This window comes from Moschus berezovskii, chromosome 4, assembly GCF_049115385.1.
Source record: "Moschus berezovskii isolate FMDL1 chromosome 4, NW_MosBer_1.0, whole genome shotgun sequence".
Classification (NCBI taxonomy): domain Eukaryota; kingdom Metazoa; phylum Chordata; class Mammalia; order Artiodactyla; family Moschidae; genus Moschus; species Moschus berezovskii.
In genome coordinates, this window is record NC_142463.1 from 95,102,048 (window position 1) to 95,611,513 (window position 509,466).

The window sequence follows — 509,466 nt, forward strand, 5'->3', positions numbered from 1 at the left end:
CCTGCTCTGTATCCATGATTTGACTTATATTCTCACTTAATTTGACTTGGCTGCTTTTGGTTTTTATTTCACGATAATTTATTCCATAAGTGCACCCCTTTTGACAACTTGAAATGCTAACGACACAGTTTAATTTCTCTCTTGGCTGAGTGAAGTTTCCGCCTCATTAGAACACTCTCTGAGGGGCCACCAATCACAGACTGGTGGGTTTCCAACCAAAGAACTACTTCCTTCAGTTGGTTGTAGGACCAGAAGCCTGGATCTAATTGTGCAGCTGGGTTGTGATCAGCACTTCCAGGCAGAGAGATGGCCTCCTGTAGGAAAGGCAGTCAGTTCTCTTAGGAAAATGGAGCTTTTATGTCTGAGCTGCAGAACGAACAGGCCAGTTAGCAGCTGGGACAATGGCCAGGCTCCTGGAGAGCAGGTGCAGGAAGCCCACTTTTGGAGTGGCTCTGGGCAGCAATGCAAGGCCCATCTTCTGCCCCTTCTACACTGAAGAGCAGCACCCACATCCTTCCAGATGGATCCTCAACCCTACCCTTAGCACCTGACTCTGTGAGTTCTAAGCCCCAGGATCTCTCCCCCTGCTTTCCAGGTAAATAACTGTGGGTGATGGACCCACACAAGTTATGGATGGCTTGCTGTGCTGCCTCTTCTTCTAAGCATGTTTGAATCTCCATGAGACAGACAGAGCTGTGGTGTGTCAGACCTTAACACAACCTGGTCCAGCTCCTTCTCTATGGACAAACAAATGAGCTCAAAAAGAGTGTGTGTGCCTGCTCAGTTGCTCAGTCATGTCCAACTTGCAACCCCATGGACCGTAGCCCGCCAGGCTCCTCTGTCCATGGAATTCTCCAGGCAAGAACACTGGTGTGGGTTGCCGTTTCCTTCTCCAGGGGATCTTTCTGACCCAGGGATCAAAACTGCATCTCCCATGTTGGCAGGAGGATTCTTTACCATTATGCCACCTGGGAAAAGAATCACCTGCAAAAACACATAGCAGGGGAACCTGGGTGGAACCTGAATGTCAACTGTCAGAAATCTGCCCTCCTTCCAGAGCCTTCTCTATGCCTGCCTACAGACATGCCTACATGGGACAAAAGAAGAGATGGTCCTCAAACACTACCCTACCTCTATCTGTCCACTGCTATTTCCAGCCTTAACCTCTCCTCTGCACCCCGGACTCCCCCATCCATTTTTCTAGTTGGGTGTCCAACCAAACACATTCAAAACCAACTCAAAGCCCACCCCCTTCAACTTCCTCATTTCAGTAACTGACACATCTGTCCTTCTGGTTGCTTTAGTGAAACAACTTGGAGTGCCCCTTGCTGTCTCTCTCACACTACATTCCACTCATCAGCACATCCTGTCAACTCCACTTTCTATCCAGGATCTGATCTCTTCTCACTGCCCACACAGTTCAACCAAGGTTCTGGGCAACATTTCCATCTGTCACAGTGGCTTCTGAATGGTCTCCTGGTGTCTACACCTTTCCCGACCATGCAGTCTACACTGCATGCAACACCCAGGGTGAGCGTGGGCCTGCACCACCCTCTCTTACACCCTTCCCACAGCTCCCATCTCAGGGTAAAAGCTGTGGTTCTCACCAGAGCCCACAAGTCCGACAGGACACAGAAGACCTTCAGCTCCTCCTCCCCTCACACGGCTCCCCTTCTGCACTCTGCTCCTGCCCCCACCTCTTATTCCTCATACACGCCCAGCCTGCCCCAGGCTCCAGACCTGTGTTCACTCCTCCTCCTCCACCGACTCTCTCCCCAGATCTTTGCCACTCGCTCCCTGCCTTCCTTCAGGCCATGCTCAAACATCACCTCAAGAAAGAGGTCTGTGACCACCCCACATGAAATTGTCATGGTGCCCCTTTCCCACACTTCCTCTTCCTTTGCTCTGTTGTTCCCTGGAGCACTTGCACGCGTGTGTGCTAAGTCACCTCAGTCGTGTCTGACTCTTTGAGACCCTATGACCCATAGCCCGCCAGGCTCCACTGTCCATGGGATTCTCCAGGCAAGAATACTGGAGTGGATTGCCATGCCCTCCTCCAGGGGATCTTCCTGACCCAGGAATCAAGCCTGTGTCTCCTGCATCTCCTGCATTGCAGGTAGATTCTTTACCTGCTGAGCCAAGGGGGAAGCTCCTCCCCAGAGCACTTACAAGCTGATATACATTTACCTGTTTATTCACCTTTTTATCCCTCTCTTCTAGAACACAAGCTCCACGATGGTGGGGAATTTGCTCTATTCACTGTTGAATCCCCCACATGTAGAGCAGTGCCTGGCACTCAGTAGGTGCTCAGTCAACACTGGCTGAATGAATGGGTGAACGGATGATTCTTGAGGCAAATGCTCTGTGAGGCATTTCAGGTTCACACCTCGCTTCATCCTCACGTACCTGTGAGATGGGTGTCAATATCCTCATTGCACCAAAGAGGAAATAAATGCTCAGAACAGTTTCAAAGTCAAAAACAAAAGTTTCACAGCGCTCATTGCTGGTAAAAGGCAGAGTCAGGATTTGAACTCAGTTCTAAAGGGTTCAAAGCCCTTGCTGTTCATGTAAAACCAGACCAAAGGAATCAAACATATCACCCTTCTTAGAAAGATTTGCATTTTAAATGACACGGGATGGAGGACATGGTAAAATATTGAATCCCTATTGGTGAGATTCTATCCACTCTGGCATTAGACCTTCTCCAGCCCCTCAAGCCATTCATCTAGGTGCCCCCACTATGTCTGCAGCAGGCAGCCCCACAGGGTACCTCTTTGTGCAGCCAGCTTGGAAGAGCATCCCCAACAAGAGCTGTCACTGTTACCTTGCTGTGCTAACTCTGTCTCACTTGCAGCTAGACACTCACATCTTACCAAAACAGCAGTGCCAATGGATGAGACATCTCTCCAGGGCTGCTCTAAAATTGTGATAGAATCAGCAATCCCATTTTTGTCCACCTCTCCTCCCCTTGAGTATCCTCAGGACCCCTCTCATCTTTGTTGCAGTGCCCTTATTCTGCCATTCACATCCACACCCTTTCTTTCATTTCACATACACGATGCCCACAGTTACCTTCTTCACTCTCATGGACACAAACATTCACACAGAACTGTTCCTCCATGCCCAGCTTTGGATGGGAAGAACTGAGGGCACTGGGTGGTAGTTGGGTAGGGCACTACAGGTTTGGGGAACACCTTCAAGTTGATAATGTCCAGAAAGGAAGGGGTGTTTTTGAGAAACAATAAATTGTCTAATCGGTCTGCATTATGGATGAGTGTGGAGGTTGGGAGTGGAGGAGTACACAGCTACAAAGGTCAGGTGGGCAGGCAGTGGAGGAGGCGGAGTGAGGCATGGTCCTGGATCCTAAGCACAGAGCAGAGCTTTGAGGGTGCTTCAGCACCATCCTCCACAATCCTCCTTCCCCTACCCTGGGTGGACCAATTTCTGGTGAGTGATATTTCAGAAAGCCACCCAGTCAAACTTTTTGGTTTTGCTTGATAGCTAGATTATTCCCTCCAACTGAGGTGTGAATATATGGAATCTCACCTGCTGGGCAGCCTCTGTTCCCCATGCCTTCTTACCTCCCAGGACTCCCAGGCTCTCTGCTGTCTCCTCCTGCTCCTCCTGCCCAGTGAAGGTCTCACAGATTTCTGGTAGCTGAGGAGTCCCAGCATCACCACCTGTCAACTGAGGAGCATACCCTCTCTAATACCTCAGTCTCCTCTGAGTGGAACGGGAAAATCACCTCTTCTGGCCATTAAGAAAAAGAGTGAATTCAATGTGAAGAAAATGAGGTTTTCTCTCAGGATGAAGAGAGCTGGAAAGAAAGTTATTTCCATCCTAACCATTAGGAAAATTTGAATAAGCTATAAAATTATACCTTTTATAGAGCCTACAAGTGATCTGTGTAAACAAGGCAACTAGGTAAACCAAATTCCAAGGAGGAAGAAGTCCATCGACTGCAAGGTGGGATGCACACAGTGTCTCTCCTTTGGCAGAGCCTGGGAGAATGAGGAGACTGCTAACCCAACAATTAAAAAGTAAACTAAGAACTTAACACATTCTTGGAGGCCAAGAGTGGGTCAGCACATCAGTTTGGAATAGTGGGGGCCCCAGACACCAGGAGAGCTCACTTCACTTGTAAGTGTTTCTTTCTGAGCCTCTCCTGGGTGCTCACAAGAAAGAATGGAGGCTGGGCAGCAGACTGATGAAAGTCTCCTCTGACACAGGAGGGAAGAAGGTAATGAGGGCTGAGTGGGACAGGCTCAAAGCCCTGCTTGCTTCTTTGGATCCTTTTCTCCTATGAAGCAAAAGCCTTAAGCTAGTCAGGAAGAGAGAGTGCAGCCTCTAGATGCATAGCTTCTGGGAGAAGAGGAGGAGTAAAGCCCATGTTTCTTGGGAGAATATAGAAAACTCTCCCCCAGGAAATAGGCAAAGAACCATCACTGCTAGAAGAGTAGGAGCAAAAATCTTCTACCCCCAGGGACAGCAAGAGAGATCTTGGGTCCAGAATTCCTCACTGATGCCAAGAAAACTGCATGACTGGAAAGAGATAGATCAACGGAACAAAACAGAGAACCCAGAAATTGACCGTATGAATACAGTCAACTGGTCTTTGATGAAGGATCAAAGGCAATCCATTGGAGCAAACAGTCTCTTCAACAAATGGCGCTGAAACAACTGGACATCCACTCGCAAAGACGATGAATCTGGACACAGATCACCCTTCACAAAAATTAACTCAAATGGGTTAAAGACCTCAGTGTAAAACACAAAACTATAAACTCCTGGACGATAACAGGAGAACACCTAGACGACTGGGATATGGTGATGACGGACACAACAGCAAGGACAGAATCCATGAAAGCAATAATTGATAAGCTGGACTTTACTTTAAAACTTCTGCTCTGTGAAAGATAAGGTCAAGGTAATGAAAAGACAAGCCACAGACTGGAGGAAAATGTTTGCAAAAAACATATCTGATAAAGGACTGTCACTCAAAATATACAAAAACCAGTAAAAGTCAACAATAAGAAAACAAAAAAACCCATTAGGAAATTGGCCAAAGACACTTCAGCACTGCCATGCCACACACCTGTGAGAGTGGCCACAGTCCAGAACTCTGACAACACCAAATGCTGTTGAGGATGCGGAACTCGCATACATTACTTGCGGAAATGGAAAATGGGACAGTCACGTTGGAAGACAATGTGGCAATTCCTCATGAAACTAAACATACTCTTACCATATGATCCAATAATTGTGCTCCTTGGTATTTACTTGGAGTTAAAAATATATATCTACACAAAAACCTGAACACAGATGTTTATTCATAATTGTGAAAACTTGGAAATAACCAAGGTGTTCTTCAGTAGGTGAATGGATAATCTGTGGTAAATCCAGACAATGGAATACTACCCTACACCAAAAAGAAATGAGCTATCAAGCCATGAAACGATCTATGGGAACCATCAGTTCAGTTCAGTCGCTCAGTCGTGTCTGACTCTTTGCGACCCCATGAACCACAGCGCGCCAGGCCTCCCTGTCCATCGCCAACTCCCGGAGTTCACTCAAATATATATAAAGGTATATTATTAAGTGAAATAGACCAATCTAAAAGAGTTATGTGCATACAGTTGTATGATTCCAACTATATGACATTTTGGGAAAGGTAAAACTATAGACAGTAAAATAACCAGTGGATGTCAAGGGTTTGGGGAGGGATGAATAGTCAGTGCACCAAGCATTGTTAGGGCAGTGAAAACACTCTGTGTGATATCATAACAATACGTACATATCACTATGAGAGTGTTAGTCACTCAGTTGTGTCTGACTCTTTGTGACCCCAGGGACTGTAGCCTGCCAGGCTCCTCTGTCCCTGGAGTTCTGAACATCAGAGTTCAAGAACACTGGAGTGGGTAGCCATTCTCTTTGGGGGATCTTCCAGACCCAGGGATTGAATCCAGGTCTCCTGCGTTGCAGGCAGATTCTTCACTTTAGTCTGAGCCACCAGGGAAGCCCATGTGTCACTGTACACTTGTCCAAACACTTGTTGAAATTTGCAACACCGAGAGTGAATCCTAAAGTAAGCTAAGGACTTTGGGTATTCTGATGTACCATTGTAGATTCATCAGTTATAACAAATCGATCACTCTGGTACAGGATATTGATAACAGGGAAGACTAAGCACGTATGGCGTACAGACAAAGAATACATGGGACATCTCCATACCTTCTTCCTTATTTTCCTATAAATTTATAACTGCTCTAAAAGACAGTCTTCAAAAAAAAAGGAATGAATTAACTAATAATGGATATAAAGTGAAATCATGAAGAAACAATTAACACAAATGAAAGCAGGAAAAGAAAAAAAGGGGAAAAGAACAAATCAAACAGAAAACAGCTAGCAACCTGGTAGATATAAAGCCAACCACATCGATAATTAAATTACTTGTAAATCATCCAAGAGTTTTATTTATACTTTTAACTAAGACGAAATAATGGTGACCAGGTTTATCCTCCTGCCAGAAATTTTAAAACTGGACAAAACGATGTTTGAGACCTTTCACGTGAGGCAACAGAGGACAGTGATCCCTGATAGACAGGGAACAAGCAAGGTAAGGCCTATGATTACCCGGCTTCCTTCCTTGGGCCTCCTGTGGTTAGGAAAGGCAAACCCAGAAAGTCCCAGAACAACACATGAGATAAGGAGACATTGCTCTGAATGTCCAGAAAAACTAAGCTAGAGTTTATCATAGGGAGTACCAGAGAGGGGAGGGCTGCACAGGGATGCTCAGAGCCCCTTTAAAGACTTGCACAGTAGTGAGGAGTGCCTTGGCATGAGGAGAGTATCGAAACTGAGGAAAGGACCACTCACGAGGAGAGGGAAAAGTGCCTGGCACTCACACTAACTAGAGAGGGCCCACTGCCATGTCGTAACCCATGCAGTGTTGGGTAGTATACTCAGAAGTGTCTTCCTTGGTGTTGGGAAGCAACTAGCTTAGAGTAAACATGACCCTGGTCTGACATAAAGTGTTTTAAAATGAGGACCTAAAAGGATTAAACAACCTCCAAGTAACTCTCACTGCATCCCAAAGCAATGCTCAGGAATATTTAAAGGAATACAAAATGATCTAACGTCCAACAAGACAAGTCACAATGTCTAGTATCCAGTAAAAAAGTATTAAACATTCATTTCTTTTTTTATATGAAAAAATCAAATTAAAAATATATCTTCTATTTATTATAAGAAATATATTCTACATGAAAGAGATTTTCAGAGATTTATTCATATACTCAACAAACTAGTTTATTTTTTTCATCATTTAGATTTCAGTTTCCATGATCTCATTTTAGATGTCACTTCTAATATTTATTTTTTAATGTATTTATTTTTAATTGAAGAATAATTGATTTAAAATATTGTGTTGGTTTCTGCCATACATCAGCATGAATCAGTCATAGGTATAAATATGGCCTCGCCCTCTTGAACCTCCCTCCCTTCTCCCACCTCCCACCCCATAGGCATTCAAAGGGCAGAAAAATATAACCATAATGAGGGGAAATAAATCAATCAACCATTTGAAAACAGAAAATTGATACAGATGTTAAATTTAGCTGACAAGGACATTAAAATAGTAACTGAATTTCATAGTTTCAAAAATTTAAGTAGAAACATGGACAATATAAAAGAGATGTGAATAAAACTTTAAGGATGAAAACCAAAAAATGAAAAAGTATGCTGGATAGGATTAACAACAGATTATACATGGCACGTTAGAGGTTAACAAATTTGAATAGTTTCTAATGCTATGAGTTCACTCATAATGCTATGAGCTCACGTGAGTTTTCTGAGTTCACTAATCTTTGTTCCAACAATATCTAATCTTTTGTTAATCCTGTTAATCCTAGTTGGTATATTTTTAATTTCAGACATTATAGTTTTCATCTCTAGAAGCTCAGCTTGAATTTCTTTTATATCTTCCATTTCTGTTGTTATGACGCTTAATTTTCCCCCCGAGCTTTTTAAAATTAATTTTTATTGCAGTATACTTAATTGTTGTGTTAGTTTCTGCTATCCAAAGTGAATCAGTTATATGTATATGTATACATATATCCCAGAGAAGGCAATGGCAAGCCACTCCAGTACTATTGCCTAGAAAATCCCATGGACGGAGGAGCCTGGTAGGCTGCAGTCCGTGGGGTCGCTATGGGTCGGACACGACTGAGCGACTTCACTTTCACTTTTCATTTTCACACATTGGAGTAGGAAATGGCAACCCACTCCAGTGTTCTTGCCTGGAGAATCCCAGGGACGGGGGAGCCTGGTGGGCTTCTGTCTATGGGGTCACACAGAGTCGGACACGACTGAAGTGACTTAGCAGCAGCAGCAGCAGCATACATATATCCAGTTATGTGTATACATATATCCACTCTCTTTTAGATTCCATTCCCATATAGGTCATTACAGAATATTGAGTAGAAGTCCCTGTGCTATGCAGTGTGTTTTTGTTAGTTACTAATATCCATTTTATATATAGTAATGTGTTTATATTCAGAAAACAAAGATCATGGCATCTGGTCCCATCACTTCATGGGAAATAGATGGGGAAACAGTGGAAACAATGTCAGACTATTTTTTGGGGCTCCAAAATCACTGCAGATGCTGATTGTAGCCATGAAATTAAAAGACGCTTACCCCTTGGAAGGAAAGTTATGACCAACCTAGACAGTATATTAAAAAGCAGAGACATTACTTTGCCAACAAAGGTCCATCTAGTCAAGGCTATGGTTTTTCCCGTGGTCATGTATGGATGTGAGAGTTGGATTGTGAAGAAAGCTGATTGCTGACGAATTCATGCTTTTGAACTGTGGTGCTGGAGAAGACTCTTGAGAGTCCCTTGGACTGCAAGGAGATCCAACTAGTCCATTCTAAAGGAAATCAATCCTGGGTGTTCATTGGAAGGACTGATGCTAAAGCTGAAACTCCAATACTTTGGCCACCTCATGCGACGAGTTGACTCACTGGAAAAGAGTCTGATGGTGGGAGGGATTGGGGGTGGGAGGAGAAAGGGACGACAGAGAATGAGATGGCTGGATGGCATCACTGACTCAATGGACATGAGTTTGAGTGAACTCCAGGAGTTGGTGATGGACAGGGAGGCCTGGCATGCTGTGATTCATGGGGTCGCAAAGAGTCGGACACGACTGAGCGACTGAACTGAACTGAACTGAACTGAATATTCCATTGTATACACACGTAGTATATATATATGTGTATAGTACAGTATATATGTATGTATAGTATATATGTACTAACTCTTCTTTTTCCATTCCTCTGTGGATGGATATTTAAGTTGCGTCTGTGTCCTGGCTATTGTAAATAGTGCTACAGTGAACATTGGGGTACATGTTGTCTTTTCAAATTATAGTTTTCTCCAGATAGATACATAGGAGTGGGATCGCTAGATCATATGGCAGCTCTATATCTAGTTTTTAAAAGAAACTTCATACTGTTTTCCATAATAGATGTGCCACCCCTAGCTTTTTGAATTACTGTTTTGAAGAGGTTTTTGTTTGTTCTACTGATTCTATTATCTGTGTCAGTTGATAGATTTCAAATGACAGATTTCCCTCCTCCTTATGAGCAACATTCCTCTGCTTCTTTATATGTTTGGTAATTTTTACAGGATCCTAGTTATTGTACTTTACTGGATGCTGCATATTTGTGTATTTCATAAATACTCTTGACCTTTGCTTAGAACACAAAATACTTGGAAACAGTATGAGGCTTTCAGGTCTTGCTTTTAAGATTTGTTTGGCACAACCAGAGCAGCATTTAATCCAGGCTGTTTTTTCTCCCTCGCTACTGAGGCAAGACCAGTCCAATTTTACTACCCAATGCTTTATAGATTATGAGGTTTGCCAGCCTGGCTGGTCATAACAGGTACTATTTACTGTGTGACTCTAGTATTGCCCCCTTTAATCGATTCAAGGGATTCTTTCCTCACATACTTGCACCGAACAGAAGTTAACCGAATACTCAAGGGAAGTCTCTGTATTTTTCTAGAGTTCTCTATACCTGTAGCTTTCTCATCTCTGTTACTCTGCCTCCTTAAACCCTATCTCTCCCTTTTCAGTGCAGGAAGCCCACCAGGCTCTGACTGGTTCCGTCTTCCCTGTGCCACGGCCTGAAAACTCTCTTTAGGCAGCAAGTTAGGGCAACAGTGGGGATTACCCAGTTGGTCTCCTTCATCTCAGGGATCTGTCTTCTGTTACATGATCCAACTTCTTGAAATCTGTTGTTTCATATATTTTATCAGAATTTATAGTTACTTCATTCAGTTCAGTTCAGTTCAGTCGTACAGTTGTGACCGACTCTTTGCGACCCCATGAATCACAGCACGCCAGGCCTCCCTGTCCATCACCAACTTCTGGAGTTCACTCAAATTCATGTCCATCGAGTTGGTGATGCCATCCAGCCATCTCATTCTCTGTCGTCCCCTTCTCCTCCCGCCCCCAATCCTTCCCAGAATCAGAGTCTTTTCCAGTGAGTCAACTTGTTGCATGAGGTGGCCAAAGTATTGGAGTTTCAGCTTTAGCATCAGTCCTTCCAATGAACACCCAGATCGATCTCTTTTAGAATGGACTGGTTGGATCTCCTTGCAGTCCAAGGGACTCTCAAGAGTCTTCTCCAAGTGAGGCTTAGAAAGCATCACTACGAACAAAGCTAGTGGAGGTGATGGAATTCCAGTTGAGCTATTTCAAATCTTGAAAGATGATGCTGTGAAAGTGCTGCACTCAATATGCCAGCAAATCTGGAAAACTCAGTAGTGGCCACAGGACTGGAAGAGGTCAGTCTTCATTCCAATCCCAAAGAAAGGCAATGCCAAAGAATGCTCAAACTACCACACAATTGCACTCATCTCACACGCTAGTAAAGTCATGCTCAAAATCCTCCAAGCCAGGCTTCAGCAATATGTGAACCGTGAACTTGCAGATGTTCAAGCAGCTTTTAGAAAAGGCAGAGGCACTAGAGATCAAATTGCCAACATCCTCTGGATCATGGAGAAAGCAAGAGAGTTCCAGAAAAACATCTATTTCTGCTTCATTGACTATGCCAAAGCCTTTGACTGTGTGGATCACAATAAACTGTGGAAAATCCTGGAAGAGATGGGAATCCCAGACCACCTGACCTGCCTCTTGAGAAACCTGTATGCAGGTCAGGAAGCAACAGTTAGAACTGGACATGGAACAACAGACTGGTTCCAAATAGGAAAAGGAGTATGTCAAGGTTGTATATTGTTACCCTGCTTATTTAACTTATATGCAGAGTACATCATGAGGAACGCTGGGCTGGAAGAAGCACAAGCTGGAATCAAGATTACCAGGAGAAATATCAATAACCTCAGATATGCAGATGACACCACCCTTATGGCAGAAAGTGAAGAGGAACTCAAAAGCCTCTTGATGAAAGTGAAAGAGGAGAGTGAAAAGGTTGGCTTGAAGCTCAACATTCAGAAAACAAAGATCATGGCATCTGGTCCCATCACTTCATGGGAAATAGATGGGGAAACAGTGGAACAGTGTCAGACTTTGTTTTTTTGGGCTCCAAAATCACTGCGGATGCTGACTGCAGCCATGAAATTAAAAGACGCTTACTCCTTGGAAGGAACGTTATGACCAACCTAGATAGCATATTAAAAAGCAGAGACATTACTTTGCCAACAAAGGCCCGTCTAGTCAAGGCTATGGTTTTTCCAGTGGTCATGTATGGATGTGAGAGTTGGACTGTGAAGAAAGCTGATCGCCAAAGAATTGATGCTTTTGAACTGTGGTGCTAGAGAAGATTCTTGAGAGTTACTTCATATGGGAGCATAAATCCAGACCTGTTAATCTACCTTGAACTTGGTGTTTTAAAAAAGCATTTAAAACAAAACACATGCTTGAAATTTTATTCAGTTCAGTTCAGTTCAGTCGCTCAGTCGTGTCCGACTCTCTGCGACCCCATGAATCACAGCACGCCAGGCCTCCCTATCCATCACCAACTCCCGGAGTTCACTCAAACTCATGTCCATAGAGTCGGTGATGCCATCCAGCCATCTCATTCTCTGTCGTCCCCTTCTCCTCCCGCCCCCAACCTTTCCCAGCATCAGAGTCTTTTCCAGTGAGTCAACTCGTTATTACTGAACTTAAAATGTGAAAATAATTTTTAAATTCAGAACTTAAAGTTTTTGTACTCAAAAGAAAAAAAACTTATTATATTATGGAATTTACAATTTGTTTTTCAACTTTTCACATAGCTGAAAAACACACAACACAAGTAACACTGCCAAGAAAGTTTTTTCTTTAAAGGGAAAGGTAGGGCCTGTCTGCACTACTCAGACAGGGATTCATACGGCATTGTTCAGCATTTCCATAATAACTTAAAGGGAGTCCTTGATGTCCTGTAAATAAAGAAGGATGGCCTCAAGTTGCTTGCAGCAGAAACTCACCTAGGTAGCATTAACCTTGACTTACAAATTGAACAGTTCATCTACAAAAGGAATCTCTGTGGCACCTACAACATAAAACTGGAGAGAACTTGGGTAAAACTTCTGTTAGCAGCTCTCATCATTGTTGTCATTGAAAACCTGCCTGATTGACGTCAGTGTCATATTCCCCAGGAACACTGGCCAGAGAGTTGTGTGGAAGTTTGTTGCTGCCACTGGAGCCTCTCTTATTGTGAGCACTCCACTCCTGGAACCTTCACTAACAAGATCCAGGCAACCGTCAGGGAGCCGAGACTACCAGTGGTTACTGATCCCAGGGCTGACACCAGCCTCTCACAGAGGAGTCTTGTGTTAACCATCGCTCCCATAACACAGACTCTCCTCTGCATTATGCGGACATTGCCATCCTGTGGAGCAACAAGGGAGCCCACTCAGTGGGTCTGATGTGCTGGGTGCTGGCCCGGGAAGTTCTGGGCATACATGGCACCACCTCCTGTAAACACCCATCAGAAATTATCCCTGATCTCTGCTTCTAAGGGATCCTGTAGAGATCAAAAAGGAAGAGTAGGCTCAGCTGAAAAGGCTGTGACCAAGAACAGATTTCAGGTGAATGGACTACTCCAGCTCCCAAGTTCACTACTACTCAACCTGAGTCCAGACTGGCCTGAAGGCACAGGGGCTCTGGGCGCCTATTCAGCTATTCCATACTTAAAAGCAGAGTGCTTAGCCCACCACTGAGGACTGGTTTTGCAGCTCCCACTTCTCAGGCCACTGAATGGATACAAACAACCCCTAAGTGGTCTTTAGTTTGATCTTCCATAAACTCTAAAAAATGGAAACAGGTTAATGGAAAATAAACAGCTTCTTATACATAAATAGGTAGATAGATAGATAAAAGACAATGAGAAAAGTTGACTTCTCTGGTGGCTCAGACAGTAAAGAATCTGCCTGCAGTATGAGAGACCTGGGTTTGATCCCTGGATTGGAAAGATCCCCTGGAGAAGAAAATGGCAGCCCATTCCAGTATTCTTGCCTGGAGAATTCCATGGACAGAGGAGCCTTGTGGGCTATAATCCATGGGGTCGCGAAGAGTCGAACATGACTGAGGGACTAACACTTGACTTCACTTCAAAGGGAAAGGAGGAAGGAAAGAAAAGTGGTAGAGGATGGGGTGTGCAGTGATCATTAATCAGAGAAGGGAAGGAGTAAATAAACAGCAAGAAAAAAAATCTGTCTTCATTATCTATGACTAGTGCAGTGGGAAAGCCTGGCTGGGAGACAGAAGGCCTGGATTTAGCCTCTGTGACCTTGAAAATGCCACTTTAAACTGTTTGAGTTTTTGTAAAATATCTAATTTATAGAATTACCAGGAAAATACTATTAAATAATAGACTTAAATGACTATTACAATGCGTACCACACAATAAAACGCACAATAAACATTAATTCCTTCTCTCTGCCTGATCATTTATATGGGTCACAAATGAGCACAGTTACAGTAGAGACCCTGCTTTAAAATGTAGGGTTTATTCCTATTCAGGTATCATAAGGCCAACAGATAAAGGGACAATTACCTTTGGGAAGGTGATTCCAAGAGGAAGGGGTACCCTACACCATGCACAGTCACATAGAGAAGCACCAGGGTGAGTCAGGAGGCAGGGAGAGTGGGAGGAACACATGGGCAGGCGCCGTCATTTTCTTGTGAAAGGAGCAAGCGAGGCAGGGTAAACAGGCTCAGGATGGCTAGTTTGAATAATTTCAGCAGTATCTGGGGTGCTGGGGCTGTCTCTACTCGTCCAGTATCCTGCTGCTGCTGCTAAGTCGCTTCAGTCGTGTCCGACTGAGACGGCAGCCCACCAGGCTCCTCTGTCCATGGGATTCTCCAGGCAAGAGTACTGGAGTGGGGTGCCATTGCCTTCTCCGGTCCAGTACCCTACCCTGGGGTAATTAGGGAAGATGGATAGTGGTCCTGAGTGTGAGAGCCGGATAAGGCAGGAGGCTGGGTACGGGCTCTGGATAGGTTGTTTTACCTAAAAGGAACATTGCTTGTGAGTATTAACCACCTCTAGGAATTAGCTCGGAGAAGGCAATGGCAAGCCACTCCAGTGCTCTTGCCTGGAAAATCCCATGGATGGAGGAGCCTGGTGGGCTGCAGTCCGTGGGGTCGCTAAGGGTCGGACACGACTGAGCGACTTCACTTTCACTTTTCACTTTCACACATTGGAGAAGGAAATGGCAGTCCGCTCCGGTGTTCTTGCCTGGAGAATCCCAGGGATGGGGGAGCCTGGTGGGCTTCCGTCTATGGGGTCACACAGAGTCGGACACGACTGAAGTGACTTAGCAGCAGCAGCAGAGGCGGGCAGCAAGGCCCCCAGATGTCAAAGCATCAGAAATGCAGAAAATAAAAAGGCATGATTAGCTCAAACCCTGATCAGTAAGATGGATTAATGTTGCTGTCTTTTGATGACTCGATGAGTCCCTCCCGTACTGTGGCAACCATGGAGACGGTTCTTGACTTGCAGGGAGTGGATCCGGCAATGGGCCAGAAGCCGAGGGGCCGCTTCCTTACACACCTGTGTCTCCTCAGAGAGAATGAGCCCAGGCCAGCAGCAGCAGAGGCTGGTTCACCTTCAGGAAACTATGCTACCGGGTGTCAGTCCAAGTAATTAGCTTAACACGGTGCGTGAGGAGTTATTCAAGTGCTTCTCATAAATAGGTAATGACTTACTGACGATGACACCCCAGATTAAAAACAACAATGCAGAAGAAACTACCAGTCCCCAGAAGGCACTATTAGCCAGCCCATCCCTGTCCACAGTTGGCCTTGAGTGTGATCCTTTGCACTGCCCCGGCAAGGTGGAATTGCCTTGGGAATACTTAGAAGGCCCAAGGTCATGTGCACAGACTGGTGTCTTTATCGGGCTCTCTGCCCCTGCCTTCTCTCCTTTCCACTGATAACCAGTGAACAGGAGGGGCTGACTGAAGCCTGGGCAGCATCCTGCTTCTAGAATCAGTTCTACCTGACATCGCGCTGCCTCCCAGCCCCCCAGGCAATGAGAGCCACTGGGCCTGGGAGCGGGCTGCCCACTCCCAGGCCTGCAAAGCAGCGTCAGTGCTGACACCTGGCCCCACTGGGGTGTTAGTGCACCTGGCCCAGGGATCTTGGCTGCTCCTTTAGGTCCCCCTGGGCCTGATCACTTTATACAGAGCACATTTGCTTTCTCGTCCACAGACTACAATCCCAAGCCCCTCAAAGCTATTTAATAGAAAGTCCCACCATTTCCTCTCCTTTTCCAAGTCTCTATTTAGACATCCCACACTCACCTCAAACAACTCATTGAATATAACAATTCTTAGACTTCGAAGAAACTGTAGAGAAGACAATGTCTGGGGTCCCTTAGAGGCCATTAGAGTCTGTTTGTCCATCCAAATGGTTTGCACAAAGTAGGGAATGTACGTTTTCTGTGATTTCCATCTCAGTGGCAATCAGGTGCTCCAAGGGCTCCTGAGAAGCTGCAGATACACCTTTCTCTGGCCCGACTCCATCTCCTGGCCTCCCAGGCTCTGTCAGAGCCTCTTGCTTCCTACAAAATACCCTTGAACCTCCACACTCACCTTTGGCTCACCTCTCTGTGCCTTTCCAAAGCTGGTCCTTCCACCCATCTCCTAAGTTACCCCTCCCTTCTTAAATTTTGAAATTTAAGATTTCTTCTCCCTGGTCTATAAACAGGCTTCAGGGTTTTCTATGTTGAAACGAGACAACAATGACCCGTCACCTGCACATGTCCCTGTCATATCTCTCTGCCTCACATGTTCTGCCTGTTTCTACCCACCTCCTGCTGTTTTCTCTACTGTACTGTCAACCACGTCTAATCTCTGAAAGCCATATTCATTGTCAGTAGCTGATCTCCAGAGTTGTAAACGCACACTGCCAAGACGTGGTATCGCTGATGGAGTAAAGGTGGGGAGTCTGTGGTCAGCCAAGCTGAGGTCAAAGCCTGGCCCCACCTGTCAGCAGCTTCATGATCTCCTGCCACTTTTTAACCTTTCTATGCCTGGGCTTCCTTCTCTGTAAAACACAGATAATACAATCCCTAAAACACAGGTCGCAGTGAAGGATGAATCAAAACCTGTAAAATACTCAGCACAGTGTTGGTATTTAATAAATGCTTCATAAAAGTGACCTATTATTGTTTGTACCTGCACCTCCCAGAGGTACTTGCACTCAACATACCTGAAATTGAACTTGTTTTTTCTCCTAGAACTTCTTCCTCTCTGTTCCCCATTTATGACTGATACATGCCTACAAAGACTGCAATAACTCAGGCCCAATTGTCACATCAGGTTTCCCTTGTCTCTCCTAAAGGGTCCCTCTGCCTTGACTTTTTCCTCAGGAAGCCACTCTCCAAACCATGAAGTCAACTCATCTTATTCGTCTCTGTGAAAACTTCAATCAATGGCTCCCTATGGCCTCCCAGATAAGATCTACAGTTTTAAGCCCACCATATAAAGCCCTGAGAGCTCTGGACTCTGACTCTCTTTTCCAGGTCGTGCCATCCCCCTCCACCCATCCCAGCCCTGCTTCCTCCCTTCTGCTCTTCCCGGGCCAAATGGCCCACAGTCCTCTGAGGAGCTCTGCAGCTCCAATGCTTTCTTCCTGTCCTCCCTGACAGCCGCGCCCTTTCATTGCCTCATCCCTCCAGACCTGCAGCTCCCAGCAGGCCTCCTGGGCCACCCTGCCCCCGCTCTTCCTCAGCAGCCTCTGCAGCCCCACCAGACTTGGCTTCCTGGATACACTCTGTCACACTTCTGTGCCTGTGCCCAGGATGCTTCCTCCCTCTTCATCTGTCAAATACTCATCCTTCAAGGTCTGCTCCCAGGGTCATGGCTGGGTGAAGTGACGCAGCGGCTTCTACCCCACCCCCGCCCAGCACTCTCCTCTTCCACCTTGAGCCTCTGCTGAAGCTGCAGTCTTGCACAGCAGCCCAAGATCCTCCAGGACAGTGAGGTGCACACGGTGCCCCCACCCCCATGCCTCATCCAACTTTGTTCTCTCCTGAGCCCTTGCTAAACCATCTGACATGATATACATGCTGCTTGTTTGTCCATCTCCCCCCTCTAGAATATAAACTCCACCAGGGCAGAAGCTTTGGTCTATTTTGATGTATCCCCAGAGCCTAGAATAGTGACTGGCACAGAGTAGAGCTCAATAAAGATTTGTTGACTAAATCGTTAAATCACAGATCAAAGATACATTATCTGCTTTTATATCTCCAGTAGCTCATACATTGCCTGCCTCTAGAAGGTACTAAGTATGTGTTTTTGAATGAATGGATGGATGGATGAATACTTTATTATGTTACTAGACACGACTGAGCGACTTCACTTTCACTTTTCACTTTCACACATTGGAGAAGGAAATGGCAGCCCGCTCCGGGGTTCTTGCCTGGAGAATCCCAGGGACGGGGGAGCCTGGTGGGCTTCCGTCTATGGGGTCACACAGAGTTGGACACGACTGAAGTGACTTAGCAGCAGCAACAGCAGCAGCCCGTTTTTAAAAGTTCAGACACTAGAGTTGGATTTGAAGTTCTCAAACTTTAATCCTAGTCACTCAATGTTGAATCCTCCATGTCTCAGCACAGGCCCTTATATTAAGCTTAACTGCTCTGCTCACGTCCTTGACTGTATCTCCACACCCATGTCCAGACTCCAAACAGAAACACTATTTACTCATTTATTCAAATCAGATTTATTAAGCAAGCACTTGAGATAAACCTACCGACCTGGGGAATTCCTCACTCAGTATCCTATCATTTTGCCCTTTGTTACTGTTCAAATAGCTGTGAAAAGAAGAGAGGCGAAAAGCAAAGGAGAAAAGGAAAGATATAAGCATCTGAATGCAGAGTTCCAAAGAATAGCAAGGAGAGATAAGAAAGACTTCCTCAGTGATCAATGCAAAGAAATAGAGGAAAACAACAGAATAGGAAAAACAAGAGACCTCTTCAAGAAAATTAGAGATTCCAAGGGAACATTGCATGCAAAGATGGGCTCGATAAAGGACAGAAATGGCATGGACCTAACAGAAGCAGAAGATATTAAGAAGAGGTGGCAGGAATACACAGAAGAACTGTACAAAAAAGATCTTCACGACCAAGATAGTAACGATAACGTGATCACTGACCTAGAGCCAGACATCTTGGAATGTGAAGTCAAGTGGGCCTTAGAAAGCATCACTACGAACAAAGCTAGTGGAGGTGATGGAATTCCAGTTGAGCTATTTCAAGTCTTGAAAGATGATGCTGTGAAAGTGCTGCACTCAATATGCCAGCAGATTTGGAAAACTCAGCAGTGGCCACAAGACTGGAAGAGGTCAGTCTTCATTCCAATCCCAAAGAAAGGCAATGCCAAAGAAGGCGCAAACTACCGCACAATTGCACTCATCTCACACGCTAGTAAAGTCATGCTCAAAATTCTCCAAGCCAGGCTTCAGCAGTATGTAAACCGTGAACTCCCAGATGTTCAAGCAGGTTTTAGAAAAGGCAGAGGCACCAGAGATCAAATTGCCAACATCCGCTGGATCATGGAGAAAGCAAGAGAGTTTCAGAAAAACATCTATTTCTGCTTCATTGACTATGCCAAAGCCTTTGACTGTGTGGATCACAATAAACTGTGGAACATTCTGAAAGAGATGGGAATCCCAGACCACCTGACCTGCCTCTTGAGAAACCTGTATGCAGGTCAGGAAGCAACAGTCAGAACTGGACATGGAACAACAGACTGGTTCCAAATAGGAAAAGGAGTACGTCAAGGCTGTATATTGTCACCTTGCTTATTTAACTTATGTGCAGAGTACATCATGAGGAATGCTGGGCTGGAAGAAGCACAAGCTGGAATCAAGATTGCTGGGAGAAATATCAATAACCTCAGATATGCAGATGACACTACCCTTATGGCAGAAAGTGAAGAGGAACTCAAAAGCCTCTTGATGAAAGTGAAAGAGGAGAGTGAAAAGGTTGGCTTGAAGCTCAACATTCAGAAAACGAAGATCATGGCCTCTGGTCCCATCACTTCATGGGAAATAGATGGAAAAACAGTGGAAACAGTGTCAGACTTTATTTTTTTGGGCTCCAAAATCACTGCAGATGCTGATTGCAGCCATGAAATTAAAAGACGCTTGCTCCTTGGAAGGAAAGTTATGACCAACCTTGATAATATATTAAAAAGCAGAGACATTACTTTGCCAACCAAGGTCCGTCTAGTCAAGGCAATGGTTTTTCCCGTGGTCATGTATGGATGTGAGAGTTGGACTGTGAAGAAAGCTGATTGTTGAAGAATGGATGCTTTTGAACTGTGGTGTTGGAGAAGACTCTTGAGAGTCCCTTATACTGCAAGGAGATCCAACCAGTCCATTCTGAAGGAGATCAATCCTGGATGTTCATTGGAGGGACTGATACTAAAGCTGAAACTGCAATACTTTGGCCACCTCATGCGACGAGTTGACTCACTGGAAAAGACTCTGATGCTGGGAAAGGTTGGGGGCGGGAGGAGAAGGGAACGACAGAGAATGAGATGGCTGGATGGCATCACCGACTCTGTGGACATGAGTTTGAGTGAACTCAGGGAGTTGGTGATGGACAGGGAGGCCTGGCGTGCTGTGATTCATGGGGTCGCGGAGAGACGGACACGACTGAGCGACTGACCTGAACTGAACTGAACTGAACTGAACTGAGATAAACCAATCACTGTTGCAGCCACTGTTCTCCACTTATGCTCATTCTATTTCTTTCTTCCCTCTTTTCCATTTTTTCTTTCCTTGACCTCATGGACAATTTGACCCTGACCATTCAGACTTCTCCTCATGGGCACTAATAACCCATAGTTTTTGGTTGCAGCATGTGGGATCTTAGTTCCATGACCAGGGATCAAACCCACACCACCTGCATTGGCAGTGAGGAGTCTTAACCACTGAACCACCAGGGAAGTCTTTTAATATCCCATATTTTAACACCTCATCACTGACATTCAGTTCAGTTCAGTTCAGTTCAGTCGCTCAGTTGTGTCTGACTCTTTCCGACTCCATGGACTGCAGCATTCCAGGCTTCCCTGTCCCTCACTAACTCCTGGAGCTTACTCAAACTCATGTCCACCAAGTCAGTGATGCCATCCAACCATCTCATCCTCTGTTGTCTCCTTCTCCTCCCACCTTCAATCTTTCCCAGCACCAGGGTCTTTTTAAATGAGTCAGTTCTTCACATCAGGTGGCCAAAGGATTGGAGTTTCAGCTTCAGCATCAGTCCTTCCAATGAATATTCAGGACTGATTTCCTTTAGGTTGGACTGGTTGGACTCCTTGCAATCCAAGGGACTCAAAAGAGTCTTCTCCAATACCACAGTTCAAAAGCATCAATTCTTTGGCACTCAGCCTTCTTTATAGTCAAACTCTCACATCTATACATGACTAATGGAAAAACCATAGCTTTGACTAGAGGGACCTTTGTTGGCAAAGTAATATCTCTGCTTTTAAATATGCTGTCTAGGTTGGTCATAGCATTTCTTCCAAAGAGCAAGCATCTTTTAATTTCACAGCTGCAGTCACTATCTGCAGTAATTTGGAGCCCCTGAAAATAAAATCTGTCACTATTTCCATTGTTTCCCCATCTATTTGCCATGAAGTGATGGGACCGGAAGCCATGATCTTAGTTTTCTAAATGTTGAGTGTTAAGCCAACTTTTTCACTCTCTTTCACTTTCATCAAGACATTATTTTCTTATAAACATTAAACAAGACATTAATCATAACACAAGACATTATTTTCGTATTTTCATCACTGACATTATTAACATATAAACAGGTATTACACATACCTCCGTATGCGTATTTTACACATGTGTAGACCTCTGTATTTTACATAAAAAGGACTTTTAAAAAATCAGTATTTTGGACTTTCCTGGTGGTGCAGTGGATAGGAGTCCGTCTGCCAATGCAGGGAACAGGCGTTCGATGCCTGGTCTGGGAGGATTCCACATGACTTAGAGCAACTAAGCCCATGCACCACAACTACTGAGCCTGTGTCCAGCAACTACTGAAGCCCAAAAGCCTAGTGCCTGTGACTGCAATAAGAGAAGCCACCGAAACGAGAACTGGTACACCACAGCGAAGAGTAGTTCTTACTTGCCGCAACTAGAGAAAGCCTGCATACAGCGATGAAAACCCAGTGCAACCAAAAATAAATAAATAATTTTAAAAAAAGAATCAGCCCTTTTAAACTTCTCAAACATTTTGGATGGAAATCTATTTTTTTTTTCAGCATCTTCCCTGTCTTCTTAAATAGAGTACTATCTATAGAATATGCATCTAACTTTTATAACTCAGGGTCATCAGTTTTCTATGCTGTGGTCATGTATCAAGAGGAGAAACTAGTGAAAGGAAACAGTATGAGTTTTGGGGTTAAACAATCCTTGCAATGACCACCCCCCTCTTTGCAGTTCCTGGGGTCTCCTGAGGTCACCTCCTGTTCTCTTTTAATGTGTTTCTAATCTACAGTGGGCTTAGGAATCAGACAATGAAGTTTATTAGAAATATTTGTGAACTACATGTAAACAGTGTCGAAGTAAGGGCAAGAGACAATCTTATGTATAAAGTCTATCTGTTTTAAAGCATAACTTGATGCAATCTACTTGGCTGATCACAAGCCTTTCTCACTGAACTCCTGTTTTTCAAGTATACTCAGAATTCTCGAGGCTGAATAAGTGACTTCTTAAAAAGTGTTCCAATAGTGCATTTTACATACTCTTTTGTTGTTAATTATCTTTTTGTTCAGGCTTCTCACGTGGCTCAGCGGTAAAGAATCTGCCTGCTAATGCAGGAGACTCCGGTTCCAAGGAAGATGCCCTGGAGAAGGAAAGGGTTACCCACTCCAGTATTCTTGCCTGGGAAATCCAATGGACAGAGGAGCTTGGCAGACTGCAGCCCATGAGGTCGCAAAAGAGTCAGACAAAACTTGGTGACTCAACAACAACAATCTTTATGTGCACATGTCATAACTTTCCAATTAGATTATTCCCTGATTAGATTATTAATCTCCCAGGGCAAGTAGTATTTTATAGTTGTTCACTCATTTGCTAAGTATTTTTCAAAATGACTACTATGAGCAAATATCTGATAGGAAAGAGATAAAGACAGCATTTACACATTATTGAGGAGTGAGATAAAATAACCAATACAAGGTAGAAGGTGAATAAACAAATCCAGAGAATTCAAATGAGGGAAAGAAAATATTTTCTGGTTGGGAGAACTGGAGAAGGCTTTATGTAAGACATAGCATTAGTAGACAGGAAAAACTTTCTTGGGTAGCATTCTGGGTTTGCAAAGACTGAGCAGGAATGGAGATACACACTCATGACTGTGGAATTACAGTCACGCTGTTGTTTTGAAAGCACCCAGTACATAGTACCCCAATTCCCAAATGAGTTTGGTGTAAATAATAAGACCAAGGAGTGGCAGATTGAGTCCCCAGTATTACTTTTTTTTTTTTTTTTAATGATTAAGGCTAAGCTGGAGCACTCGACTCTAGGCAAGAGCTGAATAAGCCTACTAACCAGACCCTAGGATATGGCTGACCCACTTTGTAACAGATAATGGGAGCTGGGTTACACAGAAAATTCAGTTCCTGAGAATTTTTTCAACTCGAATACTTGATATTGTTAGATTAAAAACAAGCAGTAGATGGCATTTATAGGTGAATTTATCTTTAAAAAGGGTTTATTTTGCACTACCCCTCTCTGCCACAAAAGCATCCACATGATAAGGTAGCTAGACATAATACACCAATGTGAATTAAAATCGCTTCTCATGGGAACCCACTGAGGATCTGTAGCTCACATGGGGGCTATTCAGGTGTATCATAACTAGAATTGGAGATCCCTGGCCTGTTGCAACTTTGAAGGGTCTACATTTTAAAGATGAAAGAGACATGTTTTTACAAAGCTCTACATTTCTGCCTCTGAGCACTGATTCAGGTAGAGAGACAACAGGCTTTACCCTCAGGAAGCTGGCTGCCCTCAGAAGACAGGTAGGAGGTTGGGGGGGTGGTGGTGGCGATTGACTCCTTACACCCCTTAGAGTGAACATTAGGGCTGCTGGGCTGTGGGCTGTGCAAAGATCACCTACATGGAACATATTATGTCCTCAAGAAATACATATAGGAGAGAGAAAGGGGGTTGGGGAGGATGGGGAAGAGGTGGTGAGGGGAGAGTGACAGCTTTAGAGGCTACAGTTCCATAACTAAGGCTAGTTCAGCATAGGTGTATTTCACCACCCAACTGCCCACACTGCTTCATTATACACCACGTCTACTGGCGAGTACTGCCATGTAAACTTCTGTGGGTCCCAGCCAGATTCTGGACTCTCCACATTGATCCCTGACCCTATCCACCCACACCAGACAACTAAGTAAGAAGAGTGAAAATGTTCCTCTGAATAGTTGGCAACTCTTAGTGCCTCCAGGGACCAGCCACTTTTCATAATCCTCACCACTATCCTGCAAGGCTGGCTTTATTATCTTCCCTGCTTTTCAGACAGGTAAACAGAGAGACAGAAACAGACCTGGTTGAATCAAGATTGGAACCTGGGGCTGCCTGCCTTCAGAGGTGTTCTCTTCTACTAGTTTCTAGGAGACTGGGGTTGGGGGGCAGTCACCACTCGGTTAAATGGAGGAGGAGTGATAGATTTAGCTTTGGGGGCCTATAGGGGGTCTGGGTGTGTACAGTTATATGTGGGGTTATTTCCTGGGCTGTGTGAGAGTTTGTGAGTGTGTATGTTGTTTGAGATGTGTGCATATACGGATATTTGTGGGCTAATTCTTGGAATATGTGTATTTAAGTGTGCATACGTTTGTGGAGGGGGGCAGTTTAGTCCTTGCGCTGCCATGCAAATATATGTGTGTTGGGGCTCCACTGTGCACAAACGGGCTTGAATTTCTGTGTATGATTGTGAGTCTGTATGTGTGTGAGGCTGTGAGCTTGAGCAAGTGCTGTGCTTAGTTGTTCAGTCCGACTCTCTGTGACTCCATGGACTGTAGCCCGCCAGGCTCCTCTGTCCATGGGGATTCTCCAGGCAAGACTACTGGAGTGGGTTGCCATACCCTCCTCCAGGGGATCTTCCCAATCCAGGAATCGAACCCAGGTTCCCCTCATTGCAGGCAGATTCTTTACCCTCTGACCCATCAGGCAAACCCTTGAGCAAGTGGGTAGGGGTCAATCTCTGAGCATGTGTCTGTGATGCGTGTGTGTGTGTGTGTGGTCAGCCCCTGGGGTCTGTGTGGGAACGAGTGTGCTTGCGCGAGGGTGTGTGCGCGTGTGTGTGTTCGGGGCGCCGGGCTCCTGCGGGCTGGGAAGACGCCGGCCCGGCCCCGCCCTCCGCTGCAGGTGGGCCGGGCCCGCGGGCGGCCGGCCGCGCTCGCTGCTCTTGGCTCGCGGCCGCGCCGGGCTCTCAGGGCTGGGCTCGGGCTGCGGGGCGGCGCCGGGACAGGAAGCGGAAAGCAGCAGTGCAGCGGCGGCGGCGGCGGCGGCGGGGCTCTGCCTCTACTGGAGCCCAGCGCAGGCCGCAGAGCCGGGGCCGCTGCGAGCCGAGACCGCGGGCCGCGGCGCCCGCACGGCCGGCGCGGAGGTGAGTCCCGCCGGAGGCCGGCCGCGGCTGAGCGGCAGGCGCGGGGTGCAGCCCTTGCGCGGGAAGACGCCCCCACCCGAACCCGGGACCCCGCTAGCCCCTGCGTCCTCCTCCCGCAGCCCCACCCGGGACTCCGACCCCGGTTCCCTGCCCTCCCCCTGCCCCTGGCCGGGAGCGCCCTCCCCTCCCGCGGACCGCAGCGCGAGCCGAGCTTCCCGGGACCCAGTCCTCTCCCATCCGCGCGTGCTGCGCCCCTCCCGCTCCGCTCCCCGCGCACCCGCTTCCTCTGTCCGGGCATTCCCTCCCCACGCCTCGGACGCTCCCTTCTCCCCAGGCTGTACTTTGGGGTGCGCGTCCCGGCCGGCAGGGAGTGGCCGAGCATGCACACAGGCACCCGGGCGGAGGGAGCCGCCGTGCGAGGCGGCGGCCGGGGCGCCCTGCGCTCGCTGCCCGGGAGCCAGGCGCGCTCCGTGGTTCCCACCCCGCCGCGGAGCTCGACCCGGGAAACTCTCGCGCCCGGGGGCCCGCCCGACCCAGGGCCAGAAATCAGCACAGAGCTGGCCTGTGTTTCCACCTCGCTCACAGAATGGAACCGGCCCAGGAGGCCGGCGGGAGGCGGGGGCGCGAGTCCGGTTGCGCTTCAGAGAGCGCAACAGGCAGGTAGGAGTTTACTTTCAAAAACGCCGAGGTGGAGCAGGAGGTGTCCTGCAAGTCTCTGCCCGAGGCGTCCCGGTTGGAGGCGATCTCACTGCACCGGGGCAGCCTTCGCCACGGGCAGGACCTCATTTCCTCCCACAGGCTTTGAACTGCCCCAAGCAAACGCGTCCAGAGAAGTGTGAAGCTTTTAAAAATTTAAACGCGTCGGTGGCGGAGGCAGGAGTGGGGCGGAGCCGCGGCCTGGCGGCCGGGCGATGAGCTAGTGAGACTCGGAGCTGAGAAATCCGTGGCTCAGTTTTCACAGCTTCAAACCAGGGAAAAGGCCCACCCGAGAAGGTGTTGTGAGCTCGTTTAGTTGCTCGTGAAGAGACGTTAGAGCGCTTTATGATGATGATTGAGTGGCTGACACGTGCATTTTGTTAAACCCCTTTGAGGGGGCTGTGGTTGGTAATGCATGTATTTTTAGACACTTATTCCAAAAGCTAGCAAGCTGTAAAGAATCTTGCGTTTTCACTGATGTGTTTATAAATTTTACAAGGTTGCTGGAAAAATATTATAACTTGTGTCACCAATCAACAATGCTAATTAGCATTCTCCTTCCAGTGGGTGGGTTGTTTGATTACACAGCTCCTAGGCTCTTTAAGTGAGATGGCAGAAACTGTCTGAATCCAGGGAGATATAATTAGTCATTTTATGAAACCACTAATTAGAGTTTTTAGAGTTGAATTAAATCAATGTGATATAGTTGGGGCTTTGATTTGTGGGAGGAAACTGTTTATTCTCCAGTTCAAAGAAATAACACTCTTCACCTACCCCATGAGCTTTTAGCATTCCCAGACTCTGGTGTCTCTCAGTATAATTAGTGAAACAGCCAGTGTGAAATTTTCACTGTTACAGTGTTGGCAGTGTGACTTGGCTGCAACTTAATTTGTAAGTAAAATGGGAGAATTTTGAGAATGGCATATTTGTAAGGACAGCTCGCCAGGCAGTACATGTTTTATTGCCTTGTGTATTTGAGCGAAAGGATGAGACCATAAAGGAAAGTAACCTGACCAGGCCACAACGCCTTGTCACCCTGGTCCCATTGGAGACAGAACAAGTGTTGAATGAGGAAGGTACTCTCCATCCCCCAACACACACACACACACCCTGGTTGTGACTCCAGATCTCAGGAGGAGTTGGTTTGCACAGGCGCCTATCAGATTGTATTTGAAAAGACACTTTCCACCTTTGGGCTGTGAGCTCCGTAGCAGTTAGAACTATCTCAGATTCATTTCTTTTTTCCTGTACCTTCCATAGTGCTTGGGACACTGAACCTGTGAATAAGAGTTGAAATTGCAGAAATCTTTGTAGCTGATGTGTGGTTTGGGACAGTTTATGATTGTTGCCTCCCCTTCTCTCTGAAAATAAGCAATTCTGATAATTGCTACATTGCTGTATAGTTTCTATAGTTAAGAGCAGGTTCTGGAGTTAGACTCTCAAGAGTTCAAGGCCCGGCTCCAGCATTTACCAGTTGTGTGACCTTGGTTTTCTTAACTGTAACAGAAAATTAATATATTTTTCTCCCATAAAAGTCTTGTTTTGAGGATTAAGTGAAATATAACATGCAAATGACTGAAAGCAGTTCCTGACACATCAGAGGCACTCGACTAACTTTGAGCCATTGGATTATTTATGGTCCTCTTCTCTCTATAAGGTGAACTAGCTGTGGTTAGGAGACTAGCTGCGTATGGGTATATGATTAGAGCCTCGTTCTATGCCATTTTCCAGAAGGTGGATATGACAGGATTAGGTGGACATGGGGCTGGCCCATGTTTCTGGTTGGGGCTTTGGTCTCACCCGAAGCCTGATGAAAAGGTACATGTGTGTTCTGCCGCACTGTGTTTCCATCCCACTTATTGGACAGCGGTCATTGGACCTGGCACCACTGGATTTACAGAGGAGGTAGTAAATACTTATGCAGTGTATTTTTCTGAAGCTTAAAAATCTGGCAGGGGACAAAGGGGATCACTTGAAAACAAATATACATTGTAAGAATTCCGGACATATTAACCATTCACAGCTCTGCAGAAATTTATACCCAGCTGCTGGGAGTGTTTCAGAGGTAATTGATGACTGGAGCCAAGAACAATTATTTGAAGAAGGTGAGTTGAAATCATTGGCAAGACAAGTAAAGTGAGGTTGACGTTTTCTTTCCTTGTGAATAGTGGCCCAGAATCACTGTTTTGTAAGAGCCCTGTTGTAATGAAGAATCACTGGGTTTGCTGCAAATACACCAGTCCCTCTGATTCCCACATCGGTAACCTGGATGATGTGTTATGGTTTATAGACCACAAGTTCAGTAAAATACTTCTTCCTACTTTCCCTTACAACCATGGGTTCCTCCAGATAAACCCGATAAAACACAGTTTTCTCTGATATTCACTTCCAACCTGGGAACAGTAAAAGAAGACCTGCAAGGAACAGAATGGAAATCAATAAATTAGTTAACTATAGCTAATGGAATCCATTAAAGGTAGATGGCTCAGATGGTAAAGAATCTGCCAGCAATACAGGAGACCTGAGTTCAATCCCTGGGTTGGGAGAATTCCATGAAAAAGGGAATGGCAACCCACTCCAATATTCTTGCCTGGAGAATTCCCATGGACAAAGGAGCCCGGTGGGCTACTGTCCATGAAGTTGCAAATAGTCAGACACGACTGAGCACTAACACTAAAGGTAGACTCAAATGGACCAAAAACATATACATAAGTTTAATGAAAATGATACATAAGTTATGTGCCTTATAAAAGTTTTCTTTCCGATGGAATTTAGATTTACTAAGTAGTAATACCTATCCTGTGCCAGGCACTAGTGTGAAAGGTTATGAATGATCTCATTTAACCCACCTTGAGCCTATAAGGTAAGCAAAATATAATTCTGTTGTTATAATTAGGGAAACAGGCACGGAAAGGTTAAGTGACTTAATCTGAGGTCACATAGCTGATAAGGAACAGAGCCAGGATTTGAGCAGTAACGATCTAAATGCAGAACGTGTGCTCATGGCTTATCCTCTGTAAAAGAAAAGTTGACTCTAAACAAAATATCTAAATTACCTTTTTTCTCTTGAGTAATTAAAAATGGGTACCTTGAGGAAAATGTTAGCTTGAATACAATAAAAATTATAAATGCCATAAATCCTTTAGAATTCTGTATATGATAAAAACAAAATATTCAAAGTAATGCACACAGTATATGTAAACACAGTTGCAGCAGAAACGTCTTTCCCTTGGAAATACATCCAGTGCAGAAGGAGCGGAATGGCTCTTTAAATTCAGCGTGTGTCTTTGTACCCCTTGCAAGGTAACTGTCCAAACCCAAGTTCACTTAATTACTCTAGGCAGAGCTGTTGATGTTTTTATAATTTCCTTTTCTGAGAAGGTTAGCTTATGTTTATCACTGTTATTACCATAGCATATTATTTCCATCTTATGATTTTCTGAGCACTGTTTTCCTTTTAAGTAGGAGTCACGTATATTTTATGTAAGTGAACATGGCTTTAGGGGCAGATAAAGAATCCCATGCAGGAGATAGACTCAGACTCACTTTCTCCTGAGTCTGCCCATGCAGGAGACGTGAGAGACTCAGGTTCTATGCCTGGGTCAGGAAGATCCCACAGAGTAGGAGATGGCAAACCCACTCCAATATTCTTGCCATGGACAGAGGAGCCTGGCAGGCTACAGTCCATGTGGTTGCAAAGAGTCAGACATGACTGGATGGCTGAACACACACACTCTCTTCGAAGTCACTGATCCCCATTTTGCTTTTAACAAAGGGTGGTGAAGAAGATTCTCTGCTGTTGTTGCTGGGGAATTCTAGATTTACGATGCTGCCCTCCTGCCCCCCTGAGATGTGACTTGATGAGCACTGAGCCCTATCCTATTGTTAGCCTCCAGTTCCCAGAAGGGATAAGTGACAGGAGTGGGAGGCAGAGAACTCAAGCTGGTTCTCACTCAATGTATCTGGAATATAACCTTTGCTGGTGAGAGAGATTGTGTGAGCAGCAGGGCACCTCCACTCTCGATGGTTCAGCTGTCACTGTGGAATCTAATCTCTGCAGCTTTTCCCTCTGTTGTAAAATTGAGGATTTAAAATAGATGACCTCTAAGGTTTCTTCCACATGAGTCTGTGGCCTCCACATCTTGATATCTGCCACCAGAACCCTTCCTTCTCTCAGCGTGCATTACTGAGAGCCTGGTGTGCACCAGGGGTTGAAGAGACTGTCCTGAAAGAGGCCCCGCCCTTGTGGAGCTTCCTGTCTCTCCAGGAGCCAGTCCCCCGTGTAACTGAAAAGCAGGATGTCAAGGAGAAGTACAGGGAGCTGAGACTGGAGGATCAGGAAAGGCTTCTTGAAAGAAGCCGTATTTCATTTGAGAGGTGGGTGAAGAGTCAGTAGAGCGTATACACTGAGGCTGGAGAAAGGCATGGTGCCTTAGAGCAGGGGTCCTGGACCTCTGGGATCTAATGCCTGCTGACCTGAGTTGGAGCTGATGTAATAGTAATAGAAATAATGTGCACCATAGACATCATGTGCCTGAACCATTCCGCAAGCAACCCTGCCCCCAGTTCCGTGGAAAACTTGCCTTCCACGAAACCAGTCCCTGATGCCAAAAAGGTTGGGGACTGCTGCCTTAGAGGACCTTAGAAAGAGAAGGAAGGCCAAGCTGGAGATATGGGCAGGGCCTGGCCGACCAAGTGAAAGGTTTTGTGTTTTATTCGAAACGTAGCAGAACACCATGGAAGGGTTTCAAGCAGGGAAACAACATCCACATTGTGACCTGAGAGATGGCTCTGGCTGCTGCCCAGTCAGGGCCAGCCAGAGTCTGGGTCTTGTCAGGGGTCAGCATGGTAGAGGGACAGTTCTGCATTCCAGGGATCCACATTTACACCTTTTTATGACTCTATCCCATTCAGGCCAGTGCACAGCCTATTGGTTTATTACCCAGGGAACCCGATCCCTTTTCATTACTTTATCTTCCCGATAACGCATCCCCCTCTGACCTTATCTGAGGTCTGCTAATTTCTTGTGCATACAAGGGAAATATCTTCTAAATGCATTGCTGCAAAGATAAGCTTCAGGATGTGTTTTTCTGTTAACCATACCGAAGCTCTTATGTTGGCTTTTAAAATGAGTTCACTCTGGATTTTGTCAGTTTGCCTTTGGCTGCTGCTTCTTAATCCTCACTGAGATCTTGAAAATAATGGATAGCTCTGATAGAAACTGTGATGTAGAAGGGGCCCGAGCTCTGTAGAGCCTGGATTCTGTGAGGAAACCTGCAGTCTCTGTAACAGTTTAACCCTGTGTCCCCAGAGCCTGGAGGAAGCGGGTGGCTGAGAACCAGAAGGGTGAAGGGTGGATCCCAGGAGACAGAGGGCACTTGGTGACAGTAAAATATGTGGGATGAGAGGGAGAGGAGGTTATGAAAACGGTGCCGGGTTGGCTCCATAGGGTCAGTAGGGTGACTGTATGACTCTGGTGAAGGAAATCGAGAAGAATAGGCTGGAGCACTGGAGAGCATCTTGGGGGTGGTGATAATCCCAAGTGGAGCAAGAGGGGTCTAAGTAGGAAATGCGAGTGTGTGTGTGCTCAGTTGCTGAGTTGTGTCCAACTCTTTGTGACCCCATAAGCTGTGCCCCACCAGGCTTCTCTTTCCAGGCAAGAATGCTAGAGTGGGTTGCCATTTCCTACTCCAGGGATTCTTCCCAGCCCAGGGATCGAACCCGAGTCTCCTGCATCTCCTGCCTTGGCAGGCGGATTCTTTACTACTGCACCACCTGGAAAACACAAGTAGGAAATGTGCACTGGGGATTTATCCTTTCAGTAAGTATCTGTTGGGTACCTCTTATGTTCAGTGTATCCCAGGAGCTTATCTTAGAGTAAATCCAAAGATGGAGGAGAATAGTGGGAGAGATTTTTTTTGGCTGTGCCCTGTAGCAAATGGGATCTTTGTTCCTTGACCAGGTTTTGAACCTGGGCCCCCTGCATTGAAGCTGAGTTTTAACCACTGGATCAGCAGGGAAGTCCCATAATGGGCAAATTTTGAGACTTAAGGGATGACGGGGGAGAGGGGAAGGAGCATGGGAGAAGTAGTAGCTAAACATTGTCACCTTGGAGGAGGACAGGCAGCAGAGAGCTCCGTGAGGGCAGCCGTGTGCTGTGGCCTGCTGTCATTGCTGTGCCCCAGCATCACCTAGTAGGTCTCTCATGGCCCCACTAAACATGGAGGCGGATGAATATACATGGCATAAGAAGCTCGGGGGAAGGAGAACAAGGAGGGGACCTTTGGATCTGGCTCGTGGCAAACTGTGGCATCACGGATAGCATCACCAACTCAATGGACGTGAGTTTGAGAAAACTCAGGGAGATGGTGGAGGACAGAGGAGCCTGGCATGCTACAGTCCATGGGGTCACAAAGAGTTGGACGCAACTTAGTGACTGAACAGCAGCAACAGTGTGTGGCCAACTTAGAGCTGTTTCAGTGGAGTGTCGAGGATGGAGAATTGGGGTGACAAGCGGGAGGGGATGGCAGGATCTACAGATCACCTCTTTGATAAGTACAGGCAGGTATTGTCTGGAGAGAAACCAGACAAGGGCAGCTGGTAGACTGGAGGTGAAGCCCTCCCCCTAAGGGCACTTGGGAGCCCATGATTTCCTCTGAGGGACATGCCCGGAGTTGCTTTACTGGACGCCTGGAGGTTTTAATGAGGATGAAGGATGACGTCCTTTTGCAGAAGGGCAGGGGGAATAAAACTTGGGTTAGCATGTGCCAGAGACTTAATTTTGTGAGTTTCCAGAACAAATTGTAAATCGATGCTTACAACAACCCTAGGAAGAGACTGCATTAAGTCTCTCTCTCTCTCTTTTTTTTTTTTTTTTTACTGAGGGGAGGTAAATTTGCAGAGGAAAATGTCTATCACACTGTGTCATGGCCAGGAAATGTGAATAGGATCAGCCCAGGTCTTTGGAGCCTGGGGTGCCTGCCTCTGAGACACCTCGGCAGCATTTAGCCAGAAATAGCTAGAAGCTGGCATGGAAAGGAGACTCGAGAGTTATGGGTTGAAGGGCAAAAAAAAAAGCATAGACATTGTGGATGGTCAGTTCTGGATGTAGGAGATGGCAGTCAGGTTTCTGGGCCAACCAGCCTGGTATGAGAACCTGCAGGTTATCAGAGAGCTGGCTGAAAGGCCTTCGGGGAAAGAGGCTTGTTCAAGGGCAGGTCTGGAGATTTTGGCTCACCTTTTAAAACTGATGTCTGGCAGGTATGAAGCAGAACAAGCAGCAAGGAAGCAGAAAGGAAGTGAGTCTGAGGTGCTGAAAGCTCATCGAAATTGTTACTGAACCTGCTGAGAGGCAGAGTAGGGAGAAAAAAAAGGTGAGCTGACTCTTGAAGTCTTCTGCAAAAGTAGGGGTAGGGCCAAGAGCAAAAGTATTTTTAAAATACAGTGGGTTTTTTTTTCCCCATGCTGATTCTTTACAGTCACCTCACAAAATAGGCCACTTTATTTCCACTTTATGGATGAGGAACCTGGGATTCCGACGGGGTCAGCAAGTTAGTAAGGCCTGGGCTTACCTGGGATGTGGACCCAGTGCTGTCTGGCTGCAGGTGAGCTTCGGCTGGGCAGGTGAGCACAGGTACTCACTCTGGCCTGCTCCTTTCCCAGCCTTTCTCTTGCTGGGGAAACATGGAGAGCCGCTGGGTTGAGGACTGGCCATAGGAGTCCTGAGAACCGCAGCTGCCCTTTATCTGGCACGTCGGAGTGGTTCTGGGTGCAGTCACGGTTGTAGCTTGTTTCTCGCATGAGCCCTTTTATTCACAATTTACAGATGCGGGTTTCTCTGTGCATGCTTAGTCACTTCAGTCATGTCTGACTCTTTGTGACCCCGTGGACTCTAGCCCGCCAGGCTCCTCTGTTCATAGAATTCTCCAGGCAAGAATACTGGAGTGGATTGCCATGCCCTTCTCCAGGGGATCTTCCCAACCCAGGGATCAAACTCACATCTCTTATGTCTCCTGCATTGGCAGGTGGGTTCTTTACCACTAGCACTACCTGGGAAGCCCAGTGTGGGTTAAGAGAGGTTTAACAGTTCAATTGAGGACATGTATCTCATAGGTGAGTAAAACCTGGTATTGGAACCCAGCTCCCAATACTGTATCAGCGTATATCTCCGGATCAACCCTGGGAAGTCTGTGCCTGGTGGATTTATCCCCTCTTGACAGATGAAGAAACCAAGGCTCAAGAAGGCAAGTGACTTGTCCCAGGCTGTATTTGACAATGAGGAACTCTGGCTAGACCCCAGGTCTCTCACTGCTCCCCTTGGACTCATGTAGAAGAGCAGACATGAAATGATGTCAGGATGTCAGGCTGAGGGAGGCTAGCCCTGGTGACAGACCCGAGGGAATGAATGACGAGGGCAAGCACAACATAGGTGGTCCTGAGGCTTGGGATTTGTCGGCCAGTGGTAGTTCTCAGGTGGTTCCCTCCTGGCAGGGCATTCCTGAGGAGCTTTGGCCTCTTCCCAGCTGAGGGTGCTGTGCTGTGCTGTGTTTAGTTGCTCAGTCATGTCCGATTCTTTGTGACCCCATGGACTGTAGCCCACCAGGCTCCTCTGTGCATGGGGATTCTCCAGGCAAGAATACTGGAGTGGGTTGTCATGCCCTCCTCCTGGGGATCTTCCCAACCCAGGGTTCAAACCCAGGTCTCCCGCATTGCAGGTGGATTCTTAACCAGCTGAGCCAGCAGGGAAGCCCCCCAGCTGAGGGTAGTGATGGTATTTACAGCCTCTTTGTTTTTTCCTCATGCTTATCTCACTGACTCTGCACTGTCAACTCACGAGGGCCACTGGAAGGAGGAGCCCTGAGGGGCGGAGACCAGCTCTGGGATGAGGGGTGTAGAGCTCCTTTTTCTCTCGAAGTAAAGGTTTTTAACATGTGGGGCTCAGGAATGTACTTGGAAATGTTTCCACTTATTTGTATTGCATAGCAGTGTCTAATGAAAGTGTGGCAAAAGACCCAGGAGACTGCAACAAACAAACCACCTGCTTTCATTTTCTGATGCTCCCTCATCCTGGTCCTTACACAAGCAGTCTTGTCATCCAGTCGCTCAGTCGTGTCCAACTCTTTGTGACCCCATGGACTACAGCATACCAGGCTTCTCTGTCCTTCACTCTCTCAAGCTCATGTTCATTGAGTCAGTGATGCTGTCTAACCATCTCATCCTCTGTGATTGTAACTGTAAGTGTAGATTTCAATGTCTGTCTACAATGCTGTATGTAGCCTGCTTTTAAAAATAAAGTATTTATTTGGCTGCATTGAGTCTCATTTGTGGCACATGGAATCTTTAATTGAGGCATGTGGGATCTTAGTTCCCCAACCAGGGAGCGAACCTGGGCCTCCTGTGTTGGGAGTGTGGAGTCCTAGCCACTGGCCACTAGGGAAGTCCTGTAGCCTGCTTTTAAAATTTATCACTAGATCATACAAACTTCTGTTCTTTGTAATTATCAGTTTAAACAGTTTATGATGTTTCTTTGGGCTTCCCTGGGGTCTCACTGGTAAAGAATCCGCCTGCCAGTGCAGGAGATGTGGGTTTGTTTCCTGGGTTGGGAATATTCCCTGGAGAAGGAAGTGGCAACCCACTCTAGTCGTCTTGCCTGGGAAATGCCGTGGACCCAGGAGCCTGGGGGGCTATGGTCCATGGAGTCACAGAAGAGTCGGATGTGACTTAGCGACTAAACAGCAACAACAATGATATTTCTTTGGGTGAATGAATCATGTTTCCCTTACCAATTCCTCTTTTGGGGAGCATTGAGAGTGTTTCTAGCTTTTCACTATTATAGGCAATGTGCTAATAATAGTTAAAGAATTGAGAACTTTTTTTTTTTTTTCATTGGCTTTTGGAAACTGTGAGCAAATGGCTTACAGGCTGCTTCCCTGGGTGTTGTTTTGTAACTGCTACACTGACAGTGGGGGCTGGACATGGTGTCTCAGGCCTGGAAGCCTGGCAGACCGGGCTGTGTCCGGGAGATGGCCCAGGGCCAGGTCTCTCCCACTTCCGGTTTACTGTGCTGTGGTGGGGTGTGGCTTGCCCTCACCCACCTGTCCCCATCCCAGACACCTGAGCGGAGCATTTAACACGCTGGAGCCTCACCCTTGCTCATGTGTTCCATAACAGAGATCCCAGAGTGGAGGTTGCCACTGTCATTTATCTTCCAATTTAACTTCCTTGAGGTTGAAGGTTGATATCTTTTTTGTTTGTTTTTCTCATTTCCCAGAATTTGTTCCAGTCGAAGAGTGACTCCTTGATTCCCAGGCCCTTTGAGGTCTGAGGAGTCCAGTAGGTGAAATTCTCTCTACCTCTAAGGAGAAACAGTACCTGCTCCTGCAGCGAGAGCGAGCCCTCCATTGCTATGGATACCGAATCCACGTATTCTGGATATTCTTACTATTCAAGTCATTCGAAAAAATCTCACAGACAAGGGTATGTAAGCTCTTGCTTGTTCCACTTTTCCTCTGAGGGTGGAATTTGCAGGTTTCTCAGGCTTCCTGGACTCACTTTCACAGTCCCCCTGGGGGTCAGCCAGCACTGGAGTTTCAGTCCACTGGTGCATGAGAAGCTGAGCTTTCAGAACCTTTTAACATGCGTTGGGAGAAACTGCACCACCAATTTACATTTTATAGCCACCATTACCGTTGATGACCTTCACTTCTCACAATTGATTTTAAATTAAAGTTTCTCCCTTCAGTGGAAATGTTTTTTATTTCTAAGTACATCTCCGAGATGACAGTTCTCCCAAAAGCTTTACCAAGAATCTAAGTGAAAGTTTTATTAAAAAAAAGAAAAAGTGTTAATTTGTCACTTCTTACCTAGAGCTGCTGACTCATGGTCCATTATGCCCTTGCTTGTGAGGTTTATCCACTGAAGTGGCAGGTTGGCAGGCTTGGCCTGGTGGCTTACGTATTTCTCTGTCTCTGACTCGTCTTCCCAGTGAACAGGCCTGGGTTTTGGACATCTGACCTGGGTAATGGAGGGGAGGGCAAATTTCCCCTCCTCTGTGCAGAATGAACAGGTCTGCACTGGTGTCCTAGGGCCTGCGTGTTACAGACCTGCAGAATGGCGAGGAAATGTGTGAATGAAGAGGTCGTGCCAGGCCAGTGAAGAGCGCGGCTGGTACAGGTGCAGTGCTGCCTCTTACTTAGACCCCTCATCTGTGAAATGGGAGAGCAGTACCCTCCTCACAGGGCTGTTGGGAGGATTAAATGAGATGTGCCTGTGAAGCATTTAACACAGCGCATAGCAGGCCACTCACCAGTGCCTGGATTTATGCTCTCAATGGCCCTGGCATTTCAGCACCACATTTGAAGGCCCCAGTTGACCCCAGTCCACAGACCCAGGGAAGAGCTGGGAATGGTGATTGTAGTGGTTTCCCTGACTGAGCAGTTTCCGATAGAGGCAGCTAAGTGCAGAGCAGGATTTTGTTTTGTGAAACATCAGTATGCCCCGTATATCTAATTGACTTATTTATTTGTGAGTCCATATGGATCTACACATGCAGAAAGAGGTCTGGAAGGATAGTATCCAAGCTGCCCCAAGTGGTCCTCCACAGGAAAGGGGTCCACACCGGATGGTGACTGATGGGCACTTCGATGCTTTATCTTTCTACACTTGTTCAGTCTTTTATAAGTATATAAAATTTGTAATTAAAAGTACAAATAGAATAAAAATGTAAAAGACTTTCAAAGATTAATGACATGAGAAAATATATATGAGGCCATGTTACTAAAAACCAAGATTCAAAACTTTGCACATTATAATAGGTATATATTCTTATGATGAATGGTAACAGTTTGTGTGTGTATTTTAAACTTTCATTATTTTCTAAATTTCATGTTTTGCTCTTACAATCATAACAATCTGGGGAAAAGAAGTAAATGAGCTTGTGCTGGAGTCCAGGCAAGACTTTCTAGTCAGCATGGGAAACAGAAAGGAGTGCAGCTGAGCGAGGCCAGAGCCCAGATCCTGGGAAAGTCAGGAACCCTCTGGTGAGAAAAATTTAATCACCAATTTCAATCAGTGGGTAAACATATCAGATTCGTTCTAAAATACCAGAAACAGCTGTTTAAAAATATCCAATCTTTGAACTTAACCGGGAAAAGCAGTTCTCCTGTCAGTGTGCCAAGCTTCCCCGTCCTACAGTGTGCGGAGTGGAGTGGGAATCTGGGGTTCTCTGGGCGCTTGGAGGTGAGTAAAGCAGGGATGTCTTGCAGGGTTCCGAGGAGAAGCTGTTTCTGGCCTCCTTCATCTGCACTCATGTCCCATCCCAACACTCATTGCTCTGTGTTCCCTCAGCCCCTTGGGGCCCCCAGAAATTGGTACTGTAGTGCTCTTGTGGTAACTTTAAGAGACTATAACTTTCCATGGAAACAGCAGGCAGAACTCTGAGAACCTTCCTGGACCCCTGCAGAAAGCACTAGGCAAATGATAATAATAGAAGCTGAGACCTTTAATACTTTAATCAGGGATGTTGCTGAATGCCTACTCAGGAGGGCTGTGGGTGGGAGATGACCACTGGAGATTTATAGGTACACTCCCTGGTGTCTTTAGAAAAACAGCAGCCACTGAGATGACCCCCCCTGACCGGCATAGTGACTGTGGGGTGGAGGTTGTAATCCGTAGATAGTAGGTGTCAGGGGTCCTTTGTCTGTGTGTAAATGGTATTGAACAGTCATAGTAGCCCTCCAAAGGCGTGCCCTGGACCCAGCAGAGGGTAGTGTATCAGCGGGGAGTATCCCTGTGAAGGCTGCCTTGCTCAGCGATTTGAATGGCAGAGTAGGAAAGGAGAGGGACCGTGCTCTCTGGGAATCTTCGTAGAACTCTCAGAGAGGAATAATGAAGGGCAGCAAACTTGATATGCTTGATGACACTGAGATCATCTTTGGAGTACTGGCAGAGTTCCAAGCAGATGACAGATGACTTTTTCCAACAAAGAAGCTAGTGGTCTGGTTTTTTGATACCTGCCTTCTCCAGAGGGTATCCAGTTAACCTGCCGGGAACATGACGCAGGCTCCAGCCGACCTCACCTAACCTTCGGGTTTAGAGCACCAGTTCCCCGAGTTTACTGCAGCAGCTTCTGGTGCTGTTCACGGCCACTCTGAGAGTGCCTGTGAAGACCCTGGGTCATGGCCCCCATCCTCACAGCAGCCCTTAAACCGTGCCGGGGGGGGGGGACCCCATTCAACAGGTGAAAGCACTGAGATGCAGAGAGAGGGCATTATCTGCCTGAAGTTATGAGGCCGGTCAGGACCCTCAGGTTTCAGGCCCCATTTCTTGCTCCTTTGCAAGCCATGCTTTTCTCCCTGGGCCATGCACGGTGGAGAGCAACAGGAATAACTGGTAGGGGAAAAAGGCCTGGAGGGTCAGCCCTGGGCCTGATGTGTAAAATGCATTGTCCAAAAGAGGCTGCCAGAGCGTAGGGGGAGTGGTCCTTTTGTTCCGAGGCTACTTCAGAGTCCGTCTGTGCCGTGCCCGGCCCTCCCGCCCGAGAGGAAGCAGCCAGCCAGGCCCTGCAGTCAATGGAGAGAAAGGACAGGTAGTGGGTGGTGGTAGAGAAGGAAAGGGAGGAGTAACCGGTGGGGCCGGCTTTCCCCCAAACAGAAATAGACAAACACCAGAAATAGAGCCAAATCATCTTCCCAGGAAATGCCGATCGTAAGTGGGAATGGTCTGGGGCTCAGTGGGGATTCTGACTGGAGTGAGAGAGACTTTACAGCACCCTCCCAGAGCTCAGGTCTAGGATCGCCTAAACACATGCATTTGCACACGCACACACCTGCAGGTACAGACAGATGCCCGGCCTCCAACGTGTTATTGCTTGCCCCCCAATCCCTGACTTATCTTTACTCGTACAGGCAGATGCTCCATGGAGACAGGCTCAGAGATAAAGATACAAGGATTCCTGTGGCTGACACACCTGCCCAGCAAAGGTGTGTTGGTGATCAAGACAACTCAGGTGGAGCTGGAAAGACACCTGGTTCTCTTGTGTTAGAAAGACCCTTTCAGTGGTTTGGTTGCCTACTCCATGTCTCCTGTTTCTTTCAGACATGGTGAACTGATGGTCTTCACCCTGGGGCGGGGCAGGGGAGGCTCTCCCACAGGTACTTGCCATGTCTTTGACATCACAGCAGTTAACACTCTGGGGATGAAAGTTTGGGTACCAATGCAGTGAGGCAGCCATACTGGACTCATAGCTCTGCATTCTGGAAAGTGCTATATGGTAGCATTTTTGCTGGACTTCTCTACGTATCCCAGGCTCAGGCACCTTCCCAGAGCAGTCATTCAGGACCAGTGATTTTTACAAAAGCTGTACGACAGGTCTTGCTCCCTCAACAAGGACCAGCATGATGCGCAGCCTGCGTTGAGTTGATAGAGTAAGCTTTCCTTCCATTGACCCCTTACTTGAGAGCATATGGAAAGCTCTTGGTTCTGGACCCAGTGCAGAGTGTCCTGAGTCCTGCTCCCAGCCTCATCCACTTAATGCTGCTTTATTGTAGAAGCCACACTGTACATTGTATAGCTAAGCATTGCACTCATGGCTCCCACTGTCAGGCCCTCGCCGTATAAGGGCATTTCACAAACAGGGTGATTTCTAAGTTATTCCACCTACCTCCTCCCTGAGCAGCATTTGGGTGGGAGAGCCTTGAGCAGTTTCCTGCATCCTAATCAGCTGGGGTGCTGATGAAAAGGGCAGATTGCTGTTGTCTCTCTGCTCCAGACTATTTCTCTGGGGGTGGGGCCAGCGAATCTGTACTTAATCTGCACCTCAGGTGGCTTGTCTGTACATTCAAATCTTGAGAAGCACTGGTTTAGCGTTTCGGTCTTGGAGGATGAGAAACCTTCCGGGGTTTATCAGCTAATAGCTCCGATCTGGTTTAGCTCTGCTGTTACCAGGGGAATTGTAGAGATCACTTCTCCTTTGAGAACTGTTGGGCCCTTTAAAAACCAGACTAGGCCCACTGGGGTCAGGTCGAGGGATGGCTGGCCCCCCAAGAGGCTGTTTCCAACCCCCAGTGGTTCCCTGCCCGCTTCTGGCCCTAGTAGTGTTCAGGCTGCAGGAATTGGCACACAGTGAAAGAATTTTGATTGCTGGTGGAATTTGTGCTGTCACAGGATTTGACCTGTGGGCCCAGTGAATAGATAGATGGGTCAGGGGAGCACGTGACTTGGCAGATGGCAGGACAGTGATAGATGTGAGAGCAGTTGGGGAAAGTGGGAACAGAGCAAGAAGGGGAGGTGCCTTGGTCTGGCCTGGCTGAGGTGGGGCCCTGGGGAGCAGTGATTCCAGACTTAGTCTAAACAGCTCATTCTAAGACTGACCAGACACATGGGAAATCGCTCCCAAATCGCTTATTGTTTGTCACAGGGAGTCCTTTTGAAGTGGCTGTCTTTGGCAGGCCAGAGTGTTGGGCACACTGCTTTGTGTTCTCCAAGGTCAGGGTCCAGTCAGGACTTCTAGAAGCAGCTTCAAAGGCAGATTCCGCAGCTCTGGTAGTTCAAGTTCAGGGTGTGAGAATGAGCATTAGGAATACTTAGGCTACAAAATCTTCCATTTGCTCTTCAAATGGTGCAGCATAGTGGGTCTGAATCAAGAGAGTGGGTTCGCACCCTGCTCTGCCACTTACTCTGTCTTTGAGGAGTCACTCAACCTCCATAAGCCTCAGTTTCCTCATGTATAAGATGGGGACAATAATACCACATAGTTACTATTGGGATTGAACAAGTTTCATATGATAAAGCACTTGGTAAGGTGCTCTTTGGGGTCCCCGGGTGGCTCAGTGGTAAACAATCCGCCTGCCATTGCAGGAGATGCAGGAGACATGGGTTCGATCCCTGGGTTGGGAAGATCCTCTGGAATAGGAAGTGGCAACCCACTCCAGTATTCTTGCCTGGAGAATTCCATGGACAGAAGAGCCTGGTGGGCTACAGTCCATAGGGCTGTAAGAGTTTGACAGGACTGAGCAAACAAAGTGCTCTGTGCGTTGGGGTGGAGAGCAGAGTGATTGTCAATGAGACACATCTCTGGATAAACAAACAAAATATCTTAGCCATTTCCCTAGTTGCCGAGTTAAAATAAAACATCACTGTTGACGAGAACACATCTCTTTCTGGACTCTTACTTAGTAGTAGATTGTTATGATAGATTATGCCTTAGGGATTAAAGATGCTATCACTGAAAGCGTCTCTGGGACAGCTGGAGCCTCCCTCCCCTTCGAAGGAATTAACCAGGACTTACCCTAGGGAGGTATGGATAAAGCAGAAGTCTGACCCCACAGGAAGCCTGCATGTGATTCTGTTAGCTAAGTAGATTAATAGGAGAAATACTGTGCAGGGTAAGAGGGGTTGATTGTATGTTAAAAGTTTCTTTTTCATCTTTCTCCAAGGAACACATACTCTGCTTCACCAAGTCAAGTCACATTCTTTGCCATGTGCTGATGGTACCAGCAATAATTATAGCTTTTGTTAATATTATTGCTACTATGTATTATTTCACATCCCTGTATCTATGTGGTATGATTATTATCCCCATTTCATAGATGGTAAAACTGAGGTTTTCAGAGGTTTGTTGATTAAAATAAAACACAAAGCATGGGAGCTATGAGTTCACTTTTATCTGGGGCTTCCTGAGAACTAAAGCACAAAAGACAGCATCTCAGATAGCTCTGAGGAACTTCTCCGAAGAGGTGGTGGGGGCTGGGGGGTGAGCATATATATGACTTGACGAAGGGTGTACATGCAGTTAAGCCCACATCTTGGTAGAAGGTTGCTGCGAGTCACGAGGAACAAATGATCTCTTAATGAATTTAGTGCTTTTCTAAGTATGAAAAGATGTGAGAAATTGGGTTCATAAAACTTTCTCCTGAAAATGTCTTGTCTGAAGTCCTGTTCTGCCAGTTTTCCCAGAGCATAGATGGTCTCATTCCTCCTCTCTGCCCTGAACGCCCTTCAGGGTGTGTTCAAGGTCATCGACTGCAGGGGCTCATGACTTCACCCTTTGAGCCCCTCGAGAGACACTTTCCTTAGTTGGCAGGTTGAATTTATGCAAGCTTGCACATCAAATAGGGACAGAACCAAAATCTGACTGTCCGTCTCTGCATTGTGTGTGCGCAACGCTTCTGTTCTACCCGGAAACCTCGGGGAGGAGGACGCCTGTGTAAAGAAAGGGGGACTGACGTCAGGGCGACCTGTAGGACAGAAGTTGAGGGAACTTATTCTTGGTCACTGAGGCGCTCCTTTGGGGGGGCTCCTGGGTGGACTGTTCACAGTTGGGCTTGGGGGTACCAGTCTTCATAGATCGTTAGTGCCCAGGTCGTGACTTGCACAGTGGTTAATTCCTTTCGTAATTTCAGTGTTGACCCACAGCAGAGCACTTTCCTAGTCACCCTAGAAGACCACCCAGGAAGTTCATTGGGGTAAAATGATGCAGCAGCGTGCTTTCCTTAGAGAAAATGCACGCACGCGTGCACACACACACACACACACACACGCACATGTGTGTCCATCTTGGTGTCATTTGTCCTAGCTTTTGTCTGTTTCTGTGGGTGCGTTGAGTTCATCTAGAACCTATGAGAATGACTTTTAGTTTCGAATTTGTAGGAAAGAGAAATAAGTGATTCTCTTGGTTTAGAATCTCCTTTCTTACTTGTCCAAAGGTGTAGGGTTGACAGTGTGTCCCAGATTTTTTTGGGCAGACTGAAGCTTAAGTATTTTGCTGTGTTGTCCCAATAAAATAATGTCCTAGAAAATAAGTTTAGGCAAATTATAATCAAATCAGTTTTCTTACAGTGAAATAAATGTGCCTTACCTATAGAAATTCTAAAATTCACAATATTAGACTTTGAAAAAATATGACCATTGTTGAGAGAGAAGGAGTGACAGTCTTTGTTTTGGGTCTTAGAGTGCCAGAAAGAAAATAGTAAGTACGCGATAAAGATTAACTTATTCCTCACAGTGGGGGTGGCATTGGGTGGGGATTGGCACAGTATGTGTGTGTGTGTATCTGAGAATTTTCTTAAATTCAAGATGAAATTCATAACATGTTTTGATGAGGGTTAATTAACATGATATAAATGTGCTAGCTGATTATCTTTCATGATTTTTCAGGGAAAGAAATAGAGAGAGGCACAAGTCACCCCGGAATAAAGATGGCAGAGGGTCAGAAAAATCTGTCACCATTCAAGCTCCCACTGGAGAGCCCCTGTTGGCAAATGATTCTGCTCGGACAGAGGAAGCTCAGGTAAGGATCAAAGGCAGTCTGTAAGTACACTGCTGCTTGATCAGGCTTCTTTTCTGTAAATGTTTTCCTAAGTCTTGTTGCCACAGGTTCTCTTGGGTTTTTATCTTTATTTTTCTAGCATGTTAATTAGTTTATCTATGTCCTGTGGTTTCTTGTTGGTCTAAGAACAGCCTGTTCTGCTATTGGCCAGCTTGAGGATTATTCTGAAGTGTGATTGGTTGGCTTGCTTGGAATGGTGTTGAAAAGAAGCCAGCAAGGGCTGATGACAGGACAGAGAAGGGAGAGTTGCAGGCTATGGGCTCTGGAGACTCATTCCAAAGCAGAACAGTATAGAAGAGAAGGAAGCTTGCTCTTCAGAGCCCCTAAGTCATGTTGGGAAGAGGAGCAGAGAGGTTAGGACAGCCCAGACGGAGCCTCACCAAACCAGAGGCCACACACTTAGATGCCTGATAGGGAAATATAAGTGAGTGAAATAGGCCCTGGGTTACACAGAAGAGGCAAAAACATATCAGGCTAGCTTGGGGATAAATAGTAATCTGTGTGGTACATCAACGTCAGAGCTGTATCATGGAGTGATGGAGTCTGGCACCTGGAAAAAGTATTTCTTCTGTCAAAGGAGTGGCAGCTTCTCAGCTCTGAATGCTTATCAATGTGCAAAAATGCAGGAATTCAGTGTTCCTGGGTCTTGCAGTATTTAAGAAAAGCTGGAAATTAGGATTTAATGTGAAATCACCCGATTTTTTTTTAAGATTTTTTTTTTTGATGTGGACTATTTTTAAAGTTTTTTAATTGAATTTGTCTCAATGCTGTTTCTGTTTTATGTTTTGGTTTTTCGGCTGCAAGGCATATGGGATCCAAACTCCCGAAACAGGGGTCAAAGCTGTACCTCTTGCATTGGAAGGCGAGGTCTTACCCATTAGACTGCCAGGGAAGTCCCCAAATCACCCAGTTTTAAAGTATTGTCTATTTATTAATTTAAAAAAAAAACGTTGTGTTCTTCTCTCTGGGTCCCAACTGTCTCACAGTCCAGTTGTTTTAAATAAACATCTGAATTATACTCAGAAACATGTTTGCATACTCTCCTGAAGTATATGCGTGTCCAGCCTTGGCCCCAAATAAATGAATGGGTGCCTGCACAGCTGTAAAGATACAGATAAGCATGTATCTGTATGTTCTTATGAGTACAGACGGATATGCATTGGTAAGCAGGTATATGGACTGAAATTGGAATTCTTCGGAGCACACGGGATGTTGTTAGAAGCTAAAGCTGCAGTTGTGGTTGAATGTGGCCTTTGTTCAGTAATAAGTAAATGACTTTAGTCCTGACTGTCGCACTTCCTGCCTTGGCTCTGGGACAGTCATAGGGGTGGAGAGCCAGGGGGCCTGGGAATGGTTGAATGGATTGGGCTAGTCCTAAGGTTGGACCACCCTTAAGTGCTCCAGGGGCCAGTTTCTTCTCGGGTGAATTCTCAGGGGCTGGTGGCCTACAGTGAAGGCAGTTCATCTGTCATGTCTACATCTTTTAGCTCGCTCTGAAGTTACATTAGGAAGCGTTGGTGTTTACACCAGGGAAAAGCACTGAAGTAGGCATTTGGAGGCTGTACTTCTCAGCACCTGTGTGACTTTGGGCATGTCCCACCTTTCTGGGCCTCATTTTCTTCATTGAAAATCTAGGGGATTGAGTTAAGAGGGTCTGAGAGCCTTTCTATTCTGAGAACCTCAAGCTTGGGAAGACCTTGGACATCTTCATTTTGGGGCACAAGTGTGCACACATTATTAAAATGGACAGGGGATTTAGTTAGCAACTCTTTGGCAGGAAAAAGGATGAGTAACTAAATCTTCAGTGTCAACCAAATAACCACAACAGTAGTGATCATTATTTCAGTACTGATCATCGACTGAATATTAGGCCCAGTGCAAAACATGGAATCCAATATTTGCCTTCACTAAGAGTGTAACAAAATAACTTATTTTACTAAACTGTTGGCTTCCCAGGTGGCTCAGTGGTAAAGAATTCACCTGCAATGCAGGAGATGCAGGTTTGATCCCTGGGTCAGGAAGATCCCCTGGAGAAGGAAATGGCAACCCACTCTAGTATTCTTGCCTGGAAAATCCCATGGACAGAGGAGCTTGGTGGGCTACAGTCTATGGGGTCGCAATTAAAACAACAAACTCACCTTAGGTTAAAGCAAGTTGTCCATCTTTGAGTGTGTAGCCATTTCTTCCCATGTTTGTGATTTTTTTCTTTTTACAGAATTGAAGTAAATTTACCCAGAGATATGAACAGATCTTAAGTGTATAATTCAAAAAGTTGTAGCAGCTGAATACGTCCATATAACCCGCACTGCTATTAAAATGTATATTTCTATCGCTCTAGAAATTCTCTTATGTTTTCCCAGTCAGTCCCTGCCCCCAGCCCCCTCCAAGGCAAGCCTTGCTTTGATTCAATTGCTGTAGATTAGTTTTGCCTGCTTTAGAATTTAATGTAATTGGAATCATATTTTTTTGTTTTGGACCTTTTTTCACTCAGCATCATAACTTTGAGATTTATCCATGTTTTGCTGTATTTCAGCAGTAGTGTTCTAGTGTATGCATATGTCACAATTTGCTATCCATTCTTCTTCCTATGGATAGACATTTGAGTTGCATCATTTTGGGCTATTATGAAAATAAAACTATTAAGAACTTTCTTGTACAAATCTTTTTGTGGACATATGTTTTCATTTATTTGGGGTAAAAACCTGGAAGTGGAATTACTGGGGCTTTCCAGTTAAGTGTACAGTCACGTTTGTATGAAACTGCCAGACCAGTTTTCAAGAGTGATCATACCATTTGTACTTCCTCCAGCAATGAGAGAATAGTGATGCTAAAGCTGAAACTCCAATACTTTGGCCACTTCATGTGATGAGTTGACTCACTGGAAAAGACTCTGATGCTGGGAAGGATTGGGGGCGGGAGGAGACGGGGACAACAGAGAATGAGATGGCTGGATGACATCACTGACTCGATGGACATGAGTTTGAGTGAACTCCGGGAGTTGGTGATGGACAGGGAGGCCTAGCATTCTGTGATTCATGGGGTCACAAAGAGTCGGACACGACTGAGCGACTGAACTGAACTGGCTGTTATCTTAAGTAACAACTTCTCACTTAGTCCGTGATACTTGTAACTTTCTGAGTCAAAGAACTATTTGTTCATAGGTTCAGATGTTTATTGCCACCACTACTGTTTCTTTCTGTAGCCTATGCATTTCATGAATCACATTTATTTACTGTTGCTAGATTTGAGGTTATCGTTTAGCTGTGAGATCTCTAGCTTGTCGATTCAGCTATTAACTTAGACTAGATTTTTTGAAATTGGTATCTTATGCATTAATTTCACCCAGCTTACCACCATATCTGACTGTTTTTTCCAACTTAAATCACATACACAAATTTCTGAGGCAAACCCCTTTGGATCCAGTGTGGCTTTTCATTGTCTTCTTGCTCTGTCGTTGCTTTGGAATGGAGTTGTTGCCAGAGAGATAGCAAAACTGTTTAAAACCCTGACAACTGGATCATGTTAAGTGAGGAGACAGTTGCTCCCAACAACCACAGACTTTAAAAAGCAAGCGAAAGCAAGATAGTAAAAGACACACATTCTAGTAATCTTGGTATTTTGTAAAATTTATTTTTATTTATTTACTTATTTGGCTGCACTGGGTTTTAGTTGCAGCACACGGATCTTCCATCTTTGCCGCGGCCTGCATGATCTTTAGTTGTGGCATGTGGGATCTAGTTTCCTGACCCAGGACTCAAACCTGGGCCTCTTGCATTGGGAACATAGAGTCTTAGCCACTGGACCACCAGGGAAGTCTCAATCTCAGTATTTTTATACCTTTGATGCTCAATCTGTCGCAGGAACTTGTGTTTAAGAGGAATTTTTGAGCTGTCTGGGCCATCGATACTTGAATCTGTCTTGCTTGTTCAGTGAGAAATATCAGAGAGTGCTTGATACTTATTTAATGGGTCTTAAAAACATTATGGAGATTTTAAAAAAATGTGTGTACCAACTACAGGCGGGCTTTGATTTGTCCATAACCATGTAAGTTCCCTTCTGTGCAAGATCTTCACTCCTAAGAGCTCCTGGAGGGCACAGACTACTATTACTCCCCACTTCTGAGAGACAGACTTTGTAAGCCTTTATAGCCCAGTTGTGAATCAAGAAGGAAATGCAGAAGGTTTTCTCCTTGGGCTGTAGGTGAACTTGCACACAGTTTTCTAATAGCAGATTGTCTATCACCAAGCCTCTCAGGAATTCCAACACAGTGGATGATAGTCACTGTTGTAATAATAAATCACCCAGCAAACAAGTTATGTTTTTTTCTGTTGGAAAAGGTAAATATACGGTATAGTTTGCAAAACTTCAAGAAAAATTGTCATAGTTAAAACATTCCTTTATTTAAAGAGTTAAGCCTTCATTTCCCAGAAAGCCTATGTGTGTATCAGGCTTCACTTCCCAGGAAGCCCACATGTGTGGATTGTGCTTGAAGAAGGTGGGCCCTCCTGTCCCCCGTGCTGCTGTGGGCTTTGTGGCTTTAACATGCAATGTGCCATGTGGCCGTCTGTCCTCACTGTTCTCTCCCCATCAGGATGACAACTGGGGCGAGACCACCACGGCCATCACTGGCACGTCGGAGCACAGCATCTCACAGGAGGACATCGCCCGCATCAGCAAGGACATGGAGGACAGCGTGGGGCTGGACTGTAGGCGCTACCTGGGGCTCACCGTGGCTGCGGTGCTCGGACTCCTGGTCTTCCTCACCCCCATCGCCTTCATTCTGCTGCCCCCCATCTTGTGGCGGGACGAGCTGGAGCCTTGCGGCACCATCTGCGAGGGACTCTTCATCTCTGTGGCATTCAAGCTCCTCATTCTGCTCATCGGGACCTGGGCGCTGTTTTTCCGCAAGCAGAGGGCTGACATGCCGCGGATCTTCGTGTTCCGTGCCCTCCTGTTGGTCCTCATCTTCCTCTTCGTGGTCTCCTATTGGCTTTTTTACGGGGTCCGCATTTTGGACTCGCGGGACCGAAATTACCAGGGCATCGTGCAATATGCCGTCTCTCTCGTGGACGCGCTCCTCTTCATCCACTACCTGGCCGTCGTCCTGCTCGAGCTCAGACAGCTGCAGCCCGTGTTCACGCTGCAGGTGGTCCGCTCCACCGACGGCGAGTCCCGCTTCTACAGCTTGGGACACCTGAGGTGAGGAGGTGCTTCTGGGGGCGGAAAGGACCACTGCTGTTTTGCTAGAAGACAGTTAAGTCTACAGCAAGTGAGGGATGCTGCCAGGTGCCAAGAGCAAGACCAGGGTCTGACTCTTTTTCTTCAGGTTTTGGGAGGAGCTGTGTGTGTATATGTGTGTGTGGAGGGGGAAATTCATGTATATTGACTTTCCTGAGTTCTGGATGGCATGTCACAGGGACTGGCTGTCTTCCAGTTTGGTGTTTTGTTGGGCCTGTTTCCAAAATTGTTCGCAGCTCTTAAGAATGATGGAGGAAGGAAGCCTTAGTGATGGCTGCTGACCCTGCCCCAGAATCAGCCTGTGAATGATGGAGTGATCAACAGTTTTGTTCATAATGGTACATCTGGTTTACCATGTTGTCCCAGTGTAATTATTAATCATTCCTTTCTCCCCCACTCTCAGAGGTTTCCTGATTTGGGCAATAAATTATATGGTCACCCTAGTGACCTTCCAGTAAAGAATCAGGTGTAGATTAGAGACTCTAAACTTGTAAGAGTTGAAAATGTATATATGAGAAAAAACTAGAAATACTTTAAGATGTCATATTTGAAATCTATACACGAAACCTAATTATTTTGTGACTAACGAAAAGAGTGATCATCATTATTGTATTCAGTATTTTGTTCTACTTTATTTTTGTTTACCTTGAGAAGAGCACATCATATAGATTGTCTTCATAGAGCTCATCTATATTTCAGATGAGGAAACAGGGCTTTAGGGATTTTAAGTAATTTATACAAAAGAACATGGCTAGCTTTGTTTAGAATCTCCCAGACCCCATGAAGCCAGGCCTGAGTTAATGTCCTCATAGCATTGCTCACTTTGTGTCACTGGCCTGTTTTTCTGTGTTCTCCCACAAACTGTGGGCTCCAGAGGACAGGTGCTGTATTTTACTCCTCTTTGCATCCTCAGAGCCTGACCTAGAGCGTGGCACACGGTTGGCACCCAGATGGTTACAGGTGAGAGAACAGTCTGAGGTGTCTGACAGTGTCTTCTCATAGGGCTCTCCTGCCTCCTCGGGCAATATATGTCAGTGTGTGTATCTGCTTGGCATATGGTATGTGCTTTGTTGATGGTAGCTGTCATCGCTATGATACTGCCGAGCAGCCAAGATGGCAAGGGCACCTTAGTGGGAATCAGAACAATGGGCTTTGTCATATTTTTGGCTGGGGCTTGGGGAGGTGGCCTAACTCTGGTTTGGAGTCAGTTATACTGCCAAACCATCTCGGTATTGGCATGGATCTGTCATTCCTCTGGCGCAGCTCATACCACCCGAGGACTGGGTGATTTAGCAGTTGAGGACTGTGCCCCCTTGACCAATCCTTGGAGAGAATCAGTGTCTGATTCCCATGCTTGACACTGCAAAGCCAGGTGTATTGAGTCCTTTGTGGGTGCCCGTGGGGCTCTGAAGGCAAGTAAGTCACTGCTGCTTATTCATCTCAGACAGCTTTTTTCCCCCATATTTTATACTGGAGAATGACCAGCAGGCTTGTATTAAATGTCTGCTGTGTGCAGAGCTCCAGTGGCACAGGGTTGCTGCCTCCCAAGCTTTGTCCCAAAACTCCTTGGAGACAGGCCGGTGGACAGTTGCTGACATAGGCATTGGGATGGGTGGGAACCCAAGAGGGTGAGGGCACTTCAGACAGTGACAGCAGTAAAGCCCAACCCCACATCTGTCTCAGGAACGGACAGGTTTAGCCCAAATCAGGAGGGTGGAGAGAAATCCAGCTCTGGTTTCAGAGAGATAAGTGACATTTGGAACTCTGTAAATGTCAGTAGCTAGGACACTGGCCCATAGTGAGTCTGCCATGGTTTTGAGTTTTGGCTCGGCCTTAGCTGTGTGAATCCCACCTGCCGAGATGGAAAAGGGAAGGGTGACGTCTCACTTTAAGTAATTCATGCAGTGCGGCTGACTTCCTCCAGGGGCTTCCATGCTCCAACACAGCTTGCCCTGCCAGGGTGGCAGCAGGGAGGGGACACACAAAACGGCCCCAGGATGCGCGCCATGGTATTATGTTCAGACAGTTGTGGGTGGTGGTGGCTCCTTACCACATGGGGGCACCGGCCAGAGGTTACCTGCACCCGGGAGGCAGGGCTGGGTGTTCTGTGTGGCCCAGGGCTTATCATAGACACCTCAGGGCTATCCTCACCATGACCGGCAGCTGAAGCCTCTTTCCCCAGCTCCCCCAGGAGACAGAAGGTGGCCTGGGGCTGGCCCCGTATCTTCCTCTGACTCCTCTTCAGGACCATAGGTTTTCCTCCTCTCCTGCTTTCATAAGGACCCCCTTGTCCCTTGTGTGGAGATGCTGGTTGTGGGGTGGAAAGATGGCCAGGGAAGGAGAGGCGTCTTTACTCACAGAGCCCTCAGGTGGCCTGGCTGCCCATGAGACAGTCAGGCTGTGAGATCCCGAACAGATTTGGCATCCGTCTCTTGCTGCTGGCCTGAGTGGGCCTGTCACCTGCCGAGCCTTGGGCTAAATCTGGTCTAAACCCAGCAGCGGCTGGAAGAGTCACTGGGCCAGAAATAGAACTTCTTAGCTCTTTTGTAAAGTGTAGAAAAAGACAGGAGGGAAAGGGGAATTGGAATAGACAAAGAGCAGGTCCTGGGGAGCAGAATAGTGGGTCATCAAAATCAGAAATCAGGATGGTCCACCCTCTGTTATGTAAGTTCCTCCCCCAGCAGCGACCTCTTGGGCTGAGGTGCAGAGTGATGGCAAGTTCTTTTGTTGCTTTGTTTTCAGGCGGTTTTATAGAGTCAACTGAGGTATTTTTGAAAATGGTCAGAAAAATGCCTCCTCTTTAGTGTGTTAAAGAAAATCCCGTCTCCTTAGCTCTCATAAAAGTTAGTTTTAGGAGCCTTGCTTGTTGGCTGGAATGGCTTTTGGGGGCTTATTTGAAAACTTTCAGAAACAGAAAAGGTTCCTGTTTTGCAGAGTGAAATACCAAAGTAGATTGAGATACTCCTAACCTTTGCCCAGTGCTGCGGGGGTTAACAGGGCTTTTCAGATGTGTCCCTTGCCCCTCCTCGCTGCCGTTGAGGTGGGGGCAGGTGCTGTGGTGGCGTCACCCTTTTATAGTTGAGGGCCCCAAGCCAAGGTTAGGGCCACCCTTGAGGCCTCAGGGAACCAGCGTGTTCCTGTGCTTCACACCCCATCCCTGTGTTCTCCACAGCATCCTGGGGTCTCAGCACATTGTCATTCCACACACATGCTTCACGTGTTTTCCTGGCCACATTCTCACAGTGAGTTGCTAACTTTTCCAGGATTTCACCAAACACTATTTTTTTTTTTAAGAATTTGTAAAATATTTATTTTGCTGTGCCAGGTCTACTTGTGGCATGAGGAATCTTTGATCTTCATTGTGACATGCAGAATCTTTCTTAGTCATGGCATTCGAACTCTTTAAGTTTTGGCGTGTGGGATCTGGTTCTCTGACCAGGGGTAGAACCTGGGCCCCCTCTATTGGGAGCTTGGAGTCCTAGACACTGGACCACCGGGAAGTCATTAGATTTTGATCTGACTATATCTGGGGAGGAACCCAGGAGAAAAGAGACTTCAAATGACGATTAATGATTTCTCAGTTTTGAAATCTCTGAAGGTAAATACTGTGACTATTAGAGCATAGCAGCTAATACAGTTGATTGACCGAATCCAAGTGGCAGAACAAAGCAACAGCAGTGGAAACCTTACCAGTTGGCAGTGACATAGTCCTTGCCATATGCTAGACACCTTCTAAACTCTTAACATGTAAATCATTTAATGATCACAGTAGTCCTGCAAGGTAGGCATGTTTTCCTCATTTTCAGATGAGGAAACTGAGGCTTGGAGGAGTTACATAGGTTGTCTAGGCCATACAGTTTTTAATTGTGGGAGGTAGGGTTTGAGCCCAGGCTGGTTCCAGGATGATCTTAACCATTTCATCATGGTGCCCAAGAACATACGTGTTCATGTTCACTGCTTTAAGAATGCATGACTGAAATTTTTAAGCATTTTTTGAGTGCTTACTGTGAGCCAGGCTGAGTGCTAGCTATTTTTATACACATTATTCTATCTTATTTAAGTCATAACTTCAGGGCTGGACAGGAAGGGATGAAGAGCACTGTCAGAGATGGCTGACTCCCACTCTGCAGTCATTCCTTAGCCCTGTTGGTTCTTTCATTCAAGCAGTCAGCAAGCAAACCTCTGCCTTAATACCACAGTAGTAAGTAGGTTTGAGCCTTTGTCTGGTCAAGCCTTTTTAACTTTCTGTTTGTCACATGTCCCAAAGAATACCTGTTTTATCTGTTGCTGTTAAAACTACCCCAAAACTTATAGTTTGGGCAACACTACTTTATTATTTCTCATAGCTCTGTGGGCAGAGCTCAGCTGGGCAGTTCTTTGGCTGGTCTGGCCGATGGTCCCTGTGTGAGTGCAGTCACGTGGTGAGTCAGCTGGGACTGGGCTGCTCTCCTGTCCAGGTTATTCTGTGGTTCTCTTCTGCCCCAGAGGGCCTTCCCCCTGGGGAGTAGTTTCTTCACCAGTGTACAGCAGCGTCTCAGGGCTCCTAAGCAGAAGTTCTCAGGCCTGTTAAGGTTTAGGCCTGGAACTCAGCCAGCATCTTGTGTTGCATTGTCTTCTTAGAGCAAGTCAAAGCCCCAGCCCAGATTTAAGGAGCAAGGACTGCACAAGTTAGGGACTTTTGGAAGGGTTGGTTCATTAGGGTCCATGCTGTGGCAGGCTCCCAAGACAACCTCAGGCTCTCATTTTCAGAGCCATTGACTTCAATTCCTCCCAGAGTCCAGAAGTAACATATTTTACATGAGAGAAAGCTGCTATACGGAGGTCATGTGAACATCAATGGAGGGTGATAATCATAAGCAAGGAGAAAGACATAGAAGCCACAAAAGCAGAGTTAACTCTCATCTTGGTCTTCTGGGAAGCTGGTCTATTTACAGTGACCCGTTGTGTGAGATACTCAGATTGCTGAAGCTCCATTGTATCTAATCCCGCCAGCTGTTTTTTTTTTTAACTCAGTGTTTCATTCATTGAGACTTAGAGTACCTTATACATTGGCATTGACCGTGGACTTTTTAATCAAAGGTCTGGTTACTGCTTACGGAACCACTCATGCATTAGAAGAAATGATTCTTGGATTGATTTTCAAACAGTGGAGATTTATGATTGTGCATAGTTGCAGCATTGTGTTAGAACTACTATAGACTGAGTATGTTCCCTCCAAAATTCATAGCTATAAATGAGAAAACAAGGAACATGTATTTGAACAATGAAGAAAAGGTGATCTCTGTAATAAAACAGCAAAGAACTGCATGGGATTATGTTTCTGTTCTAGTGTTTTGTGGAAGGTAAAACTTGCAGGCAATGAAGTTGGGTTTTTTAACTGAAGAGATTTCTAAGCAAACTATGGAAGGCACAGCTTGAGTCCTCCTTATTCCTTATTTTAAAATGAAGAAAAGAGAGAAATTGAAGAAGGAATTGTTAAGCAAAAGGTAACCAGAATTTGAAGATTTGAAAAATTCTCAGCTTGTCCATATTGCAAAAAAACGAGGAAGCATGTACTAAAGAGAACACCAACAGGTGACTGACAGCCGTTTGATAAGGAGGTTAGTGTGGGTGTGAACCAGGGATGGAGTCAGTCATCTCAGCAGAAGCCAGGAATCAGTTCAGTTCAGTCGCTCAGTCGTGTCCGACTCTCCGCGACCCCATGAATCACAGCACGCCAGGCCTCCCTGTCCATCACCAACTCCCGGAGTACACTCAAACTCATGTCCACAGAGTCGGTGATGCCATCCAGCCATCTCATTCTCCGTCGTCCCCTTCTCCTCCCGCCCCCAACCTTTCCCAGCATCAGAGTCTTTTCCAGTGAGTCAACTCGTCTCATGAGGTGGCCAAAGTATTGGAGTTTCAGCTTTAGCATCAGTCCCTCCAATGAACATCCAGGATTGATCTCCTTTAGAATGGACTGGTTGGATCTCCTTGCAGTATAAGGGACTCTCAAGAGTCTTCTCCAACACCACAGTTCAAAAGCATCGATTCTTCGGCGATCAGCTTTCTTCACAGTCCAACTCTCACATCCATACAAGCCAGGAATAAGGATGGGTTATTCCAGCAGAAACACTGTCAACTGAGACTACAGGAAACAGAGTGTTGTAAAATGAGGGAACGCAGTGAGCATGCGTTATCCTTCAGGAAAAGAGAGTGGCTCCAAAGGTGATTCAGGATCATCACTCCTCCACGGGCTCAGGGGCAAGGCTGCTTCCTTCCCGGATTCAGACGATGGTCCCCTGCCTTGGTTTCAGTGGGCCTGGTTCCACTGGCAGGGCCAGGCCACAGAGCCTTAGGAGGGTGATCAGCCACCCCAGTGGGCCCCAGGGACAAAATGTTAAGCTAAGGAGGATCATTCTCAAGAGTTAAGATCTGATGGAATTTACCTTGCTAGGTTTTGGACTTCCTTAGGACCCCTTCCTTCTTTCCAGTTCGTCTTTCTGGAATGGGAATGTCTCTCTTATGCCTGATTCACCATGAAATTTTGAAAACGCATAACTTGTGTGGTTTCACAGTTCACAGCCAGGGAGGAATTTTGCCTCCAGTCTCATCCATATCTGATTAGATGAGATTTTGGACTTTACACTTAGAGTTGATTCTGGAATAATTTAAGAGTTTGGGAACTGTGAGGATGGAATGAATGTGCTTATGTGCTTTGCATGCAAGAAGGACATGAATTTGGAGGAACCAGAGATGGAATGTTATAGGCTGAATTGTGTACCCCCAAATCCACAGGCTCAGGGGCTTCCTTGATGGCTCCACATCTCCTGGAGGAGGAAATGGCAACCCACTCTAGTATTCTTGCCTGAAAAATCCCCTGGGCAGAGGAGCCTGGCGGGCTACAGTCCCAAGGGTCTTAAAGAGTTAGACACAACTGAGTAACTGAATACACATGCAAATCCATAGGTTGAAGCTCTAAACCCCAGTTTGGCTGTTTGGAGTTAGGACCTCGGAAGAAGTAACTAAGGTTATGGGAGGTCATCGGTCTTGTAAACTAGTGTCTTTATAAGAAGCTCCAGAGATCTTACCTGTGTGCTTTCTCTCATGGTGCATGCGGACAGGGGAAAGTCCATATGAGAGCACAGTGTGAAGGCAGCCGTCTGCAAGCCAGGGAATCTTCAGCAGAAACTGAATGGGCTAGACCTTGAACTTGACTTTGAGGCTCCAGATCTGTAGGAAAAGAAGTTTCTGTTGTTTAAGACACCCAATCTGTGGTGGCTGAGCTAAGGATGGGAAGGTTCCCCGTACTGTTGACCTTTGACCCCAAAGCCCCAGGAAACCACAGATCAGTGAGCATAGCTTGACCCCATGAAACAGAGCTCCTGTTGTCCTCTGTCCAGCTCATGCCTGCTTCCTCTCAGCTTGAGCAGGGGGCCTTGTTTCTCTCCATGGCACTTTGGCTTTCCAATTAGAGATGAGAAAGGGAGAGTCTTCTAGGGAGGTTAAGGTTATTTCAGGGTTTATCTCCTCCACTGGAAATTGTATGTCTGTGATTCTGGGTCAAATAATATCAAAACTGGTGTTTACACTGCTGATCAGGCTTGTTTGTTGTGCTGGGCTGTGGGCCCCTCCCTTCCATGTCCAAGGCCAGCACCAGCTGTCTTAAGAGCCTGGCTCCATCACCTCTGAAGTTGGGAATGTTTTTAAATGACCACCGGAGGTCTTGGTTCATGATTTTTATGATCATGGCTTCTCATGCAGTCTCATTTTTAGAAATATACCTTCTTGTGTAACTGCTCTTCAGTAAAGATAGTTGTAGTCCCCATCCGCACTCCCTAAGGAAACAAAGGATAAGAACGAGCAGAGTGTCAGGTTTTGCTCAGTCTCTGCTCTGCTGTGGGAGGGTTTGGAAGGTGGGCCCAGAGCTGCTGTTTGTGGTTTGGCCCCGCGGTGCCTGTTAAAAGTGGCTTTAATGAGAGTGTAAGGTGCTGGACACTGCGGGCCTGTGTTTGCTCAGCTGCCTGCTGGCAGCAGCCACAGCTGGGAAGGCTGCCCTCGCACGGCATCTGCCCACAAGCCCTGCTCCAAGGCAGAGCGGACGGATCAGAGCTTGGTACGTGACCCTGGTTTCCACCGTCTCCCCAAGGGCCCTGGGCGGCTGGTGGTGGGTCCACACTGGAATGGTGTGTGGTCTATTTTCCAGGGACTCGCCCTGTGGCCAGCCCAGCATTCTGCTCGCCCTCTCCACAGACCAGTGGGTGTGATTTAGTGCTGTATGTGTGCTGTGCTAACACTCGAGGGTGAGTGGACAGGACTCTCCCTGTCTTGCTCTGTATTGGCCTCAATTAATCTCTGTAAGCAGAGATCCACTGGCTAGGCCTGTTGCCCTTGGCCTCCAGATCTTTCCATGTGGGCACCTGCAGTTCTTAGGGCCAGAGGTACCCGAGTCAAGGGATGTGAGGCTGGATAAGAGTAGGCCAGCCGAGCATCCTGGGTGGGTCTGGAGCTGCTCTCGGTTGCGATCTAAATCTGCTTTTCACGGCACCCAGAACGGGTGGTTGTCTTTGATGTTTATCTGGTGCGATTCAGCTCAGTGATTTAAAGCTTAGAAGGCAGAATTCCCATCGCAGGCATGGCAGGGGCAGCCCAGGTTGGCCCCTGCGGGAGGTGACCGTGCACTAGGGCCTGTGCTCTGGCCTGAAAGTGGGCTGCCAGCTCTCTGGACAGATGTGGCCATAGCCAGGCCTGTCACTTGAGGGGAAGCACGGCTCGTAGGTCCCCCAAGTGCGGGGGTCTGCCAGCATCTTTCTGTTGTGGGACAGTCAGCCGTGACTGGATCATCCCCTAGGTGGGGACTCTCATCAGCGGTGTCAGCTAGCTCAGAACCTCCCGGTGAGCGTGGTGTTCCAGCCTGGAGGGATGCCATGCGTCTGGTTGGTTGTTCAGTTCCTGCGACTAGGAGGACCAGGGTGTTGTATGAAGCTGTCAGCCACTTCTGTGCTCTCGCTCCTCCCAGTGCTTTGCTTTTTTTGTTAGAGAGGATGTTTCCCAGGTTACACTTTCTAAGCAGGAACTTAAAGGAGGATGTTACAGGAAGGGGTGACCCCTTCTAGGGCCCAAGAGTGGGCTCTTATCTAACACTCAGAAATGAATTGTCCAGGGAGACACATGAGCTGACGAAGCAAGAGACTTTATTGGGAATGGGCACCCCAGTGGAGAGTAGCAGGGTGAGGGAGCCCAGGAGAACTGCTCTGCCACGTGGCTAGCAGTCTCGGTTTCATGGTGATGGGATTAGTTTCTGGGTTTTCTTTGGCCAGTCATTCTGACTCAGGGTCCTTCCTGGTGGCTTATCCATTGCTCAGCCAAGATGAATTCCAGCGAGAAGGATTCTGTGAGGTGGTTGGACATGTGGTATCTCCTTTTGACCTTTTCTGAACTCTTCCAGTTGGTGGTGGCTTATTAGTTCTGTGTTCCTTACCAAGATCTCCTGCCGTAAAATAACTCAACCACATGGTTACTGTGGTGCTTGGCGGTTGTACTGTGGTACAGGGTGGGCTGGTTCAGTTAGTGTGCTCCTTAATAGGGCCAGTAAAGGGCCTGAAGTGCCCTGAGTGCCCTCCAAACTGTTCATTTCACCTCCTTCCTCCCGGAAGTAGCTATCCTGGCTTCTGGTTGCAGTTTGCTGTCTTTCAGTGGGATCCCTGCAGGACTTGTCTGCAGTTGGTGCTCACAGCCTCATCCAGGGACACCTGCCAGTTTGCGGATCTCGATTCAGAGAATGTGGTCACTGAAGCCGAGGTTCTAGCAGGCCTGGGTCACCGGGGAATCCATGGGGCCTAGGGAACGGCCTCCTCGGACCTCACCAGCAGGACAGGAATGCTGACCACTGTCCCCTCTGAGGATGGGCCTCACTTCGAGATCTCAAGCAGCCATGTGTGTCCCTCCTGCTCTGTCATGACAAGGTCCCAGAAAATCCTTCCTTTCTCCCACATCTTCCTGCATCCTAACCCAGACCTGTCTGTTGTGAACACAAGCAGATTCATTTTTGTTGCTCTCTGTCCTCAGGTTCCAAGGTGATCATTGCCTGTTATCTACGTGGGACTTGTGTAGGCTACCAGCCCCAGTGTTGCTGTAGGACAAACATTCTAATTAAAGGGCAGGAGGGCCAGGAGGTATAAACACTTGTGTGTCCAGTTCTCAGCAGAGGAGGTGGCAGCAGCGTTCAGGGGTAATTATATTTGCCTCTCTGGGACTCACATGAAGGAGTCCCAGCATTACTGCAAACACTCCTGAATGTTGGTCACATGGAAGTCAGTTTATCTCCCAAGTCCAGTGACTCCCACACATCCAGGAAGCTGTCACCTTGTTGACTGTCCTGGGAAGAAGTAGCAATCAGGTCAAATCAAGGTCATCCGTTTCTCTCCCAGGGTGGGATTTTCCCAAACAGCTGAATCAATTTCCACTGTGGATCCTTCGTTTTAGAGTTTTCTCAAAGACCCAATTCCAGCCTAAAATGCATCTCCTGGGTAGCACACCTTCAAGAGCAGGAGCTGGGGTGGCTGTGGTACCCAAGCCCCTTTTACTGACTGCATCCTCTGGGTCCTCACTGCTGGCTCACCCTCTCTACTACCCCTGTCCCTACCGACCTCTCCTTCCTCAGGCTCTCTGCTCACCCTCTCTCCTTTGCCATTTGTCCAGAGCCTCAGCCACTGTTAACCTTAGCCCAGCCTTGCCCTCTGCCTGCCTCCATCCTTCTGTTCTACACAGAGGTGTATTCACTTCGATGGTGGCTGGCGTGCATGTGTACTAAGTCATTTTAGTCGTATCCAACATTGTACAGGAGACAGGGACCAAGACCATCCCCATGGAAAAGAAATGCAAAAAAGCAAAATGGCTGTCTGAGGAGGCCTTACAAATAGCTGTGAAAAGAAGAGAAGCGAAAAGCAAAGGAGAAAGGGAAAGATATAAGCATCTGAATGCAGAGTTCCAAAAAATAGCAAGGAGAGATAAGAAAGCCTTCCTCAGCGATCAATGCAAAGAAATAGAGGAAAACAACAGAATAGGAGAAACAAGAGATCTCTTCAAGAAGATTAGAGATTCCAAGGGAACATTTCATGCAAAGATGGGCTCAATAAAGGACAGAAATGGTATGGACCTAACAGAAGCAGAAGATATTAAGAAGAGGTGGCAAGAAAACACAGAAGAACTGTACAAAAAAGATCTTCACGACCAAGATAGTCACGATAACGTGATCACTGACCTAGAGCCAGACATCTTGGAATGTGAAGTCAAGTGGGCCTTAGAAAGCATCACTACGAACAAAGCTAGTGGAGGTGATGGAATTCCAGTTGAGCTATTTCAAATCTTGAAAGATGATGCTGTGAAAGTGCTGCACTCAATATGCCAGCAAATTTGGAAAACTCAGCAGTGGCCACAGGACTGGAAGAGGTCAGTCTTCATTCCAGTCCCAAAGAAAGGCAATGCCAAAGAATGCTCAAACTACCGCACAATTGCACTTATCTCTCATGCCAGTAAAGTCATGCTCAAAATTCTCCAAGCCAGGCTTCAGCAATATGTGAACTGTGAACTCCCAGATGTTCAAGCAGGTTTTAGAAAAGGCAGAGGCACCAGAGATCAAATTGCCAACATCCGCTGGATCATGGAGAAAGCAAGAGAGTTCCAGAAAAACATCTATTTCTGCTTCATTGACTATGCCAAAGCCTTTGACTGTGTGGATCACAATAAACTGTGGAACATTCTGAAAGAGATGGGAATCCCAGACCACCTGACCTGCCTCTTGAGAAACCTGTATGCAGGTCAGGAAGCAACAGTCAGAACTGTACATGGAACAACAGACTGGTTCCAAATAGGAAAAGGAGTACATCAAGGCTGTATATTGTCACCCTGCTTATTTAACTTATATGCAGAATACATCATGAGGAATGCTGGGCTGGAAGAAGCACAAGCTGGAATCAAGATTGCCGGGAGAAATATCAATAACCTCAGATATGCAGATGACACCACCCTTATAGCAGAAAGTGAAGAGGAACTCAAAAGCCTCTTGATGAAAGTGAAAGAGGAGAGTGAAAAGGTTGGCTTGAAGCTCAACATTCAGAAAACAAAGATCATGGCCTCTGGTCCCATCACTTCATGGGAAATAGATGGAAAAACAGTGGAAACAGTGTCAGACGTTATTTTTTTGGGCTCCAAAATCACTGCAGAAGCTGACTGCAGCCATGAAATTAAAAGACGCTTACTCCTTGGAAGGAAAGTTATGACCAACCTAGATAGTATATTAAAAAGCAGAGACATTACTTTGCCAACCAAGGTCCGTCTAGTCAAGGCTATGGTTTTTCCCGTGGTCATGTATGGATGTGAGAGTTGGACTGTGAAGAAAGCTGATCGCCGAAGAATTGATGCTTTTGAACTGTGGTGTTGGAGAAGACTCTTGAGAGTCCCTTGGACTGCAAGGAGATCCAACCAGTCCATTCTAAAGGAGATCAATCCTGGGTGTTCATTGGAAGGACTGATGCTAAAGCTGAAACTGCAATACTTTGGCCACCTCATGCGAAGAGCTGACTCACTGGAAAAGACTCTGATGCTGGGAAGGATTGGGGGCGGGAGGAGAAGGGGACGACAGAGAATGAGATGGCTGGATGGCATCACCAACTCTGTGGACATGAGTTTGAGTGAACTTTGGGAGTTGGTGATGGACAGGGAGGCCTGGCGTGCTGTGGTTCATGGGGTCGCAGAGAGTCGGACACGACTGAGCGACTGAACTGAACTCTTTGTGACGCTGTGGACCGTAGCCCACCAGGCTTCTATGTCCATGGGATTCTCCAGGCAAGAACACTGGAGTGGGTTGCTGTGCCCTCCTCCAGGGGCTCTTCCCCACCCAGGAATCGAACCTGCATCTCCTGCAGCTTCTGCGTTGCAGGTGGATTCTTTATCATTGAGCCTCCAAGGACCACAAACTGAGTGGCTTGAAACAGTTTCCTCTGAGTTCTGGAGGTCAGAAATCCAAAATTGAGCTGTTGGCAGGGCCATGTTTTCTCTGCACCCAGAAAGAGGCCTCCCTTGCTCTTCCTGGCTTCCGGCAGCTGCCTGCAGTCCTTGGTGCCCTTCCCCTGCGACCCCATTGCTCTTGTTGTAGCCACTTAGGAGGATTGTTGAACACCAGTGATACTTTCTCCGCCTGGAACTGAGTTAACAGCCTGTTATCCACGGGGTTTGACCATCATTCATCTTTTAAGACTCAGCTCAAAGACTCGGCTCTGCCTTCTCTGTGGATCTTCACCTGAAACCCGTCTACTCAAATGCTCTGTCTCGGCCCCGGGTCACTCAGTGTACTTAACCTGTTCAGGTGGTTGTCGTCATTGATGGGATTTTGAGCCCCATGAGGTGTCATTCATATCCATCCCAGAACTTGGGACTTAGTGGGTGTCATAATTTCTGTTAATACTTGCCTGTGGATGGAGTTATGAAGGCTGGTCATGAAGATCTTTCTGAATGTTAGTGTCTATAGTTGGCTGGCAGGATAATGAAAATTGACCCTGAAAGGGGGCTTTGTGGATTTCACCCAATGGTCAGTACATTGTCTCTCCAGTGCCTTCCTGTTAGTGGGGTCTTTCTGTTGTTGCTGTTGTTCAGTCACTCAGTCGTGTCTGACTCTTTGCAACCCCATGGACTGCAGCACATCAGGCTCCCCTGTCCTTCACTATCTCCTGGAGTTTGCTCCAATTCACATCCATTGAGTCATTGACTGGTTTGATCTCCTTGCTGTCCAAGGGACTCTCAAGAGTCTTCTCCAGCACCACAGTTCAAAAGCATCAATCTATTGTGTGGGGCAATAGCATGTAAGAAATGCTTTCTTGTTTTTCACACACTGGGAAAGCTGTTTTTATTGACAAGCTAAAGGAAGCAATTAACATTTGAAAAGAGGTGGCTAAAACCAGAGCAAGCCTTCCCCACCTGACCCTGTCAGACCCTTTCTCTTTGCTCTGGGAGAAGATAAAGCTGCAAAGTGTGCCTCTGATGAGTGAGCTCTAAAGCCTTAATATTTCTGATTTTAATAGCATGTGCTAGATTAAGGAGATCAAACCAGTCAATCCTAAAGGAAATCAACCCTGAATATTCATTGGAAAGACTGATGCTGAAGCTGAAGCTCCAGTACTTTGGCATATTCATTGAAGGACTGAAGCTCCAGTACTTTGGCCAGCCAATGCCAAGAGCCAACTTACCGGAAAAGACCCTGATGCTGGGAAAGATTGAAGGCAGGAGGAAAAGGGGACTACAGAGGATGAGATGGTTGGATGGCATCATTGACTCAATGGATGTGAGTTTGAGAAACTCCGGGAGATGGTGAAGGACAGGGAAGCCTGGTGTGCTGCAGTCTGTGGGGTCACAAAGGCACAACTGAGCGACTGAACAAAAACAACAAGATTAATTGCGGAAGTCCCAGTCAAATCCGAGGAAAAGTGAATGAGCAGGAAATAGACAGCTCTGTACTGGGTGTGGGAGGGGGGGGCGGGGAGCAATGCTTCTTTTTATGTCTCAGAGCCCTTATCTGCAAAATAGGAAGGTTAAAAGGGAGGAGATTTATGTCCACAATTGTTTTCTTCTAGTATTTGTTGGACATTCCCAAGAAAGAGGGGCTTGGGTGTGGAAGGAAGTCGGGGGTGGGCGTGGACCAGTGGGTCGAACTTAAAATAAGGTCATTTTAGTACAGAGTGAGAGTACATTTTCTTATCAAGCATAGGCTGAGTGATTTCTGGGGTGTTTTAAAGAGCCAGTGCTTGGATTGGAAGTTGGGACTACATGGACTCTAATTTCTTCAATTCTTGAGTCTGTGATTGGGTGGGTGAACACTAAAACTCTCTTCATTTCTAAAATGTTGTGATTTGATGTAAGTAGAGATTGAGTCATGTTTTTTATGTCCAGGAATGGGGTGAATATTTTAGCCAACAACCAACCCTATCCCTCGCTACAAAATACTCATATTCCTTAGTAATATGATAATGCTTTATGTCATATAATTCTTTATATTTTATAGACGCTTTCACTGGCAGTTTTTCATTTGCTCTTCTCAACAACCAAATGCAATAGTTGGTATTCTCTCTCCATCATCAGCCAGTGAACAGGCCAAAAAGGAAAAATGAGACTTACAGTTTACAGAGCAACAGGATCGGAGCTGGAATCCGGGCCCTCTGACCCCCGTCAGTGCATTGTCTACGTTGTATACCAGAATGACTCCCTGAAGCTATAGTTTTGATTTTTCAGAAAGCTGAGAGTTGGCAGCAAATACTGCATAAAAACAGAGAGTAGCCTGAGTTTATAGTCTGAGTCCCTAAGGATAACAGTACAGAGGGCACTGGTCTTCATGGCACCCACGTGTTGGCCCTTGATGGGAAGGGTCATCCAGGTGCGCACAGGGGACAGATTGGCCCCCACAATAAACATGGACAGGTAAGCTCACAGTGCCACCATTAATAGGCCATTTGTTTTGGGTCAGGACCTTAAAGTTTATTATTATCTCATTTAATCTTTAAAACAAACCTAAACCAGGCAGGCAACTTCTTCTTGGGAAATAGGAAAGTGAAGGGCAGACTCTGAGTCTCCAACATTTTTCCTGATCTTAGTGCCAACTGTTGAAGTCTTAGGAAGTCATTGACTTTGGAATTGTCCCCATTGACATTTATGCTTCTGAGACAGTTTACCATGGGTGACTCCTGTCCCAGCTCAGACCTGTATGTTTGGATCTCAGGATCTGTCACTAGAATTTCTGATCAGACGCCTGCACTGGGCTTGAACACGTCACTTCATGAACCTTTTAGTCATGCATTTTGTACAACTGAACATGTTATAGGGGCTTCCCAGGTGGCCCCAGTGGTAAAGAACCTGCCTGCCAGTTCAGGAGGCGTAAGAGATGTGGGTTTGACCCCTGTGTTAGGAAGATCCCCTGGAGGAGGAGAGATCTCCAGTATTCTTGCCTGGAGAATCCTGTGGACAGAGGAGCCTGAAGGACTACTGCCCATAGGGTCTCAAAGAGTCAGCCACAACTGAGCAACTTAGCACGCATGCATACCATGTTATAGCGAGATTGTTTTGTGGTGTTATAGTCTGATCTTACAGATGAAGAATCTGGGGTGTGGAGAAATGAGTTAATTTGTTCAAGGCCAGAGAATAATGGAAGAGTCAGGGGTCATGCTGTCTGGGTCTCAAGCCCGCACCATTTGCAGTGTGCATTCTTCTCCCCCTATCAGAGAGCACGTGGAGGCTGCAGAGGTATAGATACACAGGACATGGATTCGGTTTTGTTGTTCAGAATTTATTTTTTGAAGGCATGCCTTTCAGAGTTTTATGAACTAACATTTGAACTGTGCTCAGAGGTGCTTCTCTTGGGGTTCTGGAATGTAGGTGGCACTCTTCTCCATTGCCACGGCACTTGTATGATGGTTATCACTGACACTGGAAGGTGTTTTATGGCTGGTTAGATGCAACATTTCACATTGCACCTTCTTTGTCCTGAAAAGAAAATAGGCCAGGAAGGCAAGGGTGAGTTGCAGATTCCACTGTGGGTGCTGAATTCCCTCAGACATCTGTGCTGATCCATCACTGCCCTGTCTTGTCCATGAGCTCAAGTTTGGACCAAGTAGCGTTGGGGGGTTACTTTCCCATTGGGAATGATATCAGCTACTTCCGGTCCTGATCATGGGTATTCCATCGTCTGTGTTGTCCTTTCCTAGGCCCATTTGGAATTCCTGTACTTGCTTTTTTCTCTTTATTTATTAAGTTTTGGCTGGTTCTTCACTGCTGCACGGGCTTTTCTCTAATTGCGATGTGCGGGCTTCTCATTGCAGTGGCTTCTCGTGTTGCAGAGTGCAGGCTCTAGGGCGCGAAGACCTTAGTAGTTGTGGCTCGTCGACTCAGTAGTTGTGGCTCCTGGGCTCCCTAGGACAGGTTCAATAGTTGTGGTGTGAGATCTTCCTGAACCAGAGATCGAAACCCTGTCTTCTGCATCTGCAGGCGGAATCTTTACTCCTGAGCTTCTGAAAGAGATGGGAATCCCAGACCACCTGACCTGCCTCTTGAGAAACCTGTATGCAGGTCAGGAAGCAACAGTTAGAACTGGACATGGAACAACAGACTGGTTCCAAATAGGAAAAGGTGTACGTCAAGGTTGTATATTGTCACCTTGCTTATTTAACTTATATGCAGAGTACATCATGAGGAACGCTGAGCTGGAAGAAGCACAAGCTGGAATCAAGATTGCCGGGAGAAATATCAATAACCTCAGATATGCAGATGACACTACCCTTATGGCAGAAAGTGAAGAGGAACTCAAAAGCCTCTTGATGAAAGTGAAAGAGCAGAGTGAAAAGGTTGGCTTGAAGCTCAACATTCAGAAAACAAAGATCATGTCATCTGGTCCCATCACTTCATGGGAAATAGATGGAAAAACAGTGGAAACAGTGTCAGACTTTGTTTTTTTGGGCTCCAAAATCACTGCAGATGCTGATTGCAGCCATGAAATTAAAAGACGCTTGCTCCTTGGAAGGAAAGTTATGACCAACCTTGATAGTATATTAAAAAGCAGAGACATTACTTTGCCAACCAAGGTCCGTCTAGTCAAGGCAATGGTTTTTCCCGTGGTCATGTATGGATGTGAGAGTTGGAGTGTGAAGAAGGCTGATCGCCGAAGAATCGATGCTTTTGAACTGTGGTGTTGGAGAAGACTCTTGAGAGTCCCTTATACTGCAAGGAGATCCAACCAGTCCATTCTAAAGGAGATCAATCCTGGATGTTCATTGGAGGGACTGATGCTAAAGCTGAAACTGCAATACTTTGGCCACCTCATGCGACGAGTTGACTCACTGGAAAAGACTCTAATGCTGGGAAAGGTTGGGGGCGGGAGGAGAAGGGGACGACCGAGAATGAGATGGCTGGATGGCGTCACCGATTCTGTGGACATGAGTTTGAGTGTACTCCGGGAGTTGGTGATGGACAGGGAGGCCTGGCATGCTGTGATTCATGGGGTCGCGGAGAGTCGGACACGACTGAGCGACTGAACTGAACTGAACTGACGAAGCCCGGTACTCGTGTCTTTATGTGCAGGTCTCAAGTAAATTTCTGTTACGAGCTGTGTGTATCTATGGGCTTTTTTCCCCACATATATGCAGTCTGTGAAGACTATTTCCCTGGGTAGTGACTTGGGAGGGTGTATTAAAATGCAGTAATTATTGAGCTCAGAGCTCCGTATCTTGGGAAAGTGCTCCTTGCCATGAGGTTTTGGTGGGGCCCTGTCCACAGTCAATCTGGACATCAGGCTGCACCTGCCTGTATTACAGGGTTTCTGCATGAGGACTGTTTAGCCAGGTTACTGCCCTTTGTCTCTGACTGTGATGGTGATAAGAGAGGTGGCACGTTTCTCACCAACTTGGTTTTTCTTGCCTCCCTCCTTCCCCTGAGATGATCTGGTCTGGAGACTGGGACTTGTTGAAGGGTTTACTTTTGTTCATCTCTGAGGCCCCTTTGCTTCTGAAACTCCACGGTTTTATGAAATACATGCTCGGAACTGATCCTATCCCTCTGGCAGTTCTAGCGTTTTCTCAATGAGCAGGCTGAGCCAGTGAGTGCCGTGCACTGTGGGGAAGCCACAAAAAGTGTCTCTCTGTGTGGTGGGGAGGGAGGGAGACTGCCACAGGCTTGCTGGAGAGACAGCCTAGCACTTGAGACTCTCCTGAGAGATTAGTGGGGACCGGAGGGCTGGAAAGGTTTCCCGAAAGAAGTCAGCTCTCCTTTGGCCCTGCGAGATGATACATTTGAAAGATGCTAAGGATGGTGCTAGTGGTAAAGAACCTGACTGCCAGTGCAGGAGATGGAATAGACTCAAGTTCGATCCCTCAGTCAGGAAGATCCCCTGGAGGATGGCATGGCCACCCACACCAGTATTCTTGCCTGGAGAATCCCATGAACAGAGGAGCCTGGCTGTCTATAGTTCATAGGTTTGCAGAGTCATACACAACTAAAGCGATTTAGCACTCACACAAGGAGCAGAGGCAGGTGGCTTCTGAACCCCCACACTGGCTGAGGGCAAGGGGTGCTCCTGCATCCTGGCCTTGTGGGGCCATGACCTAGACCGATGCCAGGGTGCCCTGCAGGGTGTCCCCTCTATAGGTGCCAAATGATACGTTAGTCATGGATTTCTTTTATCCTGGTTATCGAACAAACTCAACCAATTCAGAGCATGAATCAGGAGCCAGAATAGAAACGAAAAAGACCTTAGATTTGGGGTTGAAAATGACATCATACTGTTGTACTAGAGCCAGAGTCACTTAGTCTGAGCAGAACTCTTCACTCAGGTGCCTCAAAGCTAATTTTCTCTGTTTACACTAACGTTGAAAGTACGCAGGGACAGAGGGTCAGAGGGTGATGGCCCGAGGCAGCGAGGTTAACAGCAAATAGGAATGACTTTGATAGCCAGTTGTGAGGGAGAACATGGAGAAGAACATGGCGTGGGCGTGGGCACAGAGCTCCGCCTCCTAATGGGGTCTGACACCTCTGCTCTGATAAGTAGGCGGCACAGCCCAGCGCGTAATGCAGGTGATGATCATGCCGACTGGCCAGCAAGACTCTGGTCATATATCACATAGTTGACTGTCTTCGAAAAGATGAGGACAGACAGACTGGATTTTAATCCAAATCTCAGCTTTTTTTTTTTTTTTTCCTTTTTTAGCTTCCACTTTAACTTTCACCTTGGGGGCAGGGGTTTGGGATGGGGATGGAGAGCAGGTCCACAGTTGCTTCTGGGGCTTTCTGGAGCCTCTGTTGACATGGGGCTGGAGGAAGAGAATGCCACCTGTCCCATGTTACCTGTCCGGTCCCTGAACCCTCCCTGGGCCTCCCGGGGCTCTGGCATGTTGCTGGCTGTGGACTTGCCCAGCTTGGAGAGCATCGTGCTGGAAGCCCCCTTCCTTAGCTGGGTGTGGGCAGACACCCTTTCTCTGGGTGACATGGTGACTTGGAAGGCAGAGAGGTTGGAAAATATGGCCACCAGGCTCCGGTCCAGCCGCTCCCTCTCTGCCTCCCAGGCCCCAGTTGAGTTAGTGTGATGGTCTGGGCCCCTCCTTGTGGGCTAGCTGAACAAAAAAGCCAAACCCCACAACCACAGAGGGTTTGCTTTGAAGATGGGCCTGAGAATAACCAAGTTTTAAATCTTGATCAGGGGAATACTTCTGTGCTGGAATCCAGGCTCTTGAGATGTGTCTGTGTCAGCACAGGAGTGTGGGGTGAACTGGTCTACAGGCTGAGAACTGGTCTGTGCATGAACAGACCTGTGTCTATGTGGAGGGGCTCTTCATCTCCAAAAAGCCCAGAGACTTTGGGAAAGCAGTGCCTGGGCAGGGGGATGAGGTACACAGGAGCTCCGGAGCGTTTGTGTCTGACAAGTGACCAGGCAGGGGCCTTGGTCAGTCTAGGATGGAGCGGGTGTGCTGAAGCAGCACGTGCCCTGCCCCAGGGGGAAGGTCGCAGACAGAGGAACAGGGAGGAGGCTGGCTGTGCTGAGCCGGGGATCCGCTGGGCAGGGGCGTCAGTGGAAACTGGGAAGTCTTCTGCACAAAGATCTGTGACACACAAACCTCAAGGGCCACTTAACTTCCTCAAGAAGCCCACCCAGGTGCCCACCCAGGTCCTGGGTGGTTAGAAGCCCTCTGTGCTTCCTCGGCTCCTGTGCATTCCAGTTGGTGGTCACAGAGCCTCCGTTCCACTTCCATCAGCAAGGAGAAGCTCCTCCCACCCTATCTTTGTATTCCCGGGACTTGACTGAGGCAGGTACTTAAATATGAACGTGATGAGTGGGCAGCTGAGAAATGAAATGACTAGGAGGGCTTTTGAATGTGGGTTTGCTCTTAGGAATCTTATTCTTCTGTTACTGGAAGTTGATCTTGCCACTTCTCCCCAGCCCTGCATGAGTGGGCATATCTAGGTTGATACTAAGTCTCGGCTGAATGCAGATCACAGATCAAGGCCCGGTGTGGGGATATGAGTCAGAAAGTACTGCTGTGACTCAGCTCTCAAGGAGGTTAGCTGATTGACTTCTAGACTGTTTTTTGATTCCCATGTTAAACTCTGGGGACACGACCCCAAGGGGAGCTGAGGACTAGATTGACAGTGTCAAACTGATGGGTTAGGGGCTATCTTGTCTTGGTGTGAAGATCCCTGAGTCTGTTGGAGAGCTGTAGCAGGCAATGGAATCCTCTAGCAATTAAAGGCAGTTGTGTCCTGTGCCCAGGCTATTGTAAATAATCCTTAAAAGCGCATCTGCTTCAGCGGGGAAGAGTCTGCCTTCAATGCAGGAGCTGCAGGAGACTTGAGTTCGATCCCTGGGTTGGGTAGATCCCCTGGAGTAGGAAATGGCAACCCTCTCCACTATTCTGGCCTGGAAAATCCCATGGACAGAGGAGCCTGGTGGGCTAAAGTCCATAGGGTCTCAAAGAGTCAGACACTACTGAAGTGACTTAACACACACACTTTAGCAGGGAAGCAAGAAGACAAATATAAAGGGCAGGATACAGATAATCCCATGGATGGAGGAGCCTGGTGGGCTGCAGTCCGTGGGGTCGCTAAGGGTAGGACACGACTGAGCGACTTCACTTTCGCTTTTCACTTTTCACTTTCACACATTGGAGAAGGAAATGGCAACCCACTCCAGTGTTCTTGCCTGGAGAATCCCAGGGACGGGGGAGCCTGGTGGGCATCCGTCTATGGGGTCACACAGAGTCGGACACGACTGAAGCGACTTAGCAGCAGCAGCAGCATACCAGTGGTTAGCAAACATCTAAGAGACCTGGGAAGTTGGTGCTTACGTGCACTGTCCTACAGCAGCCGCACATCTGGAGAAGGGGCACAGGTTAGAGGATGGAGATCCAGATTGAAGTTCCAAGGCTGCTGTTCGGCAGTGGTTGTCCTGCCAGCAGGTCATAGATTTTTGAGCCTTGGTTTTCTCCCCTTGAATGATTGCGAGTGTCAGGTGAGATGAGGTATGTAAAATCCCTGGCTGTGTTAGTATAGGTCACTCTTTGAAGTGGGGAGTGTCCTGCATCTGTGACTGAGAACCTGTTTTTTGCGACCGATACCGAGTATAGGTGCCCCAGTGCCCCCACCCCACCCTGCCACCTCTTCTCTGCTCCTCCACTACTCGCAGAGGGGCCAAGCAAAGCACAGGTTAGCGATCTCAGGACACTGGCAGGGAGAGTCCCCTTCACATACCCTCTTGGAGGACCGGAGGCAGCAACTCATGGAGCTGGAGGACTTGCAGACCAAGAAAGAAGGCGGTCTCAGCTGAGACCTCAGGGGAGGGAAAAGGGTCTTACTTCCTCTGGAAGAGGGAGTTCTCGCTGGCCTGGGGTGGATGGGGCTAAGAGAAGGAGGTGTCTGCAGCTAGCATCTTCCCAGTGCACTCTGCTCTGTGCAGGTGTCTGAGCTACAGAAAACTGAAAACCCTACCTTCTTTCCACGGGGGGGCAGTGAGGTGTATGTGGAGACACTGCTCTGGAACCTGAGAAACTTAATCTATGCTTCGTTCTTTCACTCAGTAGCTCTGAGGCCATCTGTAAGTCTCTTGACCTTTGGCGGGGGGGTCCTTATTTTGCTCTTCTGTAAACTGGAAAAATGAGGATCGTTCTGTGTCGCCTAAGCAAATCTAAATGAGAAGTTATAACATTCCCTTCTTACCTGTTGGCTACATTTGATGTGGCTAGTGATGTGGCCTGGGAGAAGACGTAGAATCCAGTGGACGATGGGGCGTAGTTTCATCTTTAAATTTTCATCCTGGAGACAGAAGATGTGGTGAAACCCAGGAGCCTTCTGTATGAGGCTGTCTTTGGTGGTTTTTTTTTTTTTTATTTTGCTGCTGTTTTTTTATTTTACTTGACTCTAAAAGATGATTTTTTTTTTTCCACATAGGACCTTACTGGGAAAAAAACTGCATTAATTTTATCTTCTTTTCTCAGTATCCAGCGAGCAGCGTTGGTGGTTCTGGAAAATTACTATAAAGATTTCTCCATCTATAACCCCAACCTCCTAACAGCCTCCAAATTCCGAGCAGCCAAGCACATGGCCGGGCTGAAAGTCTACAACGTAGATGGTATGTGCCTTGAAGTGATGTGTCTGGTGGGTGTGGGAGCAGGTGGACAGCTGCACAGATTAAACTCTGTGTTCCATTTGGTTCTGTTCCTCTCACAGTTTGCCTTTATGGTACATTCTCATGTCAGAACAATTTTTTCTTTTCCTCTTTTTTTTTTTTGCTGGCAAACATATTTTTACAAAAATGTTGATTTACAGTCTACATGTGTGGGAGTTTCATTCCTCTTGAGATTTTATGAAAACTACATGGAACAATAGTGATGTAGTTTTTCTGCCTCCTGCTGTGAACATCATACATTGAGAGCTCATAGGAAAAGGCTGCTTTTCAAAATTTGGATAAATTACCAGAAGATTCAGCTACCCCAGTCTGTTAAGACTGTAACTCCCAGTTTAGGCATCTGGTGAGGTTCTTACAGGCGTTTCTCAGTCCTGGTTGGGAGCTGGGGTTGAGTGGGTGGAGGGAGGCCAGAGGCCAGGGTGGGGACATCAGAGCTGTGTTTCAGGCTATCAGATGGGTAAGTGCAAGAAACAGGACACGGTATCATTACTTGCAGGACACCTTGGGTCAGGGCAAGAGCTTTGCAGTCTAGAAGAGGATCATGTTGTTAACAAGTCAAGTAATTTATAGGTGGTATCAGTTTGGGTGACCATATCCTCCCTGGTTTTTTTAAATCCTTTTGACTACATGAGATGTTCACTCTCTTGTGACTCCTAAAGGATTGGTAAATTTCACCTGTGATCTGAAAACTTAGTGCAGAATCCCATCAGCCAGCCAAGCCATTAAGTAGATACTACATAAGAGACCCTGCGATCTGCCTTGTCCTTCTGAAAAGTTCAGGCGATCCATGGTCAGGGCCATGAGACCAGGAGTTCCAGGTCTGTCTTAGTGAACATGACATTTTGCAAGCCCCGAGCCTGGGTCTTTTCTGTAACAGCTGTGGCTGCCACGACACTCCAGCGGGAACATGGTCAGTGTCTGTGGGCGTTGACTCTTTTCTCTGTCCTTTTCTCCCCATCGCTTTCATTCTCTCCCATTGTCGCACCGCTGAAATGCATGTTCCAGCTGCTCTGATGGCCAAACTGGAACTTCCTGTGGCAGATGGTAAATAACATCTTCAGCACACTCTTATTATGGGTCAGCATTTTAATTGTCAAGCGTTCTTCATCTCCTGTGGAGTTTTTTTTTTTTTTTTTTCCATTTCCATGGGGTTTCAGAAGGTTGCCTTCTTCTTGTGAGCATTTTGAGCACAGAGCAGGGGTCATGTTCATCTTTCTGGGAGGTTACCTTTGGGATTTGTATATGCGCTTCACAGGGGTTGTGCAGATGGTACTGACAGACTGTGGACTAGTTTTCTGCTGTTTCTCACCCCAAGGCATTAAAACTGTCCTTCCTTCACCGTCCTTTCACCCAAAGGCCCCAGTAACAATGCCACTGGTCAGTCCCGGGCGATGATCGCCGCAGCTGCTCGGCGCAGGGACTCGAGTCACAACGAGTTGTATTATGAGGAGGCGGAACACGAGCGGCGGGTGAAGAAGCGGAGAGCAAGGTACGCTGCCCAGCCCCCACACCAGCACCCCAACCAGGCTTTCTTTTTTAACGTACACGACTCTTTTAAAAATTTATTTTACTGAAATGTAGTTGATTTACAATGTCATGTTAATTTCTACTGTATAGCAAAGTGATTGTTATACGTACATATACATTCTTTTTCGTATTTTTTCTGTTATGGTTTATCACAAGATTTTGAATATAGTTCCCTGTGCCATTCAGTGGGACCTTGTTGTTCATCCATCCTACATATGATGTGCGTGCGTGTTAAGTCGTTCCAGTCATGTCTGACTCTGCGACCCATGGACTGTAGCCCGCCAGGCTCCTCTGTCCGTGGGATTCTCCAGGCCAGAATACTGGAGTGGGTTGCCATCCCCTCCTCCAGGGGATCTTCCCAAACCTAGGGATCAAACTGGGTCTCCTGCCTTGAGGCGGATTCTTTATCTTCTGAGCCAACAGGAAAGCCCTCCTACATAGAATAGTTTGCATCTAATCTCAAACTCCCCATCTGTCCCTCATCCACCTCCCTCCCTTTTGGCAACCAAAAGTCTGTTCTCTTAAGACTTTGTTTTTTTTTTTTTTAACGAGAATGAAATTTTAGTTTATAAACACAACCTGCTTGGGCCGTTGGAGGGAATCTCGCTCTTGTTTTCTCAAACTGTAGCATGCAAAAGCATCACCAGGAGGACTTGTTAAAACACAGGTCTCAGGTTCCGGCCCCACCCGCAAAGGTTACTTACTTTCCAGTAGGTCTGGAGTGGGGCCCACCCAAGAATTTACATTTCTTAAAAATTCCCCACTGATGATGAAGCTGCTGGCCTTCAGCCCACACTTTGACTGGCCCGCCCTCTATCCCCAGGCCCTTGCTGGTCTTCAAGAGCTGATCGCTTTAGCTGAAGTGGACAAAGATGGTTTTCATCTTACGTGCTGGGCCCCTTCCTTCTTTGTTCCCTGGGGCTGCTGGTGTGGGCGGCCGGATGGAGAGGTTGCAGCTCTGGTTCTCCATAAAGCTGCTTCTGTACCACTCGCCAGCCCTCAGGGCATGCAGAGTCTTTTGCAGCCACAGTTTGAGGGGCCTTAAAACTCTTTTCCTCTCACCCTTCCTTGTAGTGAGTCTTCCAAGCAAATTAGTGGCAGAACTGAGATTAGGAGTCATCTCCGCAGCCCCAGCCTCCTCCCTCCTCACCCCGGAGCCCCCATTCCACGTGTTGCTTTTGCCTTTGTCTTCTTTCCCCTTCCCTCACCTCCCTGTTGTCTGGGGTGACACCCGAGGCCGGGAGCCTTGGGCCAGCTGGCGGCAGACTGGGAGTCCTCCGCCCACATTCTGTGTGACTCTGTCCTCAAGCCCCGCACTGCTGTCTGATTATCACGTTCCATTGCCTCCAGGCTGGTGGTCGCAGTGGAGGAGGCCTTCATCCACATCCAGCGTCTCCAGGCTGAGGAGCAGCAGAAAGCCCCAGGGGAGGTGATGGACCCCAGGGAGGCCGCCCAGGCCATCTTCCCGTCCATGGCCCGGGCTCTGCAGAAGTACCTGCGCACCACTCGGCAGCAGAACTACCACAGCATGGAGAGCATTCTGCAGCACCTGGCCTTCTGCATCACCCACAGCATGACCCCAAAGGTGCGTCTTGGCGCCGAGCTTGCAAATCCCATTTTAGGGTGTTGTCAGGAATGATAAAATCAAAGGTTTCTCTAAAGTACCCACTGATAAGAATTAATGTTTCTTGCTTATTTTATGTTATTTTGGTGCAGTTTTTTGTTTCCTTTTTTTAAAAAATTTATTAATTTTTTAGTTGAAGGATAATTACGTTACAGAATTGTGTTGGTTCCTGCCAAACATCAACATGAATCAGCCATAGGTATACATGTGTCCCCTCCCTATTAGACCTCTCTCCCTGTCCCACCCCTCCAGTTTGAGTTCCCTGAGTCATAGAGCAAATTCCCATTGGCTATTTTACATATGGTAATGTATGTTTTCCTGTTACTCTCTCCAGACATCCCACCCTCCTTCCCAGATACACTTGTTTTTTAAATGTGCCTTTCAATTGAAGGCTTCTGGATTCAAGCAGAGAAAAAACTTTCACTTAAAGACAGCTTGCCTTGTGGCTCAGCGGGTAAAGAATCTCCCCGCAATGCGGGAGACCTGGGTTCAGTCCCTGGGTTGGGAAGATCCCCTGGAGAAGGGAAAGGCTAGATACTCCAGTATTGTGGCCTGGAGCCCGCCCATGGGGTCGCAAAGAGTCAGACACGACTGAGCGACTTTCACTAAAGACAGCCCAGGTAGTAATTCAGGGTACTCTGTATATCCTGGGCCTGAGTTGATTTGTTATAACCTGGCACCTCCATCAGCTAGTGGGAAACCTTGGGCCATGAGCTTACTGGCTCTGTGCCTCAGTTTCCTAGTCTGTAAATTGGGAATGATGCTAATGTCTACCTCATGGGGTTGTTGTGAGAACTAAGAGAGTTCATCCTGTGAAGTGCTTAAAACAGCATGTGTCATAATGTAAGGACCAAATAAATAGCCATTATCATCAGGGGTAGAAACCGTGCTCTCACTTTGTTTGGCGTTTTGGCTGTTGGGGGGTTAGTTTTACTAAGTGATCTTCTGGATCATTATGACATGAGCACGCTTTTGGGGATGATGCAAAGAACAGCCACGTGTCTACTAGAGGGCTGTGGCCAAGGAGGCAGAATAAAGTGTTCAGCCAATGACCTTTTCAGACAGAAGTGGATTCAGATTCTGACTCCACCACCTAATTGGTTTGTGACTTTGCCTAAGTTACTCTACACTTGTTCCCTCTTTTATAAAATGGAGATAATAATAGTATCTACCTGATAGGATCATTGTATGAGAATTATATTAAATATGGCAGCATGACATGTAAATCATGTGGTAGAGAGTAAATGAGCTTGGCATATGGTTTGCATGTAACACTGGTAGTGATGTTATTGGTGTAAAGGCCTGTGTTCACACATTGCCCCATACATATACAACTGCTGGCTGCAGTCACTAACCTTATCAAACCCTAGGAAAGCAATATGGAGATATTCAGTAAGAAGTCATAACATTTTCCGTATTCTTTGGTTCATTAATCCCCCTCCTAGAAAAAGGACTTAGCACAGTCAGCGATACACACTAATGTATATGTGGATTATTTTGCAAAATAATCTTTATTAGCTCCAAACTGGAAATAACTTAAAAACAGAACAGTGGCTTACAAATCATGGTATATCACCTCTTAAAATGTGGAAGAATCTGTTAGAATATTAAGTTACAAAAAGCAGAATGCAAAAATGAATGAGCACTGTGGTTGCAAGTGAGTACAGCATGCCTGCCTATGCAAAGGGATAGCTCATACCACATAGAATGGAAGTGGTTATTTTCCTCTTTCCTCCAGGCTTTAAAGTTTACTGGTTGCTTTCTTTCTCACTTAAAAAAGTAAACTTTTCCAAATTAAAACTAATAATCTTTATATAAAAATCCAAACATTAAAGAGAAGTATAATGTACGAAGTGAAGTTCTCATCCCTGCCACCGAGACAGTTCCTACTAATATAAAGAACGGGTTTATATTCTTTCAGGTGTGTGTGTGTGTGCGCTTAAAGCAGAAACGAACAAAACAACAAAAAAAGGAAATGGGAATCTCATCCCATATAGGTATAGTTTGGAAATTTGGTTTTTTCACTTAAAGCTGTTCTTGGCTGTCTTTTCCTGTCAGTACTTCCCCATCTCTTGTCATACAGATTTCCCTCATTCCCTTTAATAGCTGTGTCCTGTTCCTCTGAATATCATGGTTTGTTTAACGGACGGCCTACGAATGCACATTTGGATTAAGATCTTCCGTTAGTCTAAACTAGGAGTTGGTGGTTTTTGTTAATCGAGTTTTATTGGGTCACAACCACACCCTTTTGTTTACAGATTGTGTACTGCTGCTTTCTCTCTGCTGTGGCTGAGTTGAGTAGTTATGACAGTGTGTGCCTTGCGAAGCCAAAAATATTTACATTTAAAGGAAAGTTTGCCAGCCCCGGGTCTAAACAGTGTTGCAATGAATCTCTCTTTTTATACATATGTTTTCATGCATATATGCAAGTATTTCTGAGGGATCAATATCTAGTAGAGGAATAGCTGGATCAAAGGTACACATCTTGCCAAATTATCCTTCTAAGGGGTGTTACCGTATTATATTTCTGCCTGTAGGATATGAGACTGATTATTTGTTTATTTCCCCACACACACACTTGACAGCATTGGGTGTTATAACTCTTTTTTAATCACGCTCATCTAAGAGCATGATGCTTCCCAGGTGGTGCTAGTGGTAAAGAACCCGCCTGCCGATGCAGGAGACGTAAGAGATGCGGGTTTGATCTTGGGTTGGGATGATCCTCTGGAGGAGTGCATGGCAACCCACTCCAGTATTCTTGCTTGGAGAATCCCATGGACAGTGGAGCCTGGCGGACTACAGTCCATAGGGTTGCAAAGAGTCAGACACAACTGAAGTGACTTAGCATGCATGCATCCTAGAGGAGGGAAATATGTTGTTTTACTGTTTGAATTCATATTTCTTTAACTATGGGCTTCCCTGGTGGCTAAGATGGTAAAGAATCCACCTGCAACGCACAAGACCTGGGTTTGATACCTGGATCGGAAAGATCCCCTGGAGAAGGTCATGGCAATCCACTCCAGTGTTCTTGCCTGGAGAATCCCATGGACAGAGGAGCCTGGCGGGCTACAGCCCATGGGGCCGCAAAGAGTCAGGTACAACTGAGCAACTAACACTTCCACTTTTCTTTAACTGTTAATGTGATAGAGTATCTTTGCATATCTTGTTTCTATTTTATAAGTTATCTTCTTAGTTTCATTTCTCTGTTTCTTTTCCTTATGATTCATAAAAGCTTTTTTTTTTTTGGCTGTACTGCACAGCCTGTGGGATCTTAGTTTCCCAACCAGGGATTGAATCAGGGGCTGGCAGTGAAAGCACCAAGTCCTAACCACTGGACTGCTGGGGAATTTCCATATAAGAACTAATTTTATACAAGTGCGTGTTATAGTAGAGGCACAGCTCTCCTTTCTGCCTCAGAGTATATACTTACAGGTAGAAATATTGTATCTGGCAGCAGTAAGGTATGGATGATGAGGACACCGCTTTGTTTAGGACCAGGGTGATGCATCCTAATATTTTCTGTCTGTATCCCTGGTTTGTTCATTTTTCTTTCTCACAGCTAAAGCAATATATTTATTGGTGTAACACACATGCAGTTGAGCCTCCAGCATAGGCCAGACGCATGGGAAATTCATATTGAAAAAATAGTTCTTGCCCTTCAGGAGAGGATAGTTTAGTGTGGGGCTCAGACAAGCAGTCAGCAGTAATTGTTCAGAAAGTAGAATATCACATGGGAGTCATGCCCATGATTATAGGCACTTACAGGAGGACATGTTCACCTCTCTGAGAGGCTCAGCGAGCAGTTTGAGAAAATTTAAAGAGCCAGGAGGAATTTGCCGAAGGACGACCTTCAGCAGGAGGAATGGCACATGTCAAGGGGGATATCCCACCCGTGGGACTCAGTGCTCCTGGAGCCAAGGGCTTGGGGCAGGGAGGTGGATGCAGGGCCTGGCCAGCCCTTGGATTGCCACGTGCACGCTCCATCCAAAGTCAGATAGCCATCCTTGTCTTGCACCGTGACATGGTTCAGGTTAACCATTCTGTCCTCACAGCCATTCTGTGCATTCCTGCTGCCATCTGCTCCACTCACGGGTTAACCGGCTTGTCCAAAGGCACATAGCAGTGAATGCAGAGCATGCATTTTTGTGTGAGCAGGTACATCCCTGTATTTCTTCCACTCACATTGCCAGAATGCTTCTCTGTGCCTGGCACTTGCCCCGAGGAGCTCTCAGGATGGGAGGAGACCAACCTATGAACAGGTACAGGCTGAGGCATATGGCGTGGGGCCCGGGTCCTTGGATGGGGCTGGTGCCTCAGCAGCGGCTCACGTGGGTACCAGCCTTCCTCGCCCTGTGCTTACCACTGTCTGCACCCTCTGGCTGGAGAGAGAAAGTCAGGAAGCCTTCTCTCCCCAGCAAAGGACTCTTGTGCAGGTCTGATGGAATTGGTATAGGATCAGCCGGGCTGTCCCAGTTTGTTAGGAGGATGCTTTTCCCCCAAGACTGGGAGTTTGGCAGCGCCGCCTGCAGTGGGCGTTCCCTCCCTAACAGCATCTCTGCTGTCCTTACAGGCCTTCCTCGAACGGTACCTCGGCGCCGGCCCCACGCTGCAGTATGACCGGGAGCGCTGGCTCTCCACGCAGTGGCGGCTCGTCAGTGACGAGGCTGTGACCAACGGGCTGCGGGATGGACTCGTTTTTGTCCTCAAATGCTTGGACTTCAGCCTCGTCGTCAATGTGAAGAAAATTCCGTTCATCATGCTCTCGGAAGAGTTCATAGACCCCAAATCTCACAAATTTGTCCTTCGCTTGCAGTCCGAGACGTCGGTTTAAAAGTTCTATATTTGTGGTTTTATTAAAAAAAAGAAAGAATATATATAGAGATATATATGTATACCAGAGGGGCATCTTTGTTTTTATTATTCTTCATGGCTGACTGAGCTGGCACATGAGAAACCAGGGTCCTTTGACCATCTGCACTTTATTCGGAAGGAAGCAGAAGATGGCCATCCTGGAAGAAAGTGACTGATGACATCTGACTTGGGGATGGGCCATCTCCAGAAGCGGTTCCCTGGCGTTTTCTGTGACAGCTGCAAACCAAAGCGGAGCTGGAGGTTCTTAGGAACCTTGCCTTACGACTCGCCCCTGCCTCTCGTCCAGCACCCGGCCCTGCCCTGGCTTCCGGCCGTCCCACTCCTGGGCCTGGAGGGCACACATCTTCATCCTGTTTCAGGGAACCCGACAGGACCTGTCCACACGTGTTTGTGTATGTAAACGTCCAGCACCACGGGAGCCATGGGCTGTTCATGAAACGCCTGCCTTCGTCTCCGTTCTCTGTTGCCTTAGGTTCTGCGGAGAAGGATCAAAATGACAAACGTGCACTGTCAGTTTACAGCTCTTCATGATTTGGGTTTGTTTTCTTTCCCAAAGAGAGAATTTGCCTGCCCTAGTTCTGACCTGCTTGCCTGCTGGCTTGAGCAGGTAGCCCTTTCTTAACACTATGATGGCCCACCTGTCTTCTCTCCATCCTGGCCAGCAGGTCTGGCCAGGAGCCCAGTCTCCAGAGCCACAGAGGACCTGGCTGTTCATGGTGCCCTTGGGCTCCATGCACAACCTCGGGTTCACCCCATGGATTGTTCGTTTGTGTAGGAAAGGGTGGTGTGCCCACCAGGTAGGTCCCAGGGAGAGCATGCCTGCTAGGATGTTCCCTTTAGGCTGCGGCGGGAGCTTCTCCCCTCCTGATCCTCCTCCAGTTGCTCCACATCCACCAGGGAGAGACCCACACTGTGACTCTGGGGCTGGCATGTTCGGCTCGGAGCCTCTATTTCCCAGGAGATATGTCCTCACAAAGCTCCATAGCAAGCTGCCTTGCCAAGGGACAGCTGCAGTGTCCAGCCCCTGACTTCTGACCCCCGTCACTGTGTGCTCATTGCCTCTGCCCCTTACTGCCCGGAAAGGGGCTGATTTAGGCCCTGGTGCTAAATTACTTGCCGTTGGTAGCCAGGTGTGGAGAGGGAATAGGCAAGATCCAGAATTCGGGGAAAGGAAAGTAGGGAGACGATCTTAGAATTCAAGCGATGCCTGTCTGGTCTGTTCTTAGATACAGCTGGTTTCTGTGGGCTTTCCCAGGCCTGGGGAGCCACTGGGCCATATTCTAGGAGGAGGTGCCGTGAGGCAGAGCCCTGCAGCAGTCTTCAGTTCCTGCATCTGCCTTCCAGTATCTACCGCAGACTTTTGCCAAATATTCACTCCTGCTTTTTCCTGGTGGTCAGGCTAACCAGTCACCTTTCTTTAGCCATGGAAAACACTGTCCAATGCTCTTTTCGTATGTGTTCCCATGTATTCTGACTGGTTTATCCAGGGAGGGTGCAGTGTTTGTTATTATTGTCTGAAACCAAACGGCTTTGGCTGTTTGTCACACACCTATATCTGAAAAAGTAAACAGCCGTCTTGAATCCACAGCCTTCAGGTCAGAAAGAAGATGTGTTGGAAAAGGAGGAAAAACTGGTCAGTATGGAGTGGAGCCAAGATGTACTATTTTACTGCATGGTTTTCGTTTATGAAAAACACTTACCATGTAACCGTGGTGCTTTTGTTCTTCTTAGTTTTGCCTTTAGGTCCCCTTCAAACTGGACATTCCTTATGATGATGTCTTTCTCAGGAATCTATTTTGGGAGACTGGGCAAGGGATGGTGAATGTACAGTGAGACTTGGGCGACATAAAGGTTATATGGTCTCAGACTAAACGTGTCAGAGGCTGCTGCATCAGGAACCCAGCAATAGAAGTGCCATACGTGTATATGCATATGGTTAATAATGACACTATCCATCAGCGTTCCATAAGACTGCTTCCAACCCTGTCTTCAATTACCAGTCCAGAAGGGGTTAAGTTGGAGTCATGGTTTGGGTGCCTGCCTTACCAGCAGGGTGAAGAAAGGTTCAAGTTAAGGAATTTTTTCTCTCCCCACCCCTTTCTCTCTCTCCCAGTCTTCGCATAGGAGAATGTCAGACTTCCTGAAATTACTGTTTCTGTTTTAAATTGAGTATCGATTTTTTTTTAATGCTGACTTTGTATTGAGTCCTTTTTGAAAGAATAACATAATAAAATGCAGGATCTTTGTATCAAGCCTTTGCACTTGCAAACTCTTAATAACTTGAGTTACTGGTGCAGTGGGAACAATGTAGATGCCATTTTAAAAATTTGAAGGTTTCAGAAAAACTGTATCACACAGTTGAACACAGTGCATTTCTTTTTCAGTTCTTGGAGTCAATCAGCTATTCTTTTTAAAAGGGGTAAACTGTGCTAGTAGAATTAGATAAATCTGCACTGAGGGAGACAGGATTTTTTTGCCTTAAATGTTTATGGATTTTCTATAGCGAACCTAAGTTATTAAAATGTGAACATTAAACAGTAAGTAGAAAAACTTAATGGGGAGTGTGTCTCTGAGGTCGCTCTCTTCCCTCCTGATGTTTTAACCAGTAGATATCTAATTTCAGTTTTTAAGTGGGTACTTTTGAAGATAATGCCAACTTTTAATGTCCATGTCATGGACATTAAAGTCTGCATTCTTAGAGCTGGAAGGGATTTTTAGGTTTTGTGATTGATTCATCCTTTGCATCATCAGCTAAGTCAAAGCATGTAATGCTTTTGCTAAAGTTTATAAAGTAAGCCCTAGAGAAAATGCTTGCCCAGTTTTATTGTCCAAATACCATCATCTCCCTCTCTCTCCTTTTCAAATCTGTAGACCGGACAAATTCTGTACAGCCAGTGAATAGAGGAGGTGGCCCTCATACGTGTGTGTGCTGTGCTGAGGCTCGTTGCCGGAGCTCGGACCTCTTGCAGTGGGGAGATCGTGACTGTGTGGGTGTACGTCCAGTGGGGGAGATGTTCCCCTCTCCTCACCATAGGTGGTGGTAGTTGAGTGCTCTCATTCTCTTGTCTCCTGGTTGCTTTACAGCCTCCTGTATTTAGATGAGGCTGTAACCCTGCAAAGCCTATTAGGCTGACAGAAACTGATAACCCGCCCCTGGGAGAGTGCCTGTTGCAGTTGCTCAGTGAAATCAGCAAAATCGAGTCCTTGGTTTACCCTCATCTATGGGAACCCTGCTGTGTAAGGGTGCTTACACAGGGATGCATAGTTGTTTGTGGCTGTGTGTTGCAATGTGTGTGAGCATTTCTCTTGCGTGTAACTACCGGATGGACGGCATGTTTATGTTAGCCATCTGATCATCTGTGCTGTCTGTAGCAAGACTGGTGTGTATCTCAGCAGATAACTTGTGGATGGGTTTATGTGAATGAGTGTGTGAAAGTCCGTGTGTTTCTACGTAGGCCCTGTGTTCGAGAGGTTTCCTAACAACACCCATCTTCTGGGAGGGTACTCTAAAGCCAGTTGCCTCTTCCTCCCTTCCTTCGCTCCTTTGCCTCAGTGACACTGGCTTCTCCCCGGGAGTAAATGACTTTAGCACAGTGAGGTCTCTAGAGCACTGCTGGCCTCCAGGCAAGTCCATTAGACTCTTCCTTGCCTCTGGACCCTATGACCTGAAGACAAAAACAAAGAAAGAAATGTCCAACTCCACGATAAGCGACTGCTCCAACTTCAGTACCCCGGAAGCCTTACTGTAGGTTTCTTGATCTAACTTAAAAACTGAACTTCATTTAAAAAAAGTTTAGGATTAAAAGCACAGAAATGGTGCCATAATATTTAAATAGTCCAGCAGAGACCCTGCAGTTGTTGAGTGATTTATTTCTGGGTAGTGTTTGTACTTTATAGATCTTGTTTTACCAAAAAAAAAAAAAAAAAGAAAATCACTACCATGAATTTACTCCTGTGTAACATTATGGTCCTAATCCATTGTAAATGAAATATGAGTTGTTTTCTTAAGCCGATAGTACAATTTTTGAATGGTAGTCAGTGTGGTAGTTGTATTAGGGACCATAGACACTACATTATTGAGCTTTAATCAAGTGGATGCCCAGAAAATTAGATTTTGGATCACATTTTTGACAAAACATATTTGGGCCAAAGAAGGAAGAGAAGGGTAATAGGGTGTGTTTATCAGCTATTGTTATGTTAGATGCAGTCCTCGAATGTGAATTCCTTTAAATCAGGGGTTATCTCCGTTTTACAGGTGAGAACAAGGATGATCAGAGGAGAACGTGCCTAAAACCTCACAGCTAATAAATGAAATTTCACATCTAATGTTTGACTCCAATCTCTTGGTCACTGTACCTTGAGGTATTACCTATAATTTGGCATTTTCTGGATGTGGAGGAGAGAGAACCAGAGGACACTTAACCTTGAATCAGAACCTGGGGAGGGGGCTTCATTGGAGGTGGAATTGCTTCTCTTTAACTTTGGGTTTGTACCCAGACTAAGGCTCCAAGGAAAGCTGCCCCGTGGCACTGGCAGATTTTCTCAGGACTTTTGATGGAAAGAAGTTGAAAATTCCCCTTCCTCTAGGAAAACCAGCCCTGCCAGTGCTGCACTTGCCGTGGAACTTGGGTTCTGTTGTTCCTGGCAGTCACTTTTGTTTTTGCCCCTCCCACCCTTCCACTCCCGCCCTGCTGGCTTGGGCAGACGTGTACCTTGGGGAGGTGTGCTGGGGCTGACCTGGCCCCCTCCTAACCTGAGGAGGCCTCTTCCTGGTGCTTTGTCAACGCTGTGCCCCAACAGCGTCCCCCCCCTCCTTGTTGAGGTGGGGGAGAGACTGCCTGCAGCCCCAGCCAAGGGAGGTTTGGGACTGGAGCCCCCGGCCTTCATGCCTGACTTCCTTGTTCTCAGCAAGCATTTCGCATCACACTGTTTTCCCCCACATTTGTCCTCAAGAGTTTTAATCAAGAGACCTAAACCAGGACTCTGAACACACCGTTTGCCTCTCTTCCACTGTCTTGAGGTTTCTGTTGCACATAAACTACCTTCTTCTTGCCTGCTGTTTGCTTTCGGTGGAGGATAGGAAGGGAAAGATGACACACCTCTCAGCTTTGCTATTAGGTTGACTAAAAAGTTTGCTCAGATTTTTCCATAAGAGGGTATAGAAAAACCCAGAGGAACTTTTTGAACAACCCAATACTTACTAGGAATGAGCACGACACATTTTCAAAGGGTAGGTAAAAAATGTAAAACTACTGACTAAAAGTAGATTTTAGTACTCTGTGTCCCTTTTACCAGGCCTGTCCCATTTCTCCTTAGATAACCCAATTTGTTTTGTATCACCTGAAACATAAACCTCTTCAATGAGTTGTTTTAGAGCGCTCCAGCACAACTGCAGATTTCTGATACCTGAAGCAGCACAATCAAATGTTATTCCCAGTATGGCACCGGGAATCTACAATTGATATGTCTCTCAGCTTGAAAACATCAGTGTTTTGTCCTTGTTTTGGTGGGATAAAAACGCTCTTATCTTAAGCCCTGGAGACAAATGTGACCAACCCCCAGGCTTTTATCTTGAGTGTCTTTGGCACTTCTTTTGGCACTGAAATAATGTTTGGATAAAAATAGTTGAATATACAGTGTCTGGTTTTATATTTGCTTGTACTTATCTGAGTTTTCCCTTGGGGACATGAACTTTCACTCTGAAAGAGGGCATCCTTTAGGGGTACTTAAACCCCCCAAAGCCCTCACCTTGGGAAAGCTTCATATCTAGGGACCAGAGACTGTTGCTCAGGGAATTAGTAATAGGACCTGGACATCTGATCTGCAGGTGTCAAGTCGAGTTCAATTCATGTTATAGGGAACTTAGTTACACATTATCACCATTCCAGGGATCAGGTGGAAAAAAGTGGCTGTCACTTTTCATTTGCCAGTGCCCCACAGTTATAGAAATAATAGAGTATTCATTTAGCATTGATTATCGTTCTAAAAAAAAATCCAAAGTGTGCTAATAATTCCTTATCATTATAATGGATTCACAGTAGGCTTTAGCTAAATAGCAAACTCCTCTGGGACTCCTAAATTATGACATAATTAACAAAATTTGATTTTCAAGAAGTTGTTTATGACAACTATTGCCGGACTCCAGCCAAGATGAGGGCAGCGGTGGATACAGGCTCACTGGAGTGGTGAGTTAACTCGTGTTGTCATGACCACTTCTTCAGCAGAGATGCTAGGGAGAAGACCAGAGAGAAATGGGACCGGGTCTTACTCAAGGAAAATTTATTTAACAATCACTTTTGTGTTGAAAGAACTTTACATTTCTGGATTTAGAATCCAGTATCAGTCCAGCAAGTTCAGTAAGGAAACCATCTGTCTCTATCTGATGGAGCCATTACTGTGCAGAGATGTGGCCAGGGGTCTTCTGTGTTCTCTCTTATTAGTTAATACTGCACTTTGTAACCAGGAGGGGCAGTTTGGCTGGTTAGCAAAGTTCGCAGTCACTAGATAGGTATGACAAAGTCTGAGTGTGACTTCTTGCATAAACTGGGTGGTGGGCTTTGTTGAGACGTTTCAAATATGTGAATGAATGAATTACACTACCAGCAACCATCTGCCCAAGTACATTTACATACATTCATAAGGTGTACCCTGTGAAGCCTCTTCTCATTGTAACGTCAGTAACAAAGTTAGAGTCTATGAGGGGCATGGTGTACCTGGTATCCAAGTTATTTTGTTCTCTTTTGGGTCTCCAGTTCCAATGAACTGTAAAACACTTTACATGTTACATTTTTTATACTGTAAAACTTGGAAAATAAACTGAAATCCCAAATTACATTTTGTTACTTTTTTTTAATGTGATTACTTCAATCTAAAAAGTTTATTTATTTATTGAGATAGAGTTGATTTATAATGTTGTGTTTATTTCAGGTGTACAACAAAATGATTCAGTTATACATACCTGCATATATATTTTTCAGGTTCTTTTCCCTTATAGGTTATTACAAAGTATTGACTATAGTTTCCTGTGGTATACAGTAGGTCCTTGTTTTATATGTAATGTATATATGTTAATCTCAAACTCCTAATTTATCCCTCACCCTACTTTCTCTTTGGTAATCTTAATTTTGTTTTCTACTTTTTTAGGGAACATTTTTACTCTTGACGTAATTTTGATACCCTTTTAAATATAACTTGTCAAGTTTCTCTGAAATCCAAGACAATGTAATGATAGATTGAATGGGAAAGTGGAATTGTCACTGTAAGAAAAACTATAGGTTGCGATCATTTTATGGTCAAGAGAATGTTTTAAATGAATAGAGTACTGAAAATTAAATTCTTAGGTTCTAAAACTTGGAGGTGAAACAGGCTTTTGTGTAAATCAGCAAGTGAAAAAAGATCTTCAAGTCAGGTAAAGAGGGAGGAAAATGTCAGACCCTGGATTTGTGAGAAAGGTGAATGTTCGATTGTTTTTGTGAGTGGCTTGCTAATTTAGTTTAAATTATTGACTTATTTTCAGTAGGTGTGCTTAAAGGGAACTTGATTATTTGACAAAGAAGTATTGGAGCTTGCCTTCTGCTACACTCAGCTATCCTTAGTACTGAGTACCTGTAGCACACAATCAAATTCTTACCTGTTGCATGGACAAAGATCAGACTAAGCAATTGATGTGAAGATACTCATTGTATAGATTATTGATAAACTGTGTCTCTCTGTGCCATCAGCCAAGATGGACGCAATTTACGCCTACACAGACAAAACCTACTCAAGATTAAAAGTGTGTAACAAACATAAACCAAAGTCTCTTTTTCTTTCATTGCCCATGATAAAGATAACAGAATTTTGGAAGAGTTTTGAGGATGTTAGGTGACAAACCATAAGATTATGGAAGTGGAGAAAGGATTATCAGGATGGGACCAGCTACCGCCACTGCAAGCTTTCCCAATACCAGAGACAAGGTCCACCAGTGGTGTGTGGGTCTGGAGCGTATCCCTGCACCAGAGAGACTTGGTAATGCCCTATCTGTGTTGTGTAGCATCTTCTAGTTACACAGGCTAATGTTGACATGGAAAATCCAAACCGTGTTTATGTTCTCTGTATTTACACCTGAACGTGTTTCTGCAGTTCTGAGAATTCATCTGGTTTTAGACAAAATGATGATGCATTTGTAGAACTGACATGGGGACGTTAAACATTTTCCTTTTCTAGCTCCTTGCCCAGCTCTCCCATCTTTCCCACTCAGTTTTGCCTCCTGTGATCTGCATGTGGTAATCAGTTTTAAGGGTCATTGACTGAATATTGCAATGAGTGAGTGAATGAATGGGAACATGGCACACACTCAGTGCTAACACTGCTGGGTGTAACCTAATCATTTATGACTGTTGTAACGGGAATTGCTGGCATTTTGTGGGGCTCTAGTGTTCTTGCCTGGAGAATTCCAGGGACGGCAGAGCCTGGTGGGCTGTCGTCTATGGGGTCACACGAGTCAGACACGACTGAAGCGACTTAGCAGCAGCAGCAGCAGGACTGACATTAAGAATTCTAGTCATCACTGCTCCAAAGAGTCCACATTGATACAATACCAGGTTAACTTGAAAGAGGTCTTTAATTCGTCTCTCTACCATTTGGGTCTGTGGATGTATTAAAATAAATGTATTTGACATTTAGGTGGCTGTGGTTATCCCATTTTCAGAGAATGGAGCCTGGGACTTCCGCTGTCATCCCCACACTGCTTTGCTTCCCACCATGATGAATATATTCCTGGGAGACTTTGCTAACCCAAGGGAAGAGAATATCCCCCATTGGAAATCTTACTGAGCCAAGTAAGCCAATCTTACTGTTCCTATTTCTTCAGCAGTTGGCTACCCTAAGCAAATCTGAACAGATGACACTGTTGCCAAAAACTTGGAACAAGACTGACTTTCAAGAGTCACTAGCACATTCTTAATGGTACTGCTGCTGCTGCTAAGTTGCTTCAGTCGTGTCCGACTCTGTGCGACCCCATAGACGGCAGCCCACCAGGCTCCCCCGTCCCTGGGATTCTCCAGGCAAGAACACCGGAGTGGGTTGCCATTTCCTTCTCCAATGTGTGAAAGTGCAAAGTGAAAGTGAAGTCACTCAGTCGTGTCTGACTCTTAGTGACCCCGTGGACTGCAGCCTACCAGGCTCCTCCATCCATGGGATTTTCCAGGCAAGAGTACTGGAGTGGGGTGCCATCACCTTCTCCCTTAATGGTACTAATAGCTGTTAAATTAGCTTTGCATAGGGTTTAGCAGAGTATTTAGTCAAACACAATTTATTGAGTACCAATCAGAACTTAGACCCTGAGGTTAGAACAGAATCAGCCAAACTCTTCTCCCTAAGATCACACTCTCTCAGCATCAGAGTCTTTTCCAGTGAGTCAACTCGTCACATGAGGTGGCCAAAGTATCAGAGTTTCAGCTTTAGCATCAGTCCTTCCAATGAACACCCAGGACTGATCTCCTTTAGAATGGACTGGTTGGATCTCCTTGCAGTCCACGGGACTCTCAAGAGTCTTCTCCAGCACCACAGTTCAAAAGCATCAATTCTTTGGCGATCAGCTTTCTTCACAGTCCAACTCTCACATGGGAGGAGACGGGGACGACAGAGAATGAGATGGCTGGATGGCATCACCGACTCGATGGACATGAGTTTGAGTGAACTCCGGGAGTTGGTGATGGACAGGGAGGCCTGGCGTGCTGTGATTCATGGGGTCGCAAAGAGTCGGACACGACTGAGTGACTGAACTGAACTGAAGATCAGTCTCAGACTAATGGGGGGACAGCACTTAAAGTGCAGTAAGTTGCAGGTTCTGCACAAGACCGCCACGGGGTGCTGTGAGAACTAAGCAGAGGATGTGGCCAGTTTGCCTGGGACATGACTGGAGAAGAGTCATAGAGTGTATCTCTGTGGGAGTTCGCTAGGCAGGCACAGATGGGGAAGGACAGGCATTCTGGTAGATGGAACATGAGCCAAGGCTCGGAGGTGTTAAACAGCCAAGCAGCTTTGGCCAGTTTCTGAGAGTAGCTGTTTAGTCACTAAGTCCTGTCCAACTCTTTGTGACACCTATGGACTGCAGCATGCCAGGCTTCCCTGTCCTTCACTATCTCCTGGAGTTTGCTCAAATTCAAGTCCAGAGTAGAGGGGTAGACAGTTGGGAGATGCCATGAGAAGTGAGGCTGGGTAAGGTAGACAAGAGACAGTTTGCATAGACCTCCATGTCCTACAAAGGAAATTGGTTTTAACCCCAAGACAAGGCTAGTCCTGACCCCCCAGTTCACTGGCAGTGGTACTGACCTGACTCCTGCTGAAGTAACAACTGGATGTTATAATCTAAATGTGGCGTTTGGATGCCATCATTCCAAGGTGGTACTCCATGTTTGCAGCACCAATCACCCCAGCAAGACCAGTGCTCTTCCCATCCCTGACCCCAGATATCAGCAGCATCAGCTCTACTCAGACTTTGCTTTTCTCTTGTGGAGGAGAGACTCTTCAAGGAGTTTTAATTTTACAGGTGCTACCTCATCTTTTCTTCCCCAACCTCATGCCCCACAGCCTAGACTGCACAACTGGCCATCAGACAACTTTCTGATCGATACTTGCTCTTTGTCCTTTTAATCTTTAACAACACAAAATGTTTAAACACTTGTTGGGAATAGAACACCACTTCCCTGATGACTCAGAGGGTAAAGAATCCACCTGCAAGGCAGGACACACAAGAGACACGGGTTCGATCCCTGGGTTGGAAAGATTCCCTGGAGAAGGAAATGGCAATTCATTCCAATATTCTTGCCTGGGAAATCCCATGGACAGAGGAGGCTGGCAGGCTACAGTCCACAGGGTCACAAAGAGTCAGACATAACTGAGCAATTAAAGCACAATGAAGAATTTCAAGCATGTATGTGACACAATTAGTTTTTCTTTTTCAAAAAAACCCTTGATTGCAGTGTGCAGGACTGGAGATGGGAGGGCAGTCAGAGCCTTGCTGTCACCCAACCGAGACTGTAAAGCCTTCGTTATACAGTAAGAGCGAGTGAAGAGAAGACAGGACTTGCCTCCCGTCAGATGTGGGGAGAGCAGACAACAAAGGGACTCAAAGGTTTCTGGCTGGAAGATTGTTGGAGGGCGATACCTCTTCCCCATTCCTGTGTTTCTGTGAAGGATTTTCCCCAAACACTACTGGCCCTTTGCCCAGCCCTTATTCCTGTACTGAGATGGAATGAGTTAACTGGTTGGCGGGTGGCAGCCATCTGTCCATGTTTCTTCAGTTCAGTTCAGTTCAGTCGCTCAGTCGTGTCCGACTCTCCGCGACCCCATGAATCACAGCACGCCAGGCCTCCCTGTCCAACACCAACTCCCAGAGTTCACTCAAACTCATGTCCACAGAGTCGGTGATGCCATCCAGCCATCTCATTCTCTGTCGTCCCCTTCGGATGAAGTTAATGTGTCTGCTGGGGGAAGGATCCAGTCCATTTCTCCTGCCTCTCCATCCATGACCCTTGAGGGCAATGGACCTCTCTGGACACCTGATTCCCTCGGATGCCTTGAACTTGGAGGCAGGAAACTGGGAAGCCCATTTCCCTAATCTCTAGTCTCCAAATTACTGCTTCTCTGTAATTAGGGTGGTATTCTGCTGACTTTTGGACCTAATTTCTCAGTTGGTTCAGATCTCAGGAAAAGAAAGCTACTTTTTTTTTTTTTTTTTAACTGTGCTGGGGTTTAGTTGAGGTATACAGGATCTGGTTCTCTGACCAGGGATAGAACCCAGGTCCCCTACATTGGGAGCTCAGAGTCTTAGCCACTGGACCACCAGGGAAGTCTCAAGAGAGCTACTTTTTAAGGGCATCCCCTTAAAGCCCCAAAACTGTGTTGGTCTGAGGTGATGCTGTCCAGCGAAGATGGCTGGAGCAAGGGGCTTGGGACTCAGAAGAAGCCTGGCTAGAGGCAGTTGGTGTTGGACGCTGTGGGCTGGATGAGATGACTGGGGGAGTGGGAAGAGCAGCAGGAAGAGCAGCGGTCAGTGTTGACTTGCATTTGTCCCCAGCAGAGGGTCAGGCCCAGGTCTGGAGATGATATATCAGTAGACCTGGGCTGGTGACAGTCATCTGTGTTTTCTAAAACTCAGACATGATTCTGACACCGAACAGACTTGAGGAGACCGGGTGAGAGTGGGAAGTTCGAGGACAGGCCACGAGACCCGCCAGCACTTGAGGGGATATCAACCAGGGAGCGTTGATCAAAAGTTATTTGATAATGACCTCTGACTGGTCACATCATTGATAGAATGGGCTTCCTGGGGGATACAAGCTAGGGCCTAGACAGTACACAACCTTGTTACAGAAAAGACAAACTCATTTCAACTAAGAGATGATACTCTAAAGAAATACATTTAAATGTTCATTCTTGATAACACGGTGTTTGTTTGTTTGTTTGTCTTTGCTTTCCTAGCAGAATGATCAGACCACAGAGTTCTAATTAGGCAAGATTACTAGCACTGCAAATTGATTACTTGCTCCCAGAATGAAAGGGAGAAAGACATCTTGGCTTTAACAACAAAAAGGATTAAAAGAGATTCCCTTGAGTCCATCTTGAGACACCATCTGAGTAACAGAAAGGGAATCTTTTGATGGCTTAATTTAAAGAATTAAATCTGGTTTAAGTCTTCAAGTATGAAAGTGGGGTTCTGTTTACATTCCTTTCAAGCGTCTGTGTGACTCGCGGAAAACTACTCGAAGCCTCTGTCCCTCACTCAGTATTCCCATCTAAAATGGGAAAAATAACAAAACTCATAAGATCTTTTTAAGGATTAAGTGGGGTAATACATTAAAAGCATATAGCATAGTGCTCTGAGCACATACCAGATATTCAATAAATAGCTGAAAAAGTTTTAGACAAATAACAAAACAGTGCTACTACTTACAGATAGTACTAGCTTAACACTCAGTGCTTCTAAAACAGGAGCAGCATGGCATGATTTAAACTTAATGCATATCAGTCAGGCCTCTGAGAACCAGGACATTTTCCTGGGTTGGGAAATAAACCACTCTGATGACAGAACACATTTCTTGGCTATTTGAAAGAGTAGCTTCAAAGATCACTTTATAAATTCACCTCTCCCAGAGCTTATTTGAGTCTCTCTGGATAGCTACATAGCCCAGCTTGGGAAGAGTCTGCCTTGTTTGTGAGGCAGAGAGAAAAATAAGGAGGCCTTGGAAGCACTGTGATCCAACAGTGCTGATAATTATTCACCCACCCGTTCAATAAATGAGTGTCTAAGTCGTGCTGAGCAAAGTGCTAAGCATTGGGGATACAATGGTAAATAAATCTCTTGTCTTCAAGGAGCCTGCTGCTGCTGCTGCTAAGTCGTTTCAGTCGTGTCCAACTCTGTGCGTCCCCAAAGATGGAGCCTACGTATGATTTAATGAAAGAACAGACATGCAAATATGTGTTACACTTTAAATGATAAGTGCCAGGATTTGGGGTATGCACAACATGCCATGGGAGCAGAAGGGAAGGGCTCCCCTTCAGACCACCCAGGCAATTGGACAGATGCTGATATTAATCATTTGAACTGGGGCTTCATGAAGGGGAGGACAAGTTTAAGGGAGAGGGTAATGAGTTTTGGTCTTGTGATGTTGTTTGAAGCACTTGTACAACATCCAAACCAAGATGTCCAGCAGCAGTTGAATGAGTGAGTCTAAAACCAAGGAGAGAGGTCCAGGTTAGAGACCCAGACTTGGAAGTTATTAGCTGATGGGCATGAATGACAAGCTACCTTGGAAGAATGTTAGAGCCGAGAGATACCGTGGAAGACTGACATTTAAAGGGTAGGCAGAGAGAGGAGAAAGGAAAACTAAGAAGGAATGGACAGGAAGAATAGGAGCCCAGAGAGGAGAGAACGAGCAGAGAAACAACAAAAATCAAGGGAGGACTTTCAAGATAGTCTCAGTACTTTCAAAATAAAACTTTAATTTCAGTTAGTTAGCTGCTATTCCATAAAAGGATCATCCTATTTTCAAAGAATTTGCAGTGTCTTACACATGGGTTAAAAGACTGAGAAAATAAATTAGAACATTAGAATGCACACCCAGCGCTAAAACTACGGAGCACAATATAACTTCTAGATAGTTTGAAAGGCACTTGGGGATTTTTTCAGTGCCTGAGAGCATCATTATGAATCCTAATGACTGTTGTCCTGTTCACCTGTGAGAGCACTGATCAATGGAGAGTGAATTGCCCTCTGGAAAAACCAACTTGGACTCTGAATGGGAAGGCTGACTAGCAGCGACAAGACAGAGGGATATTAGGATCCCAGCTCAAGCTAGGACACCAGCTGACCCAATCAGAGACCTAAAGACATCAGAAAGAATTAAAAACATTTAATCCTTCAGGCTCCCCTGACCCCTGTGTGTACATGCAAGAAGGTCATCTACAGGGAAATTCAGAGAGCAAATCAACCTCCCATCACAATATCCTAATATACTGGAAATGATGGTGACATCAGTATGCATGTTTCCAAAACCTCTCAGTAGCCATCCAAAGGCTTGGATCTGAGTTCATAATGGTCAGATCTACACCTAAAATAGTAAGTTTAATAGAACCAAGAGAAGCTGATTTACAAAACTTGTTTCCAAGACTGAGCCTCCCCTAAAAGGGATCCTCTCGACTTGAGGAGGGATCCTAACTAATATTCTAGGCACACGGGCTAAATGGATTGTGTGTCTTCCCTGGGCTCTGGTTTTAAGGTCACGCTATGCTTGTGACTTAGCAAGCTGTCCATTCTGCTACTATCATAGTCAAACAAGTAAACTTGAATCGAGGTGTTAGGGGATTGCTCTCTCTAGACAACCAGATTCGGGCACTGCCATGGCCACTGAGGATCTGACGACGAACGAAAGCTTTTTCATAACAATCAAGACAGCCAACGTGGGAATAATTCCCCACTGTCCTTGCTGAGCGAGTGGGACTGCTGGACTGAGAAAGGCATTTGCCGAGTTGCACATCTGATGAGAAAAGTGGGAAAAGAGATGTCGGTAAAGGGAAAGGAGCTGGCTGGCCGCGGGCCGGGGCTGCTTGCTGCTACCTTGTGCTGTCTGCATGGTAGTGGGTAGCTGTGGTTCTGTCTCCGCGAAACTCATCTGGAGTTGGAGGCTATTCGTCATCATCGTCACTGTCGTCGTCGTCCTCTTCATCAGGACGATCGTCGTCACTGTCGTTGTCGTCATCCTCCTCATCGTCGTCGTCATCGTCCTCAGTGTTTATCTTCCCAGAAAGCACGTCCTCGATCCAGTCTTCCAGCTCCTCAGCTGTGGGCAGGTCATCATCATCTGGAATCTCCATCCACACACTGTCAGCCTGCATCCAGAGACAGGGTGAGTGCGAGAGTGAGTGCACTAGGGATCAGCCAGGCCAGAGGGTTCCAAGCGACTGTGCGGAGTGAACCCCGGGTCACTTACACTTATCGGGAATATGTGCACATGGGATCTTCCCGTTAAACAGAAATGCTTAGCAGCAAATGGTACGTGTAGTATCCTGTTTGTGCAATATAAAAGGAAATCTATATTCCATTGCGTTATATATATTATATATATATATTCCACTGGTTGTTTTTAAATTGTTCTATTTTATTTATCGGACAGACAGCATGTGGGATCTTAGTTCCCCAACCAGGGATCGAACCCATGCTCCCCGCATTGGGAGCTAAGAGTCTTAACCACTGGACCACCAGGGAATCCCTCCACTGTTTGTTTATATAGCCAGTTAGCAATGTTCTTCTTTTTTTATTTTTTAGCAATGTCCTATCACTCTCTTGGCAGATGTTCAGTTACCTGGGACAGTCTACATTTATCATTTTGTAATGGCAACCCACTCCAGTGTTCTTGCCTGGAGAATCCCAGGGACGGGGGAGCCTGGTAGGCTGCCGTCTATGGGGTCACACAGAGTCGGACACGACTGAAGTGACTTAGCAGCAGCAAACTAATTTTTAAATTACTGGGTTTCCCTGATGGCTCAATTGGTAAAGAATCTGCCTGCAATGCAGGAGACCCCAGTTCGATTCCTGGGTCGGGAAGATCCCCTGGAGAAGGGAAAGGCCACCCACTCCAATATTCTTGGGCTTCCCTTGTGGCTCAGCTGGTAAAGAATCTGCCCGCAATGTAGGAGACCTGGGTTCAGTCCCTGGGTTGGAAAGATCTGCTGGAGAAGGGAAAGGCTACACACTCCAGTATTCTGGCCTAGAGAATTCCATGGACTATATATGGTCCATTGGGTCACAAAGAGTCAGACATGATTGAGTGACTTTCACTTTTTCACTTTTTAAAATCACTAATAATGATTAAAATTCTGCTTACATTAAAACAGTTTAAAAAGAGAATGGTAGGATATAAAGTGAAAAGCAAAAGTACTTTTGGTTGCACTGAACCCACCCCTGACTCAGACTAGGATCCGTCCATGTTGGCAAGTCTCCTGAGCTTTAGCAAAGCCAAGGTTCCTGCTTATTTCATGAGGGGCTGGACTCCTATACAGGATCTTACAGTCTGGGCTGTGTGGCAGAAACCAGGGCAGGTGGAAGTTATCTGAGCAAGCTTTCATGAGGTATACTCACATCTGTCACATTCACCACCCCTATCTGTGGCTTGAAGAGGTCAATCTTGAAAGTCTTTTCCCAATAGGCAACAAGCTGTAGCAACAAAAAATAAAATTAGACAGCAGGCATCATCCCCTGTTCAAGCCACTTTTTGTGGCTGGACCCACCTGCCATCCCATCAAGTAATGAGGCCACCATTGGTTAAAGTTCTCCAAAACAGCTGTGGGCATGGAGGAAATTGAAGACTTGGCATTCAGCACTTTAAATAAGCATGGAAAAAAGATGTCATAACACAAACTATGAAAGCATGTAATATAAAAGCCTCTAAATCTGGAAGGAAGAATATTACAGAGATCGTCCAAAGTTGTTTCCCAAATTCCCTTTGGCTCTTTTATAGTTTATGTGTGGTGAAGGAGCCATTCCCCTCCAACAATATCTCACTTAAAAACCCCTTACCTTGAGCCCCTTTGCTCGTGAGATGTCTAGGAAAGCAGTGGTGTGTTGTAAGTGGGCATGTAAAAAAGAAGAAGGCTTCTCCGTTCAGACAGACTTGGGTTCATGTGGACTAATATCTGACTGGGGCAGGACTCAACGAGTAAGGGGCCATGAAGTAAGAAAATGGAGATATTCAGTGGTAGAAAGTCTCCCAAACAAATGTATGGTCCGATGGGGACGAGAGGATAGTCAAGAACTTGCAAATCAGAAGTCTGAAGATTTCTCATTTGCAAAAGCAAGGCAAACATAGAGCAGGTCAGGAGAAAAGCAGACCATCTGTGAGCTTGCAAGACAAAATAGTTCAGGTAAATGAGAACTAAAACCAGGTAACAGCGAAACAAACAAAACTATAATATATAGCGTCTTATAAGGCCATGACTTTGTTATGGTTGCCCGGAATTATGACATTGACCTTAGGTGACATGGAATTCTCTGCCTTTGATTCACTCATCCTCTATGTAGGACTGGGATCCAGGACCCCTGAGATCACTGACACTCTTCATTTTTGTATATTTAATCATAGTTTGATCAATTGTGACTTATGCAATAAATGATAATTCCTGGAAGAAGATAGCGATCATTTATATTCTTTTTTTTTTTTTTCCTACTTTTTGTCTCACTGAAAAGCATGTGGGATCTTTGGTCCCCCACGAGGGATGGAACCGTGCCCCCTGCAGTGGAAGTGTGGCATCTTAACCACTGGACTACCAGGGGACTCTCTCATTTATATCCTACTGATAGCTAGAACTTAGTATCAACATTTAGCTCAACCTAAAGTCTACTGACTAACAGACCAAACTTTGGCATCACATAGACCTAGGTTAGAAGATAATGTGTACCACTTACAGCTTAAATCTCTCCAGTTGTCATCCTGTAAGACAGGTATTATAATGGTCTGTACATCATAGGGTTGTTGAGAGGATTAGATGATGCTTGTAAAGAATTTACCATAGTTCTGGGCATATAATAGAGTATATTACCTACATTCATTACCACTGGGCTCACATATTGCTATAAATTCTGTTTATTCTCTTTAAAATGAAGCATAATCAAGGCTTTGATCATTGACCCAGCAAGAGTTTAAGGGCCTTACACATTCAACAGGTGCTAGATATTATGCTAGGAGAGCATGGTGAACAAGACAGACAGGGTCCCTGCCTTCCCAGAAGTTGTTCTTAACTCCATGCAGAATGTTCACCTCTGAAGGTTTAGAAACTCAGGTTGCCTCAGAGAGAAGGGCCCCCTCATAAAATGAAAGAGGGTATAGCCAGGGGTGGCAGGCAGCTATGGAACCATTGGCAGAGGAATTTCACCCACACTTGAGTGGGCCCCAAAGGAACTCTGGCCTCCAGGGAATGAGAACAGTAAGTCTTACCTGGTCGGTGGAGGCACCAGGCCTTAAGTTCAGTGTTGTCCCAGGGGCTAAGATCCTCACATTGGGTCAAGGCAGCCCCTGAGCTTCTGCAAGTGCCTCTTCTATTTTACCTCCTTCTCTGTGTATCCATTTATCACGCTAAACACAAACATGAGACTGCGAGGGTGACCAGGGACGAGGCCCCAGTCTGAGCCACTCACCAGAGGAAAGTCATCGGGGTCGATCCATACGATGCTCAGGTCCGGGTTGTCTGTGTTGTCCCGGGCAACCTGCTTCAAGATCTCCAGGAACTCATAGCCATCTGAAGCAGGATGCAAGAAGGTTGAGTAAGCTCTGCGCATACATGGTTTCTAAGAGGGAAAGCAGAGTGCCGCTTTTCCATGAGGGTTTCTTAGGTTATCTGGTGCATACCCTCAATTACAGGATTATTCTATAAAATGAGCGAGATGAGAACTCCAGACACAAAGCAGCTTATTCAAAGGAAACGATAAACATTCTGAATAAAGAAATTAAAAGTTTCACAGGGAAGTGTCTGGTTATAACTCAAAGCTAAATTCCATTTGCTAAATTGCCTGTAAAAATTGACCAGCCTAGGAGTCAGAAAGTGTAACCCCAGAACAGAGAAACTCCAGTCTGGTCCTCAGTGTTCTGTGCCATCTCTTAAAACAGATAATTTGTTATCCCTCAGAGTTCCAGTTCCCCAGAACATTCACTCTGTTGACCAAGAACTTTTAGCCTGGATCCTTCGTTTTCTACAATCTGGAGTTCCTAAAACTTTCAAACTAAGTGGGCTTCTGATTGATGTGTGCATGCTAAGTCGCTTCAGAGTGTCCAACTCTGTGTGAACCTATACTGCAGCCTGCCAGGCTCCTCGGTCCATGGGATTCTCCAGGCAAGAATACTGGAGTGAGTTGCTGTGCCCTCTTCCAGGGGATCTTTTTGACCCAGGATCAAACCCTCATTGCTTACGTCTAACTGCATTGGCAGGTAGGTTCTTTACGACAGTTGGTTTCAAAGCTCTGAGTTAGTGAATGGGGTTCCCTTCCTCCCTTTCACTATTTCCCTGAGAGCTCTGCCCTCTTCCTACTCAATTCACAGCATTCATTGCCCACCAGGGGAAGGATGATTCATATGAAAAGCAAATACAAGCCTCATTAAGACAAGCTGATGACTTCAAGAGCACAGAAAGCCTAAGTCTTGAAGAACTAAAAAAGAGAAACTTTATGTCATAAACAAAAATTTTGTTTAGTAAGAAAAAAAGGAATGTTTATTAAGAGAAAGCATAGCCTAAACCTTCAGCATCCCTCTCCCCGACTCCCAATCAGTAACAAAGAGTTTAGGTTGTTAACAAGTCCCTGAGAATAAGCTCTGTGCCACTGTGTATGTGTTTGTGTGTACAAGTCCAGGTGCTGGATTTAGCACACCCATGTGTCCACATATAAAAGCTCCATGGTTTCAGGGAATCCCAGAGTATAGGGGACTCATGGTTTATTTCAGAATAAAACTCAGGAAAATGGAAAGACCTCAGAGTCTCTTGGTGAACCCTCTGGTACAAAAGCCCTAGGACAGAGAAGACTGTAAGGAGGCCTCACTGAGTTCTCTGGGCGGACATAGGTGAGGTTGAGGGGAGATGGATCTGAAGAGGCCCAGCAATTGGGATGAAGGGGACCAGTGATGACCTAGTAGCTCAGACGGTAAAGCATCTGCCTGCAATGCATGAGACCCGGGATCGATCCTGGGTTGGGAAGATACCCTGGAGAAGGAAATGGCAGTCCACTCCAGTATTCTTGCCTGGAGAATTCCATGGACAGAGGGGCCTGGCAGGCTATACAGTCCATGGGGTTGCGAAGAGTTGGCTATGACTGAGTGACTAACACACACACAGATATGAGGAAGCCCTGTCCCCATGCCTGGGTGGACCTCATAATGGAAAAGAAATCTACGGCATTCAGTCAATTTGGCTTCCCTGTGGCTCAGACAGTAAAAAATCTGCCTGAAATGTGGGAGGCAGGGATTCCATCCCTGGGTCAGAAAGACCCCCTGGAGAAGAAAATGGCTATCCTCCCCAGTATTCTTCCCCGGAGAATTTCAAGGACAGAGGAGCCTGGTGGGCTATAGTCCATGGGGTCGCAAAGAGCTGGACACGACTGAGCGACTAACACCACCAGTCAATTTGAACCCCTCTCTGCAGCCTCTGTTGAACACGCCTCTCCTCTCTCCAGGCACCCTAGCCTTTGTTTGGCTACCTGGGGCCTCTCGGGAAAGGTTTTTCCCTGCACTTCCTCTTCCCTAATATACTCTAGGCAAAATGCACATTATTCTTAGCAGCTCTGCTTTGAGTGGGTGTAGTCTTTAAGTGTGGCTAAATCATACTAAAGATTCAGAGTGGACCCCTCAGCCCTTGTTACCTGGAAGGCAGAGCTACCTTTAGCAGAGAAGAGGGTCTTTATGGCCTGCAGCCCTATCCTGCAGAGATCTGGGTGGTCTGGGTGATTTTTCCATCTATCCTCTGAATTGTATGACAAATTAGATTGTATGACAGAGATGGATGGGGTTTTGTGCTTTAGAGTTTATGATCTATCACTGTAAGGGTTGGAGTGGAGTACCATTGGCTGCTACAACCTGGACACTATGAATCTGCCTTCTTGGGCATGTCGCTGCGTCACAGGACAGGGCACTATGGTGCCACCTGGGTTATCTGAAACCCACAGACTGCACTGGGGGGTCTCCTCAAGAGCTTCAGTCACCACGTTCAGCAGCCGAGAAGAGATGGATGGCTACAAATAAGGTGCAGCTGCCAGTACTCTGGAAAGCGAGAATCACATGTGACAAATCAGAAATTCACAAAGAGGATGAAATTCAACAACACAGTCCGGAATTCATGTAGAAAGTAAAGCTTAAGTGCAAAAGACTGACGTAAGGGAAGGCAGATGCGGGTCTAGGTACAAGTGTAGAGGAAGAAGATCTGAACGGAAGCCCAACACACAAGATGGCACTGCTTGTTTCCGATGGAAAACCCACGTATCACAATTTATAAATAGGAATGCACATACAGGGACATTTCTGTTTCAGAGCAGGTTTGGAGATAAAAAGAGAAAGACTGAAGGATCGAAAACTGGGTCCTGCAAGAAAAAGCACGTGATCTGGAGTTTTTACATAAACAAGATAAGTCAAAACTGTGGTTCAATGCTTGTTTTTAAGAATACAGAAAGGTTTTTTTGTCAGGAGAATATTCTTTTGCCTATGGAGGAGTGAGGAAAGCTCAAAAAACATGCCTCAAATAAATTAATAAATGAGTTGCCATTAACGTTGGGATGTTTCATCCAGAGTCAAGAGCAGTTTTTGACACTCCGGATGATATATTCTGTAATGGGCCTACTCCCTCTGCATCCCTGAATATTTCCAAGAGCAGAACCTGTTCTTCAGGGAGGCAGCCCAGCTTGATTCTTAAACATGTGGACACTTGGGCCAAATGGTCCAAATCCTGGGTCTGCTGTTTGGAGTGTGACTTAGGGCAAGTCATTTAATGTCTTGGTTTCTCGTCTGTAAAAGCGGGATGATAACAATAGTACCGATGTTGTGGACTGATTGTTATTTAAACGAGTTAGTGTCTCTAGCACTTAGATGGTGCCTGACACAAAGTAAGTCTTACTTTGTGAAATTCTCTGACATTCTTCTGCCTGAATACAAGGAACCTGGCCATTCACCTGTTTATCCAATGCATATGTGTTACGTGCAATGATCTGGGCACAAGGGTGGGCTCGATGCAGTTCTGGCCCCGTGTGGCAGAGCAGACATGTTCCGATGCGGTTACGCCAGGAGGTGGTATGTCATGGAGTGACTCCTTCTGGTCCCTCTTGCTGATTCAGTCATTGAAGGCTGCAGGGGCAGCTAGAGCAGCTGGTATGACTATGAGAACCTTGCCTCAGTGCAGGATTAAAGCAAGATTTACTTACTTTGTTTTAAAATCATTAAGCTAATTTTGATATTCCTGATCCAAGGCTCACAAGCCCTATTTACCTCCGTTAACCCCCAGCCTTGAATCCTTGTTGGAATGAATTCTCATTCATCTGTGAAAGCAGAATTAAGACAGCCACACTGGCCTCATATGTATTTAGTCACTAAAATTTTAACTTACAAGTTCAGTTTCTTCTTAGGGACCACTTCTGTTTCATTGTAAAACAGGTGTCCTGGAAAAGGGACACATCCTCTGTGGACTCCCCTTTTCGACCAAGAAGGCAGGTGTCGGGAGCCATATTTCACTTTCGTAATTCAATGTTAAGCACAAGACTAGTTCACAGTTGCAACGATACGAATGAATGAATCAATGAGTTTGAAATTAATGAACATTTTCTTATCAATGATATACCCAGCTTGCTGCTGCTGCTGCTAAGTCACTTCAGTCGTGTCCGACTCTGTGTGACCCCATAGACGGCAGCCCACCAGGCTCCCCCGTCCCTGGGATTCTCCAGGCAAGAACACTGGAGTGGGTTGCCATTTCCTTCTCCAATGTGTGAAAGTGAAAATGAAGTCCCTCAGTCGTGTCCGACCCTTAGCGACACCACGGACTGCAGCCTACCAGGCTCCTCCATCCAAGGGATTTTCCAGGCAATAGTACTGGAGTGGCTTGCCATTGCCTTCATATACCCAGCTTAGAGGACTTTTAAGATTGTGACCATGGATTTCTCAAAAAGAATAGCCTGTAATTCTTTTTTAAAAGGTAAATTAAGAAAAAAGAGGAAATATTATTAGTTTGAGATTTGTAGACTAGCAGTTATTTCACCATTGAAAGTAGAGAGCTATTCTCTGTGTCATTAGTTAGAGAAGCCACCATTCTCAAAGCCAGAAGGGATTCCCAAATATCCCACATATCCAGGCAGGTGTATAGATAGCCCCACCCAGAACATTGGTCTGTCTTCTCTCTTGAATGTTTCCAGTGCTGAGACCCTCTGGCCTCCCTAAAGGTCTAGTACAGAATCAATAACCTAGACAGCCAAGAGTTGTCTTCTTTCATCAAACTGAAATTTCCTTCTTTCTCAAGAAGTCCATCTCCCAACTTCTTCCTTTATGCACACAGGGCATTGTTCTTTATGTATAGGAAGCCTGCGATCATGTTGCCCAACCTTGATTTTACGAGTATTTCTCGAGCATTTACTGGCTACTGGCTATTAAGTAGTTTTGCATTTAATCTTTGTATCTAGTCCTGATGGAAGCTAGGAAAATGTTATTATCTCCATTTTAAAGAGGATGAAATTCAGACACAGGGAGAGTCCCTGATTTGCCCAGCATCTCACACCAGCAAGTGGCAGAGCCAGGATTCTAACTCGGGCCTTTGGTCTACACCTCGGGTTCTGTTTCCACAGCCCACAGCATGTGGTCTCCACACACTGACCCAAACTGTTCATCTTCTTGCTCAAGTCTGTGCTTGAGAGCCGAGCACCAGGAGTGGAAGCATCCACGTGAGGGAAGCGAGGCCATGGACAGCAGGAGACACATGGGTGGACCTGGGGCTGGTGGGCTGGCCTTTGCCTCCCCATCACCCAGTAGTCATGGGCCCCTTCCCCTCTTTCTAGCCTGCAGCTGAGCCACAGCCTGTCCAGTTGGCTGTCAGTGATTTCCCTGAGTGTGCCTGGAATCTCAGAGCTGGATCCAAACAAAGAAGAGGGGCCAGCGGTAAAGAATGCAAGCAATGGAGATGCAGACATAGAGATCAGACTTATGGATACAGGCGAGGGGGAGGATGGAGAGGGTGAGACGAATGGAGAGAGTAGCATGGAAGCATAAAACCAGCATGTGTAAAATAGATACCTGTGTATGTTAGTTGCTCAGTCGTGTCCAACTCTTTGCAACCCCATGGATGGTAGCCCAGCACGTTTCTCTGTCCATGGGATTCTCCAGGCAAGAATACTGGAGTGGGTTGCCATTCCCTTCTCCAGGGGATCTTTCTGACCCAGGGAATGAACCCGGTCTCCTGCACTGCAGGCAGATTCTTTACTGTCTGAGCTACCAGGGAAGCCCACGTAAAATAGGTAGCCAACGGAAATTTGCTGTTTGACTCAGGGAACTCAAACTGAGCTCTGTAACAGATACATATATACGTATGTATGTGCAGGCTAAGTCGCTTCAGTCATGTGCAACTCTTTGCAACCCCATGGACTATAGCCCGCCAGGCTCCTCTGTCCATGAGATTCTCCAGGCAAGAATACTGGAGTGGGTTGCCATTTCCTTCTCGAGGGGATCTTCCCGACCCAGGATTGAACCCTCATCTCTTACGTCTCCTGAATTGGCAGGTGGGTGTTGTACCGCTAGTACCACCTGGGAAGCCCCGGACATATGTACACCTATGGCTAATTCATGTTGATGTATGGCAGAAACCAAACCAATACTGTAAGGCAACTATCCTTCAATTAAAAATAAATAAATAAAAAAACAACAACAATAAACCAGATGCAGGTTTGATCCCTGGATCGGGAAGGTCTCCTGGAGGACGAAGTGGAAACCCACTCCAGTACTCTTGCCTAGGAAACCCCATGGACAGGGGAGCCTGCCGGGCTACAGTCGATGTGGTCACAAAGAGTAGGACACGACTGAGCACATATACATGCATGCCCAATGCAGTGAGAGCTCTGATTCCTTCCCTGCCAGACGAGACTGGACCCTGAGATCCCACGACCCAGAGCCGAGGGCTCAGGCTTTGCCAGGTTTCCCACGGCGAGCAGGAGGCCTCTGGGAATCACATCTTCGTGGGAGGAGACGATGATGATTATGCTTTCCTCCTTCCCAGGCAGGGAGGGCCTGGTGGGAATGAGACTGCACAAGCCCTGGGGGACCAGTTCCAGGGCAGTCCCAGCCGTGCAAGAAGCCAGAGCTTGTCTGGCAGACACACGTGTGTCTCAGACCCAGCAAGGGACCCGCAGTAACAGGTCCAGGCCCTCTGCACGCTGCTCACTAGGCCCTCACACTCTCCTCCTGACCCATCCTCAGGGCCTGGCGGCACTCATCCCATAAATATGCTGAGAGACACCCCCGCCCCCACACTGCAACCCCAGCTGCAGTTATGGGACTCGGGGTCTCGCTCCTGGAGACAGGCCTAGGCTTGGGGAACCAGGCTGGATGGCCAAGTCCTGTGACTATTGCTTCTGAGGGAGGTGACACAGATAAGCAGGCATCACGTGGCTTGCAGGTTGTGTCTGGACTTAGAAGACCCTGCACAGGTCACTTAACCTCTCTGAGGCTTCTATCTCCTCAGTTGACAATGGAGAAAAAAGCTCCCCCATGACCTTGGGGCTCGTTGATAATAATGATACTCTTGTTATCATGCCAGGCACTTGCGGAAGAGACTGAAAAGGTTTTCCCTGTTTTCTTTCTTTCCCAGTCCATCAGCATGGAATTCATGTCAAGTGTTCTTCACTATGTTCATCCTTCATTAATAGGAGGGCTCCTGGTGTCATTGGCAGGTATATTCTGTGTGCCCAGAGCTATCAGACCCAGGGCCAGATGCCGGAACACGAAGGTGTGGAGGGCAGTCACCTGAGAGGTCTCCTCTCAGAAGGGCCCACTCAGTGTGTAAGCAGCAGCACGGCGTCTGAACCCGGGCCCTTAGGGAGCCGTGGGAGACTCACTGACAAGGTGAGTCACTCAGTCTCCTGTTAGAGAGAGATGGGGGACATGGTATGGGCCCACAGTCCTGAGCCAGCCCCTGAGAACTGGAACATCCTATCACTCCTTAGTGCAGCGCTCCTCTTCTCTGTCTCCGAGCTCTTGCGTGTGTGCATATGTAATAAGTCGCTTCAGTCATGTCCACCTCTTTGCAACTGTAGTCTGCCAGGCTCCTCTATCCATGAGATTTCCCCGGCAAGAATACTAGAGTGGGTGGCCATGCCCTTCTCCAAAGGATCTTCCCGACCCAGGGATCTCTTATGTATCCTGAAATGGCAGGTGGGTTCTTTACTACTAGCGCCATCTGGGAAGCCCAAGCTCTTGGGGCCCGGAAATGGTGGGAAAGGCAAATGGCACAGGAGCAGAGGTGGCTGTTACAGTCCAGGGCTTGAGGCTGGACTGCCTGGGTTGGAATCCCAGTTCTACCACTGATTAGTCACATAACCGAGGGATGCTACTTAACTTCTCCATACCTTTGTTTCCCAAACTGCATATCAGGGAAGATGATAATAACAGTACCTATTGCTTACAAGGGCTTCCCTGGTGGCTCAGTGGTAAAGAATCCGCCTGCGATGCAGGAGACACAAGTTCAATCCCTGGGTTGGGAAGATCCCCTGGAGAAGGAAATGGCAACCCACTCCAGTAGTCTTGCCAGGGAAATTCCTTGGACAGAGGAGCCTGGTGGGCCACAGTTCATGGGGTCGCAAAGAGTCAGACACACGATTTAGCGACTGAACAGCGATGACTACCTATAAGCACAGGGCTGCCGTGAAGATGAAGTGTGCAGATATTTAAGTGCTTGGAACTATATTTAGCAAGAGCTGCATTTTAAATTAGATCAAATTTAAATTTGGAAGCTCAATTAAGCAGTCAGTGTTCCTATTTGAGGCAACTAGTGTCAAAAACATTTTACAAGACCTGAGGCTGTTGAAACTCAGTTGGAACAAGGGCTTGGACCCTTGCACTCGGGGCCCCTCACTGGTTGTATTCCATAGGCTCAGACAGCAGCCTCAGTGCATCTCAGTGCATCTCCAGCTTGTTAGTGTTAATGTCCCTGGTGCTCTTGGAGGATATCCATCCAGCATGAGCTCATGTAGAAATGCCACTTTGTGACCCTTTCATCCAGTGATCTAAAGAAGATGTCAGCCTGATGCAGACACCTCTGAGGGCGGCAGGGGAGATGGTCCACACCTGTCAAACAGTAGATCTGGTTGCATTCTGAGCGCAAGAGCTGAGGGGAGGCTGTGGAAGAGGAAGCCGGGCAGCACCACAGGGCACTGGGCAAGACCAGAGAGCTGTGAAGGTCCTTTCCAGCCAGGCCCGCCTGCAGTCACAGCAGGGAGGAGAGCTCACCGCAGAAGAGATCCAGCAGTTGTGCTCAGGGCCAGAGAGCAGGCAGGGTCTGCAATCCCTGAACACAAGCCCTCTACTGGGACTGTCAGAACCACTGGGCGAGTCCTTGAGTGGCCAGGTCACTCGGAGAGACCTTTTTTACTGCTGTTGCTGAATAATCGTAGATTCCAAGTCTGGTAGCATCAGTGGGGACGATGTTTGACTTTTCTTCATTGATTGGGATCTTCTGCTTCCAGGTGGCTCCACTCTCCTCACTTCCACTTCTTTTTCTTGCTCTCTTGGTGCCCACCTCCCCTATCTCTTGCTAAGAGCCCGAAGCTGGCTGGGGCGACCCCAGGGAGGTAGTGTGGTCGGGTGGACAGTGCCCAAAGGAGCCATCCAGAAATCTAAACTCCTGTGCCTGCTATGCCTCTAACCGTGCCATCCTAAGTGAGTCACTGAACTTCTTTGGGTCTTTTCAAACGTTGGAGGTGCAGAGGGTGGTAAAGGACAGCAGAGAGGAAGGAGGGCAGGTTAAACAGTCACTCAGACTCCGCAGGGTAGTAATTCTGAGGGACGGGTAGACATGCGAAGCAGGGCTTTGTGGTTCAGGGTGGGGCTAGGCACCCAGTCAGCGCTCAGTTTAATTCCAGCTCCACTGCTCCCCAGCAAGTCAGCTGCTCTGGGCCTCCTCGGCTTCATCAGTTGTAAAATGGGAATAAAAGTAGTACCTCCCACGTGGGGTTACCTCATCTAAGAATACAATAAGTCACCATCATCCTCATCTTCATCAGAATCACGATGTGGTCAGAGGTCAAGAAAGCCTGTCAGAGTTTGAATCTTGGCTTGAATACAGCAAGTGATTTGGGCAAGTCATTTAACCCTTAAGAATCACTTTTCTCATCTGATGCTGGGGGGATCATCATCATGCATATGTCACAGGGTGGCTTTAAGGACCAAATAGGACCACCTCCATAAAGCTCACAGCACACTTCCTCCACACTCTTAGCTCTTTAAGAGAGCTGTATTATTTTCTTTGGTGAGTGGGTAGGGGTTTGGTTGGTGCAGTGGGCCACGCGGAGCTTGTTAGCAAGAGCAAGTTGTATCAGGAAGTATTGTCTGGGTAGGAATGAAATTCCTAGTCCTGCAGCCAGGCCCCTCTGTCCTGGTTACACATCAGTGACCTGCAGTAATGACTGACTAGTCGCAGAGTCAGAGATTTTCACAGAAAAGCCTTTCTCTTTCCCAGCCCTGAGCGGGCCAGTCCCTCCTCCCCCTCCCTGAGGAAAGATGCTGTGAGCCCGTCTTCCCTCCCCCACCTCCACCCCCAGCACATTTCTTCCAGCTTCCCAGTAACAAGCCCCAGCATGGGCTCCTGTGGGGCAAGACAGGCTTTGGGCCCAGGGATATTTGCGCAGGGAGGAGGTGGAAGTAGTTTCAGGAGCTTGATTCATGACAGCAGCAATCTCGGTCAAACAGGTTCCTGCAATTTCTCCGAGGCCTCTTTGTTCCATTGTTCCAGAGAGCCAGACAGGCCTCCCCACAATCCTGGGAGGGGGCAGAGGGTGGGGAAGGAAGCCCCCTGGAGTCTCGCCAGCAGGCTGCTGCTAATGGCCATTTCATCTCTGTTCACACAACACCAGGGATCCCATTCTGTTTGATTATAGCTTGTAAACCTCGGGCAACTGGCTTCTTTGCTATTTTTTTCTCCAGGGGCTGGGGGTAGCCAGAATTGTGGGAAAAAGCTGGAAATGTATTGACATTTTTTTTGGACACAGATTAGGTTTTCTTGAAGAGTTTTCCCAAATCTGCAAGTCAATGATGGGAAAACTGGGACATCGGTGAACATTCCAAAAAATTAATGAAAAAAAATGGGAAGGAAGTTTTCAGATAATTTGGAGCATAAATTTGTTTTTCATACAAAGGAATATTATTTGACCCTAAAAAGGAATGAATTATTGATACATACCAATACAGATGAATATGGAAAACATTATGCTAAGTGAAAGATGCTAGGTACAAAACGCTACATATTACATGATTTCATTTACATGAACTATCCAGAACAGGCAAATCCATAGAGACAGAAAGTACATTGAGTTGTTGCCAGCGGGTGGAGGAAAAGGGAATAGGAGTGGCTGCTAATTGAGATGAGATTTTTTTGAGATGATGACAGTGTTCTGGAATTAGATAGTGGTGATGTTTGCACAACTTTGTGAATATAGTAAAACCGCTGAATTGCACACTTAGAAAAGGTGAACCTTAGGGACTTCCATGGCGGCCCAGTGGCTAAGACTCAGTGCTCCCAGTGCAGAGGGTGGGTTTGATCCCTGGTCAGGGAACTAGATCCCACAAGCTGCCACTAAGAGTTCACATGTCACAACTAAGACCCAGCGTGGCCAAATACATAAATATTTAAAGAACGACGTGTCTTATGGTATGTGGATTATACCTCAGTTTTAAAAATTACATGATAAAAAACATTTGGGTTTCAGTTTGTAAGAACCTGTGGCGGTTGACAGTGTTTTACCAAACAAACAAAATGCTGGTCAGACAGTGAAGAGGTGGGCTCGGTCTCAGTCAGCCATCAGCGTATCTAATTATCTGCTCACAGGTATTTATTGAGTACCTACTCTGTGACAGGGCACGGACAAGAACCAGGTATATATTGATGAATGGGACAATCGTCCCCTCTTCATGGCCTCCCACTAGCTCATTTGCCCTCTTCCGCAGCTTGTTGAACTTCTCTGACCCTCTACTTCCTTATCTGTCTTTCTGAATGAATATATGAGAGGCTGAGGCAAATACCATACAATGTATCTTACCCGGAACAGTGGTTCCCAAACCGCACAGGGCATCAGCACTTGGCTCAGAGCTTGTTTCAGTCAGTCCCAGGTGGCTTGGTGGCACTGTCAGATTGGGAGACCCTGCCCAGGCATCTCATAGCCCAAAGCTGCTTAGCCATCCTAGAGGAAGTTCCCTGCCTTCTCTGGTTGCGGTCTAGATTGTCCCAAGTCTTCCAAAACACACTTCAGAATCACCGCTTACCCTTCCCTTTGGGAAACTTCATTCACAGAGCACTGCTGAAGGAATCCAGAATTTTACCACCTGCAAAATTAATTTTTCCTGCACTTCACTCCCCACTGGTGTTAAAAAGAGTGAAACCAGGAAAAACTTGTCCAGGTTAACACCCATTTACAGGGTCATTTTGTACTTTAGAAATAAGCTGCTTGTTTTGCCCAGTTCTCATTATTTGGTGGAATATTTTCTATGAAGTTTCCCAAGCACAGACAATATTTTGCAGACCAAAGGATACACAGTTGTTATTTTAAGGTAGGATTGCAATTCATATAGCCTAGATCACAACATTGGTAAATGAAGTTTAAATGTGAACAGTTTACCTCCCTCTCCCTATACACAGGGGCTTCCTTGGTAGCTCAGCTAGTAAAGAATACGCCTGCAATGCAGGAGACCCTGGTTCCATTCCTGGGCCTGGAAGATCCACTGGAGAAGGGATAAGCTACCCACTCCAGGATTCTTGGGCTTCCCTGGTGGCTCAGATGGTAAAGAATCTGCCCGCAATGAGGGAGACCAGGGTTCGATCTCTGGGTTGGAAAGATCCCCTGAAGGAGGGCATGGCAAACCACTCCAGTATTCTCGCCTGGAGAATCCCCATGGACAGAGAAGCCTGGTGGGCTACAGTCTTTGGGGTCGCAGAGTTGGACACGTCTGAATGACTAAGCACAGCACCCACATACACACACACATCCGTAAAGCTAGGATGTTTTAATATCCTCCTCCTCAGTCCTTGGGGCTTCCTAATAGACAGGCAGCTAGGCAGAATGAGGTTCATACTCACTTGTGCTGTGCTTAGTCGCTCAGTGGTGTCCGGTTCTTTGCGACCCCATGGACTGTAGCCTGCCAGGCTCCTCTGTCCATGGGATTTTCCAGGCAAGAGTACTGCAGTGGAGTGCCTTTGCCTTCTCCGCATACTCTCTTAGCTGTGTGCGTATTTGAATGTGAATCAGCCCTAACAGGCTACCACCAGGGGGCGCCCGATACCTGGCGGATGCGGAAGACCGGAAATGACGCACGGGAGGGTGAGGGCTGACAAAGGGGAGCGGTCAGGGTTGGCCTAAGGTGCGTAAGGGTGGGGACAGGGGTAGGGTTCCTACCTGGGTCACTCCTCTCCGCAAAGGCCACAATGTGGATTCCGTTCAAATCATCTTCCTGTGGGAGAGAAGAATCAGAGTTACTCTCTTGGGTGGAAAGATACCAGGGAGTGGACAGACTCAGAGGCTGGAATGAAAACGGGAGGCGGTGGAGCGGGCTGGACGCAGGGGCACACATTCAGGGAGGGAACACCGACGAGCCGCGGGGAAGACTGTGGAGTTAGTCAGTGGGTTTGCAAGACAAGAAAACACCAACCACACACAGACATTAGCTTGAAAAGGGCCTCACTCCCGCGGGCTGGAGGATCCAGGAGAGCAGCAGTAAAAGGCAAAATGAGGAAGAATGTGAGTTTGGTTCATCAGGAGCTCCGAGAGCCGCAGAGCATTCTGGACACAGCTCCGCGAGTGCGTGTGTCAGTCTGTGTTCCAAGAATTCACCGCCAGCAAATATAATCAGCGATATACCAGATTATAGAAACTTCCGAATGCTGCTAACAGATCCTGAAACTGTCCTCAAACAGGTAGCAGACAAGACTCTATGAGATGAGTGAGTATGTGGGTATGTTTTGTTCACACAAGAATCTACACCTGTGTAGTGCTTTTCTTGCCTGGAAAATCCCATGGATGGAGGAGCCTGGTGGGCTGCAGTCCGTGGGGTCGCTAAGGGTCGGACACGACTGAGCGACTTCACTTTCACTTTTCACTTTCACACATTGGAGAAGGAAATGGCAACCCACTCCAGTGTTCTTGCCTGGAGAATCCCAGGGACGGGGGAGCCTGGTGGGCTTCCGTCTATGGGGTCGCACAGAGTCAGATACGACTGACGTGACTTAGCAGCAGCAGCAGTGCTTTTCTTAAAGACATCTCTTACTGAAGAAGCAGAACCTGTGGGGTCAGTAGGGGGCGCTTTGCAGAGTGTGACCTCCAGGTTGTTTCCCTGGGGTCCTTTCTGTTTACCAAAGCAGGATAGATCCTGAGCTTGGGCAGCTGCAAGAAAAGTCTGGAATTTAGACTTAGGGAAAGTTGAGGGTGTGACAGTTAAAGTGTGTGTGGAGGCTGGGATGGGGTAGAGAATCTAGAGAGAGTGTTTCAAATCGATGGACAACCGAGTGCGTCTCGTGTTTCTCTGTCCTGAGCAGAAAGGACCATATATGCACCTTGTGTCTCCTCTGCACTGATTATTCCTGCAGAAGGAGAAGCACGAGTTTGGAGGGGCCCCTCTTATCAGAAATGTGAGCCTCAGGAGACCTGGAGAGGAAGCTGTGTGAGGATGAGCCACCAGGGACAAACCTGAGTGAATATGATCATCGCTGACGCTGGCAGAGGGATTCATTGGGTGCCCTGAATGTCGTATTAGAATCATCCTAGGGAAGAAAAGAAACTCCAGGCATCTCAAACCTCTCGTGATCTCTGTTTCCATTTCAGTTGATTTTAATGCTGGTGCAATCCTATCTAAATGCTAATTTTTTTCCTTTTGAGTTTGGAATGGACAAAAACCTCCACATGGTCTAAGAGAGATTAAATGGAAAATATTATTATTAAAAACAAGAGAGTGGGCACTGCCATGGTCAGACTCTGGGGAATTGAATTTTACAGTTATGTGTGTGCACGCGTATGTGAGTACAGGTTTATTACACAGATCTGACGGCAACCAGAAGGGGAGCCTGAGCTTTCACTGCTTTACATGTGCTATTATCGCCAGACAGAATACCCTGATCAGTTCTCATTAGGCTACCCTGTGTCTCTGTCTCCTGTCATCAGTTGGAAGTAGGCAGTGTTAACTCTAGGACGAAGGCTTCATTTCTGTGTACCCTTCTACAGTGCATTTGGAAATTAGTTTTAGAATTAAGAATCCATGTTAATTTGCTAAGTAGCTGTTCTTAATATGGCTCTCAGTCCCCAGGCCTGAGATGGCCCCTAGATGAAGAACCATAATCCAGAGAGAGGGCCTCTTTCTTTATGGATGTCAAAGATTCAGCACACAAACCTGTATTGAATACCTGCAAAGAAGCAGTTGCTTCTCAATACCAGGTATTTCCAGTAATAAGCTCACAGAGCAAGAATCCATGGTCAGGCGGGTAAGTCAGGGTTACTCAGTGTGAATCCAATGTGCAAGGTGGAGGAAGAGCCAAGCTGACCATCCACCGGCCTGAGAACACCCCAGGGGCTTTCTCTGAACCCCACAGCCTTTGCTGTGCAGATCACGCAGTTAGTCATCACATTGCCTTGAAAATAACCTTTTTAATTGCACAAATCTCTCTCAACTGGATGGCAGGCTCTCTGAGGGAAGGGATTATGGCTTAAAATAATAATGATAGTGAAAATGGCAACAATGATATTTGCCCCTTGCCACACAATGTATTGGTACTTTGTAAATACATTATTTCTGAATCTCAAAGTCTGATTCCTATTTATTGCTTCAAGAATTGAGTGACTTACCTAAAGCCATGGAGATGATACATGACATAACTGGGATTCAAGCCAGCTCTGTCTGACCCCAAAGTCCATTCCTTTTCTTTCTCAATGACGGGATCCCAAATGGGCCACTGTGACATAGAACTGTTTTGGCTGAAGGCATCTGAATTCCTGAAATCCTTTATCTGCTTAAAAGCAGAGACTCCCCAAGAACTCAGTTGTCATCACTCAGAGAGACATTATCACAAAACTATCGTATCTGCCATCTATTCTCCTAAGGGCCCATTTATCATTCAAAAAAAGTCACTTTGTTCTCCCAGAGGTGCTCCTGTGCCCTCCACCTCACCCCCATTCCCCATTAAGATGGTGTATAAGCCCCTTCTTGAGTCACGTTTCTCCCATGCATGAATAGCTAATTAAATCTGTGTTTTTTTCCTCTTGCCAATCTGTCTTTTATCCGTTTAATTTGCAGGCCCTAAGAAATAGACCTAAGAGGGTAGAGGAAACATTTTCCTCTCTGATGTTACCAACAAGATGTGCTCATCTATTGTGTCTCCACAGGCTTTGCAGAAGATGTTGCAAATGCTTATCAGTGGCTCTTACTTAAGTTGAAAGAGGCCAAGGAGGGGCTTTTAGGCTTAGTGTCTAAGCACCAGTTCCCCCCAAGAAGTGGAAATTTGGGAGTTACTTTGATGACTACCTGAGTGTAGATTTGCTAGCACTTTGTATGTCCCTCTGTCATAGCAGCAAACATCTTGGGCTGGTGTTCTATTATTGTGACTGTTTCATCTACTCAACCCTGAATTCCTAAGGACAGGACAACAATGCTTATTTTTATAACGTGATTAGCACAATGTAATAGGTTCTTCTTAATGTCTGTTGAATTTCTTTTAAAAAAAGAGTATAGTGATAAAACTCTTACATACATACCTCTTAAAGAAAATTAGCAAATATTAGAGATACCAAGGAGAAATGAAACATCAGTTACCCACCAATCAGATATTACCATTGTTCATATTTAACTCTGTTTCCTTCTAGTCTCTGTTGAATGTTTGCTCTCATGTTGAATGAAGAGATGCAAAGAGAAGAAAAATAGTTAAAACTATCAGAGTCCCTAACTAAGGGGCAATCAGTGATGTAGGGGCTCACTGGAGGAGATCCCTGGCCGCCTCTGGGAACGACTTTCCTATTGCAACCAAGGGAAGATGCTTTCAGAGAGAACTGCTGAGTCCAATTTCTGTGGGCTTTTGCCAAGGACTGTGGCTGCAACTGGCCAGGATGGAGGGCCGCTGGGGAGGTGGAGTCTCAAAGCAGAGGGACAAGTCAGCTTTGAGTCTGGACATTCTTTGAATATTCTAAGTAAATAAATAAATAGCTATCTGATTTATACACAGCAAATATTACTAGATACCAGTATTTTGGGAATAATAATTTATATTTTCTGTGATTTGCTGCTGTAAAAACCTGTACAGTTGGGGAGAGAAGCCAGACAATGGTTGCTTTAGCCCTACCTGGTTTTTCTATTTTATTTAGATATCTTGCAATGTCTAAGCAAGTGGGTGTTGAAGATCAAGACTTTGAAGTTTCCGAATTGGTCACTTTCCCCAGCCTGTGCAGTGTAAGTTGCTGTGACCAAATAGCCCTTGAAAGTGGGTACGTGTGGTTGGGGTAGGGACCGAGTGGCTTCCCCAAGCTCCTTCTGACAGTCTTGATTTCTGCTCCTCTTTCAGGATGCGAAGACAACCCTGGGTGGCCTGTCCTGCGCTCTCTCCCTAGTTGGAGACTTGGATGAGGGGCTGGCTAGGGCTTCTGGGGATGTCATATGGATATTCCACGATGGGGTGTTGGAAAGGACTAAACCCCTCTGGCTGCCCTTTTCTCTGCCTGGTTGAATTCAGTACACAGCCCTTTTCTAATTAGAAAGCAGTTGAATATATACTAACGTGGAAAGTGTGAGCCATCACTTTTATTTTATAGTATAGCAAAAGCTGTAACTTATTCATTAAGTGAAAAGAAAGCAGAGAATGGGTTCCAGTGAAGCCAGACGGCAAACTTCCTTTCTGAATATCTGCCTCTGATATGGGAGAGGGAGCATTTCTTCAGAGCAGCACGCAGGGGGGTGATTTGAGAGGTGTCCATGATCAGAAGGAGGGTGCAGGACTCTCCTGCAATGGTGGTATGGTTTTGGGTGTGATACTACTCTGTTAGTGACGAAAGGCCTGAGAGAAGGATTCTACAATTTTGCAGTGTTTCGCTTCCAGAAGCCTAGAGACGTATCTCTTAAGAATGAATAAAATAAGAATTAAAGATAAAGGCATAGCTGAACAGAACAGTAATAGTCACTTACGGTTTGAAATGGCACCTTATCTCATGAAAGACAAAGACAGACCAACAACCTATTCCAGACTAAAGGCAACTAAAAAAACGTAACAATCAAACACAAGCCTTGGATCAAGGTTTGGATCCTGCGCCAGGAAAAAACAAATGTTTTCTCTTGCTATAAAGGATATTAGTGACAACTGATCAATTTAAATGTGGAATTGTATTAGTATTAATTTCCTGATTTGGATAAGCATAGTGTGATTATGTGGGCATCCCACGTGGCACTAGTAGTAAAGAACCTGCCTGCCAACATAGGAGACGCGAGAGACCCTGGTTTGATTCCTAGGTTGGGAAGATTCCCTGGAGAAGGGCACAGCAACCCACTCCAGTATTCATGCCTGGAGAATCCCATGGACAGAGGAACCCGGTGGGCTAAGGTCCATAGGGTTCCAAAGAATTGGATACGACTGAAGCAATTTTGCACACATGCACACACTGATTATGTAAGAGAAAGTTCTTGTTTTTATACAACTTCTGAAGCGTTTAGGAGCTAAAGGGAATTGGGTCTGCTGTTTACTCTCAAACAGTTCAGAAAAATTCTGTATCAAGAGAATGTGATAAAGCACAAACGTTAACATTTGGAGAATATTTGTAAAGAGGTCATGGGGTTTGTTGCGCTGTTTTTTATAAGTGAAATTGTTTTAAATGAAAGGTAAGAAGAATATACCCTTTTTGTCATTTTAAAATCCAATAACAAGACCTCCTAAATGTTAAATTTTTGAAAGGTTTAAATGTTAGGAAAAGATGTTTCTATTGTGCTATGTTGCTCTTAAATAGTCCACTCCTTCAGACTGAATTATTTGCCTTTGGTGTGAAACGTTTGTTTTACCTTCAGATATCCAAAGAAGTTACATGCCAGTAAAACAGAGAGTGTCAAGTTACTCCATGATTCTGTTCATCTGTCACTTTAGACTCTGAATTAGAGAATTAGTAAACACATGCTTCCATGTTAATCTCTTTCTCCCTACCACTAACCCTTCTCTCCCTCTCCGCCAAAATGTTGCCTTATGGGGACATGGTCCCCTCTATGATATATGCTGGAGAAAACAAGAGATTTGGTTCCAGGTGTCTAAATTTAAGTCCCCAGATCTAATGCTTATTAGTTATATATCTTTGAGTAATTGATTTAATCCGTGTGATTGTCAGTTTCTCAGGGAAGCTAAAATACTTGTTCTATATCACTTTACAGAACTGTTGAGAGATCCCAGTAAAAGGGCACATGAAATGCTTTGAAAAAAGCTTCACAGACTTTGTTTGTTACTGTTTACTGAATTTTGTATGAAGCTGGGGTGGGGTGGGGGTGTGTATCTTCAAGGCCCTCTTTATAATGCTAACCCACCTGACATATTGTCTGTGACACAGACCTCGGGGACAATCTGACTTGGCACTTTTCAGTGCCTTGAGTTGGTATTTACAAAAACAGCCACCACGCACTAATGGAGTACCTACTGTGTCTGGGTTCTTCATACCTTTCATCCCTACAATAAGCCTGATTTTAGATGCAGAAGCTAAAGCTCAGAAAGACCACATGATTGAAGGTAGGATACAAAGCTAATAGGTGGCAGATTCTGAACTTGAGCCCAAGTCTGAAATGCGTGGTCTGAGCTTCTTCTATCTGTGACCTTGGGTTTCTGGTGGCCACTGAATAAAAGCCAATAGTCACTCTAGGAAATGAGCTCAGAGAGAGAGTAATTTTGCCTAATGGCCAACCCAGGGGAACGGAGTTGTAACTCAGTGTGATGCTGTCCATACGTCAAATTCTCCACCACCCCAGACATCCACTCCAGGGAAATAAGACTTGGTTTGAGGTTTGGAACTCAAAGGGGTATTCCTCTTGGGGAATGTACTCATCTCTACAAGGCAGAAAGAGTTTGCCACTTTCTTACCCATGTTTCAAACATATCTTCTGGGCGCAGGCGACGTAGAGTGGGTCTGGGGAAAAAGAGAAAGAAAGATAAACTTCCATGTAGGATGAGATGTTGGTTCACTTCCCCAAGTTCTACATACTTGTTTTCTCTCTGAAGGAAGCAGCAGATCGACCCTGTTGTGTGTCACACAGAGCTGGCCTAAAGCCTTTTCACAGGCTCATTGAGCCCAAGATTATAAAGTCTATCACAGATAATGCGTCAGAGTGAATGGGGTCAGCTTATGCCCAGGCCAAGAAGCCCTTTCCCTTCTCAGTGATAGGGGACACTCCTGAGAACCCTGAGCAGGCCCAGAATCAGGAGACCCAGGAGAGGAAACAGCCTAGAGCTACAGTAGTTTTATCACGAGAGTGATCCATCAAAAGCCCTTGAGGGATGTTTGGAGGAGCAGGTTGGATCTATCTTTTGCTCATAGTTTCACTGCTTTTTGAAAGTTGGCAAATACTGTTAGCCTTGTTGGTATTTACTCATCCGAATACCGCTTCCCTGTGGGGACCAAGGCCGACCCAGTGATGGAGTCATGATGCTCCACGTTCAGTGAGCCTGTGTGACTGTGCAGAGGGGAGGGTTGGGTGGATGAGGCAGTAAACCCCCCACCGTGTTCCAGTTTCTGGTGTTGTCTCTCCCCTAAGAGCCGAGGTCAGCAGACTACATACAGCTGGTGGGTCCAATCCAGCCAATGGCTCCTGTTTTTATAAATAAACTTCTGTTGGGACACAGCCACACACATTTATTTACATATGGCCCATGACTGTTTGCTCACTACAACGGTGGAATTGAGTGCTTGCAGCAGAGACCATCTGGCCCACAAAGCCGGCAATATTTATTTTCTGGCCCTTTACAAAAAAAGTATGCTGATCCAGGCTAGTGCTAATGGTATCAAATATTCCTCTCCTAGAAGTTCTATGCACAAAATGTTCATCCTTGGCATCATTACTTAACTACCCTGAGCCCAATTCCTTGATCTGTAAAATTCAGATATAATTTGTTATATCTCCCATAATGTTGAAGATTAGGTAAAATAGCTTCCCAAAGCACCTGGCATCATACTTTAGGATGCTAACATTAAATCACTATGATTATCATTATCTTACTGTATGAGGTGATTTCTTCACTGCAGGGAGGTGGTCTAACTTTGTTTGCAAATGTAAACCCATATTCAGAAAGTGTAGCCACTGATCAATGACCAGCAAAGCCACACTGCTGAGTTCAGTTCTGCCGGGGTACTAACTCCAGGTGGTTGCTCTTGGGGTCTGAAATGGTGGGACTGAGAGGCTTGTCTCCATCCCCTAGGCCCTGGATCACCCCTGCTGCCACTCCCTGCATGCCATCTGGGGCACCTTTGGTGCTCTTTCACAAACTCCACGAGCTCCTCTTCTGTGTAGGGTTTGTCAGGGATGGCAATGGGCTCGTCCATAAATGGCTCGTAGAAGTCAACCTCATTCATCTTCAAGGACAATTTCTTTGCAACCTGTAACAGTTAGAAGCAAGACAATAGTTTCCTTGAACAGTAGTCTAGAGTAGCAACGGGTTGTCCAGCCACGAGTGTGTGTGTGTTCTCTGCAAAAGACATGGGAGTGTATGTGTGGTTTTAACTTAAATGTTGAAATGATAGGAACTCAACACCTAGGCTTGGCTGGACCCAACTCCTTTTGTGATCAAAGGACAGATAGGAAAAATCCTATCTGGCAGATGAGATCCAGTCAGGGCCAGAAAGCAGTCAGAATGGAAGGTGGGAAATTTAGTTCCATAATCACCATCACTGAACTGTGTTTGCCAGGGCCTGGAGGAGGAAGCAAATGTCAGCAGGTCATGTTCAGTGTCCTGGGATGCATGGATTTAATTGAACTGATTTTGATAGAGCAGGCAGTTGATGGAAACCATGTAAAGCACACAGGTACTCAGAATCAGGGGCCAACCCATTAGTCTGTCCCCAATCAGCTCATAAACTGTAATTACTATTTCAGTTGAAGCATTGGCCTGAGGGCTGTCGCTCAGTCCTGGGTGTGTCTGTTGGTTTCTGAGGCTCTGGAAACTGCCTGGTTGGTTACCTGTCAGAAGGTGACCTGCCATCCTGGTTTGTCCAGTGTGGAGGGGTTTCCCAGGATTCAGACTTTCAGTGCTAATGCTGGGAGAGTACCCAGCAAGCGAGGATGAGTGGCTCACCCTGTGTCAAATAGAAAGCATGGGGAGCCAGCCTATAGACTGGGAGCTGTGTGCTCTCTTGATTAACATGGCTGTACAGTCTGGTCAGGACAGAATGGTTGCTGTGTTTACCGGCAGAGCTGCTGAACTCACATCTCCTTTTGTGAAATGATTCGAGAGGCTTGGAATGTGCAACGCTCTGTAGAAAACCAAATGCCATTCTTTTCGAGTTCAGAGCTGTGGTCCCAGAAAGCACAGGGATGAACAGTGGTTCCCTTGAAACTAAAGAGGAATTGCCTAAGAGCTGACGCCCTGTGGTGGTAACCAACGGTGCAGAGGCCCAGGGCAGCCATGACTAACTGGGGATGGGGAGGAACTGGGTATTACATAAGCTGTTACACAAGGAGGTCCATTCTGAGCCAACACTGGTATCCCTATGGCTTTTGTCATCACTTGCTATTAATTCCGGGTCACTGTATTCCAAAAAGACGTTTTTTAAGGACTTAAAGGAAAGCAACACCCACATGCTACTCAAGAGCTAACAAAAACAGCTGTGTTAAGAGCCAAAGTCTGTCAAAGAGATTTAATGGTGATGTTGATTTTACTTTAAGGGAAAAAAGGTGAGGGTTTTCTCTTTTTTCCCTCTTCTATGGTATGGGGGTGGTGTGGATGATGGGGTGGGGAGTGTGGTTAGGGGAAAGGGGAGGAAAGAGCAACTATACAACCATGGGTTGAGTTTATACACAGTTCTTCACAAAGCTGGGCCCTCACAGAATGAGCTTGAAAATGACATTGGATTCTGGTTTTCTGAGTTCATCTACTACATATCTGACCTGCCTCTTGAGAAACCTGTATGCAGGTCAGGAAGCAACAGTTAGAACTGGACATGGAACAACAGACTGGTTCCAAATAGGAAAAGGTGTACGTCAAGGTTGTATATTGTCACCTTGCTTATTTAACTTATATGCAGAGTACATCATGAGGAACGCTGGGCTGGAAGAAACACAAGCTGGAATCAAGATTGCTGGGAGAAATATCAATAACCTCAGATATGCAGATGACACCACCCTTATGGCAGAAAGTGAAGAGGAACTCAAAAGCCTCTTGATGAAAGTGAAAGAGGAGAGTGAAAAGGTTGGCTTGAAGCTCAACATTCAGAAAACAAAGATCATGGCATCTGGTCCCATCACTTCATGGGAAATAGATGGAAAAACAGTGGAAACAGTGTCAGACTTTATTTTTTGGGCTCCAAAATCACTGCAGATGCTGATTGCAGCCATGAAATTAAAAGACGCTTACTCCTTGGAAGGAAAGTTATGACCAACCTTGATAGTATATGAAAAAGCAGAGACATTACTTTGCCAACCAAGGTCCGTCTAGTCAAGGCAATGGTTTTTCCCGTGGTCATGTATGGATGTGAGAGTTGGACTGGGAAGAAAGCTGATCGCCGAAGAATCGATGCTTTTGAACTGTGGTGTTGGAGAAGACTCTTGAGAGTCCCTTATACTGCAAGGAGATCCAACCAGTCCATTCTAAAGGAGATCAATCCTGGATGTTCATTGGAGGGACTGATGCTAAAGCTGAAACTGCAATACTTTGGCCACCTCATGCGACGAGTTGACTCACTGGAAAAGACTCTGATGCTGGGAAAGGTTGGGGGCGGGAGGAGAAGGGGATGGCGGAGAATGAGATGGCTGGATGGCATCACCGACTCTGTGGACATGAGTTTGAGTGTACTCCGGGAGTTGGTGATGGACAGGGAGGCCTGGCGTGCTGTGATTCATGGGGTCGCGGAGAGTCGGACACGACTGAGCGACTGATCTGAACTGAACTGAACTGAACTACATATCTTGGGAACCAGGAAACTGTGTTTGTAGGAGGTGACCAGATGAACAAAAATGAATCATAGCAAACACATGGAGTGCTTGCTGTGTGCCAGTTACTGTTGCAAAGTGTTTTAAGTTGATTACTTTATGAATCTCCACTTTGATTGTACGAGGTCAGAGCTATTATTATACTTATTTTATAAATGATGAGCTTGAGGGACAATTTGAGGATGAACTGGTCAAGCGGAGTGTTCTGAACTGCCAATTTGCCTCCATTCCAACTTTTCATTTCATTTCCTTCCAAATTACCTTTTCCTTGACATTGTACAGAAAGGAATTTATGTTCCTTTAAATATCAGATTGGCACTGTGTGTGGTGTAGGGAGATGTTTCCTTATTCCTCTTGTAACAGGTTCTCACCAACTCATCTGCAGATCAGTCTACCAGAATGAAGGCTTCCTGAGGGTGAGAAGCAACTCGTCACACCCTTCATGAGGGTAAACAGTGGAGATGCACCTGTGTGTGTGAGTGTGTCTGTGTAAGGATGTGCAGTGTTAAGACGATGAATGTGAAGTTGGATTATGATGTTTGTAAGTTTAAATCTTGGGCGCTCTGAGTAGAATTTTCTAGAGGCCTATATCCCCTATAGGCCCATTCCCTATATCCCTGTCACTACCATAGAATTTCCTCATCTTGAATCTCAGACAATTCCTCCCTTTTCCTTTTAATTGTATCTTGGATGGTAAAGACTGAAGGAGGCTTGGCTGATTGAGGCACTGATTGATTCTTCAATGAATATTCAGTGGGGCCGACTATATCCAAGGGACCCAGACCTGTTTCATGGATGGTACAATTAAGTAAGAATGGATTTTACTATTAAAATCTGAAGAGATTCAATCATGAATTCTTTTGTCCTTTTTAAAAAAAAAAAATTAGTTGGAATGGAGTTTGCCAAGGCAAAAAGATTATAAAGTACAATGGCCATTCTTCTGACATTTGCCCGTGTATAAATTTTGATAACATGTTTTTCCACAAGTTAGCAAGCCATTTCCATTGTTGCAAATGAAACCAACTCAATGAATTTAGGTCTTCTCAACATCTGTCTTCTCTGTCAACTTTGTTTAGAGAATCACAGCTTCTTTTGGCCCAATATGGTTCAAACAAATGATTTTGCTTCTCACTGTTTTCTCCAAGAAAATAACAGGTCAGTGGGAGATGGCATGAGATAATTAGAACTGACATTTTTCAGGCTGTGAGGTGCCATAGAGTGGACACCATCCTCAGTCCTCTGTCTCTTGCTACATTTGCTTCAGGCAGGTTGGGCCCTTGTGTGGCTTGATATAGGATCAAGATCCATTGATCAGTGCTGGTCCCAAACCTGTGTGCCAGCTAAAATCTCCCAGGGAGCTCTTCAGTTCAGTTCAGTTCAGTTCAGTTCAGTCGCTCAGTCGTGTCCGACTCTCCATGACCCCATGAATCACAGCACGCCAGGTCTCCCTGTCCATCACCAACTCCCGGAGTTCACTCAAACTCATGAAAATGCGTATTTCTGGGCCTGGCCATAATGCTTTAAAAAAACCCAAATTTCCAGGTGTGAGTTTCAAGAACCAATGTTTTTAAAAGCTCCTTGGGGCCTACCAATACGGACAGTGGTTGGAAACTGGTAAACCCCCAAATCTACATCAGCAGCCCTGATATCTCATCCTCATTACAGTTCTCAAACTCATATAATGTGTTTAACATAATTACTGGTTTGTTTACTTACTTTCTGTCTTCCCATCTTCTCCTTCTCCCAACACATACTAAACTCTAAATCCTACAAGGACAGAAATCTGATTTGCTCAGTGTTGTGCCCCGGGCATCTGGAAGAGTGTCTGGCACATAAAAGGCCCTCAATAAATGCTTTTAGGTGGGTGGATGAATAAATAAATGAAAGATCCTTGCAGTTGAATGTTTTCCCAACTTGTAGAAATTAGAGCTCAGCACCCCATCTTATGTTCCTCAATAGATTCTTCTTCCTACATTTCCTAGTGTTTTCAGTCGCTTTACAGTCTTTACTGTCCCAAAGCAGAGACTTGCAGTCTTTAGCTGTTTGTGTGTCTTCTCTTGTCTTTCCCCTTGTCATCTCAACCTCTGCCAGTTGGTTTTTCGTCTTTGGGACTGTATTAGGGTTTCCTGGACCCTTGCCTCTACTGACTTCAAACCTCTATAAAGCCCCTCCCTTTCCAGGCCCCTCTGGCATTCCCTACGGTGGAGTGTCTAACAGGACCTTCCACCCACTTCTTCTGCTCTAGCACCCCCTGCTGGGCACCAGTGAGGCTTAGACTGGGGACAGCCATGCCTCCTGGACCTTATCGTTTCCACCACTCTGCAACTGATGACTATAAATTCTTAAGTACCTGATGGCATGATCAAGACTGCCCATTGCCACAGCTCTTCCTTCTGTGTTCTATATAGAGGTAGAGAGTATGTCTCTCTATAAATGTCATAAAATCCCACAGGGCTACATGACAGGGGCACCTGTGACTCAGTGTCTTTCAGAGTTTTTAGTGAAGAGCCCTGTGAGTTTTTAATTATAACCTGACCTCACCTTCCTGGGCCACATATGGTTGGGCTGGAAGGCACAGCTAACACCAGACACTACCCTGAGTTCAGCATTGGACCAGCCTTCTGGGAACCGAGGCCTTCCTGCTTCGCCAAGCTTATCTGTCTGACTCTGTCTTCCTTCAGATGAGTTCTTACCCAGGAGCTGTCATATTCCCTCCCAGCCCATTATAACCAAATGAAAGTGATGAGTTTCCTTTTTGCTTCTCTGGGCCTCCCCTTCTCTACTAATACTCCCTCCCAGTCTCCCTTCGCCTGGGCTTAGGTGACTGCCCCTTCTTAACAACAGTACTGGCTCACACTTACTAAATGTTTACTATGTGCCAGATGGCAGCTAAGCATTGACATGTATTGCTTCTTTCTCTTGAGAGCAGTTCAGTTCAGTTCAGTCGCTCAGTCGTGTCCAACTCTCTGCAACCCCATGAATCACAGCACGCCAGGCCTCCCTGTCCATCACCAACTCCCGGAGTTCACTCAAACTCATGTCCACAGAGTCGGTGATGCCATCCAGCCATCTCATTCTTGGTCGTCCCCTTCTCCTCCCGCCCCCAACCTTTCCCAGCATCAGACTCTTTTCCAGTGAGTCAACTCGTTGCATGGGGTGGCCAAAGTATTGCAGTTTCAGCTTTAGCATCAGTCCCTCCAATGAACACCCAGGATCGATCTCCCTTAGAATGGACTGGTTGGATCTCCTTGCAGTACAAGGGACTCTCAAGAGTCTAGAGCAGTAGGGCAGAGCATTTGACTTTGAAGTCAGGCTGACCTACTAACTATGTGACCATGAGCAGATCTATTTTGTCTCTCTGTGCCTTGGTTTCATCTTCCGTGGATTAAGAATCCTAATCCCTTTTATACAGGAGTGTTGAGAGGATTAAATGAGAAAACCTAGGCAAAGCTCTTAGCACAAAGCCTGACACATTAAAAAGTACTTAATAAATGATAGTTATTATTCCTTTTGATATTCTTGTTCCAGCTCTCTCCCAACTCTAATCCACACAATTAGGATAAGCATTCTTCAAGTTTGGATTGTATTACTTAGATTATAGAGCTCTCTTCTGGATTATAGGCTTGCAGACTGGGGTCATACCCATAGAAGTGGTTATGTATATATATTTAATACCATCTCTTTTCATCATACTCCTTCCCTGCTCTAGCACTTACAGGCTTCCTCTTGTTTTTTACAGAAAACTTGAACTCCTTGTGGTAGCAATGCCCATGAACACTGTTCATCAAAGCCTAACTCCTCACTAGGAGTAACTTTTACCTTTTTTGCTTTTGACTTCTGCCACTTGAATTTGATCAAGACTCCAGAACTTTGTCCTAGATTTATTTGTTCTAGTAAATGTTGTGATTTAGAGCTTTTAGTTTGGGGTATATGTGTAAGTGTGGTGTATGGATGTGAGTTTATTAGTGTTGTATATGTGTGGGTGTGAGTATGACTGTGTGAGGGGATATGTGTTACGCTTGTATGTTGAATGAGTATATGTATTGGTATGTTGTGTGTGATCATATGCATGTTGTGTGTGTTATGTATGTGTGTTTTGTGTGTATTGTGCAGATGTGTGAATGTGAGTATGTGGGTGTACACCCTGAATCTCAAGAGAAGATACAGAGTTTCCTACTTAATGGTGTGGCACAGAAGAAAGGTCATGGATTTTAGGTACAGATTGTCTTAAATTGTGATCTCAGCACTACTACTAATTCGCTGGAGACCTTGGATACTACTTAACCTTTCTAAATCTTTTATCTCATCTGGGAAATGGTGTTTTTACTTTTCAGAGTTGTTTTGGAGTTGTTTAAAGGATTAGAAACAGTATAGATGCAATATATCAAATTGTGCCCAACACAGAGAAAACCATAAATAGGCCTTTTACTAATAACTGGAGCAAGAATAGAGTACTCCAACTGTTCAGTTCAGTTCAGTTCAGTCGCTCAGTCGTGTCCAACTCTCCGCGACCCCATGAATCACAGCACGCCAGGCCTCCCTGTCCATCACCAACTCCCTGAGTTCACTCAAACTCATGTCCACAGAGTCGGTGATGCCATCCAGCCATCTCATTCTCCGTCGTCCCCTTCTCCTCCCGCCCCCAACCTTTCCCAGCATCAGAGTCTTTTCCAGTGAGTCAACTCGTCGCATGAGGTGGCCAAAGTATTGCAGTTTCAGCTTTAGCATCAGTCCCTCCAATGAACATCCAGGATTGATCTCCTTTAGAATGGACTGGTTGGATCTCCTTTCAGTCCAAGGGACTCTCAAGAGTCTTCTCCAACACCACAGTTCAAAAGCATCGATTCTTCGGCGATCAGCTTTCTTCACAGTCCAACTCTCACATCCATACATGACCATGGGAAAAACCATTGCCTTGACTAGACGGACCTTTGTTGGCAAAGTGATGTCTCTGCTTTTTCATATACTATCAAGGTTGGTCATAACTTTCCTTCCAAGGAGTAAGCGTCTTTTAATTTCATGGCTGCAATCAGCATCTGCAGTGATTTTGGAGCCCCCAAAAATAAAGTCTGACACTGTTTCCACTGTTTTTCCATCTATTTCCCATGAAGTGATGGGACCAGATGCCATGATCTTTGTTTTCTGAATGTTGAGCTTCAAGCCAACCTTTTCACTCTCCTCTTTCACTTTCATCAAGAGGCTTTTGAGTTCCTCTTCACTTTCTGCCATAAGGGTAGTGTCATCTGCATATCTGAGGTTATTGATATTTCTCCCAGCAATCTTGATTCCAGCTTGTGCTACTTCCAGCCCAGCGTTCCTCATGATGTACTCTGCATATAAGTTAAATAAGCAGGGTGACAATATACAACCTTGACGTACACCTTTTCCTATTTGGAACCAGTCTGTTGTTCCATGTCCAGTTCTAACTGTTGTTTCCTGACCTGCATACAGGTTTCTCAAGAGGCAGGTCAGGTGGTCTGGGATTCCCATCTCCTTCAGAATGTTCCACAGTTTATTGTGATAGTAGGCCCCAAATAAATTACCCACTGATTCAAGGTCCCTCAGTTCAGTTCAGTTCAGTTAAGTCACTCAGTGGTGACCGACCCTTTGCGACCCCATGAATCACAGCACACCAGGCCTCCCTGTATCACCAACTCCCGGAGTTCACTCAAACTCATGTCCATCGAGTCGGTGATGCCATCCAGCCAGCCATCTCATTCTCTGTTGTCCCCTTCTCCTCCCGCCTTCAGTTCAGTTCAGTTCAGTTCAGTCACTCAGTTGTGTCCGACTCTCCGCGACCCCATGAATCACAGCACGCCAGGCCTCCCTGTCCATCACCAACTCCCGGAGTACACTCAAACTCATGTCCACAGAGTCGGTGATGCCATCCAGCCATCTCATTCTCCGTCGTCCCCTTCTCCTCCTGCCCCCAACCTTTCCCAGCATCAGAGTCTTTTCCAGTGAGTCAACTCGTCGCATGAGGTGGCCAAAGTATTGCAGTTTCAGCTTTAGCATCAGTCCCTCCAATGAACACCCAGGGTTGATCTCCTTTAGAATGGACTGGTTTACTACATATTAAATCATGGTAGATACTGGAAACAGAAAGATGGGTAACACTAGGAATTCCCCAGCAGTCCAGTGGTTAGGATTCTACACTTCCACTGCAGGGGGCATGGGTTTGATCCCTAGTCAAGGTCCCTATGTCTCTGCAATTCTTTGGCTTAAAAGAGACTTGCCATATGCAGGAAATATAGATCCACGGAATCATAGACGAGTACACCAATGACATCTCCTGAAGAGTAGGAATGGGCAACTTTCTGAAGCACCAGGGCTTTAGACGGTCTGTGCTCCTCCTGACTCCAGCCCCTATCCTTGCCCAGTAGAGGGAAAGTATACAACTCCAGGAAGGGAGAGGAGGGCCCTAAACACAAAGGAAGCAGTGACCAGTGACCCAGCACATCTGGGCTCATACACTTCCCATTCTTATTGTTGAAGGTGATAAAGAATGGTTCATCTGTTTATATTGCATGTTTTCAGAAATACCCTTACATCCTCTGAATTAATAATTGTTGTACTTGTTATTCAATGGTAATTTAATGCCATATTTATAACACTTCTGGAAAATGTATTAATGGATGGAGGGGTGTTAATGTTGCTAAAAGAGAAGGAAAAGTGGTGGGAAATTCAAGCTTTAAAGTGTTTAAACAAGTTTCTTAGGTACTTACGCCTTTGTCGAAAGTAGCAAAAAATTTGATATAAGGCTGGAAGTGTTCGGCTGCCTCTTCAAAAGCCTTGTAATCTAAGAAGAAAAAGATAAAAGGGAGAGACATTTTCATGATTCACGTTGCATCAGAAACTTCTCTTTTTAAATAATGTAGAGAAAGTGGGAAGCCAGTTAATTCTGATTGGATAGTTATTTGGTAGATATTATTTAGATAAGCATTTGATACTATTTTAAATCCCAAGAAATTTGGGTGGACTGTCATTCATCTGTCCTGCAAAGGATCTCTTATTTATTTGTTTATGTTTGTGCTGGGTCTTTGTGGCTGCTCTCTGGCTTTCTCCATTTGCAGCAAATGGGGGCTAGTCTTTGTTGCAGTGTGAAGCTTCTCGTTGCGGGTTCTGTTGTCGCAGAGCTCAGGCTCTCGGGCTCACAGGCTTCAGTAGGTGTAGCACACGGGCTTAGCTGCTCCATGGCGTGCGGCTGTGTCCCCTGCATGGGCAGGTGGACTCTTAACCACTGGACCACTAGGGAAGTCCCCTGGAAAATTCCTAGAAAGGAACTTTTCATCGCACTTTTATGTGTTTTAGGAAGTTGGGTGAAACCAAGAAAGGACAAGAGAGAGAAAAACCGAAAGATTTTTCTCTCAAACTCACTGCTAGTTATAAGTGTACCCTCTAAAGAGAATGCATCCTGCTGTATAAGTGAGCGCTAAGGAAGACGAAAACCCACTTAGTATGCAAAGCAGCTCAATCATAAATGATATCACAGAATTTGAAACTTCCTAGCAGGAGTACTTCTTTGGGTAAATCCTAGTTTTTCTTTCTCTCCTTTTAAGTTTTCTTTTCTCGTTCTGATCCCTTGAGAGGAAGACTTAAAATTAACCAAGCCCAGGTTTGATTCTCTGTCCATAGAATTCTCCAGGCAAGGCTGCTGGAGTAGATAACCATTCCCTTCTCCAAGGGAGCTTCCTGACCCAAGAATTGAACCTGGGTCTCCTGCATTGCAGGCGGATTGTTTACTGTCTTGAGTATGGTAAAGAATCTGCCTGTAATGCAGGAGACCCAGGTTCAACTCCTGGGTCAGGAAGATCCCCTGGAAAAGGGAATCGCAACCCACTCCCATATCCCTTCCTGGAGAATTCCATGGACAGAGAAACCTGATGGGTTACAGTCCATGGGATCTCAAAGAGTCGGACACGACTAAGCGACTATACTACCATTAGACTTGATTCTGGCCCCAGACTTGAATCTAAATGGGTCAGGATAAGCATGAGACCCTGTGAGTGTAGCCATGCTGTGCCTCACTATACCTAGGCAGTTACTGCTTGGCAAAGACATTCATACTCCTGCCTGATATGTGAGCATGATGGAAATGGTGCTCGTGTGGATGATTCTGCCTAAAGTCTATAATCCTGAGAGTCAATGATCCTACCATTCATTTTTAATAAGATTACCTTTTTTCCCCCATTTCATAAAATTTCATATCCCTTCATTGTCAGAGGCATAAGCTTTATCAAGAATCCCAGAAGGAGGCAAAATTTTCTAATATTTAATCAAAAACATTTCGAGAATAATGCTTACTTAGGGCACAGCAAGTTGAGTAAGACAAGTACACCGATCTCAAAGGCTCACAGCCAAGGAGGGTGATGGGCCCTCATAGGACCACAATGCAGTGTGATGGTTGTTAGAATGGAGGAAAGCACATAAGCCCAGGCAAGAACAGGGGTTGGAAAATCTACAAGAACAGCTGCACAAGCTGATGCAAATTTACACAAACTCATTCCTCATAAAAGTAGTTGGGTTGTCAGACAATATATCATAAAACCTGAGAGCTGGGCTAGAGGATTAGGTGGAAGGGAGGAAGGTGGGTGAGAGATTTGGAGAATGAATAGAGAGAAGGTGAGAGAATGCAGAAAGTGGACTGGTTATAGCCATACCTGCGTTATTTATGTCTGTCTAAGGCAGCAGAGGTTAAAGCGTCTGCCTCCAATGCGGGAGACCCGGGTTCGATCCCTGGGTTGGGAAGATCCCGTGGAGAAGGAAACGGTAACCCACTCCAGTATTCTTGCCTGGAGAATCCCATGGACGGAGAAGCCCGGTGGGCTACAGTCCACGGGGTCGCAAAGAGTCGGACACGACTGAGCGACAGAACGGAACGGAAGGCAGCAGTGGGCTCCATCAGAATCCTCTGTCCCCCTTCCCTGACCTCTTGTTCCTGATGAACCCCTCGCCTCCAGGAACCCCTGTCCTGATAGAAAGAATGGCCTTTACCCGTGTCCCAAGAGCTCCCTTCTTCACTTGAGGAGTCAGTCTGTATCCCTATTAAGATGCAGAAGGGTAGAGCAAGGTAATCTGCCAGCTTCAAACTGTGTTTTCAAGGCTTCTAACTGTTGTTGAGCCTTGAGCCTCACCCAGAGAGCAGCTGGCTTCTAGGAAACCAAGTCTAGTCTTCTGCTCTGTTTGACCTCGTGTGATCCCAAGGTTTTTCCTGCTCTTGAGTGCTGTTTTGATGCTGACCAGGTCCTTCCTGGCTCCTTCCAGTCTGACTCTGCAGTTACCTTCATCTTTCCCCTTCTGGAACAGGCTCCTGAACATCAACTTTTAACCTCAGGCTTACCGCAGTCGTGTCTTAGCATTTCCTCACCTTTCTTCCTTATCACTCTTGAGTTTTCCATACTGGATATCGACCCTTTAGCTCCACATTTTCCTTAGTTTGGTATTCTTAACCATTATCTGATCTCCCTCAGTAAGTTTTTGTCACGCTGTCTTAGCACTAGCATCTATAGTTACATGTTCAAGCTGGAGATGGACCTTCATGTCCAACCTCCCTGGGAGATGTAGCCTCCCAGTTCTTCCTGTTCCTTTCTAATTTGGTGCCAAATGTCTTAGGCAGCCTTCTGTCCTAAGACCATTCCAGTCTACCTATGTTTTAAATCCTTCCAGTTTCCCCACTGTCTCTCTGTTGTTCCTGTTCAATAGAAAAGCTTGAGATCATTTGCAAAGCCCTTGTCTTCTGTGCCATTACACTTCCTTGACCAGTCACCCTCAAAATACAGCAGAAAACACAGGATTCTCAACAATTGCTTCCCTGGGTGCCTTACCAACTCCTAGCTTCCCCACTCACTGATTTTGGCCTCTTCTGAAAGGCAAGAAGGAAACAGAGAGACGGGGATGCCTAGTAAAACAACACGATGCTTTCCGCCAGTGTGTGATGGCCATGAGTGTGTTACAAGAGGCATGATAGATATAAAATTTTTTACAGTGATAAATCTTTCCAGATATTTTCTACACCCATTCAGATTTTTGAGTAGTTAATATTATATTTGAAAGCAGTGGCTCCCTCAGTGAATGTTCTATTTCAGTAACAATTATTTTGTGCCTAAGATTAGTGAGCATCACAGCTAGAGAGGGGCTGTTCCCCTGTTTTCCCCACTGGATCATCTCAATGTGATTGTTACTTTAGTCCAGGTTGGTTTTGGTTTGTGAGGTTCTGTAAAATATTTAGCTTTTTCTTTTGATTTATTTTTTTCTGCTAACACCAATGGAATGTATGGTAGCCATTTATTATGCTAATAATCATCATGATCAACATTATCAGCAAAATCTGGTATTAGGTATTTCTAAAGAGGACAAAACTGATTTTCTTAATTTTCTGAATTATTCAATTTATGCCTGCCTTCTTCCCTTTCTATCGTTCTATCTTCCTACCTTCTTTCTTTTTTCTAATGCCTGTACACATTAACAATTAGCCAATCTGATTCTAGATTGGCTTTCATAATGTATTATTGTTTTTGTAAATTAAAAAATTATTTCTTTCAAAAATAATGATTTGGAATAATTTAATTCGTTGATTCATTAAAGAGGACTGTAGGCCTTTATGGCTTCAGAACTGATGGTGAGGCTGTAATGACAAGAAGGTGTAAAGGCTGTGTTGTCAAGTTCTTTCTGAAAATTTTGAGATTCAAGCAGTATTTATTCACAGAAATTCTTTGTTAAAAACTTTTATCTGTTGGTATGAATTCCACGTAAAATTGTTATTTTAAAAAGCGACCCCAGGGACTTCCCTGGTGGCCCAGTGGCTAAGAATGCACCTTGCACGAGTTTGACCCCGAGTCAGGGAACCCAGATCCCACATGCTGCGGAGCAACCAAGTCCGTGAGCCGCAATTATTGAGCCCACATCTACAACTGGAGAATCTGTGTGTCACACTGGAAGATCTCGCATGACGCAGTGAAGGTCCTGCATGCCATGGCCAAGACCTGATGCAGCCACATCAATTAATTAATTGAAAAAGTGACCCAAAGAACGTCCAAACCTCCATAGCCCCTTCTCTTCTTGTGTGTGTGTGTTGGTGTGTGTGTGCTCAGTTGTGTCTGACTCTTTGCAGCCCCATGAACTGTAGCCCTCCAGGCTCCTCTGCCTATGGAATTTTCTAGGCAAGAATTCTGGAGTGGATTGCCATTTGCTACTCCAGGGGATCTTCCCTACTCAGGGATTAAACACATATCTCTTGCACTGGCAGACAGATTCTTTACTATTAGCAATACCAAGCTTCTTTCCTTAGTTCCAGGTAAAGAAATAGGTTCAGAAGAGTTACCTCTGCTGTATCATACTCAAGCAGGCTCACTGTGCAAGGGGAGTTTTACTAAGAGTTTATGAGCTAAGAGATTAATTGAAAAAAACTGTGAATTATGTTTGGTTTGAAAGCTCTTCAAAGGATAAATTATTGGCTTCAAAACATGCTGGACCTTGCTGAGCTCCTGAATAAAGTTAACTGAATATTGCAACGACACTATGAAATATACAGTGTACTAACAAAGTTCATCAATTTAAAAGCAAAAATTTAACCTTAGAAAGGAGGTTAAAATGGCTCACTAGTAACTTTATTATTTAAATCTTAAGAAAAAGTTGTAAGACCAGTAGAGTGATAATTGCATATTCCAATAAGCAAATGCTTCATTATTATTTTTAAATATGTAGTATGGAAAAGCTTAGCTGGGTTTGAAATTTTTTCAGATGATCATAAGAAATATTAACATTACATTTGTCATTGAAAAGGAGAGCAATATCTGTTAGATGGAAAGAATGCTCACATCCTTGAAGGACAATTTAGAGATTAGATTATCTAACTTCTGTGCAATGGCAAGAAAAGATGGTTCATCAATCAAAGGGGAAAAAAAAGAATCTTGTCCTGTCATTTGCCACCATCTACACGTGCCAACAAAGTCTCTGGTCAAGGGTGACTATCCAGAATTTGAAAAGATCATTTAAAACCTTGATCAGGAACTGTATATTGGTATTTCAAACATAAATATCAAAAGCTGTATTCTTAGAAGCAAGCACAAGATTTTCATTCAAAATCTATAAATATTTAACTTGGAAGTTTTATACAATGTAATATTTGCTATCTTTCCTATTATTTTGTAATTATTATATTAAGAAAGTGAAAAAACATTTTTTTTGTAAGCCCAAACAAATCTCTTCCAGTTTACCCCTATGTGCCATACAAGCATGGTCACATTTCGTGTGAGCCTTGACCTGACACAGCTGTGAAGTCTTGAAAGTACCGCCCAGTGGTTCAGTGTATGAACCTTGAAGTCAGCTGTCTGGGTCTATCTGGGATGTAAATCTTGGCTTTACCATTATTACTAGCTGTTTGATACTGGGTGAGTTCACTCAACCTGTCTGTCCCTTTATATCCTCATCATTAAAATGCTGATAATAATGGTGGCTACCTTACAGTCTAGTTGTGAGAATGAAACTAAGGCATCTACAGAAAACTCCTAGCATAGGCCCTGGAATAGACATTAGTTGAATGGAGCTATTATTGTTATTCATTTAGAGTTGGGGAAGGTAGACAGTGGGAGATGTGCTTCTCTCTCTCTCTCTCTCTCTCTCTCTGGCCACAGTGTGCAGCCTGTGGGATCTTAGTTCCCTGGCCAGGGATCAAACTCAGGCCCTCGGCTGTGAAAGCATGGAGCTGTAACCACTGGACCATCAAGGAAACTGGAAGATGTCCTTATTATCCCAATCCTTCCACCCTCTATGCTGTCCTGAGCTTAATGGAGGAAGAGAGAGAAATGGGATGGGAATGGATAGAAACAATTGAGGGGGTCAGGGAAGGCAGAAAAGGATTAAGGGAAATGAAAGGAGGAGGAGAAAGTAGAAAGGGGTGGGTGGAGAACCCAGAGTTGCCAACCTCTATATAGGAATGTGAAAATTGAAATAAAGTCACCTAAAGAACTGGGTTGAAAGTTCTTAGCTAGCCCCCTTTCCAGAAAAGCAGCCTTAAGAAGGGTGAATCTCTATTCACCTTTCATGTAGCAAATTAGAAAAACGTTGAGTCATAGGAGAGAGAAAATAGGTGGGTTGTTGATGAGATGACTAATGATGCCAGTTGGCAGATGGAATACAGAAATGGCTTCACAAAGAATTTCAAAACATTTTGGAGATTCCAGAAATAGTCATGCTGCTGCTGCTTCTGCTAAGTCACTTCAGTCGTGTCCGACTCTGTGACCCCATAGACAGCAGCCCACCAGGCTCCCCATTCCCTGGGATTCTCCAGGCAAGAACACTGGAGTGGGTTGCCATTCCTAATGCTACCCAATTCTCTTTCATAATTATGCCCACTCCTACTAGCACTGTCCCTCTCACCACAGCTCAGACACAAGAAAAAGCCTTAACTCATAGGAACCTGGGAGAAGGAAATGGCACCCCACTCCAGTAGTCTTGCCTGGAAAATCCCATGGATGGAGGAGCCTGGTGGGCTACAGTCCATGGGGTCATGAAGAGTCGGACATGACTCAGCAACTTCACTTTCACTTTTCATTCTCATGCATTGGAGAAGGAAATGGCAACCCACTCCAGTGTTCTCGCCTGGAGAATCCCAGGGACGGAGGAGCCTGGTGGGCTGCCATCTATGGGGTTGCACAGAGTTGGACACGACTGAAGTGACTTAGCAGCAGCAGCATAGGACCCTTGCTGCCAAAGCACTTTAAAAAATGTCCTCAAGTAGTTGGCCTTCCTGGTTCCTTCTCTTCCTGTCTCTTCCTGGTTCCCACTCAGTACCCCAGTTACCTCTGTGTAGGTTGTAGTGATGTTCCAATATGTTCCTCTGCCCACCCCAAACCTGGCCACAAAGCTTTCAAAGGGAATATACCCAAGGGTATGGCTATGCTGTTGCAGGCAGCCTTGGGGGGTCAGTGGGGGTTGACCAGCAATTTCCCACATTGTGCTGCAGCTGCCAAGCTGATCCCTACCCAGATTTTCCTTAAATGCTGTCCAAGTGACTGAGAAGCTCTCCAGCTGCTGAGGAACTACCAATGTCAGGGAGACAGCCCTTTCTGCCCCATGTTGGGAGAGAATCCTGCAGGTTGATGGACAGGTGGAGAAAGTGAAGGAACCGCTTTTCTCTCATCTGTCTAATACTGATGAGCCCCCTTCAAGGTCAGAGAACATGGCCCAACCTCAGTATTCTTTCATCTCCCCCACTAGTTTTGCATAAGTTCTGCTCATTTGTCCCATTGCACAGGGTGCAAGGAAGATTCTCCCTCTGTGTGCTGATGGCTTATCTTCTTTCTGGATAATCTGACACACCTTGTTGGGAAAGGAGACATTAGACTGGCAGGCTGGGGTGGACAGACAACTTACGTTCTGATTCCTCACTCTTGAAATAGCCGATGAGTTTGATGTGGTCCTCAATGCGCTCAAAGGCTTGGACTTCCAGTTTACTGTTGATGATCTCCACTGGGTCTTCAATGAGCTGGAATACCACACACACAACACAAAAGATGTTCACATAAAAGAACTGTTCCTGCCCAGTAGGAGAGTCAGGCGCATGTGTAGAGTGCTTTGGGGGGAAGTTATACACTTAGTCTGAGTTCTTCAGGATCCATTTCACTTTCTCCAGTGAGGTGAAATTTCTTCCTTTCTTAGAGGAACTGACCTTATCTCATGGAGTAGGCTGATTGGTCTAGGAGCAACCTCATTTCTCTTGCCAGCTATTGATTCAGGAGTAGCATGTGACTCAATTCTGGCCAATGAATCTCCAGAGTACATCAGCTTGAAGGCCTGGGGAAAGTTCTACTTTCCTTTTAAGAGAGCAATGGAGGCCAGATTCTTTTCACCGTCTCGTTGGATATGAATGAGGAAATGTGGTGTATCAGCTCCTGCTGCTGGGCCTTTTAAAATTTTATTTTTAATTGGAGGATAATTGTGTTACCATGTTGTGTTGGCTTCTGCCATACAACAGCAAGGATCAGCCATGAGTATACATGTGTCCCCCCTGTCTTGAACCTCCCTCTCACCTCCCATCCCATCCCACCCCTCTAGGTTGTCAGAGAACTTGAGAACAGTCAGCTTGAGGACAAAGCCAACACGATTAACTGATTTACAGAAAGAAACGGAGCTAGAGCCCTGATTTGGTCAAGTCTAAAATCTGCCTCCCCCTGGTCTTCCGTTTGTTAGTGATGTTGCTCATTATTTACAGTACTTGCATCTAAAAGCCCCCTCCTAGCTGACAGAGCCGGGGCAGGGCCACGTGGGCCCCCAGTTGTTCTGTTGCCTCCCTCAGCCTTCTTTAGGGCTTGCCAGCGTGGGTCAGTGAGATGAGAGCCTATGAGCACTGGTTTATAGGAGGTAACCTTCGACTTAACTTCTGACCCTCTGGTAGAATTTTTGAGGCAGTTGGGAAAAGGCAGTCGGCCACTGTGTTCTAGCTGGTAGATAAGGAATCACCAGCACGGATGGTCTTTATCTGCGCAGGCAGCTGTGTTCAAAAGAACTTGACTTCACAGCTGTTAATGAAAGTGTGAGTTTAGCTATGGAAAAATATCTGTATACTGTCTATTCCTCCACTGGCCTGAGCACGTCCATCCACGGCTGAGAGGGAATGTGGTCTTGGAGGGCTCCTCAGCCCTGCCCCTCTTAATCCTGTCTGAGGGTCATTCCTCTCCCTCCTCCATCTTCCACTGACCATCCTCCTCTCTTCCTTACACCCCGTTTCAGAAGCCCTCGAATAAAGCCAAGGGGATTCTGGGGATGTTTGTGTATACTTGCTCAGAGAGTTAACATCCTACTACTACAAAGTCCTAATTTGTGACCCTCTGGTCACTAATAAAACAGTTTCTGAAGTGATTTACGGGCCAGCTGCTGAGTAGACATAAATATTGTCGTGATGTAGGCATGCGTTAATTTTTTCACGAGGCTTGAGAAATCTTTCTTAGACCAGGTCAGGTTATCTACCTTTTCTATTGTTACTTTGGGGTCTTATGTCCCCCTGTATTTGAACCCAAACAGCACCATGCAGGGCCACTGGGCGCAGAAGCTTACGTCCAGGAGAAACTCCACCAAGACATCAGCCGCAAACTCGCCATCAAACTCAATTGTGCGATCACCCTTAAGAACATACAGGCTTCCTTCTTCATCAAAACCTAAAAGAAACAAAGAGTTCCCAAAATAAAATCATCCTGATGAAAGAAGAGCCATCCTGTTGGCCAGGGTCTGGCTCAGGTTTCCTGGGTGACATGGGGTCAGGCTCAGTGGAACTAGCATTAACCCTAAGATTGGTTCCCTTGCAACCACACCTCAGAAGGGTTCCCAAAGTGGAAGCTCAAAATGAAATAGTCAAGAACCAACAATTCCACCTGGACTTTAGCTTAAAAGAAAAACCTCATCACCACTCTGCCACTGCTTTAATTTTCCAAAAACTATTGCTGACTCCATCCTTCTTATCAGAAAGTTTTCACACCCACTGCCCATCAGGCTCTGTAGCCCGGCATGAAGCCCTTGCACAGCCTAGTGCCAGCCCTGTCCTCAACATTCTCCCTTGGGTGGGCCTGTGCTCCCTTGAGAACTTCGCTTTCATCCCTGTGCAACTCCCTTGGCTTTTTGCCCAAGAGCTGAGCTGAAAGGGGACAGAAAAGAAAAGCCATAGTGCATGATTCTCTGTACAGTTGTTCTCCTTGGGCCTCGAGTGACCTTTTCCACTACACCAACACCACTACCGCTCATCTTGGTCATCTCCTCTGGGTCTTAGCTTGCAACCCATTTTTCAAGAGAGAGCCTCTCCAATCTCCCTTGCCATTATGCATCTGCTCTCAGCTCCATGTACAGGTACTCACTCTAACAGTGACCCCTCTAGAAGGGTAGGGCTGTTGTCCTCTTGGGACCCCAGGACCTTGCTTGGAGTCTGGACCCCTTGGGCATCCCATACAAGTTTGCAGTCAGAGTGAACACCTTGCTTGCCTATTGTAGCTGAATTCTGCACATCTTCTTTTCCCAGTCTGCTGAAAATGCTGCAAGAGCAGGTTCCGCCTCTTCTTTCCTGCCCTCCCCCCCCCTCAGTTGTGTACTCTCACAAATGCTTGCCGGAGAACTGCATTTCCCCCCAGGAATAGCTGAGGCTGGCACTTGGTCCAACTGCATGGCATCCTTAATTCCTTAGATTAATTGTTTTCAAACTCTCAATTAGCTGGAGGATGCTCTCTCCAGATGAACTCTTCTGCAGAATCTTTAGGGGAAGGGAGGCTGGCCCACTGCCCACTATGTCCCAGGGCACTTCTGAAGAAGCCCTAGCATGCTGCAGAGATCTGTTTGTAAATCTAAAGCAGCAGCGTGCCAGGTATCCCTGAGGCGGGCAATGACTGATCACAGAGGGTGCATGGCGAAACTCAGGCAGTGTCCTGTTGTTGGACTTTTCTCTGAGCCTGAAACCAGTTAGGAGATAGTTGCATTAGTTCAGAGACCAAACTCTGGCAAATGGAAATGGGGATGGAGTTCAAGGAGCAGGTTTACAAGATACAACTGTCCTGTAAATTTCGAGGATTGAATAATCAGAAAGAACCTGCCCCATGTCATTTACAAGTTCATTTAGACATTTAAAACCCCATCACATCCCTGGGAGAATATCTATCAGTCCATTCTTATGAATGCTTGCCGAGCTTGTGCTCCCTAAATTTCTAGATTGCTGCTGCTACTGCTAAGTCACTTCAGTCGTGTCTGACTCTGTGTGGCCCCATAGACGGAAGCCCACCAGGCTCCCCCATCCCTGGGATTCTCCAGGCAAGAACACTGGAGTGGGTTGCCATTTCCTTCTCCAATGTGTGAAAGTGAAAAGTGAAAGTGAAGTCGCTCAGTCGTGTCTGACCCTTAGCGACCCCAGGGACTGCAGCCTACCAGGCTCCTCTATCCATGGGATTTTCTAGGCAAGAGTACTGGAGTGGCTTGCCATTGCCTTCTCCGATTGCTAGAACACTAATATTTTCCTCTAACTATATTTACTAGAAATTCTCCCAAATTCTCATTAAAAGAGTGGGAAGAGAGAAGACTAGGGAATCAAGAGGCACTGGACTGAATTCATCAACTCACTTTTGACGAGGGAGAGAGTTGAATATGCTTTGCTCCCCTGCACAAGGGTAAAAAGTTCTTGTCTCCAGGGAAGGAGATACTCCAGGCATTCTTAATAACGCCTTATCACTTATAGTCATGAATCTGCCTTGTATCTAACCTAAATGTTGTCTTCTACAATTTAAACCTTTTTTTAGAAAACTGGTCTTAAAAATAAAATAGGAAGCAGTTTGAAACTCTCTAAGATAATGAACTTTCATATATATCTGAAGGTGTTTACTGAACCACCGCTAATCTTTTTCTTTATTCTGTGATTACTACTCCCAATCCAATTAACCTTTCTTTAAAGGTCCTGTTTTATAACCTCCTGCTCTCTTTTACTAGCCATCCTTCACTGGTGATGCAGAAAAAGTGAAATGGTCAGTACAGGTGAGGGGGTGTTTGCAAACCAAGGAGTAACCTATATTCTCTGTCCTTGGGATTAGAGGTATAAGAATCTTCACGTGCACTTGCACTTAACCGTGACATATTGACACAAGAGATGACAGCTTGCCCTGTGCAGTCATTTAACCATACCTCCTCTAAATCCGCCCTTTCATCCTTGGTGACAGTTCCCAGCTGGGTTTTGGCCTTCAATATAGAAACAACTGGGGCCCTAGAGTCACTACTGTTAATGATATCCTCTGTTGGCTGCTTCGGCTAAGAGGTCAGGAAATAATAGGTGATGGAAGAGGAGATTTGAACTCCCTCAAAGAGATCACTGTGTCAGTGAGGTAAGCCCCCTCCCCCTTTTAAAATTAATGTATAGTTGATGTACAGTGTTGTGTTAGTTTCAGATGTACAGTGAAGTGATTCAGTTGTACATCCATGTATTTTTCAGATTCTTTTCCCGTATAGGTTATTATAAAACATTGAGTATAGTTTCCTGTGCTGTAAGTAGGTCCCTTTGTTTATTTTATGTAGTATGTACATGTTACTCACAAATTCCTAATTTATGTTCTCCCATCCCCAGCCAAGAAGCTAGCCTTTTAAGCTTTTCTAAGAGCTGGAAATAAAGTTTGACCATTAGTGTCCATTTTCTCATGAAGGGACCCTCTTTCTTGTACTGATCCAAAGATATTAAATGTCTAATGTGAAATCATTGGATTCAGGCCTGTATTTACTTTTTGTGAAACTCTTCCCTAAGCTAAGACTAAGCTGTACAGGATCATTTTATATTTATTTAAAAACAGTCTAGTACCTTATTTTTTGTGTGTGAGACACATTTGTTTCTTCATGATATATCTAAATAAAAATCACACTTACCCAATTTCTTGGCAAGCTTGGCTTCTTTCTTGGCATCCACCATCACAAAGCCTATATCTTTATGTTCCAGGACCTGGGCCACAAGCTGAAGGGAAAGACAAGTAGGAGAGTAAGTAAGCCAAGGGCAGCAAGACTGTAGAAAATACCATGGGACACTATTTTGATATGTTGACAAGAAGATTTCTCTCCGTACTTCCTGTTACTCTGTGACCAATTGAAGAAGCAATGTAGAGATTCTATGTTTATACCCTTAGGAGAAGGATGATTCAGCAGAATTCTGAGAACCAAGGAGAGAAAAATGTGAGGACCAGATCTCAGATTTGGAAGACCATATCCATTGTTGCATACCCTTCTCTGCCCTCAGGGTAGATAAAATTTGAATTGGGAGAGAGCAGGATCAGAAAGGAAACAAAGAGAACTTGGTACCAACAGATTTCTACTAAGGGGCCTGGAGCCCATCCCCAGACAGTGGGGTTTGGCGGGGTCACGAGAGATGCCAGATAGGCTGAGGGACCTTAGAATAAAGGAGACCTGTGTCCCCAGTACCCAAGATAGTCTTCAAATCCCTCTACCCCATGGACTTGAGGAGTAGGAATGTCCATTGAGAGTGTCTGGTAAAACGACCTGAGATGACCTCTGAAGTTTTCTGGCTTCCAGCTGAGAGGAAAAACTAGCAGAGTGCTTGGGTGGATTCATAGCCTCAAAGGTGAAGAGGATGCAGCGGTGTCAGGTGTACCGATGGGTAGACTGGGTGGACACCAGCTACCCTGGGTGGACACCAGCCTACCTGCTGACACCAAGCACAAGCCTGGCCTCATGTTAAGCTCCCTGAAACTTAGATATGGGGAAGTAGTGCTCAGTCGCTCAGTAGTATCTGACTCTTTGCAACTCTGTGGACTGACTATAGCCTACCAGGCTCCTCTGTCCATAGGATTCTACAGGCAAGAATACTGGAGTGGGTTGTCATTTCCTCCTCCAGAGATAAGGAATTAGAGAGACCCTCAATTGACTGAGATCTAATTCCTGCCATCTGGCTGAATGGAGGCTTAAAATAGGATAGAGTGAGGAAGCTCCCAGAAAGATCATGAAATATTAATATTACATTTCTTTATTTAAAATTTTAAAAGAGATAATTGCAGATTAACATGTAGTTGTAAGAAATAGTACAGAGAGATCACTCTTACATTTTACCCAGTTTGCCCCCAAAGTAACATCTTGCAAAACTGTAATACAATATCAAAACTGGATATTGGTATTTATATAGTAACAATACAGAAGATTTCCAGAACAATGAGGATCCTTCATGTTGTCTTTTTATAGTCACATCCACATGCTTCCATCGTCGTCCCCTTCCTAACCTTGGCAACCGCTGATGGCATCACCAAGTCAATGGACATGAGTTTGAGCAAACTCTGGGAGATAGTGCAGGATGGGGAAGCCCGGTGTGCAATAGTCCACAAAGAGTCGGACATGACTTAGTGACTGAACTGAACGTGTTCCCATTTTCTGTAATCTTTTCATTTCAAGAATGTTATATAAGTTGAATCATATCATATGCAACCTTTGAGGTTGGTTTTTTTTTTTTTGCTCATATTTCTCTGGAGATTCATCCAGATTCTTGGGTGAATTAATAGATCATTCTTTTGTATAACTGAGCAGTATTTCCATATTATGGCGGTACCACAGTTTCTTCAATTATTCATCCACTGGAGAACATCTGGACTGTTTCAAGTTTTGGGCTATTATGAGTAAAGCTGCTGGAAACATTCATATACAGGTTTTTGTGTGAAGGTTAGTCTTAATGTCTTTAGGAAAAAATACTCAGGAGTGCAATTGCTGGGTTGTATCAAAATTGCATGTTTAATTTTTAAAGAAACTGCTGTTTGAGTGGCTATACCACTTTACATTCGGGCTGCTGCTAAGTTGCTTCAGTCGTGCCCGGCTCTGTGCAACCCCATAGACAGCAGCCCACCAGGCTCCGCCATCCCTGGGATTCTCCAGGCAAGAACACTGGAGTGGGTTGTCATTTCCTTCTCCAATGCATGAAAGTGGAAAGTGAAAATTGAAAGTGAAGTCACTCAGTCGTGTCCGACTCTTCGGGACCCCATGGACTGTAGCCTACCAGGCTCCTCCATCCATGGGATTTTCCAGGCAAGAGTACTGGCGTGGGTTGCCATTGCCTTCTCCCAAGAGCAATGTAGGGATGAGGAACCAAGTTCTTCTGCATCTTTGCCAACATTTGGTGTTGTTGCTTTTTTATTTTAGATGTGTAGTGATATCCCATTTTGGTTTTAATGCATTTCCCTAATGGCTAATGATGATGAATACTTTTTCATGTGCTTGCCATCAGTATGCTCTCTTCTATGAAATACCTATTCATGTCTTTTGTCTATTTTCCAAATAGATTATTTTTGATACCTGAGTTTTGAGAGCTCTTTAAATAATCCCCCGGAGTAGGAAATGGCAACCCACTTCAGTATCCTTGCCTGGAAAATTCCATGGATGAAGGAGCCTGGCAGGCTGTAGTCCATGAGGTCGCAAAGAGTCGGACACGACTGAGTGACTTCACTCACTTTTGTTGGATGTGTGGTGTACAAATAATTTCTTCCACCCTGAAGCTTGTCTTTTCATCCTCCTAATAGGGTCTTTCTCACAATAAAAGTTCTTGATTTTAATCAAGTTGTATTTATCAGTTTTCCCATTTATGGATTGCACTTTTGGTGTTAAGTCTAAGAACTGTTTGCCTAATCCTGTATCCTGAAATTTTTTTCTAATTTTTTCCTAAAAGTTTTATTATTTCCTTTTGTTGTTTCCTGTGGCTTGAGGGATCTTACTTCCATAGCCAGGGATTGAACCTGGACCATGGCAATGAAAGCACTGAGCCCTAACCACTAGACTGCCAGGGATCTCGCTAGAAGTTTTGGAATTTTAATTTTACATGTAAGCCCATGATCTGTTTTGAGGGTTTTGTGTGTGTGTGTGTGTGTGTGTGTGTATTTTTAACCAATGGTGTCCAGCTGTTCCAGCACCATTTGTTGAAAGGTCTATCTCCTGCTGTAACTTCTCTATTTGCCTGTTCATTCTTCCCTTCTTGACCTCCTATACTCTCTGTTCTCTTTCTTCCTCTCTAGCTCCTAATCACTCCTTTCATCTAAGGCCAAGGATATTGGGCAGAAGCACAGATAGCTGCTCTGTGGAGGTCCCTCTGGTGACTGGAGGTGGAGGGGCAGGTAACAAATGATGCCTCCACCCCACGGACAGTTTTCTCTTCTTTCTTGAATTTTGGCTGAGACTAGGGAAGGCTTAGGAAGAAAGATATCATCAGTGTTTATATTATGACTCATCTTGAGTGTCCCTGTATGCTTAAAGAGGCCTGTCTTTCTGCAAAGTCACTTGGCTTTAATCTATTGCATTCAGTTTATTAGAAAAGATCATTTTGAGTTTTCTGATGTTCAGTGCAAGCTACTTTGTCCTGTTTAGTGCTATCCATACATTAACTGAAATGCTCCCTTTCTATAATTAAAAATTACTGATGATGAGACCTGATGGCTTTGTAATATTAGACAATTTCCATATTCCTAAAGTGTGAGCCTCCAACAGTGGTTCTTAAACCTGGAGCACTGGGTGAAATGGGGCTTCCTGGCCTTCACTCCAGAAAGTAGAGAACGGAGCTGGGGTGGAGCTCAGGAAAAAATATTTTCATAAACCACACCACCACACCCCATGATTCTGACGCAGCAGATCCTGTACCACATTCTGGAAAACACTGCTATAAATGGTTGTCAGTTCATCCAAAAGTGATGTGGCGTGGTGTTTTCCAACTGTGACCCACGGGCCATGCTCAGCCTTGTTGATTGCTTCATCTTAAGTGTAGGAGAGAAATATTATTAACAGTAAGAGTTTTCAAGATTAACTCTTGAAAATTACAGAGAATATAATTCCGACCTCTCCTAGGCATACACCACCACATTTTATTGGTTTTTAAGTAGATGCTAAGTGTGCCTCGCCTAGGCTTGTAAAGCATGACATTCTCATTACCTTATTGATATTGATATATGACAACTGAAAATATGAGTGGAAGGTGCTATCGCAGACAAACTCAGTTCTGTTTTTTTATGGTTTTCGGTTTAAGCCACAGCCAGTTACTGTTCTAGGCACAGATGGAGAGACAGACGCCGGCAGTCACAGATGGGTCAGGAACTCGTGCTAGCTAAGACCTGTCCACCTTCTCCTTGGCACGCTTTGCACAATCTGTGAGGTGTCCTGTCACTCTCGCCTCCTACCCTGATTAGGCCCAAAGCCTGCCCACTTGAGCTCTGTCATCACCTCCATCAGCCCTAGCAAGCACCCTTCTTGGGCCTGAGCCAGGGGTGGCCAAGGGTGGCAGCCACCCAAGAGACAGCCATGAGACTGGGCTGGGGGAGAGAGGGTGCAGTGAAAGACTGGGGCCTTCTGGGCCGACTCCTGACATGACCATTCTCCCCAGGATCAAGAGCCCTTGCTGAGCTGATGGGGCAGGCCAGACATTGTCCGCCTCTCCCACTTAGCTTAATCTCCACCATTGCTCTGCTCTTATATCTCCAGCTCATATTTTCCATTCTCCATTCTTCCGTAGCCCAGTCTCACTGAACTCTGTCAGCTTGCTGCCAGCCTGGCCTTGGCTGCAAAGCCCAGTTCCAGACTCATCTTTGACTCCAGTCTCCTTTCTGTGAATTCCAGTAGCCCGTTATAGGGACACAGCACTCTGGCACTTATTTTGCAGTCGTTCGAGTTCTATATTGTGCATCTTTTCTCCCTATGAAAAAAACGCTGATTCTGTGCTTCTTTTGTACCTCATGTAGTTCCCTAGAGACACTCAGCATACTTTGGATGAATGGACTGGCCCAAGTACTTCATAAGTTTAAGAGACTTTTGAGCCTAAAGGAGAAGAGTAAATTGTCACCAATTACAGGGATGCTTCCCTCATAGCTCAGCTGGTAAAGAATCTGCCCACAATGTGGGAGACCTGGGTTTGATCCCTGGGTTGGGAAGATCCCCTGGAGACGGGAAAGGCTACCCACTCCAGTATTCTGGCCTGGAGAATTCCATGGACTGTATAGTCCATGGGGTCTGCAAAGAGTTGGACACAACTGAGCAACTTTCACTTTCACTTCACTTCACTTCACAGTGATTAAAAGTTACGAGCACCAGGAAGAGAAAAGATAGAGTCAATGTGTCTCCCAAATTTCCAGAAAACCAGAACGCTGTTTTCAGATTAGACTCCGGTTTTCCCATGTTGACTTCTGGCCCTGTCTGTTTTGTTGATTGGTTGGTTGGTTACTTCCCAAATGGTCTTGCCACCTGTCCATCCTAGAGAATGAAGTTGTCTCTTATCAGTTGGTATGTGTAGCCACTGGGCATGGGTACAGTTCCAGGAACATTGATTTGTTTGACCCTTGCTGATTCTTGAGTACAGAAACAACTTTATATTAAAAAATCATATTAAATAATATGATGTCAGCAGCAAAATTATGGGTATTTATAGTATGTATTTTTAAAATTTTGTATCATATAGGTATTTATTATACTATTGTTACCTCTGTAATGAGGTGATTAAAGTAGATCTTGTCTTTAAATAAATAAATGACCCAGAGATAATATATCTTAGTGGTTAAGAGTATGCAGCTTGGCATCAGAGGCCTGGATTCCTGACTTGGTCCTTGCTATGACTCTGCTGTAAAGTATGCTGCTGCTGCTGCTGCTAAGTCACTTCAGTCGTGGCCGACTCTGTGTGACCCCATAGACGGCAGCCCACCAGGCTCCCCCATCCCTGGGATTCTCTAGGCAAGAACACTGGAGTGGGTTGCCATTGCCTTCTCCAATGTGTGAAAGTGAAAAGTGAAAGTGAAGTTGCTTAGTCGTGTCCGACTGATAGCGATCCCACGGACTGCAGCCTACCAGGCTCCTCCATCCATGGGATTTTCTAGGCAAGAGTACTGGAGTGGCTTGCCATTGCCTTCTCCAGCTGTAAAGTATGGGGAGTACCAATATCTGTTTCATAAGGCTGTTCTGAAGAAGAGTAAATAAGATGATGCATGTAAACGTCTTGACACAGTTTTAGGCATCAGTAAGTGCTTAATAAATGTTATATTTTGTTCTTACTATGATGACAGCTTGAAAGGGTCAGCTGAACCTTGTGCCAATTAAGAAATACCAAAGCCTAATGTATGGTGATGGCAAGAAGACAATAATTATTAATTGAGGACCTACTATGATCAAGATTCCATGCGAAACAAAAGTGCAAAACACATTCCAGAGTCAAGGAGTTTGTGATGTCATTAGGGAGGAAGCTAATGAAAAATTATCTGATAGGAATAATTGTAATATATAGCGGAGCTATATGTAAACTTGCTCTGGATTTTCCAAGCCTCCTGTAAATATGTTATTGTACTTTCATAAGTTTAAAAAATAAAAATTAAAACCAAACAAAATTAGCTGATAGATGTTGAAGAACTAAGATAGAAAATAAGGGCTATGGCGCCAGAGCAAGAGAGTTCATGGGCAGGGAGGTCAGTCATACACAGCTTTGAAAGTGATGCGAAGGAGTATGGATTTAATTTCCACACACTCAGAATGAAATCTCAAATCCCTACCATGACCAAGAAGGCCCTATACAGTTTGGCTCAGCTGCCACTCCAGCCTCATTTGGGGCCACTCTGCCTCTTACTAACACATCATTTTCAGTTCCTCAAAACAGCAAGTTCTTTCCCGGGTCAGGAAGTCTTTGCCCAGGATCACCTCGTTCAGCTGTGCGCCCAAGTCCTAGGGCGAGGCTCGGACTGCAGCTGCCTGTGGGGACGCCTTGATCTATTTACACAAAGTCAACATGCTCCTCTACTGTGCGTGCTCTTTCCTCTCTCTAGAAGAGCCTTCCCTCAACTCCTACTTCTCCTTGAAGTCTACACATTAATGTCAGTAGCTCAAAGGGCATTTCCTGACTCCCTGGTGCTCTTTCTACCCTTGTCCGTGGTGCTTTGCCTTCAGAGTCCTTTCTCAGTTTGCATCAATAAGCACACATTCACTGTATGATCGTTTGTCTGTCAACTATCCGCGTGTGAGCCTGTCAGCTCCATGTCCCTGCCTGTTTTTCTCTATGTGCTATCTCCAGCACCCAGTATAGAACCTGAGAAGAGGAGAGTTCAAAACAAAACAAAACGTTAGTTTATTAAATAAACAAATGGAAGAAAGAAGGGAGGCTAGCGAGACCTTGAGAGGGGAGGTGTGTCTGGATAGACAGAGGAGAGCTGCATGGACAAACATCTGAGGAAGAAAAAAATGGCACAGATGTTTTTGAAGGTTTGGAGGGGCAGATGCACAGGGTGAGTGAAAGGGAAGAGGCTTCTGTCCTCAGGTAGAGGGCTTCTCAGGGGAGTTGGAAGGAGTAGAGTGCTTAAGGCATGTTAGAGAAAGAGTGTGAAGGACTTTGAACATTAGGGCCGGCAGTTCTGGTGGGGAAGATGCTTGAGTAGAACAGTACGGTTAATTTGAGTTTGGGGAGGGTTGATCTGAGGGCATAGACAAGACAGGTAGGAAAGTGGAAGGGAAGGCGACCAGTCGGGAGGCTGCTGCTAGAGTCTCAGTGGGAGATGTCAGGTCTCCAGTGAAGGCAGCAGATGAAGCAACCTGTGAAATGAAGTTAGAAGCTGGGAATCAGTCAGACTGGTAACCATGTTATGGTTTTGGAGAACTGGGGAAGGTGGGGGGAACCAAGGAGTGGAGGAGGCAAGACGATTCCAAGGTCTCCAGCCAGGGAAGAGAGTGGAAGACAAACAGAGATGTCAGGAGGGCACACCGGAAGCACAAACGAGCTTCTCAGCTTGGATTTAGATGCAATGAGTTCATGGCCATGGAAATCCAGGCCGTAGTTGGAGGTGCCAACCTGGAGTGTAGGGGAGAGGTTTCGAAGGACCTCTGCAAGTGAGAGGTGAAGGTATAAGGAAAGTGTATGAGAAAACCACAGGGTCGAGGACTGGCTGCCTTGTTGGGGGTGAGAAAAGGAGGCTGCCTGGAGGCAGAGAGCTGTGTGGGAGAAGCAGGGGGACAAGGGACGCAGTGCCAGGACTCCATGGTCATGAGAAGCTCGAGAACAGGCATGTGGTCAGATCCAGTGCTGCAGAGAGTCCCAGAGATGGGACCTCCATTGAGGTCTTTCCTTTCAGGATGGTAAGTCATGGGTGACCTTTAGAGAGGAGCTGGGCTGGAAGCCAAAGCACTGAGAGCGAGGCCGATGAGTGGGTGGCAGGGTCTCAGTAGAGCAGGTGTAGATCACTTGCTCAAGAAGTTTGCTATGAAAGGAAGGGGAACTAACACAGCAGCCCCCAGGGACATGTTCCCTTTGGCCTCAGAGGACAGGCATGTGAGATGCCCTGTCTGTCTATGTGTGTCCCTCCGAGTCCAGTCCCTCTGTAGGACATCTCAGCCCTGGTCCAAGGACCAACAGGAAGAAAGTTCTGTTTCTCAAGAATTGTCCTCCTGGAGGAGAAAGACTAATTTGCTTCATTGTCAGAAGAAGGTGGGGTAGCAGGGACAAGGGGCTGCTTTCCTACTGCAGAGAGCTGAAGGGGCTCACTTTCTGCATGGTCAAGAATCTGAAAAGAAATCAAGGTCTGCGAAGTATGGGGGGATATGTCACAGATCTTCGCTCCAAGTAAGTGTCCCTCAGGCCAGCCATTAAAAGTAGCTGGGCGGCAACCCTGCTCTCTCCGTGTAAGCCAAGAGCCAAGAGGCTCTTCTCACCCACCATCCCTGATGCCATCTGGCCACATGTCAAGCAACTCCACTACTGTGCGCGTCCTCCCCTGAAACCGGAGAGCTGACGTTTATCTCCAGTAATCTCCTGTCACTTTCCACCACCCTCGGATGAGGCCTGGGCTATGTATAGCTGGGGGCTTGGCACATGATGTGTCCGTGCAGGAGGCAGGTGAGAGAGGGGGACCACTATTTTATGAGATGAACACTGGGGCCTTTTGGGGCTGGACCTGGTGGCTTCTGAAAGAGCCTTGAGGGAAAGGGGGGTGGCGTTGTTGATTGTTTTTATTGGCACTCTTGAACTATCACCTTGGTCAGAGCCAAGGAAAAGACCCAAAGGTCACTGCTGTGTGTTCATTCCACTCTACCACATTGAGAAGCAGTATTTAACAACAATAAAAATAACATCTATCGAGTGTTCACTGTACGCCAGATACTGCTCCAACACCTCACATGAGTGATCTCATTAAATCTTCACAAAACTCACATGAAGTATAAATTCGAGATGAGGAAACAGAGGCACAGAGAGGCTAACCAACTTGCCCAGAGCCGCACAGCACTCAAGCAATCTGGGATTCCAGCCATGATACTCTGACTCCAGGGCCCAAACTTGCATCGGTTACATTCTGCTCCCTTCACGTGGGCCTCGGAGGGACCTGGGCCCCAATCCTGGCTCTGCCGCTTATCAGCTGTGAGACTCTGGGCAGGTCACAACTTCTCTGATCTCAGTTTTCTAATCTGAAAAGATGAGATCTAATTCTTGCAGGAGTACTATGTATTCAAATGATTATGAATGTTTGTTCCCTAGAAATTCGCCGCAGGGCAACTTCATTACACTAAGTTCTTGAACCTGAGCCTGCATCAGTATTACCTGGAGGGAAGCCTTGTAAGAACACAGATTGCTGGGTCCACCCCAGAATTCCCAACTCAGGAGGCCTGGGAGGGGCCCCATGAATTTGCATGTCTGACAGGGTCCAGGAGACACCCATGCTGCTGGTCCCAAGTTCACACACTGAGAACCACTGCTCTGCAAGAGTCTCTGACATACAAGTACAATCTCCCTGTGTAGCATTTATGATGTCCAAAATGACTGATTAAGGGAGGCTATTCCTGAGCCAGGTTTCTGTTTTTCATACTAAAAATATTATTGCAGTGGGATTTTTTTTTTTTTAAATGGATTTGACTGACATAGGGACTAGGCCATGCACTTTTCCAGTTTTTCTCAGCAGAGTTCTGTTCCCAAGAGCCTGTGAAAAAGCAGTCTGGCAGCTCAAATGCCCACACTCTCTGGTAGCCCCCTCCCTTGGACGAGTCCCTGCAAGTACCCTCCCTGCAGCCAGGGAGACACTGTCCCTTTCCTAACTATGCCTCCCATAGGCTGGTGCACCTACTGGGAAAAGGGAGAAATAAAAGCGGCAGGAAGGTGGGAGGCTGCAGTCAACGGAGAGACCTTCTAAATGGAAAACAATGGCAGACAGGCCTCTGTGCCTCATCTCCCCAGTAGTGAGCATTAAAAAGCAGAAGAGAAGCCTGCTGCTGTTTGGCTAAACTTTGCAAAATGTCTGACTAGTGTTTATTTTGATGAACTCTACTAATGACAACAAATACCAGAGACAGCTAACCTGAGAGTTCGTTTTCAATGTGCTTTCACATAGTAAATTCTAGAACAGTTCTTTCCTGAGCACCAGACATGGGCTGTTCACTTTCCACACACCCCTCTTTTCTCTTCAGAGGAACCCTGGGATGAGGGGATAGTGGTCTTTATTCTACAGAGGGAGAGGCTCGGCCTTCGAGAACTCAGTCCGTGGTCTGGACATTGCAAAGACTCAGACCCCCGGGATTTCCATCCTAAGTGGGTGCTTCTTATGTTGCCAGGTCGTAGTGTGGGCTGCTGTTTATGGGCTGTATTCACTTTTTCTTTCGGGTTTGGGAAATGCTCTCAGTTCCTTCATAGGGAAACCAGGTGTGTGTGGCCAGGCTAAGGAAGTCTTGGGGTGCTGAGCCAGGACTGTGTAAGGTAGAGGCGGGTGAAGGAGTATCTGCTGGCCTGTCTTCCTGCCCAGCACACGGCAGATGGTGAGAGAGGCCTGCCTGGCTTGGGGCGCCAGGCAGCAGGCAGACGTTCCTGGAACAGGCTCTCTGGGCACTGAGGAGCGGCTGTGTCCTGCCCAACCCATCACTCTGCAAGACGGTGCACTGGCCATGTTCCTGTGTGTCTGTCCAAAGAGAAATGGCTTATCTGAATCAAACCACATCCAGTCTACAGAAGAGGGACCCTCAGAAGCTTCGTTGTACAGATGCAGACTTTGTGGAGACTGGCTTTTTTGATAAAACCTTTTTTGGGGGCAGTAAATCCTATTTTTATTTTTAAAAATTGAAGTGGAGTTGATTTACAGTGTTGTGTTAGTTTCAGGTATGCAGCAAACTGATTCAGTTATACAGGTATATGATGTGTATATATAACACCCAGACACAGACGCACACACCCACCCACCCATATATATAATACACGTGTGTGCTAAGCCCCTTCAATCATGACTGACTCTTTGCGACCCTATGGACTGTAGCCCACCAGGCTCCTCTGTCCATGGGATTCTCCAGGCAAGCATACTGGAGTGGCTTGCCATGTCTTCCTCCAAGGGATCTTCCTCACCCAGGGATCAAACCCACATCTCATGTTTCCTGCATTGGCAGGTGGGATCTTTACCTGCTGAGCCACTGGGGAAGGCCTGTATAACACACACACACACACACACACACGCACACACACACGCGCACACACACACACACATTCTTTTTCAGATTCTTTGGAATAAATCATCTTAGATTCTAAGGCTGAGCTGATAATTATGCAAAAATACTCCATACCAAGCAGTGAAGTTAAAACTGCAAGAAAACAGGGCAGCTGGTTTTGAAGAAGAATGTTGTGATTCTGAAGCAGATTTCGTTTGTTTGTATTTACCGCTTTACACCAGAGTAGTCTTTATAGGAGGAGAAGGCAATGGCAAGCCACTCCAGTGTTCTTGCCTGGAAAATCCCAGGGAAGGGGGAGCCCGGTGGGCTTCCATCTATGGGGTCACACAGAGTCGGACACGACTGAAGTGACTTAGCAGCAGCAGCAGCAGTCCTTATAGGACTTTCACCGCAGTAACTCTCACGGTCTTGCGTGTCTCCATTTAGAAATGTGTTAACTGTGAGGAGGCCTACTGCAAGAATACAATGCTTAGCTATCCTGTTTGGGCTTGAATATTATTGAGGGCTGTTGGGGGTGGGAAGAGTGAGAGAAGGTTCCAATGGTCTAAAATCTTCTGAATCAACAGTGTATTTGCCATTTTGTAAAATCTCTATCTCCCTGTTAATTCTGTATGGAAGAAAGAATTGAACTGTAATCAACTCAGTCAACACTTTGAGCATTTCTTGTCTTTTTGCATCTCACCTCAGGCTCTAGTTTTATTGCTGAGAAGTGCGCAGCAAACACACATCTCTTAGGAAAAATGCAATTTAAGCGTGAGCCTGAGCATCCATCTTCTGAGAGCGCTGGCTCTCCATGAGGACTTATTCTCAAAGCCAAACCAAAATAAGCCTGACCTCATCTGAGTTTTCAGAGTGCAGCAGGTGCAGGTTTGGAGAATGCCATCTTTGGGCAGTGAACAGTTGGAAGAAATACCTGAATCCTGTGTGTGTTGCTATTCTCTGCCCAGTGTTCCCACATCAACCCATCTGTGGATTCACTTGCCTCCAGAAATTTCATTTTGCCTTCCTCTCTTGAGGTTTAGAAATGCAACCACTGGGACATTTGCCAGTGTTAAATAGGTTTGAAGGCAACGACAGCCTTAGAGAGCCCTGAGGTTTATGCCCATGCCATGTATGTGTTTTGGACTGAGAGTCCCATGGTTTTAAAAAAAATCTGTTTTACCCATATTTCAGCAGGATTAAGCAAGGATGACAAACAGTTCCCTGAGTTTGACAGATTCAGTTTAATTTTTCATCTTCTTACTGAATCTCTTTTTAAAAATTGATTTAATTTTTAAAAGATATCAAAGAGAAATATATTTCCAATATGAGCAATATATCCATAATTCCTTGCCTTTTTCTTTTCTCTCCATCACCCCTCCACCCACCTACCCAGCATTTATTAAATACCAAGTAGTGTTCCTGCCTGGAGAATCCTAGGGATGGGAGAGCCTGGTGGACTTCTGTCTATGGGGTCACACAGAGTCGGACACGAGTGAAGTGACTTAGCAGCAGCAGCAGCAGGTGCCAAGCATTAGTCCCTTTACTCAAACTTCAGTTCAACACATAGTCCAGCTATGAAATTAAACACTGCTCATGGATGGAGGAGCCTGGTAGGCTGCAGTCCGTGGGGTCGCTAAGAGTTGGCCATGACTGAGCAACTTCACTTTCACTTTTCACTTTCATACATTGGAGAAGGAAATGGCAACCCTCTCCAGTGTTCTTGCCTGGAGAATCCCAGGGACAGGGGAGCCTGGTGGGCTTCCGTCTATGGTGTCACACAGAGTCGGACACGACTGAAGTGACTTAGCAGCAGCAGCAGCAGCAGCAAATGTGAGTGAAAATCCTAAATTCAAATTAGAGACGCTTGTCTTTTTATACGTTGGCACTGCTTACAAACAAGGAGCAACCCCTTTATACTATTTCTTGGTGTAGTAAAAGGAACACGATGTTTGGAAACAAATAGATGTGAATTCAAATCTTGCTTCATGCTGTGCCATTTTCTAGCTTTGTGACTTTGGGCAATTTCTACGCAACTCTAGGGAATCATTTCTTTGTACATAGTGTGAGAATATGTTGTAAGAATTTAACAGAAGTATGTAAAGCACCCATATTGGACACGTTTTACAGCAAGTTCATAATAGTAAGAAGTGTGATTTCCCTACTCCTTCTTCCTCTTCTGTTCATTTAACATTCCTTCAGCAAACACTGTTGAGAGGCCACACTGAGTCAGACACTGGTCTAGGTGCTGGGGTACAGCAATGAAGAGAACAAAGTATTTGCCTCTGTGGGTGCTACATGCTATAACCATCTCCAACAAGATGTGCTATATCTGCCAAGTGTTATGGAGAAGAATAAAGTAAGGTTGAAGGGATAAGGGGCTGCTTGGAGTGTGTGATTTATAGAGGTGGTCATGGAGATAAGTTCTTTCATAAGATGACACTGAAGCATAGACCTAAAGGAAGTGAGTTCTTATCAACAAAAGACCAACCCTGAGTTATCAGGAACCATGTCATCTGCACTTTCTAAGTAAGCAGTGCATGAATACTGGACAAATAAATGAAAGAATGAATATTTCTATTGGGGTGTTCACAATGTTTGAGTGCATGCGTGTGTACTTAGTTGTGTCTGACTCTTTGTGACCCCATGGATTGGAGCCTGGGATTTTTCAGACAAGAATACTGGAGTGGGTTGCCATTTCCTCCTCCAGCGATCTTCCCAACCCAGGGATCAAACCCAACTCTCCTGCGTTGTCAGGAGAATTCTTTACCACTGATCCACTGAGGAAGCTCAGAACTTAGTTCCACATTACAGAACACCCATCGATTTGCTCTGAGCAGCTTTCCCATACTTTCCTGTCAAATATGCTAACATCTTAGTGTCCCATATTCATATACCTCCAGGGTGCTCAAATTTGTCATCTCTTTTGGAGAAAAGGGCAATGTGACATGGCAACCAAATAGATGCTTTTCCTCCCTTTCCGAGGGTAAATCCTGGACCTTCTAAGATTCCTTAGAAAGGCATCTTGTGATCTGGCCTTAGAAACCCTTGTAACTCTCCTGGAAACCTCTCAAGGAAGCATCACATGAGCCCAGAGTCTCTCCTTCTAAGGAGGTCCAAGTATTAATCACTGATGGTGTGAGTGAGGGGACCATGGGAGAAGACTGGGAGACCTGGCTGAGTCCCAGAGCAGACCTGAATCCCCGCAGCCCCAGACCAAGTTAATATCTCAGCAATTCTCCAAATCAGAGGAATGCTGACAGGTCCATTGTCATTCAGGAGAGTCAGCAGGCCAAAGGTCAAGCAGGGGTAACATGATTCTGAGCATCTGGAAAATTTCTCCAATCCAACAGACTAGTACGGTGCTTTGAAAACTTTCACTACCTATGAATCACCAAAGGATCCCGTTGAAATGTAACAAGTATTCAGGTGATACCCTTGCTGCTGGTGTGGTCTGCCGACCAAATTTTGAGCATCAGGCCTCAAGTGGTCCACAAACTTGGCTGCACATTAGAATCACCCAGAGAGCTTTTAGAAGCTAGCACCCGTATATCATCCCTTCCCCCATGACCAATTAAATCAGTGTCTAGGGGAATAAGACCCAGAAGCATTATTATGAAAAAGCTAGTGGAGATGACAGGATTTCAGCAGAGCTATATAAATCCTAAAAGATGATGCTGTTAACAAGTTGCACTCAATATGCCAGCAAATTTGGAAAACTCAGCAGTGGCCACAGGACTGAAAAAGGTCAGTTTTAATTCCAATCCCAAAGAAGGGCAATGCCAAAGAATGTTCAGACTACTGGATAATTTCACTCATTTCACATGCTTTAATGCTCAATATCCTTCAAGCTAGGCTTCAACAGTACATGAATGGAGAACTTCCAGATGTACAAGCTGGATTTAGAAAAGGCAGAGAACCAGAGATCAAATTGCCAACAACTGTTGGATCATAGGAAAAGCAAGGGAATTCCAGAAAATCATGTACTTCTGTTTCATAGACTACACTAAAGCCTTTGACTGTGCAGATCACAACAAACTGTGGAAAATTCCTAAAGAGATCAGAATATCAGACCACCTGATCTTCCTCCTGAGAAACCTGTATGCTGTTCAAAAAGCAACAGTTAGAACTGGGCATGGAACAACAGACTGGTTCAAAATTGGGGAAGGAATATGTCAAGGCTGTATATTGTCACCCTGCTTATTTAAATTATATGAAGAGTACATCATGCAAAATGCCAGGCTGGATGAAGCACAAGCTGGAATCAAGATTGCCGGGAGAAATATCAATAACCTCAGATACAAAGATGACACCACCCTAATGGCAAAAAGCAAAGAAGAACTAAAGAGCCTTGTGATGAAGTTTAAAGAGGAAAGTGAAAAAGCTGGGTTAAAACTCAACATTCAAAAAACTAAGATCATGGCATCTGATCCCATCACTTCATAGCAAATAGATGGGGGAAAAAATGAAAACAGTGGAAGACTTTATTTTCTTGGGCTCCAAAATCCTGCAGACAGTGACTGCAGCCATGAAATTAAAAGACGCTTGCTCCTTGGAAGAAAATTTAGGACAACCTAGACAGCGTATAACAAAGCAGAGATATTACTTTGCTGGCAAAAGTCCGTAAGTCAAAGCTATGGTTTTTCCAGTAGTCATATATGGATGTGAAAGTTGAACCATAAAGAAGGCTGAGAGCCAAAGAATTGATGCTTTCAAACTGTGGTGCTGGAGAAGACTCTTGAGAACCCCTTGGACTGCAAGAAGATCAAACCAGTCAGTCCTAAAGAAAATCAACCCTGAATTTTCATTGGAAGGATTGATGCTGAATCTGAAGCTCCAGTACTTTGGCCACCTGATGGGAAGAGCTGACTCACTGGAAGAAATCCTGATGCTGGGAAAGATTGAAGGCAGGAGGAGAAGGGGACGACAGAGGATGAGATGGTTGGATGGCATCATCGACTCAATGGACGTGAGTTTGAGCAAGCTCTGGGAGATAGTGAAGGACAGGGAAGCCTGTCGTGCTGCAGTCCATGGAGTAGTAAAGAGTCAGACATGACTGACTGAGCAATAACAAAATAGGTATTTTTTAAAACTCATTAGGTTGAGTCCTACGTGCAGCCAAGGTTGAGAACTACTACAACTGGCCAAGAACATGGGCTGCATTTCAAGTGACAGGTGAAGGGAATTAACATTTGATAAGCACCAGCTGTATTTCAGGCACTCAGCATTTAGATTAATTTTCTAGTAGTAACCAATATAACAAAGTAATAACACCTGACACTTGTACAACTTCTTATAATTTTACGGGGAATTTTTATTCATTTAATTCTCTTAATTCACTAAGGTAGAAAGGACATAGTCGATTTTTTTAGATGAGTAAGATGCAATGCATATTCATGACTTACCCAGATCAGATAGTAAATGGAAGAGAAGTTCAGTTACCCTGACCTGCAGCTGTCTGTTTTGCTTAAGTACTTCGATCTCATCTGAAGTTGGATACACGAGGATGGTCGTGCACAAGAGTCATGTCAGCAACACTGGACACATGACAGAGTCTAAAGAGGCTGCAGTCATCTCACCAAAGATATTCTCACTGACACACAGATTGATTAGGAGACTGAGACCTGCATAGAAAAGGGAGCTCAGTCTTGACAATCGGAGAGCAATGGCATTAAGATACTTAGCAGAACCCAGAGGCCTGCATTGCACAGAACTTCTTAGTTCTGCCACAGATTATGGAACCAGCCTTCTCCTTCCCATAGGGCCTAATGGATGATCTGTGCTAGAACCACCTCTAAAAATTATTTGCGGAGCTTCCCTGATGGCTTAGTGGTAAAGAATCTACCTGCGAATGCAGGAGACATGAGTTCAATCCCTGGTCTGGGAAGATCCCACATGCCACGGAACAGCTAAGCCCATGTGCCGCAGCTACTGAGCCTGTCCTCTAGAGCCTGCCAGCCACAACGACCGAGCCCATACTGCAACTACTGAAGCCTGCTTGCCTCGAGCCTGTGCTCCGCAACAAGAGAAGCCCCCACAATGAGGAACCCGCACACCTCAACGAAAGATAGCCCTGGAAGCAACGAAGACCCAGCACAGCCAAAAATAAATAAATAAAGCTATATTTTAAAAAATACAAATTATCTGCAACTGGAAAGAGATTAATCTCCAGAATATACAAACAGGTCATGCAGCTCATTAAAAAAAAAAAAAAAAGACAACCTAATCCAAAAATGGGCAGAAGACCTAAACAGACATTTCTCTAAAGAAGAGACACAACTGGCCAAGAGTCACACGAAAAGTTTCTCAACATTACTAATGATTAGAGAAATGCAAATCAAAGCTACAATGAGGTTTTCACCTCCCACTGGTCAGAATGGCCATCATCAAAAAAAAATCTACAAACAGTAAATGCTAGAGAGGGTGTGGCGAAAAGGGACCCCTCTCACGCTGTTGCAGGGAATGTAAATTGATACAGCCACTATGGGGAACAATATGAAGGTTCTTTCAAAAACTAAAAATAGAACTACCATATGACCCAGCAATCCCAGTCCTGGGCATATACTTGGAGAAAAACATAATTCCAAGAGACACATGCACCCCAGTGTTTGTTACAGCACTGTTTACAATAGCCAAGACCTGGAAGCAACCTAATGTCCATCAACAGAGGAATGGATGCAGAAGACAGTGGTGTATATATACAATAGAATATTACTCAGCCATGCAAAGGAATAAAATGTGCCATTTCTAGAGACATGGATGGACCTAGAAGAGCCTGGCTTACACAGTGAAGAACGTCAGAAGGAGAAAAACAAATATTGTTTATTAACACTTGTGTGTGGAATCTAGAAAAATGGTACAGATAAACCTATTTGCAAAGCAGAAATAAAGACGGAGGTAGAGAACAAATGTATGGACACCAAGCAGGGGAAACAGTGATGGGATGAGTTGGGAGATTGGGATTGACATAGATATATAGATATATATATATACATACATACATATATATATATACACGCTATGTATGAAATATATAGCTAATGAGAACCTACTGTGTGGCACAGGGAACTCCACTCAGTGCTTTGTAGTGACCTAAATGGGAAGAAAATCCTTAAGAAAGAGGGCTATATGAATATGTATAGCTGATTCACTTTGCTGTACAGCAAAAAATAACACAACCTTGTAAAACAACTGTACTCCAATAAAATTTTGTTTTAAAAGGTAAAAAGAAAATTATTGGGAAATTGCCTGTTCACCAGGGCTTTCCCCAGTGGCTTAGTGGTAAAGAATCTGTCTGCAGTGTAGGAGATACAGGAGACACGGTTTTGATCACTAGGTCAAGCAAATCCCCTGGAGGAGGGCATGGCAACCCACTCTAGTATTCTTGCCTTGAGAATTCCATGGACAGAGGAGCCTGGCAGGCCACAGTCCACGGGGTCGCACAGAGTAGAAAAGGACTGAAGCAACTGAACACACACACAGCCTGTTTACCAGCAGTGGAAAATCAATCATAGCAGTAACCCTTATTGCTGGCAGACAGGCCATTTCCAATAATTTTTAGGTAGTGATCCTGCCATTTGATATCCAGGAGGGCCTGGGAGAGAGCCCCTAGGTGGGTCGTGTATGGGGATGGTAGCCTCTTTATGGTGGGGACCTCCTCAAGCAGGAAGAGCAGAAAACACTGCAGGGAGAATGCTATAGAACAGCCCTGAACCGCCCGAGAAACAGCAGGGGCATCTGGTCAACCCAGTGGACAACTACCAGGGTGATGTAACTATTTCTGCTTCAGGACCCCAGGTTGCCTGCCAGTACCTGCCAGTTCATCACCCTAAACAAATGAACGGACTTTTACTCCTCACCGTGTGGAAAGCATCGCTTGTTCACCGTCCATTCAGTGACTGATTCATTCACTCACTCGTGCTACGGTTCCTGAGAGCCTGCCTTAGCAACAGGTATGAATGAATACTGATAAATGAATATTTCTATTCATGGATCCACAGAAAGAATTTTCACGTTCTGCAACACTCACTCACTTGCCTGAGGAAAATTCCAGTAAATGTTTACATTGGTTACAGTTTGGTGTGTTCAGTTGCTCCCACAGGACTCACACAGACACATCACAAGTGAGGAATCGGAATACAGACAGACTTCCTCCTTGGGAATTGGACCCAGGCCTCTCTGATTTGGAAGCCCATTTTAGAGCACACCACCTCTCAAGCATTTCAACCCGAGAGAGGTCAGTGATGTCGGATGTCGGAGTACTTTCTCTGCAGTATTTATAGAACACGATAGGAGCAGCACTTGTTTCAAGGCAAAAGTGGAAGCCAGCAGCAAAGAAGCAAGGAGGAATCAAATTCATTGCCCGTGTCCTCGTCTTGAGTCTCTGAGTTCGGCAGTACTAATAGGGTTTGGCCAGTGAGGCATGACTACAGTTGCTGAGTTTGCGGAAGCTGAAGGAAATAGCATACAAAATTGCAACTCCCTTTATAATCTGAGTTGATATCTCAGTAGAAAAAAATGGGGAAAAGGCACAGAAAAATAAGAAAAAATGTAAGTGTCAAATAACTTCACGAAAAATTCAACCCAGCTAGAAATCAAAGAATGTCCATTAAAACAATAAAAATATAAATAGGCAAAGTTAAAACTCTGAAAATTGTGCCAGTATCCAAAAATAGAGAAATTCTGTAATTTCTATATGTGGGCCTATATGGGAAAAGAATCTGAAAAAGAGTGGATATACTTTTATGTATAACTGATTCACTTTGCACAGGGCACCTGAAACGAACACAACATTGCAAATTAGCTATACTCCAATAATTTTTTTAAATTAAAGGGAAAAAGAGAAAAATTATTTAAAAAATATGTATGATCATATAGTGGAATCCTGTGCCAACATTAACATCCTGTCTGCCAAGAATTTAAAACTACTTAGTGACATAGGGGCACTCATGATATACTGAAATGAAAAAAGCAGGAAGTAAAACTGTAAAAATGGTATACATCTAATTTGAAAATGTGTTGTTTTTTTTTTTGAAAATGTGTTTTTATGCATAGAAAAAAAATGCTGGGAAGAACTCTATCAGAACACTAGCTATGTTTATTTCAGAGTGCTTTTCTTTGTCCACCTCATCTCACACTCCTGCATGAGAGTGTGTTATTTTGTGGGTGAGGTGCTCCACCAGGAGTCAGGCTTGCCAGCTGTGTAAATCACATCACTGCAAGGCCACATCTATGACATGAGCAGTTCAGAACAATCAAGATGGTTCTCAAAGTTCTTTTGAGCTCTAACACATCATTCATTCAACAAACATTTACAGAGCATCTATATAGAGCTACGTACACTGCACCAACCCTGGGGTCTTCCAGAGGTAGCTGCCAGTCAAATGCAAAGCAGAGTTTGAGTGTGGCCTCGTGGTGCCAAATTACTTGCCCTTTTTATGACTAAGCTTTTTAAAAAATGCATTATTTTTTACATTTGGCTGTGATGGATCTTAGTTGCAGTATGCAAACTCTCAGTTGAGACATGTAGGATATATTTCCCCCACCAGGGATCAAAACTGGGCCACCTGCATTGGGATTGTAGAGTCTTAGCTACTGGACTACCAGGGACGTCCCTCTCCCTAAGCTTTTAATGGCTTCATATTCTTCTCTTTCTTCTCATCTGCTTATCAAACCCTGTTTTCACATAGAACTCAACCTTGATCAGATGGAGGTGTAAGTGAATGGCAATATCTTAAAAGACTGTCTCTTGCAGAAGGGCTTGACTAAATAGGTATACAAATTTTACCTAAAGGAAAGAGGCCCTTGTGGCCAAATTTTAGGGAAAAGGCATCAAGTTGGAAAAGATTTTAGAGCTGTCAGAATCTTATCTCCTGGATTTCCCTTCCCCACCCTTGCTTTTTTGCCTAGTAAATTCTATTTATTTTCACCAACCAATTCTTCTTTGTCATGCCTTCCTCATGTCTCCCAGAGAGCAGGGCATTTCCTCTTTCCTCTGCACTCCCAGAGGAGCTTATATTGCCTACTATTATAGTGACTCCCTTGCACTGTTGCTTTTCATTAGTATTTCTTTGTAATTTCCACATTAGACTGTGAGCCGCCTGAGTGTTCCACGTCCCCTGTAACCATAGCGTGCACCCCCAGGCCAAACCTAGAGTAAGTGGCAGATGTAAGACTAAGTGATGGGCATTTCAAGGCCCCGAGTCAGGCAGTGACCTCCTCACCCTGTGGATGGGCCTATTTCTGGGTATTTCAATATCAATCCTTAAACAAACAGACCAAACACTGACCATAGTATCTTTGAGTTTTTATCAGAATGGATGGCCCTTTTTTAAAATTAATTTTTATTAGACTATAGGTGAACAGAGGAGCCTGGCAGGCTACATTCCATGGGGTCACAAAAGAATCAGACCCTGACTTAGCAACTTAACAACAGCAAGAATAGTTGCTTTACAATGTTGTGTTAGTTTCTTCCGTAGAGCAAAGTGGACCAGCTATACTGCTGCTGCTGCTGCCGCTAAGTCGCTTCAGTCGTGTCCGACTCTGTGTGACCCCATAGACGGCAGCCCACCAGGCTCCTCTGTCCCTGGGATTCTCCAGGCAAGAACACTGGAGTGGGTTGCCATTTCCTTCTCCAATGCATGTATCCATGCTAAGTCGCTTCAGTCGTGTCCGACTCTGTGCGACCCTATGGACAGCAGCCCACCAGGCTCCTCTGTCCATGGAATTCTCTAGGCAAGAATACTGGAGTGGGGTGCCATTTCCTTCTCCGGAACCAGCTACGTGCTTACATATATCCCCTCTGTTTTGGATGTTTTCCCCATTTAGGTCAGGGATGGCCCTTATGCGATGAGTTATGAACTTCTAATTCCTCGCCTTCTAACCTTTAGAAATTCTCCAGGTTTATCAACTTGGGGGTGGCAACATCATTGGAGAGGGAGATCAATTTAATAGATTGAGATCAAAATGTTTTTTAAATGAAACACAACAGAAGTATAGAAAAGAATAATAAGAAAGAAGACAAAAGAATTTTTGATCCAACTGCTCCCCAAATTATAATGTGTTGTCTTGTGAAACTGTTATATCATTTGTGACACTAGGTCACAGTGAGCTATGATAGAAAGCATGGGAAACCACCCTCCTAAACCGTTCAGAGGAAGGGAACGCCACCCTTCCTGTGCCGTCTGCCCTGGGCTGAGGTTTCACTGCCTTGTGGATGCACCCTGGGAACTGCCTCCTCCCCTCCTATTTTGCACATACACAGCCCTGAAAATGGCAGGATATTTTCCTTAGTGTTTGTTTAGAGTCCAGGGAATTAAGAAGACAAAACTGGGCTATTTTGACCAGGAAGAAAGTTCAGAGGTTCACACCCACCCTCTCTTAACAATCCTGGGATTCCTGGAACCAGTCTTGTCCTGGATTCTGAGGCACGGCCTGCACCTGACAGGTATCTCAGCAAAGGCCCCCTTCCCTCCCCAGCCCTCACGCAGGCAGCCCAGCCTCCTCCAGGGTTTGGATATTTGTATGAGCAGTGCCTCCTCTGGGACTCTGTGCTTCTTAACCCTGTTGCTGATACGGCTGGCATCATCAGGCCCAGGCCCACAGGCTGAGCACTCTATTTAAGGAAGACTCTTGAAACAATCCTGAAGAGGGTATCCACCAGCACCTTGGACATCACCTCATTTGATTCTTGCTGTAAGGTAGTATAGGGACTTCAACTGCCTTCACCTACACTAGTTGAATGGCCTTGGGCAACTTAGCCTCTCTGTGCCTCAGTTTCCCCATCTGAAGATGGGGATGGCAACTGTACCTACATCAGAGAAACACTATAAGGCTCAAACCAGCTACACATACAAAGTGTTTAGAACAATCCCTGCGCACAGTAAGCATTCAATAAATGTTGATTATTATTAATCATCCCATAAGCCTGTTGGACAATTATTATTTTTCTAGATTTATAGATGAGAAAATAGGATGCAGAGAAGTTAAGTAACCTGGCCTATGTCGTGTGTCCAGTAGAAGCAAAGCCAGGATATACATCCAGATCTCCAGACTCCAAGTTCTGTGATCTCTTTCCCTAAGGATTTAGAAGCCTGTGGGGCATCAAACCACCTCCTGTGCTGAACTTACACCTTGTCAGTCTCTGCTGGGCATTCCTGGATCAAAGATGGCTGGAAGGATGGTAAGTCCAGGGCAAAGTTCCTTCTCAGGATTTTGTTTGGGAACACAGAATTTGTCTTTGAGGGAGAATGTGTGTGTGTGTATGTATGCCAGGGAATCAGAAATTGGGGTCATTGCTTACACCGGCACTCTTTTTTGAGTTCTAGGCTAAGTTGACAGTGGTGAGCATATATGGCAGAGTCCTTGTGCCTTCAGTTAACTTTTCATAAAATTGTCACTATACTGAGTAGGGCAGTCTGCGATGGGGGTGGTAATGTGAGTGAGGATTTCCTGGGCTGAGCAGCAGCTGTGCTGTATGTCCTGGTTTTTTTCCAGCCTGCGATTTTCCTGTATATATAGTACAAAGACCTAATAACTGTCTCTGCTTTTTCCTTGCTTATAACTCATAGAGGGAACTGAACTTCCATGTTCAGGCCCCAGAATAGAGCCTGAGGAAAACGATAATGGGCATGGTGATATTTTTAAAATGCTTAGTTTTTCACCCACCAGAACTCTCTGTAATGACCATGCTGCCATATATAAATCCTCTGAAAATAGATATGTGTATGATGATCGAGAGACACAGGATTCTGCAATTCTTTTTAAATTATCAAAGATATTTTGCTGTGTTTGGGATGGTTTTCCTGGATTTTATTATGTGCTCAGTCGTGTCCTACTCTTTGTGACCCCATGGACTGTAGCCTACCCGGTTCCTCTGTCCATGGGGTTTCCCAGGCAAGAATACTGGAGTGGGTTGCTATTTCCTTCTCCAGGGGATCTTCCTGACTCAGGGATCAAACCCAAGTCTCCTGCACTGGCAGGCAGATTCTTTACCACTGCGCTGCCTGGGAAGCCTGGATTTTCTTATAGTCAACTTTTTTTTGAGAACTAAAATCCACATGGATTTTGTATGATAATTCGGTTCATCAAAGTATTTGATTATAATGTATGTAGTTATGTCTCAATAAAACAGAAAGAAAAAGAAAGAACAAACAGGCATGTGATTGAGCTGAACTTTCTGGTAGGGCTGGTCTCCAATAGTCCTTTTGGCAAATAGGTGCCTGGGCTGAGCCGAGCCTGGGGACTGATAAGGGATCTCTGTACTTACTAGAATTCTTGGCCCTCCCAGGTGCTCCTGAGTGTAACCGATCTGAAACTGTCCAGGAGGAGCTACGGGAGGAGTCCCTGGGTCACTCACATGGGATTAGAGAACCAGCCCCAGCGCCAGTTTCACAAAGAGGCCACGTAATGCAGATAGAATAAGAACTGACTTCAGCATCTTCCCTGAACTCACACCAAGAACTTTCTGAGAAAAAGAAATACTCCCATTAATGAACACGCTGCCAAGATCTTCCCACATCTCCAGTGTGTGATGTTGACTGATACCGAGTCCCAAGAGAGGAGCATTGCCTAGTGGCACTCCCCATCCGACCCACAAGCAGAGACAAGGTCAAATGACTTCTGCTGCCCCAAGACTGTAGGCAGACTTAAAGGAACAGAGAATAGGAAATTAGTACACCGAATGAAGCCTGCACATAACCCTGAATTTCATGTCATTCAGGCCTTTTAACAATAGCTTTAACATTCTCTGAGGAAAAGAGTGGCTGGAACCATTGCCCTTGAGAAATCAAGAGGGCCGTCAGCTGATAGACTTTACATCTTTACAGACTATAATGCATTGGGCAGATTTCCCTGGTGGCTCAGTGTCAAAAATCCTCCTGCCAATACAGAAGACATGGGTTTGATCCCTAGGTCAGGAAGATCCCCTGGAGAAGGGAATGGCAACCCACTCCAGTATTCTTGCCTGGAGAATCCCATGGACAGAGGAGGCTGGCAGACTACAGTCTGTGGGGTCGCAAACCAGTCAGACACAAGTTAGCAGCTAAACAACAACGACAAACAATGCAGTGTGCAGCACGTTCACTTGTCCTGTCTGAAGAGTCGAACACACCTCTGTTTTTCACACATCCCAGCTTTGCAAGATTTCCAGTTTTGTATGAGATTGAAAAGGGGCAAGACTTCAGGATATATTCTCAGCACCCTGGGGTCCCCACATCCCGATCACGGGCCAGTTCCCGCCTCCTTGGACAATGTGGTCCGAGGGCCCCCTCCCACTCACCTCCAGCACGATTTCTTTCAGTTGGAACTGTTTCTGCACGACTTTATCTGAAGATAGGGGCTCATGGTAGTAGAGGCAGAGCAAGTCATATTTCTTCAAAACCTGCTTGAAGTTCTTCTCAGTTAGACTGACCACGCGGTCCTTGCCATCATAGGTGGGGAAGTTCAGTCCCTCCTCTGCCCTGCAGGAGGACAGCAGGTAGACCCCCACCACAAACAGGTGGGCTCTCTTCATCGGAGCAAAATTTTTCTTTCCCAGAAACGCTGATGCTAGGAAAGTGAATGGAGCCTTAGAGGACTTGCTGGGAGTCATGGGGAGCAGAGAAGCTGATCTGGTCTCTCTCCTTGGCCCTCCCTGGGCCCGAGAACCCCGTCTTCACCTCTGCAGGCTGCTGACTGTAGCCGTGGGCTCAGACAAAGCTAGCAGAGGCTCACACCCATGCGTGCGTGGAACTGGAGCCAGACTGGGCCACCCAGCCCCAGATAGCTTGCATAGCTCTGCCCAGCCCGTGTCTCATCTGGAACTCCATTTTTAGGATGCAGTTGTTTCAGGCTAAAAATAAATCCTGCGATGAATAAAAAAGTTAGATATGGCCCTGTTGAGGGATTCGCTGATAGAGTTTGTCAGGCTGGTGGGGAGGGAGGCGGCAGGAGGGAGACAGGGGAACATGCGCACTGAAATACGGAGGCCAGGAAGGTCAGAGGAGAGAAATTCACTCGGCGGGGGACAGAAGGAGAAGGGGGAGACGTGGGATTGTGACGTGTGGACGTGGGGGGTCATGCAGACGCTACTGAGTCAGTCCATTATCCCAGGGAATGGTGTCAGCCTGTCCCTTCCTGGCAGACTGCTCATCTCCCCCGCCTCCCGCCCACCTATGCACCACTGACCTGGGGACCAGCCCGACCCCCAGGTAGACTTGATGTTCTGCACCTGCCTTCCCCTGGCTGGCTGCTGCGCCGTGTCCCCCATGGCTCTGCCAGTCACTGAGCAAGGGATCTAGGGTCACCCTTTCTCCGTGGAAAGAGCTCCAGAGACCCCAGCCCATCAGGGTCACAGTCGTTCTCCTTCTGCCCCTGTTCATGGCTTAATGTTGCTGACACCAGGAGATCCTGCCCCATTATAAAATTAAATATAGTAAAAGTTCAACTGTCTTCCTCAGAAACCTTCTTAGGCTTTTCGCTATCATCCCTGTCTTCTTTTTTAACATTAACCCCCAATGTATCATTATTTCCCCCTTTCCTCTTCTTTAGAGACAGACTGCTATAGAGAGTCCAGAAGCCAGATAGGTCTGAGTTCAAATCCACGCTCTGCTTCTTAATGGCTGAATGGACTTTGGAGGGTCACTTACCCTCTCTGATTCTCCATCCATCACCCCTGCTCCTTGTAAAGTGGGGATAATTACAACTATATTGTAAGGCTTGGAACATAGAGATGCAAAAACATGGTGCAAAGCAGTTACTCAAACACAGCAGCTGTTCTATTACTCCATTCTTCTTGGAGATGGTGGAACATGGGTTATTATAATAATTACTTGTCAGTTTCTAATAGTAATTGTGAGCCCTTTTCTGTCTGCCTTCTTCTTGAATCCATCAGGCATTTGGGGCAGATGTGATTAAAAGGTCATTGCACAGAGGAGACTACTGAGCTTCAGGGAGCCCAGCACCTCGTCAGAGCTCGTGTTACTGCCTGCCTGTTGGTAGAGGGGAGGCAGAGAGTTCATTTCTACCCTGGTTCCCAGTACTCTTGGGTGCTTTCACTATGATGGGGTAATTCCCCCATAGACACCTCTTTTCTTAAAAGACTCCATCTTTTCTTGTCAAACAACAGTCGACTCTTGTCTTTCCACTCTTCAGAGTGGTCTATGGCGCTCATGATTTAGGCTGAGTTTTTGTCTTCTTTTGGTTTGAGAATCAGCTTTTGAAATAGCAAGGACTCTGTTCCATACAAACTTTGCAGGGGACAGACGGTAAAAAGAAAGTCAGTGGCCTACATGACTGCAAGCAGTCCTCTCTACTGCAGCCAGAGGGCCTGATGCTGAGGGGCAGGCCAATGAGAGTTTCTTCAGAACACTTTCACATCCAGGAAACTAGGACCTTGGGGAACCCATCACTGAAACCCGTGATAGCATTCGGTTCTTTTTGATGGTCACTTTGCTAGGCTTTTAAAGATAGAATCAAGAATAGCCATTTTAAGATGTGGTTAGCTTTTCAGGTCATTGGCAAGCACGCAAGATCTCTGCTTTCTTTAGAAAATTTAGGGGGAAAAAGATTGTCGCGTGAAACAGTGTATGTCTTGTCTTTTCGAGGTCAGCTTCCTAAAACTGTTCCCAGTTGTCTCAATCTCATTGAGTTATCTTTATTTAGAATTTGCTCCACTTTTCTTAATATATGTTTTTTTTTAATGTTACCAAAAAACTGGGAGATGTTTAAAGTCAGAGTCTTTGAATTTTGCAGCTGACTTATAACTGAGAAGTACCAAGGCAAAGGGATAATTTTTAAAAATTCAGCTTAGCTCTCAAGTCTGTCTTATGACCAGCTAACTGTGTATCAACAGAAAAAAAGCCCCAGTGTGGCAAGTTCCTGTCCCTAAATCCCGGCTCTGTTTGGGGCCTCAAAGCCCAGCCTGAGGATGGCTCGGCCACTGACACCTGTTGTGGTGATCAGGTTTCCCACTGTCCACCCACACCTAGACGTGGAGACCAAAATGTGTGTCTCACTCGTGATGAGTTAGGTTTGCCTGGTTGAACCCTTTCTGTGTCCCAGCCATCTTTGCTCGGTGTCTTTTATTGTTTTCATTTTTCTTTTGCCTTCTTGCTTACCAACTCTAATGTATTTATTTTGTAACCAAGGGGTGCTTCTGACATGTCTGAGTCAACTTGGCATCTGGCAGGTTAACTTTTCATTCCAGTTTTCACGGCTCCCCAAGCCAGAGTGTCACCTACACATGCCCAGTTTATGTGACTATGCTGAAGTGTGCAAGTGTCTTTATGTGCTGTTAGCAGGTATTTTTGGTCTTTGTTTTTAAACAAGAAAGGATAAAACAAAGTAAGCAAATCAATATAAATGTATTGTCACAGTATATGATGTAGGCCCCTTCTTTTTGCTGGCAGTTTCCAGTCCCTCACTCTGAGTGGCCTCTCCCTGGAGTCCCTTGCTCTAACCTCACCCCTTTTGTTTGTTTACCCTTGACAGGTGGCAGGACAGTTTTGCATATATTATTTAAATGGGTCTTCACCATAGCTCACTTTACAAATGAATCAGGATTTGAAGCCACGATATTTCATGTATTAAGTAAACTTTAATAAAATTTTATGGGGCATCTCTTATGTACCAGACAGTCTACTGGGTAGTGGAGTGGGACACAGTGTTCATCTGAACTCAACTGAGTTTACATCGGAGAGGGGAGACAAACAATAATCAGCGTATGTTTGGGGTATGTGTGTGTGTGTGCACCCGCGTAAAATTGGACTTCAGACAGAAGCATGTGTTCCAAAGATCAGCTGAGAAGGACAAGGGAGAAACTAACAATGTGTAGGAGGTGGCCCGTTTGGACTGAGGGTGAAGGAAGGCATCTTCAAGGAGGGAACCTAGGAGCAGCAGGGAGGGCAGAAGCAGAGAGCAAGCTTCTTCCAGGGAGAAGCGGCAAGCGCCTGAGACCTACAGGCATCCCACCGCTAGGGGGCGCTGCACCCGCCGCCTCCGTCCTGTGCAAGCGTCGGATTTCACTCTGGACTTGTCGGTATATGCGCTCACACCGACACGGGCGGGCCCACGGGGCAGGGAGCCTATCTGAACGACTGGGAGGCAGCTCAGAGAGAGCTGAGGCTCGGAAGTCAGGAGACCTTGGTCTGGAAGGGCCCAGCCCGGCTGGGCGACCTTGGTGAGTCTCCTCACCTCTCGATCCTTGCATTCCTAATTTGTGGAAAAGAGGGTCAGACCCACTGGTCTCCCATGGCCCCTTTCTGGCTCTAAAAATCTAGAATTTGTTCCGGCCGTAGAGTATTTTCTTTTCCCAGAAGAGACTTTGGCACAGGCCATAGGTTTGAGGAAGCCTGTTGACTGTTAAGCTGCGGGGGAGGGTTTGACGGGCGTGTCTTACAAGTCCGAGCTCGCCTCTCCCCTAAGGCGGAGAGATCTAGGACTTCACTGCCGCCCAAGGCCCCTTCTCTGGCTAAAATGCTCCACCTAGTGGGCAAAGCGGAGTATGGCATCTTTCTTTCTTTGAGCCCGTTCCTCCCTCCCCTTTGGCTGGGCCACTGGCGGGGGGGGGAGTCAGCCTGCTGACCTGGAAGGCAAAATCCCAGAAATGCCTGAGTCTACAGCCCTATGCCCCACGGCCTCGGGCTTCCTCTGGTCAAATCTGAACAGTCCTGTCAGCAACCCAAAGACCCTCCTTATCCTCTTGACTCTGAACATCAGGCTCCCCAGCACCAGAAAACTTCTAAATAGAACCGAACAGAAAAGATCAATGCTTGGTTGAAAAAGAGCTAGGCTGTATAACAGTCCACGTTTTAACAAATGTCAGTCACTTCCTCAGGGAGACCCCTGAGTGTAGACCAGGGGCTGACATTCATTCCCCTTGACCATACTTCTCCTTGGAAACACTCCTTCCACTGGGGATTCTTTCTCTGCAGAGAGACTGAGCCTCCTAGGAGCCAGGACAGCATCTGTTCAAAGTATTACTTGAAACCTGCCTTGCCAATAGTAGTTCTCATTAAATATTTGTTAAATAAATGTGAAGCACTTACTTTGTACCAGGTCTTAGTTTAAGTACTTTACATTTAACTTTTTTTTATTTTCCATAGTTTGGTTGTGCTGGACCTTTCTTGCAATGCGTGAATTCTTTGTTCTGGCGTGCAGGCTTTCTCTAGTTGAGGCATGTGAGCTTGGTTGCCCTTTGGCAGGTAGAATCTTAGTTCCCAAGACCAGGAATGGAACCCGAGTCCCCTGCTTTAGAAGGCAGATTCTCAAGCACTGGACTGCCAGGAAAGTCCTTCAATTCTGTTCAGTTCAGTTCAGTTGCTCAGTCGTGTCCGACTCTTTGCGACCCCATGAATCATAGCACACAAGGCCTCCCTGTCCATCACTAACTCCCGGAGCTCACCCAAACTCATGTCCATCGAGTCGGTGATGCCATCCAGCCATCTCATTCTCTGTCGTCCCCGTCTCCTCCCGCCCCCAATCCCTCCCAGCATCAGGGTCTTTTCCAGTGAGTCAACTCGTCGCATGAGGTGGCCAAAGTATTGCAGTTTCAGCTTTAGCATCAGTCCTTCCAATGAACACCCAGGATTGATCTCCTTCAGAATGGACTGGTTGGATCTCCTTGCAGTCCAAGGGACTCTCAAGAGTCTTCTCCAACACCACAGTTCAAAAGCATCAATTCTTTGGCGATCAGCTTTCTTCACAGTCCAACTCTCACATCCATACATGACCACTGGAAAAACCATAGCCTTGACTAGATGGACCTTTGTTGGCAAAGTAATGTCTCTGCTCTTTAATATGCTGTCTAGGTTGGTCATAACTTTCCTTCCAAGGAGCAAGCGTCTTTTAATTTCCTGGCTGCAATCAGCATCTGCAGTGATTTTGGAGCCCAAAAAATAAAGTGTGACACTGTTTCCACTGTTTCTCCATCTATTTCCCATGAAGTGATGGGACCAGATGCCATGATCTTAGTTTTCTGAATGTTGAGCTTTAAGGAAAGTCCTTAGCTCTTCTTAAAAACCCTATAGTATAACACAGGGAGCTCAATCCAGTGCTCTGTGACAACCTAGAGGTGTAGGGTGGAGTTAGGGGTGGGAGGGAGGTTCAAAAGCAAGGGACATATGTATACTTATGGCTGATTCATATTGTGTATAGCAGGAAAAAACACAACCTTGTTAAAGCAATTACCCTCCAATTTAAAATAAATTTGGAGAAGGAAATGGCAACCCACTCCAGTAATCCTGCCTGGGAAATCCCATGGATGGAGGAGCCTGGTAGGCTACAGTCTGTGGGGTCCCAAAGAGTCAGACACGACTGAGCGACTGAGCAATTAAAATATATTAAAAAAAAAAAAAAAAAAACCTATGAGGCTGATAGTTTCAGTATTCCTAGATAAGTAAGCCAAGGCACAGAGAGATTAACTAGCTTGCACAGGGTTAGGTCACTAGTAACGGCAGAGCTGGAATTTGAACCTAGAAGGTGGGTTTTGTGCTTTATTTCTGTTTTCCCTACCACTTGGAACCACAGCTAGATGCCTCTTACAGGGGGCCCATGAAGTCACTTGGACCAGCCAGGAATCACTTCAGAAATAATAGATGGCTCTCCACAATGTGACCTGGGGATAGGTTCTGAGTTTTGGCCCTGCCCTGAGGCACCTCCTGTGCTGTGTGCATAAGAGGAAAAACAAGAAGGGGACTCATGTTTCAGTGCTTGCGATGAGCCAGTCACTGGGCTCATTACATTTTATTTATTTATTTATTTATTTTATATTTTTTAATTTTTATTTTTATTGGAGGCTAATTATTTTACAATATTATATTGGTTGGTTTTGCCATACATTGACATGAATCCACCCCGGGTGTACATGAGTTCCCCCTCCCAAACCCCCCTCCCACCTCCCTCCTCCCCTTATCCTCCCTCTGGGTCATTACATTTTATGCATCATCTCATTTAAAATTCTATCAAGCTGAGTGCTCTTCCTTCCATTTAACAGTTGAGATTCAAGATCAAGTAGTCTGCCGAATTAGTACAGCTTGTAAGTAGCAGAGACCGGGTCTGGACCCTGTTCTTTCTGACTTGTCATGACCCTAGGCTGTTCTGCATAAGGAGGGGAACCTTCTCTGTCTCCATGGGGGAAAAACAAAAAAAGAAAAACTTAGGTTACAGAAAATTTAGAGGACATGAAAATAAAAATAAACCAGCTTAAAAAAAAAACACACACACACACAATAGAGAAAAGAGGAACAACTGGAAAAAAGAGAAGAAAGAAAATTTAGTTCAGATAGAAATGGACACGAGAGCAAATAAAGGGAAAACTTAAGATTTATTTGTCCTGGAACTGGAGGGAAATATTGAACTTCTCAGGGAAAGCAATAAAAGAACAGAAAAAGAAAGCCAAAAATCACCTGGATACAGAGATTATGTCAGGATGTCCAAGTGGAGAATGTGATAGGTAGAATAGTGGCCAGCATCCACTCCCCAAGATGTCCAGGCCCTAATCATTTCCTTGTGAACTTCAGAATCTGGTCATAAAGTTAAAAAAAAAAAGAAAAAAAGTCTGTTGAGATTTTGATCGTATTTACTATATAAACCTGTTTAGGGAGGATTTACATCTTTACAATATTGAGCTTTCTCAAACATGAACGATGTATATCTTTCCACAGATTCAGGTCTTTGATTTCTTTTGGCAGTTTTTTGTAGTTTTCAGTACACAGGTCTCAAAGTGTCTTTTGTCAGGTTTATCTGGTACTATTTCATATTTTTGATGGTATTAAAATGACACATAAAAATTTTTTTTTCACTTTTTTTCCAAACATTTATTTATTTATTTGGGCTTCCCAGGTGGCACTAGTGGTAAAGAACCTGCCTGCCAGTGCAGGAGACATAAAAGATGCAGATTCGATTCCTGGGTTGGGAAGATCCCCTGGAGGAGGGCAAGGCAACCCATTCCAGTATTCTGGCCTGGAGAATCCCATGGACAGCTGACCCTGGCCGGCTACAGTCCACAGGGTCACAAAGAGTCAGACATGACTGAAGCAGCTTAGCATGCACAGGTACACACATTTATTTATTTATTTGACTGTGGTGGGTCCTGGTTGCTGAGAGGGCTTCTCTAGTTGCAGCGAGTAGGGGCTGCTCTCTGGATGTGGTGCTCGGGCTTCTCGTGGGAGTTTTTCTGGTTGCAGAGCACAGGCTCTGGGCACACAGGCTCCAGTAGTTGTGCGTGGGCTTAGTTGCTCTGCAACATGTGGGGTCTTTCTGGACCAGGGGTCGAATCCGGGTCTCCTGGATTGGCAGGCAGATTCCTATTCACTATACCACAGGGAAGTCCCTGTTCTCCTGTTTTCTTGCTTGCATTGTTCCCTACAAGCAACTGTTGTCATTTTTATCTTTTTCCTTTGTAAATAAAATTTTGCCCCATGGTTGTTTTTAAGGTTTTCTTTTTATTCATAGATTTTTAGCAATTCGATTCTGATGTCTTTAGTGGTTTGGTTTTCTTCATGTTTCTGTGCTTGGGGTTTATTGTACTCCTTGGAACTACAGGTTCATAGTTTTCATTACATTTGTTAAATGTTTGACCATTATGTTTTCAAGTTTTTTTTCTGTCTCCTCTCCCTCTTAAGACTCCAACTACATGTATGAGTCACATGGAATTACCTCACAGCTCAAGGATGCGCTTTTCATCTTCTAAAATTCTCTTTTCCTCTCCATGTTTCATTTCAGATAGTTTCTATTGCTAAGTCTTCAGGTTCACTAGCCTTTTCCTCTTCAAAATACAATCTTTTGTTAATTCCAGCCAGTATATTTTTCATCTCAAACATTATGGTTTCTATCTCTAGCAGCAGCAGCAGCAGCAGCTAATAGTCTGACTTAGATCTTCTTCTATATTCCTTGAATTAAATTTATGAAGATATGGGGTATAATTATATTAACTATCCTAATGTCCTTGTCTGCTAATTCTAACAACTGCTTTGGTCCTGGGCCAGTTTCAATTATTCTCATCCCTATGGGGTCATATTTTCTTGCTACTTTGAATCTCTGATAATATTTGATTGGATGCCAGACTTTGTGAATTAATACCTCACTGAGTGCTTTATTTAAAAAGTTGTAAATCTCCATAAACTCTGTTCTGTGATGAAGTTAATTCTTTAGAAAGTTTCATCCATTCTGGTTTTAGTTTTAAGAATTTTCCCCCTATAGGAAAAGAACAGCAATTAGCATAAGACTAATCTCCACTCTGAGACAAGACTCTTCTGAGCAGTCTACCCAGTGTCTCATGAATTATGAGGTTTTTCAGTCTGGCTGGTGGAAACAGGCCCTCTCAGTGACTATATAGGAACAGAGGATACTGTTCCATCTAGTCTAATCCTTTTGGATTATTCTTTTCCCAGTCTCATGTAGTTTCCTTACATACACGCACTCATCATTATTCTGTTCGATACTGAATGGGGACCTCTGTCATCTTCATGGTTGTCTGTACGGCTCTCTGCTCAGGTTCTGTGACCTGTGAACTGTAGCTTTTTGGCCTCCTTAAGCCCTCGGCTCCTTCTCCTCAACACAGGGACTCTGTCTTGTTTCCCCTTTTCTGTTCCACCCTTAGAGGCTCTCTCCAGGCAGTGAAATTGAAAGTGAGAGTCACTCAGTCGTGTCTGACTCTTTGCAACCCCATGGACTATACAGTCCATGGAATTCTCCAGGCCAGAATACTGGAGTGGGTAGCCTTTCCTTTCTCCAGAGGATCTTCCCAACCCAAGTATCAAACCCAGGTCTCCTGCATTGCAGGCGGCTTCTTTGCCAGCTGAGCCACCAGGGAAGCCCTTCTCCAGGCAGTATGATGGGGCACTTGTAGGGCTTGATTCTTTTGTTTCCTCTCTCTTAGTGATCACACTCTTTTGCTGCCTGAAGTGGTGTCTTAAAAAACTGTTATTTCAGACGTTTTTCTAGGGTTTTTTTTTTTTTTGGTTGTTTCAGTTGGGAGAATAAATTGGTCCCTATTACTCCATTTTGGCCAGAAGCAGAAGCCTTGGGAAATTGAAATTTAGTTATAGATTATATAAGCAAAAATAGACAAGAACTTCTTTTATGATATGATATGGATCCTTCTTATAGATTGCACTTATCACAACAAATCTAGTTTTTATAATTTTTTAGTTTATTTCTAAAAGCTAAACATATAGCAGTGAGATTATGTTAGGATCCAAGTAACAAAAGCCCCATGCAAGCTGGCTTAGCTCATATTAGTGGAGGCAGGGAAGGCTGTCAGGTTGGTATGGTTCATTTGTGTAACAATGTCATCAAGATCTTTTCTGTTTTCAACTCTCTGCTCTATCATCTCTTATCTTAAATCCTCATCATATTATTGACCATACCTGGTTGTTGATTGATGACTGAAAACAACTCTTGGGGTCATACTTTCTCTTCCACTTTCAGGAAGAGAGTGTGGCTATTTTTGCCCCTAGAACCACCAGAAACCATCTTTTCTAATCTCCTAAGCTGAAACTGCAATACTTTGGCCACCTCATGCAACGAGTTGACTCACTGGAAAAGACTCTGATGCTGGGAAATGTTGGGGGCTGGAGGAGAAGGGGACGACCGAGAATTAGATGGCTGGATGGCATCACCCACTCTGTGGACATGAGTTTGAGTGAACTCCGGGAGTTGGTGATGGACAGGGAGGCCTGGCGTGCTGTAATTCATGGGGTCGCAGAGAGTCGGACATGACTGAGCGACTGAAATGAACTGAACTGAACTGAAGCTAACATTAGGTAGGGAATTCCTTGGTGGCTCAGACAGTAAAGAATCTGCCTGAAATGCAAAGTAGAAGATATTAAGAGGTGGCAAGAATATACAGAAAAACTGTTAAAAAAAGATCTTAATGATCCAGATAACAATAATGGTATGATCACTCAGCTAGAGCCAAACATCTTAGAATGTGAACTGAAAATGGGCCTTAGGAAGCATCACTATGAACAAAGCTAGTGGAGGCGATGGAATTCCAGTTGAGCTCCTTCAAATCCTAAAAGATAATGCTGTTAAAGTGCTGCACTCAATATGTCAGCAAATTTGGAAAACTGAACAGTGGCCACAGGACTGGAAAAGGTCACTTTTCATTCCAATCCCAAAGAAAGAGAATGCCAAAGAATGTTCAAATTACCGCACAATTGCACTCATTTCACACACTAGCAAAGAAATGCTCAAAATTCTCCAAGCCAGGCTTCAGCAGTACATAAACTGTGAACTTCCAGATGTTCAAGCTGGATTTAGAAAAGGCAGAGAAACCAGAGATCAAATTGCCAACATCTGTTGGATCATCGAAAAAGCAAGAGAATTCCAGAAAAACATCTCCTTCTGCCTCATTGATTATGCTAAAGCCTTTTACTGTGTGGATCACAACAAACTGTGGAAAATTTCTTAAAGAGATAGGAATACCAGACCACCTTACCTGCCACCTGAGAAACCTGTATGTCGATCAAGAAGCAGCAGTCAGAACCAGACATGAAACAACAGACTGGTTCCAAATTGGGAAAGGAATACATCAAGGCTGTATATTGTCACCCTGTTTATTTAACTTCTATGCAGAGCACATCATGAGAAATGCCAGGCTGGATGAAGCACAAGCTGGAACCAAGATCGCAGAAGAAATATCCATAACTTCAGATATACAGATGACACCACCCTTATGACAGAAAGTGAAGAGGAACTAAAGAGCCTCTTGATGAGTGTGAAAGAGGAGAGTGAAAAAACTGGCTTAAATCTCAAGATTCAAAAAACTAAGATCATGGAATCAGGTCTTGTAACTTCATGGCAAATAGATGGAGAAACAATGGAAACAGCAAGAGACTTTATTTTTCTGGGCTCCAAAATCACTGCAGATGGTTGCTGCAGTCATGAAAATAAAAGACCCTTGCTCCTTGGAAGAAAAGCTATGACAAACCTAGATAACATATTAAAAAGCAGAGACATTACTTTGCCTACAAGGTCCATCTAGTCAAAGCTATGGTTTTTCCAGTAGTCGTGTATGGATGTGAGAATTGCACTATAAATAAGGCTGAGCACCGAAGTATTGATTGCTTTTGAACTGTGGTGTTGGAGAAGACTCTTGAGAGTCCCTTGGACTGCAAGGAGATCCAACCAGTCCATCCTAAAGGAAATCAACTCTGAATATTCACTGGAAAGACTGATGCTGAAGCTGAAACTCCAATACTTTGGCCATCTGATGGGAAGATCCGACTCATTGGGAAAGACCCTGATGCTGGGAAAGATTGAAGGCAGGAGGAGAAGGGGGCAACAGAGGATGAGATAGTTGGATGGCATCACTGACTCAATGACATGAGTTTGAGCAAGCTCTGAGAGATAGTGAAGGACAGGGAAGCCTGGTATACTGCAGTTCTTGGGGTCTTGCAAAAGTTGGATGCAGCTGAGCGACTGAAGAACAACAATGAAATTAGGTCATATGCCCACCTCTGAAAACTGGAGTCCAGAGGATTCATTTATAGTGAATCATTGCAACTCTGGTGGGGTCAGCTTCCCCCAAAGCCATGGGCTGTCTGGAAGGAGTGGGATACCCAAACAACACTTAGGTTCATTGTCAAAAGTCAGAGGAATGCAGGAAACAATCACAGTGTTGATCTGGGTGGGCAGTAGGCTCTTTACAAGTTCAGTTCAGTTCATTTCAGTCATTCAGTTGTGTCCAACTCTTTGTGACCTCACGGACTGCAGCACGCCAGTTATCCCTGTCCATCACCAATTCCCGGAGTCTACTCAAACTCATGCCCATTAAGTCAGTGATGCCATCCAACCATCTCATCCTCTGTCGTCCCCTTCTCCTCCCACCCTCATTCTTTCCCAGCATCAGGGTCTTTTCAAATGAGTCAGCTCTTCGCATCAGGTAGCCAAAGTACTGGAGTTTCAGCTTCAACATCAGTCCTTCCAATGAATATTCAGGACTGATTTTCTTTAGGATGAACTGGTTGGATCTCCTTGCAGTCCAAGGAACTCTCAAGAGTCTTCTCCAGCACCACAGTTCAAAAGCATCAATTCTTCGGTGCTCAGCTCTCTTTACAGTCCAACTCTCACATCCATACATGACCACTGGAAAAACCATAGCCTTGACTAGATGGACCTTTGTTGGCAAAGTAATGTCTCTGCTTTTTAATATGCTGTCTAGGTTGGTCATAACTTTCCTTCCAAGGAGTAAGCATCTTTTAATTTCATGACTGCAGTCAGCATCCTCAGTGATTTTGGAGCCCCCCAGAATAAAGTCTGCCACTGTTTCCCCATCTATTTCCCATGAAGTGATGGGACCAGATGCCATGATCTTAGTTTTCTGAATGTTGAGCTTTAAGCCAACTTTTTCACTCTCCTCTTTCACTTTCATCAAGAGGCTCTTTAGTTCTTCTTCACTTTCTGTCATAAGGGTGGTCTTTATAAGTACTTTGGGACAAATAATACAGCATAGGTGTAGTAGTCTCTTTATTCCTGATAAATAAAACCCCAAAATCACTATAATTACAATAGTAATTTTTGGATTCCAAGTTTAGAAATTTTGGATATGCCTGGATATGTAAATTAGGATTTTGGATAAGATTAATTATACTTGGGAAGTTAGAGAGATCATCTCCAGATGCATCTGTAGAATTAATTAATATCTACATGCTTCCTCTTAATGTGTGTTTCAGCACCGGTGTCCTTTGTATTTCTTGTCTGTGTACAGTAGTGTGTTATGGGCACAAATGAGAAGACATGCTGATTATTTAAGAATAAAGATTCTGGAAAGCCATGCAGTCACCAACACCGTGCTGGCAGCTGAGGGATACTCTGAGGGCCTGAGTCAGGAGCTGACCTATCTGACCCCACTATGGGGTGCATATAGTGATATTTAATTGGAGGCTCCCAAGCAGTTTTATTTCAAGTGCCAAGATTTTAAGTTAGTATTTATTTTAGGTACTTATAAAAAAAAAAGTTGAAAAGGAAGTCTTAATGCCATCATGCCTTGAACACGTGGCACAGTATCACAGCCCCTCAGCAGAGAAATGCTAGTGTGGGTCACCTATAGGGCACACCACATGCCAGGTGCTTTGTGAACACTTCACAGGCAATGGCCAATTTTTTACCTCAGATACCCTGTGGTTGTCCTGTGTTTATCTTTACAGGTAAAGATATCAAGGCACAAAGTGATGGAAGTCTCTTGCCCACTGTCACCCAACCATAAGTGATAAAGCTGGGATTGGAGCACTGGGATTCTTACTGCTGCTGCTGCTGCTGCTAAGTCGCTTCAGTTGTGTCCGACTCTGTGCGACCCCATAGACGGCAGCCCACCAGGCTCCTCTGTCTGTGGGATTTTCCAGGCAAGAACACTGGAGTGGGATTCTCACTGCAAGTATGTATAATTAACCACTACACTGGAAGCCTCTGCGAAGTGCTTGGGGCAATTTTTTTATATAAATAAAGGCTTTTGGCTTCACAGCTGTGAGTAAACCAACATATGATGTCCCTGCACGTCACACCAAGCTTTACTCTCAAGAAATGTTACTGCAAGTGCTAGCTGTTCTTCCAGGGCTTCCCTTGTGGCTCAGTGGTAAAGAAACTGCCTGTAATGCAGGAGACACAGGTTCAATCCCTGGATTGGGAAGATTCCCTCAAGAAGGAAATAGCAACCCAGTCCACTATTCTTGCCTAGAGAATCCCATGAACAGAAGAGCCTTGTGGGCTACAGTCCATGGGGTCACAAAGAGTTGGACACTGAAGAGACCAAACAACAACAACAGCAGTTATTCTGAGGCTTATGTCCAGATATGAAGATCAGTGATTCTCACAGAAGATGACTTGAAAACCCAGGAGACATTTAACAATGTCAGAAAACATTTTCAATTGTCACTCCTCCGAGGGAGAGATTTGGGGTGTTACTAGTCCTGGTGGATAGAAGCCAGTGATCCACTAAACTTTCAAAGCACAAGGCAGCTCTCAGCAGCAAGGAATTGTCTGATCCCAAAATGCCTCTAGGGTTGAGTGGAAACTGACACAGAGCTCGTGATGGACTGGTTGAGGGTCCCCTCTGCGGACCTTCCCTAGAAGTTTGGTCTTTGTGATTTGAGTAGCAGTGATCTTAACCCTGAGCCCAGGACCCAAAGAGGATATGACCCATTTGTTCCTTGTATATGCAATGGCAAGCCACTCCAGTACTCTTGCCTAGAAAATCCCATGGACGGAGGAGCCTGGTAGGCTGCAGTCCATGGGGTCGCTACGAGTCAGACATGACTGAGCGACTTCACTTTCACTTTCACACATTGGAGAAGGAAATGGCAACCCACTCCAGTGTTCTTGCCTGGAGAATCCCAGGGACGGGGGAGCCTGGTGGGCTGCCGTCTATGGGGTCACACAGAGTCGGACACGACTGAAGTGACTTAGCAGCAGCATATGCAAGAGCACTGGCTTTGCCTGGCTCTCTAGCCCTGGTAGCTCAGTTGGTAAAGAATCTGCCTGCAATACAGGAGACTTGGGTTCAATCCCTGGGTTGGGAAGATCCCCTGGAGAAGGGAAAAGCTACTCACTCCAGTATTCTGGCCTGGAGAATTCCATGAACTGTATAGTCCACGGGGTCACAAAGAGTCGGACATGACTGAGCAACTTTCACTATCCCTGGTTGTGGAGCCGGTTGCTCCTCCCAATTCTGTCTCTTTGTCTTGTGGGCCACAGGATAGGTTTCGATTGGGAAGGACACTGTCCTTAGTTGTTCCAGGATGAATTATCACAGCCTGCGTGGTTCTTCTGCTCTTCTCAGAGTTAGGCTTTAACGTGGCCCTCTGATTACTCTTTCCGCCTGCCCTGTTTGCTGAGTCCACTGAGTGGGAGCTGTCCACTGCCTGAGTTGCCCTGATCATCCATCTTCCATGTGACCAGCCCAATGGAGTGGAGATGCTCAGGCTTCTGTGGGATTGTGTCCTGAAACAGAGTTCTCAGCCCTAAGGAGGCATGGACACACGACCAAAATGGAGCAGGGGCAGGGGCCAGTCCTTCTGGAGCTGTTCAGTGACACCCTGAGGCATGGGGGCTTTGCAGCAGAGATGATCCCTCTAAGCCATCATCTCAGCAATGTTCCAGGAATAGCAACTGTATCTAGCAGTGGGTGGCCTGGGTTTGTGACATCCAGAGACATTCCTTTGCCCCTTCTTCTGAGGGCAAAGGGACGGCTAATCCTTCCTCTGACTCATAACTAAAACCAGCTTCCAAACTGGTGAGATTGTACAGCTTGAGGGAGGGGCCTCACAGCCAAAATATCTCCTCCACCTGTTGGCTGCTCCAACAAATTCCTACACATTCAGTTAATATTACTATCATTCACTCCAGTTTTGTAGATAAGCATCCTTAAACTCAGAGAAGCTAAGTGACTTTCCCGAGGTGACATAATAAGCTAGATGATCCGTATCTGTATATTTCAGGCTCCCTACTTTTCACTAGGTTATTTCAAAGTACAGTCTGGCTGGAGTGAAGATTGTATGCAGCCATCATGGGCAGTAATGCTGTGAACATACATGGGGCTCAGACTGAGCAAAGCTGTGAACGTCAGGTGCAGTGGACGTCTGCTGTTTTTCCTGCCCCTTCCTCTTTCTCCCTTCTTCCCATAACAGCCTTCCACTGGACACAGCCATATGGCTACCGCGGATTCTGCCCACCACAGTGCATGCTCCTCTCTTCTGTCCACAGTGAGAGGTCCCAAGGAGCACTGGTAAACTTCACTTGCCTGCCTGGGCATGAAGACATGCCTGAAAGCTAGTGTGTCGAGCCCTGTCAGCATGATTGGTGATACTTAAAGAGGCTAGACTTGCTGATGGCAAGTCAGCTGGAAGCATCTTGGTCCAGGATGACACACACTGCATCCAGCACACTGGAGTCTGACACATCAAGCGTGCTGCCAGGATCTGTTTTCTTATAAAATCAAACCGCAGAACCCTCCAAGGAGTGAGCAGAGAAGAAGGCTGAGAGAGGGGCTATGAACAAGAATTCTCAGAAACTGCTCCCCTGAGCTTCATCTCTCGCTTGGGATTTTCACCGCAGGGGACATCAGTTTCCATTTAAAGTCAGGCTCTAGGGGGAACAAAATTGTTTCCCTTGGTTCTTCACAGCACAGCTGAGACAATCTGACATTTTCAAAAAGAATTTAACTAAATACTAAGGGAGAACAAAAAGGAAATAATAGCAGACAATACAAATAGTGAGCTTCCAGAGCATGAGTTTCTAATCCTAAGATAACCAAACGCTGGTCTTAAGGATAGGGTAATAATTTGGATTATTGTTCAGCAAATATTCATTCCCTACCCCCTCACTGTGGATGGAATATACACCCTGTCCCGTTGGTATTTACCTTGGCCATGTGGCTTTTTTTTTTTGACCACTGGAATGTTAATGGATGCAACATGAACAGGGTCCTTAAATGTGCTTGCATGGGTGACTTCTGTATCCACTGATCAGCCACGAGAAGAACGTGCCTTGGGTAGCACTGCCTCTGCAGCCTGGACCCTAGGATGACACCTGGTACAGACCTGAACCCCACCTGAAGCCAGGAGCCGCCTCTAGCTGACACAGCAGAGCCTCCCAGGCAGCCCATTCTAGATCAGCTGAACTGCTGAAAAACTGCAGATTAAAGCCCAAGCTTTAATCCAGATGTGGCAACTCACTAGGCACTGGGCTGACTTGCTTTTCAGCATTATCGTGAGAACAGCTGGCTCATACAGATGATGCAGTGTCATACGCTGTGTTGTCGAAATCCCTCCCCTGGAGCAAGTCCTGCCCATCTTACTGTCTGCTACCCATGAGTTGAATCAGGACGTCTTAACGTTGTTCCTGTTAGACAGATAGCTGAGTGACACTCTGGACCTGACTTCTACCCCCAGCAGAGGAGGAAGTTTATCATCCTACTCAGAAAGGACGCCTGCCTCATCCCCTCCCTTGTCAGTGGAAAGTGGCCTCGCCTTGGTGGTGTACTGTAGACCTAGAGCATGAAATGTGTGAACCAGGCAGTAACTGCGGCAGCGAGCGCCTGGGATTGCAGACTTTTTTCGCCCCTTGCGGCTCCAGCAGGGATTCTCATCCTAGTTAATGCCCCTTGTCCGCTCAGTTGCCACTTCCTCAGTGACCTTCACTGACAAGTCCCCCACTGGCCACTCCCTTAGCTCTGCTCCTTCAGAGCGCTTAGAGACATAATTTCACATTTGGTTTGTTTAATGTCTATTTGTCCCTCAGACAGTAAACTTCTTGAAGCCAAGGGTAAGCTCCTGGTTGTTTTTCCCTTTCACCACTGCACACTCCATGCCCAGCATGTATCTGGCACACAGAGCCTTCAGTTCAGTTCAGTTCAGTCGCTCAGTCGTGTCCAGCTCTTTGCGACCCCATGAATCACAGCACGCCAGGCCGCCCTGTCCATCACCAACGCCCGGAGTTCACTCAAACCCACCTCCATCGAGCCTTAGTAAATATCAATTTACTGGAGAAGGCTTTTGTCTCTCCCGACCCTTGACCCTCGCAAGTGCCTGTGTCCTGGGAAATTATTTGATTTCCTAGACTTTCATTCCTTTCTCTAGCACTTTTTTATCCCACAGCTCATGAACTTGTATGGTTCTGACCATAACTGCAAGGTTCCTTCCAGGCCCTCAAGGTCACAGATGCAGGAACAGAAACGGAGTCTTCTTTCACAAAAAGGCCTCATCGTCTGCATGGATGTGAGGATTCCTGCCTCTCAGTCAATAAAGAGGGAAACTGAGGCGCATTGTCCCACCTGGCCAACTTTGGCAAATGTCAGAGCTGTTGACAGGAAATTGGTTCTGCCCCTTTTGTCGTCACTGTGGGCATACAAGGTTTTCCTCGTCTCATGATAACTTTGGCACTGAATACCTTTGGTCTGAAACTCCCAATCCATGTTGAGCAGCCCTGGCTTTAGAGAGTCTATGGGTGAATAGGGACGGATTGGGAGCCGTGCACTGGCCAAGTGGTTGGTAGCAGCTGCCACATACCTTCCTTTGTTTTTCCCACCATCGCTGGTTTTAACCCTCGTCGAGAAGGCCACTGTGTCTGGGACAGGGAGGTAATTTCGTCTCGCGTCTGTTTGGCAGCTCCCTGATTACCAGCTGAGCCTGATTACACAGTCTGTGTGCCTGTCCCAGGACAGACGGGCGGCTGCTGCTCTGGAGGATGGAGGCGGCTCCAACTGTGAAATTGCATTTTGAAGTCTCACTTCCAACACTTCTCTGGGGCTAACCCAGACCCCATTCCAGGGGGCAAAGGGCTCCCAGTTCCACAGTTAATTTCAGAGCTGTTTGCACGCCCTTTCTCCCTCTGGCAGGAGGTCCTAATGGGTTAGATCATGCTCTCCTCTCTCTGCAGGCTTCAGATCTGTTGCTTTCCTAGTCGATCCTTGGTTTTCTGTTGGTGTGTGTGTGTGGTTTTCTGTTGGCATGTGTGTATGTGTGTGTGGTTTTCTGTTGGGGCGTGTATGTGTGTGTGTGTGTGTGTGTGTGTGTGTGGTTTTCTGTTGGGGTGTGTGTGTGTCTTCTCGTAAGAGTGACCTCCCATTCGTGAATTCTACAAGCTTGATCTCAACACTCACAAAGGATGATTGAGGACTTCTGTGTGAGGAACTGGTGATGCAGGCTGAGTAGGTAAGACACAGTTCCGACCCCAGGAACTCTCACAGTGGAGATGAAGGTATGCAATGTGGGAAGTTATAATCGCGGGGACCCAGGAGAAGACATTCCTTTTCTCAGAGAACAACAGAACTGAGTAGATCTGGGAAGCCTTCACAGAAGACATGCCACCTTGATTGGGCCTTAAAGAGAATAACTGAGTTTTTTTCCCAAATAAGGAATTGAAGGAAGGACAGACGGAACATTGTAACACACAGAGGCATGAAATGGTGAGGTGTGAGGTGGAGAAACAGCATGGGTAGGGAACCCGTCTGGGATGAGTGGAGAAAAGTGCCTGGAAGACATGCTAGATGGTACCTGGGGAAGGAGAGGGGTGAAAATATGGCTGGGAAATTGGTCTGAGATCAGAGGATGTTGTTATATGACAAGCTCGTCTGCTATGAGGGAGGCAGGGACACCAACATCACCACCTGTTTGAACATAAAGCAGGTCATCAAGCTTCTGTAAGAAATACCATTTTAATATGATAGATTAAATATTTCTCATAGATACATCAATTTTTGATAGATAAAACACATCATAGATAAACCAAGGAAGGTAACAAAACAATTTTATTAAAGTACAGTTAAGTTACAACTGTGTTTAATTTCTGCTGCACAGCTGAGTGACTCAGTTATATATATATATTCTTTTCCATTATGGTTTATCACAGGATACTGAATATAGTTCCCTATGCTATACAATGGGACCTTGTTGCTTAATCCATCCTATATATAATATTTGGCACCTGCTAATCCCAAACTCCCAATCCTTCCCTCCCTCACTCCCTTGGCAACCACAAGTCTGTTCTCTATGTCTGTGAGTCTGTTTTTGTTTTATAGATATGTTCATTTACGTCGTATTTTAGATTCCACGTATGTGGTATTTGTATGGTATTTGTCTGTCTCTGTCTGATAATTCACTTAGTATGTTCAGCTCTAGATTCTTTCATGTTGCTGCCACTGACGTTTCATTCTTTTTATGACTGAGTAATATTCCATCTTGTTTATTGAAAGAAGATAACTTTTAAAAGATCCTTTAATAAAATGAGTTTATGGCTGGATTGAGAATAATTGTCAAATGAAAGTTGGGGCTGATATCACTGAACCCTTAGGATGCCCCAGGCACAATATATACACTCGATATATGTTCATCTCATTTAACCCTCAGAACAACACTACAAGGCAGATATTAGTGCCATCCCCATATGATAGTTGAAAGTGCCTAAAACAATGGGCACTTCTGAGTCATGCAATGTGAAGCCAGTTGGTCTGATTCTGGGGATTGTGTAGTAACTTATGGGCTGTTTGGGAGATAGCCAGAATCCTAGGCCAATTTTCTCGAGGCAGTGATAAGCCACAGAGGATTCGAAGCAAAAGCAAGGTCTGATCAGTGGATGATGGCTTCTCTGTTGAGTGAATAAGTTGCAGAATAAATACTTGCAGAAGTTTCAGGGACAGCCGTTCACTATGAGTGGGCCGTTGGGAAGAGGAGGCCAGACAGTTGAGGAGGGCTCTTCCTAGAAAAAGTTCTGTGCTAACAGCGCCTTTAAGGAGCCAAGCTGCCCAGTGACAGGCCCTGAGGACAGGGGGCTGCCTGTGCATGTCAAAGAATGGTACAGACTCGATGGCGAACCGATCTTTTCCATCATCCATATGCCTTAAATCACCCCTCAGCAGGAGAACCTGCAGTTATGGAGGCAGAGATCTTAAACTCCCTTTGCCCTCTTAGGGTTAAATGCAGTCATCTGAAGACAATCTCATAGCCCTTTACTTTGCCAGGCCAAGCTCCTAAAATGATGTGTGTGTTCCCCAACAAGCAGGGGTTGCTGTGTTAACGACTGTCGCCAGGACACTTTCAGAATTCCTGCAGCCTGAGATGCCTTTCAACCCACCGCACAGGAGTTCCTGCCCTCAGATTCATCGTTTCACTGCTTTCCTGCCTTCTTTGTCCTTTTCCAACCACCTTTCCCAGTGAACCTCAGAATTTCATCCCTGCTCTTCCTGGGGTCTGCAAATCCTCTGTAATGAGTAGCCATCTGCAGGTTTCATTTTTATGCAGTCTCCCCTCCCCCTTCAGGTTGGTAATAAAAATATTAAACAGGACTAAACCCTTAGCTGACCCCTGCAGGGCCCTGCCAGACAACTCCCCTTGGGATCGGCCGCCTTTTATCACTGCCCTTTTTTTCCTGCTGTTGTTTGGCCAATTTATAGTCATCTCCCTCTGTCCTCAGCCTAGTCAATCTAAACTGATTTTGAAAATAAAAATGTTGAAAGATATCCCAAGATTTTCTAGTTAAAGTCAAATCTATGTTTTTCCCCTATATAGCAGGAAAGAATTATGATATATGAGTGTTTTTCCTTCCTAACAAGATATTAAATATCAGCATATTTTGAATGATCTAGAAAGTTGATGAAATGTTTTATTTTCAACTGGCTCTTTGAAATCCTGTGTTCAGGAGTTAACAATTGCTAATAAAGAGTAAAGATTCCACTCTGTTTTCTCTTTTTGTTCACGAACACAGCCATAGAGTGCTTTGCACTTCAATTTCTCTAAGGTGTTAAAAAAAATGGAAACCTGACAAATTTATGTTTATAACAAATTCCAAGGAAACATTTGATAGACCTACAAAAGATTGTTTACCATCTAGAAATACTTTTGTCTTTTGACACAAATATTCCCCCGTGTTTGAAGATCCTACCTAGAGAGATGCCATAGTGGTTTTTTTTTTTTTTTTAATAGACTTTTAAAATTCTTTTAAAAGTAGACTTTATTTTTTAGAGCAGTTTGAAGTTCACAGCAAAATAGAGTAAGGTCCAGAGATTTCCCATGTACCTTCAGTCCCCTCCCACACATAACCTCCCCCACCATCAGAGAGGTATTTTATTACAATCCATAAACCTACATCAACATATCGTTATCATCCAAAGTCCATAGTTTACATTAGGATTAATTCTTGGTGGTGTATGTACTATGGGTTTTGACAAATATATGTGACATCATTGTAAGCTCAGACCCCGGTGGCCATCTTGGCTTCTCCTCCCCGGTGGCCGTCTTGGCTGCTGCTGCTTCTCCTCTTCATTTCCCGCCGGAGGGAAAGAGTCCCACCAAACCGCTGAAGAGTCTCTGACGCGACAGCTCTCCACTGAAATCAACCCTCCCTCCTACTCCAGAGCGACCAACCCGGTCTCGCCACCTCGACTAGCTGACCTATGAGAGCCCGCCACTCCAGGCCTCGCCTTTTTTGGGAAGAAATACGCTGCTCCTTACTAAGAGGCTATATAAGTCGCTCTCTGCCTTTGTTCAGGCGCGGACTTCTCGACCTCGCTCTGTTAGGTCTTGGGGTTCCGCCCGAGGGCGCCTAGCCATTAAAGTCTGCTGCATTATCTATCTGGCGTCTGGGTTCTTTTATTAAACAGCATTGAGCTGTTTTGACCTTACAATCATACATTATGACATCATACAGAATAGTTTCTGCCCTGAAAAAACTGCCCTAAAAATCCTCTGTGCTCTGCCTATTCATCTCCCCTTCCCCCTAATCACCCAACACCCACTTATCTTTTAACAGTCCCCATAGTTTTATCCATTGCATTTTTATCCTGCATACACCACACTTTTAGAAGTCCTAGAAGGATAAATGTAGCATCTCATTCCTCTGGGACTGCATTATGAGTGCATGACTGTGCTGTGAAATTTGAATACATCTGTTCCTGGACAGTTTTTTCCCCTTGCCTTCCCGAGACGTGGAGCTCATGGAGTCAAAAGCTCAGGTGGTAGCATCTGGCCATGAGAAGACATCTTTTCAGGCTCTGTTTATCTTTGCCTCAGTACCCTCGTCATAGCAATGAGCATGGACGGAGATTTACAAGCAAATATCATCTAACAAATTGGCCAGACCAATTCCTCATCCAGCATCCAGAACGAGAGATAGCACTTATCAGAATTTGCTCGGCAAAGGGAAACACCCTTATCTATTTCTGTAATGCCTATTTCCCTCAATATGTATGTATGTATGTATATATAACTATATGCATATACATATGCATACACATATATATACAATATATATACACATTGAGGGAAAGTGAAAGGTATTACAGACCATAAATATATATATATACACACTGCTGCTGCTGCTGCTAAGTCACTTCAATCGTGTCCTACTCTGTGTGACCCCATAGACAGAAGCCCACCAGGCTCCCCTGTCCCTAGGATTCTCCAGGCAAGAATACTAGTGTGTGTAAATATATATATATATATATGCATGTATATAGTGGTGGTTTAGTTGCTAAGTCGTGTCCAACTCTTGTGATCCTGTGGACTGTATCCTGCCAGGCTCCTCTGTCCATGGGATTCTCCAGGCAAGAATACCGGAGTGGGTTGCCATGCCCTCCTCCAGGGGATCTCCCCGACCCAGGAATTGAATCCAGGTCTCCTGCACTGCAGGCAGATTCTTTACCAACTGAGCTATGAGGGAAGCCCATACATGTATATACATATATGTAAAATGTATATTTATAAATGTAACATATATATTGTCTTATACTTTTATAAAGACTTCTAAAGGGACAGCCTTCAATATTTGGACCATATTTTTAAAAATTTTTGTGACATTTTTCTTGGCCAGAAGTGCTTTAATATACAAGACCTTCCAAACTGGAAACCTTAATAATATTTTTTACGTTACAACTGAACAAAAGAGCATAAAATAGTAAGAACCCCACTATTCTCAGTATATTTTAACTCTATCATATAGAAAGAAGATAAAAGGGAAAAGAATTTTATAGTTCACAGAATATCTGTATCTTTCATCACAAATATGTTATTTGTATTCTTAGGATGTCATTATTTATGACAAAGGAATTCATGAAAAGATATATTTTAGATAGCATACACAGTAGAAAGATTTATTCTATACATGTGAAATTTGCCTGTGTGGTGTAGGCACATATTTTTGTGAATGTGTTTTTAAAAACATATATAAATGTAATCTCGCTGGTGAGCCATCTCAATTGAAATGGTGATGTGGGTCCTTAGCCAGGTTTTCTTTGTGTTTCGGCACACCAGGTCTCAATGGCAATGGAGTGGGAGCTGTCCTGTTTCTAAGTCCCAGAAGCCCAGGTTTGTGTTTGTGTATGGGGAGAGTTAATGAGAACAGAATGGCTTTCTTTCCCTTGCTTCCCCAATCCCATCTGTTCAAACAAAAGGCTGAAAGGGAAAGAGAACTGAGACCCTGCTGGTCAAGGGGGGAGGAATAATAACACATATCCTTGGGCAACATTTCAGCACATGCAACCCTTTTATACTGTGCTAGAGCTTTTATTCAGACAAAAGGAAGTCAAGCCAATGTAGGTTCCATTAAAAAAAAATCATTATTAAAAAAAAATACATTAGCCCCAAAGGCTAGTTTCTTTTTCTTTTTTTTTTCAATGACTGCATTTGTAAGTTTAGATTAAAAAATGGAAAATATGTAAGGGGGATGAAAGCAGTTTGGCTCTAGTGAAATCTGCAGAGTAACCCACCTGTGTAGAGAGTTGTAGAAGAGCAGTTTTCACAAGAAAACAAATTGCCTTCTGTCCTTCAGGTCAATAGCTCATCAACAGAAGCCTGGCAAACATCTCTCTGGAAGGTCTAAGAACTTTCCCCAGATCAATTCTATTGAGGTTGGCTGGCTCCTAGAGTTGGCTTCTAAAATACCAAGGGGACATCCTCAAGGGATTATTCTACAAGGTTTGCTGATGCTCTGAGACATCAGAAAGACTTACTGGATATTATTCCACTAACTCCAGGCCTGAGCTATTGAATGTTCTTAACCACAGTGAGGAAAGTGAATTTGCCATCAAACAATTTTCTTATATCTGTATTTCAAATGTTGTGTTTTAATAAACAATCCATCAAAATAGCCGCGTTGCCATCATGTAGGGATAGGAAAGGGAAAGTGTTAGTCGCTCAGTCGTGTCTGACTCTTTGTGACCCCAGGGACTGTAGCCCAGGATCCTCTGTCCATGTAATTTCCAAGCAAGAATACTGGAGTGACTTGCCATATCCTCCTCCAGGGGATCGTTCTGACCCAGGGATCGAACTTGAGTTTCCGGCATTGCAGACAGATTTTTTACTGTCTGAGCCACCAAGGACAGCCTGATCATTCATTTGAAAGTATGAAATGAAGTGGGAGAAGGCGAGGGTGGGATGATTTGAAAGAATAGCATGGAAATATGTATATTACCATATGTGAAATAGATCGCCAGTCCAGGTTCGATGCATGAGACAGGGCACTCAGGGCTGGTGCACTGGGATGATCCTGAGGGATGGGATGGGGAGGGAGGTGGGAGGGAGGGTCAGGATGGGGGACACATGTACACCCATGGCTGATTCATGTAAATGTATGGCAAAACCCACCACAATATTGTAAAGTAATTAGCCTCCAATTAAAAGAAAAAGAAATGAAATCTATTTTCTCCTCTTGAGTTAACCCTGATGCCATTGCTCCTGTGACAAGGAAAGTAAGAAAGGGAGGAGAGGGTCACAGGGACCACCAAGGCTGTGTATTATAATCACTATATATTCAAGAAAGGAAGGAGAACACATCTTCAAAATACTTTGCAAAGGATGAAAAAAAGAAAGGAAGTGAAAAATAAAAAGAAAATGTGAACATTAAAAAAAGTCATTTTAACTTAGAGGGGTGGGATTGGGGGGTTGGGTAGGAGGGAGGCTCAAGAAAGAGGGGATATATGTATACAGACAGTTGATTCACTTTGTTATACAACAGAAATTAGCACAACATTGTAGAGCAATTATACCCAATTAAAAAAAAAGAAGAAGGCTGCATTCCCCCCAACCAGCCAGCAGCAAGATGGAGCTTTATCAGAATTCTCCTTGGTCTTCTGTATGAATGCATTGTGGTGTTTGTGGAGGGAAATCTTGCAAGAGGATGAAGTTGTTAGCCCAAACCTAGCCCTGAGCAATTCAGGGAAAACATATGGCTGAATGGAATCTAGAAAAATTGTACTGATGAACCTGCTTTCAGGGCAGGAATAGAGACGCAGACACAGAGAACAGACTTATGGACACAGCAGGTGGGAAAGGAGAGGGTGGGATGACTTGAGAGAATAACATGGAAACATGTACATTACCACATGTAAAATAGCTAGCTAGTGGGAAGTTGCTGTGTAACACAGGGAGCTCAGCACAGTGCTCTGTGACAACCTAGAGGGGTGGGGGTTGGAGGTGTGGAGGGAAGTTCAAGAGGGAGGAGATATGTGTATACTTATGGCTGATTCACGTTGTATGGAAAAATCCAACATGACCTTGTAAAGCAATTATCTTCCAATTAAAAATAATAATTTAAAAACAAAAAAAAAAAAAGAAGAAGGAATGTCATTTTAGAATCTTCTAAAATTGTGAATGTCTGAGGAAACTTTATAAGGAAATGTTTTAGCTATCACTGATACACACCGAGGTGTGGAGAGCTAATTCACTCCCTAGAAGGTCCATCAATGTGAAAGGCAAATGATACCTAAAATCTAAGGAGGCATAGGCTCTGAAAACAAGGGAAATTTCCTGTAAGGGGGTCTTGGAGTTTAGTAAGGCACAAGTTTAACAAATTTTGATCATCTTGATAGCAACACTTGGTAGCAATATTTTCTCATAAGTGCTTCTTTTCATCATGTCTTCAACCTTCAATTATGCATGTAAATAGAAGGGAAAGACAGTCCAGAGTGGTGATTGATCAAAACTGCATTATCTAGCTTTCACCTGCCTCATATTGTTCTTTTTTACAATGCATTCTCTTTCCTTATTATTTTTACTTGGACTAATTTTAAAATGAGTTTTTATTCCCTAGTTGCTTTGGTCAGTGTTAGCCCAGAATGAAAAGCACACCCTTTGTAATCCATAGAGAATGTAATCCAGAACATTAATAACTGGTGAACTGAATGCATTTGCCTACTCTGTCTCCCTCCTCTATCCCTAAAGGAAAAGACGAATTATACCTACTTTTCAGAATAGATGAGTTCTGAAAGGCTTGGCTACAAAAGTAAATTTTGGTGAACAGAATTCTGTTTTGCCATGGTTCTCGATCTGAAAGCTAAAGTTGTACACCAGATTTAAAGCCTACTCTGTGAGATAATAGGAACCATACTTAAAAGATAATAAAACTGTTAAAGATTGTGCTTTTAAAGTCACTTGTTGGGTGACTATCATACTGTCTACACTAAGTCACAAGAGACAATATACATGGTATTAATAGTTATGACAAGAGATCCCCAACCCCAGCTCAAAACTGTACAGTTTTGGGTGCCTTTAAGTAATGTTCTGGGGCTTCCCCACTGGCTGGCAGTAAAGAATCTGCTCACAATGCAGGAGACATGTGTTAAATCCCTGGATCAGGAAGATGCCCTGGAGGAGGACGTGGCAACCCACTCCAGGAAGAATTCTTGCCTGGAGAATCCCATAGACAGAGGAGCCTGGCAGGCTATAGTCCATAGGGTTTCAAAGCATCAGACATGACTGAAGTGACTAAGCACGCACACAAGGAGTATTTTGTTGAATTTTACCACTGTTTTCTGTAAGAAGGTAGTTATACAAATAAATTGAACCCCTTCCCTCTGTCATCATTGACAAGGTGTAGATACATTTGAAAGAGTTGTTGTCTTCCGAGCATTTGACTTACATGCTCAGGTATCAAACACAGTCCACAGTCTGAGGAACTGAGTGCGCAAATTGTTTGAAAACTTCTAATTTAGAAGATTGGGGGGAAATATTAATCAAACAATGTGTATTTGTATATTATGGCAGGCACTCGACATATTTTAACTGCTCGATCCTTCCTCATTGGCTTTTTGTTGAGCAAAAGGGTCAATATCTTGTGTTACACTAGGACTTCTCACCTTAATTAACCTTGTTTCCCTGAATTTTCACAGGATGTTTTGCCTTTGATATAATTTTTTTTTCATTCAAGTTATGTTTGAAGATGTCATATAAGACCAAGTCTTACTCAGCTCTGTATGTTCAGCAGCTAGTACGATGTTTCATACCTAGTGGGTGCCCTCTTCCCCAAATATTGAGTAGAATGAACTTGCCAAAGTATTAGGATCTTCCCTCCAGGGGTGGAAGGTGGTGGTAGGAGAGCTGCCTGACTTAGGAGAAGGGGAAGGGAGAAGAAGCGTGCTCTGGCAGTCCTCAGACTAACAGCCCTCCCTAGCATGTCCTGTTCATCTTCCAAACCAACTGGGAGGGCCATAATAATAAGTGAGGAAGATGACTAGGCTCTTAATTCAAAGGACAGTAAATATCTACTTCCCACTTTTGACACAGGTGCCCATGTCTCTGATCTCATGACTCAAAGTGAATGGAGATAACTCCAGATTGGCAGTCATGACATGTGTCACTGGCTGAATATAACCTTTGGTCAACTAATTCTTGGTTTCCTCATCTGAAAGGGGTAGAGTTGTTCCAGTAAGGTTGCAGCTCCAAAGGGTTGTGATTTGCAAAAGCCCTGAGATATGATTCTATGTGGGTGGTCATGATGGAGAAGCAAAGGTGGGGGTGATCCTGAATCATGGTCTGGATATGGCACTGTCTTCTAGGCTTGTGGTTTAATGAAAAGCATTGAGTGAGTAGATTATTCCCCAATACCTAGCATAGTATCTAGCCCAAATAAGTGCTCAGAATATGTGTCAAGAATCATAATAAAGAATATAGCTGGTTTTTATTTTTGGTTCCTGGCACGGAATTCCAAAACTTCTTGGAACTTCCTGAGTGATAGTAATGTCTTTTATGTCTTTTAGCAGTATAAGAGCCACTTTTGACCATACTCGAGTGTATGCTAATGAGATGATTTTTGATGGGACCTTAAATAGTTTAAGATAAGAAAGAAAAACCAAGCATGTCATTACGATGAAAGGATTAGAACTTTCAACCCCACCCTTGATCTCTGGGAAGGAGGAGAGAGCTGGAGGTTGAGTTCAATCATAGCCATTATTTTTCAATTGTATTGAAGTATAGTTGATTTACACTGGTGTGTGTGTTTATAATATGTGTACAATGTTGTGTTTAATTTCTGCTAGACAGCCGAGGACTCAGACTCAGTTTTAAAGGAAATGGCAACCCACTCCAGTATTCTTGCCTGGAGAATCCCATGAACTGAGGAGCCTGGTGGGCTACAGTCCACAGGGTCACAAAGAGTTGGACACGACTGAGTGACTTCACTTCATATAATACTTTTTCATTAAGGCTATCCCAGTGGGACTTTGTTGTTTATCCATCCTATATATAATAGTTTGCATCTACTAGTCCCAAACTCCCAATCCTTGCCTCCCTCACTCTCCTTACCCTTGGCAGCCACAAGTCTGTTTTTGTTTCATAGATATGTTCATTTGTGTTGTAGTCTAGATTCCACATATAAGTGACATCATATAGTATTTATCTTTCTGTTTATAACTTAGTTAGCTTGGTATGATCATCTCTAGGTCCATCCATGTTGCTGCAAATGGCATTATTTCTTTTCAATGGTTGAATAATATTCCATTTATATATCTATACCACATCTTCTTTATCCATGTGGTCAATCATTTAATCAGCCATACTCATGTAATGAAATCCATCAATCAGGAGAGCTTCCTGGCTGTCAAAGAGATTGATGTGCTGGGAGGGTGACACACCAGAGAAGGCAAAGAACCTCTGTGCCTTTCTGCTGAGAGCTTGCCCTATGCATCTCTTCCATTAGGCAGTTCATGAGGTGTGCACTTTAGTCATTCTAGTGAATTATCAAACCTGACCGAGGGTCATGGAAACCCCCTAATTTGTAGCCAAAACTGGCAGAAGTGCTGGCACCCTGAAAACACCACTTGCGAGTGGCATCTGAAATAAGAACAGTCTTGGGAGTCTTGTGTCTTTTCTTGTGGGTGTGTGTGTGTGCTAAGCCACTTCACTCATGTCCAACTCTTTGCCACTCTATGGACTGTAGCCTGCCAGGCTCTCCTGTCCATGGAATTCTCCAGGCAAGAATACTGGAGTGGGTTGCCATGTCCTCCTCCAGGGGATCTTCCTGACCCGGGGATCAAACCTGAGTCTCTTTTGTCTCCTGCATTACCACTAGAACCACCACAATAACTTCAGTCTCCTAAACCTGTGGGGTCTTTGCTTACTCTGAGCAGTTGGTATCAGAATTGAATTGAACTATTAGAACATTCAGTTGGTGCCAGAGAATTGATGATGGAACATAGTAAATATTTGCGTAATATTTGCATAAAAATAAATAACACCAAGGGAACTTTTCATGCAAAGATGGGCTCGATAAAGGACAGAAATGGTATGGACCTAAGAGAAGCAGAAGATATTAAGAAGAGGTGGCAAGAATACACAGAAGAACTGTACAAAAAAAGATCTTCACGACCAAGATGATCACGATAACGTGATCACTGACCTAGAGCCAGACATCTTGGAATGTGAAGTCAAATGGGCCTTAGAAAGCATCACTATGAACAAAGCTAGTGGAGGTGATGGAATTCCAGTTGAGCTATTTCAAATCTTGAAAGATGATGCTGTGAAAGTGCTGCATTCAATATGCCAGCAAATTTGGAAAACTCAGCAGTGGCCACAGGACTGGAAAAGGTCAGTCTTCATTCCGATCCCAAAGAAAGGCAATGCCAAAGAATGTTCAAACTACCGCACAATTGCACTCATCTCACACGCTAGTAAAGTCATGCTCAAAATTCTCCAAGCCAAGCTTCAGCAATATGTGAACCGTGAACTTCCAGATGTTCAAGCAGGTTTTAGAAAAGGCAGAGGCACCAGAGATCAAATTGCCAACATCCGCTGGATCATGGAGAAAGCAAGAGAGTTCCAGAAAAACATCTATTTCTGCTTCATTGACTATGCCAAAGCCTTTGATTGTGTGGATCACAAGAAACTGTGGAACATTCTGAAAGAGATGGGAATCCCAGACCACCTGACCTGCCTCTTGAGAAACATGTATGCAGGTCAGGAAGCAACAGTTAGAACTGGACATGGAACAACAGACTGGTTCCAAATAGGAAAAGGAGTACATCAAGGTTGTATATTGTCACCCTGCTTATTTAACTTATATGCAGAGTACATCATGAGGAACGCTGGGCTGGAAGAAGCACAAGCTGGAATCAAGATTGCTGGGAGAAATATCAATAACCTCAGATATGCAGATGACACCACCCTTATGTCAGAAAGTGAAGAGGAACTCAAAAGCCTCTTGATGAAAGTGAAAGAGGAGAGTGAAAAGGTTGGCTTGAAGCTCAACATTCAGAAAACAAAGATCATGGCATCTGGTCCCGTCATTTCATGGGACATAGATGGGGAAACAGTGCAAACAGTGTCAGACTTTATTTTTTTGGGCTCCAAAGTCACTGCGGATGCAGATTGCAGCCATGAAATTAAAAGACGCTTACTCCTTGGAAGGAAAGTTATGACCAACCTAGATAGTATATTAAAAAGCAGAGACATTACTTTGCCAACCAAAGTCCGTCTAGTCAAGGCTATGGTTTTTTCATGTATGGATGTGAGAGATGGACTGTGAAGAAAGCTGATCGCCGAAGAATTGATGCTTTTGAACTGTGGTGCTGGAGAAGACTCTTGAGAGTCCCTTGGACTGCAAGGAGATCCAACTAGTCCATTCTAAAGGAGATCAACCCTGGGTGTTCATTGGAAGGACTGATGCTGAAGCTGAAACTCCAGTACTTTGGCCACCTCATGCGATGAGTTGACTCACTAGAAAAGACTCTGATGCTGGGAAGGATTGGTGGTGGGAGGAGAAGGGGACGACAGAGAATGAGATGGCTGGATGGCATCACCGACTCGATGGACATGAGTTTGAGTGAACTCCGGGAATTGGTGATGGACAGGGAGGCCTGGCGTGCTGTGATTCATAGGGTCGCAAAGAGTCGGACATAACTGAGCGACTGAACTGGACTGAACTGAACTGAATGGGGATTGGGAGGGAGCTGGCAGGGAGGATCAGGATGGGGAACACATGTACACCCATGGCTGATTCATGTGAATGTATGGCAAAAACCACCACAATATTGTAAAGTAATTAGCCACCAATTAAAATGTAAAAAAATAAATAAAGAAGAAGCTGCCTGCCAATGCAGGAGACATAAGAGACTTAGGTTCCATCCCTGGGTTGGGAAGATTCCCTGGAGGAGGACATGGCAACCCACTCCAGTTTTCTTGCCTGGAGAATTACATGGACAGAGGAGCCTGGAGGGCTACAGTCCAAAGGGTCCCACTTAACTATATTTCAGGCACTGTTCTGAGTGCTCTATGTATATTACCTCATCTAATCCTCACAACAAAACCGTGAGATAGAAGTCTTTATCATGCCCACTCTACATGTAGGAAATGGAGGCATCCAGGGGATAAGTAATTCAATTTTACATAGCTGGTATATAGCAAAATTAGGAATTGAAACCAGGCATCGTAGCTGCAGAGCCTACATCCTAAACCAATACCCACACGCAGTCTCACTGCTTAGCTCTGTCTTCTTGACCCTGGAGAAGCTTAAAACACTAAGCGAGTCAGATCTGATGTTGAACTAACCTGCTGACAAACATTCAGAAGTATGGAAAGGATTTCTTTTGAGACACTTCATAAAAGGCTGTGATGGGGTTTCCAGTTCCTGGAGAACTGAAAGGATGCTACACGCTTCATCTCAACTCGAATATTAAGTGTGAAATTCCTCAGACCTTATTAATCAAAGCAATCTCCAGAATCAGTGTTCATTACACAGTTGTGCGCATGGACTAAAGGTAATCACATAGTAGATGTATATGCTACTCCCAAGTTGGCTCTGTCCAAAAGGACAGATAACATTATCTATGGGACGGAGACAAACCTTCCCATCTTTGGAAAAGAGAGGGCAGAAGTGAGTCCCACTTATCTGAATGAATTTGAAGCACTCCACAGCTGCCCTGTGCCCTCCCCATACCTCTTCATATGTAAAGTATTTTCTATTTGGACGACAGAGCAAGACTAGATGAATAACATGGCTGGTGACCCTTATCTGCAAAGGGCCTTGGCCTCTCATAAAAATACTTAATAGAGTTCTTTCCCTTTAATTGCATGCCACAGTCTTTGGAGGCCCATCCATCTCTATGGATGCTCCAGGCACTAACCCCCCTTTATAATGTGGCCCTGCCTGAGTGTAGAATCAGCTGATGTGGCCAGGGGTCCCAAGGCAGTACACCATCTGGTCAAGGTCATGGGTGGCAGATTACCAATTAGGAAGCATGGCAGGGAGGATGCTGTGTGGCTGGGGGCCAGGAATAGATGGTGGATCAGCCATTAGCAAGGGAACCAGGGTAGGTGTTGCAACAGATTGACACACGCATCTTTGCTCTAAGAGGATCTTGCGTGAAATCTTAGATTTGGTCACTAGGAGTTTTCAGAGGTGGATAATGAAGCAAATTTTTAAAAAGATGAGCCTGCATTTAGAGCAATGTGTCTCAAAATTTAACACAATATGAATCACCGTGGGATCTTGTTAAAAGATGCCCTGACTGTTTCTGATTCTGTGGGTCTGAGGTAGGCCTGAGACTTTGCATTTATAATAACCCAGAAGATGCCTGGGCTTCCCTGATAGCTCAGTTGGTAAAGAATCTGCCTGCAATGCAGGAGACCCTGGTTTGATTCCTGGGTCAGGAAGATCCGCTGGAGCGGGGATAGGCTACCTACTCCAGTATTCTTGGGCTTCCCTTGGGGCTCAGCTCCCACAGTGCGGGAGACCTGGTTTGTTGATCCCTGGATTGGGAAGATCCCCTGGAGAAGGGAAAGGCTACCCATTCCAGTATTATGGCCTGGAGAATTCTATGGACTTTATAGTCCATGGGGTCACAAAAGAGTGGACAGGACTGAGCAACTTTAACTTTCAGAAGATGCCAGTGCTGCTAGGTAACGGACCACTCTTTGAGTAGCAAGCTCTTAGAGCACATCCTACCTGGATTCTCTGCTTCCTCTCCAGAAGACTTCCCCTATAATTCTCTATATCTCTGGAATCTGTTTTCTGTAGTCAGACCTTCTACTCAACACCTCAGATTAAAAGAGGGTTCTCTTGTATGTTAGTGGTGAATATGGAAGACTTGGTCCCTAAACTTTCTTTTTTCTTTTCATTTACTTTTTAATTGTACAAGTAATTCTATTTTAGACAGCTCAAATACTATATCGTTTCATATGTGAGCCCTTCCTTGTCTATCTCTAATGTAAAGACTCTTCTTTTAAAGTTAACATAGCCACAATACCATTATTATTCTCAACAAAGTTAACAATAATTCTTTGATGTCATATAATATCTGAAAAGTGAAAGTTTTAGTCACTCAGTCGTGTCTGACTCTGCAACCCCATGGACTGTAGCTTGCCAGGCTCCTCTATCCATGGACTTCTCTAGGCAAGAATACTTGAATGGGTTGCCTTTCCCTTCTGCAAAGGATCTTCCCAACCCAGGGATTGAACCCGGGTCTCCCATATTGTGGGCAGATTCTTTACCTTCCGAGCCACCAGGGAAACCCATATAATATCTAGTTCATGTTTAATTTCAGTAAATTATCCCCCAACATGTCTCTTTATAGTTGGTTTTTTTGAATCAAGATCTAAATCAGGTCTGCAAATTATGTGTGTTTGATTTGTTTCTTAATATCTCAAACTTCTTAATCTCTAACAGCACCTCCTTTTTTTTTTTTTCTATTTCATTCCAGTTGAAGAAAGTAGGTTATTTGCTCTGTAGAATTTCCCTCATTCTGAATTTGTCTGCATCTTCTTGGTGTTATTTACCATGTTCCTTTAACCCCTATATTTCCTGTAAGTAGGTAATTAAATTCAGAGTTTTGACCAGATTCATCACTGTTTTTGTTTGTTGTTCGGTAATAACACTGGTGCTACGTACTTGCTACTCTGTTACATTGGATAGGAAGTATAATGGGTTGTTTCACCGTTAGAGATGTTAGGATTGATCCTGGGGTTCGGATAATGTGGTCTTGAACCACCTATCACAGAGTCCTTCATCATCCTTTCCAGTCTTAACCATCATTGATAACCCCTGTCTGCACTCTTGGAAGTGTTCCTGTGCTTCCCTATCACACTACTTTATTCATCAATTTTCTCTACTTTGTGGTGAAATTCCTCAAGGCAGGATCATGTCTCACTTTAGCACCTAGCATAATACCCAGCATATAGTTCAGTTCAGTTCAGCCGCTCAGTTGTGTCCGACTCTCCGCGACCCCATGAATCACAGCACGCCAGGCCTCCCTGTCCATCACCAACTCCCGGAGTTCACTCAAACTCATGTCCACAGAGTCGGTGATGCCATCCAGCCATCTCATTCTCTGTCATCCCATTCTCCTCCCGCCCCAAACCTTTCCCAGCATCAGAGTCTTTTCCAGTGAGTCAACTCGTCGCATGAGGTGGCCAAAGTATTGCAGTTTCAGCTTTAGCATCAGTCCTTCCAATGAACATCCAGGATTGATCTCCTTTAGAATGGACTGGTTGGATCTCCTTGCAGTCCAAGGGACTCTCAAGAGTCTTCTCCAGCACCACAGTTCAAAAGCATCAATTCTTCGGCCATCAGCTTTCTTCACAGTCCATCTCTCATATCCATACATGACCATGGGAAAAACCATAGCCTTGACTAGACGGACCTTGGTTGGCAAAGTAATGTCCCTGCTTTTTAATATACTATCAAGGTTGGTCATAACTTTCCTTCCAAGGAGTAAGCGTCTTTTAATTTCATGGCTGCAATCAGCATCTGCAGTGATTTTGGAGCCCAAAAAATAAAGTCTGACACTGTTTCCACTGTTTTTCCATCTATTTCCCATGAAGTGATGGGACCAGATGCCATGATCTTTGTTTTCTGAATGTTGAGCTTCAAGCCAACCTTTTCACTCTCCTCTTTCACTTTCATCAAGAGGCTTTTGAGTTCCTCTTCACTTTCTGCCATAAGGGTGGTGTCATCTGCATATCTGAGGTTATTGATATTTCTCCCAGCAATCTTGATTCCAGCTTGTGCTTCTTCCAGTACAGCGTTCCTCATGATGTACTCTGCATAAAAGTTAAATAAGCAAGGTGACAATATACAGCCTTGACGTACTCCTTTTCCTATTTGGAACCAGTCTGTTGTTCCATGTACAGTTCTGACTGTTGCTTCCTGACCTGCATACAGGTTTCTCAAGAGGCAGGTCAGGTGGTCTGGTATTCCCATCTCTTTCAGGATTTTCCACAGTTTATTGTGATCCACACAGTTAAAGGCTTTGGCATAGTCAATGAAGCAGAAATAGATGTTTTTTCTGGAACTCTCTTGCTTTCTCCATGATCCAGCGGATGTTGGTAATTTGATCTCTGGTGCCTCTGCCTTTTCTAAAACCTGCTTGAACATCTGGAAGTTCACGGTTCACATATTGCTGAAGCCTGGCTTGGAGGCTTCAGCATATAGTTAATACCCAATAAATAGTTATTGAATGAGTGAATTCTGCCCCTAACATCTCCTGAGATCAATGGATGTCCACCAGGTTTTGGTGTTTAGGTTGCATTCTTTGTGGAGGTATTTAGGATTTTTAAAGGCCTGGTAGTGCAGAAGGAATTCCTTCTAAAAATTCTACCAGTATTGGGCTTGGTGTCACTTCAGAGACAAGGTATTTAAGACATGATCTGAGTTCCTAGGCCCCGTGGTGCCACAGTGGAGGTAGGAGGGAAAAAGGAAGAGATTTTCTCATTCTTTGAGCCAAGGAAACAGATCTCTCATGGTCAGATACACGATCACATGCAGAGTTACTGAGGGGACAGAAGTGCCTGCTTTGGAAGGAAGCAAGGAGTACTCCAGGCAAAAAATCCCCATCTACCTCTTTCCCTCATTTGAACCCCAATAAGTTGTTTCTGGGGTTTCCCAGGTGGCTCAGGGGTAAAGAATCCACCTGTCTATGGAGGAGACACAGGAGACACAAGTTTGATACCTGGGTTGGAAAGATCCATGGAGGAGGAAATAGGAACCCATTCTAGTATTCTTGCCTGGGAAATCCATGGACAGAGGAGCCTGGCAGGCTACAGTCCCTGGGGTCACAGAGAGTTGGACATGACTGAGCCAGCGAGAACCTGTTTCTGAGTAGAGGGATCACTGGTGCTTGCACTGAACTTTTCCCCTTCTTCCAGGACATCTTTGAATTTAACAGCCCTCATATGGAACAGTTCTTCCAAACTGCTCCATTTGTAGAATGGTAGACGACCCTTGAATTTTTTCGGTGCATTTGTGACAGGGAATAAGGGGTGGGGGTTGCTGGTATATCCTAGCATAAGGAGCAAGATCTTAGCTTTTGGAGACTGGAGGATTGATCCAGTAGGAGATGGTGATGGTGGTTTAGTCACTAAGTCATGTCTGACTCTTTCGACCTCATGGACTGTAACCTGTCAGTCTCCTCTGTCCATGGGATTCTCCAGGCAAGAATACTGGAGTGGGGTGCTATAGGAGGAGCCCTTATCAATGAAGATGCCGATGGTATTTTGGAATGAAAAGGAAATGCTAAAAGGAGGTATTTGTAAAGGTCCTGAAAACACCCTTTAAAATGACTATCTAAGATTAAAAGAGAACTGCTTGATTGGAGAGAATGGAATTGTAGCATGTATATTATCATAAGTGACCAGTCCAGGTTCGACGCATAAATTTTCCTCTGTTCATTTCTTTGCATTTGTGCTTTTTTAATAAAATTCTTTTTAAAAATAAATAAATAAATCCAAAAAAAAAAAAAAGCATCAAGTTATACTCTTATGCATGGTGAATTTCACGAAGTAAAAGTTATTTACTAGTAAATGCTTTCTTTTTAGTTTTTACTGAAATATAGTTGATTTACAAAGTTGTGTTAGTTTCAGACATAAGGCAAGGTGATTCAGCTATCTGTATGTATACACATACATATATACATATTTTTTTGCATTATCTTCCATTATAGGTTATTACAAGACACTGAGTATAGTTCTCTGTGCTAGCCAGTAGGTCCTTGCTTGTTATCTGTTGTATATATAGTACTGTATACATGTAAATGCTTTTCTGATGAATGTGAAAACCTAAAAAACCCACAATGAACTACAAGGATGCAAAAAAAAAAAAAAAGAGAACTGCTATGTTTCTAGGTTCCATATGCTAGGGGAGTACTCCCCTAGTACTCTCTGTGCTAATGGAAGTGGACACAAGGATACACAAGCCTATTTGTTAAAACGCTGCTTCTCAAGTGGTTGATGATTTTATGCCCCAGGAAGCACTGATCACTGTCCGGAGGCATTTTTGGTGGTTAAGGCTGTGGAATTGCTACTTGTATCTGATGACTCCAGGCCAGGAATGTCACTAGCCATTCTACTATGCACAAGACATCCCCCACAACAAAGAATTGTCTGGGCCAAAATGTCAATTGTGCTGAGGTTTTAAAAAACCCTACCTTCTAACAGTCTATTGTCCCTTCACCAATTGTGAAGTGAGTGAAGTCGCTCAGTCGTGTCCAACTCTTTGCTACCCCGTGGACTGTAGCCCACCAGGCTCCTCTGTCCATGGGATGTTCCAGGCAAGAATACTGGAGTGGGTTGCCATTTCCTTCTCCAGGGGATCTTCCCAACCCAGGGATCAAACCCACCTCTCCCGCATTGCAGGCAGATACTTTAACCTTCAATTGCACAACTCTGAGATACTTCAGCTTAATGTCTTCCACCTGAATTCCTAAAATTCATTCTCAAGTTCTTTGCACTCTCCCTTGGACACCCAAGTAACAGCTCTGTAATATTCTTCAAGATCAGAGGTCCCAAATGCGTTTCTTTTACTAGCCAAATTTCTGCCATATCCCCACCCAGTACCCGCTTCAATTTGTGTGTGTGTTGTTTTTTAAGCCTTGCTTTTCATAACTCATATTTTTTAGAAAAGATAGTACCGAAATATACAGAGCAATCAATGAAACAAATTGAAACATCTCTGGTTAAAATATTCATATTTTCTGAATACTCCCTCCCTGCATTCCCTGTTTCAGAGTTAAGGACACTCTTCCCGCCCACCTCCCCCTCCCCTGCCCCGCCCGCCACCCAATAAGGCCCAATTAACCAGGGCCCTTTTGGGAGCATACTGCATTGGAAATTAAGAGACCGATGCTTGACAGAAAAGGTTAGAAGATTTTAACCCTTGCTGAATTTGAAAATGGAGCCCTATGGCATCTCTGCCATCGGTGAGTTTCCTTAAATATTTTGATTAAGGTGGTAGAAAACCCAAATGACAGAGTTGGCAAGTTACTGAAATTCTTAAGAGCCAGATTTTTCCCTATAAAATAAAGCGTTGTCTTCAGGATTCCTTTCAGCATGAGAGACTAGATTGAAAGTCTTTCTGGAACTAGTCAGAAGAGCTGCAAGTGAAGTGGTCAGGACAAGCTGGGCTGCAAATGGGAAGACGTTTCAGGGACGTTTTCTCATCTCCTCATGCCTTTCCTTGGGAGTATTCAGTTCAGTTCAGTCGCTCAGTCGTGACCGACTCTGCGACCCATGAATCACAGCACGCCAGGCCTCGCTGTCCATCACCAACTCCCGAAGTTCACTCAAACTCATGTGCATCGAGTCGGTGATGCCATCCAGCCATCTCATTCTCTGCCGTCCCCATCTCCTCCCGCTCCTAATCCTTTATGGTCTCCTTAAATCGTCATCCTCATCATCATTCTCACAATCTCCGTAAGCCAAGTACCAGTGCTTGACCTGCCCATACACAATCTTCAAAATAATTTTCTAATGACCGTAGAATATAAGCAGTTCTCTCAAGGATGGGAAAGGTGTACACGTATTTGTATTTAAGGAAGGGAGTTTGGGATGAGAGTAAAATAGAGAGAACTGAAAGAGTGTGGGCTTCCCCGGTGGCTCAGATGGTAAAGAGTTTGCCTGCAACACAGGAGACCTGGGTTCGATCTCTGGGTTGGGAAGATCCCCTGAAGAAGGGAATGGCTACCCACTCCAGTATTCTTGCCTGGAGAATTTCATGGACAGAGGAGCCTTGTGGGCTACAGTCCATGGGGTCTCAAAGGATTGGACATGACTGAGCGACTAACACTTTCACTTTCTGAAAAAGCACAGCCTGATCTCAGATTTTGGAGTGTCCGACGAGACAGACCAGCCATCTCTGACCAAAGGCTGACAAGCTCAACCTCACTGCTTGATGAGGTCTGTGTTAGTAAAAGCTACGTGAGTTCCCATTGTTTTATATTTCTTCCCTGAGCTTTCTCAATCTGTAGATAGAAGTAAAATTGCATTCCTAACAACCAGTGGAAGTTCTTATTTTTGCCCCTCATTGCACCCACTTGCCTCTTCAACTCCTTTTCTTTCCCATCCGGTATTTTGGATGGTCCCAGAAGAGGTGCCACCATATGAGTTCATAAACCGCTACGTGGCACCCGTCATCTTTTTCCTCTGATGCTCCCCATCTAGTTGACTAATCATGAAATTTCAAGAAGAGTGGCAACACTGATACTTTCAATGATGTCCTCCTCCCTCAGGAAGACAAGATCCAGCCCAGGATGCTCCTGAATCACCACCAGTCCTTAAAGTGCCAGAGCCATGCTGAATTTTATGGAAAAGCGGGGGGGAAATTCCTTTCCTTGTCTCTGTGTGGATCTGTTCAGCTGCTCTTCAAAGTTTTACCCAGAATTGAACAAAAGACTTTCAGGAAAACAGCCTCCACTGCTGATGCAATGAATTGGCCAAGAACACACATGTATATACACATATACACACAGGCTCACATAACAAGCAGGAGCAGAGGTGAAATCTCTGGGGGATTTTTAAGTTTTTTGTTTTTTTTTTTAAATATGGACCATTTTTTAAAAGCCTTTATTGAAATTGTTACAATTTCCCTTATGTTTTATGTTTTGGTTTTTTGGCCTCATCACATGTGGGATCATATCTCTCTGACAAGAGATTGAACCTGCACCTACCCCCAGCATTGGAAGACAAAGTCTTAACCACTGGGACTACCAGGGAAGTCCCTGAAATCTCTGTTTAGAAAATATTTTTTTCCAAAGTAAGTGGGGTCTGCAGAGAGGCAACTTTGCCTAAAACCAAGATAACTTTTATCCAATAGCTTACATTCTTTTTCTCCCAGCTTGACCATCCCACTTCATAATTATGGGTCCTGCTTTTTATTTTCCTATTTAAATTTCTATTCCAAGAGCTTTCCCAGATTAAAAGAATAGTATCTCTTCCTCTTACAAGACATAAGTCTCTTGCAACTTTTGAATCATGGTTTTAAAAGCTATGCCTCCTTCCCATGAAGGTCTCCAAATGGTTAAGGGCAAAGCTTCATCACATTTCAGGTTCAAATGTCTTGAGGCTACTTCCTGCTCCAGCACATGACCTGGAAATCACTTTTTCCCAAGGAGGTGGCTGCGGAGGAGAAGATGGTAGCAGAAGGCATACTTCCCTCTTCTATATTCTTCTCTAGAGATGGCTGTCTTTCCCTGCTCAGGCATCCCAGTTACATATGGAACATTAGGCTTGAAAGAACCCTAACAGACTGCAGCAGATGCCGCTAATTGCCTGACTGAGTCTGCATCCTCACTTACTAGTATGCTTCCTGCCCTGCAGGTGCTGGGAAGTTCAGCGTTTCATTTCCTAAGCTTTCCTTGCAATGGGGTCTTGTATGCACTTTAGGTCCTGCAACTTACATGTGTTAGGCGAATGTGTGCTCCTTGGTTCTGTCTCGTCACAACAAAGATTTGGAGTGACGGACATTAAAGTCCTCAGCACGTCACAACTCTCGGGTCTCGGACGGACCGTGTTACAGCTCTCAGGTCTCGAACAGATCGTATGATAGCTCTTAGAAAAATCAGTGTTATAGCTCCATGTTACAGCTCTATTTTATTTAGAAAATAGCAGGAAAATCCATCCTCACGGCGTGAGGGCATGCCGACCCAAAGACTCAAAGAGAAGAGAGTGGGGGAAAGCATCAGCGCACGGGGGAGAGAGAGACCCCTGGCCCTTTGGCTTCTCTTTTATTTTATTTTTTTATTTTTTTAGATCAGAAAGAAGATTTGGGGGAATTGTTTTATCTGTAGCACATATTTCTGAGTTTACTTTTTTATTTAAGCGAGTATGGATTTTATAGATCCATGAAAAGTTTAAAAACACATTTTAATCAAAAATAGAAGATGAAAAGAAGAAATGTATTCACCCAGTTTGCTCAGGGCCTCTCATTACCCTACTAACAGTGATTCCCACTCTGAATAAGGTTATACTGTCTCTTAACGTGGAACTCCCAACAGGCGAGATTCTTGGTCCAGGAATTTTTTTCACACAGAAAATTCTTCTATTTATTTTTTTATTTTTATTTTTTATATCTAAAAAAGAATTTTATTAAAAAAGCACAAATGCAAAGAAATGAACAGAGGAAAATTTATGCGTCGAACCTGGACTGGTCACTTATGATAATATACATGCTACAATTCCACTCTCTCTAATCACCCCACCTTCACCCTCTCCCACAGAGTCCCAAAGACTGTTCTAAATGCCTATGTCTCTTTTGCAGTCTCTTATACAGGGTTCAGGTTACCATTTTTCTAAATTCCATATATATGCGTTAATATACGGTATTGATGTTCCTCTTTCTGGCTTACTTCACTCTGTATAATTGGCTCCAATTTCATCCACCTCATTAAAACTGATTCAAATGCATTCTTTTTGATGGCTGAGAAATACTCCATTGTGTATATGTACCAAAGCTTTCTTATCCATTCATCTGCAGATGGACATCTAGGTTGCTTCCATGTCCTGGCTATTATAAACAGTGCTGCAATGAACATTGGAGTACATGTGTCTCTTTCAATTCTGGTTTCCTCGGTGTGTATGCCCAGGAGTGCGATCGCTGGATCATATGGCAGTTCTATTTCCAGTTTTCTGAGGAATCTCCACACTGTTCTCCATAGTGGCTGTACTAGTTTGCATTCCCACCAACAGTGTAAGAGGGTTCCCTTCTCTCCACACCCTCTCCAGCACTTATTGCATGTAGACTTTTGGATAGCAGCCATTCTGACTGGTGTGAAATGGTATCTCATTGTGGTTTTGATTTGTATTTCTCTGATGATGAGGGATGTTGAGCATTTTTTCATGTGTTTATTAGCCATCTTTATGTCTTCTTTGGAGAAATGTCTGTTTTGGCCCATTTTTTGATTGGGTCACTTAGTTTTCTGGAATTAAGCTGCAGGAGCTGCTTGTATAATTTGGAGATTAATCCTTTATCAGTTGCTTCATTTGCTATTATTGTCTCCCATTCTGAAGGTTGTCTTCTCACCTTGCTTAGAGTTTCCTTTGCTGTGCAGAAGCTTTTGATTTTAATTAGGTCCCATTTGTTTATTTTTGCTTTTATTTCCAATATTCTGGGAGGTGGGTCTTGGAGGATCCTGCTGTGATTTATGTTGGAGAGTGTTTTGCCTACGTTCTCCTCTAGGAGTTTTATAGTTTCTGGTCTTACATTTAGATCTTTAATCCATTTTGAGTTTATTTTGGTGTATGGTGTTAGGAAGTGTTCTAGTTTCATTCTTTTACAAGTGGCTGACCAGTTTTCCCAGCACCACTTGTTAAAGAGACTGTCTTTTCTCCATTTTATATTCTTGCCTCCTTTGTCGAAGATAAGGTGTCCATAGGAGCGTGGGTTTATCTCTGGGCTTTCTATTTTGTTCCATTGATCTATATTTCTGTCTTTATGCCAGTACCATACTGTCTTGATGACTGTGGCTTTGTAATAGAGCCTGAAGTCCGGCAGGTTAATTCCCCCAGTTCCATTCTTCTTCCTCAAGATTGCTTTGGCTAGTCGAGGTTTTTTGTATTTCCATACAAATTGTGAGATTATTTGTTCTAGTTCTGTGAAAAATATTGTTGGTAGCTTGATAGGGATTGCATTGAATGTATAAATTACTTTGGGTAGTATACTCATTTTTACAATATTTATTCTTCCAATCCACGAACACGGTATATTTCTCCATCTATTCATGTCCTCTTTGATTACTTTCACTAGTGTTTTATAGTTTTCTATGTACAAGTCTTTTGTTTCCTTAGGTAGATATATTCCTAAGTATTTAATTGTTTTCATTGCAACAGTGAATGGAATAGTTTCCTTAATTTCTCTTTCTATTTTCTCATTATTAGTGTATAGGAATGCAAGGGATTTCTGTGTGTTGATTTTATATCCTGCAACTTTGCTGTAATCATTGATTAGCTCTAGTAGTTTTCTGGTAGAGTCTTTAGGGTTTTCTGTGTAGAGGATCATGTCATCAGCGAACAGTGAAAGCTTTACTTCTTCTTTTCCAATTTGTATTCCTTTTATGTCTTTTTCTGCTCTGATTGCTGTGGCCAAAACTTCCAGAACTATGTTGAATAGTAGTGGTGAGAGTGGGCACCCTTGTCTTGTTCCTGACTTTAGGGGAAATGCTTTCAGTTTTTCACCATTGAGGATAATGTTTGCTGTGGGTTTGTCATATATAGCTTTTATTATATTGAGGTATGTCCCTTCAATTCCCACTTTCTGGAGAGTTTTTATCAAAAATGGATGTTGAATTTTGTCGAAGGCTTTCTCTGCATCTATTGAGATAATCATATGATTTTTATTTTTCAGTTTGTTAGTGTGGTGTATTACGTTGATTGATTTGCGTATATTGAAGAATCCTTGCATTCCTGGGATAAAGCCCACTTGGTCATGATGTATGATCTTCTTAATGTGTTGTTGGATTCTGATTGCTAGAATTTTGTTAAGGATTTTTGCATCTATGTTCATCAGTGATATTGGCCTATAGTTTTCTTTTTTTGTGGGGTCTTTACCAGGTTTTGGGATTAGGGTGATGGTGGCCTCATAGAATGAGTTTGGAAGTTTCCCTTCCTCAGCTATTTTCTGGAAGAGTTTGAGTAGAATAGGTGTTAGCTCTTCTCTAAATTTTTGGTAGAATTCAGCTGTGAAGCCGTCTGGACCTGGGCTTTTGTTTGCTGGGAGATTTTTGATTACAGTTTCAATTTCCGTGCTTGTGATGGGTTTGTTCAGATTTTCTATTTCTTCCTGGTTCAGTTTTGGAAAGTTGTACTTTTCTAGGAATTTGTCCATTTCTTCCAGGTTATTCATGGGTTGGTGGTGAGGTGAAAAGTGCATGCCTGGTTACAGATAAAGCAAGTCTTCATTCCACAATTTTCTCTTCTTCCACTGGGGTAAAGCCGTCATAATTTGTTTTATAAGAAAACTTGGAGGAGCACTATAAAAGTTCTGAATTTTAAAAATTTATATAGAGACGCGAGAGACGCCCGGCTCCCGGCGGCGCAGACGCGAGAGACGCCCGGCTCCCGGCGGCGCAGACGCGAGAGACGCCCGGCTCCCGGCGGCGCAGACGCGAGAGACGCCCGGCTCCCGGCGCAACCGACCACGTGCAGAATCGTGGCTGAGAGGAGCTGCCCCGCGCCCAGAGTTAGGGCGGAGGCCGAGAGGAGCTGTACCACGTCCAGGAGGCGGTGGCTGCTTGGGCACCGGAGGGCCGGGAGGAGCTGATCCACATTCAAAGCAGGAGGGGCGGCCTTGAGGAGATACCCCTCGTCCAAGGTAAGCTGCAGCGGCTGCGCCTTGCTGGAGCAGCTGGGAAGAGATACTCCACGACCAAGTGGAATATAAGAATCCAGTGTTCTGGGGAGGAAGGAACAAGACGGCGAGACCACTTTCTTCCCCACAAATTCATCAGAAGAACATTTGAACGTGGAGTAAAGTCCACAAAACAACTTCTGAATACTGGCAGAGGACATCAGGCTCCCAGAAAAGTAGCCCATTGTCTTCTAAAGGAAAGAGAAGAAGTCCAGCTCCACCCACCAGAACACTGACACATGCTTCCCTAACCAGGGAACCCGGACAAGTCACCTGTCCAACCCCACACACAGCGAAGAAACTACATAATAAAGAGAACTCCACAAACTGCAAGAAGAGGGAAAGGACACCCCAAGCAAAGCAATATAAGCAAGATGAAGAGGCAGAGAAATACCCAGCAAGTAAAGGAACAAGATAATTGCCCACCAACACAAACAAAAGAAGAAGATATAGGGAATCTACCTGATGATGCTGTGAAAGTGCTGCACTCAATATGCCAGCAGATTTGGAAAACTCAGCAGTGGCCACAGGACTGGAAAAGGTCAGTCTTCATTCCAATCCCAAAGAAAGGCAATGCCAAAGAATGCTCAAACTACCGCACAATTGCACTCATCTCACACGCTAGTAAAGTCATGCTCAAAATTCTCCAAGCCAGGCTTCAGCAGTATGTAAACCGTGAACTCCCAGATGTTCAAGCAGGTTTTAGAAAAGGCAGAGGCACCAGAGATCAAATTGCCAACATCCGCTGGATCATGGAGAAAGCAAGAGAGTTTCAGAAAAACATCTATTTCTGCTTCATTGACTATGCCAAAGCCTTTGACTGTGTGGATCACAATAAACTGTGGAACATTCTGAAAGAGATGGGAATCCCAGACCACCTGACCTGCCTCTTGAGAAACCTGTATGCAGGTCAGGAAGCAACAGTTAGAACCGGTCATGGAACAACAGACTGGTTCCAAATAGGAAAAGGAGTGCGTCAAGGTTGTATATTGTCACCTTGCTTATTTAACTTATATGCAGAGTACATCATGAGGAACGCTGGGCTGGAAGAAGCACAAGCTGGAATCAAGATTGCTGGGAGAAATATCAATAACCTCAGATATGCAGATGACACTACCCTTATGGCAGAAAGTGAAGAGGAACTCAAAAGCCTCTTGATGAAAGTGAAAGAGGAGAGTGAAAAGGTTGGCTTGAAGCTCAACATTCAGAAAACAAAGATCATGGCATCTGGTCCCATCACTTCATGGGAAATAGATGGAAAAACAGTGGAAACAGTGTCAGACTTTGTTTTTTTGGGCTCCAAAATCACTGCAGATGCTGATTGCAGCCATGAAATTAAAAGACGCTTGCTCCTTGGAAGGAAAGTTATGACCAACCTTGATAGTATATTAAAAAGCAGAGACATTACTTTGCCGACCAAGGTCCGTCTAGTCAAGGCAATGGTTTTTCCCGTGGTCATGTATGGATGTGAGAGTTGGACTGTGAAGAAAGCTGATCGCTGAAGAATCGATGCTTTTGAACTGTGGTGTTGGAGAAGACTCTTGAGAGTCCCTTATACTGCAAGGAGATCCAACCAGTCCATTCTAAAGGAGATCAATCCTGGATGTTCATTGGAGGGACTGATGCTAAAGCTGAAACTCCAATACTTTGGCCACCTCATGAGACGAGTTGACTCACTGGAAAAGACTCTGATGCTGGGAAAGGTTGGGGGCAGGAGGAGAAGGGGACGACGGAGAATGAGATGGCTGGATGGCATCACCGACTCTGTGGACATGAGTTTGAGTGTACTCCGGGAGTTGGTGATGGACAGGGAGGCCTGGCGTGCTGTGATTCATGGGGTCGCGGAGAGTCGGACACGACTGAGCGACTGAACTGAACTGAACTGAACTGAACCTGATAAAGAATTTCGAATTTTGATGGTGAAAATGATTCAAAATCTTGAAAGTAAAATGGAGTTACAGATAAATAACCTGGAGAAAAGGATTGAGAAGATGGAAGAAAGATTTAATAAGGACTTAGAGGAAATAAAAAAGAGTCAATATACAATGAATAATGCAATAGATGAGATCAGAAACACTCTGGAGGGAACAAACAGTAGAATAACAGAGGCAGAAGACAGGATAAGCGAACTAGAAGATAGAATTGTAGAAATAAATGAAACAGAGAGGAAAAAAGAAAAACGAATTAAAAGAAATGAGGACAATATTAGAGACCTCTGGGACAATGTTAAACGCTCCAACATTCGAATCATAGGAGTCCCAGAAGAAGAAGACAAAAAGAAAGACCATGAGAGAATACTTGAGGAGATAATAGTTGAAAACTTCCCTAAAATAGGGAAAGAAATAATCACCCAAGTCCAAGAAATCCAGAGAGTCCCCAACAGGATAAACCCAAGGCGAAATACTCCAAGACACATATTAATCAAATTAACAAAAATCAAACACAAAGGACAAATATTAAAAGCAGCAAGGGAAAAGCAGCAAATAACACTCAAGGGGATTCCCATAAGGATAACAGCTGATCTTTCAACAGAGACTCTTCAGGCCAGAAGGGAGTGGCAAGATATACTTAAAGTGATGAAAGAAAATAACTTACAGCCCAGATTACTATACCCAGCAAGGATCTCATTCAAATATGAAGGAGAAATCAAAAGCTTTACAGACAAGCAAAAGCTGAGGGAATTCAGCATCACCAAACCAGCTCTCCAACAAATGCTAAAGGATCTTCTATAGACAGGAATCACAGAAAGAGTGTATAAACTTGAACCCAAAGCAATAAAGAAAATGGCTACGGGATCCTACTTTTCAATAATTACCTTAAATGTAAATGGGTTGAATGCCCCAACCAAAAGACAAAGGCTGGCTGAATGGATACAAAAACAAAACCCCCATATATGTTGTCTACAAGAGACCCACCTCAAAACAAGGGACGCATACAGACTGAAAGTGAAGGGCTGGAAAAAGATAGTCCATGCAAATAGAGACCAAAAGAAAGCAGGAGTAGCAATACTCATATCAGATAAAATAGACTTTAAAACAAAGGCTGTGAAACGAGACAAAGAAGGAAACTACATAATGATCAAAGGATCAATCCAAGAAGAAGATATAACAATTATAAATATTTATGCACCTAACATAGGAGCACCGCAATATGTAAGACAATTACTAACAAGTATGAAAGGGGAAATTAACAATAACACAATAATAGTGGGAGATTTTAACACCCCACTTACATCTATGGATAGATCAACTAAACAGAAAATTAACAAGGAAACACAATCTTTAAATGATATAATAGAAGAGTTAGACCTAAGAGATATCTATAGGACATTTCACCCCAAAACAATGAATTTCACCTTTTTCTCAAGCGCACACGGAACCTTTTCCAGGATAGATCACATCCTGGGACATAAATCTAGCCTTGGTAAATTCAAAAAAATTGAAATCATTCCAAGCATCTTTTCTGACCACAATGCAGTAAGATTAGATCTCAATTACAGGAGAATAACTGTTAAAAGTGCCAACATATGGAGACTGAACAACACGCTGCTGAATAATCAACTAATCATAGAAGAAATCAAAAGAGACATCAAAATATGCATAGAAATGAATGAAAATGAAAACACAACAACCCAAAACCTCTGGGACACTGTAAAAGCAGTGCTAAGGGGGAAGTTCATAACAATACAGGCATACCTCAAGAAACAAGAAAAAAGTCAACTAAATAACCTAACTCTACATCTAAAGCAACTAGAAAAGGAAGAAATGAAGAACCCCAGGGTCAGTAGAAGGAAAGAAATCATAAAAATTAGGGCAGAGATAAATGCAAAAGAAACAAAAGAGACCATAGCAAAAATCAACAAAGCCAAAAGCTGGTTCTTTGAGAAGGTGAATAAAATTGACAAACCACTAGCCAGACTCATCAAGAAACAAAGGGAGAAGAACCAAATCAATAAAATTAGAAATGAAAATGGAGAGATCACAACTGACAACACAGAAATACAAAGGATTATTAGAGAATACTATCAGCAATTATATGGCAATAAAATGAATAACCTGGAAGAAATGGCTTCTCTTTTAATACGTTTTTTTCCTCCCCTGGGCCTGCCCTATGTAAATTGGGCTAGCCAGGGTGCGTTGTTTGTTCTACCTGAGGTCCTCACTCCGGTCCTCGGACCTTCCTTTGTTCTATTTTCATGGGCTTTTCCCTTCCTTATCTTTTAGCCACCGCCATTCTGGACTCCTATTTCCTATTCTAACTACCTAACACGTGCATGTGCAGGGTTCAAATCATCAAAGTGAGGCAGGGGCCGTCTTCTTGCTCCATTGTTTGACGAGTAAGGTCGAGGACACAGGCGTGTCCTGAAGCAGTGTTCAGTCTCTAGTTTCCTGGTGCCTATAGGCCGTTCTGCCGGAGGTAGCAGAGGCCGTGGATCCTTGGTTAGCAGGCATGGCAGTGTGGACTTGAGCTCAATGGTTCCAGGGTTGGTTTTCTGGAGTCCAGCCTAGAATTCACTCCTCCAGCTCTTCAGTAACTTTATCCTGCTTTATTTCCTGTATTAAGTTCCTTTCTGCTTCAAATACCAGATATCTGTTTCCCACTTTGAACCCTGCCTCATACAAGGTCCTAAACAGATGGAGAACGTCTGTGTTGCTTTCCACTGATCTAAGAGCAGAACTGGGGAACCCCACTGCTACAGAGTGGGAGATGATGAACAGGAAACCAAGCCAGAATGTGACAGGGCCTGGGGAGAACTTGGAGTTGCTTTACAAAGATGTACAAGGATATGTTCTCTAAAGTCAAGTTAAACTATAAAGAAGGCTGAGCACCAAAGAACTGATGCTTGCAAATTGTGGTGCTAGAGAAGACTCTTGAGAGTCCCTCGGACAGTAAGGAGATCAAACCAATCAACCCTAAAGGAAATCAATCCTGAATATTCATTGGAAGGACTGATGCTAGAGTTGAAGCTCCAATAGTTTGGTCACCTGATGCTAAGAGCCAACTCATTGGAAAAGACCCTGATGCTGGGAAAGATTGAGGACAAGAGGAGAAAGGGGCGACAGAAGATGAGAGGGTTGGATGGCATCACAGACTCAATGGACAGGAGTCTGAGCAAACTCCAGGAGATAGTGAAGGACAGGGAAGCCTGACATGCTGCAGTCCATGGGGTCGCAAAGAGTCAGACAGGACTTAGAAACTGAACGATAACAACAAACTGAAATATTGCAAATAATTTCTAGTGCCTAGGCTCGGAGTTGAAAATAAGGATGAGCTTAGACTGCAAATGAGGAGAAATACCTGTTAATCTAAGTCCTTTTATAGGTAAATGTGAAGAGGAGGTGGGCACTTCTATTAATTATCTCTCATGTTCTATAAACTGATAAAATGATGAACATAGTGAGTGAGATTGTGCACAAAAACCTTGTATTCTCATCAAATCAAACCTCAGATTTCCTGGCTGTAGCTCAGGCCCATTGCTAAGACGTTTAATTTCCCTGTTGTGTTCCAGCATGTTATTCGAATAACCTATATATTTATAGCCCAGCGATGTACTGTGTTTCTAGGTACACTGTAGATGCTCACATCTGTTGTTCAGGGTAAATAATGTTTTAGAGTATCTGGAAATTGCCTACAGTTACAGGTCCAATTTTGACAAAACTGTCTGGCAAAAGAGCCAAACAGGAAGGGTGGAGGGAGGACATTAGGCTTTTTGAAAAAGCTGAAAATGAAAAGGTAACATGCACTGTTGGATAATAGAGGTCAGAATCAAAGCAGGACTCCAGAGGCCACTGGGAGAACAGCAGAGTGACCTTGGACTTGGGATAAACTGGAAAATAGCTTCTGGTATTCTGGACATTCCTGCCCACCTATTCTGTGCAGCACACACCACATTCCACTTAGGTCATTTGCACAGGACCTGGCCGCCATGATGCCTACTCTGGGATGCAATTCCACGTTTAGGCTGTGTGCTTCCCTAGCTGTCCCATCTGCAGTCACCCCAGGGTGGAGTGTGTCAGGGGTCCCCTAAGATCACCCTCAGGCTCGATGATTCATTAGAGGAATTCACAGAACATAGGAAAGCTTTTATACCCATGGTTAGAGTTTATTACAGCAAAAAGATGCAGATTAAAACCAACAAAGGGAAAAAGCACACGGGGCAAAATCCAGGCGACACCAAATGCAAGCTTCCAGGTGTCCCCTCCCAGCAGAGCAAGAGGGACATGGTGGATCCTCCAGGTAGCAGTGAGTGAGACACATACAAAGTACTGCCAGCCAAGGAAGCTCACCCAAACCTTGGTGTCAAGGTTTTTATTGAGGGATCTATCATGTAGTCATGCAGTGCTACGGCTGACCCCAGCTACCCAGACTGTAGCCCCCAGAGGAAAACAAGCATCCACCACAAACCCCATTGTTAACATAAACTATCTGATCAAAATGGTAACACCTGGCCCAACGCCTCAGGCCTAACAAGACAGTTTATTAGGCAGGCTATTCCAAGAGCTCAGAACTCATCTCCCAGGGGCTGGCCATGGGTCATTCCGGAAGTCAGGCCTTTCTTGAAAATGTGCAGGGTTTAGAAATCCAAACTTCTGAGCCACCCTCTCCTGCACGGGGAGGATGTGCACCCTTTCTGGCCTGTGGCTGCAGAAGTGAAGCCTTGAGTAGCTGTACCTGGTAACCAGAGGCAGCCAGTCAGGCTGTCTGCACTGGGCATGAAGATGGATCAGCATGTAAACCACCTGTGGAGAGTGGGGGAGTGTGGGAAACCTGCGGAGGATCCAGTGGAGGCCACAAGTCATCCTCAGGGGGCCTGGGCCCTTCCATTCACCAGGTGCTGTCCGATTTACCTTTAAACATTTCTCCCCTCTCTCCTGCATCTCTGTCCTTTCTCACCTGAACTATAACCTTCTCCCTTATCTCCTGGGTCCTGTTCCTTTCCCACTGAAGCCCACGTGAGCTTTATGGAAAGTAAGTCTGCCCTTTAGAAACTCCCCAGTGGCCTGCAGAGACTCTGAATGGAACATCATCTTGCCCCTCCTCCGGCCTCCTCTGTTCGTCCTTGCCTTTGATTCTTGTCTGGTTTGTGCATTTGCACGGTCCTGCTATCTGGTTCCCGGATGTCTTCTCACTTCCCCACTTTAGCTTAGTCATACTCTACTCCTTCTGTTCTATACTATCTAAGGTATTACCTTGGGCAGTCTCCTCTAATTCCATCTTCACCCCGCAAGCCAAGTTAGCTGCCTACTCTCCTCTCTGCTTTATAATAATCAGTTCACTTAGCTGCCTCAATGCTGAAGCTGCACCTCGGATAGGACTTGAACCCACAATCTTCCAACCGAAATCCCACAACTCGTCTCAGGACTTAACGAAGCTCAGGTTCTTTATATCTCAGGCAGAAGGAATTCAGTGAGAGGCAAAATGATAGGTTAAGAAGTAGATTTAGTAATGACCTTTCAAGAGGTTGCAGGAAAATGAGTTGTGAGAGGATGGTTATGTCCCAGGTCTCAGGTGAGTCCCTGGGATGGGCCACCAGTTGAGGGTCCTTGGCTTCACTCTGGAAATAATTCGAGGACAAGCTATAGAAAAATGAAAGCAGAGATAGACATGGACAGAATGCAGTCCATCTCAGAAAGCAAGAGCATCCCTGAAATATGGAGTGATTAGATTTTAAGTGCTGTGTAATTTCACAGGCTAATGAGTGGGAGCATTATTCCAACTGTTTTGGGGAGGGGGGAGGGATTGCCAGGAATTGGGCCACCACTCCCTTGTTGGCCTCTTATGGTCAGCCTCAGAACTGTGGTGGTACCTGTGGGTGTGTCATGTAGCATATGCTAATGTATTACAATGAGGGTATAGTGTCGGTTAAGGTCTACTGGAAGCTGAATTTTCTGCTATCTTGAATAGATGTGAGAATGAGCCTAACTTGAGCCAGACTTCTCTTGCCTGCTTTTGAGAAGTCTGTCTTCTCCCCGGCAGTTTCATGCACCAGTCAGAAGCATAGGCTCTGAGAGTGTGTCTCAATTCTCCCCCTTAGTAGCTATGCAAGCTCAGGCCAGTTACCTGAAGTCTCTGAATCTCAGGTTCCTTATAATAAGTCAGGAACCATCACAGGATTATTACCAACATTAAATGGCCTGGGATCTAGGAAGGATCTAGGCCTGGCACAGGTCCAGCCACATAATGCTTCACATAGGGAAGTGCTTTTATTATTCCCAATCGATTTGCCTCTGCATCCTATCTGGTCTTCCAATTGGATAACAGGAAAAGCCCTCATGGCTATAACTCTCCTGAATCCCAAGTCTTATAGTCAGTGGATGGCAAAATGCCACATCACCCTGACACTGGTATTTGGGTGGGAAGTAGAAGAGCTAAGTGCCAAGCGTGGGGTCTGGTGGCAAAATTTACTTGGGGGTGCCTTTCCTACTGAGACCTCCTAGTCACTTGCCCTCTTGATGCCAGGAATCCACTGGATACCAAGGCCTCTGACTATACCTCTTAGAATTCTAACTCTAGTTCTCATGTTGCTGCTAGCATACGCTAGAGTTCAGGTCCTTATTCCTGAACCCTAAGCCACTGAAATCATGTCATCTCCTACTCTCTGACCCCTAAACATTCTGCCTCTGGTCCATCCTCAAACTACTGTGCAAGTTGACCATCCTTGGGGCTCATTATGGAGGCTAAGTGAGTGAATGCCTGTGAATTGCTTAGCATGATGCCTGAATCATGGTGGTGAGGACTCACTCCATAAATGGCCCCTACTGTCAGATTTGATAATGTCATTCCTCTTCTTAGAAGCTTTCATTTGTTTCCCCCACTGTGTACAAAATGAAGTTCAAATTCCTGAGCACAGCATTCAAGAACCTCAATGATCAGAATTCCACCAACCCTGGGCATTTTCAGCTTGTCCTTGTCCTACTTGATTCCTACCCCTTGGAATGCGTTTTTCCATTCTGCCTGTTGCAACCTGCCCACTGAGGCCCGGTGCAAATACAGTTTCCATGAGCATTTCCTGATTCACTTGGTTGTAATTAATCCCCTTTTCTCTTGGGCTCCCATAGGGTTTAATTTATATTTCCATCCTACCCCCTTTTGCCCTATGTTTGTATTAGTTAATTCTGTTATCAAACTTGCTTCAACTAGAGAATGAACCCACAATACAAACACATGTTTGAATTGTTGAATTCAAGATACGTTGGCAACCAGCAATAGAAAATATGTAACGGGGGCAGACCCAGCCTACAAGACAGAACTGTCAGAAAGATTGCTGGAAGAATTGTATTTGCACTGGACCTCAGAGCTTAGAGGTTGGGAACCACAAGAATGTTTGTCGTTGCCAAGTTTTTCTCTGTTCTTGGTTGAGGGTTGTCCTGCAGTACTCTCCAGCTTTTGTCGGTTTAATTCCATGATCACCAAGGACTCTTCAGATTATAATTCCCTTTGCCTTGTAGGCTTACCACACATAGATGATGTGGTGGGCAGCAGACTTGAGAATTCAGTCTACTAATAATCAAACTTCTCATGGTGAGTTTAATACTTGGTATGTGACCCAGATGAGAAGGGGGAAATGATCTTAATATAAGACTGGAGACAGCACTACCTCCTCTGTCTCATGTTCTCTGGCTCTCACTTTCTCCCCTCCAGTCCACAGATTTTTACCTAAAGAAATAAATGGACAGCCCTAAAAGTAAAAGTAAAAAGAGAGCAACCCGTCTCTGGTCAGAGGGGAGCACCTGGGAGAGGGGAGAACTAGGCTGTGGGGTCCTGGAAGGAGGTAGGGGCTGGTCATGTGATTGAGCCTAGGGCTTCTCAAAGCCCTAACTGAGGGAGCCTCGTCCTTTCACTCCATCACTTGCTTTCCCAAATGACTGCCTGTGGCTGTAGATTGAACTCAGCAAACTCACTTCAGTAATTTATAGCCTACTTACTTTTCTCTAGTATGCGTGAGGAATCACATCAATTAACTCCTGGAACTTAATAAAAAGAGAAGAAGTCCCTCTTGGGGCACAGGGATCAGATGGAAAAGATAGAAAGACAGCCATCATCTTGCTTTTGTTTCCCCATCCCCAGTCCTGGCACGCTTCCTCTAGAGTTGGGGATTATTGCATATGAATTGGTGAGCAGCTCCCATCTCTGCTGTTGGTGGGGGGAGGGTGTGTGTGGGGGGGTGGGCCTCCAAAATAAGGTTGGGTCCATAGGTGTCCATCTGATGAAAGTAAAGCCCTGTGAGTGATAGCAATCTAAGTTTGAGAACAGGGCCAAATCTTTAAGGGTGTCCTACTTTCAATTCAGTTCAGTCGCTCAGTCGTGCCTGACTCTTTGCGACCCCATGAATTGCAGCATGCCAGGCCTCCCTGTCCATCACCAGCTCCTGGAGTTTACTACTTTTAATAGCTGCAATAAATAACCATATTCCCAAAGTCTGACTCCCCCAAGTCAGAAGTGGGAGACTGATCTTTCATTGGCTATTGTTTCCTAATATCCAGGCAGAAATCTAACTACTATGTGATTTATTTATCTTTGGCTGTCCTGGATCTTTGTTGCTGCATGAGCTATGTTCCTAGTTGTGGCGAGCAGGGTCTACTCTCTAGTTGCAGTGCTTGGGCTTCTCATTGCGGTGGCTTCTCTTGCTGCATAAGCTCTAGGTGGCACGGGCTCAGTGTTTGCAGCTCCCAGGCTCTTGAGCACAGGCTCAGTAATTGTAGTGTGCAGACTCAGTTGCTCAGTGGCATGTGGGATCTTCCCCAACTAGGGATTGAACCTGTGTCTCCTGCATTGGCAGGTGGATTCTTTACCATTGAGCCACCAGGAAGCTCCATCTAATTATTATTGACTCAGTTACTTTCTCCTACTTAAGGCAATGTTCATAAATCAAAATATATATTTTTTATAGTTGGTCAGCATAAAGCTATCTTTTAATTTGTGATTTGTCGTTTAGTCACTGTGTCTGACTACATTAAAATTATATTTAAAATTTTAGTTAAACAAACAGTTAAGAAATTAAATAATACAGAAAGATGTTTATAATGAAATGCCACAGGCCAATGTTGCTCTGCCTGTCTGCTCTCTAGGGGCAGCCACTTTTCATAGTAATTGTTTGAATTCTTACGGTGTTTATTCTGATACCTCTAAATCCGACTCTTTGCGACCCTATGGACTGCTAGGCTCCTCTGTCCATGAAGTTTTCCAGGCAAGAGATACTTAAGTGGGTAGTCATTCCTTTCTCCAGGGGATCTTCCTAACCCAGGGATTAAACCCAGGTCTCCTGCATCAGTTAGACATTCCCTGTTAATTTCTATTAAGGTGGGCAACACTTTATACACCTTTTTCCACCCTTCTTCATCCCCACAGCATAGTAACATAACTATTTTTTAATTTCCCTAAGTTCAGCAAAAATATGTAAACCCCTTTTTCTTATTTTGTCAACTCTGATTTCTTTCTTTGTAAGTTAAGGATGGTAAATCCCTACCCTTTTTTCCATCACTCCTGCAACTAGAATCAACTGTGCTGTTTTTTTCATTTTCAAGATTGATTACACCTATTTTGTAACTATTATTAAGGCTGCCATAATTTGTCTGTGTAAGTCTCTCAGTCATGTTGGATTCTTTGTGACCCCATGGACTATACAGTCCATAGAATTATCCAGGCCAGAATACTGGAGAGGGTAGCCTTTCCCTTCTCCAGGGGATCTTCCCAACCCAGAGACCTAGCCCAGGTCTCCCACATTGCAAGCAGATTCTTTACCAGCTGAGCTACAAGGGAAGCCCAAGAATACTGGGGTGGGTAGCCTATCCTTTCTCCAGCAGATCTTCCTGACCCAGGAATCAAACCAGGGTCTCCTACATTGCACGTGGATTCTTTACCAACTGAGCTATCAGGGAAGTCCTAATTTGTCTGCAGCTTTATTCTGTAAGTTAAAAAGCAATAAACAAAATAGACTGAATCAATGAAAAGAATACATGTTCTTGAATAGGAAGATTCAAAATAAAAAAGGTCTTCTCCTAAATTAGTTTATAAATGTAATACAATAAAAATACTATGAAACCTTTTATTTTTTCTGGGCTAGATAAGTTGATTATAAAGTCCATTTGGAAAAAAAAAAAAAAGAGAATAGCTAGTAAAACTCAGAAGAGTAGTTGGGCTGGTGTGAGAGACTAGAAATACTAGGTATTAAAAGCACATCACATGGGAATTCCCTGACAGTCTAATGGTTAGGACTCCACCCTTTCACTGCTGTGGGTCCAGGTTCAGTCCCTAGTTGGGAAACTAAGATCTTGCAAGCTGTACCACACAGCCAAAAAATAAAAACACATCACAGAGCCTTGTAAACCACAATGAAAGCAGGATGGCTCAGACGGTAAAGAATCTGTCTGTAACACAGGAGACTTGGGTTTGATCTCTGGGTCGGGAAGATCCCCTGGAGGAGGGCATGGCAACTCACACCAGTATTCTTGCCTGGAGAATCCCCATGGACACAGGCGGTCTGGTGGACTCCGGTCCATGGATCTCATCGAGTCAGATACCACTGAGCAACCAACACTTTCACTTTTTTTCAGACAGAACAATGGAAAAAGATCTTATAAAATCCAGCAATATTCAACTGCATATGGAAATTTAGTATATGATTAAGGAAGAATTCTGTTATTAGGAGCATGCACATTTAGGATTATGTCTTCTTGGTAAATTGACCTTATCATATGAAGTAGCCTTCTTTATCTCTGGTAAAAACTTCTTGTGTTAAATACTTTGTTATTAATATAGCCACATCAGATTTCTTGTGATTACTGTTTGCATAGTATCCCTTTTTCCATCCTTGTGATTTTAACCTGTTGGAACTTTGAATTTAAAGGAATCTCTTTTTGATCTTGTCATTATTTGCCCTAAAAGAATTTTGCACTATAATTTCAGGTACTTTTGTTCATTTTTGGATTCTACTCTGATAAGTTTACAGAATCCAGTCACTACGAGAATACACATAACTAAATGATTTCTCTGCCTACCAGCCCCTCCTCCACTGAAAAAACTTGGGTAAAAAATCCCATTTCCAGGCCTTCCTGTACACTGGCAAAAATACCAAGGGCATATGCTCAAGATTATATATTTCAATGCTATTTGTAACAGTAAAAGATTGAAAACAATCCTAATGACTATCAGTAGGGAACTGGTACTTCTGCAAATCAGAGTATAGTGTGGCTTAAAAAAAAAAAATCTAGGAGTGGAATGATTGGGTTGTAACAGAAAGTGTATGTTTAACTTTTGAAGAAATCAATAAAGTATGTTCCCACAAATACTGGCACATGATTGTTCATGGCAGCTTTGTGTGTAATAGTCCCAAACGGAAGACAACTCAAATATCCACAAGTAGGTGAATGAGTAAAGAATGTGGTATATCCGTTTAGTGGAATACTACTCAGCAATGACGGAGAAGGCAATGGCAAGCCACTCCAGTACTCTTGCCTAGAAAATCCCATGGATGGAGGAGCCTGGTAGGCTGCAGTCCGTGGGGTCGCTAAGGTTCGGACACGACTGAGCGACTTCGCTTTCACTTTTCACTTCCACACATTTGAGAAGGAAATGGCAACCCACTCCAGTGTTCTTGCCTGGAGAATCCCAGGGACGGGGGAGCCTGGTGGGCTTCCGTCTATGGGATCACACAGAGTCGGACACGACTGAAGTGACTTAGCACTCAGCAATGAAAAGGAACAAACTACTGACTCATGCAACATGCATGCACATTACTGTGCAGAGTGAAAGAAGCCAGTGAAAAAAGAATACAGATGATGTGATTCCATTTACAGAAAACTCCAGAAGATGAAATTGAATCTACAGTGACAGAAAGCAGATTGGAAATTGGTTAGAGGAAAGAGTGGGTGCAGGAATGAATTACAGAGAGGCATAAGGAAACTTCTGGGAGTACTAGATCTGTTTGTTGTCTTGGTTGTGATATACACACATGTCAAAATGGATAAAATTTTACACTTCAAACAGTTTATTACATTACACTTTAATCATTAAACTACACTTTAAGTAGTTTACGATTATCTTTCATTTATACCTTCAAAATACTTTTTAAAGACATGTGGCTGTTTCTATATGTTGTTATGAAGTCATTTATAGGGTATATTAAATGAAAAGACAATATAAAAAGTACATATGCCACTGTTTAAGAAACTGAAAGATATACCTACCTATCCATATTTTGCATATATAGAATTGCTTATATAAAAAAGTGAAGGGTAAACCATAAAAACAGGTTTTCTGTAGAGAGAGGAAAGAAATATAGTGGAGGTAATGATGAGAATATAAAGCTGGTTCTTTAAATACGCCTAATTCTATAGACAGCTTTTTTAAACATGTAAATAGTCTGCATAATTCTAAAACAAAATTAAATTTAAAGAAGTGAATCTGGAAAATTGAAAGCAAAGTAAAACAAATGATTCCAACTATAAATCCAATTGGTGTTATTACCATCAAGAGAAAAACTATTTCAAATAACTTTAAAATATGATAAATACGACTACTTATCTCTAGCGGTATATGTGTGAGTTGCTCAGTCATATCCAACTCTTTGCATGGACTGTAGCCCACCAGGCTCCTCTGTCCATGGAATTCTCCAGGTGAGAATACTGGAGTTGGTAGCCATTCCCTTCTCCAGGGGCTCTTCCTGACCCAGGGATCGAACCTGGGTCTCCTGCATTTCAGGCCAATTCTTCACTGTCTGAGCCACAAGGGAAGCCCCTAGTGGTATACAACCCAAGACAAAAAAAAAAATGACTAAAGGGGAATCTTTGAAACTGTCTTTGCAGTTATCTGTTCACTTTCTGAATCCTCCTCTTTACCCATTTGATGACTTTCAAATGTTAGAGTCTAAAGACATGTGACCATTTGTGCTCGTGATCCCTTTAATTTTACACAGGTATGCCACATATATTGGAGACGTTGTTTGGTTTCTTCTAGCTGCACCATTCACTCTGCCATAAGTCAGAAAGATGAGCAGCAGGTTTGGAAACCTGGTGGATTCCCACTCAAATCTCATTTCCTGCTCTGGGAAGAGAGTAGAATGTGAGGCAGCATTGTTAGATGTACAGTTCAGATCAGCATACTTCGCCTCTTAATCTTCTTGAAAGTGACTTTCTTTCATCTTTTCCAATTTGGATCCCAGGATGTGGTTTCCTCTTTTTTTGTTCACACTATGGGCTTGGCCAGGCTGCATTTCTCCTTATGTTTATCAGTGACTGAGAATACCACTACCTGTACTTACACGGTTGATACCAGTACTAATGGCCAAGACATGTGGATTAGTGTTTGTATTGCAGGGGGAGAGGAAGGGAGAGGACCATGAAGACAAAGGTTGCTGCAGGCTGCTGTCTGTGAGTGAGAAAGGCAGGGTAGGGTGGGACAAATGTCGGGAGAGAAGGGTTTCCAATCAGCACCTTGTTCATTCACCATCTTGAGATGATTTACTCTTTTTATAATCATAATTATTATGTGATTGTTTCCCACATTAATTGTGCCTTTTCTCCCAGGAGCTGGAGATTGTGGCCCCTTCTGCAAAATCCATTGTGCTTCGATTCCAAGGCCATCTCCCAGTGTCACCATCTCTTTGAGGGGCACACCTCCAAGAGTTACAGATTGTCCAATGAAGAGAAAACCTGATAAAAATTCCCCTGTTCTTTGTACTAGAAAATAATTTTAGCATCGCACTCTGTCCATCTGGACATCATTAATATTGTCAACCACTCCCTTCAGTAGCCTTTAATGTCTAAATAATTACTCCCAGTGGCCATAATCCGACATGATGTCACTCCCCTCCTGATTTGCATTTCATAGATAACAGACAGCTTGGGAATTACAGGAGGCTTTGTGAGCTGTTCTGAAAGCCTAACACTCCCACCACCACCTCAATCACATCATGTCCCCTCCTCTAAATCTGTCACCCAACCGCACAACCTTCCCCCAGCCAATTACCCTCTTCCTTCTGTTACACCATCACTGGTTCTGTCTATACCAGGCTCATCATCCTGATTGATAACTGGAAACAAAGTTGACTAATCGGGACATTTCAATGCTTTGCTAAACGTGGGCATCTTTAACGGGAATTTCGCCTTTTCATCCCTGTGTGTGAGAACCACTCCCCACCCCCCAATACATTCATCACTTTTTCACTTGGCAGTTCAACCTCTCTGCAGACACACAGCTACCAGCCCTGGTTGAGCCTAAGCTCTGGGTGCAGGCTCCACCAGTCTCCTCGTGGGTGTCTTTCAGGTCATCCTTTTGTCCCCCTTTCCCTCATCCAGACCAGGACAAGCAGAAATCCTTCTCAGGAAGCCGGGACTGGGCTATCAGGAAACAGAAAGTTGTTCTCTTGCTGAACATTTACTTGCTTTTCCTTTTTACCTCTTTTCACATGTTTTTTTCCTTTTAATTTCTCGTTTTCTTCCCCCATCACTACTCAGTTCGCTTTCTCACTGTCCTCCTAACCATCTCTTAGCCCCTCTCTTTCCAGTTAGTTATCTTCCTTCTCCACGTCTAGGTCCAGCCTTTGTCTACACAATACCAAGCATCTGGATATATGGTACAAACATGCTGTCACATACCCAGATGTTTCCAAACATCTGGGTGGTTTGGCACCCCACAGCCACAGCAGCTGGATAATGGAATTAATTTTTCACTTTTCAGTCATCACTTGACATCTGATGGACAGAGTCTTATCAGCTGCAATCTGAGCACAGCCCATTATCTGCAAGCAGTTCTTTTTCTCCCCTCACATGGGGAATTATCTCTGTCAATCATTTTGTTGTTGAAGAAAAGGGGAAGGAATGTGTGTCTTCTTGAGCCTGTGATACATCATCACTCTGTGCCTCAGTTCTCTTCTCACTGAAAGAGCCAGTGGGAGCTGACAATTGCTTTAACCTTTCCCACCCCAGAGGCAGGGAGAAGAGAGAGGAAGACTTGCAAACAACTGTTTTCTATATACAAGTCTGGAGAAATTTGACAAGAACTTGTTTCTTATTAGAACCACTCTATCTGGTTTAAGATCTCTTCCCCCCCACCCCCATTTTCTCTTATACTCTCAGTACCACTCTATTTACAAGTGAAAGTGAAATGATGGCACTTTATTATTCCTGTCTGTTGTGTTCCCCAAAAGGCCCGCATTATGTTTGTATTTTTCTCAGGTAGCTTAGAACAACGTTGCTCTGTTGCCTGGGGCCTTCAGGGGAGAGGTAGGTGGTCTCTAGAGGCTACCGCAGACAGCAAAGTGTTCATATTATCTCTCCTTATATCTGGCGGCCTCAAAGTAAGATCCAGACCGTTAAGGAAGCTTCAGGACATCACCAGGGTAGAATAGTAGAATCAGCATTATTTCTCTCCACCCCCCACCTCCCCCACCCCTACTAAAGGACAAATCCCTACAGAAGTACAGTAGCTGTGCATTCCCAGGGCTTCAATCACTGAGGTGCATCTGTGTCTACACGTGCAAATTGGTGTGGCTTAATTAGAGTGTGTGTGTGTGTGTGTGTGTGTGTGTGTGTGTGTGTGTGTGTGTGTGTGTGCAGGCCATGATTGTAGACCAAAGATGAAGGGAGTGGATCTGGTGGCTGTTTCTGTTTTCTGGAGATTTGGTGGAATAGAGATCCAGCCCCCCAAGTCAGTGCAGTCAGAAAACATATCAGTCAATTTACGGAAAACCGATTCCAGTGTGAGTGTCGGCCGGCGCCGTGTAGACGCGGCCTAAGTGGCCGCGGGGCGCGGCGGGGGAGTGACGAGCCTGGGGTCGCCAGCCCACGCCGTGCCCTCCCCGGGGTGGCGGTGTCACCGCGTCCGGCGTGCTGGCCGGGCTGCTCGGAGGCGGCGGACGGCCTCGCCCCTCCCCCGCCTCCCCTCCCCCCTCCCCGCCTCCCCTCCCCCTCCCCTGCCTCCCCTCCCCCCTCCCCGGTCCTCGCCCTCCCTCCCTCCACCTTCTCCCAGAGGAGGTGACAGACGGGCCTGTAATTTGGTTCCATTCGCTCGACTGGAGCAACACCTGCCCCCCTCCCCTGGGACGCTGGGGTCTCATCCCAAACCGCACGCGCAGCCAAAGACAAATCCGGGCCCACATGCAAATACGGCGGCACCGGGGAAGCCGCGCGCCGAGCCCGGCCTCCGCCCGTCGCGGCCGGCCCACAGACCGACAGCATCAAAGCCCGCCTGAAGTTCCAACTGCCAAAAACCACCCCGAACTTTAATTAGGGTTTCAGAGTTATAAAACATTAATCATTAGCTATTGTAAGTAATATCTCCTCCGGCTCAAACCACAAGACAATAAAACCAGGTAGCCGTCATCTCTGCACTGAGAGCAAAGTTCAGAAACAGAGCTGACCAGGGAGTGAGGGTCGCAGGTGTGTGTGCAACAGTCCTGGGCCCCTGGAGTCTGTCACACCCCGACACAGTAGATGGCCCAGTCCCGGATGAGCTCATATTTTCTGTGCGAGTTTTTAGTGCCCCCACACAGTCTCCCTGGTACAAACCCTCATTTCTTTTGTCCACTTGTTTAGAACTAGACCAGGGCACTGCCCACTAGACCCTTCTGAACACGGAGGTCTAAGTGCTGTCGGGGTCCTCCTGCTAGATTGACTCACTTTGGCTCATCCTGATACAGACCAATAAGATGTGGTGTTGTCCACTTCCAACCATCACAGTCAGAACCACACCCTGTATGTGTTCCTTGTCACATGCTTCTCCTCTTTGTGACCTCCTCTGAGGTCTCTCAACAGGAGAAGATAAGCCTAAGGGGCCAGGCTGGTATCTACGGCCCAGGCTGCTTAAAAGAGAAAATGTGGTCTTTAAAAAAAAAAAAAAAATACTAGCTTTTTTTCGGTCCCACAGAAGAGAAGCCTCTGTATTTTTTCCCTCTTTTCCTGTTTTTCAAAGTGTAAGATTTTGAATTGTACTGCCCTTCAGCTTCCTTTTCCCATTCAAACCCTTACTAGCGTTGTGACCTTGAGCACGTTACTTGACTTCTCCGTGTCTTGGTGTCTTGGCTGTAACCTCGGAATAATAGGAGCCCCCAACTTACTGAGTCTGAAGATTAAGTGAGTTAATGGGAGGTGCCTGGCACAGGGTGAGTGCTAAGGGTTTGCAGCTGTTTTTATTCATATTGTTATTAGTTCTTGTTCAGTCGCACCGTCATGTCCTACTTTGAGACCCCATGGAGTGCAGTACTACAGGCCTTCCTGTCCCTCACTATCTCCCGAGGTTTCCCCAAGTTCATGTCTGTTGCACTGGAGATGCCATCCAGCCATCTCATCCTCTGTCACCCTCTTCTCCTTCTGCCCTCAATCTTTTCCAGCATCAGGAAGTTTTCCAATGAGTCAGCTGCTTGCATCAGATGACCAAAATACTGGACCTTCAGCTTCAGCATCAGTCCTTGCAACGAGAATTCAGGGTTGATTTCCCTTAACATTGACTGGTTTGACCTCCTTGCTGTCCAAGGGATTCTCAGCAGTCTTCTCCAGCACCACAGTTGCTGCTGCTGCTGCTGCTAAGTCACTTCAGTCGTGTCCGACTCTGTGTGACCCCATAGACGGAAGCCCACCAGGCTCCCCCATCCCTGGGATTCTCCAGGCAAGAACACTGGAGTGGGTTGCCATTTCCTTCTCCAATGTGTGAAAGTGAAGTCGCTCAGTCGTGTCCGACCCTTAGCGACCCCACAGACTGCAGCCTACCAGGCTCCTCCATCCATGGGATTTTCTAGGCAAGAGTACTGGAGTGGCTTGCCATTGCCTTCTCTGAGCACCACAGTTGGAAGGCATCAATTCTTTGGTGCTCTGCCTTCTTTATGGTCCAGCTTTCACAACTGTACGTGACCACTAGGAAGACCATAGCCTTGACTATACAGACCTTTGTCGGCAGAGTAACATCTTTGCTTTTCAACACACTGTCTAGGTTTGTCATAGCTTTCCTGCTCAGAAGCAATCATCTTCTGATTTCATGGCTGCAGTCACCATCCACAGTGATTTTGGAGCCCATGAAGTGAAAATCTGTCACTTCTCCCACTTTTCCCCCTTTTTTTCGCCATGAAATAGTGGGGCTGGATACCATGATCTTAGTTTTTTTTTTTTTTTTAATATTTAGTTTTAAGCTGTCTCATTCACTCTCCTCCTTCACCCTCATCAAGAGGTTCTTTAGTTCCTCTTAGCTTTCTGCCGGGCTTCCCTGGTAGCTCAGCTGGTAAAGAATCTGCCTGCAATGCAGGAGACCCCGGTTTGATTCCTGGATCAGGAAGATCCTCTGGAGAAGGCATAGTCTACCCACTCCAGTGTTCTTGAGCTTCCGTGGTGGCTCAGCTGGAAAAGAATCTGCCTGCAATATGGGAGACCTGGGTTTGGTCCCTGGGCTGAGAAGATCCCCTGCGAAGGGAATGGCTATCCACTGCAGTATTCTGGCCTGGAGAATTCCATGAACTATATAGTCAGTCCATAGTGTAGCAAAGGGTCAGACACAACTGAGCGCCTTTCACTTGCGCTTCAGCTTTCTGCCATTAGAGTTGTATCATCCGCTTATCTGAGGTTGTTGATATTTCTCCTGCCTATTTGTTATTAGTTGCCAGGCTACTGATTACATGCCAGGGCAGACAGCCTGAGGATGAAGTGTGCAACTAGCGGTGTTAAACACTTCTAGGTGGTTCTGCCACTGAGAGGGTGTGAGTGTGTGTGTGGTCTACCCTGGGGCCAGGCCTGAAGGACTTACAAAGATAGCCTGCGTGACAGATTTGTGACCTGAAAGGATGTGCTCGGGGTGCTTATGACTATGATTAGTGGTCCTCTGGCCCTCACAGGCGCAGCTGTCCAAGGGGAATGGTGGGTCCTCACTCCTGAGTCCCCAGAACGCTTTCTACTCCACGCCACCCCCTCGTCCCAGCTCCTGACCAACAGCTAAGAGAATGCATCTGACTTTTTGTTTTCACATCTTTAAAATCTGCCTGAGTTGGGCTCTGGCTGTGTGCTTGTTCTATCTCGTTCTAGTGACCCTTTCCCCCTTCTCCATGATCTCCATGATCTCCCTGGGCTATAGTAGGCCACCCGCCAGCTACCCCATCAGAGCCTCCCCAGCAGCCTTGTCCTTGGCCTTCTGTGCTGAAGTAGCCACTTATGTCCATCCATGATGAGGCAGGAAGAGTGGTGAGAAGAGCAGGTGAATAAGAGAAAGTGCCAAGATTAAGGAGGACAGAGGGACTACCACAGAGACAGTCCAGCTGTTTGGAGGAAAAAGATAATCAGAAAACGTGAGGTAGACCAGCTGTGAAATCCCCCTCAAAAAATGTAGGTGCTCACTGATGATAGTCAGGAAATATTTAATTTGTTTCACTGTGACAATGGTGGGCTTCCCCGGTGGCGCTAGTGGTAAAGAACCTGCCTGTCAATGCAGGAGACATGAGAGATATGGTATTTTAGTTCTGTTAATAATAATTTTAAAAGAGTCCCATAACTTTAAAAAATATTTACTGATGTATTTATGGATGAAATGGTGTGATGTTTGGGATTTGCTTCAAATCATCCAAAGGGGTACTGGAGAAACATGGTTAAGTATGTAAATGAAATGTCCGTGACTTTGGAATCCCTTAGCTTTGGAAGATGCTCTTAAAACATCCATAAGAATTTTTTTTTTTTAACGTAGTCGCTCAGAAAGTTCATGCGGTTGATTTTTACTCACCAGGCCCCAGTGACTCACACCTGAACTAAGGTAACCTCCCCAATCCTTCTCCCCGCCCCACTCCAGTCCTGCTCACCACCCGCTGCTCACAGGCTAACCCCCAACCATCATACTGCTCCACAGAGTCAGTTCAGGAAGATTCTTTCCTCTCCTGCCCTTCAGCCAGTCAGCCCTAATGTCCTTTTCCTCCTATTCCTCCCATCCTGACCTCAACCCAAAAAATCCTAGGGAGGCCTCCCCTTTTCCTCCATCCACCAAATCTTGCCTCTCTTCCCTGTGATTCAAGAAGCTCATCAAATCTCCCCCATTTTTTTTTAAATTGAAGTATAGTTAATTTACAATATTGTGTTAGTTTCAGACATATAGCAAAGTGAATCTATTATATACATATATATACATATATGTGTATATATATATAGTAGTATATATAGAAAAATCTTATATATATATAGTTGTATATTTACAACAATCCCATGTATGTATGTGTGTGTATATATGTATATGTATTCTTTTCCAGTTTCTTTTCTATTATGGTTTATTACAGGATATTGAATATAGTTACCATTGGAGAAGGAAATGGCAACCCATTCCAGTGTTCTTGCCTGGAGAATCCCAGGGACAGGGGAGCCTGATGGGCTGCCGTCTATGGGGTCACACAGAGTCGGACACGACTGAAGTGACTTAGCAGCAGCAGCAGCAGCAGCTATACAGTAGGTCCTTGTTTTTTTTATTTTATATATAGCAGTGTGTATCTGTTAATCCCAAACTTCTAAGTTATCCCTCCCTTTTCCCTACCTCCTTCCCCTTTGGTTACCATAAGTTTGTTTTGTCCGTGAATCTATTTCTGTTGTATAAATAAGTTCATTTGAATCATTTCTTTAGGTTCCACATATAAGTGATATCATGTGGTATTTGTCTGTGTCTGACTTCCCTTAGTATGATAATCTGGAGGTCCATCCACAGTGCAGCAATTGGCATTATGAACTCTTCCCTTTTCTTGACATCTTTCTGGAATGATCAGCAAGGAAATGAGGAACCTCCTGAGCCTGACCTGGATATACTTAGCAAAATTGAATTGAAAATTTCAATAATCACTCTCTTCATTACCTCAAAATTAATTTAATTGTTTAATTTAGCTTTTTAAAAAGTTATCTGCCATAAGAGCCAATACAGAAAATACTATTGAGATCTGAAGGTGCCTGGATATATTCTAAGTGCTTTACATGAATTAATTAATCCTCCTAATAATACTACAGGGTAGGTACTATTATCACCCCTATTTTATAGGTGAGAAAACTGAGGCACAGAATTAAGTAATTTATTCAAGGCCACAGCTATTAATAGTTAGCAGTAGAGCTGAGGTTTACAGCATTCAGTATGATGAGAAAAACCAAGATGAAAAAAGAAAAGTTATAAGCCAGCCCTCCTTCATGGAGTGGAGTGGGGCTCTCAGACCTGTACATAACTTTAGATGTATGTGCTTAAGGTTTATTTCATGGATTCCTGTTTACTTAGCTATGATATTTTCTGTCTGACAGGACAGGGATTATTACTGTCCGACTTTTTGTAGAGTTAATAATGTGTCATATACGGAGGAATACAGTTGGTAGAGACCATGAATCATGATTACGTGAATGAATTATTAACATATCATTATTTTAGCTTCTGTCCTACAACTTCCTGTTTATACTATAAATACAAAGTTAATAATAATTGTTTACATTTATCAAGCAGTTACTATATTTTTCCTCCTCTGGAAACACTCTGCCTTATCCCATACCAACCTCACAGCAGCATTTGAGAAGGTGCATGTGTTGTCCCATCCCATACACTTGAAAAGGAAGGAAATACAGTCAATACGTTCAACATCACACATTTAGAGTAAGCTGAAGCCAGGGTCTGAACGTGGCCTCCGAGTCATAGGTCTCAAACACAGTGCTGGGATGAAGACAACTTCTGTCAGAATGATGTTTATACCTGAGGTTCAGAGAGCAGAGCAGTTCACACTGCCCAAAGAAATTAAGGAAAGTTTTGCAAAGTGGCTATACTTGTGTTGGGTGACACTGGAATTTTCTGGGCAAAACACAAAATTGGAGGAGAGCATTCCAGGCAGAGGGAAAGCAAGTGCAGGTTATAAAGGACAGGTATCTCTAGGGAAGTGAGGAAACCTAAATTTGGCAGGAATGTTTAATTTCAGGGAGAGTGGCTGAAGATGATGTTAGAGAGGATATGGAGCAAGGTTGTGAAAGATTTCTGTGCCCAGAGAAAGAATTTAAATTCTATTATTTTTATAGTCCTTGAAGAGCCAAGAAACACGTCCAGAAAGGGGATAATGTGCTAACTTTAAAGGGGCAATGTGAGGATGTGGATGTTCTTGGAGAGCCTTGATATGCAGAGGGGTGTGCATGGGGGAGGCCGGGGAGCCAGGCTCACCCATGTGGTGGTGTCCACTGACACATGGACAGTGTCAGCGCCAGATTCCTCTGGGAGGGGCTGGTCCAGAACTGCCTCTAGCCTGCAGGGTCTTCCCAGGACAGACACATGCTTGACCCAGTAAGCGGAGCACAGTCTCAGTCTTAGCCTCCACATGTACTCTGAATGAGTAGACGGGTGCCTGCACTGCCGATCTTGCATTCCTTTGATATGTCTGATCTGAAACTTCCCTGAGCATATAGGAGAAGAGATGGGGTGCAGCGGCCAAGGGTGGGGTGTGTGCATGGCACAACAGCCCCTCTAGCAAAGGAAAGCCATGGTATATGATGGATAAAGGTGTTCCTGTAGCTAAGTCGCTTCAGTCGTGTCCGACTCTTTGTAACCCCGTGGACTGCAGCCTGCCAGGCTCCTCTGTCCATGGGATTCTCCAAGCAAGTATACTTGAGTGGGTTGCCATGCCCTCCTCCAGGATATCTTCCCAACCCAGGGATAGAACCCACGTCTTTTGCATTGGTAGACAAGTTCTTTACCACTAGCACCACCTGGGAACCTCAGATAAGGGCAAGAGGCTTTGATAAACTGACAAACATGACTTTGTGACCCTAGACAAGTTATTTAATTTCCCTGAGACTCAAGTTCCTCATATGTTCCATGGAGACAAAAGTACCTGTCGCACTGGATTGTTGGGCGTTAAGTGAGATAATACCTGCAAAGCACTGCCTCGGTAAGCACATGGCGCACACTCAATACATGTTAGCTATTAATATTTCTACCACTGTCAATACTAAATGAGATAGTCCTAGTTCTAAGCCTGGAGAGAGAGTATCAGCTGTACACACATTCAAGTTAACTGTCCCCACTCGCTTAACTCCTGCAGCCCTGAACTTCCACGGGCGGAAGAGGGAAGATCCAGAGACTGACATCAGTGATGGGACCTGGATAAATCCAGTGTTAGAGAGGTTGACTCTGTCTGCTTACCTCGTCAGAGCATCAGGGGATGCTTGTTCAAGGGCCGCTGGAGGACGCCCCAAGAACAGGGTTCATACGGGAAGCAGGCATTCCCGGCCCCAGTCCTCCACCTTCATCCAGCCTCATTTCTTTTTGTTGTTGTTGTGGGGAATATTATTTTGTTTTTTTAACTTTTTATTTTTGTTGGGATATAGCTGATTAACAATGTTATGATAGTTTTAGGTGAATAGCAAAGGGACTCAGCCCTACGTATACACGTACCCATTCTCCCCCAAACTCCTCTCCCATCCAGGCTGTCACATAACACTGAGCAGTGTTCCATGTGCTATACAGTAGGTCCTTGTTGGTTATTGATTTTAAATATAGCCAAATGTACAGGTCCATTCCAAACTCCCTACTATCCCTCCCCACACATTCTTCCCCCCAGCAACCGTAAGTTTTTTCTCTAAATCTTTGAGGCTATATCTGTTTTATAAGTTCATTTATATCATCTCTTTTTAGATTCCACATATAAGGGATGTCATTCGGTATTTCTCTTTCTCGTTTCACTCAGTATGACAGTCTCTAGGTTCATCTATGTTCCTGCAAATGGCTTTATTTCACTCTTTTTAATGCCAGCCTCATTTCTTTCCATACCCATTTCCCCTAACCTCAGGCTGCTCTTCCTTTCCCAGTGTATCCCACCACCCACTCTCTCTGCTGCTTCCCATCCTGTTCTCCTCCCTGAGCAAGGGAAGGTTTTTTCCCCAGAACTTTTGCCCCTTTTCTCTGGATGTCTCCAGACAGTGGCTGAAGTAAGGGGACATTTGGACATAGAAATATGCAGCCCAGGTGTCCTTGTCAGCCGGGCCAGGTGGGGTCTAGGTTTTCTGGGGAGCAACAATGCCCTGGTAAGTTGCTGAACATTGGGGCCAGAGAGCAGAAGGGGAGAGGAGGAGGAGAAGGAACAATGGTCCCCTGTCTGCCTAGGGAGGGAGCAAGCTGAGGGTGGAGGGGGAGGCTGCTGCCAGTGGGGAGTGGTGAGCCATCCCACGGGCTGTGTTGGTAGCCTGACCACAGGCCAGGTTAACAGGATGCGAGAAGGAAGGGCACTATGAGTGACAGCAATTGTGGAGACTGCTGGTTAAGCAGAGCTGGGTCTCTACTCTAAGGCTACCTCCTCAGAGAGGCCTTTCCTAACAACTCTATCTAAAACAACACCCTCCAGGAGTTTGGGGGAGAATAGATACTTGTATATGTATGGCTGAGTCCCTTAGTTGTCCACATGAAATTATCACAACATGGTTGATTGACTGTCTTCCCATATAAGATAAAAAATAATTTTTAAATAATAATACCTTCCCCCAGTACCCCCAGGTGCCATTCTCTATTTCCTTACCCTGCTTTTTTTTTTTTTTTCATAGCATTTAGCAATGCCTGCAATTAACTACTGTTTATTTGCCAGTATACTGCTCTTCTCCCTAGACTCTGGGCCATTTGTTACTCTATTTTTAGTACCTTAGACTGGATCCCTGGTACACAGTAGGTCCTCAGTAAATACTGGTTGAATGTAAGAGTGAGTGATCTCCATTGTCATCCGGAGCTATTCCCCTACCTATGGCTGAATACTCAGAGTCCATGCCATGTGCCAGGGAGGGGTCAGTCACCCCTCCAGCAGAGTGCCAGTGTTGCCCTTCTTTTTAGAGAATGCTCAGAAGCCTCAGATTTGAAGTGATATTGCAAAGATCCTCTCCTGAGATCATATGGACTGTGTCCCTAGATAGGGATGGGATGTTGCCCTTTGTCCATGCCTGCTCTCCATCCAACTCCAGGGGCAAGAGACTAGGTCTAGAGAGGTGAGTTAATAGGCTCTTCCTGGATGTCAGTGAGAGGATTGTCTTGGTCAGTCGGAAGCTGGGGTCCTAAACCAGGAAAGGGAGCTTAGAAGTTGACTTCGTTTTCTTGACATAGGAGCAGGGCCAACTTTTCTGTACTACAGTAGAGAAACTCTGTAAGGACTGGGCATAGGCACACTCCTCGAGGTGGGGAAGAAGACCTGTGAACACTCAACCCAAAGACAGTGTGGGTGTGCAGACCAAATAACTAGCCACTGCTGCAGGGACCACAACTTGGTTCAGATAAAAGGCCAAAGAAGCCACCATTATTTTTCATGTCCGAGAAAGTGCTTTCCTCAGCTGAAGAAGAGAATGAAGTCTCATTGATCATGTATCTGTGAACCTGACTACAAGATACTGGGATGAAAAGTGAAAAATGCTCAGAATCCCAGACATTTTATAGCTGTATAACCAAGCATCCACATAACCACATGGTTTACTTTGCAACCAGAGATTTGGTGTGATATAGACTCATAATTGATAATATTCTATGTGTGTGTACATATACACATATAAATAGTTTTTAAGTTATTCATGTCTTCTGCTTATAGACAGAATACTTCACATTTTTATATTAAGTATATAGGCTATTGTGGTGTGCTAAAGTTCTTGGGGTAGCAAAGAGTTGGACATGACTTAGCGACTGAACAAAAACAAGAACAACATGGGCATTTGTAAATGATATTCTTCATCTCTCCAGTTTGACCCAGGGTTTAATTAATTTTCCTTACTTGCAGGTATCATGTACTAAATCTATGTCCTGATTAGATGTTTCAGCACTCCAACAGTAAAGTGCACCCTATTCTTAATAAGTACCATAAGGACCGAGAGTCATCATACCAGGGGTCTTCTCATTGCCATTAAGGAGTCATGTGACTTAGACACTTAAACTCTTTGCACCTCAGTTTCCGAACTCTAATTTGAAGAAACTGGGTTAGTCACTAAATTTTCTTTTAGAGCAAAACTAACCTATGATTCAAGCAATGTTTTAATATAAACACTCTAATTTTTTTCTTCATTGAGAGAAACATGATCTATGTCACCATCCTATGTGGAGCGTCTATTTACAGACAGATCAATGTCCAAGTTCAGGAAGAGCAACAAACATCTCAATACATGTTACAATTTAGTTTTTTTGTTGTTGTTTTAATTAGTTGCTTTCTGAGAAACTGAGTTCATTAAGATATTTTATGCTCAGCCAGTATGTTCATTATTTTTAGACAGTATGTTTAAAATAAAGGAGATGACTTTATTTGATACCTTTATTTATATGCAAAACAGCGCACCATTCATGAGATATGAAAAACTCGTCAGATAGAAACCAGATTATATCTATTTTCACTACAAAATATTGCATTATATAAAGCAACAGAGACACAAAAAAACCCTGAAAAGACTAAATTCTTTGGATAGCAGATGTGGTTCTTTTTTTTTTTTCCCTTATCTCTAAAATACACTCCTTGTTTTAAGAGTTTCACAGCTGAGAACATGAAACATTATCAGGTTATAGACACTTCTTTTTGGTTGTCACAGAGGAAAGTAGTTCTGAATTCTCTTTTTTTTTTTTTTTTAGGAAAATAACTTAATTTCCTAAAACCATCCCACACACAAACATCACACGCGCGCACACACACAAAGAAGCTACTCTCCTTTTAAACGGTTCGCAAAGTACTTTTCAGACATAACTACGGATAAGGATAACAACGCTTACTTTTTAAAAAACTATAATAGTGAAGTGCTAGTGTTGCTGATCTCACAATAAAAGAACCAACAAACATCTTAATATATAAAATATGTTTAGAAACAGGGAGGTGTGGGAAATTTGTTATACAAGTGCAATATAATTAGAGCAAAAAGAAAGACCACAGTATAATCTCAACGAACACCGTAAAAAGTTAGACATAATTATTCCACAAGGAGAAAGTGTAAACACTCGACTATAAATAAATTGGCACAGAGTATCCAAAGTAAAATTATCACCACTCTGAAAAATAAATGTCTGAAAAAAATACTCTACTCCTTCTAACATAAATAAAAATAGGTTGTCTTTTTCTAACTGCACCTATGGGTCCACATGTTTAAGGTCACAAATAGATGTTTTTGGATATATAAAGGGGCACTTCGCCTGAAAAAGCAATCAGATATTAAATTTTCCATTTAAATATGGATTCTCCTGTCTCCAGTAGCATCAGACCTTGGGGTTAAAAATCTCACCAAACTCAAATCTCTCCACAGTGTCTGTTTGCTCTCGATGTGTCCTTTTAGCCTTACCAAATAGTCTAGGCTTGTCTGTTTCATTTGGATTCTAATATAACCTTTCTTTTCACAATGGAACAGAAAGTTTTCTGTGTTCCACCTTTCTGTGCCTTAAATCTTTGCCTTGGAGGCGATTCCCTCCCCTCCCCTCTGAATGTTTGATGATTTGTCAATTAGAAAAAATTTCCAGATAGTCTAAAGATAAAAGCCCAGACTCTGAGCTTCTGCCCCTCATTCTTTCAAAACATGAAGATCTGTGGGAGATGAACGCAGGAGAACTCGAAGTCTCCAGTGAGCTAAAGCAACAATCCCTAAAGGGACCCTAACACGGGGAGGGGAGGCCTGAAGGTCACTCGTCTGGGTACCTCCAGGAGGTTTGCCTTGCCTGAAAAACACTCCTTGCAGGCCCCAGGACTCCCCAGACAACCCCACCCTTCTGGAGTCGGAAACCTTACAGAGTCGCCCGGCGGACAGGAGAGAACACAGTGCGAGCCTCCTCCCGGGTCCAAGGCCTGGTGGCCGCCGTCCCGCAGGGCCGCCGCCTCCACCACCATCCCCGCGGCGGCCGCCCCAGTGGGCCGCGTTTCACCCACTCCCGGCCAGGCGGCCCCTAGCCGCGACCCCGGCCCTAGACGTCCAGGACGTGGTTGAGATAGGAGATGTAGCAGATGGCCAGGCGCAGGATCTCGATCTTGGACAGCTTCTTGTCCGGGGGCAGCGTGGGCAGCAGTTTGCGGAGCTCGGCGAAGGCCAGGTTGAAGGCCTCCACGCGGATGCGCTCGCGGGTGGCATGGGCCGAACGGTACTTGGCGGTAGCGCGCCGGCGGCGGCGCTTCTCCTCGCGGCTCAGCTGCGGCGGGTGCGGGTAGAGCGCGGCCCGGCTGCCGCCCTTGCCGTCGGCCTCCTCCACCGGCTCCAGGTCCGACACGCTGCCCAGCACCTTGGCGTCTGCGCCGCCCAGCGACTCCGGGTCCGAGTGCGCCGAGCTGGGGTGGTCGGAGTCGGCGGCTTGGTCCGGACTCAGCATCATTTTGGAGGCTGAGGGGAGTCAGAAAAGCGATCAGTAAAAGGAAATGGGGGGAGAGGGTGTCCTTCTTTGGATAGGACCGAGAGCGCGCGGGGGCCTAACCCGCCGGCCTTCCCACGGCGGTCCGGCTCGCTCCTCCGAGCGGGGCCCGCGGGGAGGGAGCGCGCCGCGGCGGGCAGACCCGAGGGCCAAGACCCGAGCCTCCGCCTGACGCAGGAGCCGGAGAGGCCTCGCCTTGGCCCAGGCCGCATCCCGGACCTGACACCACGGCCTCCGGGAGGCCGAGACTGGCCTGCGGGCCTGCTCCCGGGAACCGCCGCCGGCCTGCGAGACCGCCACTCGGTTTTGTGCTTCCTTCGACTACATACAGCTCGGCCATTCCGCCTGCCTCACTTCTTCTCCGACCCTGACAAACGAATGAATCCGCACGACGAATCCACCTGGGTTTTGCTGGGGGACGGGGAGACACGGAGCGCGCTTCCCGCCCAGAGGGCCTGGGGCGAAGCCGCGGGAGAGCCGGGCGCCCGCGGGCCTCGAGCGGGCCTGGGGCAAGGGGCGTCCGGGGCTTCAGAAGAACTCAGCCCTGCGCACAGAGGGCCCGGAGTGGGAAGGCTTCCCCGTACCCCTCGCTCTTCTCCGCAGTAATCAAGAGATGACGGAACCAACGTGGAGGCTCCTTTCAATAGCAAATGGACTCTTATGCCCTCGCAGGCTCCCGAAGCACCATCTGTCACACAGACAGCTACACACTTCGGGGACCTAGGGACACGGCGACGTGGGATAAGACAATGCGCCCGCAGTCTGCCGACCACCTCCCAGGAAGAGGTCGGCGGCTGGGTGGCTGCAGAAGGAGAGAAAGGAGGGAAGGCATGGGCCGCGGGGAGGGGGGGAAGCGGGCGCCGCGCCTGCTGCCCCGGCCCGAGCTGCAACCCCAACCCCCAAAGTTCGGTGCTCCGGGGCGCAGAGTCGGGAGCCCGCAGTGGTTCCCTGGCCGCTTGGCCGAGGCCGAGGTAGTCTGGCCTCAGATTCCTCTAAGGATGCGCTAGTAGAAAGGCCGCCGTGCCCGGCTCCTCCTGGGTGCCTGGAGGACCGGCCCCAATTTGCGCGCCTACTGGGATAGGGTCGCTCCCAGTCTTGGGGCTTCAAGGAAATTCGGGCTTTGAGAAAGGGTCCGGCAGGCAGGGAAGGCACCTGCTGGGGCTATGCGCACCGATCGCAGGCGCCGGGAGGGCGGACCAGGCTGCCAGCCCCGGGCCCCGCGTGTGCGGCTGGGCGAGAGGGGTGCTAGCCGGGGAATAGGTCGCGTCTGCAACGTGCGGGTTTGCTCCTAGACAAAAGCTGGGGCTGTGCGATCTGCTTCCAGCATCGCACTTGCTTAGTTAGGTGCGAATTTGGCTCTAAGGCGGCTTTCATTTCCCTACGAGGAAAACAAGTCCTCTAAGGCAAAATAAAAACAAATGCTCCAAGTGAATTACATGTGATTCTTCGGGCTTTTCACGTACACGTTTACAAGTAGAACAGCTTGCAGCTACACCTTCGCCTTGAGAGGGTATAAATAAATAGGCGAGTAATGGAAAATTATAATAAACCACAACATAGTTGTAGATCGGATGAAAAGTTCCTGGGTTGCCCTCAAAGCATGTTAAATTCTTCTCCAGGTGTCTTTTAAAAATATTCATATACAGCATGTCGTATATGCATTTTGTTTTTTCAGGCATTCATGAAATACTCTATAAATGCGATATGCATAATCTAACTTAGTTCCAAGCTGGGAAAAAAAGCATTTAAAGGAGGCTTACCTTGTAAAAGCCCTTTCGATAATCTTTTCTCCAATCTTTTAGAGTTAAAATTCCAGGGAATAGCAGGGAGAAATTCCGAAATATATTAAAAGCAGCAAATATTTATTACATTCAAAAATGAAAAAGCAGCTGTCATCTCGCTGGTGTCCACAGCGAGGGACGGTATGAATGATTGTTCACTTAGTTGATAGATCAAAAAACGCCTTTTCCTTTTAATTGTTCTCAAACATTTCGGGAAATTCGTTGTTGTTGTTTTTGTTTTTTTTTTAACGATGTGTTGAAAAGTCTCTTGCCTCTTTTCCTCTTCTGGGTCTCTATAAATAACAAAAGAGATGCAGAGATAAACACAATCACATCAAAGGTCCGATTCCTCCACTTTTTAATAGCGGAAGAATCAATAAGAAAGATGGTTAAGATAAGATTCAGCTCCTGTGAGGAGGACTCTTTTCCTTCCCTAATACGGCTGAGCAGAAACTGGGGAGTGCAAGGCAGAGATGCGATGTTGCTCAGAAGTGATTTTTTTTTTTTTTTTGAGATAAGGCTTTGTTCAGCTGATGTCTCCCCAGTTCCCAGGAACACAATACTGTAACTCGGGGTTAAGCTTGCCTCTTCCTCTTCCCTCCTTTACTTGTATGTTGTATAAGCAGACACCTATTTCCAGTTTCAAAGTCTTTCAAGGCTTGGTTACATCGCCCACCCCCACCCCCTCCTTTCTTTACCTTGTAGCAAAATATATAGAGTCAGTGGCTTGGAGATGCTTGGAGAAAGGTTGGTGAAAAGTGAACGTCTCCCGGAGTAACAGTGACAGGGCAGCGGAGAAAGAGGCGAGAGGGTGGGAGAGCCAGAGCAAAGAGACAGAGATGCGTGTGTGGCTTCTTGGCTCTCTTGGTACCAATTGATTCAGCCTGGAGATGGTGGAAGAGATAAAGGCTTAAGAAGGGGGATGGAATTTTTTTCCCTAAATTGATATTTAATGGGAAATCCTATTGGACAGAAACCTGGACATGAGTCACTTAATTGGACTTGACATCTGTCACAGTGTGGGAGTTTTCACAGCCCAAATATTTTAGCAGATCAGATTCCCACTGAATCTGTGCCATAAAATATAACAGTTGAAAGCAGTCCATGATAGAAATCTTAGCCTCTAATCAGAATCTCTAGCCATAACCAGGCTATTTCTCTTTTTCAGATTATTGATGCAAAGTAGCTAAGTGCAAATAAGCAACATATTGACTACGGAAAAATTCTCCTGGCATATTATAAAACTAGCGTCCTCCCTTACAATTTAGGATAATGTTTGTGTCCTGAACATGGAAATATTATGTATGGTGCTACAATAAACATAGATTTGCAACAACTAACATTTATTGGTGATCATTTACATTTTAAAAGACACTTCAACAAGGTTTGATTATGCATATTCATCTTTTTGAGAGATATTCTGTCACCGGACTAATTTTCCCGTATGATTTAAAAAAAGAAAACCTTTCAATAGATTAAGTCATTGGTGAAACTGAGAACAGAATCCAGGCATTGTTATTTTGGGGATCACTATGTGAGATGATTCTACTTTTCTAAATATGTTTGTTTTTCTCTTCACCCACTCATTCATTCAGCTTAAAACATGGCGTGTTATATGTGTTGTTTATTGCAGTTCATCGTTGCTTATTTTAACATGTGAATAGTTAGCTGTGTGGCAGTGCACTGGGCCAAGATGTAAAACACTCAAATCATCAGTGTATTCCGGCACATAATACTTTTGCCTCACATGACCCCACAGCCCTGAATTTATATACTTTATGACAAAAGAGAAAGTCTACTTCAACTATTTGGTCACTTTGTAGAGATACTGTTATTCACCATCAATTACATATTATTTGGAATCATTCTAGCTCTTTTGATTGTGTAAGTCTAAAAGAAATAGAGTATTGCAGTCTTACCCCTCGTCTCTCCAATCCCTGAGGCAGTATTTGTAGAGACAGGAGTCCTTGCTTTCCCTCTGTGATCAATTTTGCCTTAAAAATGGGATCTATCATCAAGGGGGGGAGTGATCATCCCATTCCTGGGGGTGATCCTCTGAGTTCCTCATGGCTGTCACCATTCCTGTTTGCCTTTGCAAACATTTTTCATCCACTGGGAGATTCCTAGACCAGAATGGGGTGGAGTGGGGTCAGGGGGGAGCACAGAGTGCCTCCACAGAAAATGGGCACCAGCCATTTCCAGCCTTGCCTCTGCCCAGCCCCAGTACAGAATTAAAGTTATATGCCCTAGGACATTTAAGTGAAGGCAGTAACTGGCCACGTTTGGGTGGCAATGGAAACAGGTGAATGTATAAATTCCCAAGACAGTGAAGATGAAAGGAGAAGGGAGGTTTTCCCAGTCTGGCTAGGAACAGCCAACACTAAACTTTCACACATAATCATACGTGTACCAACAGATGCACACCTACAGATGCTGGTACTCTTGACCCCCTACCACTCACACAAGTGGTGGGCTCTCATCAGACTCCTACACATTCAGACTGATAGATGGAAAAAGCCTGGTGGGTCTAATCACCGTAGCCCATGAGGCAACTGTTAGAGTGGGAAACAACTGGGATCTCTGGATACCCAGTGTTGGGGGAGGGAGGAGAAATGGGGCAAACAGCCAAGGCAGGCCAGATTCTGCTCTAGCGTGTGTGGGTCCAAGCACACTTTCTTTTGTCTTCAGGCTTTCTTCCACACTTACAGTCGGCGTGTGCATAAAGTCACAAATGAGTTAGCCCACATAAACAAGTACACACTCGGATTCATATACAACCATGCCTAGACGTACTGTCATGGTCATAAACATGAATTCACACTTCCATACACGCATTCTTTCTTCCAGGAAAGCCCCCCACCCCTCTCCTACCACCACCTTCATCTTTTCTAAGACCCCCCTGGCAGATGGTTCCACCTTCTGTGCTCTATAAGCACTCTTTTCATATCTCCCTTAGAGACTACATATTGTGTTGCCATGATTCTTGGTTTCTCTGCCTGGGGCTCTCACTAGTCTGTGATGCTTCCAGGGAGGACCAGCACCCTTATTTGAGACAAGGTGACAATGACTTGACTCCCTGGGTACAAAGGCACCCAGGATGTTTGTAACACAGAAACACTTCCTCCAAAACTGGTTTTGGTTGTACCAGTTTTCCCTCCTATAATAGTGAGGATAACAATCCTGTCCAACTCACTTCACAGACTGGTTATGAAATTCACTGTATGTAAAGCTATTTTATAAAATGCTAAGCTCCAGGGAAATAAAGATATTGTGAATTATTACCCCTAATACTAAATAATATTATTAAATCAGTGGGGAAGTGGTAAGCAGTGATTAAAAAAATATACTTCCTGGCTCTATCATATGCCAGCTATGTGAATTTAAGGAAGATATGTAACCTTTCTGGACCTCAGTTTTCTATCTGTAAAATGGGAATAACAAAATTATGTCATGTTATATATTTTTTCCAAAGATGAGTGAGATAATCTGTGTAAAGCACTTCAACTAATGCCGAGTTTATTTAGTCTTTAACTTATAAATATCTATATATTGTTTGGTCATTGTACTGTTATTCAGTCGCTCATTTGTGTCCAACTCTTTGCAATCCCATGGACTGCAGTACGCCAGGCTTCCCTTCAGAGGAGTTGGTCCTTCACCATCTCTCGGAGCTTGCTCAAATTCATGTCCATTGAGTCGGTGACGCCATCCAACCATCCCATCCTCTGTTGCCTCTTCTCCTCCTGCCCTCAGTCTTTCCTGGCATCAGGGTCTCTTCCAGTGAGTTGGCTCTTATCATTAGGTGGCCAAAGTATTGGAGCTTCAGCTTGAGCATCAGTCCTTCCAAATATATAATATTTAATTTATTGTCATGCTAAATAAGTGTTAATATTGTTCATATTATTACTATTATTCAATATAAATATGTATACAAATACATATTGAGAACAAGAAATATAAACGAAGTATATCCTATATACTCACTCAGATTGTGTGTATCTGTGTGTGTATGTTTATATGTGTATATATACACATACAAACATATACATATGTTGCCACATATACATATGGCAACTAACCTAGAGTGATCCCTTTTCATGTATCCAATCTAGGTCAAGGGACTTTACGTGTATTAACTCATTTATCTTCACCACAAAGCCATGAGGTAGGCCCTGTTGCATGCAAAGAAACTGGGACACAGAGAACTAGTCTATTCAAGGTCACATAGTTAATAAATTGTAAGGCCAAGATTTAGACTCAAGTAGTCCATATTCAGAAAGTGCAACCACTATGCATTATTGCTTCTATGGTCATGGTTTTCTACACAAAGATACTCAGAAGAATTATTCACCAAATGAAATACATATTTTGAGAGAGAAATGTATATACACACAAGGATAATATATAAATTACTATATTTTGCATCCAGAGGTAGTCAGAGAGTCACAGTAATTTTTAAAAACTTATTGTGCATCTAACATTGTGCCAGACACTGTGAGACTACAAAGGCTTTATAATTGTTTGTTAATTTCACTAGACAGCTATTTCCAATCTATTTTCTTAAATTTTGCACCCTATCAGTAAAAATTTTCAGCATACATATCCAGCGTATGTATGTTCATTATTAACAAACTTTATACATATACTATTGTAGCATGTTTTGTAACTATAAGCATAATAATTTTACTCATTAGCATTTAGAAACCTCTAGCAGCACATTACTGGTAATATATAGTTTTAAGAGCAATAAGCTTTATTTTACTATGTGAAAGTGAAAGTGAAGTCGCCCAGTCGTGTCCGACCCCTAGCGACCCCATGGACTGCAGCCCACCAGGCTCCTCCATCCATGGGATTTTCCAGGCAAGAGTACTGGAGTGGTTTGCCATTGCCTTCTCCGATTTTACTATAGTTATTGGTTAATCCTTTGTGATAACATGACTTGATCTGATTTGAAGTTCAACTTCTTTAGAATCTGGTTTTTATAGCTAATATGGCAGAAAAGGATACAAATACAAAATTCAAAGACCCAAATAATATAAAAATTCAAAGAACCAAATTTAAGTTCATTATTGGTTGTGCTAACTAAATTATAATTCTCATTTTTCTTTCTGCCTTACCTACCAAATATGCCAGAGTGGAAATGAAAGTTGCTCAGTTGTGTCCGACACTTTGTGACCCCATCCATGGAATTCTCCAGGCCATAATACTGGAGTGGATAGCCATTCCCTTCTCCAGGGGACCTTCCCAACCCAGGGATCAAACCCAGGTCTCCCGCATTGCAGGCGGATTCTTTACCAGCTAGCCACCAGGGAAGCCCAAGAATACTGGAGTGGGCAGCCTATTCCTTCTCCAGGGGATCTTCCCGAACCAGGAATCGAACCGGGGTCTCCTGCATTGCAGATGGATTCTTTACCAACTGAGCTATCAGGGAAGCCCTAAATATGCCAAAGTTTTGTTGAAATTTGATTAGCAAATTTCTTTCTAATGTGAATTATTCTTTTTAAACAAATGGGTTCAAAGCCCTAAATCTTTTTATTTGGAAAATACTTTAACAGCTTGGGAATTCCTATTTCCAAGTGTTCTGTGTTCAAATACAAGAGATTTGGGGCTTCTCCGATGTCTCAGCCAGTAAAGAATCTGCCTGCAATGCAGGAGACACAGGAGATACGGGTTTGATTCCTGGGTCAGGAAGAGGCCCTGGAGGAGGAAATGGCAACCCACTCTAGTATTCTTGCCTGGAGAATCCCCATAGACAGAGGAGCCTGGTGGGCTACAGTCCATGGGGTCGCAAAGAGTCGGACTAAGCATACAGCACACAGCATGCTATTGACAGCTCTTTGTCATCAAAGAAAAACGAAGTTGGAACACGAACCTTAAAGTCAAGTAATTCTTTGACTGTTTTGCCATGTGCTAGGCAGCATATCTCATTGTGGGGCAGCAGAATATACGCTCTCTTCCAGTTTCCTATATTGCAAAGATTCAACTATAGTTTAATGGACTCCTATTTCTAATTACGTGGCTCTATCTTGTACCCTTCTGTTCCAACTTCCTTACAGAAAATTCTTGCATAGGAATTATTTAGTGAATCAATTTTGTTTGTGATAGAATCTTTGGCCCCAGACTCTATATTTATTTGAGTTAAAGCAGCCATTTTCTTAGTGGTTGAAGTGAAGTGAAGTCGCTCAGTCGTGTCTGACTCTTTGCGACCCCATGGACTGTAGCCCACCAGGCTCCTCCATCCATGGGATTCTCCAGGCAAGAATATTGGAGTGGGTTGCCATTTCCTTTTACACCTCCACAATTTTTCCATAAGTCACTTTTTTATTAAAGACCATTTTGGTGGTGAGTGTATCTTCTCCTCTACATTTTACCTTTAATGCCCTCTTAAAAAGAGAAGCTTTTCACGTATTTCATTACTGAAACAGAATTTGTAAAGTACCATGGCTGAAACATGTTGGAAATAGCTGCTGTTCTTTCATCCAACTAAGTAACAAATTTCCAACACCACATATAATTGTTTTAATAGTTGTTTCTTCACATCTTCAGCAATGTTTCTCAAGTGTCCATCAAAGGAATTTGCCAATATGGGAATGCATTTTAGTTTGTCGCTCTATTAGCTTCTGTGTACTCTTTCAGACATTTCCTGCAGTATTTGGCTTTTGCTATAAAGTAAAAAACCTCAAAAGAGACTCCTAAACATTTATCATTATATTGAGTGAAATGTTTAAAAGTAGTAGATCTTGAGTACGGGACGATTTTAAACATCCCTGAAAAGCTTAAGAGGTTTGCATTCAGGTTGTGGATGCTTTTTCTCTTTTTCAATCAGTTCATTTAGGTATAGTTTTTATAGAGTAAAATTCACCCTATGTTCAGTTCTATGAATTTGCAAATGTTACATTCATGTAACCATCACAAAGTACATAGCATTGCCATCCCCCTAAAAAGGACTGATGCTGAAGCTGAAACTCCAATACTTTGGCCACCTCATGCGACGAGTTGACTCACTGGAAAAGAGTCTGATGCTGGGAGGGATTGGGGGTGGGAGGAGACGGGGACGACAGAGAATGAGATGGCTGGATGGCATCACCAACTCGATGGACATGAGTTTGGGTGAGCTCCGGGAGTTGGTGATGGACAGGGAGGCCTGGCGTGCTGTGATTTGTGGGGTCGCAAAGAGTCGGACACGACTAAGTGACTGAACTGAACTGAACTGAAAAAGTTCCCTGTACCCCTTAGTAGCCAATCCCTTTATCCACACCTAGCCTCAGGCAGCCAGAATCTGATTTCTGTTCTTGTTGTTTTGCCTTTTCCAGATGACATAAAAGTGGAATCACAGTATGTAACTTTTGAGCCTGGCATCTCTTTCTTAGCATAAAGCTTCTGAGATTCATCCAGTTGTTGGGTGCATCAGTTGCTCCTTCCTCTTTTGTACTAGGCAGTAGTGCGTGGTATGCATGTAATACAATTTATCCATTCGTAAGACCTTCGATTCTTTCCAGTTAGATGTTAAGAATATAGCTAACAATCTGGTATAACTGTGCACAGACAGGTATTTATGAGGGCATAAGTATACAGTTCTCCTGGGTAATCAACAAGAGGTGAGATTGTTGGCATGTATGGTGAGTATTTGTTAAACTTTATTAGAAGCTGCCAACTGTTTTTCAAGGTACTTGTACCATCTGCATTTTCACCAGCAACACTGCAGTTGTTCCACAACTTCCCTAGTGTTTGTTACTGTAACTTTAAAGAACATATTTTAAGCCATCGTAACAGGTGTCTTGTGGTATCTCACTGTATTTTATTTCGTATTTACCCCCCTTTTAGCCTTATTGAGATATATAATGTTTATATTTAACAAATGGTGTGCATTTAGAGTGTACATGAGTTGAGGCATATATGTACAACCCTGAAATCACCACCCCAGTCGAGACGGTGAGCACATCCATCATAATCTGTGTAACCCACCTCCTCTCATTGTCCCCTCTCCTCCCACGGAGAAGCTTTAGTCTACTTCCTGTAACTAGAGGTTGTTCTGCATTTTTAGAATTTTGTATGAGTATAATCATATACTACGTTCTCTTTTTTGTTTACCTTCTTTCAATCACAGTTATTCTTTTGAGATTCAACATGTTGTTGCATGTATCAGAGTCTGCCCCTTTTTTTCTTTCCTTTTTTCGTTAAAGTGAAAGCAGGTTTATTGAGAAAGAAGCACATTCCATAGGCAGAATGTGGTCCTTCACAGAAGGCGAGAGCAGCCAAATCTGTTCCTTTATATTACAGAGGAGAACTCACTTTACTGTTTCCAGGGAATTTCCTGGTGGTCCAGTGGTTAGAACTCCATGTTTCTACTGCAGGGGGCACCGGTTTGATCCCTGATTGGGAAACTAAGATCCTGCATACCACACAGTATGACCAAAACTCATTTTACCATTTCCAGAACTCTTTATATAATCTTGTAGATATAAGTTCCTATCTGGTAATGTGTTTCTTTTGCCTGGAGAACACCCTTTACTTTGATTACAGAGCAGGTCAGTTGGCACCAAATTTTCTCACCTACTATTTTTCTGAAAATGTCTTTATTTTCCTTTTGTTTTTAAAATATTTACTCTGGGTATAGAATTCTAAGTTGGTAGGTTTTTTTTTTAATTTTTTTCTTTCTATACCTTAAAAACATACTTCATTTCTTTCTGCCTACATAGTTTCTAATGAGAAGTTTGCCTCAATTCTTATCTTTGTTTTTCTATATATAATGTGTTCCTCTTCTCCTACAGCTGTCACTGAAATTTTTTCTAGATTTTATATTTTCAGCAGGTTGACTATGATGCATCTAGGTGTGTGTAAGGTATTTGTTTATTTGGCAAATATCCTCTGTAAGGTTGTCTGGGCTCCTTAGAATAGTGAGTAACTGTCATTCATTATTTTAGGGAAATTTTTGGCCATTATTTTTTCAAATAACTTTTCTGCCCCATTACCAGTGGCTAAGAGAAGATAACCCACGTCCAAGGTCAGGAGCAGCAGCCGTGAGGAGATACCCTGCGTCCAAGGTAAGAGAAAGCCCAGTAAGACAGTAGGTGCTGAGAGAGGGCATCAGAGGGCAGACAGACTGAAACCACAATCACAGAAAACTAGCCAATCTGATCACATGGACCACAGCCTTGTCTAACTCAATGAAACTAAGCCATGCCATGTAGGGCACCCAAAATGGAGGGGTCATGGTGGAGAGTTCTCACAAAATGTGGTCCACTGGAGAAGGGAATGACAAGCCACTTTGGTATTCTTGCCTTGAGAACCCCATGAACAGTATGAAAGGGCAAAAAGATAGGACACTGAAAGATGAACTCTCCAGGTTGGTAGGTGTCCATTATGCTACTGGAGATCAGTGGAGAAACAACTCCAGAAAGAATGAAGGGACAGAGCCAAAGCAAAAACAACACCCAGTTGTGGGTGTGACTGGTGATGGAAGCAAGGTCCAATGCTGTAAAGAGCAATATTGCATAGGAACCTGGAATGTGAAGTCCATGAATCAAGGCAAATTGGAAGTGGTCAAACAGGAGATGGCAAGAGTGAATGTCAACATTTTAGAAATCAGTGAACTAAAACAGACTGGAATGGGTGAATTTAACTCAGATGACCATTATCTCTACTACTGTGGGCAGAAATCCCTTAGAAGAAAGGGAGTAGCTATCATAGCCAACAAAAGAGTCCAAAATGCAGTACTTGGATGCAGTCTCAAAAACAACAGAATGACCTCTGTTCATTTCCAAGGCAAACCATTCAATATCATGGTAATCCAAGTCTACACCCCAACCAGTAATGCTGAAGAAGCTGAAGTTGAACGGTTCTATGAACACCTACAAGACCTTTTAGAACTAACACCCAAAAATGATGTCCTTTTCATTATAGGGGGCTGGAATGAAAAAGTAGGAAGTCAAGAAACACCTGGAGTAACAGGCAAATTTGGCCTTGGAGTGCAAAACGAAGCAGGGAAAAGGCTAATAGGGTTTTGCCAAGAGAACGCACTGGTCATAGCAAACACCCTCTTCCAACAACATAAGAGAAGACTCTACACATGGACATCACCAGATGGTCAACACTGAAATCAGATTGATTATATTCTTTGCAGCCAAAGATGGAGAAGCTCTATACAGTCAGCATAAACAAGACTGGGAGCTGACTGGCTCATGAACTCCTGATTGCCAAATTCAGACTTAAATTGAAGAAAGTGGGGAAAACCACTAGACCATTCAGATATGACCTAAATCAAATTCTTTATTATTATACAGTGGAAGTGAGAAATAGATTTAAGGGACTAGATCTGATAGAGTGACTGATGAACTATGGACGGAGGTTTGTGACATTGTACAGGAGATAGGGAGCAAACCATCCCCAAGAAAAAGAAATGCAAAAAAGCAAAATGGCTGTCTGAGGAGGCCTTACAAATATCTGTAAAAAGAAGAGATGTGAAAAGCAAAGGAGAAAAGGAAAGATATACCCATTTGAATGCAGAGTTCCAAAGAATAGCCAAGAGAGATAAGAAAGCCTTCCTCATCGATCAATGCAAAGAAATAGAGGAAAACAACAGAATAAGAAAAACAAGAGATCTCTTCAGGAAAATTAGAGATACCAAGGGAACATTTCATGCAAAAATGGGCTCAATAAAGAACAGAAATGACATGGACCTAACAGAAGCAGAAGATATTAAGAAGAGGTGGCAAGAGTACACAGGAGAACTGTACAAAAAAGATCTTCACAACCCAAATAATCACGATGGTGTGATCACTCACTTGGAGCCAGACATTCTGGAATGTGAAGTCAAGTGGGACTTAGGAAGCATCGCTACAAACAATGCTAGTGGAGGTGATGGAATTCCAGTTGAGCCATTTCAAATCCTAAAAGATGATGCTGTGAAAGTGCTGCACTTAATATGCCAGCATATTTGGAAAGCTCAGCAATGGCAATTGGACTGAAAAAGGTCAGTTTTCATTCCAATTCCAAAGAAAGGCAATGCCAAAGAATGTTCAAACTACTGCACCGTTGCACTCATTTCACATGCTAGTAAAGTCATGTTCAAAATTCTCCAAGCCAGGCTTCAGCAATATGTGAACCATGAACTCCCAGATGATCAAGCTGGTTTTAGAAAAGGCAGAGGAACCAGAGATCAAATTGCCAACATTCGATGGATCATGGAAAAAGCAAGAGAGTTCTAGAAAAACATCTATTTGTATGCCAAAGCCTTTGAGTGTGTGGATCACAATAAACTGTGGAACATTCTGAAAGAGATGGGAATACCAGACCACCTGACCTGCCTCTTGAGAAACCTGTATGCAGGTCAGGAAGCAACAGTTAAAACTGAACATGGAACAACAGACTGGTTCCAAATAGGAAAAGGAGTACGTCAAGGCTGTATATTGTCACCCTGCTTATTTAACTTATATGCAGAGTACATCATGAGGAACACTGGGCTGGATAAAGCACAAGCTGGAATCAAGATTGCTGGGAGAAATATCAAGAACCTCAGATATTCAAATGACACCACCCTTATGGCAGAAACTGAAGAAGAACTAAAGAGCCTCTTGATGAAAGTGAAAGAGGAGAGTGAAAACGTTGGTCTGAAGCTCAACATTCAGAAAACTAAGATCATGGCATCCAGTCCCATCACTTCATGGCAAATAAATGGAGAAACAGTGGCAGACTTTATTTTTGGGGGCTCCAAAATCACAGTGGATGCTGATTGCAGCCATGAAATTAAAAGATGCTTACTCCTTGGAAGAAAATTTATGACCAACCTAGGCAGCATATTAAAAAGCAGAGACATTACTTTGCCAACAAAGGTCCATCTAGTCAAGGCTATGATTTTTCCAGTTATGTATGGATGTGACAGTTGGACTGTAAGGAAAGTTGAGTGCCGTTGAATTGATGCTTTTGAACTGTGGTGTTGGAGAAGACTCTCCAGAGTCTCTTGGTCTGCAAGGAGATCCAACTAGTCCATCCTGAAGGAGACCAGTCCTGGGTGTTCATTGGAAGGACTGATGTTGAAGCTGAAACTCTAATACTTGGGCCACCTGATGTGAAGAGCTTACTCATTTGAAAACACCCTGATGCTGGGAAAGATTGAGGGCAGGAGGAGAAGGGGACGACAGAAGATGAGATGGCTGGATGGCATCACCAACTCAATGGACATGAGTTTGGGTAAACTCTGGGAGTTGGTGATGGACAGGAAGGCCTGGTGTATTGCAGTCCATGGGGTTGCAAAGAGTCACACACGACTGAGCAACTGAACTGAACTGAACCATTCTCTTATCCTCCTGGGACTCCAAACACAAGTATGTTATAATGCTTAATACTGTTCTAGCTCTTTTGGATGCTCTGTTATCTTGCTGTTACTGTCCTTGTTTTATTCTTCTTTCACTTTGGATTTTTGTTAGGTAATTTCTATTGACAGATCTTCAAATTAAGTGATTCTCTCAGCTGGTTCAGTCTCCTAATGAACATGCTGAAGGCATTCTTTATCTCCAGTATTGGGTTTTTCATTTCTAGCAGTTCCATCTTTCCTGAAATTCCCTATCTCTTTATGCATGTTGTTTATCTTTTCCACTGTATCCTTTTATATAGTAATCATAGTTACTGTAAAGTCACTCTCTAGTAGTTTCAACATTTGGGTGTCACCTGAGTTTTCTCCTGTTTATTGTAGTGTCTCTTAACAGCAGCGTGTGTGGGGGTGTATGTGTGTATGATATTTTTTAGTAAAAACCATATATTGCTTGTGACACAAGAGAGAATAAAATAAATATGATTTATGCCAGGAAATAAGCATGACTGTTCTTCTGTTAGGTCATTAATATGGAGGGCGGGGTCAGGAGAGTCAATCTGGGAATTGAGCTGGACTTGGGTTTTACTGGTGCTTTGCTTACCATCAGTACCCCATAGACTTCAAATTCTTTTAGTGGTGGGCTGTCTTTGCTTGTGCTTCAGATGGGAGCTGTTATGCTAGAGACTTTTCTTAGGATTGGTGATCCACCATCAGCTTTTAGCTTTCTTGCATGCCAGCATCACAGAGAAGGTCTCTCACTACAGACTCAGCCTTGGACAGATCATGCTTTGTTACTTCCACTGGGGACAAAGAATTTCTCTGTCGTTCTACCCCAGTCTCAGTCTTAGGGGGAACCTATATACTTGAGCTTTAGGTGTGCAGTCCCTCTCTGCATTCCTGCTCTTCCTCCTGATGGCACCCAAATTCTGCTTTGTATTTATGCCTAATGTTGGGTAGTTTCCCCTCTCCCAGTGGTAGGAAATTTCTACTTTATATCAGTTGAGGATTTGAGGCTCGAGATGGTTTTGTGGTTCTCCCCTAGAGATAGTCTCTTCTTATGCCCTTCCTTCTTTCCACAGTGCATCTTTTTCCTGTGTCTTGAGCAACAATCTTTGCTGCTCCTCCCATAAAAGCTTACAGTTTTTGCTTCACATGCAAGAAGAGTCTGGGGAAGTGCATGGTGTTTTGTGTCAGACCCCACACTTGTTAGTTACCTTCTGTGTACATGCTCTACCTCTAGTCTTTTTCATGAGTACTCAGTAGAGGTCCAAAAATAAGGGCTTGTGAACAATATAAACTCCTCTGGGTTGGGGCCTTCATTATTCTGAACTGACATGCTAGCCCACACTTGGCCTTTGGCAGTTCCCTAAATTTGTAGCTATTTCTCTTTCTCCTCTTGTGTCACAGACTGTGCCTCTTTCTTGAGTGCTCTGCCATGGGTGAGAGAGTTTATGTCTTCTGTCTCTCCTTAGAAGGGTTTGGGGGACTTCCCTGGTGGTCCAGTGGTTAAGACATCATGCTCCCAAAGCATGATGGTCAGAGAACTAAGATCCTGCAAGCTACACAACGAGGCAGAAAAAAAAGTTTGTAACACAAGTTGTTCAATTGTCTTATGACCTCAGCTCTCTGATAGGTTCAATACAAGTTAGGGTTTTGGTTTTTTTTCTGGATTTTTCTCATTTTTAGGATGGAAACAACATTCTCTGCAGCTTGTTACATCTAAATCAGGAGTGAAACTCCTTCAGTTCAGTTCAGTTCAGTTGCTCAGTCGTGTCCAACTCTCCGCGACCCCATGAATCACAGCATGCCAGGCCTCCCTATCCATCACCAACTCCCTGAGTTCACTCAAACTCATGTCCACAGAGTCGGTGATACCATCCAGCCATCTCATTCTCGGTCATCCCCTTCTCCTCCCGCCCCCAACCTTTCCCAGCATCAGAGTCTTTTCCAGTGAGTCAACCCGTCGCATGAGGTGGCCAAAGTATTGCAGTTTCAGCTTCAGCATCAGTCCTTCCAATGAACACCCAGGATCGATCTCCTCTAGAATGGACTGGTTGGAAACTCCTTGCTTAATATTTTAAAATCTTGTTTATTGTCATGGCGTTGAGCTATCATTAGCTTTATCTCAAGGTAAAAGATACACTCAGATTGACTTTCATTACGGATAAGGCATTGGCAACCCACTCCAGTACTCTTGCCTGGAGAATCCCATGGACAGAGGAGCCTGGTAAGCTGCAGTCCATGGGGTCGCTAGGAGTCGGACATGACTCAGCGACCTCACTTTCACTTTTCACTTGCATGCATTGGAGAAGGAAATGGCAACCCACTCCAGTATTCTTGCCTGGAGAATCTCAGGGATGGCAGAGCCTTTTGGGCTGCCATCTATGGGGTCGCACAGACTCGGACATGACTGATGCGACTTAGCAGCAGCAGCAGCATGAATTAATTAACATTCTTGATAATTTAGAGTTTTTGGACATGTTCTTATTGGATCTATTTAGATCAACATTGTTCTTTTTTAGTAAAATGTGGTTGATGAAGGGTTCCTTTTAGCAGTGGACTAAGTGACGGTTATCATTTTTTTGTTTCTTTGTGCCTGTATTATTAGTATTATGTTTAATTTATGGCATCTTTAAATGAATTTTTTAAGCCATTTGTCTCTTTGTGAGGGTTAATTTTCTTAAAGCTAGATAATATAATTGCAAATCCTCTTAACCAAGCACATCAAGCTGCAATGTGTCACAGTACACTGAAAGTGATTAAATGACTGAGGTCTCCACTGACAACCCCTGTAAGTTTGACACATCCTACTCTTCCCCAAGGATCCTCTTATACTACACATGATGTGATTATAGGACATAAATATCAACTGAGGGAACCAGGATCAATTCTCATATTAAATATTAGTAAAACTTAATTTCTTTTTTTAATTTTTAAATTTATCTTTATTTTCAGCTGCACTGGATCTTCATTGCTACTTGCAGGCTTTTCTCTAATTGTAACGAGTGGGGGTTACTCTCCAGTTGTGGTGTGTGGGCTTCTCACTGAGGTGGCTTCTCTTGTTGAGGAGCACAGGCTCCAGAGCATCCTGCCTTCAGTCATGACAGCTCAGTTGCTCTGCGGCATGTGGGATCTTCCCGGACCAGGGATTGAACCTGTGTTCCCTACATCAGCAGGCGGATTCTTAACCACTAGACCACCAGGGAAGTCCTGATTTCTTTTTTTAGATAAAAAGTTTGTTAGAATATTAGAAAAATTATAAATGTAAGAAATTATAATATTTTCTCCCCAAACTTCAACAGATGTTCTTGTTCTTCTCCCTGGCTTGCATATGTCCTACTTAACAGACACTGCAATAGACTGAGTCCTTTGAGGATGGAACTTGCATCTCAGTTGCTGTTTTTCTCAATGCCTGATATAGATCTGATATTTTGTACTTTGGAAAATTTTGCACTTGTCGTATAAGTACTACGAACACATGGTTTCCAACTTCAGGAAGACTTATTTTTCACCAAATAGACTGGGTCAATTATGACAGCCATGTAAAAAAAAAATAGAATAGAAGCCTATCTAAGATACTATATATTTACTAAATTGTATCATATTGATGATAACATCCACTTGATTTTAGAGATAGGGAGTTAAATGCAAATTGAAGGAGTCTTAGAAGTACAGAGAGATGGTCCACTTTGGCTGAGTTGTGACATTGGGGAACACTGCAGTCATCAGGGACAAAGGTGGCCTTTCCATCAAGGAGAACAAAGTGGATCAGGGGCAGGGTCTGGTTGGGTATATAGTCATAAGGGATAACGACCACACCAGCAGCCTGGGAGTAGGGGGAGGGCTGAGGAAACTTTTCAAGTAGAAGTCCCCTCATTGGCACTAACTGTGGTGGTTATTTCTGCTCTCCAATGGCTTTCAGCTGATTCAGCAGAAGCCAATGCACTGGGGCAGTCACAGAACCACAGAAACCGAAGTATAATGTATATCACCGTGGCCTCTTCCCCTCCACATCACCCCTCTAACGCATACATTTGTCCTTGCTTGGCTTACTTAGCTTCAAAAGCAAGTATTTATTCAGTGATCAAATGAGGCAAATACAATACAAGGCATCAGAGTTAAAGAAGAATAAAGTATAATTCCTGTCCTTAAGGAACATAGTCCTATGAGGGAGAGAGACACATAAAAGGAGTATTTACATGTCACACACCAAGTACCAAGATAGACTTTGAACGATTCTTTATGGGGGACCAGAGGAGAGACAACTAATCCAGTTTCAGGGGAAAGGGAGAAGCGATGAAGAGGGATGGTGCACATCAGAGACAGCTGCTTAGAGAAATGAGCAACCAAGCTGAGTCTTAAAGGTTGAGTAGGAGTTAACTTGGGTAATGAGGGAATAAGAGAGCTTATTCTAAGCAGAGGAAAAACGAATGCTACTCAGTTGGAAAGTATCAGGCAGGTGGTAGAAGGAGATTAGTCTAAAGAATTAAGCAGGAACCTGTTCATCGAGGGTCTTAAACAACATGTTAAATAGCTTAGAAGAGATTAAACAGGGAACAAAATCTAAATTATATTACATTTGTGTCAGAAGTACAGAAGAAGGCTGAAGAAAGACCTGCTGGGAGATTACTGTAGTAATCTAGCTGAGAGATGGTAGAGGCTTGAGTTAAGGTCAAGATGAGGAGATGGGTACAAGGAATATGTCCGTGGTGATAGCAGAATGTGAGACCATGGGTGGAGCTCAAATCTCCACCTTGAGTTGGGTTTGAGACAAGTGGAGAAGAGACTTACAGGTAGATAATGAGTGCAGCGGGAGATTTTGTATTTATTTTTTAAAAATTGAAATATAGTTGATTTACAATACATGTTAGTTTCAGGTGTAAAGCACAGTGATTCAGATATATATATGTATATACATATTTTTTTTTCCTTCTTCAGATTCTGTTCTCTTATAGATTGTTACAAAATATTGAGTAGAGTTCCCTGTGCTATACAGTAGGTCCTTGCTGGTTATCTATTTTATGTATAGTAAAGTGTAACTGTTAACCCCAACCTTCTAATTTATTTCTCCTCCCCACTGCCCCTTTCCCCTTTGGTAACCATAAATTTGTTTTCTATGTCTATGAGTCTCTGTTTTGGAAATAAATTCATTTATATCTTTTTTAATGATTCCATATATAAGTGATATCATAAGATATTTGTCTTTCTCATTCTGAGTTACTTCACTTAATATGATAATCTGTAGGTCCATTCATGTTGCTGCAAATGGCACTATTTCATTCTTGTTTGTGGCCGAGTAATATTTCAGTGTGTGTGTGTGTGTGTGTCTGTACATACACACCACATCTTCTTAACTCATTTATCTGTCAGTGGACATTTAGGTTGTTTCCACATCTTAGATAATACCTTGAATAATGCTAGTAATAATTGAGGTCCATGTACCTTTGGTGACAAGTTTTGTTTTGAGCATAATTAGTTTGAAGAACCGATGGGACATCCAGGTGAACGTTTCCATAGGGCAGCTGGGTCACAAAACCTAGTTTTCAGGGAGCAGCTTGAGCTGGAGATAATCTGCAATTCATGTGTGATAGCTAAAACCATGAGATGTGAATGACATGACTCAGAGAAGCGCACATTGTTGAAGAGTAGGTGGCAAGCATGGTACCCCATGGAACTTCAGCATCTGTGGAGCTGGTGAAGATAAGCCCAAGGAGCAAGGGAAGCAGTGCTCTTCATGTGTGCAGTCAGGGAACTGGACACCCAAGTAAACAAACCCTGCTCCTTTGAAGAGCCCACTGCCTCTATCAAGAGCCAAAGGCAGTCCCTGGGGAATCAACAACATTCACAACAGGGGCAGGATAGAGAAGCCCACAGACAGCAGCAAAGATTTGTTACAAGAGGTACAGAAACAAACAGGAGAGGATGCGATCCTGAAGCCAAACGGTCAAGTATTTCAAGAAGGAGGGAGTGACTGGTATCATGACTAGCAGAGAATTCCAGGAAAAGAAAGGATGAAAAATGTCCCTTGGATCTGGCAATGTCAAGGGGACTGGCCATCTTAGTTACAGCAGTTTCAGTGGTGAAAGCCAGACCCAGATTCTTCTGGGACCAGGTTGAAAGGAAGGGAAGTGGGTCTCAACAGGCTGAGAGAAACCAGAGGAACCGCAGAATGGAAGTTGCTCTGAGACTGAAGAGAAGGCTTAGCAGGAAAGTGGGAAGGAGTGACTTATGGCCAGAAAGCAGAACTCCTGCAGGGAGGACTCTGGGTTCCTTGGAAGAAGTGGCCAGAGAAGACTGGTGGTGACCTTGAGGAGGTCAATGAAGAGTCAGGCTGGGAGCTGGCCTGGCTGTCCACATGGAAACTGAAGCCACCAGGGCACAGACAGGGAGACTGCCCATGGACAGGGCACTGATCAGTTTCAGTGCACTTGGGGAAATGGAAAAGGTGACAGAGATGAGAGGGGTACGAGGTGGTAGAGCACAGTGATGTCGGACTTAACAGAGTCGGGATAGCTACCTGAGGGTAGAAGACAGCGGTGCTGAAGCAACCTTGGCAAATGATGTTGGCTTGAAGGTCTGGAGGGTGTGGAGAATGAGCCACCTTCCTGAGAGAGGGCCCCAGGGGAGGCAAGGCCTTTAGATTTCACTTAAGGCTCAGGCTGGTGGGAAATATGGCTTGAATGTGCCTACCCTGGTGCGGGAGTTTCTGAAGACACAGTGAAAAGGTCTGGGGTGGGTGGGGGAGGAGTGGGAGATTAAATTAGAGAAGAGGAAGCACAGAGCAGTTTGGGCTTGGGGGCGGGGTTGGGGGAGGCCGGAACACAAAGCAGGCTGGGAGCTGTAGCAGAGGGCAAGGATGACAGGGCCGGGGGCCCAGGGGCCTCAGCTGCACAAAGAGCTGCCCAGTGAGGAGGCATCTGAGGACCCTGGGGGAGGCCAGAGGCCTGATCAAGGGAGGAAGTGGAGCATTAAAATATAGAAGAATCTTTACAGTACATTTTTAATGAGATGAGGAGTGACCGTGAAAATTGTTTCTAGCTCATAGAAATGTGCTGGTGAACTCATGAAAAATTACTTTGAAGAGTTGTGAATTTAGAGATGGAATTTAGCATTTTTTTTTTTTTTTTAATCAGAAGTACTTCAAATTTACTGACCTTTTCTGTGAAAATTTGGAGCTTCCCAGCTGATGCAGTGGTTAAGAATCTGCCTGCCAATGCAGGAGATACAAGAGAGGAGGGTTCCAATCCTGGGTCAGGGAGATCCCTTGGAGGAGGAACTGGCAACCCACTCCAGTATTCTTGCCTGGGAAATCCCATGGACAGAGGAGCCTGGTGGACTACAGCCCGTGAGATTGCAGAGTTGGACACAACTGAGTGCACACACATACACTATGAAAATTTGTGACAGAAAGTAGTGTATATCAAAGGATGTATTTTCAAAAAAGTAAACATATTTAATCTGCTCCTTCTAAGTAACAAGAAATGAGAAAGCAACAATGTTTCAAAAGCAACTGGGGCTTTTGAGGAGTCATTTTGAAGAATGAAAATGTTACTTTGTCACCAGAAAAAAATGTGTGGCATCTATTAGAAAATTAATATCTGTACCTTTAAAAATAAATTAGAAACTATATTTCTTAAAATTTTCCAAAACAAGGGTTTTCAATGGATTTTTAAATCCAGAAGTTGTAAATAATAAAATTCAATGCCTTCTGATTAGTGTGCAAGAAGTGGTTTATAGCAGAGACAAATGGAATCTCACCAGCCAGATTTCAATGAAAACCAGCACATATGTGCAGGCAATGATCCACCTCTCCTGTCTGGATCTACAAATGTTATGAGATATCTTTTTCACTGTGGTCGTCTTTAAACTGAAGAATCAGGGTAGACTAAGCTTGGAACTAGCCCTTTGAATTGCTGAATCACAATGTGTAAAGTCAAGATTTAAAAAAATTAATATCTTCAGTAACATTGCTCTCTCCACAGATCATTTGTTCATTTTACTGGGATTAAAAAGACCTGTCAGAATGGCTATCATCAAAAAGACCACAAATAAAAACGTTGGCAAAAATGTGGAGAAAAGGGAAACCTTGTGTACCATTGGTGGGAAGGTAAATTGATACAGTCACTGTGGAAAACAGTACAGACGTTTTCTTAAAAAAAAATACTAGAACTACCATGTGATCCAGCAAGTCTACTCCTGGGTACCTAATTTGAAAAAAAAGAAAAAGCTAATTTGAAAAGATATATGGGCTCTAATGTTCACACCATCGTTATTTACAATAGCCACGATATGAAAGCAGCCATCAACAGATGATGGATAACGAAGATGAGATATACATACAATGAAATACTTCTCAACCACAAAAAAGAGAAATGTTGCCATTTACATCACCTTGGATGGATTTGGAGAGCATTATGCTAAGTGAAATAAGTCAGAGGATGGTAAATATCTGTACAATATCACTTATATATGGAATCTAAAAAATACAACAGACTAGTGAATATAACAAAAAAGAAACAGACTAATGCATAAAGCAAACAAACTAGTGGCTACCAGTGGTGAGGGGAGGGGCAATTAAGGGATAGGGGTTAGAGGTACAAACTCTTAGGTATAAAACAAACTACAAGAACATATTGTACAACACAGGGAATATGGTCACTATTTTATAATAACTTCAAATGGAGAATAACCTTTAAAAACTGTGAATTACTCCATTGTACACCTATAATTGGGCTTCCCTGGTAGCTCAGCTGGTAAAGAATCTGCCTGCAATGCAGGAGACCCTGGTTTGATCCCTGGGTTGGGAAGATCCTGTGGAGGAGGGCATGGCAACCCTCTCCAGTATTCTTGCCTGGAGAATCCCCATGCACAGAGGAGCCTGGAGGCTACAGTTCATAGGGTCACAAAGAGTCAGACATGATTTAGCGACTACAGTATAGCACACCTGTAATTTATATAAATAATATTGTATAGTAACTATCAGTTCAGTTCAGTTCAGTTCACTTCAATAAAAATAATTTCAAAAAAGAAAAATGTTTCTCTATTATCAATAAACAACATTTATATTATTTTAAAATATGATTTATTTACTATTCATGTGTTCCCTATCATTACATTAGTACTATATGTTATTTATAAATAAACCAGCCAGCACATGTGAGGGATTGTGTTTAAACAATTTTTTACCATGCACTCCTATGTTCATTACAGCATGATCTACAGCAGCCAAGATTTCTAAACAACCTGTGCCAATCAACAGACAGATGAATACAAGTGATGTGATACACACACACACAACCATACACACAGGAATACTACTCAGTCATAAAAGATAATGAAAATTTTGCCATTTTAAGTGACATGGATGGACCTGTAGAGCATTATGCTAAGTGAAATAAATCAGACAGAGAAAGACAAATATTGTATGATTTCACTTATATGTGGAATCTAAAAAAATAAAATAAATATAACAGAAGAGAAACAGAGTCATAGATGCAGAGAAACAGAGAAGATCCAGAGAAGAAGGGGCTAGGAGGATAACGGAAATAGATGGAGGTTCAGTTCAGTTCAGGTCAGTCGCTCAGTCATGTCCGACTCTTTGCAACCCCATGAATCACAGCACGCCAGGCCTCCCTGTCCATCGCCAACTCCCGGAGTTCACTCAAACTCATGTCCCTCAAGTTGGTGATGCCATCCAGCCATCTCATTCTCTGTCGTCCCCTTCTCCTCCCGCCCCCAGTCCCTCCCAGCATCAGAGTCTTTTCCAGTGAGTCAACTCTTCGCATGAGGTGGCCAAAGTATTGGAGTTTAAGCTTCAGCATCAGTCCTTCCAATGAACACCCAGGACTGATCTCCTTTAGAATGGACTGGTTGGATCTCCTTGCAGTCCAACCTCCCTGCAGATGGAGGTTAAGAAGTACAAAATTCCAGTTAGGAAATACAGGAGTCACAGGGAGAAAATGTACAGAGTAAGGAAAATAGTCAATCATAATGTAATATTTTTATATGGTGACAGATGGTAACTAGATTTATCATGGTGATCATTTTGTAATGAATAGAAATGTCAAATCACTATGTTGTGTACCAGGAACGAACATAGTGTTGTAGGTCAATTATACTTGAAACACAAACAAACAAACTCATAGAAAAAGAGATCAGATTTGCAGTTATCAGAGGTGGAATGGCAACTGGCTACAGGTGGTCACAAGAAATAAATTTCCACTTATTATAAGAAAAATAATTACTAGAAATTTAATGTATAACATGTCTAATATAATTAACACTGCTGTATGTTATATATGAAAATCGTTAAGAGGGTAAATCCTAAGAGTACTCAAGGAAAAAAATTTTCTTTTTCTTTAATTTTGTCTCTACATAAGATGATAAATATTTGCTAAACTTATTGTGGTAATCATTTTGTGAGGTATGTATGTCAAACCTAATTATTCTATATGTCTTAAACTTATATAGTGCTGGTATCAATTATATCTCAATGAAACTAGAAGAAAAATCAGTTCCTTACTGATTATGATGTATGATCAAATGCCTGGAGACCACCTCCTAAAGAATATATTCAACAAATGAACTTTCCCATATTAATACAAAACTAGAATTTAAAAAATTATTTTAATTTCCCAATTTCCAGATATTGTTACTAATAGGGTAGTGTCCTATCTACCTCTAAAGGTGACCAATAAAACTTTATTTGTTTGCACTCTCTCTCTACGTAGATGCTAGACAGATGATAGACATATAGATGATATATAGACTATATGTCTATGGAGTGAAAATCACTGTTTCGTGTCACTTGCAACCCCATGGACTCTACAGTCCGTGGAATTCTCCAGGCCAGAATACTGGAGTGGACAGCCATTCCCTTCTCCAGGGGATCTTTCCAACCCAGGGATTGAACCCAGGTCTCCCACATTGCAGGTGGATTCTTTACCAGCTGAGCCACCAGGGAAGTCCATATATCTATAGGTATGTAATATACCTATAATCTTTCCTTATACACACATAATACACACATAATCTTTCCTTTTTCAAACATTTGAGAAAGAGTAGCAGATTGTGATCCTTTATTCCTAAATACTTCAGTCTATATTTCCTAAGAATAGGAAATAATTACACTATAGTTATCAAAGTCAGGAAATTAATGTTGATATTGACAGCAGAACTTAAAGACGTTGAACTAATCTGATCAGCTAATAAGTGTAAGACTGATGAAGTCAAACATTGAGAATAAATCAGATGTCTTTCCTGGGTTATTTCATCTGTAACATGAAAACTAATGCATGTCTTATATACGCCACAAAAATTATATGAACTAAAAAACAAAATTCTATGAACTTTAGGAAAATGTTAAAAACCATTTTGATAAATTAAAACATCACATAAATTAAATATTGATATAATCATTTTCTATCCATTTGTGTTTGTTATGTGAATATAGTTGTTCTAATTATTGTAAGCACTGTTTTAAAGTGCCAGGATATCTTAATTAAAAATAAAAATCCAGTAGTTAAGTTTACTATTAGATTGAGAAGGGAAATCTTAACATAGGCATAATGTAATCTGCAATTACAATGAGAAGCTCAGCAGCAAAACCCTGTGCCTGGCAAGAGGTAGGAAGCTGGGTGAAAAGTACCTCCATCATGGGTTGTGTGGATAGAGCACTGTATCTTTGCATCACGTGTTTATTGAGAGGAACTGGACTTGATTCATAGCTAGTGCAATTTACTGCTAATTACCAATACTTTGCAGATTATCAGAGGTTAGGTGAGAAAAACAGCCATGTCAACTTAATAGCACTGTTAGCAAGAATTCCCAAGAGATCAGGAACCTGGAAGCAAACAGGAGCAGAAATTTACAGGAGGAACTACAGAAGGCTGTCTTCCTTTCTTTTTTTAACCTAAATGTCCATTGACAGAGGAATAGATAAAGAAGATGTGGTACATATTATATATACAATGAAATATTACTCAGAAGGTTGTTTTTCAACTTGACTCTCAGGTTAATAGGAGCATCAAAGGGATTATTTCAGAGTCTGCTTACTTGGTGTCTGTCTGTCTGTGTCTGTGTCTCTCTCCCCTCACTGTAAATGCCCTGATCTTCCTCAAGAAACCAAAAAGCCTTTTTTTTTTTTTCTAAGTCACTTCAGTCGTGTCCGACTCTGTGTGACCCCATAGATGGCAGCCCACTAGGCTCCCCCGTCCCTGGGATTCTCCAGGCACGAACACTGGAGTGGGTTGCCATTTCCTTCTCCAATGTGTGAAAGTGAAAAGTGAAAGTGAAGTCGCTCAGTCGTGTCCGACCCTTAGCGACCCCACGGACTGCAGCCTACCAGGCTCCTCCATCCATGGGATTTTCCAGGCAAGAGTACAGGAGTGGCTTGCCATTGCCCTCTCCATTTAGAAAATTACCAAAGTCTTAGCACAGACGACAAAGGGTTCTTAGACTGGGTGGAAGAAATAATACGGAATGTATTAAAAATGGGGGGACATTTATGAGAAGACAGAGGGGAATTTCAGCAAGCGTAAAGCTTGAAGGTAAAAGAGAAAGACCAGAAATTTTCATCCTTGGTGCTCCCTTTCCCTCTGCCCTGAAAACCTGCCTACTCGGGATGAATACAGATCTGAGGGAAAAATAGCATCTTCTGCCCTCAAAAATAATCAAGAGAACTCCCAGACCTGAAGTTGTGAGAAATCTTGATTTGAACATCAGGCAAGGAAAGAACTATATGATGGTCACTCCTTCCTGAAGCTGATGGAGAAACCCAGCCAGATCTCACAAAGTAAATCAGGTTTTCTCATTTCTTCTTCCAGTTGAGGTTTTGTGAATTTGGAAGAGACAGGAGGAGAGGAGAAGTGAACAGCTGGCTCTACAGATAATATCCAGAAAGAGGATTTGGTTCTCTAAACCATGGCTTGTGGTACTAGAATGATAGGCTCCTGGCAAGAAGAAGACATCTCTCAAAACCAGGATGAATGTGTTTGGCAAGAAGCTCTATGATCTGATAAAAAGGACTTCAAAGTGAAATTTAGGGAAGGGAGCAGGGAATGTACTCAGACAAAATTGTGGTGATCCAGAGAGACTGTGAAGGAGAGGGAAGCCTGGCATACTGCAGTCCATGGGGTAGCAAAGAGTCCTGTGCTGCATATCTTCCCCAGCCCCTCCAGATCCTATCTCTGCCCTTCTCCCCCTGCTCTGTGCCTGGGAATCTGACCATACAGGCTTAATCACTGGACTCCCATGCTTTCTATTTGTTTTGGACCCATGAGACCCACCTTATAGAAATTCTCTCGAGGTTCAAGTAACAACACCTTCTTCTTGCCCTTCAGTCCTAGGAATGGCTCCACACAGTTCCCACACCCAGGGTCCTGCCTGATCTTGCTTCAGTTTCCCCACATCATGCCCTCTACTTTGTAATGTCTTGTTGTTCAGTCACTAAGTTGTGTCCAATTCTTTGTGAACCCATGGATTGCTGCACACCAGGCCTCCCTGTCCTTCACTATCTCCTAGAGTTTGCTCAAATTCATGTCCGTTGTGTCATGTGATGCCATCCAACCATCTTTCCTCTGTCGTCCCCTTCTCCTGCCCTCAGTCTTTCCCAGCATCAGGGTTTTTTCCAGTGAGGCAGCTTTTCACATCAGGTGGCCAACTATTCGAGCTTCATTCTTTAATAACTGCTTTTCACACTGCCCTGGCCAAGGATACCAGCTGTATCTTCCATGACTCTGAGAGATTGTTCTATCTGTGGAGGATGAATGGTGCAAAGTAGAAACAGGGGATACATGGGAGGAAGTGCCCAGGGATTTCTATAGAAATGTGAAAGGGAAGAGAGACAGGGTTGTAACAGTTGTGGCGGGAGCAGTGGTAGCTGTGACTTCAGAAGACTGCCTGGCAATGAACGTATTTGGGTGATAAAGGGAAGTGGCCCTTCTCATTCGTATTGTTCAACACAACCCAGGCAGTGAGGTTTATGACTTCAAGGCAGGAGTTCTGAAAAATACTGGTGGATCCTAGGAGTTTAGAATAGCACTGCCTACCAGGAAGGTGCACACCTGTATTTATATCTGCTTATGGATGTCATGGATGAGGAGAGAGAAGGAAGGTGCATGGAATCATCTACAGCAGTGACTCTCAGTTGGGAACATTTACTCCCCGAGGAACATTTGACAATGTCCAGAGACATTTCTGATTATCGTGATGGTGAGGGTGGGTGTGCAAGGCAAAGGGGTTGTGCTTCTGCTATCTTGTGGGTTGAGGCCATGGATGTGGATAAACCTTATAATGCACAGGACAGTCCCCATGACACAGAATTATCCAACCCTAATGTCAGTAGTCCCAAGGTTGAAAAACTCTGGTCTATAGCCTGCTGACTGGATAAAAAACATGTACTAAATATCTACTACAATGGCGAGAGTGAAGTCTCTAGCATTACCTAGACCTGGGTTTGAATCTCAGCTCCATATCTTATTAGCTAGTGATCTTAAACAGGTAACCTAACCTCTTTAAGCTTCTGTTTCTTATGTTTCAGTTCAGTTCAGTTTACTTGCTCAGTCGTGTCCAACTCTTTGCAACTCCATGGACTGCAGCATGCCAGGGTTCCCTGTCCATCACCAACTCCCAGAGCCTGCTCAAACTCAGGTCCACTGAATCTGTGATGCCATCCAACCATCTAATCTTCTGTTATTCCCTTCTCCCCCGCCTTCAATCTTTCTTTCCCAGCATCAGGTTATTTTCCAGTGAGTTGGTTCTTTGCATCAGGTGGCCAAAGTATTGGAGCTTCAGCTTCAGCATCAGTTCTTTCAACGAATATTCAGCACTGATTTCTTTTAACATTGACTAGTTTGATCTTCTTGTAGTCCAAGGGACTCTCAAGAGTTTTCTCCAACACCATAATTCAAAAGCATCAATTCTTCGGCACTCAGCTTTCTTTATGGTCCAAATCTCACATCCATACATGACTACTGGAAAAACCATCACTTTGACCAGACGAACTTTTGTTGGTAAAATAATGTCTCTGTTTTTTAACATGCTGTCTAGGTTGGTCATAGCTTTTCTTCCAAGGAACAAGGGTCTCTTAATTTCATGACTGCAGTTACCATCTGCAGTGATTTTGGATCCCAAGAAAATAAAGTTTGTCACTGTTTCCATTGTTTCCCCATCTATTTGCCATGAAGTGATGGGACTGGATGCCATGATCTTCATTTTTTGAATGTTGAATTTTAAGCCAGCTTTTTCACTCTCCTCTTTCACACTCATCAAGAGGCCCTTTAATTCCTCTTCACTTTCTGCCATAAGAGTGGTGTCATCTGCATATCTGAGGTTATTGATATTTCTCCTACAATCCTGATTCAAGCTTGTGCTTCATCCAGTCTGGCATTTCACGTGATGTACTCTGCATAGAAGTTAAATAAGCATGGTGACAATATACAGCCTTTTTGTACTCTTTTCCCAATTTGGAACAAGTTTGTTGTTCCATGTCTGTTTCTAACTGTTGCTTCTTGACCTGCATATAGATTTTTCAGGAGGCAGGTAAGGTGGTCTGGTATTCCCATATCTTGAAGAATTTCCCACAGTTTTTTGTGATCCACACAGCCCCATGCCCAGAGCTGTTGTGAGGATTAAAAGAGGCAAGGCAGGGTACTTCTCTGGTGGTCTAGCGGTTGAGAATCTGCTTTCCAATGCAGGGGACATGGATTCGATCCCTGGTCTGGGAACTAAGAACCCACATGCCTCGGGCCAACTAAGCCCATGTACCACAACTAGAAAGCCTGCGTGAAGCAAGGAAGATCCAGCACAGCCAATATCAGCCAAGAACAAAAAAAAGAAGGAAGGACATGTCAGGTGTTTAGCACAGTGCTGGACATGTAGTTCAAGTTCCCAACAAATGTTATCTCTCATTATGGAAATTCTTATCTTCCCAGCACAGATTAAACTCCATTAAAACTAATTTATGAGGCAAGAGGGAAGTTTCAGAGAGCACAAAGGTTTCATGATTAGGTGGTGATGTGGGTGTATTCACTTTGTGAAAATTCATTGAGCTATTAATACTTAGAACCTAAGAACTTTTCTCTACCTATGTTATAATCCAATGAAATTTTACTAAAATACTTCTTGAAAATCTCATCTTGCCTTCCCTTAAAAGAATATACAACATCTAATAAATTCTTGATTTCCCTTGCTAGTGAGTCAGTCTCTCAGAAGGGGGAAAATGCCATGAAGAAACAGTTACTTTCTGCTTTTTACTGACCCAGATGGCCAAACTGAAGTAAGAAAGTGGAATTGACAGCCACCTGGCCTACCAGGGACCATCACATGATGATGTGTGAAGGAAATGTTTGTCCAAGTTCTGACATAGACCCTAGATTTTAAGAAAACTGAAGTTCAAAAAGTTTGAAGAAAGAATAGCTGTGACATAGCCTGAATTTAGAAAGGAAGGTGGCTTAAGCACTAACTCTTTGGTCATAAATTATGGTTAACAGGATGGGGGTTTGACTCCTAAGGAAACAGTGGCCATGAAATGTGCTCCCTGATCAGTTCAGGTCTTCAAAAGACTAGGACGGAGTGAATCAGGAATACCCAGCCCTAGGGCAAACACAGAGAATGACACAAATGGATATGATGTGTGTGTTTGTACACTGAAGGACAGAATTAGTGGAGGCTTGAAAAACACACTAATGACAATTGAAAAGGCATTTTAGGTATGGAAGTCAGAAGATAAATAAGGAAGCATATGTTCATGGCTCAATTTTAGTATTAACAGAAGTACAAAGAAGGCAGAACAATTCATTTCATATTTTTCTTTAATCTTTTCCATCAAGAAAAATCATCTTCAAGTGATAATGGCCAGCATGATGTTGGCTAAGAAAGGATTTGGGCACTAACTGGTTGAATGACACTCACCGTAAATGGACCAAAACTGCTGGTTAGATGAAAGATGTACCAATGTACCCAGGAAACCTTTCATAAAACTTGAAGTGATCAGAGTGTGCGTACCTGTGCTGAAAGACTTAAGGACAAGTGATGAGCTTACTTTTAAAAGTGGAAACATAATTTAGAAATTAACTCCGTGTGGGCTTGATGTTGATCCCTGTCAAAATACTAGGCTGCTTAATTAACAGACAGTTTGTGAATACTTGGGGAATGAAGGAATAAAAACCTCTGGATTCAGCATGATTTTTCAAGGAAAGGCATCATACTAATAATCACCAACATTTACCGGGCACCCACCATGTGCTTGTCATTCATTCATGCCTTAAACAGTCCTATAATGGAAATGCTACCATTATCTCCATTTCCAGTTGAAGAAACAGAGGCACAGAGGGGTCAGTTATCTTGCAGGAGGTCACACAGCTAATTTGTGACAGTGCTGGAGCTCAACGAGACAGACCAGCACTGGAACCTCTTTGTTCTTTATTACGTATTTACAAAACTATTTAATAGTGTGTATCAACATATTGTTCAGGACCAAATGAGGACATACAGCCCACCCTGTACTACACTGATGCAGACTAGCACTTGGTTAAGCACTTGCAGTCAGAGAAGCTTGATTGAAATATCTCTACCAGCCCAGAAGTTCCTGGGACAATATGTTAGTTTGTACTGTTAACTATGTACTAACTATTTACTGACTTCCCTAATAACTCAGTCTGTAAAGAATCTGCCTTCAGTGCAGGAGACCTTGGTTCAATCCCTGGGTCAGGAAGATCCCCTGGAGCAGGAAAGGGCAACCCACTTCAGTATTCTTGCCTGGACAATCCCATGGGCTGAGAAGTCTGGCAGACTGCAGACCATGGGGTCGCAAGAGTTGGACAGGACTTAGTGCCTAAACCACCACCATTAACTACTGGTGATATTTGAGTACTTTGACCTTTAAAAATGGTAGTTTCATATTTTCATATTAAATGCATCTCCCTTGTTCAATAGTGTCTTTTAAAAAAAAAACAAACTTACATGGACATGGATAGTGCTTGTTGAACCACTTTCAGATGATCCATAGCTGAGATTGCTAGCTAGTGAGACAAGTGATAGAAATGTGATGATTCAGGAATATCTCTACAGTTTGGAGGGTAGTGGCCTAAAACTATAATAAAGTGAATTTTAACAGAAACAAGTATGAAACTCTGGATTTCATTTCAAACACTCAATTTACAGAAGTGAAGGATGAGAGAGCCCTGACTCAAAGCTCCTGTGAAAACACTGAAGTTTGGGGAATCCATCAGCTTACTTGAGTCCCCAGATGGTGAAACAGCTGGGAGCTGAAGCAGTCTCGAGCTGTACAAATAAGCCTGCCTCGTCCTCAGGCTCTGTCTGAGGGACCAAAATGCCGGGGTGGGCAGAGCTCTGAGCACACCCTCCTCTAGCAGGAAGGTGTTCAAAGAAGAGTGTTTGCTGTACACGAAACTGTTGAGAGAACCTAGAATTTTTAGCCTGAGGAGGCTTGGGGAAACCTGATAACACCTTCAAATATTTAAGGGGCTGCTCCTCCCACAATCAAGAAACATTTTCTGAGCACCTGCCACGTGAGAGGTGTTGTATTGTGTCCTCTGAAAGGATGCTCTCCGACCTCAAGAGATCTGTGAATAGACAGGGTTGTCTGCCGCAGAGGCAACTCATCTAGGAGAAAGGAAACAGTTTCCATGCTAGAGATACACTTACACCAGAATAACTGAGTGGGTCTTTTTTTTTTGCAGATATTTGTCGTAAAAAGTTTCAAATATCAAAAAGAAAGGAGTAGTTTATTTGTAAGAGAAGGTAGATTCATTTAGTTTTAAGGAAAATATTTTTAAGTAAGAGTCTTATAAGAATGAGTAGATGGCCAGGGGAGAGAGTGAGCCAGGTAGGCATGCAAGAGGCCCATGTGTCAGGATGTTCCTGCCCTGGGCGGTTGGGGTGAGCAAACTGCCAAGACGGCTTCCAAATTATGAGTCTCTGACTCTCTAAAAATACACAGGTTGAGAACAGAAATGGAAGGAAAATATTAGCCAAACCTTTCATGTGTTAACCCTTGGGTGTTAGTCATCATTAAGTCTAACATGAATTTGGTGCTCAAGTGATATTTGGTAATGGAATCCAAGTTTCTTCTACTTCCTATAGTTATAAAGCAGGCTCTGGTTTTAAAAGCACACATATATTTTTAAGATTATTTTTTTGATGTGGACCATTTTTAAAGTCTCTGTTGAATTTATTACAATATTGATTCTGTTGTTTTGTTTTGTTTTTCCCTGGTCGTGTGGCATGCTGGATTTAGTTACCAGACCAGGGATTGAACCTATGCGCCCTAGATTGGAAGGCAAAGTCTTAACCACTGGAAAGCCAGGCAAGTTCCAAGAGCACCCAAATTTGTAAAACAGTTCAATCAGATTTCCAGAGACAGAAACGGCCTTTTAGCTGATCAGCTGCAGCACCTGTTCCACAGATGAGAACAGCAGAGCAGAGAGGTGCTCACTGCCTTGCCTGAGGTTACAGAGGCTTGCTCTTGGACATACAACTAAATTCCTGCTCTCTCCAGTCCAGGCCACTTTCCATTAAATTCTCTGCTCCCTTATTCGGCTTCATGAAACCAAGAGACACATGAACATAAACTTCTTTTCACTGTATTTACTACCAGATTCAAGGGATAGTGATTTCATGAAACTAAATTATCTGTGGTCTTCTTGGAAGCACCCTACTTTTCAGTCTGTCTTTTCCAAGAGCACCCACACACATGCACACACAGATTCCAGGGAGAAGGTGTAGCTTTGCATAAGCAAAGGAAGAAGCCACCCTTGCAATGTGACTTGAGTGTTGAGGTGTTCTGCGAAAGCTGCCACCCTTCTCCCCTATTTTTGGAAAATCACTTCCTTCAGCTGCCTCAGGACCCAGTGTTTCTATTGCGGTCATCCCTCAGCTTCCCCTCTAAACTCCCAGGAGACACTTGGGGGAGTTCCAGGTGGAAACCTTCATAACCTCAATCGAATGAGGGGCCATCAGCCTCCCCTGCTTTGTGCCGGCAGGTGTGCCACAGGAGCAGTGCAAGCGGCTGGGGGCTGTATTTCAGGGTGCAGAAAGGGTGAAGCAGCAGGGTCAGCAAAGCCAATTTCAGCTATCTAATAATTTTCCCCTGCAGTTAGCTCATAATTGTCTTCATCTGTTTCCATGAAGCAACAGTTAGAACTGGACCTGGAATAACAGACTGATTCCAAATTGGGAAAGGAGTACAAAAAGGCTGTATATTGTCACCCTGCTTATTTAACTTATATGCAGAGTACATCATGCAAAATGCTGGGCTGGATGAAGCACAAGCTGGAATCAAGATTGCTGGGAGAAATATCAATAACCTCAGATATGCAGATGACACCACCCTTATGGCAGAAAGTGAAGAACTGAAGAGCCTTTTGATGAAAGTGAAAGAAGAGAGTGAAAATGCTGGCTTAAAACTCAACATTCAGAAAACTAAGATCATGGCATCTGGTGCCATCACTTCATGGTAAATAGATGGGAAACAGTGGAAACAGCAACAGACTTTGTTTTCCTGGGCTCCAAAATCGTAGCAGGTGGTGACTGCAACCATGAAGTTAAAAGACTTTTTGCTCCTTGGAAGAAAAAATATGACAAACCTAGACAGCGTGTTAAAAAGCAGAGACATTACTTTGCCAACAAAGGTCTGTCTAGTCAAAGCTGTGGTTTTTCCAGTGGTCATGTATGGATGTGAGAGTTGGACTGTGAAGAAAGCTGATCGCCGAAGAATTGATGCTTTTGAACTGTGGTGCTGGAGAAGACTCTTGAGAGTCCCTTGTACTGCAAGGAGATCCAACCAGTCCATTCTAAAGGAGATCAGTCCTGAGTGTTCTTTGGAAGGACTGATACTGAAGCTGAAACTCCAGTACTTTGGCCACCTGATGCAAAGAGCTGACTCACTGGAAAAGACCCCGATGTGGGAAAGATTGAAGGCAGGAGGAGAAGGTGACAACAGAGAATGAGATGGTTGGATGGCATCACCGACTCAATGGACATGAGTTTGGGTAAACTCTGGGAGTTGGTGATGGACAGGGAGGCCTGGCATGCTGTGGTTCATAGGGTCACACAGAGTCGGACATGACTGAGCGACTGAAGTGACAATTTACTTTTCCAATCTGTTAGCATTTTTGTCTGAAAATGCTAGGGCGTGACAAGGACCTATTCTCTCATAAGACTGTTGCCAGGGTGCCAAAGTGCTTTAATTGATTCTTAAAATAGGTCTGCATCTCACAACTGAAAAGCTAATATTTTCCTGTTTCTATTTTGGGTCCAGTTTCAAGCTCTTGTTGGAGCAGTGCAGTGATACATGGTGAGTTTTGTATGCCTTCCTCTCCCATGAAAACTCTCGTTTGCTAGGTTGGAGGGATTATGGGTTATTGTTTTAAAAATCTTTTCAAAAGTGTTCTTTAACACTGACATAAAATTCTTTGAAACTTAAGCATGTTTTCAAAGGTTCCAAAGTCTTTTTCAGAGGTAAAAACAATATTGTGGAGAATTTCCAGCATAGGGACATGGGAAAAGCAAACAAGTGAGTCAAAAAATGCCAATCTGACAAACAATTTAAACCTATAAGGAGATGGCCAGAGAGCTAACTTTTGTTAATAATCAAGTATAAAATTTATGTAGATAGGACTCCTCTGGTGGTCTAGTGGTTGAGAATCCACCTGCCAACACAGGGGACACAGGTTCAATCCCTCATCCAGGAAGATCCCATATGCCATGGGCAGCTAAGCCTGTGGGCCACAGGAGCCCACATTCTAGAACCTGCCAGCTGCAACTACTGAAGCCTGAATGCCTAGAGCCTGTGCCTTGCAACAAGAAAAGCCACTGCAATGGAAAGCCTGGGCACCACAACCAGAGAGTAGCTGCCACTTACCGCAGCTAGAGAAAGCCCACATGCAGCAACAAAGACCTGGCCAAAAAAAAGTTATGTAGGTAAGTCTAACACAATTAATTAAATACTGCCTTTTTTTCATCCAGATGTTCTGGCGTCCTACAGATAAGTGCTCAAAAAAAAAAAAAAAAAACACACAAAACCCCAAAAGACTGAGGGGCATTTCAAAGCCAATTGCTCATGTCAACACAGTGTTGTACCTGAAGAAAGCATTAATATCCCATCTTAGCTATCATCGCACCTGGTTTCTGTCCCATGTCTGCCTGACTATGAGTAACTAGGGTTAATCTGATAGAGTGATCTCTGTTAAGGTGATTGTGGCTGATAATGCCTCACGATTCTTCTCAGATACCCTGTTTTTTTTTTTCCCCATGGTGTTTTATGTTTGGATCTAAAGGAGTTTGTTGTCAATATCAGATCCTTGGAAATTCACGTAAACGGAGGCTGCCCAAAGAGCAACTTGCATTTCATGGGCTGGGCAGCCCCTCCCTCCAGTGTCGTCCCCCCCCCACCTCAAGGATTTCCTTTGCATAATTAGTGATGAGGATTACTCTCAATGAGAGTCTGATGGCTTTGGAGTCTGTGCTAGGCTGAAAAATAGCCCAGCCCTGGTAAAAGATACCCATATCCAATTCCTAGAACCTGTGAATGTTACTTTAATGATTGAGTACCTTGATTAAGTTAAGGAGCTTTGTGTGTGTGCATGCTCAGTTGTCTCTGACTCTTTGTGACCTCATGGACTCTGTAGTCTGTCAGGCTCCTCTGTCCATGGGATTTTCCAGACAATACTGGAGTGAAAAAAAAAAAGAAATAGTTGAGTGGGTTGCCATTTCCGTCTCTACAAAATGGTGTTGAACCTTCGTCTCCTGCATTGGCAGACAGATTCTTTACCAGCTGAGCCACTGGGGAAGCCCCAAGGAGCTTATCCTTGTGTATTCAGATAGGGCTTAAATGCAATCACTAGTATCGTTTTAAGAGCAAGGTAGAGGGAGTTTTGAGAGACACACAGGGAAGGTGACATGAAGATGAAGCAGAGAGAAATGTGGCCACTAGCTGAGGAACACCGACAGCCCCCAGAAGCTGAAAAGCAAGGAATGGACTCCCCACTAAAGACTTGGGAAAGAGGGCGGCCTGCTGACACCTTGACCTCAAACTTCTGGTCTCCAGAACTGTGAGAGAACACATTTTTATTGTTTAAGCGACCAAGGTGGTGGTAATTTGGTACTGAAGCCCCAAGAGACAGAGTCTATTGGTCTTGGGTTCTGGCTTCAACTGTTACTTCTGTGTGGTCTCAGACACAGTTTGTTCTGAACCTCTGTTTCTTCATGTATAAAAACGATAACATAGGTGTAAGGTGGCAAGTGCATAGTGTTTGTCACCCAGTAATACTTCCTGAAATGTTGGTTTTGTGGGGAAAAAAGCAACTTGGTGGTTGAAGTTGCCATCAGTATATCAACAAACAGAGTAAGGTTCTCTTCTTAGGGATATTCTGTAAGTATGTGCGTTGGTGGGTGGGAGGGGGAACGGGCACATCCGTGGGTGATGGGCTAAGGAAGGAGATGATAAAGGTGAAATAGAGAATTAGTAGGTAAGAAATTGGGTCTGAGGTCAGTGAAGGGATCATAAGAGTCTTGCACGATTATAGAGCAGATGGGTGAAGGCCCTTAGAATTTAATGGAAAAATTCCCTGGTTCCTTCTTGAAGGGCTTAGCTTTATATATCCACATCCGTATTTTAAACCTCATAACCGAAATCTAAGTACACTCTTCATTTGTAGCTTGTCATCTGAGGGAAAATTACAGAATGGGTCACGGCAGCGAGAAGATTATGGGTTGCATCTGATGAATGGCTATTTATATGTACTGAGCTGGCTCAGGGGTATTCTCCTGGTATAATTTCATAGCAGAGTTAACATCATCACATAAAATATGACAACAGGTTTTACGCTGCCGATCTGAAATGAAATTGCAGCCTTCTATAATGAGCAAGTGAGGCTCAGAGGCAGAATGGATTGAGCTTCACCAATACCTGTCACCTCAGTCATGGACCCTTTGAGTAGAAACAGGACAAATGGCAGAGGTGAGAGGACAGGCCTGTTTCTCTCATGGCACTCTGCAACCTGCTTTGGGAAGAGCAGTTTTCCACCTCTACATTATAGAGACCTCTCCCTCCATTCCATAGACATATTTCCTAAAGCATTGGGTGTAAATCATAATCACATTTCTCCCATCGACTCACAGCATCATTTCAGAGACGATGCACCTTTACTTGTATTGATCTTCCATTGGCAAGGACTCTGAACTCTTCTTCACTATGTGACTTCAGCTCGGCAGTTAATGATTTATGAAAGAAATCCAAATCCCCCAGAGGTGGTCCATACTTGAAGGAACTACCAGGGTAAATATTTCAAATGGACCCTTTTGGAAATTAAAATAATCGCAGCAGTGTTCATCTCTTTGGTCTGGTTGTGTGGGATTTTGTTTCCTCTAATTGTGAGAGGGGGTGTTTGAATGTTGTTTGAGGAGCACACCTGTACTTTTCAAGCTTATTTTTCTTGGTGAATGAGTCAGTATCACTCTATGTGAAATCAGAACTTATTCTGTTTACAACCTATACCTACTTGAATTTTCATGGCATAAACACTGTTGCTTCCAGGAACTCTAACCTTGAATTTTGAACACATTTGAAAGACAGATACATGTACTAGGGTATTAAATTCAGTAATGAGGTTATTACTCAGTTCTTTTACATCCATATGTCTTATTCTCTTACAGCTAGTCAATACCACCCATTTTCCCCCACTGGTCATTTTAGACATGGAGAACGTTTATTGTTTTTGCTTAACATATTTGAATGTAAATTTTTATTCCCACCATTCCCCCTTCTAATAAAAGGCCAGCTGGAACTACACACTGGGAGGGTTAAACAACCACAGGATTAACTGAAACTCTGCCGCTATTGCTGTGGTCAAGATGGTGCTTGGACCCCGGCTGTTCCCAGTCACAACATCTGCTCAGTGGTTTCAAATTACTTGTGGACACTAACCATGATTGAAAAGAAAATTTTAAATGTTCTAATCAAAGACCTTTTCTTACTCCCACTAATATCACATGTTGTAGTCTTCTTTCCCCTTGCCCACTACAGACCAGCAGATATAGAAAGTCCCAGAACAGGTGAAATTGATTAGAATGCAAGGTGATTTTGGAATGAAAATTAGACTCATGGCAATTTCAGAAGTTACATTTTCATGTTATGCAGTTAAACTTCCCTTTCAAAAGGTTGAATTGTTCTTCTACTGTTAGAGATTATAGTAAACAGTAGAAATTCCATAAATTTTCTTTAATTTTAAAAGTTTTGCACACTAAAATTCACATTTTGGTGTACACATCAATGTAATTTTATACATGTGTAAGTTCTTATAACCAGCATTACACCCAGGAAATAGAACAATTTGAATATCCGAAAGAATTCTTCCTGTTACCTCTTTTTAGTAAGACCTTCTCCCCTCTCATAACCCCTAGAAACCTCTGATCTGTACTCTGTTCCAACATAGTTGCCTTTTCCAGAATGTCATAAAAATGGAATCATATAGTATGTTACCTTTCGATACTGAGACCATTCTCTTAGCATGGTGCTGTTGCTGCTGCTAAGTCACTTCAGTCGTGTCCGACTCTGTGTGACCCCATAGATGGCAGCCCACCAGGCTCCCCTGTCCCTGGGATTCTCCAGGCACGAACACTGGAGTGGGTTGCCATTTCCTTCTCCAATGCGTAAAAGTGAAAAATGAAAGTGAAGTCGCTCAGTCATGTCCGACTCTTTGCGACCCCATGGACTGCAGCCTACCAGGCTCCTCCGTCCATGGGATTGTCCAGGCAAGAGTACTGGAGTGGGTTGCCATTGCCTTCTCCATCTCTTAGCATGGTGTGTTTGAATTCATCTATGTTATTCATATTTATTGCTGAGCAGTATTCCATTGTGTGGCTATATCACTGTTTAACCATTCAACCACTGAAGCTAATTTGGTTGCTTCTGGTTTTTGAAGATTGTGAATAATTTTGTGTGAACATAAGCTGATTTAATTTTTATAAACACACTAGAGAAAAAACATTGCCCCCAATCTACAGATGTGGAAACCAAGGCACAAAGACACTGGGGCAGACCCTAAGATTACCTATGATTTAATCTGTGATACACAGGCATTTTTTTCATCTGTCAGTAGATTGATCACTATGGTACTATAGTATGATGGAATAAGAGAGAAAATGAACATTTTTGGCCTTACAGGCACAGAATCAGATTAATCATAATTCTTTTTTCTTGAACCATTCTCACTTTTGGTCTGTGAATAGCCTTCTTTGTTTATATAAATGTATGCTGGTGTATATTTCTTGACCCGTGTTTCTTGAATAGCATAATTAAAACAGAAGTTCCATACAAACATGAAAAAGTAAAATATCGGCAATAGCTTATATCCAATTTCTACCTCCTCTTGTATCCAGCTATTTTGCCACTTACACCTACTATGTATATCATTCCCTTGTTGTTTTTTTACAATAATATGTAGTTTTATTATGTGTGTTGTGTGTGTGTGTTTAGTCGCTCAATTGTGTCCGACTCCTTGCGACCCCATGGACTGTAGCCCACCAGGCTCCTCTGTCCATGGGAATTCTCCAGGCTAGAATACTGGAATGTGTTGCCATTGCCTCCTCCAGGGGGTCTTCCCAACCCAGGGATTGAATCCAGGTCTCCCGCATTGTGGGCAGATTCTTTACTGTCTGAGCCACCAGGGAAGCTCAAGAATACTGGGGTGGGTAGCTGATCCATTCTCCAGGGGAACTTACCCACCCAAGAATTGAACCAGGGTCTCCTGCATTGCAAGCAGATTCTTTACCAGCTGAGCTATCTGTATGTTCCTAAAAGATGTTTTATGTTTTAATTTTTTGCTTTAACTGAATTTTATAGAAAGGATATTATCCTGAATGCAATCTTATTATTTTCCCCATTCACATTATATTGCTGAGGCATCTATGGTAGATGTTAGAACGTTAGACCTTTGACCAAGAGCCCAGCTCCTATGCCTGTCATCCATCACTGAGATCCACCAAGACCATGCTTTCTGCTGCTCCCTGGGACAATTCTCAGCGACTACTTGTGGGAGGAACACCACAGCAGCCCCATTCCTGAGACACACAGGGCTCCTCTGACAGTTGACTTCACTGGAGGACTCCTGGGTGACCTGGACAAATCTCCCTGAGACCTAACAGCAATTAGGTGATGTCAATCCAATCTTCCTTTCTTCTTCCTTTTTCACTTGATGGGATTTGCATTGTGCTCTGAGGGCTCTCCCAGCCTTCCCAGTCTTCCTTTCCTTTTTTTCTCAAAATCATTTTCCCTAAGAAACTCTTTCCACGTTGGAACTGACCTTGGCATCTTCTCAGAGGACTCAGTCAAAAATAACATTCACACTGTTGCATATAATTGAAATTTACTGTTTTGACTATTCAATTATATGAGTATGATGTCCAGTGATATGAGTGTAGATAAATACATTGTCATATATTCATGACTGTATGTTCCCATTGTTTCTAGATTTTACCGTTATGAAGAACATTGCTGTTAACATCCCTGTATATGTTCAATAATTTGCCTTGGATATTTATCTAGAAATGATTGGATCATAGAGTAGGTGTGTGACTAACATTTAAGGTAATGTTGAATTACTCTGTAAAGAGTTTGCATACATTTACACTCCTATCAGCAAACTACAGAAGATCTTGTGGATGCATATCCTCCAATACTTAGTACAGTTGTGATTCTTAATTTTTGCCAATTAAATGTGTATAAAACATATCCCTTTTTGAACTTTATTAGCAAATCCCTCAGGCTGAGCATCTTTTTATGTTTATTTCCTCTTCTGTGAACTGCCTATTTATGTCTTTGCCATTTTTTTTGCAGGGGTGGGGAGGGAGAGAATGTTTATTCTTTTTTCAACTGAATTGTAGAAATTCCTTATGTGCTCCTGATATTAACTAATATTTTGTTACATATATTGAAAACTTCTCTTCCCAATCAATTTCTAGGTTGCCTTTCATGTTCTTTAAGGTGTCTGTTGATGAACAGAAGTTCTTAATTTTAATATAAAATGATATTATTTTAAAATTGTATGGTTACCATTTTGGTTAAAAATTTCTCCCTATCTCAAGATTAGAAAGATATTCACCTATATTTTTTCCTACATTGTGAATGCCTGATTATAATACTTAAAATGCTAAGTTACCACTTCCATGTTACATGTATACTCACACAGACCTGACAATATTTATATGAAAGAATTTTTAATTTACAAAGATTAAATAAAAACCAAGAATTATAGACAATATGTTGATAATAACTATCTCTGTGTTCTAAGGCCACGTGAGCAAAAATTTCCTTTGCCAGCCAACATCCCCTTATTTTTTAAAGGCTATTTTTCATTTATGGTTATTCAAAGATATTGGCTATACTCTCTTTGTTGTACAGTACATCCTAGAGTCTGCCTTATACCCAATAGTTTGTGCCTCCCACTCCCCCAGTCTTACATTGCCCTTCTGCCCCTCCCCACCAGCAGCCACTAGTTTGTTTTGGAGGTTCTCTGCTTCTTTTGTTGTATTCACTAGTTGTATTTTTTAGATTCCATATATAAGTGCTATCACACAGTATGTGTCTCTCTGTCTGACTTATTTCACTTAGCACAATGCCTTCCAAGTCCATCCATGTTGCTGCAAATGGCAAACTTTCTTTTTTAATGGCTGCATAGTGTTCCATTGCACACACACACACACGCACACACACACGCACATGCACACCGTATCTTCTTTATGCTACTGATGTATACTTGGGTTGCTTCTATATCTTGGCTATTGTAAATAAAGCTGCTATGAACATTTGGGTGCATATATTTTTTCAAATTACTGTTTTTATCTTTTCAGATGTATACCCAGGGATAGAGTTGCTGGATCATACGGTAGCTCTATTTTTAGTTTTTTGAAAAACCTCCATAATGTTTTCCACAGTGGTTGCTCCAATTTACCTTTCCACCAATAGTGTTCAAGAGCTCCCTTTTCTCCACATCCTCGCCAACATTTGTTATTTGTGTTCTTTTTGATGATAGCCATTCTGACAGGTATGAAGTGACATCGCATTATAGTTTTGGTTTGTATTTTCTTAATGACTTGTGACGTTGAGCATCTTTTTATGTGTCTTTTGAACATCTGCATTTTCTCTTTGGAAAAATGTCTATTTCTTTCACCCATTTTTCAAAAATAGGGTTTTTTTTGATGTTGAGTTATATGAACTTTTTATATATGTTGGATATTAATCCCTTATCAGTCGTATCATTTGCAAATATCTCTTTCCAATCAGTAGGTTGTCTTTTCATTTTGTCAATGATTTCCTTTGCTGTGCAAAAGCTTTTAACTTTAATTAGGTCCCATTTGTTTATTATTGTTTTTATTTCCTTTAGGAGACAAAGCCAAAAAAATATCACTGTGATTTATTTCAAAGAGTGTTTTACCTACGTTTTCCTCTAGGAGTTTTATGGTATGTGGTTTTACATTTAGGTCTTTAATCCATTTTGAATTTATTTTTGTATATGGTGTCAGAAAATGTTCTGATTTAACTCTTTTATATGTAGCTGTCTGGTTTGCCCAGCACCGCTTATTGAGGAGGCTGTCTTTTCTCCATTGTATATTTTTGCTTTTTTTGTTGTAGGAGTCTGGTAGGCCACAGTCTATGGGATCACAAAGAGTCAGACAGGACTGAGTGACTTCACTTTCACTTTCAACTGACCATAAGTGCATGGATTTATTTCTGGGATTTCTAGTCTATTCCACTGATCTTTAAGTTTATTTTTGTGCCAGTACCATACTATTTTGATTACTGTAGCTTTGTCATATAGATGCTCACCTATATTTTATCCTAAAAAACAAGTTTGCTTTTGTCACTTAAGCATTTGAGTTATTTTGAGAACTAATTTCACATTTTTTCTCCCATATGGGTACATCCCAGATTAATTTATCAAATAGCCTTTTTTCCCCTTCCATGCCAGCTATCTCAGATATAAAATCCAGTTTATTTAAGGATCTATGCTATTCCATTGGACAGTTTGTCTACACTAGAAATATAGTATCTTAATACAGCTTCTTGTAAGTCCTGATTCCTGGTAATCAAGTCTCTCTTCCTTATTCTTTTAAACCTCTTGGCTAATCTTGATCCCTTTCTTCTTCCGCCTAACTTTTTTTGTAATTTTATTTACTTATATATTTTTGGCTGTGCTGGATCTTCCTTGTTGTGCAAGCTTTTCTCCAGTTACAGTGGGTGAGTGGGGGCTACTCCTCTTTGCAGTGTGCTGTCTTCTCATTGCCGTAGTTTCACTCGTGGAGCACAGGCCCTAGGGCATGTGGGCTTCAGTAAGTCTGGGACACGGGCTCAATAGTTGTGGCTCCCAGGCTCTAGAGCACAGTCTCAGTAGTTGTATGTGGTGTTAGAGAATGTTGGCACATGAACTTAGCTGCTCAGTGGCAAGTGGAATCTTCCTGCACCAGGGATGTGTCTCCAGCATTGGGAGGCAGATTCTTTATCACTAGGCCACCAGGGAAGCCCCCACATAACTTTTAAAATCAGAAATTTTCAACTTCCATGAAATATGTTGGGATTTTAATTAGAATTGTCTTGAACTGATAGACTTATTTCATGAGAAAATACATCTTTGAATTATTGCGGCATCTGACTTAAAAGGGTGATATCTTTCCATTGATTCAGGTATTTCTTTTGTCTCTTAATAAAATTTTGTAATTTTTCTCAAGGGGGTATTGCAGATATTTTGTTCAATTTATTGCTGGGCAAATAAAATGTGTGTGTATGTGTGTATTGTTATTGTTGTAAGTGGTATTATTTTTAGCCTATATTTTCTAGTTTTTCATTCTTACTGTATTTAAGTAATTGTTCCATATTCTAAAAACGCAATTGACTTGTATATTATAAAATATATTCTGAAAATAATGATTATAGGTAGCTAAAATTACTGAATGGCAGTAATTATCATTTGCTAGCACTTACTTTTGGCAACCCACTCCAGTGTTCTTGCCTGGAGAATCCCAGGGACGGGGGAGCCTGGTGGGCTTCCATCTATGGGGTCACACAGAGTCGGACACGACTGAAGTGACTTAGCAGCAGCAGCAGTAGCAGCAGCAGCAGCACTTACTTTGTGCCAGCCGTGATTTTAAGCATTTACATACATTTTCCTCTTATATTCTCACTGCAGATGTATGAGTTTGAAAAATAATTCTAACAACAGATTTAAAAACCAATATGTAGGAAGATTAAAGTACTTATTTGAAGTCACACAACTAGACAATTGGAGTACAGGGTTCAACCCCAAATTATTCTGGCTCTAAAGTATACACTCTTAACTATTTTACCAATTATGGCCACCCTCTTAGTTTTAAGGGGAAATAGCAACAATGACAAAAAAAACATCAACCACTGTATTTTCTGCATTTCCTGATTTCCCAGTTAGGACATGAATATACAGGTTGTTTATTCTTAATGTTGTTTATATTGGCCATCTACAGAAAATGTGAAAAACTTGTTCTACAAAAGTATGGTTGCCAATGTCTCTTTAATAGACCAGTCATTGCATTCTTTACTGGCTATACCCTCCTCCTGTTGTATCTGTCCCTGTTATAATGAATACCTCATGATTCAAGAGGGGTTAAGGAAAAGGCTGTGACTTCCAGAATCTGATTTTTCTCAAAGAGAGAGGGAGTTGTTCTGCCTTGTTTATTTTTATGTAGCTTTACTGATCATGTGTTAAATATGGCACACACCATTCAGACAGGTTTGTGATGAGCAAAGAAATGCTTTCATTTGTGAGCGTGTTATGCCCTACACCCCAAAACCACACAACAGAGTAAATACAAGGACACACAAGATTTAAATTCTTATATAACAAGTCAGCTTATACTAGACACATAATCATCCCTTAGATTTGCATTGCAAAGCAATTTCACAGTGCATATCCAGTTAATTTAATCTTCCCCAACCGAGGAAGTAAGCTGAGTAGGTGCCACTATGAGCATTTTGTACATAGGAAGGTAAGACTCAGAGAAAGTAGTTCTCCTGGGTCACAGTGCAGATGAGAAACAAAAACTTCATCTAGATTTGTGGAGACTAGTTTCCAGTCTGGTGTTCTCCTCACTTCTCCTCAGGTCCTCCCCTTGGGATTCAACTTTCCAAAGTCCCCAGGGAAAGACACTCCCTTCTGATGCCCTTCTCAAATTTTCTGCTCTAAAAGAGGGTTAATATCCTACTAACATGAAGCAGCACTGAGCAGATGAGACAGCCCCATCAGACTCCTGATAACCATCAGAATCCTTTTTTCACTCAGAGTAAATTCAGGTTTTCATTCTGTTGGCCCTGTGTTGGATAAGGATAAGAAGCTTATGGAAGCTTCCTGATGGGAGAGACTGACTGAGGGGGAAACTGGGTCTTCTGATGGGCAGGGCCTTGATCAGTAAACTTTTAATCCAATTTTCTGTTGATGGGCTAGGCTGTGTTCCCTCCCTGTTGCTTGACCTGAGGCCAAACTATGGTGGAGGTAATGAAGATAACAGTGACCTCCTTCAAAAGCTCCAATGCAGGAAACTAATGAAACTGATCACATGGACCACAGCCTTGTCTAACTCAATGAAACTATGAGCCATGCCATGTAGGGCCACCCAAAGAAGACGGGTCTTGGTGGAGAGTTCTGACAAAATGTGGTCCACTGGAGAAGGGAATGGCAAACCACTTCAGTATTCTTGCTTTGAGAACCCCATGAACAGTATGAAAAGGCAAAAAGATAGGACAATGCAAAAAAATAGAGGAAAACAATAGAATAGGAAAGACTAGAGATCTCTTCAAGAAAATTGGAGATACCAAGGGAACATTTCATGCAGAGATGGGCACAATAAAGGACAGAAATGGTATGGACCTAACAGAAGCTGAAGATATTAAGAAGAGGTGGCAACAATACACAGAACGATACAAAAAAGATCTTCATGACCCAGATAACCACAATGGTGGAATCACTCACCTAGAGCCAGACATCCTGGAATGCGAAATCAACTGGGCCTTAGGAAGCATCACTATGAACAAAGCTAGTGGAGGTGATGGAATTCCAGTTGAGCTATTTCAGATCCTGAAAGATGATGCTGTGAAAGTGCTACACTCAATATGCCAGCAAATTTGGAAAACTCAGCAGTGGCCACGTGACTGGAAAAAGTCAGTCTTCATTCCAATCCCAAAGAAAGGCAATGCCAAAGAGATCAAATTGCCAACATCTGCTGGATCATGGAGAAAGCAAGAGGGTTCCAGAAAAACATCTATTTCTGCTTCATTAACTATGCCAAAGCCTTTGACTGTGTGGATCACAATAAACTGTGGAACATTCTGAAAGAGATGGGAATCCCAGACCACCTGACCTGCCTCTTCAGAAACCTGTATGCAGGTCAGGAAGCAACAGTTAGAACTGGACATGGAACAACAGACTGGTTCCAAATAGGAAAAGGAGTACGTCAAGGCTGTATATTGTCACCCTGCTCATTTAACTTATATGTAGAGTACATCATGAGGAATGCTGGGCTGGAAGAAGCACAAGCTGGAATCAAGATTGCTGGGAGAAATATCAATAACCTCAGATATGCAGATGACACCACCCTTACGGCAGAAAGTGAAGAGGAACTAAAAAGCCTCTTGATGAAAGTGAAGGAGGAGAGTGAAAAGTTTGGCTTGAAGCTCAACATTCAGAAAACGAAGATCATGGCATCTGGTCCCATCACTTCATGGGAAACATATGGGGAAACAGTGGAAACAGTGTCAGACTTTATTTTTTTGGGCTCCAGAATCACTGCAGATGGTGACTGCAGCCATGAAATTAAAAGACCCTTGCTCCTTGGAAGAAAAGTTATGACCAATCTAAATAGCTTATTAAAAAGCAGAGACATTAGTTTGCCAACAAACGTCCATCTGGTCAAAGGTATGGTTTTTCCAGTAGTCATGTATGGATATAAGGGTTGGACCATAAAGAAAACTGAGCACGGAATTGATGCTTTGGAACTGTGGTGTTGGAGAAGACTCTTGAGAGTCCCTTGGACAGCAAGGAGATCCAACCAGTTCATCCTAAAGGAAATCAGTCCTGAATATTCATTGGAGGGACTGATGCTGAAGCTGAAATTCCAATACTTTGTCCACCTGATGCGAAGAACTGACTCATTTGAAAAGACCCTGATGCTGGGAAAGATTGAAGGCGGGAGGAGAAGGGGACGATGGAGGATGAGATGGTTGGATGGCACCACCAACTTGATGGACATGAGTTTGAGTAAGCCCCGGGAGTTGGTGATGAACAGGGAAGCCTGGAGTACTGCAGTCCATGGGGTTGCAAAGAGTCAAACACAACTAAGCGACTGAACTGACTGAAATTCAGGTACCTTCTTAACAGACATTACTTGAACCTAATAGCTGTAAAGTGGCAGAATTAAACATGGATCTTTTCAAATACCAGAATTCTTTTCACTGTATATTGAAAGAGGAGAATCAAAGGAATGCTTTTAGGACCTCTGACCCTAGAGAGAAATCTGGAAGCGCACTGGTGTCCCTGAATGACCATAAGTGCTTTGTGGATTTGTGAGTGGAGGAGCCCCCTTTCCCCTATTTTTAACCTGCCATATCCTGTAGTGATAAACTGTCTTCCCTTCTACATAAACCCCCATCGCAGGATAGAACCAGCTTCCAAGATGGACTAGAGTCCTAAATCAGAAACTCCAGCTTTCTCTTGAATAAAGATTCAGTGAAAGAAAGTGAAAGTGAAAGTCACATAGTTGTGTCCTACTCTTTGCAACCCCATAGACTATACAGTCCATGGAATTCTCTAGGCCAGAACACTGGAGTGGATAGCCATTCCCTTCTCTAGTGGATCTTCCCAACCCAGGGATCAAACCCAGGTCTCCCGCATTGCAGGCAGATTCTTTACTAGCTGAACCACAGTTCAGTTGCTCAGTTGTGTCTGACTCTTTGCGACCCCATGAATCGCAGCATGCCAGGCCTCCCTGTCCATCACCAACTCCCATAAATGCATGTATTTTCTACCAATATTTTTCTAAGTATATGTGTCCAACTCTTTGTGACCCCATGGACAGTAGTCTGCCAGGCTCCTCGGTCCATGGAATTCTCCAGGCAAGAATACTGGAGTGAGTGGCCATTCCCTTCTCCAGAGGATCTTGCTGACCTAGGGATCTAACCCAGGTCTCCTGTACTGCAGGCAGATTCTTTCTGTCTGAGCCACCAGGGAAGCCCTTGTTTTATCACATGATGAAGTTATATTGAGGATAAACTTTTTAAATACCTTTCTAGATTTTGGCATCTTTGAGATGTTCAAAACTTTTTCAAAGACTGACTTCTAAAGCTTGCAAAATAGTCCATCATTTTGATATACAGCAATTTATTCAATCAATTATACATCATTAGTCACTTAGGTAGTTTTCCTTTCTCATTAAACATCTTTGGGCATAAATACATGTGCACCCTCTGATTATTTTAGGATAGATTCACACATGTAGAATTCTTAATGAAAGGTTGCCTGTGTGCATGCATGCTAAATTGCTTCAGTCGTGTCTGACTCTGTGCAACCCCACGGACCGTAGCCTGCCAGACTCTTCTGTCCTTGGGATTCTCCAGGCAAGGATATTGGAGTAGGTTCCCGTGCCCTCCTCCAGGGAACCTTTCCAACCCAAGGACTGAACCCGCAGGCAAGTGCTTTACCACTCAAGAAGCCCTAATGAAAGGTTAGGAATATTTTTAAGATTTTTGATACAAAATTGCCTAACTGCTTTCCAGAAAGACTGCACCAATCTACACTCTTTTCACAGTGGAGATGAAAAATGCTGACCTTACCAGATTATGGGTGTTGCCACTTTTCAAACTCTTGTTATTTTGATAAGTTTTAAAATCGCATCTCAAGGTTATTTGTTTGAATACTTCTGATGTTAACATTTTTCAATTTTGTTAGTCATTTTTATTGTCCTTTGCTTGCTGTTGCTGCTGCTGCTGCTAAGTCGCTTCAGTCGTGTCCGACTCTGTGCGACCCCATAGACGGCAGCCGACCCGGCTCCGCTGTCCCTGGGATTCTCCAGGCAAGAACACTGGAGTGGGTTGCCATTTCCTTCTCCAATGTGTGAAAGTGAAAAGTGAAAGTGAAGTTGCTCAGTCGTGTCCGACTAGTAGCGACCCCATGGACTGCAGCCCACCAGGCACCCCTGTCCATGCAATTTTCTAGGCAAGAGTACTGGAGTGGCTTGCCATTGCCTTCTCCGGTCCTTTGCTTACTTAAAAAAATTGAAATCATAGTGTTCCTCTTTATTTCTTTAGTTATTAAGGCTATAAATCCTTTTTAAGAAATATCTGTAGCAAATTCTTTGCCAGATTGTTGTACAGTTTTTCAATACTGTAATGACTTGATATACTTAACTTTTATATTGTCATTGAGAAATCTGTCGCTCTTTTCTGACTCCATCTGTCAGTTATCTTTATAGAGAATCCTTTCCTACCCAGAGCCCTGACAAACATCCATCTTAATATGTTCAAATTTTGATTTCACTTAAAATTTTCTCTTTTATCCATCTGGATTTATTTTGATATCAATGGTGTTTGAGGCAATATATTTTTCTTTGTTTTCAAATAGCCATATTTTTTTGACAGATTTTAACAGATTCAGCATGGACTGAATCTTGATATTAAATTGAACCAAAGACACACACACACATATACAACAAAACAAAAGGTCAATGAGAGGATTTAGTGCTGAAGGGATTCATAAAGCTGGGGTGTTCCGAACCCTGATGGATTGTTCAATAAGCACTAAGAAAATTGTCAGATAAAACAAGTATTTGTCAGCAACTGAGAGGGTTCTGAGCTGTCCCTCTTTCTCTTCCTCCACAAGTAAGGGATCTCCCTTTACCACTGTGAACTATCTTAAGTAACCAAGAGTTGGGGCAGACTAGGATTCTTTCATGATGTTAAGACCTCCATCAGCCTCTGGAAAAGGAGATGTTCCTGAAAGCAAAGTTGACAGTTGATGAGGAATGCCAGAAGGGGTAGGGAAGTGTACTTCTCACACACAGATCTAGTCTGAACACTTATCAACAATCGAGCTGCTTGTGCTCCTTCCATGTTCTCCCATTCAATTCTGCATTGTTCTAGCGTTACACTGACAACATCATATTATTTATCTTCGTGTGTTTTTTTCCTTCCCTCTTATCCTGCTCTTAGGTCATGGGTGTGATATTTGCTTATGGAAGTAAAATAATTCCCAGTAAATTACATATTAGTAGATTGTGCGATGATAAACATATGATAAACATAAAAAAGCCACTTAACACCCCAACGTAAAACATTGCCATTATACTAGAAAGTTCCTCCATACCCCTTCCTAGTTATCACCCTCCTCCATCCTGAAGCAACCACTCTTCTGATTTCTGTCCCTACGGACTAGTTGTGCCTATTCTTAGGTTTCACAGTAACTGAATTTTTCAGTATGTATTCCTGTGTGTCTGGCTCCTTTCAGTCTATTACATAACACTTCAGAGATTCATCCAGGTTGGTTCAAGTATGTTTTTGGTTCAGTTCAGTTCAGTTGCTCAGTTGTGTCTGACTATTTGCAACCCCATGGACTGCAGCACTCCAGGTTTCCCTGTCCTTCACCACCTCCCAGAGCTTGCTCAAACTCATGTCCATTGAGTTGGTGATGCCATCCAACCATCTCATCCTCTGTCGTCCCTTTCAATTTCTTTTTGTTGCTGACTAGATTCCAACACCATTTGTTGAAGAGCCTATTCCTTCCCCATTGATTTGCCTTAGCACCTTTGGGAAAGATCATTAGATTGTAATGATGGTTTTTTATTTTTTTCTGTTCTATTGATTTGTTTGTCTATCTTAGAAATTGACAAGTTAACACTAACATGTACTTGGAAATAAAATAGACCAAAGCAATCATTTAAAAATATAAAAGATTTTTTGGGATACTTAAAATCAAGTTATGTACATTCTCCAACTACTTTAATAGTTCATCAATTTCTGTGTAAAACTGACTGGAAATTTGGTTGGACTCGCATTGAATCTATTGATTCATTTTGTGAGAATCATTGTTACAATTTTTTATTCCACCACCCCATAAGTATGGGTATATTTCTCTCCACTTATTTGATCTTTCTTAATTTTTCTCAGCAAGATTTTATATTTTTTAAGTGTAGAGGTCTTCTACATCTATTGTTCCTTCTATTTATCTTGAGTTTTCTTTCACTAGCTTCTCAGAGTGAAGGCTAGGATCATTGATTTTAGCCCTTTCTCAATTTTTAATATTGTTTCTGTTGTTCAGTCACTCAGTCTGACTCTTTGTGACTCTTTGGATGGCATCATCGACTCAATGGATGTGAGTTTGAGTAGACTCCAGGAGTTGGTGATGGACAGGGAGGCCTGGCATGATGCAGTCCATGGGGTCGCAAAGAGTCAGACACAACTGAGTGACTGGACTGAACTGAACTGAGAGAACATCATGCAAAATGCCTGGCTGGATGAAGCATAAGCTGGGATCAAGATTGCTGGGAGAAATATCAATAACCTCAAATATGCAGATGACACCACACTTAAGGCAGAAAGCTCAGAGGAAATAAAGAGCTTCTTGATGAAAGTGAAAGAGGAGAATGAAAAAGCTGTCTTAAAACTCAACATTCATTGAGTTGGTGATGCCATCCAACCATCTTGTTCTCTGTCATCCCCTTTGCCTCTTGCCTTCAATCTTTCCCAGCATCAGGCTTTTTTCCAGTGAGTCAGTTTTTTGCATCAAGTGGCCAAAGTATTGGAGCTTTAGCATCAGTGCTTCCAATGAATATTCAGGATTGATTTCCTTTAGGATTGACTGGTTTGATCTCTTTGCAGTCCAAGGGACTCTCAAGAGTCTTCTCCAACACCACAGTTTAAAAGCATCAATTCGGTGCTCAGCCTTTATGGTCCCAATCTTACATCTATATATGACTACTGGAAAAACCATAGCTTTGACTAGATGGACATTTGTTGGCAAAGTAAGGTCTGTGCTTTTTAATATACTAGTCTAGTTTGATCATAGCTTTTCTTCCAAGGAGTAAGTATCTTAATTTCATGGCTGTAGTCGCCATCTGCAGTGATTGTGGAGCCCAAGAAAATAAAGTCTCTCACTGTTTCCATTGGTTCCCCATCTATTTGCCATGAAGTGGTGGGACTAGATGTCATGATCTTAGTTTTCTGAATGTTGAGTGTTAAGCCAGCTTTTTCATTCTCCTCTTTCACCTTCATCAAGAGGCTCTTTAGTTCCTCTGAGCTTTCTGCCAGAAGTGTGGTGTCATCTGCCTATCTGAGATTATTGATATGTCTCCCGGCAATCTTGATTCCAGCTTGTGCTTCATCCAGCCCAACATTTTGCATGATGTACTCTGCATATAAGTTAAATAAGCAGGGTGACAATATACAGCCTTGACATAGCTGAAACTCTAAATTTTATTCTTAGTATTACTTTAGTTGATCCAGAATTTTAGATATTGTGTGCTTTTATTGTCATTTATTTTCTAATATTATCTAATTTTCCCTAAAGTTTTCTCCTTAGAAGTGTACTACTTAATTTTCCAATATTTTAGTATTTTCAAGGAGATCCAACCAGTCCATTCTAAAGGAGATCAATCCTGGATGTTCATTGGAGGGACTGATGCTAAAGCTGAAACTCCAATACTTTGGCCACCTCATGAGACGAGTTGACTCACTGGAAAAGACTCTGATGCTGGGAAAGGTTGGGGGCGGGAGGAGAAGGGGACGACGGAGAATGAGATGGCTGGATGGCATCACCGACTCTGTGGACATGAGTTTGAGTGTACTCCGGGAGTTGGTGATGGACAGGGAGGCCTGGCGTGCTGTGATTCATGGGGTCGCGGAGAGTCGGACACGACTGAGCGACTGAACTGAACTGAACTGAACTGAGAGATCTTCTGGTTTATGATTAACTTAAGATGTGGTCAAAATTTAGATAAATTTTATATTTTTATGTTAACTAAATTTTTCTTGGTGTACTGTGGTAATGAAGTTCTACTACAATCCTTCACATGCTAAACAGAAACAGAACTCTCCCCCAACTAACTTGAAGGCAGGAATTATAGCTTACTGTTCTGTAATGGCAGTATTTGTCACATGACAGAAGTTTGAGAAACGTAAGAATTAATTTATTTAATGAATGGTAAAGATTGAAAAGAAGGAGAGTTATGATTTAAATACTGACTTGCCCTTAGTTGGCTCATAGTATATTATGTAAACACATTGCTCCATACAGTTTTCAGAAGAACTCTAGGAAGACAGACAGAAGAAGGCTGTAAGCTCTAAAATGGAATACAAACAATGTGATTGAAATTTTTTTTTATTGGAGGATAATTGCTTTACAATGTTGTGTTAGCCTCTGCTGTACAACAGCATGAATCAGCCATACGTATACATATAACTCCTCCCTTTTGAACCTCCCTCCCATGATCTCCATCCCACCCCTCTAGGTCAGTGTGATTGAAATTTATCTCAATTTATGGTGATACAGCAGCTACCACTTTCACTCAGCCTTACAGGGTATAGTTTCTACGTGTTTTCTCAAAACAGGGAAGGCATGATGCAGAATGATCCATTTGGTTTCTAGAGCCCTTGCTTGCTAAGTTCAGAAATTTAATGGACATAAACAGAAGAAGGAAAGAGGGATGCATCTCAAAGAGCAGGTATAATAATCTATTAAGTAAACAGATACTCTTATTGTATAGCACATGAAACTCTGCTCAGTGTTATGTGCCAGTCTGGGTGGGAGCATGTTTGGGGAGGATGGGTACATGTGTATGTATGGCTGAGTCTCCTTCCTGTTCACTTGGAACTACCACAACATTGTTAATCAGCTGTAACCCGATACAAAATAAAATCTTTAACGTTAAAAAAAAAAAGAAGACGAACACTATTCAGGAAATGGAAGATAGGGAAGGATGATGGCAGTGATACTGATCATAACAGCTAAAATTTATTGAGTAGTTACTCTGTGGAGGGGTAATGCTAAGCAATTTATGCTCCCCAAACCCCATATCATTATGCCCACCTTGCAGATATTGAGACTTAGGTTATCTGCCTGCCCAAGACCACACAGTTAAACATGAAGAAGACAGGACTGGATCTCAAACACTATGGCTTTTGAGGTTTGTGAAAAATTCCTGAGAGCTGTTATCCCTTATTCAGTGGGACTCATCATAGATGGGAATAGATTCCATTTGTTTAGCCAGCACCACTGCAAGCTGGCTTGTAGTGGTTGAGCTTGCTTTCCATTGATGCGGCTCCCAGGGCTTCTAAGAGGCATCCAAACTTTTAAGACAAAGAAAATAAGAAAAAATTTTAATTATGTTTGGCAAGGGACAAAAATATGCTTGGCATTGTTATTAGCATAATAGGAACAGATAACAAAAATAAAATGCAGCCTCTTAACATTTATGTTCCTTCCATTTTTCCTATCTAGGAAAATAACTTCAAGTTTGAAAAGGTAAGGTTCCCACAGATATCAGTGACAGACAGTGGAATCCCAAAGCAAGAAAGAAGGTTCTAAAGGAGCCCCTGAGGTCTAGGGGTCTGGTCAGAAAAATTTTTCTTCTGGGAGACCTGCTGTCTCCTTCAAGGGGTTGAGGCTTTGCAGAAAGGTGTTAGAAACTCAGCCTTGAGAAAATGTTCATCCTTTAAATAAAGGGCAGGGAGTTTGGGTGATCTTTTGTCTGGTGAGCTGAATGCTGATACCAGGTGAGAGGTGAAGAGTTTGCATTTCTCCAGACTTGCCAGTTTCTTTCTGGGAGAGTTGCTAGACGGGTTTTCCAGGTTTTCCAAATGCAGACTGCATTTGGGTTGTAGCATTGCATTTGACAGATAAGGTCTCTGTCCTTAAAGATGGGGTGTACCTCTGGGCAAGGGCTGATGGTGGCCAGGTTGGGTATATGAGTAACTAATTGGATGTAAAGTACTAACTAATGGATTGACGTTGATTTGCAGAATGGATCTTTCAGCTACAGATTTCTGGCCTCCATCTTGCCTGGTTAAGTATTTTTATTAATGACTTGGATAAAGACATCGATGGCCTGATGATAAAATTTGTGGATGACACAAGGCTGGAAAAGATAGCTAATATACTGGATGGCAGAGTTGCAGTACAAAAAAGATTTGACAGACTGAAACAATGGACCAAATCTAATAAGATTATGTTTAATGGGGATAAATGTAAAGTCCTACACTTGGTTAAAAGAAATAAGCAAATAAGATGGAATAAGCAGCAGATGGAAGAGATGTGCTTTGATAGTAGCCTGTGTGAAAATGATAGAGATGTTTCAATCGATTGTAAGCTCAGAATGGGTCAGTGGTGCACTGTAAGCTTAGTCTGTAATGAAAGTGTGGGTAGAATCTAAGGGAAGAGATAGCCTTTCTTACTCCAAAATGATGGCTCAATTTTGCAGAGTGCTCGTTGTATGGTAAGCATCTTTACATGGATTCTCTAATTTATTCTCACTACTGGCCTTTGAGGGATGATTGTAACCCCATTTTATAGATAAGAAAACTGAAGCTGAGATTAATGTGTCCGAAGTTGCATACAAGAGCAAGGATATGGACATGGGTGTTAGGCTCCCACGCAGAGCGCTAAATCACCATTCCAGTCTGCCTTTGGTCCCTTTAACTCATACCTAGAGGTCGATGCTAGGTTTTGGTATAGCACTTCACCTTATGAAAGTGAACATTTATAAGCTGAAGGAGTTGACTTGAAATCATATCACATACGAACTGGGAAATGACTTGGGGCTGCACCATGCTCCCATCCTCACATGTGTAATCGGTTTAGATTGTTCTCCCTGTCATCCTAGAGGGCAGAGCCATGGCCAAGGGGGTACAGATACAAAGGGGCTTATTCAGGTTCAGGCAGGCATGAGCTTTCTAATAATGACAGCACTCTGACAATGGACTGGCATCTCACAAGGGAATGTCTCTAGATGCCAATTGATCACTTGTCGGGAGCCATCACGGGACCAGGTAACTTTCGAATTCGCATCCCACTGAGAGGTTCTGTGCTTCCAGGGGAGTCCTGACATCCGTACTAAAGAACCCGGGCATTTTAGTAGGGGGAAGATCTTAGGGTTTTCAATTTCTTGCATTTCAACAGCGGAAGATCTTAGGGTTTTCAATTTCTTGCATTTCAACAATGAACACTGATAAATTGACTTTCCTTCAGGGAGCTACATTATTATTTTAAAACTATTATTCCTCAAGGATTTTTGAAGTATGTGCTACTCCTTACCTAGATAGCAAAAGTCCCTAGACAACTGTCTGAGATCCACTGTGGAAGATATAAGAACAAATAAAGAAAATAAAAACAACAAATGAGGCAAAAAGGATAAAAAAGCATGTGATACTCTCTACTTCATTGCAATATTTGTGCTTTTTTACTGCTGTCAACTTGTCAGATACATTTTGATACTGTCAGGGTTTTATTTATACCTAACTGTCTATGGGGTCGAACAGAGTCGGACACGACTGAAGTGACTTAGCAGCAGCAACAGCCTTTCGCTACCTCATCTCTATGCCAAAGTCAGCCTTGGTAAGTGTGTGTGTGTGTTTTTTAAGAATTATATTTTATTTTGTCGGCAAAACTGAAGACTTAAGCCCAGAAGACAGCCTCTCAGATAGCTCTAAGGGACTGCTCCAATGATGTGCCCTATTCTACTGTGGTCTGGTGAAACAGAACTATTACATTAATTGTTATAATTATAAATCAAAGATGAGCAAATAGGTTCAGAGCAAGGAACTGAAGGTATATTCAAATTACTTCATATGATTTATAATTCATGGACTTTGGAGCATCCGTTTGATTGCTGAGAGATTTCCCTCTCCCAGATGTCCAAAAATCTAGAGTATTTTTTATCTCAGTCCTGGATAATTAGGATTGGTGGACCCCTGGCCCTGTATGTAAAATGTTTTAAAAGTATAGCCTCCGTTATTAAGAGAAGAAACAATGGCCCAGCAGTGAGCCTGACATTCCGTCAAGCCCCTAGCCAGCTAATCCATCAGAGCAGCTCCTATCGCTCACCTGGTGGTAGAGAAAGCAGCCACTGCCCCATATAATGAGATGACATCAGGCATTGTAGGTAAATATATTGGGGCTTTCACTAGTCTTACGCTCCAGTCATATTTTCCTAGGATCCCACACAATCTTAATCATGTCTGCCCGGGAAGAAATTCTCTTTTCTCTTTCCCCGCCCCCCGAGACATATTTCTGTATTTCCCCTGTATCATTTAAACATATTAAATCACTGTTAGTATGAAGAGTGGGCGTCATGATAGTATAAGATCTAATCAGAGCGAGTCTGCTGGTCTCCGAAGGCTTTATTCTTTTTGTCTCTTTCCTCTGTTTTCTTGTTAGACTGAAGAGCCTTTTTTGACATCCTCATTTGTTCTACTGTGTAATAGCATGGGATCTTTCGGAGCTGTTGACATCTGCTCCACTCTAGAGAGCTGCAGAACTGAGCCAGCAAAGCAATAATAATTATGCCTGAATGGACTGCAAAGGATGCAGGAGATGAGAAGGAAGATGAGAAAAAAAATACATCCTGTGTGCTGGTGCTGTAACCTGGAATGGGGGTATGTAGATGCACTGAGGCCATTCCTATGTGTGCATTGTGGACAGAAATCATTTTCCTGAGGGTAAGGGATTGGGAATCAGTCAGGTTCAGTTTTCTCCAAATTCCCCAAGCCTTGCTCCTTCCTCCAGAAGGCCACACCTAACGTGGGTGCTGGCTTCTCCATGTGCAATGGAGCTTTGCAGGCTTTGGAGGAGAGAGGCCCTTTTCCTCCTGTCCTTTCTCTTCTGCATAGCTGGGTAAGGAAGGCTGAAAATGTGTCTTCTTCCCTGGATACTGCTCTCTGGGGATAAATTAGATTCTTTGGGAAGCTGCTGTAAGTCTTCCTGATTGCCAAGATATTAGTTATTAAGTAACTGTTCTGCTGGCCCTATATTCCTATTAAAAACTGCAGCTGGATATTTCCCGTAAAGTGAGCTGAGCCTGGGCAAGTTGGAGGTATTCCAGAAACAAATACAAGTGATTCGAGTTGGAATATTCAAGGGGAAGGTGAGAAAAAAAGAGATGATTTAGTCTGGGTGGTAAATCTGCATAGTATATGAAAAAAGACTTTTAAAACTCTGGAAAAAAACTAGTGGCTCGTGTCTATTGAGTGCTTAGTATTTGCTAGGTGCTGTGACAGTCCTTGGTGTACAGTATCATTCGTCCTTAAAGAAACCCACAAGATCAGTGGGACTATTATCCATATTTGCAGATGAAAAGATGGAGCATGGCACAGCCTCATAGCTAATGGAAAATGGCTTTAGGAATTGAACCCAGGCCTCTGTGACCCCAGCACCTACATTCTTAGCTCCTAGGCCATGATCCCAGAGGCCTTGCTTGTGCGTGAAGAGAAATTAGTTTTTAAAGCCTGAGGTTACACAAGAACAAAAATACCAGTCATGTCATTCGTTTGTGATTTTTCAGCAAAGCAGCCAGGCTGCTCAGTGACACACGTGGTCAGTTCCAAGAACCACTGATCGGTTCAATAAAGAGAACGGAAATAAAATCAAGCCCCCAAACCAGAGAGCCCACTTTCTTTTATTGGGTTAACTGGCTCTTCTGCAGAATCCAGGAATCTGACGGAGGCCCAGTCTTGAGGTCAATCAGGGCCCAGGGCTCGCTCACCCTGCACTGAGTCTTGAGACCCTGCTCATCCTGGCAGCTGGTGCACCAAGGTTGGACTGGTCTTGACTGAAGTGGGGAGGCAGAGGAGGCTCAAGGATGGGGAGCATCTGCTTCCTACCTATGCTGCGTGCCTCCCTCAGCCCCGTTCCCACCCAGTTCCACTCCAGAACTTCAACCATACTGTTCTCCCAACATCCTTTACCGCTTCAGGACCCTTTCCTAAGGAGACCCAGGCGTCTCACTTACACTTAGTGGCCCCTCTTAGAAAGATTTATTTTAACCAGGAAAAATGCCTGCGTTAGGCCAAAAGAGTACATCTCCAGTGGTGGCAAGAACCTGCTTGCAGTGCAGGAGATGTGGGTTCATTCCCTGGGTGGGGAGGATCCCCTGGAGGAAGGCATGGCAACCCACGCCAGTATTCTTGCCTGGAGGATTCCGTGGACAGAGGAGCATGGTGGGCCATAGTCCTCGAGTCAGATGTGACTGAAGCGACTGAACACTCATGCCCAAGTGGCATCTTAAGCCTCCCTGAGCTGATAAGACAGCTGGGGCTCAGGAGAGTGGCTGCCTGTCTCCTTCCTCATTACCCTCGGGGCTCCCATCTACTCAGGCTGGGTGGTGGCAAGGATGCAGCAGGGTCAAGGGCACAGACCCTCACAGGGCCCAGCTTAAGACATGCGAGTCATGAGGTTTTGCACAGAAAAGCACTTGGCCAAAAGCACATTGCAAAGGGTAAACTGCAACAAAGAGTGACATTCTAGGGAGGAAAGGGAGAAAAAGACTGACCTAAACAATTGAAAGTGTGGGCGGAAAAAAAGGCAAACCGAGATTACTCTTGGGAGACAAAAACTTAGAGCTAGAGAGAAATAAAAGTCCTGTGTGACACACAGTCTGTCAGCCGCTGCGCCGCTGAAAGTCACCCAGCAGGACGAGCATGCCGCCAGTGAGATGGAAACTGCCAGGGCAATAATGCATCAAGGAACACCGGGGCCGGTTTTGGCCACGGGTGAAACGGGAGCACATCTGGGGTCAAGAAAGGGCAGGGCGCCTCTCTGCAGTTGCCCAGCTGCGGCACATGTGCTGTGAGGACCAACAAGGGTCAGAATTAGCATTAATTGCCCAATAATAGCAACAGTCATGCCATACTTATAGACGGTAGATCCTCTGACCACAAATGGTCAGTAAGTGAAAAGCACTCAGCCAACCAAGACTCAGGGTACAGGACAGTACATCATCCTTTAGGCTTTTGGTATGTGTTTTTTTTATTTTTTCCTTTTTTTAAAAAAAAAAAAAAAAAAAACTACATTTAAAATTTATTTTTATACAATTTTTAAAGTTTGCTTTCCATTTACAGTTATTCCAGATTATTAGCTACACTTCCTGTGTTCTGTAACACAGCTTTGAGCCTATCTTACAGCATAGCCCCCACCCCTATAACACCTCCCCACCCCACTGGTAACAGCTAGTTTGTTTTTTGTTTCTGTGAGTCTGCTGCTTTTATGCTATATTCACCTGTCTCATATTTTTTAGATTCCATGTATACATGCCTTTTGGATTTTAATGCAATAAAACTTCTTCTACCTCTGTACAGAGTTGTAAGCCATAGAGGAACTCTAACAATTTTGGAATTCATGGGGTCTCTGGAAGATTCTACCTTGCCTTCCTGAATCCCCGTGTTCTGTGGTTGATCGCAGTTGAGTTGGAGCAATGTGTCCAGAGTCCCCGGGGGAGGGAACTCTGAGGTCCCCAAAGGCTGAGTGGACACAAAGCCCCTGTCATCCTTTCTGGAAGTGCACACATGTACTGACCACTAATCTCTGGAAGCATCTCACATAGCAAAGGCCATCGCCTGCGTCGAGGCCATCCAGATTAGCAAATCTGCATAGTGTCAGTCTGTGGGGACGGCTGCTCTTGATTTAATTAATAGTTTGTTTGTTTGCATGATTCTCCTCAGGAAGGACTATTAGCACATCAAAAGGATGTTAACAGTATCCTTGGTAATAATAGAGTAAATACAAACCTAGTTTATCACTTTGTCACTTTCAACAAACACCACTCTGATGTCCTAACCTTTTCCAATGAGGTGCCCTATTTAAGTCAACAGCCAGCCAAGTGGGAAAAGGGAATACAGGCTGGTCTGTGAACTAGTTCATGGTGAAAAACCAAAATAATTTCTATAATGACATCTATTTATTAACTCCCCCAAATCTGAAAAAGTGCCAGAGGCATGTGTATGATTTTTCCTTCCTCCCTCCTTCCACTTAAAAGCTTTTGTAGAGAACCTGCTGGGCCGATAGTATTTTCTTCACATCTCAAGGGAGCTCTTTGTAAAAATGTTTTTAGAACACTAATTTTTATAACACCCCAAGAAATGAAGGAAAGGTGAGTCATTTACATAAAATTAAGGATTTCTGCAGATTCCATTTCTGTCCTACCTCTTAAAGAAAACAGAGGGAGAACAAGAACTCTCCTTGAAATTTTAGGCGCCAGCTGAGGTTTGATTCAAAAGGAAAATGCCTCTGAAGGAGGAAAGCAGAGACCAGAGAGTATGGCCAAGCCCTTCAGTAGCACAAGACATGCCAAGGTGAGGGTGAAGCCAGGGACCCCACGATGTATACATTAGGGTATGACTGGGGGAGTTTCTTTCTGTGTGGCAAGACTTCCCAGTAAAATCTCTCCAAACTTTCCATAGAAATTTTGACAGTTAAGGCCTCTGGACTATTTTCAAAAACTGAAATTAACTCTTTGGCTAAAAGAAAGTGTTTATTGTAGTTATGTACTATAGTCATCTTTTAAAATTAATTAATTAATTTTCATTGAAGTATAGTTGATTCACAATGTTGTATTAGTTCCAGGTTTATAGCAAGTGATTCAGGTATATATATATATATATATATATATATATATTCAAATTCTTTTCCCTTATAGGTTATTACAAAATATTGAATAGAGTTCCCTGTGCTATACAGTGGGTCCTTGTTGATTATCTATTTTACATACAGTAGTGTGTGCATGCATGCTAAGTCGCTTCAGTCATGTCCAACTCTTTGCAACCCCATGGCCTGTAACCTGCCAGGCTCCTCTATCCATGGGATTCTCCAGGCAAGAATACTGGAGTGGATTGCCATGCTCTTCTCCGGGGTATCTTCCCAACCCAGGGACCGAACCCATGTCTCCTGAAATGTCAGGCAGGTTCCTTACCACTAGTGCCACCTGGAAAGTCCATATAAAGCACTGTTTATATGTTAATCCAAAACTCTGCTTTCCCCTTTGTTTACCATGAGTTTGTTTTCTACATCCTTGTTTTTTAAGCAAAACATACTGGACATAATCTTAACTTTTTAAACAGTCATCACCTGTCATGTATAAGCCTGGTCTTATTACCTAGAAACTGGAGAAATAAGTTCAGAAATCAAAATCTCACTGAGGCAACTAGAATGATACCCAAGTAAAAGGGTGAAATTGCCTTTTGCCTCTTCTATCTCCTCCTGAATCTGTTCCTATCTCCTCCTGCCTGTCAGAACTCAGGTTCTATCTGGCACTTCCCCTTCTCCAGGAAGCCCGTGGGCCTCAGGGCAGGTTAATCCAAACCCAGTTTCTCACCTCCACTTACTCCTGGGCATGGCCTAATCTCAATTCCTTGCCAGGGGTTGGTTCAGAAATGATCATATGATTAAGCCAACAAGGCAAAAGGAGAGGCTTTCTGAGAGCCTCTGGGGAAAATATCTTTGTACTGGGCAGGCCAAAAAGTTCATTCGGATTTTTCCAAAAGATGATAAGGAAAAACCCAAACGAACTTTTTGTCCCATCCAATACTTCAGAAACTGCCATAGGAAGTCTCTCAGAACATCGTTCTTCCTGGCTGTGAGGCAAACTGCTCCCTGGTAGCTATCTTGCTACCAGGCTGAGGATGATAGTGACAAGTGGGAAGAGAACAGAGATAAGAAAATTGCAGGGAAACCCAGCCAGAGCCATAAGACCTCATCAGCCAGAAGACCATAAAGCCTTAGATACATCTGGACATCAATTGTGTGAGCTGTACTTGTTTTATAACCTGGCTTGAGTTTTCTCAAGATTTATAAGTTAGTCTTGACTAAGACAAGTTATCACAAACTAAAAACTTCCAAATAGAACTAATGACAAAAGACAAAACAATTGCCTACATAAAGAGTGTAAAATTGACTAACAGAAACAAAGAAGAGAACATGCATTGTAATATAACAAGATGGCTTTCTCTACAGTGAAAATGATTGTTATGAAATAATTTAACGCTGAACCTAAAGCCTTGTCATCATTCAGGACAGTTTGACTATGACCAGATAAAAGGATCCAAAGTCTTAGAAACAGGTATCTACCATGGCCATACTCAACCTGAAGTTGAGTTGTTGAAGTTGTTGAACATAGAAGTTGTTGAAGAGGATGAAGGAATACATCCTACTGTACAGTTTAAAACAGCCCTCAAAATGCCCTGGTTGATAGGCCAGAGACTATTCTAGAGGCTTGGAAAATAAGAATACAGTTTCTAGTGGATGGGGCATCGGCTAGAAGAGGGTCAATCAAATTTATGGAAGTCAAGGCCCATTCTGTGCATAAATAAAAGTGGAAGTCTTCAAGGAATTGAAAAGTGTTCCCTTCCCATCTGAAATAGTTCCCTGAAATTCCTGATGTTTGAAATTATGTTAACTCAGGAATAAAGACAGTCTCTTAACAACAAGAGATAAAGGCATCAAATGGAACTTTCTATGAGAGCACTAATATGGTACTAAAAACTCGCTGTTCTAAAATGGACATTACTTTCTGTCCTACTAGCTCTAGAATCTCTAGAATATAAGCTTTGTGAGGCTAGGGATATCTTTGTCTTGTTCATTGCTTTGTCCCTCATAACTAAAATGGTGCCTAATTCACAGTGTTAGTCCCTCAGTTATGTCCAGCTCTTTGTGTATCCCGCCAGGCTCCTCTGTCCATGGAATTCTCAAGGCAAGAATACTGGAGTGGGTTGCCATTCCCTTCTCCAGGAGATCTTCCCAACCCAGGATTGAACCTGGGTCTCCTGCATTGCAGGCAGATGCTTTACCATCTGAGTCACCAGGGAAGCCTCATTGTACATGCAGAATAAACATTTGTAAGTGAACAAATGGGACAGCTGAATTCTTACCAAGAGCAAACCTTTATAGAACAGAAGAAATCTTTAGAGGATGCTATATGGCTGAATGAGATAAAGGAAAAATAAAGCATACAGAATAGAAAGGGCCAAAAATAAATGGGCAAAAGCTAGGAAAGGCAATTTTTTCTTGCTTCATTTAGTCAAGGACAACTCCTGATTAGATTCTTACACTAGACCCACGTCAGGGAGTTGGGAAACCCAACATCCTTTAGGCTAGGGAGTCACAGACAGCATTTGAACCAAGTAGCAGAACCATGTTGCACCTGCACACAGGCCTGTCCTCATTCTCCTCCAATCCCCTTCCAAAGTCCAAGGGTGGATTTATCATGAAACTCATGAAGGGTAAGCTGTGGTGACCTTCATTTACTAGGAGGAATCCTAACAATGTATTCACTTGCCATAAGTTTTTGCAAAATGTGTTTAGTCACAATAGCTAGGACTGCCATCTCTTTCTTCTTCAACTTGCCCTCTTATCCAGTGGCTCAGGGTAGTGGCAGGCATTTTGGGGGGCCAGATAAGGCAAGTTCATGTGGAAATATATTTATTTCTGTTTAATGGGATATATTCATGTGATTCCTATCTCTTGTATGTATAATTATTTCTAGCCATTCTGTTGTAGGAATGCCTTTCAGGAACATTCCCACAACCTACTGTGGAAAATCATCTGGTTGTCCTCACATAAAGTGGCAGGTTTAAATGTTGTATCACAATATGAATGTGTGCTATGACCTTAGTGGAGGAAAATAAAGGTTTGAAATGGAGCCAGAGGGCAGTCTGGAAATTCTTTCCAGAAAATTCTTTCCAATCAATTTTAAACAAAGGATTCAGAATTCATTGACATCTACTCAAATAGAAGTTCTTTCCTATTAGGACTATATAAGGCTATGGATTTTCCCGTGGTCATGTATGGATGTGAGAGTTGGACTGTGAAGAAAGCTGATCGCCGAAGAATTGATGCTTTTGAACTGTGGTGCTGGGGAAGACTCTTGAGAGTCCCTTGGACTGCAAGGAGATCCAACCAGTCCATCCTAAAGGAGATCAATCCTGGGTGTTCATTGGAAGGACTGATGCTTAAGCTGAAACTCCAATACTTTGACCACCTCATGTGACGAGTTGACTCACTGGAAAAGACTCTGATGCTGGGAGGGATTGTGGACAGGAGGAGAAGGGGACGACAGAGAATGAGATGGCTGGATGGCATCACCGACTCGATGGACATGAGTTTGAGTGAACTCCGGGAGTTGGTGATGGACAGGGAGGCCTGGCGTGCTGTGATTCATGGGGTCGCAAAGAGTCAGACACGACGGAGCGACTGAACTGAACTGAACTGACTGATGAAGATGTAATGTCTACTTTTGTGGGTTTTGTACCACACAAAGTTATTTTTCATCTATCTGTATATGAAGTCAACGGAAATTACTCTGACATCTAAAGAGACTTGTAATGAAAAAAGATTCTTCAAAAGTAGTAAATCATTGAGGAATAGATCAATTGCTAATAAAAATAATAAGTATTTTCTTGAATCATTTAATGGTCTGATTGATGAAAAAGAGTGAGCTCTATGAACGTATTTGAAAAAAAGTATTTGTATTTCTTTATGATTTGACAGGAATATGGACGAGGATGATATAATTCACAATATACTAGTACAACAAGGACACAGACAGTAGAAGAGTTAGCCATGAGCACCATCCGCTCAAAACCTCTAAGATTAGGCTCTAAACAACAGCAAAAAACTGGGAATGCTCTGGAATCATATAGATGACAAAAATTTGGGTGAAGTTTCCAAAATTTGACTATAATTCTAAACATCTGTGTGATGATACCAAGAATAAGCTGTGATGCACACAGAAACTTTTCTACAATATTAATAAACAAATATGATCAACAATGCTATAGGAAAGAATGATTTATCATTATACTCTCTGGACAAAATATTATAAGGTCTTTATTATATAAAGAAGTAGAGTATGGAGCCCCCCAAATGAAGGAAAAATCACATAGTTAAGGAACAAAAATATCGTGTATTTTTTTAGATTGTGTCATGTAAATATTTTTAAAATGTGTAATTTATGGTGATTTCTCTTATTACTTTAAATAAATACTCAGCCTTGAGCTTAATTTTGTATTAGAAATCTTTTTCTTTTAAAAGACCTGTTAGGGATTTCCCTGGTTGTCCAGTGGTTAAGACTTCTCCGTCCAGTGCAGGGGGCACAGGTTCGATCCTTGGTTGGAGAGCTAAGATCCCATGCGCCTCTCGACCAAAAAACCAAAACAGAAATAGAAACAACGTTGTAACAAAATTCAATAAAAAGTTTAAAAAATGGTCCACATTAAAAAAAAAAAATCTTTGAGGAAAAAAAAATAGGCCTTTTAAATTATACAATCTTCAGATCTCCAAAGCAATAATCTATTGAGGGGAAGCCGTTCTTGATCCACCTATGCTTCTATTCATTTTAACTCTGGATTGATTAAACCATTACTCAGATTTTAAAGCACACAACACACACACACACACACACACACAAAGAAAAATTTATAAAATGGATGATATGAACTAAAATGAATTTTTACGTATTATCAATCTTTCCTAACAGCACAACCATCCTGACACTCCTTCGGATTTGAGTGGTAGGATGGTATATGTGTGTTGGGAATGCAAGGAAATTAATAGGGTTCTGGAATTCAGGAATCCTCTTAGGGTTTATAAAGTGAAGGAAAAAAAAAGAGGATCATTGCCCTAGGCAATTGTATGTAGAGAACAGAGAAAGAAAATTTACTTTGGACTTGGAGTATCTTGGGTTTAAATCCCAGTCCTACTGCTTAAATAGTTGTGTGACTGTGAGCCTTGATTTCTACATTTGTGAAAATAGGCAGAATATTAAGTGCCTTTTAGAGCTTTTGTGAAAATTAAATGCTACTACTGAAATTAAATGAAGCTATAAGGATTAAATGAATAGGGCTGTTTTAAAGAGTAAAGGTACTCAGTAATAGGTGTCTGTAAATGTTAGCTTCCTTCTTAAATATATAGAGCAGGATGTCAACTTATGCAAAGAATGTACATTTGTTCTGGTCATAAATGTCAATGCACTTTCTGACAATGCCAGTGAATTGTAGAGACTACATGGATTATATTTCACCTTTTTGCCTTATCCTGAAGTTAATACCAAATAGGACAATGATATGTGTGGGAAATTAAAAAAAAAAGAAATAAGAATGTTTGGTAACATAGAAAGAATTGTTTAACATACCCATTCATCAATCATGATGTAAACAATTAGATACCATTTCATCTCTCAGGTTGGCAAAGATGAAGGATAAGAATGCCTGCCTGCCATTGGTAAGGGTGTGAATGGAGGGGTACGCTCAAAACATGGAAGGGTGTTTATAACATTGTTGAAAACAGGAGAGTTAACCAAAAGATTATGACTGTATTTGGTAGAAATATGTGTGTGTGTAGATAGATAAACACATGTATTTTAACCAGATATAGTATGTATATTTTATGTATACATTATCAATGTGCTCTCTAAACTCAGTTTCTGACTGTAAAATAGGGATAATAACAGCACCTATCTTACAGCATCTTTGTCTGGATTAAATTAAATACATAAAATAATCTGTAGACAGTGTTTAGCAGTGTCTGGCACATAAGCACTTAATAAATATTTACCATTGCGTTACTCTAGGATGATGCCTAAGTCTCCTGTTATCAGCACTAGCTTAACTGTTCTTCTTTTCACCTTGGGTATCTGCTGACCTGATTATGACTTGTCCCTTTAAGAGTAACTAGAACACTGCTGGAGATGGGGTGGCGAGATGATCAGGTATCAACACATCCAGTCATCTGAAGGCCGTTGGAAAACCCCATCTGATTGGGAGTTCCTCCTGAAAGCCAGGTCTCAGCGCTCTTCTACAGATGCATCCAATTCCAACTGATACAAGAGCCACAAGGACAGCCTTGTGAATGCCCCTCAGAGACGTTATGGCCCAGATTCCAGAGCATTCTGGGACCTACAGACCCAAGGAAAAAGTGAGGAAAGAGCTGGTTTGCTTTCGTCGTGCTTTCCCTCCTTCACTCACTATGGAGATATATTGCACAATTGGATGTAGCTTCATTTATGCACTGTGTCTCCTTTTCCCTGACTCCTGCTTGCCTTGCTTTCTGTTTCTATTTCCACTCCTTTCCAAGATGTTCATTTCCAGAACTGCTTCTGTGCTTCCTTCTCCGGGCACCAGTCTACCCCAGTATCTCCTTTCTCCCCTCCTTCCTTCCCTTTCTCTCTTCCTTCATGTCTCTCTTGAGACAGGTCTAGTGGCCTGGTTGCCATCTGCTGCCTTTTTTTTTTTTTTATGAGGTTGAGATCAGATGGCATCTAATCGATCGTCATGGTCTCCATGGTTACCAGGGTGACAGAGCACTTGGGAGAGACACACTCTCCAGCCTGGGGCTGTCAGACCATTCCTGAGAGGGAGAAAGAAAATAAAACCTCTTCCATCATATTTACACATTTACATCTTTCTCAAATGCAGCAGAACACAGACCCTGTTTGTGTTTTACATAGCTACCTAGTGGCTTGAGGCCAGGGAATGCAGAGTGACTTTTCTCTATCCAAAAAAAAAAAAAATGCACAAGGACAAAAGTACAGATTTTTTTTTTTAATCTCAGGATACTCCCACCTCAACTCCCCACGCACAGATTATCACCTTTTTTCCTTTCACTTTTTAATGTCTGGGCATTAATTTCTTAATTCTAATGAGGTGTTACCCTTCCGGTAAATCACAGAGTAGTTCTAAAACTGACAATTGACAATTGTCAGCTTCAGAAATAGGAAGAGCCACTTATAAAATCAGCATCACTCTAACATTTGATTAAAATCAGTGATGACATTAGTTGTGACTTGTTCTTTGGCCAAGAATTATTTGTAGTGCAGGAAGCCATTCTTCCCACGAACAGCTGTCACATATGATGAAATGTAGGCAAAATAACCCTTCTTAATGCAAAAGGGTGCCGGGGCATAACTGGTCGGTAATGCTTTAATGCACAGGGGCTGGCCAATCTGGGCCTTATTATAATAGAATATTCTGGCATTGACGGCCCAGATCTGGTTGAAAGAGACGTGAGAAAGGTCTTGGTAATAAGGATGTATAACTAATGAAACAAAGGCTAGATTTTTGGAGAATCTGGGAGAGAAGAAAACAACCAATCTTCATATCATTAAATAATGTTAAAACTGCAACTGGAATGCGGTCTTTGATTTATTCACACACCTTTAATGCTAGACACAGATGACCTGGGGCTATCGGCTGTTTTACTTCCTCTCCTGGTAATATTTTATGTTTCATAACACTTATTGGAAATTCTGCTCTTTTTTCATCTTTGTCAGAGAAAACTAAACTTAAAATTATGACACAAGTCCAAGGCCTATAAGTAATTATTCTTCATTTAAAGTAAAAATATCACCTCGAATGACGGGCAGTGCCTGCTTCTTCCCTTTGTCTCTGATGTCACTTCAGACCTCCTCCATTTCCTCTGTACAGTATCTTAGTGAGATTCAGATATATTCATCTGCAGTGCCTTTGGCTGTTAAGCAAATATCACACTGATATTTGAAATAGAAATGATGCCATCAATTGGAGGAGAGACTTCAATATAAAGGGGAAGTAATTTCTTGTGAACACAACCGCTCTTACTCACTTCACACTTCTGCTCGTCTGCTAATGCCTGCTTCTCTTCCCTCTCTACAGTTCTTCCCACCCTCCCCCTCTTTCCTGGTGACCTCTATAGGATAGCCAGGGGAACTGCTTTTACTTTAAGTCCCACATCCTCAGAAAAGCCCTCCCCACCCCAGACCCCATGGCTCAGAGACCTGTGGTGCCTTATGGTCTTGCTGATGTGTTTGTTATGGATATCGCTGGTCTCTTAAGCTCTAGAGGGGCCCTTGCTTCTGGCTCTTCCCTTACTTTCTATCTAGTTAGCCCTCACGAAGGTGTGATGAAGATGATGGCAACCTGTTTTATCTACTATAGTTGGCTTTCCGTTTTAAGGCCTTGGATCTTAGCATTCTTGATCTGCAGAGATTTCACTTGCTTCCTGGCCTCCCAGACTCTGGCATACAAACGTGCTGCTCAGAGGTGTGTTCCCCCTTGGAATGAAATGAGTCGTTTCTTCCCATCAGGACGACTGCCGCAGCATGGTGTCAACTCACTCCTGCCTTTGGTAAATTGAGTTTGTCAGTGCTAAGCCACACAGCTGAGTGAAATGTTGTGTGATGTGGGCTGTCTCCTGGGAGAGAGAAACTGGCATAAACCACATCCTAATGGGATCCAGAAACAAAGAAGCGTGAATGAAGTGTTAATTGCATTCATAAAGACATTAACAAAGGAATTAAAATGGCAGCGGCTTCCTCCTCCACTCAAAATTCACAGGAAAACATGTGACCCCAAAGAATGTTTTAACGATAATCATCAAAGTGTATTGTTTGCCCACTGCAGAGATGACTCTCCATAAATATTAACTTATCAAAGAACAAACATTTTTTGTTCATTATCTTGAGTACATTAACTCGCAGACAGTTTAAGGTACCCCACCTCCAATTCTGTTCTCTCTCCTTGCTGCCTTTGTATGATTTAAGTTTCCAAAGAATCAAGAGGCATTTTCAATGCTGCTTCATTAACCATAAGGATGTCTGTTAACAGTTTGAACCTAATCAATCCTGCAGTTCTTATTAGAGCAAAATGCTCATTATCTGGGAGATTTTTTGCTTTTAAAAGTAAAATGATGACTGGGGGTTTGTTTTGCAGTCCTTCTTGAATATTCCAGAGATCATCCACAGTGTGGGCAACCTGGGGCTCCCTCCCTCTGCCCTTTGGCAGGGCCCCCAGCTGCTGACAGCAAGCAGGGCTAAGCTGCAAAAGGGCAGAAGGCAGCATTTGACTGAGGATGGATCACATTGATGAATATTGCGCCTGCTTAATGAAGTGGAGGCCACAGATTTGGGGCCTTTTATGGTTCTTCTCACTCAATTTCACCCTCACAAACCACACCACTAATCCCGGTCGCTCATTCTGTGTATGTTTGCAACTGGTGACTCAGGGACTAGATAAAAGTAAATGAATCTCATCTAGATGACAGTGATCAGAAGTCTTAGTCTAAAATGGAAACAGAACTGGAAAGGGTGTTCACATAGAGCAGCTCATGTAGTGCATGCTACTCCAGGAGCGATTCCTACCCTTATCCTGCAGATAAGAAAACAAAAGCCCAAAGAAATTAAGTCAAGTCCTGGGATTAGAATTCAGGTATTTTCGATCATCTGACTGCTCTTTCTACTGCGGGAACCACACTCTCTTGGGATCTCATTTGATTCTCAGCAGAATCCTGTTGAAGTAAGGCAGGCTGTATAAACAAGGGAGTCGATCTGCCAGCAGCCATATTAACGCAACCAGAGGAGCAGGTGCTCTTAAACCCTTGCCTAGAATTTGGCCGAACAACTGTAGTTTTCATTCTAGCCTAAGTCAACCATATTCGTAGAAGGTGGCAGATTTAAAAGTGACAAAATTCTAGTCTGTTGTATGTGTCCAGGCTGATGAACATGGGTCAGTCAGAGGAAGAAGCTCAGAAGTGCAGGCAGCATCTTAGGAGAGCTACATTCCAGTCATCAGAATCAGACCCAGTGAGTCTCTGGTAGCTTCTACCTCTGTTGAAGATATTACAGGTATTTCTTTTTGGATATTACATGTACATTAAATTTAAGGATATCACAAAATTCTTTAAATAAAAAATTTTGGATTCTATGTTGCTTTGTATTAGTTGTTCTTAGTTTCATATCTATATTACCACTCAAAAAATGATTGTCTTTGTATAAGAACACATCATCCTTAATATTGAACCCATAATCTTCAAGCAAATTTCGCTCCAGTGTAGACATACCACCAAGTTGTTCAGGAGTCTGATCCAAACAGCAGTTTGAATTAATTATCTAGATGTCATTATTTAACAGTAAGTTATTAATTAATTAATTATTTGCCTAAAAATGTTGACTGAGAATGTGGAAGAGTTTGATACTATTAATATAAGCATCTACTGATATTTAAAAACACCTAGGTAATCATCTAGTAAAATACCTGGTTTTTATAAATTATTTTCCTTTCATTTTCTCATTTGGATATTGAAAAGACACACCCTGAGATGTCACCCAAATCCTGGAGGGAAGGGGGAGTTTAAGGCTTTTATTCATTCTATTTATGTCAAAATTAAAAGAATTAATTCATACTTCTAAACCAGAATTGTGTCATTGTTATAGAGTGATGATTTTGATCATTCATTCTTTTCCATTCATGGAAATCCAAATGGATGAAGTCATTTTACAAGTCTGTACTGTCCATTATGGGTAGCTACTGGTCAAATGTGGCTATTTAAATTAAAATTAATTAAGATTAAGAATTAAGTTTCATATTCTAAGTGCTCAATAGCTACCTGTGATTGGTGGCTGCTATATTGGACAACGCAGATTTATAGAACATTTTTGTCACCATGGAAAGTTCTATTGGACAAAGTTGTTCTAGAGCAAAAGATTGAAACCCACACAGGCCACAGAAATACATCCCATACCCAAACATCTATTTGTAGAACAATATAGTTTCACTGGGTCTTCCCGAGTGGTGTTAGTGGTAAAGAACCTGCCTGCCAATGCAGGAGACAAAAGAAAAGCGAGTTTGATCCCTGGGTCGGGAAGATCCCCTGGAGGAGGGCATGGCAACCCACTCCAGTCTTCTTGCCTGGAGAACACCATGGACGGAGTAGTGTGGTGGGCTACAGTCCAAAGAGTTGCAAAGATTTGGACACGACTGAAGTGACTGAGCACACACACACGCATAGATCCACTGCGAGTGACTTGTAGGACCAGGCTGCTGGGGCCTGGGCATCAGTGAGGAGGTGGCCTGCAGCCTTCTTTCTCAGAGAACTGGCCATGAGTGTCATGGGAGAGGATGCGTCTAATCTCTAGAGAAAGGGCAGGTGCAGATGAGCCATTTCCATTTTCCACTCCTGCAACTCCCAGAACCTCCAGTCAAGACCTGCCGCCAAGTTGTACTCACACAGAAGCCCAAACCAAAGAGCATTTTGGATTAATTTTCTGGCCGTTACGTCTTTGCAAAATCTATCTTGTGCCTTTGATTAAGGATTTTCTTTCTTTTTGCCATGAATTTAAATGAGTCTAAACCTAACAGTGTTTTCCACCAGCAACGATATTTAGAATAGGCATTGACCAAAAGAAAGAAGGCTTTGGACAAGTCAGGATTATAAGAGACTAAACAGTACAGTTTGGTGTTCCTGGACTGACATCTTTAAGTTAATGCCATTCATTGACTGCATCATTGCAGCAAGTAAGCCTATGCACAGACTGAAGTTCTTCCTCTGAGATGGAAAAATGGGAATAATCCCCAGTGTTTGCTGCATTAGCCACTTAACCTTGTATAAACTTATAAAACTTAAAAGTGCTACATCACCAATCATACCCTTTTCTCTCATGTATCGTACGAGGACTATCTTTACTATATCAAGAATGAGATTGAGATGGGATGTCTTTTATAAGATTTTCAGTCATTTGCAAAAAACACATGAGATAGACAATTCTCATTGTTTTAATCACACAATTCTTCAAAGTGGACTTATTGGGAACATATTTTATATTCTTAGTAGACTCTAAGTCCCTTGAAACTGATAATACATTTTGTAACCTAGAAATACCTGATACAGTAGGAGTTTCTCAGAACCTTGGTTCAATTCCATCAACACATATTGCATTGGCAAAAAAGTTCATTCGTTTTCATTTACTGAACAAACTAATGAATGAATAAGAAGATTATGAGTGACGAATTTGTCTTGCCTGGTAACTTTTAGCTAATAGCTGTAGGAACTTGGAGGGCATGGGGAAGAGTTTCAAATTTTGAGAAGAAACACAGATCATGAGCTTTTTGAAAGTGTTTATCACTTCAAAGCTTCCTTTGACTTTCCATAGGATTATAAGGGGAGTGAAAATTTTTGAAGGTCAACTGTGTTTCAATTGATGGAGCAGAAGTTCGGTGATGTGCATCTAGCTTATTCTCGCCTTTACAGAATTTCCTTTCTGACATTCTTCCTGGAAGTAGGGAACCTAAAGGAATATATGAATGTGTTTTGTATTGATGACTGAATGACACAATAATGGAGTTAGCTGACATTGAAAATGATTTACATGATTGAGCCCAAGTCCATACACTTTTTTGTAAACTTAAAACAAATTCAGAAGTTAAAGTGATCACAGGAGAACCTTGAGCTCCATCTCCATATTTCTAATCATCCTTGATAAATCAGAATCCAATCCCATCTTCAACATTTTCGAGAAAACAGAACCACAGGTGTATGCTAAAGGCCACAGAAGGGACTTTTAAAAATATAATAACCTCTTTTGTGTTTTAACAATGCCAGTCACCTATGTAAACACATTTTGTGATGAAGCTTTCTAGGTCATCTATCTTTAAATCATCATGACTCATATTTGTCTCTTGTTCCAACTATTTTTCTGGTTCTCTCTTGCAGAAATGATTTCAATTAGAGCCTGGAAAGGGTTGATGCAGAACTCTTGCTCGGTGCTTGCCAACATGGGAATTGGTTTTAAACATGGCTGTTTCTCATCCAAAAAAAAAAAAAAACCCTTCCTGCCCTGGAGTTAGAAGAGATTATTCTCAGACAGGCGTTTAGCTGATTTTTAATGTCAAAGAAACTTAATTTGCAAACTCGTTAGAAACTCTTTAGTAAAAGCTGCCTAGTAAAACAGATGATTAATATTGGTAAGCTCCTCATTTGCATATTAATGAGTCTCCATACTCAACTAATTAAAACTACACTGCCTGTTTGAGGACTTCTAGACTGCTGGTCTTGTTTCCATGTACAAACATGTATTTTAATAAAAATAAGGGTTAGTAATCATGTCTGAACTTTTCTGATGTACTCTTTCCACCTGTGACACTTAGGACTCCTTGAGAGGTCATAGAACCATCTCAAAGCAGCCATTTCATTGGCCCAAAGGTCACTTTTGTTCTAGGATTTGTGTGCTCCTTGAGGTTTTGATGGGAAGAAAATTGTTGTAATATTCATAATTGAAATAATTGAAAATAAGTAAGAAAGGCATCCATTGTATCTCGATATTTGTTTTCCTGAAGTCTTATGCTATAAATGTATCTTTCCAGTATAGTATTTTTTGATATTGAACCTTAGCTACTCTACAATTTTTTCTACTTTTTAAGAATTCTAATAAAGAATTACTGGGTGGGGAACTAGGCTAATCTGTTTCAGAAAATTATGCTTGCAGAAAGCCTAGTGACTTGGTCACAAATCCCAGCTCTCATTGTTGAGAATGCATTGGTATTTTCACTGTACACAAAACAAAACCAACAAGACAAACAAAAATACCTATGAAAATGAAACACCTTTTATTACAGAACCCTCAAATGAGATTCATGAGAAATTATATTAGTCCCAATAATCAAGTGACATTGGCCAAATTGCTGAACTTTTTACTCATCTATAAGAACCAAAATTAAATACGCAGTGAATGTCTACTCTGTCCCCAAACTGAGTCAGGTGCCACTGCTGGGTTCTTCTACAGCGTTTAGTGTTTAGTGTTCTAATAGACCACATCGTGTAGTTTTGTAATCATATTCTTATTTATTTATTTATGTTTTTTACTGGAAAACTCTCCATAGCAAGGCCTCTGTCTTTTTCATTGTTATATTCTCCAATGCTCATCCCAGTGATAACTGTGCATGTGCTAAGTTGCTTCAGTTGTATCTGACTCTGTGTGACCCTACTGACTGTCGCCTGCCAGGCTCCTCTGCCCGTGGGATTCTCCAGGCAAGAACACCAGAGTGAGTTGCCATGCCCTCCTCCAGGGGATCTTCCTGACGCAGGGATCAAACTCATGTCTCCTGCATTGGCAAGCAGTCTTCTGCATTGTAGGCAGATTCTTTACCACTGAGCCATCAGGAAAGCCCCATAAGGTTCTTGATGGCTACTTAGCTTTAACCAATCAAATGAATACTAAGAAAACTGACTTTAAAACTAAATCAACTGGGAAAAAAGGCAGTAGCTAAAGAGCAACAACTTTTGCTGGTGTGGATAATAGCAGGTGTAGCATAGCTCTGGAGGAGAAGGCAATGGCACCCCACTCCAGTACTCTTGCCTGGAGAATCCCAGGGATGGCAGAGCCTGGTGGGCTGCCGTCTGTGGGGTCGCACAGAGTTGGACACAACTGAAGTGACTTAGCAGCAGCAGCAGCAGCATAGCTCTGGGGACAGCCGTCCTGGTTGGAGTCATATCCCTGATGCATGGCTTTGAAGGTATGATCTCAGAGTCTGCAATGGATGTGGCATTTTCTAGACTCTTAGCATGTAAACTATAGCAGAGGGAGCAGTTCCCTTGGCAGGCAGCTTCCAATGTGATGTTTGAAGCCATTTTTCCTGAAGATCTTGTCTAAGGCTTAGCCATCTAGCCCTTTCAGTAGTTTTGTAGGCATCAAATTCCTTTTCTTTTTAAAACAATCAGCATAGTTTCTGTCTTCTATACTGAACCCTGATGGGTAGGTTTCTTCCCAGGATTATTATGGAGTTTCCATGAGACATTTTATGTAAAAGTGACTGGCTTTTAGTGAGTATTTAGTAAGAGTTTTCTTCTCTCATAATTTGTATATATTAAAATCACAGATAAAACAGGTGTTTTGAAAGACTCTGATGACTGTCTCTTAGTTTTCAGTTGACCTATAGACACAATCTTCAATCAAAAACTTAGAGTCATACCAACACATAAACATGGAAATATAGAGACGCAAAATGCATCCTTCTTCTATTCATTCTTTTAGCAAAACCTTAATGACTACATATTAAGATCAAGCGCCTGATCCTGAACTTGGACAAATAATTTTCTCTTCCTGAGTCTCAGTTTTCTCATTTCAAAAAATGAAAATGTTGAACTATACCATTTCTAAATTTTCTGTCTTCTTTGCTTCAAAATTGTGTGTTCTTTATATCACTAAAAAATTAACTCTCAATTTGATCTATGCATATGCAATCTCGGTTTGTCTCAGGGTTATAGGTTTCTCGACTGGTTCCAAATAAGAAAAGGAGTACATCAAGGCTGTATATTGTCACCTTGCTTATTTAACTTATATGCAGAGTACATCATGAGGAATGTTGGGCTGGAAGAAGCAGAAGCTGGAATCAAGATTGCTGGGAGAAATATCAATAACCTCAGATATGCAGATGACACCACCCTTATGGCAGAAAGTGAAGAGGAACTCAAAAGCCTCTTGATGAAAGTGAAAGAGGAGAGTAAAAAAGTTGGCTTGAAGCTCAACATTCAGAAAACAAAGATCATGGCATCTGGTCCCATCACTTCATGGGAAATAGATGGGAAAACAGTGGAAACAGTGTCAGACTTTATTTTTTTGGGCTCCAAAATCACTGCAGATGCTGATTGCAGCCAAGAAATTAAAAGATGCTTACTCCTTGGAAGGAAAGTTATGACCAACCTAGATAGCATATTAAAAAGCAGAGACATTCCTTTGCCAACCAAGGTCCGTCTAGTCAAGGCTATGGTTTTTCCCGTGGTCATGTATGGATGTGAGAGTTGGACTGGGAAGAAAGCTGATTGCCGAAGAATTGATGCTTTTGAACTGTGGTGCTGGAGAAGACTCTTGAGAGTCCCTTGGACTGCAAGGAGATCCAACCAGTCCATTCTAAAGGAGATCAATCCTGGGTGTTCATTGGAAGGACTGATGCTAAAGCTGAAACTGCAATACTTTGGCCACCTCATGCAACGAGTTGACTCACTGGAAAAGACTCTGATGCTGGGAAAGGTTGGGGGCAGGAGGAGAAGGGGACGACAGAGAATGAGATGGCTGGATGGCATCACCAACTCTATGGACATGAGTTTGAGTGTACTCCGGGAGTTGGTGATGGACAGGGAGGCCTGGCGTGCTGTGATTCATGGGGTCGCGGAGAATCGGACATGACTGAGCGACTGAACTGAGTGGTTTGGAATTACATGAGAAGAGTTGAACATGTGCTTTTAAGTACTTGTTATTTCTCAAGTCAGCTAGGACCACCACCCCCTTATCAATAATAATACATTTTCTTGACCCAGTGAATCATGTATCTAACACTCTTAAGTATAATTCTTTCCTCCCTTTAACATTTCAGAAAGCACTGTCATCATCATTGGTAACATTTATTGAACAATTACTATTTATTACATACTTTGTATTTTCTTATGCCCATGACTTGGTGCCCATTTAACATCTACAATGCTCTATATACATTTTTGATATGATGAAACTGAGGCTGAGAGAAGTAAAGCAAGTTGCCCAAGATCATAGAACTAGTAAGTGGCAGAGCTAAATCTTGGCTAGGTTTATTTGAACCTAAGGTCTCTTTCTTAACTACTACAAAAGATGACCTCTCGATAATAATAGTGATGATGATAATAATAATAATTAGTAGCAGCAGCTTTGAAAATACTGCTATTTTATTTATTACCTTTATTGATTTAATACCTTTATATAGGGTGTGCAAGCTGTCACTTCAGTTGTGTCCAACTCTTTGTTACCCCATGGACTGTAGCCCACCAGGCTCCTCTATGGGATTCTCCAGACTAGAATACTGGAGTGGGTTGCCATGCCCTCCTCCAGGGGATCATCTCTTACGTCTCCTGCATTAGCAGGCAGGTTCCTTACCACCAGCACCACCTGGGAAGCCCACTGAGTACTTACCCTAAATGCCAAATACTCTGCTCTTTTATTCATATTCTCAATTCATTCTCATAATTTACAACCTAAAATCTATTATAACCTCCATTTTGTATATGAAGAAATGGAAGCTTATTGGTTTTAAGCACCTTGACCAAAGTTCAGCTAATCATTTGTGGAGCTGGGCTGTGAGCTTAGGCAATATGAAACCAGTGCCTTATGGCCTCTGGTACCTTATGGCCTCCTGCTTCCTGTATCAATGGGGTTGAGGGAAAAAAATCTTGACTTTGCCTTAATTTATGGAGGACATAAATTGTTTGCATACTTAAAAGTCATATAAGTAACAAGTACCCATGGCACTCCCCACAACTGATTCTGTTCATCTGTGTGCTCTGACACCACCAGGACAGGTGACTCCTGCAGACTTGTGAGCACAGAAAGAATGGATCAAGTGGTCTATGCATGCAAGAAGTGCTGTGCCATGGACATGCACTTCTGCTCTCAAATTGGTGTATGATGACCTCAACAATCCTTTTAACTATCCTTCCAGCGCTATAGAGTTTCTAACTCTGTTTCTATCAAGGTGATGGTAATTATGGGAAATCACTTTATATTCTGTTTTAAGCATTATTTTTAATGTTATGTAGATATGTGTTTAAAATGTACATTTTTGTGGGGGTAGGGGTTGGGGAGAGTATGACCATTTAAAAATCTGAATCAATCTTGTAAGTGACCTAGATGCCAGCTAAGAATTTAAGAAGGAGAAAAGTTGCAAATCCAAGCAATTAATTATTAAATATTTAAAAGCCAAGTGTAGTACCTATGGGCAGAGAGGCCCTTTCCTTTGAGGAGGTAAAAACTAATTGCAAACACAGAGCTGTTGAGCAGTCACACTGTGAAGCATTTATTGTCTTCTGTTGGCTGAGCCACATGAAAAGAAAGGTGGAGATCCAACAAAAATGTATTTCAAACCCCTTGGGAAATTTATTCAATAAGTCCACATGAAAAGGAATAGATGATCATGAGAGCCAGGGAGAAAGGCAGACGGGGACGTTTACTCTGAGTTGCAGAGAGGTTTGTGAGTCCTGAGGCTTTCAATCCCTGAAGGAGACAGATCTAGCACATAGTAGGTGCTCAAAAATTATTAAAATAACTAGGAAATCAATGAATGGATGGATAACTTCCCCCACTATGTTTGAGAAGAGAAAATTTTATAAATATTATTGAAAAGAGTATTTGTGATGGATTGAATGTTTATGTCTCTCTCCAGTTCGTATGTTGAAGTTCTACCCACCATCAACATGATGGAATTGAGAGATGGAATTGGCATTTGGGAGGTAATTAGGGTTAGATGACAGCATAGGTGTGGGGCCTTGGTCTGATGGGATTAGTGCCCTTATAAAAAGAGACACTGGAGAGTTTGGCCTTCTCTCTCTCCCCAACTGCACAAAGAAGTTATGTGAGAATGCAGGAAGAAGGGAGCCATCTGTAAACCGGGAAAAGAGTCCTTCCCAGGAAACAAAAAGCCTGGCACCTTGATTTGGGACTTCTCAGCCTCCAGATTGTTAAAAATAAATGTCTTTAGTATTTGTTATGGCAACCTGAACAGACTAAGTCCTTATATATCTTTAAATCTTACTCTACTTGAAGTTTTAGTCACTCAGTCATGTTTGACTCTTTGTGACCCCATGGACTATAGCATTCCAGGTTCCTCTGTCCATGGAATTCTCCAGTCAAGAATACTGGAATGGGTAGCCATTCACTTCTCCAGGGGATCTTCCCAACCTAGGGATCGAACCCACATCTCTTGTGTTGCAGGCAAATTCTTTACTGTCTGAGCCACCTTGTAACTTGTACAGTTATACAATAGTGTGTGTGTATATATATATATATATATATAATTTTAATGTTTTTTTAATTAAGTAGTTAATTTTGAATGTGAAATAACTTGCCAGTTGAATGAGAATCATAGTATTTTCTATGACTCAGAAGTCCATGTCCAAGGAGAAATTGGTACTCAGATTGTAGGACCAATTCCAGGGCCCTACAGTCAATGTCGGAGAAGGGAAATGGCAATCCACTTCAGTGTTCTTGCATGGAGAATCCCAGGGATGGTGGAGCCTGGTGGGCTGCCATCTATGGGGCTGCACAGAGTTGGACCCGACTGAAGCGACTTAGCAGCAGCAGCAGCAGCAACAGTCAATGTGGTGGCATAATACCAACATGTAGGCAGCATACCAAAGAAGAAATTCTAGTTTCTACACTATAGCTAAGACATAAACTCACTTTGCAGTCACTTTCTCTTCTTTTTCTTTCTTCCTTGTATTGGACCTTTGGGACACATAACAGATAGAAAAGCAAACAGAGGCCATGGGGCTTTGAGACAGGGTATGCTGGATACATGATAACTGCCATAATAAGAGATTTCAGAGGAGACTCAAATCCCTCAGGGCCTGCTTCCTGAGGTCAAGTTTCTGGGGTTGCAGAGTGTCAGCAGACATATTTCTTTCTCTCTCTCTCTGTCCTCCTCACAGTGCATACAAACCATTCCTTAACTAGCAAAGTGCGGTACTAGCAAATTTTAGACCAGTACTCTTGCCTAGAAAATCCCATGGACGGAGGAGCCTGGTAGGCTGCAGTCCACGGGGTCGCTACGAGTCAGACACAACTGAGCGACTTCACTTTCACACATTGGAGAAGGAAATGGCAACCCACTCCAGTGTTCTTGCCTGGAGAATTCCAGGGACGGGGGAACCTGGTGGGCTGCCGTCTATGGGGTCACACAGAGTCGGACACGACTGAAGTGACTTAGCAGCAGCAGCAGCAGCAAATCCTGGTTATGAGAGCTTCTGCTTCACCTGTGGGAGCAGTCCTTTCTTTGGGTATACATAGCCAGGAGCTGATAGCTTTTCCTAAAATTTGTCATAAAGATGAAAAAGGTATAGTAAAAGAGCAGTTGAATCCTGGGGACTAGGGTTAGATCTCATGTCTATTTCTTATTGACTATGATCCTTAGTACCTTGCTTAATCCTTCTGAGACTTTCTCCTTCTCTGTAAAAGGGGGCTAGTAATTTCTTCCCTACCTGATTCAGTGATTTGATCTCAGAAACAAATGAGGCATATTTGGACATAAAAAGTTCAGTTCAGTTCAGTCGCTCAGTCGTGTCTGACTCTTTGCGACCCCATAAACCACAGCACACCAGGCCTCCCTGTCCACCACCAACTCCCGGAGTTCACTCAAACTCATGTTCATAAGTTGGTGATGCCATCCAGCCATCTCATTCTCTGTTGTCCCTTTCTCCTCCTCCTGCCCCCAATCTTTCCCAGCATCAGGGTCTTTTCCAGTGAGTCAACTCGTCGCATGAGGTGGCCAAAGTATTGCAGTTTCAGCTTTAGCATCAGTCCTTCCAATGAACACCCAGGATTGATCTCCTTTAGAATGGACTGGTTGGATCTCCTTGCAGTCCAAGGGACTCTCAAGAGTCTTCTCCAGCACCACAGTTCAAAAGCATCAATTCTTCAGCAATCAGCTTTCTTCCCAGTCCAACTCTCACATCCATACATGACCACGGGAAAAACCATAGCCTTGACTAGACGGACCTTGGTTGGCAAAGTAATGTCTCTGCTTTTTAATATGCTATCTAGGTTGATCATAACTTTCCTTCCAAGGAGTAAGCGTCTTTTAATTTCATGGCTGCAATCAGCATCTGCAGTGACTTTGGAGCCCAAAAAAATAAAGTCTGACACGGTTTCCACTGTTTTCCCATTTATTTCCCATGAAGTAATGGGACCAGATGCCATGATCTTTGTTTTCTGAATGTTGAACTTCAAGCCAATCTTTTCACTCTCCTCTTTCACTTTCATCAAGAGGTTTTTGAGTTCCTCTTCACTTTCTGCCATAAGGGTGGCATCATCTGCATATCTGAGGTTATTGATATTTCTCCCAGCAATCTCGATTCCAGCTTGTGCTTCTTCCAGCCCAGCATTCCTCATGATGTACTCTGCATATAAGTTAAATAAGTAAGGTGATAATATACAGCCTTGACGTACTCCTTTTCCTATTTGGAACAAGTCTGTTGTTTCATGTACAGTTCTGACTGTTGCTTCCTGACCTGCATACAGGTTTCTCAAGAGGCAGGTCAGGTGGTCTGGGATTCCCATCTCTTTCAGAATGTTCCACAGTTTATTGTGATCGACACAGTCAAAGGCTTTGGAATAGTCAATGAAGCAGAAATAGATGTTTTTCTGGAACTCTTTTGCTTTCTCCATGATCCAGCAGATGTTGGCAGTTTGATCTCTGGTGCCTCTGCCTTTTCTAAAACCTGCTTGAACATCTGGGAGTTCACAGTTCACATATTGCTGAAGCCTGGCTTGGAGAATTTTGAGCATGACTTTACTAGCGTGTGAGATGAGTGCAATTGTCCGGTAGTTTGAGCATTCTTTGGCATTGCCTTTCTTTGGGATTGGAATGAAGACTGACCTTTTCCAGTCCTGTGGCCACTGCTTAGTTTTCCAAATTTGCTGGCATATTGAAAGTGAGTGCAGCACTTTCACAGCATCATCTTTCAAGATTTGAAATAGCACAACTGGAATTCCATCACCTCCACTAGCTTTGTTCATAGTGATGCTTTCTAAGGCCCAATTGACTTCACATTCCAAGATGTCTGGCTCCAGGTGAGTGATCACACCATCGTGATTATCTTCATCATGAAGATCTTTTTTGTACAGTTCTTCTGTGTATTCTTGCCACCTCTTCTTAATATCTTCTGCTTCTCTTAGGTCCATACCATTTCTGTCCTTTATCGAGCCCATCTTTGCATGAAATGTTCCCTTGGAATCTCTAATTTTCTTGAAGAGATCTCTTGTTTTTCCTATTCTGTTGTTTTCCTCTATTTCTTTGCACTGATCGCTGAGGAAGGCTTTCTTATCTCTCCTTGCTATTCTTTGGAACTCTGCATTCAGATGCTTATATCTTTCCTTTTCTCCTTTGTTTTTCGCTTCTCTTCTTTTCACAGCTATTTGTAAAGCCTCCTCAGACAGCCATTTTGCTTTTTTGCATTTCTTTTCCATGGGGATGATCTTGGTCCCTGTCTCCTGTACAATGTCACGAACTTCCGTCCAGAGTTCATCAGGCACTCTATCCATCAGATCTAGTCAGCGAGAGGCACCGTCCGGCGGCAAAGACGCGAGAGGCGCTGCCGGGGCGCAACCGACCACGCAAAGAAGCGCGGCCGAGAGGAACTACCCCACGCTACCCCACGTCCAATCAGCGGTGGCTGCGCGGGCGCAGGAGGGCCGAGAGGAGCTACTCCATGTTCAAGATAAGAAGGGGCGGCCTTGAGGAGATACCCCTCGTCCAAGGTAACGTGCAGCGGCTGCGCTTTGCTGGAGCAGCTGTGAAGAGATATCCCACGCCCAAGGTAAGAGAAATCCAAATAAGACGGTAGGTACTGTGAGGGGGCATCAGAGGGCAGACACACTGAAATCATAATCACAAGAAACTAGTGGATCTGATCACATGGACCACAGCCAAATGTGGTCCACTGGAGAAGGGAATGGCAAACCACTTCAGTATACTTGCCTTGAGAACCCCATGAACAGTATCAAAGGGCAAAATGATAGGATACTGAATGAGGAATTCCCCAGGTCGGTAGGTACCCAGTATGCTACTGGAGATCAGTGGGGAAATAGCTCTAGAAGGAATGAAGGGATGGAGCCAAAGCAAAACAAATACCCAGTTGTGGATGTGACTGGTGATAAAAGCAAGGTCTGGTGCTGTAAAGAGCAATATTGCATAGGAACATGGAATGTTAGGTCCATGAATCAAGGTAAATTGGAAGTGGTCAAACAGGAGATGGCAAGAGTGAACGTAGACATTCTAGGAATCAGTGAACTAAAATGGACTGGAATGGGTGAATTTAACTCAGATGACCATTATATCTACTCCTGTGGGCAGGAATCCCTTAAAAGAAATGGAGTAGCCATCATGGTCAACAAAAGAGTCCGAAATGCAGTACTTGGATGCAATCTTAAAAGCGACAGAATGATTTCTGTTCATTTCCAAGGTAAACCATTCAATATTACAGTAATCCAGGCCTATGCCCCAACCAGTAATGCTGAAGAAGCCGAAGTTGAACGGTTCTTTGAAGACCTACAAGACCTTTTAGAACTAACACCCAGAAAAGATGTCCTTTTCATTATAGGGGACCGGAATGCAAAAGTAGGAAGTCAAGAAACACCTGGAGTAACAGGCAAATTTGGCCTTGGAGCATGGAATGAAGCAGGGCAAAGGCTAATAGGGTTTTGCCAAGAGAAAGCACTGGTCATAGCAAACACCCTCTTCCAACAACACAAGGGAAGACTCTACACATGGACATCACCAGATGGTCAACACCGAAATCAGATTGATTGTATTCTCTGCAGCCAAAGATGGAGAAGCTGTATACAGTTAGCAAAAACAAGACCAGGAGCTGACTGTGGCTCAGATCATGAAGTCCTTATTGCCAAATTCAGACTTAAATTGAAAAAAGTAGGGAAAACCACTAGACCATTCAGGACATACAAAAGCCTTTTGTAAAACTGGTGTTAATTTTGAATGTGAAATAATTTGCCAGTTGAATGAGAATCATAGTATTTTCTATGACTCAGAAGTCCATGTCCAAAGAGAAATTGGTACTCAGATCATAGGACCAATTCCAGGGCCCTACAGTCAATGTCAGAGAAGGGAAATGGCAATCCACTTCAGTGTTCTTGCCTGGAGAATCCCAGGGATGGTGGAGCCTGGTGAGCTGCCGTCTATGGGTTTGCACAGAGTTGGACCCGACTGAAGCATATTCTATGCTGGTGGTGGGCAAACTCTGGTCTACAGGCCAAATCCATACATCCCTCAGCTTGTTTTGTTTGGCCCTCAAGCTATGACTGATTTTTACATTTTTAAATGGTTGAGAAGATTTTATGACATGAAAATTACGAGATTCAGATTCAGTGTTTGTATGAATGAGTGTTTATGCTCAGCTGGTAAAGAATCCGTCCTCTATGCAGGAGACCCCAGTTAGATTTCTGGGTCGGGAAGCTCCCCTAGAGAAGAGATAGGCTATCCTTCCTTGGTGGCTCAGATGATAAAGAATCTGCCTGCAATGCGGGAGATCCAGATTCAACCCTGGGTCAGGAAGATACCCTGGAGAAGGGAATGGCAATCCACTCTAGTATTAGACAGAGGAGCCTGGAAAGCTGCAGTCCATGGAGTCGCAAAGACTTGGACTTGACTGACTGAGTAACACACACACACACAGACACTCTAAGAACAGCACATATGCCAGCTTGTTTAACCTTTAAACTGTACTGGTAACCACCATTGCACACTGCCTATGACAGAGAAGAACAGTCCATCAAAAACTCAGCATGGAGCCTCACCAGAAACAAAAGCAGGTGAGATTGCAGTGTGGTTCTAGGAGGTAAAGTTTATTTTCTGAACCAGTGTTTTGCAGATAAGGAAGCTGGTTTGAAGACTGGTCACACATGACATATGACAAATAACCCAGATCTTTGTCTGATAACCCAGGTCTGACCAGATCTTTTCAGTCTTTATTTTCACCTACTTATGCTATCAGAAATTAAAGTGATAGATTTGACCCTACCAAATTTCCATAATACAATTCAACCACACTTGACATTAATATCAAAAGCATCTGTCTTGGAGTTCATCCAAAGGAGTTTGTTCTGGAAGGACCATAAAGACACTGATCACTTTTTAATGTGGAGTAAGGTCAGTGGCACAAATGCTGAGATGACCTTTAAAGTATGTCTCCAGCCAATGTACTCATTTTAACTGAACTTCACCTGTGTTGCAATGTACTCATTTATGAAACTAGTCCACCCACAAGCCTTTGAAGAGAAAGACCCACCTCCATCTAGTCCCTGTAACTGAAACAGACACTTGTTATATTAATTCCCATCACCGATGAGCCTTGGACGGTTTGCTATGGCTTTAGCAACCTGTCTTAAAAAGATGGGTCATGCAGCCCCGCCGCCCAGCCACCAGCTGCACACCCCGTGGTGCTACACGGGAAGATGGTGGGGTCCGTGACCGACAGTTATGCAGTGGTGAAACTAGATGATGCACATTTAAACAGCTCCTTGGACTCTCCAGTTCAAACTGACATGAACTTCCCATGACTGATCGTGCCATTTTGTGAGCACATTAAAGGTGGCATGAGACCAGGCAAGAAGGTGTTAGTGATGGGCATTGTAAACCTCAACACAGAGAGCTTTGCTATCAGCTTGACCTGTGGTAATTTGGAAGATACTCCCGCTGAGGTGGCAATTGAACTCAAAGCAGTGTTCACAGACCAGCAGCTACTCAGAAATTCTTGTATATCTGGGGAAAAGGGTGAAGAACAGTCAGCAATCCCTTACTTTCCATTCGTCTCAGACCAGTCATTCAGGATGGAAATCCTTTGTTAGCACCCAGGTTGCAGAGTGTTTGTGGATGGACACCAACTTTCTGATTTTTACCACTGCATTCAAATGTTATCTGCAGTGGACACCATAAAGATCAACGGAGACCTCCAGATCACTAAGTTTGGCTGATGTTGTTTAAACCACATCTGTGTCAGAGCATCAGGTGCCACAACTGTCTGACTGTTGGTCTGAAAGAAGTGTCCTAGCAAGGTCTGATGACTTAAAAAGAAAACAAAAAGGCAGACTTCACTGTCTCTTCTTTCTGTGCAGTTAACCCAAATGACTTCAATGGTGGTTTGCCCTTAGGAAGCTGTCAGAACTAAGACATGGAGCCATTATTCCCAGGACAAATACATTTATACTGGATTTTATTCAGATTTAACTGAAATGGATTTGTGATTTGGTAATAAGTTATCCATCTCTTCAAAGCCAGGTGATATTTAGAACAAAAGTGCTAAAGACTTGAAATAACAAAGATGGTACACAGAAATCAACTCATTTCTGCACTGAAGTGTAATTGGGTAGCACAACCAGCATTTTAGTCAGGGTATTTAACATAAATGTAGGTTGTTCAAGGTTTTGTTTTTGTTTTTTTTTTATTTTTTGCACAGCATGATGTTAACTCAAATTTTTTAAGCTTTCTTGTAGTTATTTATTTCTACTCAGTATATGTGTTAGAGAATGATTAATGTCTCAAGAACAGTTAGTTATGAACTTTTGAATGTACAATTATCTTAGGTCTGAGGAGAAGGCAATGGCACCCCACTCCAGTACTCTTGCCTGGAAAATCCCATGGATGGAGGAGCCAGGTAGGCTGCAGTCCATGGGGTCGCTAAGAGTTGGACACGACTGAGCGACTTTCACTTTTTGCTTTCATGCATTGGAGAAGGAAATGGCAACCCACTCCAGTGTTCTTGCCTGGAAAATCCCAGGGACGGCGGAGCCTGGTGGCTGCCGTCTATGGGGTCTCACAGAGTCGGACACGACTGCAGCGACTCAGCAGCAGCAGCAGCAGCAGAGCGGGGAAATTACCTATTACCATCATAAGAAAGGTGAATTTCTACCTTAAAGAGTTGAGTCTTATCCTCCTACCCCTAAACTTAGGATCTCTTGATATAAATTGCTGTAAGTGCTTTTGGGAAAACTTTGCAACAGTTCAGTAAGAATGCTTTTCAAGTTTTTGATGATTATATAAAATTCTACTTATATTGCTTTTTCTCCTTACTGTGAATTAGCACAGTATTGGCTTCCTTAAGACTAACTACTTTTCCTTAGATCTACATAATAGCTCATCGAGTTATTAACCTAATTGAAAACACATTAACAGATAATTGCATTGACAGTTTTTAAAATGGACTGTTATATGCATTTTTAAAGGTATAGTATGAAAATGATTTGGGAATGCAATGGAAAGCGGAAGCAAATGGGCCCAAATAACTTACTTGGAAAGAATTTATATCAATTTTCAGTCCTGGGTGTTCTTTGGAAGGACTGATGCTGAAGCTGAAACTCCAATACTTTGGCCACCTGATGCAAAGAACTGACTCATTTGAAAAGACCCTGATGCTGGGAAAGATTGGGGGCAGAAGGAGAAGGGGACGACAGAGGATGAGATGGTTGGATGGCATCACTGACTCAATGGACATGGGTTTGGGTGAACTCCGGGAGTTGGTGATGGACAGGGAGGCCTGGCCTGCTGCGGTTCATAGGGTCACAAAGAGTCGGACACGATTGAGCGACTGAACTGAACTGAACTGAAGCTGTTAGCACATTGTACCACTTTTATTATATGACCCTCACCCATCCCTAAGCAATGCCTTTGGAGCTGCCGAGTAGAAGATGCTTCCTACTGCGTGGGCTCTGCTGAGATAGTACAATAAGATAGGATCCAACCTAGGAAATGATCCACTTATATTATCTGAAAAGTTAACTCCCAGGACGCTAGGTCTTTGAGTCCAGCCAATAGTGTGAATGCTCCAGTGAAGCTCTGGGATTTTCCCTGTACTTGTGGAACTGATTAGACCAAAGGAAAAGCCTGCAGTGATACACATGTCCTAGGTGCTGGATTTCACAAACTGCATTGGCCTTGGGGAGAAGGACCCTTGGCATTGCTCTGGTCAGCTAGTGGTGGCGGGGGAAAGGGGTGCTGGGGTGGGGGTGTGAAGTTGCTCAGTCTCTTTGTGACGCGTGGACTGTAGCCTACCAGGCTCCTCTGTCCATGGGATTTTCCAGGCGAGAGTACTGGAGTATGTTGCCATTTCCTTCTCCAGGGGATCTTCCCCACCCAGGGATTGAACCCAGTTCTCCCACATTGTAGGCGGATGCTTTACCATCTGAGCCACCAGGGGTGGGGGTGTATTTATATATAATTTAGGTTTTGTTTGTACAGCATACTGCGTCTTGTTATGACATGTCCTTGTCCTTCTTTACTTTTTGAGCTTTTTTACACAACCTGCAGAGGCACTGAAGTGGCCACATGATTGTCACGTGTCAAGAATGTAGACAGTGTTTCAGTACCAAAGTTTAAGAAAAAGGAAAAGTAAAATTGTGAATTTTTAGAACAGGTGATATATTTGGATTCTCTTCAACTTTGAAACTGTTTAGCACAGTTCCATTGTGTTATGTAAGAAGATGCTTTATCCGACAAGACTGGCTGAGCATTGAAAAGCGTTATGTCCCAGCTGACCTAACCAGCAATATTCAGGCAGGAGGGCTGTGCTCTGGCTCCGGGTATTTGGAGCCCATGACTAACCTTGTGCAGCCACTAGATTTTGTCATGTTTCTAGAGCAACCTAGAGGGCATCCTGAAGTATATTGGTAGGGGTTTTGATTCTCCTTGTGGTAGAAGACACCCCCCAACCCCAACAGGACGTTTTCTTTCAGTGGGCATCCATTCCCACCCACTGCACAATTCAGCAGAAACTAGAGTTGGGAGTATAACTGTTGGAACTGACACTGTTCTCTCTACCTGTCAGGAACCGGTTGGCAGACAAGCCCTCAGGCAGCTTCGTGTAAAGATACACTGTAAACCCTTCATTGTTCTGTAGGGTCAGTGAGAACCTCTTGGTTAAGCCTATTGAAATTAATCTTGATGATGTGATGGTCTGATTTAAGTATAATTAAGTTAGTGGGGGGCTAGTCCAGCTGTACTAATTATTAGCTGTAAACTGGAAACTGTTCACATCCTCTCATTAGCATGTGAGGTCTAAGGTGGGAATTCAGAATGAAAAGTACAATTTTAAGCTTCACGGGAAAGCATCTGGGTGTGTAAGGTGTTGTTTCTGACCAGAGCCCTAATTCTGCAGTATGACCAAAACCAAGGAACAAAAATAACAATCAGGTTAAGGGGGAATAATAGGCAGGCTTTAGACAGTCTGTTCATTTCTGCATCAAAATTGGAGTGGATATACGTATTCTACTTAAAAGTTAATAGAAGTGACTTCTACTTTCTGGGCTATCCCAGAATTGTCTTAAAATTTTTGTTTTCTTTTAATTTGAAACCCCATTTCAAATCATGCCAACCTTAGTTCAAAACTTCCAAAGAGATCACTCTTAGAATTGGTGATTTGCTAAAATTGCAAATCCTTTCATTTGCACTAAAAAGAAAATATCCAAAAAGAGGGAGGGAGCCCTTTTACCTTGAGAGAAACAGACTTGGCATTTTCCAGCTACATTATTAATGTAGAAATAGTGTTCCTATGATGACATATTTTCAAAGAAACACTTTCTTATTTACTGCATGGTGTCAAATGTTGCTCAATGTTTTCTTTCGTTATGATGTCACTGCTGAAAGTTATTTGCACTATAATAAAGGAATTTAATACCAAAAAAAAAAAAAAAAAGATGGACCATGCAAACAGCTCTCATGGGAACCAGAAACTGGGAAACTGAGAGACTGAGCAATGCAGTCACAGAGCTGAAGGGAAAGGGAGGGCTCTGATATCAAACTGATTTTAAGAATCACACTGAAGCTAATGTTCAAATGAGGTAAAGTCTGCGCTCTGTAAAACAGAGGACATGGAGATTGGCTGGTGGAGAGAAGTGGACAGAGTATGGACAAAAAGACACAGAGATACTCAGAGACAGAGAAAAAGAAAGTGGAAGGGCCGAGGCATGGAGAGGAGGAAAGCAGAGATGCTAAGAGAGACCCAGCCTTGGGACTTCCTGGGTTTTCTGAATTTCCCAGGAGACTTTGGTGAGTCTCGATTCCATACAACTACATGGTCCTGTTTGAAAAGCTCTTTCTCATCAATCTTTAGAAAGGAAAGATTCCTTTCCCTGGGGGCTTCCCTGGTGGCTGAGTGACGAAGAATTTGCTTGCCAGGGCACTGACACAGGTTTGATTCCTGATCTGGGAAGATCCCAGAGCAACTAAGATGCCACAGAGCAACTAAGGCCGTGGGCCACGAAAACTGAGCCTGCGCTCTAAAGCCAGGCTGCAACAACCGAGACCTGCGTGCCCTAGAGCCCATGCTCCACAATAAGAGAAGCCATCACAATGAGAAGCCCGTGCACTGCGACTAAGAATAGCCTCCCCTGGAGAAAAACCCGCGCAGCAGCGAAGACCCAACACAGCCAAAAATAAATAATTTTTTTTTAAAAGGAAACTTGTGAGCAAATTGGTCCTTCATCTTTTTAGTTTTAGGGGCTTCCCTGGTAGCTCAGCTGGTAAAGAATCTGCCTGGAATGCAGGAGACCTGGGTTCAGTCCCTGGGTTGGGAAGATCCCCTGGAGAAGGGAATGGTGACCCACTCCAGTATCTCAGCCTGGAGAAATCCATGGACTCTATAGTCCATGGGTCCCTTATCCTGTTCTTCCTCTTGTGACCTAACTAATCCAAAGTCTGGAACCAAGAGAAAAGTGAAATGGGAAACAAGAAGTCAGGATGTTTCATAGACAGAAGATTCAGACTCTGAATAATGGAACCTTATTACATTGTGCTTAGACCCGGGTTTTTATAACCGCTCTGCTCCCCTCTGTGGATAAAGGCAGAATTGAGAGTATTTTTCATCCTATAAACTAAAAGCAGAAGCAAAATGCAATTTTTTCCCCCTCCTTCCATTTTAGGACTGTGAACCAATCACATCAATCCACTTTGTTAAAAAATATCTTTTTTTTTTTTTCTTTCTGATTTAACAACTTGCTCTACTTATGTCTAAGGTATTCTAAACACCTGGACCCTTCTAAAATGCCAGGCAGGTGGTTCTAGTAAGAAAAGCCACAGTGGGCGGTCACTTCGCTACACGTTGTCTAAAAGACTACCACGTTTCTCCTTCACACTAATTTGCTTCAGACCAAAGCCGTGTCAGTTAACAATTCCTGAGGGCCCCCTCTTCCTTTCTGAGCCCACAGCAATAGTCCGCTGGAACAGCCCAGCTGATAGAGGCACTAAGGATAGTTTCATGTTAGGCTGTTTGGCCTTCAAACCTCTGTCAAGCAATCCACAGAGAAGGGTCTCCCAGGCTACCCCCTGAGTTCTTTCACCCCCCTGCGTGCTGTTGTTCTACTTTGCCTAGCAGAGCAGGAGTTAGCAAAGAAGGACCATGGTGCAGTGCTTATGTTCCTGGACTCTAGACGTGAGCTACCAGGCTGCCAATCTTGCCTTTGCCACTTAAAAATAGATAGCACTCTCTGAACCTCAGTCTCCTCATCTGTGAGATGTGGATAATGATATTTGTTTCCACTGTGGGACTAAGGGAGTTAACATCTATAAAAGGTTCAGTATAGTCCCTGATACGTGATGCACCATGTGCTTGCTAAATCATTAAACAGACAGGCTTAAAGGAAAGGAGACGACTCCTCCCTGACACAACAGCCAGGCTAGTGAAAACAGAGCTTGGCTTGAGAAGAGCTGAATTGTGTTTCAGGTTATAAAGTGATCTTTTTTTCCTCACAGGAAATTTCCATTTGCTGATTCATCTCTATTAGACCATTGAATATTTTTAAAGTAAGACGGTATTTCAAATTACAGGCAACTTGTGTTTAGGGGAAAAAAGGAAATTAAACACAGAAATGCACTATTTAAATAGAGGTTAATTAACTGACAATTTAGAGTATGGAAATCAGCAACAGGGAAAAAGAATGGAGGACTTTGAGGTGGTTCTGCCAAAAGACCTGGGCTGTAAACTTTTAACTATTTGACCCTTGGCAAGACCCTCCCCCTTGCTTAACTTCAGTGTCTGCATAATGGGGACACTTATCCCCGGCTGACAGGGTGGTCGCGAGGATGAAGTAAGAAATGCAGCACAGTGCAGGGTATCGTGTGTGGCACATAATGACTGAAGCAGTGCTTGAACTTGAAAATAGTTTCCACTGAGCTCACACACACAGCCCTTCAATGTTGGGCTCAGGACTTAATGACCTCTTCTTTAGGCAAAATTCAAACCAGGACACCAGACCTACAAAGGAGGAAACTCACTGACAAGTGAGAAAGGAGACAGGAGTGAAAGAGATGAAAAATACATAAAGAAGGAGACAATAGAACATTTTATAAAAATAAGACAAAATGCTGAAGTTTAGTAGCCTGAGGTCTTTTACTGTACATAAAATAGCCCTCCAGACCTAAGTTGCCTCCGAGGGATTCACTGTCCCGTAGTCTCGTGTAATGATTAACATTGACATGTCTAAAGCCCCTTGGCAACACACAAAGATACACAAAGAATATCTCTGAAATATCCTGTTAGGACTATACGTGCCTGAACCCCAGGGTAAAGGGACATGGAGGAGGGAGTCGCCGTATTGTCTCAGGTAATTTGAAAACGAACCACAAGACTAGGAAAGAGGCTGCCTAAGGTTCCAGCTCCTCATGACAGGACCTTAAGAGATTTGAAAAGCCTGGGAGGAAACCCTTTCACTAACTACATAAAGGAAGAATCATTCTGAGCTTAGTTAAGATATGCTGTACAGGAAACAGTCAAAGAGGGAGAGAAGACCCTTGACAGAAAGTGCTGTCTGGGAAGGTGGGAATGGTCCCACCCCAGGGCAGGTCTCCAGTAGAGATGCACAGGACTGAAGGCAGGCAACCCTGGTCACAGGTGGCTCCGTGCTTGGTTGCTGGAGCCAGGTGTCTGGGTTCCAACCCAGGTCACCCTCTTACTGCTTACATGACCTCCTGCTTAATCTGACTTAAGCTGTTCTTTGTGAAATAAATACCTGACAGCACTGTTGTGAGAACAATCATGTGAAAGCACTTGACGGACTGCCTGGTACACTGCAATAGTTTAGCCAGTGTTGCTGCTGCTGCTGCTGCTAAGTCACTTCAGTTGTGTCCGATTCTGTGTGACCCCATAGATGGAAGCCCACCAGGCTCCCCCATCCCTGGGATTCTCCAGGCAAGAACACTGGAGTGGGTTGCCATTTCCTTCTCCAATGTCTGAAAGTGAAAAGTGAAAGTGAAGTCGCTCAGTCATGTCCGACCCCTAGCGACCCCACGGACTGCAGCCTACCAGGCTCTTCCATCCATGGGATTTTCCAGGCAAGAGTACTGGAGTGGCTTGCCATTGCCTTCTCCGTTAGCCAGTGTTAGCTACTGTCAAATGTAACTTTGATACATGTTTTGCTTTTCTGTACTTCTAACAGTGAATTATTGGGTTGCCTCAGCTCCTCTTATCAAAAACGATGTTGTGATGAACACCTTCAGAAGTCTGCTCAATATACATTTATTGAGTACCTAAGGTATGATAGGCAATGCTTTTCTTTAGTCCTATGCAAACTAAACTCTGGGAAATTAACTCTTCTTATAGCCAGGAATGAGTTACTTCCCTAAATTCACTGAACATTGGTCACCTGCTCACAAGTTCAAACTGCCAGCACATGAGGGCTCTTGTGTTTTCTTTGTCAACATCCAGTGTCATCAGACTTTGAAAACTTTTGCCAATCTGATTGGCAAACATAGTTTTTTAATTTGCAGTTCTGAAGAGAGTGAGACTGAGCACATACTTATTAGCTAATCCTGTATCTTTTCTGAGAGTTGTCTATAGGTAAATTTTGACTATTTTTGACTATTGGGCATCCTATCTTCTTGTGGTTGATTTGAAGTTGTTTCTTATATATTTTAGAGATGTAACATTTATTAATGCTGGATATTGAAAATATCTTCTCTCAATTCATCACCTTTTTACTATCTATGTTTAGATTTTCTTTATTGAACAGAAATCCTGTGGTACACTCAGCCCGCTTCCTGACCAGACTGATTAACCCTCCATATCTATTGGTCTATTGACACAAATACTATCTATTCCAGTCTCAACTGTTTTTCTACACACAATGTCCATCATCCGATAAAAATTATAGGATATACAGCAAACAGAGAAACTGTATGATATCACTGATATGTGAAGTCTAACAAGTACCACAAACTAGTGAAAACAGCATAAACAAAGCAGACTCATGCAGAACAAACTAATGACTGGGGTGAGAGGCAAATAGGAGAAGGGGAATTCGAGATACAAACTATTGAATATAAGGCAGGCTCAAGGATGTATTGTTCAACATGGAGAACATATATTTGGTAATATTTTGTAATAACTGTAAATGGAATACAGTTATTCCATTTTGTAATAACTATAAATGGAAAGTAACTTTAAAAAGTTATATTAAAAAACTTTAAGTCATAGAACTAAAAAGAAAAAATTATAGGGCGTACAAAAATTAAGGGGAAAAAAACAGTGTCAAGACACAAGCAATCAAAGAATCTGATCCAGATATTCAAATTATCAGAAAGGGACTTTAAATAACTGTGATTCATATGCTAAAGTATCTAATACAAAAAAAGAGGACAAGAAGCATGAGAGAATTTCAGCAGAGATTCTGAATCTTTGAATCAGAGACCATAATAATGAGTCAAAAAGTTATACATTCTATTTCTATTCTCCCAGTTGCTTTACCAAATTATTAAGTATTTTTTCCTCTTAGTAATATCAAAGTCAGACATTATTTATTATGTCAATGGTCACTACCCTGAAATACTCAGATTCAGATCAGGTATTTTAATATGTACCAAGCTTCAGTTTTACTGCAATTTTTCCATAGCTCCCATTTCCCTTCATTCATTAGCTCACAGTTTTGATATACTAGACTAGCTCTTTTAATATCCTAGCCACAAGGTAGGGATTGTGTATGTGTTCAGTCACTCAGTCACGTCTGACTCTTTGTACCCTATGGACTGTAGCCAACCAGGCTCCTCTGTCCTTGGGATTCTCCTGGCAAGAATACTGGAATGGGTTACCACTTCCTCTTCCAGGAGATTTTCCTGGCCCAGGAACCCTCATTTCTTGCATCTCCTGCTTTGCAGGTGAAGTCTTTACACTGGGAAAGGCCACAATAGGGATTATTTGGGGTTAAAAAGAGCTTTTTCCTGAAAGAAATGGACAGTTTTGCACATTAACCAGTTTTGCTCCATCACATTCCATCATTGGAAATAAAGAAAATTGGACCTGTGGAGACAGAACATTGAGATGCCTTCCTTTGGGCCACTTATCCGTCAAGCACTGAAAGCATTCTACCTTCAGCTTCTGAGTTTTTTATGGACTTTCAGAAGTGTTTGAGACCTGAAAAAAATATTGTCCCTCAAATACCAAGAGAAAATTGTGTGCTTGAAATGCTATGAAGTAGGGTTCAGTTCAGTTCAGTTCAGTCGCTCAGTCATGTCCGACTCTTTGCGACCCCATGAATCACAGCACGCCAGGCCTCCCTGTCCATCACCAACTCCTGGAGTTCACTCAAACTCATGTCCATCGAGTCAGTGATGCCATCTAGCCATCTCATTCTCTGTCATCCCTGTCTCCTCCTGCCCCCAATCCCTCCCAGCGTCAGAGTCTTTTCCAGTGAGTCAACTCGTCGCATGCTCCAAAGGAAAAGTACTTAGAACACATGCAAGTCCTAAGTCAGTCTTGAACCTCTTGGAAATGGACTTCCACCTACTTTGGTTTTAGTTTACAGCTTGTTGATTGAGACCACTGGCTGATAGAGCATGATGGAAAATAACAGAGAATTAGAATATTTAATGCTGAAAACTACAGAGGAGACCATCTATTCAGATTTTCAAGCTGTGCTTCAGGTACAAAAGAAAGGTTGAGAGAGTAGGGCTGTTGTTCACCCTGCTCCTGTTTGAACCCCCATCTCCTACAACTCCCTGCCCTGACTGCTATCAGAGCAGCTCCACTTGGATCTGTTCCGTGTACCAGGACTTGTAAAGTTTTGTTTGGAAAATGAGTTCACTGCTTAGTGTTAGAAAACCACTGATCTAGTCTGACTCCCCCATTTTACTAATGAGTGCCCTGAGACAGAGAATTTAAGTAAGTTTTCACAGGTCTTCCAATAGCTAAGAAAGAGAAACGTCCAATCTCAATTCAGGGCTTTTTCTTTAAGCAGAGATTGAGGTGAGAAATGGAGTATTTCCTGCCATATCAGTAAACAAGGATGCCGTAGTCATCAGTGATTCCAGCCCTCCAAATGTGAATTTCTGAGCACTGAGGGCACCTGGGATGGAGAACAATACCTGCCATCTGGCAGCCACAAGGCTGCAGCCACTCCCTATGGTAAACACTGAGGAACTCAGGATGTGAAAAAATGTGAGACACTAGCCCCAGGCAGCTGAGATGCATATGAAAGGAATGATTACAGTGAGTCCAGACTCTTGCATCTTCCCATACATAGAAACCAGGAGCTGAAACCCCAATACTTAGGCCACCTGATGCAAAGAACTGATTCATTGGAAAAGACCCTTATGCTGGGAAAGATTGAAGGCAGGAGGAGAAGAGGACAACAGAATATGAGATGGTTGGATGGCATCACTGACTCGATGGACATGAGTCTGAGCAAGCTCTGGGAGTTGGTGATGGACAGGGAGTCCTGGAGTGCTGCAGTCCATGGGGACACAAGGAGTCAGACTTGACTGAGCGACTGAACTGGATTCATAGAAAAGTGCTAACTAAATTCCTTAACTTGAGATACCAGGTTTTCTTTAACTGACAATAATCTTTGATGTTCAGACTACCTCCCTTTCGTTGTAAGACTTCTATATAACCTAGCTCCTTCCCTCGGCTCCTTGGAGCAGTTCTCTAAAGGCTACTTGAGATGCTGTCTCCCAGGCTAAGTCCTAAAAATTTCCATTGAATAAAACTTAACTCTCAACTTTCAGGTTGCAACTATTTTTTAAGTTGATAGAGGAATCCCAGATATAACAAGTTTATTTCACAGTCTGGTCCTGACCTTGTGCTGAGAAGGTGTTACTGCCATCCTGGGAAGCATGTAGGCTTTGCTAGAGCAGCTGTGATATGGCTCCATCACCATTTCCCATGTGCGTCTTTCAGACCAAGGTCACATTCTGAGTCTTGGAGGAGATATTTTGAAGGGCTCAGAGAGCATCTGTGAAGCTAACCAGGGAAATAAAAATCATTTTATCTCATTTTTACTACTTTTGAAAGGCACCTCCAGTAAAACCAAATTTAAATAAATATTTATCTGATTAAAGGTTTGTTTTAGGACAAAAAGCTTTCAGAGATTTCTGTTAGGCAAAGTCCTGAGCAACATAGGGGTTATCCTATGGGTTATCCTCCGACTTTCATTAAGAAGAAGTTCTTGATTCCCACTGAAAAAAAAACCACACACAATTTCTTTTTAATCTCTAGAAAAAAAGGTTTGTTTATTTAAAAACAAAGATTTACAGCTAATAAGAAAACCAATAAGCAAAACTACAACAAAATCAGAGATGTATATAAAGGAGTAAAAGAGCATGTCTTTGATGGCAAAGAGCCACTATTGACTAGTTTCGTTGTTTAGTTGCTAAGTTGTGTCTGGCTCTTTGCCACTGCATCGACTGTAACCTGCCAGGCTCCTCTATCCATGGAATTTTCCAGGCAAGAATACTGGAGTGGGTTGCCATTTCCTTCTCCAGGGGATCTTCCAGACACAGAGATCAAACTCATGTCTCCTGCATTGGTAGGTGGATTCTTTAGCAATGTAGCAATTCTTTAGCACCTGGGAAACCCAAAGTTTTGTTAGTCATCAAGAAAGACTATCTAATCCACATAGACTACTGAACACTTGAAATGCGGCTGGTTCAAACTGAGATGCTCCAGAGGTCTGAAATATACACCAGAATCAAGACCTAACATGAAAAAAAATGTTAAAAGAATGTAAACTTTAAACTTTTGTAATAATTATTTATTGATTGGTGTTGAAATGATATTTTGGTATATTGGGTTAAGTAAACTGAAGTGACTTAGCAGCAGCAGCAGCAAACTGTATCATTAAAATTAATTTCACTTACTCTTTGTGATGTTTTTAACATAGCTGCTAGAAAAATGTCAACTACGTATTTAAATAGAATGTTTGTATTATATTTCTATTTGGACAGCACTGGGCTGGAAGTAACGAATTCATGTCCATGGCAACTGAGCTGAGAAGTCTGGGGTTCTTTCTAGGAATAGCTTCCTCCTTACCTGATCTAGGTCTGAAACTAAGGGTCTCCATCAGAGAGCAGCTCCAGGCTCTGCATGCAGGCTCTCAAATTATGTGCCTTCAGGGAGCTATAATTAAAACTATTTCCATCAGAAACTTGATGTAACCTGGGGATATGTGGTTGAACAGGTATTCAGGGTTATGAGATAGCGGCCTAAAGGGCAAATTCCACTTAAGTTGCTTTTTAAGCACCACAACTGTGAAGTCAAAACAGAATAGCAAAAATCCCCATACCATAAATTGCTCCATTCTAAATAGGTGGTACTAGATCTGTTAAGAGCAGAAACATTAAAACCTATGTTGCTCAGGCCTTTGCCTAACAGAAATGTCTGGAAGTTTTCTTTTTTGTCCTGTCTAAAACAAACCTTTAATCAGATAAATATTTATTTAACTTTAGTTTCACTGGAGGTGCCTTTCAAAATAAATGCCTGACAGAAAACAAAGCTGAAGTGTTTTGTTGGTTTCAGATATACTTCCTCTTTCTTATGAAAACAAAGTTTTGGTCTATGAGAAATGAAGAAAAGAACAATTATGAAGAGCCTGTTAGAGTTATAAAAATAAAGCAACTCAAACAAACAAAGCACTTGTTTTTTTAAAGAGACAACATGATAAAAAATTCAAATTTGAAGTGGACCCATGAGAGACTGGGCTTCCCAGGAGGCCCTGGTAGAAAACAAGCTGCCTGCCAATGTAGGAGATGCAAGAGATGTGAGTTTGATCCCTGGGTCAGGAAGAGCCCCAGGAGGAGGGCATGGCAACCCACTTCAGGGCTCTTGCCTGGAGAAGCCCATGGACAGAGGAGCCTGGCAGGCCACAGTCCACAGGGTCACAAAGAGCTGGACACGACTGAAGCGACTGAGCACCAGCACACATGATAGACGGAGTAATGGCCTCAGAGATACAAACTTCCTACGCCCTGGAAGCTGGAAACGTGGCCTTATATTGCAAAGGGGACTTTGCGGGTGTGAGTAAGTAAGGCTCCTGAGCTAGGGAGATTGTTCTGGATTATTCAGACAGCACTCAATGTAGTCACAAGTGTCCTTACAAGAGAAAAACAGAGGGAGATTTGATCACAAAAGCGAAAGTAATGTGACCGCAGAAGCAGAGACCAGGGTGATGTCAGCAGGGGACAGATGCCCTAGGGATTCAAGGGTAATGGCAGACGTAACTGGTCCCTTTTCTCCTGGTGAACAGCCAGGAAGTATCAAGAGGTAGAAAGCCTCTAGCTGAGAAATATGCCAGTAACTGAAGCCTTACCAGTAGAGATCCATTCCTTTCGGCTTCAAAATTTTATCTGAATATCTTCCATCCTCCAGGAAGCGTTTTTAAACCATTATCAATTAATGCTTCAGTTGTTGCTTTTGTTGCTGTTCAGTCACTAAGTTGTGTCTGAGTCTTTGCGACCCCAGAGACTGCATCACGCCAGGCTTCCTGGTCCTTCACTATCTCCCAGAGTTTACTCAAATTTGTGTCCATTGAGTTGGTGGTGGGAATAAGTCTTCTGGGCTTGTTTCTTTCATTCAACATTTACCGCACGCCTTCTTGTGCCAGACGGCTCTGCTTAGTGTGCTACCTGTGTGTGGAGGGAGGGAGGGAGCCTCTCCCTGCTCTCCTGGAGCACAGCAGTGGTAAAGTGCTGTGGGGGAAATCACAGGGAGCAAACAAGAGAGGTTCATAGGATTCCCCGGAATGATCTGGGCAAAAGAAGGCTTTAGGGAGGAGGTGGCACTAGGCAGGAAACTGAAGGATAAACAGGAGTTGGCCAGTTAGCGTGTATATAGGGAGGAACTGAAGAGGCGTATTCCAGGTCTGTCTAGAGTCCTATGGAATTAGCATGCTAGAGAAACTGAGAGAAGTTCAGTAAACAGAGACTGAAAACGAGGATTGGGAACTTCCCTGGTGAGTCCAGTGGCTAAGACTGAATGCAGGGGGCTCAGATTTGATCCCTGGTCGGAGAAGGCAATGGCAAGCCACTCCAGTACTCTTGCCTAGAAAATCCCATGGATGGAGGAGCCTGGTAGGCTGCAGTCCATGGGGTCGCTAAGGGTTGGACACGACTGAGCGACTTCACTTTCACTTTTCACTTTCACACATTGGAGAAGGAAATGGCAACCGACTCCAGTGTTCTTGCCTGGAGAATTCCAGGGACGGGGGACCCTGGTGGGCTTCTGTCTATGGGGTCACACAGAGTCGGGCACGACTGAAGTGACGCAGCAGCAGCAGCAGCAGGGAACTAGATCCCATAGTGTTATAATGAAGGGTTCATAGGCGCAACTAAAGACCCTGTGGGAACAGCTATATATATATGTATACATGTATGTATATACATATATACATTTTGTTTTAAAGTGAGGCTAAAGGAGAGAGGACCACATGAGTAGTCATCTTGGAGGCCCTGGTAAATGAATTTGGACTCTACCCTAAAAACAAAGAGAAGCTGTTAATGGGTCATAAACAGAGGAGTCATAGGGTCAAGTCTGCATTTCAAAAAGATCATCCACGTTTTGGTGTAGAGAGTGGGATTGGAAGTAAATAAGAGTGAAAATGACAGAACATTCAGTAGGTGATAACAGGCCTTTAGGCAAGAAATGATAGTGGCTTGGAGGAGGATGAAAATTTCCTAATTGCAGAGCCTACTTAATCTTTGCATTTACACTTATTTATCAGTTCAGTTCAGTCGCTCAGTCGTGTCCGACTCTCCGCAACCCCATGAATCACAGCACGCCAGGCCTCCCTGTCCATCACCAACTCCCAGAGTTCACTCAGACTCAAGTCCAGAGTCGGTGATGCCATCCAGCCATCTCATCCTCAGTCGTCCCCTTCTTCTTCCGCCCCCAACCCTTCCCAGCATCAGAGTCTTTTCCAGTGAGTCAACTCGTCGCATGAGGTGGCCAAAGTATTGCAGTTTCAGCTTTAGCATCAGTCCCTCCAATGAACACCCAGGATCGATCTCCCTTAGAATGGACTGGTTGGATCTCCTTGCAGTCCAAGGGACTCTCAAGAGTCTTCTCCAACACCACAGTTCAAAAGCATCAATTCTTTGGCGATCAGCTTTCTTCACAGTCCAACTCTCACATCCATACATGACCACGGGAAAAACCATAGCCTTGACTAGATGGACCTTTGTTGGCAAAGTAATGTCTCTGCTTTTTAATATACTATCAAGGTTGGTCATAACTTTCCTTCCAAGGAGTAAGCGTCTTTTAATTTCCTGGCTGCAATCAGCATCTGCAGTGATTTTGGAACCCCAAAAAATAAAGTCTGACACTGTTTCCACTGTTTTTCCATCTATTTCCCATGAAGTGATGGGACCAGATGCCGTGATCTTTGTTTTCTGAATGTTGAGCTTCAAGCCAACCTTTTCACTCTCCTCTTTCACTTTCATCAAGAGGCTTTTGAGTTCCTCTTCACTTTCTGCCATAAGGATAGTGTCATCAGCATATCTGAGATTATTGATATTTCTCCCAGCAATCTTGATTCCACCTTGTGCTTCTTCCAGCCCAGCGTTCCTCATGATGCACTCTGCATATAAGTTAAATAAGCAAGGTGACAATATACAGCCTTGACGTACTCCTTTTCCTATTTGGAACCAGTCTGTTGTTCCATGCATCAGAGGGGCAGACACACTGAAATCATAATCACAGGAAACTAGTTGATCTGATCACATGGACCACAGCCAAATGTGGTCCACTGGAGAAGGGAATGGCAAACCACTTCAGTATACTTGCCTTGAGAACCCCATGAACAGTATCAAAGGGCAAAATGATAGGATACTAAATGAGGAATTCCCCAGGTCGGTAGGTGCCCAGAATACTACTGGAGATCAGTGGAGAAGTAACTCTAGAAGGAATAAAGGGACGGAGCAAAAGCAAAACCAATACCCAGTTGTGGATGTGACCGATGATAGAAGCAAGGTCCGGTGCTGTAAAGAGCAATATTGCATAGGAACCTGGAATGTTAGGTCCATGAATCAAGGTAAATTGGAAGTGGTCAAACAGGAGATGGCAAGAGTGAACATAGACATTCTAGGAATCAGTGAACTAAAATGGACTGGAATGGGTGAATTTAACTCAGATGACCATTATATCTACTCCTGTGGGCAGGAATCCCTTAGAAGAAATGGAGTAGCCATCATGGTCAACAAAAGAGTCCGAAATGCAGTACTTGGATGCAATCTTAAAAGCGACAGAATGATTTCTGTTTGTTTCCAAGGTAAACCATTCAATATTACAGTAATCCAGGCCTATGCCCCAACCAGTAATGCTGAAGAAGCTGAATTTGAACGGTTCTATGAAGACCTACAAGACCTTTTAGAACTAACACCCAGAAAAGATGTCCTTTTCATTATAGGGGACTGGAATGCAAAAGTAGGAAGTCAAGAAACACCTGGAGTAACAGGCAAATTTGGCCTTAGAGCACGGAATGAAGCAGGGCAAAGGCTAATAGAGTTTTGTCAAGAGAACGCACTGGTCATAGCAAACACCCTCTTCCAACAACACAAGGGAAGACTCTACACATGGACATCACCAGATGGTCAACACCAAAATCAGATTGATTATATTCTTTGCAGCCAAAGATGGAGAAGCTCTATACAGTTAGCAAAAACAAGACCAGGAGCTGACTGTGGCTCAGATCATGAACTCCTTATTGCCAAATTCAGACTTAAATTGAAGAAAGTAGGGAAAACCACTAGACCATTCAGATATGACCTAAATCAAATCCCTTATGATTAAACAGTGGAAGTGAGGAATAGGTTTAAGGGACTAGATCTGATAGATAGAGTGCCTGATGAACTCTGGACGGAGGTTCGGGACATTGTACAGGAGACAGGGACCAAGATCATCCCCATGGAAAAGAAATGCAAAAGAGCGAAATGGCTGTCTGAGGAGGCCTTACAAATAGCTGTGAAAAGAAGAGAGGCGAAAAGCAAAGGAGAAAAGGAAAGATATAAGCATCTGAATGCAGAGTTCCAAAGAATAGCAAGGAGAGATAAGAAAGCCTTCCTCAGTGATCAGTGCAAAGAAATAGAGAAAAACAACAGAATAGGAAAAACAAGAGATCTTTTCAAGAAAATTAGAGATTCCAAGGGAACATTTCATGCAAAGATGGGCTCGATAAAGGACAGAAATGGTATGGACCTAAGAGAAGCAGAAGATATTAAGAAGAGGTGGCAGGAATACACAGAAGAACTGTACAAAAAAGATCTTCACGACCAAGATAGTCACGATAATGTGATCACTGACCTAGAGCCAGACATCTTGGAATGTGAAGTCAAGTGGGCCTTAGAAAGCATCACTACGAACAAAGCTAGTGGAGGTGATGGAATTCCAGTTGAGCTATTTAAAATCTTGAAAGATGATGCTGTGAATGTGCTGCACTCAATATGCCAGCAAATTTGGAAAACTCAGCAGTGGCCACAGGACTGGAAAAGGTCAGTCTTCATTCCAATCCCAAAGAAAGGCAATGCCAAAGAATGCTCAAACTACCGCACAATTGCACTCATCTCACACGCTAGCAAAGTGATGCTCAAAATTCTCCAAGCCAGGCTTCAGCAATACGTGAACCGTGAACTCCCAGATGTTCAAGCAGGTTTTAGAAAAGGTAGAGGCACCAGAGATCAAATTGCCAACATCCGCTGGATCATGAAGAAAGCAAGAGAGTTCCAGAAGAGCATCTATTTCTGCTTCATTGACTATGCCAAAGCCTTTGACTGTGTGGATCACAGTAAACTGTGGAGAATTCTGAAAGAGAGGGGAATCCCAGACCACCTGACCTGCCTCTTGAGAAACCTGTATGCAGGTCAGGAAGCAACAGTCAGAACAGTACATGAACAACACACTTATTTATAATTTACATTAAATATCAAGTCTTTACCAATGAAGTTAGCCAGATACTGAGTATAACTTTTATTCCTTTGCAAAGAAGTAGTGTAATATTTTTATATAAGTGAAGTTAATTTCAGTTTCAAGCCACATTCTTATAGAATTTGTAAATTTTACTTCAGTTGCTTTAGGGGGTCTCGCCATCTCTTCTTTGGTATGGATCTGAATGTGGCAGGGGGTGGGTATGCTGACATCTTGCACAAGATCTTGCACAGGTGAACGATCTTGTCCCCTTGATAGTGTTCTACTCTGAGATCCATCGACACATCCTTGTTCTCATCTGACCAATGGTCAGAAGTTCACCCAGGCTTTTGCTGCACCCCATGTCCATATTACTTTACAGTGTTGTGTTGGTTTCTGCTGTACAACATGAATCAGCCGTTAAGTATACATATTTCCCTCCCTCATGGGCCTCCCTCCCATCTTTGTCCTGTACTGACACCTCCTTATGTCCACTGATTCTTAGACCGCGTCTAAACTGTTCTCCAGGGGAAAACGCTCTGCTTGTTCCCAAACAGTCTGGCTGTGGACAACACTCGGAGGCCTCTCGGCCCTGCTACATCAACATGCCACTCTCTTCTGCTCTAGAGTCATGCTTAGTGTCCAGGACCAATAGTTTCTTGTTAGATACTGGGGACAAATTCAAAAGATATTTAGAAGGAAAAGTGTTTGTACTTTATGATTTATGTATGTTGAGAAAGAGGCTTCAAGAATGACTCCTAGATTTTTTTTTTTTTTTTTGCATGAGAAACCAGATGGTGCCTTTCAATGAGGCAGGAACGTTGGAAGAGAAGCAGGTGCAGAGCAGTGGACTGGAATCACATGGTCACTTTAGAACATGATATGTTTAAAATATTCAAGATAAGAAGTGATTGGTAGTGGGGAGTCTGGGAGTTGAGCTTGAAAAAATTCTGGAGTTGAGAAAATACACAGTTGACTCAGTGGTAAAGAATCCACCTGCCAATGTAGGAGACCTGGGTTCAATCCCTGGGTCAGGAAGATGCCTTGAAGAAGGGAATGGCAATTCACTCCAGTATTCTTGCCTGGAGAATCCCATGGACAGAGAAGCCTGGTGGGCTACAATCTGTGGGGTCACAAAGAGTTGGATATGACTGAGTGACTGAGCTAGTTGGTCACTTGCTGGCAGGGCCAGAAGAAAGCTCCAGGACTAAATCCATTCTTACCTTCTATATCCAGCTTCAAATAAAACATATCCATCAGCACATCTTCCCTATGTGCAGATCACTTCATTGAACAGAAAACTTCTCTGCTAAAGTGATATTTCATTATCAGCTTGCATTTTGATATCCAACAAACTAAAAACTAAGGTTTTCAGTCTGGTGCAATAACTTTCCATTATATGTTATTTCAAGAGACACCCATGTCCTTGCAACAGAGTGTGTTTTTATATCACAAACATACACACAGCTGAAAAAAGCAATGATAAAAAATAAAAACTTAGGGACTTCCCTGGCAGTTCAGTGGTTAAGACTCTGCACTTCTAATTCAGGAGGCACAGGTTTGACCTGTGGTCAGGGAACTAAGATCCCATATGCTGCACAACACAGCCAAAAAATCAAAAAGCAAAAAACACCCTCCCCCAAAAAAACCACCCCAAAACATAAACACAAAACAACTCAGGTATCTTTTATCAAACATCTTTATTGTCCGTTATATTATTTTATACCATAGACATTTTGCTCCTAAAATATCTTCTTTCACTTACTTTAGTTCATCATTTTATCCTCAATGGACATAACTCATGTCTCTACCCTGGGAAGAAGATAGTGAGGAAAAGGCAAGCTGGTCACTGGGATGCTGTAAATGGCAATGACACGTCATTAGGAACACAGTCATGTAACAGACCAGGCCGAGAAAACATCATTAAGAGCCCAGACAGAAGATTATCATCTTTCATCATCACGTGAAATTAAAAAGTACCTCCGAAGGAACTGTTTACTGCTTCGTCTGCAAAAAGTGCTCCGAACAGTAAACCAAAGAGACAAAACATCCTTTAGCGGATTGTTAGAGCACTTAAGGAGGGGTAAATTGTAATTAGCCATATGCTAGACTTTCACAGCCCAACAAGAGAGACGGCTGATGGTGTAAGATCTCTGTGGCCCAGTTTTTCAGGTCAAAAGCAAAGTGGTTGTTGAGTAAGGAATAATCCACCAAGGAAAGTTACGGCGCTACTCCATTCTCTGTCTTCAAACACAACAGATGAGAACTCCTTTTGCACGTGTTAGAGACTGCAATCACGATGCTGAGTTATTATCTATGCCCAACTAGAGTGTCTGGCCTCAGAGGCAGGGAGGGAGGGCCCTATTCAGTTAAAGCCCCAACCTTAAAATCGTGGATCTGGGGACACATTTACTCTGTTTGCAAAGGAATCAGAGTACAAATGTGCTAACAAAGATAATATTGTTCTGTATTAATATTTCCAGGGAAGAAAAAAGTGGTTCTGAGATGGGACCTGTACCAGAGAATGGTTTCTGTGAATAAAAACAAACAAAAAACAAAACCAAAAAAATAACCCACTAACTTTGGAGAAATTTCATGTCCTGCTGTGCCAACTATGTGACTTTCAGTATGTCCCCGAACCATCTTAAACCTATTATCCAACCTCCCATAGCCTTAATTTAACATTTGTATAATGTGGGGAGTGGGCTCAGTGATTTCTAAAAAATGACATTCAGAATGTGTGTGTGTATGAGTGTACCTTCTCCAGTACTCTCATTTTCCTGAGAGAAACCATTAATTTCATTGGGTTTGCACAAGGTCCTGTGACTAAAAAAAAGGTAAAGGGAAAATAATAAAATAATGCTATTTGCAGCAACATGGATTGACTCAGAGATTATCATACTAAGTAAAGTAAGTCAGACAGAAAAAGACAAACACTGTGTGATATTGCTTATATATGGAATCTAAAATATGACATAAATGAACGTATTTACAGAACAGAAACAGACTCACGACATAGAACACAAATGTATGGTTACCAAAGTGGAAAAGGTGCTGGGGAGAGATCCATTAGGAATTTGAGATTAATAGATACGTACCACTAAATAGAAAACAGATAAACAAAGACTACTGTATAGCACAGGGAACTATATTTAATATCTTATAATAACCTATAATGGAAAAGAATCTGAAAAAGAATATATGTATAAGTCATTTTGCTGTATACCTGAAACTAACATAAAATTGTAAATAAATTATAATTCAATTTTAACATTTCTTTATTAAAAAAAGAAAGGTGAAGGGGGTTTCCTTAGTTGAAGAATCCACCTGCCAAGGCAGAAGACACAGGTTTGATCCCTGATCCAGGAAGATCCCACATGCTGCAGAGCAACTAAGCCCGTTTGCCACAATTCCTTAGACTGTGCTCTACAGCCCATCCACAACTCCAAAGCCTGCGTGCTACAACGACAGAAACCTGTGTGCCTAGAGACTGTGCTCTGCAATAAGAGAAGCTGGTGCAATGAGAAACTCATGCACTGCAACTAGAGAGTAGCCCCTTCTCTCCACAACTAGGTAAAGCCTGTGCAGCAACAAAGACCCAGCTTAGCCAAACAATTTTTTTTTTTAAAGGTGAAGGAAGAATCCCAGGGCTAGTGAGAGGGGCAAATAAAACTGACAGTACTCAAAATCTTGTGCTGGAACAGATAATTAACAGGAGGATTTGATTTGCTCTGTTTGCTGAGAATAATACACTCATCTCATTCAAATGAAAACTGATGAAGAGTTGTTTATATAATTTAAGATGCAATATGATCTTCTGGCTCAAATAGCTAGATGTCAGTAATTTAAGGATTCACTTGGTTCTGAAAATCATGTGAATTTATGCATTAATGTAACTTTCTAAGTGACTTTCACTACTGTAGGGAGATAATAAGATTTGGCTCATTCTTCTTAAGGCAGATAAACATAGGGAGAAGAGCCTTTAGACTGAAGAAGACATAATGAATGCCATCATTCTTTATAATCTATTTGGTTCACATTGTTATCTTTTGATTTGGAGTCCATCTCATGATCAGATAGTAAAGCAAGGATTCAATTTCCATAGACTACAATTCCTCCTCCTTGCTCTCATCCCACTCATCCCATCCAGTCTGGCAACCAAGAGTAAAGTCTTTGCTGGAAGGCAAGGGCCACTAGGGAGAGGGAGAGGCTTTGCTGGTTTAACACTGTATTCCTCACACCTTGAACAATGTGCCCAATACAGAGTGGTTGTTCAGAACACATTTGTTGAATGAATTCTCACACTTAACGATTTTCAGAATGGTTTCAGGATTGGTGACTTCTTTCTGAGATGGAGTAGATTCAGTGGATCAAACTTGATTTGCTGAAATCTACTTTGGCTTCCTACTTTTTGAAAACAATGTAAATTTCTGGTTTTAATTTAGAAAGCCCAGTTGGGGGTTCAGACTGTAAATCTGCAGGTTACTATCATGTTTGTGTGATATTCAATCAACTCTAGTGTTTCAGGCAATTCCAACAGCATCCAGATTTCAAGCCTGGGGACCTTTGGGGCAACTGGCAAATGTTTATCACTCCTATTGAATCATAGCCTCAACTGATCGATCCCCATGAGTATGGCAAATTCATCGTTTCAGTCTGTATTGCCTTGTTGTCGAACTCTCCTATGTAAGTAGCACAGCGACAATAACAGCAACAACAACCATGATATTTTCATTAGAGTTGGGCACTCAGGAATGAATCTGTTGAATTAAATGAATGTCCTATTATCTAAGCTCAGTGCCTCTTGGGACAGCATGTAAAATTGGACTCTTAGCAAGCAAAACACTCTACAATCTAAATTCAAACATAATTAATGGCTAATTTCCCTCATATTTCATCTTTCTCTGCTGTAACCTCCTGAATTTTAGTCCTAACTCTATTAATATTCTTTTATTGCTAAGGTTTGAGACATGGAAATGGCCAACTCCTCCATATTAAATTTAGATCTATTTTAGTATACGCTTTCACCCACTTTCACATGGTTTTTGAATGATAGCTGTTGGTTTGGGAGGTCAGATGACAGAGACACGTCCATCTCACTGCTAATTACATTTTCTTTTTGCTTTTCCTCCCTTTGTCTTCTTGGTCCTTCCTCCCCGACAACTGCCCTCAAAATCTGGATTCCTTGTGATCTGGTCACTCCCATCACATTCGCTGTGTTTATACCAACTTAATGTTGACAGAGGTATTTGCCCTTTAGCTATCTTTATTAAGGAATGTTGCTGTGCAATAGTAACAGTAATTTCCAGCATGAAGGTTTATGTAAAAGGAAAAATGTTCCTCCAATTTTTAAAAAAGACTCGTTCTGGGTACATTTAGGCTGGTAAACATTAGGCTGGCAACACTGATTCCAAGGATTTGAAGCAACACGACACACTTGAAGTCTACTATCTTGCAAAGCAAATTTTAGTATTCTTCTGGGACATCAAATTACCGAAGAAGCAAAAGGCATGACACAGTGGTTAAGTGTAACAAAAGAAAGAAGATAATAATATCTGGGTATATTTGCTTCAAGGCTTTCTGTAATTTACCAGATAAGTTACCTTTCTTCCTAACATCCCAACAAGTATATATTTGATAGACAGTATTTTAAACATTATTTTAATTTTTTATTATTCAAAAAACCCCAGATGTTCATTACTTCTGAGTTATAAAAGGAAATACAGGTACTATATAAAATTATGGTAGAAAAGAACTTGAGAAAAAGAAAAATGAGTAAAGAATGGTCAGATAGGGAAAATATGCTCTCAAAATGGAACTCTTTGCTAAGAGCCACAGATGCAATACCTTGAGCCTCAGGAGAGCCTTAATTAGGCCAGCTCTTCCTTCAGCGCATGCTCAGAAGCTCTGGCACAGACTGTAAATTAGGGCAAGGAAATCCAGCAGGGGCCTTGGTGGGTTAATGCGGGGGAAGGGCAGGATCTTAAAGGGGCAATGGCCATTTAAGCGAGCAATGCCTCTTGGCCCCACCATTTGTCTGAGGCCCTTAGACCTATCACCTCTGTCCTACTCCACCTTCTGTTTTCCCTACCTCAGTTAATAATATTACCTCTATTTTCCCAGTTACTGACTTCAAAAACATAAGAATCATTGCTGATTCCTCTCTTAGGAGTCTGCAAAATGAATGACTATCAATTTTTGCAGATTTTACCTTAAGTTTGACTTCACTTCTCAATCAATATTATCACTGGGTCCTGCCTGGGCCTTTACTGCATGTGTGCTAAATGGCTTCAGTCATGTCTGACCCATTGTGACCCCACGGACTGTAGCCCACCAGGCCCCTCTGTCCATGTGATTCTCCAGGCCAGACTACTGGAGTGGGTTGCCATGCCCTCTTCCAGGAGATCTTCCCACCCAGGAATCGAACCCACATCTCCTGTGTCTCCTGCACTGCAGGAGGATTCTTTACCGCTGAGCCACCAGGGAAGTCCCTGGGCCATTACTACAGTGTCTCCACTGGTGTTCTGTGCATTTTCCACTGCTGCCAAATCATCTTTCAAAAATCACACCACTCAACCTTAAAAAACACTTCAGTGGTGCCCATCACCTGTAGGAAAAAGTTAAAGCTCCTTAGTACTGCATACCTGGTCTCTATCAACCCACAGACCTCATTTCTGGCGCTCCCTAGGTTGTATCTTCTGTCCTCACAATAACCAATTGCTTTTAGCATATATATTCCAATATAATGTGAATTTACACTGAAAAGTTTCTGGCTCATTTAAAATATATAAAATTTAATTAAGATGAAATAACCCAAATTTTATTTACCAACTTAATTTAGCTGCTGCTACTGCTAAGTCACTTCAGTCGTGTCCGACTCTGTGCGACCCCATAGATGGAAGCCCACCAGGCTCCCCCGTCCCTGGGATTCTCCAGGCAAGAACACTGGAGTGGGTTGCCATTTCCTTCTCCAATGTGTGAAAGTAAAAAGTGAAAGTCGCTCAGTCGTGTCCGACCCTTAGCGACCCCATGGACTACAGCGTACCAGGCTCCTCCATCCATGGGATTCTCTAGGCAATAGTACTGGAGTGGCTTGCCATTGCCTTCTCCGTAATTTAGCTATGTATCATAAATATTGATTTATAAATTTTCATTCTCACATATCATAATCTCAAAGGAAAATTTCAAAAGTTAAAAATATGACTCTTGTACCTATATAGAATGAACCCCTTGCCAATGATTTTATTTTAATTGATGAAAGAACCCATAGGATGGTAAAGCTGGTTCCAAGAGCATTTGACAAACTGGTTATTTCTAGGGGGGAAAAAAAAAGATTGCTAGGTTAGATGTAAAACAAGTTAATGTTTTACAGGGCAATGAAATAATATATTATTATCTTTCCTATTAAACATAATTATTTACATCTCTACCAAGCAAAAATCTACAAATTTACATGTAACTGCACAGTATCTTGGAGAAGGAAATGGCAACCCACTTCAGTATTCTTGCCTGGTAAATCCCATGGACAGAGGAGCCTGGTGGGCTACAGTCCACGGGGTTACATAGAGTCAAATTCATAGCAAACAGCCAGGTCAAATACAGGTAAATTTTCCTACTGAATTAAATAATTAAATAATTCTGGGGATAGGTTTGTTGAATAATGCTCATTATTACATTGAAAGAACATATAGTCCTCTTCTTGCTTTCATATTATTTCTAAATGCAGGATAATTTTCCTTAACAATAGAAGTTTGTTTTTTTTTAATCAAAACACAAACACTTCACATTAGTCTTCTTTATCAGTGTTTTGGCACCACAATAGTCACTTCTTCAGTCACCTAACAAAGTTTTCCAGAACATAACATTTTATGTTTTCTCAGATAAAGCATTCTTGAAATCTCGGTAGTTTCAAAAGAGAATAGATATATTAAATAACTATCAACATGGTAGAACAGTATTTCAGTTCTGTAGATGTTAAAATGTTGAGTAACTACTAAAATAATAACAATAACAGTGCAATCTGTAGCTCCCAAAAGTAGCAGAGAGAAGGATCATATAAAAATGTCTTTAAGATTCCAACAGATGGCCAGGAAGTAAAAAGAAAGAAGATGGTAAACATAAAACAGGAAATAGTAGAAACGAATCCAAATATATTATTCACAATAAATATACATAGATTTAACTTACCTGTTAAAAGACAAAGATTACAAAATTGTATAAACAAACATTTAAAAAGCTTTCCTTTCATAAACATGTCTGCTGCTGCTGCTAAGTTGCTTCAGTCGTGTCAGACTCTGTGCAACCCCCAGATGGCAGCCCAGACTCCCCCATCCCTGGGATTCTCCAGGCAAGAACACTGGAGTGGCATGGAAGTGAAAAGTGAAGGTGAAGCTGCTCAGTTGTGTCTGACTCTTAGCGACCCCATGGACTGCAGTTTACCAGGCTCCTCCATCCATGGGATTTTCCAGGCATGAGTACTGGAGTGGGGTGCCATTGCCTTCTCCAAATATAACAAAACTGAAAATATGAAATAAATAAAAGGATTACAAGGAAAATAACAACAAAAACCTGATATAGCAATATTAACACTAAACAAAACAAAATTTAAGACAAAAAGCATTAAAAGTAAAAAGAGCTATTTTATCATGATTTAACAGGAATGATTCAATTGGTACTTTTATAAACTTTCACAAATAAAAAGACAACTTGATAAAAACTCAAAAATGATAATCTCCAGGTCACAAGAAAATTCAAATGATTTCCAAGATTTCAGATCATCTTCATACACAAAGCACTTAAATTAGTAATCAATAGAAAGATGGTTAAAAAAGAGCAACAACCTTTAACTGGAAACTAAAGAAATGTGAACTAACAAATAGCTCATTGGTTAGAGAGGACATTACAATGTCATGGGATATTTAAAACTGAAGACAATAAAAGCACCACACGACAAAGTTGTGGGATAGAGCAAAGAAGTACTGAGAGAGAAATGCTTAAGTCTTATGTATAATTATTCTTATAAAAGGAAAATTGTAATAAAAAAGCTAAACTTTCAAGTCACATAGGTAGTAAAAGAATTATAGACTAGGAAAAATAAGTAACAAAAATAATTCACATAACCCATAAAACAGAAAACAAAGACATAAATTTTTAAAAATCACAAAATAAAAACTGGTTCTTCAGAAAATAATAAAGTAGACAAACTTCTAGCAAGACCCATAAGAAAAGGACAATAAAAATGAGTAATGAAAAAACAGGGTATAAATACAGCTAGAGCATAATTTAAAACCCCATGAAAACAAGATGAACAAGTTTATTCCAAAAACAATAGAAAAAGTAGATAAAACAGTCACACTTCTAGAAAAAACTAAATGTGATTCAAAAACAAAAGTCCAAAAAATATGTGACAAAAATTTCTCTGTATCTTTAGCCATTTCTGTAATAAAGAGGCTCCCCCTGCAAAACAAGCCAAGCCTACATGGCTTGAAGAGTTTTACCAAACACTTGCAACTCATTTTACTAGGCTACGATAATCTTCTAGCCAAACCTAGACAAGAACAGTAACAAGAAAATTATAGGCCTATGTCACTCTCTTATGTGTAAAATTCTACATAAAGCATTAGGTAGTCACCTTTTCTGTTCAATATCGTATTGGGTGGCATGGCCTGCAGAGTGGAATATTATGCAGTTGTTAAAACCAACCTAGGGAGGTGGAGAAATGAGGGGACTTAAACCAGGTGACCAGTGTCTCTAGGTCCTGCTGCATTTTTCTCCATTGCCAGCCTTTCAAACTGCTGTTTATCCTTCAAACATTTTAGCAGCCATCACGTCCTGTCCCACAAATTAAACTTTCATATTTTTTACCTCGTGCCTATTTACATAACCAAATGTATCTCAGGGTTTTGCAAGAAATTTGGTTACCTGTGGCCTGACCACATAGCTAGCAGGGAGCAGGAGGAAAGAAATGTTAAACAGCACTCTTCTCCGAAGGATCTAGAACCCATTTCCACTTCCTGTCTTTAAACGATTTGTACAAAAGGACAAATTTTACCAGCGGTCACCGGGTCTCCCAACCGTCACTGAGCCCCGGAGCCCCCGAGGCGGGGGGCGGGCAGGCCGTGGCTTAGACGAGGAGGCTGCCCTTCGCTTTACTTCTCCATCAGAGAGGATGCCTACACCGGAACCCACTTCCTCTTTCCTCAGTTAAGCCGCTTGAACCTCCGCTTTAACCCACCCTGTCAGAAGGCGATCTTTAACGGAAAGCCCAGGGGCCCGGGAACCCGGCACCCCGCCCCAGCCTCGCGGGCTCACGCGGCCCCGGCCCCGCCCGCGCCCGCGCGCCGCGCGCCCGCCCCGCCCGCGCTCCACGCCGCTCCCCGCTGCCCGCGGGCTGGGCCGAGCGGGAGCCTGGCGCACCGGGCCACGCCGGGGCGCGGGTGGCGGAGGGCGGGCCGGGGCCGCGGCCGGGCTCCGGCTGGGCACGCCATGGAGGTGGAGGAGGCGTTCCAGGCGGTGGGCGAGATGGGCATCTACCAGATGTACCTGTGCTTCCTGCTGGCCGTGCTGCTGCAGGTGAGTGTCCCGCAGCTCCCACCGCTCCCTCTTCCTGGCCACCCAGCTTGGGGCGAGGCGTACCCGCCCCCCCATTCCCCAGAGCCCGGCCCGGATGCCAGGGCTCTGCAAACCCCCAGGTGTGGCGAGCCTCCCCCGCCTCCACCTCCACCCCGCGCGAGGGCGGCGTTGGCTAGGCGCCACGCTTTGGCCTGCGCCCGGGAAAGCCAAGGTCGCTGGCCGGCCTGTCAAGCTTTGTCCCCGCCCAAGCCTCGGATCCTCGCCCCGTAGGCACCCTTCTCCCCTCACCTGCAGCAGGGAAGGAATGTGTGGGGAATGAATACTTAATCTGGCGAACTGGTTAGTAAGAGATGCAAAATCCCCTTGTTAGCTGGAATACGCTGTGACTACGGAAAGGGAATTTCTAACCTGTGGCGCTGTCCCCTTGAAATCTTGAACAGAGAGGGCCCTGATCACCCGCTGACCAGATGGCCCATCCTTTAGCTCTGATGTCGACTTACTATCTTTTCCTAGATTTGAGGGGGCTTCCTGTTCCAGGGGCTTTCAATGCTTTGGGTTTCTTTCTTTCTGGTTTAAGTTCTGCTGGGTCATTCTGCCCAGAGCCACTTTGGGCTTGACACTATTTTAAGTTCATAGTACCATCTACAACGGGTGGTGTTAAAGGGAATCTGTTCTTCCTGGTACAGAATTCTCCCAGACTGCCTGCGCACCCCATCCTAGAAATGTGAGTTCTGTATGCTCAGTTCAGTTCACTTCAGTCGCTCAGTCATGACCGACTCTTTGCGACCCCAGAAATGTGAGTTTGTATGCTCAAGGTCACTACAAACACACTTTCCCATGCAAAAGTTACTTTTCCTTTGCTTTTTAAATGGCCCATTTGACATTAATTACTGCTTTTATTCTAGTGGCATTTTATTCATAGATCCTTTTTAGTATCTACTATGAGTCGGCCATTTTAGTTTTTCCTTCATTCAGCATATATTTAGTGAGTGCCTACTGTGTGCTTAGCAGAGTCTGCAATGTTTATAAATCGAAGTCTCTTTCCTGTGAAGTGTGCATTCTTGTGGCCATGGGGTGAAGCAGTGTGTGCTAAGTTGCTTCAGTCGCGTCCCACTCTTTGCCACCCCCATGAACTGTAGCCCGCCAGACACCTCTGTCCATGAGATTTTCCTGGCAAGAATACTGAAGTGGGTTCCCATGCCCTCCTCCAGGGCATCTTCCCCACCCAGAGATTGAACCCTCTTCTTTCATGTCTCCCACAGAAGGCAGGAAGTTAAATAATTACAATTAACCTGTGATGGTTAATTGAATTAGTTATTCTGAGGTAAGGACAGGGTGGTCATGGATATAAGTACCAGTCCACCATTTGCTTAAACCTTGCATAAGTCAACTGCTCAACAGGAAGATTGGGAGGGTTAGAGGTGAGGATTGACTAAGTGATTCTCTTTTCCACTAAAATGTTTGAAAGTTCAGTTGATTTCATCATCAGGCAGTAGAACCATCTACATGGTGCATTCACAGATTAAGTCAATTCTTTCTCTAGCAAAGCAAGTTCTCAGTTCACAAATATGCAATTTTCTGAAGTTCCTTTAGGTGTGTTGTTTTACTTTCAAATGCAGTTTACTGTGGAGAAAAAGTGTTTGTGCTAAATCATAGAAGAGTATTTAATGCCAAAAACAGAATTGTAAGCATGATGCCTGATGGGTGCTTATTGGGTTGGCCAAAAAGCTTGCTCAGGTTTTTCATAGCATCTTACGGAAAAACCCACTATAATATTTTTTCTTTGAGAAAATTCTTTTCCTGTTCTAACCAAGAATTTCAGGAACATGACTCCCTCTCTGAGTAACCTTACCTCCGCATCCCTGCACTCTACCTCCTGTGTCATTATCTTCTCACCTGACTAGCCAGGTATTCACTGACCTTGAATAACTTTGTCTTGAGTGGAGGGTGGTACTAAAAAGGCTACTGTTCTGTGTTCAGGACCTGTTAAATTTCCACCACTTACCTTTTTGGGGGGGATTCCCTGGTGGCTCAGACAGTAAAGAGTCTGCCTGCAATGCAGGAGACCTGGGTTCAGTCCCTGGGTCAAGAAGATCCCCTGGAGAAGGAAATGGCAACCCACTCCAGTTTTCTTGCCTGGAAAAACCCGTGGACAGAGGAGCCTTGTAGACTCAGTCCACGGGGGTCGCAGAGTCAGACGCGACTGAGCAAATTCACTTTAACCTTTTTTTTTAATGGTTGACTCAGGTGGTTAGAATTTGGTACCAGAGTGATCTAAGCATGGTCAGCATTCATCATAGAAGAACTAGCTCTTAGAGCATTAGGCATGAGTACCTGTTTATCTTGTGGGTATGGGCTGGGAAGGTACCCTATAGCTGTGCTGATCCCAAAAGAGATTAGATGCCCATCCAAGCAGAAGTGAATTCTTCACAGCTGTTACCTGTCTGTGAGGACTTAACTACCCCATAGAGCTGTATCATCCAAGTGGTCCTAGGGTCACTCACAGCTATCCTGGATATGAGAGTGGAGCTCCCCAGAACCCATTCTACCAAGTCTACTTGGTAGATTTGATGATTTGGACTAGGGGAGCTGGCCTGCAGAGTGTGAGAACTGGAGAGCCCCATAACACAGTTGTAATGTGATGCTTTCATCATTCACGTGGGGGTCGCTTTCTCTACCAGAGGAAAAAGTAGCCATTTTTAGAGTTGATTGGCTTTAATGGAAAGAGGTTGATGGCTTGTCTGCTTTTAAAACTGAAGCCCTTGTCCTACGGTGCTCAACAAGGGTACAGACCAATGGTTTAGCAGCCCTGCCCGAGACGGGGAGTCCTGTACATTAAGACTGCACATTGTGGACTGCCAGGGAGATGGACTGTGCTGGAGGCGGGGAGAGGACCACTGCCTCAGCAGGAGTCTTTCTACGTCTGTGGTTTGGTGATGACCAGCTCCATCCAAGAAACACCAAGCTAGAGGGACAAAGATGGAAACCTTTCAGATCCTTTTGCATTTTCTTCTTTCTAGGATCATTTTAAACAAACAAACAAAAAAAAAGAACTCCCTGTACTTCAAACAGATCCAAGTTAAAACTGACAGGACAAAACCAAATTATAAGCCACCTCTAAAGGTCTTTCAGTTCAGTTCAGTCGCTCAGTTGCATTCGACTCTTTGCGACCCCATGAATCACAGCACGCCAGGCCTCCCTGTCTATCACCAACTCCCAGAGTTCACTCAAACTCATGTCCATCGAATCGGTGATGCCATCCAGCCATCTCATTCTCTGTCGTCCCCTTCTCCTCCTGCCCCCAATCCCTCCCAGCATCAGAGTCTTTTCCAGTGAGTCAACTCGTCGCATGAGGTGGCCAAAGTATTGGAGTTTCAGCTTCAGCATCAGTCCTTCCAATGAACACCCATGATTGATCTCCTTTAGAATGGACTGGTTGGATCTCCTTGCAGTCCAAGGGACTCTCAAGAGTCTTCTCCAGCACCACAGTTCAAAAGCATCAATTCTTCGGCCGTCAGCTTTCTTCACAGTCCAAATCTCACATCCATACATGACCACTGGAAAAACCATAGCCTTGACTAGATGGACCTTTGTTGGCAAAGTAATGTCTCTGCTTTTTAATGTGCTATCTAGGTTGGTCATAACTTTCATTCCAAGGAGTAAGCGTCTTTTAATTTCATGGCTGCAATCAGCATCTGCAGTGATTTTGGAGCCCCCAAAAATAAAGTCTGACACTGTTTCCACTGTTTCTCTATTTCCCTTGAAGTGATGGGACCAGATGCCATGATGTTTGTTTTCTGAATGTTGAGCTTCAAGCCAACTTTTTTACTCTCCTCTTTCACTTTCATCAAGAGGCTTTTGAGTTCCTCTTCACTTTCTGCCATAAGGGTAGTGTCATCTGCGTATCTGAGGTTATTGATATTTCTCCCAGCAATCTTGATTCCAGCTTGTGCTTCTTCCAGCCCAGTGTTCCTCATGATGTACTCTGCATATAAGTTAAATAAGCAGGGTGACAATATACAACTGTGGAAAATTCTTCACGAAATGGGAATACCAGACCACCTGACCTGCCTCTTGAGAAACCTGTATGCAGGTCAGGAAGCAACAGTTAGAACTGGACATGGAACAACAGACTGGTTCCAAATAGGAAAAGGAGTACATCAAGGTTGTATATTGTCACCCTGCTTATTTAACTTCTATGCAGAGTACATCATGAGAAACGCTGGGCTGGAAGAAGCACAAGCTGGAATCAAGATTGCCGGGAGAAATATCAATAACCTCAGATACGCAGATGACACCACCCTTATTAACTGTTTTCTTAGATTGTAGATATCATCATGTAACTCCTCAAACATTTTCTCAATATCCAATTTCCTTTGGCTTAGAGACCTACCTTCACTTGCTTTGCAAACACAATCTTTGGACTCTCCATGCTGCTGCTGCTGCTAAGTCGCTTCAGTCGTGTCCGACTCTGTGCGACCCCATAGACTACAGCCCACCAGGCTCCCCCGTCCCTGAGATTCTCCAGGCAAGAACACTGGAGTGGGTTGCCATTTCCTCCTCCAATGCATGAAAGTGAAAAGGGAAAGTGAATTGCTCAGTTGTGTCCAACTCTTAGCAACTCCATGGACTTCAGCCCACCAGGCTCCTCCGTCCATGGGATTTTCCAGGCAAGAGTACTGGAGTGAGTTGCCATTGCCTTCTCCTGGAATCCCCATAGTGGTCAACTATCCAATACATAGGGAATAAATGCAGATTTTGTAGATTTCTTATCATCATGATGGGATCACATACCCTGATAATAAGGATACTTGGTTTTAGTGTCTCCTGCATTGCAGATGGAGTCTTTACCCTCTGAGCCATCGGGGAAGCCCACTTTTTCATAAGCAGAAATCTAGAGGAGAAAAATTGCCTTCTGTGAAACTAGTCATGTTATAAACAAGCAATAAGATTTCTAATTTTTTAGCTAGAAAAATTCTTACCCACCCCCAAAATATACATACCCTCCTTTTTGTGTGCTCAGTCGGGTCCAACTCCTTGTGACCCCATAGACTGTAACCCGCCAGGCTCCTCTGTCCATGGGATTTTCCCAGCAAGAATACTTGAGTGGGTTGCCACTTCCTCCTCCAGGGGATCTTCCCAACCCAAGCTGCATCTCTTACATCTCCTGTATTGGCAGCTGGATTCTTTACCACTGTGCCATATAGGAAACCTTGCCCTCCTTTGGGTAGGAGGTAAATATTTGTAATATTAAAATATAAATAATTCTATTTACTTTATTACCATTTCTATTTTCTAGTCGTGATTCAAAATTAATGCTGTCATCACTGTTTTGTGTTTGCGTGTGCTTATTTGCCAGACCATTTGGAGGAAAGTTGGAATACAAATCTTTGCTTCTTGATCCCTTTGGGCATAAAGTGGAAAAGGACCCTACTTCTTTGTTCTGAGTCACAGATTTCAGCTCCCTCATTTTGCTCAGGATTATGAGTCATAGGTTGTGGTATAATTTGCACAGATTTTAAAACATCCATTAATTAACAGGAACATGTAACCTGTAATAAGCCTTCGTTTCACCTGCCGAGTTGAGATGCTGCTGTGAACCTCAGCTTGAGATACAGTACTCTGGTGTTTTGGAGTGCATTATTTTTATATAAACTCTTAACAACCTCAATGATACTTTTCAGCTCCTGGAACTGCCAGTATTTTCATATTGTTCATGCAATAAATATCTTTCTATGGTGCTTTAGGAAGTGGAATGACTGAGCAGATATTTTGCAGAAGAGGAAACTATAATAGTCAACACATAAGAAGATGTCTACCTTCAGTGGCATCTGGGACAGGCGTATTAGAATAACTATGAAATATGAGTTCACACTTATTAGGTTAGCAAACATTTAGTAATCTAACAATACAAGTGTGATGAAAATGAGAAATAGAAAGTATCCCACTTAGAGAACAATTTGGCACTGTCTAGTAAAATTACAACCAGCATTGGACTCCTTGGTATATGTGTGATAATATCTCCTGAGCTTCTGCACAAGCAGATACGTGTAGGATGTTTATTGTGGCACTGTTTGTAATGATAAAAACTAGTAACCACCTAAATGATTGGTGGCTCAGAGGGTAGAGCATCTGCCTGCAATGTGGGAGACCCGGGTTCAACCCCTTAGTCGGGAAGATCCCCTGGAGAAGGAAATGGCAACCCACTCCAGTATTCTTGCCTGGAGAATCCCATGGACAGAGGAGCCTAGTAGGCTACGGGCCATGGGGTCACAAAGAGTTGGACACGACTGAGCGACTTCACTTTCTTTCTTTTCTTTCTAAATGATTCCCCAAAAGGAACTGGATAATTAAAATGTAATATAAATTTGGTAGAATAAAACAGTTAAAATGAACACACTAGGTCTACACACAGCCACATGGATGAATCTTTCAAAGCACAATGTGAAATGAAAAAAGACAGTGTGATATATACCATGTGAAACATACTCTCATAACAAATTTTTAAAAATTAGGAAACAATACTGTATGTGGCTTATGGATGTATATGAACAATGTAGAAGCATAAACATGAAGTAGAAAGATTGACACACAGTTCCTTCCCTCTTGGGAAGGAAGGGAGGGGATGGGGGAAGGGATGGATTCAAAGGAGACGTCCTCTATTTCTGTAATACGTATTATTAGAATCTAAGACAAATATGATAAATTGCCACTAGTTAATTGTGGTGGTGGGTTCATGAATCATTTTTATTTGTTCTGCTTTTCTGTGTTAAATATTTTTTTAAAAAATTAAAATGGTAAAAGAAGATCTTCATACCTTGGAGAGGATGCTACAATATGAGAATAACAATTCACTTTTATTTCTCTTCCTTTAACCCATTATGACTGTGAGTTGTGGTCATTTACTACTCAGGAGTGGGGCTTCCCCTGTGGCTCAGTGGTAAAAAGAGTCTGCCTGCAGTGCAGGAGACCCAAGTTCAATCCCTGAGTCAGGAAGATCCTTTGGGGGAGGGCATGGCAACCCACTCCAGTATTCTTACCTAAGGAATCCCATGACAGAGGAGCCTAGTGGGCTATAATCCATAGGGTCACAAAATAGTCTGATGTAACTAAAGCAACTGAGCAAAAAGTAATTACTGAGGAGGAAGAGTGGGTTTTGTTTGGGATGCTTTATTGAACCTTGTGTAGAACATCATCCCATCTCATGGCTCCTACCTGCTAGTATTTATCTTTATGTCCCTTCTCCCCAGGAGATTCATAGGAAGACTGCCTTTCCATGAGGTGTCACTGAGGTGGATAGCTTATGGTTCGAACCTCTCAACCATAAGTGAGTGATACAGTCCACGTCATAAACCTTAGTGAAGACCTTATTGGACTGCAATCACTAAGACTGTCCCTTAGGCCCCATGGAATTCTCACCACCACCTGGCGTTCAGCCATGATGAGAACCTGTGGCATTAGTTAGAGCTTTTGTCAGGACTCCCAAGATGTGGGACCATCTGCCAGAGATCTCTGCTAGTCTGAGCCAGTTTTATGCCACACTTACCCTCAAATTTAGTTCTGCCTGCTTTGAGACAATGGCTGAGAGCTTGGATGATAGTCTGGGGAACTTTGCCTGGTGTTCCTTCCATCAGTTTAGGTGAATGGGTGACTGTAGGTCAAGGAGACCATAGTTAACTCTTGTCCCCGGCATGATCTCAGGAAAACTGTTGTCTACAGACAGACACTGCCCCCTGGTGTAAAGCAGAGGAAGCTGCAGATTATCAGACCCTCCTGTTGCCATTTGGGGAGGATATGGAGATACCAGGAGGGCCCCAGAAGGTGTGAAAGTGAAAGTTGCTCAGTCTCGTTCTACTTTTTGCTACCCCATGGACTACAAAGTCCATGGAATTCTCCAGGCCAGAATGCTGGAATGGGCAGCCTTTCCCTTCTCCAGGGTATCTTCCAAATACAGGGATCGAACCCAGGTCTCCTGCATTGCAGACAGATTCTTTACCAGCTGAGACACAAGGGAAGCCCAAGAATACTGGAGTGGGTAGCCTGTCCCTTCTCCAGGGGAACTTCCCAAGGGAGCGCCTTAGAGCCTGGAAGGTCTCAAGAGCTAGGATGCAACTTGGGATCAACTGACATCATTGTAGCACCCAAGCCCCCAGCAGCATGCTGGCCAGGGCCACTTGCAGCTGATTGATACATGTCCTAAGAGAAGGTATTACACTCTAAGACAGCACAGAAAAGCCATTTAAACTATGAAGCCAGGCAATGTGAATATGACAGTATAAACACTAGACTCGAAGGCTGTGACACTGCTGAGAGGTGGCTAAGTCAACTCATGCCGTTGAGCCCTCAGTTTTCTTTGTGCTCTTGGGAATGGATGGATCATGAAAGTTTAATTCATTGTTTTGCAAGGTCAGAATCTCTTAAAGTTGCCCTGTGCCCATCAATTAGTTGGCATTGTGTTGGTGTTGACTTTGGGGTTGTCAGAATACTGTCTTGATTCATCCCCATAGCTAGAGGCTGCCTTAGAAGAAGGATCCATCAAATCCAAAGACGCACACAGCTCAGAAATCTTTCTCATTTCCTTGACCAAACACTTAAACAGAAACTAACGTCTGCTCTAATGGGAATTCTTTGGTGCTCAGCAAATAGTATATGGTGGCTGTAGGAAAAAGAGAAAATGTAGGAAAAAAATTACCAGAACTTTTGCCGTCCAGAAGTAAAATATGCCCACCCTTTGGCATATAGATGAGCTTCCCGACTTTGAATTATATAAATATGTACATTTGTCTTTTGTGCAAGAATTTTTATCTTGACCTGATTTTGTCTCTCAGTAATATTGCGAATATCTTGCTGCACTCACAGATGAACAACTTATTTTTTAATGGCTGCAGCATGGTGTCCCAATGTGTGGCCACATCATAATTTGCTTATTCAGTTCTCTTTTGTTGCAAATGTAGATTGGTTGGTTCCTCTTTTTCAGTATTCTGGAACTCATGACTTTTGGGTCATCCTTTGACTCAGGCATTCACTTCTTCCAGCCAGAGTTTTACCACTCTTTTTAAGCCCAAATTTCTGATGATTTGGTTCCTCTCATTTCCCCCAGATGTTCTTTGTCTCGGCCTGATGGATGAGATGGAGGTTGTGGGTGTAAACTTCCTAAGCATCCTTTCCTTTAACTCCAGAAATAATTTTTTGTCCTTGTCTATGTTTCTCCACAGTGTCCAAGAGGACAGCTTACCCCTGCCTTCTTTTCAGGGCTACCCTCTCATTTTTGTTCTTGATTCTATATTATTCTACATCAGTTCTTTCTTTTTTTAAGCACAGAATTATGTAGACTTTATTTTTTAGAGAAGTGTTAGGTTCACAGCAAAATTGAGCAGAAGGTACAAAGATTTCCCCTATATCTCCAGGCAAGAATACTGGAGTGGGTTGCCATAGCCATTCCCTTCTCTAAGGGTCTTCCCCACCCAGGGATTGAACTCAGGTCTCCTGCGTTGCGGGCAGATTCTTTACAGTCTGAGCCACAAGGGAAGACCTGAACATATACAGCCTTCTCCATTATCGACATCCTGCATCAGAGTGGTCCATTACAACTGATGAAACTGACACGTCATCACCCAGTGTCTCCAGTTTGCATTAGGGTTCCCTCTTGGTGGTGGTGCGCATTCTATGAGCTTGGACAAGTTTATAATGACGTGTATCTACTTCATATTTAGTCTTTCTACTGCCTTAAAAGTCCTTTGTGCTCTGCCTACTTCTGCTTCCTAAGCCCTGGCAACCACTGCATCATTTATTTCCGATCTTCCAGCTTTCTGCATTTTCTGACATCCCCAGGAATGGACTGCGTGGTAGATTTAGGTGGTGTATGGAAATATTATTAAATAGCATTAACGCATAAAATAAGGGGGTTACTCCCTTTTGAGTCCTTGAATCCTTTTGTTCATTTAAGAAGAAAGTGCTAGCACTTCTCAAAATATTAGCAAATACCTCTTTTAACAAAGGGACTGAACCAGAATTAAGAAAGGTTCAGACTTTGTGTAAAAACATTACCTAGTTAGGACTGAACAGCATTATTCTGTTTTTATTGCATTTATTATTCATTTTCTTATTTTTTTTGGCCATACCCACATGACTTGCAGGATCTCAGTCACCCATCAGGTATTGAACCCAGGCCACAGCAGTGAAAGCCTAGGATCTTAGCCACTAAGCAACCTGGGAACTCCCCTATTACTCATTTTTTAAAAAAAACGTTCACAAATTATGAAACATTTCAAATGGAATACAGAGAATATCACACACACACATACACTTACTTCCAGGTTTAATAAATGCCTGTATTTTGCCATGTTTGTCTAAGGTTGTGTTGGTCATAGCTCACCCAGGAAAACAGGAAACAGAACTCCTAGGTAGAGATATATGTTTGTATATGTGCGTGTATCTGTGTTGTGTATATGTATACGATTATATATGTATCAGTGAATAGTTTGTGCTGAGGATTTGACCTTATACCATTGTGGGAGCTGATTTGGCAGTCTCTGAAGGCTGTTGTCTCCGTGTTTGAAGCTGGAGCTTGAAGTCTGCAGGGAAGGCGGCCTGTAGCCCATCAGAATTGATTGGAATCAGTGTCATTCTCACTGCCGGCAACCTTGATGAAGCAAATGCTATCATGGAGCTAAACACACGTCTGGCCCAGGAATCAGAGCAGCTGAAGGAGGGTCCAGGGGAGTATAGATCAGAAGCAGGTCCAAATGAGGCAAACAAAGACGTGACAATGGCTGTGAGGCGCAGGAGCACTGACCCCAACCTTCTGAGCATAAAAACCAAAGGCTGCTCCTTTGCTTTCACCCCTCCGTGCCAAAACTTGCCCCCAAATATCTCGTGTCCTACCTTAAATAAAAATATACTAGCTAACACTTACATTGTAACAGAGTGTTTATAGTTACATCTGGATGGTTATATTTGTATTGATACACAATTTTATTTCTCTGTAAATTTACTTAAGTTAAAAAATTTGAGTCAATTTAAAAGCAGACCATTAAGTAAATAATAAAAAACAGAAATGGGCATGTAGCACTCTTGCAGCTGGGGTTACTCAGATGACTGAAGTTTGGCAAAAGCTGAGCCTGCCCTGTAGTACTTCTTTAAAGAACACTAAGAATATGCTCTTTATTTTCCTGGCTCTGACTGGACTTCTTCTTTGGCTTAAGAATTCTTTCCCTGATTTTTAAAAAATAATTTTATGTTTTATTTTGGCTGTGCTGGGTCTTCATTGCTGCTCGGGCTCTTCTCTAGTTTCAGCACATGGGCTCATTAGTTGTGGCTCCCAGGCTCTAGAGCACAGGCTCAGTAGTTGTGGCACTTGGTCTTAGCTGCTCTAAGGCATGTCGGATCTTCCGGGATCAAGGATAGAACCTATGTCTCCTGCATTGGCAGGTGGATTCTCTACCACTGAGCCACCAGGGAATCCCCCTTCCTTGATTTTTTTTTTTTTTTTTTTTGACTAAACCCCTCCCAGTCTTTCCCTGCCTAGCTCAGATGTCACATTTGCAACCTTTCTCTTATTCCCTGAGCTAGAATTCACATCTGCTTTCTTTGTGCTCTCATTAATATCATTTCTACTCTGGCTAATAGAGCATTTGCTAAATGTGCCTTGTATTTGTATTTTTGGGCATATTTGTTGTCCTCACCTGAATGTATGTGCTTAGAAGAAAACAACTGTTTCTTATTCATCATTGTGATCACCTGAGGCTCATGATACACTGTTCCGAAGTGTTGGTGCTCACTAAAATGTTTTTAAAAAGTAAACTAAAGTAACAGAAGGGAGGTGGTCAGGTGGTGGCATTTCCATTTAATTTGGGAGATTGAGAGTGAAGCAGATGCATGTCAAATATGTGTCCAAAACCTTAATTACTTTCTGGTCCCAGAATTACTGGTGTTTAACCCATTGTCATTCTCTGTGCCACATTATGCAAGGAATTCATTAACAAAATGTATCTTAGACTGTTACACAGTAGTGTGTTGATTTTCGTAAAAGGATATAGAAGTACAAGTCAAGGTTTCTTTTCTTCAGAAGATGATCAATCATTAACAAACGAAAATGTTAAATAATGATGCAAAATAATATTTTCCCAGTAAGTAATGGAGAAGGCAATGGCAAGCCACTCCAGTACTCTTGCCTGGAAAATCCCATGGACGGAGGAGCCTGGTAGGCTGCAGTCCATGGGGTCGCTAAGAGTCGGACACAACTGAGTGACTTCACTTTCACTTTTCACTTTCACACATTGGAGAAGGAAATGGCAACCCACTCCAGTGTTCTTGCCTGGAGAATCCCAGGGACGGGGAGCCTGGTGGGCTGCCATCTATGGGGTCACATAGAGTCGGACACAACTGAAGTCACTTAGCAGCAGCAGTAAGTAATAGAGCCATTTAATGCTTTAGACATTAAAAAAGAAGGGGACATATGTATACCTGTGGCTAATTCATGTTGATGTTTGGCAGAATACAACACAATTCTGTAAAGCAATTATCCTTCAATTAAAAAATTAATTAAAAAAGAGACCATCAGCGTGGTCCAGAGTGATTTGTTGAAACTTCTGAAGGACTGAGCTCGAGCTAAACTTTGAAGGTTGGGTTTAGAGAGAAGCAGGAAGGTCATTCCAGGTGGGAAGACATAGCACTGGAGAAACTGTAGAAGAGGGCATACCCTAGACCCTTGCTCACAAGGTGTGACCCAAGCCATCAACACTGACGTCACCAGAGCCTGTTAGAAAAAGAGAATCTCAGGTCCCATCCCGGCCTACAGAATCAGTCTCTGCAAAGTAGAGTTTGGGAGGCTCTGATAGGTGCTTTTTGGATGGAGCTGTATGATTTACTCTATATTGTTGGCTAAAGAAATATCCCCTTTGACCTTCAGAATAGGCTAGCTAGCTATGAATGAGTTAGATAAAGATGTACTGCCAGTGTCCAGTCTTACTAGAAGGAAACATGAAGTTTAGAAAGGTTTTGATTTGCTGGAAATTTGCTAGAGCTGCAGTTCAGACTCAGGTGTACAGATTGCATATGCTTTTCACAGCACACTGTGAAAAGTCCTGTTTGGGTAATTCAACAGGCTAGTTCAGAAAGCTCGAATGTGGATAAGGTACCAATTGTCCTAAGTGGTGGAGATCTGGATGCTAGGACATCCATTATTTATCCATTATTATGATTTAACCAGAAGAGTTTCCTGAGGACTGCGTCAAGGAGACCGATCTGGTGGTATTATGTAGAAAAGAGTCGGGGAGGAAATGGAACTTAGAGACACCAGTTATTTAGAGCATAATTAAAATTTTTAAACACAAAAAATAGTGTCAGGGGGACTTCCCTAGTGGTGTAGTGGTTAAGAATCTGCCTGCCAATGTGGGGGACACAGGTTCAACCCCTGGCCTGGGAAGGCCCCATAATCCTCAGGGCAACTAAACCGGTATACCACGACTGCTGAGCCTGCGCTCTAGAGCCCACACTGCAACGAGAGAAGCCACCGCGATGAGAAGCACACATGCAGCCGTGAAGAACTGGTGCTGCCAATACATAAATAAATAAAAAATAGAAAAAACAGTATCAGGAAATTGCCTGGTTGTCCATTGTTTATGACTCTGTGCTTCCAGCGCAGGGGGTCCTGTTTCAATCCTTGGTTGGGGAACTAAGGTCCCACAAGGCTGTGTGGTGTGACCAAAAAAGTACTATCAGTAAGTCACCCCACAGATATTTATTGCACACCTACTTTGTGCTGGGCCATGGGCATTTAGTGCTGCCTTCGTGATGTGGTCATGCTCATGTAATGCTTTTGGTTGAGTCAATTAGATAACTGAGTACTAAGTGCGTGAATTATTAACAGTGATGACCACCATGAAGTCACCTTTGTTTCCCCTCTCCCAACCTTTTCTCTGAGAAAAGTTGTGGCCCCACAGTCTGGTGGCTCCCAGTCCCATCCTGGTTTTGCCATCAGTGCGTTACATAACCGCCCTGTGGCTCATCTTTCCTACTCACAACACGAACAGCACGTTTGCCATGACATCACAGCACAAGATATTGTGATGAGATAATTTTATGGAGACATTTTTCGTTTCCTGAGCATGATAAAAGCTTATAATGCTGTTAGTATAGAATTACTTCTAAAACGTTCACTTTTCGAAACTTTTAAAATTTCAATCCCCCAGTGCATCTTAGTCACTTTTCTAATTATAATGATACTGAGAGGGAAACAACAATCCTGCCATCTGTGGCACTTGTTTTCCTTCCCTAGAGGTAGCACTAGTGAGGATAATGATTTATTTGAGATGTTGTCAGTCCCACTCCGAAGGAGAGCGGATGGTGGTTTTTCATCATGGCTCTAAGGCCCATCTGCAGATGGCTGTGATTCTCTAGACAAGGCTGTATGGTGAATGTGCATAGTGTCCAGCAGAGGGAAGACAGGAGAGTGTGTGTCCTCTGGGGAAGGAGCAGGATGAGAGCTCTGGGACGCCATAACAGCTGACAAAGGCAAACTGAGGAAAACCACTCTGTTCTTCTGTAGGTGGCACATCCCTCTGACTAGCTAAGGGCTAAACCATCTCTGACTTCATGGGACCATGTGTGCCATGTCTGTGGCTCTGGTGTAAAGGACCTAACAGTAGTCTATATGCAAAGTTTAAGCGTCTCCACTTTTCCCTAATTCTTGTATCCCTGTCACCTTTCATAGTTAGCATGCATCATGCAGTATCATAGCTGCCAGGCTACTCGGTTTCTTTTATCTTTAGCCAAGCCAGCTGGTCATCTGTGTCAAAGACGGAAAGGCTGATACCATGTTATGCGTAAGTATAGTGCAGTGAAGCAAATGATGTGGGTCCCAAGAAGGGTCTAGATGGATCTTTAGCGGGTAAGCAGAAGCAGGAGGGGGTTCCGGAGGAACTGGAGGGAAGACAAAGTGGTAAGGGGTGGGGTGGAGGAGGTGACACTGAGGGAAGAGCTGCATGTTTCTGACCCCTCTGGTGACACAAAGCCGTGGCCCTGTGTGTTCCCTGAGGTGGGTGTATGTGTGCGCATGGGGGTAATGAGAACATTGTGGCGTGGTGGGAGGAGGGCAGAGAAAGTGAGAAAGGAGGAAGTATTTAATCAACCTGCAGAATGATCAGAATGATGCAGATAATACCAATTAGCTAGGTTTTACTGCTCCCTGTGTTATATTCCTATGTTATGTATCAGCTCCACCTCTTTTGTTTTTTAATTCTTTTCTATATGTTGTAGTTTCTTTCAGGAATGAGCCTCCATGGTGAAATATACCTCAGATTAGAGGATCCTTTGGAGGATTTCCTCCTTTACCTAGAACATTACTTATCCTAGAATAATCCAGATAAAAATAAGATGCATTAATATATTTTCAACAAGCCCTTACAATGGTGCCTTTTATATAGTTAGAGAAGTGCTTGCTGCTATTATTAGCATTCCCATTTTGGTCATTCATTCATCCATTGACTTGTTGAATGTGTGACATCATCTATTTGGGCCCTTTGTTTCTTGCTTCGGGAGCCTGAAGGTGAATCTGATGGAGATCCTGCCCTCAGAGAGTATTTATTTCAACAGAAAAAACTAAAGCAAGCAAATACATAAATATATAGTGCAGTGAAGAAAATGATATGGGTTCTAAGAAAGGTCTCAATCGAGTTGAGTGGAAGCAGGAGAAGGCCTCTGGGGAGTTGGAGGGAAGGTGGAAGTAGGTGGGGTGGAGGAGGGGTATCTGAGTTACATCTCAGAGGTGGGGAAAGGTTCAGACATTGACAGCAGGAGAAAGTGCTTTCCAGGAAAAGTCAGTGGTACAAACCAAAGCAGAAAAGAGCATGTTTAGAGAGAAAATACCCTTAGTTAGCTTTGCTGGAGTGAAGGCTGTGCATTTACCAGAACATGTGTTCTTTCTCATCTCCTGAGTTCCCCTTGCCGTATTTTTTTCATTTCTTTACCCATGAATTAAGTTTTAGCAGGTTATAATCAGGAAGGGCAGTTACTCAAACGGGTGCAAGTGGCATTGTAATTATAGCTGCTGCTAAATGCGTAATCTGTCTGTTTTTGCAATTACTAAGGTTTTCATTTTTGTAAGCTGATTGCCTCCTGTTATGAAAACTTCCTTAATAATATGCAAATAAGGAAATGGCAACCCACTCCAGTGTTCTTGCCTGGAGAATCCCAGGGACGGGGGAGCCTGGTAGGCTTCTGTCTATGGGGTCACACAGAGTCGGACACGACTGAAGTGACTTAGCAGCAAGGTCCTACTGTATATGTGGTCTCCTGGATGGGGGGAAGTTTGGGAGATAATGGATAGATGAATATGTGTGACTGAGTCCCATCCCTGTCCACCTGAAACTATTACAACACTGTTAATCAGTTATACTTCAATATAAAATAAAAATTTGTTAAATGGAAAAAATATTGAAATGAATCTGTAGCAGAAAGTGAAGAGGAAATAAAAAACCTCTTGATGAAAGTGAAAGAGGAGAGTGAAAAAGTTGGCTTGCAGCTCAACATTCAGAAAACTAAGATCATGGCATCTGGTCCCATCACTTCATGGGAAATAGATGGGGAAACAGTGTCAGACTTTATTTTTTTGGGATCCAAAATCACTGCAGATGCTGATTGCAGCCATGAAATTAAAAGACGCTTACTCCTTGGAAGGAAAGTTATGACCAACCTAGATAGCACATTAAAAAGCAGAGACATTACTTTGCCAACAAAGGTCCATCTAGTCAAGGCTATGGTTTTTCCCGTGGTCATGTATGGATGTGAGAGTTGGACTGTGAAGAAAGCTGATCGCCAAAGAATTGATGCTTTTGAACTGTGGTGTTGGAGAAGACTCTTTGAGAGTCCCTTGGACTGCAAGGAGATCCAACCAGTCCATCCTAAAGGAGATCAGTCCTGGGTGTTCATTGGAAGGACTGATGCTAAAGTGGAAACTTCAATACTTTGGCCATCTCATGCAAAGAGTTGACTCACTGGAAAAGACTCTGATGCTGGGAGGGATTGGGGGTGGGAGGAGAAGGGGACGACAGAGAATGAGATGGTTGGATGGCATCACCTACTCGATGGAGATGAGTTTGAGTGAACTCCAGGAGTTGGTGATGGACAGGGAGGCCTGGCGTGCCTCATGGGGTCGCAAAGAGTTGGATATGACTGAGCGACTGAAGTGAACTGAACTGATAGCATAAAAAGGTTGCACAGGGCTCAACAGCTCACAAACCCAATATGGCTTTGTGAATAGCCATAAAGCCCAAAACATTCAGTGGCAAATGTTATATGTGCTCAATAAATAATCACTGATTGAATGAATGAAATATTTTTCCTTTAGAGGGAAGCTATGTTTAGATTAAACAACAGTTACAGCTAGAAGGCTGGGTGAGCACCTAGGATTTTGAGTTGTTTATATCTTGTAAGTTGTATAGGATACTGTAGTACCTACTCAAGTGCATCTAATGCTTCCCTGCTTTAACAGAGCATGTGTCCTTCCTCCCCCACGTGTGTGTATGTGTGTACACACACACACAGACAGTAGCTTATGGTGAAAGTGTTCAGTGCTGCCGGATTCGTGGTTTCCCAAGGAGAAGGTTTAATTCCAGGACCAAAGGCAGTCTCAGTCACTCAGAGCTTTGTGTAGGTTTTATTAAAGTAACAGGGATAGAGGCGCTGGAAGTGGGCAGGAGAGTGCCCGCCTCCCTAGTTTAAGCGGAGCCTTCTATACTTTTCTGCTAGCTGCTGAGGATAGAAAAAAAGCACTTCAAGGCTGTGAAAATTTTGCCCAGATCTTCTCCCATAGTGTACATCCAAAGCTCAAAAAAAGACATGTCCTTGAACAAGAGATACTGTTGTCCATGAGGCCTACCTGTCTAAGGCAAAAGAATGTTTACATCCTCCTTAAAGGGGCCTTAGGCTTGGACTTCTTATCAACCTGCCTGAGTTAACTCTCTGATATATATATATATATATATATATATATATATATACACACATACACATAATCCGCCTGGAGCCACTGTGTGATCTTGTTGATTTATATATATGTACACACACATACTGTTTTTGGAAACATTAACTATGCCACAACATGTTTTCTTGTTTAGATCATGAATCCAAGACCAGGACACTCCTGTGCCCTGATAACTGCTTATCTGAACTAATGTGTGGTGTTGAGGAGAAAATAACTAGAATGTTAGTCTAAATCAGAGCAGGTAATATCCCTCCTCCCCTACTCCCTGAGAGTGTGGAACCATTCTATGCTGTGTCCTAAATCTGATGTATTTCAAATGCAGAAAAAACCCTTGAAGGAAGTACAGGGTGCTTTACAGATGGGATAGCTGACAGTTCCATTTGTAGTAGATCAGGAAACTTCCTTCCATTTTCTCCTTTGTTTCTAAAGTGTCTCATTTCTATAGCTCCTACAGACACAAAAGCAAGACTGCTCATTCAAGGTTTGTAAGCTTCCTAATTGCATTTCCAGCCTAGATGGTTCTGTGTGTTTCCTCTTTCAGCTCTACGTGGCCACAGAAGCCATCCTCATCGCGTTGGTCGGGGCCACACCGTCGTACCACTGGGACCTGGCGGAGCTCCTGCCCAACCAGAGCCACAGCAACCAGTCGGCTGGCGAAGACCAGGCCCTTGGGGCCTGGCTCCTGACGGCTAACGGCAGCGAGATGCACAAGCACGTGCACTTCAGTAGCAGCTTCACCTCCATCGCCTCTGAGGTAACTGCAGGAGGTGGGAGAGGGCCCTCGTGACCACTGAATGATCCGCCAGGAGCCACTGTGTGGTCTGGTTGATTTAAATTTCAGCTCATCTTCAAGTCACTTTCTAGTAAATTTGAGAGTTAAAGAACATCCTTTGAAAACACGTTTTTCTTCCTTCTTACTACAAATGGGAGAAGCGTGAGTCCTAACCAAACTAGTTAGATTAAGTAAGACATGAACAGAAGGGGCCTCCCAGGTGGCACTCACTGGTGGTAAAGAACCCACCTGCCAATGCAGGAGACATAAGAGACGTGGGTTTGATCCCCTAAAGGAGGGCACGGCAACCCACCCCGGTATGCTTGCCTGGAGAATCCCCATGGACAGAGGAGCCTGGCAGCCTACAGTCCATAGGGTTGCAAAGAGTCGGATATGACTGAAGCGACTGGGCACGCACACCGAACTCTAGAAGAACCCCATTTTGACTAGTGTGTCCTTTAAAAAAAGTGAATTAAAACTTTCATGTCTTTCTTATATCCACAAAAATCAACAGAGTAAAGAGAGAAGTGTAGTGACTCACCTTTAACATCCACAGTTCATGTTTAGGTGCAGTCCTGTGTGTGGACCACCTGGGGCTCCTGGACTGTACAACATCAAATACATACGGTACCACCAAGGTGGGCAGGAAGCCTTACCTTCAAGGGGATTTTGGTAGCCAGAAGGTTCTGGTAAGAAAGCACCTTCTGGGCCAGCCTAGGTAAATAAACTGAGTCTACATAGTTGGGTGAGGGCTTCCCTGGTGGCGCTAAGTGGTAAAGAATCACCCAGTCAATGCAGGAGATGCAAGAGATATGGAGAAGGAAATGACAGGCCACTCTAGTATTCTTGCCTGGAGAATCACCGTGGACAGAGGAGCCTGCTGGGCTACAGTCCATGAGGCTCAAAGAGTCGGACACGACTGAGTGACTGAGCCCACAGTCTGGTGCAGAGAATCTCTGGAATAAGAGGCGCAGGGCCCGGACACAGCTGGTTGTTAAAAAGTTGAAATCCTCAGTGTCCTTTGCCTGGTCCCCACAAGCTATCCATTTGCCTGCTGACACCCTGGCCCAATGGGGTTTTCATAACAACAGTCCAGCACGCCTTACCCAAAAACCTCTAGTGGTTCTCCCACCACACACAGCGAAACCCTATATGTTACATTCAGGGCCTGGTGCTGGGTATGCTTTCCAGCCACGTTCTGTATTTCCCTCCGCCTCCCCTGCTTCCCACAAATGCCCCAAGCTCTCAGACTGCACCTCTTACCTCGCTTAGGGCGACCCCACCATTTACCCGCTCCTCTGCCCCGGGACATGTTGACTTACCCTCTCCCGCTCATGTGACCATCTTCCCTGGTGAGTCTTTTCTGACCAACTGCCCAGAAGTAAATACACTTTTGTTTCTGCTCCAGTAACATTTTGTTTGCACTTACGTGACACACCGTAGTTTATGGTTCAACTCTATATTTTTAGATCCTCTGAGCTCAGAAACCTTATTTTGGTCATCTTTGTGTCTCCGTGGCTTACCCGCCACCACAGCCATAACTCCCATCACCACGCATACCACTACTACTCACCTATAGCAATAATAAGTAGCCTTGGGCAGTGACAACAATGAGCCAGGCATTGTAATATTTTACAGCCCTTGTTTCATTTAACTCTCAAAGTAAGTTATGAAGTAAGCATTATTTCCCGCATTTTACAGATGAAGAAATTGAGACATCTTGAGGTCAGCTAATAAGGGCAGAGCTAGGATTTCAACCCAAATTCGTCTTAACCCAGAAGCCTCTGCTCTTAATATTGTACTTTTTAGGGGCCTATCCAGTCTAAATCATTGCAGATGGTGACTGCAGCCATGAAATTAAAAGATGCTTGGTCCTTGGAAGAAAAGTTATCACCGACCTAGATGTCATATTAAAAACCAGAGACATTACTTTACCAACAAAGCTCCGTCTAGTCAAAGCTATGGTTTTTCCAGTAGTCATGTATGGATGTGAGAGTTGCACTAGAAAGAAAGCTGAGCACTGAAGAATTGATGCTTTTGAACTGTGGTGTTGGAGAAGGCTCTTGAAAGTCCCTTGGACTGCAAGGAGATCCAACCAGTCCATCCTAAAGTAAATCAGTCCTGAGTATTCATTGGAAGGACTGATAACAGAAGCTGAAAATCCAATACTTTTGGCCACCTGATGTGACAAACTGATTCATTTGAAAAGACCCTGATGCTGGGAAAGATTGAAGGTGGGAGGAGAAGGGGATGACAGAGGATGAGATGGTTAGATGGCATCACCGATTTGATGGACATGGGTTTGAGCAAGCTCCAGAAGTTGGTGATGGACAGGGAAGCCTGGCGTGTTGCAGTCCCTGGGCTCGCAAAGAGCCAGACACGACTGAGTAACTAAACTGATTGATCCAATCTAAATTAGTATCCACATCTTACTTCTTTTTGATTGGTTAACAAAAGCTGAAGGACGTTAAAATTATTTTATTTGGAAATAATTTCGAACTGACAGAAAATAGTTTAAAAATAGTTCAAAAATAGTTTAAAGACTACCCTTATATCCTTTAGTTTCATCTGTTGTTAGTATTTTACCTCATTGGTGCTATCTGTTTTTCTTAATTTTTTAAAAGCCACTTGAAAGCTACACGTATTGGTGCTTTTTTTTTACAACCAAATGCTTCAGTATGTGGGCTTCCCAGGTGGCTCAGTGGTAAAGAATCTGCCAGCCAGTGCAGGAGACACAGGTTCAATCCCTGGAGAGGGAAATGACAACCCCCTCCAGTATTCTTGCCTGGAAAATCCCATGGACAGAGGAGCCTGGTGTGCTGCAGTCCATGGGGTTATAAAGGAGTCAGATATTGGATACAACTTAGCAACTAAACAAGGACAATTTCAGTGTGTATTTCCTAAAAATAAGGATATTCTCTTCCAAAGCCATAGCACACTTACCAACTTCGAGATATGCTGATGTTTTATTAAATCTACTATCTAGACCCTGATGTTTTATCAAATCTACTATCCATACCCAGTTTTCCCACTTGACCAAGTAATATCCTTGATAGTGCTAGTTTTCCCCTCTTTCACTGAATTCAGTTTAGGATCACATACTACATTTAGCTGTCATAGCTGTTTAGTATCTTATCTTCAACCCTTCTTTCATTTTCATGATATCGATACTTTTGAAGAATACATGGTACTTCCCTTTTAAATAGTTAGGGTGTTCTTCATTTTCAAACTGCTGATTTCTCATTCAGGGTGCACATCCACAGTTAGAAAAACACATAAGTAATGCTGTGTCCACAGGGGATCCCATATAGAGATACACAATATTCATCTGCCCTTTTGGGGTGATGTTAAAGTTTGCCCATCCATGCCAGATATTACCTGATTCTCCCCTGTACAGTTACTGTTTTTTTTTTTTTTTCATTTCAAGAAGTAAGCAATCTATGGGGAGTTGAGTCACTAAGATTATGCTAATTTGCTATTCTGTATCAGAACCCCTTCCCTCCAGTTTAGCATCCATTGATCTAGCTTTATAAACCAAGCTAGACTATGATGGTTACAAAATGATAAATTCTTAACTCTAGTGCTTCTTCCATCTTTGCCAGTTGGGTTGTGTTTTTTTAATTGAGGTACAGTTGACATTTAATATTATACTAGTTTCAGGTGTACAGCATAGTGATTCACTGTTTCTATCATTGTGAGAAAATCACCATAAATCTAGTTAACATTCCTCACCAGACATGGTTACAGAAAAAATTTTTTTCTTGTGATGAGAACCTTTAAGATCTATTCTCTTTGGAACTTTCAGATGCACAATAGGGTATTATGTGACCACCATGCTATATGTAACATCATCGTGACTTACTTATTTTATAATCAGAAGTTTATACCTTTTGACCCCTTCTCTCATTTCATGTGTCCCCTCACCTCCCACCTCTGGCAACCACCAGTCTCTTCTCTGTATCTAGGAGCTTGGGTTTGTTTTTTGTTTTTCATCTTTTTGGATTCTACTGTAAATAAGAGCCGTTTTCTTCTTCCTTGTCCATCTGTCTCCATCTCTCTCTCTCTCTGTCATTAGTATATACTATGGCTTCCTGAAAGAAAGTGAAAGTCTCAGTCACCCAGTCATGTCTAACTCTTTGCAACCCCATGGAGTCTTTTCAACTATTTATAATTTATTATAGCCTTCAGTTATTTTGGTGCTCAAATTATTCCCAGTTTACCAGTGGGAACCTCTTTGAGCTGGCTCTTTAGTAATTAAAATTTTTGTGAGATAATTGTAGATTTACGTGAAGTTGCAGTAAATAATACGGAGAAATTCCATGAACGCTTTACCCAATTTTTGCAATGGTAGCATCTTTTAAAATCATAATATCACAACCAGTATGATGATGTTGATGTGGCTAAGACACAGAACATGCCTATCACCACAAGGGTCTGTTGCCATATATATTTATATATAGACATACCCACTTTCTGCCCTCCCCAAACGCTATCCAATTTCCCTGGTAACCACTGATCTGTTCTCCTATACTTTAATGTCCTCATTTCAAGAATATTATAAAAATGCAATCATGCATGTAGCCTTTTGGGACTGGCTGTTTTTCACTCAGCTTACTTCTCTGCAGACTCATCTAGGTTTAGTTATATTACTTTAGTTATATGATAAGTCTTTTATGCAGATAGATTGGTTTCTCTCACTTTATTCTTTTTTCAAGATTGCTGTAGCTATTTTAGTTCCTTTGGCTTTCCATGTAAATTGTAGGATAACTTTTTTCTGTATCTGCAGAAAATCTTGCAGTTTTGATAGGAGCTGCGTTAAACCTGTATATCAGTTTGAGGAGAAATGGCATCTTTACTCTGTTACATCTTCCAATACATGAATACTGTATGTATTATTTAGGGATTCTTTGATTTCAGTGTTTCGCAGACTTTAGCTTATAAATCCTGTACATGTTTTGTTAGATTTATCCTAAATGCTTCTTTTGTTGTTGTTGTTGTTGAGCGATTGTAAGTGGTATTGTATTTTAAATTTTGGTGTTCGTATGTTCCTTGCTGGTTTGTAGAAATACAGTTGATTTTTGCGTGTTTAATCTATGTAGTTATGAACTCATTAATTCTACGAATATTTTGAAGATTCTTTGGAAATTTCTAGATAATTTTATAAAAAATAAGGACAGTTTTATTTTTCCGTTTGCAGACGGCATGGCTTTTGCATTTTGTTTTGTAGCTTTATTGCTCTGCCAGAACTTCTAGCACTCTGTTGGATATATGGCATCCATGCATTGTTCCCAGTCTTATAGGGAGGCTGCAGTCTTTTACCATTAAGTTTAATGTTAGCTATTGGTGTTTGTAGATATTTTTTATTATGTTGAGGGAACCCCTTCATTCCAATATTATGTTAGTTTTTATCATGAACATGTATTGAATTTTGTCAAATATACCACTTTGTAATTTTCTACATAAGTTGCGGTGATCATGTGGTTTTCCTTCTCCACCTTGTAACGTGGTGGGTTGCACTGTCTGATTTTCAGATACTGAGCCAGCCAGTCTTACATCTCTGCATGGTAGATACTTCTTTTTGTGTATTGCTGAATTTTAACTGCTAGTAATTTGTTAAGGATTTTTGTTTCTGTATTCATTAGGGATATTGGTCTCTTTCTCTTGTTTTGTACTGTCTTTGTCTGGTGTTGGTATCAGGATGATACAAGCTTCATAAAATGAACTGAAACACGTTCTCTCCTTTTTTGTTTTCTGGAAGTGAGTGTGTAGAATTGGTGTTAGTCCTTAAAGCATTTGGAAGAATTCTTCAGTGAAATTATCTGGGTCTTTAGTTTTCTTTCTTGGGAGTTTTAGAATTACAAATTCCGTTTCCTCAAAAGATACAAGACTAATTAAATGATCTACATTGTATTGTGAGTTGGGGCAGTCTGTGATTTTCAGAGAATTGATCCATTTCATCTAAGTTTTCAAATATATGTGTATAGAGTTTTTCATTATATTACTTTATTATCCTTTTGATGTCTGCAGAGTCTGAAATGATATCCTCTTTTGTTATAGTATTGGTAACAAAATATCAGTATTGGTGATTTCTGTCCTTTCTTAATTACTTGTCATGATAGGATTTTGTCAATTTTATTGATCTTTTTAAAGCACCAACATTTTGTTTCATTGATATTTTTCTGTTTTCACTTTTATTAATATATGTTCTTTTGTTTGAGTTTCTTTCTGTTTTTTCTTTTTTTGGTTCTAGAGGTGGTAGTCTATTGATGAGAGTCTTCCTCTTTGCAAATATAGGCAATTAGTAATGAAAATTTCCCTCTCAGGACTGCATTAGCTATGCCTCACAAATTCTGATATTGTATTTTCATTTTCATTTAGATCAGTGTGTTTTTTCTCCTTGAGATTTCTTCTTTGACCCGATGATTATTTAGAAGTATACTCTTTAGTTTCCTAATGTTTGGAGGTTTTTTTGTTAGCTTTCTTTTTTTGATTTCTAGTTTGCAGAGGACACTCTCTGGATAATTTCAGTTCTTTTAAATTTGTTGAGGTTTCTTTTATGGCCTGGGATTTGTTCTCTCTCGGGTGTATGTTCCATTGGCACGTGAACCAAATGTATATTCTGCTGCTTTGGGGTGAGTACTGTATAAATATTATTGAGATCCTGTTGGTTGATGGTATTGTTGAGTTCTTACGTATCCCTGGTGATTTTCTGTTTTGTTTTTCTATAAACTATCAAGAGAGGAGTGTTTATGTCTTCAATTATAATTATGGATGTGCTGAGTTCTCCTTTTAATACTCTCAGTTTTTGCTTCATATATTTTATAGTTCTGTTGTTTGTTGTATGTGTGTAGATTTATGATTGCTGTGTCTTCGTGAATCCTGACCTGAAAGATTGACCTTTTTATCATTTTATAATTTTCCTGATCATTTTCTTGTTCTGAAATGTGGTTTATTTGATATTATTATAGCCACTTCTGCTTTCTTTGATTAGTTTTGGTATGATATATATTTTTTTCTCCTTTTACTTTTGATTTGCCTATATCGTGATATATAAGATTAGTTTTTTATAGATAACATATAACTGGATCAAGTTTTAAAATCCAGACTGTCAATCTCTTTTTTTGTGTATTTAAATAATTTACATTTAATGCAATTCTTTGCATGTTAGGGCTTGCCTCTTTCACTTTATTATTATTTTGTTCCCTGAGTTTTTGTTTATTTTTGTCTCTTATTTTCCCTGCCTTCTGGTAGATTACTTGAACATTTTTTAGAATTCTGGTGACTTATCTATAGTGTTTTTGACTATATCTGTTTGGCTAGCTGTTTCAGTGATTGCTGTTTGCATTACAGTGTGTGTGTGTGTGTGTGTGTATAAAACTTACCACAGTCTACTAATGTCAGATCACCAGTATGAGTGACATACAGAAACTTTACCTCAGCTTATATGCCTTTGCCCTCATATTTATAATTGTCTTAAATATTTTTCTATATACTTTTAGAACCATATTGCAGTGTTATTTTTACTTCAACTATTAAACATAATTTAGAAAACTCAAGATGAAAATAAAAGTCTATTGTATTTATCCCCATTTTTTGTTACATTTTTCTTTCTTCCTGATGTTTCAGAATCCCTTCTTTTGTGTTTTTTTTCCTTTCTAGAAAATTTCCATTAGCCATTGTTCTAGTGTAGTTCTGATGGTGACAGGTTTTTTTTAGTTTTTCTTTATCCAATATTATCTTTTTTTAAAAAAATTATTTATTTTTAATTGAAGGATAATTGCTTTACAATACTGTGTTGGTCTCTGCCATACATCAGCATGAGTCAGCCATAGGTGTACATATGTATGCCCGCCTTGAACCTCCTTCCCACCTCCCACCCAATCCTACCTTCTATGTTGTCGCCGAGCCCTGGTTTGAGTTCCCTGAGTCATATAGTAACTTCCTACAGACTATTTTATGTATGTTAGTGTATATGTTTCCATGCTACTCTTATCCAAGACTATCTTGATTTCTTTTTCGTCTCTTATTTTCACCAGTTAGAAGACTCTTGGTTTAGAATCTCTTTCTTCGACATTTAAAATTTCCTGTGCCATTTCCTTCTAGCCTTTATGGTTTGTGATGGAAAATATGGTATTATTTGAATTGTTTTTTTTCCCTCCTGTATTCAGTTCAGTTTAGTCGCTTCAGTCGTGTCCGACTCTGCGACCCCATGGACCAGGGTACAGATACCCACCTTCCCACAGCTTCAAACACAGAGAACTTTCCAGATTTCATATTGGCTCAGGACCAAGCAGGGGTTTTAACCTAGGGCATCACCTCTATAGAGTACAAAACATACTGGGTTATCCGAAAAATTCATAGAAGGTTAGTGAGTATCTTTCAAATATGTTGAGCTAATCTGTATAACTTGACTGTATAATTTCACTACGGATGGCCCATTTTTTATGCTCATCATTGCTAGTCAACAGGCCACTATTTTAATCAACAGGATGCTCGGGGCTGGTTTGCGGGGATGACCCAGAGGAGGGAGGATAAGGGAAGGAGGGAGGTGTGAGGGGGGTTTGGGAGGGGGAACTCATGTACACCCGGGGCGGATTCATGTCAATGTATGGCAAAACCAACCAATATAATATTGTAAAATAATTAGCCTCCAATAAAAATAAAATACTCCCCCCCCAAAAATAAAATAAAGCTAAAAAAAATAATAAAAATAAAAAAAAAACAAAAGAGAAAAGAAAAAAAGAATAAGCAAAGCATCCTTTGTTGATAGAGACAATGATGGAAAATGGGCTTTCTGAAGAGAAGGCCAGCTGACCACCACTGGACAATGCAACCTTGATGAGAATGCTCGTGGTACCAGGGCAAAAGCTTGACCTAAGTAATACTGATGCATAACATCCCGCTGAATGTGCTTAATACTTTAAAGTAAATTAGATAACACAGTGACGCCATGCTTCAGCATCATAGACACGCAACAAATTTCAGTGGAATTGGATTAAATTAATACTTAGGAAATCTGTAATTAGGAGTCCTTTTAGATATCACTTGAGGGACACCATTCTTAGCAAATGTCATTGAGCAACTATTGCATGCCCGATGCCAGAGGAAGCCTTGATACGAAGAAGGAGAGTACTGTTAGACCGTGTCTTCTAAGACAGCAGCAATGGGCACTTAGCTCACAGCTGGTTTCCTGTGCTGGCACCTTGGCTCTTGGGAAGCTCACCTATAGCACAACTTGACTAGAGACTGAATAAGAAGGGAAGGGACCCCAGAGGGCTACTATTCCCAAGACAGAAAGTTGGTAGATGCAGGAGAAATGGAATTAAATATCTTCCCTAGCGAGTGCTGAAGGTCTCGAGCAGCTTGGAGAAAGAGGAACTAAAGAGCTGACTGAGATGGCCCTCTTCCTTACCTTCCCGTGGTGGTAGCCTCAGGCCCGTCTTACCACTGCTGGTGTCTGTGAGTCGTATTTCTCCTGCCGTCTGACTTTGTCCTTCTGTGACTGTCTGCTTCCCGCTTTCCTTCCTCCCTGCTCCTTTTCTCTCTCCTGTTTCCTGTAGCCCTCTGTCTCTGTCATTTGGTCTTTCTGAGTCTCTCTGTCCCCACTTTCCCGTCTGTTTCTGTCTCTGTGTTTATACCATTTCTTCATCTCTGCCTTTGTCTGTGTCTCTGTCTCACTGGCGGTCTCTGGCTCGTCTTTCAGTCCTTTCTCTGATGTCTCTGGTCTTTCTGTGTGTCTCTCCATCTGTCTTTCCCTTTTCCACTCTTTCTTCCCTGCCCTCTCTCCCTCCCTGGTTACTGACCTGGCCTCTTTCCCATTCCCACCTATGTAACTCCACTGAGATGTACATACTATCATATACCATTATCCAGCCTGATTATACATATATCATTGTAGATTTATAGATACACAGTACTTTCCCCCATGGTGTAGAGGCATATATTTGTTCCCATGCTGTTGCCAAGCCGTCAGAAGATCAGAACAGTTCTCCACCTCAGAAGTGTGTCTCAAGGCACAAACATCCTCTATGCAGAAAATGACCTTCAGTCTCCACCTGGTGTTTCAGAACTGTTGAGGGGGAGGCAGGAGATCTAGCCAGCTGCACAGCTTGTTGATACCAATATATCGCTCCGTGTGATTCCCAGGGGATGTTCTGTGGAGACAGTGGCGTCATGGTTTAGGAGGAATTCTCTGAGAGCATCTCAGATGCTCAACCTATGCTCCCAGCCTATTTGAGTTTGTGATGCTTTCAAGGGTGGCTGTGGCCTGTCCGCCCTGATGATGGAGGAGCACAGGTAGCATCTCTGGCTGCACAGTGAGACAGAAGTCCACTGTCCCCACAGGCTCCTCAGCTTCAGCAAGGCTGTTCATACTTTGCAGGGAGTTTGTGGCTGAGATGACGAGTCTTAGAAGGTTTAGTAGATAGAGGGGAGTCAAGAGGCAGATAACCCTGACTACCTTCCAGGGCCGTGTTGTGTGAGAGGCTGTCTCCCAGGAGCCTTCCCTGTGTGCTGCTTGTATGCTCCTGCCAACAGCCCCACCCTGTGGATTCATCAACTGACATGAAGAGAATTTTTTAAATTAGCCCTTTTTAGTAAGCCATTGATCTGGGACTCAGTGAGCCAGCCCATATTCTTACCATTGTACCAGTGATCTTCAGACTCTTTTTTTTTCCTTACAAAATAGAAGCCTTTCATTTTTGAATGGCATCTCAGTTGATATTTCAATACTGAAAAGAGCTGGGTGCTGTGCTGTTGCATTGAAGAGAAGCAGAGCCCAGGGCCCAACGCTCTGCCACCGCCAGCCAGCCCTGCCAGTGCCACAGGCAGTGGTGAACAGGGCAAGAGCTTGGCTCTGTCTGGGAGGAGGGGTGGGAGTGTGGGTGTGTGGGGCAGTGGGAGAGCAGATTCACGGGGGACCGTGGGTGAGAGCACATGGTGTGCACATGTTGGACTGAAAGCAAAGTAGATTCTCATCTCCCCCAGCTGCCAGTCGCCTGCTTGAAATCGCCTGTGACAGAGTAAATTCTAGGGGAGAGAGCGAACAATTGTAATGTTTGTATTGTGGCTGACAAATTAAAAATATGAGAGTGCGCAGGTTCAGAGTGGTTGTCAGGGACCGGCTGGGAAGGAGGGAGATGTGGTTATAAAGGGGCAACGAAGAGCCCTTGTGATGGAACTGTTCAATATCTTAATAGTGATGATGAATAAATTAACCCATAAAAAGTGATGAAATTATGTAGCACTTAGTACATATATACATATAAGCAACCTCACTAATCTGTCCTCTGTTTGTAAAATTTTGTTATTTCAAAGATGTTACATAAATGGAATTACACAGTGTGCACTCTGAATTGGCTTTTGCTCAGCATAATTCTCTGGAAGTTCATCCAAGTTGTGCATATCAGTAGTTCGTTCCTTTTTCTCACTGAGTAGTATTCCATGGTATGGATCTACCACAGTTTGTTTAATGATTCCCCTGTTGAAGGACATCTGAATTGACTGCGGTTTTTGATTATTACCTGTAAGTCTACTATGAGCATTTATGTACAGGTGTTGGTGTAAACATAAGTTTTCATTTCTCTAGGATAAATGCCTAGGATTGCAGTTGCTGGGTCATATAGTAGTTGTGTGGTTTTTTGTTTTTGTTTTTCCAGATTCACTTTATTGAGGTATAATTTGGATTCAATAAAATGTATACCTTGTAAGCATATAGTTCTGTGAGTTTTGATAAATTAGCAGCTGTGTTAGCATTCCCCCCATTTCAGATATAGAACGTTTACATCACCTCGAAAACTTCCACCCTGCCCTGCTGCAGTCAGTCTCTGCCTCATCTATCATTAGAGACTTGTGTTTAGATCATTAGATATTAAAATTTCACATAAATGGGATCATAGTATATATTATTTTGAGACTGGCTTTTTTTTCTACCAAAATATTTTGATTCATTCCTGTTGTTTTCTGTATTAGTGATTTTTTTCTTTTCCATTTTTTAATAAACTCTTAGAGGAGTTTTATTTATTTATCTAGGAGGTCCTACCAGGATAGCAATTTTAGATTTATAGAAAAATTGAGAAGATAGTACAGAGCTCCCATATACCCTGCACCCAGTTACTGTAATAATGCACTTCATTGTTAATATCTTACCTTAGTATAGTATATTCATTACAACTAATCAACCAATTTTGATACATCATTATTAGCTGAAGTCCATGGTTTATTCAGGTCTTAGTTTTTCTACTTAGTCTTCATGTCTTTTTATGCTCCTCTGTGACAGTATATCGGAGAAGGCAATGGCAAGCCACTCCAGTACTCTTGCCTAGAAAATCCCATGGATGGAGGAGCCTGGTAGGCTGCAGTCCGTGGGGTTGCTAAGGGTCGGACACTACTGAGCGACTTCACTTTCACTTTTCACTTTCACACATTGGAGAAGGAAATGGCAACCCACTCCAGTGTTCTTGCCTGGAGAATCCCAGGGACGGGGGAGCCTGGTGGGCTGCCATCTATGGGGTCACACAGAGTCGGACACGACTGAAGTGACTTAGCAGTAGCAGTAGGTTCAGAGTAACAGGATGACTTAGTGTCACAGTGGTGAATGGAGGTGTGTGGCCACTGACTTCTGTGGTCTTTCTCCAGTGGCATGTGACAGAGGCAGGGAGTCAGCCCACTTAGGAATCTGCCATGGTCTGGTTTTCTCTAAAGTGATGTGGCTATCAGGATACTTGTATCTAGTTCATGAGGAGCCTGGCGAGTGGTCCCACACAAACAAATCACACAAGTGCTACAGAAGTAGTAATGATTCCATTCAGCTTTCATAATTGTCAAGCTCCAGTAAGCTTACAGGTGTCCTGATCTAACAAAAAACCATGAAGAATAAAATAAAATGAGCAACAACTCCCGTGCCACTCCGCCGTTCACCTGCATGCTCAGAACTCAGCGCCTGCTGCCCTGGTGTTCATAGAGTCACCCCAACTCCTTGCATGTGTCCACATAGTACCAAGATGAGGTATGTCTGCTGTGTACTTTTAGTGCAGAATCACCTATTTTCCCTGAAGTCATTTATTTTGAGGTCCAAAGAAAATGTCCCCCATACACCCTCATCTCCAGCACTCAGAGTGTGTGATTTCCATGTGGGTTCACATGCTCCACTTCTGCCTTGGGCACCGGAGCCCTCGTCGGGTGGTGTTCCAAGTTTTGGAACAGGAGCAGGTGATATGGGTGGCGTCCAGTTTTCTTGCTGCCTCTACCAGCATGAGGAGAGTTAGCAGAGCAACAGCAGCAGGGGCAGAATGATGAGATGCGATCAGGGGGCAGCTGTGCCAGGAGGGGTGGTGGTGGCGGCCACTCTTCAGCCAGTATCCTTTAGAAACTGCTGCTCTCTGCACTCACTCCCAGGTTCATCCACAGTTACAGAGGTGGAGTGCAACTCCAGCCAAGCACTCCACATAAAGGCTTAAAATTACGTTTTTTTTCCTTGACTGCCGCTTGGCATGTGGGATCTTAGTTCCTCTCTTTAGCATTACTTCAGTTTTGATTACTACTCTAGTTTTTCAGTCATTCTTCCCAAACTCCTAAGTGATAATATTAAAAGCAGCACCCAAACTTTGCCAGTAAGTTGGTAAATATCCTTGGTATACAATCTGTGTTTGTAGACAATATATAGTACATATTGAAATTATTTGGTATAAAATGAGAGTTAAAAAAAGCAAGTAGAGGGACTTCTCTGGTGGCTAAGTCCAGTGGCTAAGACTCTGGGCTTCCAATGCAGGGTCCCCCGCAGTTCAATCCCTGGTCAGGGAGCTAGACCCCACATGCTGCAACAAAGATCAAACATCCCATGTACCTCTACTGATACCTAGCTCAGTCAAATAAATAAGTAAATAAAAATGTAAAAAAGCAAGTGTAAAGTCTTTTTGTCTTCTCATATAAAATACTTGAAAATAAATATCAAGGTAGAGTCTGCAGAACTCGAGTTTAAGGAGATTGTCTTAAAAACACACACTTGAAGACTCCTACCCTTATTACATTCAGGTCAGGCTTTGCAGAAGTTATTCATGGAGGGTTTTGAGGAAGGGTGAATAAAAGGTTATGTAGATGTGATTAACTTGGTATTAATGCAAAAAACCCCCTCTAATCTAGGAGTCTTGACTACTTTAAAATGAGCTAATAGCCATTGGGGTGAATTTATGTAGCAAATTGCTGTCTGCTGTATTCAAATTATTCCCCGAGCTCTGACTCATTCAGAAAGCACCAAATATCACGGAGACACACAATTATCATGCTTAATTAATGTTTGCCACCAAAAAGAGTAAGGTTGGAATCTTTAATATCATTGTGGATATTGAAGAACTGAAATTGACTGATTATTATCTGGAGATTAATATATTTTCCCCAAGCCATACCCTGGGGTCAAAAGACAGAGTGTTAAAACTATTGGAAAAATTCACTGCAATAATTGCTTTAGGGGCTAATTTTTTTTTAATGTCTTGCTTCCTTACGCCTGTACTACTGATTGTTATCGGCTACGCGCTTCACCCATTAAGTGGTAATTCAGAGTGACAACTACATTGAAATGAAGCAAGTTAGTTAATCACCATGAAACTGTTCCTGAACTACCCTGTCCAAACACTCCCTAATCACAGGAGGCCCCTGAGGACCTGACTTTCTACTGAAGGGAGATTTTCCTGTGTACAAAGCCATAAATATTATATTTTTGTGGGATATACAGGACAGCGGAGGGCTGAAGTTTGGTTGGAATTGTTACCAGAACCGTTCAGAATTTTTCTCAGCATAGTACCCAGCTATGCCAAGTTGTGCCAAGCCCTGGGGGACATGCTGTAGTGGTGCAGGGGAAACCACTGTCTGATTCAGCCCCACAGCCTGGGAATACTGACAAGGGAGGAGCCAGTCTGGGTGGGGCTATGGTGCTCGTAATCAGACTTCTTTGTTGTTGTTGTTGTTGTTGCTAGGTCCTGTCCAACTCTTTGCGACCCCATGGACTGCTGCACACCAGGCTTCCCTGCCCTTCACTATCTCCCAGAGCTTGCTCAAACTCATGTCTATTGAGTCAGCAGTGCCATCCAGTCATCTCATCCTCTGTCGCCCCCTTCTCCTTCTGCCCTCAATCTTTCCCAGCATCAGAGTCTTTTCCAATGAGTCAGCTCTTCGCATCAGGTGGCCAAAGTATTGGAGCTTCAGCTTCAGCATCAGTCCTTCCAATGAATATTCAGGGTTGATTATCTTTAGAATTGACTGGTTGGATCTCCTTGCAGTCCAAGGGACTCTCAAGAGTCTTCTCCAACACCACAGTTTGAAAGCGTTAATTCCTCGGTACTCTTCTTTATGGTCCAGCTCTCACATCCATACGTGACTACTGGATAAAACACAACTTTGACTCTATGGACCTTTGTCAGCAAAGTGATGTCTCTGCTTTAGTACAGTGTCTGACTTGGTTTTCACCAAAGCAGGACTTTGGGTGACAGGAGCTCAGTCAGTAACACATGCCCGGTCTTGTTTGGCCACCCAGTCAGCCCATGGAAGCTGCTTTAGTCTTAGTTTTTCTTTGTGGTCAGGCCGGCTGTGTCCCCAAGTAGCCACAGGTTCATTTTCCTTTCTGGGGAAGGGTACATTGGACTAGTGATCTCCTCTGGGCTAGTGAGTGAGTGTGCCTTTTGAAAGGAACACAGCAGCCAGGTTGGGGGGCTTGAGTGCCTCTCTCTGTCCTGCTGAGGCCCCTGCCTGGCTTGTGGGCTTGTTGATGTTCTGTGTATTATATATGGCACTGTTCTTATGGCTGTGTGATCCTTGTGCTTCTCTCAGAGGGGTATCTGTGGACCAGGGAAAGTGCTTTCAGGGCCATACTGCTTCAGTCACTTGGGCATTGGAAAGTAGATGTTTCAGTGGCAGATTTTGCCTTGACAGCTTTTTCAGCCAGGTCTCCAGTACACTGCCATACTTACATTTCTCCTTAGCTTTCTTTCTCATTGATGTAGGGCTCAGCTGAAACCAGAATGTTCCATGTGTCAGATTGGTGCTAGGAGAAAAGGAAACCCCTCAAATCCCAAATCTCTCTCATACACCAAATCTTTTCTCATAAAAGAAAGCCATTCAGTGGCTCCAAGGAAACGATGACAAGCTAGGTGGTTCCCCACCTGTCCATCAACTTACAACTTGATGCTTGAAGTCATGACTTTGAGATAATGTATATGAAGATTCCTATAAGACTATAACATTTCATGAGATAGTGTATGAACTCCTATTATGTAGGTAATTCATCAGATACTTAATTTGTGCTGGTACTGTCAGTTAAGCACTTGGGATATACATATGCACTTAGGAGACTCACAGCATCATAGGGGAGAGACGAGTAAACCAGTAGCTCACCATATATCCATCACATGCTAAGCTGCTTCAGTCATGTCTGACTCTTTGCGACCCTATGGAACAGAAGCAAAAATAGGAAGGAGATGGCAGAAGGGCTAGAGTGGTCAGCCCTGCTCCTACAAGTCAGGTAAGACTTCCCAGGAGAGGAGGAGAGACGAATAGGCGGCCACCAGGGGACCAGGTGGGGTGGGGGGTGGGTATGTGAGGCAGGGGCACAGCCCGTTCTAAGGGTAGTCAGTTTCTCTAAGGTGGCAGGCTTCTCGGCAACAGTGGAATGAGTAATGTTTGTTTCCTTTGGGGAGCTGTGCCCTCCCTGGGCACCTGCAAGGCTCGGTCCTGCATTATTCATGTGTGGCTAATGCAGAATCATTCATCCACCGATGGCCAAAGCAAGGAGGACCGGAAGGTCACAGCCTCCTCGGGGAGGTATATGACTCACACTCCAGAAAGCTTAGGAGAAAGGGCTTTTGTTTACCATGCACTGCCCCTTCCATTAGAGTGGTCTGTGGTTACAGCACGTTTCTCAACCCTTACTTCATGAAATGTCACCATACATTAGTGGGGGAAAAGAGGCAGCTCAGGTCACAGGAGGAAACTGAAGTAGAGGCAGACAAACTCGTGACATTGACAGCCAATGAGAAGTCACTCAGAGCAGAGGCTGGTTGTGTGTCTAAAGACCCTTCTTGCTCTAAAGTCTTCCTAATATATGTAACCAATTTAAGAAATATCTCTTTAATCGCATTCTAGGCCAGTCCACTCCAGTACTCTTGCCTGGAAAATCCCATGGACAGAGGAGCCTGGTAGGCTGTAGTCCATGGGGTCGCAAAGAGTCAGACACGACTGAGCGACTTCACTGTCACTTTTCACTTTCATGCATTGGAGAAGGAAATGGCAACCCACTCCAGTGTTCTTGCCTGGAGAATCCCAGGGATGGGGGAGCCTGGTAGGCTGCCATCTATGGGGTCGCACAGAGTCGGACACGACTGAAGTGACTTAGCGGCAGCAGCAGGCTAGTGAGGAAGGCTAAGGCAGCACAGCAATATTCAGGGGAGGGAAGACAAGAAAGCAACCTGGGGATGGTTTGTTTGTGTCCATGTGGCTATACCAGGGTGTCAGACCATGTGTAAAGGATAAAAGTCCAGTTAAAAGCTAGAAATTTTAGTAAGTATCTGTATTTAAAGCATGCCCTATAGAACGAGCTAAATCTACTCTTAAAAAAATAAATGAATAAACAAAACCAACTTGTAAGTTGATTTTAAAATGAATGCTTCCTATCTCCTCACCCCCAGCCTTATCATTTCCCAAGTAGCCAGGCCACAGAACCTCCACTCCAAATTTACATGCCATCTTCCTTTTCTACCTTTTCCCTCTCCTTTCTGCCAACCCCTGGTGCTATTATCCTAAGCCACAAGGACCTGCTTATTTCTAGTCTTCCTTCTAATGATCAGTTCATTTTTTCCATAGTTTCCTGAATGGAACACATGCTAAAAAATAGCCTCCACCCAGCATGTTGTAATCTCTGTGCTTGTCGTTTAACACACTCAAATACACCGTTTTATCACTAGTTAGCTCCAGAATTCTAAAACTTCTAAGTAATTCGAACATATAATGCTCAAGGACGATTTTGAGGCAGATGTCTTGGCATTAGGACCATAATCCACTGCCCTCCCCAATAAGATTGTGTCTGAGCTGCAGTTGGGTCATCTATAAAATGGAAATAGCAAATACCTATTTTGAAAGGTGGTTATTTGAGATTAGAGAAGAATATTATATAAAAGTTGGACGGTTACTCATTATCTGGTTCTAAGCAGCATACCCCCATTTGATACATCTTTTTTAAATTGAGGTATAATTGACCTTCAACATTATAGTAGTTTCAAGTGTACAACATAATGATTTGATATTTGTGCAATAATATTGTGAAAAGACAACCACAATAAGTCTAGCTTGCATCCCTCACCATACAGTTATAAAAAATTTTTTTTCTTGTGATGAGATTTTTACATCTATTCTCAGCAACTTTCAGATACGCTGTCTGCACTAACTATAGACATCATGCTGTGTATCACAGCCCCATGACTTGCCTATTTTATAACTGGACGTTTGAGCTTTGTGACTCCCTTCAGCCATTCCGTACCCCCCTCCTCTGCCCTCTCTGCAACCACTAATTTGACCTCTGTATCTATGAGCTTTTTTTCTGCTTTAGAGTCTTCATATAAATGAGGTCATACAGTATTTGTCTATCTGTCTTTCTCTGTCTGACTTACTTCACTTAGCATAACACCTTCAGGTCCCATCCATGTTGTTGCAAATAGCAGAATTTCCTTCTTGTAAATAATATTCACACACACACACACCCATATGTATATATATCTCAGATTTTCTTTATCTGTTCATCTATTGATGAATATTAGGTTGTTTCCATACCTTGCTGCTGCTGCTGCTAAGTCGCTTCAGTCGTGTCCGACTCTGTGCGACCCCATAGACGGCAGCCGACCAGGCTCCGCCGTCCCTGGGATTCTCCAGGCAAGAACACTGGAGTGGGTTGCCATTTCCTTCTCCAATGTGTGAAAGTGAAAAGTGAAAGTAAAGTCGCTCAGTCGTGTCCGACTAGTAGCAACCCCATGGACTGCAGCCCACCAGGCTCTTCTGTCCATGCGATTTTCTAGGCAAGAGTACTGGAGTGGCTTGCCATTGCCTTCTCCTTCCATACCTTAGCTATTATAAATAATGCTACAGTGAATATGGGGGTGCCTATGTCGTTTCTAGTTGGTGGTGGTTTAGTCACTAAGTCATGTCTGACTCTTGTGACCCACATGGACAATAGTCTGCCAGGCTCCTCTGTCCATGGCATTTCTAGTTAGTGTTTTCATTTTCTTCAGAAAAATACTTAAAAGTAAAATTACTGGGTCATATGGTAGTTCTGATTTTAATTTTTTGAAGAACCATCATACTGTTCTCCACAGTGACTGTACCAGTTTACATTCCCACCAACAGTGCATAAAGGTTCCCTTTTCTTCACATCTTCACCAACACTTGTTTCTTGTCCTTTTGATAACAGCCATTCCAACAAGTATGAGATGATAGCTCATTGTGGCTTTGATTTGCATTTCTCTGATGATTAGTGATGCTGAGCACCTTTTAATATACCATCTATCTGTCTTCTTTGAAAATTTGGCAGATTGTCTGCCCAGTTTTTAATTGGATTGTTTGGTTGTTTTGCTATTAGGTTGTATGAGTTATTTATATATTCTGGATATTAACCCTTTACCAGATATATGCTTTGCAAATAATTTCTCCTGTCCAGTACGTTGCTTTTCATTTTTTTGTTGTTTCCTTTGCTATGCAGAAGTTTTTTGGTTTGATATAGTCCAACTTGTTTATTTTTACTTTGGTTACTTTTGCTTTTGGTGTCAAATCCAAAAAATTATCACGAAAATCAATGTCCACTAGCTTATTAATGCTGTTTTCTTCTAAGAGTTCTATGGTTTCAGGTCTTATGTTCAAGTCTTTAATCTGTTTTGATTTCTTTTTAAATCTTTGTGTATGTTGTAAGGTAGAGGTCCAGTTTCATTCTTATGTATCTGGTTTTCTCAACATCATTTATGGAAAAGACTGTCCTTTCCCCATCAAACATTCTTGGTTCCTTTTTTGTAAATTACCTGACCATATACATGTGGACTTATTTCTGGGCTGTCATTCTGTTCCATTGATCTGTATGTCTGTGACATATCTTTGATATATATTTTTATTACTCAGATATTAATTTTGTTTTTAGGATTATGTAAGCATGCAATCCATTTTAAAGCAATAATTTATTTTTTCAAATTATATTTTTGCCATGTCAAAAAAAAAAGATTGATTTGATTTGTGATGGTCCCTTAAGGCATAAGGTTTGATGATTTCAAGGGAATTTCTTAAAACATATTTTGTTACCATCTTTAAAACTTATCTCTAGTTCCATTCAATTTGAGGTTTATCTCATCCATGCTAATGGTATCAGATAATACTTGTTCATGGATGAGTATTTCCAGCTTAAATCTGTTCTCTTCTCTGAGGTCTCCACCTTGTCCAGACTGGCCTGGACCACTGCAATGACTCGACAGGTCTTTCCATACCCATGCTTACTATCACTCTTCCATCCTTTGAATTGCAGCTAAAGCAATTTTTAAAAAAAATTATTTTCCTGAAGTATAGTTGATTTACAAAGTTGTGTTAATTTCAGCAGTACAGCAAAGTGATTCAATATGAAGGAGAATATACATATTCTCCTTTATATTCTTTTCTATTATGGTTTTTCACAGAATATTGAATACAGTTCCCTGTGTCGTATATAGTAGGACCTTGCTATTTATCCAATTTGTATGTAAATAATATTTCAACTTTTCTTGACATACACTAATACTTTACCACTTTTTGAAAGGTACCATTCTCAGTTTCCAATCAGTAAGAATCCTAATATCATACAAAAAACCTCCCAGATGCTTCCTTAACACCCAGTCAGTGGCTACTGCCTCAACTCTTCACTTCTATTTACCTGCCTTTTTACCCTCTTTGAGAGCTGGAAGGCCTTGCATGCCACCTGGCCCTGTACTCAAACCCGTATTTACCATATTTTTGTTCCTTTCAAGGCACCTGCCTATTCCCAGTTTTGCCCAATTTTCTCTCAGGTCTGCTTTCTTTAGATGAGTGAGTGATTATACCAGAGCTGTTAATGCCAGGCCCCTTAAATCCTTTTTGAAAATATAGTGTTATTAAGAACACAGTATTATTAACTCAATATAGTGATTGTGGTAAGCTTATGAACAGAAATACAGATGTTGGTTATGAAATAAAAATAGATCAAACTGATGAACTGAAAATATCTTAATTTTACATTCTTCCTTTTCTGTATAATAAAAGAAAAGTAGATTTCCTGCTTTTTCAATTTGCAAGTGATTTTTCAATTTGAAATGAATTAGTATAGAAAGGAATATTCTGTAGCTTTAGAATTTGGCTTGTCATTAAAAATGAGAGGAGAGTCATCACTTATAATCTCTAGCCAATTAAAGGTTTGAGTGACTTATAAATTTATGATTTTTAAAATTTAAAGCCTCATAAAGAACACATTTTTCAAGAATGTCACAGTCATCATATTTAGGTTTCTTACAGTTTAATTTCTGATACCCTGGTTTGGGTTTTGCTTTGGTACTAAGTATTGACCAAAGGGCAAGAAAATAACCTAATAATTTAGTCTAACTTGGTGGGTGACCTCTTTCTAAAACTGTAAGGGCTTCTCTTGTGGCTCAGTGGTAAAGAATCCACCTGCCAGTGTAGGAAACACGGGTTCAACCGCTGATCTGGGAAGATCCTGCATGCCATAGAGCAGCTAAGCCCATGTGCCGCAACTACTGAGCCTGTGCTCTAGAGCCCAGCAGCCGCAACTACTGGGCCCACTATTGCAACTTCTGAAGCCTGAGCGTGCCAGAGCTGTGCTCTGCAACAAGAGAAGCCAGCACAATGACAAAGCCAAGCATCACAACTAAAACGTGCCCCCCTCTCCACAGCTAGAGAAAGACTACACAGCAACAAAGACCCAGCACAGCCAAAAATAAATAAGCAAATAAATAAAACTGTAAAAATAGGTCATCTCCTGATAAATGTTCTCAAATACTGTGGGGATCACTCTCCCAGTGTATTTTGTCTGTGCTTTGACAAAATAAAACTCTTTATATAGTAGGTATGTGATAAGCATGTAAACTATATTTGGAAAGTTTTTAAATATTGAAAACAGGACAAAGCATTCAAACCAAAATTGCATAAGTTCAGGGGACAGGGATTGTGGAAAGCTGACTTGTAAACACATTGTCCTAAGCGCTTGACTTGGCATTAATGAATCAGCCATCCCTAGTTCACCTAGATTTGTCAGTGGGCTCTCCCAGGTTCCAGTTGTCACATTCTCTAATTTGCTTTTTAAAAATCTGGCAGTGCTTTTCAATTTTTCTGTCAGTTCCTAACTGTTTTCCAGAGATGTAGGAAGATGTATTAGCCCAGCCAGCATTGACCTGAAGAAAAATTACTAGAAATTACTTTGACAGTTAGAACTAGCAGCCTGAGAATTAGAATTTGAAATTTACTGGTGAAACATCTCTTGGGCCATGTCTTCCTAAAACTGCCATCCAGTCTCATAGCTGTCCAGTGGCTGGAAGGTTAGTATTACAGCCTTTTTGATGAGTTTGAGAAGTTCTGCAAATATGGTTCACAGGATAGTTGGTGATGGAGCAGCCATGTTGGTCTCTCCTTATTGATTAAATACAAAACTGATCAGTGCAAGTCTGAACCTCTTGGCCATATAAACAGAATAGCAGAATTGAAGTGCAGGATAATCAAAGCTAAACTTGCAGGCCAGATTTTAAAGGCATGAAAGCACCAAAACAAACACCGAGCATATGAAAGACATAAAAGCACATGTTTGAACTCCAGGGTGTTAACAAGACCTGATTGCACTTGTTTTTTATTGGCCATTGTAAGAGAAGGGACATAGCCCTGTGACAAATACAACCCTTTCTTCTCTAATAAACTGACCTAATATTTAATATTTGATTCATTTTTCAACCTGAAAATTGTCCCCCTATGCATTCCTTGTAAGTTGAGAATTCTACCAGAGAACTATCCATATACATCCAAAATAAATTAATTTTTCACAAAACAGAATTTCTCCTTCAAATTCCAAAATTTGTAATCATTTTATGTGAAGCTTTAAAATATATTTACTCATTCCTTCAGTTTAGTTCAGTTGCTCAGTCGTGTCCGACTCTTTGCAACCCCATGAATCACAGCACGCCAGGCCTCCCTGTCCATCACCAACTCCCGGAGTTCACTCAAACTCATGTCCATCGAGTCGGTAATGCCATCCAGCCATCTCATTCTCTGTCGTCCCCTTCTCCTCCTGCCCCTAATCCCCCCCCAGCATCAGAGTCTTTTCCAGTGAGTCAACTCTTCGCATGAGGTGGCCAAAGTATTGGAGTTTCAGCTTTAGCATCAGCCCTTCCAATGAACACCCAAGACTTATTCCTTACAGATCCTTAAATCAGAGTTTCTTAACATAACTTAATTTTTTTAAGGTTTATTTATTTATTTTATTTTATTTTATTAGAGGCAAATTACCTTACATTAATATATTGGTTGGTTTTGCCATACATTGACACGAATCCGCCCCGGGTGTACATGTGTTCCCCTTCTTGAACCCCCCTCCCACGTCCCTCTTCCCCATATTTTTTTTTTTTTTATCACTCAGGCCATGCTTCCTGAAATATTTGGTTAACTGGAGGTCTTGAAGTTTGAAGAATGTTTGGAGTACGGGCACTGGAGGAAGTGGGTGGAAGTCTGGGGAATGGTGGTCTGAGAGTGGAATGTGCACAATCAAGATTTTAGAGGTGACGCTGTTGTTGAGGGTGACATGGTTCAGATAGGGGGTTAGGGTATTCTTACCCTGATTGCCTGTGGGAGTCATCTGGAGAGCTGAAAAACATGCAGTGCCTGGACTCTACCGCAGTGTCGTCAGGGATTCAACTTTTGACTTTACTGTCACTAACATGCGACCCTCTTCATCATGGACTCAGGTAGAGCACCAGCTTTCCTTTCTGTTTCTTCTTTTTTGCATACACACATTACCTTTTTTATTTTTAATTTTTTAATTATAGTTGACTTACACTGTTGTGTTAGTTTCAGGAATACCGCAGTGATTCAGTTTTCCATATACACATATATATATGTGTATATATACATAGGTGTGTATACATAGTATATATACATAGGCTTCCTAGGTGGTGCTGGTGGTAAAGAGCCCCCTGCCAATGTAGGAGGCATAAGAGACATGGGTTTGATCTCCGGGTGGGGAAGGACTTTTTTAGATTATTTTCCCTTTTAGTTATAACAAAATACTGAGTAGCATTGCCTGTGTTATACAGTGGATCATTGTTGGTTATCTGTTCTATATACAGTAGTGTATATATGTTAATCCCATCTTCCTAATTTATCCCTCCCCCTTCCCTGGCAGCTCAAACAGTAAAGAATCTGCCTGCAATGTGGGAGACCTAGGTTTTATCCCTGGGTCAGAAAGGTCCCCTGGAAAAGGACATGCAACCTACTCCAGTATTTTTACCTGGAAAATCCCATGGACAGAGTAGCGTGGCGGGCTACAATCCATGGAGTGACAAAGAGTTGGACGTGATTGAGTGACTAACACTTTCTTCTTCCCCTTTGGTAGCCATAAGTTTGTTTTCTATGTCTGTGGATCTATTTCTGTTTTGTAAATAAGTTCATTTGTATCTTTTTTTCTTCTTCAGATTCCACATATAAGTTACATTATATGGTATTTGTCTTTCTCTGTTTGACTTACTTCACTTGGTATGATAATCTCTGAGTCCATCCATGTTGCTGCAAATGACATTATTTCATTCTTTTTTATGATTGAGTAGTATTCCGTTGTGTTTATATAACATATCTCCTTTATCTATTCATCTGTCAATGGACATTTAGGTTGCTTCCATATCTTGGTTATTGTAAATACTGCTGCAGTGAATACTGGGGTACACGTGTCTTTTCAAATTATGGTTTTCTCCAGATATATACCCACGAGTGGGATTGCGGGATAATATGATAACTCTACTTTTATTTTTTTAGAGATCCAGCTTTCAAATAGACATTCTAAGTAGATTAGTGGAAATAAAGAAGGGACAGAGGACAGATCAGCCATCTCTTGAGACCATTTCCTGGACACAGCCACGTGATGCTTCCAATTATGTTCATTGTGCATAACTTGATAGTGTGGCCATTCTGATTGTCAGGGAGATTGGGAGATTTAGCCTTTATTCTGGGGAGCCATATGCCCAGCTAAGCATTCTCTTCCTATGAAAGAAAGGAAGAGTGGCTATTTCAAAACAGGCTAGATTCTCTGCCCCAGAAAGCTAGTAGGTTACACAGTCTAATGATGTGGTCTTCAGACAAGCTGATGATTTTGGAGTTTGCTTATGTTCTCAGGTCCTGGGGTAGAAAGGAAAAGCAGCCTCCAGTTGAGAGCGACCTGGTTCAGTGAGTGAATTTCCTCTGTGGACAATCAAAGTTCAGTAAGAGCAAGAATGGAAAGTACAGAGGAGTTAAAGAAGTAGGGGATTTCCTGAAGGTGGGACATTATTTCACCACCCACTATCCCCCTATGTCTTCCTTTTCTCAGCATAGATTTTGTTATTACAGTAAACACTCCTTTGCAAATCCCCACAACTTCCTGGTGCCTCGTTCCCTGTGTAATACTCCTGGGAAACCCGTGACTCTTCCCCACCTTCTCTGCGCAGAGTGAGTCAGTACAGAACTCAAGTGTGCATTCACCGTGCCCTGTGACATTTCCTTTGAATGGGCCATGTCCCCTTCTGAGAAGGGCCTGTCTTCTTCCTCCTTAAACTTTAAGCTCCGCCTCTGCTCACACGCCCTTCAACCATCAACCTCACTTGATATTTCAGTGGAAAAGAACTGAAGCAATCCAGAAAGGTCCCTTTATTGCCTGCTTCTGAGTCCACGTTCTGTCTTCCTCCCATTTGCGTTGGAAGTTCCTCACGTCTGTGAAATGCTCCCTTCTCTACTTTGTGCACTCAAGACCCTTCCTTCTTGCTTTTCCAGGTTTGTTTCTCCTGAAGGTGGTGCCAATGGTGAAGAACCTGCCTGCCAGTGCAGGAGACATGAAGAGATGTGGGTTCCGTCCCTGGGTCTGGAAGATCCCTGGAGGAGGGCATGGCAACCCACTCCAGTATTCATGCCTGAAGAATCCCACGGACAGAGGAGCCTAGTGGGCTATAGTCCATGGGGTCACAAAGAGTCAGTCGTGACTGAGCGACTGAGCATACCCTCTCTACTTTGTGCCTTCAAGTCCCTTCCTTCTTGCTTTTCCAAGTACTTTTCTCCTACAAGGATATCTTCTCTACTGTCTCTCATTAATGCACACACATGTCAAAAAATAGACCAGTTATCTCTGACCCCCACCTCCCTGTCCAAATACTGTCCTGTTTCCTTACTCTTCTTCACAGCAAAACTTCCGGAACTCATTCTGTGTACATCTACTGCCTGCAGCTCCTTAAGCTTGTCCAGTTCTTCAGCCTTCTCCAACCCAGCTGCCGTTAGCACTCTACTGAAATTGCTGTTTTTTAAGTGTCCATTTTGTTTCCAAATGTAGCTGCACACCTCTGTCCTCATCTTAACTTGACCTCTAAAGCAGCATTGGGTATCCTCCTTCAGTCACACCTCTTTTTGTGGTGATTGTGACACCACCCTCCCCTCTGTTTCTTGCTTTTTCTGACCCCCTACTGCTGCTGCTGCTAAGTCGCATCAGTCGTGTCCGACTCTGTGCAAGCCCATAGACGGCAGCCCACCAGGCTCCCCCATCCCTGGGATTCTCCAGGCAAGAACACTGCAGTGGGTTGCCGTTTCCTTCTCCAATGCATGGAAGTGAAAAGTGAAAGTGAAGTCGCTCAGTCGTGTCCGATTTGTAGTGACCCCATGGACCGCAGCCCACCAGGCTCCTCCGCCCATGGGATTTTCCAGGCAAGAGCGCTGGAGTGGGGTGCCATTGCCCTCTCCACTCACCCCCTGCTGGTAGTGAGTTTTCTGTGGTAGCCCTCTTCTACTCAGCCACCAGGTGTGGAAGTGTACTGGGCTCCTGTCCTGAGCCTCCTCCTTCATCGTTTTCATAAGCTCTCATTTCCTCTCCCTTGAGCTCAAGACACATCTAAATGCTTGATGAGCATTTCAGTATGAATGTTTTTATAGGCATCTCAATCTCCATCTCATCCTCAAAATGTGTCTAAACAGAACTCTTACTTTCCCACTATGTACCTGATAACCCTTTTGCAGCTTCCTGTACCTCAAAATGTCACTACCACATGTATACAATGGAATATTACTCAGCCATAAAAGAAATGAATTGGGTCATTTAATAGTGATGTGGATAAACCTAGACTCTGTTATACAGAGTGAAGTAAGTCAGAAAAACAAGTATTGTATATTAACACATATATATGGTACTGATGAACCTATTTGCAGGACAGGAAAAGAGACACAGACGTAGAGAACAGACTTGTGGATGTAGTCGGGGAAGGAGAGGGTGGGGGGAACTGAGAGAGTAGCTCTGACATGTATACACTGCCATGTGTAAAGCAGAGAGCTAGTGGGAAGCTGCTGTGTAACACAGGGAGCTCAGCTCGGTGCTCTGTGATGGCCTAGAGGGGTGGGATGAGTGGAAGGGGGCTCAAGAGAGAGGGGATATGTGTATACTTATAGCTGATTCACACCGCTGTACAGTAGAAACTAACCCAGCATTGTCCTCCAATTTAAAAAATATATATCCTCAATATAAAAAATAAAACTTAAAAAAATGTCACCACCATCTACTGAATGGCTAAAATTAAAAACCTGGGTTAAATCCTTCACTCTCCCTTTCTCTCTTCCCCGCTCCACATCTCATTCATCAGCAAGTCCTGCTAGTTCTGCCTTTAAGATCCCTCCCACGTTCATGTGATTCATGTGATTCCATCACTCTTGCTTTCATCCAAGCCCACATCATCTCCTGGACCTGCTCCCACTTTTCCCTGTTGTACTGCATTCTTTTAAGTGTGAATGCTGAGCTTTAGAAACATAAGTCCAGGCATGCAATGTCTCTCTGTGCACTGGACTAAAATCCCAGCTCTTTACTGTGACTCAAGGGCCTTCGTGACCTGATGCCTGCCCAGCTCTCTGGTCTCATTACATCCCACCCAGCAAAAGGCACTCTGACATGTCTTCAAAGACCTTATGGCCATTGCACTCATCCTCATGTTCCCCAAACAGCTTTTCGGTGTTGATCACTTCCTCATCATCCAGGTCACAAATGTCACCTCCCCAGAGAAGTCTTCCTGGATACCTTATTTAAAGAGATTTTCTTCCAGCCTGTCCCTATATGTTTACTTGTTTAATGTGTCTCACTCTACTAGAACTTACACTCCATGAGGTCAGGGACCAAGTCTAGCTCATTTGCACCTGTATTCCCAGTGTTTAGAATAGTTTTATTAACCTCTAGTAGAAACTAATCAAATACTTATTAAATACTTGGATAAAAAAAACCTGGAGTATAGTTCAGTTTTTGGTCATAGAGCTTCCTTCACTCTCTTATTTAAATGGATTAAAGATCTAAATGTAAGACCGGAAACTATAAAACTCCTAGAGGAGAACGTAGGCAAAACACTCTCCGACATAAATCACAGCAGGATCCTCCAAGACCCACCTCCCAGAATATTGGAAATAAAAGCAAAAATAAACAAATGGGACCTAATTAAAATCAAAAGCTTCTGCACAGCAAAGGAAACTCTAAGCAAGGTGAGAAGACAACCTTCAGAATGGGAGACAATAATAGCAAATGAAGCAACTGATAAAGGATTAATCTCCAAATTATACAAGCAGCTCCTGCAGCTTAATTCCAGAAAACTAAGTGACCCAATCAAAAAATGGGCCAAAGAACTAAACAGACATTTCTCCAAAGAAGACATAAAGATGGCTAATAAACACATGAAAAAATGCTCAACATCCCTTATCATCAGAGAAATGCAAATCAAAACCACAATGAGATACCATTTCACACCAGTCAGAATGGCTGCTATCCAAAAGTCTACATGCAATAAGTGCTGGAGAGGGTGTGGAGAGAAGGGAACCCTCTTACACTGTTGGTGGGAATGCAAACTAGTACAGCCACTATGGAGAACAGTGTGGAGATTCCTCAGAAAACTGGAAATAGAACTGCCATATGATCCAGCGATCGCACTCCTGGGCATACACACCGAGGAAACCAGAATTGAAAGAGACACATGTACTCCAATGTTCATTGCAGCACTGTTTATAATAGCCAGGACACGGAAGCAACCTAGATGTCCATCTGCAGATGAATGGATAAGAAAGCTTTGGTACATATACACAATGGAGTATTTCTCAGCCATCAAAAACAATGCATTTGAATCAGTTTTAATGAGGTGGATGAAATTGGAGCCAATTATACAGAGTGAAGTAAGCCAGAAAGAAGAACATCAATACTGTATATTAACGCATATATATGGAATTTAGAAAAATGGTAACCTGAACCCTGTTTAAGAGACTGCAAAAGAGACATAGGCATTTAGAACAGTCTTTGGGACTCTGTGGGAGAGGGTGAAGGTGGAATGATTGGAGAGAATGGAATTGTAGCATGTATATTATCATAAGTGACCAGTCCAGGTTCGACGCATAAATTTTCCTCTGTTCATTTCTTTGAAAAAAAAAAATAAATAAAGAGCTTCTTGAATAAATAAATAAATAAATTACGACTTCCACGGAGAGCAGTAACTGCCTGGTTACTATCTTTAAGGGCAGCAGCACCCTAGACTATTATTTCTAATCCATGCAGGGCTAGGAAAATAGTTAATTGATCTTGTTAAGAGCTGCATGTGAAGGAGAAAAGAATTCAAAAGTAGTAAAGCACAGCATTAGTGAGGGGCTTCATCCTTGTTTATTCTCCAGTGCCTAAATGTCTGTGTGTGTTGTTGTTGCCTAAAGATGTCTTGTCAAGATCTTTATCCATCTGGTCTTGCAGGAAATACAAGAGAAGGGGAGAAGTTGATGTGCTTTGGGCCATAACGACTGGTTGTCAAAGCATGGGACAGGAGCAGTTTGAAGTATAGAGAACGGACAAGTAAGGGGTGTCTCCATGAGAGTTTTCAAGAAAGGGCTTTCTTAAACTTGTCTTTGCTGAGCCCAGGAAAGGGGCTATGGCGGGGGAGAGATGAGTAGTCTCTTGGTTCTCTGAGGTCACATCTGAGACACAGGTTGGCTTTCATCTCTGTAAGCAAAGGTCACTGTAACACGTCACTAGCTAGGTCTAAAGATAATGGTATTTTAAGTAGAAGGTCATTACTTTCTCTTTGAGTTTGTAAGTTTCCCTAGTGGTAAAGAATCTGCCTGCAATGCAGGAGACCCAGGTTCAGTCCCTGGGTTGGGAAGATCCCTTGGAGAAGGAAATGGCAACCCACTCCAGTATTCTTGCCTGGGAAATCCCATGGACAGAGGAGCCTGGGGGGCTACAGTCCATAGGTCACAAAGAGTCAGACACGACTGAACAACTAACACACACAGTACTCCAGGGATTATTTTTCATTGTGGTAAAACATACATAGCATAAAGTGTGTCATTTTAAAGCGTTCAGTACAGGGACATTAAATATATTCGCATCCTTGTGCAAACATCACCACTATCCACCTCAACAACTCTGTCATTATCCCAAACTAACAGGTAACTCCTCACTCTCCCAGCCCCTGGTAACCACTGTGCTACTTTGTCTCTGGGGATTTGATTAGTCCAGGTAAAGGAAAAACACTCCTCCAGTGTCTTCTCTACTGGCAACTACTTCCCTTTAGACCCTTCTGCCAACAGATACGTGTGGGTGGGAGTTAGGGGGCAGGGTGGGGCTCCCACATCAGGCTGTTCTGCCATACCAGCATGGTGTACTACAGTTTGGTTCAGGTCTGATACCATCTACCTGAGTTAACATCAGGTCCCACAGGTCAGGATTCCATCCCACAGGACTGCCCCGACTGCCCCCTTCAGACACCAGTCACAAATTCAGGCTGTTTCCTGTGCTTCTGATAAGCTGGTTGTAAATCAGAGTGTCCTCTGACCTCCTCTCTTGGTTGGATTAATTTGCTAGGGAATTTCACAGAACTCAAACATTTTATTTACTAGATTACTGATTTATTATAAAAAGTTGTAACTCCAGAACAGCCAGGTGGAAGAGGTGCACAGAGCAAGGCGTAGACGGATGGAAGGGAACAGAGCTTCCATGCCCTCAGAGCTCAACTGCCCTCCCAGTACCAGCACAAGTTCAGTGACCTGGAAGCTCTCCAAACCACATCTTTTTGGATTTTTTGGCAGCTTCATTATGAAGGCATGATTGATTAAGCCTTTGGCCATTGACAGTTGATTCAACCTCCAATTGCTCTTCTCTGCTCAGAGGCCTGGAGGGAGGGGATGAAAGTTCCAACCCTCTTTACATGTTTGGCTCCCCTGACAACCAGCCCCCATCTATGAGGCTTTCCAAAAGTCACCTCATTAACATAATAAGCTCAGTGTGATTGAAAGGGACTTGTTATAAATAATAAAAGACACCTGTTTTAGCTTTATTGCTCCGAAGCTTTTTCAGGAACTGGAAAAATAAGTCTTATAAAAAAATTTACCCCCTGAGGGGAAAGTTAGAGAGTTTGGAATGGACATGTACACACTGCTATATTTAAAATGGGTAACCAACAGGAACCTACTGTACAGCACATGGAACTCTGTTCAGTGTTACGTGACAGCCTAGATGGGAGGGGAAAATAGGTACATGTACATGTGTGACTGAGTCCCTTCGCTGTTCACTTGAAATCAACACAACATTGTTAATTGGCTCTACCCCAATATAATATAAAAGTTTTTTTTTTTAAAAAGATACCCCTGTAATTCTTACATAGGAAATTACAAGGGCTTCAAGAGCTATGTTATAGGAACAATAGTTGAAAACCAAATATATACTTATTATTATAAATTGCAGTGTCACACTCATAAATGGAATCATACAATATTTTTTCTTTTTGTCTGTTTCACTTAGCATAAGGTCAGAGTTCATCCATGTTGTAGCTTGCTAGAATTTCATTCCTTTTTAAGGCTATATAATATTCCATTGGATGTATATACCACATTTTGTTTGTCTGTTCATCTGTGAATGGACATTAGGGTTCATTCCACCTTTTGGATGTTGTAACTAATGCTGCTATGAACCTTAGCACACAAATACCTGTTGAATCCCTGCTTTCGGTTCCTTTGTATATATACTCAGAAGTGGAATCAGTGTATCATATGGTTTGTTTTTATTTAATTGTGAAGTTATGTCCAACTCTTTGTGACCCTGTGGACTCCACCAGTCTCCTCTCCCCATGGGATTTCCCAGGTTAGAATACTAGAGTGTGTTACCAATTCCTTCTCTGGGGAATCTTTCTGACCTAGGGATCAAAGTCAAGTCTTCTGCATTGCAGGATTCTTTAGCATTGAGCCACCTGGAAAGCCCAATTATATTGTTATTGTATGTATAATTTTTCAAGGAAAATACTCAAGGGATTTAAAGCCCATTAATTTATTGGAGAAAAGGACCGTTCATTTTTGGCCTCATATATGTCATATAGTATGTTAGGTGTCAGAGAAACAGAAACTAACGGCATACAGCTCTTCCTGTCTAGAAATGCAGGGACTTGGAGTGAAGGACATAGTCAACAGACGGGTAAGCAATTAGCTATTACATACTGTACTGTGTTCAGTGCTATAACAGGATGTTTATAGACTACTGTGGGAGCACATTACAATAACAATTTCTGGGGTTTCTGAAGACAGAATCTCCTTGGGTGTTGTCCTGGATGGATGTTCTGTTGAATTCTGGTTAACAGTGGTAATGCAGTGGAGAAATTCTAGTATACAAGTTTATGTTGTACATTTGCTTTTTTTAAATAGCTAACTCCATCCATCCATCTTTTCTGTGACTTAAATGTCTACCCTTTGTTTTTTTCTTCCTCTAGTGGTTTTTAATTGCCAACAGATCTTACAAAGTGAGTGCAGCAAGCTCTTTTTTCTTCAGTGGTGTGTTTGTAGGAGTTATCACTTTTGGTCAACTCTCTGATCGCTTCGGAAGGAAAAAAGTCTATCTCACAGGTAATCTGTTAGTGTTCATGAACTGAATAAGAGAAGTTATTTTCCTAAGGTTCCCAGAGAAATAGTAAGGAGACCATTTCCTTAAGTTTCTCAGGGAATTGCCGTGTGGACCCAGAACTGATTTTTATTTCACTGGTGAGAGGCCAAGTGCTTCTGGACAAGCATTTTAAAGCATACCTGAGGAAGGCCAGGTATTTGCATTATAAGCATTTCCTAGTGGTGCCTTCTATAATCCGTGGATTCTAATTCATGCCATGTTTCTAAGGAGAACAAAGATTAAGGCAGTTTGCTAGATCCATTTCCTTATATCCATTTCCTTATGTCTTGTGTGTTGATTCATTTCAGATGAGCTCCACAGGACTCAGCATAGTTCACTTGACAAGCTGAGTACGAGCTAGGAATTTTCAATTTCCAGCATGATTGGGAATGGTTGAAAACTGCACATGAGGACAGTAATCAACTTGTAACAAAGAAAGCCTCAGTTTTTCTTGATAATCTTTAAGAGAAATTGATTTAAAAACAAAATATACCCTAGAAAATTTAAATCCACAAAGATTTATCTTTACAAATTAACACACATATTACATTCATCGAGTGCGTTTTGCCTCTGGATTATTGCATACTGTTCTTCTCATTCTAGGTTTTGCTCTTGACATCTTGTTTGCTATCGCAAATGGCTTTTCCCCCTCCTATGAGTTCTTTGCAATAACTCGCTTCCTGGTGGGCATGATGAACGGAGGGATGTCGCTGGTGGCCTTCGTCCTGCTGAACGAATGTGTGGGCACTGCCTACTGGGCACTCGCAGGTACTGCTTCAATCCACCAGACTTGGAGATGGGGAGGGGCTCCAGAGAACTATGCAGGAACCAGCTTAGCCCTCGTATCTAAAATTGCATCTAGGCTTGAGGTGCTCTATCCAAATACTAGCTTTGCTTTCTTTCTTTCTGGCTTTTTTTTTTTTTTTTTTGACCATATGGGCTCTTAGTTCCCTGAGCAGGGATCCAACCTGCATTCCCTGCCTTGGAAGCGTAGTCTTCATCATGGGACCGCCAGGGAAATCCCTAGATTTCCTTCCCTGAGTTCTGTGTGGCCTTGAATGAGTCATTAGTCACTTCATTTTATTCCCCTATTGGTAGTCTCCCCTGGGGCCTACAGATGGTGACCTTGTCCCTATACTCACAGACTGCCTGAAGGTATTCGTTAACTGCTTTTTACCATAAAGTGAAAAATAGTGCAGAGAAAATACTAGAAACTCCTTTCTCAGTGCCGTGGTATTGTATTTTATTAAATCTTTGTCTCATAGGCCTTTTTACTGTTCTCTTCAAATCAGCAGGTAATACTCTTGTAGTATTTCTTTAGTGATGTTTAAGTTTCCAAATGGAGGCCATGTTCTGTATTACTTTTAACCATCCCATCATCTTCTCAAGAACTATAAATGATTTTAAAAGCATCCTTGACTTAATGTCTTGGGAGGGCAATTGCACTATGATTCTACTTTGTGGACTATAGGTTTGCAGTGAGAACTTTGTTTTGCTTTCCATTCATTTAAAAGTTATTGAGTACTATAGATGTTCTTGTACTAATATGGAAACAAGTTGATTGTACAGCTGTAGAAATGAGTCTGCACGAGGATGTAGGTGAGAGAGTGCGAACGACCATTTGATGAGCATCTGTTATGTACCAGGACCCAAGCTCCGCATCTGGCCCATGCCTCTAATAGTCCCAGAATCTACAAGTTAAGAATTTCTACCTTCATTTTGCAAATGAGGACACTTCACCACTGAAAGTGTTGTGGGAAGGGGAGCCCTTCTAGAACCCGAGAGTGGGCTCTTGTCTAACACTCAGAAGTGAATTGTCGGGGGGAGACACACATGCTGACGAAGCAAGAGACTTTACTGGGAAGGGCGCCCGGGTGGAGAGCAGTAGGGTGAGGGAGCCCAGGAGAGCTGCTCTGCCACGCGGCTCGCAGTCTCAGTTTTATGGTGATGGGATTAGTTTCCGGGTTGTCTTTGACCAGTCATTCTGACTCAGGGTCCTTCCTAGTGGCACATGAGTTGCTCAGCCAAGATGGATGTCAGTGAGAATTCTGGGAGGTGGTTGGACACAAGGTGTCTCCTTTTGACCTTTCCCAAACTCTTTTGGTTGGTGGTGGCTTGTTAGTTCCGTGTTCCTTACTAGGACCTACTGTCATAAAATACTGCAGATGGTTAATGGTGCCTGACCAGAGTGGGTGGTTTCAGTCAATGTGTTCCCCCTAACAAAAGGAGAGGTTGTGTGCCTGTTTTCACACAGCGCATGACTGTCAGGGCCAGGATGATGCCAGGCCCATGTCATACCACTTTTCCCTGAGGACTCCCCTCTTGTATCTTCCATTTGTTGTTGTTCAGTCACTCAGTCATGTCCGACTTTTGCGATCCCATGGACTGCTGCATGCCAGGCTTCCCTGTCCTTCACCATCTCCCAGAGCTTGCTCAAACTCATGTCCCTTGAGTCTGTGATGCCATCCAACCATCTCATCCTCTGTCGCCCCCTTCTCCTCCCGCCTTCAGTCTTTCCCAGTATCAGGGTCTTTTCTAATGAGTCAGCTCTTCACATCAGGTGGCCAAAGTATTAGAGCTTCAGCTTCAGCATCAGTCCTTCCAATTAATATTCAGGGTGGATTTCCTTCAGGACTGACTGGTTTGATTTCCTTGCAGTCCAAGGGACTCTCAAGAGTCTTCTCCAACACCACAGTTCAAAAGCATCAGTTCTTCAGCACTCAGCCTTCTTTATGATCCAGCTCTCACATCCATACATGACTACTAGAAAAATCATAGCTTTGACTATATAGACCTTTGTCAGCAAAGTAATGTCTCTGCCTTTTAATATGCGGTCTGGTTTGTCATAGCCTTTCTTCCAAGAAGCAAGCATCTTTTAATTTCATGGCTGCAGTCACCATCCTCAGTGATTTTGGAGCCCCCAAAATAAAAGCTGTCACTGTTTCCATTGTTTCCCCATTTATCTGCCATGAAGTGATGGGACTGGATCCCATGATCTTAGTTTTTTGAATGTTTAGTTTTAAGCCAGCCTTTCTACTCTCCTCTTTCACCTTCATCAAGTGGCGTTTTAGTTCTTTTTTGCTTTCTACCATTAGGGTGTTGTCATGGGTCACCTCATATGAATACTGGTTGCTTGGCCTTTTTTTGTCACTGGTCGTGTCTTCAGAGTTAGTAAAGGCTAATGTATTGAATTGAATGTATTCACCCTTATGGCAGAAAGTGAAGAGGAACTAAAAAGCCTCTTGATGAAAGTGAAAGAGGAGAGTGAAAAGGTTGGCTTGAAGCTCAACGTTCAGAAAACAAAGATCATGGCATCTGGTCCCATCACTTCATGGGAAATAGATGGGGAAACAGTGTCAGACTTTATTTTTGGGGGCTCCAAAATCACTGCAGATGCTGATTGCAGCCATGAAATTAAAAGACGCTTACTCCTTGGAAGGAAGGTTATGACCAACCTAAATAGCATATTAAAAAGCAGAAACATTACTTTGCCAACCAAGGTCCGTCTAGTCAAGGCTATGGTTTTTCCCATGGTCATGTATGGATGTGAGAGTTGGACTGTGAAGAAAGCTGATCACTGAAGAATTGATGCTTTTGAACTGTGGTGTTGGAGAAGACTCTTGAGAGTCCCTTGAACTGCAAGGAGATCCAACCAGTCCATTCTAAAGGAGATCAATCCTGGGTGTTCATTGGAAGGACTGATGCTAAAGCTGAAACTCCAATACTTTGGCCACCTCATGCGACGAGTTGACTCACTGGAAAAGAGTCTGATGTTTGGAAGGATTGGGGGCGGGAGGAGAAGGGGTCGACAGAGAATGAGATGGCTGGATGGCATCATTGACTCGATGGACATGAGTTTGAGTGAACTCTGGGAGTTGGTGATGGACAGGGAGGCCTGGCATGCTGTGATTCATGGGGTCGCAAAGAGTCGGACACAACTGAGCAACTGAACTGAACTGAACTGAATGTATTGAATTGGAAGACAGAGACAAAATAAGCTCTGCTGTATTCATGTGTCCACCGAACTGCTGTCCAAGCTGAAGGACACAGAGGTTTGGACAAGTTAGAACTAAACTGGGGAGGAGGAGACACCAGCTCCATCCTCGCAGGACAGGCTTCTTGCCTGCTTCTTACACATCATGCTTCATAATTCACTTTGTCTATATTAGCTTTCAGAAAAGCCTTTAGAGATGGGCTTTTTTTTCCCCCCTAACCCAGGTCCTAAGTTAGGATCAGTGAGAAAATATCCTTTGAGTCTTCAGTTTGCATTGAGACTTTTAAAGTCATTTTTGCAAGTAGTGGGTTCACACTTGCTGGGACTTTGCCAGAAATGAGTGATGATAGTGTTCATGACCACTCACATTATCCAGGGGAAGACACAAAACACCCTCTCCTGGGGTTTTGGTTTCCCTGAGTCCAAAATCTTGCTCATGCAAAGCATTATGAGTACATGTTTTTCATCTTCCTGGCACATTCTTCTAGTAAAATATTCACATTTGACTCTAGTGGTTCCATGAGGAAGATGCTTTCTTACAAAACATGTATACTTCCTCCACCCCACCAAGTTCTCTAGGATGATTCCTGTCCCGTTGCATATCTTCAGCACAAAGAAAGACCTCTTGGTCTCTTGCTCCCTTTCCAGTTGCCTGAAGCCAGTGAAAAGATTTCTGTTAAAGCACTTTCACCTTCCATTCTTTTCCTTGAGGCTGAGTTAAAGTAAGGCTATTAAAATTTCTATAGCAAAGGGAAAAGGGAGAAAGGGGAAAAAACCTGCAACAGTGGTACCAGATGGTTGCCAAATTCAATGTGAAACTCAGAAGGAGCTTGAGAGAGTTCCCGGAGGGCCAGTGCACTTGACCTGCACCCAGGACAGAAATCAGTTTCTGCTGCCCCTAAAACTCTTGTGAGGAGTTTCTTCCTTCCCTCTCCCATGAGCAGTCTTTCCCCAAAGTTTTGTCCTTGACCTTTCTTTCCAGGCTATTCTCTCCAGCACAATTAAAAAAAACAAAACCTTTTTATTTTGTTTTGATAATTTCAAGTGAACAGGGAAGAGTCTCAGCCATACATATACATGTATCCGTTCTCCCCCAAACTCCCCTCCCATCCAGGCTGCCACGTGACATTGAGCAGCATTCCATATGCTATACATACATCCTTGTTGGTTTTCTGTTTTAAATGTAGCAGTGTGTACTTGTCCATCCCAAACTCCCTAACTGCCCCTTCCCCCACAGCATTTGTTCTGTAAGTCTGTGAGTCTCTTTATGTTTTGTAAGTAAGTTCATTTGTATCATTTCTTTTTCGATTCCACATATAAGGGATGTCATATGATATTTCTCCTCTATCTGACTTCAGTCAGTATGACACTCTCTAGGTCCATCCATGTTGCTCTCCAGCACGATTTTATATATTCCTATAACTTCAGATATGCTCAGAACTGAAAGAAATCGAGGGGGGAAATCTAAATGATTCACAATAGGGGATTAATGGGAGGAATCCCATGGACAGAGGAGCGTGGCAGGCTGTACAGTCCACAGGTTGCAAAGTGTCGGCCATTACTAAAGCGTCTTAGCATGGCATGGCACCCTGATTGTTTAGCAGTAAAAAAAATTTTTTTTGGAAAATTTGTGCATGATTACAAATAATATTTTCAGTATGTATAAAATGCTATATAAAGTACATACAATAAAGTATAAGTGCAAACTGAAAACATCCATTTTTAACCAGTTGCAGTGTAGTACTTAACAAGAATAATTGAAAATTATTGAGAGTAGAAAAGATAAAATACTAAAGCTATGTAAAATGTCATATTAATATATTTATTTTAAATTTTCTTATGTAAATAACTTATAACAAAAGTTATTGATGTTCATTGTAAAAAAAAAATCAGGAAACATATAGAAGTGAAACATAAAGAGCACATACGGTCCTGCCCACCCGAGGACCACAGTTGGGTATCACGTGCAGAAGTCTGTTGACCCCTCAAATTAACGTATTGCTTTCTTCCACCTAAAATCTACATCCTTCTCCGGGACTTCTATCTATAGCCGTGTCATCATGGTATTTAAGTCAGGAAACTAGAACCTTTGAATCCTTTCCTCCTGTTTACCATATCCAGCTGATGCCAGGTCTTTCTGTGACAGAGACTCACCTGTGATGTGCTTAGATACAAAGGGGAATCATTTGGCTAACACAACCAAAGCAAGAAGAACCAGGCCTTGGCAATGCTTAGAACCAGGAAGTTAGATGTGTCTCATTTCTGTTTCCCGTTGTCTCTGAGAAACTTCCCCTGCTCGGTCAGGGATGAGGCCCAGGAGGTCATTGTTTTAACTGCCAAGTTCAGTATTTGAAAATCCTGAAATACTGGTAGGAGCTCTGATTGTCTCAGCTGGGGTCACCAGGGGGGAACCACGATTGACATCTCCCCCTTGAACTGCAAGGATGAAATATGGGGAGGTCATCTTTCCAAAAAAAGGAAAGGATTCTTGGAGTTAGAAAGGAGTGCTAAGTAGGCAATATTTTATAACAGATACTCACCAGCGGAGGCTTCCAGATGGCATTTTTGGGGAAGTTAATAGATATAAGGGGCTATACCCTTTTTACAATAGGACCGTATAGCTAACATTTGTACAGCATGCATTATTTCATTTGAAACTAATGACTATACTTTTTGAGGTTTGTATTATTATTTCTCTTTCATTTATAAGGAAACAGAGACTCAGATATTTAGTGATTTTCCCAAAGTCACATGACAGTGTGTAGAAGAACTGGGGTCTGAACTTGGTCCCGCTAAAGTGGTCCCATCCTGTGGCCCTTTGTCTTTTTGCCCACGTTGTTGTCAATAGATACTGAGTACTTGAAACTATTCTGAGCAATGACAGAAAGCCGTGTTCTTGGAAACCAGGTGCTATTTGGTGCACTGTAATGAATCTGTAATAGCTATTGATTATCTAAGTTTCTAGGGAAATCACAGGGAATGGAAATCCCATTCCCTTAGTTAGCAGACCACATGCCCTGACTGGTTTTCTGTTCATGCTGAACTTACTGTCACATTAGCCTTCCCTTCTGCATCCCCCTTTTCCTCACTAGGGCAGACAGCAAACAAGTCATTGTGTTTTGTTATAGGTTGATAATCTGTGGACAAGAATAAGAGAAATGTTTGTCTTGCAGGATTGTTGTTGACAATTCCTATAACAAAGTCATATTGCTGTGGGATGCCCACAGGAGTCCGCCTTTCCCTAGAAGGGTGACAGGGGACAGGAACAGTACCGAGCGCAGGCTGTCCAGTCAGACTGGGGGACAGCACCTCCTGGTTGGGCCACATGCAGCCCCATGTCTTAGACTGCAGCACCTAACTTTCTCTGAGCTATTTCCTCCCTCTGTAGATAGCTAATAGTGGTACTAGCTTTATAGGAAATGTTTATAAAGTCTAATGCTCAACAAATAATAGCTATTATATAAATAAATAGTGATAGATGTACTTTACTACTAATAGTAGCAGTTATAGAAAGCATGTCAGAGGTACAGAATTTACAAGTATACTGGGCAGGACAGTGGGTTTGTACTCATTTGTTATTTATTTCAAATATCCTAAGATGCTTAGCAAGCCTATGGTTGATGTTTTTACTGTCAGTGTGCTGACAAAAATTCATGCTTCTACTTGGAAGAGAAAGACAAGAAACAAATGTAAAATGTCATGTATCTGGTGGTGATAAATGGGGAAGGACAGTATGGAGAACTGGGGAGTAGGCTGTGATTCAAGATAAAGGTTTCAGGGACAGCCTCTGTGATGGAGATGCAGTCCCACCACTGCCATAGTCTCATGACCTAAAAACCTCCCACCGCGCAGCAAACAATATTTCCAAGTCTCAGTCACAAGTTCAGGCAGATGTCAGTGCAACATCAATGCAGAAAGCACTTGGGCAGCCCTTAAAATTTATCTTGACCACATGTAGTTTGTATTTTTCATCTGTCCTTCCTTCTTTCCCACTGATTTCCTGGCCTCTCTTCTGGTTTTATCATCTGATCCTCGATGATATCTGTGTAGGTTTTTCTTTCTGCTGACATCTCAGAAAGAAAGGATTGGTTCTATGACCTGGGTTGGAAATGGGGTTGCAGATGGTTCTTTCTCCAGTAACAAGTCTCTTTTCCTGAATTAGGGTCAATTGGTGGCCTCTTCTTCGCAGTCGGCATTGCCCAATATGCCCTGTTGGGATACTTCATCCGTTCCTGGAGGACCCTAGCCATACTGGTTAACCTGCAGGGAACAGTGGTTTTTCTCTTATCTTTGTAAGTAGTTTTTCTTCTTAGACTTTTAATTTAATAAGCAGAAGGAATGTCTTAAGAGGATGCGGGTCAATGAGCAGCGTTATTCCCTTTCAGGAGTTTGCCTGAACTGACTTTGGTGAAGAACTAAATTCCGCAAGTGCTCCAATGCTTGGCAGCTCCTGGGAAGAGAGATGCTTAATTAATTCAGAATGCAGGTATCCCTTGTTTAAAGTAACCTCTCAACCTCTGCATTTTAACCTTCAAATTCTCAAGGGAGGGTACTAGTTTCTTTTTTAACCTAATGCCTTAAGCTTAAAAATCTTCAGGCTGGATCAGATCACGTGCTAGGGGTGTGACCAAAGTATGATATTATAGACCAGTCTATGCATATTGAATATAGAGTGATACCTCCTCATTCCATAGATAACTGTCATCTCAGGGCCTCTGTAGGTGAACATGGGAAGATCCTCAGATATGGGAGAAATCCTTAGAGTGCATGGATTCAAAGCAGTACAAGGATGATGCCTTGGTCAAAGCAAGATATCACACCATGCTCCTCTTAAGGCTGTAAGATGAGCCACCAACTTAGGCCTGTTTCTCCAGAAGTTTTACTGTGCTTGTGAAAGGCTTTCTCCCCTCAGATATCAGACCTTTAATCCTAAACATCAAAATCTTTGGAATAAATAAAATTTTCAGCCAGTGGTGCCAGCTTTCTTCTTTCCTGTAAAGTGAGATGCCTGTAATGGAATTTTCATTGAGGTAGCAATTTGATTTAGTAATTCTTTATGTAAGTTCTACTAATTGAGATTTGGGAATTGAGCTGAAATCTGTTTTCATTCTCTCTTTGAAATTAAGAGAATTGTTAAGTGCAAAAATGAATATAGTAGAAATAGTTAACCTATATTTATTGATGTTGTTGTTTAGTATCTAAGTCCTATCTGATTCTTTTGCGACCTCATGGACTGTAGCCCGCTAGGCTTCCCTGTCCATGGGATATCCCAGGCGAGAATGCTAGAGTGGGTTGCCATTTCCTTCTCTAGGGAATCTTCCCTACCCATGGATTGAACCCATGTATCCTGCTTAGCAGGCAGATTCTTTACCACTGAGCCTCCAGGGAAGCCCCCAACCTTTATTAGAAAGGTAAAATTTATGAAATGCATTCAGTTATGTGAACTAGAGTGAGATAATTTTATTAGAAAGGAAAACTAGCCATATTTTATTATGCTGTATATTATAAAGTTTTGGAAAAAATGGATTCCTCTAATTAATAAGCATTCTTGTTCATATTAGTAAATAAATGTATTTTATTTTTAAATATTTAATGAACTGCCTACTTCTTAGAGCCTTCCAGGTGGCACAGTTGGTAAAGAATCTGCCTGCCAATGCAGAAGATTCAGAGACCATGGGGTCGCAAAGAGTCAAACACGACTGAGTGATTGAGCACGCAGGCATACTTTTTAATCTAGGCTGGTTCTCATCCCTCCTTCAATAGTAGAGTGACTTCACTGGTTGATCCAAGGCATTCTTTTAGTTTTCAGAATGTATATTCTGTTTGTTACTGCTTAGTGCTCGGTGGGGACTTTGACTTGATGAGAGATTAATTCTGCTCTTGAAAGATGGGAAGCAGAAGAAAGCACGTAGAGTCACACTGTATGTGTATTCTGTCAAGCCCGGAAAGCAAGGCTGGCTGCAGGCAGCCTCCAGCTTATCTCCCATCCCACCCTGTGTTCCCATCAGCATACAAGCTGCTCCCTGTTCCAGTGTACACCTCGGGTTGCTCCGCCTCAGCGCCTGCTAGTCAGTGCTCTGGCCAGCTCCTCAGTGCCGTCTCGCCATTTCTCTTATTTATTAGTAGCCTTCCCAGTTTGCTTTTCCTGGTCAGATACCCATTCATTCCCCTTCTTGTCTGAATTCTGCAGTACTTATCTGGCACCCTTCCAGTGGTCCCTTATTTCTGCCTCACGCGGAGCCTAACCTCTATAAAATGAGCTCTGAACAGCCCTGGCTCTTTGCTCAGCTGCGTTTCCCAGCACCAAAGCCCTGGGCCCTTCCATAGACCAGATGCCTCCTGTCCATTGGACAGATGTTGGCACAAAAACCTTTAGAATTAGCCTTCATTAACCGTCAGCAACATCAGAAACAGTCATGTCATTTTAGAGACATACCTTGTTTGTTTTACTAGAGACCTTGTTATTTAGCTCAAAAATTCCTCGTTTTCACAACACTTGAATTAGAACAGTTTTATTTTAGAAATCAGTGCCCCCTTAATTTAAAAAGGTTTTCACAGGACATTTTTGAGCAGAGGCCTCAGTGTTAAATTAGCAATATAACTTCTAAAAGTGATCAGGACACTGTGTAGAGGGCAGCATATTCAAGGGCCTCCTTTTCCTTTTAGAAACATGCCCTACTGTTTTGTGGGAATAATCAGCTCGTGTTAGAACTCGTATTCCTAAATCTGTCCATTGACAACTGGGTGGGGTTTTGTTGTTGAGAAGCTTATCGGCTTCTCAAAATGTGGAGAAATATCAGGTCCTATGTTTAAATCATCCAGATAAATCCAAGTAGAAATAGTTTCATTAACACAGAGTCACATTTCTAAAACCTGAGTGTTTCTCAAATACCATCTTTAAACATGATTTATAAAGTTTTAAAAGTGACTTTATTGCTTATGAACAACTCTGAAAACACAGAGAACCTTAATGGGGGCGGGAATAAGTTAGTCAGAGATACAGTGACTGCTAACGTGTTGACTGTTTCCTAGTTGGTCCTTTTCCACTCCTCTCAGCCTCCTCAGTTTTAATTTTTACTTTAATAGATTTTCTGTTATTTCAGCTATATTTCTATCCCATGTACACTCTCCATATTCACCCCACCAGTCTTATGTTCCTTTTATTTGTATTTAGGCTTGATCAGATAGTTTTACGTTGTGCCTCATATATGGCCCTGTGGATACCGGTTGATCCGATGATAATCATCGGCTGGCCTAACTTCCAACAAAATGGCATTTTACTTGATTATTTTGCTTGTGTATTAGTAACATTAATCAGATAGTAGTGAAAAAGTGGATAAAGGAATTTTTTCAGGAGGTTATAGAAGCCTTTGTTCCTGAATCCAAATGTTGTGCCTGAGTAGTCTCTCCCCCAGCAGAACTCCTGGGAAAATGCCTGCCTTTTTTTGTTTCCATTGTCTTTCCTCTCAGTGCCTATTACATTGCTCATGCAAAATGAAAGTGCTCAACTGGTTATTGACAAACTGACTCTCCATGAAGTTACAGACGGTGTGGTGTTTGTTGCCCTTCACTCTCCTTACTGAAAGGCGTGGAGAGTTCTAAAAGGCACTTTAAATATCCTTCAATTAAAAACAAGTAAATCAAAGTAAATGCATGCAAGTTTCATTTTAGTCAAATAATATCAAATTAGATCAAAAGGTTTGATGCTGTGTTTTATAAACAAAGTGTCCATGTTCCTGCCACCAGTTGGTTTTTGAAAGGTCCCCTAAAAATATGCAGAACTGTGAAGAGGAGAAAAGATGCATAATACCTGTCTTGAAACTGATGAAAGAGAGCTGTGGCAATAGAAATGTTTGGTACTTTATAGCTACAGTAAGAAACAACTATTGTTTTTTTGGAACTGAAAGTTAACCACAAAATAAGCTTTGTTTCTTGAAGGACTTGGGAGATCAGGAAATATCCTCAGGACATATTAAAGTGAGTGTGTCAGCTGACTGCAGAATATTAAAGCTTTAAAAGCTCTAAAACTGCTAAAATGTGATCACTTATTTTTCATTTTTATATGTAGTCTTAAAATCTACATTTTAAATAGCATCACTATGTTAAAAATACTTTAAAAATTCTTTTCTGATGTATAATAGAGATTTTAATCTTTGTGAGGCTTTTTCAGAACTTTAAAAATTCTGTATTATGTTTATTAATATTATTCTAACAACACTTGACCATGATTTGGAATTTCATCTTTGATGCATGTTTTATGAAGAATTACTCAGTATTGTATTGCTGTTTATATATTATTTATATAATTTATAAATTGCTATTTATATATTAAAATTTGCTGAACAGTAAATGCATCGTGTTGATGTTTGGTAGTAACCAACACAATACTGTAAAATAATTATCCTTCAATTAAAAATAAGTAAAAAAAAAAGTAAATGCATAGTCTGCTTTTTTCGCTGCAGCTTTGGAAGCATGATTTTGGTTTCCATTCATAAAAGAGGCCATTATTTATGTTGGCAACTGTTGACAACTGCCCTCTGTAGCCCTCTCTCTTCCACGTGTCATTGGGAGAGTCAGGCTTTAAACCTAACATGGAATCCACTTGTGGTTTGGGGACCATGTACAGCGTGGGGGATCTGTCTCCTTCTGGTGCGTATGTACCTATACGAATATACAGCCTTTGATGACGTCTCTTTCAGATTCATTCCTGAATCACCTCGTTGGTTATACTCCCAGGGTCGACTGCGTGAGGCTGAAGCCGCTCTGTACCTCATTGCCAAGAGGAACCGCCAGCTCAAGTGCACCTTCTCACTAACACACCCAGCCAACAGGAGCTGCAAGGAGACCGGCAGCTTCCTGGACCTGTTCCGTTACCGGGTGCTCTTGGGGCACACCCTGACCCTGATGTTCATCTGGTAATTCTCTCTAAGGGCTCTTCTATTGATCTGCAACCCAGGTTATTGATAATCTCTTCTTTCTTCAGGGTTACAGAAAACTTCACTCTTGTGTTCAGCATGAGATTGTTTTCAAAAACAAGCAACCCTCCCCTGCCTCCCTTAGGCATTGTGCTCACCTGAGCTTTCTCAGCATCCTCCCTTTCAAGGAGGAAGTAATGGTGCCTGCCAGGAGGTTTACTGAACTTACAGATGTCAGAAACACATTTTTGCTTATGAAGTATCTAATGTGAATTTTAAATCCCCCAGTTCAGTTCAGTTCAGTCGCTTAGTCGTGTCCGACTCTCTGCGACCCCATGAATCACATCACGCCAGGCCTCCCTGTCCATCACCAACTCCCGGAGTTCACTCAACCTCATGTCCATCGAGTTGGTGATGCCATCCAGCCATCTCATTCTCTGTCGTCCCCGTCTCCTCCCACCCCCAATCACTCCCAGCATCAGGGTCTTTTCAAATGAGTTAGCTCTTCGCATCAGGTGGCCAAAGTATTGAGTTTCAGCTTCAGCATCAGTCCTTCCAATGAACACCCAGGACTGATCTCCTCTAGGATGGACTGGTTGGATCTCCTTGCCGTCCAAGGGACTCTCAAGAGTCTTCTCCAACACCACAGTTCAAAAGCATCAATTCTCGATGCTCAGCTTGCTTTATAGTCCCATTCTCACACCCATACATGACTGCTGGAAAAACCATAGCCTTGACTGCTACTGCTGCTACTGCTAAGTCACTTCAGTCGTGTCCGACTCTGTGTGACCCCATAGACGGAAGCCCACCAGGCTCCCCCGTCCCTGGGATTCTCCAGGCAAGAACACTGGAGTGGGTTGCCATTTCCTTCTCCAATGTGTGAAAGTGGAAAGTGAAAAGTGAAAGTGAAGTCGCTCAGTCGTGTCCGACCCTTAGCGACCCCACGGACTGCAGCCTACCAGGCTCCTCCATCCATGGGATTTTCTAGGCAATAGTACTGGAGTGGCTTGCCATTGCCTTCTCCGATAGCCTTGACTAGATGGACCTAAATCCCCCAACCCTCCTCCTCAAAGAAGAAGGAAAGCAGCAGACACACCAGGGACAGAAGAGTTTCTAAGGAGGATTTTGAAGCACCTCCCCTTGGTTTTGGCCTCAGGCAGGTAGCACATTCTAATTGAACATTCCCACTCACTGACTCAACAAGTGAGCTAACTGTTATCCTTCCTATGAATGAGATCCTAGGCATGTCCTAGGAGTGCCACATGACAGCCTCAAAAAAGCCTCAAAGCCCCAGGTGCCAGTCAGTGAGTGAATGGGTTAGCACTCTGCAAACCTGATTTTCTAGTTTGGCTGATTCTGACCTGCCCTCAAAATGTTCTTAGGATTAATGTAGATTGCACTGAATGGTTCAAAATGGTTCCACTGAAAGAATAAAATTGTGGAAAAGGGAGAAATGGATAATCTATATGTAGAATTTGTAGAGTACCCATGTATTTTAATATTATTCATTCCATTAAAGTGCCATAAGTGTAATTTGGTCCGGGATTGGACACGAACATCATATATACTGGCCTAAAGGATGGTTGTGCTGTGGTTTGCATGTATTTGGCAAGAAGGCTACATAGAAACTTGTATTTTTCACATGGGAAGTAGAGGCGAGTCATTTTATATGAAGTTAATCATATATATATAAAGCTAAAAAGAACAGTAGATTGAGAATAAGAAGCTGCAAAGATAGTTTTCTATAGCATGATTCTCTTTTCCCACCCAATCAAACCCTGGCTACCACCTATATGGTTAGGGGCCAGGTCACACCAGCTCACTGAGCCAGCTTGCTGCTGGAATGTCATGGATACATAAGAAATGTTGAATGAAGGACACAAACTTGGAGGCATGGGGATTAAGGGAGTAAGGGAACCTGTTTTTTAAATAATCAATTGATTAATTAATTTTAAATTTTTATTGGTGTACATTGATCTACACTGTTGTGTTAGCTTCAGGTCTGCAGCAAAGTGGTGCATATACATCTATCCTTTTTTTTTAGATTCTTTTCCCATATTAGGCCATTATAGAGTTTTGAGCAGAGTTCCCTATGCTGCTGTATAGTAGCTATACAGTAGCACAGGGAAGGACTGTTAGTTATCTATTTTATATATAGTAAAGTATGTATGGGGGCTTCCCAGGTGGTGGTAATGGTATAGAACCTGCCTGCCAATGCAGGAGACATGAGTTTGATCCCTGGGTCGGGAAGATCCCTTGAAGGAGGGCATGGCAACCCACTCTAGTGTTCTTGCCAGGAAAATCCTGTGGACAGAGGAGCTTGGAGGGCTACAGTACGTAGGGTCACAAAGAGTCAGACATGACTTAGCAAATCAGTTCACGCACACACTGCAAACCCCCCACCTACACACACACACCTAGTGTGTATCTGCCAATCCCAGTCTCTCAATTTGTCTGTCCCTCTTACCCCTGATAACCGTAAGTTTGTTTTCTACATCTGTAACTCTGTTTTGTAGATAAGTTTATTTGCACCCTTTTTTTTTTTTTGAATCCACATATAAGCAACATCACATGATATTTATCTTTCTCTGTCTGACTCACTTCATTCAGTATGCCAGTTTCTATGTCCTTCCATGGGAGCTACTAATTTGAGGTTCTGTCGATTGTAAAGGAAATGCTTACAAAGTATGTTCAGGTACTTAAGGCTCCATAAAACTGCATTTGCATGTCACGTAGACACTCAATCAAACCGTCTGCCTTGAAGGAAGCATCTACTTTCTTAGGAGTTACTTACTTACAGTTTTTAAGGTTTTTTTCCCAGGAATATTAACTTTTGGGTTCTGGACTTCAGGGGATGAAAACAAAATAGACAAACAAACTAGACCCAGAGTCAGGGAGAACATTCCTGTTTATTTTATGTCTTACACAGCCAAAGGAGCTCTTCTCAAATAAACTTCTTCCCCCAGGGCTCAGAATGTTAAAATACATGACAACAGAGACAGTGTCATTCCACATAGTGCCATTCTTTTTGAAGATGCTATAAAATTCTAAAATCTTTTCTGTGGATCAGTCATTTAAGAAAGCCTTTAACTGGGGAGTGAAATTATACCTCTGTGTTTAACATCTGTTCCTTTGGTTATTTCCCACAGTAGTGCCTTTTTAAATAATTTCATGATACCCTAAGTATACTGTTAAATATTATGCAAGCATTTAAAATTTTTGTTTGGGTCCCATAAACAGGATTGAAATGATTTTAATAGCTGTAATTATGCATCCAGAGGACCAACTCTACCATCAAGGAAATTTGTAGGCGGAGTCCCCATCTCGGGACCAGAGGCCTCCCTTGCCTGTTCTCCCGGTTTTCTCTTACCACCAGCTAAGCTCCGCTAGTGCCTTTAACTGGCTTAGTTTGCTTGTGCCCTTCTTACTACCTTCACAGCATGAATTAAATATGTATGTGTATTTCTATTTTAAATGCAGAATAAATACATACCAACACATACAATACATTAGGAATAACATTAACTAAGAGGAAGGTCTCATCTCTACTGCAGATGGAAAGGATTCTAAAAATATTTTAGGAAGGGGATTCCCCTGGCAGTCCAGTGGTTAAAACCCTGTGCTTCCGATGCAGGGGGCACAGGTTCAATCCCTGGTTGGGGAACTGAGATCCCACAGGCTGTGTGGAGTGAAGAAAAAAAAATTAGGAAAATATTTCCGTTTGCTTAGCTTGCTGCTCACGGCAAAGTACTAGCGGGCAGGGAAAACAGACAATTCACTGTTGCCTTGCATCCTTACCCGTGATGTCCCAGCTGTGGCTCTGCTCATCATCCGTAGTTTATGAATGACAACTCCACCTAGGACGAAGTAATGGGAAGTAGCTGCTGCCGGAGCTCATTTGCCAGAGAGGGATGAGTCACTAAGTGGGCCATCTCCAGGGACCCCTCTCCCCTCGCCTTCCCTCTCCTTGGTTCCTGTGGCCCATTCTTAATAATAACCTAGGGCACTCGGCCCACTTTGCTTTTTTGGCAGAGATGGAAAGAAAGCTTTCCCTTTCCTGTTGATCTCTTCATAGGTGTAGCTTATTGGACTTTTTCTAAGGAAAACAGATGCAAGCAGGAGTGTCCTAGTAATTCACACATGTCAAAATGAACTGTTTAAACATAAACACTAATGAATTTCCAAAACCCAAGTGTTTTATTGTTGTATAGAAATTTTTGTTTTAAAAAATGCATTCATGTTTAATAAAGCGTAGTTTCAGGGTTTATTTATGTTCTGTTCTAGTTCATTTTATTTTTAATAATGCAGTTTCCTAGGCACAAAAGGTTTTGCTTTCTGTGGTTTCAATTACCTGAGGTCAACTGTAGTCTGAAAATATTAAATGAAAAATTCCAGAAAGTAACAACTGATAAGTTTTAAATTGCATGACGTTGTCAGCGTGTGATGAAAGCTCGCACCCTCCCACTCCATCCCGCCTAAGACACGGGTTGTCCCCTTGTCCACATGTCCTGCTGTCAGTCACTCAGTCCTGTCCTGCTTATCAGATCGACTGTCCGAATCCCAGCACTGTGTTCACATCGCACTTATTTTACTTAGTGATGACCCAGAGCATAAAAGTAGTGATGTCAGCAATTCAGATGTTCTCTTACTGGGCCTAATGTAGAAGTTAAACCTTATCATAGGGGTGGATGTCCAGGGCAAAAAATAGTATATAAAGGGTTTGATACTATCGATGGTTTCAGACATCCACTGGGAGTCTTGGAACGTATCCCCTGTGGATAAGCAGAGAGTGCTACGTTCCCTTCACTCTGGAAGAAGTTCCTGTTACTCCCCAGTCTGGAGTTTCAAGATGGCCTTTTCTACAGCGTAGCTTCTGGGCTGTAGGACATAGGCTCTATGCCTGGCACAATATCTGCCACGCAGTGGGTGCTGCCTCGATGTTTCGGCAATGCTGCGCAGAAATCAGTGCCGGGCTTTGATAGTCCTAGAGGAGCCTGCCTCTGCCATGGTCTCATCTTCTCTTCCCTGTTCTGGCTGTCTGCAGCATGTGCAGCTGAATGCCAGGAGGGCTTGAGACTCTGGCCAGGTGTTAGAGTCCCTGTCACTCTGGCCTGCAGGCCACCCACTGGCAACCCAGGCACTTATTAGCATGTGTTCTCAACACCGCCCCCTGTTGGCTTGCTCCCTAGAATTCTTTTCTAGAGTCATTTTCATAATATCACAATGACTGCCTAGGGCAGTTCAGTTCAGTTCAGTTCAGTCGCTCAGTCGTGTCCGACTCTCCGCGACCCCATGAATCACAGCACGCCAGGCCTCCCTGTCCATCACCAACTCCCGGAGTACACTCAAACTCATGTCCACAGAGTCGGTGATGCCATCCAGCCATCTCATTCTCCGTCGTCCCCTTCTCCTCCCGCCCCCAACCTTTCCCAGCATCAGAGTCTTTTCCAGTGAGTCAACTCGTCGCATGAGATGGCCAAAGTATTGCAGTTTCAGCTTTAGCATCAGTCCCTCCAATGAACATCCAGGATTGATCTCCTTTAGAATGGACTGGTTGGATCTCCTTGCAGTATAAGGGACTCTCAAGAGTCTTCTCCAACACCACAGTTCAAAAGCATCGATTCTTCGGCGATCAGCTTTCTTCACAGTCCAACTCTCACATCCATACATGACCACGGGAAAAACCATTGCCTTGACTAGACGGACCTTGGTCGGCAAAGTAATGTCTCTGCTTTTTAATATACTATCAAGGTTGGTCATAACTTTCCTTCCAAGGAGCAAGCGTCTTTTAATTTCATGGCTGCAATCAGCATCTGCAGTGATTTTGGAGCCCAAAAAAACAAAGTCTGACACTGTTTCCACTGTTTTTCCATCTATTTCCCATGAAGTGATGGGACCAGATGCCATGATCTTTGTTTTCTGAATGTTGAGCTTCAAGCCAACCTTTTCACTCTCCTCTTTCACTTTCATCAAGAGGCTTTTGAGTTCCTCTTCACTTTCTGCCATAAGGGTAGTGTCATCTGCATATCTGAGGTTATTGATATTTCTCCCAGCAATCTTGATTCCAGCTTGTGCTTCTTCCAGCCCAGCGTTCCTCATGATGTACTCTGCATATAAGTTAAATAAGCAAGGTGACAATATACAACCTTGACGCACTCCTTTTCCTATTTGGAACCAGTCTGTTGTTCCATGACCGGTTCTAACTGTTGCTTCCTGACCTGCATACAGGTTTCTCAAGAGGCAGGTCAGGTGGTCTGGGATTCCCATCTCTTTCAGAATGTTCCACAGTTTATTGTGATCCACACAGTCAAAGGCTTTGGCATAGTCAATGAAGCAGAAATAGATGTTTTTCTGAAACTCTCTTGCTTTCTCCATGATCCAGCGGATGTTGGCAATTTGATCTCTGGTGCCTCTGCCTTTTCTAAAACCTGCTTGAACATCTGGGAGTTCACGGTTTACATACTGCTGAAGCCTGGCTTGGAGAATTTTGAGCATGACTTTACTAGCGTGTGAGATGAGTGCAATTGTGCGGTAGTTTGAGCATTCTTTGGCATTGCCTTTCTTTGGGATTGGAATGAAGACTGACCTCTTCCAGTCCTGTGGCCACTGCTGAGTTTTCCAAATCTGCTGGCATATTGAGTGCAGCACTTTCACAGCATCATCTTTCAAGACTTGAAATAGCTCAACTGGAATTCCATCACCACCACTAGCTTTGTTCGTAGTGATGCTTTCTAAGGCCCACTTGACTTCACATTCCAAGATGTCTGGCTCTAGGTCAGTGATCACATTATCGTGACTATCTTGGTCGTGAAGATCTTTTTTGTACAGTTCTTCTGTGTATTCCTGCCACCTCTTCTTAATATCTTCTGCTTCTGTTAGGTCCATACCATTTCTGTCCTTTATCGAGCTCATCTTTGCATGAAAAGTTCCCTTGGAATCTCTAATTTTCTTGAAGAGGTCTCTTGTTTTTCCTTTTCTGTTGTTTTCCTCTATTTCTTTGCATTGATCACTGAGGAAGGCTTTCTTATCTCTCCTTGCTATTCTTTGGAACTCTGCATTCAGATGCTTATATCTTTCCTTTTCTCCTTTGCTTTTCGCCTCTCTTCTTTTTACAGCTATTTGTAAGGCCTCCTCAGACAGCCATTTCGCTCTTTTGCATTTCTTTTCCATGGGGATGGTCTTGGTCCCTGTCTCCTGTATAATGTCACGAACCTCCGTCCAGAGTTCATCAGGCACTCTATCAATCAGATCCAGTCCCTTAAATCTATTTCTCACTTCCACTGCATAATCATAAGGGATTTGATTGAGGTCATATCTGAATGGTCTAGTGGTTTTCCCTACTTTCTTCAATTTAAGTCTGAACTTCGCAATAAGGAGTTCATGATCCGAGCCACAGTCAGCTCCTGGTCTTGTTTTCGCTAACTGTATACAGCTTCTCCATCTTTGGTTGCAAAGAATATAATCAATCTGATTTCGGTGTTGACCATCTGGTGATGTCCATGTGTAGAGTCTTCTCTTGTGTTGTTGGAAGAGGGTGTTTGCTATGACCAGTGCATTCTCTTGACAAAACTCTATTAGCCTTTGCCCTGCTTCATTCCGTGCTCCAAGGCCAAATTTGCCTGTTACTCCAGGTGTTTCTTGACTTCCTACTTTTGCATTCCAGTCCCCTATAATGAAAAGGACATCTTTTTTGGGTGTTAGTTCTAAAAGGTCTTGTAGGTCTTCATAGAACCGATTAACTTCGGCTTCTTCAGCATTACTGGTTGGGGCATAGGCCTGGATTACTGTAATATTGAATGGTTTGCCTTGGAAACGAACAGAAATCATCCTGTCATTTTTAAGATTGCATCCAAGTACTGCGTTTCGGACTCTTTTGTTGACCATGATGGCTACTCCATTTCTTCTAAGGGATTCCTGCCCACAGTAGTAGATATAATGGTCATCCGAGTTAAATTCACCCATTCCAGTCCATTTTAGTTCACTGATTCCTAGAATGTCGACATTCACTCTTGCCATCTCCTGTTTGACCACTTCCAATTTGCCTTGATTCATGGACCTAACATTCCAGGTTCCTATGCAATATTGCTCTTTACAGCACCGGACCTTGTTTCTATCATTGGTCACATCCACAACTGGGTATTGGTTTTGCTTTTGCTCCATCCCTTTATTCCTTCTATAGTTACTTCTCCACTGAGCTCCAGTAGCATACTGGGCACCTACCGACCTGGGGAATTCCTCATTCAGTATCCTATCATTTTGCCCTTTGTTACCGTTCACGGGGTTCTCAAGGCAAGTATACTGAAGTGGTTTGCCATTCCCTTCTCCAGGGGACCACATTCGGCTGTGGTCCATGTGATTAGATCAGCTAGTTTCCTGTGATTATGATTTCAGTTTGTCCGCCTAGGGCAAGTGTTTATAAATAGTTGAATTAAATTTAAAATAGAGTCACTGTCTTCTAATAAATACAGAAGTGTGTAATGAGGGCACTAACGACATCCTCTCTGTCAGGACCTGGCCACTCGTTTGCTTTATAGAGCATCTAGACATAGCTCACATCATTTCCAAGGCCCTTTTATTTTTTTTTATTTTGTCCTAGTATTGAAATTATATTAGGATAGAAACCCTAATTAGGGAGTCAAACTTATTCTTGAGACAGAGGGCATTATTTGAACAAGTATTTTAATCTTTTCTGACAAATTCTTACGGACTTTTCCATTGTCTTTCTTGTCTTTCACCCCCATTTGCAGGTTTGTGTGCAGCTTGGTGTATTATGGCCTCACCCTGAGTGCAGGTGATCTAGGTGGAAACATTTATGCCAACTTAGCCCTGTCTGGCCTCATAGAGATTCCATCTTACCCTATCTGCATCTACTTGATTAACCAAAGATGGTGAGTATGAGTGGACATGAAATGTACTGTGTAGAGGACACGTACACTAACGTGCATAAACACCTAAATATTACTGTCTGTATCCATATGCATATCTGCTAAGTATTCCACGGTGATTAGAATTCTTTTCAGACCAAACACAGTGAGAATTCATTTTTTAGTGCATTATTCTTTGGCTTTCAAGTTTATGAGTTATTGTGTAGATTTTTTTTTTAATTGAAGTATAATTGACTTACAGTGTTGTGTTAGTTTTTGGTGTATAGCAAAGCAACTCAGTTATACATATATATATATTCTTTTTCATAACTTTTTCCATTATAATTTATTACAAGATATTGAATATAGTTCCATGTGACATACAGTAGTGAAAGGTTGTTGCTGAGCTGTGAAAGACACCAGGATTCTTGGCCTCTGAAGGAGAGGAATTCAGTCTGGGGCCAGTGACAAGGCTTGATCGCTCAGAGCTTTTGTGTGATAAAGTTTTATTAAAGTATAAAAGAGATAAAGCTTCTGACATAGACATCAGAAAGGGGCAGAAAGAGTGCCCCACCTGCCCCTTAGCAATATGTTATATCCCTGTCAGCAGGCTGCTAATTAGAGAAAGGAAATGTCTCAAAACTCAGAGGGGCACCAGGTCCCTCACCCACAACATGCATTTTGAGATAACATTGGCACAAAGTGAGTCCGTTCAGTTCAGTCCCTCAGTCGTGTCCGACTCTTTGTGACCCCATGGACTGCAGCATGCCAGGCTTCCCTGTCCATCACCAACTCCCAGAGGTTACTCTCATTCATGTTCATAGAGTCGGTGATGCCATCCAACCATCTCATCCTCTGTTGTCCCCTTCTCCTCCTGTCTTCAACTTTGCCCAGCATCAGGGTCTTTTCCAGTGAGTCAGCTCTTTGCATCAGGTAGCCAAATTATTGGAGTTTCAGCTTCAGCATCAGTCCTTCCAATGAATATTCAGGACTGATTTCCTTTAGGATTGATTGGTTTGATCTCCTTGCTATCCAAGGGACTCTCAAGAGTTTTCTCCAACACCACAGTTCAAAAGCATCAATTCTTTGGCACTCAGCTTACTTTATACTCCAACTCTCACATCCATACATGACTACTGAAAAACCATATCTTTGACTAGATGGACCTTTGTTGGTAAAGTAATGTCTCTGCTTTTTAATATGCTGCCTAGGTTGGTCATAGCTTTTCTTCCAGGGAGCAAGTGTCTTTTAATTTCATGGCTGCAGTCACCAGCTGCAGTGATTTTGGAGCCTAGAAAAATAAAGTCTGACACTGTTTCCACTGTTTCCCCATCTATTTGCCACAAAGTGATGGGACCAGATGCCATGCTCTTAGTTTTCTGAATGTTGAGTTTTAAGCCCGCATTTTCACTCTCCTCTTTCACTTTCATCAAGAGGCTCTTTAGTTCTTCTTTGCTTTCTGCTATAAGGGTGGGGCCATCTGCATATCTGAGATTATTGATATTTCTCCTGGCAATCTTGATTCCAGCTTGTGCTTCATCTAGCCTGGCATTTCGCATGATGTACTCTGCATATAAGTTAAATAAGCACAATATACAGTGACAATATACAGCTTTGATGTACTCCTTTCCTGGTTTGGAACCAGTCTGTTCCATGTCTAGTTCTAACCGTCGCTTCTCTACCTGCATACAGATTTCTCAGGAGGCAGGTCAGGTGGTCTGGTGTTCCCATATCTTCAAGAGTTTTCCACAGTTTGTTGTGATTATTGTAGTCAATAAAGCAGAAGTAGATGTTTTTCTGACACACTGAAAGATGAACTCCTCAGGTTGGTAGGTGCCCAGTATGCTACTGGAGATCAGTGGAAAAATAACTCCAGAAAGAATGAAGAGACAGAACCAAAGCAAAAACAACACCCAGTTATGGATGTGACTGGTGATGGAATTAAAGTCCGATGCTTTAAAGAGCAATATTGCATAGGAACCTGGAATCTTAGGTCCATGAATCAAGGCAAATTGGAAGTGATCAAACAGGAGATGGCAGACTGGACATTGACATTTTAAGAATCGGTGAACTTAAATGGACTGGAATGGGGGAACTTAATTCAGATGACCATGATGTCTACTACTGTGAGCAAGAATCTCTTGGAAGAAATGGAGTAGCCATCATAGTCAACAAGAGTCCAAAATGCAGTACTTGGATGCAGTCTCAAAAATGACAGAATAATGATCTCTGTTCGTTTCCAAGGCAAACCATTCTGTATCACAGTAATACAAGTCTGTGCCCCAGCCAGTAATGCTGAAGAAGCTGAAGTTGATGGTTCTATGAAGACCTACAAGACCTTTTAGAACTAACACCCCCAAAAAAATGTCCTTTTCATTATAGAGGACTGGAATGCAAAAATAGGAAGTCAAGAAACACCTGGAGCAACAGGCAAATTTGGCCTTGGAGTACAAAACAAAGCAGGTCAAAGGCTAACAGAGTTTTGCCAAGAGAATGCACTGGTCATAGCAAACACCCTCTTCCAACAACACAAGAGAAGTCTCTACACATGGACATCACCAGATGTCAATACTGAAATCAGATTGAGTATATTCTTTGCAGCCAAAGATGGAGAAGCTCTACACAGTCAGTCAAAACAAGACTAGGTGCTGACAGTGGCTCAGATCATGAACTCCTGATTGCCAAATTCAAACTGAAATTGAAGAGAGTAGGGAAAACCACTAGACCATTCAGGTATGACCTAAATCAAATCCCTTACGATTATATAGTGGAAGTGACAAGTAGATTCAAGGGATTAGATCTGATAGAGTGCCTGAAGAACTATGGATGGAGGTTTGTGACATTGTAGAGGAGGCAGTGATCAAGACCATCCCCAAGAAAAAGAAATGCAAAAAGGCAAAATGGTTGTCTGAGGAGGCCTTACAAATAGCTGAGAAGAGAAGCTAAAGGCAAAAGAGAAAAGGAAAAATATACCCATTTGAACACAGAATTCCAAAGAATAGCAAGGAAAGATAAGAAAGCTTTCCACAGTGATCAGTGCAAAAAATAGAGGAAAACAATAGAATGGGAAAGATTAGGGATCTCTTCAAGAAAATTAGAGATACCAAGCGAACATTTCATGCAAAGATGGGCACAATAAAGGACAGAAATGGTATGGACCTAATAGAAGCAGAAGATATTAAGAGGTAGCAACAATACACAGAAGAACTATACAAAAAAGATCTTCACGACCCAGATAACCACGATGGTGTGATCACTCACCTAGAGCCAGACATCCTGGAATGCACAGTCAAGTGGGCCTTAGGAAGCATCACCATGAACAAAGCTAGTGGAGGTGATGGAATTCCAGTTGAGCTATTTCAAATCCTAAAAGATGATGCTGTGAAAGTGCTGCACTCAATATGCCAGCAAATTTGGAAAACTCAGCAGTGGCCACAGGACTAGAAAAGGTCAGTTTCATCCCAATTCCAAAGAAGGGCAACGCCAAAGAATAAACTACCACACAATTGCACTCATCTCACACGCTAGTAAAGTAATGCTTAAAATTCTCCAAGCCAGGCTTCAACAGTATGTGAACCATGAACTTCAAGCTAGATTTAGAAAAGGCAGAGGAACCCCGAGATCAAATTGCCAACATCTGCTGGATCATCGAAAAAGTAAGAAAGTTCCAGAAAAACATCTACTTCTGCTTTATTGACTACGCCAAGGTGAATCATCCCGTGCCATAAAATGATTGATATGAATCTTGAAGAAAGGCAGGTTTCCAAGCAAATATATAGTTTCATTAACATAGATGAGGAGAATAACTGTATGAGTAAAGAATACTGGTTTGTTGAGCCCTTTTCAGTTCTGAATCTTAAGCAGGACTTGAAGAAAGACAGAGTCTAGGGTGAATACATAGTTCATTAACATAGCTTCAGAAAAACATTTACATAAGAAAAACGCATAGGTTAGCTCAAGGTTTGAGAAAAGTTAAGTTCAGGTGGAACCAGGTGTCATCATGGCAACACAGAATTTTAAGAGAAACCTCCTTTTACTTTTGTATAGAGAAGGGAGAAAATCTGAGACTTTTAGTTTGTTTCCTCCTACCACTTGAGAGAGAGATAAAAACGTCTGACACTCGCAGCCTATTTCCTCCATTTGGAGACCCCCTAGCCCTCCTGCCTGTTACCCTCTCAGTAGGACCTTGTTGTTGATCTATTTTATATATAGTAGTTTATGTCTGCCAATCTCAAACTCCTCTAATTTATCTCTCCCCAGCCTTCCCCTTTGGAAACCGTGTTTGTCCTCTGTGTCTGTGTTTTGTGGATAAGTTCATTTGTGTCATATTATAAATGCCACATGTAAGTAATACCATGATATTTGTCTTTCTCTAAGTAACTGGCTTCACTTAGTATGATAATATCTAGGTTCATGTTTTATAAATAAGTTCATTTATATCATATTTTAGATTCCAGATATAAGTGATATCATGACATTTGTCTTTCTCTAAGTGACTTTACAGTCAGAACTGTACATGGAACAACAGGCTGGTTCCAAATAGGAAAAGGAGTACGTCAAGGCTGTATATTGTCACCTTGCTTATTTAACTTATATGCTGAGTACATCATGAGGAACGCTGGGCTGGAGGAAGCACAAGCTGGAATCAAGATTGCTGGGAGAAATATCAATAACCTCAGATATGCAGATGACACTACCCTTATGGCAGAAAGTGAAGAGGAACTCAAAAGCCTCTTGATGAAAGTGAAAGAGGAGAGTGAAAAGGTTGGCTTGAAGCTCAACATTCAGAAAACAAAGATCATGGCATCTGGTCCCATCACTTCCTGGGAAATAGATGGAAAAACAGTGGAAACAGTGTCAGACTTTATTTTTTTGGGCTCCAAAATTACTGCAGATGCTGATTGCAGCCATGAAATTAAAAGACACTTACTCCTTAAAAGGAAAGTTATGCTCAACCTTGATAGTATATTAAAAAGCAGAGACATTACTTTGCCAACCAAGGTCCATCTAGTCAAGGCTATGGTTTTTCCTGTGGTCACGTATGGATGTGAGAGTTGGACTGTGAAGAAAGCTGATCGCCGAAGAATTGATGCTTTTGAACTGTGGTGCTGGAGAAGACTCTTGAGAGTCCCTTGTACTACAAGGAGATCCAACCAGTCCATTCTAAAGGAGATCAGTCCTGGGTGTTCATTGGAAGGACTGATGCTAAAGCTGAAACTGCAATACTTTGGACACCTCATGCGATGAGTTGACTCACTGGAAAAGACTCTGATGCTGGGAAAGGTTGGAGGTGGGAGGAGAAGGGGACGACAGAGAATGAGATGGCTGGATGGCATCACCGACTCTGTGGACATGAGTTTGAGTGTAGTCCGGGAGTTGGTGATGGACAGGGAGGCCTGGCGTGCTGTGATTCATGGGGTCGCGGAGAGTCGGACACGACTGAGTGACTGAACTGAACTGAAGCGACTTTACTTCACTTAGTATGGTAATCTCTAGGTTCATCCATGTTGTTGCAAATGGCATTATTGCACTCTTTTTTGTGCCTGAGTAGCATTCCATTGTATTTATGTAGCACATCTTTATCCACTCATCTGTTGATGGACATTTAGATTCCTTCCATGTCTTACCAGTTGTAAATGGTGCTTCTGTGAACATTGGAGTGCAGGGTATCTTTTCTGTTTTTCTCCGGATTTATGCCCAGGAATGGGATTGCTGGATCATATGGTAGCTCTATTTTTACCTTTTTAAGGAACCTCTGAAGGGAAGTTATGACCAACCTAGATAGTATATTAAAAAGCAGAGACATTACTTTGCCAACAAAGGTCTGTCTAGTCAAGGCTATGGTTTTTCCAGTGGTCATGTATGGATGCGAGAGCTGGACTGTGAAGAAAGCTGATCACCGAAGAATTGATGCTTTTGAACTGTGGTGCTGGAGAAGACTCTTGAGGGTCCCTTGGACTGCAAGGAGATCCAACCAGTCCATTCTAAAGGAGATCAATCCTGGGTGTTCATTGGAAGGACTGATGCTAAAGCTGAAACTCCAATACTTTGGCCACCTCATGTGACAAGTTGACTCACTGGAAAAGACTCTGATGCTGGGAGGGATTGAGGGTGGGAGGAGAAGGGGACGACAGAGAATGAGATGGCTGGATGGCATCACCAGCTCGATGGACATGAGTTTGAGTGAACTTTGGGAGTTGGTGATGGACAGGAGGCCTGGTGTGCTGTGATTCATGGGGTCGCGGAGAGTCAGACACAATTGAGCAACTGAACTGAAACTGAACTGATACTGTTCTCCATAGCGTCTATACCAACTTACATTCCCACCAGTAGTGCGGAGGGTTCCCTTTATTCCACATCCTCTCCAGCATTTATTGTTTGTTGAGTTTAAACGAGGAACATTCTGACTGGTGGGAGGTGATATCTTGTAGTTTTTATTTGCATTTCTCTAATAATTAGCAATGTTGGGCATCTTTTCCTATGCTGATTGGCGATCCTCATGTCTTCTTTGGAGAAATGTCTATTTAGGTCTTCATAGATTTTTAATCCAATATTTAAAAGATGTTACCACCCGACTTTTTGAGCAGGCTGTGTAATTTGTTCATGCCAACACGTGGGAATATCGGCTCGACACACATAGAACTCCCTGCCCCAGTCAGAATTCCCTGCCCCAGTCATGGTCGTTGAGAAGCTCTCACACAAGACAAAGAACTGGAGGAATGAAAGACTTTTCTTTCCTAAGTCCCACTGGACTTTGTTGATGGGAAGAATAGACCCTACTTTTGCCAGTCATAATCAGTGAGCACAGTTTTGAAATATTTTTTAAAAGTTCTTTTATAGACCACTCATTCCTCAGCTTTCTCAGATTCCTTCTATTACTGAACCCCTGACCAGGGCAGTTGGAAATTGTGAGCTAGAAATCATTTGGCTTATACCATTTCTCATTTTCTAGAAGTCATCATTTTTATAAAAAAAAAAAAACAACAGCATTCCTTTAGCATGCACTGGATGCTGTCATTGTGGGTATTGAGGTCAGCTTATTTTAAAGGGCAGTTTTAGATTTCCATTCAATTGAAGGGCTTTTCTCTGGGGATTGGTCCCAGTTGCCTCTGCTGACCCCTCTCTTCACGACTGAGTGTACTCACATCATGGTCCAAGGGCTGAGCCAGGGAACGTATTCAGAAACCTGTCCCGACATCCTCAGGGGGCCAGACACCCCTCAGGTGTTCTTCCTATTGTAGCTTCCCGTGCCCCCTTCTGAGAACACGTCAAGTGTCACGAGGACATAGTCCATGGGGTGTCCTGTATGTCTTTGAATCCCTAATGCCTGCCTTGAATGATGCCTGTCATTTGAAAGACATTGGATACTGACTCTTAAATTAAGCACAATAACCTGGAGACTAGCATTCTTCTCTGTCCCCCAGCCACCACCACTGGAGTCAGGATTAAAACCTGAAGCAGAGGGAAGGAGCACGACATTGGATGGTCATTGAAAGTCCCCTGGAAAAATTATCGTAAAAGTACCAAGTAACACTGAAGCTCCTCACAGAGGACCTAGCACATTGCCTAGTAAAGGAAGGCGTATGAATGTTCATATCTTTCTTTCAAGTCTAGAGCTGTTATTTGAAATTTATTTCTCCCAACAAAGTGTGCAATCAATTTCACTTAATTCTGATACACTAACAAGAAATTTCCTTCTGTTTGTCTTTTTAAGAGAGAAAGAGGTGTATAAAATTTTAACTGCTTAAGATACAAATAACCAGAAAATGAATAAATGAGCTAAAATTCTCCGTGTTTCAGTTTTCTTCTCTAGAAGATGGAGAACCTTTAAGCACATGTCTTACAGGTTGATTATTAGCATTAAGTAAGATGATAGAGACAGAAAGCATTTCCGATAGTGCTTGGAACGTAGTAAGCACTCACAAAAGTAAATGGGATGATTCTCTGTTTTTGTCCCACACACATCATTTAATCCTGCCGTCCAGCTGGTTTTCCTTTGCTTTGTGACGGTTACTTAAGTCATGTCTTAGTCAGTCACATTTGCTACCCACTCCTTAAGAAAAGATGAACATGTAATAAAAGTGGGGACATTTAAAAAGGAAGGTTGAGGGGTGGAGGAAATGAATGTATAAGTTTCTCTAGGGAGACGTGAACTTCTTTGTTTCATTTAGGTTTGGTCGGAAGAGGACATTGGCAGCATTTCTGTGCCTCGGAGGACTGGCTTGTCTTATTGTCATGTTTCTTCCAGAAAAGAAAGGTATGCCTTTCCAATTTCTACACGGGGATTCTGAACAGCACTTTTATTACAATGAATCTCAATATAGTGGAGAGATTACCATATGCCATGCTTCATTTCTGTGATTGCATATTATTTAGCAATTGTTTGGGGTATAATGGGCCAGATTCTTTCCATTGCCTAAACTATTCTCTGGGTGAATAATGTGCTTAGAGGTGCACTATTAATTCTTTCAGGCGATTAAGCTACCATCTGGGGTGTCTGGACTGCAGTACTGGTGTTGTTAGAGTTGTTTATTTGATGATGATGAGGGCCATTTAGTTCTGCACAGAAGGAAACTCTGTCCAAGGCTGCAGATTGCCCTCCTTGGTCCAGCCAATCACGAGACTGGAGATGAGAGGCACTGGTCCTCCACGGTGGTTTTGGCACCCCTCAGCGTCTCCATCAGTACTTCCAAGGCACCCTGATAATAGCAAGAGCAGAATAAGAATAATATTGGTAATGATTGACCTTCTCTCAGTCTTTTGTAAAGTGTGAATAAAACATCCTTAGGAAATGTCGCTATTTTTATATTTGTCATGTTGCTATGTAAACACAGCTTTGAAGAAAAGTCCCTTTGGCATTCATTTCTAACGTGATTTCTGCCCTTCTGTAGCAGCACTATAGATAATGCTGTTTCTCAGTTTCTTTTCTGCAGTAGCACACCTGAGGCATGCCCTCTATTGCATCAAGAACTGTGGTTTTTTTAGCAGTGATTTTCAAAGATAAGAAATAGGTCATAATGAACTCTCTGCTTCTGGGGCATAGGGTACAATGAAAACCCTGTTTTAGAGGCTTTTAAATTTTGTTAGGACTCCATCATGGAGCTTGTTCTTTAGGTGAGAATCATTGTGAAATGGTTTAACATAAAATTTTTTAAGGGGGTGCTAAGCTGGGCAGCTTATAGGGTCTTAGTTAACCAACCAGGAATTGAACTCAGGCCCAGCAGGTTGGGATTCCCCAATGGTTCGGTGGTAAAGAGTCTGCCTGCAATGCAGGAGCCACAGGAGACTTGGGTTCGATCCCTGGGTCGGGAAGATCCCATGAGGAAGGGCATGGCATCCCACTCCAGTATTTTTTCCTGGAGAATCCTATGGACAGAAGAGCCTGGAGGGCTACAGTCCATAGGGTTGCAAAGAGTCGGACACGACCGAAGAGACTTAGTATACAAGCTCCAACAGTGAAAGCTCTGAGTCCTAACCACTGGACTGCCAGGGAACTCTCTAGCATTAACTTTTTTGTCTGGTTGTTGCTTGAAAGTATTTTATTTTTAAAAAACGTTTTATTTTATATTGGAGTATAACTAACTAACAAAGTTGTGATAGTTTGAGGTGGACAACAACGGTATTCAGCCATACATACACATCTATCCATTCTCCCCAAACTCCCCTCCCATCCAGGCTTACCCTAGCATACAGTTTTGATAACAGCTAGAAATGCAGCTGAAGCATTCATTTCCTGTCAGAGCACATCATGTGTTAAGTGCTGCTCTGGTGATGGCTTCTCTTCGAGGGTCACTGAGGACGCCACGGCCACGTGTCCTCGTTCTGCAGCTTCCAGTATACCTGCTGTGCTGTAGGCTGCTGCCTGAGTTTCTGTGCCTTAAACCAGACCACTGTTGGTTCTAGTTAGGATTTTACTCAGCATTTAGAGCAGCCTTATAGTAGACACTGATGGGCTTCACATCATTGCAGTTTTCAGTTCAACAGATTCTGCATTTCATGGACTACCTGGAAATTCAGGTGTTTTCCACCTGTAATCATCTCTTAGACAAACTTTTTCTTGTTACTCTATAAAGGCATCTATAAGCTGCCACACCTTAGGCAAGCCTGGCTATTTCATGTCTTTTCTCTCTCCCACATATCTGAATTCCAGGTAACCCACACAGTGGGACTCTGTACAGAGCTCTTTCTACACAGAGCCAAAGGGAATGCAGATCTGTGGTCTCTGGGCTAGACTGGCCATCACTGTCTGCTCACTTCCTCTCTGTCCTAAGGGAGCCACTGAGCCCCTCACGGCTCGTGCCCTTGGTGGACGCTGAGTAACATAGCACAGCAGAGTCTCACACACCTGTGCCCCAGGAATAGGATGCCTCTGACATACTTAGAAAAGTGGATGTTGTCTATTTTTGAAGATTTCCAGAGAAAGACATTCCGTAATGTTCCTTAGCAAATTGTCTATATTTTTAATAGCCATTGCAGTGTTAGAATGAGCCTTTTCCACTACAGCTGAGCCCGTTTCCTTTCATTTTATTCATCACTAGAGATAGTGAACATATGGTCACCCCTTTTTTTTTGCATAATCCTTTCTGTCTTTGCAGGGAGTCATCTAAGCTATTCCTGAGTCTTCTCTGCTTTGAGCTAAAAATATTTGTTCTTTAAACTTTCTTTGAACCTTTCATATTTACTCTTTAAAATATTCTGATGGCTTTCTTTTAAAGATCAGTTTTTTTCAAAGGGCTGAGGTTTAGGCTACCTGTTATGAAAGTTCCAGTAAATGTATATGAAGAAAGAGACCTGGCCATTCAAAAACTTCTGTTAACATCTTTTGTGTGAGCTTGGTGACCACTCACTTTCTTACTGCTTTTCTGCTCATTTGCCCTCACTTTTCCTTATCAAGCATACATTCACTCCTTCCTTTCTGCCAACTTAGGTGGCCCTCTACCTCCCAGCTCTTTTTTAGCCTCTGCGTATGATCGTGGCGCTCAGTGTCTGAGGCACAGACATAGGTGTGCCTCTAGAAGAGACAGCCAGTAAGCTAGAAAATAGATTGCTTGGCGTTCCTTAGCCTGTGTTCTGTTCAGTACCTATTTGCACCCTGGTTGGCTTCTAAGTAGATGTTCTCCCCTGGGGGCAGTGTTACCAAGTAGTCACTCATTTATTCCACAGATTTTGTCATTTATTTTACCTGATCTCTATCCTTGATTAAGGGCTTCCCTGGTGGCTCAGACAGTAAAGAATCTGCCTGTCAAGCAGGAGCCGAATTGAGAAGATGGATAGTAAAGTTTGGGAAGGCCAATATAGCTGGAATTTTCTGGGCAAAATCCTGGAGAGGAGGAAGATCTATTTAGGGAGAACCCCAGAGATCCGCAGAAGATCTCTGAGCCCTTGGCTGCTTTCCGATCTGGCATGTATTTGAGGAAGCTCCTGAGGCTGAAACAGAAAGGAACAAGTAGAACAAATCTTGGAACGTAGGGCCACGCCTGGTTTGTGTTCTCTTTAGCCAAATGTGGAGCATTGGGTAGACTTCCTGGGTCAAAGTAACCCTACATTATAGGCTATTCTGCTATAGCAGAGCCTGCTCTAAGTGCTTAAAACACTCAGAGGATAAGGTGATTCCAAGTCACTTAACTACTTTCTAGGAAGCAGAGCATCAATATGTAAAGGAATATGACATAATCTGGCACTTAACAGTGTAACATTCATAACCTATGGCATCAGTCAGTGTTACCAGGTGTTCAAATAAGCAGGAAAGTATCTCCCACAACAAGGGGAAATGTCAGTAGAAACAGAACCAAAAAATGGCACAGATAATAGGATGAGGAGGCAGGAACCTTAAAACAGCCATTACAAATGTATGCCATTTGTTTACAAAGACAGAAGAAAGCATGATCATAATGGGCAGAGAAATAGAAGGTAGAAAAAGAGGCATACGTTACATCTAGAGATGAAACATACATTATATGAAAATAAAAGCAGTGACTGAGATGAAAAACAGACAAAGATGAATGAGGAGGGGACTTCCCTGGTGGTCCAGCAGTCAGGAGTCCGCCTGCCAGTGCGGGGGACACAGGTTCAATTCCCTGGTCTGGGAAGTTCCCACATGCTGCAGAACAACTCAGCCCATGCACCACGACCGCTGAGCCCGTGAGCTGCAACTGCTGAAGCCCACACACCTAGAGCCTGTGCTCTGCAGCCAGAGAAGCCACCACAATGAGAAGCCTGCTCACCACAACCAGAGAGAGCCCAAGTACAGCAGTGAGGACCCAGTGCAGCCAAAAGTAAATTAGTTAAATTTTTTAAAAAATCAGTGAGGAAGACATAGCAGAACACACTCCAGGATGAAACAAACAAAAGTTATAGGACAACACCAAACCCAACATGTATGCAGTTGGAATCTGAGAAGGAGAAAGTTAAAAAAAAAAAAAAAAGATACTTGCAAAAATTATGGTCGACTGCTTTCCAGATTTGATGAGAACTATAAATGCTTAATGAAAAAGTGGTCAGTTCATCAGAAAGATGTTACAGTCCTGATTGTGTGTGCATCTGATAACAGAATCAAAGTTCAGGAAGCAAAATGGACAGAACTGGGAGGAGAAATAGACAAATCCAACCTTGTAATTGGATATTTATGACTCAATGACTGATAGAAAAAGTAGACAGAAAAGAATTAGCATGTTGAGACTTAAACCGCCAACATGAACTAATTGACATTTATCAAGCACACATCCCTAAAACGGCAGCATATGCATTCTGTCTGGAACGTGCACCTAGAACACGTACCAAGAGACTGTGCTCTGGGCCATGAAACATGTTTCAACAAATTTAAAAGGATTGAACAAAATGAATTATTTGACCAAAGGGGAATTAAACTAGAAGTCAGCAGTAGAAAGATATAAGGAAATCGTCAAATCCTGGATTTAAAAACCATTCTTCAAAAAAAAACATGGGTCAAAGAAGCAATCAGAAAGGAAATTAGAACATATTTTAAAATAAACAATCAAAGTGCAGTGTATCACATTTGTGGGATGCAGTAACGCAGTGTTTGGAGGGAAATTAGTGTAGTTAAAAAATGTATCAGAGGGGACTTCCCTCATGGTCCAGTGGTTAAGAATCTGCCCGCCAATGCAGAAGTCGTGGGATCAATCCCTGGTTCAAGAGGATCCCACACTCTGTGGGTCTACTAAGCCCGTGTGCCACAACTGACTAAAGCCTGGCGTGCCTAGAGCCCATGCTCCAAACAAGAGTTACCCGTCTCACTGCAACTAGGGAAAGTGCACGTGCAGCAGCAAAGACCCAGTACAGCCAAAAATAACAAACTTTTTAAAAGGAAGTTTTCAAATCAGTTATCTAAGCATCTCCCTTAAGAAAATAGAAGGCAAATTGGAAAAAAAAAAAAGACTGACAAACACAAAGAAAGCAAAAGGAAAGAAATAATAAATGTAAAAGTAAAAATCAATAAAATATAAACAGGAGGATAACAGAGAAAAACCAATGAAAACCAAAAGCTGGTTTTTTGAGATCAATAAAATCAATAAACCTCTAGCTAAACATCTATTTCTGCTTCGTTGACTATGCCAAAGCCTTTGACTGTGTGGATCACAATAAACTGTGGAAAATTCTGAAAGAGATGGGAACACCAGACCACCTGACCTGCCTCTTGAGAAACCTGTATACAGGTCAGGAAGCAACAGTTAGAACTGGCCATGGAACAACAGACTGGTTCCAAATAGGAAAAAGAGTATGTCAAGGCTGTATATTGTCACCCTGCTTATTTAACTTATATGCAGAGTACATCATGAGAAACGCTGGGCTGGAGGAAGCACAAGCTGGCATCAAGATTGCCTTGAGACATATCAATAACCTCAGATATGCAGATAACACCACCTTTATGGCAGAAAGTGAAGAAGAACTAAAGAGCCTCTTGATGAAAGTGAAAGAGAAGAGTGAAAAAGTTGGCTGAAAGCTCAACATTCAGAAAATTAAGATCATGGCATCCGGTCCCACCACTTCATGGGAAATAGATGGGGAAACAGTGGCTGACTATTTTTCTTGGCTCCAAAATCACTGCAGATAGTGACTGCAGCCATGAAATTAAAAGACGCTTGCTCCTTGGAAGGAAATTTATGACCAACCTAGACAGCATATTGAAAAGCAGAGACATTACTTTGCCAACAAAGGTCCATCTAGTCAAGACTGGGGTTTTTCCATTGGTCATGTATGGATGTGAGAGTTGGACTATAAAGAAAGCTGAGCCCCAAAGAATTGATGCTTTTGAACTGTGGTGTTGGAGAAGACTCTTGAGAGTCCCTTGGACAGCAAGGAGATCCAACCAGTCCATTCTAAAGGAAATCAGTCCTGGGTGTTCATTGGAAGGACTGATGTTGAGGCTGAAGCTCCAATACTTTGGCCACCTGATGCAAAGAGCTGACTCATTTGAAAAGACCCTATTGCTAGGAAAGGTTGAGGGAAGGAGGAGAAGGGGATGATGGAGGATGAGATGGTTGGATGGCATCACTGACACGATGGACATGGGTTTGGGTGGACTTCGGGAGTTGATGATAGGGAGGCCTGGCGTGCTACGGTTCATGGGGTCGCAAAGAGTCGGACATGACTGAGTGACTGAACTGAACTGAAACTAGAAAAAGAAAGAGGACACAAATTACCAATATCAGGAATGAAAGAGGGGCATCACTGAAGAAATTGTAGGCTTTTTATAAGGAGATATTTTTGGCATAAATTGGCATAAACACTTTTATGCCAATAAGTTTGACTTAGGCAAAATGGATAAATTCCTTGAAAGATACAAACTACCAAATTGTACAGAAACAAAGATAAGCTGAATAGCCACTTTATCCAACAAAGGTATCTAACTGGTAGTTTAAAACGTTTCCACAAAGAGAATTCCAGGCCCAGATGGCTGGAATTACGAAACACATAATTATAAACACTGGTAAATTATGAAACACATAAGGAAGAGATAATATAATTCTACACATTCTTTCAGAAAATAAAAAAATTCTTTCAACCCAGTGTGTGAGGCCAGCAATAACCCTAACACTAAAACCAAACAAAGACATAGGAAAACTGCAGGCCAGGATCTGTCATTAATACAGATACAGGAATCGTTACCTAAATATTAGCAAATTCAATTCAGCAATAAATAAAAAGGGTAATGCATTATGATCAAGCAGAATTTATCCCACAAATGCAATGTTGGCTTAACATTGAAAAGCTAATCAGTGTTATTCACCATATTAAAAGACCAAAAGGAAAAACAAACCATATGATCCTCTCAATACAAGTAGGAAAAGCACTTGTCAGACTTCAACACCCATTCTTTACATTATGGAAATAAAAACAAAAATAAACAAATGGGACCTACTTAAAAGCTTTTGCACAACAAAGGAAACCATAAACGGATGAAAAGACAGCTCTCAGAATGGGTAAAAATAATTGCAAATGAAGCAACTGACAAAGGATTAATCTCTAAAATATACAAGCAGCTCATGCAGCTTAATTAAGAAAAACAAACAACCCAATCAAAATATGGGCAGAAGACCTAAACAGACATTTTTCCAAAGAAGTCATACAGATGGCTCATAAATACATGAAAAAAATGCTTGACATCACTTATTATTCAGTTCAGTCACTCAGTCGTGTCCGACTCTTTGCGACCCCATGAATCACAGCACGCCAGGCCTCCCTGTCCATTACCAACTCCCGGAGTTCACTCAAACTCATGTCCATCGAGTTGGTGATGCCATCCAGCCATCTCATTCTCCGTCGTCCCCTTCTCCTCCCACCCCCAATCCCTCCTAGCATCAGACTCTTTTCCAGTGAGTCAACTCGTCGCATGAGGTGGCCAAAGTATTGCAGTTTCAGCTTTAGCATCAGTCCTTCCAATGAACACCCAGGACTGATCTCCTCTAGAATGGACTGGTTGGATCTCCTTGCAGTCCAAGGGACTCTCAAGAGTCTTCTCCAACACCACAGTACAAAAGCATCAGTTCTTCGGCGATCAACTTTCTTCACAGTCCAACTCTCACATCCATACATGACCACGGGAAAAACCATAGCCTTGACTAGATGGACATTGGTTGGCAAAGTAATGTCTCTGCTTTTCAATATGCTATCTAGGTTGGTCATAACTTTCCTTCCAAGGAGCAAGCGTCTTTTAATTTCATGGCTGCAATCAGCATCTGCAGTGATTTTGGAGCCCCCAGAAATAAAGTCTAACACTGTTTCCACTGTTTCCCCATCTATTTCCCATGAAGTGATGGGACCAGATGCCATGATCTTTGTTTTCTGAATGTTGAGCTTCAAGCCAACCTTTCCACTCTCCTCTTTCACTTTCATCAAGAGGCATTTTAGTTCCTCTTCACTTTCTGCCATAAGGGTGGTGTCATGTGCATATCTGAGGTTATTGATATTTCTCCTGGCAGTCTTGATTCCAGCTTGTGCTTCTTCCAGCCCAGTGTTCCTCGAGACGTACTCTGCATATAAGTTAAATAAGCAGGGTGACAGTATACAACCTTGACGTACTCCTTTTCCTATTTGGAACAAGTCTGTTGTTCCATGTCCAGTTCTGACTGTTGCTTCCTGACCTGCATACACGTTTCTCAAGAGGCAGGTCAGGTGGTCTGGTATTCCCATCTCTTTCAGAATTTTCCACAGTTTCTTGTGATCCACACAGTCAAAGGCTTTGGCATAGTCAATGAAGCAGAAATAGATGTTTTTCTGAAACTCTCTTGCTTTCTCCATGATCCAGCGGATGTTGGCAATTTGATCTCTGGTGCCTCTGCCTTTTCTAAAACCTGCTTGAACATCTGCAAGTTCACGGTTCACATATTGCTGAAGCCTGGCTTGGAGAATTTTGAGCATGACTTTACTAGCGTGTGAGATGAGTGCAATTGTGCGGTAGTTTGCGCATTCTTTGGCATTGCCTTTCTTTGGGATTGGAATGAAGACTGACCTTTTCCAGTCCTGTGGCCACTTCTGAGTTTTCCAAATCTGCTGGCATATTGAGTGCAGCACTTTCACAGCATCATCTTTCAAGATTTTAAATAGCTCAACTGGAATTCCATCACCTCCACTAACTTTGTTCGTAGTGATGCTTTCTAAGGCCCACTTGACTTCACATTCTAAGATATCTGGCTCTAGGTGAGTGATCACGCCATCATGATTATCTTGGTCGTGAAGATCTTTTTTGTACAGTTCTTCCGTGTATTCTTGCCACCTCTTCTTAATATCTTCTGCTTCTGTTAGGTCCATACCATTTCTGTCCTTTATCGAGCCCATCTTTGCATGAAATGTTCCCTTGGTATCTCTAATTTTCTTGAAGAGATCTCTTGTTTTTCCTATTCTGTTGTTTTCCTCTATTTCTTTGCACTGATCGCTGAGGAAGGCTTTCTTATCTCTCCTTGCTGTTCTTTGGAACTCTGCATTCAGATGCTTATATCTTTCCTTTTCTCCTTTGCCTTTCGCTTCTCTTCTTTTCACAGTGGTCCACTGGAGAAGGGAATGGCAAACCACTTCAATACACTTGCCTTGAGAACCCCATGAACAGTATCAAAATGCAAAATGGTAGGATACTGAATGAGGAATTCCCCAGGTCGGTAGGTGCCCAGTATGCTACTGGAGATCAGTGGAAAAATAACTCCAGAAAGAATGAAGGGATGGAGCCAAAGCAGAACCAATACCCAGTTGTGGATGTGACTGGTGATAGAAGCAAGGTCCAATGCTATAAAGAGCAATATTGCATAGGAACCTGGAATGTTAGGTCCATGAACCAAGGCAAATTGGAAGTGGTCAAACAGGAGATGGCAAGAGTGAATGTAGACATTCTAGGAATCAGTGAACTAAAATGGACTGGAATGGGTGAATTTAACTCAGATGACCATTATATCTACTACTGTGGGCAGGAATCCCTTAGAAGAAATGGAGTAGCCATCATGGTCAACAAAATAGTCCGAAATGCAGTACTTGGATGCAATCTTATGCAACGACAGAATGATTTCTGTTCATTTCCAAGGCAAACCATTCAATATTACAGTAATCCAAGCCTATGCCCCAACCAGTAACGCTGAAGAAGCCAAAGTTGAACGGTTCTATGAAGACCTACAAGACCTTAGAACCAACACCCAAAAAAGATGTCGTTTTCATTATAGGGCACTGGAATGCAAAAGTAGGAAGTCAAGAAACACCTGGAGTAACAGGCAAATTTGGCCTTGGAGCACGGAATGAAGCAAAGGCTAACAGAGTTTTGCCAAGAGAACGCACTGGTCATAGCAAACACCCTCTTCCAACAACACAAGAGAAGACTCTACACATGGACAGCACCAGATGGTCAACACCAGATTGATTATATTCTCTGCAGCCAAAGATGGAGAAGCTCTATACAGTTAGCAAAAACAAGACCAGGAGCTGACCTTGGCTCAGATCATGAACTGCTTATTGCCAGATTCAGACTTCAGTTGAAGAAAGTAGGGAAAACCACGAGACCATTCAGATATGACCTAAATCAAATCCCTTATGATTATACAGTGAAAGTGAGAAATAGATTTAAGGGACTAGATCTGATAGATAGAGTGCCTGATGAACTCTGGACGGAGGTTCGTGACATTGTACAGGAGACAGGGACCAAGACCATCCCCATGCATACATTACCATATGTGAAATAGATGCTGTGCTGTGCTGAGTTGCTCAGTTGTGTCCAGCTCTTTGCCACCCCATGGACTGTAGCCTGCCAGGCTCCACTGTCCTTGGGGATTCTCCGGGCAAGAACACTGGAGTGGAAATTTGCCATATAAGGCAGGGAGCTCATCATGGTGCTCTGTGACAATTAACCTAGAAAGGTGGGGTGGGGTGGGGTCAGGGGTGGGAGAGAGGCCCAGGAGAGAAGGGACATGTGTATACTATGGCTGATTTATGCTGATGTAAGACAGAAACCAACACAGCATTGTAAAGAAATTATCCTCCAATTAAAGATTTTTAAGAATGAATAAAAAGACAATAGTATAAAACTCACAGCAACTAGAATTTTCCTTAGCCTGATAAGAGAAAACCTATAGCTAACATCACATTTAATGGTGAAAAGCTAAATTATTGTTCCCTAAGATCAGGGAACAAGGCAAGGATTGCCACTTCTTTGGAGCATTTTACTGAAATTATGGAAATTGCTAGCAAATACAGAGTCGGACACGACTGAAGTGACTTAGCAGCAGCAGCAGCAGCAAATACTGTGAGGCAATTAAAAAGAAATTCCGTTCCGTCACTCAGTCGTATCCGACTCTTTGCGACCCCGTGGACTGTAGCCTACCAGCCTTCTCCGTCCATGGGATTCTCCAGGCAAGAATACTGGAGTGGGTTACCATTTCCTTCTCCAGTGGATCTTCCCGCCCCAGGGATCGAACCCAGGTCTCCCACATTGGAGGCAGATGCTTTAACCTCTGAGCCACCAGTAAAGCCCAGGGGGATCCAAATTGAAAAGAAAGAAGTAAAATTGTCTTTATTCATAAGACTACATGATTGTCTCCATAGAAAATCCTAAAAAAAAATCTATTAGAATAAATAAATGAATTTAGCAGTCTTTGGTGCAGTTTTATTTCTGTATATTAGCAATAAACACGGAGAAGGCACTAGCAACCCACTCCAGTACTCTTGCCTGGAAAATCCCATGGACCGAGGAGCCTGGTAGGCTGCAGTCCATGGGGTCACTAAGAGTTAGACATGACTGAGTGACTTCATTTTCACTTTTGTGCATTGGAGAAGGAAATGGCAACCCACTCCAGTGTTCTTGCCTGGAGAATCCCAGGGACGGGGGAGCCTGGTGGGCTGCTGTCTATGGGGTCACATAGAGTCGGACACGACTGATGCGACTTAGCAGCTGCAGCAGCAATAAACAAAAAATTGAAACAAGGCAGACATTTTGAAAAAATATTAAATATTTAGGAATAGAATTTTAAAAATATGTATAAAACCTGTATAAAACTATAAAATATAAAACACTGAGAGAAATTGAAGACTAAATACATGAATTGATGGTAATGGTAATAATAAAATAAATGAAGAGTTTACTATACTCAAGGATCAGGAAATACTATGCAAGATGTCAAGTTCTCCCCACATCAATCTATCTTTAGCACAATCCCAGTAAAATTTCTATCAGGTTTCTTTTTGTTGATACATATTGACAAGTTAATACTAAAATTTTTTATGGAAATGCAAATTATATCCAAAATAATTTTTTATCAAGAAAAATTAAGTTGGAGGATTTTATCCTACCTGATTTTGAAACTTATTACAAACTTGTATTAACAAGTTTGTATATAGTTGTATAACAACATGGGGGATTCCCTGGTGGTCCAGTGGTTAAGATATAGCTCTTTCTCTTCAGTAGCCAGAGTTTAACCCCTGGTTGGGGAACTAAGATCCCACAAACCACGGAGTGTGGCCTAAAAACAAGAAAAAGGAAAAAAAAAAAAACAATAGTAAGTATGGTATTGGCATAAGAGTGAATGTATAGGACTTCCTATATACCCAGTAGGATCTTTGATAAAAATGTTCATAGTATATAATAGTTCCCAAATGCGCCCCAGCTGAGGAATGGGTAAACAAATTGTGTTATATCCATACAATGAATTACTCACCAACAGCAAAGGAAGAAGCTACAACCTTCTGATACATGCAGGGTCATGGATGAATTTCAGAAGCATTAGAGCTCTCTGATAGATTTTTAACATATTCACAAAATAGATTTTTAGCATATTCACAAATAGTAGAAATTTACTGTAATCACCCAGTGAATGAAGTGGATGATAAAGTTGAACTTTTACTCTTTGGGTCAGTGCAATGTGACTATAATATACTGAGATATGTATTCTGGTGACCCCAATGGACTCTGAGAAAACTTCAGATAACTAGTTCTGAAAATGACATCCTTAGTAGCTACATCATTGGAATCAACTTAAAGCCTTTTAAGCTCATTGCTGCTAAGTTGCTTCAGTTGTGTCCAACTCTGTGCGACCCCATAGACGGCAGCCCACCAGGCTCCCCCGTCCCTGGGATTCTCCAGGCAAGAACACTGGAGTGGGTTGCCATTTCCTTCTCCAATGCATGAAAGTGAAAAGTGAAAGTGAAGTCACTCAGTCGTGTCCGACTCCCAGCGACCCCATGGATTGCAGCCTACCAGGCTCCTCCATCCATGGGATTTTCCAGGCAAGAGTACTGGAGTGGGGTGCCATTGCCTTCTCCATTTAAGCTCATTACTTTGAAGGATATAAGTGTTTTGAAAATTCTCTGTTTTTTCCATCACAGAGATAATTGAGCTTAATTTTTCCTTTTAAAACACTCTTTTTTCTCAGCAGTCACTTTGAACATTCATAAATAGCCAATAATATATGATGTCATTTTCAGATAAAGAACCAAGGTCAGAAATCCAGGGAACCAGCCCAGTGGCTGCAAAGCCTATCTCATCATTGACTCATGATGACCAACAGCCCAGCAGCTCCACAGGGAAAAGGCTAAGAAATCTTTTTGTAGTAATCAGAGCTGTCTCAAATTGAGATGGGCTACTTTGGGAAAAGTGAGCTTCCCCGTGTTCAAGTGGCCACTGCAGACTCCATTGGCAGGAACATAGAGGGGAAGTTTCAAGCAGCAGATGAGGTGTCAGGCTGATGGGAGCACTGTGTGGGTATGTGGCTGGAGCCGACTCCCCATATGGACCATGGCTGAAAGTGTCCTGAACCTTGCCAGGGAGACGTCTTTCAGCTTGGGATCTTGTGGGTGTTTAGATGTCACCTTCTGCAACATATTATTTGAATTTAGTTTTCAGGATGGCAATCCCCTAACCTGTTTTAAAGATGTTGTAGAGTGTCTCCAGCACTGTTCTGAAAGATGCCATCCTGTGTGGGTTGAAAACAGTCCCAGAGATCATTTGCAATCGAGCAAATGTGCACATTTCTGTTTGCTTCAGTACCACTCAAGACCATTTCCTGACTCGCCCGGTTTCCTGAAAAATCACTGATGAATTTAATTTGCCCTCATTATTGGTTTATTTGAATTTTTTAGATATCAAAGTCCAGTCCTATACCTTGAACATGATTCTTTTTCCAGAAGCAAACACCTCATGGCTTGAAATAATATATTCAGTACTTAAAATCGCTGACATAGTCTTCCAAATAGCCTGGCAGAAGAGAAGCAGGCCCCAGATGGTCAAGTTTGGCAGTGCTTGGCCACTGCATTCAGAACATCATCTTTAGAACGCCATCTTTAAAGTAGATGAAGATTTATTTCATAGTCAAGCTGGGAATGTGAAGCTTGTATTTTGGAATGGGGTGTATTATGTGCCTCTCTCTTCGGATATTGCGAGAACATGAACACAGATGCTCTTCACTTAAATTAATCCCTGTCATAGTCTTCACACTTATCCATTCATTAAATATTTAGTGAGCACCTCTGTGCATCAGACTATGGGAGGTGCTGTGAGGGAAACAGAAACAAACAAAGCCTTAGCCTCAGAGAAGTCAAAATATATTTGGGGCAGACAAGAGAGCGTCTGAAACATGCCAGTTGTGTGGACTGGGGAATAGGGGCCATGAAAGTCAAGGGTAGGAGAGGATATTGCATTTGAGTTATTTAAGGGAAGAATGGTTTTGATGAGCCACGTATGCAGTCCCAAGGAAGGGACAGGCATGCTCTGTTACACAGAAATGTCAAGGAGAATGAGAAGCAATTACTTTGGTGATCAGGACATTGCTGTTGACCTTCAAGAACAGGAATTTCAGGAGAGGATGATATTGGAAGCCACATTGTAGTGAGTCACAAGGCAGATGCAGTCACTCATTGGAGATGTTTCATTGTGAAGTGAGGAAAAGTGCAGTGGAGCCGATGAGAATTTTTGGTATTTTTGTAGAAGGAGGAAACTGTTATTTTGAAGGTGGAGGCTAGTGGGTTGCTGAAGGGAAGAGTTTAAATAATTTTGAGGAATAATTACATTGTAAGATCCCAGAGAAAATAGTATTAATAAAAAGAACCACTGGACAATTGACAGCATTTTTGATAGGGAAATGAACTGGCATAAACTGTATTTTTGTACTGTGTGTTTAAAAAAAAGGTTACATTAGGAAACTCAAATATCATTATTGATTAGTAATCCAAGTAAGAAGTTGGGGAGGAGGAAGAATGAAAAGTAGTTCCATACTTAGAATCTTGTTCTTTAAGGAGCATTAATGTGTATCTTCTGGTAATAGTTTAGTGGGATTATTCCTTATCTTTGCAATGGAACACCAACGAATACAAACTGAAGATAGGAGTTTGGGGCAATTTACTCCTCTCATGTATCAGGGCTTGTCATTCTGATCAGCCTTTTACATCATTGATTGTTGAATGAAGTTGGGGAGAAAGGAGAGGAAGGTAATACCCGTAGAACTTACGACTTCTGTGAAGCTTACTTGACTCCAGTACATACATTTCCAGGGAGCTCTGTCGTTGAAGAATGCAGTTTTTTTTTTATCTAACTGACATATAGTTGATGTACAATGTTGTGTTAATTTCTGCTGTATAGCAAAGTGACTCAGTTATACATTCTTTTTCACGTTCCTTTCCATTATGGTTTATCACAGGATATTGAATATAGCTCCCTGTGCTGTAGAGTAGACCTTGTTGTTTATCCATCCTCTGTATAACTGTCTGCGTCTGCTAATCCTAACACAGCTGAGAGACTGAGCACGGACACAATCCCAAACTCCCAATTTTCCCCTCCCCCACCCTCATCCTTGGAAACCACAAGTCTGTTCTCTATATATGTGAGTCTGTTTTTGTTTTGTAGGTATGTTCATTTGTGTCATATTTTAGATTCCACATATAAGTGACATCATATGGTATTTGTCTTTGTCTGAGTATGATTGTCTCTAGGTCCGCCCATGTTGCTGCAAATGGCATTTTTTATGACAAAGTAACATTCCATTGTATATGTAAATACACACACACACATATATCTTCTTTATCCATTCATCTGTCAATGGACATTTAGGTTGTGCAGGTTTAATCACCCATCATGATAGCCACTGTGAAAGATTTCCTGGGGCTGGCCAAAATGCTGAGAAGTATTTTTTTGTGTGCTGTTTGTGATGACTAAACCTTTTGCATGTGTGTCCAGTTATACGACCTCTTTGCTACTTGAGATCACCATGAATGTCTCTTACTCCTTCAGAATTAAGTGTGTCATTCAGAGGGATTTTTCTCCACCGAAGACCTCACAGGTATGGCACTTGTCTTCCTCAGACACAGGTGTGTTTGCAGTGGTAAACAGCCATTCCTTGTCCCTGCTGGGAAAGCTGACCATCAGCGCTGCCTTCAACATTGTGTATATCTACACCTCAGAGCTATACCCCACAGTCATCAGGTATGCCTTGCACTCAGCCTTCTCCTTCCCATTTCCTGCATTTTGTTGTAGATTTTTGGATTGACAGAGGCTTGGCCCTCACTTCTAGAGCACAGCCAGTGGGGCCTGCAGCAACACAGTAAGCAATCATGAACCCAGGGCCTGTGGAGGCTCAGTCTTGCCCTATTAGCTGAGGACAGTGTTGTTTTATCTTTGGCTGAATTCCCTGTCCATCTTGTGAGAGAATTACTCTACACTAAGCGTATCCCATCCCCCAAATAGTGCTCGTATGGAGTTTTTATTTCAGTCACTTGAGTTACTCAGACACCCCTCCCTCCTGTGTTAGGCACACAGTGGACCAGAGAACAAGGTCCCTGTTATCACAGAGTCTGTATTTTAGCACAGAATATGCATATTTCAAAAGAGATAATCCTTTATAGTTATAAGTGAATATTATATTTACATGTTAAAAGTAATTTTTAATAAGGACATGCTTATATCAAAAATAACATATTCAAAAACAAACCAAGAAAAGCCTCAACATATTTCTTTCCAAGTTTCTCCTCATAAAATAAGTTTGAAAACAAGAAACCAAACCTAATTTGAAGGGCAGAGATGCAGCTTAGTCTTTGCAGAACTGGCTCTGTGTGCTGGGTCTTGGCTCCGCATTTAGCATTTTCCCAGTCTTTCTTGAGGATCATTCCAAATGGATCCTTCCATTTCCTTCATCCATGCAAGAAGCCTAATGGTTCTGTCTACCTTTTTCCCAGTAAGAGATCAGATCGTCCGCAATTGGCTTGTCATTCCCTGGTTATTCCTAGAAACTGCTTTCTCTGGCTATTGCCTATAAAACTAGGATGGCCATTTGGTTCCAAACGGGGACACTTTTTAGAGTGAAAGTGGACTTGTTAACAATTCGGCTGGGATAACAGGGTGCTGTATGATCACACTACTTATAATCATTTTCATTTCCTCCCCACTCCTTGATACCCACACTCCCAAAAAGGTAATGTTCTTGGTTTCCTGAGAAAATATGTTCAGCCAGTTCCTATTAAATGTCTGATCCTTCTGTAGCTAATTAGTTGAGTTTAAAAGAATGGACAGACTTTTCAGACCATAAAGCCTTGGCTTCTCTTTGACTATTTGAACTAATAGACCTAAAACATGAGAACATTTAACAAGAAATATTCACATGCTCATTTTTTCACCAGCCTCTGTAGCAGCATTGTCCAATCTTGCATGTGGCTATGTAAGTTTAAATTAATTAAGAGTGCAGTTCCTCATTCTTACGTTGAGCATTGAGTAGCTGCATGTGTCTGGGGGCTTCCATGTTGGACAGGGAACTTACAGAACATTTTCAGCATCATAGAAAGTTCTAATGGGCAGTACTGCTTATAGTATCCTGTACTTCCACTTTGGGATTTGTTATTCTGAGCCCACTATCCCTTAGAGCCTTAAAATCGTCCCCCTAGAACTTACTGGTTTTTTTTTTTTTTTTTGGCTTTTTCTTATACCTTACAGGAATGTTGGGCTTGGAACTTGCTCCATGTTCTCCCGAGTTGGTGGGATCATTGCTCCCTTCATCCCCTCACTGGTTGGTTTGTACCTCTTAGTTTTGTTTTTCTTGATTCTCTGCTTTGTAAATGTTTGTACTCTTGAGTAGAAAGAGGCAGCAAATAGCTGCCACTGAAGATCAGCCTGATGCAAATGTGAATCTTGTGCCTTTTAGATTAAGGATCTGTCAGTGCAGATGGACCCTTCCCAGGGATTGACTGTGTTCATTGCAGTCAGCTAATGCCAACCTGAGCCTTCCTGTCTCTGCTTGTAAGTTAGCAGATTAGTGAGCGTTTCCGACGTTTCTGTTGTGTGCTGGACTCTATGCTAAGCCTCTTACATACATCATCTCATGCAGTCTTCACCATAACCTTATGTGCTAGGCAGTGGTACCCTGTATTAAATAATGAGGCGAACACAGCATACCACTTGCAAAAGAAAGTTACAAGAGAAACGTGTGAAAGGGAGATATGAATAGTGTAAATTCCACCCCATCTTGAGATGTCCATGTTTTGCAAAAGATCCCATGGAGCCCCCTTGGGCACGACTCTGTTGGTCTTCTCTAGGACTTTCCCAGCCAAGACTTGTTGAAATGTGACTAGGTTTGATGTGAGGCTGTGAGCCTGTTCTATAGACAACCACTCATCACTCAGGCTACGACTCATCACGCCCTGCTGCTGCTAAGTCACTTCAGTCGTGTCCAACTCTGTGCGACCCCATAGACGGAAGCCCACCAGGCTCCCCTGTCCCTGGGATTCTCCAGGCAAGAACACTGGAGTGGGTTGCCATTTCCTTCTCCAATGCATGAGAGTGAAAAGTGAAAGTGAAGTCGCTCAGTCGTGTCTGACCCTCAGCGACCCCATGGACTGCAGCCCACCAGGCTCCTCCGTCCATGGGATTTTCCAGGCAAGAGTACTGGAGTGAGGTGCCATTGCTTTCTCCGCACCACGCCCTAGTATAGGATGTTTCTGAAGTGCCATTGTTGCCTTTTCTTTTCTTGAGGAAGTGGGATACACTTCCTTTTTCTGAGTATCTCTGTTACTGAGTCCAAGCTCTGCTTGCTGAGTGACAGGCCAGTTAACCACTAATGTCTCAATAGAACCATCTTGTCAGAGTCTGAACACTAGGTTCTTTCATAGAACACAGAGTTGGGGGAGATGAAGAAATAAAATAAAAAGGCCATTAATCTTGCAGATATCTCCCAGAATGGCCAGCCTGGAGAGGGGACGTGTTAATCTCTTCTTTCGTGCAGCAGTTCACAGGCGGGCAGGGTCAGATTATCTTTCTGTGAGTTGAACGATGGCACTTGAACCCTCAAGCAAGGTTCTTTGTGTGCTGCATCCATGCTAAATTGCTTCGGTCATGTCTGACTCTTTGTGACCCTATGGACCGTAGCCCGCCAGGCTTCTCTGTCCTTGGATTTCTCCAGGCAAGAACTCTGGAGTGAGTAGCTATTCCCTTCTCCAGGGGATCTTCCTGACTCAGGGATCGAACCTGTGTCTCTTACATCTCCTGCATTGGCAGGCAGGTTCCTTGCTGCTAGTGCCACCTGAGAAGCTCAAGGTTCTCTGAGGCAGGCAATTACGTATGATTATAATGACAAAAGCAATGAAAAGCAAGTCAAAGAAACAGATCCAGCGTGAAGTAAGAATTGACTCTGCCCTGAAACATCTCTCCGTGTTTCACACTCAATTTTAGATCACAAGACCCTTCTTATAGGTCTTACTAGTTCCATTCTGCAAAATGTGTCTAACGTTAGGTGTTTAACATTAAAGATGGCCGGCTTTGGATGGCTGTCCTAGAACATTATAAAACCCAACACGGTGTTTCCCCCTGTGTCCGGCTAAGTTGAGGAGAGGCGAGTGTTCCCCTTGGTTCAATCACACTCCTGCAGTGTGGTCACATGTTTGCGTGCAGAGGGCCAGAGTCCCCCTCTCCTCCTCCCGATGCCTCCCTCTCCTCCCCCATCGTGTCATCACCTTTGAAAAATCAGGAAAAGATGACCAGAGCAGACATTCTAACTAGCCACAGAATTTGGAAGCCCAAACCAGAGATGACAAAACTAGGTGGTTCCCATGAAGGAATTTAGGAATGATAATCAGTTCAGGAATCTCCTGAGCCCAGTCCTGCAAGGACCATGATGTTATCTTTGAAATGATATGTTTGTATTTAAATTTTCCTGAGAATGTCTGTTGGATCAGCCTGTTAGCATACCAGAACCATATGTGTAGGTTTCTCTAGGCTTTTCTCTTCCTTTTCAGGGTGTTCAGTTCAGTTCAGACACTCAGTCGTGTCCAACTCTTTGTGACCCCATAGACTACAGCACGCCAGGCTTCCCTGTCCATCACCAACTCCCGGAGTTTACTCAAACTCATGTCCATTGAACAGCAAGGAGATCCAACCAGTCCATCCTAAAGGAAATCAGTCCTGAATATTTAAGGGTGTTTACACCTTTAACCCCCAAGCCTCTCAGCTCTGGTGCTTAGGGAATCAGCACACGTGTATGAGAGACCGTTTGGCCAGTTCCAGGGCTGGGAACTTTAAAAGTTCATTTGCAGTGTTGCCTGCACGTGGAGATCACTGTGTCACAGGCCACTCGCCTGAAGTGGAAGCTGAGTGTCTGGCTCACCAGGCACCCTGGCCCTGTGTCTACATTGCCCCTACCCCACAGCCCCCACCCCGAGCATAAAACAGTCTGCTGCTTCTGCTCCACAGCAGGAAGTCCTTTTTATCTGCTCAGTTGAATCTCTGTGCCTGAGGGCTGACTCTAGTTTCCCCCGATAATTCTCTATGGGAAGAGAAGGAGGACTGTGTGGTATATTCTAGTGGGAAAGCAGGACCTGGACAGTAAACATGGCAGGTCCTCAGTCATGAGACTGCTGATGTCATCTGCTAGGAAACTAACACTGAGTTTTTGTTTGTTTTCATTCCGCTCCCTGCCCCCACAGAAGTATGTGCAGTGGTCTTTACCCTTCATTGTCTTTGGAGCCACAGGGCTGACCTCAGGCCTCCTGAGTTTATTATTGCCAGAAACCCTTAACAGCCCATTGCTGGAGACATTTTCTGACCTTCAAGTATACTCGTATCGGAGGCTAGGGGAGGAAGCATTATCTTTACAGACCTTGGATCCCCCTCAGGTATGACACAATTGTTCTTAATCATTCTGGTTTACTACATGATGACAGTTTTGGGGGGAATAAAAAGAAAGAATGTCTGGTTAGAGTAATCTGTGTGTGCTCAGTCACATGGACTTTGCAGCCCCATGGGCTATAGCCTGCCAGGCTTCTCTGTTTCTCAGGCAAGAATACTGGGATTTCTCAGGCAAGAATACTGGAGTAGGTTGCCATTTCCTTCTCCAGGGGATTTTCCCAACCCAAGGATCCAAGCTGCATCTCCTACATTGGCAGGCAAATTCTTTACCACTGGGCCACCTGGAAAGCCACCTGGTTAGAGTAATAGAACTGAGCAAAAATGCTGGAAAACAAAGGTGGGATCTAATTGCAGCTGATTTTCAGGGAAATAAAGATGATTCATTAGCTTTCTTAGAATACTTTAGGGACTAATTCTTAGGGGAATAAATGTCATCAGAGTACCTTTGTCAGTTGAATGCTAGACAGTGATTTAATTTTAGAAATGTCATGACACCATTTCCCTTCCGTTTTCTTCTCTCCTGCTTTAGTCTGTGGACAAGGAGAGCCCTTTAGGGAGCGAGAGTGACGAAGAGGAAGAGTTTTACGATGCGGATGAAGAGACTCAGATGATCAAGTGAGGAGCCCCAGGTTCCTCCTCAGAAACAGAGGACCATCTTCTGTGCCTCTGTCGAGGGCAGGCACTCCTGGGAAACTGCAGAGAGCTGTAGAAAAAAAGGTTGAACAAACAGAAGGCACTCAGTGTGGCCTAATGTTTTATAGGCCCCAAGGAAGTTGGAGAAGAGATTTCCTTGAACTGGACATCACTGCCTTGAGTGAAAAGCTATTAATTTGCCTACAATTGAGATATAGTGCAGAATCATGACCTTTGGCCAGATTGCTCAATTCTGCATGCCAGAGTGGTAAGCTCAGTTGTTTCTAGAAGTTTGATTATGTTGCCTTTCAACTTCATTGTGACCTAAAGGCAAATATGTAAAATTTCTTCTCACCATTAAGATGGAATCTGTGTACCAGATGTGACATCTGCCCGTCTGGATTGCTCCTCACCAGGAATCTTTGGAGGCAAGTTGATGTTAGCATTGCATTCATTTTTGTGCCAGAAGAAAAGCATTGAGAGATCGTTTGTGTGACCTGAGGCACTCCAGCTTTACCCCAAGAGATGAAATCTGGGCCCTCTCAGCTTGGTCCCTGGTTCAGTGATTGGTTCCAGCTCCTTGTGTTAGTCGGACAGATGACCCACTAGAAAAATCCAGCTGCACCAAAGTAATGTTCAGAGTCTGAGGTGTGGCTACACCTGCACCCCCCCCCACCCCGCCCGCCAGCAGCTCCCTTTGATACTCAAATTTCCATCTCAGATTCTAGTACCAGCAAAACTTCCAAACATGCCCAGTAAATGGTGACATTTTATAGAGGGGAAGGGCAGTTAAAAAGTGATATGTTGAGCCCTTGGATGTTTAAAGGGGAGAAAAAAGATGCCATTTTTAATAAGGAAGAAAAAAAGTTATCTTTCACAATTTTCTGTTTGTCTTCACTGTTGTGCAAGGAGGAACTTGGGCAACCTTTAAGGACTTGAATTCATTTAGTCCTAGGTCATCCCCAGCCTGTTTAGCTAGAATGGAAGGCACAGGAATTTCCTAGGAAATGTTGGTTTTCGTTAAGTACTACCAGCTTTCAAATAAAATCAGTCATACTCTGTTTCCTCAAATCATGTGACGGAAGTGTTTCCTGTGAAACTCGAGCGTTATCTCAAAAAGAAGTGTTATCTTAGAGTCAACAAGCTTGGACAGCATTGCTTTAGGTCAGTTTCCCAACTGGGACCGTGTCTGTGTTTTCAGAATTTCCATTTCTGCTAATCTCTTGGAGAAAAAGGAATTTCATTAGAAATAGAAGTCATCACTGTGTCTGTTTCTGGAAATCTTGGCGGACTCACCTTGAATTCGCTCCAACCCTCTCCTGTCTTCTTCCATTTACCTCTTGGTTTGCACTATACTAGCCTGTACCCTTGTATTTGTTAAAGTGTTTTGTATCCTTCATGCCCTTATGTATTGGGCTCTTTTTAAATAGGAAGCATCTCTGCTACTCTTTCTTTCTTTCCGCTGTGCCCAGAACACAGGATGTATTGCTGTTTCTAGCCATCAAGGAAGTTGTAGAACTCCTGCCAGTATCATTTTTGTCCAGCACAGGCAAATCTGACCCAAACCCCCAAACTGTGGAATCTTGGTACCTTTCTCTGGGAGATGGAGAGCCTGCCCACCATCAAAAGAAGAAGAAAGGAAGAACTTACAAGGACACTTAGAAGCTCTTTGTTGTAAAGTTAAACGGAAAGTAACAAGCTAACAAATAGGTGATTCTTGGCTGGTTGGCAGCCCGTTTGCATTATAGCAGTAATAACCCCATTATCAAAAAATGCGGAAACTAGAAGTTAAAAAAATGTGTTACTCATAGACTCAACACCCAGAGACAGCCAGTGTTGTGGCTTTGTTCTCTTTGAAAACCAACTGGTAACCCATCTTTTTTGTTGGCACTGGGGTTCCCTCTGCCTCTGACTAGATAAATAAGGATTCCATTAGTTCTGTCCCTGGGTACTCTCTTTTTCCAACTCTAGGATAGAAGGGAGGGAAGGAAATATAGTTTGGACACATGTTGCTAAGGCTGGACTACCAGCTGCTCATGTCAGATGTGTCACTAACTTCCTTTAGTGTTTCTTTCTTGATGGTCTTTTGGCAAAGTTTAATAAAAATAGATTTTGTTTCCTTCTGCTGTTAACTGTTAGAAAATAGTGATTGTGAAGATTGTGCATGTGAGTACATTTGTGTTGATTAAATTATTGGAAAACTCTTCATTTATAGATAACATATGTTGTTTGTTCAGATGATTTGTAAAAGGTTTACTTTTAAATGTCTTTATTGTATTCAAAATTAAATTTCTTTTCTCCAAAAAAGCAACAAGAAAACTGTAAGACACATGAGAAATCCCAGGACTTCCAGCGTCTAAGGTCTTATCAACAGCTTGTCCAGAACTTAAGCACCACACAGATGTCCTGAAAGAAACTGTGCTGTAGTTTTCTGATCAGTGAGTTAGAAACCACTGCCCATTGAAAATGCAGTATTTGTCATTTGGCTGATTTCAAGTGATAACAGACTTTCTTTAGTATCTAAAAATAAAGAAATAAACACAAATACAATAAGTAAGAAGCAAATAAATGTTACTGGGACACTGCCCAAGTAAATGTGATCTGGACAAGTATTTTTATAGAGGTCAAATTGATAAAGATACTTCTAATAGATTTATATTCTTAGCAAAAACATTGTAATAATTCTCTCTACTAAACCAGAATTAAAATGCAGCTTTCTAATAGCACTGACTGCTCCATTACAAATTTTTATTAGATTGTTAGTTCTTAAATTGGACATCTATAAAGGATTTTTTTCAGTAAGTAAAATGCAGCTTTTTTGGCTTCTTGTGAATTTGATAGAGATTGTAAAACATAGGCTTTATGTCAGAGTATATATAGTAGCATCTTTGACAAATTGAGCAAATGTAGAATATGCTAGAAACTATGGGTGGTTTGGTTGGCAAAGTAATGGACACGACTGAGCGACTGATCTGATCTCTGATGGGTGGTTTGTGGGACAGGGGCTATAGCAAGTTTAGGGAGTTGGTGGATGCAGAAGATAACTATAAAAATATATCTAGAAGGAGAAAAATGCAAAGATAGGGCATGGTTAGAAAATTATCTATGTAGTATATTAGCGGAGAAGGCAATGGCAAGCCACTCCAGTACTCTTGCCTAGAAAATCCCATGGACGGAGGAGCCTGGTAGGCTGCAGTCCATGGGGTCGCTACGAGTCAGATATGACTGAGCGACTTCACTTTCACTTTTCACTTTCACACATTGGAGAAGGAAATGGCAACCCACTCCAGTGTTCTTGCCTGGAGAATCCCAGGGTCGGGGGAGCCTGGTGGGCTTCCGTCTATGGGGTCACACAGAGTCGGACACGACTGAAGTGACTTAGCAGCAGCAGCAGCAGTATATTAGAGGGAAAGATCTTATGGTTATCTCAGTAGATGTGCTTAGTTGCTCAGTTGTGTCCGACTCTTTGCAACTCCATGGACTGTAGCCCACCAGACTCCTCTGTCCATGGGGATTCTCCAGGGAAGAATACTGGAGTGGGTTGCCATGCCCTCCTCCAGGGAATCTTCCCATCTCAGGGATCAAACCCATTGCAGACAGATTCTTTACCATCTGAGCCACCAGGGAAGCCCATCTCAATAGATACATGAAGATTATTTAACAAAAGTCAACACCTATTTTAAACAAAAGCTACCAGCAGACAAGGAATAAAGGAAACTTCCTTCACAGGATGAGGGGTATTGTAGTACATAAGGTTAATTGGGACATAAGATCTCCTCACTTCCCAGAACTTTGGCCTTCAGACTGTATTGATAATAACCACAATAAGAAATGGATTCTTTCTCTTCCCTCTTCTTCCACCTCTTTCTAACCTCTGTCTCTGTTTATATTTCTCTTTCTTCTTGCCTTACAAATACCTACTACATGAAAATGTTTAAAATACATTAAAATATGTATATAAAACTTTCATGAAACATATTTATTCTTAAGATAGCTTATATCCTGTCCCATTTTGTTTTTTTAAAATGCCATTTGTGATCCACTAAACCAATTTCATGACTTACTATAACATAAAAATCCATGGTCCTTCTCTGTCTTCTTGTACTGCAGAGGCTTTAAAGCTAAGATGTACATTTCCCAAACACCCTTTGCAGCTAGGCTTCTAGGTGCAATTAACTTTCCATCACTCAGATTCAGTTGGAATTGGGAATGTGGGAGTGAAGTGGAGGCTGTACTTGTGGTGGATCATTTTTTCCTATGGGGTCTACAAAGATGGAAGCATTTGGTTTTGCTGAGGCAGTTTCAGCAGAGATGTGGACAGTCAGGGCAACACATATTAAAACGTTAATAAGATTTCTTTTTTTTTTTTACACAGAACCTGGAAAAATAACTCTAGTTAAGGAAAAGTAAAGATTCAAAAATACTCAACAATCCCCAAAATATAAGACAAGCATGAGACTTGACTTCCCAGATATTAAAACTTTTTGAAGCTATGGTATGAATGTAGCAATAGTTAAGCAGATCAGTAAAACATAATAGAAATCTCAGAACAAGACAAAGGATATATAACAGTTTGATAATTTTTGAAGATGGTATGACAACTCAGTGGGGAAAAAACTGAACTATTCAATTATTGTTGTTTCAACTATTGGGTTTCCATATCAAAAAATGAAATAAAATTATACTCTTTCTACACACCATAACAAAAATTCCAAATGAATTGAAGAACTTAAAGGAAAAAGGCAAAACTTTTAAAAAATATATAAAATGATATAGGAAAGTGTTCTTATGACCTTGAGGGATAGATGGATTTTTCAGACAGAAAGTAAAAATCACAAATCATTTTTAAGAAGATAGGTTGACATGTTTCACTTCATCTAAATTTAAAACTTCTTTCTATATGACTAGATAGTATATTACAAAGCAGAGACATTACTTTGCCAACAAAGGTCCATCTGGTCAACGCTATGGTTTTTCCAGTGGTCATGTATGGATGTGAGAGTTGGACTGTGAAGAAAGCTGAGCGCCGAAAAATTGATGCTTTTGAACTATGGTGCTGGAGAAGACTCTTGAGAGTCCCTTGGACTGCAAGGAGATCCAACCAGCTCATTCTAAAGGAGATCAATCCTGGACGTTCATTGGAAGCACTGATGCTAAAGCTGAAACTCCAATACTTTGGCCACCTCATGCGACAAGCTGACTCACTGGAAAAGAGTCTGATGCTGGGAAGGATTGGGGGCAGGAGGAGACGGGGACGACAGAGAATGAGATGGCTGGATGGCATCACTGACTTGATGGACATGAGTTTGAGTGAACTCCGGGATTTGGTGATGGACAGGGAGGCCTGGCGTGCTGTGATTCATGGGGTTGCAAAGAGTCGGACACTACTGAGCGACTGAACTGAACTGAACTTACAGTCAAGACTGTTGATATTCTGTTGCAGAAATATATATCTCACCATTATTCCTACCCAAATAAAGAGTTATCCCCCTTCCCTCTACATCTGAATTTCTCTTGGTAAAGAGCTTTGCATCTGTGAAAACATTTAGACCACTTCTCAACCGAGACCCTAGAGCTCTATAATATAAATCTTAGAAGAGATTAGTTATTTATTGAAAAACATCAGGGGCAGATGTAGCCAAATGAGTATTAAAATAACTTCAGTATGGACCTTGCAGAAAAATTGATTTTGAATAGACTAGATTCTGATGGAATTGTTTTGCTTCAAAATATAACTGGGTGAAATGATTGTGTAAAATAGGTAAAGATGCACACTCAACTTGGAGGTGAATTTAATAATAAAGGAATGATTTACCAGTATGTGGGCAGAGCTCCCAGAAACCACAGAAGAGAAGGCAGTGTGCAAAAGGAAGCCCATTGATACACTCTGCACAGCAGCCTCCTAGGCCCAGCACAGGTTGAGGACTAGATCCACAGAGGTAAACTGTTCAGCACTGGGAAGCATTTGAGAGTTGGTAAATATTTGTCACATCAGATTAGGGTTTTTAAATTGTAGAAGCTACGGTATGCTTGCTGGTGATGATACAATAGATTCATTTGCTTCCTAGAGCCACTTTAATTATTATAGGTACATTTCACCATGTATGGGATGTTTGCTTTCCTATCTGCTATAGCAGGTGGCATGCATCCATTTAGTTGTGTAGCAGGATCCAGTTATATGTGTGTGAATGTAACAGAAGAGGGACTGTACCAGCAGCGATTCACTTTCAAATAAGCTTCTTCCCATACTATGTATTATCATTAAGTTTTCCACTGTAGTTTTCTCTGAATGTGTACTGTAACCAAGAGACAAGACAAAGAGTATTTTGTGTCTACAGGTAGAAAGCAGCAGAATACACTGGTGGTTAGGAACTGTCAATCAAACTCTGCCGTAAAGGTTCCCAAGACTCCTTGTTTTAAAATAAATATTGATTTATTTATTTGCCTGTGCTGGGTCTTCGTCACTGCGTGGACTTTTCTCTGGTTGTGGCGAGCCGGTGCTGCATTCTAGTTGCAATGCCCGAGCCTCTTACTGTAGTGGCTTCTCTTGTTGGGGAGTGCAGGGTCTAGGGCACACAGGCTTCAGTAGTAGCAGCACATAGGCTCGGTAGTTATGGCTCCCCAGCTCCAGAGCACAGGCTCAGTAGTTGTGGCCCACAGGCTAGTTGCTCCATGGCATGTGGAATCTTCCCAAATCAGGGATGGAACCGGTATCTCCTGCATCGGCCAGCAGATTTTTTACCACTGAGCCAGCAGGGAAGCCCCCAAGACCCTTTTTAGTTTACATAAGTAATTGGATGCTGTATTAGTTTCCTATTGCTGCTGTTACAAAATACCACAAACTTTAGACAACACAGATTTATTCTATTACATATTTGGAAGTCAGACTATAAAGTGAATTTTAAGGGGTTAAAATGAAGATGTCAGCAGGGCTGTTTTTCCCCCTGAGATTTCAGGGGGAAATCTGTTTCTTTGTCTCCTGCAACTTCTAGACAGTACAGCGCTCCTCAGGCCTGGCCACAGCACCCCAGTCTCTGCTCCTGTTGTCTAACTTGGCCTTCTACTGGCTCTGATCTTTGGCCTCCTTCTTATTAGTACCTCTGTGGCTACATCAGGCCTTCCCAGATAATTCCAACTCTTCTCTCCATTTCAAGATCTTTATCTGCAAAGTCCCTTTTGCTGTAAAAGATAACATTCACAGGTTCTGGTGATTAGCATATGACTATCTTTGGGGGCCAGCAGTCAGCTTATTACAGGTGTCTTAAGTGTGTGTCACTGAAGTTTTCTAAGTGGACAGGACCTGCTGGCATCATCGGTGTATACTTGTAAGTTTTATGGGAAAACCTAGTCATCATCAAGATAAGCTGCACTCAGAACATGGGTAACAGCCGCAAATCCACTTTTATTAATGAGTTTATAGACACAGTTGGCTAAACCTGAAGTCTCCCAGTTATTGTTTGAAAGAATAAAGTGCTTACAAAAGAATTTAAACCTACTAAGACTTTGTCTCTGAGTTTTATTTGTTGCCGTGTCTTAACTTCCAGTAGTTTTTGTATCAAAAGCAATTGTTCTCTCTACTTTGTTGTATATTCTTAAGCATCTTGTACTTTTCCATTATTATAGTATTTATTGTATAATGTAATAAATGATGATGTCTTCCCTATTAAGCCATGAGCTGTAAGAAAACAGGGTACATGTCTGTTTTATCCTACTAAGTGCCCACCCATAGCAGTGGACCCAGTGTGTTATTAGGCATTTGAGTACTTTTTATTATATTGGAGTTCATGGGAAATAGATGGAGAAACAGTGGAAACAGTGTCAGACTTTATTTTTTCGGGCTCCAAAATCACTGCGGATGCTGATTGCAGCCATGAAATTAAAAGACAGTTACTCCTTGGAAGGAAAGTTATGACCAACCTAGACAGCATATTAAAAAGCAGAGACATTACTTTGCCAACAAAGGTCCGTCTAGTCAAGGCTATGGTTTTCCAGTGGTCATGTATGGATGTGAGAGTTGGACTGTGAAGAAAGCTGATTGCCAAAGAATTGATGCTTTTGAACTGTGGTGTTGGAGAAGACTCTTGAGAGTCCCTTGGACTGCAAGGAGATCCAACCAGTCCATTCTAAAGGAGATCAGTCCTGGGTGTTCATTGGAAGAACTGATGTTGAGGCTGAAGCTCCAATACTTTGGCCACCTCATGCGATGAGTTGCCTCACTGGAAAAGACTGATGCTGGGAGGGATTAGGGGCGGGAGGAGAAAGGGACAACAGAGAATGAGATGGCTGGATGGCATCACCGACTCGATGGACATGAGTTTGAGTGAACTCCAGGAGTTGGTGATGGACAGGGAGGCCTGGCATGCTGTGATTCATGGGAGTCACAAAGAATCGGACATGACTGAGCGACTGAACTGAACTGATAGCTAATTATAGCCCAGGTGGCAATAGTGGTAAAGAACCTACTTGGCAGGAGATGTAAGAGATGTGGGTTTGATCCCTGGGTTGGGAAGATCTCCTGGAGGAGGCCATGGCAACCCTCTCCAGTATTCTTGCCTGGAGAATTCCATGGACAGAGGAGCCTGGTGGGTAATGGTCCATAGGGTTGCAAAAGAGCTGGATATGGCTGAAGCGACTTAGCACACATAGCTGATTAACAATGTTGTGATGGTTTCAGGTGAACAGCAAAGGGACTCAGTCATATATATACATGTATCCATTCTCCCCCAAACTCCTCTCCCATCCAGGCTGCCACATAACATTGAACAGAGTTCATGTGCTATATAGTAAGTCCTTGTTGGTTATCCATTTTGATAATAGCAATTTGTACATGTCCATCCCAAACATTCAGGTATTTTTGAAGAAATACATGGATTCCTCACCACTCTTTCCTTTGAGCTCTGTCACTACATTGAACCCAAAAACAACCACAAAGGCTGTTTCTTACTCATCTTAGTACCTCTAAGAACTAACACAGTATTGGGGACATGGTAGGCATTCATTAAATTTTTAAATGAGTAAATACCTAGACACAAGGGATTCAAGATTGGCTTAATTGACCTAACAGCTAGTGTTCTTCCCCAAGATCAGTTTGAAAAGAAGGTCTGTGGAGTGTTTAGCTCTGAGAAAGCTACTTACAGGTTACTTAAAAAAAAAACACACATGAAAACCTTCATTCCACATTAACCTTCCTATTACCTAAATCACTGCTATAAGCAAAGTTAAAGTTGGGATTAGAGTATGTTCAAGAGAGAAATGATCCCTTTTAACAAGGTCTAAAATGTCTACCCTGAAAACAGAAGTAAGCAAAGAAGGATTAATTATTAAATAATGATCTTATCCATGTATTTATTTATTGGAATATAATTGCTTTACCATATTGTATTAGTTTCTGCTTGACAACAATATGAATCCTGTGTAATTATATATAACCCTCTCCCTCTTGATCCTCCCTCCCACCCCCGTCCATCTATTTATATACCTATTACTAAAACACCATTCATCTTACTGAGTTGCAGAATAAATCAATTTAGTGATTCTTTTCTTCTCACTGAGGCCTCTCCCAGAGAATATTCTTTGGGGACATTTTTGGTATAACCATCAATGTTATAATAATCAGCTCTCCTAATATAATTCATCTAATGGAAACAACGTGTAAAAGTTTCAGAAATGCTGTCAATTCGATTCCAGGCATTTGAGGGCTCAGCCCATTAAGAAAAAAGTTATCAGGAATTGGGTCAATGTCTTGATTTTCCTGTTTGCTAGGTGATTCAGAAGCTAGCTCTCAGGTGTTGACTATGTTTCCCTTAATTTATCAGAGGAATGCAAAAATACCTGAAAACATCTCAGAGTAAAGCCTAAGGGGAAACCTGGATAGTTAGGCTAGTTGTATTTACTTCTCCATTCTGCCATGTGCAGAAACTATTTATTATTGGTAAGTAGGTTCCAAACTATTTTGAATTCAAGGCCAGAAAATGCAATCAGATGCTGTTGGGCTAAAGAATTCTATAATGATTGATTTCCCAATATCAAAGCAGAGTCAGAACATAGTAGATGCATTTACAACAGTAAAAGAATTTATTATCTTCCCAATCCAGTCCATCAGGAGAGAGATGAGGCTTGATAAGGATTTAACTGATTAAGAATGACTAGGTAAAAAGTTGAAGACCTGGACAACAGTGGAGAATTTGGGGGAAAAAACAGAACAAAGGTAGTGTTGTTTTGTCTTGTGGAACAAAATGTCCAAGTTAAGCAGAGGTATAGAATCATTAACAAGTTTTGTTGACAAAGGTGTCATAAAACGACATCCAGTGAAAAGAGCAATCATCTAGGCTTTGCATAACCACCCCAGATAGCTTCAAGGTTATCCTAGGAAGATGTGCACAAAATATCAAAAGATTTCCTCAACTAGTTTCTTATATTCAAGAGGAAAAGTAACAGGGGAAAATAATTTATTCCTAAAATATTTAGAGTGCCTACTGTGTGCTGTGTCCTATTCCTGGTGCTGGGTTAAAAGAGAACATGTATTGAGCATTATTCTAAACAGTTGATATTTCTTGGTATATACAATCTTCAGAAGAAAACTATGAAATGTTTACTATGGATCCCATTTTATAGGTGAGAAAACTGAGGCCCTAGTTAAGGACTCCAGGTCAGACAACTAATTGTTGGCAAAACCTGGATTATCTGACTTCAGAGGTCACTTCTTTAGTGACTAAGCTTTACTGCTACAATTCTAAAGTGGTTCTTAAGTTTTAGCAGGCCTTGTATTTTCCATGTACTGTTTGATGATGATGATGATGGTGTTTATAACTACTATACATTGACTACCATGCGTCATGTCTTCATGTCACCATGTCTATGCAGTTTATGATTATGTCTTAAAATTCTCACAACAATTCTATTAGGTAGGTTGCTGTGATTCATGGGGTCGCGGAGAGTCGGACACGACTGAGCGACTGAAATGAACTGAACTGAACTGAACTGAATACTTCTTGCTTTGCTGATGACAACAACAAAGTTTAGGGGCATTATGTAGCTTTCTCAAGATCACAGCTGGTAAGAGGCACTGTTAGGTCTAGATCGCATTTTGCCAAGGCCCAGATGTTTTGATTAGGCTCTTTGAGGAGGCAGAATATTTAAAGGATTCTAATTAGTTAATGATTCTCCCTGTATTTTAGAACCCTTAAGGTTTTTTTTTCCCTTTCCAGAATTAAATCAATAAAGGAATATAATTGTCAGTCAAAAATATGGATTGAGAAGCTCATTAAGATTCATATGGCTCGTTAATGGATCAAATCCAGTTATGATCTCATAGAGAAGATGGAAAAATTCTCCATTTCTGAATAGTCTTTGGGGTTACTTTCATTATTCACTTTAGGGCAACTATTAAGCTACCTTTCCACCAAATATATTCAAGAAAAATTCACTGAGTACCTACTGTGTACCAGGCATTTTCACAAGCTTGGAGTTGTCAAAGATCATTGAGGTGGGTTTCTTAAGCTGTGAGCCTTCCCAGAGTCTTTGGTCTAATTGGTGGGATTTAAATCTCACTGGAAAAGACTCTGATGCTGGGAGGGATTGGGGGTGGAAGGAGACGGGGATGACAGAGAATGAGATGGCTGGATGGCATCACCAACTCGATGGACATGAGTTTGAGTAAACTCTGGGAGTTGGTGTTGGACAGGGAGGCCTGGCGTGCTGTGATTCATGGGGTCGCAAAGAGTCGGACACGACTGAGCGACTGAACTGAACTGAAGTCCAACAAGTTGAAAAGGACTTAGTGAAACTGAGAGACCTTTTGGGATCCAAGTTTGGGAAACTGGTGGGTGACTGAAATGGATTTCTTTTTCAATGAAGAAATTCTTGAGAGGTGAGGTCTCAGGCTGAGACTTTTGGTAGTGGTTTCAAGTGGTTTCATTTGATAGTGGTTAATTATGCCAACAACTAACAGGCTAAATAAAGCCTGTTATCTGAGGAGAGTAAGCTTGCTGCTATCAGCAAAGGGACACCTAAACATTTCCTCTTGTAAATACTCTTTCCCTTTATCAGATTAGCCACATTTCAAAGTCCTGTGCAAAGACCAGGACTGCCATCATTTTTTTCATATTCCTCATTAAAATTCTTTATTTGATAACTTAATAACTTATGCAGGTCAGGAAGCAAAAGTTAGAACTGGACATGGAACAACAGACTGGTTCCAAATAGGAAAAGGAGTACGTCAAGGCTGTATATTGTCACCCTGCTTATTTAACTTATATGCAGAGTACATCATGAGGAACGCTGGGCTGGAAGAAGCACAAGCTGGAATCAAGATTGCTGGGAGAAATATCAATAACCTCAGATATGCAGATGACACCACTCTTATGGCAGAAAGTGAAGAGGAACTCAAAAGCCTCTTGATGAAAGTGAAAGAGGAGAGTGAAAAGGTTGGCTTGAAGCTCAACATTCAGAAAACAAAGATCATGGCATCTGGTCCCATCACTTCATGGGAAATAGATGGGGAAACAGTGGAAACAGCGTCAGACTTTATTTTTGGGGGCTCCAAAATCACTGTAGATGCTGATTGCAGCCATGAAATTAAAAGACGCTTACTCCTTGGAAGGAAAGTTGTGACCAACCTAGATAGCATATTAAAAAGCAGAGACACTATTTTGCCAACAAAGGTCTGTCTAGTCAAGGCTGTGGTTATTCCAGTGGTCATGTATGGATGTGAGAGTTGGACTATGAAGAAAGCTGATCACCGAAGAATTGATGCTTTTGAACTGTGGTGTTGGAGAAGACTCTTGAGAGTCCCTTGGACTGCAAGAAGATCCAACCAGTCCATCCTAGAGGAGATCAGTCCTGGGTGTTCATTGGAAGGACTGATGCTAAAGCGGAAACTTCAATACTTTGGCCACCTCATGCGAAGAGTTGACTTGTTGGAAAAGACCCTGTTGCTGGGAGTGATTGGGGGCAGGAGGAGACGGGGACAACAGAGAATGAGATGGCTGGATGGCATCACCGACTCGATGCATATGAGTTTGGGTGAACTCCGGGATTTGGTGATGGACAGGGAGGCCTGGCATGCTGCGATTCATGGGGTTGCAAAGAGTCGGACACGACTGAGCAACTGAACTGAACTGAACTGAATAACTTTTGACTTTGGAGTAGTTCAACATGCTCCCAAAAGATATTTTAAGGACCCTCTGTAATCTTCACAGTATTGCAAGAATACTGTTTTAGAATCAGATTTTTAAATTTTCTTTTCCTCTTCTTTAACATGAAATATTAAGACATCATATGTCCCTGTGCTGATTATTGAGTAATGTGTATATAAAACAGCTGCCAAATAGGAAAGCTTCAGGAAATTCTACTACCTAAACTGCCAAAGATTTTTAAACAGGGATTTAATTCACACATTTTAAAACATGTTTTATTTTTTTGGCCACGAGCTTGTGGGATCTTAGTTCCTGACCAGGGATCGAACTCCCACCCTCTGGAGAAGGAAGAAGCACAAGGTCCTAACCAACCTCTGGACTGCCCCCAAATTCCCAAAAAAATGTTTTAAAGTGAACTCTCATGGTGCCATTTTTTTTTTTTCCAAAATGAAATTTATATTGAATGTTTCAAGAAAACCTATTTTCAATCTGGCCCAGTTCTTTTGCCACCTAATCATGTAAATGAGGAAATAAGGCTTTTGTAAGACCACTTCCTTTTTCTCTATCTTCCTTGAAGATCTGGAAGCTCCCTTCCCCTTTTCCCCTCCCACTTTCCTGAGGAATCCTGGTTTGGGGAGGAGACAGTAGCCTCCCGGTGGGAGGAGAGGAAGGACTATAAAATCCATTTCTTCTAACCTTGGGCCCCAGATCTTCTCTCTTTCCCTTTTGGAAGCAGCTTGGAAGGGTAAGTGTGGGAGAAAAGTAATTGGGAAAGTCAAGTAATTGGGAAGTGTGTGTTTCCTACCTAGAGCTCCACCAGGGAGCCGGGGAGAGGATCACTGTTTGCACCATTCTCTGGGTCATAGGGAGAATGATTCTTGAGGATTCTTTCTGTCTATAGGTGTACTCAGAAAGAGTGTGATCTGGTCAGAGTGTCACCTGTGATTAAATCATTGAAACTCAAGGGAGCCTTAGGTGAACAAACAGGAAACAAATTCAGTTACAATATGTGGACCACACTTAAAGCTGATGAACAGGTCTTACTGTTTTGAGAACAAGCAAATATTACCAGTCATTTGTATCTAGTTGTTCACATGAGTTCTATTACTTGCCCTTTCCCCTTTTCACTTTGTATACTCTCCCTGAGCAATCTCTACTCTAAATACTGAATTTTATTTATATCTTTTCTCTGATTATAAAAATTTCAGTATGTTAATTGTAAAAAAAAAATCAATGGGAAAAACATCTAATATAGAAAGTAAAAATTCAATGCACTCCCACCCCCCAGAGAAGACCACTTCTATTTCATGAGTATTGTTTTGTGACCTAATTTTTTCTGTCAATAATGTCATAAGCATTTTCTTGTTATTAAATATTCTTTACTGTATAATTTTTAAAGGCCACAAAGTCTTCCATCATATAAATGTATTATAACTTATTAGCCAGTGTCCAATTTTTATTTAGTTTGTATCCATTGTTTTCTGTTAAAAATGAGGCATGCACAGAGTTGGCCTACCTTTCAAGCTTCTTTCATATAAATTTTAAGATGCAGAGTCATCGAGTTAGTGGGCATGATTTTTAAAATTTTGATAAAAATTTTCCTGTCAGTTTACATTGCCGTTGTTAATATATCAGGGCCATATTCCCCACTGACTTCTAAGCGTTATTACCTTTCTCTGATTTTTGTCAAACTATCAAATTAGGGGAGGGACCAGATGAAAGAATATCTCATTGTTAGAATCTATTTTGCCTGTTTCTGTAACTAGAGATATGATAACAGTTTGGGAATTTTTTGTTTATTAACTGTCTGTATTTCTTCTTCTGTGGATTGTCTTCTCAGATTCTCTGCTTTTTCCTACATTGTGAAATTATGTTTTCTAATTTTGAAGTTTTGAATTTTTATTTGATGTTTTCAGGACCTTCAGCATAGTTCTTCATATACACAAGTTTAGGTAAATGTTGACCTCCTACTTCCTTTTTCCTCTGGTTCCTTTTGTGATTTGTTTTTGTATGTAACTCTTTCACTTACTTGGAATTTATTCTGGAGTGTGAGGAATATGGGCTTCACCAGTGGCTCAGTGGTAAAGAATCCGCCTGCAACTCAGGAATGCAGATTTGATCCCTAGGTGAGGAGAAGGAAATGGCAACCCACTCCAGTGTTCTTGCCTGGGCTATCCCATGGGGAGGAGGCTGGAGGTCTATGGTCTGTGGGGTTGCAAAAGTCAGGTAGACTTAGTGACTGAACAACAGTGAAAGAATGCAGGGAACTGGCTTTATTATTTTTTTTTCTAAATAGTTGAGCATTTTTCTTTCATCTCAGTGGTTCCTGTTATCCTCACAGATTAAAAACTTCACTTTTAAAAAGAAAACAGCCTGTAAGGATCCAGAACTCATGCATGGTCAGGATTGTTAAAGCAGAAGAAGGGAGGTGGGTGGGAGGGAATGGAGCTTGAGAAAGGCAGTCAGTGAGGAGACTTCAATTTTATGAGAATTATTGTATCAATTACACTGTTTTTTTAAAAGAATATCAGTAGCAAAAGTGTCCAGTGTTTTCATTTGTAAAGTCTGGATATTTGGACCTAGAAATATTTTCTGTTTTTCTGGCACTCTGAAAAAATTTATGGGAACTGTATATTCCCTGGAGTCACCAGTAAATGGAGCCTGGCATCTTCTTAACAATTATATTATTTCTTCTATAGTGATTGCCCTTAAAATGTTCTTGCTTCCTTTGAGTTGATTTTCCTCATTAATTTTCTTCTAGGACTTCATCCACTTTATTTCAGATGTTGAATTAATTAGCATATGGTTTAGAAGAATAATCTCTTTATGCCTGTGACTATATCTTTCTGATTTCAATTTTTCATACCGTAATTGTCTTTTTATTTGATGAGATTAACTGAAGTGTCTTTGTGTTTCTGTTGTTTTGAGTTATTTTTTAAAAATTTCCAAGTAGTTGGAACTATTTAGCATATAATCATTATTTTTGCTGTTGTTTTGCACTGGTCAAAAGATGTAGTCAGTACAGTTCCTTTTTAGAATATTGAAAATTCTCTTTGTCATGATTTTTCCATATTTTTTGTGAGCATTTGATAAGACCATTCATGTTTCTACTTTAATTTTTACCTACTTGATCTGCCAAGGACCGAAAGAGGTGTGTCAAAGCTTCCTATCACAGTTGTGTTTATGCCAAATTCTTTTTGTACTTCTAGTAGTTTATGCTTTATGTGATTATTCTTAATATTAGTAATGGCACATGAAGATTCTTGCTTGACTACTACATATTCACAGTGCCTATTGAAAACAGCAGAAAATTGAAATAATTGTGTTCCATATGAGAGTCTATGGGGAGTTTAATCCCCTGATACTTATTGTCATAATTGCTACTTTGGACTTCTGTCATCTTGTGTTTTCTGGCTTGTATGTTTTCTTGCTATGTTATAAATTTTCTATCTTTTTCTATATGTTGTATTTTTCATTGTGATAAAATATACATAACATAAAATTTACCATTTTAATCATTCTAAGTATACAGTTCTGTGGCATTAAGTACACTCACATTGTTGTACAACCATCACCTCCAACCATCTTGAGAAATTTTTCATCTTCCAAAACTGAAACTCCATTTAATAAACACTAAACCTCCATTCTTTCTCTTCCCATCCCCTGGGAACCGCTTTTCTGTTTCCTGACTCTGTGAATCTGACTACTTTAGGTACATCGTACAAGTGGACTTGTACAACATTTGTCCTTTTGCAACTAGCTTATTTCACTCATAATGTCTTCCAGCTTCACACACGTTGTTGCACATTGTCAGAATTTCCTTCCTTTCTAAGGTTGTGTGCTATTCCATTGTGTATATAGACTATATTTTGTTTTTCCATTCATCTGCTGATGGACATGTGGATTGTTTCTACCTTTTGGCTGTTGTGAATAATACTGCTGTGAACATGGGCATGCAATACCTCTCCAAGTCCCTGCTCTGATTCTTTTGAGTACAGCACCCACAAGTGAAATCACTGGATCAGGTGGTTACTATAAGTGTAATTTGGGAGGAAATTAAATTTAAATTAAAATTTAGAAGTTAATTTAAAATTAAATTTGTGATGCCATTTCTCATAGCCAATGCACAATTTTACATGTCCAGCAGCAATGTACAAGTGTTCCAATTTCTCTACATCCTCACCGACTTTTGTTATCTTCTGATTTTTAAAATTATAGTTGTCCTAAACGGTATGAAGTGGTACTTTATCATAGTTTTGATTTGTATTTTCCTAATGATTAGTGATGCTGAACATCTTTTCATGTGCTTATTGGCTATTTGTAGATCTTCTTTAGAGAAATGACAATTCAAGTTCTTTGCCCATTTTTAATTGAGTTTGTTGTTTCTGAGTTGCAGAAGTTCTTTATACCTACCTACTATAACATATATCCCAACCTTACTATCATTAAAAGCAATTGGCTCCTGGTGCCTTCCTTTGCAGGTTGTGACTAACGGATAATATTACCCCTTAGTTCCAATGTGAATTAGAAAACAAACATATTTTTATTTTTCATTGGTCAATTCAGTTGGCTTGAGGCTGAGAGTAGAGGAGCATTTTTGATACATGGGCTTATTTTGTCTTTTCACTGTACATCTATGATCATTCAGTGCCTCCTAACTTAAAATCTCTATTTTGTTGCCATCTTTCTGCCCTCAGAGGGATTTATTTCTAGATGCAAATGTTATCATTTTATTTCCCAGTTTAAAAACTCTCAAGGGTTCCCCAGTACTTACAGGACAAAGTTCAGACGTCTCCTCATGTTAGGCCCAGCCATTCTCTGGACACTGACGACCTCTAGGGTTTCAGATCAGACCACTTTTCTTTTACCTTACTCCAGCAACAACAAATTCATTCCAGTTGCTTAAATACCTTAAGCCTACTTTCCGCTAAGTGTTATGCTAGACTCTGGGAAAACAAAGTCTTTCTAATAAATTCTAACTTTAAGGATCTTATAAGACTGGGTGAGGAGACAGAAGATTGTATCAGTTTTATTATCAATCCAGTTTTGAGAATTCCTTTTGTGTAGGTTTGCAGGAAGCATATAGAGAATGCTTTAGGGAAGTTGTTATGACTCCAAGGTTTTTTATTGAGATGTAATTCACATACCATAAAATGCACTCTTTTAACACGTGTGATTCACTTTTTTTAAAGCATTTTCACAAGGTTATGTAACTATTGCCACTATCAAATTCCAGAAAATTTTTTCATCACTCAGAAAGAAACCTTATACCCACTGGTTCCTCGTTCCTACTTGTCCCCAGCCACTGGCAATTACTAATCTCTCTTCTGTCTCCGTGGACTTATTACATATTCAATAATTAGTTCTATAATTCGTGGCTCTTTGCATCCAATTTCTATCATTTAGCATGTTTTCAACCTTTATTCATATTGTAGCACATATGTATCAGTATTTCACTCCTTTTTGTTACCAAATAATATTCCATGGTATAGATACACTACATTATATTTATTCATTCATCAGTTAGTGGACAATTAAGTTGTGTCTACTTTGGAGCTATTAATAATGCTGCTATGAACTTTCAGGTACAGATTTTTGTATGGACATTTGTTTTCATTTGTTTTGGGTATATACCTAGGAGTGCTGGGTCATAAGATAACTCTCTAATTAATTTTTCGAGGTCCTGAAAAATTGTTTCCCAATGTGGCTGCACCATGTTACATTCCTACCAGCACTTTTGAAGATTCTGACTTCCTACATCCTCCCAACATTTGTGTCTGCCATTTTGATTACAGCCCATCCTACTGAAAGTGAAGTGGCATCTCTTTATGTTTTTTTTCTTTTTATCTTTTCTTTTAATCATGAAAATATATTAACACATTTACAGGAGACTTGGAAAATAACAGAAGAAAATTGCGTATAGTTCAACTATGTATTACAGTTGTCTGTTTTAAGTAGATAAATTGTTGTGGTTTTAATTTGCATTTTCCTAATGACTAATGGTATTAAATATCATTTCGTGTGCTTATTGACTTATTTGTGTGTCTGTTTTGTTGAAATGTGTATTCAGATCCTTTGTCCAATTCTAATTAACTTTCTTTTTATTGTTGAGTTCTAAGACTTTTTGTAGACTCTGGATAACAAACTATCAGAAATATAAATTTGCAAATACGTTCTCCCATTCTCTGAGTTATCTTTTCACATTTTGATAGTGATCTTTAAAGCACAATAATTTTTAATTTTTATGAAGTCTAATTTATATTTCTTTAATTGCTTGTGCTTTAGGTATCATGTCCAAGAACTAATTGCTATTTCAAAGTAGATCAGAAAACATAAGTCCTACTTTGTTCTTGTTTTTCAAGATTTCTTTGGCTATTCTTTGTCCCTTATATTTGCGTATATATTTCAGAATCAGCTTGTCAGTTTCTGCCCCAAAAGGTAGCTGGAATTTTTGTAGGGACTGTGCTGAATTTGTAGACCCGTTTGGGGAGTATTTCATCTTAAGAATAGTAAGTCTTCCATTTAATGAACATGAAATATTTTTCTGCCTACTTAAGTTTTATTTAATTTCTGTCAGTGTTTTTCTTTTAAATTTTAAGTGTACAAGTCTTAGGCTTTTTTGTTAATTTTTTTCATATTTTATTCTTTTTTAATGATATTATAAGTTGAATTATTTTCTTAATTTTATTTTCACATTGTTCATTTCCAAGTGTATGTTAATAAAACTGACTTAACTATTTAGTATACTGATTTTGATCTTACATCCATCAAGTTTGCTGAACTTATTAGCACCAACAGATTTGTGAGTGTGTGATTCCTTATGATTTTTTTAGTGTCATCTTCAGATAGAGATTATTTTACTTAAACTCCCTCATAGAGTCCTTTTCACCTTTTCAAGACTCAGTCTAAATATTCCTTCTTCATTGAGTTTTTCCTTAACCTTCCAGGCAATGTTGATGTTATTTACTTTAGCACAGTTAATGGTCTTGCTCGTACTTATCACTGTTGTACACACTATTTTCCTGTATTACAATTAAGTGTCTGTGTTTCTCTCATCGTTGAAACAGGCCCTTTTGTTTCCCTTCCATGAGTTTGGAACTCTTCAGTGTGGTGGCATGTTCAACGTAAAGAGAACTGTCCTCAGTGTTCTACAGTTTAAATGCACACAGCTACCTTCACAGATTGCACTTAAGCCTTTAAAGTAGACAATACAGAATTCATTTATCAAGAGATGGAAACCAACTTATCAGTAGCCCTCCAAATGGCAGACATGTTTGTCAATTATGTATTCTTCTAACCACTTTACACAGCAGTGTTGGCTTTTACTCAGTTCAGGGTTGCAAACTGTATGAAGAATAATTACTCTGCCCTCAGCTTGTGGAGAAAAGCTATTATAATGCCCTCATAATTACAGCCATGGATTGTTCTATCTTTAGCTGAGTCATTTCAAATAAACTGAAATATTTTTAACAGATATTTTGGTTTAGGAAGCTTCTAGAAATAGTTCATCAAAAGGAGTTATGCTGCACTGGGCACCCAAGCTGAGGTTAAAACAACTGCAGACATAGTTGGCCTCCATGATATTACTTTCATTTTCTTTTTGGTAAGACCTGTGTGTGATTAATTTGCTGCCTAGTATAATTCAGCATTGCCTTTTATTTGAGATCATTTTAGTCTCATTTAATGATTGAGCTATAGTTGGATTTAGCTGGGAAGCTGACGATTTATGTAATCTTACCCTTAATTGGATATTGAAAAGGAAATCAGAAGCTAAGCAATTTTTGGCACCAAGAGCCCAGAAGCCCTTGTATCTCTCCAGTGCTGATGACTGGCTACTTGATGTTGTAATAAGGCAAGAATTTATACTGAGAAACAAGATCATTATTTGAAATAAACCCGCATGAGCCGAGGATAAAGGCTCATGCTTTCCTTCTTGGTTGATAGTATTCTGGCTGCTTATGACTGATGCGGGTTGCCATGGTGATGAGAGACCATGAATTGGGTGGTGGCTGGGATAGACATTGCAGTGTGGGAGAAGGGGGCTTAACCTCCATATCCTTTGTTAATAGGCCTTTGTAATAGCCTTCCTCTGAAGAGGGCTTGTAATATCATGTTGCCTCTCCTGATGCTGGAGTGTGAAATGAGGACAGTAAAAGTATCCTGTGGTTCTGCAAATCAGACTTGTCTCTGTGTTCACTCCATTATCCCATGACCTCAAGGAGGCTTACATCCTGAGACAGAGACTTGGGAGTAAGAAAAATGTTACTGTTTATATGATGAATCAAAATGTAAAAGATTGGTTGCCAGTTGGTGCCAGTCATTTGGCACTTTGTTCTACCATTTTTTAAAATAAAATGTTTAATAATAAAGACTCCTTGATGTTAAGGTATCAAACTTCATTCATTCTTTTCTATTCTTGTTACTGTTTTCTCTGACTGGGTTGACCTTGATCACTTTTATTGAAGAAACATATGCCCAAAAGGCCAATTTTTATTTTCTCAACATTGATTGTAGATTATGGTAAAAAGCTGTGTTTTCCTTGTCATTTTGTTTCCTTAATCATGTTTCAAGAACAAATATTGTGGTTTCTGACTAGTGAAGCACAGAAGTGGGATCTGAATGTTCCTTTTGGTGACAAAACCTCTGGCAGGCACTCTGAGAGGTTTTACCTTTCTCAAAGAGTGAGCTTTCTGTGGTCCTAGGATTGAAAGTCCTAAGGATAGAGAAATGATAAAGCGGTCCCCAGTTTCTAGTAGAGGTGGAAAGAGTAGCAGAAACATGACCCAGAAAAGTAAGAAACTCACCCTTCAGAAGACGCTGGTTGAAAGGTTGTTGCCCTCCCTGGGACAAATAGTTGACTGACATCATGGAGGGAACAAAGCGACCTGGATAGCCCTGGGGAACTCACTGAGTTCTTCAGCAGAGATATACTGCTGTGCCATGGCTGCTGGAATAAAACACTGCAGACTGGGTGGCTTAGCAATGAAGTTTATCTTCTCATGGTCCTAGAGGTTAGAAGGCCAAGATCAAGGTGTCAGCAGGTTTGGTTTCTCTTGAGGGTGGTCCTTGGTTTGCAGGTGGCCACTTTCTCACTCTGTCATCACATGGCCTTTTCTTTGTTCACGTGCATCTTGGTGTTTCTCCCTTTTTTCATAAGGCCACTAGTCAGATTGGATTAAGACCCACTTAAATGGCTTCATTTTAATTTCATTACCTCTTTAAAGGCCCTCATTCAAAATATAGTCACATTCTGAGATACTAGGGATTAGGAATTCAACATAGGAGTTTTGAGGGGTGGACTCCTGGAGTTGGTGATGGACAGGGAGGCCTGGCGTGCTGTGATTCATGGGGTCGCAAAGAGTCAGACACGACTGAGCGACTGAAAAAAAAAAATGAAGTCCATAGTAAGAGGAGACAGTAGGCTCCACCATTGCGGGGAATGAAGAAGGGGAAAGCCTACAAAAAAAAAAAAAAAAAAGCCTTGTAATTGTCTTGGCAACTAAAGAACATCTAAGTATAGTCAAAAGAGCTGAGACCTCTGGGTTAGTTAGGAACTTTATACCCATTTATCTTTCTCCCAGAGCAGCAGAAGGAGACAGCAACAGTGGTCCTGGGAGGAAGAATGCTAATACTCCTGGGGAAACCGGGGTTAGCAACTTACGCAATCAGCCAGAGCTCTGCAGAGCACTCAAGAGACAGCTGAGAGGTAGAAGACAGTCTCAGACATCAGAGAGCACAAAATCTCGTTAAGGTACAAGTAGGGACATGTGGGAAGTTCCTCAATTCAGAGAAATGATCCAAGCACTTACCAAGGTGTTTTTGTTTGTTGTTTGTTTGTGAGATCTCTGTGTGTCCAACCCTGGGCAAGGAACTGGGGATTCACTGAGAGCCAAGCAGAGCTGGTTCCCGACTGCTTGTGGCTCCCACTGTAGAGCGGGTAACAGACATGCTTTGTGTCCACATATGTATGTGCTATACGTACACATTTCATCTCAAACTCTGATACGTGCTCTGAAAGCAGAGGACAGTGGGAAAGGATTGAACGTGACAGAGGGAACGCATTCTGATCCAGCTGGAAGCAGTTCTGAGGAACTGATATGTAAGTTGAGCTCTTAAAGATAAGGAAGAGTTAGCCAGGCAGAGGATCAGAGGAGCATTCTTCCAACAGGGAACACGGTGTGTGCTAAAGCCATAAGCAGAAGACAGCTTGGAAAAAAAAAAACAGCAAGATAATGTAAAAGTTTTTTTCTGATTATATAAACAATGACAATTTTTTCATAATTTATTCATTCATTTATTATTTTTGGTTGCACTGGTACAAGTGCACGCAAGCTGTCCATGGGCTTTCTCTAGTTGCAGAGAATGGGGGCTACTCTTCCTTGTGGTGTGCAGGCTTCTCATTGCGGTGGCTTCTCTGGGGGCACGTGGGCTTCACTTGTTGTGGCTTGGGGTTCTAGAGTGCAGTATCAGTAGTTGTGGCGTAGGGGCTTGGTTGCTTCCCAGACCAGGGATCCAACCTGTGTCCCCTGATTAGCAGGCAGATTTCTATCTACTGTACCACTGGGGAAATCCCATGAAAACGTTTTTTACATTTAGAAAATGGTTTTTTTACATTTAGAAAACGTTTTTTTTTTTTTTATTTTTACCCAGGGATCTATAAAAACTTAGCTGAAATTTCACTTCCTTGAGATAATTGCTATGAGAATATTTGCTGTTTTATATGGTGAAGAGCAGCTATAAGCTTCTTTTCCTTTTTTTAGCTTCTTCCTATCTTCCCTCTGCTTCCTGTCTCTGTCTCCCACTTACGAATCATTTGTATTCCATTTCTTAGCTAATGTGTGTGTATTTCTGTGCTTTTTTCATGTTAACATATATGCACCTTTTCTGCGTGTTACTGTATGTTATATTTGTGCAGTGTGTGCTCATTCATGTAGTACTCTTTGTGACCCCATGGACTGTAGCCCGCCAGGCTCCTTTGTCCATGGGATTCTCCCAGCAAGAATACTGGAGTGGGCTGCCATGCCCTTCTCCAGGGGATCTTCCCAACCCAGGGATCAAACCTGAGTCTCCTGCATTGCAGGTAGATTCTTTACTGCTGAGCCACTGGGGAAATTATGTTATATATACTATATGTAATATATGTCACATAAGTATATTATATCTATATAGTGTATCTATAGACACTAAACATAAGTGTAGCATAAAGATACAGATACACACACTCATATTGAGGCTGTTTGTCCTTGTTTTGAAAAGATGGCATTACGTTATGTATCCTTCTTGGCATCATTGGTGATTTGTTATGGACATCCCTCCACAGTAACTACCAAATATAACTCAGTGACTCTCACCATAACTAACACCCAGAGACTGATTTAATTGGTTTGGGGTGGGACCCCAGCAGCTATTTTTCAAAAGCAACTCAGATAATCCTGTGTGTAACCAGGGTTGAGAACTAATCCAAATCATCCTTTTAGTTCAGTTCAGTTCAGTTCAGTCGCTCAGTCGTGTCCGACTCTCCGTGACCCCATGAATTACAGCACGCCAGGCCTCCCTGTCCATCACCAACTCCCGGAGTACACTCAAACTCATGTCCACAGAGTCGGTGATGCCATCCAGCCATCTCATTCTCCGTCGTCCCCTTCTCCTCCCGCCCCCAACCTTTCCCAGCATCAGACTCTTTTCCAGTGAGTCAACTCGTCGCATGAGGTGGCCAAAGTATTGTAGTTTCAGCTTTAGCATCAGTCCCTCCAATGAACACCCAGGATCAATCTCCCTTAGAATGGACTGGTTGGATCTCCTTGCAGTATAAGGGACTCTCAAGAGTCTTCTCCAACACCACAGTTCAAAAGCATCGATTCTTTGGCGATCAGCTTTCTTCACAGTCCAACTCTCACATCCATACATGACCACGGGAAAAACCATTGCGTTGACTAGACGGACCTTGGTTGGCAAAGTAATGTCTCTGCTTTTTAATATACTATCTAGGTTGGTCATAACTTTCCATCCAAGGAGCAAACGTCTTTTAATTTCAAGGCTGCAATCAGCATCTGCAGTGATTTTGGAGCCCAGAAAAATAAAGTCTGACACGGTTTCCACTGTTTCCCCATCTATTTCCCATGAAGTGATGGGACCAGATGCCATGATCTTTGTTTTCCGAATGTTGAGCTTCAAGCCAACCTTTTCACTCTCCTCTTTCACTTGCATCAAGAGGCTTTTGAGTTCCTCTTCACTTTCTGCCATAAGGGTAGTGTCATCTGCATATCTGAGGTTATTGATATTTCTCCCAGCAATCTTGATTCCAGCTTGTGCTTCTTCCAGCCCAGCGTTCCTCATGATGTACTCTGCATATAAGTTAAATAAGCAAGGTGACAATATACAACCTTGACGTACACCTTTTCCTATTTGGAACCAGTCTGTTGTTCCATGTCCAGTTCTAACTGTTGCTTCCTGACCTGCATACAGGTTTCTCAAGAGGCAGGTCAGGTGGTCTGGGATTCCCATCTCTTTCAGAATGTTCCACAGTTTATTGTGATCAACACAGTCAAAGGCTTTGGCATAGTCAATGAAGCAGAAATAGATGTTTTTCTGAAACTCTCTTGCTTTCTCCATGATCCAGCGGATGTTGGCAATTTGATCTCTGATGCCTCTGCCTTTTCTAAAACCTGCTTGAACATCTGGGAGTTCACGGTTTACATACTGCTGAAGCCTGGCTTGGAGAATTTTGAGCATGACTTTACTAGCGTGTGAGATGAGTGCAATTGTGCGGTAGTTTGAGCATTCTTTGGCATTGCCTTTCTTTGGGATTGGAATGAAGACTGACCTCTTCCAGTCCTGTGGCCAGCGCTGAGTTTTCCAAATCTGCTGGCATATTGAGTGCAGCACTTTCACAGCATCATCTTTCAAGACTTGAAATAGCTCAATTGGAATTCCATCACCTCCACTAGCTTTGTTCGTAGTGATGCTTTCTAAGGTCCACTTGACTTCACATTCCAAGATGTCTGGCTCTAGGTCAGTGATCACATTATCGTGACTATCTTGGCCGTGAAGATCTTTTTTGTACAGTTCTTCTGTGTATTCCTGCCACCTCTTCTTAATATCTTCTGCTTCTGTTAGGTCCATACCATTTCTGTCCTTTATCGAGCCCATCTTTGCATGAAATGTTCCCTTGGAATCTCTAATTTTCTTGAAGAGGTCTCTTGTTTTTCCTATTCTGTTGTTTTCCTCTATTTCTTTGCATTGATCACTGAGGAAGTCTTTCTTATCTCTCCTTGCTATTCTTTGGAACTCTGCATTCAGATGCTTATATCTTTCCTTTTCTCCTTTGCTTTTCGCCTCTCTTCTTTTCACAGCTATTTGTAAGGCCTCCTCAGACAGCCATTTCGCTCTTTTGCATTTCTTTTCCATGGGGATGGTCTTGGTCCCTGTCTCCTGTACAATGTCACGAACCTCCGTCCAGAGTTCATCAGGCACTCTATCAATCAGATCTAGTCCCTTAAATCTATTTCTCACTTCCACTGTATAATCATTAGGGATTTGATTGAGGTCATATCTGAATGGTCTAGTGGTTTTCCCTACTTTCTTCAATTTAAGTCTGAATTTGGCAATAAGGAGTTCATGATCTGAGCCACAGTCAGCTCCTAGTCTTGTTTTCGCTAACTGTATACAGCTTCTCCATCTTTGGTTGCAAAGAATATAATCAATCTGATTTCGGTGTTGACCATCTGGTGATGTCCATGTGTAGAGTCTTCTCTTGTGTTGTTGGAAGAGGGTGTTTGCTATGACCAGTGCTTTCTCTTGGCAAAACTCTATTAGCCTTTGCCCTGCTTCATTCCGTGCTCCAAGGCCAAATTTGCCAGTTACTCCAGGTGTTTCTTGACTTCCTACTTTTGCATTCCAGTCCCCTATAATGAAAAGGACATCTTTTCTGGGTGTTAGTTCTAAAAGGTCTTGTAGGTCTTCATAGAACCGATTAACTTCGGCTTCTTCAGCATTACTGGTTGGGGCATAGGCCTGGATTACTGTAATATTGAATGGTTTGCCTTGGAAACGAACAGAAATCATTCTGTCATTTTTAAGACTGCATCCAAGTACTGCATTTCGGACTCTTTTGTTGACCATGATGGCTACTCCATTTCTTCTAAGGGTTTCCTGCCCACAGTATTAGATATAATGGTCATCCGAGTTAAATTCACCCATTCCTTTTAGTTACACACTATTATATGATATGTATGGTCTAGTTTTTAAAAAACTTTTATGGAAGTATAGTTGCTGTACAATATTATATGTTACGGGTATACAATATAGTGATTCACAATTTTTAAAAGTCATACTCCATTTACAGTTATTATAAAATATTGGCTATTTTCCCATGTTGCACAATACATCCTTGTAGCTTATTTTATACGTAATAGTTTGCATCTCTTACTCCCCCAACCCTATATTGTGCCTTCCTCCTTCCCTCTCCCCACTGGTAACCACTAGTTTGTTCGCTGTGTTTGTGAATCTGCTTCTCTTTTGTTATATTCACTAGTTTGTTGTATTTTTTATATTCCACATATAAGTAATATTATACACCATTTGTATTTCTCTGGCTTGTTTCACTTAGCATTATACCCTCCATATCCATCCATGTTGCTGCAAATGGCAATTTTTTTTCTTTTTAATGGCTAAGCAGTATTCTGTTTATATATTCACCACATCTTCCTTATCCACTCATCTGTTAACGGGCACTTAGTTTGCTTCCGTTGGATGGTCACGTTTTATTCAGCTATTCCAGCAATGATAGGCAATCTCTTTGTCCTTGTTATAAATGGCATTGTGATAAACATCCTTGTACATATATTTTCTAGTACAGTTGTAAAATGGGAAAAGTAATAGTATTTACCTTATTGGGTTGCCATGTTGATAAAATGGCTTAATATTTGTAAAACATTTTAAACAGTATCTGGCATATAAAATGTGTTTAGTATATATTGGCTATTATTATTGATGGTATTGTTATTATTACTTGTATCTGATATCCTTATATGTCATTACTTATTTCTTTGGATTAGATTCCCAAGGCTAAGGTAGTGAAGAAATGGCAATGGCAGTCAGGAGGAATGGGTGGACGGACTGAAGAGTTATTGTAGAGGCAGACAGGGCTGAATGGAAGATTGAATGTCGGAGGTGAAAGATAGAAGTTTAAAGATGACTTTAAATTTGGGATGAAGATGATGGCTTCTTTTTCTGATCTCCATAAAACTGGACAAAGAGCAGATTTGAGAGAAACATCAAGAATTTAGTGTGAAAAAAATGAAAATAATCACAAAGAAATATGATTATATAAAAGTCTGTGGCTAAATTTAAAGGAAATGGATGATTTTTGACTCAAACATAAACTGTTAACATTGACCCTAGAAGAGGTAAAAAAATATTAAGCATATCAATAGCCTTGGGAGATGTTAAAAAATAGATTTCTCACTTTGAAAAGATTCAAGTCAAAATGCTTTGGCAGCTGAGTTGTACCTAAGCTTTGAAGGAAAGACATTTCTTACATTATTTAAGCCATACCATACTCTCAAAAAAATATAAATGAATTGCAACATTGTTTGTTTCCAGGTAGAAACCTCAAAACAACAGAAGTGGAATAAATTATGACATGATTATCTAACTGTTTTTAAACAGTGAATTCTCTTGTTAGCAGTAAACATGGCAGGGTAAGGGGATGGGAGTATCCACTCTGTATTGTTACAGAATGAGATGCAGAGGAAGTGTATATAATATTATTTTATTTACTCATCAAGCCATGGAACTTTGTGATTGGTACTTCTTCCCAGAAGATCTTTTTCACACAGGTATGGTCAGCTCACCAAGCATTGGCCTTGGAGGACTGAGTCTACCCAGAGGGGCCACCCTTTCTGCTTTGCACAGTGGTATTGAAACAGCTAGAATTAGCCCTGAATGTGGGGACAACAGTGAATCAGACACAATCTATGCCTGCAAGGCTACAGATGGATAGAGATGGATAACCCCATAGTGCAAAATAAATCACTCTAAAGAACAGTTTCTATCTTATCAGTGCATGTTCAAAATCCTTCAAAGGCTCTCCATTGCCTACAAAGAAAAACCAAAATACCTTAGGCTTGAATTCACCATCTTGTGTAATCTCTTCAAACTAATCAGGCATCTGTCGGGTGTGCCGCTTTGAGCACAGTTCCTGGCTGCTTCTCTGTGCTTGTTCCCAGCTCTTATCCCTGGCTTAGGATGCCCCCTCCCATCTACCTCTCATTCCTCACCTCCTTGGTGTGCACTAAGCCTTCCTTCCCATGCTTCCCTACAGAAAATTCCTGTCTGGGCCAGCTGGGATTTGACCTTTCAGTACAGGGCTAGTAACACACCACTCTTTACACTATGGCCTCCCTTCTCTAACTTTACCTAAGAGAGAAACCTATGGAATCTATAGGATCTTTGCATTTGGGGCAGCCAGCATAGGACTTGAACAAAGCAAGAGGGCAATGAGTTTGGGCATTATCGTCCGAAGATTCTTTTAAAATTTCCTAGTGTACTTGCAAATATTATATGCTTGCCCTTGAAATTGTGTAACTACCTTGAAAAGTTAGACGTGTACTGAAAAATGATTTATGGATCATTATGGCAGTTCTCTTACTGCCTCTGACCTACATATATTTTTGTTTCTTTTTTTTTGATTATTTATTTCCTGCCTTAGCATGATACAACTGATAAAGAAAGCCAACATAGAAGTATATACTTTACAGTTGAGTGATAGTATTTTCCTACTTTTTTAACATTTATAAGATTGATGTTTTCTAATTATGCAAAACAATGTTAGCAAAATTGGAAAGCAAATATAAAAAGAAGCACCAAGAAGTGAGTTCATTTTAAATACCATTTGTATTATTTTTATCTTTTTTCTGATTATAAATATGCTCATTGTAGTAAATGTATACAAACCAATTCACCGAAAGAAATAAGCTTGTAAATGTTCCATCATTCCAAAATGACACCCATTAATTTTATCACATATTTTCTCCACTTTATCTTTCTTTGACATGTTCTTAAAAATGTGTTGTTGCTATTTAGTTGCTAAGTTGTGTCCAACTCTTGGCAACCCCATGGATTGCAGCACGCCAGGCTTCTCTGTCCTCCATTATCTCCCAGGGTTTGCTCAAAGTCATGTCCACTGAGTTGTTGATGCCAGCTAACCATCTCATCTCCTGTTGCCCTCTTCTCCTTTTGCCTTCAATCTTTCTTAGCATCAGGGTCTTTTCCAATGGGTTGGCTCTTTGCATCAGGTGGCCAAAGTACTGGAGCTTCAGCTTCAGCATCAGTCCTTCCAGTGAATATTCAGGGTTGATTTTCTTTAGGATTGACTAGTTTGATCTCCTTTAAATTCTTAAAAATGTATCTGTTTAGTAAAATATATTTTCAGAAAGGCCACTATCCAAAGCAGTAATAGCATATTTACATATCCAGAATGACCTGCCTGATCTTTCACTCATAATATTAGATTTAATTATTTATATCTGACTTGTTAGCCATCTTATTTTAAAATTTTAAATTATTATTAGAATTTTAATAAGTAGCAGTATTTGAGCTCTAATAATGAGAATTCAAAATAACACCATTGGATGTCTGGTCTCTGGTTCCACATGTAGAGCTTGGAAGTTGCCATTTGATCCTCATAACAACACAAATGGCTGAACAGACTGAAACGTCAATAATTCTTCTTGGATTTGTAAGAGAGGAGGTAACACAAGGTAGCCACCATCTCCAAAACTGAAGAGACAGACAAGCAAATACAGGGAGACATAGAGCAGAGATCTGGATGTAGAAACCACCAGGGAAGAAGTACCAAGGTAGAGAAGCCTGCACGGTAACTGATGGATTGCTGGAAGCTCAGTGCAGAAAACTCCAGGGACTTGGTCATGGGGGGCCTCTGCAGTTTTGTGAGATTTACCTCTAGGTTCTCCACCAGATCCTCACAGTAGATATCAGGAGGGAGAAAAAAGCCTTTGTGCTTCCTGCAAGGGAGAAGAAAGGAACCATTTTTAAATACACCAGATCAATGTATTCTTCTTAGCAAGGCCTATCCTCAGCAGCAACTGGTCAACCAAAACCTAGTCTGCTGCTATATTGTCAGGCCTGGGAGAAGGGAAGTACCCAACTCTAGTTAGAAGTAACCTCTAGCCTTCTACAACGGAGAAGGAGAATAACCAACTCCAGCCCACTCAGCCATCCTGTCCCAATTCAGGAGAGAGGAAAAAAGGAAGGCTGAGAAGCACTAGTGAAGTTTATGGTCCAAAAGCACAGGCTTGCTAAAAGACTGAACTTTTAGTCATAGGACTGGGCTTCTCAGGTGGTGCTAGTGGTTAAGAACCCACCTGCCAATGTAGGAGACTCAGGTTCCATCCCTGAAGATCTCTTGGAGGAGAGCATGGCAACCCACTCCAGTATTCTTGCCTGGAGATTTCCATGGGTAGAGGAGCCTGGCAGACTACCTGGCAGCCCCTAGGGTCACAAAGAGTCAGACATGACTGAAGTGACTCAGCACAGCACAGCACAATCATAGGACTTTAGAATTTCCCCCCGCCCCCACCACCACATTACGTGGTACAGTGGTGAAGAATCCACTTGCCAACGCAGGAGATGCAAGAGACAGGGGTTCAATTTACATCAGTTCCTTACACCCAGTACATTATGACTGACAAGAAAAAATGACATATGAAAAAGCTTAAGAAAAGACAAGAAACAATTTGAATCAGACATGGCAGAGATGTTGGAATTTTCAGATAGGGAATTTAAAACAACAATGATTAATATTCTAAGGGAGTTCCCTGGTGGTCTGGTGTCTAAGACACCAGGCTCCCAATGCAGGGGACCTGGACTCGATTGCTGGTCAGGGAACTAGATCCCATTTGCTGCGACTAAGACCGACACAGCCAAATGTATAAATAAATATTTTTAAAATATGCTAAGGTTCCACTGGATAAAATAGCATCTAATAACAGATGGGTGTTTTTGCCTGGAGAATCCCAGGGATGGGGGAGTCTGGTGGGCTGCTGTCTATAGGGTCACACAGAGTTGGACACGACTGAAGCGATGCAGCAGCAGCAATGTAAGCAGAAAGATGGAAATCCTTAAAAAAAAAAAAGAAGTGCTAGAGATGAAAAAAAAACACAGAAACAGAAATGAAAATGCCTTTAATGGACTTGTTAGTAGACTGGACATGACTGAGGGAAAAAAATCTCTGAGCTAGAGGCTATTTCAATAGAAATTTCCAAAATTGAAAAGTAAAGACAACAAAGACTGCAAAAAACAAGCACTTGAGGACTGTGGGAAAAGGTGTAAAGTACACATAATGAATATATCAGAAGGAAAAGAGAGAGACTATAAATATTTGAAACAATAATGACTGGGAATTCCCCCTCAGTAAATTGTAGATACCACACCACAGATCAGAAATCTCAGAGAATACGAAGCATAATAAGTGCCATAAAAACCACACTGAGGCATATCATATTCAAATTGTGGAAAATCAAGGATAAGGAAAAAATATCAAAAGAAAGAAAATATACCTACCTATAAGGAAACATGGAGGAGGGCATGGCAACCCACTCCAGTATTCTTGCCTGGAGAATCCCCATGGACAGAGGAGCCTGGCGGGCTACAGCTCATGGGGTTGCAAACAGTCGGGCACGACTGAGCGACTAAGTGTGCATAAGGAAACAAAAGAAAAGAATTATGTCTGATTTCTTAGAAATGATGCAAGGAATAGAAGGGTGGTGCGAAATATTTAAAGTGTTGAGAGAATAAAAACCACCAACATAGTATTCTGTACCCTGTGAAATTATTCTTCAGAAATCAAAGAGAAAGAAAGACTTTCTTGGACAGATAAAAATTGAGAGAATAAGTTGCCATTAGATTTGCCTTTTAAGAAATGTTGAAGTTCTCTAGAGTAAGAAAATAAGTTAGAAACTTGCGCCTACATAAAGAAAAGAAGAGCATTATAGAAAGAATATATGAAGTAAAATAAAAAATCATTTTTTAATTAATTGATCTAACAAAATAGTTTGTTCAAAATAATAATGGCAAGAATGAATTTGATTATGTATGTTTCTGTATATTATATATGTGCATCTAATTATAATAAATTTATATTTACACACATTTATGTTTGCTTATATATAAATAAAATTAATGATAACAATGATACAAGGGATGGAAGGAGTAAGAGGAAGGAATTAGGATTATTTTGTTATTATAAGGTACTCACACCATCTGTGAAGTGGTATAGTGTTCTTTGAGAATAGACTTGAGTTAGTTATATGTTGCAAACTCTAGATCAGTCACTAAAATTTTTTTAAAAACAAATTAACTAACTGACATTCTAAGAAAGGATAGAAAATGATATATAAAATGCTCAATTAAAACCCACAAAGGCAGAAAAAAGAGTGGAAGACAAAACAGCCACAAAGAATAAGAGCAACAGACAGAAAACTGTCACAAACATGATAGATATAATCCAACTATATCAATAACCACTTTGAATGTCAGTTGTCTAAGTTCACCAATTAAAAGCCACTGATTGTCAGAGTGGATCAAAAACTAAGGCCCAAGGCCCAACTATATGTTATCTATAAGAAACACACTTTCAGTATAAAGATAAAAGGTAAATAAGTGGAGAAAATACTCCATGAAAAGCAAAAGTGAAAGTCACTCAGTCATGTCCGACTCTTTGCGACCCCATGGACTATACAGTCTATGGAATTCTCCAGGCCAGAATACTGGAGTGGGTAGCCTTTCCCTTTTCCATAGGATCTTCCCAACCCAGAGATTGAACCCAGGTCTCCCACATTGCAGGCAGATTCTTTATCAACTGGGAAGCCATGCTAACTCATAGAAAGAAAGCAGAGGTAATTATATAAATTTCAGACAGAGCAGACTTCAAAGCAAGGAAAGTTATCAAGGATAAAGGACATTACATAGTGATAAAGAAGTCAATACTCCAAGAAAACAGAGCAATTTTTAACATGTATGCACCTAACAACACAGTATCAAATTACATGAGGCAAAAACCAATAGAATTTCAAGGAGAAATAGATGACACTATTATCATAGTTGAAGACATCAATAACCCTCTATGAGAAATGAACAGACCCAGCAAACAGAAAATCAGTAAAGACATAGTTAAACTCAACAGCACCATCAATACGAGATATAATTACCAGAAACGAGGGAAGTGAAGGGGGTAAGATAGATGAAGGGAATTAAGAGTTACAAACCTCCAGTTATATAATAAGTTACAATCAATAACCTCAGATATGCAGATGACACCAGCTTTATGGCAGAAAGCAAAGAAGAACTAAAGAGCGTCTTGATGACAGTGAAAGAGGAGAGTGATAAAGTTGGCTTAAAACTCAACATTCAGAAAACTAAGATCATGGCATCCGGTTCCAACACTTCATGGCAAATAGATGAGGAGACAATGGAAACAGTGAGAGACTACTTTTGGAGGCTCCAGAATCACTACAGATGGTGACTTCAGCCATGAAATTAAAGGATGCTTGCTCCTTGGAAGGAAAGCTATGACCAACCTAGACAGCATATTAAAAAGCAGAGACATTACTTTGCCAACAAAGGTCATCTAGTCAAGGCTATGGTTTTTCCAGTAGTCGTATGTGGATGTGAGAGTTGGACTATAAAGAAAGCTGAGCACTGAAGAATTGAGGCTTTTGAACTGTGGTGTTGGAGAAGACTCTTGAGAGTCTCATGGACTGCAAGGAGATCCAGCCAGTCTATCCTAAAGGAAATCAGTCCTGAATATTCTTTGGAAGTACTGATGCTGAAACTGAAACTCTAATACTTTGGCCACCTGATGCAGAGAACCACTCACTTAGAAAAGACCCTGATGCTGGGAAAGATTGAAGGCAGGAGAAGAAGGGAGCAACAGAGGATGAGATGGTTGGATGGCATCACCGACACGATGGACATGAGTTTGAGTAGGGTAGGGGAGTTGGTGATGGACAGGGAAGACTGACATGCTGCAATCCATGGGGTCGCAAAGAGTCAGACACAACTGAGCAACTGAACCGAACTCAGGGATGTACTATTCAACATCAAGAATATGGTCAACATTATATTGTTTGGGGATAGATGGTTGCTAGACTTATCATGATGATCATTTCACAATGTGTGCAAATATTCAATCATTATATAGTAAACCTGAAACTAACAATATTATATATCAACTATTTCAATAAAAACAACTATCTAATAAAATTACTGAATATAACTGATATCTATAGACAACAACAGCAGAATACACGTTATTTTTAAACTCAGATGGAACATTCACCTAGACCACATTCTGCATCATAAAGCAAATTTAAAAGAACAGAAATTGTACAATATCTACTGTCAAAGCATAATGGAATTAAACTCAAAATCAATAACAGAAGGATAACTGGAAAATCCCCAAATGCATGGAGATTAAATAGCACACTTCTAAATAATACATTAATCAAAGAAATGTCAGGAGAAATTTTTAAATATTTTGAACTAAATGAAAATTAAAACAGAATCTATCAAAATTTGTGAGATGCAGTGAAAATAGTATTTAAAGGGAATTTTATGGCTTTGAATGGATATATTAAAAAATAAGAAAGATCTAAAATCAGTAATCTAAATTTTCATCTTAAGAAGCTAGGGGGAAAAAATCCAAAGTCCACTGAGGAAAGCAATAAGAATTAGAGAAGAAATAGAGAGAAGAATATGGCAGAGGAGTAGGTGGATGTGGAGTACATCTCTCTCCACAGATGCATCAGGAATACACCTTCAGACACAGAAGTGCATGCAGAACACCAGCTGAGAGCAGCCAGGAGTACCTGACAAGTGGAAAAGAATATATAGAACCATGCAAAACTCTAGATCAAGCCCTGAGCCCTTGGACTGGGAACACTGACTCCAAGACCCTAGACTACCAGAGAACTAACCCTAGAGAGTATCAGATAGTGAGAACTCACACAAAAGAAATTGCTCAAATACAAGACCTGGCATCACCCAAACACCAGTATTACCCTGTGCAGGATGCCTCATCTAAACAACAAACAAAACCAAACTACAAACCCAGTCATCAGCAGACAGGATTACCACCTCAGTCAGCCTTGCCCATCAGAGGAAAAACAAACAAACAAATCTCACCCTATACGAAGCTTACACAAATCACTGGACCAACCTTAGGAGGACCAAAGCCAAAAGGAAGAAAGAATCCAACCTTGATACCTGGGAAAAGCAGACCTCAAACAAAATAAATTTAAAAAATAATGAAAAGTCAGAGAAATACTACACAAATGAAGGAGCAAACTAGAAACACAGAAGTCCAAATAAATGAAGAAGAAGTAGGCAAACTACCTGAAAATGAATTCAGAATAATGATAGTAAAGATGATCAAAAACCTTGAAAACAAAATGCAGAAAATGCAAGAATCCATTAACAAAGACCTAGAAGAATTAAAGAATAAACATACAGAGACAAACAATGCAGTTACTGAAATTAAAAATACTCTGGAAGGAATCAATAGCAGAATATCTGAAGCAGAGGAACAAATCAGTGAGCTGGAAGATAAAATGGTGGAAATAACTTCTGAAGAGCAGAATAAAGTAAAACAAATGAAAAGAACTGAGGATAGTCTCAGAGACCTCTAGGACAATATCAAATGCACCAACATTCAAATTATAGGGGTCCAGAAGAAGAAGAGAAAAATAAAAAGTATGAGAAAATTTTTGAAGAGATTATAGTTGAAAATTTCCCCAACATGGAAAAAGAAATAGTCAATCAAGTCCAAGAGGCACAAAGAGTCCCATACAAGAAAAACCCAAGGAGAAACATACCAAGACACATACTAATTAAACTCAGTTCAGTTCAGTTCAGTTGCTCAGTCGTGTCCGACTCTCTGCGACCCCATGAATCACAGCACGCCAGGCCTCCCTGTCCATCACCAACTCCCAGAGTTCACTCAAACTCATGTCCACAGAGTCGGTGATGCCATCCAGCCATCTCATTCTCCGTTGTCCCCTTCTCCTGCTGCCCCCAACCTTTCCCAGCATCAGACTCTTTTCCAGTGAGTCAACTCGTCGCATGAGGTGGCCAAAGTATTGCAGTGTCAGCTTTAGCATCAGTCCTTCCAATGAACACCCTGGATTGATCTCCTTTAGAATGGACTGGTTGGATATCCTTGCAGTACAAGGGACTCTCAAGAAACAAAGGCTAAAAACAAGGAAAGAATATTAAAAGCAGCAAGGGAGAAGCAACAAGTAACATATAAGGGAAACCCCATACACTTAACAACTGATCTTTCAGAGAAACTCTGCAGGACAGAAGGGAATGGCAGGATATATTTAAAGTACTGAAAGGGAAAAATCTACAACCAAGATTACTGTATCTGGAAAGGATCTCATTCAAAATTGATGGAGAAATAAAAAACTTTTCAGACAAGCAAAAATCAGGAGAATTCAGTACCACCAAACCAACTTTACAACAATTGTTAAAAGGATTTATATAGTCAAGAAATACAAAAGAGGGAAAAAGATCTACAAAATCAACCCCAAACAATTAAGAAAATGGCAATAGGAACATATATATGAATAATTACTTTAAGTGTAAATGGATTAAATGCTCCAACCAAAAGACACAGACTGGCTGGATGGATACAAAAACAAGACTCATATACATGCTCTCTACAAGAAACCCACTGCAGACCTAAAGACACATATCGACTGAAAGTGAGAGGATGGAAAAATATATTCCATGCAAATGGGAAGCAAAAGAAAGCTGGAGTAGCAATTCTCATATCAGACAAAATAGATCATAAAATAAAGAATATTACAAGAGATAAGGAAAGACACTATGTAATGATCAAGGGATCAATCCAAGAGGAAGGCATAACAATTGTAAATATCTGTGCACCCAACATAGGAGCATCTCAGTACATAAGACAAACACTAACAGACATAAAAGGAGAAACTGACAGTAATACAATATTAGTAGGAGACTTTAATACCCCACTCACACCAATGGATAGATCATCAAAACAGAAAATTAATAAGAAAATACAAGTCTTAGATGATACATTAGATGAGATGGAGCTCATTGATATCGTCAGGACATTCCATCCAAATGCAGAAGAATACACCTCCTTCTCAAGTTCACATGGAATATTCTTCAGGATAGACCACATCTTGGGTCACAAATCAAACCTCAGTAAATTTAAGAAACTTGAAATCGTATCAAGCATGTTCTCTGACCACAATCCTATTAGACTAGATATCAATTACAAGAAAAAAACTGTAAGAGATTAAATATATGGCAATTAAGCAACACGTTTCTAAATAACCAACAGGTTACTGAAGAAGTCAAAAGTGAAGTCAAAAGGGAAATAAAAAAATTTCTAGAAACAAATGACAAAACATGACAACTCAAAATCTATGGGATGCAGCAAAAGCAGTTATAAGAGGGAAGTTTATAGCAATACAATCCTACCTCAAGAAACAAGAAAAAGACCAAGTAGACAACCTAACTTTACACCTAAAACAACTGGAAAAAGAAGAACAACAGCCCCCCCCCCCAAATTAGTAGATGGAAAGAAATCATAAAGATCCGAGCAGAAATAAATGAAAAAGAAATGAAGGAAACAATAGTAAAGATTAATGAAACTAAAAGCTGTTTCTTTGAGAAGATAAACAAAATTTAAAAGCCTTTAGCCAGACTCATCAAGAAAAAAGAGAGAAGAATCAAATCAACAAAATTAGAAATGAAAAAGGAGAGGTTACAACAGACAATGCAGAAATACAAAGGATTATGAGAGAATATTATGAACCACTATATGGCAATAAAACGGATAACCTGGAACAAATGGACAGATTCTTAGAAAAGTTCAATCTTCCAAGACTGAACCAAGAAGAAATAGAACTTATGAACAACCCAATTACAAGCACTGAAATTGACGCTGTGATCAAAAATCTCCCAGAAACAAAAGCCCAGGACCAGACGGCTTCACAGGAGAATTCTATCAAAGATTTAGAGAAGAGCTAATGCCTATCCTTCTAAAATTCTTTCAAAAAACTGCAGAGGAAGGAACACTTCCAAACTCATTCTATGAAGCCACTATCACCCTGATACCAAAACCAGACAAAGACAGCACAAAAAAAGAAAACTATAGGCCAGTATCACTGATGAACATAGATCCAAAATCCTCAACAAAATTTTAGCAAACAGAATTCAGCAACACGTCAAAAAGCTCATACACCATGATCAAGTTGGGTTTATTCCAGGAATATAAGGATTCTTCAGTCTACACAAATCAATCAGTGTGATACACCATATTAACAAACTGAAAGATAAAAGTTACATGATAATCTCAATAGATGCAGAAAAAGCCTTTGACAAAATTCAGCACCCATTTATGATTAAAACTCTTCAAAATATGGGCATAAAATGAACCTACCTCAACACAGTAAAGGCCATATATCATAAGCCTACAGCAAACATTATTCTCAGTGGTGAAAAACTGAAAGCATTCCCCCTAAGATCAGGAACAAGACAAGGGTATCCACTTTCACCACTATTATTCAACACAGTTTTGGAAGTCCTAGCAACAGCAATCAAAGAAGAAAAGGAAATAAAAGGAATCCAGATCAGAAAAGAAGAAGTAAAGCTCTCACTGTTTGCAGATGACATGATACTGTACACAGAAAACCCTAATGATAGTATCAGAAAATTACTAGAACTAATCAGTGAATTTAACAAAGTTGCAAGATACAAAATCAATACACAGAAATCACTTGCATTTCTATATACTAACAATAAAAAATCAGAAAGAGAAATTAAGGAATCAATCCCATTCACCATTGCAACAAAAAGAATTAAATATCTAGGAATAAACTTACCTAAGGAGACAAACGAACTGAACACAGAAAATTATAAGAAACTAATGAAAGAAATCAAAGATGACCTAAACAGATGGAGATATATTCCATGTTCCTGGGTAGGAAGAATCATTGATTCATTGATTTCACGATATTATTGTGAAAATCACTATACTACCAAATGCAATCTACAAATTCAATGTGATCCCTATCAAGTTACCAATGGCATTTTCCACAGAAAAAAAAGAAGAAATTTCACAATTCATATGGAAACACAAAAAACCCCGAATAGCCAAAGCAGTCTTGAGAAAGAAGGATCGCGCTGGAGGAATCACCCTTCCAGACTTCAGATTATACTACAAAGCTACAGTCATCAAGACAGTATGGTACTGGCACAAAAACAGAAATATAGACTGATGGAACAAGAGAGAAAGCCCAGAAATAAATCCATGCACCTATGGGTACCTTATTTTTTACAAAGGAGGCAAGAATATACAATGGGGCAAAGACAACCTCTTCAATAAATGGTGCTGGGAAAACTGAACAGCTACATGTAAAAGAATGAAATTAGAACACTTCCTAACACCATATAGAACACTTCCTAACACCATACACAAAGATAAACTCAAAATATATTAAAGACCTAAATGTAAGACCAGAAACTATAAAACTTAGAGGAAAACATAGGCAGAACACTCGATGACATAAATCAAAACAAGATCCTCTATGATCCACCTCCTAGAGCAATGGAAATAAAAACAAAAGTAAACAATGGGACCTGATTAAGCTTAAAAGCTTTTGCACAGCAAAGGAAACTATAAGCAAGGTGAAAAGACAACCCTCAAAATGGAAGAAAATAGCAAACGAAACAATTGACAAAGGATTAATTTCCAAAATATACAAGCAGCTCATACAACTCAATGCCAGAAAAACAAACAACCCAATCAAAAAGTGGGAAAAAAACTGAAATAGACATTTCTTCAAAGAAGACATATAGATGGCTAACAAACACATGAAAAGATGCTCAACACTGCTCATTATTAGAGAAATGCAAATCAAAACTACAATGAGAGATCGCCTCACACCAGTCAGAATGGCTGTCATCAAAAAGTCTACAAACAGTAAATGCTGGCGAGGGTGTGGAGAAAAGGGAAAGCTCTTGCACTGTTGGTGGGAATATAAATTGATACAGCCACTATGGAAAATGGTATGGAGATTCCTTTAAAAACAAGGAATAAAACCACCATATGACCCAGTGATCCCACTCCAAAGTATATACTCTGAGGAAACCAAAATTGAAAAAGACACAAGTATCCCGATGTTCACTGCAGCACTATTTACAATAGCTAGAACATGGAAGCAACCTAGATGTCCATCGACAGATGAATGGATAAAAAAGTTGTGGTACATGTACACAACAGAATATTCCTCAGCCATAAAATGGAACACATTTGAGTCAGTTCTGATGAGGTGGATGAACCTAGAACCTATTATACAGAGTGAAGTGAGTCAGAAAGAGAAAGATAAATATCATATTCTAACACGTATATATGGAATCTAGAAGAATGGTACTGAAGAACTTATTTATGGGGCAGCAGTGGAAAAATAGACAAAGAGAATAGACTCATGGACATGGAGAGAGGGTGAGATGTATGGAAAGAGTAACATGGAAACTTACATTCATTCAGTCAGTCAGTCAGTCAGTTCAGTCGCTCATTAGTGTCTGACTCTATGCAACCCCATGAATCACAGCACGTCAGGCCTCCCTGTCCATCACCAACTCCCGGAGTTCACTCAAACCCACTTCCATCGAGTGGGTAATGCCATCCAGCCATCTCATTCTCTGTCGTCCCCTTCTCCTGCCCCCAATCCCTTCCAGCATCAGAGTCTTTTCCAGTGAGTCAACCCTTTGCATGAAGTGGCCAAGGAGTTTCAGCTTTAGCATCAGTCCTTCCAATGAACACCCAGGACATTACCATATGTAAAATAGATGGGAAATTTGGGGAAAATGGGAATTTGCTGTATGGCTCAGGAAACTCAAACAGGGGCTCTGTATCAACCTAGAGGGGTGGGATGGGGAGAGAGATTGGACGGAGGTTCAAAAGGGAGGAGATATATGTATACCTATGACTGATTCATGTTGAGGTTTGACAGAAAACAGCAAAATTCTGTAAAGCAATTATCCTTCAATAAAAAATAAATTAAAGAATTAGAGCAGAAATAAATGAAACAGAAAACTGGAAATCGGTAGAGAAAATTGGCAAAAATAAAACTGATTCTTTGAAAAGACAAATTGATAAACCTCTTGCCAGACTATGAACAAAAGAGAGAGGATAGAAATTAATAATATCAAAATGAAAGAGAAGAAAAGCATGAAAGAGGGTATATCACTCTAGTTCCAATGAACATTAAAAGGATAATAAAGAAATATTATGAACAACTCTATGACCACAAATTTAATCACCTATGTGAACAGAACATATTAATAATATTGAAGGAGAACAAAGTTGGAGGACTGACAAACTTTGACTTCATAACTTACTATAATGCGACAGTAATCAACACAGTGTAGTATTGGCAAAAGACTAGACAAATAGGTGGGTGGAACATGATGGAGAATCCAGAAATAGACCCCTATAAATACAGTCATTGATCTTTAACAAAAGAGCAAAGGCAATACAATGAAATGCAATCTCTTCAACAAATAATGCTGAGACAACTGGGCAGACACGTGAGAAAAAAAAATCTAGAACATATACTCTTCACAAAAACTACCTCAAAATGGATAATAGACCTACATATAAACACATTATATAATCCTAGAGTATAACAAGAGAAAACCTGGATGACTTTGGGTGTGGTGATGACTTTTTACATACAATACCAAAGGCACCATTTATGAAAGAATTAAAGAATAAGTTGGACTTCATGTAAAAGTAAAAACTTCTGTACTATTATAAACAATGTCAAGTGAATGAGAAAACAAGTCCACAGACTGGGAGAAAATATTTGCCAAAGACATATCTGATAGAAGACTATTACCCAAAATATACACAGAACTCTTAAAACTTAAGAAAAAACAACAACCGACAATTAGAAAATGTGCCAAAGACCTTAACAATTAACCTCACCACTGCCATACACATGGCAAACAAGCATATGAAAAGATGCTCCACCTTATAAGTCTTCAGTTCAGTTCAGTTCAGTTCAGTCGCTCAGTCGTGTCCGACTCTCCGCGACCCCATGAATCACAGCACGCCAGGCCTCCCTGTCCATCACCAACTCCCGGAGTACACTCAAACTCATGTCCACAGAGTCGGTGATGCCATCCAGCCATCTCATTCTCCGTCGTCCCCTTCTCCTCCCGCCCCCAACCTTTCCCAGCATCAGAGTCTTTTCCAGTGAGTCAACTCGTCGCATGAGGTGGCCAAAGTATTGCAGTTTCAGCTTTAGCATCAGTCCCTCCAATGAACATCCAGGATTGATCTCCTTTAGAATGGACTGGTTGGATCTCCTTGCAGTATAAGGGACTCTCAAGAGTCTTCTCCAACACCACAGTTCAAAAGCATCGATTCTTCGGCGATCAGCCTTCTTCACAGTCCAACTCTCACAACCATACATGACCACGGGAAAAACCATTGCCTTGACTAGATGGACCTTGGTTGGCAAAGTAATGTCTCTGCTTTTTAATATACTATCAAGGTTGGTCATAACTTTCCTTCCAAGGAGCAAGCGTCTTTTAATTTCATGGCTGCAATCAGCATCTGCAGTGATTTTGGAGCCCAAAAAAACAAAGTCTGACACTGTTTCCACTGTTTTTCCATTTATTTCCCATGAAGTGATGGGACCAGATGCCATGATCTTTGTTTTCTGAATGTTGAGCTTCAAACCAACCTTTTCACTCTCCTCTTTCACTTTCATCAAGAGGCTTTTGAGTTCCTCTTCACTTTCTGCCATAAGGGTAGTGTCATCTGCATATCTGAGGTTATTGATATTTCTCCCAGCAATCTTGACTCCAGCTTGTGCTTCTTCCAGCCCAGCGTTCCTCATGATGTACTCTGCATATAAGTTAAATAAGCAAGGTGACAATATACAACCTTGACGTACACCTTTTCCTATTTGGAACCAGTCTGTTGTTCCATGTCCAGTTCTAACTGTTGCTTCCTGACCTGCATACAGGTTTCTCAAGAGGCAGGTCAGGTGGTCTGGTATGCCCATCTCTTTCAGAATGTTCCACAGTTTATTGTGATCCACACAGTCAAAGGCTTTGGCATAGTCAATGAAGCAGAAATAGATGTTTTTCTGAAACTCTCTTGCTTTCTCCATGATCCAACGGATGTTGGCAATTTGATCTCTGGTGCCT

The 509,466-nt window shown here is 43.0% G+C and overlaps 4 protein-coding genes, 1 long non-coding RNA gene and 2 pseudogenes across 12 annotated transcripts; 5 read left to right on the forward strand and 2 right to left on the reverse strand.

The window, feature by feature from the left end:
- Positions 1-1,500: 1,500 nt before the first annotated feature.
- On the forward strand, positions 1,501-25,994 carry LOC148778098 (small ribosomal subunit protein uS2-like; annotated as a pseudogene).
- Positions 25,014-87,454, forward strand: VANGL1 (VANGL planar cell polarity protein 1). Of its 2 annotated transcripts, XM_055402028.2 has the most exons (9): positions 25,014-25,155; positions 36,122-36,327; positions 44,005-44,137; positions 48,768-49,375; positions 72,409-72,542; positions 73,605-73,643; positions 73,956-74,088; positions 75,477-75,711; positions 80,321-87,454. In XM_055402028.2, the coding sequence occupies exons 2-9, from the start codon at positions 36,257-36,259 to the stop codon at positions 80,579-80,581; spliced, it is 1,614 nt and encodes a 537-aa protein (XP_055258003.1). In that variant the 5' UTR covers positions 25,014-25,155; positions 36,122-36,256; the 3' UTR covers positions 80,582-87,454. The 2 variants fall into 2 exon arrangements, with proteins under 2 accessions (XP_055258003.1, XP_055258004.1); XM_055402029.2 differs by lacking the exon at positions 73,605-73,643.
- Positions 87,455-94,588: 7,134 nt separating this feature from the next.
- Positions 94,589-168,640, reverse strand: CASQ2 (calsequestrin 2). The gene is made up of 11 exons (XM_055402310.2): positions 168,172-168,640; positions 142,374-142,458; positions 139,053-139,153; positions 137,373-137,484; positions 129,725-129,798; positions 120,321-120,451; positions 118,942-118,987; positions 112,262-112,316; positions 99,296-99,396; positions 97,244-97,318; positions 94,589-95,994 (listed from the first exon to the last, which is right to left on the reverse strand). The coding sequence occupies exons 1-11, from the start codon at positions 168,481-168,483 to the stop codon at positions 95,791-95,793; spliced, it is 1,296 nt and encodes a 431-aa protein (XP_055258285.1). The 5' UTR covers positions 168,484-168,640; the 3' UTR covers positions 94,589-95,790.
- A 3,292-nt stretch (positions 168,641-171,932) lies between these two features.
- On the forward strand, positions 171,933-189,718 carry LOC129541233 (uncharacterized). The gene is made up of 3 exons (XR_008682790.2): positions 171,933-172,050; positions 175,713-175,924; positions 189,369-189,718. It is a non-coding gene; the product is annotated as an uncharacterized LOC129541233 (long non-coding RNA).
- Positions 189,719-242,421: 52,703 nt separating this feature from the next.
- On the reverse strand, positions 242,422-346,570 carry NHLH2 (nescient helix-loop-helix 2). 4 transcript variants are annotated; one of them, XM_055402727.2, is made up of 4 exons: positions 346,461-346,570; positions 343,953-344,116; positions 246,227-246,540; positions 242,422-244,438 (listed from the first exon to the last, which is right to left on the reverse strand). In XM_055402727.2, exon 4 carries the CDS (start codon positions 244,428-244,430, stop codon positions 244,029-244,031), a length of 402 nt encoding a protein of 133 aa, XP_055258702.1. In that variant the 5' UTR covers positions 244,431-244,438; positions 246,227-246,540; positions 343,953-344,116; positions 346,461-346,570; the 3' UTR covers positions 242,422-244,028. The 4 variants fall into 4 exon arrangements, 1 of the variants encoding a protein (XP_055258702.1); XR_008682751.2 differs by lacking the exons at positions 242,422-244,438; positions 246,227-246,540 and adding an exon at positions 246,617-250,084; XR_016037262.1 differs by lacking the exons at positions 242,422-244,438; positions 246,227-246,540 and adding an exon at positions 323,127-329,675.
- LOC129541070 (galectin-related protein pseudogene) lies at positions 332,337-333,171 on the forward strand (annotated as a pseudogene).
- SLC22A15 (solute carrier family 22 member 15) lies at positions 345,568-465,159 on the forward strand. 4 transcript variants are annotated; one of them, XM_055402725.2, is made up of 12 exons: positions 345,568-346,171; positions 380,143-380,355; positions 413,382-413,514; positions 414,155-414,319; positions 421,708-421,837; positions 426,245-426,460; positions 435,208-435,348; positions 443,496-443,581; positions 459,604-459,724; positions 461,225-461,297; positions 464,206-464,394; positions 464,937-465,159. In XM_055402725.2, the coding sequence occupies exons 2-12, from the start codon at positions 380,305-380,307 to the stop codon at positions 465,024-465,026; spliced, it is 1,395 nt and encodes a 464-aa protein (XP_055258700.1). In that variant the 5' UTR covers positions 345,568-346,171; positions 380,143-380,304; the 3' UTR covers positions 465,027-465,159. The 4 variants fall into 4 exon arrangements, 3 of the variants coding, with proteins under 3 accessions (XP_055258700.1, XP_055258699.1, XP_088691738.1); XR_016037261.1 differs by lacking the exon at positions 345,568-346,171 and adding an exon at positions 361,420-361,618 and having other exon boundaries at positions 461,225-461,301; positions 464,937-465,090; XM_055402724.2 differs by lacking the exon at positions 345,568-346,171 and adding an exon at positions 361,420-361,618.
- Positions 465,160-509,466: the final 44,307 nt, after the last annotated feature.

What these genes read in the sequence shown, in the direction of transcription:
- VANGL1 (XM_055402028.2), top strand. Translation starts at nt 36,257, where the DNA reads ATGGATACCGAATCCACGTATTCTGGATATTCTTACTATTCAAGTCAT. An exon ending in AAAAAATCTCACAGACAAGG is followed by an intron (nt 36,328 to 44,004) that starts GTATGTAAGCTC and finishes ATGATTTTTCAG; the next exon opens with GGAAAGAAATAGAGAGAGGC. An exon ending in GTGAAGAAGCGGAGAGCAAG is followed by an intron (nt 74,089 to 75,476) that starts GTACGCTGCCCA and finishes CATTGCCTCCAG; the next exon opens with GCTGGTGGTCGCAGTGGAGG.
- CASQ2 (XM_055402310.2), bottom strand. Translation starts at nt 168,483, where the DNA reads ATGACTCCCAGCAAGTCCTCTAAGGCTCCATTCACTTTCCTAGCATCA. An exon ending in CAAGAGTGAGGAATCAGAAC is followed by an intron (nt 129,799 to 137,372) that starts GTAAGTTGTCTG and finishes TTTTCTTCTTAG; the next exon opens with ATTACAAGGCTTTTGAAGAG. An exon ending in ACCCCGATGACTTTCCTCTG is followed by an intron (nt 97,319 to 99,295) that starts GTGAGTGGCTCA and finishes TTGTTGCTACAG; the next exon opens with CTTGTTGCCTATTGGGAAAA.
- NHLH2 (XM_055402727.2), bottom strand. Translation starts at nt 244,430, where the DNA reads ATGATGCTGAGTCCGGACCAAGCCGCCGACTCCGACCACCCCAGCTCG.
- SLC22A15 (XM_055402724.2), top strand. Translation starts at nt 361,532, where the DNA reads ATGGAGGTGGAGGAGGCGTTCCAGGCGGTGGGCGAGATGGGCATCTAC. An exon ending in TCACCTCCATCGCCTCTGAG is followed by an intron (nt 380,356 to 413,381) that starts GTAACTGCAGGA and finishes TTCTTCCTCTAG; the next exon opens with TGGTTTTTAATTGCCAACAG. An exon ending in AGACCTTGGATCCCCCTCAG is followed by an intron (nt 464,395 to 464,936) that starts GTATGACACAAT and finishes CTCCTGCTTTAG; the next exon opens with TCTGTGGACAAGGAGAGCCC.